This window comes from Tursiops truncatus, chromosome X (assembly GCF_011762595.2).
Source record: "Tursiops truncatus isolate mTurTru1 chromosome X, mTurTru1.mat.Y, whole genome shotgun sequence".
Taxonomy (NCBI): Eukaryota; Metazoa; Chordata; class Mammalia; order Artiodactyla; family Delphinidae; genus Tursiops; species Tursiops truncatus.
The window spans coordinates 91,171,018-91,747,733 of NC_047055.1; the positions used below are offsets into that span (position 1 = coordinate 91,171,018).

Consider the following 576,716-nt stretch of genomic DNA (forward strand, 5'->3'; position numbering starts at 1 on the left):
TGCACCAGTGGGACGCACTTCCATCTGTATTTATTTAACTCAAATGTATTTTTAATTAAATAGATTTGCATATCAGAGATCAGTCTCTCCTAATTTAATTATCTCATTCTTATTTCTTCAAGAGTGGTATACTTAGACTTAATTTAGTTCTGTGACAATAAGTATGTCACATAATTTTCTGGCGTCTAATTCTGTCACCTGTGAAAGGAGAAAGATGTTGTACTCACTGATCCCTGGGTCTGTATGGGAAAGGACTCTAAAATTCCAAATTGGACTGCTCCCAAAGGGACAGAGATTAGCCTAGGTACCATAGAATAACTGCAGGACTGTCACTTAGGCTCTCTGAGCCTCATCTTTCTCAAATGGAAATCTTGATCTGAGTGGGCTCAGACCAAGTGACAGCACTTCCTTGGCTCTTATCTATGAAAATCTGTTCCTCCCCACGATTCACAGCACCTTCGTCACATTTTACCTTCTTCAGGTACCCGTGGTTCCTCCTATTATTTGAAGACTTTTAATAAGAAAACAGTGAGTGGGCAAAAATATCAACTGTACAAAACATCCTATTTTTGAGGTAACTCAGTTTTATATATGCTGAAATGTTAGCTGAAGTACAGCAATTAAATCTTTTAAAAATTATGTTTTACTCTTATTTTATATATATATATATATATTTATTCTTCAATGGACTGATGGAATTTCAGCATTATAAATCTCATAAATAGGGTCTTCCCTGGTGGTCCGTGGTAAAGAATCCGCCTTCCAATGTAGGGGACGCAGGTTCAATCCCTGGTGGAGGAACTAATATCCCACATGCCGCGGGGCAACTAAGCCCGTGCGCCACAACTACTGAGCTTGTTCGCCTCAACGAGAGAGCCCTCGTGCTGCAAACTACAGAGCCTGCGCGCTCTGGAGCCCTTGCGCCACAACTAGAGAAGAGAAAACCCGCACGCCACAACTAGAGAGAAACCCACGTGCCGCAACGAAAAAAGATCCCATGTGCCACAACTAAGACCTGACACAGCCAAAAAAAACCCAAAACTCATAAATATATTTTTATTCCAGGTTATAGATTATTTATACATATTTAAAAGCAAGTGCTCAGATGTTAATGATAAATCTGAAAGAATGACATGCCTTTTTTTGTTTGTTTTTGTTTTTGCGGTACGCGGGCCTCTCACTATTGTGGCCTCTCCCGTTGCGGACCATAGGCTCTGGACGCGCAGGCTCAGAGCCATGGCTCACGGGCCCAGCTGCTCCGCGGCATGTGGGATCTTCCCGGACCGGGGCACGAACCTGTGTCCCCTGCATCGGCAGGCGGACTCTCAACCACTGCGCCACCAGGGAAGCCCATGACATGCCTTTTTAATACTATGGACGTTATTCAAGGATGCCAGAAATGATGTCGATGTGGGTGTTTGGCTATTCAGCCTTTCAAAGGTTGAGATATAAAAGGAATATTACATTTTGGATAAATGTCAAAGCTAAAGCCAACTTTCAGTTGTCCCTCACGTTCTGCCCCTGCTCCAGGCTTTTAGTAAATCTTTTTTGAAAGGACTTTTGAAACACACTTTTGCTGAGAAAGACGCCAAGGACTTTTCCAGAGCTGAAGCACCTCTAGTACACAGTCACAGTGCGGGCATGCCAGGCTTTGTCTCCCCTTGTTGCTGTTAACTCTGTCTTAGCTCACCTTCCCCACTGGGAAAATGCACATTTCCCAGTGGCTCTTCTTTGCTCTCAATTTTTGGTGTGTTTATCACCCGCTCATTTTTTAAAATGGAGCCAAAAATGGAAAGAAACAAAGGAGAGAAACAAGGAAGGCATTAAATAAATTTGACAACTGTTCTAGGTCACATTTTGGAGGAATGGGTAGCTTGAGGTGCAAATAGAAGACATGGAAACACTGGCTGCTATGCATGTCAAATAGTTCTTCAAAGTATCTTGTGGCCATAAAAGAAAACAAACGAGAAAACCAAGATAAAGAGCTACACAAATTCTGTAATCTCTGTGAAGGCAGAGGCCATGTTTTCTGTTTCTCTGTTATGATTTAGTACTGGACACTTAGTACGTAGATAATTACATGTAAAGTTAAACTCAGTTCCAGCAGCCCAGTTCCTCAGGTCCAGCTAAAGAAAAATCCTTGTCTAAAGAAAACCCTAGGGAAAGGAATCCTCATGTTTTCCATGTTTTTTCTCTCCCATATCCTCTTTCTGTTATGTTTTGATGGCTAATCATTAATTCTTTCAACAAATACTGTCTTCTTCATCTTTTTCTTTTTTTTTTTTTTTGTAAGTTTGTATTGAGTGTTTCTCTCTCAATGACTATTGAGTGTCTTCTATATGGTACTTGCCATAAAGATATGAACAAGATAAACTTGGTCCCTGCCTCAGGGTCTAGCTGAAGTTCAAGTCGTGGTGAACTTAACTTTGCTGATTGGCCTAGCTAGAATGGCCCCTGCCATGTGCAGAAGGCAAACCCAGTCTTCTGATGTATTTTCTGGGAAATGGTGTTGTTCACATGCTTACCAATCCTATTACATTCTTTCAAAGAGTTCCTTGAGCTATAGAGCCCCAAATTAACGTCCTGTTCATTTAAAATGCATCTAAATAAGATGGTTAAACAGACTAATTTCAGTATATACAGAACCAAGCAATGCTGGGGGAGTTATTTCTCAGATTCCCCCACCCCCATCTCCAACACCATATACTCATTACAAACACGGGAAGAAAGAAATGTTACAAATGGCTTTATGCAAAGAACAAACTGATAGATTTTTTTTACATCTTTCTCAAGTTTGTAAGTCTGTGATCTTCTTCAGAATAGCATGCTATGGACAGGTTGATCATGCCTGCAAATGGAAATATTTGCAAAAATATAAGTCACTGGTTTGTCTTTGCTGTAGCCATCAGATACATCTGCAGAAGAATTTCTTAGGTAAAGTGTAATCCTCCTCATGAATATTTGCCTCCTTCACTCCTTAGATGATTTCAAATGAAAATCCATTTTCAATGAACTGTAATTTTTAGAGGCCAAGATGCACATTAGAAAGATTATTTTGGAAAAGAGCAAATTTGAACTCTCCTTATATTAGCCAGGGCCCCAACAGGAAACAGATGATGCTCTTGAATTAAGATAATTTAAGGAGGGATTAATAAAGGCACTATTTATAAAGGTGTGGGCAGGATATAGGGAAACCATAAAAGATATTGCAGGAACCACAGACTTTAGTGCTGGTAACTGCAAAATGTTACTACTGCTTGGCCTGAAGGGAGATAAGAAAGCGCTTACTGGGACCCAGAAGGCCAGAGTCTCGTAGAGAAGGTTTCCTTTGGTTGAGGAACTCATCCAGCTCAAGGCAAACTGGCAGGGAGGGAAATATGGAAATAAATACATTGACCTCACTTAATTTTCTCCCCGATCTTCTGCCAAGGGTCTTCATGAGCCAAACCCACCTGGAAACTAAAGGACAAGGAAGACATTGATATAGTTTATACTGACCAGGTTCTCAAGGCAGAGAGCAAGATGGAGAATGATGGATAACAGATCTGGAGGGGCAAATGGAAGATACTCTGGTACACCTTCCCTATTAATTATAAACCTCTTCAATTTAGGCTGTAGCGCAAGGAGATTACAAAATCATCTTTTAGCTTGAATCATACCTCCAACTTTGTAGATTTATGTATGCCTCTTTTAAGCCCCTGTTTTGCACCAAACTATTTGGTGTGAATAATACAGACAAAAATTCCTACCTCCATTAAGCCTATATTCTATTGGTGGCCATTTCTATTAGTCAGGAGTCGTTTAGTTGCAAGAGAAAGTCACTCAGCTTAGAAATTTAAAAAAGATTGCTTGTAAGAAATTCTTCTCAATTGCCGTAAATCTGTCAGACCACTACCCTCTGGGCATTTTATTACACCTCTGTCTTCTTTCTCTCCCCACACCTCCTGTCCAAAAGAGAAAAAATGGTTTACTTCTCTACATATTCCTCTGAATCTGTTCTTCTCTCCTCTGTATTAGGCGGGTTTCATTTTAAGGCTCTTATTTTCAACTTCCCCATGTTTTCAATTTGCATGTACCTTGGTTATCCACTGTTTCAAAAAATTTTATATGAAAGTACTCTCTCAAGTGGTGGTCATCTTCTTCCAGCCTACATTACCCTCACCCTAAAAATGGTTGTTCATGTGACAAGTGCTCTCCTGTGCCATATCTATTCACCTGTCTGTTCATTCCCTAAAACTTCATTAGTATATTTATTGAGTACTTCGGCACACCAGAGGTCAAGAGAAAATTCCCATGGAATGGTGGACACTTCATTCACTCAGGTTGGCACTGGGGCAGGGGTAGGCTGGGCATATAATGAACTGCAGGCTTTGCAAGAAGTTGCTACCAGATGGAACAAACCAAATCCAGAGTTCAGAGTCATTTCCTATCTGAGCTTGAAGCATAATGCCCAAGAGATAGGAGCACAGACAAACCAATCTGCAGAGTGGTTGAAAAATGGTAGAGGGACCATTAAGCTGGAACAAGAATCCAAATCTTCTAAGAGCAGGAACTCTGTGTCTCAGAGACTGTTCAGAGTTTCTGCACTCAGCAAACACTTACTGAGTGTCTACTCTTTTTCTTTCTTTCTTTTTTTTTTTTTGGCTGTGCGGCATGCAGGATCTTAGTTTCCCCACCAGAGATCGAACTTGTGCCCCCTGCAGTGGAAGCATGGAGTCATAACCACTGGATGACCATGGAAGTCCCCCTGAGTGTCTGTTCTTATAGAGGGGGATAGACGTGGTTCCTGCCCTCAAATGGTTTTACTCACTTACAAAGGTAGAATAAGCATTTGTTGATGGTTTCAATGGTCCTCTTTTTAGTGTTTCCCAGTCCATCTCTTCCATTTGCTCTGTGTTTTCTTCAGCATTTACATATACTGAACACTTCCATTGCATTTTGGAATAACAGGTTAATGTGCTATCTTTTCCAAACAGCATTTTCATTTAGTTCCTATTTATTTCTCAATAAGTTATACCTGATCATATATATATATATATATATATATATATATGTACGCACCTATATGTATATGTTTGTAGGTATGCACGCGCGCGCACACACACACACACACACACACACACACACACACTCACATCAATGTTTTGATAGAGACTGAGAAAGTACAGTGGCATGGTGGGCCTTAATCGATCTACTCTGCCCTTTGCAGAGGTTTTGAGTCTGGGGGTGAAATTGTATTCTGGTCCTTCATTATTTTTCCAGTCCTTGTTTCCAGTGGTTGTTATGGTAACAACCATAGCCTAAACTGTGCTACGTGAATTGACATTTGAAAAGGGAATTCCCTACATCTGATATTGCTCTGCACCCAGTGCATGGTCTTAGATTTTCAGATGCCCTTTTGGATTTACTCTCCCTGGGGTGCAGGCACTACATTATTTATTTCACTCTAGACTAAGTTTCTTAAACGAGTGCACACAGAACTGCCTGCAGACCTTGTTAGAAATGCAGAAGCGCAGATGATAATGCCGTGGACAGTGACGCAATAGATCATGGGTGTATTGTTTTTTAGGACTGCTGTTAACAAAGTATCACAAACTGGGTGGCTTAAACGACGGAGGTGTATTTTCTCACAATTCTACAGGCCAGAAGTTGGAGATCAAGGTGTCAGCAGGGCCACGCTCCCTCTGAGGGTGCTAGGAAAGGATCTGTTCCAGAGCTCTCTTTTAACTTCTGGAACTTCCTTGGTTTGTTGCAAAATAACTATAATCTTTACATGGTGTTCTCCCTGTGTGTGTCTGTGTCCAAATTTCTTCTTTTTATAAGGATACCAGTCATATTGGATTGTGGTTGCACTGTACTTTAACTTAAGAATTACTTAACTAAGCATGTCTGCACTGACCCTATTTCCAAATAAGGTCACAATCTGAGATACTGGGAGTTCGGACTTCAACATAGGAATTTTGAAGGGGACACAATTCAACTCGTAACAATGAATAGATCACCAGGAACTGACATTTTAACATGCTGTATTGGAAACCTCTTGAGCTGCGCTTATAATTTTGGCCCCATCTTGGACTCCAGTAGCCTGATGTCAACCAGTTCTAAGCAGATTTTGGTCCATTTCATCCAGATGCACCTGGACAGCACCTCACCCCTAGCTGGCACCTTCTACTTCTGGCTTCTTGTCCCAGGTTTCTTCAACACAATAGCACAGAATGCCTGCTGCTGCCCACTCAGCAATGCCACGTGAATAGCTCAGGATTTTGGCGGAATTAACACGCCATGGGCAATCCTTGACCAATGGGAGATAAAACCCAATAAGTAAAAGCTTCCCTCTCTTGTCCTCAGGTGAACAGGTCTGAGACCAATTCCATCTGGATCTTTAGAGAGCTGTCCAAAATCAAGCACCAGTCACCAGGAGCAGTGGCCAGCTTGATAGTGCATCCTTGTATTGCTTTGTCCTCCTTCCCTTTTATTTCTTCAGTTCTTACTCCTACTCCCTGAGTTCAGTTCCCAAATAAACTACCTATATCAAAACCTTGGGCTCTGCTTCTGGGAGACCCTAACCTAAGCTCCAAGCTTCCCAGGTGATTCTGATGTAAATGATCCTTGAACCAACAATTGTCGAAAATTCTATGCAAAACAGAATGGGTTAAAATCATACTTTAATGTATTTGTTAAGTAGGAGATCCACCACACCATCCTCTTTTGTTAATCCTAGAAATACAGTTGGCCCTCCATATCCATGAATGTGGAACCTGTGGATGTGGAGGGCTGACCGTACTACACCATTTTATTTAACGGACTTGAGCATCTGCAGATTGTGCTATCTATGGGTGGGGGTGGGGATATGTGTCCTGCGACCTATCCCCCGCAGATAACGATGGATATAAGAGAGATCCTGAAGCAGGGGCTAGATGAGCAGAAGTCCAAAACCACAGTACATCTCAGAATGAGGAGCAAGCCATCTGTGACAGAAGACAAGTGCCCAGATACTATGGCTAGTACTTTCCATCTTCAGAAAATATCTGTGTGATGGGTCAATGTGACTCAATTCTCAAAGCTTCAGTAACTCTGCACACTGAGAAAATTTAGTTTGGGGCCCTGTAAAGCTGTGGTCATATGCTCCCAACCCTTCATGACGCAGGGTCCTGTGCGTCTTCAGAGCTGGCCAAAAGGTGGGAAGGCCAGCACGCTGATAGCCGGCAGGAGTTTAGGTCATGATAATTTCCCTGCTACATCCCATAAAAATGGGACTTGTGTCCCTGAGAACTCTATACCAGTCTTAAAGCTTCATTTGAATAAACCACCAATTTACAATAGCCTTTAACTTGGCGGAACAGATGTTCTAACCTAGACTTTCTGTTTCTGCTACTAGACTGACAGGAGGGCCAGTTTTGTCTGAGGTTGACTCAGCAATTTATTTTTTTAATTTAAAAAAAATTTAATATTTTTAAACATCTTTATTAGAGTATAATTGCTTCACAATGGTGTGTTAGTTTCTGCTGTATAACAAAGTGAATCAGCTATATGTATACATACATCCCCATATCCCCTCCCTCTTGCGTCTCCCGCCCACCCTCCCTATCCCACCCCTCTAGGTGGTCCCAAAGCACCGAGCTGATCTCCCTGTGCTATACGGCTGCTTCCCACTAGCTATCTATTTTACATTTGGTAGTGTATATATGTCCATGCTACCCTCTTACTCCGTCCCAGCTTACCCTTCCCCCTCCCTGTGTCCTCAAGTCCATTCTTTATGTCTGCGTCTTTATTCCTGTCCTGCCCCTAGGTTTTTCAGAACTACTTTTATTTTTTTAGATTCCATATATATGTGTTAGCATATGGTATTTGTTTTTCTCTTTCTGAGTGACTTCACTCTGTATAACAGACTCTAGGTCCATCCACCTCACTACAAATAACTTAATTTTGTTATTTTTATGGCTGAGTAATATTCCATTGTATATATGTGCCACATCTTTTTTATCCATTCATCTGTCGATAGACATTTAGGTTGCTTCCATGTCCTGGCTATTGTAAATAGAGCTACAATGAACACTGTGGTACATGACTCTTTTTGAATTATGGTTTTCTCAGGGTATATGCCCAGTAGTGGGGTTGCTGGGTCGTATGGTAGTTCGATTTTTAGTTTTTTAAGGAACTTCCATACTGTTGTCCATAGTGGCTGTATCAATTTACATTCCCACTAACAGTGCAATAGGGTTTCCTTTTCTCCACACCCTCTCCATCATTTATTGTTTGTAGATTTTTTGATGATGGCCATTCTGATTGGTGTGAGGTGATACTTCATTGTTGTTTTGATTTGCATTTCTTTAATGATTAGTGATGTTGAGCATTCTTTCATGTGTTTGTTGGCAATCTGTATATCTTCTTTGGTGAAATGTCTGTTTAGGTCTTCTGCCCATTTTTGGATTGGGTTGTTTGCTTTTTTGTTATTGAGCTGCATGAGCTGCTTGTATATTTTGGAGATTAATCCTTTGTCAGTTGCTTCATTTGCAAATATTTTCTCCCATTGTGAGGGTTGTCTTTTGGTCTTGTTTATGGTTTCCTTTGCTGTGCAAAAGCTTTGAAGTTTCATTAGGTCCCATTTGTTTATTTTTGTTTTTATTTCCATTTCTCTGGGAGGTGGGTCAAAAAGGATCTTGCTGTAATTTATGTCATAGAGTGTTCTGCCTATGTTTTCCTCTAAGAGTTTGGTAGTGTCTGGGCTTACATTTAGGTCTTTAATCCATTTTGAGTTTATTTTTGTGTATGGTGTTAGGGAGTGTCCTAATTTCATTCTTTTACATGTAGCTGTCCAGTTTTCCCAGCACCACTTATTGAAGAGGCTGTCTTTTCTCCATTGTATATTCTTGCCTCCTTTGTCAACAATAAGGTGACCATATGTGTGTGGGTTTATCTCTGGGCTTTCTATCCTGTTCCATTGATCTATATTTCTGTTTTTGTGCCAGTACCATACTGTCTTGATTACTGTAGCTTTGTAGTGTAGTATAGTCTGAAGTCCGGGAGCCTGATTCCTCCAGCTCCGTTTTTTTTCCTCAAGATTGCTTTGGCTATTTGCCTCAGCAATTTAAAAAGCCAAATAATTACTAACCAGAATGGCCAACTCAGCAGAAAGGATGACAACTCTGGGCTCTGAATATCAGGATTTAAAATCACGCCAGGCCTTGTCAGTCCTATGTGCCCCGATACAGTTGGGGAAAAAAATTCCTGAGGGACAAGAGAAATAATAAACTAAGGAAGATAAATGCAAAAATGTGTGTGTGCATGAGTGTGTGTGTGTATCTCTGTGTATAAAATGATAGCATTATCCTAATCATGGATGAAGTGTTTAGTGTTCAGAAGACTGGTTTGTGCATGGATGACTCAACATGGAGGAAGAGAGTGAACAAGAGAACATGACAAGGACAGACCAGCCAGGCTGTGCCTAAGCAAAGACCCTAAATCTACTGGTAATGGAGCCAGCCACTGAATGAATTACATACTTCCCCTGTTACCCTTGAAAGGGTTTAGACTTGGGGAGATTTGGGCTTGTACCATAGCTCCTTCATTTACCAGCCGAGTGCCAGCCAGTTTCTTAACCTCCCTAGTTATACTGCCTTGCAGGGTTGCGAGGAGTAAATGAGAGAATGTATTAAAGACACCCAGCTTAATTCTTAGTACATAGTAGCCATTCAATAAATGGGGTGTATATTATAGTAATTGTTATGAGAACACTATTTTAGTGGACTCACACATGGGTTCCATCTTGGGATTTTGTGTATGCAATCTTCATCCCTGAAGTGTCTAAAAAATCTAGACATACAGCAGTCACTGGGCATGGACCACAAGGACCAATTAGAGGGAAAACTTGTATATATAAGAGATGATTAAATATATGCATTTATATATATATATATATTATAACATATACATGTACTTATATTTTTGACTTTTAAAAATCCTTCCTTTAAATCTCTGTTCCTCTTTGTCTTGTTCTTTTTTCAAGGTTGCAGTATCTTTGCAGCTCTTTGATTATTCAGGGAGATGAAAGTTTAGACAAAGTACCTGTTGCCTCTGATCGCTTTTTTTCTGCTTATCTGGTGATCCTTGGTTGTTTGTTTACATTTACAAGAGGGACACTAGAAAGGTGCTTTAGCACGAGTGGGATTTGTTAACTGTGAATGTCGCTCTAGGGTTATCTGGCTGGGCCATTTCTTTGGGGAAAGTTTGATTAGGTTTTCCTCTTGTGTTGGTCAGATTCTTTAGTGAAGGCTTTTCCAGTAGCTTTCCTTGAGGGTAAAGGCATGGTGACCAGTATTCTGAGAGTAGGAGTAGGTAGGGAAGAAGACTGGACAGAGCTCACCAGAGAATAAATCTCCAATAATGTTCTGTGGTGAATGGAAGAAATTTTAAGGACTGAAGGACTGGACCTGGGGACCTAATTGCTGCCTAAATAGATTTAAAACTCATCTTCCTTATTTTGGATCTTTCCTTTCCCCACTTCCAGAGGTACATGATGCTGACATTGGGGATTTTGTTCTGTAAATTGATGTACTTTGTGTTGTTTCCTCATTGCTTGGCTTAAGATTCAGTGTTCTTGTGCCTCCTAAAATTCCTTCCCCTTGTTTGCCCGTCAGCTTTCCAGTTTCCAAATTTTGTTACTGTTGTGTCCTCTCCTGTCCACCCAATCCTTGTGTGGTTTTGTGCCTTTAAAAATATATTTGAGATGAGTTTGTCTAATCTACTATCTTTACCTATACATATATACTTTTATTATGATCCTGATTAAATGTATTTAGTGTAGAAGTTTTATTTTTTGACCTTTACTTACACAGTATGCAGCAAAGCAAAGTTCCAAAAGGCGAAGACAGAGGAGGAATAACTAGGTAAAAAGGGAAATGAAATGAATTTTGTGTCTTGGACTATGTACTTGAACCTGGGCTTCAGTCCTGCCATGTCTGTAGTCCAATGTGTGGTAGAACATTTATGAGTGTTCCCTCTTGCAAGACCCCCATGTGCTAGTTTAATGAAATATGAAACTGTGTTTCCCCTCAAGAATGTGTCATACAGAACAGTTAAGTCCATGCCCCAGAACTGCTTCTTCAGTTCTGCTACCTCTAATAGTGTTAAATAGATAAAATGACCAGAAAGAAAAAGGCACTGATATGTGTGTATATATACATATACATATACATATAAACTTTTGGGGGATCCTGGTATAGGCTGTGCTCTAAATTCTCATCCTGCTTACTGACATGAACTTCAGTGGTCATAAATAAGGCAAGCTCACACTCACTGGTGATGAACTTGGCTATTATGCAAGCTGATTTTTTAGGCCCATGTGTTCCGGTTTCCCCAGAGGGCTCAGAAAATACAGACTGTAGTCCCTTCCAAAACCTGTGATCCAGACACTTGCTGTTTGGGATGTGCTGCACTTGTTTACCCTTCCCACAGTCCATTGAAAACTCAGAGGGAGGTAGGACAAAAAAACCTCTTTTGATCTATTCCTGCATTGCTGCCATATCTTTCCACTGACACTGCCAGCTTGTCATATATCTTCCTGTTTCTTTACTTACATCCAGGAAAGAAAAGATGAAAAATATTGCAGATGTTTCTGAAGCACTGAACTTCTAGAGCTTGTTTACCAATTATCTTAGTGTCTGATCCAGTAAACTCTACCACGTAATTCCTGAATCAAAGAGGCTGTCATTTAACTCCTCTGGGCCTCAGTTTCTCTATCTATGATGTAAAAAGGAGATGAGAATCTCTAACCTCTTCCAGACTTTGTTGTCTTCTTCTGTACCCGGAATGTGTCTGGGGATATCCATATTCATATGGATTCCATTTTGGGAACTCAATGGAGAAGCAAGATGTCAGAGAAGTCCTCTGATTAGATTTTACCAATAGGGAGGAGGGAGAATCCATGAATTAAGCAGAGAGAGAGTTGTTCTTTCTTCCTCCTGAGGACATTGGCTACTGCCTTTGGGAAAATAATTTTAGTTATTTTCAGTCAAAATGAGGATGATCAATCCTGTGACCAGACACATGGATTATTCTGAGAGTTATGGCAGGGCACAGGTGATAGGAAGAGAGAGAACTAGAGCAGGGAGCTGCTCTGGTTGACTGAATGTCCAGGGGAAATAAGAGAATTGAGGTTAGGATGGGCAGGCCTTGCTCTGCTAGGAATGGACATATGGATCAGGAGTAAAGCTGAAGGAGACTTTATCCCCTCTCCCGGGAGGAACCTTTAGAAAGGTTGAGGGGAAGCAGAGGCTTTGACACCAGAACACAGCCTGGTGGGAGTTCCTAGTCTGGGAGTAAGGCAGACCAGAAGTGAAACTGGAGAGGGATGTAGAAGTAAGAGGTGAAGGTCAGGAAGCCATGCTTCCAATTCTGGTTCTGGAACTAACTAGCTGGGTGATTTGACCAGATGTAGCCTTCAGATTTCTCATCTGTAAGATTAGCAAGTTGGATTACTACTCTCTAATACCAGGTAGTTTTAACATTTTTTATAATTTTATGAAATGGAAAAGGAAAGGCTTACGTTAGTGAAAAGGTAATTATTATTTTTGATAATAGAAATGCCAGTTACTACTGTTAATTGGTTGCTATATGCTAGGCATTGTGCTCAGCATTTTACAAACATTACAACTTGTAAATGAGGTAGTTCTTTATCTGTAAAAAGAAGCACAGATAGTTAAATATTTTAATAAGATTACATATCTAATGAGAGGCAAAGCCACGATTTGAACTCAATTTAATAACCAGTCGACTTAGAATCATAGAATTAGAGATTACCTTAGGTTTAAACAGATGGTATTCAAGCCAATAATCCCTTTTAACACTTGAGGAAACAAGGCTAGAATTCTTGTCCCAGTACTCATTACAGGTATGAAGGTAAAGATGTCATTCCCCTTCCCCAGCTTTCTGGGTCTCTAAATCTAAGTGCAGCTTTTTTCCAGTGCCCTAGGTTGACTTGCTCAAGAAAAATGGGCTCAAGCTGGTCTGTAGCTGTGTCTTTCAAGAAATAACTGCTTAGAGTACAGGGGAAGTAACCTGAGCCCTTGGAGAAAGGCAGCCTTTCAGACATACTGGGCTCAGCATGTCTGAAAGGTCCTTTGCTGTGTGTGTGACTTTCACACCTGATTGGGTGTGCCTTTTTTTTTTTAAACAGAACATGGTTTTCCAGAACTTTATAGTCTGGGCCTAACTCCATTCAAATTAGAATATGTAGCACCCATTTGTAGTGAGCAAAATTTGCTAGGTTATATCTGAGAACAGAACCTGCCTTGTCTTGTCAAAGTTTACACAAAGTGTCAGCATTGCCAGGGGCCAACATTATGCCCTGCTTATATTTTTCCAATGTGCAAGTTCCCTGTCCCCAGAGAGCACTTACTGAAGGAGTCAAAGCTCGCGGGTTTGTTATGTTATTTAATCTTTGCCCTGGACCATTTCTGGAGTGAGTAGCAAAGTAATGAGACAAAAACAGTTACATGGGAAGTAAAGAGGGGAAAAGAAATATAGTAAAGTTATAAGAGCTTTCTTTTCACCTTGGATTATATCTCAACAAGTACCCTCTTTTCAAACTGCCTTATCCTACCCATTTTTATTTTAAAATAGAATGTTAAGTGACTTTTTAATATTTGATATAAAATAAATCAAAATACCATATACAGAATTGTATATTATGGCTGCCATCATGCAACAATGAACTTTCATAATGAAAAATAACATTTGAAAATAAAAATAGTTGTGAATTATGGGTGCTTGTATCTGCTCTCAATATGCTTATTAATTGTTATATGGCCTTTTAATTAAACAAGTACAGAGCTTTTAAATGGGTCCTCCAGTAGGAAAACGGGCAAAGATATGAGTAAGCAATTCACAAAAGAAGCAAAAAAACCCCACCAATAAACATGTCAGAATTGTACAATTTTATTTATGCTAAAATGTGCCCTTTTGATGCATAATTTCATATGTCAACTCAGCTGGCCACCGAGTGCCCAAACATTTGGCCAAACATTATTCTGGGTATGTCTGCTACGGTGTTTCTAGATGAGATTAAAGTTTGAATCTGTAGACTGAGTAGTGCAGATTGCCCTCTTTAATGTGGGTCGGCCTCTTCTAAACAGTCAAAGACCAGAATAGAACAAAAAGGCTGTGTAACAGGGAACTCCTCCTGCCTGACTGCTTGAGCTGGGATGTCAGTTTTTCTTGCCTTTGGACTTGAACTGAAACATTGGCTCTTCCTGGGTCTCTAGCCTGCTGGCTTTCAGGTTGGAATTTATACCACTGGCTTTCCTGGTTCTTAGGCTTTTGGACTCAGAATGGAACTACACCTTTGGCTTTCCTGGGTCTCCAGCTTGCTGACTGCAGACCTGAGGACTTCTCAGTCTCCATAATCATGTGAGCCAATTCCTTGTAATAAATTCCTCTTGTCTTGTCTCTGGAGAACCCTGATTCATATAACATTTTAGCAATAATAAAATATTATTTTATGCCAATTGTACGTTTGTTAGGGCTGCCATAATGAAGTACCACAAACTGAATGGCTTAAACAGCAGAAATTTATTGTCTCACATTTCTGGAGGCTAGATGTCCACCATCAAGGTGTCAGCAAGGTAGGTTCCTTCTGACTGCTATGGGAAATAATCTATTCCATACCTCTGTCCTAGCTTCTGATGGTTTGCTGGCAATCTTTGGCATTTCCTGGCTTGTAGAAGCATCACCTCCATCTTGTCTCTGCATTTATCTTCACATGGTGTTTTACTATGTGTATTTGTGTCCAAATTCCTCCTATCTATAAGGACACCAGTCATATTGGATTAGGGGTCCACCCTACTCCAGGATGACTTCATCTTAGCTAATTATATCGTCAATGACCCTATTTCCAAATAAAGTTACATTCTAAACTACTGGGGGTTAAGATTTCAACATATGGATTTTAAGGTGACACAATTTGACCTATAACATTCCACCCTCTGGCCTTCACAAATTCATGTCATATTCAAAATACATTCATCCCATCCCAACATCCCCCAAAGTCTTAACCCATTCCAATATCAACTGTAAGTACAAAATCGCATCTACAATAGCATTTAAATTGGTATGGATGAGGTATGATTCATCCTGGGACCAAATTCCTCTCCATCTGTGAACCTGTGAAACAGACAGACATAGGATACTCATTCCCATTCTGAAAGGGAGAAATTGGGAGGAAAAAGGTATTACAGGTCCCAAGCAAGTCTGAAACCTAGAAGGGTAAATTTTATTAGATTTTAAGACTTGAGAATAATCCTCTTCGGCTGATGCTCTGTTCTTCAGACACTGGGCAACGCTCCTGCCCTCTTGGCCTGAGAGGTGGTCCTGCCCCCTGGACCTGTGCCCTCTGGGTTGGTGATATCAGTGGCAGCCCCATCAGCCTCTGCATACACGCCTCTGCCCTCAAAGTCATTCTTCCTCCATTTAATTCACATATTGAAGTCCTAACTCCCAATACTTCAGAATTTAACGTTATTTGGAAATAGGGTCATTGCAGATATACGATGAGGTCATGCTGGAGTAGGGTGGACCCCTAATCAGATATGACTGGTATCCTTATAAAAAGGGGAAATTTGGACATAGACACATAGTTGGAGAATGCCCTGTGAAGATGATTGCAGGTTGGGAATGATGCTTCTACAAGCCAAGGAATGCCAAAGATTGCCAGTAAACCATGAGATGATAAGGGAGAGGTATGGAAAAAATTATTCCTCACAGCACTCAGAAAGAGCCAACCCTGCTGACACCTTGATCTCAGATATCTAGCTCCAGAACTGTGAGACAATAAATTTCTGTTGTTTAAGCCACTCAGTTTGTGATAATTTGTTATGGTAGTTCTAGAAAACTAATAATACCTATCAAATTGGAAAAAGTTAAAAAGATGGGTAAGGTTCAGTGTTAGTACAGTTGTGGAGAAATGGAGAAAGTATGAATAGGCACCTCTTTGGAAGTATTTTGGGAATAAACAGCAACATAAATTTCATGTATCCATTGATGCAACAGAATACGTGCTCAAGTACTTAAGAATTTATTTGACAGGATGATAGTTACAGAGCTACTGATAAGTACAAAAATTTCAAACAATCAAAATTTGTATCAATAAAGGAATGATTTAAAATTTAATGTAGATTAATATTATGGAATTAATGCATCTGGTTAAAAGACTGAGATAGGTCTAAGTGAATTGGTAGGAAGGTTGTCCTTGATATGTTGGTTAGTGAAAAAAGCAATTTGCAAAAGAGCATAAACTAATGATCTCATCATTGTAAAAATCAAAAAAGCTTTTTTGAGAGGTGATTGACATACAATTGAACATATTTAAAGTTTGCAAATTGATAAATTTTGACATATGCATACACTCATAAAATCATCACCACAACGAAATAAAAAACATATCATCACCCCCAAAACTGTCCTCATGTCACTTTGTAACCTCTTTCTCCTGCTCTTTCCCAATCCACCAGTGATTTATTTCTGTCACTATAGATTAGTTAAAACTTTCTAGAAATTTAAATAAATACAATCATACAGTATGTACTCTCTTTTATCTGGCTTTTCTCACTTGACATAATGATTTTGAGATTTCAACCATTTTGTGTGTTTCAAAAGTTGGTTCCTTTCTATTATGTACTAGATAGTATTCCATTGTATGCATATATCACAGTTTGTTAATTCATTCATCTTTTGACGGGCATTTGGATTGTTTCATTTTTGTCTATTACAAATACAGCTGCTATGAACGTAGTATACAAGATTTTGTGAGTTCCTGTTTTCATTTCTCTTGGGTAAATACCTAGGAGTGGGATATCTCAGTCATACTTTAGGTATATGTTTAATTTTTTAAGAAACTGTCAAATGTTTTCCAAAGGAGATGTACCATTTTACATTCCCATTAAGAGTTGGAGAGTTTCACTTGCTCCAATCCTTGCTGATACTTAGTACTATCAGTATTTCTAATTTTAGCCATTCTGATAGGTGCATAATATATCTGATTGTGGCTTTAATTTGAATTTCTCTAATGACTGATGACATTGAAAATCTCTGTGTGTGCTTATTTGCCATACATATTTGTTCTTTAGTGAAGTGTCTATTCAAATTTCCCCCCATTTTTTTTTTTTTGCTGAACCGTGCAGCTTGTGGAATCTTAGTGACCAGGGATTGAACCCAGGCCCTTGGCAGTAAGAGCGAGGAGTCCTAACCACTGGACTGCTAGGGAATTCCCATCCCCCAATTTTTAATTGGCTTATTTCCTTATTATTGTGACTTGAGAGTTCTTTATATATTCTGAGCACAAGTCTTTTATCAAATATGCAACTGGCGAATATTTACTTCTAATCTGTGGCTTGCCTTTTCACTCTTTAAATAGTGTCTTTTGAGGACAAGTTCTTAATTTGTGAATCTTTGTCTATCCAGTTTTTCTTTTATAAATTGTGCTTTGGTGTCATACTTAAGAAATCTTTGCCCAACCCAAGTCACAAAGATTTTCTCCTATATTTTCTTCTAGAAGTTTTATAGTTTTGGTTTTTGTACATTTAGGTCTATGTCACATTATGATTCAGTTATTATAATGGTACAAGTTATGAATGGTAGGCAGAATACTAAGTTGACTCCCAAGAGCTCTGGTGTACACACTTTTTCATAGTTATTCTAACATTAATCTAGGTGTTACTGTGATGAGATTTTGCAGATGCAATTAATATCCCAAATCATTTGAATTTAAGATAGAGAGACCATCCTGGGTGGGCCTGACCTAATAGAGCGAGGCCTTAAAAAGGCCTGGGCTTTTCCTGAAGTAAAAGATTGAAAGACTAAGAGAAGTTGAACATAAGAGAGCTTGTCCATTGCTAGCTTTGAAGATGGAAGAGGCCATATGTCAAAGAGAGCTGATACCTTCTAGTTGCTGAAAGTGCCTCCTGGCTGATAGTCAGCAAGGAAACAGGGACCTCAGTCCTACAACCTCAAGGAATTGAATTCTGCCACAACCACATGAGCTTAGATGAGGAGTCTGGGCTCTAGATGATAACACAGCTTGGCTGACACATTGATATTAGCCTTCTAAGACATGGGGCAGAGAATCCAGTCATAATGTACCCAGACTAAGAAGTAGGTAAGAACCTAAAGAACTGTGAGTTAATAAATGGGTATTATTTTAAGCCACTAAGTTTGAGGTAATTTTTTTTTGAGGTAATTTTTTTAATGTAGCAATAGAAAACTAATACATTTTGGGTCAAGGTTAATTTGTTTCCTATATGGATATCTAATTATTTCAGCATCATTTGATAAAAAGGCCATCCTTTTTCCATTGATTTGACTTTGTACCTTTGACAAAAATCACTGCACCATATTTGTGTGGGTCTATTTTTGTTCTGTTTCACTTACCTATTTGTCTATATTTATGTCAATACCATACTCTCTTAACTTTAGTTTTAGACTGAATCTTAAATTCAGATAGTGTATACCCTGTCCAATTTATTTTCATTTTCCAAAGTTGTTATGGCTATTCTAGATCCTTTGCTTTTCCATGTACATTTCAAAATCAGCTTGTTATTTTTCAAACACACACACACAGGCACACACACACACACACCTCCAGTTGAGTGAATTGAGATTGTGTTAAACTTGTAGGTCAGTTTGTGAAGAATTGATATCATAAGAGTATTGATTCTTCCAATCAATGAATATATCTCTCCATTTATTTAGGTTTTTTCAATTTCCCTCAGCAATATTTTATAGTTTTCAGTTTACAGGTCCTGCACACATTTTATCAAATTTATCCCCAAGTATTTCATATATTGATGCTATTGTAAATAGTATTATTTATTTAATTTCCAATTGTATATTTGTATGTATTACACACACATACATACAGAACTGATTTTTGTATATTGACCTTATCTCTCCAAATTCTTATGTTTAACCCCTGACCCCCAATGTGATGGTATTTGGAGACGGGGCTTCGGAGAAGTATTTAGGGTTAGATTAGATTAAGAATGTGGCACCATCATGATGGGATTAGTGGCCTTATAAGAAGTGGAAGAGAGAGAGATTGCTCTCTCTCCTCCATGTGAGGACACAGCAAGAAGGCAGCCATCTGCAAGTCAGGAAAACTCTCACCAGAACCTGACGCTGCTGGCACCCTGATCTTGAACATCCAGACTCCAGAACTGTGAGAAAATAAATTTTTGTTTTTTTAAGCACCCCCCCCACACACACATACCAGTCTATGGTATTTTGTTATGACAGCTCAAGCTGACTAATACAACCTTGTATCCTGCCACTTTGCTAATCTCACTTATACTAGTACCTGTTTCTAAAAGATAATATAGGATTTTCTACATAGACAATTATATCATCTGCTAATAAAGGTGGTTTTAATTGTTCTTTTCCAGTCTTCATGATTTTTCTTTTTTCTTGCCTTGTTGTATTGGCTAGAACTTCCAGTCTAATGTGAAATAGAAGTGGTGAGAGTAGATATCCTTGCCTTTTTTAAGACCTTAGGGGAAAAATTCCGTTTTCAGTTTTTTTTTTTTACCATAAGTATGATATTATTTAGATTTTTTTCAAAGCTGTCCTTTATAAGTTTGAGACAGTTTTCTTCTAAGTTTACTGAGAGTTTTTACTGAGAATAGATGTTGGAATTGTCTTTTGTGTTTTTTTTTGCAATTATTGAGATTATCATTTTGTTTTTCTTTTTTAATTTGTTAAACCAGGAATGTTAAACAAGTTTGCACTCTGAGAATAATACCTACTTGATCATTGCATATTAACTTTTTAATCTACTGTTGAATTAAATTTGTAAAATTTTAAGAAGTTTTACATCTATGTTCATGAGGAATATTGTTCTGTAATTTTTTTTAAAACAGTCTTTGTCTGGTTTTGGTATCAGGCTATTTCTTATTTCATTGAAAGAATCAGGAAGTATTTCCTCCTTTTTAATTTTCTGGAAGAGTCTTGTAGAATTAGTATTATTTTGTTTTTAAATGTTTGGTAGAATTCACCAGTGGAGTCATCTGAGCCTAGAGTTTTGTTTATAAAGTTATTCAGAATATTTCCTTACATGGTGGTTTTAAATTATATTCTGATTAGTCTGGCTAGAGGTTTGTCACCTTCATTTTTTCTTTATCTCAAAGAGCCAGCTGTTGGTTTCATTAATTTCCTCCATTAATTTGGTTTTGTATTCTTATTTCCAGGTTTAATTTCTTTTATAGTTTCTAGTTCCTTAAGGTAGAAGTCGAGGTCATTGACTTCAGACCTTTCTTCTTTCCTGATACAAGCATTTAGTGCAACTCACAAATTTTGACATGTTGTGTTTTCATTTTCATTCAATTGAAAATACTTTAAAATTTCCTTTATTATTTCTTCTTGGACCCATGGGTTAATAAGAACTATGTTATTTAGTTTCTAAATATACAGTGATTTTCTGGATATCGTTCTGTTACTGATTTCTATTTCATTGTGGTCAGAGAAGATACTTTGTATGATTTAAATTTTAAAAAATTTATTGAAACTTGTTTTATGGTTGGAAATATGGTCTATCTTGGTAAATAAAAATTTGGTGAAATTGGTTGTGTTATTTATTCAAGTCTTTTATGTCCTTACTGATTTTTTTGGTCTATTTTTTATATCAGTTATTGAGATAGGAGTGTTGAAAGTTCCCCTCATTATTGTAGATTTGTCTATTTATCACTTTAGTTCTATCAGGTTTTGCTTAATGTATTTTGAAACTCCATTATTAGATAAATAAATGCTTAGAATTGTTATGTCCTCTTGGTAAATTGACAACATTATCCTTGTGAAATGCCCCTCTTCATCCCAGGTAATATCTTTGCTCTGAAATCTACTTTATCTGGTATTAATGTAACAATTCCAACATTCTTTTGCTTAGTGTTAGCATGGTATATCTTTTTCTATCCATTTACTTTAACTTATTTGTCTTTATATTTAAAATGGGTTTCTTGAAGGCATCATATAGCTACTTGGTCCTTGCTTCTCAATCCAGTTTGGAAATGTCTAGCCTTTAATTGAGATGTTTAGACCATTTATACTTAACATGATTATTAATACAGTTGCACTTAAATCTTCTACCCTTCCTTTTTTCCTATTTGTCCCATCTATTATTTGTTCCATTTTTCTTTTTATCTTCTTCCTTTTTGTTTAATTGAGGAGTTTAAAAAATATTTCTTTTTATCTCCTTTGTTGGATTATTTGCTATGATTTTGTTTTGGTTTCTTTAGTGCTTACAAATACATATTTAATTTATTGAATTAATTGTCTTCAAGTAATATTTTACCACTTCACATATAATATAAAAACCTTATAATCACGTATTTCCATCTTCCCACTTCAGCCTTTGTGTCATTTTACTTATACATATGTTATAAAGTCACAATACATTGTTATTCTTTTTGCTTTTAATAGTTATCATTTAATAGGTTAAAAATAACAAAGTATTTTATATTTACACACCTCTTTACCACCTCTGGTGCTTTTCATTCCTTGTATAGATCTTTTTCTTCTACCTAAAGCACTTCCTTTAATATTTCTTGTAGTGAAGGTCTCCTGATAATGAATTCTTTCAGAATTTGTATGTATGAGAAAATCTTTTACCCCTTTTGAAAGATACTTTCACTAGGTGTAGAATTCCATGTGAGAGTTTTTTTTTTCTTTCCATACTTTAAAGATGTTGTTCCACTGTCTTGGGTTGCATTATTTTAAATGAAAAGTCTGTTATCATTCTTATGTTTGTTACTGTACATTATGTATCTTTTTACCCTCTGGCTAGTTTTCATATTTCTTTTTATTACTGGTTTAGTATTTTGAGTATAATATCCCTTAATGTGGTTTTCTTCATATTTCTTGTGGTTAAGAATCACTGAACATTTTGGATGTGTGAGTTTGTAGTTTTCATTAAATTAAAAATTTCAACCATTATTTCTTCATGTTTTTCGATTCTTTTGTGAACTCTGATTACATGTATATTAGGCCACTTAAAGTTATCCTAGAGCTCACTAACACTCTGTATTTTTAGTCTTTTTTATCTGTATGTTTCATTTCTGATAACTCCTATTGCAATGATTTTGAGTTTACTATATTGCTTTCTTCTGTAGTGTCTAATTTGCTGTTAACCCTGTCCAGTATATTTTTCATCTTGGACATTGTAGTTTTCATCTCTAAAATTTTAATTTGGGGCTTTGTATTGTTTCCATGTCTCTATCTAACATGCTCAATCTTTTTTCTGCTTTCCTAAACATACGAAATATAGTTATAATATGTTTTAATATTCTTGTCTACTAATTCTGACATCCATGTCACTGCTGGGTTTGTTTCTACTGATTGACTTTCTCCTCATTATTAGTTGCATTTTCCTGCTTGTTTGAAGACCTGGTAATTCTTAATTGGATGCCAGGCATTGTGAATTTTATTTTGTTGGGTGCTGGATATTTTTGTGTCCTATGAATATTCATGAACTTTGTTCTTGGATGTAGTTTGATTACTTGGAAACAGTTTAATCCTTTCAAAGCTTGCTTATAAGCTTTGTTAGCTGTTACCAGATCAGCCTTTAGTCCAAAACTAATTTTCTCCCCCACTACTAAGGCTATACTTTTCTGAGTACTGTGAGTACTCAGTTCACTGTCCTGTGAATTACAAGGTTTTCCCACTCTGGTTGGTGGAAAGACAAAGTATTCAAGCTCTACCTGTTTTCCAAGTATTTTGGATGCTTCTGTCCTCAGCCTCAGGTAGTTTCCTTCTCATCCTATTGTGTGAAGTGGCTTCATGCAAATTTTTGGAAAGCAGGGGATACCTGTACATCCAAACTCTGTTTTCTGATGTTTAAGGCCTCCTAGTACAATGAAAAGCATTCTATCCTTTTGTTTCCCTTTCCATTGGACAAAGAGAGGATAAAGAGTAGGAAGTCACTTTGATGCCGTTCCTCTTTCCCTTTGAGGGATCTGCCCCAAGATTGGTAGCCCTTTTGTGTATAATCTGTGATTCTAGGTGAGACTGAAGGTCAGACAGTGGAGAAGTATGTAGCTGACAATCAAACCCTGTGATGGCAGGATTGTCTTAATTATTTGAATCCTTAATGTGTAACGTATCTGGTATATATTTGATAAAGATACATTCTGTGTAAACCACAGTACCTGGAACAAGACTGTGTTTACATAATAGTTCTATAGAATTACTTCTTGGCTTAGGAAGAGATAAATACATTTAAGACCTTAAAAATGTAGAAAAGCATGAATCACATCTTTTTTCCTCTTAAGCAATCAATTAGGCCTTATTATCACTGGCATTTTCTGTTGCAGATCAAGCCGTGGCTATCTCAGGTAGGGAAAGCTGTTGTTGACATTGTTTCTCAGTCTCAAAGACTGAGATTTAACATAAAATATTTGAAAGGAGGAATTGGAAGGAAAAACAAAACCCTGTCTGGGGAAATGTTAGTAGCCGTGTCCAATCTCGATGAAGCAAATAAGGAGAGAGTTTTCCTAGCATTTCAGTTGTCACTTTTATTTGTCAGTAAATGTTTTTGAATTTTCCCAGGTTATGAAACAACCAGCGGCAGCAGCAGGGATGGGCTAAGTCATAAGCTGCTTGACTGATTATCTCAGCACTGACCTGTAAGCGGCCCCCTCTGGGGTGAAATGCAATTGAGCCTCCCTATTAACTCTAGTCCTGAGCGGCTCCCCAGCAGTCTCTGTTATCAGGCTCGGGACACATTGAGTTAAGCAGGAAGGCACATGGTAGGTAATAATATTGTGACACAGGTGACTATCAGCAAGAGACTAAGCTGAAAATGACTTCCCTGGGGCAGCTGAGAATGGGAAATCAGGGTGAAAGTTGAGATTGAGCTGCAAGGTTTGGTTTTCTATCCTCTGAAATGGTCTTGCACTGTGGGTTAAAGGCCACTGCTGTACTCATGAATATATACTATTTCTGGCTGCTGTAATTGATTAGCTACACTTTGCAGCTGGCTTGATGAGCCTGCCAGCTACTCAAAGCCCGAGGAGCAGTACAGAATAGCATATCCATAGAGGCTTTGAGTTCTCATTGGCCATGTGAAAACTGAGACAGCAGACTTGACAGCAGTAAAATACTCTACACATTAAAAGGAGTGAATTTTGAACCACTGTCTTCCCGGCACTGTTTCCAAGTTGGTTATATCCCTTTATATTTTACAGGAAAAAAAACCACCCCAAAACCCTCAACTCTTAATCTTTCTTAAGTTTGCCTTTACCTTCACTTATCTGTGTAAGCACATGGTTTTATCTGTGTTATGGGAAGTGGATTCAGCATCTGATATGGCATGGCCCCAGGCTAAGACCTGGACTCTGGAGAAGACCTTATGGTGTTGGATCCCAGCTTTACCTTTTACTAGCTGTGTGACCCTAGGTAAATTACTTCACCTCTCTGTGTCCCAGTATACTCATCTGTAAAATGGGGATGATAAAATGACTGTCCTGGTATGGCTGCTATAGTACTAAATAAGTTAATAAAGGTAAAACACTTCCATAGTGTTTACCACATTCTAGACCTTATTCTAAGCTGTAGTCATTATTGTTATTTGAAATGACAGAAGAATAGCAGTGTACCTGTGTACAATGTAAAGCTTAGGATTGAAGCAGATGTTACCATTTCATCCTTGACCTCAAGCCTATTTCTGAAAGGCTTTCCTTTGTGTTTGGTTATACACACATGTAATTTATTATTATTACATTTTGAATTTTTAAAGTTTTTTTTTCCTTTTTTGGTAACATCTTTATTGGAGTATAATTGCTTTACAATGGTGTGTTAGTTTCTACTTTATAACAAAGTGAATCAGCTATACATATACACATATCCCCGTATCTCCTCCCTCTTGCATCTCGCTCCCACCCTCCCTTTCCCAACCTTTAGGTGGCCACAAAGCACTGAGCTGATCTCCTTGTGCTATGTGGCTGCTTCCCACTAGCTATCTATTTTACATTTGGTAGTGTTTATATGTCCATGCCACTCTCTCACTTCGCCCAAGCTTACCCTCCCCCCCCACCGTGTCCTCAAGTCCATTCTCTATGTCTGCATCTTTATTCCTGTCCTGCCCCTAGGTTCTTCATAACCATTTTTTCCTTAGATTCCATATATATGTGTTACCATACAGTAGTTATTTTTCTCTTTCTGACTTACTTCACTCTGTATGACAGACTCTAGGTCCATCCACCTCAGTACAAATAACTCAATTTCATTTCTTTTTATGGCTGAGTAATATTCCATTGTATATATGTGCCACATCTTCTTTATCCACTTGTCTGTCGATGGACAATTAGGTTGCTTCCATGTCCTGGCTATTGTAAATAGAGCTGCAGTGAACATTGTGGTTCATGACTCTTTTTGAATTATGGTTTTCTCAGGGTATATGCCCAGTAGTGGGATTGCTGGGTCATAAGGTAATTCTATTTTTAGTTTTTTAAGGAAGCTCCATACTGTTCTCCATAGTAGCTGTATCAATTTACATTCCCAACAACAGTATAAGAGGGTTCCCCTTTCTCCACACCCTCTCCAGCATTTATTGTTTGTAGATTTTTTGATGATGGCCATTCTGACTGGTGTGAGGTGATACCTCATTGTAGTTTTGATTTGCATTTCTCTAATGATTAGTGATGTTGAGCATCCTTTCGTGTGTTCGTTGACAATCTGTATATCTTCTTTGGAGAAATGTTTATTTAGGTCTTCTGCCCATTTTTGGATTGGGTTGTTTTTTTGATATTGAGCTGCATGAGCTGCTTGTATATTTTGGAGATTAATCCTTTGTCAGTTGCTTCATTTGCAAGTATTTCCTCCCATGCTCAGGGTTGTCTTTTGGTCTTGTTTATGTTTTCCTTTGCTGTGCAAAAGCTTTGAAGTTTCATTAGGTCCCATTTGTTTATTTTTGTTTTTATTTCCATTACTCTAGGAGGTGGAACAAAAAAGATCTTGCTGTGATTTATGTCATAGAGTGTTCTGCCTATGTTTTCCTCTAAGAGTTTGATAGTGTCTGGCCTTACATTTAGGTCTTTAATCCATTTTGAGTTTATTTTTGTGTATGGTGTTCGGGAGTGTTCTAATTTCATTCTTTTACATGTACCTGTCCAGTTTTCCCAGCACCACTTATCAAAGTGGCTGTCTTTCCTCCATTGTCTATTCTTTTTTTTTTTTTTTTTTTTTTTGCGGTACGCGGGCCTCTCACTGTTGTGGCCTCTCCCGTTGCGGAGTGCAGGCTCAGCGGCCATGGCTCACGGGCCCAGCCGCTCCGCGGCATCTGGGATCTTCCCAGACCGGGGCACGAACCCATGTCCCCTGCATCGGCAGGCGGACTCTCAACCACTGCGCCACCAGGGAAGCCCATCCATTGTCTATTCTTGCCTCCTTTATCAAAAATAAGGTAACCATATGTGTGTGGGTTCATCTCTGGGCTTTCTATCCTGTTCCATTAATCTATATCTCTGTTTTTGTGCCAGTACCATACTGTCTTGATTACTGTGGCTTTGTAGTATAGTTTGAAGTCAGGGAGCCTGATTCCTCCAGCTCTGTTTTTCTTTCTCAAGATTGCTTTGGCTATTAATGGTCTTTTGTGTTTCCATACAAATTGTGAAATTTTTTGTTCTAGTTCTGGGAAAAATGCCATTGGTAGTTTGACAGGGATTGCATTGAATCTGTAGATTGCTTTGGGTAGTAGAGTCATTTTCACAATGTTGATTCTTCCAATCTAAGAACATGGTATATATCTCCATCTGTTTGTATCCTCTTTAATTTCTTTCATCAGTGTCTTACAGTTTTCTGCATACAGGTCTTTTGTCTCCTTAGGTAGGTTTCTTTCAAGATATATTATTCTTTTTGTTGCAATGGTAAATGGGAGTGTTTCCTTAATTTCTCTTTCAGATTTTTCATCAGTAGTGTATAGGAATGCAAGAGATTCTGTGCATTAATTTTGTATCCTGCTACTTTACCAAATTCATTGATTAGCCCTAGTAGTTTTCTGGTGGCATCTTTAGGATACTCTATGTATAGTATCATGTCATCTGCAAACAGTGACAGCTTTACTTCTTCTTTTCCGATTTGGATTCCTTTTATTTCCTTTTCTTCTCTGATTGTTGTGGCTAAAACTTGCAAAACTATGTTGAATAAGAGTGGTGAAAGTGGGCAACCTTGTCTTGTTCCTGATCTTAGTGGAAATGATTTCATTTTTTCACCATTGAGGATGCTGTTGGCTGTGGGTTTGTCATATATGGCCTTCATTATGTTGAGGTAAGTTCCCTCTATGCCTACTTTCTGGAGGGTTTTTGTCATAAATAGGTGTTGAATTTTGTTGAAAGATTTTTTCTGCATCTATTGAGATGATCATATGGTTTCTCTCCTTCAGTTTGTTAATATGGTGTATCACATTGATTGATTTGCGTATATTGAAGAATCCTTGCATTCCTGGGATAAACCCCACATGATCATGGTGTGTGATCCTTTTAATGTGCTGTTGGATTCTGTTTGCTAGTATTTTGTTGAGGATTTTTGTATCTATGTTCATCAGTGATATTGGCCTGTAGTTTTCTTTCTTTGTGACATCTTTGTCTGGTTTTGGTATCAGGGAGATGGTGGTCTCAAAGAATGAGTTTGGGAGTGTTCCTCCCTCTGCTATATTTTGGAAGAGTTTGAGATGGATAGGTGTTAGCTCTTCTCTGAATGTTTGGTGGAATTCACCTGTGAAGCCATCTGGTCCTGGACTTTTGTTTGTTGGAAGAATTTTAATCACAGTCTCAATTTCAGTGCTTGTGATTGGTCTGCTTATATTTTCTGTTTCTTCCTGGTTCAGTCTCGGGAGGTTGTGCTTTTCTAAGAATTTGTCCATTTCTTCCAGGTTGTCCCTTTTATTGACATATAGTTGCTTGTAGTAATCTCTCATGATCCTTTGTATTTCTGTGGTGTCAGGTGTTACTTGTTTTTCATTTCTAATTCTACTGATTTGAGTCTTACCCCTTTTTTTTGAGGAGTCTGGCTAGTGGTTTATCAATGTTGTTTATATTCTCAAAGAAGCAGCCTTTAGTTTTTTTTTTTTTTTTTTTGGCGGTACGTGGGCCTCTCACTGTTGTGGCCTCTCCCATTGTGGAGCACAGGCTCTGGACGCACAGGCTCAGCAGCCATGGCTCACGGGCCCAGCCGCTCCGCGGCATGTGGGATCTTCCCGGACTGGGGCACGAACCTGTGTCCCCTGCATTGGCAGGTGGACTCTCAGCCACTGCGCCACCAGGGAAGCCCCCTTTAGTTTTTTTGATCTTTGCTATTGTTTCCTTCATTTCTTTTTCATTTATCTCTGATCTGAACTTTAGGATTTCTTTCCTTCTGCTAACTTTGGGGGTTTTTTTTTTTTGGTTCTTCTTTCTCTAATTGCTTTAGGTGTAAGGTTAGGTTGTTTATTTGAGATCTTTCTTGTTTCATGAGGTAGGATTGTATTGCTATACACTTCCCTCTTAGAACTGCGTTTGCTGCATCCCATAGGTTTTGGGTTGTCTTGTTTTCATTGTCATTTGTTTCTAGGTATAATTTGATTTCTTCAGTGATCTCTTGGTTACTAAGTAGTGTATTGTTTAGCCTCCATGTGTTTGTATTTTTTACAGGTTTTTTTTCCTGTAATTGATTATCTAGTCTCATAGCATTGTGGTTGGGAAAGATACTTGCTATGATTTCAGTTTTCTTAAATTTACCAAGGCTTGATTTGTGACCAAAGATACTGTCTATCCTGGAGAATGTTCCATGAGCACTTGAGAAGAAAGTGTATTCTGTTGCTTTTGGATGGAATGTCCTATAAATATCAATTAAGTCCATCTTGCTTAATGTATCATTTAAAGCTTGTGTTTCCTTATTTATTTTCATTTTGGATGATCTCTCCATTGGTGAAAGTGGGGTGTTAAAGTCCCTACTATGATTGTGTTCCTGTCGATTTCCCCTTTTATGGCTGTTAATATTTGTCTTATGTATTGAGGTGCTCCTATGTTGGGTGCATAAATATTTACAATTGTTATATCTTCTTCTTGGATTGATCCCTTGATCATTATGTAGTGTCTTTCTTTGTTTCTCATAATAGTCTTTGTTTGAAAGTCTACTTTGTCTGATATGAGAATTGCTACTCCAGCTTTCTTTTGATTTCTATTTGCATGGAATATCTTTTTCTATCCCCTCAATTTCAGTGTGTATGTGTCCCTAGGTCTGATGTGGGTCTCTTGTAGACAGCATATATATGGGTCTTGTTTCTGTATCCATTCAGCCAGTCTGTGTCTTTTGGTTGGATCATTTAATCCATTTACATTTAAGGTGATTATCATACATATGTTCCGATTACCATTTTCTTTTTTTTTTTTTTTTTTTTGCGGTATGTGGGCCTCTCACTGTTGTGGCCTCTCCCATTGAGGAGCACAGGCTCCGGACATGCAGGCTCAATGGCCATGGCTCCTGGGTCCAACCGCTCCGCGGCATGTAGGGTCTTCCCAGACCAGGGCATGAACCCGTGTCCCCTGCTTCGGCAGGCGGACTCTCAACCACTGCACCACCAGGGAAGCCCTGATTACCATTTTCTTAATCGTTTTGGGTTTGTTATTGGAGGTCTTTTCCTTCTCCTGCGTTTCCTGCCTAGAGAAATTCCTTTAGCATTTGTTGTAAAGCTGGTTTGGTGGTGCTGAATTCTTTTAGCTTTTGCTTTTCTCTGAAGGTTTTAATTTCTCTGTCAAATCTGAATGAGATCCTTGCTGGGTAGAGTAATCTTGGTTGTAGGATTTTCCCTTTCATCACTTTAAATATGTCCTGCCACTCCCTTCTGGCTTGCAGAGTTTCTGCTGAAAGATCAGGTGTTAACCTTATGGAGATTCCCTTGTATGTTATTTGTTGTTTTTCCCTTGCTGCTTTTAATATTTTTTCTTTGTATTGAATTTTTGGTAGTTTAAGTAATATGTGTCTTGGCGTGTTTCTCCTTGGATTTATCCTGTATGGGACTCTCTGTCCTTCCTGGACTTAACTATTTCTTTTCCCATATTAGGGAAGTTTTCGGCTATAACGTCTTCAAATATATTCTCAGTCCCTTTGTTTTTCTCTTCTTCTTCTGGGACCCCTATAATTCTATTGTTGGTGCATTTAATGTTGTCCCAGATGTCTCTGAGACTGTCTTCAATTCTTTTCATTCTTTTTTCTTCTACTCTGCCATAGTTATTTCCAGTATTTTATCTTCCAGGTCACTTATCCATTCTTCTGCTTCAGTTATTCTGCTATTGATTCCTTCTAGAAAGTTTTTAATTTCACTTTTTGTGTTGTTCACCAACTTGCTCTTTAGTTCTAGGTTTTTTTGCTTGCTCTTTAGTTCTTCTAGGTCCTTGTTAAATGTTTCTTGTATTTTCTCCATTCTATTTCCAAGATTTTGGATCATCTTTACTATCATTACTCTGCATTCCTTTTCAGGTAGACTGCCAATTTCCTCTTTATTAGTTTGGTCTGGTGGGTTTTTACCTTGCTCCTTCAGGATCTGCTGTGTGTTTCTCTGTCTTCTCATTTTGCTTAACTTACTGTGTTTGGGGTCTCTTTGTTGCAGGCTGCAGGTTCGTAGTTCCCGTTGTTTTTGGTGTCTGCCCCCAGTGGCTAAGGTTGGTTCAATGGGTTTTGTAGGCTTCCTGGTGGAGGGGACTGGTGCCTGTGTTCTGGTGGCTGAGGCTGGATCTTGTCTTTCTTGTGGGCAGGACTGGGTCCGATGGTGTGTTTTTGGGTGTCTGTGACCTTATTATGATTTTATGCAGCTTCTCTGCTAATGGGTGGGTTTGTGTTCCTGTCTTTCTAGTTGTTTGGCATGGGGTGTTCAGCACTGGAGCTTGCTGGTTGTTGGGTGGAGCTGAGTGTTAACGTTGAGATGGAGATCTCTGGGCGATCTTTCGCTGTTTGACATTACATGGAGCTTGGAGGTCTCTAGTGGACCAGCGTCCTGAACTCAGCTCTCCCATCTCAGAGGCACCCGCCTGACACCCGGCCGGAGCACCAAGACTCTGTCAGCCACATGGCTCAGAAGAAAAGGGCGAAAAAAAGAAAGAAAAAGCAAAAAATAAATAAATAAAATAGTTATTAAAATTAAAAATTAAAAAGTAAAAAAGAAGGTAAAAAATAAAGTTATTAAAATAAAAAATTAAAAAAGTTATTAAAAGTAAAATAATTAAAAAATAATTAATAAAAGAAAGAAAAGAGTAACCAAACCAAAAAACAAATCCACCAATGATAACAAGTGCTAAAAACTATACTAAAAGAAAACAAAACCAAAAGCATACAGACAGAACTGTAGGACAGATGGCAAAAGCAAAGCTATACAGATGAAATCACACAAAGAAGCATACACATACACACTCACAAATAGAGAAAAAGGAAAAAAATATACCTTTGCTCCCAACGTCCACTGCTTCAATTTTGGGATGATTCGTTGTCTATTCAGGTATTCCAGAGATGCAGGGTACATCAAGTTGATTGTGGAGCTTTAATCCGCTGCTTCTGAGGCTGCTGGGAGAGATTTCCCTTTCTCTTCTTTGTTCTCACAGCTCCTGCGGTTCAGCTTTGGATCTGGCCCTGCCTCTGCATGTAGGTCGCCTGAGGGCGTCTGTTCTTCGCTGAGACAGGACGGGGTTAAAGGAGCCGCTGATTCGTGGGCTCTGGCTCACTCAGGCGGCGGGGGGGGGGGGGGGGGGAGGGGCGCGGATGCAGAGCGTGCAGAGCGAGCCTGCAGCGGCAGAGGCCGGCATGACGTTGCACCCGCCTGAGGCGCGCAGTGCGTTCTCCCGGGGAAGTTGTCCCTGGATCCCGGGACCCTGGCAGTGGCGGGCTGCACAGGCTCCCAGGAGGGGAGGTGTGGATAGTGATCTTTGCTCGCACACAGGCTTCCTGGTGGCGGCAGCAGCAGCCTTAGCATCTCATGTCGGTCTCTGGGGTCCGTGCTGATAGCCGTGGCTCCCGTCCGTCTCTGGAGCTCGTTTAGGTTGTGCTCTGAATCCCCTCTCCTCGCGCACCTGGAAACAATGGTCTCTTGCCTCTTAGGCAGGTGCAGACTTTTTCCCCTGCAGGCTGTGTTCACGCCGCCAACCCCAGTCCTCTCCCTGGGATCTGACCTCTGAAGCCCGAGCCTCAGCTCCCAGCCCCGCCTGCTCCGGCGGGTGAGCAGACAAGCCTCTCGGACTGGTGAGTGCTGGTCGGCACCGATCCTCTGTGCGGGAATGTCTCTGCTTTGCCCTCCGCACTCCTGTGGCTGCGCTCTCCTCCGTGGCTCTGAAGCTGCCCCTGGCCACCCTCCATCTCTGCCCACGAAGGGGCTTCCTAGTGTGTGGAAACCTTGCTTCCTTCACAGCTCCCTCCCACTGGTGCAGGTCCCGTCCCTATCCTTTTGTCTCTGTTGTTTCTTTTTTCTTTTGCCCTACCCAGGTACGTGGGGAGTTTCTTGCCTTTTGGGAGGTCTGAGGTCTTCTGCCAGCATTCAGTCGGTGTTCTGTAGGAGTTGTTCCACATGTAGGTGTATTTCTGATGTATTTGTGGGGAGGAAGGTGATCTCCACGTCTTACTCCTCTGCCATCTTGAAGGTCCAAAAAAACGTAATTTATTGTTGTGCTGTCTTGGCTGACTAGAAGCTCTTCAGGTGGAGATTTCATTTCGCTTTTCACTTGCTCTGTAAATAAGGAGAGGCTAGCACAAGCAATGTGTTTGTACATATTACTTTTACCAAGTCTATTTTTCACTAAATAAAAGCACTGGCTTTATGTGCAGACTCTACACCTTGTTGCTGTGAGTGTAAATGTGCATGTATTAACTCTTTAATTATCTGATATTATTAGGATCATAAGTCCAAAAAGATACCAGCTACCATTTATTGAGTGGCTACCATCTGTAGGGCTCTGTACAACTACTTTACATAGCCAGTCTTCTGGAACTCTCACAAAATCTCTGTGAAGTGGCATTAGCCCCACTTTAGAGATGGCAAGATAGAAGCTCAGAGAGATGGAGTTACTTACCAGGGTCACATAGCTCTATCGCCTGGGTCTGTTGGACTTTAAAGCTTATTGGTTTGTTTATCACACTGCACTGGGATTCTCCGTGTTTTTGCCTCACAGGTGTCCTCACTTTATATACCCTCTATTGAATTTTTTGCCTCCTCGCCTTGTATTGCTTTGATAGTTTTTATCAACAGGCATAAACATCAGAGTTAAATGGAGCTAGTTCACTTTAGTTCAGAAAACTAAGCCTTGAGACTTTCCCTGTGGTGTAAATGAATAAAAGCATGGTTAACCTTTGATTAAACATCTCTCCACGTCACTTGATGTGGCCACTTGCAAAGCTTTTTTTATCCTAGGCTCAAATACTCTGATTAACCGAGAATTAAGTGACTGAAGTCCCCACTGTGCTCAGAGAGCAGGCACAGTGATGGGGTGGGAGGAGAAATACAGGTTGAGCTTTTCATAACAGACAGAAAAATTCATAGGCTTCATGAGGATTCTGGATTATCATACGGGGAGAAGATCTGGAAATGACTGTTCATCAAAGCTGTGATTGAAGGAGGGACTGCTTCTCAGTTCTTCTCTACTCTTTTCATGTTTCAGTGGCAGCACAGCATAGTGGTTCAGAAACACTGATGGATGCTGGAGCCTCATAGCTGGCTTGATATCACAGCTGGACGTTACTTAACAGGACGTGTGATGTCGGGCAGCTGCTACTTGACTCATCTAATCTTCAAGCAGCCCTACGTGGTAGGTACTGTCATTGTCCCCACTTCACAGATGAGAAGACTGATGCGTAGAGAGTTTCTATAGCCTGCCTAACTTCATCCTAGTGGCATATCCTGAAGCCTTGTGATTCTGGGTGTAAGAACCAATCCTTTAGGTTAGGGCTTTGGTATATAAGAAGCCATGATTAAATGGAAATGTCAAATGGAATTATTTGTTTCTTTTTTAGCCATATCTGCCAGCCCTTTTTCTTATCTATCATCACTATAATCGCTAGTCTCTTGACATATTTTCCTCCTCCCATCCCTCCCCAAGCTCTATCCTAATTCATCTCACACCCTCACAGGTAGAGAGCATCTGTTCCCAAGCCAGTGATATGGATCTAGGGGAGGGAAAAAGGTGAGAGTGGGGTGCATGCTTGATGGAGCATGCTGAGAAATGCCAGGAACCAGCTTCCGTAGCTCTGTGACATCCCCTTGGCCCACCACTTTCAGCTAACTTCCTCCAAAGTGCCTGCCAAACCAGGGCTTCTCAAATTTTGATGTGCATAAGAGTCACCTGGGGATATTGTTAAAATGAAGAGTCAGACTCATTAGGTCTGTGGTGGAGCCTATGGTTTGTATTTCTAACAAGCTCCTAGGTGATGCTAATTCTGCTGGTCCGTGGACCACATTTTGAGTAGTTAAGTGCTAACATCCTTCTCTGGAAAGAAAGAACAAAGATAGTAAATATGTGGTGAGCATTCAGAGCATTTTCGGACTTTAAGAGGGGTCTGACCAGGGTTCTCCTAGAATATCCTGCTAATGAGAATCATGATTTAGCGTGAGTCCTAATGACTGGTGGGCTCTACAGTTTTTCCAGTTTGTAGTAGCTGGTAGGGCTGGGTGAGCTGTCACTGAACATAGCTTTTGCCCACAGAGCCACAGCTTTCCCCACTAGCCCAGTCTGTAAGACTCGGCTGCTGCTATCCCGTTCCTGACTTTGCCTTTAGTTCCTTCTCAGATTAAGTCCCTAGAATGCTAGCGCCTTGACTGGAGCCCTGGCAACCTGCCTAGTCTTGCCAGCCCTCCTTTTAATGGCACATGGCCCTGACCTTATGCCATGAGACCCTGGGGTCCTCCCCTAAAGGAGGGCCTCCACTTGCCTGACTACAGCTATTGCCACTGACCTGTGATAGGTGATGAATCAAATATTTCACTGGATGTTGCAAAATGGTGATTTTCTAATTTTGTCATTTTATTGCTGGCTTTCATTTATTGTTTCCTTTATTAGCTGGGAATGAACTACAGGTCCTCCCACATCAGCAGTCTAAAAGTTATATTATTTTATCACTATGGATTCATGTATTTAAATTTTTTCAGTGTTTTATAACCAGTTGAGAGTCACTATTCTTTTGATGCTCACATTGTGCTCACTTTGACCAGTGTGAGCCCTTTCACGTTGGCTTCTGTATCCTTTTGACATGTCCCCATTATTCTTTGAGCCCTTGCTTGCTTTCTAGCACAGAATCATTCGGGCTCCCCTTTTATTTTGCCTGCCATAGACATGAGTTCAGCTAGTTCTCCACGTAGATTCTTTCTCGTGGGAAATGGTTCGTATATATCAAGATCTGAGTGCTAGTTATCCTCAGTACAACTGTGATGTCATTGCTTCTAATACCTTTCAGGGGTAAAGCTAGCATATATTAATATGAATTAAATTGTTTAAAATATGTTTCCAATACAAATTTAATACTACAGAGGTTTTTTTTAATTTGCTTTTGTAGTTCTTTTCTCTAACACTTAAAATATTGGTCCCTGAAAAGATTAACTATTTACTTCCTTGCTTATTCTACAATATACATACAATTGCAAGACCACAATACTAATATTCTCACTGTTTTAACGACTGAATTAAGTTTAAGCTTTCTTTGCTGTTCTTTTTGTCTTAACTATTTAACACACAAATCTTTCTGTATATGCTCTGTAAACATCTAAGAACATACAGATATCTATGAGAAAAATCCCTTGAAATAACTCTTTTCTTTGTGTGATTATTACCCATTTCATATGAAATTAGTTTATCTGTGCTCAATTTTAAGTTTTGCATACTTTTTATTTTTGGTATAAATTGATTTTTGTGTGTATAAGACATTTACACAATTCAAAGTCAAAACTTTATTTAAAAACTATATTCAGAGAAGGGCTACTTCCATCCCTTTTATCTGTACATACTCCTTTCACCCTACTGCCATAAGTAATCACTTTTATTCGCATTTTTTCCTTTTTTCATTTCACTAGTTTAGATTGTAGTTTGTCTATTTTTTTTTCAAGGAACCAGCTTATTATTTATATATTAGTTCATTCATTAACTCTACTCTTTAGTATTTTGTTCTTTCTGCTTTAGTGGTTTTTTCCTTACCTTTTGAGTTGGATATTTATTTTCATGCTTTTATCTTTATCAATTTTAGTGTTTAAGGGTATGAATATTTCTATTATCAATGTTATATGTGGAGTTTTTTGAAATTCAGCATTTTCATTTTATTTCTCCCATTTAATAGAAAGTTTTAAAATGTGCTCTGTATTTCCTACCACACTTTGCAGTTTTGTTGGCCATGTGACTGGCTTTATCCAATGAACTATGAGAAGTGGTATGTTTTACTTCTGGAAGAAGGCAGTAAAGTAGACAGTCTGCCTGCAGAGACAATTTTCTCTTTTCTTTGTCTGAGCGGCTAGAAGTGAAAGACTCCATCATGATAGAACCATGATTGAAGGAGCTTGGATCCCCAATGTATTGTTTTGAGGAAGGGTTGGTGAACTTTTTCTATAAAGGGCCAGATAGTAAATATTTTTGGTGTGTGTGTGCCATACTGCCTCTGTTGCAAAAACTCAACTCTACTCATAGCCATAGATAATATGTAAATGAATGGGTGTGGCTATGTTCCAATAAAACTTTATTTATAAAAACAGGGGCTGGCTGGATTTAGCCTGTGAACTGTAGTTTGTTAACCCCTGGTTTAGAGAAAAGCTGCCAGGATAGCTGCCCAAACTGCATGAGATCATGTCAGAAATGAGAAATAAACTTTTATTGTATTAAGTCACTGAGTTCTGGGGTGGTTTGCTACAACAGATAACAATATTTCCCCTGAAGGGGGGGCTTCCCTGGTGGCACAGTGGTTAAGAATCGACCTGCCAATGCAGGGGACATGGGTTCGAGCCCTGGTCCAGGAAGATCCCACATGCCGTGGAGCAACTAAGCCTGTGTGCCACAACTACTGAGCCCACGTGCCACAACTACTGAAGCCCACGTGCCTAGAGCCTGTGCTCTGCAATAAGAGAAGCCACCGCAAAGAGAAGCCCATGCACCGCAACAAAGAGTAGTCCCTGCTCTCTGCAACTAGAGAAAGTCCTTGTGCAGCAACGAGGACCCAAAGCAGCCAAAAATAAACAAATAAATAAATAGATTTAAAAAAATTTCCCCTGAAGGGAAATACAAGGAAGAATCTGAGAATCAGATTCAGTAATTTCCTCAAGAGCCATAGCTAGTTCTCCACAAACCTGAGATTTTAACAACGTCTATACAACTCCAAAGCCCATGTTTCCCTGTGATACCATATTGCAGCTCTATCTTCTTCACTTTTTCTCTTGAGGAAATTTTAGACAAGTGAGATTGAAAGATATGGCCCAGATCGCACAGCTAGTTAGAACTGTATCAGATTATCGTTCAAAAATGTTTACTGCTTTCCTCTCACACCTATGGAAAAGGTATATTTCCCTGAAACATTGACTTTGGGCTTGTCCGTGTGATTTGCTTTGGCCTTAGAGTGGAATGAGTATATTTTGTTGCCCCTTATTGTTTAGCTTTGCTTTGCCATGTGACTTGCTTTAGCCAATGCTGTGATAGAAACTTGATGCAAGCAGAAATGTGAAATGCACTTCTGCAATTGGGCTTGTCTTCTGGTGCCTCTGCCATTGTCCTGGCTAGCTGCTGTCCATTCAGCTGGGTTCCACAGTGTGAGCACACATAGATCAGACTTGTGCCCTTGCAGCAAGGGAACAAGCCACGCTGGAGCCTAAGGTTGAAACAGAGCTACCCAGCCAAGCACAGCTTCAGTCAAAGATGTATAGGTGAAAATAAGTGATTGTAGTTTTAATTCCCTGACTTTTAAGGTGATTTTATTACAGGGAATTATTTTGACAATAGAAAATTTATAAAGGCAGAGACGCCCCCCCTCCCGCCACCAGTCAATGAAGTTTTCTGAATCCTTGCCTAGTTATGTTTTCTTTGGAGTAGTTTTTGATTGATACTCTCATATACCCTTGAATTGCAAAATATTTCAGTTATAAGTTCCTCACTCTTACATATACTATTCCTTTCTTCACTGTGGTAATGAGTTATATTGATTTGATTTTCTATACATTTTAATAGCTAGCTGCAATTCACGTTTCTATTACCTAGAAATAAATAAGCAGGGTTGAAAATAAACCACAACCCACATCCTCTCCCATGTAAAACTCAGGTGGCAGTTTAAAGCACTTGTTTAATCCAAGAAAGCAACCAGTTGAAACTAACTATTAAAATGTTAGTCTACCCGCTAACTATATTCTTAAATAAGAATATAGTATTTGCCTCCCATCTCCTTTTCTTTTCCCCCTCTGTTCCATGTACCGCAACACAGGCAAAGCTGTAAATCTAAACTGTGATCCCCAGAACTGATAGCAAAAAAGACCCTAACTTTTCGTCAGTTTCAGTGTGCCAGAGAATCAGTATTTTCCTTAAGTAGCACGTCCTCTCCCCCCACCCCCCGCCACCCCAGGCAAAGGCACAGAGAATGGTCAGAGAATCCTCAGGAAGGCTGGAGATTTTTGTGAGACAAACATTGATAGTTCTGAAGCCCATAGCCAGGCTGATCTGTCTTTTCCGGGAAGATTATTACATAAGCAACAATACTAGGCCCACAGGCCACAGGCTTAAAAATTGCATTTTAATACCGTATTGAGCTCTCTGACCTTCTTGTAAAAGAGACTGAAAAGTAAACAAATGGTAATTTGTACTTGAACTCCATCATGCAATTCAATTTTTGCTTATGCTATCCATTTTTTTCTTATTTCCAATGGTTCATTTAAAATAATATGCTTGGCTTATTTTAAAAAGACTCATTATGTATTTCTTCTCCTCTGAACCTCTCTTAGGTCACCTTGCCACTAATTGAGACCGCAAGACAATTCACCTCTTGTTTCTTTGTTTCTGCTGTGATTCTACATTGCTTCTTTTCTTGTTTTTAATGATCAGGTTGAGAGGTAACAGATATTTTTTGGATTGTATTAAATAGGTCAGGTGTGATAATATGATCTTTTAATACTTTTGTTTGCCAGGTATTGATTTCTTGCTTGCAAGTGTTCTCATTCTTCTGTCTCTCTCCTCTACACACACCCTCATTGTTCCTGAGGTGTCAGAATTCAACCCACCCCCCAAAATGATTTCTCTTGTCTCAGATTTTTACGTTTTTTCATTTTCTTTATGATGAGGGAGTATTTGAAGAGAGAATTAGATGCTTTAAGCTACTGATTCTTTGTTCCCATGGCAACCTTGATGACATCAGGGAGAAGACACATCAATGCCACAAAGATTCCAGTGTAAATGAATGTAGCAAATGCCTCTTAATTGCAGTTTAAATCTTTTCTATGCTAAAAACAACCCCAAGCTTCAGCAGTGGAGGTGGTGAATAAAAGTTCATTCCCTAAAGGCTGCCTGTACTATGCAGTTCTCAGCTTTCACCCCCATCCATAAGTGTTTTTCTGTCAGAAAGCATTCACCTAACACCACACTCACCTGTAACTTGGTAATCCATCCAGCTACAGATGGCTCTGATAATATTTAGCGTGCAGTAGAGATAAACTGAGTAGTACAATTCCTTCTCTTATTTGCCACACAAAAAGGGCATACTTCAAGGAGTTATCCCTGGGAGACGAACAAACAAAAAAACCATGTTTGCTTCTAAGAATCTCTGGAAGCTAAAGACAGCTGGGCCAAAAATCATTTCCAGATTTCCATGGAGCTGAGGTATTGTATCATTTTCATTTTCATTTTTGTCACAGCCCAAGACTTCAATGCTGTGACTCCTTTAAAATAAGTCATTTTCACTTTCAAGGACTTTATCTGTTTACATCTTTTATTGAAAAGCCTTTATTTAAGCTTGGCCTAATTATAACAACTCCTTTGACAGCCATCACTCCCTTCTCCAAGCACTTTCTCCTCTCCAAATGAACGGCATAGTCATCATCTGCAAAGGGCTGTAGTTAACAGCTTGTCCTCACAGTTTTCCACAGTAGGGATGGGATCCTCATAGCATACAAGAGGAACTGCCTAACAGTCTTTGATGTTCTGCCTTGTTTATCTGGGCCATGATTCCCCATCATCAGATTTCCATGCTGCTGGTCTAAATGGGCTTTTGTCTGAACGCAGGCTAATTTAAGACACTCCTAGACCCAGCCTTTCCTGAGTTCCCAGATCTTCTGTTTTGGTCTTGGGCTGTTGTGTGAGGTTCAAGGTGTGTTAACTGGACGGAGGCTCTTCTGCATCATTCCTTGCATACATCCTTCACTCTAATCTGTACTGACAGATAGATGGACAAAATAAATATAAACATGCTCTGCCTTCTGAGTTCCACACATCACAAATCAAGCGATGTGAATTAAGTTTTCAGCATCTTTGCAGTGCTGCTTTCTGAAACACTAACCACTGTGCATGGAAGAATTTCATTTTCAGCCCCGTGTGTTCCTCAGCTGCCTGGAATAAGCAGGGATAGAAAACCCACAAAGCACAAGATAGTGTTTGGTCGAGTCACAGTTGGATACTATAACGTACCAGTGAAAGGATTAAGCCCTAGTTTCAGCAGTGGACATTGAATGTCTCCTAACCCCAAGTCACAGTGTTGTTAGGCAAAGAGTGTGACCCCCAAGCCTCTCTAAAGGTTTAAGGCCCAAGGAGGCAATAAGGCATGGATGCAAAATCCTCCTGAAATTTATCTTTGGAGAATGTAACATCACCCAATTTGAATATAACTCATTTTATCTCTGTAGTTATGAAAAGTGATCAAATATATACTTCATTAACAGTTACGTATGACAAAGATGCACATGTTCACTTTTTTCAGGCATAAGAATGAATACTATGGCAATCACTTCTTTTCACATTAAAGACCACAGATTTACATGATGTTTTGAGTCATAGGCGAGGAAGGCATGATAGCATTTAAAACTTAACGGTTAAAAGAAAACTGAACAAAGAAGGTAATGATGTTATGTTTTTTATTGTATAATGGTCGGCTAAGATAGTTGAAGGGCATTACTGTTCAAAGGCAGGTAAAGAATATGTTGCTATCTCAGAGTATCTTATGACTCACTGCTCTGACGGTTGACTATTTTCTCATCCAGCTAGATTTATCAGGGTCATGTAAGTAATTAATTCTGTGAGCATGATTTAGGCTTGTAGTAAACAATGTTGGTTTCCTAGCCACAATCCCATGACCTACTCCTGATTTCAAGTGCAGCTACATTGGACAGTTTCCATGTGTGTTGTCAACATGTTACCTCAAATCCTTGTTTCATTGCTCTAGCTTTTTTTTTTTTTTTTTTTTGCCTCAGAGTTTTCTCCAAAGCCATAGAAGCTTATTCAGTCTTCCTGGAGGGTAACCTCATTCTAAGTGGAAGTTAACAACCTCAGCTTTAGCTAGCAACAGGAGGACAATTCTAAGGCACTCAGGGGGCCCCCAGTTGCCCACAGCAGTTACCAGCACAATAACATAAACGTTTATTAGATCTCTCCTTCCCTTTCTCATTCTCCCTGCTCCTTCACACATACACTGGCATCAACTCCCAAATAAACTAGTGCACCCAAATGAGTATAGCACATTCTGTATGCATAGACAAACACCTGGGAAGATACACACCAAACTTAAAGTGGATACCTATGGGGACTGGAACTGTTGGGTATGTGGGATAGGAATGGTAGCAAGTGCCATTGTTGTCATGCTCATATCTCCTTGGCATTCGTTGTTGCCATTCATACCTATAGTTTCTCACTGCAAGCACATGAGGACTTCCTGTGGACACAGGAGTGTGCTTGGCCTGCCTACAGAGTCAGCCAGAAGGTCTGAGGAGTTAGCACCCCTAGGGCAGCCCTCAGCTGATGAGGGATGAGTGGAGGTCAACACTTCAGCCTCCTCACCCTTGGTGGGACAACTCTGAGGCAGGTTCTATACCATGGACTTGCAGACTTTGTCTGTAGGGCCAAATAATAAGTAATTTAGGCTTTGAGGGTGATATTGTTTGTCATAATTGTTCAACTTACAGAAAACATGTAAAAAAAAGAGGAAGTGGCTATATTCCATTAAAACTTTACTTATAAAAATAATCATTGGGTGGATTTTACTCATGGGCTGAGAACTTTGCCAGCTTCTGTTTTATACCATCTACTGGAGGTTCACAGGGGAATTGGCCCCAACTGCAGCGAATGAGAACTTGCTCATCAACACATCCTTTATTGACTTTCCTTCCCTCCTCTGTGTCATTTTCTGGCTCCCTCCCTGTGCTCCTTTACCTTACAAATAAACTGCTTGTCTGCAAATTCTAATCTCAGGGTCTGTTTTTAGGGAATCCAACCTAAGGAACTTCACTTTTTACTTCTGTATATTTTAAATTTTAATTTTATAAGAACATATTATTTAAAAATCCTTTTAAAGGAAAGATTAATAAATGGCACATGAGAGATGAGTCCTTGTTCTTGGACCCTGAACCAGCTACTTTCAGAATAGTCTTAATAGAGGGAGGACAGTTTGGGTACTTTGGGGAAGTAAGCCTATGATTCTCTCGGGGACCCTGGCCTTGACAATGGTCTATATAAAAGTATATCTTGAGCTGTGCCAAAGTGTTTCTGAAAACCTGGCAGTGAATCAGAGTTTAGATAATCATTTACTCTCATATTCTCTGTTTATATAACTTATAACTTTACCTGTGTTATTTCTATTTCAAATGAACTCAGGATTGGTTAGGGCTCAACTACTTTACCTTCACTCTCTGTCCTACAGCTTCTTTGTGATCCATTAGTAAGATCTCAAGACTGAAAGGAGCTCTATATTTGAAGGAATCATTAACAATACTAATGACCACCCAAATTCAATTTTCTTGAGTTTGGGCAGAAGCTTGGTTTAATCTATTTCTTTGAACAATCAAAGTGCCACCTAGAGTATCATAATGATAAAATTGGAATACTGGTTACTTTTTTGGGGGATTGGGGGCTAGTATTTGGGGTGAAGGGCACATGGAATCCTTTGGGATGTTGGCAGTATTCTATTTATCTGGATGGTGGTTACATGGGTGTTCATTTTGCGATAAATTCTTGAGTTGTACATGTTCGTTTTGTTCAGTTTTCAGTATGTATGTTATATTTCACAATTTAAAGGGTTAAAAAAAACCATGGTGATCATTTTGCCCATCTTGTACTCAGTACTCAGAAGGAAGGCAGGCAATTTGCTTTAAGTCAATTTTCTGCTTAGGAAAAATTTCTAATTCTGCACCGTCTCTCTGGGGCAATCATGGAGCTGTGCCACTCAGAAATGAACTTGCCATTCAGCTGTAACACCTTAAGGATCCACCTCTGCTTTTGAGCAGAGGCTGCACTCTTCCTGTGTAGCCGCCAGCCAAAGGCTGAGCACAGCTGGGCTTACTAGAGCCTGGCTGTTTTTATCCAGTATGAGACTTCTCTAATGGGCAATCTTTGCTTTGAAGTTCCCTGTTGGGTTGACCAAGACTTTGTCAGGTCTGACTTTTCATCTGAGGTGCTTCTTTTCAATCCTATTTCCTCCCCTTTTATCTTTCAGGGCGTTTTGTCCCCAACTTCTTATACTCCTAACTTAGTCTCAGCATCTGCTTCCTAGAGGAGCCAACTAGTTAGCAGTGATTTGGATTACAGGCCTTCTTGGTATTAAACACTGATCGGCGTGTGAGTGTCAGAAAAAAAGAAAAAGAAAAGAGAAGAAAAGAAAGGGGTATTAGTTAGAAGGAGTGCCTGTGCCTGTGTTAAAAATGTTGCCCTGGCTTCTCTTGATAATCTGTTCTTTTACTTTCCTGGGCATCATCTGTTTCTTAGAGCACCCTGTTTTCTCACCAAAGAAGCACAGAGAAGATTCCATGCATCCTCCTTATGATATGAATTGGCATGAAGGGAAAGCCTCAGAAGTCCAGGCCAGCCCTGCTTCCTCAAGTGTATTGCTAACTTTCAATAACAGGGTGGAGGTCAAAATATTAAACATCCTGAATGAACTTCCCTTGAATTAATGCATAGCCCAGTGAATTGCATGGTCTTGGATGGAAGGGACTTACACCATACACACCCAACACACCACACCCAACACAGTGCCTGAAACTAACAAAGAAAAATTGTACCAGACAAATTAAACAGGCAAGGAAGAATTAATTCAAGACTATTGCATTAGGGGAGAGAGAGCCTGAACTCAACTCTGAATGCACATATGCAGCTGTGGATTTATAGTCATTGGGAAGGGTGAGGGGGGGTCAGTGAATGGAAAATTACTAGGAAAAACTTGCTTAAGTGTGAAGGAGGGAACAGATTCCTGCTAAACTGGCTTGGCAGGATTTTTTTTGCAGGATTGGGTTTGGCAGGATTTTTTTTGCAGAATTGGGTTTGGCAGGCCAAGGACAACAGTCTGTAGAGGAGGAGAAAACATTTCCTCTACCCTCTTAGGTTTAGTAACTAAGGCCCTGCAAATTAAACTGATAAAAGGAAAATGATCAGGAGAAAAGGTTTATTATGTATGCGTATGGAAGCCTTCATAGAAAGAAGTGAAGACCCAAAGAAGCGGTTGGATGGGGTTTTATATACCATTTTAACAGAGAGTAATAAATTGTGGAGAAGTAACAAAGCAAAGGGAAAGGGGCTTGGGCTTCTAGGGGTGGTAAATTATGGGAAGGCAAATATACTGGGCAAACTAATGGGAGAAAAGAGCTATTTTTATAAGGTTTGTTATGCAGGCTCATCTCATGTAGTCCTTGGGGTGATAAAAGTATCTCTGGTGATTAAAAATCATTATATTCTTCCTGGTACAAGAGAGAGGACAAGGGACACCTTCACAAAGGGAAGTTTATACCTTGTCTTTAGGCAGAAAGGGGGATGGTAGTGAGCTTTTCCTGTTCCTGCATTAATTGTCTTTGGCTCAAAATAATCCAAAGTGGTGTATTTTGGGGTGGCATACTATAATCTCCTTCAAGGACAAGGAGGGTAGGCCACAGATGAGGCCTAGTCTAGAAGAGGGCTCAGAGGAACCAAGCTAAAGCTTGATCAAGGAGAGAGTCCTTGTCAGCACTTAGTATGCTTTCCAGAGCTTGAATTATGTGATGCCTGTCAAGATACCATTTCACCCCAGCAACATAATTTTCCTCCAACCCAGAGTGTCAAACACACAAAACACAATTTTGGTATTACTCAGAGAATACCAAACTCATAATCAGAACAATATTTTGAAAAGAATGGTTTATTTAAAATAGTTAGTATTTTACAGGTATCTAGATTTAGACACTACATAAATACTCCTCCCAAAAGATATCCAGGTATTTAGTCAGTTTTCTGCTAAATGGATAAGGGAATCAGTGAAAATACAGTCTTGCTCATGATAGCAATACAATATTGATACAGACCGTCTGCTGGGATATAAAGGTCCCTCTGTAAGGACTGAGGTTTTGTTCTTTTTATTCATTTAAGTGGGATTCTAATGGCAGAGGGTTTCCTTAAATTGGGACCTAACTAGGTTATGGAAAGTGCTAAGGATAAAACATTTCCTTCAACATTTATAGAGACAAAAATGTGCTTTAGGCTCCTCATGCTGTGTTGTAGGCACAGGGACTGTGGTTCTATAATATGTACTGTTCTGTCTAGATAGGTTCAACCTGTTGGACTTAGAATTATCTGATGCTTAGAGAACTGGGATACCAGGGGAAATTGCTCCTTGGGGAGATGATTACCACTTAATGGATCTCATTGTCTGATAAATAAGAACCTGCCTTGGAAGAGGTTTGGAGGTAGGGACTCTTAAAAGATTTCTCTACAGCACCAACTCAACTACTCCTCCAGTTCCTTTTTCCTTGATATATCAGGAAATAATGACCCAGATTCTATTTCTAAAGTGCAAAATCTTCTCTGCTTGGCAGCTCTGATCATTCTCCTTTGGCCCATAGTGTAAACTCCAACCTTTTCAGCATCCTCACGAGGGTAGCTTTCAGACTGGGGAATTTGTACTCCCAGAGATAATATATAAAGTCTTTCTAAGTGGGACACAGGAATGGCTGGTTTTAAGGGGATCACGTTATAAATCCTAAACTTCCATATTTACTCATTTTTGTATTTTCTGTGTGAAAATGCACTTGGGGCCAAGACCTCAAGGTGAATTCCCACACTCCCCCTTTTATTTCACATTCTCCTTTATTCTGTTTTACAAAAGAAAGGCACACTTCTCACTCAGTTAGAATCCTGTTGTGGAACCTTTCCATGAGTATTACCCTCCTGGGTAACAAACAGAAAGACAGTTCCAAATATTGGTGTCAGAAGTCCTCCTTACAGCAAAAATAACCTCTGTCCTTCTTATAGAGATACGTGTCTCCAATAAATCATTGCTTTTTAGGTTTAATAATTTTCAAAGTTTTGTAATGTAGTCATTTTGATCAAATGTGTATTACTGATAAAAATTTATTCTGGATTGAACTGTAATTATAATTAACATTTAAGCCTTAAGGTCATGGGTAATTTTATTTTATTTATTTATTTTTAATTTAATTTAATTTTTAAAAAATTTATTTATTTTATTTATTTATTTTTGGCTGCATTGGGTCTTCGTTGCTGCGTTGTGGGGACCGGGGACTACTCTTGGTTTTAGTGCGCGGGCTTCTCTTGTTGCAGAGCACGGGCTCTAGGCATGCAGGCTTCAGTAGTTGTGGCTCATGGGCTCAGTAGTTGTGGTTCATGGGCTCTAGAGCACAGCACAGGCTCTAGAGCACAAGCTCAGTAGTTGTGGTGCAAGGGCTTAGTTGCTCTGGGTCATGTGGGATCTTTCCAGACCAGGGCTCGAACCTGTGTCCCCTGCATTGGCAGGCAGATTCTTAACCACTGTGCCACCAGGGAAGCCCAGTCATGGGTAATTTTAAAAATTAAAGTTTCAATTTATATATATTCCTATTGCAGAGAGGTATGTTAGTATAATCAGTGGGACTTTAAAGCATAAAAATGTATCTCAATAGAATTATGTAGGGGGATAATTTGGAAATATGAGTTCAAGAAGAATAAGGAATAATTTAATATTTCTGACAGTTAAGAGAAGAGCTTGTTCATGTATTTGTTAAATTGAAGATCGTGATTCAAATTGCTTTGGTATTTACAGTCTTTTGAATATATTTAAAAGAGTTATGTGACAGTTTTAGTTTAAAATAACAATATTTATAACATGTTGGAAATTATATCTTTTGCAAATATTTAAACTTATGATGAAAAAGTTTAGATGTCAACTTAAAAGTACCTGAGAAGATACATATTATTTTTTTAAATAACTTTTTGTTTTGAAATACTTTACAATTTACAGAAAAGTTGCAAAGACAGTGCAGGGAGTTTCTGTTTGCCCTTCACCTACTTTCCTCAAACATTAACATCTTATATAACCATGATACATTTATCAAAACAAAAAACTTAAGAGAAATAATAACTCTATACTTTATTCAGATTTCCTTAGTTTTTTCTTTTTCTTTTTAAAAATTTAATGTCTTTTTTTTTTTTTTGTCCATTTCAGGGTCCTATCCAGGAAACCACTTTACATTTAGTCATCATGTCTTCTTAATCTCCCTTGATCTGTAACAGTTCCTTTGTCTTTTTTTTTTTTTTTTGCTTTTCATGACCTTGATAGTTTTGAAGAGTATTGGTCAGGTACTTTGTATGATGCCCCTCGATTTGGGTTTTTATGATGTTTTCTTATGATTAGATTGGGGTTATGGGTTTTGGAGAAGAAGGTCACAGAAGTGCAGTGCCCTTCTCATCACATCATATCAGGGAGTACATGCTGTCAACATGACTTATTGCTAGTGTTAACCTTAATCATCTGGCCAGAGTAGTGCTTGCCAAGCTTCAACACCATAAAGTTACTATGTTTCCATTTCTGAATTGGTCAGAAGCAAGTCACTATATCCAGTCCACATTCAAGGTAGAGGGGATTAAGCTCCACCTCCTGTAGGGGAGAATATCTACACATGTTCTGTAAGGAAGATTTATCCCTTCTGCCCCATATATTTACTTATTCAACCATTTGTTTACCTAGTATAGACTCATGTATATTGAGAGATTGAATATACAGATGGACAATGGCCAGACCATATATAAAAATAGAACTCTGACCCATAATCTGCAGCAGCCCTCCCAGGAAACCAAATCATTATCTACAGTATCCAGCTCAGAAAGTCAGCCTGCTATCTCTAAGTCAGCTTTGTAAAAAGCCAAATTGCTATCACCAGCAACAATCCAGGAAGCCAGACAATAATTCCTATAACAATCAGCCTCAAATTGTCAGGACTTGATTAATAACTGACAGCTTTGCTAATTTCTGTCCTTACTTCCAATTTAAGGCTAACCAGAGAAAGCCAAGAATGCAGCCCTAACCAATCACATAAGATGACCCACTTCTAGGTGGCCTGCCTCCAACTCCCTCATGCCCACAGCCTCCAGTCAGGGCGTACCTGAAGCCTTCCCTTTGTTCTGCTGTGAAGCTTTCCCACCCATTTGCCTATCTTTGAGTCTCTGCCAAAACACAAGGGCTGACTCTCTTGCTATAGAAAGCTCTGAATAAATTGCCTTTGCTTGCTCTCATTTGGTTGGTCTTCATTTATTTCCACAGTATTTATTTCATACTTGGGTTATAATGCAGTATTATTTTATTTATTTTCTTGCTCAAGTTGTTCCAGCTTTGGCCATTGGGAGCTCTTTCAGTTTGGCTCCTGTTTCCCTTTAACACGTCCCATCATTTTGTTTCTTTGAGTACTTTCTTTCTGGCATACAAAATGCTGCAGACTCATCTTGTGTATTTCCTGTCCCAGTCCCAGAATCAGCTGTTTTTCCAAGGAGTCCTGGTTTCTTTTATTAAAGAATGGTATTTAAAAAACAAAATCTGGGTACTGACTGTGCCTCATTGCTACTGGGCTATCATTACTTCTAGATCCTCCCAGGAAAAAGAGTTAGGAAATATATGTATGTTTACTAAACAATGTATACATATACCTATAATTATTTCTGTATCTATTTGTATATATATCAAGCTAAACATGGATTCATACTGATGTCTCCAACTCTAATCCAGTACCACAGGGTTCATTCTACTCTTCCCCTAGCTTATTTTTAACTTTTTTTCTATGATGGTGAGTAACATAACTGCATTATATATCATTTATTAACTCATGTATTCTATCATAGTATATACATAAAGATTTCAGACTTCTCAACTGATACCCCTTGAGAAACAAATGTACCCACTCGAGTACACTGTTTACGTATAGTCTTTTTGTCTTTAGCCTTACCTTTTCCAGTCAAAACACCATTTTCCAAAGTTATTTAAATCAGCTTCTTTTTCCTCATACCTTTCACTGAGATTATGTCATAAATTTATTGTATAGTTAGAATAATATGTCATAATCTGTATTCCATCTGAAGATCCCTTGACATTCTGGTTGATTTTTTTATTTGCATACTTTAAAATTGACTTTTGGTGACGTACTTAGGGTTTTGACAAATGCAAAGGGTCACGTATCCACCAGCTTAGTGCTGTATAGAATGGTTTCATCACACTAAAAATTCCCCTGTGCATCTCCTTTGTAGTCATGCATTCCTCCTTCCTTAAATGCTGGTGGCCTGTGATCTGCTTTTCATTGCTATAATGTTTCATTTTCCAGAATGTCATATAAATGTAATTATACGGTACATATCCTTTTGGATCTGGCTTCTTTTACTTAGCAAAATGTATTTATAACTCGCCTATGTTGTGTTTATCAATAAATCATTCCTTTTCATCGCTGAATAGTATTCCTTTGTATGGGTGTACTGCTGTTTGCTTATTCATTCACCCGTTGAAGGACATTTGGTTGCTCGCAGTTTTTAGAGATTATGAAAAGCTGCTAAAACACTTGTATGTAGGATTTTGTGTGAACATAAATTTTAAATTCACTTGGGCAATACCAAGGAGTGTGATTACTAGGTCGTATTGAAAATCTATGACTTTATAAGCAACTGCTAAACTGTCTCTGATTCCCACTAGCTATGAATGAGTGCATGCTGCTCTCTATCCTTGCCAGCATTTTTTATTGTTATTTTTTTTAATTTTAGCCATTCTAGTAGATGTGTAGTAATGTCATTATTGTTTTAATAATAATTTCCCTAATGACAGATGATGTAGAACGTCTTTTTATATGCTTACTTGCCCTTTTTAAATCTTTCTTTAATGAAGTATCTGTTCAGATCTTTATTTTCATTTAACTAGATTATTTGTTTTCTTATTGTTAAGTTTTAGGATTTCTTTATGTGTTCTGGATATAAGTCCTTTATCAGATATGTGATTTACAAGTATTTTCTCCCAGTCTGTACTTTATCTTCTAATTCTCTTAACAGTGTCTTTCAAAAAGCAAACATTTTAATTTGTTAAAGTCTAATTTTTTTTCTTTCATGGGTAATGCTTTTGGTGTTGTATCTAAAAATTGATTGCAAAACCCAAGGTCACACAGATTTTCTCCTAGAAATTTTTTATAGTTTTAGATTTTACATTTAGTTCTATGGTCCATTTTGAGTTAAATTTTGTTTGTAGTATGAGGTATGTGCTGAGGTTCATATTTTTGCATATAGACATCCAGTTGTTCCAGCACCATCTGGTGAAAAGTTTATACTTTCTACGGTAAATTGCCTTTGCATCTTTGTCTAATATAAGTTGACTGTATTTGTAGGGGTCTATTTCTGGGCTCATTGTTTTGTTCCATTGATCTCTATGTTTATCCTTTTGCCAATACCACACTTTCATGATTATTATAGCTTTATGATAAGTATTGAAATCAGGTAATGTGTGTCCTCTAACTTTGCTTTATTTCAGATTTTTTCTACTATTCTAGAGCCTTTGGCTTTTCATATAAATGTTAGAATTAGCTTTTTGGTATCGATAAAAGCTTTCTGCATTTTGATGATGATTGTGTTGGATTTATAGATCAAATTGGGGAGAACTGATATCTTGACAATATTGGGTCTTCCAGTTCATGAACTGCATATTTCTCCATTTATTTAGATTTTCTTTGATCGATCTCTTAATTTTTTTCAGTTTTCAACATACAGATCCTATACAATATGTTTTATTTAGATTTATACCTGTACCGGTCAGTGTTTAGCCAGAAAACAGGATCAGTAGGATCTGTCTGTCTATCTATCTATCAAGATTTATTACAAGGAATTGGGTTATATGATTGTGAGGGCTGGTCAGGAAAGGAAGCTTACCAGCAGGATGAAACTCCACAGGTATGAGCTAAAGCTCTTGTTCACAAGTAGAATTTCTTCCTCTTCCTCCCCCTCTTCTTCCTCATCTTCCTCCTCTTCTCTCCTCCCTCCCCTCTTCTCCCTGTTCTCTACTCTCTCCTCTCCCATCTCCTCCTCCTTCTCCCCGTCCTCCTTATTTCATTTTTTAAAAAATTTATTTATTTTTTGGCTGCGTTGCGTCTTCGTTGCTGCATGCGGGCTTTTCTCTAGTTGTGGCGAGTGGGGGCTCCTCTTCGTTGAGGTGCGCGGGCTTCTTATTGCAGTGGCTTCTCTTGTTGTGGAGCACGGGCTCTAGGCACGTGGGCTTCAGTAGCTGTGGCTCATGGGCTCTAGAGCACAGGCTCAGTAGTTGTGGTGCACGGGCTTAGTTGCTCCGCAGCATGTGGGATCTTCCCGGACCAGGGATCAAACCCGTGTCCCCTGCATTGGCAGGCAGGTTCTTAACCACTGTGCTGCCAGGGAAGTCCCTCCTTATTTCATTTTACTTGTTTTTATTAAAATTTGCTGATTATATGATCTTTTGTTAATTTATTTAAAAATTGATGTATAGTTGATTTACAATGTTGTGTTAGTTTCAGGTGTACAGCAAAGTGATACAGATATATATATATATATATATATATATATATATATATATATGCTTTTGCAGATTATTTTCCATTGTAGGTAATCACAAGGTGTTGAATATAGTTCCCTGTGCTATACAGTAGGTCCTTCTTGTTTACCTATTTTATATAGTAGTGTGTATCTGTTAATCCCAAATTACTAATTTATCTTCTCCCTCCCCACTTCTATCCCCTTGGGTAACCATAAGTTTGTTTTCTATGTCTGTGAGTCTATTTCTGTTTTGTAAATAAGTTCATTTGTATCATTTTTTTTAGATTCCACATATAAGTGATATCATATGATATTTGTCTTTCTCTGTTTGACTGACTTAGTACGATAATCTCTAGGTCCATCCATGTTGCTGCAAATGGCATTATCTCATTCTTTTTTGTGGCTGAGTAGTCAATGTCTTTTTTTGATGGATAGGATTTATTATCTGTATTACATAGATAGGGGAAACTGAGGTTCAGGCACATTAAATTAATCACCCAAGTTTTGCAGCTGTGTCACTCCAAATGGGAATGTAGACAGGGACCATTGTATCAAGAGCCAACGATGGCTTCACAGGACCTTCTTTTGTTCCTCCCTTGGTTGTCAAATCTTGGTCAGTGATGCCCAGGCTACCTGGTCAAAATGTACCATGTACCTGCATGGGACAGCATGGCTGAGAAGCAGGCACAAGAGTAGAACTGTGGCAGTCACCCCTGGTTTGTCATCCATAAGTACACACTTTGCTGACCTTTGCTCCAGGAAAAAGACACAAAAATAATTGCTAAAAAAGATCTGAGGATCACAAGAAGTTAATCTGAATTATGGTCCAGGATTATGATTGACATGGTAACTTGGATCCTCAGATGATTTCAAGATAAAAGAGAAAAATACCCAAATACAACAAGATACCTAGGAAAGTGCCCAGTGTGAATGACTGAAAAATTAAGTAGACTCTGTGAATTAACGTGGCAATATTTGAGACAGCTGGTACTTGGAGAGAGTCAGGTTTCTTGATCAAAGTTACTTTGACAGAACATCCATGAGTAGCAGACATCTGACATCCCTTTCCCGATGGCCATTGTCTGCATATGTGCAAGTTGTCCATACAGTGGTGACCCCTAAGAGGGTCAGTGGGGGCTGAATTCTCTGCCTCTAGGATGGATAAAGAGCACCTTTTTCTACTACATTCATCTCGAGGGGCAACTTTTTCTAACTTGCATTAAGTCCCAACTTCCATTTTCTTTTAGTATAGCACCACCTTACTTTTTCTTTGGAAACTGGTCTCCCCACCATCGGACGCAGAGCTGGTGGGGTCTTCCATTGTGCTGGCTCAACTCCCCCCAACCTAGGGGGATATACTCTTGGGCCAAGCCGAGTGAATTGGGCTGTCCTGGGATCTTCAACTTGAGAACACAAGGATGACCCAAGGATGGGAGGTGTCCAGAGCAAAGTTATTATAAAGTTGGAGCTGGACATGCGTTCTTGCTTCTGAGACCCTCAGCGCTCCCTGGCACCTGTGTTTCCTGAGGCCTGAGACTTTACCAGTTCTTTGACCATCTTAAGCAAAAGGAAGATGGCTGTAGAAGGAAGCTGTGGCTCAAAGAAAGACTCCTGTTGTTTAATCAGTACAAAGGAAATCAGAATCAGAGCTCTTTGACGTTTTATCCATCAAGGGCAATATCCATTCAACCATCATTCAACAAGTACTGAGTTTTTTATTTTCAACTCTCAGTAGTCATTTTTTACCCTGTGAAGTTTGTGAATCGGTTTACCTTTTAAAACCAATGTGTACTTTTAGGGGAGTGTTTTTTATTTTCTCAGATATGTCATTAAGTGTGTAATAAATCTTATAATCAACAGTATCTGAGGCACCCAATCAGAGGGTCCCAGTAGCTGGTGCCCTTGATACTGAAATCAAAGGTCTTCCTTGGGCTGTCCCAGCAAGACAACAAGTACCCAAGGATGTCTGGTTTCATTAAGATCAGGCCTCAGCAAGGATCCACCCTTGGTTATTGGTACTCTTACTTTTTAGCAATTTTACTGTCTTCAGCAAGAATCTGTTTGCGTTGTTCTGTCCATTTTTCTGTTAGTCCATATAGTTAAACCTACTCAGGATTTTTTTGTTGTTGTTGAATTACTAGGGGGCTGAATAGCCCTGCTTTCTGCAGTCTCCAGAGTAATACTCTACTGGGTCTACATAGGAGGTGGGTTACAAGCCCTGGATTAGCTATCCTCAGTTCTCAGAGTTTGCAAAGGAGGTCTTGGACTGATTTCTTACTCTGGGTTAGATGCCATATCTGGCAGATAGTAAGCTTTGAGCAAGAAGCCGCAGGTTTGTTTTCCAGAAAGTTCGACCCTCATTTTGAACAATTTCTAAAATCAAGATGCTTTATAGAGAATGTCTAAAAATTGTCAACTACCTTCTAAATAAACTGCATTCTTTTACTTGAAAGTTAATTGATTTTACTTTGCACTTAAAAGTTTGTTCTTTCTATTTGAGAATGAGTTTTTTTTTAATGAGAGATAAATTCATGGCATAGTCACATTATGTGCACTTATGTAGCCACTGTATTAAAAGTTAGGAGAGTCAGAAAGTTAGAAATAGGGGCAGATGTGGGGATAGAACTTATGTTCCTAAGTCTGGGCCTTCTATAAAGACAGGGATCTTGTTTGCCCTCTCTGACTCTCAGGGTTATGGGGAGCATTAGAGAAGATGCCTTGGAAACTTAAGTGCTCTACAAATGCAAGTTATTAGTATAGCTGATTGTGCAGACTGAAAGGAATTCCATCTCAGAATAAAAACAGTTTCAAGCAGGCAGACACCACAAATTAGGCATTCTTGCAGCCATCGCTAAACCTGACAGCAAACAGAATATAGAAGCAGGGCCTGCCATGAAAATATTGAGCCAAATAAATTATTAATTGGCAGGTATATATGAAATGTTTGACTTTGAATTACTGATGGGTAGATCTCAAGGATGTCAAGGCAGAAAGCCCCCTTACCTCGCCAGGATGTGAAGGTGAGTGGTTGGAAAAGAAAGATGTGTGCCCAGGGGCTAAGAACTCAGTAAGACCCAAAGGAAATCAGGCAGAGGTGCTAAACTACATTATAATATATATTTAATCACTCAACAGTCATTGTGCTGTAGGTTGAGATTACAAAAATGAATGAGATAAAATATTTGCCTGAGAAGGACATGTTCACAGGTTAGCGATTTAGCAGCAGAGAAGAAAATACTAAACTCTAGTAATATGAATTTTCTTTAATAAAACCATATGTTTAAAACTGTGCCTTAAAAGTAACAGTTTATGGAAAAAATAGGCTTGAGGCATGCCACTTAAAATTTATGGCAAATGTGAACCAGAGAACTATCAAAAACAAGGATGTGAGACTAATAAAACACTGGCATGGAGAAATCTGCACTGATACTTGCCCCCAGCTTCACATTCAATCTTTGGCATCTTATAAACTGGAGTTTCTGTTTCCTCCTCCAAGGTAAGTCCTAGAGAGCTGTTTCATCGAACATATGTTTCATCAAAATTAAACATTTCATCTAGGGTATAGCCTTCTTCATTTTCTATCAATATGAAGGGAAATGTCTTTGCAGCTTCTGCACCTGCCTTTGCAACTACCCTAGATAGTTGCCACTTCTGAAGTCACTAAACTATTTGCACTAAAGGAATTTACTTCTATAAGATTTTCAGGTTTTTTCCTTAAGGTCTTCATGTGCTGCTAGGTCTTCCACTTTAGTGTGAAAAAAAAATTGTCCCCAATTGCTTCAAACCATTTTATGTTGGAGAAAGCATATGTAAACCATGACTGCCACAAGGGACAGCGTCATATTTTGTGGATTCTGAATTTCATATAATTAGGAGAACTTCCCTTCAAGAAGAATATCAAATTTTATATGAAATTAGGTAAAGAGTTGTTTATGAGGAAAAATGTGCTGACCTAAGTAACTCTGGAAGTGAGTGGAGTCTTTAAACAAAAGGCAGAAGGAACTGTACATAAACACTGTACTTCACTTGATAAAATTGTTTCCATTTCAGAAACAGTTCTGAAATCATGATACATAAATGGATGGCAGATGTTGGAGCCAAATTTTTCACTGTTGGAATGGGAACTTACAGATAATCAAGGGGAGGACCCTCGAATGATCCATATGGTAATGGTTTAGAGTTGGAGACATCAGTATGAACTCATATTTACCTTAATATAGATACAGATGGCTACATACAGCAATATATATGTATAATTTACATATATATCCACATGGGTTTTCTTAGTCTGTCAGTCAGAGGATGTAGATGTAACAACACTCCAATATCAGTAAATACCCTTAGAACAAAGATCTTGGTTTCTAATACCATTTTCCAATAAAAAGAATCAAGACTCCTTGGAGAAATGATTCTAGACCTGGGTCAGGAAATGTACAAGATGAGTCTGGAGCATCTTGTAGTGAGAAAGTAAGAAAGGACTCAAAAATAAACACACACACAATTATTGGGGCATGTAAAAAGGGACACAGGAACAACTAAAAGAACTCCCAATGGCCAAACTGGAACACTTTGAGCAACAAAGTACATAAAATGGTATTGAATTATAGCCCAAAGTATAAAATAAACATCCCCGAGTCCACACTGATATAAGCATATGATTGAATAAATAATTAAATGGGGCAGAAGAGACAAATTTATGTAAAAAAAGTCCAAATAATGTATGCAGGTACTCTGTCTTCAACTATGTGGATATAACTCCCCACTCCTTAGGTGTGGGCTGTGCATAGTGACTGCCTTTCAAAGAGTACAGTGTGAAAAGAGGGAAAATAGAGTAACTTTTTAGTGGCAAAACCTGACAAACACTACCTCAGCCAGGAGATTAAGGTTAGTATCATCAGTGACAAATGATGTTGATAGTATGGACCCTTGCTGTAATGTGGTGAGAATTTCACTTTATTTCTGTGGTGTTCCTCCCCAGAACTCATAACCTCAGTCTAATCATGAGAAAACTATCAGACAAATCCCAATTGAGAGACGTTCTATTTGACCAGTACTCTCCCCAACTGTCAAGGTCATCAAATACAGAGTCTGAGAAATAGTCACAGTCAAGAGGAGCCTAAGGAAACATGTTGACTAAATGTAATGTTGTTAAGTAACATTCTCAATAAAGGGGTAACACCAGGGAGGTCTTTGTGGTGATGGAGCAGTTCTATATCTTGATTGCCGTCATGGTTGTATGAATCTACACATGATAAGGTGGCATGGAACTGTATGTGACTTTGTTTTACTACCCCTTTATTTTATTGCCCAGGGTAAGTTGGTATAGTGGGAAGTAGCAGTATGCCTGGAAGCCATTGCTATGCCACACTGTGCTGTATACTTAGACCATCAGCAGTAACTTGATGAGGTTACAAACTCCATCAGTTGCCCACTCTCCATAATCTAAGTGTATCTCCAACTTAGTTTCTCCTTGGCTAGGTACCAAAATGCCTGCAGCTATTCTAGTGCCTCATGGGCTGATAGGAAATTGGGGTATAAAAACACAGCAGCTTTAAATAGCTGCAATTAAAATATCTCCTCACCAGTTTTACTAACATGCCCATGTGAACGCAAAGCTAGGGCCTTGGAAGGGACCCATGTAATTGAGGGTCCTTAAGGCTTAGCTTCATTAGCTTCACCATAAATCTGCTTCTGATTTCCATGTTATGCTGGTTTCAGTCCCCTATTAATCAATCATGTATAAGCCAATTCACAAACAAAGAAGGGTAGAGATTTTCGCACAGCAGATAGTACTGCTATACAGGATACATGCGACAGTGTTGAAGGAAGAGTCAGGTTTTGACCAGAGTGTTAAGGAGTGTGAAATCCAGGTGGAGGAAGCTATAGTTCAAAACCCTTCCCAATCCCAGGGCTCTGAGTTTGTGAGCGTCTCTAAGGGCTATTTCTTCCGGACAAGCTGTTGACCCCATAATGGAGAGCCAAGACAGAATGGGAATGCTTCAAGTCAGGGGTGTCTTTGTTAACTCCATGGCTTTCAAAGAGAAATCTGTGACTCTACCATAAGAGAAAATGCAGGAATGGAGCCCTTCAAACCATGTGGCTTTCCTGCGAGTGAAGTGGGAACTTGCTCACAGACAGTCCCTTAGAACTCGGAACCTCTGGCTGCCTGCAGCCTGGAGTCCAGCCTGTCTGCATTTTGGAAAAGGCCAATTTCCCAATTTGTCCTGGAGGGAGGCATGGCCGGGACCCCTGCTCCATTTCACTTCCCCAGGAGAAAAGAGGGAGCCTTATCTATCACGAAGCTTTCTCATTCAGTGTTGTTTTCCTCCTGGGAACCGCATGTAAAAAGTTGGTCTGGGTAATACTTCAGTTCAACTAAATCAGAGGTTTTTGTATTTCATGCTCATTAGAATCACCCAGGGTGCTTGTTTGAAAGGAATTGTGTGGGCAACCCCAGGCATTCTAATGTCGGGGGGGGGGTGGTCCATGGATTTCATTTTGAGAAACATTGGGCTAATCCCTCCTATCCTTCAAGTAGGCTTGGCAGTGGGGACAATTTGATTCTTTCTTCTAATAGTTGTCTTCTGCCTAGATAAGGGGGTGGGGGGGAGGAAGACTAATGAAAAAGTGGCCCCAACTTATCTTGCTACAATAAATACTCCACAAATGCACAGATAATGATCCCTTTCACCTACCATTTCTGCAATCACCTCTCATTGAGTGCTCTGTAGTCCCAAGACTAGATAGCAGCCTCACCCCAGAAGAGGCAAATCTATAGTATCCAGGGACTGGCAGACTGTTCTACTCTTTCCTCAACTCTTTATCTTCATGCACCTGAACCACAAATGCCAATTAGGAACAGATGCGAATAGCATATGCCCTGAATGTACAAAACTTCTGTTCTAAAAAGCACAGTAATCTCTGGTTTCCTAGTGCTTGAACTAGCAGAAATGTTAATTTTGGATCATTTCTCCTAAAGTATATTGTGGTGTCTCACAAGCTGTGTATGGTTTACAGACTCAGAGTGGGGATTCATGGAGCATTTCCACATATAGAAAGATTCTACTCCAACTGCACAAGGCAATCAATAGAGAAGCCAACTTCCTGGCTCAGAAAGAAAACTCCCCAGCCCTCTAATACTGCAGGTGACTGTGTGTGCCCTGTCTGGGGGCCCCCGCATAGAGAAGTCTCATTTTCACTCAGTGTTGGCCTTTAGTGTGCCATGCAGTGATGCCATCCACAGTGTTTCAGAACAGACAGGGCAGAGGGCACGTGGAATCACTCCTTGTGCATTCTCTGTGGACTCTGAAACTCCCGTTCTCCTATTCCAGCTCCTATCCTGCCAAGTGAAAGCAGTCAATGAGGATGAAGCTGGGTGTTATCGAGTTGCTTCTTCATGCTGGGCCTATGCTAGGTGCATTGTCTAGTTTAACCTTCTTGGTAACTCTGTAAGGTAAATGGTATTTTTATTATCTGGGTTTCCCTAGGAAACGGAGCCTTGGGCAAGGATTGAGGGTTAATGCTTTCTATGGGAAAGGTCTTCTCAGGACAGTGAGAATGAGGGAAAAGGGACATAGGCAGGAAAGGCTCGTAAACAAAGCAAAGCAATTTATTACTGTATTGGCCACTGTTTCATCACAAGCCCTGAAGAGACACAGCTGATTGCTCAGTAGGTCCACCGAGCCAGGTATGTGGGGTATCTCTGAACAGGCCGTGTGGTGAGCCATGTTTTAGAATATTTTATCAGAGGGAGAAAGGGAGAGGAAATTTATTTGCCTGACTCTTTCCATCTTCTGTGTACATTTGGTTAAAGTTTGCTCAGGGTGGGAGGTGTTAACTGCCTCATACCTCCAGGTTGCTTCATCAAGCCCTGTAGCAGCTGCTCTGGAAGCCATGACTCCTTGTGGGAAATGAGGAATGGCCGTGAGGATGAAGTGAGATAGCCCTGTAGAATGATGAGGCATTTCCAAAGTAAAGCGTTTTGGGGAAGGGTGCCTGGGCAGAGGGAAGTGTGTGGAGCTTTTTCATATACATAATGGCTAGAGCCTGCAGTACAACAAGGACTCATGTGAGTGGAGATGGAAGATTGAAAAAGGGTTAAATCATAAAACTTAGGCTGGGCTCTTTAAACTCTATCCTGTAGGTTATGGTGAGTCATTTATGCATTGTATGGTTGAGTATGATACATAAGAATTTTCAGGGACTTCCCTGGTGGTCCAGTAGTTAAGACCCTGTGCTCCCAATGTAGGGGACATGGGTTTGATCCATGCTGCACGGGGTAGCCAAAAAAAAAAAAAAAAAAGAATTTTCGGGGGCTTCCCTGGTGGTGCAGTGGTTGAGAGTCCACCTGCCGATGCAGGGGACATGGGTTCGTGCCCCGGTCTGGGAAGATCCCACATGCCGCGGAGCGGCTGGGCCTGTGAGCCATGGCCGCTGAGCCTGTGCGTCTGGAGCCTGTGCTCCGCAACGGGAGAGGCCACAACAGTGAGAGGCCCACGTACCGCAAAAAAAAAAAAAAAAAAAAAAGAATTTTCATTTCAGAAAGCTCACTCTGGTGATCTTGGTAAATAGTTTGGAGCGGGAAAGATATAAAGGTAGAGACACTAGTCATGAGGTAGTCCACTATAACAGAGGTTGTGTATAATATATTTCTATAGTAATGATGGTGAGTATGTAGATAGGAAAATGGATTCAGGATGTGTCATAGAGGTACAATCATCTGGTCTTAGTGACTGATTAGATTTGGGGACTTAAATAAAGGGGGGGATCTGGGATGGTGGGGGCTGGGGGTGATGTCACCTTTCAAAGAAACAGGCAATATAGGGGATGGAGAGAGAAAGATGGAAGAGGTAGGGGTGGTGAGAAATGAATGCAGCTCTAGACATACTACACTTGAGTAGCCTATGAGGCAATCAGGTGATACATGGGGAGAGGTCTGGAGTAACAGTTTTAAGAATCATCAGTATGTAACCATGTGGTAAATGAATCCACAGAAATTGATGAATTTGCCTAGAATGGGTATAGAGTGAAAAGCGAAGTGGTTCAAGGACAGAACCTCAGAGGGCAGTGATTTTCAGGGATGGACAAAGGAAGAATGGCTGCAAAGGACACCAGAGACTGTGCAGGAGCAACCTGAGAGGAAGAAAATCAGGAAAGAATAGTTTTAGGAAATTTCCCTTTGGGAAAATTAAGGATTGAGTGTAACCAAGGAAATGATTCACTCCACTTCAGAACAAAAGGTGGATCTCTGAAAAACTCTTTGTAAGGAAGAAGCTACCCTTGAGGAATTAGTAACCAAAGGGTAAACATATGCATTTGTTTAACACTATGATTGTTGCATATACTATATTTTCAGCTGCAGCACATTTTATAAAACTTCCAGATTTGGTACATTATATGGTTCAATTTCCTTTTAATTTTTTTTCTCTTTTAAACCATGCACCATATGTCAGTCACCATAACAATGACAATAGTAACAATAATAAAGGAAATCATATATAACTTCTTATTTTATAAATATACTGTTTTCAAATTTTATTTGCTTTCTGATAACTTGTGTATTATAATTTTAACATATGTGCACTGAAATTTTTGTTTATTTACAAATGTTGTAAGCATATTTCAACATAGATATATAGATGATAGAACTGTGATTTTAAATGTCTATCCAATATTACATTATATGTTAATACTCTAAATTACTATTCATTCTTTTATAGGTATATATTTAGTCTGTTCCTAAATTTGCTAAATTGAATGTTTATATGCATAGTGAGTCTTTCCAGTCACTCCTAGAATTGAAGAAATGCACTGCAAATTTGAATAGTTTTTGAAATTTCAGTTTAACATTATAATACAGTGATTAAAATCTAGCTTAAGATTTAGTTCATTTATGTCTTTGATTTTAATGACTGTCATAGTTGAAATTATTCATTACAAGGTCTTTAACATGAAATAGACACTTTGGGAGAGGTCTGTTGTTAATAGCAGATGTAAATCCATATTTCAGATAGTCTTATTGTTAATTCTGCAAGTTTGTTGTCAACTTCTGGTCAGATATCATTAAATAATTATTTTTTAAAAATACTATTTTCTGTCTAATGAAGAGTTCATACTAGGAGTAGAAGTTTTAGCCTTGCTTTTTTATTTGCTTGAGCTTATGTTATTAGTGTTACGTTCAGTCATGCTTCATTTATCTAACTATCCATCTGTCTATCTGGCAGAAATAATTCCTAGCTTCTCCTTTCTAGCACTTTATGAGAATTTGTTTAGTTAAGGCCAGTGATATGACTATTCGTCTTAACTATGTGGGTCGCATTTTGCAGCCTGTTGCAGGAGGCACTGAATTCATGAGTTGTCCGTGACTCTAGACTTATGGACCAATAAGGCTGCCTTATAGTAAATAGTGGTAGAGCTTTCCTTCGTCCTTTTTTATTCATACATAACGATAACTAGAAATTCTAATGTTTCTTCCTTCCCCTTTTCCACTAAAATCCTATTCCTGTTCCAGGATCCAATTCAGGATCCCATATAGGATCATCCTGCATCCCTCTTGAGTGTGAGCATCCCACTTTGAAGACCACTGCTCCAAAAGAGATTCCTTGTCTTTGCACTCTAACAAGCTTCTGCTGTTGTCTGCTGTCAAGCTTCTGCTATCTAGCAATTCTCGGGTGGGGTAGACATAGTTCTTTCCACGGAGTAAGCAGAATCTTTGACTAATAAGCATTGCTGAATATGGTTTTTCTTTTTTTTTTGTTGAGATTTCAAAAACAATAGTGACCTATCTAATCACTACTATGTACAAATGTATAACATCACTTATAATGAACACATCATATAGTATTGCTAATTAAGAATCACTAATATGTAACCAAACTATAGAATTAAGGACCAGTGTTTTCAAATTTATGTAGCCCTGTGAATTTAGTTGGTATATTTACCAGACCTCACCTGAGAGACCATTTTCTCTTGCCTTTCTGTTTTTCTCTTGCTCTTATTCATTGATGCATCCATTCACTCAACCAGATTTTAAAGAGTATCTTCAGTAATAATAAAGAAAAGCTAATATTTATTGATTGGGTGCTTAGTTCCAGTCCCTGTTCTAAGCACTTTAAAGGTATTAATTCCTTTAACTCTCATAGTAATACTAAGGGAGATTTTCGGAGGCTCCATATATGATCCCTGTTTGCTACAGACATTTTCAAATAACCTTGAGTATGCTGTTCATAAGGCCCCAGTAACAGGAGCTACTGCAACAACCTGGACCTGCTGCAGAGCCTTTTCTTGCTGCAGAAGAGCACACTCAAAACTGACAACCTTATGGGTTAGCGGGCAAATGAGTCTGAACAGCATGCCCACATGTGGTGGGTGTTGCTGAGGCACATAGGTTGAGAAACAATTTGCCCAAGGTCATGTGAGTGTGGCTTCAAAAAGCTAAGAACCATGCTGAGCCGTAACAATAGAGAAAGACACTGTCTGCTCTAAAGGAGCTCCCAGATATGTGGAATATTTTTAGAAAGGAGAGAAACAATGTGCTTTAGTAGATTCTGTGGCTTTATGCATTCATTGTCAAGAACCTATGTACCAGGTCTCTTTGTCCCATCAGATTCAATAATGAAGGTCAGAACAAGAGATTTTCCTTTAGAAAATTGCCAACCTTAGCTTGGTCCATTGTACACAAATATCGATGCAATAATTGTAATTGCAAGTTATGTTTTCCTGAATTCCTATCAAGTATTCTACTTGACATTTTATTATGAAGAGAGTGGAGATTATATGTTACCTGACTGGGTGAGGTAGCATTTCTTGCATTCTACCTCTTTGGAGAGTTAGAATGTTTCAACATATAATTTGACATCAAATTCAGTGTTTTTGCCAAGAAAATCTTTGCAGCTCATTCATGAACTTTCCATCTCCTGCTACCTTCTTTCCCCAACCCAGTCCATTCATGTGCCCTGGTCTAATGTTCTAAGTGTTACCTTAGAGTCAGGCTGTCAGACTATCAGAGCTAGAGATTTGGTTTGCTTTATTTAGTGCCCAATAACCATTCAGTAAAGGAATTGCTTTTCTGAATGATACTTGAGCACTAAGTCGTCGACAGAGCCTGAGGGAATTGGCAGAAACAAAATGAAACTCACTGTCATATCTTACCATAAAAGCATGATCCGGAACTTCATCCACTGTTTCCCACAGTATCCTCTTCTGTCAGGACCTACAGGAGAAACCGCTCTAGGATTTATATATCACAAACAAGTTGCCTAGGAAAACCAGAGCTTTTTCTATCTTATGGACTCTGTGAGTCATGTTTCATTATCATGTTTACTTTTTGTTTGGCCACTAAAAGCAAACAGATAAATTATTGTAACTATATAGGATGCTATGCTCTGCAATTCCAATAGTACCTCTGTCTGATTTTTTTCCCATCATACCAACCAACCTCAAGTGTTCATTTGTATCCTGTTGTACAGCATGTCTTTCTGAAAGCAACCTTAAATCTTTTGTGGGAGAGTCTGGGGTATAAATAAATAATTGTGGTGCAGTTTTTGTGTTGTTGTTGTTCATTTTGTTTGTTTCCCACTGTGCTGCATCATTAATTGTGTATGAATCTGTACTGAAGAAATCAGCATATGTCCTAAGTTGTATTTTTAAAACTGTTTACAGAATAGTTTCAAAAATGTGTAAGCTCAAAGCCATTCCCTGCCATGGATCACTGATGATTGTGTGTCTTCAGAAAATTCCAGAGTTGTTGACATTGTTGTGTCATTGACCACATAATTATAATTATTTTTAAAAGAAATTTATTTATTTATTTATTTATTTTTGACTGAGTTGGGTCCTTGTTGCTGCACGCAGGCTTTCTCTAGTTGCGGCGAGTAGGGGCTACTCTTCGTTGCAGTGTGTGGGCTTCTCATTGCAGTGGCTTCTCTTGTTGCGGAGCATGGGCTCTAGGCATGCGGGCTCAGTAGTTGTGGCTCGCGGGCTTTAGAGCGCAGGCTCAGTAGTTGTGGCACATGGGCTTAGTTGCTCTGAGGCATGTGGGATCTTCCCGGACCAGGACTCGAACCCGTGCCCCCTGATTGGCAGGCGGATTCTTAACCATTGCGCCACCAGGGAAGCTCTATAATTATTTTTAAATGTATGTTTTGTTGTGGTTTTCCACCTACTAAGTTGAGTGTTAATGACAGAAGGTGGTAAAATCCATTAATCTAGGTGAAATATATGTAGGCATTCATTGTATTAATCTTTTGACTCTTTTGTAAGTTTGACTTTTTTTATTTTAAAAAGTAAAGCATAAGTTAATAAAAATGTAATGCTAGCAAAGAATCCTCTGGCCCTACTCCAACTTGAAATATGTTAGACTGAATAGAATTCAAAGAATCACCAATGTTATATGAATCTTGAAGCAATTCTTCTATTATGCTAATGACTGGACATCTGTGCTTCCCTCCTTGGAGATGAACGATGATTTGTGCTAAACAAAATCTAAAGTGTCTTTGAACATTATTCCAAGTTAAGTACTGTTGTCTCATGCCATTGAGTTATGTGAGTGGGTCAGAGCTTTGTTAAATCTGTTGTGCCTGATACTTACTTTGCAGGTATTCTCTGGTAAATATTCTCTGAAAATGGCTTTCTCAGTTTTTAAGAGCTATGGTTCTTTGGGATTCACATATTTGGGAATGAATAGTATGCATATCACTTAAGTCCCTCCTGGATCTTTTCTAACTTCATAAGTTTGCTAGCTTCTTATTACTAGTCCTCATCCAGATGGAAAAACATTACGCCATCTGGCTATGATTCTGAGTTGCTCCATATACTATGAAATATAATGAGTACTTCGTTCTCTCTAATGACACAGGCTTATCCTCCATCACCCGCCTTACCAAAGCTGTCAAATATAACTTGAGCCTTAAAACTCAAGGGAGCTTTCCAGATCTACATATGCTGTAGATGATTTTTCTTTCCAGGAGGGGAGGGGAGGGTCCTGTGGATTCGTGGATTATTAGTGAGATATTCAACTCAGTATTTATTGAGCACTTACTAGGTGCTCTGACCAAGTTCTGGATGGGATAGAGAAATCAGTTTTGTTTTGAAGATTAGCCAATGTTTTTATAGACAGAGATGGGAGAAAGGTGTGTTACATGGGAGAAAAACAGTTTTCAAGACATGAAAAAACAAAGGATATATCCAGGGAATAGCAATAATTTTAATTTGGCTGGAATATTGGTTGGGTAACAAGGAATATTGAGAGATCTCTTGAATACCATGCAATTTTGATATTTGGGTAATATCAAATAGCTGATATTTGCCTATTCACCTTTTTATATTGACATAAATTTTGGGCAGGGGAGAGAAAGATTGATCTGACAACAGTGAGTAGGATAAAGGCCAAGAGGGAAGACTATAGGCAAGGAGATGGTTTTTAAATGATTGTCATAACTTATGCACGAAGTCATGCAGGCATGTACCAGTGTTTTAGGAGTGGAAAAGGGAATGATGAGAAAGGTATGAAAAGGAAATTCAGAGATGGGAGTGACAGCATTTAGCAGATGATTGTTAGGATTGCGGGTAAGGAGGAAAGGGAGGATGGGAAGTAAAAAGTTCTCAAGGTTTTGATCTTAGAAGTACTCAAAGATAAAGGCATTAAAAGAATATGAAATATGAGAATATTTGCACTAGGACATTTTAATATGTTTACTTTAAAAAATATTTTAATAGTATACATATGGTGAAGCGCACCAATTTAAAGTGCTTGATAGACTCATGAATTGAATACACCTGCGTAATCAACAATTAGATCAACATATAAAATAAAATTTTACCAGCACCCCAGAAATCTTTATAATGCTCTCTCAGTTACTACTCCCTCCAAAGTAACAACTGTTCTGAATTATCTCACTGTAGAACAGTTATAGCTGCTTTTGTGTAATACATTAGTATGGTGATAAAATATTTAACAACCAGCTGTTGGGTGAGGGAAGGAGAAGACCTACTTTGTAACATTTGACAATTTCTGTGGTATAAATACTCCCAGCACGGCTGATTTTAAGCTACCAAGAAGATAATCACTGAACATGGAGTTGAAAAGAACTGCACACAATCAGCTCTCACAAGCCAATATAAACTGGCTGTATCACACGCCTGGAGCAATATGATATATATTCTTTTGTGTTGGCATCTTTTGCTCAGTATTGTAAGATTCATCCATGTTGCTCTGTGCAGTAGTGGTTCATTCTGTTTTATTCCTATATCACAATTTATTTACCCAGTCTACATTTTATGGAATAATTGGGTCTTTTTCAGTTTTTAGCTATTACAAATAATGCTGCTCTGAAGGCTTTTGTACATGACTTTTGATATACATATGTACACATTTCCACTGGGTAATGGAGTTCGATTACTGGGTGTGCAAGTGTTAAGTTTTACTAGATACTGCCAAACAGCTTTCCAGAGAGGTTTTTACCAATTTATACTCCAGTAGAGCTATATGAGTTTCAGTTTCTCCATAACCTTGTCAAAACTTGGTGTTGTTAGTCTATTAGTCTAGCTATTCTAGTGATTATGTAGCAGTACGGAATTGTGGTTTTAGTTTGTATTTCTGTCGTGTACCATGAGGTTGGGCATTGGCCATTTGAAAATTATTTTTTGTGAAATGCCTTTGTAGACTTTTGCTGGTTTATTTTTAATTGGGCAATCTGCATTTTCTTATCAATTGGTGAAGTTCTTTATATATTCTCAGTAAGAGTTCTTTAGATAAATCTCCTGTGGCTTGATTTTCCGTCTTTTAGTGGTGTCTTTTGTTGAAAAGAAGTTCTTAATTTTAATAAAATCTAATTTATTAATCTTTTATGGCCAGTGCTTTTTGGTATCTTGTTAAAAAAATACTTTCCTACATCAAAGGTATTGAAGATACTCATTTGTTTTCTTCTATTTTCTTTTAACATTTCAATGTGAGATCTACATGGAATTAAATTTTATCTATACTGTGATGTAGGGGACCAGAGTTGTTTACCATACGAGTGCACAATTGATTCAAACCATTCTTTCCCTAGTGTACTACAATGGCACAATCATGTTTTCTATGAATAATGACAATTTTATTTCTCCCTTTATAACCCTGCTACTTTTCTTTCTTTTTTAAAATTTGCCTTGTTTCACTAATGACAATCTCCAAGTCTCCAGTACATGTGAGAATTGATCTTAGTGGGTAACCTCACCTCATTCCCAATCTCAGCAGGAAAGCATTCAGTCATTCACCATTAATTATGATGTTTGCTGAACAGTGGTGTTTTTTTGGTTTTTTTTGGTTTGTCTTTGTGTGATAACCCTATAACAGATTTTTAAAGTTCCTATCTGCTTCTTTGGATATTAAATTTTATCAAATAATTTTTTTGCATCCATTGAGATAGTTATATATCTATAGTTGTCTTCCCTTTATTTCCTATCAATGTGTTGAATTGCTATGATTTATTTTTGAATGTTAAAACACCTGTGCATTCCTGAAAGAAACTAACTTATTTGTGACATTTTATCTTCTTTATATGTTGATGGATATTACTTGAAAATGTTTTAAAGTTTTTTTTAAATTTTCGTATCAGAGTTTTACCTATAACTAAACTTTTGAATAATATACCTACAGGTTTTGGTATAAAGATTGTCCTGACTTCTCAAAACCACTTGGAGGTGTCTCCTTTTTTCTAGTTTCTGGAAGAGGATTTTTCTCTTCTCTTGAAGTTAATATTATTTTTCCCTTAAATATTAAAGATAATTTACTGGACAAGCCATCTGGATTATTGGAAGTTTTATTATTTTTTTAATTTTAATTTTAATTTTTTAATTTTTTGGCCGTGCCACGCGGCATGCAGGATCTTAGTTCCCTGACCAGGGATGGAACCCATGGCCCCTGCATTGGAAGTGCGGAGTCTCAACCGCTGGACTGCCAGGTAAGTCCCTGGAAGTTTTAAATTACAAGTTCACTTTCTTTACAAGAATAGGGCTATGCTTTTTTTTTTTAAATTGAGATATAATTCGCATACCATAAATCTCCCTTTTTAAATGATAGAATTCAGTAGTTTCTTGTATACTCCTAAAATTGTACAACCATCACCACTATCTAATTCTAAAATATTTTCAGCACGACAAAAAGAAACCCTGATCTCATTAGCAGTCAGTCCTCATTCCTCTTTCCCTTCAGCCTCTGGAAAACTCTAGTCTACTTTCTGTCTCTGTGGATTTACCTATTCTGTACATTTCATAAATATGGGATTATACAACATATAGATTTTGTCTGACTTCTTTCACTTAGAATAATGTTTTCAGAGGTCATCTATGTTTTACCATGTATCAGTATTTCATTCCTTTTTACGGCTGGATACTATTATTGTATGGATATACCACATTTTGTTTATCCATTTATAAATTGATGGACACTTTTTGGCTATTATGAATAATGTTTCTATAAATATTCATGTCCATGTTTTTTGTATGGACATATGTTGTCAGTTTCAAAGCAACTGCACCATTTTACATTCTCAGCAGCAATGTATGAGGGTTTCAGTTTCTCGTTATCCTTGTCAATATATGTTACTGTTATTTTGATTAGAGCATCCTAGTATGTACAAAGTGGTATTTTATTGTTGTTTTGATTTGCATTTCTGTAATGATTAATGATGTTGAGCATCTTTTCATGTACTTATTGGTCATCTGTATATCTCCTTTGGAGAAATATCCAAAGATATTTCCAGGATATCCAAGATTCACATCTTTTGCCAATTTTTAAATTGGATTATTTGTCCTTTTATTTTTTTAGTTGTAAGAGTTCTTTGTATATTCTGGATACAAGCAGTTACCAGATATGTGATTGAAAAAAATTTTCTCCTATTCTCTTAGCTGCCTTTTCACTTTCTTAATAGAATTATTTAAAGCACAAAAATGATTCTAACGAAGTCCAATTTATCTATTTTTTATTATTGTTGTTGGTTGTGCTTGTGGTGTCATATAAGAAACCATTGCCTAATCCAAATAGACTACACCTATATTTTCTTCTAAGAGTTTTCTAGTTTGAGTTCGTAAAATTAAACCTTTATATATTTTGAGTTTATTTTTCTATATGGTGTAAGGTAGGGCTAGAACTTCATTCTTTTGCTTGTAGATATCCATTTGTACCAGCAGCATTTATAGAAAAAAATATTTTGTCCCCATTGAATTGTCTTGACACCAGTGTCAAAGGTTAATTGACCATAATATTTCTGGACTCTTAATTTGATTCCATTGATCTATAAGTCTATCCTTTTGACAGTACCCTGCTCTCTTTGTTTTTTTTTAGTATTTATTTATTTGGCTGTGCCTGGTCTTAGTTGCGCTGCGTGGGATCTTCGTTGCTGCATGCGGGATCTTTTAGTTGCGGCATGCAGGGTCTTTAGTTGTGGCATGTGAACTCTTAGTTGCGGCATGTGGGATCTAGTTCCCTGACCAGGGATCAAACCTGGGCCCCCTGCATTGGGAGTGTGGAGTCTTAGCCACCGGACCACCAGGGAAGTCCCAGTACCATGCTGTCTTGATACTGTAGCTTTGTAATAAGTTTAAAAATCACAAAGGCTGAGTCCTCCAACTTCGTTCTTCTTTTCAAGATTGTTTTGGCTTTTTGGGGCCCTTGCATTTTCACATACCTTTTAGGATCAATTTGTCTATTACTGCCAAAAAAAAAGGCAGTTGGGATTTTGATGGTGTATTGAATAAGCAGGTCAATTTTGGAAGTATTGTCATCTTAATAATATTAAATCTAATAATCCATGAACATGGGGTATTTTCTAATTTTTGTAGGTCTTTTAAATTTCTTGAAATGATGTTATATAGTTTTCAGTGTATAAGACTTGTTCTTTTTTTGTTAAATTTCTTCTTAAATATTTTATTCATTTTAATGATACTGTAAATGGAATTGTTTTCTTTATTTCTTTTCTGGATTGTTCCTTGCTAGTGTATACAAACACAAGTGATTTTTATATTGGATATTCTATCCTGTAACCTTGCTGAACTTGTTTATTAGTTCTAATAGGTTTTATGTGGATTACTTGGGGTTCTCTATATACAAGATCACGTCATCTGTAAATAGAGATTGTTTAACTTCTTCCTTCCCAATCTGGATGCTTTTTATTTATTTATTTATCTTCCTGGGTAATTGCTGGCTTGAATCTCCAGTACAATTTTGAATAGAAATGTTGAAAAGGAATGTCCTTGTCTTGTTTGTGATCTTAAGGGGAAAGCCATCAACCATTCACCATTAAGTGTGATGTCAGTTGTGGATTTTTTTGTAGATTCTCTATATCTATATATGTCACTTAAGTTAAACTTTTAAATCATATTATTTAAAACTCCTATAACCTTACTGATTTTAGTTTGCTGGCTCTATCCACTGAAAGAGGTATGCTGAAATCTCCAACAGTTGTTCTTGGATTATTTATTATTCCTTATTGGTCTGTCAGTGTTTGCTTTATATATTTGGGGGCTATGCTATTAGACATTCAAATTTCGATTTTTATATCCTATTGAATTGACTTTTCTGAATTTGAATTATTCCTCTTTTTCTCTAGGAATACTTCAGTAAAATTTTTGTCATTCTTTTTCTTTAAAACTTTTGACACACTTATATTTTAGGCATGCCTCTTTTATTTTTAAAATTTTTTTATTGGAGTATAGTTGATTTACAATGTTGTGTTAGTATCTGCTGTACAGCAAAGTGGATCAGCCATATGTATACATATATCTACTTTCTTCTAGACGCCCTTCCCATATAGGTCATTGCAGAGTACTGAATGGAGTTCCCTGTGCTATACAGTAGGTTCTCATTAGTTATCTTTTATATATAGTGGTGTGTGTATGTCAATCCCAATCTCCCAATTTATCTGCCCCCCGCCCCGCACTGTTCCCCCTTGGTAACCATTCTTTTCTACATCTGTGACTCAGTTTCTGTTTTGTAAATAGGTTCATTTGTACCATTTTTTTAGATTCCATGTATAAGCGATATATGATATTTGTCTTTCTCTGTCTGACTTACTTCACTCAGTATGACAATCTCTAGGTCCATCCATATTGCTGCAAATAGGCATGCCTTTTTTAAACAGCAAAGAGTTTGTATGTGTATATGTGTGTTTTTAAAATTTAGTCTGAAGGTCTTAGTCTTCAACCTCAAATATTTGGTCTAATGTTATTTAATTTAATAGTGATATATTTATATATAAATATACTATTTCTTATTTTCTTTCTCCTCTCATTTCTCCTTCATCTTGATATTTTTTCCTTTTTGGGGGGGGGATTAATCAGTATTCTTTTTTAATATTCCATTTTCACTGTTAATTTTTCATTATTTTATTATTCTTTTAATTTTTAACCTACACATTACAAATACATCCTTGCCTTACTTGATTCTAATCTAAGTTAGATATTTTACCACTCTCTGAGCAATGCAAGGATCTTACAACATTTTAACTCCATTTACCCCTACTCTGCTTTTGGCCTATTGTTGTTATGTATTTTAATTCTCTATATATTTTAAACCCATAAACTAATAGTTTTGTTGTTTTGAACAGTCAGTTTATATACATATTTATCCTATTTAGTGGCTCTTTATGCCTACTTACATTACCATGATTGCAACTCAGATAATTTTTCTTCTTTCTTCTTCCTTCTTCCTTCTTCCTGTAATATTTCTTCAGTGGATCTAAACAGGTTCTCTTTGCTTGAAAATCATGTATTTCCTCTTTATTTTTGAAGGATATTTCCCCTCAGTTCTAAGTTGGTAGTTCTTTTATTTCAGCATTTAAAACATATTATTTCACAATTTTCTGTATTCCATTGTATCTGGTGAGAACGTGACTCTTAGTCATGTAGTCACATTGCTGTTCCTTTGGAGGTATATGCCATGTTCCCTGCTTCTAAATGTTTTATTTTTCTTTTGCTGTCATAATTTAAACGATTTTATGCCTATATGTAATTACACATTTCAGATTCATGGAGCTTCTTGTTAATGGAGTTTGTGAAACTTAAAGAATTGCATCTCTTCAAATATTATAATATTACTTCTACTCCATATTCCTTCTAGTCTTGCCAAAAATATAAATTACACATATGATAGACCTTTTGCCATGTCTCATACCTTACACTCTTTTCTCATTTCTTGTATTTTCTCCCTGTATTTTATTTTTTTTTTCGTTTTTCTTTTTTTAACATCTTTATTGGAGTATAATTGCTTTACAATGGTGTGTTAGTTTCTGCTTTATAACAAAGTGAATCAGTTATACATATACATATGTCTCCATATCTCTTCCCTCTAGCATCTCCCTCCCTCCCACCATCCCTATCCCACCCTTCTAGGTGGTCACAAAGCACCGAGCTGATCTCCCTGTGCTATGCGGCTGCTTCCCAGTAGCTATCTGTTTTACGTTTGGTAGTGTATATATGTCCATGCCACTCTCTCACTTTGTCCCAGCTTACCCTTCCCCCTCCTTGTATCCTCAAGTCTATTCTCTAGTAGATCTGCGTCTTTATTCTCGTCTTGCCCCTAGGTTCATCGTGACCATTTTTAAAAAATTCTATATATATGTGTTATATGTTATTTGTTTTTCTCTTTCTGATACTTCACTCTGTATGACAGATTCTAGGTCCATCCATCTCACGACAAATAACTCAATTTCGTTTCTTTTTATGGCTGAGTAATACTCCATTGTATATATGTGCCACATCTTCTTTATCCATTCATCTGTTGATGGACACTTAGGTTGCTTCCATGTCCTGGCTATTGTACATAGAGCTGCAATGAACATTTTGGTACATGACTCTTTTTGAATTATGGTTTTCTCAGGGTATATGCCCAGTAGTGATATTGCTGGATCATATGGTAGTTCTATTTTTAGTTTTTTAAGGAACCTCCATACTGTTCTCCATAGTGGCTGTATCCATTTACATTCCCACCAACAGTGCAAGACGGTTCCCTTTTCTCCACACCCTCTCCAGCATTTATTGTTTGTAGATTTTTTGATGATGACCAATCTGACCAGTGTGAGATGATACCTCATTGTAGTTTTGATTTGCATTTCTCTAATGATTAATGATGTTGAGCATTCTTTCATGTGTTTGTTGGCCATCTGTCTATCTTCTTTGGAGAAATGTCTCTTTAGGTCTTCAGCCCATTTTTGGATTGGGTTGTTTGAGTTTTTGATATTGAGCTGCATGGAGCTGCTTCTAAATTTTGGAGATTAATCCTTTGTCAGTTGCTTCATTTGCAAATATTTTCTCCCATTCTGAGGGTTGTCTTTTCGTCTTGTTTATGGTTTCCTTTGCTGTGCAAAAGCTTTTAAGTTCCTTTAGGTCCCATTTGTTTTTTTTTTTTTTTTTATTTTCATTCCTCTAGGCGGTGGGTCAAAAAGGATCTTGCTGTGATTTATGTCATAGAGTGTTCTGCCTATGTTTTCCTCTAAGAGTTTGATAGTGTCTGGCCTTACATTTAGGTCTTTAATCCATTTTGAGTTTATTTTTGTGTATGGTGTTAGGGAGTGTTCTAATTTCATTCTTTGACATGTAGCTGTCCAGTTTTCCCAGCACCACTTATTGAAGAGGCTGTCTTTTTTCTATTGTATATTCTTGCCTCCATTATCAAAGATAAGGTGACCGTATGTGCGTGGGTTTATCGCTGGGCTTTCTATCCTGTTCCATTGATCTATATTTCTGTTTTTGTGCCAGTACCATACTGTCTTGATTACTGTAGCTTTGTAATATAGTCTGAAGCCAGGGAGCCTGATTCCTCCAGCTCCGTTTTTCTTTCCCAAGATTGCTTTGGCTATTCGGGGTCTTTTGTGTTTCCATACAAATTGTGAAATTTTTTGTTCTTGTTCTGTGAAAAATACCACTGGTAGTTTGATAGGGATTGCATTGAATCTGTAGATTGCTTTGGGTAGTAGAGTCATTTTCACAATGTTGATTCTTCCAATCCAAGAACATGGTATATATCTCCATCTGTTTGTATCCTCTTTAATTTGTTTCATCAGTGTCTTATAGCTTTCTGCATACAGATCTTTCGTTTCCTTAGGTAGGTTTATTCCTAGATATTTTATTCTTTTTGTTGCAATGGTAAATCGGAGTGTTTTCTTAATTTTACTTTCAGATTTTTCATCATTAGTGCATAGGAATGCTAGAGATTTCTGTGCATTAATTTTGTATCCTGCTACTTTACCAAAGTCATTGATTAGCTCTAGTAGTTTTCTGGTGGTATCTTTAGGATTCTCTATGTATAGTATCATGTCATCTGAAAACAGTGACAGCTTAACTTCTTCTTTTCTCATTTGGCTTCCTTTTATTTCTTTTTCTTCTCTGATTGCTGTGGCTAAAACTTCCAAAACTATGTTGAGTACTTGTGGTGAGAGTAGGCAACCTTGTCTTGCTCCTGATCTTAATGGAAATGGTTTCAGTTTTTCACCATTGAGAACGATGTTGGCTGTGGGTTTGTCATATATGGCCTTTATATTTTGAGGAAAGTTCCGTCTATGCCTACTTTCTGGAGGGTTCTTTTCATAGATGGGTGTTGAATTTTGTTGAAAGCTTTCTCTGCATCTATTGAGATGATCGTATGGTTTTTCTCCTTCAGTTTGTTAATATGGTGTATCACATTGATTGATTTGCGTATACTGAAGAATCCTTGCATTCCTGGGATAAACGCCACTTGATCATGGTGTATGATGCTTTTAATGTGCTGTTGGATTCTGTTTGCTAGTATTTTGTTGAGGATTTTTGCATCTATGTTAATCAGTGATATTGGCCTGTAGGTTTCTTTCTTTGTGCCATCTTTCTCTGGTTTTGGTATTAGCGTGATGGTGGCATCATAGAATGAGTTTGGGAGTGTTTCTCCCTCTGCTACATTTTGGAAGAGTTTGAGAATGATAGGTGTTAGCTCTTCTCTAAATGTTTGATGCAGTTCGCCTGTGAAGCCATGTGGTACTGGGCTTTTGTTTGTTGGAAGATTTTTAATCACAGTCTCAATTTCAGTGCTTGTGATTGGTCTGTTTATATTTTCTATTTCTTCCTGGTTCAGTCCTGGAAGGTTGTGCATTTCTAAGAATTTGTCCATTTCTTCCAGCTTGTCCATTTTATGGGCATATAGCTGCTTGTAGTAATCCCTCATGATCCTTTGTATTTCTGCAGTGTCACAAGTTACTTCTCCTGTTTCATTTCTTATTCTGTTGATTTGAGTCTTCTCCCTTTTTTTCTTGATGAGTCTGGCTAGTGGGTTATGAATTTTGTTTATCCTCTCAAAGAACCAGCTTGTAGTTCTATTGATCTTTGCTATTGTTTCCTTCATTTCTTTTTCATTTATTTCTGATCTGATCTTTTTGATTTCTGTCCTTCAGCTAACTTTGGGGTTTTTTTGTTCTTCTTTCTCTGATTGCTTTAAGTGTGAGGTTAGGTTGTTTATTTGAGGTGTTTCTTGTGTCTTAAGGTCCGATTGTATTGCTATAAACTTCCCTCTTAGAACTGCTTTTGCTGCATCGCATAGGATTTGAGTCGTTGTGTTTTCATTATCATTTGTTTCTAGGTATTTTTTGATATTTTCTTTGATATCTTCAGTGATCTCTTGGTTATTAAGTAGTGTGTTGTTTAGCCTCCATGTGTCTATATTTTTTACAGATTTTTTCCTGTAATTGATATCTAGTCTCGTAGCATTGTGGTCTGAAAAGATACTTGACACGATTTCAGTTTTCTTAAATTTCCCAAGGCTTGATTTGTGACCCCAGATATGATATATCCTGGAGAATGTTCCATGAGCACTTGAGACAAATGTGTATTCCGTTGTTTGGATGGAATGTCCTATAAATACCAATTAAGTCCATCTTGTTTAATGTATCATTTAAAGCTTGTGTTTCCTTATTTATTTTCATTTTGGATGATCTGTCCATTGGTGAAAGTGGGGTGTTAAAATCCCCTACTATGGTTGTGTTCATTTCGATTTCCCCTTTTATGGCTGGTAATATTTGCCTTATGTATTGAGGTGCTCCTATGTTTGGTGCATAAATATTTACATTTGTTGTATCTTCTTCTTGCATTGCTCCCTAGATCATTATGTAGTGTCCTTCTTTGTCTCTTGTAATAGTCTTTGTTTTAAAGTCTATTTTGTCTGATATGAGAATTGCTACTCCAGCTTTCTTTTGATTTACACTTGCATGGAATATCTTTTTCCATCCCCTCACTTTCAGTCTGTATGTGTCCCTAGGTATGAAGTGTGTCTCTTGTCGTCAGCATATATATGGGTCTTGTTTTTGTATCCATTCAGCCAATCTATGTCTTTTGGTTGGAGCATTTAATCCATTTATATTTAAGGTAATTATAGATATGTATGTTCCTATTACCATTTTCTTAATTGTTTTGCGTTTGTTATTGTAGGTCTTTCCCTTCCCTTGTGTTTCCTGCCTAGAGAAATTCCTTTAGCATTTGTTGTAAAGCTGGTTTGGTGGTGCTGAATTCTCTCAGCTTTTGCTTGTCTGTAAAGGCTTTAATTTCTCCATCAAATCTGAATGAGATCCTTGCTGGGTAGAGTAATCTTGGTTGTAGGTTTTTCTCCTTCATCACTTTAAATATGTCCTGCAAGTCCCTTCTGGCTTCCAGAGTTTCTGCTGAAAGATCAGCTGTTAACCTTATGGGGATTCCCTTGTATGTTATTTGTTGTTTTCCCCTTGCTGCTTTTTTTTTTTAATTAAAAAAGTTTTTTTTTTACTTATTTATTTTTGGCTGCGTTGGGTCTTCATTGCTGCGCACGGGCTTTCTTTAGTTGTGGCGAGCGGGGGCTTCTCATGGCGGTGGCTTCTCTTGTTGCAGAGCTGGGGCTGTAGAGCGCAGGCTCAGTAGTTGTGGTGCAGGAGCTTAGTTGCTCCGCGGCATGTGGGATCTGCTTGGACCAGGGCTGAAAACCGTGTCCTTTGCATTGGCAGGCGGATTCTTAACCACTGCACCACTAGGGAAGCCCCTCCCTTGCTGCTTTTAATATGTTTTCTTTGTATTTAATTTTTGAAAGTTTGATTAATATGTGTCTTGGTGTGTTTCTCCTTGTATTTATCTTGTATGGGACTCTCTGTGCTTCCTGCACTTGATTAACTATTTCCTTTCCCATATTAGGGAAGTTTTCAACTATAATCTCTTCAAATATTTCTCAGTACTTTTCTATTTCTCTTCTTCTTCTGGGACCCCTATAATTCGAATGTTGGTGCATTTAATGTTGTCCCAGAGGTCTCTGAGACTCTCCTCAATTCTTTTCATTCTTTTTTCTTTATTCTGCTCTGCAGTAGTTATTTCCACTGTTTTATCTTCCAGGTCACTTATCCGTTCTTCTGCCTCAGTTATTCTGCTATTGATCCCATCTAGAGTCTTTTTCATTTCATATATTGTGTTGTTCATCATTGTTTGTTTCATCTTTAGTTCTTCTAGGTCCTTGTTAAATGCTTCTTGCGTTTTGTCTATTGTATTTCCAAGATTTTGGATCATCTTTACTATCATTATTCTGACTTCTTTTTCAGGTAGACTGCCTATTTCCTCTTCATTTGTTAGGTCTGGTGGGTTTTTATCTTGCTCCTTCATCTGCTGTGTGTTTCTCTGTCTTCTCATTTTACTTAACTTACTGTGTTTGGGGCCTCCTTTTCACAGGCTGCAGGTTCGTAGTTCCCGTTGTTTTTGGTGTCTGCCCCCAGTGGATAAAGTTGGCTGAGTGGATTGTGTAGGCTTCCTGGTGGAGGGGACTAGTGCCAGTGTTCTGCTGGATGAGGCTGGATCTTGTCTTTCTGATGGGCAGTTCCACGTGTGGTGGTGTGTTTTGGGGTGTCTCTGGCCTTATTATGATTTTAGGCAGCCTCTCTGCTAATGGGTCAGGTTGTGTTCCTGTCTTGCTAGTTGTTTGGCATAGGATGTCCAGCAGTGTAGCTTGCTGGTCATTGAGTGAAGCTGGGTGCTGGTGTTGAGATGGAGATCTCTGGGAGAATTTCGCCGTTTGATATTATGTGGAGCTGGGAGGTCTCCTGTGGACCAGTGTCCTGAAGTTGGCTCTCCCACCTCAGAGGCACAGCCCTGATGCCTGGCTGGAGCACCAAGAGCCTGTCATCCACATGTCTGAGAATAAACGGGAGGAAAAAAATGAAAGAAGGAAAATAAAATAAAATAACATAAAATAAAGTTATTAAAATAAATAATTATTAAAAAATTTTTTTAAAAAGTAATTTAAAAAAATGGACAGGCAGAACCCTAGGACAAATGGTAAAAGCAAAGGTATACAGACGAAATCACATACAAAAACATACACATACATACTCACAAAAAGAGAAAAAGGGAAAAAAAAAATATATATATTGTTGTTCCCAAAGTCCGCCTCCTCAATTTGGGATGATTCGTTGTCTGTTCAGGTATTCCACAGATGCAGGGTACATCAAGTTGATTGTGGAGCTTTAATCCGCTGCTTCGGAGGCTGCTGGGAGAGATTTCCCTTTCTCTTCTTTGTTGTCACAGCTCCCAGGGGCTCAGCTTTGGATTTGGCCCCGCTTCTGCATGTAGGTCGCCTGAGGGCGTCTGTTCTTCGCTGAGACAGGACGGGGTTAAAGGAGCCGCTGATTCGGGGGCTCTGGCTCACTCAGGCCAGGGGGAGGGAGGGGTACGGAATGCGGGGCGAGCCTGTGGCAGCAGAGGTAGGTATGACGTTGCACCAGCCTGAGGCGTGCTGTGTGTTCCCCTGGGGAAGTTGTCCCTGGATCCCGGGACCCTGGCAGTGGCGGGCTGCACAGGCTCCTGGGAGGGCAGGTGTGGATAGTGAGCTGTGCTTGCCCACAGGTTTCTTGGTGGCTGCAGCAGCAGCCTTAGCATCTCATGTTGGTCTCTGGGGTCCGTGCTGATAGCCGTGGCTCCCGTCCGTCTCTGGAGCTCGTTTAGGTTGTGCTATGAATCCCCTCTCCTTGCGCATCCGGAAACAATGGTCTCTTGCCTCTTAGGCAGGTCCAGACTCTTTCTTGGACTCCCTCCCAGCTAGCTGTGGCGCACTAGCCCCTTCAGGCTGTGTTCACGCAGCCAACCCCAGTCCTCTCCCTAGGATTCAACCTCTGAAGCCCAAGCCTCAGCTCCCAGGCCCGCCCGCCCCAGCGGGTGAGCAGACAAGCCTCTCGGGCTGGTGAGTGCCTGTCGGCACCAATCCTCTGTGCAGGAATCTCTCTGGTTTGCCCTCCGCACCGCTGTTGCTGCCCACTCCTCCGTGGCTCCGAACCTTGCCCCCTCCGCCACCCTCCATCTCTGCTCGCGAAGGGGCTTCCTAGTGTGTGGAAACCTTGCCTCCTTCACAGGTCTGTCCCACTGGTGCAGGTCCCGTCCCTATTCTTTTGTCCTTTTTTCTTTTTTCTTTTTCCCTCCCCAGGTACGTGGAGAGTTACTTGCCTTTTGGGAGGTCTGAGGTCTTCTGCCAGCGTTCATTTGGTGTTCTGTAGGAGTTGTTCCACATGTAGATGTATTTCTGATGTATTTATGGGGAGGAAGGTGGTCTCCACATCTTACCCTTCCACCATCTTGTAGGTCCTCTTCTCCCTTTATTTTAAAATGTATATTTTCTACCAACGAACTTACTGTTCACTATGCTATTCTTCTGTTGTGCTAATGTGCTGTTAATTATATTCAGTTAGTGTTTAATTTCATATTATTGTACTTTCTATTTAGAATTTCCATCTGATTTTTCAAATAGACTCCAGTTCTCGGGGGAGAAATTTCTACTTTTTCATCTGTTTTCTTGAATGACTTAATCATATTTAGAAAGTTTTAGAATTCCATGTCTGATAACTCCAATTTCTAGATCATCTGTGGCTGTAATTGTCTCTATTTTTCTTGATTTTTAGTCATTTTGTTCTGTTTCCTGCCATGACTTTTAATTTTTGATTGAATGTGAGGCATTGTGTATAAAAACTTGTAGAGGCCCAGGATAATACTATTTTCCTCTGGAGAAAATTTAATTTTCTTCCAATAAAAGTTGGGGTTAGGGGAATCACATTGTTCTAACTGAAAATGTTCTATTTCCATTTTGCTCTTATTCTTAAGTATAGCCATTCTGAATCATTTACTAAAATTTCATGGTGGGCCTTAAATTCTGGTTTTCATCCTCTTAGCAGTTGCTTTCTTCTTGGTTCCCCAGAATCGTTCTTCATGTGCTTTCAAATTGCTTCAAGGGAGGATGGCATGTATGATATTAATACATTGATGATCTCAGTGTATTTCCCTTCTCTCTGGGATCCTGGTCCTTTGAATTCTGACTCCTAAATGCCATCAAACAACTATTTTTGTACTGTAATAACTTTTGTACTTGTTCTCACTGGGAGATTTAGTCTGAGATCGGCTAATCCTTTATTGTTAGGAACAGAAATATTCCCTTCATAAACTGTATTCTCATTATGTACTTTAGTTACTGGCGGAATATTCAAGAGGTGTTATATGACAATAGTATTCAAATCTGGTTTTAGGGTTCAGGAACAAGTAGTAGCTAGCATTGTAGGTCTCAGTGTCATCAACATGCGTAAGATTTTTGAAAACTTGGAATACCCAGAGAATGAGAACTTTAGAAAGGAAAGGAAAACAGTAAAGGAGAAGAAGAAATTGTCACTAAAATAGGAATATAACTGTAGATGAACAATTTCACAGAGAAAGATTCAAGAAGAAGGTAGCCAAGTTGATCAAATTCTAGAGTTAAGGAAGAGGAAGACTCAGAAAGGATCATCGGATTTTATCTTTATGCAGACAGTTTGGACAACCGAGTGAGTAGTTTTAGCAAAGAGATAGGAGTAATGCTTAGATTGTGAGAGATTAAAGAAAAAGAAGGGCTTAATAAAGTGGAAGAATTAGATTTTTTAAAAAAGAATTTAACAGTGAAATAAAAGAGAAACATCAGAAGCTTAGTGGGATACCAAACCTTGGGTAATATTTTTAGAGAAATTTTAAGGCTATATGAACATGGAGGTAGAAAGACTTTAAGGATCAAGTAAAGGGGAGGTTAAAGATGCATGTAAGGACAAAGATATATATGATAAGGATATCTAAGATGTGAAATTGAGAGTAATTTGAATGAGAAAGCTTGTAAAAGGAGATTATGGAATACTTTGTCTCCTGAGAGGAAAGGAAAGAAAAAATGACCCTGTTTTATTTCAGTTAAGGAGTAGTTGAGGTTGTATGCTGAGGGTGGGGATGAGAGTCAAGATGTGAAAAGAATGGAGTTCAAGATGGAGTGACTATGAGGGCTGTTGGAATTATGGGGTTCAAGGGACAGTGAGGTTAAAGTATAAAATATCTATCTGGATAATCCTCTTAGCTGATTTTAGTGATAAATTCATCAGCAACAGAGGCCTGGAAGTCCACAAACTAAAGATAAAGATAAGAAGAAAATAATATGAAACAAGATGTGTTTCAAAAGAGAAAGGATTATCAAGCAAGAATGGAAAAAAACCCCAACATGGAACAAGTGTTTTTTTTGTTATTTCTTTGCTGTGAGATATGAGGTGGCTTATCAGGGAGATATTTGGTTGGGGGCTGTGATTTTTAATTAAGGGGCATTATAGAAAAATATAAGGATAGATTGGAATTTGATCCAAGGAGGCTCAGGAATAGGGAATGGTAGAGAATCCTGCAAAAGGTGTGTGGACCTGAGATGAAGCGATGAAATGGATAGGAATAAAAGTAGAGGAAGAAGTGGCATTGATGGATTAAAGATGAGGAAATGGGAAGCTGAGTCGTAAGCCAGAGGAACATGTTAGGGACCAGGCAGTGTTGAGGAAGCTAGAATTTTGTAATTGGGAGTTTTCAATGGATCCACATGGTCATATTAACTTTCCAATGAAAGATTTTGATTATTTCTGCACATTCTTTGAATCAAGATGTGTTGGCTTCTTGGAGGTTTATTGTGTCTTGTAAGGTGGTAGGCTATGGCAGTGGTACCTTTAATTTCAGGGAGATAACACTGGAAACCTTTAATTTCAACTTACTTTATTGTATCCTTCTATTATTTTTTACATGATACTGTAGGAGAGGAATAACTTCCCTCTATCATCTTAGGTTCAATGAATAGGGCCCTATAGATTAAACTGACAAAATACAGATTAACAGGAGAAGAAAGGGCATATATATAGAGAGAGCTTCACAGAAAAGAAGTGAAAATCCAGAGGTAGGTGGACCTCGGGCCTTACATACCATTTTAACACAGTGTGAAGAAGGGAGTTCGGGCCTCTGCGGTGTGGGAGGGGATAAGTTGTGGGCAGGTGACTAAGACATGTATGGTAAATAAGAGTTGTTTAGAAAGATTTGTTGTGCAGATTCAAGTCATCTCATGTGACAGGAATTGTCTCCAGGCAAGTCAGGAGAGGACAACTTAAAAAAAATCCTTTATAAATATAAATTGCCTTTACAAAGGGAAATTTATGTGCTGGTTTTAGAGCTTTTCCTGCATGTGCTGTCCCTCAATTGCCTTCAGCTCAAATAATTCTTATGCCAAAGTGGCATATTTTGGGATGGCATATTCTGGTCCCTTTCAGTACAATTCAGCAACACTCTCTAGTTACATCTTTTAATATATTCTCATAGGTGGTTTTGATTGCCATCAACTAACAATTTCTGGATTTAAATTCTTCAGGAATTTCTATCACTCTGGAGTCCAGGGTTGGCTCTTTTCAAGGTTCAAGGAATTATGAATTTTATGGGAGAAATGTTTTCAAAGGCATGCCTGACTAACATTTCTTGTTCTGAATCCAGTCTTCTCTCTTAGGACTTTATAGTTTTGTTCATCTTACACCAAGCTGATTTATAGCTGATGTCGAAAGCTTGGCCTCTGTGCACTGGTGCCAAATCAAATCTCAGAGACAGAGTTTTGGGTGAAGTAGAAAAGAATAGCTTTATTGCTTTGCCAGGCAAAGGGGGACACAGAGGGCTCCTGCCCTCAAAACTGTGTGTCCCAAAATGGGAGGATTTGGTGAGGAGTTTTATAGCAATGGTTCAAGGCCGGGGTTGCTGATAAGGATTAGGGTGTGTGCAGGGCCTGCACTCCTTTAATCTGTTCTCAGCTAATCTCTTGATGAGCTTCTTTGGTTCCTTTAATCTGGCCTCAGGTGGTCTTCTCTGGAATGAAGAATGCTAACTCTGTTTGTTGGGGTTTTTAGTTCTGCAGAAGAGCTCAAAGATATTGCTATGTGTGTCCCTTGAGGTGGCACCAGGACCCTGCCCCAAGGCTGCACTGTTGTTTCTTGACTGCTCCTTGCTTGTCTTTGCATCCTCTCCTTTCCCTGATTAGCAACTATTTGAATCTGCCCTTTGGAACTCGGAAAGTCATGGAGGCTGGAGTCTGTTCTGTACAAACAAGGAACAGGGGACACAGAAAGATTTCCATGCCCAGGAGCCCTTCAGCATCCTGCTCAGTTTCATAGCTCCTGTATGCATTTTTTAGGGAACAATTTCCAAAGTATTTGTTTTATGTCTACACTTTTCATCTGTGTATTCTTCAAATAGATGTAAGAACTCTACCTCTTTTGCTAAACATATGGTTGAGTGCTTGGTATTCACTGGCTCAATCTTGGACACAGTTTATTAGTTTGGTCTCCAGTTCCCTGTTTTGTTTCTCAGCTTTTTTGGTTCTTTGCTGTAGAGTGCAAATACCACTCATGCTGAGACTCTTCTGATTTAGACTAAAACCCGTAACACACGCATTTGGAAACCTATGGCTGCTTGCGGGGGGGCATATGGCAACTTAAGAGAGTCCCTGTTACTGCTGCCAAGTCCCTGGTTGTTATGAAAACACAACTCCATTGTTTCCAAAGCCCTAGGAAGGGCAGAGCTAATTTTTCCTTCTTCTTTTGCAAAACAGCAGGAACTGTAAATAACAGTCCTCTAGGTAACACAAATAGGTAAACATTGCACAGGTTTGTTATCTAAAGTACCAAAAATTCTACCTTCTTATTGGGTGGTTGTTTTACTACTTACAGAGGTTCAGAATGTCTGTTGCTGATAGTGGTAGCCAGCCAGAGGAGAAATTATATGGAGGAGAAAAATAATATCTTTTCTTCTAAGTAATATGGAGTAAATCAGTTGACTTTTATTGTATTTTGAATTTGGAAAAACATTTTATTCCAGACAGTACTATCCTGACAAAAGATTTGAAACACAGCTCTGTTTTATTACCATTCATCATAGGACAACCACTTTAAATTCTTACATAATTTTAAAGTTTTTTAGTGAGTTGGCAGTTTTTGGGTATGTTAAACATCAAGAGCAATTCCTGAGTTTTCCTCTTTATTTTAGGTATGAAGAGTACTGTACCTAATGGGTTTTTTGTTGGAAAATAATTTTCTGATATTGACAAATGTGAAACAAGTATGATTTGTGTCACTTGGCATGATTATTGTGACTTCATCGTGTATTTGGTTACTATACGTGCAAGATAATCTCTATCTATCTATAGCTATATAATATATATAATTTTTTTTCTAACAAACCACATACCTTGGGTATTTATGCCACCCTGCATTCTCTCCCCTTTGGGGAGACTTGTTAGTCGAGAGGCTCTCAGAGTCAGCCTTTTTCGTCCTCTAAGAACCTTCTGCATTCAAGGAGTCTGCTGGATGCTCAGGGTCATGTATGAGAACAAAGTTCACTGCCTTCTTTCCCCAAATAATTGCTCCATTTATTGGGGTCTGATTTATATTTAACTGCACAAGTAGTATAAAAGATGTGTAAGTAAGTGCTGAGAAGCACTGATAATTAGTTTTGATTTTGAGAAAATCATAGAAAAAGTGACATGAAAAAGATTTCAACAGAGAGAAAAAAGATCCTTGATTTGGGACTGGGCATGGCATTTCAAGCAGAGGAGAAAGCAGGAACAAGGGTCTAGGAGCTGTCTAAAGTGTTTAACTTGGTATCTGGTTATAACTTTTGTGGACATTTCAGGTTATGTTACAATGAATTGGATGTTAATAGAAGTACTGTAAAACAGCACAGCAGCTGTATTTTGTATCAGTGGGTTTGGGGGAGAGAAGACCTTAGTTCAAATGTCAGTTCTCAGTCAAGTATCCCATGAGATGTGTTTTAAAAGCTTAGCATGGAAGTAACTCACATATATATGTGCATGCAGACACATGCATACACACATACCAATGATACCTTTGTTCCCAGTGAAAGAAAGGTTCATATCTTGTCACAGAAAGAATTCAGAAACGAGACAGGGAGGTCAAGAAAGTAAAGCGAGGATTTATGTAAGCAAAAGTACACTCTCAAAGGGATAGCAGGCAAACATGTGAGTAGCTGCCCTTGAGTTTTTTTGGCAAGCTGGTTTTGTGGGGCATACAAATAAAGGGGCGGAATATTCATTGGGGAAGGAGGGGTTTGGGGGTCGTATTCCCTGATTTTCATCCCAGCTCCACCTTCCCAAGGGGAGGAGGGATTTTTGTCCTTATTTAGCCTTGATTGGAAGTGTCATGGCATTGGTGCGTCATGGGTACTTCTTATCTGCAAGGCTAATTTTATTGTAATGAGAGCATAATGAGAAAAATGTTACATTCAGGTGCCGAGATTCCCACCTTTTTTTGGTCTGCCCCCAGGACACTTATCACCCCAAAATGTCAGTCTGGAGGTTTCCTGTCAGTCTGGAGGTTCCTTCTTTTCTTTGTCTGCCTGTGGACCCCTGCTGTTTACAAGGTGTGTGGTTTCCTGCCACCTGGCCCATGCCCCTCCTTTCTCTGCTCGTATCTAGCTACCTGTCTGCTGTAACACCTTTATCCCTTTGCATGTCCATCCTGTCCTCTGTCAAGGTATGCCTGCCTTTGTAATCAGGGAAGCTGGTGAAGCAACTTACCATTATATCATTGGGTGTAATACCACAGCTAATCACTTAAACATCTCTCATTTTGTACATCACATGCATTATCACATTACAGTGATGTTAATCAAATTTTCAATGATATAGTAGCCTACTCGAGATTTGCTGGATGCCAGAGCTTCCTCATTAGCTGATTTAACCATCCTTTCCCATCTTGATGGTGTGAATTCAGAGAAACAACTTTACTACCTGCTCAAAATGAGAAGGGACTTATCATATCCAGCTTCCAAAATAGCCACCAATAATCTCTGCCTCCTGCTATTCACACCCTTATGTGGTACCCTCCCAACACTGTATGAAGTTTATTTGGTGTAACCAATAGAACACAGCAGAAATGATGGTATGTCACTTCCAAGATTAGGTTATAAAGATTGGGTTCCATCTTGGATTCTTTCTCTTTCTTGGATTACATACTCTCAAAGAAGCCAACAGCCATGTTGTGAGGACAAGCAGTCCATCTGTGGAGAGGTCCACGTGGCAAGGGACTGAGGTCTCCAGCAAAAGGTCAGCAAGGAACTGAGTCCTGCCAACAACCATGTAAGTGAGCTTGGAAGCAGATTCTCCAGGCTTGAGATGACTGCAGCTCTGGCTGACAGCTTGACTGTAACTTCATGAGAGACTCTGAGCTACAACTACTAAGTTAAACTGCTCTTGGATTCCTGACTCACAGAAATTGTAAGATCGTAAATGTTTATTTTGTAAGCTAGTAAATTTAGAGGTAATTTGTTATGCAACAATAGATAACTAATGTAAGACCCTTCTGCGTGAGAGTTTTCCCTTGTGCAGAAACCACAGAGCAGACTCAAACAAAGTCTGTCTTTGTGAAATTGCTGAGGAAGGGGACAGTTTATCTTCTGTCACCTCAACAATGACGCATGACCTCTCAGCACAATTTTGGGCCTGTGATTCAGATGATACAGTTAACATCATCTGATCCACACAATAGAAGTAGAAGAGAGAAGGTTCAGCTGCCTGACCCATCATGGCTGGAACCACATTTCTGCCTAGAACATGCAGCACCTCTGTTCTTAAATTTGATCTTTTCATTTAAAATCAGTCGATCTTCTATTTATCCAATAGGTGGTTCAGATCCTAACTTTTGCTTTCAGAAAAACTATAAAAAGCAAAAGGCAATCCTCATGGTTGAACATGAGAAAACAAATCACATATTAGAACAAGACTGATCCCTTAGCAGCAGCAGCAGGATAGCAGTTGTGAGAGGAGGACTGGGCTTGTGAATGGAGATCCCCTCTGTGGGCACAAATATGGATCCAGAAATTTATTCAGTCACTCTGAGCCTTGATATCTTCTTTTGTAAAATTAGGTAAACAAGACCTGACAGAGATTCTGTGATGATTAAATGTGATACTAATTATGAAAGCATTTGTACCTATTAAATATCATTTGAAAATACTCTCTAAGGTGCAGTCCATTCTTAGGAGACATATCCATTCAAACAAGAGGATGCCTTAATCCATTGAGCAGATATTATCTGAGCACCTACTATGTGCCAGGCACTGTGCTTGGATGGGGATTACAATAATGAACAAAAGAAACCTAGTCTTTGTACTCAAAGAACTTATAGCCTGGTGGAGAAGTAGTACTTAATCAAATAATCGCACAAATGATAACAAAATTCCACCTGTGACTAGTGAGGAGGTAGAGGTACTATGAGGGCACATATGAAGGGAGATTTGACCTGTTGAGAAAAATTAAAAATGCTTCCCTGGGAAATAACACTTGAGTTGGGATCTGAAGAAGTAGGTGTTAAAGAGGGGTGGGAAATGCCTCTTAGGTTGAGGGAACAGCAGTCACAAAGACCTAGTGGGAGGGCCTGAGTGTTTTGAGTGGGAGGAACCAAAAAACCAGTGAGGCTGGAAGACAGAGAGGTATGAACCTTTTTCCTAGTTCCTATGTCTGCTAAGGTCTGTAATTGACCTAATGGAATCACTGCACCTCAAGTACCTGATAGTGTGGGTAATCTTGTTTTAATTCCTTCTCATTACATAACAAAAGGATAACTAAGAGAAACAATGTGGGGGGGGGATCCCTTGAAGGCTGCAAAAATTATACATTCCCTCTGTGTTTTTTTTTTAATTGAAGTATAGCTGATTTACAATGTTGTGTTAGTTTCAGGTGTACAGCAAAGTGATTCAGTTATATATATACATATTCTTTTTCAGATTCTTTTCCCATATAGGTTATTACCTCTCAGTGGTTTTTGATTCTCTTTTTTATCTTGATGAATGAGCAAGGCCTGAGGACTGGACTGCTGTGAATTAGATCCTCAAAGATCCATTTCTTTTCTTGAGCTTTGGTGTGGAGCCATTAGTCGGTATTGAAGAGCTCTGTAAGAAAGAGGACTAATATCCTTAATATGCAAAGAAAGCCAAGAAATCATTAAGGAAATGTGAATATATATATATCCTAAAGGAAAAATAGGTCAAGGACATGAACAGGTAATTTACAGAATATCAAATACAAATGGCCAATAAACATGGGAACAAAAGTTCAAACTCAATAGCTGAAGAAAATGTAGGATGGAATCATTAATCGCCTTTGAACTCATTAAGATTTTCAACAGTGCTAATAGCCCTTGTTGGTAAGTGTACAGGAAAATGAATAGTCTCATACGTTTTTTACAGGTTTATTGAGGCATTGTGTTGGGGGTCCACAAGACCACCAGGAGTTTTGATGCTTTGCTAGAAGGACTTACAGGACTCAGCATAGAGTCATACTCATGGCTATGATTTCTTATACACCAAAAGAATACACAATAAAATCACTAAAGAAAAAAAAAATGCATGAGATGAAGTACAGCGGAGACCAGAGACAAGTTACCAAGAGTCTTCTCCTGATGGAGCCACACAGGACACACTTAATTACTCCAGCAACAAATTGTGATAACGCATATGAAATGTTGTCTGTCAGAGAGGAAATCAGAAAGTCAGTGGCAAAGGTTTTTATTGGGGACTGGTCATATAGGTACTCTTTGCCTGGCATGTACCCAAATTTCAGTGTCCCACAAAGAAAGCAGGTGTTTAGTGTGAACTACATTGTTTGCACATTTTAGGCACAGTGAACAGTCTTAATAGTTGGGAAATGATGGGAAGCCTCCCCAAATCCAAGCTTTGAGTTATGATACAGTTTGGTTTGTCACTTTTTTCATTTTCTGCCACGTTGTCTAAAAAAGTTTATTGTTTAACTTCTTATTTTTTTTTTTTTTTTTTTTGCGGTACGCGGGCCTCTCACTGTTGTGGCCTCTCCCGTTGGGGAGCACAGGCTCCGGACGCGCAGGCTCAGCGGCCATGGCTCACGGGCCCAGCTGCTCCGCGGCATGTGGGATCTTCCCGGACCGGGGCACGAACCCGCGTCCCCTGCATCGGCAGGCGGACTCTCAACCACTGTGCCACCAGGGAAGCCGTACAGTTGTCTTTTAAATCAGTTAGGAGAGGGAAAGAGTGAAAAATATGCTTATACATTTTAAAAAATTATTCATTTAATTATCCTAGCAGTGTCTTCTCTTTGTGTGGATCCAAAGTATTATGATTATTATGTATTGGTTTCTTTTTTCTTCAGCCTGAAGAACTCCCTTTTGTATTTCTAATAGGGCAGGTGAACTGGTGACACATTTTCTGTCTTTGCTTATCTGGGGATGCTTTTATTTATCTTTCATTTTTGAAGGATAGTTTTACTGGATATATTAAGTCTTGTTTGATAGTCTTTTATTTCAGCACTTTGAGTACTTTATCCCACAGTGTTTTGGCCTCCATGTTTTCTGACAAAAAAACAACTGTTAATCTCATGGAGGGTAACTTGTAATTGAAGAGTTTTTCTCTTGCTGTTTTTAAAATTTTTCTCATTTTCTTTGACTTTTGACAGTTTTACTATAATGTTATCATTATAAAATTTTATTTTAGTTTATCCTACAGGGAGTTTGTTGAGCTTATTAGATATATAGATTAATGTTTTTCATCAAATTTGAGAAGTTTTCAGCCATTACTTCTTTAAATAATTTTTTCTGCTTTCTCTCTTTTTTTCTTACTTTAGAGCCCCCATTATGTGTATATCAGTAAGCTTAGTAATGTCATACAGGTTTCTAAGACTCTCTTCATTTTTCTTAATTCTGTTTTTCTGTTCCTCAAACTGAATAATCTTAATTGACCTGTTTTCAAGTCTGTTTGTCCATTGCCAGCTCAAATCGGTTGTTAAGCCCCTCTAGTGATTTTTATACTTTAAATCTCCAGAATTTTTATTTGTTTCTTTTTGTCTTATTTCTCTTACTTCACTGATATTCTCTATTTGGTGAGACATAGTTGCCATATTTTCATTCTTGAAACCTATTTTCTTTTAGTTCTTTTAATATTTTTAGAGTAGCTTATTTAAAGTCTTTGTCTAAGTCAAAATCTGCTCCCCTACCCCATAGACATTTTCTAGTGTTTGCTATTTTCCTGTGCGTGTGTCATAATTTCCTGGTATTTTGCACATCTCATCATTTTTCTTTAAACTGGACATTTTAGACAATTTATTGTGCTGACTTTGGAATTAGAACCTTCCATCCCCCTTTGGGTCTGTTGTTTTTGTGATTACTTTTTCTGGTTTCTGCTTGTTTACTTAGTGACTTTCCTGGGCTAATTCTATGGATTTCATATTTCCTGCTATAGCTGAGTTCTCTTCCCACTTAAAATTAAAAAAAAAGACAAATATTAAGCCTAGCTTTTTATGGGTCACCTCTGGATCAGTATATTTTAGTGGTCAGTCAAGGATCAGTCATAAGACTTCCTTAACTATCCTGAGACAATAAGTCTTCCACCCTCTGCCAGGTGGATCTCTGTGTGAAGGCATGCCTTCAAACCTCAGGAAGTTTAAAAGTCAGCCTTAGCTTTCACTTTCTGATTGTATAGGGCCTCAAGTTCCACCAGAAGTGAGCGACTTGGGCACTGTCCTTTCTCAGTTATCTCCTGGGCATAAGCACAGCCCTGAACAGGCACACAGCCTTCTAGGCTCCCAGAAATATCTTAAAGCTTTTCAAAGTCTCTTATGGTTGTCTACTTCCCCAGGTCTACCTTTGACATTTTTGGCCAGGTTCTTGTTTTCCCTAACTGAAATCACAGTGTTAGACAGCTGTCATGTTAATAGTTCCAGCTGATTGCTATTGTTTTTAGTTACATAGGGATAGGGCTTGTTTCACATAGCTGAGTTTTGAGTCAGATCAGGTAGTAACAATACCCTTGAATTGGAGCTTTTATAGAGAGCTGTGAATATGGTCAAATATAGAATGTGCTCTGGGGATGGGCTTTTAACAGTGCTCCAAAAGAGGTCACTTCCTTCCATTGGCTCTAAGACTGTCAGCTTTTCATGGCTACCATGCTAATGACCTGGGGAGGGAGCATGGGAGAAGACTCAAATTAACATGCCATAGACCCCACTGTTCTTACCAAGATTCAGTACTTTTTATTGAATAAACTCTTTTCAGTTTGTTCTCTGCCTTTGGTTATTTTTCAGAGTTCATAAATTGTTGCTTTGGATTCCTTTGTCAATATTTTCTTTGCTTTTATTGGGGAGCAGATTCACTAAGGTCCCCCCTCTGTCACTTTGGAAGTTGGCTCAGTTTCTCACACATTTTTAAATAAGTGGAGATTTGTATTACTTTCCCACAGGGAAGATTATGAATGTGAATATAAAAAACGTTTATGCCTTTTTTCCTAGTTTTTAAATTTTATTTTTTAATAGATCTTTATTGTAGTATAATTGCTTCATGATACTGTGTTAGTTTCTGTCGCACAATAAAGCAGATCAGCCATATGCATACACATGTCCCCATATCCCCTCCCTCTTGAGCCTCCTTCCCATCCTCCCTATCCCACCCCTCTATGTCATCACAAAGCACTGAGCCGATCTCCCTGTGCTATGCTGCTGCTTCCCACCAGCCAACTATTTTACATTCGGTAGTGTATGTATGTCGATGCTGCTCTCATTTTGCCCCAGCTTCGCCCTCCCACCCCATGTCCTCAAGTCCATTTTCTGTGTCTGTTTCTTTATTACTGCCCTGCAACTAGGTTCATCAGTACCATTTTTCTTTTTTTTTTTTTAGATTCCATATATATGCATTAGCATACGCTATTTGTTTTTCTCTTTCTGACTGACTTCACTCTGTATGACAGACTCTAGGTCCATCCACCTGACTACAAAGAACTCAGTTTCATTTCTTTTTATGGCTGAGTAATATTCCATTGTATATATGTGCCACATCTTCTTTATCCATTCATCTGTCGATGGACATTTAGGTTGGTTCCATGTCCTGGCTATTATAAATAGAGCTGCAATGAACATTTGGGTACATGTCTCTTTTTGAATTATGGTTTTCTCAGGGTATATGCCCAGTAGTGGGATTTCTGGGTCATATGGTAATTCTATTTTTAGTCTTTTAAAGAACCTCCATACTGTTTTCCATAGTGGTTGTATCAATTTACATTCCCACCAGCAGTGCAAGAGGGTTCCCTTCTCACCACACCCTTTCCAGCATTTATTGTTTCTAGATTTTTTGGTAATGGCCATTCTGACCGGCATGAGGTGATACCTCATTGTAGTTTTGATTTGTATTTCTCTAATAATTAGTGATGTTGAGCATCTTTTCATTTGCCTCTTATCCATCTGTATGTCTTCCTTGGTAAAATGTCTATTTCGGTCTTCCACCCATTTTTTAACTGGATTGTTTGTTTTTTTGATATTGAGCTCCATGAGCTATTTTTATATTTTGGAGATTAATCCTTTGTTATTTCATTTGCAAATATTTTCTCCCATTCTGAGTGTTGTATTTTTGTCTTGTTTATGGTTTCCTTTGCTGTGCAAAAGATTTTAAGTTTAATTGAGTCCCATTTGTTTATTTTTGTTTTTCTTTCCGTTACTCTAGGAGGTGGGTCAAAAAAGATCTTGCTGTGGTTTTTGTCAGAGAGTGTTGTTCCTAAGTTTTCTTCAAGAGTTTTATAGTGCCTGGTCTTACATTTAAATCTTTAATCCATTTGGAGTTTATTTTTGTGTATGGTGTTAGGTAGTGTTCTAATTTCATTCTTTTACATGTAGCTGTCCAGTTTTCCCAGCACCACTTATTTACGACAATGGAGGCAAGAACATACAATGGAGAAAAGACAGCCTAGTTTATTTTGTTTTGAGCAGCTGATCATAAGGAAACAATCAATTCAAAAAAATGAATATGTACAGTTTTATTCATAATAGAGAAAAATATATACATATATATCCAGCCATATATGTTTGGTTAAATAAATTCTAACATAATTTCAATTACTATATAGTATTGCATATATAAATGTGCCATAAAAGAATATACAACATGGGGAAATATTCAGAGCCTACTAATAAATGACCAATGTATGAGCCCAATTTTGTAATATCATGTATTGGAAGTTATAAATTATATATGATTTATAAATATAAAATATATATTTTGTAACATATTTTTTCACTTTCATCTTCAACTTACTGTGTTTTTTAATAGTTTTTATATCCTAAAGCATCTTCAACCCCTCTTAGAGCAACAGAACAACGGGGACATGAATATATCTGTATACACACACAGATACACATACATATATTTTAAAGGTAAGCACAGCATAATTCAGAATTTTTGAGATTTTAAAATATTTATCTATAAGTCCATCTATTCTTTATGCATTGCATCCATTCTTTATACAGTCCATTATTTCTACAATTGGTTGGCAGTTTTAGAACACAAAGCTATTTATCCTATCCTGTTTCTCTGTAGGTGCATTTTTTTCCTTTAGTCCTGTCACAGCCATTATTCTAACCACTGTTTCATGCAGTCCTGTTGTGGTTCGTATCTGGTCCACAAAGGCAACCTAGTCTCCTGGAAAATGCACTAGAATTGATATCGGAATTTTAGGGTTTGTGTCCAGCCTATGACAGTTACTGGCCATGTAGCCTCAGGTAAGTCACTTAAACAATCTGAACCACCTAATCTGTGAAGTAGAATGATAATACCTTCCATCTTAACTAGCTAACACAGTTTTTAGAATCAGTTGAAATCAGGAGTTTGGAAAGTTTGTGTCAGATCCACATATGGTTGTAAATGGTGGCCAAAGATGTCTAGGCTAACAAAGTCTGAATTTGCCAAGCTGATCACCTTAATTCAGGGCTGCATCTGCCCAAAGAGAGTGACATTTTCTAATTTTTACAAGTTCTCCATAGGGACTAGTTGCATTTCCAGAAGATTATCTTCATAAATTGTAAAGATATTACACAGATGCATTTTTCTATATCAACAATTTTGTAGGCTAAGATCCTGAAAATGCTGACGGGTTTAACCACTTGTTTTCTTTCCTAGGAAGTCACCAGTTGATTAACAGATAGCATACGTTTATAAGAACTCAGTTTTTACTGGAACTACACGATTATTCAGAATAACAGTAATCATTAGCATTGAGAGTTTTGCAAAAAGCTATGCTATAGCGTTTGCATCAAAACTAATATACCTGGGAATGTTTTGCCCTCATTTTCTTCCTCCCTTTCCACTGTGTCTAACACATTCTGTGAGATCAGCATGGAGAGTCTGTACTTCAGCATGTGCAGCTCAACTTATTATTAGCTTGGTGTTGTGGATGCTGAGATGCATTTCCTCTTCAGGTATTTCCTGGGAGTGTTGGTTGCTGGCAGTTCAGAGCTGAGTCTGCCTCCAGGAATTTGGTTGAAATGGCTGCCTCTTTCAAGGTTACATCCCCCTTCTCAGGGGCAACCAGCATTCAATAACTAGGTGCTGCAGAGTACAAGGCCAATCGCTTTACCTCAATTTGGAACATTTCTGGGGACCCATCTTTAAAGCTTTCTATGAAGCCAACTGGTCTCTGTTGCAACTACATTATAGTTCACTTTTTCCCATACTCCCTCACATGTGTTGTTCACAAGAGCACTCCCCTACAAACCTCCTGCACACAAATCTTTATCTCTCAGTCAGTTTCCCAGGGAACGCAACCTCAATACCTAACAAAACTTTTGGAAATCCCCGAGATGAATCTTCAGGTATGGGAGCTAGTTGCCTGGTCAATAGCCATTCTTTCCTTTTTTCTTACAAACTGAACTCCAATTTTATTTAGGCTGCCTAATGGGCCCAGCTTATATTGCAAAATATGTTTGCCAGACTTCATTGCAGTCAGGGGTGCCATGTGACACAACTCTGACCAATGAGATGTAAGCAGAAGTCACTGCATTTTTAAGGGGCTAAGTGAGCTGATACATGTATCTCTGCCCTTCAGCCTCTCTCTTCTTCTTTCCTCAAGTGTTTTCAGTGCTGGAAGGGGACATGAGGGAAAAACAAACAGATTTGGAACCTCAGCTTTTACGTCCTTCAGCCCCTGAACCAATTTCAGACATCACTTAATTTAGGACTTTCATAAATAGAAATAAACCATATCTTGTTTAATCATTGATATTTGGATTTTGTTATATTCAGCCAAACTCAATCCCTACCTAAAACAGGTGGGGAAAATACTTTTAGGCTCTGATAGGATTCTGATGAGCCCTGAGTTGAAGTTTATACCCTAAGTTGGAGTTATAAGATGGGGTCTTCTATCTTGGTTCACTCATACATTCACAGCCTCAGATCCCTTACTTGTAGTCTGGGGAGAACATTACCCTATGACACCTGATTCGTAATGCGGATTAAATGAGAGAATAGATGTAACAGTGTAAAAAAATCTAGCACAATGCCTGGCATAACATTAGTGCCCTGTTAATATTAGTTCACTTATTTTACACATATCCCCAGCCTCTTGCAGCTACCAAGTTTATTCTTATAGATTAGAGCATATCAGATGCCCTGTGGGTCTGAGTAACTCTGATAAGGTTTTCTTTCAGTCTATTTCCAACCACCTAGTATTGGGGTCAGTTCTTTGCTGATCTGTCGTTTTGTGAAGCCATGCTACATAGTGTGATACAGCAAAGGAAAAAAGAAAAATGAGAAAGTGTTGCAGTTTGGTTCCCTGGGAAGGAGACCGTGAGACAGAATTTAGCATCCAGGATGTTTATTCAGAAGTGCCTTTAGATTCAACCTCCATGGAATGGAGAGGAAGGAAGCAAGATTGGGCAGAGGGAGAAGTCCAGCTGTGATGTAGGCCCAGTGACAGCGTCTACTGGCCCTACAGAGACTGCTGGAGCAAGCCCAAATTGGGCTGAGATGGCCAGCCATTTATACTATCACACGAATCAGACGTTGTGTGTAGACTACCCAGGGAAGGGGTGTGACCTTGGCAAGGCTGCTCTTTGCTGCTGAGGGAGACCCTGAGGAGGCTGATAGCTGGAGGCTGGCTATCCACAGCAGTCCCAACAGCTGGAGCAACATGTCCTTCACTGACGAGGGATCTGGTTAGAGGCTCATCTCAGTGTCCACTATAGATGAGAAGAAGAAACACAGTTAACAGGAAATCACAGTGCTGAAACTTACGTATAAACTAACAAAATATTTTCTGATGCATCACAGGCAATAGCAGTTTTAGTTCCAGGATACAGGAATTTTCAATACTGTTCTTTGAAAACAAATGACTAGAAATTAAGCTTAATTTACACCACTTCTTTTCTCATCTTCAAAAACTTACAATCTTGGTCTTGCTTCCTTGAAACACAAGAACTGGGTTGTGCCCATGGCATTGGAGATAAAAGATCTGGGATACCATATGTGAACGTTTTCAGTGTTTTGAAATGAACTGTATTGTTATGAAGCCAAATTAATTATTGCTTTTATTGGTCTAAGATTAGTCCACGCATAATTAATACTTATGGCACTTAATCACTGAAAAAGCAATTTACATACATTACCTCACCTAATCCATACAGCTATGTTAGAAGGCTGGAATTGTCACCCTCATTTTCTTTATTTCTTTTGGCTTTGTAGAGTTCTTTACCAAATTCCTCAGTTGCTTAGAGGAAAAATAAAAGTAAACAAGCAAACACAATAATAAAAAAAGGAGGGAGTTTATGTTTCACAATTTATGTAGATGATTTCACAAGTTTTAAAAAATGGTATTTCTAACATTTTCAATTGTCTCCTTCTCTGGGATGTTGCTGAGAATGTAGAAGGAAGGTTAGGGAGAGGTCACTATCCTTCCCTTCCCTTCTACATTATATCTATGTGTGTGTGTGTGTGTGTATGTATATATATATATATAAAATCTCAAAAGAAGGCAAGAGAGGAAATTTTCCAGATGAGAAAATTTAAATTCAGACACATTAAGTACCTTTACCAAGGTCATTATTAGGTGGAATATCGACTAGAACCTAAGTTTTCGGCCATGCCGTGTATCTTGCGGGATCTTAGGTCCCCGATCCGGGACCGAACCCAGGGCCCAGGCAGTGAGAGCACCGAATCCTAACCACTGGACTGCCAGGGAATTCCCAAGAACCTAGGTGTTTCTGCTCTGAGGCTAGTAGTTTCTCTGTTGTGCTGCCTACCTCATGATTGCTCCTCCATATGTCCTTTACTACTTTTTTTTTTGAATTTTATTTTATTTATTTTTATACAGCAGGTTCTTATTCATTATCTATTTTATACATATTAGTGTATATATGTCAAGCCCAATCTCCCAATTCATCCCACCATCACTCCCCCCCCCCCCCCCCCCCCCGCCACTTTCCCCCCTTGGTGTCCATACATTTGTTCTCTACATCTGTGTCTCTAGATCTGCCTTGCAGACCGGTTCATGTGTACGATTTTTCTAGGTTCCACATATATGCGTTAATATACGATATTTATCTTTCTCTTTCTGACTTACTTTACTCTGTATGACAGTCTCTAGATACGTCCACATCTCGGCAAATGACCCAATTTCGTTCCTTTTTATGGCTGAGTAATATTCCATTGTATATATGTACCACATCTTCTTTATCCATTCATCTGTTGATGGACACTTAGATTGCGTCCATGACCTGGCTATTGTAAATAGTGCTGCAATGAACATTGGGATACATGTATCTTTTTGAATTATGGTTTTCTCAGGGTATATGCCCAGTAGTGGGATTGCTGGGTCATGTCGTAATTCTACTTTTAGTCTTTTAAGGAACCTCCATACTGTTCTCCATAGTGGCTGTATCAATTTACATTCCCAACAACAGTGCAAGAGGGTTCCCTTTTCTCCACACCCTCTCCTGCATTTGTCGTTTGTAGATTTTCTGATGATGCCCATTCTAACTGGTGTGAGGTGATACCTCATTGTAGTTTTGATTTGCATTTCTCTAATAATTAGTGGTGTTCAGCAGCTTTTCATATGCTTCTTGGCCATCTGTACGTCTTCTTTGGAGAAATGTCTGTTTAGGTCTTCTGCCCATTTTTGGATTGGGTTGTTTGTTTTTTTAATATTGAGCTGCATGAGCTGTTTATATATTTTGGAGATGAATCCTTTGTCCATTGATTCATTTGCAAATATTTTCTCCCATTCTGAGGGTTGTCTTTTCGTCTTGTTTGTAGTATCCTTTGCTTTGCAAAAGCTTTTAAGTTTCACTAGGTCCCATTTGTTTATTTTTGTTTTTATTTCCATTACTCTAGGAGGTGGATCAAAAAAAGATCTTGCTGTGATTTATGTCAAAGAGTGTTCTGCCTATGTTTTCCTCTAAGAGTTTTATAGTGTCCAGATATACATTTAGGTCTCTAATCCATTTTGAGTTTATTTTTGTGTATGGTGTTAGGGGGTGTTCTAATTTCATTCTTTTACATGTAGCTGTCCAGTTTTTCCAGCACCACTTATCAAAGAGACTGTCTTTTCTCCATTGTATATCCTTGCCTCCTTTGTCATAGATTAGTTGACCATAGGTGTGTGGGTTTATCTCTAGGCTTTCTATCCTGTTCCATTGATCTGTATTTCTTTTTTTGTGCCAGTACCATATTGTCTTGATTACTGTAGCTTTGTAGTATAGTCTGAAGTCAGGGGACCTGATTCCTCCAGCTCTGTTTTTTTCCCTCAAGACTGCTTTGTCTATTCAGGGTCTTTTGTTTCTCCATACAAATTTTAAGATTTTTTGTTCTAGTTCTGTAAAAAATGCCATTGTTAATTTGATAGGGATTGCATTGAATCTGTGATTGCTTTGGGTAGTATAGTCATCTTCACAATATTGATTCTTCCAATCCAGGAATATGGTATATCTCTCCATCTGTTGGTATCATCTTTGATTTCTTTCATCAGTGGCTTATAGTTTTCTGAGTACAGGTAGGTTTATTCCTAGGTGTTTTATTCTTTTCATTGAATGGGATTGTCTTCTTAATTTCTCTTTTTCATCTTTTGTTGTTAGTGTATAAGAATACAGGAAATTTCTGTGCATTAATTGTGTATCCTGCAATTAACCAAATTCACTGATTAGCTCTAGTGGTTTTCTGGTGGCATCTTTGGGATTCTCTATGTATAGTGTTATGTCACCTGCAAACAATGACAGTTTTACTTCTTCTTTTACAATTTGTATTCCTTTTATTTCTTTTTCTGCTCTGATTGCCGTGGCTAGGACTTCCAAAACTGTGTTGAATAATAGTGGTGAGAGTGGACATCCTTGTCTTGTTCCTGATCTTAGAGGAAATGCTTTCAGTTTTCACCATTGAGAATGATGTTTCCTGTGGGTTTGTCATATATGACCTTTATTTTGTTGAGGTAGGTTCCCTCTATGCCCACTTTCTGGAGAGTTTTTATCATAAACGGTTTTGAATTTTGTCAAAAGCTTTTTATGCATCTATTGAGATGATCATATGGTTTTTCTTCTTCAATTTGTTAATATGGTGTATCACATTGATTAATTTGTGTATATTGAAGAATCCTTGCATCCCTGGGATAAATCCCACTCAATCATGGTGTATGATCCCTTTAATGTGTTGTTGGATTCTGTTTGCTAGTATTTTGTTGAGGATTTTTGCATATATATTCCTCAGTGATATTGGTCTGTAATTTTCTCTTTTTGTAGTATCTTTGTCTGGTTTTGGTATCAGGGTGATGGTGGCCCTGTAAAATGAGTTTGGGAGTGTTCCTTACTCTGAAATTTTTTTGAGGAGTTTGAGAATGATGGGTGTTAGCTCTCCTCTAAATGTTTGATAGAATTCACCTGTGAAGCCATCTTGTCCTGGACTTTTGTTTGTTGGAAGATTTTCAATTACAGTTTCAATTTCATTACCTGTGATTGGTCTGTTCATATTTTCTATTTCTTCCTGGTTCAGTCTTGGAAGGTTATACCTTTCTAAGAATTTATCCATTTCTTGCAGCTTGTCCATTTTATTGGCATAGAGTTGCTTGTAGTAGTCTCTTATGATGCTTTGTATTATTGTGGTATCTGTTGTAACTTCTCCGTTTTCATTTCTAATTTTATTGATTTGAGCCCTCTCCATCTTTTTCTAGATGAGTCTGGCTAAAGGTTTATCCATTTTGTTTATCTTCTCAAAGAACCAGCTTTCAGTTTTACTGATTTTTGCTATTGTTTTCTTTGTTTCTATTTCATTTATTTCTGCTCTGATCTTTATGATTTCTTTCCTTCTACTAACTTTGGGTTTTATTTGTTCTTCTTTTTCTAGTTCCTTTAGGTGTAAGGTTAGATTGTTTATTTGAGATTTTTCTTGTTTTCTGAGGTAGGCTTGTATTTCTGTAAACTTCCCTCTTAGAACTGCTTTTGCTGCATCCCATAGGTTTTGGATCATCATGTTTTCATTTTCATTTGTCTCTAGGTATTTTTTGATTTCTCTTTGTTTTCTTCAGTGATCTCTTGGTTATTTAGTAACATATTCTTTAGCCTCCATGTGTTTGTGTTTTTTACATTTTTTCCCTGTAATTGATTTCTAATCTCATAATGTTATGGTTGGAAAAGTTGCTTGATATGATTCCAATTTTCTTAAATTTTCTGAGGCTTGATTTGTGACCCAAGATGTGCTCTATCCTGGAGAATGTTCTGTGTGCACTTGAGAAGAAAGTGTAATCTGCTGTTTTTGGATGGATGTCCTATAAATATCAATTAAATCAATCTGGTCTTTTGTGTCATTTAAAGCTTGTGTTTCCTTATTAATTTTCTGTCTGGATGATCTGTCCATTGGTGTAAGTGGGGTGTTAAAATCCCCCACTATTATTGTGTTATTGTCGATTTCCTCTTTTATAGCTGTTAGCAGTTGCCTTATGTATTGAGGTCCTCCTGTGTGGGATGCATATATATTTATAATTGTTATATCTTCTTCTTGGATTGATCCCTTGATCATTATGTAGTGTCCTTCCTTGTCTCTTTTAACAGTCTTTAGTTTAAAGTCTATTTTATCTGATATGAGTATTGCTACTCCAGCTTTCTTTTGATTTCCATTTGCATGGAATATCTTTTTCCATCCCCTCACTTTCAGTCTGTATGTGTCCCTAGGTCTGAAGTGGGTCTCTTGTAGATAGCATATATATGGGTCTTGTTTTTGTATCCATTCAGGGAGCCTGTGTCTTTTGTTTGGAGCATTTAATCCATTCACATTTAAGGTAATTATCAATATGCATGTTCCTGTTACCATTTTCTTAATTGTTATGGGTTTGTTTTTGTAGGTCCTTTTCTTCTCTTGTGTTTCCCACTTAGAGAAGTTCCTTTAGCATTTGTTGTAGAGCTGGTTTGGTGTTGCTGAATTCTTTTAGTTTTTGCTTGTCTGTAAAGGTTTTAATTTCTCCGTCGAATATGTATGAGATCCTTGCTGGGTAGAGTAATCTTGGTTGTACATTCTTCCCTTTCATCGCTTTAAATATATTGTGCCACTCCCTCTGGCTTGTAGAGTTTCTGCTGAGAAATCAGCTGTTAACCTTATGGGAGTTCCCTTTTATGTTATTTGTCATTTTTCCCTTGCTGCTTTCAGTAGTTTTTCTTTGTCTTTAATTTTTGTCCATTTGATTACTATGTGTCTTGGTGTGTTTCTCTTTGGGTTTATCCTGCCTGGGACTCTCTGCGCTTCCTGGACTTGGGTGGCTATTTCCTTTCCCATGTTAGGGAAGTTTTCGACTATAATCTCTTCAGGTATTTTCTCGGGTTGTTTCTCTCTCTCTTCTCGTTCTGGGACCCCTATAATGCGAATTTTGTTGCGTTTAATGTTGTCACAAAGGTCTCTTAAGCTGTCTTCATTTTTGTTCATCCTTTTTTCTTTATTCTGTTGCATGGCAGTGAATTCCACCATTCTGTCTTCCAGGTCACTTATCCATTCTTTTCCCTCAGTTATTCTGCTATTGATTCCTTCTAGTGTACTTTTCATTTCAGTTTTTGTATTGCTCATTTCTGTTCTTTAATTCTTTTAGTTGTTTGTTCTTTAATTCTTCTAGGTCTTTGTTAAACATTTCTTGCATCTTCTCGATCTTTGCCTCCATTCTTTTGCCAGTGTCCTGGATCATCTTCACTATTATTATTCTGAATTCTTTTTCTGGAAGATTGCCCATCTCCACTTCATTTCGTTGTCTTTCTGGGGTTTTATTTTGTTCCTTCATCTGGTACAAAGTCTTCTGCCTTTTCATTTTGTCTATCTTTCTGTGAATGTGTTTTCCCTTCCACAGGCTTCAGAATTGTAGTGTTTCTTGCTTCTCCTGTCTCTACTCTTTTGTATCTTATTCAGTGTCTGTTCTCAGACATCATTGGGTACATCACACCATCATCAGTGACCTCTTTGGTAGATAATCCAGCAAATACATTCCAGAATCCTAAAATATAAAAGCAAATGGCACATATTTACCTACTTTGGACCATAGATGCTGGGTTGTGAATGTAGAGGTGAGAATGAGACACATATTCAACCATTAGTTAAGCTTCACTTGTTGAGATCAGGCTTTGGGTTGTTGCCAAACATCTTTCTTGTCAAGAGCACTTCTCTCTGATTCTCTATCACTCTCTCTGTGTCTGTTTCTTTATTTCTCTCTCTTTCTTTCTCACTGTTTTTGACTCTCCATTCCTGTCTCTTTCCCTGTCTGTCACTCAGTGTTTATCTGTTTTTCATTTTCCTCCCTTTGACTGTGTTTCTTTTCTCTCCTCTCCTTTCATCTCCTCCTCTCTTCCCCTCCCTTCCCCCCACCTCTCCTTCTCCTCCTCCGTCCTCCCTCTCCCCACCTCTCTCCCTCTTTCTCTTTTATCTCTATGTGTGGCCTCTTCCTCTCTGTCTCTGTTTCAGCTTCTTTCTGTGTGTGTCTGTGGGTGTTTCTTGTATGTCTGTCTCTTGCTCTTTTTTCCTCTGGAATACACAGAGGTTCACTAGGAACTATTTTGCTTCTTGAGAGATCTTCAGGTCTTCTAAATTAAGCCATTTTGTTAAAAGATTTTCTCATAATAACCATAAGCAGAAGGCAACTGATTAAACAGTAGATGAATATTTAATGATAAATCCCTGAATACTTAGTTTTATGTAGCCCATTATGTTTTTGGAGCCTGTAAAACTCATTAGTTAATTCCTGCTGCATTTCTGTCAGATGATTCTGCTTTAACCCTCCCCAGAGAAGACGGATGTATAACTGAGGCCTCTGAATCCTCCACTCTGCACTGGGTGGCCCTGCCAGCTTTCTTCACCTCCAGGATTTAGAGCAGAGGTCAGCGGACTGTAGCCCATGGACCAAATCCTGCCTGCTGCTTGCTTCTGTATGAGTTAGGAGCTAAGAAAGCTGCTTACAGTTTTAAAGGGTTTTAAGGAAAGGAGAAATGTAATATGTGGCAGAGACCTGCAAAGCCTAAGCAGCTGTTTACAGAATAAGCTTGCTGACTTCTTAGAGAATTTTGCATGGTAGTAGCCACACCAGTGATTTCTCCAGGACATTAGAAGCATCAAAAACTGTTCCCACACTCCCTGCGCTCAGCTTCCCAAGAAACAGAGCCTGAGGCCGAGATGCTTGTGCAAATGTTTTAGTGAGGAAGTATTCCCCGATGAAACCTATAATGAAGTAAGGCAATCAAGACAGGGTGCAAGAGGCCGGGCAAAGACATGGGTTCAGTGGAAGTCTAGGCTTAGCCTGATTCACAAGGAAAGGAGCTCTGTAATGTGAAGAATACCACAAAATTGTCCCACCTTGAGTCAAGGGGGCTAAGCTTTAATTCCCCAGTATTAGTAAGTCAGTAGTAATGACCCAACTCCCAGGAAAGGGGTCTGTGTAACCTTCTAGTCCTCTTTGTACAAAGCAGTCCCTGTTAACCTAGCACAGTTCTCTAGAGATGGGTGAGCCATGAGCTATTAGCAGGTAACACTCATAATAGCTGGAGAATGGACACAATGGCCCAATGAAGGGGATCTGGGCAGGGCACCAACAGTAACTGCTACACAAATGACATTGGGGATGAGGAGGCTACTGTAACCTTATACTCCCTGTTGGCGGGTTAACACTTGTGTTGCACACCATAGTGGTCTTTGACTCTATGGGGCTGCCTGGGATGGGCTCCAACATCCTATTCACAAATACATAGTCATGCCCAAGAGGGGAGTATCAGCCTTATGAATGTGTGAGAAGCCTGATCTGCCTTCTAGATTAGGGGGTGAAGAGTGATGGAATGTCTGAGCTGGACAGGCTTCAAAGATCATCAGAACCCAAACCCTCATTTTAAAGAGGAAAGATTTCACAGGGTCCCACAGCTGGCAAGCAACTGAGTTAGCACTACATCCCTGTTTTCTAACTTATAGTACAGGGTGGTTTTCATCATTTTACAATGCATCTCTGGGCTGTATACTTAACATCATATCATGGTTAGTGCTTCTACCTTTAAGGAAAGGTGAGAAAAATTAGCAGTTAATTTTCTCTGCCATTTAATCCATTAACCACTATTCCTATGACATGTAAAGTTATTCTCCAAATTGCTAACTGGTATGTTTTAAATAAACTTTAAAATTTTATTTTAGAGAGGTTTTAGACTTACAGAATTATTGTGAAGATAGTACAGAGAGTTCCTATATGCTCCACATTATTTCCCCTGTTACTAACATCTGGTATTAGTATAGTATTAATACACATATTTCTATATTTAAACATCTAAATCTTTATTAAGCTAAAATTGGTTCATACTCATGTCTCTAACTCTAATCCATTACCTCAGGGATCATTCAAGCTTCCTTTCCTGTAATCTTCCGCTCCAACAGTGAGATCTGGCTTCTACTATCTGCCATCCATTTAATTCATTGTTCAATTCCAGCATGTATGGATATTGTTTTCAGAATTGGTAACTCATACGCTGATGGGAAACAATTTTATCAACTAGAGCACAGTAGTTAAATATAGGTCCTTTTGCTTTTAGTCTTATAAATTTCACTCATTTCCAAAGTAACTTAGGTAAGCACCTTTTCACCCACTACCTTCAGTGAGGCTATCTCAGACTTTTGTAATACATTTAGAGTCTTTGGTCACATTCTACATTCCATCCTGGGACCTCTCAACCTCCTAAATGATTTTTTAAATTTGCACATATTAAGATTTACTCTTTGTTCTATAACATTCCATGGGTTTTGACAAATGCTTAATGTCTTATTTTCACCATCATGGTATCATATTCTGGAATAGGCAAAATTACGGAGACAGTAAAAACATCAAGGGTTTCCAGAGACTTGGGGCAAGGATATGAGGATTGAATAGGTGAAGCACAATGTTTTTCTAGAATGAGTGAGGAAGTGTCCTTTCTGTTTCTATTTTCTGGAAGAGATTATGAAACATTGTTATCATTTCCTCTTTAAATATATGGTGCATTTCACCAGTGAAATAACCTGAGTCTGGTGCTTTTTGGGGAAATTTATTAATTCAGTTTCACTAATAAATATAGAACTATTTCTCCTTTTATAAGTTTTGGTCATTTATAAGGAATTGGTCCATTTCATCTAGTTATCAGACTTGTAGGCTTAGAAATGTTCTTAGTATTTCTTTATTATCCTTTTAATGTCCATGTAATTAAATAGCGATGAACTCTTTCATTTCTGATATTGGTAATTTGTGTCTTCTCTTTTTTTCTTGGTTAACCTGTTTATGGGTTTATCAATTTTATTGATTTTTTGGTTTCACTAATTTTCTCTACTGTGTTCTTGTTTTCAATTTCACAGATTTCCACTCTTTTTTTTGTTGAAGTATAGTTGATTTACAATATTGTATTAGTTTCAGGTGTACAGCAAAGTGATTCAGTTTTATATATATATATATATATATATATATATATGTACTTTTTTCAGATTATCTTCCATCATAGGTTATTATAAGATATTGAATATTGTTCCCTGTGTTTTACAGTAAATCCTTGTTGCTTATCTGTTTTATATATAGTAGTGTGTATCTGTTAATCCCATACTCCTAAATTATGCCCCCAACTCCCTTTCCCCTTTGGTAACCATAAGTTTGTTTTCTATGTCTGTGAATCTGTTTCTGGTTTGTAAATAGATTCATTTGTATTATTTTTTAGATTCCACATATAAGTGATACCATCTAATATTTGTCTTTCTCTGTCTGACTTCACTTAGTATGATAATCTCTAGGTCCATCCATGTTGCTGCAAATGGCAATATTTCATTCTCTTTTATGGCTGATCTACTCTAATTTTTATTATTTTTTTCTACTATTTGCTTTAGGCTTAAATTGCTCTTCTTTCTCTTGTTTCCTAAAGGTTAAGCTTACCTTATTGATATTAGATCTTTCTTCTTTTCCTAATATATGTATTGAATGTTAAATTTTTCCCTCTGCTTTCACTGCATCTCACAAATTTTGATGTTATATTTTCATTTTTATTTAATTCAATATATTTTTACATTATGTTCTTGAGACTTCTTTGACCTGTTATTGCAAATGTGTTGCTTAATCTCCAAATATTTGGGGATTTTTCAGGTGTCTTCTGTTGATTTCTCTTTTAAATTTTGTTGGCTTTGAGAACATACTTTGTAGGGTTTGTACTCTTTTAAATTTGTTAAGGTGTATTTTATGGTCCAGAATGTGATCTATCTTGGGGAATATTCCATGCAAGCTTGAGAAGAATATATGAATATACTGATGTTGGAGTGTTCTATTAATGTCAATTAGATCAAATTGATTGATATTGCTGTTCAGTTCAACTATATCCTAATTGATTTTCTTACTGCTTGACCTATCAATTACTGACAGAGATATTGAAGTCTCCAACTATTATACTGAATTTGTCTATTTCTCCTTTCACTTTAATCAGTTTTGGCCTCATGTATTTTGGTGTTCTGTCATTAAGTTCATACATGTTTAGGATTGTTACGTCTTTTGGAGAATTGTCTCCTTTGTTATTTTGCAGTACCTCTCTTTATCCCTGATAAATTTCCTTGCTCTGAAGTCTATTTTGTCTCAAATTAATATAGCTATTCCAGCTTTCTTTGATTAGTGTTAGCATAGTGTATTTTCTTGCTTCACTTTTAAACTATCAGAGTCTTAATATTTAAAGTAGATTTCTCGTACAGTTTTCCCTTCCAAGAAAAGTCATTGATTTTCAGTGTGCCCAGTTTTTTTCTTGTTGTAAGGACTGGAGTGATGATTTCCAAGTTTTTTATATGTCAGAGATGAAATCACAAGTCCTGCTAATCTTTTAAAAATCAATATCTTCTTGCTTTCTTCCTTCTCTCCAGCCAGTATGAAAATCCTTCCCTACTTTTCTTGCAACCTCTTTCAGAGGACTTCCTCAGCAGAGCTCTTTGACCTCTGAGAACATTGTTTTCTCCTTTATGTCACAGCCATCTGACTCTTAAAATTCACAAAGGGCTGTACAACCTCACTTTCTACCTAGAAATCCTGCTACTTCTCATACCTAGTCCCAACAATGAAGTCCGCTTTGTTCATGCCTTTGTGAAACATTCATATGTACTTTCTTGTAGAGATTCCACTGTTTTCTTCCATTTTGGTTTCCTTTGGAAATCCTCCAGAATATGTCAAGTTGTATGAATCACAACAGAGAACCTAATTTAAATTCTTTCTCATGAGGTCCTGAAGTCCATGAAAAGTGAGGATTAAGGAATGTGGTAGCTGAGTATCTGACTTAAATGTTCCTAACAGTCAGGATATGATGGCTTGCACAGATCACAGTAGATAACAGTATAGATTTTCACATAACCAGAAGTATGGGCGGACCAGTCCAGAGTTGGGAAGGCCAGGGTTGGACAACATCTCACGAACACCGGTTTTAAAAAATTATCTTTCTACTCTGTCAAATCTAGTGTGTTAGATTTTTGCATCCTGATCTCAAGATGGCTTCCCCATCTGCATCTATCTCTTTTATCAGGAAAGAAAAAGAAATGTCTCTATAAGCTCTTTGTATCAATTTACATCACACGGGTACCCCTAGTGGAAGAGAGACTGGGAAAGTGAGCGTTTCACTTTTGAAGCCTCTCTAGGAAATGTGCTAGAAAGGAGTGGAGAGTGAGTGTTAAGTCATGCATGGTGGCGGCTTCTGTTGACTGGTTCACCCAAGTTTCAGAAACAGTATGCTCTCTCATTATAGCCTTACTGCAACTCTGTGACATAGAAAAGGTCGGTGGACAGTTTGATGTGGATTGAAGGGCAGGTGTTCTGACTGATATCATTATTTTTCTTCCTTTTCATCTTTTAAGACCTATTTCACGATTCTAATCCTCCATGAAACTGGGCCACTCTGGTATCTTTTCATAAAGAAACTGTTATTTTCTAGATCACTCATATGTGTGTCAGTTTAGGTTTTCTGATAAGCAGATGGTTAGACAGAGTTAGAAGTGTAAGTGGTTTATTGGGGGATAATGCCAATGAGAGATAAAAGGGCATGAAGCAGAATTGGACATGAAGAGCCTCAAGACAGTGAAGCAGATCTGACAAAGTTTTGGCCAATCCAATAAGGAGCTCTTGAGAAAAGATTGCCCATTGGTGGAATCTTGTGTTAGGCAGAGATGGCCAGTTCCTACTATCCGCACCGTGATCATTTGTTGGCTGAGAGATGCCTGGGAAAACAGTGAATTTGATTCAAATGCTGCAGTGAATCCTGAAGGTCCTATAGATAGAGTCTGTCAGCTCACTGCTCCTTTCACAGCTAAAGGCAAGCTCTTTCTTGAAGGGAGAGCTAGAAGGTGCACCTCCATGACTAACACTGAATGATTTTTCAGTCATGTTTGTTAATTATCAAACTGTGCACAAGCTCTTGTTGAGTCCATACTATGTAGAAACTGCTCTGCTAGGCTCTTTGATGATTCAAGGAAGTGTAAGGCACTTGCTGTGTTGGTTATCTTTTGTTTTCCCGTCTAGATTCATTCTCACCCTTCTCCCCCTTGCTCTGTGCTCCTGGAGACTATATGGAATGTACCACGGGGCTCCATTGCCCTCCGGTTTCCAATTGGATCTGACCAATGGAGAGACTCGGCAACAGATTAAAGGGAGGGAGAAGAATGAGGAGGAAACTTTCCCCGTAGACTCTCCTTTTTGAAGTCATCTTGGGTTGGCTGTGTCCCTTGGCCAAAAGTTACTGTTCTTAAGAGTCTTCTGTGCAATTTTCTCTCCTTCCACGTTCCAATAATCTCTTTCTCTTTACCTCTTCATCCCTTCAGGCATAGGGGTAGAAATAGTAAAACTATCTGTAACAGTGCAAATAGGTTCCTGCACTATTCCTTGTGGTTTTCCTACATCCTGTCCAAAACTTTGTTATCTGACCCTTTGTAAATCACATCTCCTCAAATTATCTTAATTGGAGTGTGCCATCTGTTTTCAGTTGGGACCCTGACTCATGCACTTGCTTTTTCTTTTTATATGCATACGCCACTTCTAGCTAATTAGTTTGATTATAAACAACTTGAGGCAGAAGCTTACGCTGGATTCTTAATAAACATCTTTTAACCAACATAGTTCCTCTTCTGAATTCTTCTTTATTTCTCCACTTATCCATTCAGCTCAACAAAGATGTATCTAGTGCCTCCTGTGTGCCATGTGCTATGTTAGATATTGTACACAGAGATTTGGTCCAGGTCTCAAAGAGCAGCCTAGAACACAGGCACAAACTGCAAAGTACAGCCAAATGATGAGGGAGCTGAGATTAAATATACCCAGTTAACTATGAATGCCTGGAGGAGAGTGATCATTTTTAACATGGGAAGTCAGGAGAGGATGTGCTGAAAAAGTGACAGCTGAAATGAGTTTTGAGAGAGTTATCACCAGGTAGACAAGTGAGACTCACGGTGAGGTCTGTTTAACTGCTATTACCATAGCTCAGGTGAGAAGGGAATAGTAATAATAATAATAATAATAATAATAATAATAATAATAATATTGAGAGAGATGCAGACTGATTTGGCAATGTCACTTGAGTCATCAGGGAAACAGGAAAGTGCTACTTTAGGAAGGAACTGTAATTCCTTAATGGCATTTGAATACCAGGAGCAGTATAAGCTGATTTTCAATTGTCTATAATAGCATGGAAGTAAATACTCTGCCCTAATGGAGACTGAACAACGATGTGTTAGTGTTTATTATTGCTTTAAAATGGGAAGAATGAGTTACCTCTGCTTCAAGACTCCTGTGTAGTTGCCTAGTGAAACCATCTTTTTATTTATTTATTTATTTTAAGAATATCCTACGGGGGAAGAAACTTCATGGAAATGATATGTAAATAGGCTATTACTTTGCCTATTTCCACTTTCCATCACATGTGGTTGCAAATTTGTCTCTACCAAGGAATAGCCTTTTCTTTTTTATTACTGGTAACTTAGATTTTTTTTTCTTTTTATAAAAACAAAGAGTTAATGTAGCCTGGGGAAAAGAAATTTAAAGCAATGGTACTTCCTGTGAAAAAGTACTGCATTTAAAAGCCTAGAATTTTAAACAACACTATGTTGTAAGTTTTGATATCCACTTGAACAGATTTTTTTTTCTGTTGATAACTTACTCATGCAGTTCCTGGTGATGTTAATGATAATCATTGTGTACTCTTCAAGAAGAGAATACAATTTGCCCCAAAAATAACTCTGGAAAATATCTCTGATCAGTCCTTCAGAAATCCTACACTGAAAAAAAAATTCATTGTGCCCCATATTTGATCTTTTTGTCATCAAAAATAAATATTGACAAGGGATAAGTATTTTAACGTAAGAAAAAAGGTGAAACCTCAAATACACAAAAGGGCAAAGGATAGAACATTCAATTTACAAAAAAAGGTATATATATATAAATGGAAAATGAGCAAATGAAAATGTTCAACTTGAGGAATAATAAAAGAAATGCAAATTAGACCAACAATGAAATTATGTTTTATCCATAAATTTGCAAATTATAAAATATAAATACCCAGCTTTAACTAAAGTCGAATGAATCAAGTTGCCTCATATATGGCTGATATAAATCAGCATAAGTTGTCACAAGTTTACTGGAGGGCAATATGGAAATCTGTAATAAGGTACTGAAAATTATCTTTGAACCATCAATTTCACTTCAAAAAATGAATCCTAGGGAAATTAAGACAAATGTCCACTAGGATTTAGCCAAACTGTAATATTTGCAGTGTTATTGAGAGCAAAAATTTTAAACTATGTATGTGTGTGGTCCAGGGGTGGGGGGAACTAAATAACCCACAACAGGAATTTTTAAAAATCTGTTTATCTAAAATCTACTATGGTGTATATATATGGAACCAGACCTGGTCCCCATAGGAAATAGAGATGGTACATTTAAAATAGGAGAATTCAAGAAGGGTTTATTTCCATGTACGAACATAGGGCTCATAGCAGCCAAGATGTTATGATTCTAGGCTTGAAAGCATATGAGAAAGGGGAAAGAATGTCGTATAGAGTTGGTCACCTTAAGAGAAACAGTGAGTGACCTTTAGCTGAGGAAAATAGCCAGCCCAAGGCAGCCTTTCAAGGAGAGAACTAAAGGAGTAAATACCCTGTCTCACACTCCTCAGGTCCCTGTAGACTGTTTGCCGGGGTTCCCCACTGACCAAACCCAGCAGGAACCTATTGGTGTGATCCACATAGGTCAGCTTCTGGGGGAGAAGAGAGTCTTCTGGTGGGGGTTGAGAATGACTGAGAAAAGGTTAAAGGCTAGTAGAAGATGGATGAGGAGAAGGCGGGGCATCAAACAGAACTCATTTCATACAGTCTGCTCCTTTTGTTTTGAATTATCCACTCTTGTCTTTCATTAGGATTAGGATGAAGCCTTCATTTTCCCAACAGAGGAGTACATGAAGTCTCATTAACTGCTGTATCATGGCAGGATGATAAAAGTCCCATCATATTCTTACCTAAAATATAAAACATTAGCTAACACCAGAGTTCATATAATACAGTGTGGGAAATACAGATGATAAAAGTCCCATCATATTCTTACCTAAAATATAAAACATTAGCTAACACCAGAGTTCATATAATACAGTGTGGGAAAGGGATTAGTTACATAGTTGTAGCTGTGTTAGACCTTTCTTCTGTAGCTGGTTATGAGGGTTACATTAATTATCATAACTACCTTCTTCTACCTCACATTACATGTGCCCTTATCCTTTGCCGGCGTGTAAGCTGGATGATAATCTTTATTGGGGAGTAGTCCAAACTTTAATCTCTAAAGGATTCGAGTCTTTGCTGTCTGTTTTTTTCCTTTTCCATTATGATTTTTTATAAGACATTGAATATAGTTCCCTGTGCTATACTGTAGGACCTTGCTGTTTATTTTATATATAGTAGTATGTATCTGCTAATCTCAAACTCCTAATTTATCTTCACCCCTTTCCCCTTTGGTAACCATAAGTTTGTTTTCTATGTCTGTGAGTCTGTTTCTGTTTTGTAAATAAGTTCATTTGTATCATTTTTTAGATTCCACATATAAGGGATATCATATTATTTTTGTCTTTCTCTGACTTAATTCACTTAGTATGATAATCTCTAGGTCCATTCACCTTGCTGCAAATGGCATTTCATTCTTTTTTATGGTTGAGTAGTATTCCACCATACATATATATTTATATATACCACATCTTCTTTATTTATTCATCTGTTGATGGGCATTTAGGTTGGTTCCATGTCTTGGCTATTGTAGATAGTGCTGCTATGAACATAGGGGTGCACGTATCTTTTTTTCTTAATTAATTTTTATTGGAGTGTAATTGCTTTACAATGTTGTGTTAGTTTCTACTGTACAGCAAAGTGAATTAGCTATGTGTATACATATGTCCCCCCCTTTTTTGGATTTCCTTACCATTTAGGTCACCACTGAGCACTGAGTAGAGTTCCCTGTGCTATACAATAGGTTCTCATTAGTTATCTATTTTATACATAGTATCAGTAGTGTATATATGTCAATCCCAATATCCCAATTCATCCCACCCTCCCCTTTCCCCCTTGGTATCCATAGGTTTGATCTCTACGTCTGTTTCTCTATTTCTGCTTTGCAAATAAGAACATCTGTACCATTTTTCGAGATTCCACATATATGTGTTAATATACGATATTTGTTTCTCTCTTTCTGACTTACTTTACTCTGTATGATAGTCTCTAGGTCCATCCACGTCTCTACAAATAACCCAATTTCGTTCCTTTTTATGGCTGAGTAACATTCCATTGTACATATGTACCATATCTTCTTTGTCCATTCACCTGTCAGTGGACGTTTAAGTTCCTTCCATGTCCTGACTATTGTAAATAGTGCTGCAGTGAACATTGAAGTGCAAGTGTCTTTTTGAATTCTGTTTTTCTCTGGGTATATGCCCAGTAGTGGGATTGCTCGGTCATATGGTAGCTCTATTTTTAGATTTCTAAGGAACCTCCATACTGTTCTCCATAGTGGCTGTATTAATTAACATTCCCACCAACAGTGCACGAGGGTTCCCTTTTCGCCACACCCTCTCCAGCATTTATTGTCTGTAGATATCTTGATGATGGCTATTCTGACCAGTGTGAGGTGATACCTCATTGTAGTGTTTTTTTTTTTTTTTTCCCCCTGGTACGCGGGCCTCTCACTGCTGTGGCCTCTCCCGTTGCGGAGCACAGGCTCCGGACGCGCAGGCTCAGTGGCCATGGCTCACGGGCCCAGCCACTCCGTGGCATGTGGAATCTTCCCGGACCGGGGCACGAACCCGTGTCCCCTGCATCGGCAGCGGACTCCCAACCACTGCGCCACCAGGGAAGCCCGTCATTGTAGTTTTGATTTGCATTTCTCTAATAATTAGTGATGTTGAGCATCTTTTCATGTGTTTGTTGGCCATCTGTATGTCTTCTTTGGAGAATTAGGTCTTCTGCCCATTTTTGGATTGGGTTGTTTGTTTGTTTGATATTGAGCTGCATGAGCTGCTTGTATGTTTTGGAGATTAATCCTTTGTTAGTTGCTTCGTTTGCAAATATATTCTCCCATTCTGAGGGTTGTCTTTTCATCCTGTTTATGGTTTCCTTTGCTGTGCAAAAGCTTTTAAGTTTCATTAGGTCCCATTTATTTATTTTTGTTTTTATTTTCATTATTCTAGGAGGTGGGTCAAAAAAGAACTTGCTGTGGTTTATGTCAAAGGGTGTTCTGCCTATGTTTTCCTCTAAGAGTTTGATAGTGTCTGGTCTTACATTTAGGTCTTTAATCCATTTTGAGTTTATTTTTGTGTATGGTGTTAGGGAGTGTTCTAATTTCATTCTTTTACAAAACTACAGAAAAGTAAAGTAAAAATAGAAAAATAAAAAGTATATATTAAAAAAATTAAAAAATAAAAAAACAATAAAACAACAATACCATCAACGGAACAAACAAAACAAGAATAAGAGTAATAAGTATATTTTCCTGGGGCCTCCTCTGTCAGTGTCCTTGCCCCCACAGTCAGCCACAGGCAATCCCCACTTACCCAGGAGGCCCTCCAATATCTCTAGGTAGGTCTCTGGACCTGCTGTGGGCACTGTGGTGTCAGCTCAGACTCTGACATGGCCCAAGTCCTGCGTGTAATTGCCCCCAAAGTCCACTGCAGCTAAGCCTATACTGGTAAAAGTTGTGGGAACACTCATTGTCTATTCAGGTATTCCAGAGATGCGTGATTTACCAAGCCAGTTGCGGGGATTTAATCCACAGCTTGTGCAGCTGCACCGAAAGATTTCCGTTCCTCTTCCTTAGTCGCACCGCCCCTGTGGCTCAGCTTTGGTTTTGGCCCCACCCCTGCGTGTGTACCACCCTCAGGCATCTGTCTCCTGCCCAGGCGAGAGGGAGCAAAAGCAGCAGCTTATTGGGGCACACTTACTTCCTCAGGCCGGAGAGGGGTGCAGCAGCCACAAGTCGGGGGTGTGCGAATTGCCTGCAGCAGCAGCGACTGGCAGGCAGTTGCAACAGACTGGGCCATGCTCGCTCTGGCAGGAGCCCCTCGCAGTGCCTGCGGAAGCTAAAGAAGCCCGCAGGTGGGGAAAGAGGTTGTAATGGCGGCCCTGCTCCTTGCGCGCCACTCGACAATGACACCTTGCTTCTATGGTGTCCTGGGCTTTTCCTACAAATTTTCCCGGGTGTGAGCTCCTTACTCCTGTCCCTTCAAGGCTGTCTTTTCACAGCCAACAGCTGTCCCCTCCCTAGGTCCACTCTCCAAACCCCATTTTCCAGCACCCAGCCCCCCTCCACAACAGGACGCTCACAGCTCAGGCTGGGATGCGCAGAGGTGCAGCGCAGACCGTGCTCGCAGTTCCTACTTCGTACTCCCTTCCACAGGCCGTCTGCTGCATTCTCCTTTGATCTTCCACAGGTCCCTTTCTATCCCAGCTGATTTCCCCACTGTGAGGGAGTTTATCTGAGTGCGGGGACCTCCCCTCACCTTCAGCTTCCCGCTAGGGTTGCTGGTTCCTTTTTTGATTCCTCTTTTCCTTTTTTCTTTCTTTCATCCTACCCGGCTGTGAGGGGATTTTTCTTGTCCTTTTAGGTGTCCAAAGTCTTCCACTAATGTTCAGCAGGTTCTCTGAGAGAATTGTTCCATTTGTAGCTGTGTTCTTGATGTACTTGTGAGGAGCGAAGAAGTCCGCGTCCTCCTATTCCACCATCTTGACTCTTTGGCCCATATATCTTTTTGAATTAGAGTTTTCTCCAGATATATGCCCAGGAGTGGGATGGCTGGATCATATGGTAAATCTATTTTTACTTTTTTAAGGAACCTCCATTCTGTTTTCCATAGTGGCTGCACCAATTTATATTTCCACCAAGCGTGTAGGAGGGTTCCCTTTTTTCCACAACCTCTCCAGCATTTGTTATTTGTAGACTTTTTAGTGATGGCCATTCTGTGATGTCTGGTTTTATTGCAATGATGAAATCTGTCAGGATCAGGATGATTGAGTAAACCAAAATGTGCCCTGGGAATGCCCTAGGTTTGTACATGGTCCTTGTCCATATTGTGTAGCAGCAACCAAATTTCCCCCTGATAATCTGAATAAATTACTTGCTCAGTACAGTAACCCTATGGCTGTTGGTTCAGTGACATGAGGAGCCCAAAATGGCCTGGTAGCAGTCTCAGCTTCTATTGTCAGAACCATACCTCTGTTTTCTGGTACAAGGATTTCTCTCTTGGCCACTAGGACATCTACACACACTAAGCCAAAGTTTGTAGTAACTGGAACAAAAATACTTCCAGTGGGTTATTAGATACAATAGTTAGAGGGGACACTCCTATTGATATCTGTTGGTTTCCGGACTCCTGTGTTATAATTATAAGGAAGAGAGCACCACATATTGAGAGTTGCAAGGTGGCTTTTTCCCAGCTGGCCCTATAACCAAAGCTTCAGCAGTCTGCTACACTGTGTAAGGCCATGGCTTCTTGGTGAAAGAGCACCTGGTAATGCCCGTGAAATCTATGAGCACTGGAAGACATTACTGCACTTCAAGACAGATCATAAAAGGGGATTGAGTGAAATTCTGCATAGTAAAGGTGAAACTCCAGTTCTCTACTCTCACTCAACGCCAGAACAAAGACAGCCAGCCTCAGACTCCCCTGGTAAGTGACTGGAAGATTATTTGCTGATGGGACTAAACTCCCCTAGAGAGAAGATCCATAGATACTGACATCTGGGGAGTTTTCAATGAAAAATATGCTTGGCCGTTTGATTATTTAATTGTGAAGTCCATGGTCAATAAGGCCCTCCCATGGACAAAACTTCTGATCAACTTTTTGTTGTCTCATCTTTAAATATAAATGGGCCACCAAAAAATCACCAAATATTTGGGGAAAGATTTCAACACAAAAAAGAGACCAAAAAATTGACATAATGTAGAGAACAGAAGAACTTAACTTGTATCATCAGAGATTAAGAATGAGTTCTTGGAAATTAAAAATACAATTAAAAATAAGAAAGTTGATTAAAATATTAGAATATTCAGTCATGGAAATATCCTAGAAATTGGAACCAAAAGGTAAAATGATTTAGAATAAAGACAAAAGGTTTTTTCTTTTTAATTAGTACAACAGGCAAATAAAAGTTTCAGAAAGTGATAACTTTCTTCCCAGAATTATTTTCTGTGTTCTATGAAAAATAGTGCAAGAACATTCCCCAGAATTGATGGACTTGAGTCTCCAAACTGCAAGAGCCCTACAAGGATAAATTAATGAAAAAAAGTCTGTCCCAATGTACTTTATTTGGAGCCTCAGAACTCCAGAGATAAAGAGAAGATCCTAAATTATTCCAGAAAAAAACAATTAGATCACTTAAAAGTATATGAAATAAGGGTAACATTTGACTTCTTTGCAACATTAGAAGTTAGAAAACAATGCAACTGTATCTAAAACAGACATATCAAAATCAAACAGTATAAACGTGTGTGTGTGTGTGTGTGTGTGTATATATATATATATATATATATATATATATAAAATATATACATATATTTAAAATATATGTATGGGACTTCCCTGGTGGTGCAGTGGTTAAGAATCCGCCTGCCAATGCAGGGACACAGGTTCGATCTCTGGTTCGGGAAGATCCCACATGCCGCGGAGCAACTATGCCCGTGTGCCACAACTGCTGAGCACATGCACCACAACTACTGAAGCGCGTGCATCCTAGAGCCCCCGTGCTGCAACTACTGAAGCCCCTGCGCTCTAGGGCCCACGTGCTGCAGCTACTGAAGCCCGTGCGCCTAGAGCCTGTGCTCTGCAACAAGAGAAGCCACCGCAATGAGAAGCCTGTGCACTGCAGCGAAGAGTAGCCCCCTCTCTCCGCAACTAGAGAAAGTCCGTGTGCAGCAACGAAGACCCAACACAGCCAAAAAAATATATATATATGTATGTATGTGTGTATGTGTATGTGTATATATATATATATATATATGTATATATATGGATGTTAACATCAGAATAAATAGCTAAAAGGCCTCTGGGGTATAGAGTAGAGAGGCGAGTAGGGGACTTCTGTTTATTCATATGTTTTTCTTATAAGCCTAGTAGATCTGTTTAATTTTTTAAACTATCTGAAGGAACAAATAAAAATCGTTTTAAAAAATCAGATTCGGGCCTCCCTGGTGGCACAGCGGTTGAGAGTCTGTCTGCTGATGCAGGGGACACGGGTTCATGCCCTGGTCCGGGAGGATCCCACATGCCGCGGAGCGGCTGGGCCCGTGAGCCATGGCCGCTGAGCCTGCGCGTCTGGAGCCTGTGCTCCGCAATGGGAGAGGCCACAACAGTGAGAGGCCCGCGTACTGAAGAAAAAAAAAAAAAAAAAAAAAAAAAACTTAAAAAAAATCAGATTTGTGTGTAGAGTCACTTGTATGATGTTTTAGATTCCAAATATAAGTGAAATCGTATAGCACACAATATTTTGTAATAACCTATAATGGAATATAATCTGCAAAAGAAAACCCCACAACAAATCACTATGCTATACACCTGAAAGTAGCACAGTGCTGTAAATCAACTATACTTCAGTTAAAAAAAATTCAGAAGTGGAGGCTGGATCAGCTAATCTTTGAGATTACTGCCAATCTCCTTTTCAAAGAGTTTTAGTTTGTTAGTTGTCTTGCAACTGGCACAGTATAGCATATCCCTTTGCATAGAGGTGTGGGAACTACAGGAACGTTAACATTAGGTATAATTGTGCAAAACAGCAGAATGGAATTAAAATACTCTCTGTTTGCTGATTACTGACTGAGTGCCAGGCATTTTACATAATTGGTAACTGATTATCACAATAATCCTGTGTTAGTTAAGATTTAGAAACTGAGATTTAAATTAGTTAATGGCAGAGAGGGGCTTTGAAATAGATTAATCTGACTACAAAATCCAGAGCACTCTCTAACATAGACTGTTACTTGACCGTAAAATATAAACAGACCCTGAGCGGTTTAGGCTTTACACATCACATACCAGAGAATGAGGAAAATGTACCTCTAGTGGATACAGTTTCAGGCACCACAGTCTTCCATGTGACAGTGAAAATACTCAAGTGAAGAAAGGGAGAATAGAGTACACACACTCACAAAATTAAAACACATATCCACACTCACAAACATATTGGAGAAGTATTTAAATGAAGACAATGTCAAAACAAAGAATAATTACTATTATGAACTACCTACAGCAAATATAGAAAGAAATTTAAAATTGCAAATGATCTCTCTTCCCATTTGCTATAGGATATTAATTTGGGAGAGATTAAGGATAGAATTTGAATTTATTATGATTTTGTAACTTTTAAATTTTGCTGTAATTTCAAATTTAAAGTTACAAAGATAGTACAAAGAACTCCTATATGTCCTTTACCCTGATTTACTAAATATTTACATTCTGACCTATTCTCTTTCTCTCTCTTTCTGACATTTTTCCTGAAACATTTGAGAGTAAGCTGCATATAGCATTCTTCTTTACCCCTGAAAATTTCAGTATGTAATAGTTCAGTTTTTTTGATACTAAGGATAAAGACATTTTCTTATATAACAATAGTACAATTAACAAAATCAGGAAATTTACATTAATAACTTGCTAATATTTAATCCAAAGTTTGCATTAAAATTTGATCAAAATTTTCAGTAATATCCTTTATTGGGATATATATTTTTTATCCTAGTCAAATATACAATCTGGATCACCTATAGAATTTAATGTCTTTAGTCTTTTGTCTGGAATAGTTCCCAGTCTTTTGTTTTTCATGACCATGATGTTTTTGAAGAGAAAAACCAATTATTTAGTAGAATGCTCTTCAATTAGCGTTTCCTGATGTTTCCTCGAGATTAAGTTTAGGTTATGCAATTTTGGCATTAAGTACTACAGAAACCAGGTTATGTCTTCTCAGTGCACCAAGTGAAGAGCCACACGATACCCTTTAAATCATTATTAGTGATGTTAACTTTTATCACTTGGTTAAGGTCGTGTTCACTAGGTTTTTCACTATAAAAATTTCCTTTTGTAATTGATAATTGGTGGGAAGATACCTTGAGACTATGTAAGTATCCTGTTCCATATCAAACTTTCACCCACTTGTTTACCTGCTGGTTTTAGCAACTATTGATGATTCTAGCCTGGATTGATTATTACTATGATGATTGTCAAACGGTGATTTTCCAACTCCATTACTTCTGACATTATTAGTTGACATTATACCGTAATAAGCAACTTTCTCTTCTCCTCCTTTATTATTTACATATTTATATATGTGTGGATTACTATTTTATTCATTGGATTATAATATGTTACTATCATTATTTACTTATTTTTATGTTCAGATTTCCCCAGATTTGGCCAGTAGGAACTCCTTCAAGTTTTGACGTGCTCTGAAATCAGCCAGTTTGCCAAGGGGCTCTGGTTCCTTTAGCAGAGAATAGTAATTAGAAACCAAGATATGAGTGATAAGTGTGCTCATTGCTACTGGAATGTCATTGCTTCTAGGCCTTTTCAGTGAACAGAGGTAGGATACATGTGTTTGTATGTATGTATACATACATATATACACCTACGTGGCATGTACCTTATACATCTCTTGCTATATATGCACACACACACACAACCTCAGGTAGATCACATCCAACTCCCGTTCAGCACCACAAGTTTTATTCAAGACTTCCCATTCCCATGTTTGTATCTCCCTTCTCTACAGTGAGAACCCTGGCTCTTATTCTGCCCAATATATTTATTCATTTTTACAATTTAGAATAGACAGTTTTCTCACCTTCTTCACTGATATTCCTAACATGTCATAGAAGGGGAGTTAGGAAAACAAATGGCCCTCTAATGTCTGAAGCTTTTATTAGGCTTGCATATTGCAGTCTGGCTCTTTGGGCTTCACAAGTCTCTTCTCTGAAGAACATGAGACAAATTCCAGGGGCTGCCAAAACATATTTCGGTGGCTCCACACAAATCTCTGCTGAAAAGTGAAGACTTAATGAAAAACCACTGTCCTGAAGCAAAATCTAGGCATTAAGTTGAAAATTAGCAGCCTGTAACAGTGGAAATATCCTTGTCTCCCTTCTTTCTTTGGGAGTATTAATCATTGGTCAGACCATCTTTAAAGAATAGCTGACAGTATAGCAAGGAGCATCTAAAGCTGTAAAATTAATGTAGCTCATTGTTTTGGAGTCCTAATTATATTGAATGGAGAATAACTAAAGATATTATTTGATATTAATACAAACAGGTTATGAAGTAGTTTGCAACATTTCCTCAAATTTTAAAGAAAAGAAAAGAAAACCAAAAACTTGAGACATCCATGAAACTTGGGACTTGCAGTTGGCACAAACTGAATGCTTTGGGCTTCCCATTTCCTCTCCTATGACATTGAAGGGCTCTTCAGTGGACAATTTAGAGATGCTCTAGTGGGCTAATAAAGCCTGAGTATAAGACCAAGTACACATTGATTCAAGTCTTGTCTCATACTCTTACTATCTGTGTGAATTTGGACAAATGCCTTAACCACTCGGAGCCTTTGATGTAAAATAGGGAAAATAATAACCATCTCACAGGGTTGGTGAGAGATTAAATGATACAATAAATATAATGTTCCCAGCGTGTAGCAAATATTCAATACATGTTAGACTCTCTCCCTTCTCTCCCCACTTTCCCTTCACCATTTCTCCCTCAGTGTGCTCCAGAAATGCAAATTCACCTGGATGTCTGTTCTGGTTTTGCAGAAGTCTCAAGTTGGAACAATTTAATTGTTTCCATCACCCTTTAAACTCATCCTCCAAAAGGACCTTTGTTCAATTTATATGTTTTAAAAAGTAATTCTCAAAAAGTTTTCATACAAATCTCACTTGTTCTTTGTAACAAAAGATACATGTTGCATATGGAAGAAATGATCCTCATTTGAAAAATGAGGAAATTCTGGCTTAAAGAAATCAGTGACTTTCTCAAGGTTTCACAGTAAACAGGGAGCTGGGACTAAGGTTCCTGAAACAGAAGCCTGGGAGCCCTAAGCTCTGCATAACATTTAGCAGGTTTCCTCCTCACTTTCCTCTTTCTGTATTTTCCTCCTTAATATTTCTAATACATTCTACCCCTGGCTGACAATTTAATCGCTGCTTGGCCGAATCACTGAATCCCCTCCACCTAGCCATGAAAATAGCTCTTTCCCAGCACAGCTGAATTATCCTTTTTCCAAAACAGTTGTAGATGGAAGCATCCAATTCTTCCCAGTAAACCTCCAACCCCTATCCACTGGCTTGTTCTCTTGCCTCAAGGCTCTAATAGCACAATCACAGAATAATTCAACTTTAGAACATTTCCAAAAATTTAAGTTATTCTCTCTTATCCTTGGTCACCGTGTTATGCTAAGAATATTTAAAACCCATAGATAATATGGAAAATTATTATTAAAGTTAAAAACATTTTTCTTCTCCTATGTTTCTTAACCTTCTTAATCTAAGTAAGGGTTTATTAGAGTCACACCTTCCTTCTTCTTTCCTTCGCACCCTCTGAAGCTGATAATGAATAAGGAAATGTTCCGAGGTCAGAAAGTGGGAGGGTAAAAGAAAATCAAGTGGTCTGGTCCATCTACTGACTAGTCAGGTGAGTTCTTGCATAAGTAGGAGTTGGCTATACAATTCCCCTTGAAATGTGATTTCTTGGAGCTGAGGTTCAATTCAGAATCCCCTCATTAAATTGTATCTCTGAATCCTGCTGATTTCATGACTCATCAGCATATTTGATATCCAGAAAATTTTAGGTGCATTCTGAATTTAGGAAGGAAAAGAAAAACACCAAATTAATAAAACCCAACACCCAAATCTTCTTGACAGTTAAGTAGAAAAGAGCATAGATTCTAAACTAGCAAATAGGACATCCTCAGATATAAAAATGTCCATTTCTGCTTTGGAGGCATTAAAGATAAATCAGGGAGTGAATCTTATCATTTCATCTTTGTTCTTGCTTATTGTCACAGCCTATGCATAGTGTCTAAATGTTTTACAACTATTAGGTTACTTGGGGGATTCACTTTAAAACATTAGGACGACCATCTATTCTTTAAAAGGAACTGGATGTTGGTTATCACCAGAAAATATGCAGTATGGATCTATCCTCTGAGATTAGACTTTTACAAAATGTCCTAGTTATTGAACTATTTCAAAAGGCATAATTTACCTTAGCTTAATCTAGACCTTAAGAACAATAAGCAGAAAAAACAGTAAAAGCTCTTGGAAAACATTTTAAAATAAAATGCTGTGCCTGCATGTGTAAAAGTTCATAATTTCTCACTGGAGAAATGATTAGAAATCACAATATTCTATTCAGTTTAATTGTTGATGCCCAGGGAACTATTTTGAGAATGGCAGTGCTGGAAGGGTTAAAAGTAAAATATTACTCTAAGCATAGCCCGCAAACAGGTTTTCTTCTCATCATATAACCAGCTCTTTTCTCATCTCCTGTTTGCTCTCTAAACATGCTATTCATTCCCATGACAGTCACTTTCGGTGCTTTAAATAAAGGAACTAATTAGATGCAATAGACTACTGAGAGTTTCCTGCTTGTTTGTTTTGTTTTATTTTTCAGTCATTTATTTCACAAATTATCACATTGTATCTACTACTTATGCTAAACACTGTAAAGGCTAAAAAAATTGAGTATGGCACAGACCTGTCTTACAGAGATTCGTATTCACCCACTGGTCATCTTTTAAAAATTATTTGTAACATTATTATCTTATTGTCTTTAATGATATCAACATCAAATGAGTCATTTTTAGTCTGAATCTTTTTCTCCTCTGACTGTATTAACAAGTTCATTCCAGCATTACAACCTCCTTCCCCACAAATGATTGATTGGCTCTTAAAAAAACACACAAACGTGTATAAATTATTTCTTCCTATGTTCATTTTTATTAGATTTACCTGTATATTTAAATAAATTTTAACAGTTGAGTCATAAAATGAATAGTCCTCCTGATTCTTCTCTTCTGACTTAATTGATTCAACAAATGTTTCTAAGTACCTATTGCATGAGAGGTGCTGTCACACATTGCTTTGTGATCTAAAGAACAGATCACATTCCCTTGAGCAGTGGAAGAGAATTATATAAACAGAGAGAATATTTCCAGCTGATATTTTATAACTGTCATTGGATCCACTGGTTAAAGAACAGGACTGAATGGCGTGCTTTCTTTTTCAAAAAACATTGGCAGGGTGAGGAGGATATTTAAAAGATATATAAATAAGACACTACATTGTTGGTGGGAGAATAAATTGGTACTATCACTTGGAAATAGTTTGGCTGTATCTAGTAAATCTAAGTATACATATACCCTACAAGCCAGCAATTCAACTCCTAGCTGTATACCCAACAGAGATGCACACATATGTTTACCAAAGACCCATTCCAGGATTCGCATAACAACACTAATAAGAATAGCCAAACAATGGAAACTACACATATGCCCATCAATAGTGTAATGAATGAATAAATTGTGGTATAGTTAGTCAATTGAATTGAATTCTGTGCAGTCATAAGAATGAAAAATTTACAACTTCGTGTAACAGCATGGATGAATTTCACAAACATAATGTTACATGAAAGAAATCAGATGTAAAATTTATGCTGTATGATTGCATTTGTATAAAATCCCAAGACAGGTAAAACTAATCTTATTATTAGAAGTCAGCCTAGTGGTTTCCCTTAGGTAGGAGAGTGAACGGAAGAGATCATGAGTGGGGAGCTTCTGGTGTACTGGTTAGTTCTGTTTCTTGATCTTGGTGCTAATTACATGGGCAGATTTAGTTTGGGATATTCATTGAGCAGCATGTTTATGTGTGCTTTTTCTATATGCAAATTGTACTTCAATAAAAAGTTAAAAAAAGACACTAAAATAATCACCAGCAGGCTATGCTGAGATAAATGTTAACTTAATTTGCCCTACGTTTTATTATCGTTATTATTTTTGTTTTTGTTTACTGTTGTTTAATTTCTTTCTAGTATAACGTGGGAGTGATATTTTGTACTACATTTCTTTTGAGGTTATGAGGCCAATTAGATATTGTGGTTTAACTTGCATTGTGTTCTTTCTTTCATCAAGATTTTCCAAGGTTTTTGCATTTTCCAAGGTTCTTTCTTTCATCAAGAATTCCAAGGTTTTTGCATAAGCAATCTTATTATCCATCAGTGGTGTGCAAAACTGTCAAAATGAAGCAGAATTAGCTGTGAGTCTGTAACTTTGACAAGTGCCATTGCAGTCCAACTCCCTGCTAATCACAGTTATGGATACTGCATCGAGAAATAGCCCTTGAAAAGTTAATTAAATCCTGTTATACAGACTAAAATGAATGTAAAGGGCAGGGAGAAAAAGCTAACAAAAAGGGGATGACAAACAGCAGCTTACTGAATTGAAGACATATCTTGCCGTGTAAACAGAGATATTTAAATGCACAGAAGATACTAAATTGGGAGGTGTTGCCTTGACCAGCAGGGACTGAGAAATCATTCTTTTGGACTTAGGAAGGTTAAAGTCAGGGCAGGAAATAAAATTAAATTCAACCAGGGGAAAGTAGAAGCTGCTTTCTACTTTCCCAGGTAAAGTAATCTGAAGCACAGATATTCTCTGGGAGAGAGAAGCTGGAAAGGCCAGTATCCTGAGAGAGCCTGGGGAGAGCAAAGGCATAAATAATTAGGTACCAGGAACTAGTAGGACTGGAGGGAAAGACCAGTGATCATTCTCAACTCAGGATCCATTTCTTCTTGTTTCCCTCTGAGCCACCTTGGAGCTTGTTTCAAGGTCAATAGTAGTTGGTAAGGCCACAAAAATGGAGAAATAGGAAATGTCATGTAGAAATCACGTGAAAATAGAGTCGCGTGGGGGGAAGAAAACTGTATCTCTGAGCCTTGCACTTTTACTTGGGAAGCAGACCAAAGCTCTCCTTTAAAAAGAGTTACATGTATATGCAGACACTTGTGTGCGCATCCATGTGTGCTATGCGTGCATGTGTGTGTTTATTCCTTGAGTTCCCTGTTGTACCGTTATGCTTAGAGCACAATTGATTAATCCACTTCAGAGGTGGCTCAGGAACCCAAAACTGCAGTTTGGTCCTGCCCTGCCTTGACTTCTAGCTCATCAAATATAAAGGCAAGTCTCTGGTACTTTGAATTTGGCCCTTTTAAAAATACTCTGTCTTTTGGTTACTACATTTACTGAAACTGTGGATAATATAAGCTATTCTTGGACGCATGGTGTATATCCGATAAATAATTCATAGGACACATTTCATGCTCTATTTTGTGTTAAAAAACATTTCATTTACTGATGCAAACTCCAGTACTAGCTAGATGTCAATAAAACGAAGGCATGCAGGTTTTAGAAAAAAGCACCCAGAATTACCATGATTCCGACAAATTAGAAAGTTACTAGAGAAGTTGTGGCTTTGAGAGTTTTAAGATATTTGCAAAACAGTGTAATAAGTTATGAAAAATGTAGAGGTAAATATCTTGAGGAGGAAAAATATTAGCTTGAACCAGGCTAATTAGACTAGGGAAGGCAGAATAAAGACAGACAACTTCAGGGACTTCCCTGGCAGTCCAGTGGTTAAGACTCCACGCTGTCAATGCAGGGGGCACAGGTTCGATCCCTGGTTGGGGAACTAAGATCCTGCATGCTGCATGGCGTGGCTAAAACCAAAGCAAACCAAACAAAAACAAAAAAACAACAGACAACTTCAAGAGAAGGGAGACTCAGCCTAAAATGGGAGTATAGAATGAGGATAATTTCAGGAATTAAAAGCAGTGGGAATCATGGAGGTAAAACCCATTTTTTTTGCCCTTGCATAAGCTCAGGGGCACCATTCCCATAGAGTACAATGTTATACTCCAAGGGGTACCATTCACATTATATTCTATGATAACTGTCTCCCTCCGCGCCACATCCTCTCCTGCTCCAGTTGTACAACACCAAGAAGTCCCTAACTCCTTATAGGAGAGAAGAATGAGGGTGTCAAAGTTCTGTGGGACTCCTACGCATGTAGTAGGAATCAGAAGAGAAGGAGACCTTGGACCTAATCCTGAGGGCAATGGGGAGCCCCTGGAAGCATGCTAGTTTCCATTTTACAAAGTTACCCTGACAGAGAAGTTGAGAATATACTAAAAGAGATTGATTACTGAGCAGAATAATTCCTTCCAAAGCTATTACAACTGCTCTACTGAGAAAGGTGGAGAGCTGATCTAAAAGAATTGTGGAGGGGATGATAAAGGGTAGGGGATGCTGGGAAAATACCTAAAAAGTAGAATTTACAAATCTGTCACCAGTAGGATATTTAAGTGGAGAATTGGTAGAAAGGGAGTGTCAGGAAGGCTTCAAGGTCAAATGTCTTGGTCAGAGAATACTGGAAGAATATCTTTTGCTTGTGGCTTGGAGAAGGGAATGACTAACTTGGGGCAAGCTGAGGTTTAGGTGTCTGGTGAATGTAGAGCCTTTGGGTGATGTTCTCTAGCAAGGAAATACAAATATGAGCCAAGGGAAAAAGAGAGGCTTAGGTTGGAGACTGAAATTCAGCAGTGTTGATACTTAGTGTTATTTGAGACCATGGGCTTGAATATGATCACCCATTGGGAAAGAGTAGCTAGAGTGGCTGAAGACAAAGGACACCAAAAACAGTGGAGCAGATAAGTCATAAATATCAACCATGACCTCATGATGACTTGCAAAAGAAAGGATTATAGCACTTACTCATCTTTCTTTCCCTGTTGTATAAATTTAAGTGTTTTAACTAAATTCACTTTTATACTCACCTTCTTCTCTGTTATAGAGTGTTTGTTGGTAGTTAATTTTGGAATTTAGTTTATAGTTGAAGAATACCAAAACATGCATATCATTAAAGATCTGGGTGAGGAGTTGGAAGCAGTAACTGAAGTGGAGGCACTGTCAGCTGGAAAAGAGAGGGATACCTTGTGTTAGGTGAGGAATTTTTTTCCTTGACAGTAAAAAATATGGGGAAGAAAGGAAGGAGGGGAGGAAGGGAAGGAGGGAGGAAGGGAGGAAGAAAGGAAAGAAGGAGGAAGGAAGGAGGGAGGGAAAAGGTGTATACGGATAGAGATATTGGATAGCCAAAAGTGGGGACTAAAGCAGGCTCCTGTAATTTTGATGGCCTCAGTTCTGAACTCTCTTCCTATTTAGGATGAATCCAAAAGAGATAGGTGGATAGGAGACCAGCTCCCACTATTGAAACCTAGGAAGGGAAAGGAGTTCTCTTCCCTATCTACTGTGTGTCCATTATAGAAGCATGGCCAATCAACTGTTCTCACCTAAGACTGTGAATCTTGAAGGGTGATACACTGGTACAGGCCAGTTTTAAATTATATTGGGGGGTTGGCCAAATAAGAGTCCATGTGATATACATAGAGATAAGCTACTTGGATTCCCCGTTTGAGAAAAGACTTGCTGCCCAGCTGTAGGGAGTGTGGTCAGCAGCTAGCCTCCAGCTGTCAGCAACTTTAGGATCTATTGTAGCTGCAGAAAGCCACCTTGGTGAGGGTCACGCCCTTTCCTGGGCAGTCTGCATCTGGTGACTGAGCAAAGTGATTATATAAAGACAGCCATTTCAGCCTAATGCAGGACCATCTTATGGACATAACCTGCTCCTGAGCTCCCTGCCGGGTCGGCAGAGGCTTTGCTGGCTCTGTATCACAATTCTTGCCCTGCCCAGCCCTGCTTTCTTTCCCTTCTCTTCACAGTTTTCAACTCCTAATAAACATCTTTTACCCCAAACTCCACCTTGGTGAATTCCTCTGGTGAACCCAACCTGTGACATTGCATCAGTACGATGATGCCTGTCCAGTACTACCGGCACCAGTGGTGAAAATCTAAGTAGAACATTTCTATGACAGCATCTTTGAGTTCCTGTGTATTGGCTGAGCCCAATTCTCCAAATTTCTTATCAATTATATAATCTCTTGGTACTCTTTCAATAAATTCATTTTTTGTTAAAGATGAAGAAAAGGAGTCCATTTTTCCTATTTGTAATAGAGAATATGGCTGGTGTGAAATGTATTGAAATTTGAGCATTCCAGTCATCCTGAAAGAGGATTTGTTTGTGCTGTGCCAAGAAACTTTGTCATTAGGAAGGTATCTTCAGATATGTTACCTTAACTGAAAGGAAACAAGATAATTTGGGTTTGACATAATTTGAGAGGTGTCTTAGTTTAAACACATTCTGAGACAAGGACTTGGGTACAGACAGTTTATTTGGGAGTTGATCCCTAGAAGCACAAAATAAGAGTGCATTATTGAGGAAATCATATTTGTGAGCAACTAGAGCTTCAGACTTACTGGGGAGCCCTCTGAGAAACTGTATGGAACATGCTTCAGAATTCATGCTCCCAGAGGATGGGCATGCTAACGCATTTATCCATCATTTTTCATTGTGCATCGGTAAATATTTGCTTTGCATTGTTTTCGCCTAAGGAAATTTAAAAATTCTTGCAAGACACAGTGATATCCATTTACGAAGGAAAAATCATGTATGTTGTCATATGTTGGTATTTCCTGGAGGCATTGTGGGTTATTCATCAAAACTGTTACTCTAGGCAGGGGCTGGAATTGACAGCACAGGCTCAGACCTGGTGGCAAGTATGATGTTCAAGGGCAATGGTGATCTCTGTTTCCAGCACGTGGTTGGTCGTGGTGGGTATAAGGTGTTGGAGCCTGAGCAGAAGGCTGGGGTGAGAATGAGTGGTTCAACGACAAGTAGGGAGAACAGCATGTCAAAGAGTCTTGGCAGTTCTTGTACGATCAGGCAGAGAGGCAAGTTGACCATTAGAAACCGGGGCCAGAAGTTTCTGTGTTAAAATTCAATTTTCCCCTGCCTGGAAAAGGGGAACTGCAAGCATAAAGCAGGGTCTCAGGCTCAAGAGATTGCTGGAAAGAAACCAGTGAAGGACGCCATTCGCTAAACTGGAAGACAGGGCCGAGAATTATAGCTCATGGACCAAGGGGACACTGCAGGAATCTGTGGTTATTGAATTTTGCCTGATAGTGAACTCCGTTGGATGTGGGACTAGAGCAACTCAACCAGTTCCGAACTCATGTAAGCAATGATGTAAGCCTGCAGGTGGGTGTCAGTTGGTAGTGCAGGGGGGTGGGGGGGTAGGTTTGCCAAAATATAGAGGTCTGGCAGAGCTTCATATTTGTCAGCTAAACAGACTCTTGACATCTTTGAAGAGCTGGATTTATTCAGTCACCTTATTTTTCCAATTGAGTTGCAGGCACATATATTTCTAGAATGTCAGTATGAATAATTAATGCTTTATAAACAAAATGCTCATACATTTGTCAATTTCTACTTAAATGATGTGTTAAACTTTCAAGATATTTATTATTCTCCTTTTATGAGTAAAGCATCGTGCAGCATACAAAAAAGAATAAGACAGACCCTGCCTTGTAGAAGGCTGCAACATTATTAAATGTACACAATTAGCATAATGTATGTATCTCTAGCACATGGCATACTGTCCATCACATAACAGATACTTGGTACATATTAACTAAATTAAGAGCTTATAGGGAAATCCAGTGTCTCCCTAATATAATTAAAGCCCTGTACTTCTAACTTTAGCAATGGAGAGAGAATCTCACCTGTAAAGGAAAAGACAAACTTTATAGCACCAACATTTCCCTCTAATATTCATCTTCCCATTGAAGTCTCACTAACTCCTATTGCAAATGTGCTGACATAAGGAGGTGTTATTCACCCCAAAGTGAACTCATACATCTTCCCAAAATGGTGCAAATCATACTTGAGATTAAGAGGAAACATTTAATTACACGTACAACAATGCCAGGCACATGGTAGATACTATATAAGCACTTTATGCAGATTAACTTATTGAATCCTCACCAAAACCTGTGGAGTAGGTACTGTAATTATGGAGGAACTGAGGCCCAGAATGGTGAAATGACTTGCATAAGTTTACCCAGGTACAAAGTGCCAAGCCAGGATCCCAGCCCAGTCAGTGTGACTTCAAGGTCTGTCTTTGTAAGTACTACTCTATTCTGATCCAAGACTTCATTCAGATCTATAGAGAGCAAAGTAATCCCTGGGAGAAACATACAATGGGCAAATTGCTTATACGGTGAGGCTTATTTATCTTAATCTTCGCTTCCCCTACTTGGGCAAGTTACTTAACGTGTCAGGTGCCATCTTTTTCCTTCTGCTTTGGAGCATCCTCTAAGGCAGGGGTCCCCAACCCCCGGGGCTGCGGACCAGTACCGCACAGCAGGAGGTAAGTGGTGGGCGAGCGAGTGAAGCTTCATCTGCCGTTTCCCATTGCTCCCCATCACTCCCATTACCGCCTGAACCATCCCCCTGCACCTTGCCCCGTCTGTGGAAAATTGTCTTCCACAAAACTGGTCCCCGGTACCAAGAATGTTGGGGACCGCTGTTCTAAGGCCCAAAAGAGTCTGAAAAAGCAATAGGAGGCAGTTCTGCTCTCTTTATAAGGCTGCTATTGCAGTCTTCTTCACATGACTGACACCGGTGATGTTCATGCTTTATAGGAGACTCTTCTTGCCATGCTTCCCTCTTAATGTGAATGAAAATAATTGGTAAACTGTAAAGAACTGTTAAAAAACCAAAATATTGTTATCTGCATTTAGCGGACCTAATGACACAGTTAAAATACTTTGCTCTAACATCCTGTTTTAGGTGAAAATGGCAAATGTTTTAGCAGGAATGTTTACAGAGTCTGCAATTAGTAGTCCAGTCAGCTTGGTGGTTACACAAAGAAACAAGGAAGCATCCTGAAGAAAGGTGAATATACAGATTAATTTAATGATGACATGGAAAAGATTGGACCTATTTTTGCCATTCAAGAAAGGATGAGTCATTTTTATATTTGGATCAGTTTATGCTGTACTAGTGAGGAAAATTATTTGCAAGTATAAAAAAATGAGCACTTGGGCATTTTCTCTCCTCTTTGCCATGTGTTCATTACCTATAAACTAGTTTGAACATCATTCCTTACCAATATTGAATTTAGATTTTGTTTTTCCTCCAGGTATAGATGACAGTACATTAATTTGTATATTTTGACTAACACATTTTTAGAGGAAACAATTCAGGTATATCACCTTATGTTTCCTTTGGAATACATGTAAGGCTTCCCATATTTTAAGGTTTCTTGCATAATAACTGTGCAGTAAGTACTGAAAGGCTGGTAATGATATTTTAGTGACTTCATAGATTTTATGTAAAGATGGGTATTTACACAAAAAGAATAGCTATTTTCTTTGATCTTTCTGAAGATGAGCAGTCACATCTATTGACTTTCAGTATCTGACTACCAATAAGAACATATGAATAGTAGACTGAGGGATTTTATTTTTGCTGTTGTTTCTTTGTTTTCTCCTGGAGCAGGCATCTAGTCTTATTCTGTGCTGACTTTTGTTTTTAAAGTAAAAGATGCTTTTCTCAATGCAAATATCAGGTATTCCTGTACCAGATTTATGGAACAAGCAACACATTCATTTGTATTTTTCAACTCAGACATGACAAACGTCCAAGCAATTTAGGACTGTTACTCAAAAATCGTGTCCACTCTGGTGGACTAGTTCCTAAATTTCTGAAGCTGCTTCCCACTGGAGAATAAAAATGAATTTTAAAATCTCATTGCATTACACTGAACACAGAGCAAATGTTCATGAATATTCACTACAAAATTAGAGGTTATTGGAGCCTTAAGATTTGAATTAGTATGGAAATGTAAGTTTTTTGCAGTCCCTGGATACTAAAAAAGCTGTTGTTTTAGTGTCTACAAAGGTAATGTTGGGAAAATTTCCCTACCAGATGGAGTAAATTTGGGAGTCCCTGGAAGTGGTAAAAAAAAAAAATCCGAAAGGTCTCAGGACTTCCCTGGTGGTCCAGTGGTTAAGAATCTGCTTGCCAATGCAAGGGACACGGGTTCGAGCCCTGGTCCAGGAGGATCCCACATGCCACGGAGCAGCTAAGCTGAGCCTGCGCTCTAGAGCCCGCGAGCCACAACTACTAAGCCTGCATGCCACAACTACTGAAGCCTGTGCGCCTGGGGCCCATGCTCCACAACAGGAGAAGCCATTGCAATGAGAAGCCCACGTGCCGCAACAAAGGGTAGCCCCCGCTCGCCGCAACTAGAGAAAGCCCGCACGCAGCAACGAAGATCCAGCACAGCCAAAAATAAATAAATAATAAAAATAAATTAATTATAACAAAAATTTGAAAGGTCTGAAAACGCTGTCATATGGGGCATAGATGAAGAAACTGGGGAGGTTTACCTAGGAAACCTGTAGGTATAAATGGGATGGCTGTCTGTTTTAAGGATGAAGTTTTTCAGACAAAATCCCTCTGATAGGTGAGAGGTAGGGTTGGATTATTTCTAGAAAACCTTTCCTACTTTATGTTTTTGTTTTGTTTTGTTCGTCCTAACCTCATCACCATACTCACATTGAAGGACACGAATGCTGGTGGAAATCGTCTTTATGATCCAATGTGGTAATGCTCCTTCACTGTTTTAAACAGAGTGGCTTGTTAATATCTAGTAATTATCTTTATGATCTAGTTTCTACAGACCATTTTCATATGTTGAATCATTAGTTTCTTGTACTTCTTACTTCTGCATAACAGAAGATGGTTGCAAAATTAATTATTAAAAATAGCAATATTCTTGCCTACAAAATAATAAGCAAAATATATAAGGAAAGATTCAACATACAACAAAACAATTATATTACCCAAGAATAAGCCAAACAAAAAGATGCGTAAGATTTGTAAAAAGAAAATTTAGAAACACTACAGAAGGATTTTAAATAAACATTTGTGCAGATGGAAAGGCACGCATCATTCTTGAATGGAAATAAAATTAATCTATAAATTCAATGTGATTCTAACTATAATTTCAGTATTACAAAATGAAACTCTTAATAGTCTGAAGTATAAACACATGATATAAATCAAGAGAATAGGGATAAAGAGAAATAAAAAGAGAGGATAAGATTCACCAAATGTTAAAACATAATATAAATGTTCTATAATTAAAACTCACAAAAATAATAAACAATTCAAAACAACAGAATAAAGAGTTTAGAAATAGACCTAAATAAATATGAGTATTAATAGCTGATGACAATGACACTTCAGGTCTGTGGGGTAATACTGTATTAGTCAAGTGATAGTGGTAGTTTATTTGGCTATCCATTTCCAAAAGCATAAAATTGGATTCCCTATGTCATGTCTTAGAAAAATATTCATTTCTGATCTATCACATTTTGTACACATAAAATTTTAAAGAACACTAGAATGAAATATAAATAATCTTGGGAATACTTTTCTAAGCATCTCTCTCACACACACACACACACAGACACACACACACACACACACACACGACGAAGTAAAAGACTAATAAACTTGACCACATAAAAACTGATACTCTGGAAAATAAAGTCAAATAATTATCATTGAATCTTCAAGAATGTAAATGTCTTACTGGTTTCATAGCATTATCTACGCAGATGTGCCAGAAATATACCACTCAACTGTTGGTTGATTTTGAATCTAATTTATTTCAAGATTGTTATCTTTCTGCATGAATCTTTGCTAGCATTTCTGATTATTTTGTCACAATAAATTCTTAAATGTGAAAAAAATAAAGGCAAATAAAAACTGGGGAGGAGTTGTATGTACACTAGCTAAAGGACCTACTTCATTAACACATAAGTTCTAACAATGGGAAAAATATGAATTGTTCTATTGAAAAATGAGCAAATAATATAAAGAAGCATATGATGGTAAAAGAAATACAAATGACCAATCAACATATGAAAAGATATTTAATCTCAGTCATAAATTGAAAAGAACAACAAAACAACTTTTTCATTTATCAGGTTGCCAATGTTGGATTTTTCTCAACCTTTTGAAGTGTTGGGAATTAGTCATTCTCATCATTTACTGGTGTAGTATACATGTGTGTAACTTATTGCAGGGCAGTTTAACAATGTTTATCAACATTTTAAATGCATTTATCCTTTCATTGAACAATTCCAGCACCCCAGCACCAGATTTACTCTACATAAAATCTCATAAATATCCTAAACACGTCCACTGCAGCATCAATTCTTAAAGAAAAAGTCTGGAAACAATACATGGTGGAATATTTCACAGCATTAAGAGAATGAGGTAGATGTGTATGTGCTGATATGAAATGATCTCTTAGATGAGTTTTCCACTCATTCCTGTTTTCTTTCCAGAAGAGCTTATTGACGATCAACTGTGATCTATCAGTATTCTATTATAAGCACTAATGATACAGTGGTAAATGAGCTGGCCTAACCCCATCCCTCACAGTACTTATATCTGGTGAGAAAGATAGTCAAAACGGGAACACCAATACGATCATTTGAGATAGTATTAAGTTCCTTGAAAAGCTAAGTAATCGGATAGTCAGTGATGGAGTAGGGCTTGAGGGGATACATTTCAATTTTCATTTTAAGAATATTTTGTATTATTTGAATTGCTTTTGCTACCTGTAGAAAATTTTCCTTTTACTTATGAAAAAAAGAATAAAAATAAGTTTTGAATAATGTTAGAAGAGATGGGTTTTTTCCCCCTATAGTTGAGACAAAAATACAAAGTAAAAACGTATCTATGTTATAACATCTAACCCTGGAAATAAATATGATGTTTTAACTTTTCTGTTTCTTTTTGTTTTATAAGAAATTTACCATTAACTTTGGCAGTTTTCATGTACCTTGTGGGAATCTGAGGAAATTTAGCTAAAAGGATCCCTTAAGTGACTTAAATTATGAGAGTCAGTTCTAGCCCTCCTGATAGCGTTCAGGAAAGTTCCTTGAATCTTTATAGCACCTCTGTGACGAAAGAATGCCTTTCATCATTTAAAAAGATTGTACAATATAACAGAAAATTGCATAAAACCTAAATATATGGCTTAACAACTTGCTGTAAAACAAACACTGTGTAAACACTCCACAGGTCAAGAAATAGAAATTTGCCAGAAGCTTCCTGTGTGCTGCTTCCAGATCATAATCTATTCTTCCACCCCAGCCCTACACACAGGTGAACTAATAGCCTGTCTCTTTTAGTGTTTCTTTATTCCTTCCCTTCAGAGTTTTATCACCCATATATATTTTTCACTTAAAAAATAGAGTTATTCTTTAGTTTTGCCTGTTTTCATATTAGTAGAATTACACTACACGTATTTTTTTCTTTCTTGATTTTTACACTCAACGTTAAAATGTGTCAAATTCATCCATATTGTTGCATTTAGCCGGTAGTGTACTTGAGCTGGTGCTTCCCAGCTCATGGGAGCTGATTGTATGCATCTCTCCTCAGTCCTGTGCCCAATGAAATTACATTGGTAATGTGAATTTAGCCAAGGTAAGAGCATTTGCACCATGAAAATTGGAAAATGCAACAAATCAAAGCTTTTTCTTTCAGAGAGTCCATTGTTAAGCATTAACCAGTGCAGCAGTGTACTTTAGCTGTAGTTACACCATTTCAATTGCTGTGCCTTCTTTCATTATATAACTAGACCACAGTTTATTTATCCATTCTTCTGTTGATGGACAGTAGAGCTGTTTCCAGTTTTCTGCAACCATAAACTGTTCACCTGTTAACCTTTCTTGTACATGTGTCTTGATGCACATAATAAGCACACATACATGTATGGTGTACTCCCAGGAGTGGAATTATTGGGTCACAGTTCAGGCTCTCTCTCTGATCTCTAGTCCTTTCCTTGTCTTGGCTCAGTAACTCCTTCATATCTTGTTAGTGTTTTATGCTTCTTAAATGTTTGTTGTCTGCTTGTTTGTTTACTTATATTTTGCCTAGTTTTGCTTTGTTTTTAGTATTTTTCAGTAAGCAGGTTGGTCTAATTTATCAGAACTTCTATTATCAAAAGCTTTCCTTTCACTGCTCCCTCAGTAACACCTTGGAGCTATTCTTGCTTCCAATGCCTCCTCAATTGCACCATTAGACAAATAGTTCAACTGCTGAGACAGGGCTATTTTACAGACAACTTTTAATGGATATAAAGAATCATCTGTTCAGTAAGAAAAATTGATGTCAGAAAAGAATAAATATCCTACAGCTTAGAATAGAGCAGAATCCCTCTACCTGATATATTCATTGGCTTAGAGCACAATATTCTGTTCATAGGGAACATCGATTCTGAAAGTGAGATCTGATTTACTCCACAGTGGCCATAAGAATGTTCTGAGGGCAAGACTTCAATGAATTGTATGTGATTCCTTCTTCCTATATTTATTCAAGTTGCTTTTGTGGTTGAGGGAGTTATGGACGTTAGGGAACAAGGAGAAGGAGAGGAAGGATGAAAAATGCCCCATTCCCTCACTCTACCTTAAAGTACATTCCATTCTTTTCTGGATCATCACTGCACTAAGGGCTACCCAAGGAGTTTCCATTTGACCTCTTCTGACCCTGCCATATACAAACTTTAATATTCCTAAGTCTTATTTGCTCAGAGTTTTGCTTTCTGCATTAAAAAATATCTAATTCCTATCAGTGTATTTTACTTCCCAAGACACGGATATTTTAGTGATATTTCCATTCCATGTTTTAACTTCAATGATTACTCCCCATTCAGAGAGACTTTTGGGGGGATATTTGAGGACAACTAGTGTATATGAAGGAGTAACCTTACTTTATCATTTTGTTTCATCTAAAGATGCCATGACAGTGCTAAGGATCTAGAAAGCCTCTCCCACTGTAATAGAAAAAAAGAAAAGACAACAATAACAAGATAATCTATAGAATCTTATCTTTTCCTGTGCTTATCATACAGTTGAACGTCTCAATGCAATGAGTGAGCAAGTAAAATAAATTCCAAAGGGTAGCAGGTCTCACGAAGGAAAGAGATACATACAAACTGTTTCACCCTGGCAGAGCATAAAAAGAAGAGGTGTCCTACAAAAAAGCAAGTGAGAAGACGGCTAAAATTTTAACGAATTCCTCAAGAGCAACTGTGGGACAGTATAGACTGTCTCAGAGCCCCGTTCCTTCCTGATCTCTTTTCCATGGGCCTCTGCCAAGCACCTATGAGAAAGACTGGGGAGAGAGCAGGAGACCCGAGAGCACAGGCATGAAACGCCACCCAACTCCTAGACCCTTCTCTCATATGGAGCAAACACCTTAAACTTCGGTGGAAGGGCAGGGAATCAGCTTTTACCCAAGGTCCAGGGAAAGATCCATTGCTTTGGGAGGAGAGATAGAAGCAAAAACCATTTGTTCCTGGGAAAGAGGTAGAAAACCCTCCTTTCCCCAGTTACAAGCAAGAGTAAACTGCCGTTGTGAGAGGCGCAGGAAACCTGCCATAACGGTAACCACACCAAGAGCCTTGCACCAAATAACAAGGAACAGCAATCTATCACTTAGGGAAGGGAAGGGAAACCCTCTCACCACTGATTCAAGAAAAATACGCTCTTGTTGAGGGAAAAGTAAAATCAAAAGCCTACCCCTGGGCAAGAAACCCTCTCGCATCCCAGGTCCTCTATAGATACAATAGTTTGGTTGCTATAGGGGTAGGAAAGGCCGGAATGCTGAGAAATTCCCACTCCAATTCTCCAGGTATACGTAGCCCGAGACAGGCTGGCTGAGGAGAATTGAGAATTGCCCCCTCCCCTAGCTCCCATGATGAGCTTCACATCAAGTAACAAGTAATGGCAATCTACTTTTCTGTAGAGGAGGGGCAAGATCATGTAGAGAGAACCCATGTGATACAGGTGCACAGGGCCTTTCAAAAGCCGAGGGTGAAGCAGGAGAACATGGACAAAATACTCTCGTATCCAAGAGCCCACATTAAGTAAAAGTAACAGCAGCCACTCCTGGAGGATTCTGAATTCTGTGGTGCACTGAATATAACTATAATAAAATCTAAACCCAGCTCAGTTACTAACTAGATTTATTCAGACTACTCCACACGAACAGCCTGACAGAGGAGAGGTGAGCTCATTTCTAGTTATAAGTATCATTTACCTCAGTCTCTGCACAGTGTCCAGTATCCAAACAAAAATTAGGAAATGTACACAAAAGAGAGTAAAACTGACCTATGGTCAGGAAATAAAGCAGTAAAAAGAACCAGACCTAGAGATGATACCAGTGTTGGAACTTGTAGGAAATTTTAAATAACCTTGATTAATAAGTTAAAGTATCTAGTGCAAAAAGGTGGACAACATGCATGAATAGATGGAGATTTTAATTAAAAGAATTTAAAACAACGTATCGAAATTTGTGGTTCATGGCTAAAGCCATGTAAGTTTCTGTCTTAAGAAACTAGAAAAGGAAGAGCAAATTAAGCCCAAAACAAGCAGAAGGAAGGAAGTAATTATAAGAGCAGAAATTAATAAAAGAGAAGACAAAAAGACAATAGAGAAATCAATGAAACCAAAAGGTGTTTTTTTGGGGGGGAAAATGTCAATATGATAAACGTTTAGACAGATGTATCAAGAAAAAAGAAAATAATACACAAATTACTAATATCAGGAAACAAGAGGGGCATCACTATAGATCTTATAGACATTACATGAATAGTAAATGAGTATTATTAATAACTTTATGCTAACAAATTGCATGATTTAGATGAAGTAAACACATTCCTTAGAAACCACACACTATCAAAGCTCACTTAGGAAGAAGTTGTTAACTCAAATATCCATATATATATATATTAAGGAAATTGAATTTGCAGTGAAATATCTTCCCCCCCCCCCCAAAAAAAAGCAAAGCAAAAAAAAAAAGCCAGACCTAGATGGCTCTTCTGTTGAATTCTACCAAACATTAAAAGGTGAAATAATACCAACTCTATACCAGGGTGTCTTGAAAATAGAAGTGGAGGAAAACTTCCCAGATAATTTTGTAAGGCTGACATTGACCTGATACCAAACACAAAGATATTACAATCAAAACAAACTATAGATGCGTGTCCTTTATAAACATAGAACCAAAAATCTTTAACAAGGTACTATAGAATAAAATCATCAATATTTTAAAAGGATAATGCATCATGACCAACTGGGTCATACCCTAGGAATGCAAATTTTTGTTAACATTAAAAAAATCTATCAGTGTAATTCGCCATATTAACAGTGGAAAAAGAAAAAAGTTATCTTAGATGCAGAAAGAATATTTGACAAAAATTCAACATTTGTTCAAAGTAAAACATCTCTGCAAACTAAAAATATCTGGGAACTTCTCACAACCTGATGAAGATCATCTGCAAAACACACCTAACACGATAGTTAGTGGTGATTGACTGAACAGTTTCACTTACTGATTAGAAATGAAGCAAGAATGTCTGTTCTCACTCCAAGTATTCAATATTGTGCTGGAGAATCTAGCCAGTATAATCAGGAAAAAGAAATGAAATGCACACAGGTTGGAAAGAAAGAAACAAAATTCCTTTTATTCTTATGTGACATGATCATCTACAAATAAAATACCAAATAATCTACAAAATAACACACTAGAATTAATAAATGAGTTTAACAAGATCAAAGAATACAAGGTCAGTTTCCAAATATCAGTTATATACTAATAATGAACAATCACAAAATGACGTTTTAAAATGAATTTATAATAGCATCAAAAATAAATACTTAGGAATAATTTTAATAAAGTATGTTCAAGATTTGTATTATGATATCTAGAAAACTTTGCTGAGAGAAATTAAAAAAACAAATACACTATGTGGATTAGAGACAATATATGTAATACATGAATTCTTGATTTTTTAAATTGGGGTATAGTTAATTTATAATGTTGTGTTACTTTCTGCTGTACAAAAAAGTGAATCAGATATACATATACATATATCCACTCTTTTTAGATTCTTTTCCATATATGTCATCACAGAGTATTGAGTGGAGTTCCCTGTACTATACAGTAGGTCCTTATTAGTTATCTATTTTATATATAGCAGTGTGTATATGTCTCCCAATTTATTCCTCCCCCCCCTTCCTCCTTGGTGACCGTAAGATTGTTTCTTACATCTGTGATTCTATTTCTGTTTTATAAATAAGTTCATTTGTACCATTTTTTTAGATTCCACTTATGAATGATATCATATGATAGCTGTCTTTGTCTGACTTACTTCACTCAGTATGACAATCTCTAGGTCCATCCATATTGCTGCAGATGGCATTATTTCGTTCTTTTTCATGGCTGATCAATATTCCATTGTATATATGTACTACATCTTCTTTATCCATTCCTCTGTCTATGGACATTTAGGTTGCTTCCATGTCCTGGCCATTGTAAATAGTGCTGCTGTGAACAGTGGGGTGCATGTATCTTTTCTAATTACAGTTTTCCTTGTATACTAGATAGACATCTTGATCATATGTTGGAGAATAACCTGTATTTAAACCCTGGTAGCACTTATATCACATGGGATTGTGTGGGCCTGATGACTCGGTCTCTTATCACATGGGATTGTGTGGGCCTGATGACTCGGTCTCTTTCTCTAGGCTGTTTGATCCTTGAAGGTTGGTGGTTAGTAAATTACTGTTGAACAAAATAAATGGCTGTGATTTTCTATGTCCTAATATTTTCTTCTAACATTTTTCACAATAAAGTAAAAAGAGAATGTTTTTATCACTCTATAAAAGTAAATCTGGCATATTCTACTCTGAAGTGAGATGAAATGCCAGATCAGTGAAAAGTTAGGAAGAGAATATAACCTGTAAAAACATTTTTCATTCAGGGAAGGGAAAACTACCTTTTTCTTTTTTGGTGTACTTCCACACAATATTTTATTTGCATTGATTATTTTTCTTTTATTATTTTTATTTAAATCACCAAGGTAAGAATACTAGTTTTGATTGATTATTTTCTTTCTAACATTAAAATCTTTATCTGCCTACATCATCAGAATATCTTATTCATTTCATTTATGCAATGCTATAGGAGAAAAGGATTTTATTTTCATAATTTTATGTAGAGAATTTGTTTTAAAATATGTATAGTTGCTCAGCCCATGTATTATTTTAATTGTTTTCTCTAACATTCTACCATTTCCATATGTTGCAGAAGATGCTGTATTCTCTAGGTTTAAAGGATGTATAGATACAATTGACCAGAAAGTACTCTAGGGCTCCTGAAATCCTTCCTGGGATCTATCAATAAATTTGCATAGGCGTAGTGTTTAATTCAATTAAGGAAGAAAAAAGAGCAGATTCATTTTTAAAAAATTGATTACCTTTGTTAATACTTCCTCAGACTACACAAGTGTTAAATTTGCTTTATTTGCATTAGAACAATATTGGCTCCTTTCAGGAGGTCCATGAGGGTAAAGCGAGTATTTTTCTAAGATGCATGATGTATTTCTACGTATGGAAATCTCAGCTATGATATTATTACTAGAAAGAAGTCTTGAGGCCTCTAGTGTTCATACTAGGGACACAGAGTCATCCTCCTAGGATAACGGTTATTAATAAGTACCACTGTGAATCAAGTCAGTTTATGAGCAGTGTGTGCAAAATGTACAGTCACCTTTAAACCTTCTGTTAAGGATATGGGACTGCAGAATGTATCTGAACTTCCCAGGAAGCCAATAATGAAAACGTCCCAATGCCCTTCATATATGTAAAGATGATCTTTTCTTTTCATCATAAATGTATTCCAGAAAAATTAGTAGAAGGTTATCATTATTGTTTGAGTTTGGGGACTAAGTAAAATCCTCATTCAAGCATATCGGAGGAACTTGACAAATCTAAGAATAATATGTCCAAATATGAGGTGATAAAAAAGATAAGTCCTTCATTATCTTTTGTGTGACTCCAAACCAAACAGGTTTATATCACTATCCAAATACACATGATTTACATTTCTTCATGTCCCTGTTCATGCAGTTCCCCTTCCTAACCCTACCAGAAATATTAATCTCCATCTCTTTTTGTTCATGTATATGTTACCCATATTCCTTGACTCTTCTACACCATTAAGCTATCGCTGACCACTTATTTATAGTGATTTTTGCCCTTCTTGTGACACTAATCTGGAATATTCATTTACCTTAAACCACGTGTCTCTTGTAATGTGTATCCCAAATTCAATATTTATTTTTTCCAATTAGATTATTTACTTCATCATTTCAGGAATTAAGTATCTTTTCAGGTCCCCTAAGGCAGTGTTTTTCAAATTGTGGATTGTGCCTCATTAGTGGATTACAAAGTCATCTTAGTGGCTCACAACTAGCAATTTTAAAAACAATAATGACTCTAGCATTGTGACTATGGTACAGAATTTGAGAAAAAACTGAAAAAAACTCCCCAAATCCCACACAAAAAATTTCATAATTAATATTAAACCAATGCCAGAAAATCATCAAAAGCTCAGTGTGTAAAGATGAATAGTCAGACAGATAGGTGGGTGAACAGACATAATTTCATAGAAAGGAGATTATCCTACAAATCACTGTTTTTCATGAAACTGTTCCATATAATTTTACTTGAACTGCCGCCTGCTTTATAAGTGGTGCTTAAACAGTAGGGAACTTTGACCTCTGTGACTGCTTTGAACCTCCTCTGATTTAATATTATAATCAAAGTCCTGAAAAATGTTGCTTTTGCTTACTTTCCTATGGGGAATTAAATATTTTAAAAGTCTAAAATAAAAAATTTCAAAAATACATAAAAGTATATAGAATAACGCAATGAATCCCTATATTCCCTTTACCTTGATTGAGCAGTTACCAAGATTTTGCCATATTCACTTCATCTAATTATTTTTTGTTTGTTTTTGCCTTCTCTGAAGTAGTTTGAAACAAATCCCAGATATGATGTCATTTTTATTTCTGCACTATAGTATACATCTTTAAAAATTAGGGACATTTTCTTAAATAACCAGAATACCATTAACACATCTACCGAAATTAACAATAAAAATAATTCTTTGGTGTCAACTAATACACAGTCCATATCCAAATGATCCCAATGTATCCTTCTGCAGTTGACTTATTTGAAACAGGATCTAAGCAATGTTCACACATTACCATAGGCTACTATTTCCCTTAGGTTTCCTTTAATGTAAGTGAGTCCTCCCTTCCATTTTTCCTTTTCCAATTTTTCCTGACCATGTTCCGTTTGCAGAAGTCAGTCCCATGTTCTTGTAGAAGGGTCCATATTATCAATTCGGCAGTTTGGTCCATACAGTGTCGCTTAACTTGTTCCTCTATATTGCTTATACTTTTGGTAAGTTGGGGTTAGTACTAGAGGCTTGATTAGTTCAGCTTCAGTATTGTTAGTAAAACTTTTATAGGTGAGGCTATGTGCTTGACATAGCATATCACCTCAGAAGATGCATAGTGTTGGTTGTTCTACTATCAGTGAGGCTACAGTTGGTCAGTGAGTTTAGCTGTCAACTGCCATCTCCCTCCATTGTCAATTTCCCACTCAAGCTTTCATCTAATGGTTTCATTCAGTGATAACTCATTCAAGAATCAATTGTTTTATTAGGGATTGCCAAGCGGTTATTTTCTAACTGGTTACTCTAAAAAATGGTTCATAGAGGAAAGGCAAGGTAAATGCTTATTTGTCAATTTTGATAAAAAGTTTATGCCCTTGTTTCTTTTGTTTTTGTTCAATCATGGTATTTTTCTCTTTCTGTTTTATTTATTTTAAAATATTAGAGATTTATAATATTTAATAAATTCAGCATGCTTTATCAGTTGTGTTCATTATTCATTAGTCAATTTGATGCTCAAATTACCCCATCTTTGGCCAATGATATTATCTACACGTTGGCTCTGATCTCTTGTTGTCACAGCCTTTTAGTCTCTGATGGCACAACATGATGTTTGTATGTTTTTTGACCCAAACTTGGAAATAGACTGTAAGGAGAGCTCATTTCTTTTGTTGAAATATGATATTTGAAGACCACAATCTGGGTGTAGTTGTGTTCACTGCTATTGACTTGTCACTGCTTCTAGTAGAGAAATGCTAAGGCATATGTATCTTAAAAAAGAAAAGAAATAATGACTTCATGTTAAGAATTTTAATTCAAACTTAATATTATATTTTTAATTTAAATTATTTGATTTTATACCTGAATCTCTTTTCTCTTACATGGGAAGCATTGGTTCCTAACTATATTCCCGTACTTAATAATTTGCATTACTTACACTATTAAAAATAAATTCAGGGAGCTCCTGGTGGTCTAGTGGTTAGGATTCAGCGCTTTCGCTGCCGTGACCCAGGTTCAGTCCCTGGTTGGGGAACTGAGATCTCTCAAGCCACGAGGCCAAAGTTAAAAAAAAAACAAAAAAACCACAACCCATCCCCCCTCCAAATAGATTCAAAATACACTGATACTGTTACTAACAATTTTCCTAATGAATTAATTTTGAGATTTCTTTGTGGCTTTATTTTTTTTGAGCCTATATTCCACTAAGTATGTGCTGTTAAAGTACCAGGTTCTAAAGTCAGTTAAAATAATTGTTTTCTGTATTATTTTGTCACCAACTTGATTTGCAGTTTGGTTAAGTTGTTTTAAATTATTAAAAAATTTTAGATACTGATTTTCCCTTTTTATTTAATTTTATATTTAAACATGTAAAACCAAGTACAAGTCCAAATTCAAAACTATGTAGTAAGACATATTCAGGAAAGTGTTAATTTTTTTGCTTTAAACACCAAATGTTATTTTACTTTATCAATTTAGGGTAAGACTCTTTCTCTACTATTGTATAAAATACGTTGAACATAATTATACATTTTCTTGATGACATAAGAGCTTCATTACATATCAACCATAATTGCATGCTATGGTTTTGCGATAATCAGAGCTCCTTTACTGCATACTAAAGGTCCTTAGAACTTGAGTTAACATTTTTTAACCTTTTTTTTTTTTTTTTTTTTTTTTTGCGGTACATGGGCCTCTCGCTGTTGTGGCCTCTCCCGTTGCGGAGCACAGGCTCCGGACGTGCAGGCTCAGCGGCCATGGCTCACGGGCCCAGCTGCTCCGTGGCATATGGGATCTTCCCGGACCGGGGCACGAACCCGTGTCCCCTGCATCGGCAGGCGGACTCTCAACCACTGCACCACCAGGGAAGCCCTTAACCTATTATTTTTATTAGTTTTCTTGTGGACTTTCAAGCTGTCCGTTCTCATGCCTCTGCCAGTTACCTTCCATAGATGCTTCTCATTACCTCCTGTTTTGTAAACTTGGTGTTCAGATAACCAAGCAAGTTAGCATAGTAAGTAAAGTAAATGTATATTGAAGGAGAACTTAAGAACATTTCCTGAGTAAAGTACATACGTTTTAAGTGGCATGTTGCATCCTTTAATTTTTTTTCTTACTGCTCTCAGCTGCATTCTGGAGAGACTACAGAATGCCAACACATCAATTTCAGACAGGCGAGGTGGTGTCAGTTTGTATTTAATGACAATACATAATGTAGTGGTTAAGAAGATGATCTCTGAAATCAACAGAACTGGATTTGAATCCTACTGTGTCACTTACTAGCTCTGTTTCCTTGTTCATTCTCCTTCAGATTTCTAAGCTTCAGTTGTCTCATCCACAGATGAAATGGGGAGAATAACACTACTCTTGTCAAGCATTAGTTTCTTTACTTTCCCACTTACCATGTGTTTTAACTATAGATAACAATTTTTATTGGTTTTTGGCTTACTGTTACAATCATTTTTGGGGGGCAGGGTTGGAAATATAAACATATATGTATACTTATATTTCTATACATAAAATGTAGCATACTAGATATACTGTTCATAACTAATAATCACTCTGGAAAATCGCTCCATATCAGTGTAAATTGATCTTCCACATTCGTTTTATGGCTGTATAGTATTCTAGTTATTAAATCAGTTCCTTAATGATAGCAATGTGGATTATGTCTGCAGTTTTTCCATCACAAATAACGTTGTAAAGAATAACCAAATGTATAAATAATTACAGGTATTTGATAGTGTATCTTTGGGATAGCAGTGACATTGCTGAGATATAAGGTACATGCCAATGTAATTTTTTTTTTGGATCTTGTCAAACTCACCTACATAGGAATTGTATTATTTTGCATCCCCCACCAGTAATATATGATTATAATTGTTTCTCTATAGCTTTGCCAGCGCAGTGTCTTGTTAGATTTTTGGATGTTTGTCAACTAGTAGGTAAGAAATACCATCTAACTATAGTTTTAATGAACAATTCTTATATAATAAGACAGAGTATATGTTCACATTTAGAATCCATTTTTTATTTCTTTGATGAGCTTAAGGTTCATATTTTTGGTCCATTTCTTTCTTCATATTGATGGCCTCTAATGCTCTATTTTGAGAATCTCTGTATTATTAGAGCTAGTTTTCTTTTTTTTTTTCTGTGATATAAATCACAAACATATTTTCCCAGTTTTTCTTTTGATTTTTATTAATGTGCTTTTTGCCATGCAAAAAAAATTAATGTAATAAAATTTATCAATCCTTTCTTTTATTGCTTCTGAATTTTGAATTATAATTAAGGAAGTTTTTCTACTACCATGTTATAAGAAAATCCACCCATATTTTACTTAGTGTTTATATAATTTAATATTTTATATTTAAATTTCTGATCTCTTTGAAATTTATTCTTGTATAAAAAGACCAAGGCCTTTTTAAGAGAAAAACATCAGATATCCATTAGACTTTTTGACAGGAAGGCCTTACACCAAAAGACAGTGGAGTAACGTATTTAAAATAGACAGCGAAAGATAATACAAGTCAAGGATTTATATATCCAGCCAAGCTAACTTTCAAGTATAAAGGCTACAGACATGCTATGAGCATGAAAGGATTCGAGGAATATTTTTCCATGAACACTTTGTGAGGAATCTATTAGAGAATGAACTTCACAAATCCACAACGACTGAAGAAGCTTGGCATAAGGACTGGTTTTAACCATCAAATAAAATTTCCTGTAGAGTTAAGTCTAAATGATAGATATAGGATGGAGCATTATAGTACAAATCTCTGACTCTGTCTTCCCACTTATAAGGACTTCTGTGATTACATTGGACTCACCTGGATAATCCAGGAAAATCACTTCATCTCAAGGTTCTTAACTTAATCACACACGCAAAATCCCTTTTGCCATGTAAAGTAACATATTTACAAGTGTTGAGGATTAGGACATGAACATCTTTGCAGAAGGCATTATTCTGTCTATCACAGGTATTACTAGGATTGAAAACATAATACTTCTAAGATCATAGCAGGGAAGCAATAGAGTATCAAAAAAAGAAAGTATATATATATATATATATATATATATATATGTACACATATATATAATGATATTAATATACAAGTAACCATTTATAGAAGATTATCTTTCTAGATATCAGTGATATAACAGAGAATAAAACATACTTTCTAGTAAAAGACTATATATATGCATACGTGTATACATACATATACAAAAGAACTACATGTATGTGTGTGTGTATATATATATGCTTGTATATATGTAAATGTGAGGAAAAATGGATGACAGATTGACACTAATAAAAGGAGACATTTACATACTTCTCAATATAAGACAGAATAAGTGGATAAAAATTAGAAGGATATAGAAAGCAATTAACAAGGTATACATTATAGCATACTTTGAACCTATATAATAGAGAACATACTTTCTTCAAGTGTACATAAGTCATTCAAAAAAATTAACTGTATCTTAGGCCACAAAGAGAGATAGTTTCAGTAAAATTCAAGAATAGAAAAACTACAAAAAGTATTCACTGATCACAGTGCAATAAAACTAGAAATTAATAACAGGGCAATTAAAAAATTTTTTTCTACCTGGAAATTAAAAAAAAACTAGTAAACAACATTTGAATCCAAGAAAAAACATGGACCAAAATTGCAGAATTTTTGAAAATAACAATAATGAAAACATGATCTATCAGAATCTATGGATACAGCTAAAGTATTTATCAGAGGAAATTTTATATCTTTAAATACTTATACAAATAAAGCCGATATACATTTTTTTCTGATAACTACCTCCCCCAAGAATATCCTTGCCCCATCCACAACTACAGTAGCTCCCTTGCCAGGGCTGGGACTCGTCCTTATTTAAAATTCTGATATTTTGTTCATCATGGATTTTTGTATTAACTTTCATTTTTAAAAATATTGCATTAAAGTATCATTTATCTCGATTAATGCATTTTTTGGTGCCTCCTTAAATTTTGGACCCAAGGTCAGTGCCTCATTTGCCTTATTTTAGTCTTAGCCCTGAGTTGGGCCTCAGAGGTCATCATCACTTCCCTTGACAACACGGATGGGCATAAACATCACCCAGCCCTCCAAATTGAGTGAATTCCCTTCAACTGCAGCAGAGAAGCTGGCAGAATTTCTGCATTTACTGAGCTGGGAAGGAGATGCCACCAGGGTAAAGGGGTGTCTATAGGAGCAGCCAGAAACAAGATCACCATAGACTTCCATGGTTCTTGCCTGAAGTTCAGCATTTTTTCAAGCACAAATGCCCCTCAGATTATTGTGTCTTTGGTTAATTTCCAGAGCACTAAAATGGTTTTTTGGTCAATTTTGTATAGCTTTATAGTATACAAAATTGTATAGCTTTATAGCTATTTGAGGAGAGGATTTACTCATGTCCTCACTTGAGCATACCAGAAGTCCGGCCTTGGGTCAGAATGTTTATTATTTTTATGTCAACAATTAAAGGATTTTCAAGAAGTAAAGGAAAGTAATAACCAGTAAAAACCAGTCAGACCTGCAGGCTATTTTCAATATTTTTTAAAGGCCTACCCGAAATAGCATGTTCATTTCAATAAATATGTCCGGAGTAATTAAAAAGATGTCTTACTTTGCTTCTGTTGTAATCACATCATTTCAGAGTGGATCCCAGCTACTTAATGATGTTCAGAAGCTGTGTTTGGTAGTTATAGATGTTTCTGATTAATTAAAAACAGAAAAGGAAATTATGACTTAATAGATGCAGTTTGTTCTCTAGGCACTGACTTTCAAAACATGAAGTACGTGGGGGAAGGAAGTAATAAATAAGTGGCGTTTAGTGGTTGAAAGGTTGAATCAGTACTTTAAAGAAAATTTAGAGCAGCCATTTCTCTTAAGCCCAGAGAATCTTGGAAGATGGAAGAGAGGTAAATATACACTTCAAAGACTTCCTAAGAATGGCCTTGGGATTAGGAATGTGGATCTCTTTTGGTAAAAGAAATAAATACACTGAAAAAAATATTCTCCTTGCTTCTTCTCCTTTGCTAATGGCAACAAAATCCACAATTTGTAACATTTTATATACGTTTAAAAATGAGGCACCTCTGCTCAAAAATCTCTTCTCCAATCGGTGGTGTCTGATATCCCAAACTTAGAGAGTTCTAATATTTAAGCTTCCCCTATGGTTGTGGACATTTTTTCAAATGTAAATACTGCTGGCTGGTGTCTCAAACTCAGCCATGAAAAGATGTTAGGGAATGTGAATTAGATACTCAATTCTCTGACTAAAAATGGGGGGGCGAGCAAGAAGGTAGGAGAATAAGGCACAGCAATGCCTGATAGGCCCTCTAAAGAGGATTGTTCTCTGCTACAAAATTTTCCTAGGTACAAGAGCTAAAGCCCATACGAGTCTGTTCTAAGGAGACTAGTTCTTGTTAACTGATGCTCCCTTTGTTTCTCTGAGGATCATGGAGGTCCATATGTCTGAATGGTTAAAAGTTACAAATCAAGCTAACAAACTGGTAAACCTAAAATGTCAGTGCATTCAAACATACTATCCTCCTATCTTGGCAAATATATCTTCATAATGACTAAATTTAAAAGTCTATATATTTAAAAGCTAAACTACTAAAATTAATTATTGTGCATGTCTAGTTGTTCTGTTGATGTGTTAGTGATGTTTAGGTGAGTAATAAAATAAGGCAAGTATAATTTATTAATTATTACATGTTTATTTCATGAAAGTTTTTCTTGCTTTCATCTCAATGAAATCCTTCATTATATTATTATAGTCAATATTTTCACATAATCCGTGAAAATTACGCTATTTATGCTACTGATCGAAACCCAAATTATCAATTAAGATTAAAAGCCAAACACAAAATTATAATTAATAACAAATTTTTGGTAAAACGTTTTAAGGTAAAGCTGAAAATATTTTAATTTTTAAAAATATAATGAAATCTTACCAAATATTTTTATGAATATTAAAACTAATAACAATTTTGGCATTCAATGCTCATTTAGCTGCCAGTGTGAAGAATTGGTATCACAGTTTACTCCTGTTTTGTGTAGACCTATAGGTAATCAAATTTAAGAGTGATATGAATGGTTTAGTATTGCAAAATTTCCTTTAGATGCCATGTTGCAAGCACCATGCTAATTTGTAATTATTTCTAAATTAGAATGAGAGCACGAAGAAAAGCAAGAAAATGCTTTCTCCTCAGCATTACTGGGAAATATTTCAATGTGCAAAAATTTATTGTGTTGCTGATGTCTGAGAAAAAAAGAGTTGAAAATGAACCTTTTCTCTTACTTTAGTACTTCTGCCATTCAAATTCTCTCAGAACTCCAAAGAAGTGTTTATTTCCAATGTTGCCAATGACATAAATCACAGATCTTCACAGCCTTGAGATATGTTTGGCCTTAGTTTTGAGGACTTCATTCCTGTTGGATCCAAATGGCGTCAGGCGTAAAGGTGGACACTTAGCACAGCGGGTTATGGGTTGTGCTGTGTTAGCACTGAGCCCCAGAGCTGAGTGCAAGAGGTGCCCATATGTTCATTCACACATTTTTACGTGTGCATATTTGTGGCATTGTGTTCTCTAAAGCATGAGCCCAGGGCAGATGTCCCTCTTGCCCAGGTCTGAGAATGGTATTAGCAAAGATAAGCATTAAGTGTTGGAAATACAAAGAGAAAAACCTCAAGAGAATTTGTGAAACGTTTCTTTTATGTAGTTAAAGTTGTTTACTGAGGACGTGTGATGTAAACAGCCTAATCTACCTTCCTTTAAAAATATCTAGATAATTCCACATTGCTTATTAATGATTTGAATATATTCTTCACATTGCTTTCTTTTTCTCCAGTCAATGTTGCTTTTTAAATTTATCCAGGTGAATCCACATGGATTAACCCAGGTTCAGTCATTTTACCGATGTGTAATATTCTATGGTGTGAATACACTACCATTTATTTATCCACTCCTCCACTGATGGACATTTATGTTGTTTACAATTTTTCACTAATAAAAATGAATGCTGACATAAATATTTCTGAATGCCTCCTTATGCAAATGTGTGCATTTCTCTGTGATATAGCCCCCCAAATATTTAGATTAAAGGATGTGCATATCATCTACTTTCTAGATATTGCCAAATTGCACCAATTTGCATTCTGCCATGAGTATGAGTCCTCATTTCTCTGCAACCTAGACAAAATTTGACAAACCTAGGTAATGTCAAATCAATAATAGATATAAAACCATATTTTATTATTTCAATTAGTATTTCTCTGATTACTAGTGAGGCTGATTATTTTTTCAAATGTTTATTGACCTTTTGATGAAATGCTTATTTAAATTCTTCATCCATTTTAGAGATATTATGTTTTAATGAATGAAGCTTTGATTAATTGTTCACATCTGCTCCTACCCCTTAGGCTACTTTGTTTCTTTTTAAACATTTTTAATTGTAAAATTTTGACAATATATTCACTTGATTTAAGATTATATAAAAGGTTACACATGAGAAACATCACTCCAAGTCAAGTCCCATTAACCTCACTGCCATGTAAACTCTTCATTGATAATCATTTTTCAATTTACCGTTTTGACGTTTATTTATTCTTTATTTTTATTCTTTTATTCTTATTAAGAAAGAATAATGAAACTATTAGTCTTATTAGAGAATAAAATAGAGAATAAAATAGACTACCCAGATTAAGAAATGATCATTACCACAGCTTTAGAAGCCCCCTCTCCCTATCCCTAGAGATAACCATGTTATGACTTTGCTTTTCTTTATACTTTACTCTTATCTATGGCTTTATTCTATCTCCACATTTCATTGATAGTTTGACTGAATATAGGATTCTAGGTTGGAAATCATTTTCCTTCAGCAGTTTGAAAATATCAGTTCATTTGCTTCTAGATTTCAGTGTAGCTAATGAAACAGGTGTTGTTAATGAAACATCTAGATTTCCATGTTGCTAATGGAACATCTGTTGTTAATCTTAATTATTTTTCATGATTCTCCAATATTATTTGTTCCCCCCCGCCCTCGGAAGCTTGAAGAATCTTCTTTCCATTCCCAACTTTCTGAAATTTCACAATCAAGTATCCATACCAGGGTATATTTTCACCTATTGTGGTGAGTACTTGGTGTGCTCTTTCAATTTGGAAATGTGTTTCCTTCAGTTCTGATCAATTTTGTTGAATTATTTCATAGACAGTTTCCTCCCCTGCACTTTCTCTTTATCATTGTTCCGTAAGTCTTCTTATTTAGCTCTTGAAATTCCAGACAGTATGCCAACATTTTTCTCTTTCACTTCTAATTAACATTTTTTTCCTTCTGATTTCTGAGCGATTACCTCAAAAGACTTGAGCTCTAGACCCAATATTCCAATTATTATCTTGGTCTCTCTCTAAGTTTCAGATTCATCATGTTTAGAAGGAATAAGCTGAACTATAAAATGTTTAACTTGCGTTCCAACTCTAACTTACTGTGATTTTCACATTGAATCATCAGGTAGGCAGGCAAGTTTATCTATTCCCTGTGTGAACAGATGAAGGAATTAAGTCTCAGAGAGTTTAAGGTCAGAAGTAGAACATATCTTTCTGACTCCTGGTCTAGTCAACCTTCTGTTAGACTATGTCACGTGACACAATAATCATAATACTGCAGTCATGAACATAAAGTAGTTTGACTAAAATAATAATTTGCTTTTAAAGTAGTTCTTCTGTACTGTACACATATGCCAGTAATCTCTACCTAGTCTAATTTTATCTTTGTCTCTACCTAAATTTATCTTTCTGGGCTTCCCTGGTGGCGCAGTGGTTGAGAGTCCGCCTGCCGATGCAGGGGACACGGGTTCGTGCCCCAGTCTGGGAAGATCCCACATGCCATGGAGCGGCCGGGCCCGTGAGCCATGGCCGCTGAGCCTGCGCGTCCAGAGCCTGTGCTCCGCAGCGGGAGAGGCCACAACAGTGAGAGGCCCGCATACCGCAAAAAAAAAAAAAAAAAATTATCTTTCTAAGATGTTAACTATTATTCGATAAGATAGTAGCAGCAGTAGGTATAATAAACTGCTAACAAATGATAGAGGGTTTTCACTAACCAATTAAATTGAGACTTCAAACACTCAACTTTCTCCTTGAGTAAAATACATTTTAAGCTTTAGGGGAATTGGAGCCCTTAAGTTTACTTTTAATGATGGTGTCCGGAATGTAAACTATATCTTTCTCTTTGTTCAAATGCCTCTAATTATGATTATTTTCCTGTACTTAAATGACAATCTTCACATCTTTCTCTTCTCTTCCTTTTTCTCCATGTTTAAGTGATGACACATACAAGATAACATATAAAATATATTTAAAGTTAAAATAATGATAATACTAAAACTCCCCCATACCCATCATCCATATTAAAATATGGAACATTATCATTACCTTAGAAGATCATCTATGGCCCTCCCTGATTTCATCCTTCTGCCCCATCCTCAGATACGTCCACAATCCTGACTGCACTAGTCAGTTTCAGCTGCTATAACAAAATACCAAAGACTGGGTTACTCAAGCAAGAGAAATTTATTCTCTCAGTTCTGGAGGCTAGAGTCCAAGGTCAAGGTGACAGCAAGTTTGGTTTCTTTGTAGACCTCTCTCCTTGGTTTGTAGACAGTCATCTTCTCACCGTGTGTTTACATGGTGGTCTCTCCTTGCACACACATATCTGATGTCTCTCTGTTTGTGTCCTAATCTCCTCTTCTCATAAGGACCTTCTTATATCCTCCTATAAGGATTAGGTCCCACCCTAATGACACCATTTTAACTTAATTACCTCTTTAATGACCCTCCAAATAGTCATATTCTGAGGTACTGAGGCTTACGGCTTCAACACATGAATTTTGAGGGGACACAATTCAGCCCATAACACTGACTTTTGCATCAATCGTGTCTGCTGTGGTCTGAATGTTTGTGTCCCCCCAAAATTCATATGTTGAAACTTAATCCCCAAGGTGATGGTATTATGAGGCGGAATCTCTGGGAGGTGATTAAGAGGCAGGGCCCCTGGAAAGTGGATTAGTGTCCTTTGAAAAGTGGCCAAAGAAAGCTTACTTGCCCCCTTCCACCATGTGAGAACACAGTGAAGAGGTTCTGTCTTATAAACCAGGATGCAGGCCTTCACCAGACACCAAATCTTCCAACGCCATGATTTAGACTTCCAGCCTCTAACACTGCAAAAGAAATTTCTGTTGTTTATAAACCACCCAGTCTTTGGTATTGCAGTAGCCGATACAGATGGGCCACTTGGGGTCCTCAGTCCTTCGAGTGAACAGGCACAGATTAATCCTGACTACTTACCCAGGGAAAATTTGACTACTATTCCACAGTGAAGGTAAGAAAGAATATGTCTGGAATACAGGAAATTTCTTAGGACATTTCTTAGTATTACAGTGTCCTATGATTAAGTCAGTGGAAAACTACAACAACACAATCCAGGCAGGACTACTAAGGGCCCAGACCCCTCAGGAATGAAGGTTTGGGTCACCCCACCAGATAAAGAACCACAACCAGCTGAGGTGCTTGATGAAGGCAAAGGGAATATGTGATGGTCGTTTAAGAAGGTGGTTATAAATACCAGCTATGACCGTGTGATCAGTGACAGAAATAGGGACTGTAATTATCATGACTATTTCCTCATTTTGTTATGAATATGTTTGTGTATATATATACATATAGTAAGCAAATACCTTTGTTTTCTTTCCTACTTTATTTCCTTATTGTATAACATAAGATGTATTCACTTTATATCAGTTAATTTTACATCATAGTAATTTTACATCATATAAGTAGTGTTAATTTTACATCATAGTATTCAAGTTACAGGATATAAGAAGAGTAAACATCATTCAAAGGCTTTACTTCCTCTTCTGAGGAAGGGACTAGTACATTTTGGGTTGTACACAGGATAGTTGTATCATGTTAGGCAGAATTATAATCTTGTTATTGGTTTAAGGAGATGCATATAGATATTAAATTGACAAGGGGTGGAATTGTGATAATTTTATCTGTTAACCTGACTGGGCTAAGGGATGTCCAGATAGCTGATAAAACATATTTTCTAGGTGAGTCTACAAGGGTGTTTCTGGAAGAGATTAGTATTTGAATTGATGAACTGAGCAAAGCAGATTACCTTTCCCACTGTGAGTGGGCATTATCCAATCTGTTGAGGGACAGAATAGAACAAAGAGGTAGAGGAAAGATGAATCACTCTCTGGTTGAGCTGACACACCCATCTGCTGTCCTCAGACACAGGCACTCCTGGTTCTCAGGCTTTTGGACTTCAGTTGGGACTTTTATGCCATAAGGCCTTTGGACTTAGACTGAATCGTGCCAGCATCTTTCCTTGTTCTCCAGCTTGCAGATGGCAGACTGTGGGACTTCTCAGCCTCCACAACCTTGTAAGCCAATTCCTATAATAAATCTCCTCTTATACATAGCTACATATCCTATTGGTTCTGTTTCTCTGGAGAGCCCTGACTAATACATTACCCTTGCTTTACTTTATGGATATACTGTATATTTTTTACCACCTGTCTTAGTCAGTTCAGGCTGCTATAATAAAATACATACTGGGTGGCTGATAGACAACAGAAATTTATTTCTCACAGTTCTAGAGGCTGTAAGTCAGAGATCAGGGTTCCAGCATGGTTGGGTTCTGATGAGAGCCCTCTTCTGGCTTGTAGACTGCTGTTTTCTTGTATTTTCACATGGTGGAGAGCAGAGCAGAGGAAGGAAACTCTCTTGTGACTTACAAAGCCCCCATTCATGGGGTCTCCACCTTTATGAGCTCATCTCTCAAAGGCCCCACTTCCTTATACCGTTCATAGGGTTTTAACATATGCATTTGGAGGGACACAAACGCTCAGTTTATAAAACCACCAATGGGTATATACTTAAACATTACTTAGTTTTGCCAGTTTTTGAACTTTATATCAATGGAACCAATACTGTATTCCACTGGGTCTTGCTTCTATCAATTCTTCGAGATACATGATTGATTTCCACTGCAGTATAAGAGTTTATTACACAATTTAATTATCTATTCTATTATTAATGATGTTTGGTTGTTTCTAGTTTCTTGATATTATTAGCATTGCTGTTATGAAAGTTCTTGTACATGCTTTCTGGTATATATTTGCAAGAATTTCTCTAAGCTTTTATATACTGGTAGAACTTCTGGGTCTTGGGATTTGTGTACAGTCAATTTTACTCAAGGTGCCTTTTGTTTCTAGGCCCGTTTTTATTTTTCCTACTCAATGACAGAGGATTCCTGTTGCTTCCCAGTTGACATTCCCCCCTTCTTCCTTTAGTGGAATTCTGATTTTCAGCTGGGCATGTGATCATTCAGAATAGAGACTTTATTCTCAGCTCCCTTGCTAAAATGAAAGCATGAATATTGGTTGGGACTTTTCGGAAGGCTGCGTAAAGAAAGCTGACTGCTGGGAGGTTGCACTTTGTACTTCCTGCTACTTGAAATGCAAGTTAGATAGTGAATATCCAGCAGCCATCTTGACCTTTAAAGATGGAAACCATATCCTAGGATGTTGGAGCAGAAAGAAGGAATTGTGGTTTCCAGAGGACACTGTGGACTTCCATACCAGCTCTGGACTTCCAAATTTCAGACTTCTTTAATGTGAGATATTAAATCTTTGTGTGTTTAAGCCACTATTTTTTAGTCTGTGTACTTGCAGCTAATAGAGTTTCTAACTCAACACATTTTCAAATTTAATTTGATATTCAATTTCTGATATTTGAGCATATAAAAATATTTTGAATTTTTAGTTTGTTACCTCTCAAGTTTGATGATTTCTTGATACCTCTTAGAGAAAAAAAAATCTTTATTTCAGAATGTCAGTTATTCCCCCAAGGAATAAGAGATCTTTGATAGGAACACTTGATAGTCCCTAAGAAACCGTAGCAATGATTCTCCATCTAACAGGAAGCCTATGCCTTTAATAAGTGTTTCCATGCAAAGAAGGATTACAGAAGACAATAGAATTATTAACTGAGAGGTTGTGGTTAATCTTACTACACATTTTTCTCATCTACCTATATATTCCTCCCAGTCCCACCCTCTGACTCCCCTCAGAATTAACCACTATCATTATTTTTAAAAATTTTTTATGGCTTTGAAAATATGATTCTTAAGCAATATATTATTAGAGTTACTTGTTTTGAGTCTGTAAAACTGTAGTTTACTGTATTTTGTCTTCTGGGATCTGCTGTCCTCTCTCAAAATTAGTTTTCCAAGAATTATCTATGATTTAATGAGTCACTAAGAGCATGATTTAGGATATAATTAGCTGTCATAATAGACAAACCCTCAAATTTCAATATTGCAACACAATATAAGTTCATTTCTCTCCTGCATAAAGTCTAAAATACACATGCTTTAATAGTGTATGGCTCTCATCCAATTGGTGAATCAGGAACTTAGAATTTCTCCACATTATCCTCTGCTGCCTTCAACATATGGCTTCCTAAGTTTCCATATTTATCTTCCCTCAAGCTACAGAGAGAGGAAAAATATGGAGGATCCACGTAAGATGTTTCTATAAGTCAGTTCCAGAAGGGGCACACATCACTTCCTCTTGTGTCCCATTTATGAAAGCTCAGTCACATGGTGTGGCAACCATGGAGGTGTGCTTCTCAGATCTCCCTTTAACACAGAAGCTCCTGGAAGGAATTCAGTGAGCTGACAGCCTCCAGCTGCATCACCTTTAGGATCTATCACAACATTCAAGGTGAGGCTAGTTTCCCAGGCAGTTTCCAACCAATGACAGCGTGGCAAGTTTACAAGGGGCTGGACATTTTTACCCAGTGCAGAATTTATCTGTGGGCAATCTTTGTGTTGGGACTTCACATTGGACTGGCCAAAACTTTCTCAGAGCTGCGCTGCAGTCTGAAGTTTCTCTTAGCCACTTATCCTTCCTTCTCCTCTCCTTTCACATGGGTGAGACCTGCATCACGGTTTGAAGGGTCTCCCTGAATACTCTTGCTCCCTCTGCCCTTTGTTATTCATAGGGCTCAAGCTCAATAAAACTCTTAAACTCCTAATTCCATCTTTGTGTTGGCTTCCCAGAGGATTCCAAATGACACACATGATCACACATAAATTCAAGGGAGGCTGGAAGATAGAGTCTAGCTGTATTCCCAGGAATAAGAGAAAATAGGTACAGTGATCAGCTAGTCAGTATCAGCCATAATTTAGCTCATTCATTTTTACTGATGTGATAGCTCTTTTGTGAATATACCACAACCTATTTTATTTACTTTTATGTCAGTGGACAATTGGGTTGTTCTGAATTTGGGGGCGGGGTTGTTTCTTACCATTACAGACATTGCTGCTATGAAGAATTGCACATATCCTATAACATAATTATGAGAGTTTCTCCTAGTTATATGTACTTACAAGTGGTTGCTGAACTATAAGATGTGCGCATGTTCAACTTTGTGAGATTATGTCCAACTATTTTCCACAGAAGTTGTATCAATTCATACACATGCCAGCTATATATGAGTTCCCTTTGATCCACATCTTCTCCTTCACTTGTTTTGTTAAATTCTTAATTTTTGCCATTATTGTGAGATATAAGAAAATAATGGAATTAAATATTAATTTTCCTCTGTCCTCCACAGTTTTTAGGAACTGGTACAGAAGTTTTATAAACATTTGTCCTATTATAGCCAGCCCCTCTTTCTAGTAGCTCATTCATACCATTCATCCTACTCAGGTCTGTCTGTGTTTATTTTTCCTTCATTGCTACCATTCATTACCTTTTACCTCTACATCAAGGGTTCTTTGCTTTGTCTTTATCTTTTAATACTCTCTAATTCTTTCCTTATTAAAAACAAGATTTCATCTGACATTTTCTTTTAATTAAGATTAATCCCAGAACCCCCTTACTTAAAGAAAATTAAAACCACGTTAAATAAATAGAGGAAACTGGAAAAAGGAGAGACATATAATATACACAATCCAGCAGTATTCCATGGTTCTCCTGTTCCCACACCCAACTCACTGAATATAAACATACATGTATACATACGCATGTGTTTATGATGCATGTGTGCACATATGATTGTGTGAATATATACATATATGTGTATGTATACACACACATAATATATATACAATACTATAATATGGAAAAACCTAAAATATATATGCATTATATATGTGTACATTACATATATGTACATTATAGGTATCTGAGAAATATAGATAGCTAGACAGATAGATGGATAGATAAATTGATTGATTCAAGGTACCTAACATAACATTGGATTTATTGAGAGTATATTAGGTTAGTGTTACTGTGCAGTATTGAAATTTGTGACTGAGAAAAAGAGGTGTTTGAGAAAAAGAGGTGTTAAGTATCTTATGTTCCAGCTTTAGAGTCTACTGCTCCACCAGATGTTCAAGGCTGCTGCCTCCCTGTATGGCTTGCTAATATTTGCCATTGGGCAGAATTACACACTCCCTTCCCCCATAAATCCAAATAAGAAGACTTAAAGAAAGGAAAAATCTCCTCCAGGCAGATTGTTCTGTTTGTGATCTGAGATATGTCTTCCTCCTCTCAGTGGCCCCTGATTTTGGAGCCACTGAAGAGATTAAAGACTACAGCATTGTTAGGGACTATCACGGCATGTGGCAGAATTCTGAAGTTCAAGTAGAATGTGGGGAAGCAGCTTACCAATGCCTAGGGCAGTAGCATAAGAAAGGCCTCTCATCATGTGGCCTATGGGAGTTACCTCCTGTCCAAAGAGCCCAAAGCCAAAAAGCCAGAGCAATAATTATAACTAAGTAAGGAAAGGAGAGCAACCCCACCATGAACCATTGTGTAATAGCACATTGGGCACTCCCTACTCTTTTCTTTACACCTTACTGCAAAGAAGATGGAGTAAAAGTGGTTAAAAGAGCAGACCTTGTGCTCTACCACAGCCATCGGGCCCTTAAAGTTCCCTACATGTAAGCTGTTAGACACACGAGTTTAGCTTTTCCTCTGGGGAAAAGAGAAAGGCTTTGGATTGAATATGACATTGACTTTGTAAAAAGAATAGGACTAAGTCATGAAAACTTGAATGAAACTGCTTTAATTACTGAAAGTGACTGGAAAAGCCATTGAAGTGAGATATGAAGCTCCTCACCAAGAAAGGAGTGACTGAGAGCACAGTTGGAAACAGTAATTGAAAACAAAAGACTCTGGGCCAAGATGTCAACATTGGAGGCTCTTGAATTTCCCTCTTCCCATGGATGCACCAAATATACAGCTACACATGGAGAAATCCCGTCTAACAGAATCCCAGAAGCTAGTTGAGGGACTCCTACACATCAGGAAACAGAAAATACTCACATCTAAATGACCTGCATCTAGGTACTGATAGTGATCCTCCCTTTTGGCACACTCCTGGGGCTCAACACACACAAAAACTGAGATCCACTAGGAATGAAGACAATGACTTTGAAAGTCACAAAGTTTTGAGAGGCAACCAGGATCTTGGGCCAGACTGATTGACATGGTTTATCTCCTAAATGAGACCAATCTGTTAAGACTGGAAGAGGTGGTGGTTTTATCTAATTTGTGGAAACCAACACAGAGAGTCGAGAAAAATTAAGAAAAAGGGGACTGGGCTTCCCTGGTGGCGCAGTGGTTGAGAGTCCGCCTGCCGATACAGGGGACGCGGGTTCGTGCCCCGGTCCGGGAAGATCCCACGTGCCGCGGAGCGGCTGGGCCCGTGAGCCATGGCCGCTGGGCCTGCGCGTCCGGAGCCTGTGCTCTGCAATGGAAAAGGCCACAACAGTGAGAGGCCCGCGTACCAGAAAAAAAAAAAAAAAAAAAAAAAAGGGGACTATATTTCAAACAAAAGAACAAGATAAATCTCCATAAATCAATCTTTTTAAAAATTATTTATTTATTTATTTATTTATTTTTGGCTGCATTGGGTCTTTGTTGCTGCGCATAAGCTTTCTCTAGTTGCGGCAAGCAGGGGCTACTCTTCATTGTGGTGCACGGGCTTCTTGTTGCGGTGGCTTCTCTTGTTGCGGAGCATGGGCTCTAGGCATGCAGGCTTCAGTAGTTGTGGAACACAGTCTTAGTAGTTGTGGCTTTCAGAGTCTAGAGCACAGGCTCAATAGTTGTGGCACATGGGCTTAGTTGCTCCGTGGCATGTGGGATCTTCCCGGACCAGGGCTTGAACCTGTGTCCCCTGCATTGACAGGTGGATTCTTAACAACTGCGCCACCAGGGAAGTCCCAGAGATCAATCTTAATAAAACAGAGATAAGTGAATTATCCAGAAGAGAGTTCAAATTAACAGTTGTAAAGATGCTCACTGAGGTCAGGAGAGCAATGCATGAATAAAGTGAGGATTTCAACAAAAAAGATAGGAAATATTTAAAAAGCACCAAACAGAAATCATATAGCTGAACAATAAAATAACTGAACTGAAAAATTCAATAGAGGGGTTCAACAACAGGTCAAGCTGGGGAAAGGATTAGTGAACTTGAATACTGGGCAGTGGAATTCATCCAGTCAGAAAAGCAAAAAGAAAAAAAGAATGAAAAAGAGTGAGTATAGCTTAAGGGATTTATGGGACACTATAAAACAGCCAACATATGCACTACCAGAGTCCCAGAAGGCAAAGAGAGAAAACAAAGAAAGAAACAAAGGGGAAGAAAGCTTATTCAAAGAAATAATGGCTAACCTTGGGAAAGAAACAGACACCCAGACCCTGGAAGCCCAGGGAGTTTCAGAAAAGAATTCAAACACTCACATGAGATACATTATAATTAAATTGTCAAAAGTTAAAGACAGAGAGAGAATAATAAAAGCAGGAAGGGAAAAGCAAATTTTTATGTACAAGGGGACCCCCCAAGGAAATAATCAGTGTTTTTTTCAGCAGAAATCTTGCAGGCCAGAGGGGAGTAGTATGATATATTCTCAGTGCTGAAAGAAAAAAAAACTGCCAATGAAGAATATTCTACCTGTTCAAGTTGTCCTTCAGAACTGAAGGAGATGGAGGCTTTGAGATTGAACCCAATCCCAAACTCACTCAGATTGTTAGCAGAATCTCCTCCTTGTGGTTGTAGGGCTGAGGTCCTTGTTTTCCTTACTAAATGTCAGCTGAGGGACACTTCTAGCTCCTTGAGGCCTCTGTCTGTTTTTTCCATATTGTCCCTTTCATCTAAGGGCCCATTATTGTGTGCTGAGTTCTCACACTTGGAATCACTCTGATTTTGCCTTCTCACTAACTTCTGTTACATCCCTCTGTTTTTAAAGTGACATGTAACTAGATTGGGACCCCCTCGATAATACAATATAATCTTCCTATTATAAAATCTTTCATCTTTGTGACATCTTAAAAACTTCTCTTATTACTTAGAAGATTTTATTCTTTTTAAATTCAAATATAGAAAAGCAAATGGGAGAATTCCTGTTTTTGTTACTGCAAGTCTTTTATAACATAAATTTGAAGTTTTCAATTTTTAAGAGCACACTATGTGAAATACCGCAAACTTTGTTATGCATCAGTGGCAAAATGTTAAATCTGATTGCCTCAGTTAAAAGTTAAATTTCACCCTATCCTTATTTATGTGACCTAAATATTATATACCCAAGTATCTGTTCAAAACAAGCCTAGAAAGTACAAGAGCAATAAAATTGCAAGGAGATTTGGTGTGATGAGAAGAGAGAGTGGAAGAGAAGAAGGAAAAAGTGATTTTCTTCCTTCTTACTATAGAAAGAAAATCATTACAGTATAAAATTGATCAAATCAGGATAATGGCAAAGGATGAAGATTAATACCTATTTTGAGAAACCAATGAACAAGTATAGATTTTTAAAATTATTCTTATTAAATTTTCTATCTTCCACTGTTTATTCATTTAGTCAACCATCATATGCTGTATATTTTGAGGCTACAATGTGCCAGATACAGTGATAGGCTTTGAGGAAAAAGATGAGAAAAAAGACAGTCTTCCCCCCCGTTAATGTGGAGCATGTGTTCTAGGCTGCAACTGTTCATTAGGAGATATTTAGAGATAGCAGTAGAAACTTGGGGGGAAAAAAGGATTTTATATACCTAAAGATATTGACATGGTGCAGAGTGCAGAGTAGTAAAACAATAGCACCATGGATAAAATCTTGAGGTAAACATCCCATTTTAAAGACATCCAGAAGAAAGGGGCACTGTAGAAAACAAGGGGAATATAGATAAGCAGGAAGAGAGTCAGGGACAGTATTGCAGAAGCTAAGTGTGGAAAGCATTTTACAAAGTAGACTAAGTGAGCATCAGATTTAATACATGAAAATATTTTAAAACTCAAATATCAGAGAAGTTATGGTTAACTGGATGATCACATGTACTTTTGGTTGTATAGCTTCTTTGAAAGGCAACCTGCTGATATATATTATTCAAAATTTCAAATATCAATCTTTTATAAATCTGTAATTCTACTTTTGGTATGTATCCTGGTGAAATGCTCATACATGAGTACAAATTCTTGTACAAAGGTGATTCTTCAACTATTATTTTGTCATAGTAATTACTCAGTGTAAATGCTTGCCCAGCAAAAAGAGAATATCAAAATTAGCACTATCTAATAAAACTTCCTATGTTAGTGGATACATTCCATATCTGCTATTGAATACCTAAAGCTGCTAAGCATCAATATTTTTAATGTAAGTAGGTTAAAATATGACTTGAAAAAATACATCGTATATACATACATATACATATATGTATTACTGGTTTAAAGCTTTAAGGACAGAATAATGCACATGTTGCGATATTATATGTAGTACATTTCTGTATGTATGTATGTGCATACATGTGAAGTTTTAAAATATGTATTAATAAATCAATTTGACTTTTGCATTAAAGTAATTAATGGATAAAAATTTTTTAAAAAATTAAAAAAAGAGAACTGAAGGAGAGGGGCTTCTCTGGTGGCCCAGTGGTTAAGAATCTGCCTGCCAATGCAGGGGACATGGATTCGAGCCCTGGCCTGGGAAGATCCCACATGCCGTGGAGCAACTGGGCCCATGTGCCACAGCTGCTGAGCCTGAGTTCTGGAGCCTGCGAGCCACAGCTGCTGAGCCCACGTGCCACAACTACTGAAGCCTGTGCACCTAGAGCCCGTGCTCTGCAACAAGAGAAGCCACAACAATGAGAAGCCCGCGCACTGCAATGAAGAGTGGCCCCCCGCTCACCGCAACTAGAGGAAGCCCGTGCACAGCAATGAAGACCCAACATAGCGAAAACAAACAAACAAAAAAGAACTGAAGGAGAGATGAAGAGTTTCCCAGAAAAACAAAAGCTGAAGGAGTTTATCACCACTAGACCAGCCTTACAAGAAATGTTAAAGAGAGTTCTTAAAGCTGAAACTAAAGGACACTGATTAGTAACATGAAAATATATGAAAGTATAAAATTCACTGGTAAAGGTAAACATATAGTTAAATTCAGAATATTCTAAAATAGTAATGGTGATGGGAAAATCACTTATAACTCCATTATAAAGGTTAAAAGACAAAAGTATTAAAATAACTATAACTAAAAAAAAACCTTTTAAAAAAGAAAAGTCCAGAACCAAATGACTTCACTGGCAAATTCAACCAGATATTTAAGGAAGAGTTAACACCAATCCTTTTCAAACTCTTCGCAAAAACAGAAGACGAGGGAACACTACCAAACTCATTTTACCTGGACAGCATTACTTTGATATCAAAGCCTAACAAGGACACAACAAGAAAGGAAAATTACAGGCTGATATCCTTGATGATCATAGATGCAAATACTTTTGCACAGCAAAGGAAACCATAAACAAGACTAAAAGACAACCCTCAGAATGGAAGAAAATATTTGCAAATGAAACAACAGACAAAAGATTAATCTCCAAAATATACAAGCAGCATATGCAGCTCAATATCAAAAAAACAAACAATCCAGTTAAAAACTGGTTTTTGATGTGGGAAAAACCCCACACATTTAGTTCCAGGAGTGTTGTGAGGAAAAACAGCTCAGGAGGCCTTGGCCAGATATTGGGCAACAATAAAGACTTTTTATCCATTTCTGAGTCTCTATCACCCCCCACCACCACCACTCTGGCCCAGACAGTGAGGACTTTAGGAAAAGGAGTGTTGTGGATGCTGTGACATGCTACCCAGATGCCACCTTCTGGATAGAAGTACTTACTTCCCCAGCTGCTGTGAGAACTGCTGGCCCACAACCCTCAACCATCAGCCTTCTTCCCCAGGATTGCCATTGGCTGAAGAGAGATGCCTCACCCAAGATTATGCCTCCCTTCTGGGGATCGCCTGCATCCAGTGGCTGGTTGATTTCAGGGTATAAAGGCCCAGCCCCCTCACCCCAACTGGGGACGACTCTATAGGGCTCTTCCTGCTTCTGAGCTTCCTATCAATTTGGCTGAGGCCTTTCTTGTCACTACGTCAGAGCCTAACATTGCCCGCTGCCCTGTCTGTCTTCCTTCTTATCTTTCACAGGTGCTAATCCCAAAATTAGTCCCTGATAAAGTTCCTGCATGCTAATCTTCATCTCAAAGCCTCCTTTTTTGGGGACCACATCTTGCAATAGATACAATGTCTTTCATGTCTTCTTACACATAGTGGCTGAGCATACATCCCAAAACCTCAACAAACATTTGTCAAATTAGTAAATGATAGAAAAGGGTGGAAGTGAATACCAGGATGGGCCGGGTAGCTGTGTTGGTGGTGGCCTCAGTGATGCAAAGGAGGAGACATAACAGAATTGTAAAAAGGAAGTGCAAACCAGAAGAGGGAAGAAAAATTCCAGTCTTCTTTTGAGAAGTTCAGCACAGGACTTAGGACAGTGAATACTTATTTGAGGTACCAGAGTGTCAGACCTTTGAGGGATGAAATCAAGCTTGTGTCACCACCAAAAAGTCAACTATCTACTTTGTGGGGGCCTTTCATTACCTTCCCCTAAATGAAGAAGTAGAATGTGGTTATTTCATTGATTTATGTGACCTCTTCCTCCTCAGCTCATCTAGCAAACCCCAAATCCTGAGATATCTAAGTATGGTTGCGACCAGGTTTGGCAGTGAATTTCAATTGGCTTGAAGAGCACACAGTAATGCAAAGTGCTTCCTCGTGTGTGTGTGTGTGTGTGTGTGTGTGTGTGTGTGTGTGTGTGTGTGTGTGTGTGTGTGTGTGTGTGTGTGTGTGTGTAGGTGATGGCGTTAAAGAGAGAAGACATCAAGTGACCACAAAAGGGTTGTAAATTCCCCAAGGTGTTCAGTGAACTTAGATCCTTATCTGGGTATGAAGACTGGCCTGACAGATATAAAAGTGCTCTAGTCCCCATGATTCACCCGAAAGTATAATGTAGGGGGTCCTTTACAAGTGTTGTCTTTCTGGGCAGTGCCGCCAGCGACAGCTGAAAGAGTACCAACAGCCTGTTCTCCATATTCTTGTGACAGCCCTGGGTGACCCACTGTAAGGAAACAACACGTTTCCTACCATTACCCTGACAGTCATAGTGGGCAGAGCCAGGCAACACCTGGGATTATACATATTTCCTGGGGTAGATGCAGCAGAAGTGAAGACTGGTTTGGGCAGGAGTGACTCTAAGCAAAATGAAACATTAGTGCTCCCCTCCCCTCCCTGGCTGCCTTCCCACATCTCCTTTCCCCTCAGGAACTGCTCTCATGTACCTCCCCTCTTCATTGTGAGTTCCTGCCAGGGAAGAATGTGTGTGTGTGTGTGTGTGTGTATTAAAGTATAACTACATACAGTAAAGTACATAAATCTTAAATGCACAATGAAATTTTACATGTAAACACCTATATAATCACCACCCCATATTAAGATATAGAACATTCCCAGCTGCCCAAAAAGCCCTCTCATGCCCTTTTCCAGCTAATATCCCATAAAAGTGACCATTATTCTGACTGCCATCATTGTTGATTATTTTGCTTGTTTTTAAAGTTTTTATGAGTGGAATTATACAGCATGTACTATTTTGTGACTTTTTTTGTTTAATAATCTGACTGTGAGATCTAGGTTGGTGCTTGTGGCAGAAGGTTAATCTTTTTCATTGTTGTGTAGTCATTATATGAATATACAAATAGCTATCAGTTCTACTTGATTGACATTTGGGTTGTTTCCAGTGTTTACCTGTTACGAATAACCCTTCATGGAACTTTCTTGAACGTGTCTTTTCGTGGACAGAAGCACTCATTTCTCTTGGGTATATACTCAGTTGTGAAATTGTTCACTTAACAGGTATAGGATGTTTTTAGCTTTAGTAGAAACTTCCAAACAGCTTTCAAAATAGTTGTATAATTTTACACTCCCATCAGCAAATGTATGAGATTTCTTGTTACTCTTCATTCTCACCAAACTCAGTATTGCAAGTCCTTTAAAGTTTGAACATTCTAGTGGGAGCATCTGGGAAATATATCTTTTTAAAATTAATTAATTAATTAATTCTTGGCTGCATTGGGTCTTCTCATTGTGGTGGCTTCTCTTGTTGTGGAGCACAGGCTCTAGGTGCGTGGGCTTCAGTAGTTGTGGTGCACAGGCTCATTAGTTGTGGCACGCAAGCTCAGTAATTGTGGCACGCAGGCTCTGTAGAGTGCAGACTCACCAGTTGTGGCGCGCGGGCTTAGTTGCTCCGTGGCATGTGGGATATTCCTGGACCAGGGATGGAACCTGTGTCCCCTGCATTGGCAGGTGGATTCTTAACCACTGCGCCAGCAGGGGAGTCCCTGGGAAATATTTTATAATCTAGATTCTTATTGCCCTTTTGCAAGTGCAAATTTACCCACCCCATATTTGGACAAAATAGGAACAACACAACACTAAATGAGTAGAGAAGCAAGAGAGAAATGGTACAGTACGATAAACTTACTGACTATATATATGTAATAAGTGGTAGTCAATGGACATCATTCAAACCAGACAAAATAAATAGTAAAGCCTAAGTAAGGAAAAATGGGACTAACAGCAATATCAAAGGAAATGGTAAAATGAAAACCAATAGAAAAAAAATGCAAATTTGCTAACCATCAAAAGAATTAAAAAATAATAAAAGGAAACAGACCACAGAGAGAAACGTGGTAAATATAGGATAATACCACAGAAAATATAAAGTAATAGAGTTGAGGTCATATATATTAGTCATATCAATAAATGGAAATGAGCTTACGTCAGCTTTCCAAAGAAAAGAATTTTCAAATTGGCTCTCAAAAAATATTTTGCTTATCTTACATACACACACATAATAAAACAGTGATTCATAAAGATTAAAACTAAACTAATGTAAAAGTATGACAAGAAATACAAACAAGTCAGAAAAGCAGGAGTTGCAATCCTGATACCAAAGTGTGCAGGGAGAAATAGACCAAAACAGAATAATAATAGACAAATTTAACATACCAATTTCAGCCCAAGACAAGTGGACAAAAATTCAGTTATGATGTAGAATACCCAGAAAACATCAGTAAGGTAGGTCATGTGGACTTATTTTGAACTTTACACTCAAATGTTAGAGAATATGCCTCTTCTTCAAACACACATGAAAAATCATGAAAATAAACCATAAATTATGTCACAGAACTCTCAATATGATTCACAAAGTAGAAATAATATCACAGAATTTTCACAGTGCAAAACAAAATCAGATAACAAAAAAGCCCTTTCACTTGAGAATTTTAAAACTCCGTAAAGCACTCTTGTAAAAGGAGACATATAAATCAAAACTGTAGAATTTCTCAAATGTAATAATAATGAAAACATTATGTTTTAGAATATATTGGAAACCAAGTGGCGATCAGTTAAAAATTATAGACTTAAATACTGAACAATAAAATAAGAATGCATATAAATGAACTCAGATCTATCAAGCTAACAGCATCATAATCCAAAAGAAAACAGACTGAAGGAATCAGTAAAGACAGAAGGAGGTATGAATGAGATAGAAAACAGAAAAACAGTAGAAATAATAAATTAAAATGCTGTTCTGCAAAGGTCAACAAAATAGACAAACCACTAACGTAGTTAAGTAAAAAAAAAGTTCAGTTCCAGAGCACTGCAATAAAGTGAATATCACAATACTGCAGTAAAGCAAGTCACACAAAGTTTTTGGTTTCGCAGTGACTATAAAAGTTATGTTAATCCTAGGCTATAGTCTATTTTTTTGCTCTTTTTTTTGAACTTTTTTATACAGCAGGTTCTTATTACTTATCCATTTTATACATATTAGTGTATACATGTCAATCCCAATCTCCCAATTCATCACAGCACCCCGCCCCCGCCGCTTTCGCCCCTTGGTGTCCAAACGTTTGTTCTCTACATCTGTGTCTCCATTTCTGCCCTGCAAACCAGTTCATCTGTACCATTTTTGTAGGTTCCACATATATGCGTTAATATACAATATTTGTTTTTCTCTTTTTAACTTACTTCACCCTGTATGACAGTCTCTAGATTCATCCACGTCTCTACAAATGACCCAATTTCGTTCCTTTTTATGGCTGAGTAATATTCCATTGTATATATGTACCACATCTTCTTTATCCATTCGTCTCTTAATGGGCATTTAGATTGCTTCCATGACCTGGCTATTGTAAATAGTGCTACAGTGAACATTGGGGTGCATGTGTCTTTTTGAATTATGGTTTTCTCTGGGTATATGCCCAGTAGTGGGATTACTGGGTCATATGGTAGTTCTTTTTTTAGTTTTTTAAGGAACCTCCATACTGTTCTCCATAGTGGCTGTATCAATTTACATTCCCACCAACAAGTGCAAGAGGGTTCCCTTTTCTCCACACCCTCTCCAGCATTTGTTGTTTGTAGATTTTCTGATGATGCCCATTCTAACTGGTGTGAGGTGATATCTCATTGTAGTTTTGATTTGTATTTTTCTAATAATTAGTGATGTTGAGCAGCTTTTCATGTGCTTCTTGGACATTTGTATGTCTTCTTTGGAGAAATGTCTATTTAGGTCTTCTGCCCATTTTTGGATTAGGTTGTTTGTTTTTTTAATATTGAACTGCATGAGCTGTTTATATATTTTGGAGAGTAATCCTTTGTCTGTTGATTCGTTTGCAAATATTTTCTCCCATTCTGAGGGTTGTCTTTTAGTCTTGTCTGTAGTTGCCTTTGCTTTGCGAAAGCTTTAAGTTTCAGCAGGTCCCATTTGTTTTTGTTTTTATTTCCATTACTCTAGGAGGTGGATCAAAAAAGATCTTGCTGTGATTTATGTCAAAGAGTGTTCTTCTTACGTTTTCCTCTAAGAGTTTTGTAGTCCTGCATTTAGGTCTCTAGTCCATTTTGAGTTTATTTTTGTGTATGGTGTTAGGGAGTGTTCTAATTTCATTCTTGTACATGTGCCTGTCCAGTTTTTCCAGCACCACTTATTGAAGAGACTGTCTTTTCTCCATTGTATATCCTTGCCTCCTTTGTCATAGAGTAGTTGACCATAGGTGTGTGAGTTTGTCTCTGGGCTTTCTGTCCTGTTCCACTGATCTATATTTCTGTTTTTGTGCCAGTACCATATTGTCTTGATTACTGTAGCTTTGTAGTATAGTCAGAAGTCAGGGAGTATGATTCCTCCAGCTCTGTTTTTTTCCCTCAAGACTGCTTTGGCTATTCGGGGTCTTTTGTGTCTCCATACAAATTTTAAGATTTTTTTGTTCTAGTTCTATAAAAAATGCCATTGGTAATTTGATAGGGATTGCATTGAATCTGTAGATTGCTTTGGGTAGTATAGTCATTTTCACAATATTGATTCTTCCAATCCAAGAACATGGTATATCTCTCCATCTGTTGGTATCGTCTTTAATTTCTTTCATCAGTGTCTTATTGTTTTCTGCATACAGGTCTTTTGTCTCCCTAGGTAGGTTTATTCCTAGGTATTTTATTCTTTTTGTTGCAGTGGTAAATGGGAGTGTATTCTCAATTTCTCTTTCAGATTTTTCATCATTAGTGTATAGGAGTGCAAGAGATTTCTGTGCATTAATTTTGTATCCTGTAACTTTACCAAGTTCATTGATTAGCTCAAGTAGTATTCTGGTGGCATCTTTAGGATTCTCTATGTATAGTATCATGTCATCTGCAAACAGTGACAGCTTAACTTCTTTTCTGATTTGGCTTCCTTTTATTTCTTTTTCTTCTCTGATTGCTGTGGCTAAAACTTTCAAAACTATGTTGAGTACTTGTGGTGAGAGTGGACATCCTTGTCTTGTTCCTGATTTTAGAGGAAATGCTTTCAGTTTTTCACCATTGAGATATAGTCTATTAATGTGCAATAGCATCATGACTAAAAAAACAATGTACATACTTTAATTAAAAAATACTTTATTGCTAAAAATGCTAACTAAAAAAAGAAAAAGGAAAAATCCCAAATATACAAAATAAAAAGTGACAAAGAGGAAATAAACATTGAGATAGAGAAACTTTTTTTTTTTGGTCGCACCACGCAGCTTGAGGGATCTTAGTTTCCTGACCAGGGATCGAGCCCGGGCCCCGGGAGTGAAAGCACTGAGTCTTAACCACTGGACTTCCAGGGACTTCCCATGAGATAGGGGAATTTTTTCAACCCTGAGACTGCTGTTTCTGCTGCTACCAAACCCTGGAGGCTGCCGCTTGAACAGCTACTCTCTACTAGACTTGATTGGGGTAGCTACTGCTGTCAGCGCCAAAGTAACTTCTGCACCAAGAACTCAATTTTCCTGCTGCTGTCTCCCTTTACAATTCACATGCTTCTGCTATGACCCTCCCTTGGATTGTGGATTAGACATGGAAGCTGCTCATTCCAATCAAACTTTAACATGGGCATGTCTAAGTTACGTGATTGTACCCTAGCTGAAAGGAACCAGTGGAGGCGAGGTACCTGGGTTCTAATGTACAGAGATGAGACTCAAATTCTCTAGACATTTCAAAGGTGCTCAAAAAGTTCCGGGCAATCATGTCAAATAACCACTTCAGATGTTCAACTTCATGCCTGCTTCATGCAGAATTACAAAATCATTTGTATTAGTAAATAATTAGAAACAACCTAAATACCCATCATTAGAGAGATGGTTAATTAAATAATGAAATATTCTTAGTTTGGTGTACTATGTGAAAATGAAAAGATTGAGAGCATTCTGTATAGAATAGTATCTAATAATTCTTTAGGTGTACAAGTTCAAGATACAGAAATACATGCACCTATATGTACATACGTATTGGTGAGCGTTAATAGCATGATCGTATTCACATTCATAAATATATATGTGAATATCTGCATATCATTGTATATAGACCCATAGAAAAAGGACTAGAGAGACATACATCCAAATGTTAAGTTTGATTACTTTTAGGAGGGAAAGACTATGTTGAATGTTAGGGGCAAAGTAAAGGGAATAGTCACATTTAATTCTCTATAACTCACATTGTATAAATCTATTATCATAAGATTATATTTGTGTTTGGCTAGTGAATTTTCTAAAAATTAAATTTATGGAGAAGATGGAGATTTAAAATACAAATAAGGTGACCATATGATCTACAAATTTGTCTCCAAGGTTCTTAATGGCCAAAGTAAAAATGGCAACATCCTCAGTTTCATAGGTTGCCTTGTCCACAAGCAGGGGAAATTCCAGTGACTCTGGGGCAACAACATTTTTCCTGGTATTAAGGTTTTGTGGTATAATACAAAATCAATATTTGATTCTTGTCCCATTTCCTGGCACGAAGGTCCTAAAACCCTTGGAATCTCCTGAGTGATAAGAGTGTCTTGTGTATGCTAATGAGATGACTGGGGGCCCCTAGATAGCTTCAGGGGGCTGGTCACCGGAAAGACCAAGCCATGATTAGAGGGTTAGAACTTTCAGGCCCCTCGCCTCCCACCTCTGGGTAAGGGAGAGGGCCAAGACATTGAGTTCATCACCAATGGCCAGTGATTTAGTCAATTATGCCTATGTCATGACACCACCATAAAAACCCCTAAATGACAGGGTCTGGGGAGTTTCCAGGTTGGTGAACATACTGATGTGCTGGGAAGGCGGCTTGGCATAGAAGCTTTGCATCCTTCCTCTCCCCATACCTTGCCCTATACACCTGTTCCATTTGTCTGTTCTGAGTTATAGCCTTTATTATAAACTGGTAATAGAAAATAAAGCACTTTCTTGAGTTCTGTGAGTCACTCTGGCAAATTATTGAACCTGAACTCAGCTATCAAATTTATAAACAGAATATAGTCAGAAGTATGGGTGGCAACCTGGGACCTGCAAGTGGCATCTGAAGTGGGGGCCATCTTGTGGGACTGAGCCCTTAACTTGTGGGGTCTGTGCTAACTCTGGGCAATTAGTGTCAGAATTAGATTGAATTGTTGGATAACTAGTTGGTATCAGAGAATCAGAGAACTGGTGTTATAAAATCCCCACATATTTGGTGTCAGGGGGAAAAAAAACCTTTGTAGGTATGAATAACCTTTTCATATGTGTCTCTAAGTAGGAGTACTGAGCAATGGATGTGACAATTTCCCAAGATCACACCTATATTAAATGCAATAGCGGAAAAGTTCCAACCTGAAGAAGCAATCTTACAAGGACCAAAGTTCCTCCAGTTAGTACCTTCCTCTCACGAAATAGGATCATTGGTCATCAGGGAAAGGAAGGCCGTTGGAAGGACAGTCAGAGCTGCACAGTCAACCTGGAATAGTGCTAAGCACAAATCCTGATCAAAAAGGAGCTTCACTGGTAAAGATAGAACACTGGTCAAGTATCCGCCAGCAACCTCTTTAAACATTCATGCTTTGTAATAAGACCAGGGCTCATTTATCAATAGTCAGCTTCTTTATAGGTCAGGTTGAATAATTGAAATACATATTTATGTTACTCCCTCTCTTTGTTAGTAAGTTCTACTAAGCACCTTCCAGATAGAGAACTAAGCAGGGAGCAGACAATATTCATACCCTGTCCCAGATTTCTTTGGCCTACCTCAGTTCACCAGGAGCTGCAAATAAACAATTTTCAGCACCTGTTAGCTTCCCAACGTAAGCATCTGTGTCTCTCTTCTTTCCTGGCTGAGGATTTTCTCCAGCATGGAAGCCTGGTCTGCCATACACAGTCACAACATGGAGGTATGGGGGAGTTCATGCCACCTGAGAAGAACTCAACCAATGAGGGATGGGATCTGGGAATAAATGCCCCAGCCCCTCCCCTCCCCTCCCCCAGTTCTTGGGACGTCTATCCCACATGGTTTATCAGAGGTTCCCTGGCAAGGTTAAGTTCTGGTTGCCCACAGTGTTATTAACCTGCTTGGGAACACATACTTTATTAGCTTTCTTCTTTATTTATTATTTTTAATTAATTTTTATTGGAGTATAGTTGATTTACAATGTTGTGTTAATTTCTGCTGTACAGCAAAGTGAATCAGTTATACACATCTCCACTCTTTTTTAGATTCTATTCCCATATAGGTCATCACAGAGTACTGAGTAGAGTTCTCTGTGCTATACAGTAGGTCCTTATTAGTTATCTATTTTATATATAGTAGTGTGTATATGTCAATCCCAATCTCCCAATTTATCCCTCTTCCCCATGCCGCCCTTCTGGTAACCGTAAGTTTGTTTTCTACATCTCTGACTCTATTTCTGTTTTGTAGATAAGTTTATTTGTACCGTTTTTTTCGATTCCACATATAAGCGATATCTGATATTAGTCTCTCTCTGTTTGACTTACTTCACTCAGTAGGACAATCTCTAGGTCCATCTATAGCTTTCTTCTTTTCTTTTGTCACTTCCTCACTTCTGCTTCTTGTGCTCACCTCCCAAATAAAGTATTTGCACACACATCCTCACCTCAGAGTCTGCTTTGAAAGGAGACCAAAGCAAGACAAATCATATTTAGGGCATGTGTCAATTTCTACCTTCTTACTTGAAATAAATTAGAATAAGATAAAATAACTATGTCAAGCTCTTAGGCAGAAGCTATGAGCGTTCTAAGGGTTGAGAAATTTTTTAAGATTTTTTTTAAAAGCTTATGAATCAATATTTGGCTTTGTAGAAAATACACAAAAATCACATTTCTGGTAATCACTGTTATAACCTGACTGTGAAATATGTGTTTTCCCTCTTAACATTTCTCAAATCCAAGTTAAAGATTAAACCCTTTGGAGACCCTTTCATTGAATGAATGAAGAACCTGTCTCCATCATTTCCTTCAATCAATCTTCCTTCTTGTAGATGTGATAATCTTGCAAAAACAAAAAGCAAAGCAAAGTGATTTGTTTAAACATGCCTACCAGGTGATCACTGCCTTAGTTGTCTTTTCAGAAATGGTAGCGGCCCAGAGGATTTTCTGTGCTCTAAGCCTGCAATTAGTTCTGGAGAATAAAGAGAAATTTGCTTTCCTGGGTTATGAGATTTTGAAGCACAATGAGTAATGTATGGGTACATGGCCCTTCTGCTAAGCTTGAGAGACAGCTAAGAAAGAATACACTGTTATTATAAAATCTGTGTTTACTGAAGTAAGGGAGGTTCAGAGAAAAATCAAATGAAAAGATAACAGCCAACATCTGCAAATGTTTTGTTGTAAATGTGATAAAATTATGAAAACTGTCTGCCCCTTGTTCTGCAAATCTCTAGTATGCAAAGCCTGACACTTGCTTCCAAATGAAGAACTTATCTCCAAGGGTTAGAGATACTTCAGTTCACATGTGGCCACAAGGTTTTAATTATGTCTGATTTGTTTTCATCCCCTCACTTGCTTATTGTTTCAAAAATGTCTTTCATTAAAATGCTTTATGCTCCATTCAATACACGATGTAGGTGTTGGTGTTTATGGACAGAATATCTGTTTTGAAGTAAATGCCAAGTTTGATCAAGATCTATTGCAATTGGTTTCTCATAGCTGTTTATATTTCTTTCTGGGAAGGAAAGATTACATTCAGAAATCATGCAAACCTTATTTCAAAGACCCTTATCTTTTCCTGGTGCCGCCCTTTCCCTAAAACCAACTACTGTCCTGAAACTACTGTGGTGTTGGGATAATTGAAGCATATGAAGATGCTTTATTCTATCAGAATCTTAAATGTCTTAAAGACTGCAAATTTGGATATTATCATTATATTCAGATCTGATAATGGTTCAGTGTATTATTAGAGATGGAATTTCTTATTTTCTCTGTATCTCTTGTCACAGCCATAAAAGGTGGATAAAACCTATTGCCTTTTCAGTTGTACAAAGTCATTTTTATCATCAGCCATTGAAAGCATTTATTAAGTTTTGATTTATGAATGGAGCCAAGCTTGGCAGACAGAGGCAGATCATAACTTCTTCTGGAAAGTGGTTAATTTCCTTCAATGCATCACTATGATAGGTGGGATCTCTTTATGGCACACACTGATAATTGAATAATAAACATTTATCTGAATGAATAAGCATAATGTTCAGGTGTTTCCATTATGTAGAAATAGTTACTGAATTCATATGGGAATTAGTGAATGAAAAGTCATTTTATGTACATTTTATGTTTGGACATGATAATGAGAAAACTTGTTTACTCATGCAATTAATCCATGAAGGCTTTATTGAGTACTTGGGGTTTTAAAAGCAGTGATGACACTTGGCAGTGATGTGATGCGGCAAAATGGCGCTTTTAACTGAAAATGACAGTGACCGCTCAACTTCTTTAGTTCAGTAAAGTGTTCCTTAGGGTCCAGTGAGTGGCAGGTACACACAGAACAGGGCTTCTAAATTATGAGGGGGCAAACTATTCCAAAGACACTCCTATTTCAATTTGGAAGTGGGTAGAAGACCAAAGTGAAAGAGAATCCTTTAATTCTGATGTCATTTTCAACAAATTGAATGAACCTGGTAATACTCCTAAATCCTTGGCAATTCCTGCTGTGCAAATTTATTTCAAAATGAACATATAACATCAAACCTATAACAATCAAACAGTTTAAAAATAGGGAGGAAACAACCACGCTGGTGTTTTAATGAAATTAATCTAAATTGTAGGCCAAAAAAAATATCTCGTTTTGTTTATGGATTCAAACTCTTTAGGAAAAAGAGCTATTTAAAAAAAATATTTTGACTACCTTAAAATATGATTTTAAGTCACTACTTGTAACAATAAGATTTTTCTAAGTCTTTCCTAGTTACAAGCATTCTGTAAAATTCAAGGGGCATAAAATTCCATTCAAAGAAGGCAAACTGTTTATGTGAGAGGTAAACTAAAAAGCCTTCCGTGGAAACATACAATTTTCAGATAAGAAGAAAAAGTCATGAATAATGGAGCTTGCACTATATAAAAGGAGTATCATATAATTTTCTTTCTATGTCATGTGTGAAGAAAGGAACAAGAATCTTGAAAAGGCAACTGAAACCTCATCTCTAGTCCCTGTTCTCAAACAGCCTGGACAGGCAGAATAGAGATTTGAGATCAAGACACAGTGTATAGGTAACTTGTCACTAAGTCTTCAAGTCTCTCAGTCACTACTCTTAGTCATCTAAAGGACTGAGGAGTGCAAATTGCTGGAAAAGGCTATTGATTATCAAATATTCCATGTCCATTTCTTTTTACTGCCCCTTCTTTTGGTAGGCATTTCTCATAGATTCATGTATCCACCACCACAATCAGAACACATCGCCCCCCCCCCCCGAAAATGACCTCATGCTATCCCTTTATAGTCTCACTCTCCTCCCCCTCCCAGCTTCTGGCATCCACTGATCTGCTTTGTCTTTCCAGAATGTCTTATAATTGGAATCAGGCAGTATGTAACTTTTACAGACTTGCTTTATTCACTTAGCATAATGCCTTTGGGATTCATTGATGTCGTTCCATGTTTCAGTAGCTCGTTGCTTTTCATTGCTGAGTAGTATTCCATTGCATAGATATGCCACTATTTGTTTATCCATTCACCCTTTGAAGAACACGTGTGTTGTTTCTGTTTTGCAGCAATTACAAATAGAGCTGCCAAATACATTCATATACTGGTTTTTGTATGAACATAAGTTTTCATTTCTCTTGGGTAAATATCAAGGAGTAAGATAACTGGATCATATAATTAAGTGTATGTTTAACTTTATAAGAAACTGCCAAACCATTTTCCGGAGTGGCTGTGCCATTTTGTATTCCCACTCGCAATGTATGAGCATTCCAGTTGCTCCACACCTTTGCCAGCAGTTGATATTATCAGTATTTTTTTTTAGCCATTGTAATAGGTATATAGTAGTGTCTCCTCATGGTTTTACTTTGCATTTACCTAATGGATAAAGATGTTAAACATCTTTTCATGTGCTTATTTGCCATCCTTATATGATCTTTGGTGAAGTGTATGTTCTGGTACTTCGCAACTTAAAAAAATTCATTGAGATAATTGTATATTCACATGTAGTTGTAAAAAAATTATGTGGAGAGATCCTTTGTACCCTTTACCCAATTTCTACTAGTGGTAACAATTTACAAAAGTGTAATATAATATCACAACCAGGATATTGACATTGATACAATCCACCAATCTTATTTAGATTTGTCCAGTTTTACTTATCCTAATTTGTATGTGTATGTATTAAATTCTACACAGTCTTATCACCTGTATAGGCTTGTGTATCCATCATCACAGTCGAGATACTGAACAGTTCTGTCACCACAAGGATCCCTCATATTGCCCTTTTATAACTCCACCCACCTCCCTCTTGTGACCCCCTTCCTCAGTCCCAACCCCTGTGGCAACCACTAATATGTCCTACACTTCTAAAATTTTAGCATTTCAAAATGTTATAGAAATCGAATCATACAGTATATAACCTTTTGGGATTGCTGTCTTATGCTCAGTGTAATCTCCCAGATGTTCATTTGAGTTGTTTTGTGTATCAATGGTTCATTCTTTTTTATTGCTGAGTATGTATATACCACAGTTTGTTTAACCATTCACTCACTGAAGGATATCTGGGATGATTCCAGTCTCTGATTGTCACAAGTAAAAGTGCTATTCATGTACAGGTTTTTGTGTGGCCGTATTTTCATAATTTGGGGATAAATGCTAAAGAGTACAATTTCTGGGTCATGTGGTAGTTGCATGTTCAGTTGTATAAGAACCTGTCAACTGTTTCCCAGAGTGCCTGTAGCATTTGGCATTTCCACCAGCAATTCAGGTAATCCAGTATCTCCACATCCTCACAAGCATTTTGTACTATATCATTTTGTTGTTTTTGTTGTTATTCTGGTAGGTGTATAGTGATATCTCATTTTGGTATTAATTTACATTTCCCTGGCTAACGATGTTGAACATCTTTTCATGTGCTTTTTTGCCATCTGTATAAACCTCTTTAGTGAAATGTGTCTTCAAGCCTTTTGTCCATTTTCTAATTGGATTGTTTGTGTTCTTACTGTTGAGTTTGGGTAGTTCTTTATATTCTACATAATAGTCCTTTGTCAGATCAGACATGTGGTTTGCAAATATTTTCTCCCAGTCCGTGGATTGTATTTTCATCCTCTTCATATGGCTTTCACAGGGCAAAAGTTTTTAGTTTATTAATTTTTCCTTTTATGGATCATGCTTTGGTATCAGGTCTAAAAAAATTCTTTGTGTAGTACTAGATACCAAAGACTTTCTCCTTTTTTTTCTCTAAAAGTTTTATAGTTTTACATTTAAGTCCATTATCCATTTTAGGTTAATCATTGCATGAGGTGTGAAGTTAGGGCAAGGTTCATTTTTTGCTTATGGAGGGCAAACTGCTCCCACGTGTGTTGAAAAGGTTATCCTTCCTCTATTGAACTGCATTTGCACCTTTGTCAAAAATAGGTTGATTGTGGGACTTCCCTGGCAGTCCAGTAGTTAAGAGTCCGTGTTTCCAATGCAGGGGGCGTGGGCCCGATCCTTGGTTGGGGAACTAGGATCCCACATGCCACACTGCACGGCCAAAAAGAAAAAATACTTGGTTGATTGTACTTGTGTAGAAGCTATATCTGTGTTCTCTACGCTAATCCATTGATCAATGTGTCTCGCTACCAATACCATACTGTCTTGATTACTGGAGCTATATAAGTAAGACTTAATATTGGGTAAAGTGAGTTCCCCCACTTTATTCTTCTTTATCAAGATTATTTTAACTATTCTAGGACCTGTGCCTTTCCCTATGAATTTTAGAATAAGCCTATTTCTATTAAAAAAAAACTTGCTTGGATTCTGATAGAAATTGTCTTAGCCCCGTATATAAATTAAGAAATAATTGACATCTTTACTATGCTGAGCCTTCTAATTCATAAATATGGTATGTCCACATATTTAGGTCTTCTTTGATTAGCTTCATCAACATTTTGTAACTGTCAGCATACAGATCCTGTACATGTTTGTCAAATTTATGGGCATGGAGTTGTTTCAAGTATTTCCTTATCATTTTGATGTCTGCAGGGTGTGTAATGATATGCAGTCTTTCATTCCTGATTTAGTTATTTGTGTCTTTTCTCGTTTTTCCTTTGTCAAGTCTTGGTAGAGTTTTTTTTCAATTTTATTGATCTTTTCAAAGGACTAGCTTTGTATTTTATTAATTTTTCTCTATTGTTATTCTGTTTTCAGTTTCATTGCTTTTTGTTTTTTATCGTCCTTTCCTTCCTTCTGCTCTTTTTTTTTTTGCGGTACACGGGCCTCTCACTGTTGTGGCCTCTCCCGTTGTGGAGCACAGGCTCCGGACGCGCAGGCTCAGCGGCCATGGCTCACGGGCCTAGCCACTCTGCGGCATGTGGGATCTTCCCGGACCGGGGCATGAACCCATGTCCTCTGCATCGGCAGGCAGACTCTCAACCACTGCGCCACCAGTGAAGCCCCCTTCTGCTCATTTTGAATTTATTTTTCTCTTTGTTTTTTAGATTCTTGAAGTGGGAATCTTAGATTATTGACTGGAGATGTTTCCTCTTTTCTGATGTACATGTTCAGTGCTATAAATTTCCCTCTTAGCACTGTTTTTGCTATGTCACAGAAATTTTGATATGTTGTATTTTCATTTCCATTCAGTACAATGTGTTTTTAAAAATTTCCACTCAGGTTTATCATTGACCAGCAAATTATTTAGGAGCATGGTTTTTAGTGTGGAATTTTTCTGTTATCTCTCTGATATTGATTTATAGTTTGATTTCATTGTGGTCAGAGACACACTGTATGATTTCAATTCTTTAAATTTATTCAGATTTGTTTAAGGGGCTATCTTGTTTTGCTATCCATTGCCACTTGAAAAGAATGTGGATTCTGCTGTTGTTGGGTGGAGTGTTCAATGTCAAATAGATTCTCTTAGTTGACACTGCCTTTGAGTTATTTTATACCCATGCTCATTTTCTGTTTAATTGTTCAATTAGTTGTTGAGAGAAGGATGGTGATGTCTTCTCATCTTTTGGCTGTGCTTATTACTCCTTTCAGTTCTCTCAGCCTTTGTCTTCACGTATTTTGCTGCTGTGGTGTTCGGTGCATGCACATTTTACTTTGTCTTCTTGGTGGACTGAATTTTTTATAATTATATAGTGTCCCTTTTTGTCTCTGGTCATTTTCTTTACTCTGAAGTTCTTTTTTTCTGAAATTAATGTAGCCACTCCACTTTCTTTTGATTTATGTTAGCATGATATGACAATCTGTCTGTATCATTATATTTGGAGAGTTTCCTGTAGAGAGCATATAGTCATATTTTTTAATCTACCCCACAAATTTCTGTCTTTAATTGGCATATTTAGATCATCTACATTTAATGTAATTATTGAGATGTTAGGGCTCAAATCTGCTGGGTGTTTTTTTCTGTTTATTCTGTGTCTTGTTCCTATTTTCTTTTTCCTACCTTCTTGTGGATTACTTGAACCTATTTTATAATTCCATTTTGATTTATCTATAGTGATTTTGAGTGTATCTTTTTGCACAGCATCTTTAGTGGCTGCTCTGCATAACTTAGTCTTCTGATGTTGACATTTTACCAGTTTGAGTGAAGTGTAGAAACCTTGTCTCCCTTTTATGATATGATTGCCTTAAATATTTCCTCCACAGACATCTAGAGCCATATCAGACATTGTTATAATTTTTCCTTCAATCACCAAATGTAATCTAGAAGACTCAAGAGGAGAAGTAAAGTTAATGTATTTACCTATGTTTTTTCTTCTTGTGTTCTTTCTTCCTTCTTGGTAATCCAAGATTCTTTCTTTAATGATTTTGTTTCTCTTAATAAAATGTCCTTCAACCATTCCTTTAGGGTAGGTCTGCTGGTGACAAATTCCCTTAGTTTCCCTTCATCTGAGAATGTCTTTATATTTCCTTTGTTCCCGAAGGAATTTTTTACTGGATATAGGATTGTGGGTTTACAGTTCTTTTCAGCACTGGAAAAATGTTGTGTCAATTCCTTCTGGCCTCCATGTTTTCTAATGAGAAATCCTGTCATTTGAATTGTTGTCCCAATATAGGGAAGTTGTTTCTGTATCACTGATTTCAAGATTGTTTTTCTGTTTTCGGTTTTCAGAAGTTTGACTATGATACGCTTTTACATGAATTTCTTTGTGGTTCGTGCAGCTTCTTGAACCTATAGATTTATGAATTTTGCCAAATTTGGGAAGTTTTCAGCTATTATTTTACTGTTATTTCATAGTTTTTTAGCCCCACCCTTTTCTCCTCTTTTTCTCGGACTTCGATGGCATAAATGTTAGATCTTATTTTATCTTCCAGTAGGTCTCTGAAAATCTGTTCTTTTTTTTTTTTTAGTCTGTTTTCTGTCTGCTGTTTAGATTGTGTAATTTCTGTTGTTCTCTCTTCAAGTTCAGTAATTCTTCTCCCCTTGCCTTACATTCTGCTCTTGAACCCATGTACTGAGTTTTTGTATTTCTAAGTTCTAAAATTTCTAATTGATTCTTCCTTATATTTTCTGTTTCTCTACTTAGACTTTCAATTCTTTTGCTGAGGCTTTCTATTTTTTCATTTTAAGTATATTCATAGGTGTGTTTCAGGTATGTTTATAATTGCTTGTTGAAGCAGTTTCATGATGGCTGCTTTAAAATCTTGGTCAGAGAATTTTAATATCTCTGTCATCTTTGCATTGAAATCTATTGGTTGTCTTTTTTATTCAGTTTGAGATCTTACTGGTTCTTGGAATAAGTGATTTTTTTCTATTGTCACCTAGACATTTTGCATATTATGTGAGAATCTGGATCTTATATAAGCCTTTTGTTTTAGCTAGCTTCCTCTGATACTTCAGAGAGGAAGGGAGAACACTGCCTCATTACTGTCAGTTGCAGGTAGAAGTCTGGTTTTCCCAGTTAGCCTTGGCTGATGCTTGAGGAGGAGAGAACTCATCATTACTGCTGGGCAAACTTCTCACTAGGCCTCCACTGATATCTCCCTGGCTAGGATTGGTAGGAGTGCCTTGTTACTACTCCCCACATAATCTCCATTGACACCGTGGGGTGGGTGGGCCGCCGTCTTACCATTGGGCAGTGTTGTAAATCCCAACTATCCAGTAGACCTCCTCTGATACCACCTCAGTGGAGTGGAGGAGGGGTGCCTCATTGCTACCAGGTGATGGAGGAAGCCCATGCTTGCTGCATGGTTTCCACTGACTCCATGGTTTGGGGCTGTGGTCACTTGTACTGCTTAGTGTGGATGAAAGTCCCAATTCTGTTCTTGACCTTTTCTGACACCACACCTGCAGGGGGTTGGGTTGCCTCATTACAGTCTGATGTCTAGGCTCCCTCTTAGTCACTGCTGCTATGGATAGAGGTCAGGCCACAGCTTTTTTTCTAGTGATGTTTGGCTGTAGTAGAACAGCAACTAAAAGTTTTCTCTCTTTCTAGACTGCCTCTTTCCTAGTCCTTAGGCTCGAGAGAGTAGGATTTTTTGTTTCTTGTTTTATCTACAACCATTGGCATTTGCTAGTTCTGTTTCCATTTCTTTGACTTCTGCTCTTATCTTTATTATTTCTTGCCTTCTTCTTGCTTTGGGTTTATTTTGCTCTTTTCCTAGTTTCCTGAGGTAGCAACTTATATTATTGAGACTTTTCTCCATTTCTAATGTAAACACTGTTGCTATAAAATTCCCTCTAAGCTCTGCTCTGGATGCATCCCACAAGTTTTGATATCTTATTACCATTCAGTTAAAAATATGTTTCATTTTTTTTGAGAATTCCTCTTTGACCCATGGATTATTAGGGTTTTTTTTAAACTTTTAGGTGTTTAAAGATTTTCCTGTTATCTTCTTCATATTGATTTCCAGTTTAATTCCATTATGAGCTAAGATCATATCATATCTTTTAAGCTTTAAGGTTTGTTTTAGCACCCGGGATCTCATCAATCTTGGAGAATATTCCATCTGTACTTTCCCCACATGAACTCGTAAAGGAAGAGAAATAGTTAAAGATATGTAAGAAAGTAACCAAATCATACTCTAGACATACACTGATAATTTTATTTTTATTTTTCTTAATTAATTTTTATTTGAGTATTGATTTACAGTGTTGTGTTCATTTCTGCTATACAGAAAAATAAGTCAGTTATACATAAACATTTATCCACTCTTGTAGATTCTATTCCAATATAGGTCATTACAGAGTATTGAGTAGAGTTCCCTGTGCTATACAGTAGGTCCTTATTAGTTATCTATTTTGTATCTATTAGTTAATCCCAGTCTCCTAATTTACCACCCCACTTTGCCTTCGGTAACCATAAGTTTGTTTTCTACATCTGTGGCTCTATTTCTGTTTTGTAGATAAATTCATTTGTACCATTTTTTTAGATTCCACATACGAGCGATATTATATGATATTTGTCTTTCTCTGTCTGACTTACTTCACTCAGTATGACAATCTCTAGGTACGTCCATGTTGCTGCAACTAACAAATTTTATTTAAAACATTTTCCAATGGTAATGCTGTTACATTTGGCTACTTTAAAGAAATTATGCTTATAAACCAAGGAAGAGAACATTTCTAATTAAATGATAGAGCCAAGAGACTGAGCTCTAGGATTTCTTCACAGAAAATGCCTATAGCCTTTGCTTCCAACTAGGCCCCCTGACCATAGCATATCACTACCACCTGGGTACAAATACTGTTTAAAATCATAAAGTGGAAAGTGAATATGATTGTGAATATCACTATTCTACCCTTCTTGAACATCTTTTTGTGAAAGGAATTTAATTTTTTATAATATATTTTTGTTGTACAATTAAAGAGGATAGTTACAACATTTTTATGGACTCCAATATATATGTTATAAAACTGTATATTTGCAAGAGTAACTATTGTTATTATGTTATTATTGGTAATTATACCAATAAATTATAAAACAATTTTTACTAAATTGTTAGTAAGCAATTAGTAAACAATTGTTATTGAACAATTCTCAGTCAATTGCAGTAAAACATTGTTTAATTACCCTCCTCAAAGCACAGATAAGCAGCCTTCCTGTTCATTTTAGGAGATAAAGGGCTTCATGTGCCATTTTGGCATTGAATAGTCACTCATAGCAACCAAGCTGTCTTGGTTACTGTTTTGAAAACAGACATGAGTCTCTAATTATGTCACAGTTGATTCCTGTCCAGAAGACTCTCTGTTATGTCTGCCTCCTTATATTGTTATTTTGTTGTTATTGTTATATAACAATATATATATTATATATATATATATATATATAACTATATATATATATAGTTATATAACAATATATAACAATATATTGTTATATTGTCTTGTTATTTTGGCGAGCAGGAAATAACTTCTTCATGACACAAGGCAGCATCAGTCACAACCTTTCCTAAAAACAACTAATGTCAAGAGGAAGAAGAGGAGTACAAAAAGAAAAGGATGCTGCAGAGGCTTTGAGAAGCAGCCTGCTTTTTGATATGTGCCTCTTGTGTGCTGAAGTGTGTTCCCCCAAAATTCGTATATTGAAAACCTAACCCCCAGTACCTCAGAACTCGACCTTATTTGGAGATAGAGTCTTTACAGAGATAAACTTAAAAAGATATCATTAGGGTAGGCCCCAATCCAATATGACTGGTGTCCTTATAAAAAGAAGAAATTTAGACACAGAGACAGACATACACAGAGGGAAGATAATGTGAAGACACAGAGAGATGACAGCCATCTACAAGCCAAGGAGAGAGGCCTGGAACAGATCCTTCCCTCACAGCCCTCAGAAGGAACTGACCCCACTAGAATTTTGATTTCAGACTTGCTTCTAGAACTGTTAGAGAATGAATTTCTGTTATTTAAGCCTCCCAATTTGTGGTACTTTTTTCCAGCAACCCTCGCAAACTAATACAGTGCCAAAAAACACAAAAGCTACAGCAGTAGGTTTCCAGCCAAATACCATTATGGAAGTGTGGTTCAGCACATTTAGTTTTCTGTGGTCATTTGAGAAAAAGAAGCCACAGAGAAATTGCTGAAAAGATTTCTATGTAGTTTTTCTCTTTCAGAGTTGGATAAGATTGTGAACTGAATGACAACTTACCCATCTGAGATAGTATGCCCTGCAACCCTTTTCCAATGGCAAATGAGAGTCCCTCTGATAATATAACTCCCAGATGTTTTTTCTTATTCTGACCTCTTATGTCTATTCAATAAATTAATCAGTTGAAGTTCAAAGGATTTCCCAAGTTGAATACCTTCAACCTTAAGAAAGGCAATAAGCCCACGCAACTTTTGTGAGACTTGACACGTGTTCCTCACCAAACTTTATGTTACACAGGGGTATTTGTTGCTTTAAACAATGGAGAAAGAAGTGCTGAGGATCTCTATATAGCCCATGTCTCTGGGTGAGGATAGAGTTAACTTGTACCTGTCTCCAGGGTTGCCTGAAAGTCTGGTACTGACCCTTGGTTAAGATAAGGATGAAATGTACTAGCTAAAGATTTATAATGTGCTTCTTGAAGTTCGAAATTCCCTTGGAGACATCCTATACTGGCTTGTCTGCATCAGTTAGGGATCTATAGGTTGATGGTTTGTACCTGGTTTTGCCATTTACACAGTCTGGTTTTAGTTGTGACCAGTGGTATGTTAAAGACCCCTCAGTAAACTAGTATCTTGGCTTCCTTGAAACCAAGATACCTTGCACATATCTTTGTGGTCCATAATTTGAATGCAAAGCACATCTTCTGTAACTGAGAGAACTCTAGGAGGTGCTCCTGGACATATCAAACCCCTCAATGACTGACTATACTTTCTTTCTCCTGCTATACTTATCTTTATTAAAGCCTTAGGTGTGAAATGTTGTACATCCTTTCAGTTGTCTGGCCCTGTGTGATTGTTATACTCTTGAACCCTAGACTCAAGGCTGAGACTTTGCACCCCTCTTAAAATTTACCTTAAAAGGTAAAGCAAACCCTAGTCCTGGAGACCAAATATTGCACAGAAACTGACGAAGCAGTAGAGGCCCCAGTCTTTGTTGAGTTTTAAGGCAAACTCAAGGCCTGGATAAGAGGCCGTAAAGATGTCTGTGGAATCCTGGATCTTGGTTCTAGATATAAGTGGAGAGAAATTGAAGAGGAGCATAGGCGTAGAATAGATATTACTGGGTCATCAGATCCCACCTCTGTCGGGAATAAAACTCTGGTTGGCGGGGGAGGGGGGGTGGTTGAGCCTGCAGGTGAAATTAAAATGGGGTCTGACAGCGGTTTCTTCTGGTTCACATGACTTCTGTTCTAGAGACTGTCTCTGGGGCCAAAAACATTATGGAATATAAGGGAATAAAAGCCAAAAACATTATAGAATATAAGGGAATAAAAGCTACAGCATAATGAAAATTGCACAATTAAATCAAGGTCATATGCCAAAGACACACATTCTAAATAGCCATTAAATCTACTGCCTTCCATAACCTATTTGTTTCGAGTGTTGTAGGGTTAAATTAGGCAGAGACAGCTTTATATTCCTGGCACTATAAAGGCTATAAATAGAATCTCTCTCATAAAGCATATGTGAATAGAGGAGTTAGTTATGAAGTATAAGAGAAGAACAGAAACATTTACACACAGAAAAAAAGCCTTGTAACTAATCAGAATAAAGAAAGGGAATAAGCACCAAGAGAATGTCTAACATTAGAGAAATGGTTTAATAAATTATGGTACATCAAAAGGATGGAATATTATGTAGGCATTAAAATGATAATTAAGATTATGTAGAAACATAAACAAGATGTTAGATATAATGCTAAGTAAAACCAGGAGAATACAAAGTGGCATATAAATATATGAGAGAGCTGAAGGCAATATATTAAAACAGTGGATTATCATAACTGGGAGTGGACCATTTGGTTTTTTTGCTTTTTTAAAAAACTTTTTTAACATCTTTATTGGAGTATAATTGCTTTACAACTGTGTGTTAGTTTCTACTTTATAGCAAAGTGAATCAGCTATACACATACATATATCCCCATATCTCCTCCCTCTTGCATCTCCCTCCCACCCTCCCTATCCCGCCTCTCTAGGTGGTCACAAAGCACCGAGCTGATCTCCCTGTGCTATGTGGCTGCTTCCCACTAGCTATCTATTTTACGTTTGGTAGTGTATATATGTCCATGCCACTCTCTCACTTTGTCCCAGCTTACCCTTCTCCCTCCCTGTGTCCTCAAGTCCATTCTCTATGGCTGCGTCTTTATTCCTGTCCTGCCCCTAGGTTCTTCAGAACCATTTTTTTTTTTTACATCTTTATTGGAGTATGATTGCTTTAAAATGGTGTGTTAGTTTCTGCTTTATAACAAAGTGAATCAGTTATACATATACATATGTTCCCATATCTCTTCCCTCTTGCGTCTCCCTCCCTCCCACCCTCCCTATCCCACCCCTCTAGGTGGTCACAAAGCACCAAGCTGATCTCCCTGTGCTATGTGGCTGCTTCCCACTAGATAGCTATTTTACGTTTGGTAGCGTATATATGTCCATGCCACTCTCTCACTTTTTCACAGCTTACCCTACCCCTCCCCATATCCTCAAGTCCATTCTCTAGTAGGTCTGTGTCTTTATTCCTGTCTTACCCCTAGGTTCTAAATGACATTTTTTTCTTAAATTCCATATGTATGTAGTAGCATACGGTATTTGTCTTTCTCTTTCTGACTTCACTCTGTATGACAGACTCTAGGTCCATCCACCTCATTACAAATAGCTCAATTTCGTTTCTTTTTATGGCTGAGTAATATTCCATTGTATATATGTGCCACATCTTCTTTATCCATTCATCCGATGATGGACACTTAGGTTGTTTCCATCTCCGGGTTATTGTAAATAGAGCTTCAGTGAACATTTTGGTACATGACTCTTTTTGAATTACGGTTTTCTCAGGGTATATGCCCAGTAGTGGGATTGCTGGGTCATATGGTAGTTCTATTTGTAGTTTTTTAAGGAACCTCCATACTGTTCTCCATAGTGGCTGAACCAATTCACATTCCCACCAGCAGTGCAAGAGTGTTCCCTCTTCTCCACACCCTCTCCAGCATTTAGTGTTTCTAGATTTTTTGATGATGGCCATTCTGACTGGTGTGAGATGATATCTCATTGTAGTTTTGATTTGCATTTCTCTAATGATTAATGATGTTGAACATTCTTTCATGTGTTTGTTGGCAGTCTGTATATCTTCTTTGGAGAAATGTCTCTTTAGGTCTTCTGCCCATTTTTGGATTGGGTTGTTTGTTTTTTTGTTATTGAGCTGCATGAGCTGCTTGTAAATTTTGGAGATTAATCCTTTGTCAGTTGCTTCATTTGCAAATATTTTCTCGCAAAACTAGACAGGTACATGTAAAAGTATGAGATGAGATCACTCCCTAACACCATACACAAAAATAAGCTCAAAATGTATTAAAGACCTAAATGTAAGGCCAGAAACTATCAAACTCTTAGAGGAAAACATAGGCAGAACACTCTATGACATAAATCACAGCAAGATCCTTTTTGACCCACCTCCTAGAGAAATGGAAATAAAAACAAAAATAAACAAATGGGACCTAATGAAACTGCAAAGCTTTTGCACAGCAAAGGAAACCATAAACAAGTCCAAAAGACAACCCTCAGAACCATTTTTTTTAAACAATAGCCAGGGCATGGAAGCATCTCATGCCCGTCTCTGGGGTCCGCGCTGATAGACGCGGCTCGCGCCCGTCTCTGGAGCTTATTTAGGCGGTGCTCAGAATCCCCTCTCCTCACACACCCCGAAACAATGTTCTCTTGCCTCTTCGGCAGCTCCAGACTTTTTCCCGGACTCCCTCCCAGCTAGCCGTGGCGCACTAGCCCCCTTCAGGCTGTGTTCACGCCGCCAACCCCAGTTCTCTCCCTGCGATCCGACCTCCGAAGCCCGAGCCTCAGCTCCCAGCCCCGCCCGCCCCGGCGGGTGAGCAGACAAGCGTCTCGGGCTGGTGAGTGCCAGTCGGCACCGATCCTCTGTGCGGGACTCTCTCCGCTTTGCCCTCCGCACCCTGTTGCTGCGCTCTCCTCAGCAGCTCCGAAGCTTCCCCCTTCCGCCACCCGCAGTCTCCGCCCGCGAAGGGGCTTCCTAGTGTGTGGAAATCTTTCCTCCTTCTCAGCTCCCTCCCACTGGTGCAGGTCCTGTCCCTATTCTTTTGTCTCTGTTGTTTCTTTTTTCTTTTGCCCTACCCAGGTACGTGGGGGGTTTCTTGCCTTTTGGGAGGTCTGAGGTCTTCTGCCAGCATTCAGTAGGTGTTCTGTAGGAGTTGTTCCACATGTAGGTGTATTTCTGATGTATTTGTGGGGAGTAAGGTGATCTCCACTTCTTACTCCTCCGCTATCTTGAAGGTGTCTCCAAACTCCGACCATTTGTTTTTAATTAAAATATCCTGTTGTAGAGACTTTGTATGTGTACATATATATATATATATGTATGTATATATACACACCTTCTATATGTATAGGTCTATATATAGACATAAGATATTTAGTGGTGGGCGTGTTAGTCCGGATTTTTTTGAGATGCTTTCTCATCACATATAGCAACACTTTCTAATAGAACTTCCTGCAGTGATATATCCATTCTATAAATCTGTGCTGTCCAATATGGTAGACACTAACCATGTGTGTTTTCCAAGCACTTGAAATGTGGCTAGTGTGGCTGAGAAATCAATTTTTAAAAAATTTTAACTAGTTAAAATTTAAATTCAAGTAGCCACACTTGACTAGTGATTACCATATCATTATCTCATTAGTACAGATTTAGAGCTAGAAGATAGACAAAATTTAGTAGTGGGTTCATTAGTCTGGATTTTTTCCCAGTGTCATTAATGTTTTTTTTCCATAATCAGTTGGAGCCTTTAAAAGTGCTCCGTCATTCACTTCTCCCTTTGGAGCAAGAGATTGTGCAAAAAGTGCACCCTACTGAACTGCAAAGGATAAAATATGTCAACTTACTGTGTACTTCAGTGGAATTTTGGTAAAGTCTTTAATCACAAATCTATCAAAGAGCTGTAAATAGCTCATAAATAGCTACCCCTTTATGGTACAAAAACACGAGACCAGGAAAGCACCAGGTCATAGGTTCCCTGGCTTACCCTGGCCTAGAAGGTACATGAATAAAGTGCTCTTGCATAGTCAATAACCAAGTGAACATGAATGGGGAAGAAATGAACAGTAGTTTTACCACTTGAGAAAATGTGTACGCTCTGCGTAACTTTTTCCTTATTGTTGGAATCATGTTCCCATGTGTCCCTAGTAAGCAATGCCCACCTGACTTAGGCAGATCCCATCCTGACTTCTGCATTGCCATGCCTCCTCTTTCTTCTACATCTTTGTATACCCACCCTTCTCAACCACATCTCTCCACTCTTATCCTCCATCTCCTCCCTGGAATGCCATTTTCATCTCCAAAGGAGGTATTGAATTGTATCTTGATGGATAGGAGAATTTGGATTAGAGATGAGTAAGGAAAAAGAAGACTCAAACTGAGTGTGATGTGATTCCCAAACTCTTTCAGGGAAGTAATGATTATTCCTGATAATATGTTTAGAGACTGTTCTGATAGACCTAAATGAAATTTTAAAAATTGATAATGTTATTTACTAACCTAGCCAGCTATCTATCAGGCAGCAGTCTAAACATCTCTAAGCAAGCATTCTTTTTCATCTTGTATCTGGTCTAACAATGATTTCCTAATCAGTCTTTTTTCCTGTATATCTATGAAAAGTGAAATCTTTTACTTGGCTAATTTAGAGGCCTAATCTCTTGTATCGCACTTAAAATAAAACATTGACGTAATGAATTTGTCATATATGTTTTCCTTAAGAATTTGGAGGCCCTACCAAGATAGCTCAACTCATGACAGCCTACCAGAGTGAAGCAAGAACAGCTCTGAGTCAAGTTATACCACATCAAGTATGACACTGAAAACGTGGAGAGGAAGTTTGGAGCCAGAGTACTGGATTTCCCTGTAGTTTGGGCAATTACGTCGAATGTCCCTACCCCTGCCACTCCTGTAAGCGCCTGGAAAGGTCATTTGATGTTGGAAGGATGTCATAGGACTGGAGAAAAGGTAAGTTGGGTTTAATTCCACAGGCTTTCGGTCAGTGTATTAAATTATATTACTAAGGGATGACCAAAAACCCTAGCAAAGATGGGGTGGGTAGGTATGCATTTATTTCTTTTGGTTTCAGGAATTTATTCTGTGTTTTGTTGGCAAAAACTTTGCGTCTTGTTTTCATTTTTCTTTTAGCTAAAATTGTGTAATTTGCCCAGCAATTTTTCACATGTTAATCTCTGTCTGTAAATGGTCATTTGAAATTCTTTGTGTGTGTGACCAGAGAGATTTTAGATATAGAGCTGTTTGCTTTAAATACCTTTGAAAAATTAAACTTAATTGATTGAAGGAATTGGTCATTTGTATGCAACATGAGAACATTTAGTTCAAACAGAGAGATCCATCTTGAGATGAAGTAAGAACAGAAAATCTGATCAGCTGATATCATGAAAATATACTATCTTATTCTGTGATGTTAAAGAAAATGGCAGGGTTTTTGTGTGCTGAGCATAAAGACTGAGAGGATTGACTGGAATAGACTAAGAAATGGGACTACCTATGGAGATATAAATAATATTATCTAATGCAAACTGTTTACTTACTTACTGTTGCAAGTTGGTTCTCCTGGAAGTAGACCCAGAGATAGAGTTTAGCAGGTAGGATGGCTATGAAGGGATCAACACCTATGGGAGGTAGGGGGGATCAAGGGAGAAGTCCAAACTGTAATGCAGTCCCTACAAATACTGATACTTTGGGCAACCCTATGGGGCACTTAGAAGTTAGAATAGGAGTTGTTCCCTGTTGGGCCAAGATTGATGCACATTTATATCTCCACGTGGATCAGGGTAGTGGGAGTAACTTTGTGGCTCCCTACAGCTGAGATATCTTTGACAGCTGTGGGCTTCATGCTTGTATCACTCCCAGAAGCTGGGGCAAGTCCTTCAATGAGAGGGGATCTGGGTGGAACATCAAGGGATCCACCTCCTTAGTTATGTAATTTTGTGAAACTAAATTGCTTAATCTGGAAGGAAATTAACAAGATTGTTAAATTTATCATATTTAATGGAGGACATATTTAATTAGTCTAGGGACTTAGCTTATGTACATTTAAATATGCATATTTAGAATAGTCTCAAGAACTCATACACAAAAAAAGGAGAAATAAAAAAGAAAAAAGTGTGCTCAAAAGGGAGCAATTAAATTTTAGGTAACTTTAGGCTACTAAGATAAGAAACAATGGAATGAACATTGGTATCAGGCCAATTTCAAGAAAATGTTCTACATGAAGACTTTTAAGCAAAATTAGAATAGTTTTAATATTACATAATAAACAAATATTAGAGAATTACAAATTTACTCTTGTAGTAAGTCATATACAAATTAAACTATTATTACATTTGTTTTAAAAGATATTTACAACATTCTAAACTTGATAAAGAACACCTGTAACAAAGTGAGAGAGTGGCATGGACTTATATATACTACCAAATGTAAAATAGATAGCTAGTGGGAAGCAGCCGCATAGCACAGGGAGATCAGCTCGGTGCTTTGTGACCACCTAGAGGGGTGGGATAGGGAGAGTGGGAGGGAGATGCAAGAGGGTGGAGATATGGGGATATATGTATACGTATAGCTGATTCACTTTGTTATAAAGCAGAAATTAACACACCATTGTAAAGCAATTATACTCCAATAAAGATGTTAAAAAGAAAAGAACACCTACAAAAAAACCCTGCAACTAACATAGTACTTAATGGTGAGAAACTTGAAGTATCTCACTAAGATCAGGTGCAAGGCAAGGATATTTCCTCTCACTGCTCTTTTTCAAAATCATACTGGAAGTTCTAGCTAATGCAATAGACAAGAAAAGGAAATAAAATGTATACAGATTAGAAAGAAACAAATAAAACTGTCTTTGTTTGTAGATGATATGATTGTCTATGTGGAAAACCCCAAAGAATTGACCAAAAAACTCCTGGAACTAATAAGAGATTTTAGCAAGGTTGTAGGAGACAAGGTGAGTACACAAAAGTTAATCACTTTCCTATATGCCAGCAATGAACAGTGGAATTTGAGATTAAAAACACAATACCATTTACATTGACACCCCAAAAATGAAATACTTAGGTATGAATCTAACAAAATATGTACAAGATCTATATGAAGAAAACTACAAAACTCTGGTGAATGAAATCAAAGAAGAACTAAATAAATGGAGAGATAATCCACATTCAAGGATAGGAAGACTCAATATTTTTAAGATGTCACTTCTTCCCAGCATAATGTATAGATTCAATGCAGTCTCAATCAAAATCCCAGCAAGTTATTTTGCGGATACCGATAAACTAATTCTAAAGTTTACATGGAGAGACAAAAGACCTAGAATAGCCAACACAATATTGAAAGAGAACAAATTTGGACACTACCTGACTTCAAGATTTACTATAAAGCTACAGGAATCAAGACAGTGTGGCACTGGCAAAATGATGGACAAATAGATCAATGGAACAGAATAAAGAACTCAGAAATAGACCCACATAAATATAGTCAATTGATCTTTGACAAAGGAGCAAAGGCAATACAATAAAGATAGTGTTCCTGCAAAGAGTGCCAGAACAACTGGGTATCCACATCCAAAAAAATAAAACTAGACACAAACCTTATACCATTCACAAGAATTAACTCAAAATGGGTCACAGACTTAAGTGTAAAACATAAAACTATAAAGCTCCTAGAAGATAACATAGGAGAAACCCTAGATGACCTTGGGTATGGTAATGACTTTTTAGATACAATACCAAAGGCACAATCCATGGAAGAAATAATTGATGTGCTAGACATCATTAAAATTAAAAATTTCTGTTCCATGAAAGACAATGTTAAGAGAATGAGAAGACAAGTCACAGACTGGGAGAAAATACTTGCAAAAGACCCATGTGATGAAGGGCTATTATCCAAAAATACATACAGAATCTTTAAAACTCAACAATAAGAAAACAAACCTGATTAAAAATGGGTCAAAGATCTTAACAGACATCTCACCAAAGAAGATGTACAGATGGAAAATAAGCATATGAAAAGATACTCCACATCATAAGTCATCAGGGAAATGCAAATTAAAACAAACTTACTGGAACGGCCAAAATCCAGAACACTGAGAACACCAAGTGTCAGTGGAACAACAGGAATTTTTATTCATTGCTGGTGGCACTGCAAAATGGTACAGCCACTTTGGGAGACAGCTTGGAGGTTTCTTACAAAACTGAACATATTTTTACCATATGATCCAGCAATCACTCTCCTTGGTATTTACCCAAAGGAGCTGAAAACTTATGCCCACACAAAAACCTGAACATGTATCTTTATAACAGCTTCATTCATATTTGCCAAAACGTGTAAGCCACCAAGATGTCCTTCAGTAAGTGACTGTATAAACTGTAGTGCATCCTGACAATGTAATATTCAGCACTAAAAAGAAATGAGCTATCAAACCATGAAAAGACATGGCAGCCACTTAAATGCATATTACTAGGTAAAAAAAGTCAAATTTAAAATGCAAAGTACTGTATGATTTCAACTATATGACATTCTGAAATAGGCAAAACTATGAAGAGAGTAAAAGGGTCAGTGGTTGCCAGGAGTTGGGGGAATGAAGAGAGGAAGCGTAGTAGATTTTTATGGCAATGAAAATACTCTGTATGTTACCGTAATGATTGATACATATCATTTTACATTTGTCCAAACCTATAGAATATACAGCATCATGAGTGAACTGTAATGTAAATTATGGACTTTGGGTGATTATGATGTGTCAGTGTAAGTTCATCAGCTGTAACAAATGTACCACTTTGTTGGGAGATATTGATAATGGGGGCTGCTACGCATGTGTGGGAACAGAGGATATATGGGAAATCTCTGTATTTTTCCTCTCTCTTAGATTTGCTGTGAACCTTAAACTGCTCTAAAAAATAATGTCTTCATTTTTAAAAATTAATTTAAAAAGGTAAAATCAGATGTTCTTTCTGATTTTATTACAGTGTAGAATATGATATAAAAAGTATATACAATGTTTAATTTTTTTTAAAGACTGTTTTTATAAAAAATTTATTTAGTTTATTTATTTTTGGCTGCGTTGGGTCTTCATTGCTGTGTGCTGGCTTTCTGTAGTTGCGGCGAGCGGGGGCTACTCTTCATTGCGGCGCGCAGGCTTCTCATTGCGGTGGCTTCTCTTATTGAGGGGCACAGGCTCTAGGCGCACGGGCTTCAGTAGTTGTAGCACGTGGTCGCAGTAGCTGTGGCTTGTGGGCTCTAGGCGTGGGCTTCAGTAGTTGTGGCTCATGGGCTCTAGAGCGCAGGCTCAGTAGTTGTGGAGCATGGGCTTAGTTGCTCCGCGGCATGTGGGATCTTCCTGAACCAGGGCTCGAACCCGTGTACCCTGCATTGGCTGGCAGATTCTTAACCACTGCACCACCGGGGAAGCCCTACAGTGTTTAATTTTATTTTCTTACAAAATAGTCTGAGTGGGACTTTCCTATACTTATCTTATGGGTCAGAAAAGTGATCATTACTGACAGAAAAATTTTAGGAACATATAAACATAGATGCTCAACTAAATTGAATTATACTAATATCCTTCTGATTTTTTTTGTTCTTGTGACTTCCAGCCAATGTTTCAAAATACATAAACCCTGGAACTACTCTACTTGCACTGTGTGAATAAAATTTCATTGTGTTATAATTTTTGATAAGTTATTTTTTTAAATATCAACAGTGATTGCATTATTATTTAATTAATTCACAGTTTATTAAGGATCTTGCAATTGCAACTTAAGTCTTTCTATAAATATTATAATGGTGTAGTTAATTAATAATCTTAGGTTACCTGGAAATTTTTTTTTTTTTTTTTTTTTTTTTTTTGCGGTACGCGGGCCTCTCACTGTTGTGGCCTCTCCTGTTGTGGAGCACAGGCTCCGGACGCGCAGACTCAGCGGCCATGGCTCACGGGCCTAGCCGCTCTGCGGCATGTGGGATCTTCCCGGACCAGGGCACGAACCCATGTACCCTGCATCAGCAGGCGGACTTTCAACCAATGTGCCACCAGGGAAGCCCCTTGGAAAATTTTTAAAGAAATCAAAGTGAATAGAGACAAAAAGAGCAAAGTAATTGGTCACCAAATAATAGTTTTAATTTACATATTCTCACCTATATGTAAACATATTTGCCCATATAAAAAAAGTGCTTTCTTATATGTTTACAAATGTTAAAAGCTGAAGTTTAAATTTTCAAAGAATGATAATCTTTCATTTTTTAGTATGATTGTATACATACATGTTTATTTTATTTACTTATTTATTTAAAAATTTATGTTTATGTGAGAGGAAATGCAGGCATACCTTGGAGAATTGCCAGATTCGGTTCCAGACCGCTGCAATTGACGCGCTGGTGGTATAGTGTTTAGCATAGCTGCCTTCCAGACCACTGCAATAAAGTGAATATCACAATAGAGTCACACTAATTGTTCGGTTTCCCAGTGCATATAAAAGTTATGTTTACACTATGTAGTTTATTAAGTGTGCAATAGCATTATGTCTAAAAAATGTACATACTTTACTTTAAAAGTACTTTATTGCTAAAAATTGTTAACCATCATCTGAGCCTTTGAGGAGTCTAAATCTTTGCAATAATAACATCAAAGTTCACTGATCATATCACCATAACAAATATAGTAAGTTTAAAATATTGTGAGACAATGTTCATTGCAGCTCTGTTTACAATGGCCAGGACATGGAAGCAACCTAAGTGTCCATCCGCAGATGAATGGATAAAGAAGATGTGGCACATATATGCAATGGAATATTACTCAACCATAAAAAGAAACGAAATTGAGTTATTTGTAGTGAGGTGGATGGACCTAGAGTCTGTCCTACAGAGTGAAGTAAGTCAGAAAGAGAAAAACAAATACCATGTGCTAACACATATATATGGAATCTAAAAAAAAAATGGTTCTGAAGAACCTAGGGGCAGGACAGGAATAAAGACACAAATGTAGAGAATGGACTTGAGGACACGGGGAGGGGGAAGGGTAAGCTGGGACGAAGTGAGAGAGTGGCATGGACTTATATATACTACCAAATGTAAATAGATAGCTAGTGGGAAGCAGCCGCATAGCACAGGGAGATCAGCTCGGTGCTTTGTGACCACCTAGTGGGGTGGGATAGGGAGGGTGGGAAGGAGATGCAAGAGGGAGGGGATATGGGGATATATGTATATGTATAGCTGATTCACTTTGTTATAAAGCAGAAACTAAAACACCATTGTAAAGCAATTATACTCCAATAAATATGTTAATAAATAAATTAAATAAATAAATAAAATATTGTGAGAATTACCAAAATATGATAGAGACACAAAGTGGGCAAATGCTGTTGGGAAAATGGCACTGATAGACTTGTTCAATGCAAGGTTGCCACAAACCTTCAATTTGTAAAAAACACAATATCTGTGAAGCGCAGTAAAGAGGATTGCAATAAAATGAGGTATGCCTATACTGGTAGCTCAGAAGACAAAATAAAATGTCATTAGAGTACTGTCTGTTCTGAATGTGAAGCAATAAAAGTTACTATTTGCTTTCAGTGTATTCTACCCAGATGGCAGGTGATTTTTGCCTCATTCAACCTGCTTGTGCATTCTCAAAAGAGTCTGTTAATTTTTATGCTATTTATGCTTTGGGGAATTCCATAACTGTAGACAACTGTAAACACCTGACATGAAGAACTAAATTCCTAATGTTTATTATGAACAAAATTCTGTTATGGTTTTTATATGGTATTGCTACTCTCTGGACCTTTCTTGTCCTCGAACAAGTGAACTATCATCTGAAAACTATTAAGATGTTGCTTCCCTCTGAGTTCAGACCTCAAATTCAGAATAATACGATTGAAGAGGTGTTTTTTACACTCTAACCGTATTCATTGCTCCCAAGACAGCTGCTAGATAGCACCAAAGGATTTCTCCTCATCTTGTAAACCAGAAAGTGGCACTCATGAACAAGAAGGGGTGTTAGAAGTAATTGGGTTTGCTTGGTATGCTTATTATCTTCTTAATTGGCTCAACAGAATGGTAAGAGTTGTCCTTTACTAGGGTGCAAAATTCGGAAAAACCATCAAATCAAAGAAGAAGCAACCACCCCCAGGTTAATTTTGTGCAAGACAAGTGCTGTAAAACAAAGATATTTTTAACAGTGGTTAATTCCTTTAATATGTATAGAGTCCCCCTTTTATTCCTGTGCAAGGGGCGACTTAACACATTGACTTCTCAAAAAAATGTATTCCCAGATTTTAGAGAGATTTTAAAATTTTTATCAAATGTTAGTGATTATGACACACATTTTACAGGAGAGATACTAAGGTGTTCTAAATCCAGCAATTACTCTGCTACCATAACATATTTTTACGTTCATAATAATCAACTAAGTTGGTATGAAATGTTACAGGGAGGTCCACATGCATCAGAACTATGCCCCAGTAAGAGATTTCACTCTTCCTCACTCTGATAGAGTTCCAGGAATAAAGTGATAGTTTCGTCAATCAGGGATTTCTGCTCTGACTTCACATTTATCTGAAACCAAAGCCAAAAGTTGCCAATTGGCAAATATTTCTGAACAAAATATCCAAGATAACAAGACTTGATAACAGAGACTCTTGACTATTTTAATGTAGTTAGGTTTGAGGGAATAAACTCATGGATACATGCTGATGTCACCACTATAGTCAGATACCTGGGAGACTCAACCTGTATGGAACTTAAGATGCAGAATTTCCAGGACTATTTTTTTTCTAGGAATAGATGACTTTAGGAAACTAGACAGTTGAACAGTATCAGTGGAATAATGTTTGAATATGTAGAATTGAGTAAAAACTTTGACAAATCTAGTACTGATTATTTTCTTGGAACATGTGGTATTGTTCTTTTTTTTTAACATCTTTATTGGAGTATAATTGCTTTAAAATGGCGTGTTAGTTTCTGCTTTATAACAAAGTGAATCACTTATACATATGTCCCCATATCTCTTCCCTCTTCCGTCTCCCTCCCTCCCACCATCCCTATCCCACCCCTCTAGGTGGTCACAAAGCACCGAGCTGATCTCGCTGTGCTATGTGGCTGCTTCCCACTATCTATCTATTTTACATTTGGTAGTGTATATATGTCCATGCCACTCTCTCACTTCGTCCCAGCTTACCCTTCCCCCTCCCCATATCCTCAAGTCCATTCTCTACTAGGTCTGCGTCTTTATTCCCATCTTGCCCCTAGGTTCTTTATGACCTCTTTTTTTCTTCCATTCTATATATATGTGTTAGCATATGGTATTTGTGTTTCTCTTTCTGACTTACTTCACTCTGTATGACAGACTCTAGGTCCATCCACCTCACCACAAATAACTCAATTTCGTTTCTTTTTATGGCTGAATAATATTCCATTGTATATATGTGCCACATCTTCTTTATCCATTCATCTGTGGATGGACACTTAAGTTGCTTCCATGTCCTGGCTATTGTAAATAGAGCTTCAATGAACATTTTGGTACATGACTCTTTTGAATTAAGGTTTTCTCAGGGTATATGCCCAGTAGTGGGATTGCTGGGTCATATGGTAGTTCTATTTTTAGTTTTTTAAGGAACCTCCATATGTTCTCCATAGTGGCTGTATCCATTCACATTCCCACCAACAGTACCAGAAGAGTTCCCTTTTCTCCACACCCTCTCCAGCATTTATTGTTTCTAGATTTTTTGATGATGGCCATTCTGACTGGTGTGAGATGATATCTCATTGTCGTTTTGATTTGCATTTCTCTAATGATTAATGTTGTTGAGCATTCTTTCATGTGTTTGTTGGCAATCTGTATGTCTTCTTTGGAGAAATGTCTATTTAGGCCTTCTGCCCATTTTTGGATTGGGTTGTTTGTTTTTTGGATATTGAGCTGCATGAGCTGCCTGTAAATTTTGGAGATTAATCCTTTATCAGTTGCTTCATTTGCAAATAATTTCTCACATTCTGAGGGTTGTCTTTTCGTCTTGTTTATGGTTTCCTTTGCTGTGCAAAAGCTTTGAAGTTTCATTAGGTCCCATTTGTTTATTTTTGTTTTCATTTCCATTTCTCTAGGAGGTGGGTCAAAAAGTATCTTGCTGTGATTTATGTCATAGAGTGTTCTGCCTATGTTTTCCTCTAAGAGTGTGATAGTGTCTGGCCTTACATTTAGGGCTTTAATCCATTTTGAGTTTATTTTTCTGTATGTGTTAGGGAGTGTTCTAATTTCATACTTTTACATGTGCCTGTCCAGTTTTCCCAGCACCACTTATTGAAGAGGCTGTCTTTTCTCCACTGTATATTCTTGCCTCCTTTATCAAAGATAAGGTGACCATATGTGCATAGGTTTATCTCTGGGCTTTCTATTCTGTTCCATTGATCAATATTTCTTTTTTTGTGCCAGTACCATACTGTCTTGATTACTGTAGCTTTGTAGTATAGTCTGAAGTCAGGGAGACTGATTCATCCAGCTCGGTTTTTTTTTCTCTAGATTGCTTTGGCTATTCAGCGTCTTTTGTGTTTCCATACAAATTGTGAAAATTTTTTATTCTAGTTCTGTGAAAAATGCCAGTGGTAGTTTGATAAGGATTGCAGTGAATCTGTAGATTGCTTTGGGTAGTAGAGTCATTTTCACAATGTTGATTCTTCCAATCCAAGAACATGGTATATCTTTCCATTTATTTGTATCCTCTTTCATTACTTTCATCAGTGTCTTATTATTTTCTGCATACAGGTCTTTTGTCTCCTTAGGTAGGTTTATTCCTAGATATTTTATTCTTTTTGTTGCAATTGTAAATGGGAGTGTTTTCTTAATTTCACTTTCAGGTTTTTCATGATTAGTATATAGGAATGCAAGAGACTTTTGTGCATTAATTTTGTATCCTGCTACTTTACCAAATTCATTGATTAGCTTTAGTAGTTTTCTGGTAGCATCTTTAGCATTCTCTATGTATAGTATCATGTCATCTGCAAACAGTGACAGCTTTACTTCTTCTTTTCCGATTTGGATTCCTTTTATTTCTTTTTCTTCTCTGATTGCTGTGGCTAAAACTTCCAAAACTATGTTGAATAATAGTGGTGAGAGTGGGCAACCTTGTCTTGTTCCTGACCTTAGTGGAAATGGTTTCAGTATTTCACCATTGAGGACGATGTTGACTGTGGGTTTGTCATATATGGTCTACTTTCTGGAGGGTTTTTATCGTAAATGGGTTTTGAATTTTGTCAGAAGCTTTCTCTGCATCTATTGAGATGATCATATAGTTTTTCTCCTTCAATTTGTTAAAATGGTGTATCACATTGTTTGATTTGTGTATATTGAAGAATCCTTGCATTCTTGGGATAAACCCCACTTGATCATGATGTATGATCCCTTTAATGTGCTGTTGGATTCTGTTTGCTAGTATTTTGTTGAGGATTTTTGCATCTATGTTCATGAGTGATATTTGCTTGTAGTTTTCTTTTTTTCTGACATCTTTGTCTGGTATTGGTATCAGAGTGATGGTGGCCTCGTAGAATGAGTTTGGGAGTGTTCCTCCCTCTGCTATATTTTGGAAGAGTTTGAGAAGGATAGGTGTTAGCTCTTCTCTAAATGTTTGATAGAATTCGTCTGTGAAGCCATCTGGTCCTGGGTTTTTGTTTGTTGGAAGATTTTTAATCACAGTCTCAATTTCAGTGCTTGTGATTGGTCTGTTCATATTTTCTATTTCTTCCTGGTTCAGTCTCGGGAAGTTGTGCTTTTCTAAGAATTTGTCCATTTCTTCCAGGTTGTCCAGTTTATTGGCATAGAGTTGCTTGTAATAATCTCTCATGATCCTTTGTATTTCTGCAGCATCAGTTGTTACTTCTCCTTTTTCATTTCTAATTCTATTGATTTTAGTCTTCTCCCTTTTTTTCTTGATGAGTCTGGCTAATGGTTTATCAATTTTGTTTATCTTCTCAAAGAACCAGCTTTTAGTTTTATTAAACTTTGCTATTGTTTCCTTCATTTCTTTTTCATTTATTTCTGATCTGATCTTTATGATTTCTTTGCTTCTACTAAGTTTGGGTTTTTTTTGTTCTTCTTTCTCTAATTGCTTTAGGTGTAAGTTTAGGTTGTTTATTTGAGTTGTTTCTTGTTTCTTAAGGTAGGATTGTACTGCTATAAATTCCCTCTTAGCACTGCCTTTGCTGCATCCCATAGGTTTTGGGTCATCTTGTTTTCATAGTCCTTTGTTTCTAGGTGTTTTTTTTAATTTCCTCTTTGATTTCTTCAGTGATCTCTTCGTTATTAAGTAATGTGTTGTTAAGCTTCCACGTGTTTGTATTTCTTACAGATTTTTTCCTGTAATTGTTATCTAGTCTCATAGCGTTTTGGTCGGAAGCGATAGTTGATAGAGTTTCAATTTTCTTAAATTTCCCAAGGCTTGATTTGTGACCCAAGATATGATGTATCCTGAAGAATGTTCCATGAGCACTTGAGAAGGAAGTGTATTCTGTTGTTTTTATATGGAATGTCCTGCAAATATCAATTAAGTCCATCTTGTTTAATGTATCATTTAAAGCTTGTGTTTCCTTATTTATTTTCATTTTGGATGATCTGTCCATTGGTGAAAGTGGGGTGTTAAAGTCCCCTAGAATGATTGTGTTACGGTCGATTTCCCTTTTTATGGCTTTTAGCATTTGCCTTACGTATTGAGGTGCTCCTGTGTTGGGTGCATATATATTTATAATTGTTATATCTTCTTCTTGGTTTGATCCCTTGATTATTATGTAGTGTCCTCCTTTGTCTCTTGTAATAGTCTTTATTTTAAAGTCTATTATGTCTGATATTAGAATTGCTACTGCAGCTTTCTTTTGATTTCCATTTGCATGGAATATCTTTTTTTTTGTCCCCTCACTTTCAGTCTGTATGTGTCCCTAGGTCCTTTAGCATTTGCTGTAAAGCTGGTTTGGTGGTGCTGAATTCTCTTAGCTTTTGCTTGTCTTTAAAGGTTTTAATGTTTCAGTGAAATCTGAATGAGATCCTAGCTGCGTAGAGTAATCTTGGTTGTAGCTTTTTCCCCTTCATCACTTTAAATATGTCCTGCCACTCCTTGTCTTGCAGAGTTTTTGCTGAAAGATCAGCTGTTAACCTTATAGTGATTCCCTTGTGTGTTATTTGTTGTTTTTTCCTTGTTGCTTTTAATATGTTTTCTTTGTATTTAATTTTTGATAGTTTGATTAATATGTGTCTTGGTGTGTTTCCTCTTGGATTTATCCTGTATGGGACTCTATGCTTTAAATTCAATTATTAAATTTTCATTAAATACACTTGGCCATTTTGTATAGGTTTCTGTACACTGCAAATTATTCCAAGCTTGTCTTTTATTAAACATCTTCCATTTAGTACTTTAAAATTTGCTTTTGATAATGGAAATATCTGTAATCTAGGGGAAGGGGCCTAAATTTCTGTGGACTGTTTTTTTCCTACTGATTCTTATTCCCTGTGATGTGTTTCTTTGTGTTGCCTATTATCTATTTATTTATTTATTCACTACAAGCTGCTCACTTTTTGGAAAATTATTTACATGAACTCTTTGATGTCTAGCATGAATATGACTCATACACAAAGGATTTGCATCTACTTCCACATAAAGCTTGGGGAAATTATTAGTTCTCAACCACTTTAATCTAAATTCTTGAAGCTTTTCTCACCACCTGGGTGATGTAGGTTGCAAATCATGAAAGGCCTGGCTCTGGTTTTCTGTCTCACTTACATTTGGCTTGACAGTTTCCTAATTGTCAGCTATTTAATACTTTTAAGAAGTTTGAACTTTATTTAGATTTTAAAATTGTTTTTAGTGAGAGAGTGAGTCTGATTTCTTGACTGACCCTGTTTATACTCAGGTGATTTCACCCAAGAAACCTGAGTTTTATTATGATGATTACATCTGCCAATATTTTTACATAAAGTATAATTTTGAAGCTTTTTTCCTCTTCTTACTATTTGGGATGAGAGGGTGGTTATGTGTTTGGCTAATGATCTGTTTGTTTCTTTTGTCTATCAGAAAGCCACTACCTCTCTCTGCTCAAGAGGAAACTTCAAGTAGCCAGTTTCCCTTGTTTGAAATTCCTCTGCCCTAAAAGTGAAAGTAAATGTTATTTAAAAAGAAAAGTTGGATGGATATTGAAATAAGAAAATTACACTTCATCTCATTGCACATATGTTCAGAATGCTGAACATCATATTTCATAACTAGATTAGTAGAGAAGTAGAAGAAAAATGAGACTCGGTGTCTGTCCATTAATAAATACATGTATGCTAGTAACTGCTTGAAAACAATCAACTTTGAATCAGGTTCAAATTGGCTGCTTCTGAGATAGTGGAAATGAAATTCGCCCTCTGAGCCAGTGTGCAAACTGTTCTGCTTTCAGTTTGAGTCGTAACAAAAAAACAAACTTCCCCTAACTCCATTTCTTTTCTTCTCCTTGTTTAGAGTAGGTTTAAAAGAGAATATACTGTTCTGCTAAGTAAAGTCATAGATACATGGGTAAGATTTCTGTTTACTATGCTTCAAACTCTGTGAAACATTTGACATAAATTGACTTTGTGTTTCACTGCACAGCAGGATTTGTTGTTCATTCTGAATTAATGTTATTCTGTAGCATGCATTGTTGCCATTGAGAAGCCAAGTCAGGGAAGCAAAATGGCAATATTAATCAACTCTGAGGCTTTTTCAAATCTCATGTTTTGGAAACCCTATAAGTTTGGAACATCTTCTGAATTTGAAGAAATAACCAAACTCCTTCATCAGTTCTTGTTGGATACGTGCCAATTTGTCATTAGGACTGTATGAAGGACTGGAAAATTCCATTCTGAGAAGTCTCTTTGTAGTGGTCAGTTTGGGGATGTCTCTCCATTCCATGGGACAAAGAATGCTCCCCCTTTTCTATGGGAACTGTTTCCTCTTAGTCACAACACTGATGTTTGTACATTGCTACTCCATCCCCTAGATACAGTTGAAGGATGGGGTGATTCAATTAGAATCCCTACCCTGGGAATTGAGAATAGGAGCTGAGAGAATCTAGTGGCAGTCTATGCTGATCTCTTAAAGAGAAGAGTTGTAAAAATTTGGGAGCAGGGGTGTTGTTGATTAGTGTATTGGTTTCCTAGGGTTGCCATATCAAAGTACCAAAAGCTGGATAGCTTAAAACAACATAAATTTGTTCTCTTACATTCTGGAGGCCAGAAGTCTGAAATCAAGGCCGTGTTCTCTTCGATGGCTCTAGGGGAGACTCCTTCCTTGCCTCTTCTAGCTTCTGGTGTTTGCTGGAAGTCTTTGGCATTCCTTGGCTTGTAGACACATCACTTTAGTCACATGGCCATCCTCTCCCTCTGTGTCTTCCTTCTATGAATGTATGTTCATGTCTAAATTTCCCCTTTTTATAAGGACACCAGTCATATTGGATTAGGGTCCAACATAATGACCTCATCTTAACTAATTACATCTGCAGTGATCTTATTTCTAACATATATTTTGGGGGGGACACAATTAAAACCATAATAGTTGAGTTCCCCTGAAGCAGACTCTGAAATGAGGATACATCTGCAAATAAATCATGAAATAAGGGTGCACAGGAAAAATCAGTAAGGGACAGATGGAAATAGGGTAGGAAAAAGGAGGAGGCGAAAGTCCCACAAAGGGTAGAGCAACTCAATCTAATCCCACAGCAGAACCCCGGAATATGTTATGCTGTGGAGTTTTCCTGATTTGAGGTAAGGAAGCATGACATTCAAATGCCTTCAGCCATTATCATTGGCTAAGGGCTGGGGGTGGGGGAATGTAAATTCCCAGGCACTTCCATTTCTGCTACATCCAGCAAACAGGACTTCAGTGTCCCTTGGCTGTCCTCTAAACAGTCACAGGTGCTAACTGTTGGAAGGGAAAGTATACCAAAACCAAGGGATCCACAAAAAGGACAAAAGGGGATTGGAGAAGGCTGGGTAGAACACTGACACCTGCTATCGGTGGCATGGCCACCTCCCAGTATGTGGCCTGGGTAGCAGAAAAGGCTGATCCTCAGGTAAAGAATAAGGAGCCAACACAAGGAAAAGACCAGGAGGCAGTCCTTCCTGCATATCTGATGGCTTTCCTTTGGAACTATAATCTCTTTCTGAGGCTCTGCTATATTCTTCCCAATTCATTCCACAGTATTTTCCTATATTACAAAAATAAATTCCTGTACACTCCTGCTACTTCTTCCTAAGGTACTTAGAATTGTTTCTGTGACTTGCAACCATACAACCAAACCACTATATGTGGCACCCTTCTTGAAATCCTGATTGATTCAATCCTGATTGGCGGATTCTTTGGGTTTAACACGAGATCTTTTTGAATAAATATCCACTCTTTCAGATTCCTTTTCAGATTAATTACCCAAATGTCCTAAACTCAGTACATCACCTCCCCCTGGAATTTTTTCCCGTTCTATGAATGACACCACTATTCATTCATTCAGTTATCGAAGTTCACAATTCTGAGTTATTGCCACTCCCCATACCCCGTCAGATTCCAAGTCCTGTGGAACTATCTGAGCAACATTTCAGAAACCTGCTTCCTCTCCACTTTCACTACTGTCCCCCTGTTTCAAAAACCTCTTTATCTTTTTCTCTTATTATTACATCAGGTTCCAAACAGTTTTTCTGCCTCCTGTCTGTCCACTACTGATCATCTCTATGCGTGCATACATCTGTTCATTCCTCAACTATTTACTGAGCACCTGTAGAAGAAGCAGAAAATACAAATATGCATGTGATATTGATAACAGTGACATTTTTTATCGTGTCTTGTGCTGTTTTATGGGCTTTAGATGTCTTAGCTCATTCAATCCTCTTTAAAAAATATGAAGAAGGTAAAAATTTTACCCCCACATTAGAAGTTAAAATGAAAAGACAGGCTTAGAAAGGGTAAATGATTTATTCAGCCTGTAACCACTCTCATAAGGGATTTAGTGAGAGAATTACGCCCTAGGAAAAAAAAAAAGATTTGAGTGACTATTTTCTCAGTTCTTCCAAGGAGGGCACATAGCTAGCACTATTCTAGGTACAAAGGAGAGAAGCTAATGCATTGTGTCCATTGATTGCTTTAGGGCTTAATTCTCTGGTGGAATCCCCCATTAAGAAGTCAAGTCACAGGCTGGCCAATAAATACTGGACAATATTTGACTTCAGTCTGTTGACTCTAGTGCCCATGCTCTCAGCTGCTATGGACTGCTGAGACATGCTGTAGTGGACAGTTTTCATTGTTGCAGCTGTTCAGCATTCACCCTCTTCCTATTGTTGGTGTAGGGGAGAAAAAATAATTTTCCCTCTACCTTTCTAGGTTCCGGGCTGAGATTCCCCAAGCTTCCCACAATAACAGACAGATTAACAGGAGGAAAACAAACAGAAGTTTAATAACCCATATACCTCCTGTGTACATGGGAGATACCCAGAAAAATTGAGTAACTCCCTAAAATGGCCCAAGAAACCACCTTAAATGCTTTCTTCAGCTAAAGACAAATGATATTGAGGGTGGGCAGTTATGGTAGGTTATCAGGAAAAGCATGGTAAACAAGGGGAAGGTTGTTATGCAGATTTAGGTCCTTTCCCATTGATGAATTTCTAGAGATTTAGTCATCCTCTTCTTCCTGGTGCGAGAGGAAGACGTGATTACAAAGGAGATTTCCCTTGTAAATGTACATGTCTCTTACAAAAGGGTAACTTCTATTCAGTTTTCAGAGCTTCTCCTGTGTCTGCTGTTTGTTGTTGTTGTTATCAGTTCAAGATAACCCTTATGCCACAGAGGCATATTTGGGGGTGGCATATTCTGCTGTCCTTCAGTGGGAATCCCTCATTTCATGCAGAGCCTGCTTCACATGAGGGAAGACGACATTGTTTTCTCTCTCTGTCTCTCATGGTTTCTTTTCAGGTTTTAAACGTTTCGTTTTGCTATATTTAAACATTTCATGTCTTTGGCTAAAAGAGTGAAGGAGGGCTCCCTGCACCGCCCACCTCCCTGCATTATTTTCCAGTGACCAGCCAACGCCATTGTGAACAATCTGTCTTGGGTTGAACAGTATAAGAGCTATCTTCAAAATATGCTGCAGGACCTGTGTTATAGACCGTATGTTTGCTGAAGAACTGTGTGAGAAGGGCACACAGAGACTTTAGCCTGCTTGGATTTAAATCCAGAATCTCAGAATGGGTTTACATGGATTGTGCAGCTCGGGCTGACAAGATTGGCCTGGGAGTCTTGCAGTAAAACCTCTGTGCTACAGGCTTCTTCTTTTTTTTTAAGAAAAGCATCTTTATTGGAGTATAATTGCTTTACAATGGTGTGTTAGTTTCTGCTGTATAACAAAGTGAATCAGCTATACATATACATATATCCCCATATCCCACCCCTTGCGTCTCCCTCCCACCCTCCCTATCCCACCCCTCTAGGTCATTGCAAATCCCTGTGCTATGTGGCTGCTTCCCACTAGCTATCTATTTTACATTTGGTAGTGTATATATGTCCATGCCACTCTCTCACTTCGTCCCAGCTTACCCTTCCCCCTCCCCGTGTCCTCAAGTCCATTCTCCACGTCTGCCTCTTTATTCCTGTCCTGCCCCTAGGTTCTTCAGAACCTTTTTTTTGTTGTTTTTTTAGATTCCATATATATGTGTTAGCATACGGTATTTGTTTTTCTCTTTCTGACTTACTTCACTCTGTATGACAGACTCGAGGTCCGTCCACCTCACTACAAATAACTCAATTTCGTTTCTTTTTATATTCCACTTGTTTTTGGCGAGCTTTGTGCTCTACTCAAATTCCAAAGTTTTAACTCTAGTTCTTATAATTAGTAGTTGTGTGATCTTGGGCATGTTATATTCTCTGTTTCATTGCTTCTAAATGAGGATAGTAATAGTACCTGCCTCCGTGCTGTTAGGATTAAATTAGTGAGCACTTAGAACATTTTTTGGCATGTGGTACATGCTCGATAATTATTATCAGTTACTCCCTAATGTCTGCAGAATTTTACATCTATCTTGGCATCTACCCCTGTTTAAGTTCAAATTACACTGCATTTGGCTTTGTGGCTGCTTCTCGATTTTGTTTAAAATGGAATTTTCTTCACTTTACATTTCCTTTCCTTGGGGTAAGGGTGGGATTTGATTTCATATGGGAAGAAATATCTCTTTGCCTTAGTTTTTCAGTATAAGATAAAAAGATCATTCTATGCATATGCAATATATCCCTGATCACTTCTGTAGTTATAAAAAGATATATATTCTCTTTCTCTCTCTGCTTGAGTTTTATTCAGTATTTACTTAGATACTTTAAAGAACACTCATTTATCCAGAAACGGTTTAGAGACCTTGAGGTGTTTTTAGTTTGTTTTGTTTTGTCCCTCTTTTGTTTTGTTTTTATTTAAAAAATCCCTAACCATTGGTCTGATAGAAATGCCATTCAATTTGGGGGAGCGGGTAGCATGTGATACAATAGTTTCTCATTTCAATAAATAACTGAAAAGTAATAGGTGCGATTCAGTATGGGTACATTTCAAAATCCCTTTCTCCAGCAATTATATGAAGATATAGAAATCCATAAGCAACAGACATTTGTCTTTATTTTCCTAATCTTATTTTGTGAAAATGCAGCAGTTTTCCTCTCATGTAACTCACCTTTAAGTTACGCTGTGTTTCTCCATTGATTCTCTAAAGCAAGGCTGATTTTCTTACTTGTGCCTCATCAGAGGTGTCGTGAGGATCAAATCAGATAATGTATGTAAAGCACTTAGAACCCTGTCAGTGCCTGGCATGCAGTAAGCACTCTGTAATAGTAATACTATTCTGATCCCCTCTGGCCCTGAAGGAGGAAATTTATCCCTTTAAGATGTCTTCCTAAGCATTGAGCTGTGGTCATTTATATCACACACAGAGCTCCCTTTAGGGTCTCCTTCTTCCCCATTTCCAGCCACACACAAGGAAACCCCAAAGAGATGCAAAAGTCTCCTTTTGTGGCCCTTTTTCTACATTAAATTTTGTGGCTCATCCCAGTTTCCTTGTCTTACTTGATTTAGATTTAAAAATCTTTGCTGAAATCACCTTCCAAGTGTACTTGAAATGCAGGGTTGCAGACTACCCCTGTGCTTCTTCCTCTGGTGATTGATGCTTTTGGAGGTTAAAATGCATCAGTGCAGCTGCATATTTGAACTTGACTGTGGGAAGAGCCTTCGTTTCTGACAATTCTATTCAGATCTCATGTCTAGAGTTAGGGCATACCTGACCTAGTGTTTGGAAGGCATAGCATTGAGCCTAGACAGGCCTCTATTTGAGGTTTTCTGGTGGCTTTGTGACTAGGGTGAGGGACCAGAAACTCAGTGCCTCAACTTCCTTATCTGGGTAGTAGGGACCACAGTAATTCCTACCTCACTGGGTGAAGGTGAGGGTTAACTGAGACAAATATGTGAAGATTTTAGCACACTGTAAGGATATAATACATTATCATTTATATTGTATTATTTTATTATGTACTATTTTTTATAAATTACTATTATTATTTTTTTAAATTATTACCGTTGGGCTTCCCTGGTGGTGCAGTGGTTGCCAGTCCGCCTGCCGATGCAGGGGACACGGGTTCGTGCCCCGGTCCGGGAAGATCCCACATGCCGCGGAGCGGCTGGTCCCATGAGCCATGGCCGCTGGGCCTGCGCGTCCGGAGCCTGTGCTCCGCAACGGGAGAGGCCACAACAGTGAGAGGCCCGCGTACCGCAAAAATATAAATAAATAAAATAAAATAAAATAAAATAAAATAATTACTGTTATCTAACACTGCATTCTGATTGTCCTCTCCCCTACTCCATAAAGAACTACGTAGCTTGTGTTTTTTTTTTTTTTACCTGTTAGGCCCTACCCCTCCCTCTATTATCTACAGAAACAAACAACAGATGCCATTCTTCTTCAATTTTTGTACCTCCCCTTATATTTTCATTTGACAGGGTTCAGGAATGCTACCCCACAATATGTCACCTTGGCATATTGGGTGTTTCAAGCTGAAGGAATTTGAGAAATGGCAGGTGCAGTAAGGACTTTCCGATCTTCCCCTGTAGCATGTTGTAAAACCCTCATGTGGAAGGTGCCCTCCCTTTACCTGGAGGAAAGGAGCATCCTTACCTCCAAAGATGGAGAGGAACAGAGAGGAATCCAAAAGAACAGGCCCTGCAAAATTTTGCCCATTTTACTGTACTTACCCCATAATCTTTATCCTATTTTTCCATGACCGTCCAATTTTCATCAAACCTAGCACAGAAACACTCAGTTTTAACCATTTCTTCATTTCCTTATGAAGGCTTCAGAGTCATGTAAAACATATTAAATAAATGTGTATGCTTTCCCCTTGTTAATCTATCTTTTGTTCCGGGGGGGTCCCAGTGGAGAGAGAAAAGAGATTTTCCTTCCCTACACTTTCCAAATAGCAACAACTCACTAATTTCTGTGAGGGAGACCAGCTTTTTTAACTAGGTTCCTCTCAGAACTTCTCTCATTTCTACTAGATAATTTGCATTTCTAGACCTAGGATTGAGACATTTCACATAATCACAGACTAGTTTCCTTGAAAGAGTGTGTTAAAAGATAAACTGAGGACTTCCCTGGTGGTGCAGTGGGTTAAGAATCCGCCTGCCAATGCAGGGGACATGAGTTCGAGCCCTGGCCTGGGAAGATCCCACATGCTGTGGAGCAACTACGTCTGTGCACCACAACTACTGAGCCTGTGCTCTAGAGCCCACGAGCCACAACTGCTGAGCCTGTTCGTCATAACTACTGAAGCCCGTGCGCCTAGAGACCATGCTCTGCAACAAGAGAAGCCACCACAATGAGAAGCCCGTGCACCGCAACGAAGAGTAGCCCCCGCTCGCCATAATTAGAGAAAGCCTGCGCACAGCAACGAAGACCCAACGCAGCCAAAAATAAATAAATTATAAAAGATAAACTGAGGCACATACAAATTTTAAGACTTTAGTTGAGCAAAAATTCTATTCCAGTCAGGCAGCGCCAAACCGGAAATGGCTAGGAGCATTCCACTGACAGAAGCTGAGGGAGAGACTTTATAGAGAAAAGACAGAAGCAAACTAAGGAAATTATTGGTTGGCTGTAGCTTAAAGCCTAGTTGGCTGCTTGTGATTGGTTGTCCTTAGGTTTCAGTTCTGTAACCTTGAGGCATTTACAGGCTGAGGTTTTGGTCTGCTTATGTAGGCGCCTTGGCATCAGAGCCACATCAGTCTAATGGCCTCCTTGTTTAATTAATTTAACAATTGGAAATGAGCTGCTTTTTGTTTTGTTTTCCAGGAGGTAATGTTTTGCAATGGTTTTGCAATGTGGATTTTGGAGGAAAATAAGACCTGAATTTTAATTCTGGCTCTGTTGCTTTCTGGTTATGTGACTGTGGGCACATGAACTCTGCAAGCTTCAATTTTCTCATCTATAATTTTGGAAAGTAGTACTTATCTCATAGGATTTTTGAGAAAACTAAATTGGATGATGCATGAAAAGTACCTAGCATAGGTGTTCAGAAATTGCAGTCTCTTTCTTGTACTTTGAAACATAATTACACATATCATGATGCAATATGTTTTTAAACATGTGAGACGTGTCTACTTACATCAACAGGACACAGCAGTTGGGATTAAGAACTGAGATCACCTGTGTCAACATGACTTAGTTATTTGCTACAGGAAGACCTTGCCCAGGAAAGAAAAGACTATAAACCAAGGACTAGAAGCCAATAAATAGCTTCACTCTTTGCTTCAGGAAATTCCTGCAAGTCAATTTACCTGAGACAACAGTCTGCTCTCCTGGAAAATAATTCATTTACCAAACAACAGTGTACTTATCAAGGCTTTCTTCAAGACGCTGTGTCCACCAATACTAAGCTATTATGTCGCAGAATTTCCCCAAGCCCAATTTGGCCGCCACTGAAAGTCACATCTTAAATTAGGCCCCAAAACTCTTTAAATATCCCTTGTTTGACCTTCTTATTCTGATCTGACCCTTGGCTACCTGTCTGACCACATCTCCTGTCACACCCCACTCATCTTTACTCAACTTCAGCCACATCAACACCCTTGCTATTTCTCAAATGGTCCAGGTATGATGGGTTTTAAACTTGCTAATATATTTATTTCATTCTCTCATTTCCTTCAAGTCTTTGTTTAAATATCCCACTATCAGAGTGATTTTCCTGATTACTTCATATAAAATTGGCCCTCCTGGTGTTGTCTAGCTCTGATTTTCTTTTCTCCATAGCACTTATAACCCACATACTGTATCTATTTGCTTGTGTGTGTGTGTGTGTGCGTGTGTGTGTGTGTCTTCCTCCCACTAGAATATAAGCATCATGAGAGAAACAACTTTATTTTTGTTTGTTCTTATATCCCTAGTGCCTAAACAGTGGCTGGATCATGATGGGACCTCAATAAATATTTGTAGAATAAAGGGATAAAATGAATGAGAAGTGAAAGTATGAGGACACAGAGTCCCAGTTGCTGACCCTTGTTAGAAGCAGCCATTTCATCTTGTTGCTGACACTTGTTAGAAGCAGCCATTTCATCTAGCCATTTCATCTAAAGCAGCCATTTCATCTGGGATGGCCTGAGAGTGTTTCTGGCATGAACCAGACTGTTAGAACAGCATTATCCAAAACTGATCACATCCATTCCTTCCTTAAAACCCTTTAATGGTTTCCTATATTTCAGGAGTTGGCAAACTATGGCCCATAGGCTAAACCCATTCTGGTGCCTGTTTTTGTAAATAAAGTTTTATAGCAACACAATCAATGCTCATTCATTTCTGTATTGTCTGTGGCTGTTTTCCTGCTACAACAGTAGAGTTGAGTAGTTGCAGGAGACCATATGGCCCACAAAGCTTAAAATATTTATGATCTGGTCCTTCATTTCAGAAAGATTTATGACCCTCGCTATTGGCTAAAATGAAGTACAGTGTTCTTCAGACCTGTCTCCTACCTAGAAGAGCAGTGTGGGATTTGACTAAGGGTTTGGGATCAAATAGGTTCACATGTCAACTCTGCCAATTATTAGCCATGGGAACTTGTGCCAGTTACTCAACATTTCCCAGCCTCAGTTTCCTCATCTGAGAAATGAAGGTGCTAACGGTGCTTATGTCAGGTGTTATTAGAATTAAATTATTTTCTGTTGGTAAGGCTCTTAACCACAGAGCCTGGTATATGGCATATACACATGCAATTTAGGGTTAGGGTTAGGGTTAGCTTAATATTTTAAGCTATGATTTTTATTGTCTACTCTCTGACTACTTCATGCCTCGTGCTTCACTTATTATTCACACTTAACTGCTGAGCATTCCTGTTCACTGCAAGTTGCTTCCTGCTTCCATACCTTGCTTACTGATTTCCTTTGCCTGGAACACATAATTGAAACTTAACTTGCCTTTGCAGACCTCCACTAAGGCTCCGTCTGTCAGAAGACTTCCCTGAAAGCCATGGGTAGCTTCATTGGTCCACTGTGGTCCTAAAGTACCCTTACAGTTAGTGCCTTGTCTTAGGACTCTTCGCATCAAATTGAAATAATGTAAGTCTCTGTCTCCTAAACTAAAAGCTCCTGGTGGTGGTGGTAGTGGTGTGTGTGTGGGGGCGGGGGGGAGAAGGGGGTAGAAAGAACAGGTCTTCCTCATTTTGCTATTCCCAGTACCCAGCACAGTGCTTGGAACATTGCTAATGGTTTTGACTAAATCAGTTCCTTGGAGGAGATACTCCCTTTTGTTCATTCCCTTTTGTACGCGCGTTGCTTGTAGCTGTTTCTAATTGAAAGGAGAGCATTGATGCTGGCTTAAACTTCCTGTGAAGGAATGAGTAGGGGAGCTACCTCAGCTCAGAGTCTGCTTCGAAAGGCTCTGCTGGCTCAGGGAAAAATGCAGGGACAGAGCACTTGATTTCCTGTACTGGTAGCTGTGATGGAATAAAATGAACAGTGCATTGTCTTCCTGATTTGTTTGGTGGTTTGAGTCCCATCTTTGCCACTTACTAGTGATATGATTTTAGTTTGTTCTCTCAACCTCAGGCTCCTCATTGTAAACATGGGGAAATTTCCTCTCTCACTGACTTCGGATGAGGACCAGGAGAGATGGTTAGTAAACTCTCTTGGTAAATTGGTCTGTACACTTTAAGCTATTTATAGTTAAGCTATTTAGATGGTCCCATTGTCCTGGCTTATTGAGTGGGGAGCAGAAATGAGACCAGCATGGGTTTATTTGTAAATTAGTTCATTCAGTAAAGATAAGGCTGGTCCTATGTGGTTGGCCCATTCCATCAGATAAGTATAGGCCACAAGGATTTGTATGACAAACATATTAACACAAAACAGTTATTTGATCCAATGATGCAATACTTTTAAAAATATTTTTTTCAAAGACATGACATAATTATCCAAAATGACTGAAGTATTTTAGAGTGTTAGTTATCTCTATGACCTAAAAGCAAGATCACAGTTCTGTCTGTATTAATGTTCTCTGCCATATAACAAAATACTACAAACTTAGCAACTTAAAGCAACGTGCATTTACTATCTCACAGTTTCTGTGTTTCAGGAGTCCAGGTACAGTTTAGCTAGATCCTCTGCTTAGTGTCTCACAAAGCTGCAATCGAGACGTCAGTCAGGAGTGGGTTCTCATCAGAGGCTCAGCTAGGAAAGGATCTGTTCCAAAGTTCCCTCAGGTTATCGGCAGAATTACTTTCCTTGAGGGTGTAGGATTCATGGCAGTGTAGGAGGCGAAAATGCTTTCCTTGACTCTTAGGATCCCAGGCTGGGTCTCAAAATTAAACTAAGACAGATTAATGGGAGATATGCATATAAATGTATTTAATATAATTTTTATGTGACATGGAAGCCTTCATAAAGGAATGAAGACCTAAAGAAATAGTTAGACCTTAGTATTTTTATGCTAGGTTTGATGAAGAGTGGACAGTTGTGGAGAAATAGGAGAGGTCAGAGAGTATGAGGTAAGTGTAGGAAACTGGGGGAAACTTAGCAAGGCCTGATGTTTAGGTTCTTCTCAGTGTCCCTTTGTATTTGTAGATAAGGATGCTCCTGTTCTCTGGGTATAGGGAGAGCACCTCTCACATGAGGATTTTCTAACCTGCTTTAGGGGAGAAGTGTAGGTGGGAAGGTCAGAGTGACTCTCCTGCTTCTGTTGTGTTTTCAAACTCCTTCACCTTAAACTATTCAATAGCCAAGATGCCATATTTTGGAGTAACTTGTCATGAACCCAATCAGCAGTGTGATTCTTCAAAGTTGGTGGTGGAAAGACACATACACACACACACACACACACACACACACACACACACACTCACTCACTCACTCAGAGAGAGAGAGAGAGGCTAGCAAAACGAGTGCTACAGGCTTATGTAATCATGTATACACATGATCACCTACATCCCACCACCTTTGCCACACTGGACTGGTTAAAAGCAAGTCACAGATCCTGCCCACACCCAACGTGAAAGGATTACACAAAGGTGTTGTAGGGAAAGAAAAAATTATTTTCCTTCTGCCCTTCTAAGTTCTCAGTTGGGGCTCCTATAACAGAACACAGATCAATAAGAGAAAAACAAACAGTTTATTAACATGTACACCTCACGTATACATAAGTGATACTCAGAAAAATGAGTAACTCTGAGAGGTGGCTTAGAATTCAGGCTTAAATAACTATATTCAACTAAATACAAAAGAAGGAGGTATGTGGGGGAAGCCATTTATGAGGAGGTGATCTGGAAAAGTATGGTAAACAAGAGTAAGGTTTGGTATGAAGATTTAAGTCAGTGCCTTCTCCAGTAATAAGAATTTCTTGTGATTTAGTCATCCTCTCTTTCTGGTACAGAGAGGAAGATACCCTTACAAATGGGAAATTTCCTTTTTAAATGTAAAATATCCCTTACAAAAGGGTAATTTCAAATTTGTTTGCAGAGCTTCTCGTATGTCTGCTGTTGCTCAAAATAATCAGATTAAAATAATCCTTATGGCAAAAAAGTATATTTTGGGGGTGGCATATTCTGCTACCCTTCAGTGTAAATACCAGGAGATGGGAATCATGGGAGCTCATTGAAGTCTGTCTAGCACACTGTACAGCCCATAAAGTATGTCACTCCTTCACTTAACACCAGTGTGTGTGTGTGTGTGTGTGTTTCAAGGGATGGTAGGTATGCTCCATGAGAAAAAAGAACTTTGTTTCCCTTGTTCACAGTTGCATGTTCAGCACCTAGAATAGTACCTAAGACATAGGAGCTGCTCAATAGATATTTATGGAAGGAATAAATTAATGAACAAATAAATACCCACTACGTGCATGGCACTGACATTTATTTCAGGCTGTGACAGTGCATAATATATTTAGTTTGCAGTATTTTGTACACCCAAATAGCATAAACCATTATCCTTTTAGTGATGATAAACTCTAAATTGTTGAATGTAAAGCATTTGACAAGAATTATGGGATTATTTTGAACTCAGTGAAGACATGTAGCTATTAAATTTCTGAAGCCCAGTGATTTTTATGATGTAAAATTTATGACCAAGTCACCTTTCTAAAACTAATTATAAGAAAATAGAACTTTCAAGTTGTAGAATTCTAACATGATTAAAAAAGCCCTTGACCCTGCCTCTTCTTCATCAAATCTCTTTTCTTTTTTCCATGGGACAGATTTTCATCTTAGCCTCTGAAGAGTTATGCCCTGAAGTAACTTGTAATGACTGCTCTCTGTTAAGGAGAAATCCTTAACATTACAGAATTATAGAATCGTTGTAGCTTTAGGGTCCCTTGATCCAGAATGCAGAAAAATAGCACCTCATGGCTTCAGCAGATGTTTTTCTTGTTTACACTGAAATTCCAGTGTCAAAAAGCTAGTTCCTTGCTCCATCCTCAGAAGAAGGAAATATTCCATATTCCACAGTGTAGTATGAAGAAAAAAAAGGAAAAAAAAGAATGTTTTAGATGCCAAACAGCACATGGAGAGCTTTGTACACCAGGATGTCTGGGAACATCAATAACAGGATGCCTTCTCACAGCTGTTGGAGCCCCTCTGATGAGAAGGCTTTATGGAAAAAAAATAGGCAATCAACATTCTGCAAAGGATGACATTTTCTATTAAATTGTCCCCACTTTTTATATAACACAGCTGCAACAGCTTTATGTGGCTTTTCCTAATGATACCTCCTCTTACAAGCACAAGCAGTTGCGAAATCGTTTGCCAATGGCTCCCTCTAAATTCACAGTGTTTCAGAGTAGTGACTTCCCACTTTACCTGAAAGTCCCTATCCCCATCCCCGAGAGTCCCAGATGCCTATATTTATTTGTACCTGTAACAATACAAAACTTTAAAATGGGCCACTGAATATGAAGGACAGACTATGTCACAGTGGCTTCCCAGTAATATCTTCCTAATGTAGGTAGGGTTGTTCTTCAAAAAAGGTGGGATGTGGGTTGATCATTGATGATTTAGTACATTACCTTCCATACCTACTCCATAAGTGAATGAATGGTCAATTAACTTCTCTATGTTTCCTTTTAATTAAAAAGAAAGGTAACTTTGTAGTTTTCATGTTTATCAAGTAGCTGTTAAGTGCAATGGTTATAAATTAGTATGTCTTCTAAACACTCAGCTGGTGCTGATGCCTTTCCTCTATAGTAAATTGTTATTGTTTTGCAGATGTGTGTGATACACTGAATTATACATACTACTGATAAATAACATGATCTGTTGAAGAAATTGTCCAGATTAATCTAGATCGAGCACTTTTGGCTGTGGGATTTGCTGTCTCTTATTAAAGTGCTAGTTTTGAACATTAAAGGAATATCTCAAACCTCCTAACGTTTATCAAGCTTTTAATGTTCAGAAGAAATTCTGTAGTTATTTGTATACCTGTTGTATAGATCCTAAAATCAATTTCATAAACTTTAAGGCTCAGTTTTGCAATATTTAAGGTAAAAGATAACAATACATCTCCCCTAGTTTTCTGGTTCATGTATCATTAAGTTATTTGTTTCCACAGAACATTTTAGATAACGTGGTGAAAACAAAAAAGAATGACTAATATAAAGTACTTTGAAATGTGAAAATATAAAAAATTTCAGACTCAAGGAGTTCCCAAGATGGTGGAGTAGGAAGACCCTGAGCTCACCTCCTTTCACAGACACACAAAAATTATAACTATTTACAGAGAAGCCACTAATGAGAAAAACCAGAACCTACCAGAAAAGACCTTCTACAAGTAAAGATATAAAGAAGGAACCACAACAAGATGGGTAAGAGGGGGCAGAGTTGGGATGTAGTCAAGATCTATACCCCCAGGTGGGCAACCCACAAATGGGAGAATAACTACAATTGCAGATGTTCTCCCCAAGGACCGAGGGGTCTGAACCTCACGTACGTCTCCCTGGCCCAGGGGTCCTGTACCAGGAAGATGAGCCCCCAGAACGTTTGGCTTTGAAGACCAGTGGGGCTTACTTTCAGTAGACCCAGAGGACTGTGGGAAATAGAGACTCAACTCTTAGAGGGTGCACACAAAATATCACATGTTCTAGGACCCAGGGCAAGAGCAGTAATTTGAAAGGAGCCTGGCTCATACCCATCTACTGATCTTGGAGAGTCTACTGGACAGGCTGGAGGCAACTGGAGCTCACCCTGGGGACATAGACACTGGTGGCAGCTATTTTGGGGAGCTTGTTCTACCATGTGGACACTGGTGCTGACAAGCGCCATTTTGGAATCCTCCCTCTATGTTATTAGCTTCGGGACCCAGCCCCACCCCCAGCCACCATTCTGTAGGCTCCAGTACTGGGATGCCTCAGGCCCAACAACTAACTGGGCAGTGATGCAGCCCTACCTACCAGCAGACAGGCTGCTTTAAGATTGCTTGAGCCCACCACTGCCCTGGACATGGCCCTGTCTACCAGAGGGCCCAGGATCTGGCCCCACACATCAAGGTGCAGGCAGTAGCCCTGGAATCCCCTGGACCCTGACCACACCCACCCACCAGCAGGCCAACACCATCTCTGAGATACTTTGGACTCCTCAGCCAGCCATCCTGGGATTCAACCCCATTCATCAGTGGGCTAGTACCAGCTTTGGGATACCCAAGAACCTGCAGCTAGCCATGTCAGGAACCGACCCCACCCACCAGCAGGCTGACACTAGATCGAGGAATGCTGACCCTGCAACCACCCACCCCAAAACCTGGCTCTGCCCACCAGTGAGACAGCACAAGCTCCAGGAACTGCTGCAGTCCAGCAGCCAGCTGCATAGTGACCCAGCCCTGCCAACCAGTGGCCAGTAGTCTCCACACAAGACAGGGCTTGACGACCAACCAGACTGAGGGACAGCCACACCTACCAGACTGCCCACAGTAGACAGCCAGCCAAAACAGAAAAACCCACATAACCAATATAAGGGGCACCCATAGAACTTACAGTTCTGGTGACCAGAGGGGAGTATGCTGGGACATACCAGACATCTTCTATAAAAGGCCACTTCCCCAATGTATATGCTGTAAGAGACTCACTTCAGATATAAAGACACACACAGAGTGAGTTGATGGAGTGAGGTATTCCATGCAAATGGAATCAAAAGTAAGCTGAGGTAGCAATATTTATATCAGAAAAAATAGAGTTTTAAACAAAGATTGTAACAGGAAACAAAAAGGACACTACATAATGATGAAGGGGTCACTCCAAGAAGAAGATAAAACAATTGTAAATATACATGCATTCAACATAGGAGCACCTAAATACATAAAGCAAATATTAATGGACATAAAGGGGGAAACTGACAGCAACACAATAACAGTATGGGAATTCAACACCCCACTTGCATCAATGGACCAATCATCCAGACAGAAAATTAATAAGGAGATACTGGACTTAAATGACACATTAAACCTGATGGGCTTAATAGATATATATAGAGAGAGCATTCCATCCAAAAGCAGCAGAATACACATTCTTTTTAAGTAACATGGAATATTCTTCAGGATAGATCACATGTCAGGCCACAAAACAAGCCTCAGTAAATTTAAGAAAACTGAAATCATATCAGGCATCTTTTCTGACCACAACACTATAAGGCTAGAAGTCAACTACAAGGAAAAAAAATGCAGAAAAACAAACACAGGGAGGCTAAACAATTGCTACTAAACAACCAATGGGTCACTGAAGAAATCAAAGAAGAAATTTAAACAGGAGAACAGGAATAAAGATGCAGATGCAGAGAATGGACTTGAGGACACTGGGAGGGAGAAGGGTAAGCTGGGACAAAGTGAGAGAGTGACATGGACATATATACACTACCAAATGTAAAATAGCTAGCTAGTGGGAAGCAGCCACATAGCACAGGGAGATCAGCTCGGTGCTTTGTGACCACCTAGAGGGGTGGGATAGGGAGGGTGGGAGGGAGATGCAAGAGGGAGGAGATAAGGGGATATATGTATACGTATAGCTGATTCACTTTGTTATAAAGCAGAAACTAACACACAGTTGTAAAGCAATTATATTCCAATAAAGATGTTAAAAAAATACCTGGAGAAATACGAGAATAAAAACACAATGATCCAAAATCTGTAAGATGCAGCAAAAGCAGTTCTAAGAGGGAAATTTATAGAAATAAAAGCCTACCTCAGGAAACAAGAAAAATCTCAAATAAACAACGTAAACTTACGCCTAACAGAACTAGAATAATAACAAAAATTTAGTAGAAGGAAAGAAATCATAAAGATCAGAGCAGAAATAAATGAAATGGAGAGTAAAAGAAAATAGAAAATATCAATAAAACTAACAGCTAACTAAGAATGAAATTAGAACATTTCCTCTCACCATATACAAAGAAAAAAAAAACCCTCAAAATGAATTAAAGACCTAAATGTAAGACTGGAAATGATAAAAAATAGAAGAAAACATAGGCAGAACACTCTTTGACATAAATCGTAGCAATATTTTTTTGAATTTGTCTCTTAAGGCAAAGGAAACAAAAGCAAAAATAAACAAATAGGACCTGGTTAAACTTAAGAGCTTTTGCACAGCAAAGGAAACCATCAACAAAATGAAAAGACAGCCTACTGAATCGGAGAAAACTTTTGCAAATGATATGACTGATAAGGGGTTAATATTCAACATATGTAAACAGCTCATACAACTCAATATCAAAAAACCCAAACAACACATTAAAAAACGGGCAGAAGACCTGAATAGACATTTTTTCAAGGAAGACACACAGATGGCCAACAGGCACGTGAAAAGATGCTCAATATCACTAATCATCAGAGAAATGCAAATTAAAACAACAATTAGACATCACCTCACATCTTTCAGAAAGGCTATCATCAAAATGTCTACAAATAACAAATTTCGGTGAGGAAGTGGAGAAAAGGGAACCCTAGGGAACTGTTGGTGAGAATGTAAATTGGTGCAGCTACTGTGGAAAACAGTATGGAGGTTCCTCAGAAAACTGAAAATAGAACTACCATATGACCCAGCAATCCACTCCTGGGTATATATCCAAAGAAAGTGAAACCACTATTTTGAAAAGGCATATGCACCCCAATGTTCATTTCAGCTTTATTTACAATAGCCAAGGTATGGAAGCAACTTAATTGTCCACCAGCAGATGAATGGATAAAGAAGATGTGGTATATATACACAATGGAATATTACTCAGCCATAAAAAAGAAGGAAATTCCGCCATTTGCAACAACATAGATGGACCTAGAGGGTATTATGTTTAGTGAAATAAATCAGACAGAGAAAGACAAATACTGTATCTCATCACTTATATGTGGAATCTAAAAAATAAAACAAACGAATGAAATATAGCAAAACAGAAACAGACCCAAGCAGATATAGAGAACAAACTAGTGGTTACCAGTGGCAAGAGGGAAGGGGGGAGGGGAAAAAGAGGTGTAGGGGATTAAGAGGCACAAGCTACTATGTATAAAATACATAAGATACAAGGATATATTGTACAGCATAGGGAATATAGCCAATATTTTATAATAACTTTAAATGGAATATAATCTATAAAATTTTGAATTGCTATGTTGAACACCTGCAACTAATATAATATTTTACAACTCTACCTCAATTTTTTAAAAAAAGTTCAAAATATTGACAATTTTAAAATACTGTGCATTAACATTATTATAGCCTAAAAGTTACCAGAGGAAACCTTTATCACTTTTGATATCAGGTACCCCTGTTATATTCTCTCAAATCAACCTATCATTTCATTCTGTGGTATTGTTTTATCATAAATTTTTAGTGTATATTTATATGATTTATTGGTCAATTAACAGGAAGCTACATAAGAAGAGGGACCACGTCTGTTTTGCTCAACATTGTTTCCCAGCATCTAGCATAGCTTTGGGCACAAAATGGATCACAGGTTCAGGTAGCTGGTTTGTTTTTAGTATCTGCATAGATCTTAGTTATGTGGGTAGTGTCACAATTTACTGATCTTACCCTGTTAGACATTTATTTTTTGCCAATCTTGTGCCATTTTAAATAATCTAAATGTTATTCATATTTACCTATGAAATGTGTTAGAACATGGAAACTAATATCAAAAGATTTTATAACATATAACAAAATATCCCCCAAACATGCTGGAAAACAGCAGAAAGAATGTCAGTATTAAGTTAACTGATGCACTGGTCCCACCAATATGAGACTAGATATCTGAATCCAATGATTTAGCTTTTTCTTTTTCTTTTTTTTAAATAACTTGATATTGAAGTCTCATAATTGAAATATTCTTGATGTTTGCATGCCCTTTATTGTTTTTCACATTCTGACTTCAAATATTTAAGTCAAGCATATATTGAAGATATTATATCCACCATAAGTATAAAAAATAAAAACTTTGCTTGTTTATTGAAATCTCACCTTTCTCTGATTGCTGGGATCTGCTAATATGGCAAAGCTGCCCTGAGAAGTAGCATCGTTTCTGGTTTCTGGTAGAAATGAAAATGGTGCCACAGGTGGAGCCTGATTCAGAGTCCAAATAGCAGTGGCCTCTACTTTAAAAATATATTTAACTGACAAAATTATTTGTTACTGTGTTGGGGAGTAAACGATATGGAATAAAACTAACCACAAAATATATTAATATGTTCAAAATCAAATAGAATTTTAGAAGTAAGTGGTGTTTGCTTTGGTTTTTGTTGTGGACTAGTGTCTCCCCAAATGGAAAAGAACAATGATAGTGAAAAAAACAGGTCAATGTAACGCCAACTACGAGGTAAAATAGAAAGTAAATGTCTAGTTCCTTTCACAGTATTCATCAGAGAAGCGTAATAGAGCTTGTGCATACATGGACGAAAATAAACCTGTGTCAAGAAGCATCAGGGAGGACAATACTGGTGATAAAGCGGGCCAGTACGGCCAGTACGACCAAGTCTAGTTTGAGTCCCGGAGGAGACAGTGCTGTAGGACTTTTGTGTAAATATGTAAACCTGAGTGTTTGGAAAATTCTGGGATAATATAAACCTTCTTTTCTCCAGACCCAGTCACTGATCACATACAAATCAGTGTTGCTAGCTACACATTGCCTCACTTCTGCTACTTCCCCTCGACCAGGAAATGGTGAGGAAAACATACTCCTTGGGCAGTATTATACATTGAATGGGGATTGTAGTGATTTTAAGGCCCCTCTTTCAGGGCCTCTTATAGCCCTATCTCAAAGGATATAACCCTTTGATTAGTGTCTGTCTAGGGATGACAGAGACTGTCCTTTATGGGAAGGGAGTAGATTGAAGACTTGTGAACAACCTGCACAATAGTTTGCTCAGGTATAAAATGATAGGGTTGGGTTTAATCTGTAAAGCCTCTTCCAACTCACATACTGCAAGACTTGTTTCTCTTATTCCACTACTCCAGTATCCACCCAAGGTACCAATAAAACCAGAGTGCTCACCATAAGCTTAAAACACGCTGGGCTTTCCTGCCTCTTCCCCTATGGTACCTTACACTGGAAAAGCCCTCCCCACATCACCACCTCTCAGACGTACTTTTTTTTTTTTTTTTTGCGGTACGCGGGCCTCTCACTGTTGTGGCCTCTCCCGTTGTGGAGCACAGGCTCCGGACGCGCAGGCCCAGCGGCCATGGCTTACGGGTCCAGCCGCTCTGCGGCATGTAGGATCTTCCCGGACCGGGGCACGAACCCATGTCCCCTGCGTTGGCAGGCGGACTCTCAACCACTGCGCCACCAGGGAAGCCCTCAGACGTACTTACAATTGAAGGCTTATCTCAAATTCTTTATCTGTCATGACATCCATTCATGGGGACATTTTCTCTCTCTCTGCCTCTCTCTCTCTCTCTCTCTCTCTCTCTCTCTCTCTCTCTTTGAACTCTGGGAGCTTTTTTTTCTGGCTTCCATGACTTTTATATCTATATTTGTGATACGTAAGCACATTTTTCTTATCTTTTAACAAGCACTGAACATGGAAGTTACATTAGAAAATAACATGGAAGTTACTTTCAAGTTTCCAAGTTAACATGGAAGTTACATTTGAAAACCCTCTGTTATTCTAACACACACAGACTCAGCTACATGTGTTTGTACAGACTTTGGAGAGAGTAAGTAAAGGTTCAGAATCATTTGAATTCACTTTTTGTGTCATTCATATCTCCATTCCCTGGGGTACTACATATTCCATGTTCCTGTATTTAAATAGTAGATTTGAAATAAACAGTGATGGTAAAGTGATCATAAATGCAAAAACCAAAGAACTTGAGCTACTTCACTTGGTCTTTAAAATTGAAATTTCTTTGTTTTAACTTGTTTCTGTTTTAAATCTAAAGGATGAATTAAGAAAATAATAATCATTGTTGACTATTATATGACTTTTACTGAAAATAATTGTGTCATATGGAGGAGAGGATAGGAAAAAAGGAGACACTGCAGATTTCAAATACACTAGGAATGCCACTGATCTAAGCCTTTCTCCTAATTTGAAAAATGCGAATAGTATTATCTTACAGGGTGAGTGTGGAAATCCAATGAGGTAATACACACAAGGGCCTCATTGCAGTGCCTGGCACAGAGTGAAGTAGCAGTCCTTATTTTGAATTTTGATGAAGATAGCAGTGTGTGTCTTACTGAGAGTAGAAAATAAGGTAAATGAGTAAAATACGGATATATGATGTGTTAGGTAGGGATATATGCTAGGGAGAAAAAGTGTATCAGTAATTGGCAAGGTAGTAAGTGGAAATTTTGGAGTGAGAATGATTGTTAAGTAAACTGCAAGAAGTCAGGGTTTAGTGGAAGAGCTGTATGGGAGAATAACATTCCAGGCAGGGGGAAAGAAAGAACAAAGGCCCCTGAGAAAGGAATGTGCTTGGAATATTTGAGACATAGATAAGTATGGCTGTAGCAGAGTGAGGGAGGGAGGGCGAGTAGTAGGTGATAAGATTAGCAGGTCACAGTATGATGAGACAGATCTTGTAGAGTTCCAAAAACCATAGAAAAATTTTAACTTTTTCTATGAGGAACATGGGAAGCATTTGAAAGGTTTTCAACAGAGGAGTGATAGGAGTTGACTACATTTTATCATTTCTGACCCCTGAGCTGAAAATAGACTGAACAGTTATGCCGGGAGACTAGTTTCCATAGTCCAGATGAGGTACAATGATGGGCTGGACCAGTATGGTGGCAGTGGTGGTAGTGAGAATCGGCTTTATTCTGATATATTTCAAAGGTAGGGATACATAAGTTGAAAATGTTATAGTCATCTTCTCTTCTGTTATTCTTCCCTAACATGTATTCTAATGCTTTAAAATACTAGTCACACCTGAGGATTTGAGTAATCAACTGGTCCAACTGGTGGTCTCAGAGTCTGAGTTAAGCACACAACTGGTCTGTTTATTATGGAACAACAATCAACAATGAATCAACATTTTTTTTTCAAGTGGGAAAATAACATCATGTGTCTTAGTGTCTTGGGGATTCCATCTTCCTCCTACCTATATATTATGAACCCTTTAAATTGGATAATAGTAACCTTCACTTTTCTCTTTACAAAGGTCTTCTTCCTTTCTTATTTTTGTGCCAAGTCTTGTCTAATCCAGGCCATTAATGGGTCTTTGACTTCTATTAATTTTTGGCTTATCTGTATAGAGGGAAGGGATCTGTTTTTCCAAACTTACTATCTCTAAATCTTTTTATTTGCATAGAATACCCACGTGCTAGCTGGTAAAGTCAATGATTCCTCAATCTTCATTTTAATTACATTAAATTAATTTCATCAAAAAATCTATTGAGCATGATGCGAGACACTGTATTTTAGGGATAAGTAAGATATGATTCCTTCTCACTAGTAACTTATGATCTCCAGGGCAGATTTAAACTGATCAAAAACTCTACATTACAATGTGGTAAGTTCTTCAGTTAAGAGGAAGCAAATAATTTTGCCTGGCCAGGTTGGAATCATATAACAAGGAAGAGCATCTGAGAGGTGAGTTTCACCAGTGGAGAATGAGGGAAGGGACTTCCTAGAAAAAGGGAGCAGGAAAAATACTCAGAGCTGTGATGATATATTCTGTCTAAGGGAAAAAAAAGAAGTAGTCCACTGTAATTACTGTGTCATGCCATATGTGTAGATGGTTGGAGGTGAGGTTGGATAGATAGACTGAGAAATGATTATGAAGGGCCTTAATATATTAAATCATTATCTAATTCTGCCAAATTGACTTGCTGATTTTGCACAGAAGCTAGAATTGCTTATTATAATGAAGAATCTTTTGATCATCCAATACTACCTGGGACCTGAGCCTGTTCTTCAATTTTTCTAGGGAGTAAGTAATCCTGGGGCCTCAGAAACATACCAGGTATGCATATTTGTGCAGTAATACTCCATTTCATTACATCTACATTAAAAGTCTTCTTTTGAAATAATTATAGACTCATAAGAAGTTGAAAAAAGAGTTACAAAAGATTCCATGTTCCCTTCACCCAGCTTTCCCTAATGATGGCATTTTATACAGCTTATAGGTAGTATAAAATCAAACCAGGAAATTAACATCAGTACATTACTGTTAACAAGAATACGAACCTTTTGCAGTTTTCACCATCTTTTTAACCTACATTTACATGTGTGTGTGTGCATGTGTATTTCTATATAATTTTATTTTATGTATAGATTGTTATAACTATCACTATAATCAGGATACAGAACTGTTCCATCACGACAAAAGAACTCCTTTATACTACCTCTTAGAATTCATACCCACACACCACCGTATTCCTGTCACTGTCCCCTGGCAACCACTAAATTGTCCTTCATTTCTATAGCTTTGTCATTTCAAGGATGTTATATAAATGGAATCATACATGTGTAACTTTTGAGACATTTTTCACTGAGCACAATGCCTTGCAGTCCAGTCAAGTTGCTGCATGTATCATTAGTTCATTCCTTTTTATTGCTGAGCAGTATTCCATTGTATGGAGGTACCAGAGTTTTTCAGCCATTCACCTACTGAAGGGCATTTGGGTTGCTTCTAGTATTTTGCTATTACGAACAAAGCCGCTATGAATATTCATGTACATGTTTCTTTTGGTGAACATACATTTTCATTTCTCTAAGATCATGCCCAACAGGGCAGTTGCTGGGTCCTGTAAAGGCATATTTAGTTTTGTAAAAATTGCCAAACTATTTTCTAGAGTGCTTGCGCCATTTGACATTCCCACCAGCAATGTATGAGAGATCCAGTTCCTTCACATACTTGCCAGCATTTGGCATTATTGGCAGTTTTTATTTTAGCTTTTTAAAAGGTGTATAGTGATATACCATTGTGGTTTTAATATCCATTTCCTTAATTGGTAGTGATTTTGAACATTTTCCTGTGCTTCTTGTGATCTTTATCTTCTCTTTGTACGAATGTACTTTCATGTTTTTTGCCCATTTTATAATTGAATTATCTGTAAAAAAGAAAACTTGAGTTTTGAGACTGATTTATAAATTCTAGATCTAAGGCCATTTTCAGATACATGGTTTGCAAATATTTTCTTTTGGCCTGTAGTTGTCTTTTCATCCTCATAATAGGGTCTTTTGCAGTGTAAAAGTTTTTAATTTTGATGAAGTCCAATTTATTGAAGTTTTTTTTTTAATGGGACATGCTTTTGGGGTCATGTCTAAACAGTAGGTCATTGCCCAGAACTAGGTCCCAAAGACATTGTCCTATGTTTTCTTCTAAAATCTTTATAGTTTCATATTTTACATTTAACTTTATGATCCATTTTGAATTAATTTTTGTATGCAGTGTGAGGATTAGATTAAAATTACTTTTTTTAACCTATGGATGTCCAATTGTTCTAGCGCAATTTATTGAAAAAAATTCACGCTTCTTCCATTGAATTGCTTTTGCACTTTACCAAAAATCAATTGTGTATATTTGCGTTAGTCTATTTCTGGTTTCTGTATTCTGTTCTATTGATCTATGAGTCTCTTATTTCTCCAGCTGTCTTGATTGCTATAGCTATATAGTAAGTTATAATCTCAGATTCATCTCATTTTATTCTTTTTTGTCAAAATTGTTTTAGCTATTCTAGTTCCTTTGCCTTTACATATAAATTTTAGAATATGCTTATCTATATCTGCAAAAAACCTTGAACAAAACTAACATCTTTACTATGGTGAGTCTTCCAATCCATGAACATATGTCTGTCCTTTCATTTAGATCTTCTTTGCTTTCTTTCCTTAGTGTTTTATGATTTTCTGTATACAGATTCTCTATGTGTTTTGTTAGATTTCCTTTTTTTCACAATTATAAATGGTATTGTATTTTTAATTTTAGCTTCCATGTGTTCATTGCTAATATTTAGAATATAATTTACTTTTGTGTGTTGATCCTGTACCTTATGACTTTGGTAAACTCACTTATTAGTCCTAGCTGCTTTTTGGTAGATTCCTTACAGTTTTCTACATAGAGAATGGTGTCATCTGAAAGTAACGATAGTTCTATTTCTTTATTTCCAATCTGAATGCCTTCATTTACCTTTCTTTCCCTATTGCAATGGCTAGATCTTTCTGTACTATATTGAATACAAGTGATGAGAGTAGACATCCTTGTCTTGTTTCCAATCTTGGGGGAAAACATTGTCTTTCACCTTTAAGTGCAATATTAGCTATAGATTTCTTTTTTGGTAGATTTGCCTTATCAACCCGAGGAAGTTTCCCTGTATTCTTAATTTACTGAGAGTTTTTATCATGAATCAGCTTTGAATTTTATCAAATACTCTTCTCCATTGATTGATATGATCATATGATTTTCTTTTTTACTCTGTTGATATTGTAGATTGTATTTATTAATTTTCATATGGTGAACGAATCTTGCATTCCTGAAATAAACCTCATTTATTTGTGGTGTATAATTAATTTTGTGTATTGGTGGGTTCAGTTTGTTAGTATGTTGTTGAGGATTTCTGCCTGTAGATTTGTGAGAAATTTTGTTTCTAAGTTCACAAGATATTTTTATCTGTAGTTTTCTGTATCTATTTTTAAAGTATCAAGAAACTGTCAGAGATGTGTCTCCACAGCCACATCTCAAAAAATTGCCTTCTGTTTTAAGAAGGTAGATTCTAAGAAGCTTAATGTGGTCGAGCTCTTGGCTTCTATCTCAACCTTCCATACTACCATGAAGGTAGGAGGGAAATTAGAAAACTTAGTTTCCACTTGGAACTCTCAGCCAGGAGTATACATTACCCTTCTCTAGCTTGTTCTTTACTTTTCCTGATAGTTTGAATGTTCTAAGATAGGAATTTCAGACTTGGAAAGCCAATGTTTGCATCTTCTCAACTCATCACCAATATTGCATTGATATTTGTGGTAAGAAGTTAAACTTGCATGGTTACATCTAAAAAATTAAATGTAGTTAAAATATAATCAAGCAATGAAATATGATTATACATGATAAAGTTATTTTCTGTGTTCCTCAATTTATCTTATATCTTCACTGATATTAATAGCATCACATCTATCACATAAGACAACGTAAAATTCATCAATTTCTTCACATAGATATTGACTCAGTCTGGTCCACTTTTATTGCTATTGTAATCATAAAGATAAAGCAAACCCTTTATTTTACATTTATTCATACAAAATTCCAGAAGGCTTTCGATGTGTGCTTGTGCATAGCTAAAAATGGTTCCTTCTAAAAGTTTTCTTCTGTATTTCTAGGGTTTTATGTTTATCTTATTTATTTTTATACATCATCTATAACACTTTTTTCCTGTGTTTTTTAAGGGTCTAGTAATAGCCTGTGAGATTATTATGTGACTGTGCTCAGTAAAATAAAATCATAGACTCTCAAGACTGTAAAACAAGAGATAAGTGTATATAACTCAAATAAAATCTCAGGCTCAGACTGGTTAAGTGACTTGCTAAAGGTTATACACAGAGTCAGCATCAGAATCCTAACTAAATACCAGCTCTCCCATCTGTCAGAACAGTGTTAAGACTTGTAGCCCATAGTTTCACCTTAACCAATGGCAGACTATAAATGTATAGGTCAATCTGAATTTTTGGTACAGATATAGTGGATTTGGCCTAGTTTAATTTTGGGGAGTGTGAAACTCACTTGGAGGGAAGATTCTACAAAACTCAGATTTGGGGAGTCAGTAGTGGAGTCCCAGACTTCATGTCAAAAACCCCCTGGTGATTCCGATGCTGGTTACCCTGAAGAATCACCTATGTGTGGTGACTTGTTCTTCTGGTACTCCCCATCCCTGCCAACTGAGGGCAGTAGAACACTACCCGCTACCTGCTGCTGAACCTACTTCTAAAGCGCATTGATCCCTATACCCGCTGCTACTGTTAATTTATCAACTAGGAGTCCCTCTTAAATTAGGAAGGTGAGGAAATAGGGAATGGGAAATCCTCTTTCAGTTGCCCAAAGCTGCTGAAACCCAGATAGGGCAAGTTTAGTGGCTGGTATTGACAGTAAAAATTTCAACCCTAGTATGAAGAAGCTAATTGAATGGATAAAACGAATCCCTAGGAACTTCTCTGAAAAATGTAGATGTAAGGCAAAAGGTTCACTGGCAGACTGAGATCAGAATAGCAAAGTAGCTTGAAAATATGAAACTGTTGTGAAAATGACTTTATCTTTGTTTCAAAATTGTCAGTTTCAGAACTATTTCTTTTTCATCTTTGTATCCCTTATAGCACTTTGCACACAGCAGACACTCAATAGTAGTTGTTGAAGAGGTATCCCATAATGAATTCATCTATTTAACTCTCCAAAGGTCACTCTATATATAATGTAATAAAGTGAATGTGATTCTATTATTTTCCATCAACTTCACTTGTTATTTTGAAAATCTTTTGGGAGTTTTTATGTAGAATGTGGTAGTTAATAGAATGGGCTTTGGAATATCAGCTCCATACCTTTTCAGTTGTGTGAACTTGGGAAAGTTACTTCATCATTCTGTGTCTCAGTTTCCCAATCTTTAGAATGGAGATAACAATATTAATTCCCTCAAAGGGCTGTTGGAAGGATAAATGACATAAGGCATATAAAGTACTTAGCATGATGGCTGCCACAGAGAGAGTATGTGCTGATTAAATGTTCACAGGTAAGATAACTGATCTAAAATCAATAATTGAGTCATTTACCTAACAGATGTTATGTACCAAGTACTGTGCTTATTGGGAGTTAAGACAGAGTTTCCCTAACTTTCTCAGTTCACAGAACCTTTAGTGTCTCAGTGAATTTTTCACAGAAACCCTATGTCGAAAGAAATACCTATCAGTTCCACTTACTAAGTAGTTAGACCCAAGCAATTTAATAGTTACAGTTTATGCTGTCATTCTGTTTTTGTCAAAAATTTACATTACCCCATGATACTCCTTGTATCATGCTTTACTGAAGCACTCTGAGACACCTGGGCATACAGTTTGGAAATCATGGAGTTAGGGATACAAAAATAAATAAAATACGGCTCCTTCTCTAAAGGAGTTTTCAAATTTAGCATTGTAAACAACTTACTAAAATATTATAAATGCTTTACTGAAGTATTGCCAAGGTCTGTGGGGGAGATAAAGGAAGCTGGGGTATGCAAGACATCATAAAGGAAGGATTATTTGACTGATGATTCAAGATTGAGTAGAAGATAATGAGACGGAGAAGAAAAGGAAAGGCAGAGAGAGGCAACAGTGTCAGTAAAGATCCTGATGTACAAACATTTGTAGAAATTCAGAAGGTGGTAACTTTGTCTGTTGGTAATGATTGTAAAAAGAGAAAATTAGGAATAGACATAGAGATAAAGTAAATATTTGTGGCAGCCATGGAGGTGCACACAGAGATTGTTTGGCAAGAGAGAACACTCTGGAAGGAGTGCTATTAGCTGGCAGCCTCCAGCTGCTGCACCTTTGGAGTCTGCTGCAACATTCCTACCAAGGCCACACCCACCCCAGGCTGTTCCCACCAAGGACTGATCACAGGGGAGCACCAGAGCGGGACAATTCTGCCTGACACGGAACTTCTCTGATGGGCAGTCTGCTCCGGGGCTTCCCATTGGCCTGGCCAAGATTCTGCTGCAGTCTGAGATTACTGGTATTTACACTGAAGGGTGGCAGAATTTATTTCACAGTTGTCAGACCTACATTGCAGTCTGAAGACTCTCCTTGTCTCTCCTCTCTCCTGTTCCCTACCCATTTATCTATCACAGGCATTTCCCCCCAGTAAATGTCTTGTGCTTCTAATTCAATCTTGGTGCTTGTTTTCTGGAGGATCTGAACCCATACAATGCTAAAACTGAATTTTTAAAACATATACTGTCCTAGTTGAAATAAATTGAAGCATAATACCCTAGAACCACGGTGGAGATGTTGACGAGAAGGAGTCAGTTCTAGAAGTTCTTTTAGTTTGGGCTTTGCTCTACAATAAAGAGATTTTGAGAGCCTCAGTGGTATGTGGGAAATGAGTTTGAAATGAGTTTGAAAGTCTTTCCTGGCACACGTGGTGGGATGTTCTTCACTTAGATAATCTAAGGCAAGGATTTTGATGGAAGTTGTCTAAAGCTTTTCCTGTCAAAAGCAGCTGAGTTACTTTGCTTCTCTTGGGAGCCTAAACTACCTCATGAGGTAGGTGTTTAACCAGTAAAGTAGGTCTAGGGTATAAGACGGATGGGCAAAGAGTGTGAGAAGGGGAGGGGTGGAGATGAGTGAGGACATATGAGAAGCGTTGTCCATGTGAGGCTAATGAGTTTAAAACTTACTTAGGAAATGAGGAGCCATCAAAGGTTTAGAGGCAAAGTCGTGATATTTTTCTTACCTAAATGGATCTAATGATATTCAGGGAGCTAAGTGTAAAGTCAGGCCATGAATTAGGAGGAAAACTTGATTGGAGCAGGCGAAATCCAGTGTGGGTTTAGACATACTGGCTTTGAGGCTCAAGCAAAGTGCTTTTCATTTCTAGCAGGCAGAACTGTTTATTTCATTCCTGGAGCATGAATAAGGAGGGTCTCTGACTTTATTGTATTGGCAAGGTGCCTGAAGAATAATGCTATGGTAGTCTCTCCCTGCTTGCTTGTCACAATGGACAGCAGCATGATTGATCCAAACATGCAAACAGTCACTGCTAGAGGATGTCAACTTTCTTTAATGGCAGAGGTCATAGAAATTTATGAAGATGGTTACATGCAGCAGGAAATAGCACAGCATGCCCTCAGATAGAGGTCCAGCATCCTAGGACCTCCATCCTACCTGCCATTCTAGAGATGGCCTCTAACCCAGCCAGCTCTCCAGATGCGGTGCACATGTGTATGGACGGTGGGTGAACCTTTAGAGCTGCTGGGGAATTCCATTATTCTTTCCAAGTCCAGCATTCTCCCATTCTTTTAGATAATTATTATCATGCCTTTTTCTCTTTCCACAACCACCAATACCTCCTTCCTTTTCTCATTGTCAACGGATGGTGGTGTTTCTTATTTCTCTGAGAAAATAGGAACATTCAAAAGGGAAGGTTCATATCTTCCCACCAAAGTCATCTTCAGTTTTCAGATTTCTGCACCTCCCCTTGTGTCACAACAAAAGAGCTCTTTATCTACTTACACAAGACCAAATCCTCCCCCTGCGCATGAGATCCCATTCTTGACTTCTTACTCAAGGACATTGCTCAAGGATTTGTCCGCCTCTTTCTCTTATTATTTTTTCCCTCAGCACTGGATCAGTCTTCTCAGCATGCAAACAGACAATAATGTTTCTCTCCCTTCGCCTCACATTTCCCTCTGACTGCTGTACCATTTCTCTGTTGCCGTTTTAACAAACATTGTTTCTTCTTTTTTTTTTTTTAACATCTTTATTGGAGTATAATTGCTTTACAATGGTACGTTAGTTTCTGCTCTATAACAAAGTGAGTCAGTTATACATATACATATGTTGCCATATCTCTTCCCTCTTGCTCTCCCTCCCCACCACCCTCCGTATCCCACCCCTCCAGGCTGTCACAAAGCACCGAGCTGATCTCCCTGTGCTATGCGGCTGCTTCCCACTAGCTATCTATTTTACGTTTGGTAGTGTATATATGTCCATGCCTCTCTCTCGCTTTGTCACAGCTCACCCTTCCCCCTCCCCATATCCTCAAGTCCATTCTCTAGTAGGTCTGTGTCTTTATTCCTGTCTTACTCCTAGGTTCTTCATGACATTTTTTCCCCTTAAATTCCTTATATATGTGTTAGCATACGGTATTTGTCTTTCTCTTTCTGACTTACTTCACTCTGTATGACAGACTCTAGGTCTATCCACCTCATTACAAATAGCTCAATTTCGTTTCTTTTTATGGCTGAGTAATATTCCATTGTATATATGTGCCGCATCTTCTAAATTAATTTATTTTTTGGCCGCGTTGGGTCTTCATTGCTGCACGCGGGCTTCCTCTAGTTGCGTTGAGCAGGGGCTACTCTTTGTTGCAGTGCGTGGGCTTCTCATCGCAGTGGCTTCTCTTGTTGCGGAGCATGGGCTCTAGGTGCACGGGCTTCAGTAGTTGTGGCTTGCGGGCTCTAGAGCTCAGGCTTAGTAGTTGCGGCGCATGGGCTTAGTTGCTCTGTGGCATGTGGGATCTTCCTGGACCAGGGCTTGAGCCTGTGTCCCCTGCATTGGTAGGCAGATTCTTAACCACTGTGCCACCAGGGAAGGCCTGTTTCTTATTTCTGTTTTCTCTTATTTTCTCTTGAGCCCTGTCTGATCAGGCTTCCATCTCCACCAGTCCACCAAAGTTTGCTGACAAGGTCACCGGTGACCTTCGTGTTGCCAAATCCAGTGATTATTTCTTGGTTTTCACCTATTGGATCTGTTTTGTGCACACAACTCAGCTGATCACTCTCTCCTTTTTAGACTATGTTCTTCACTTTGTTTCTGGGCCATCATTCTCTTGGTTCTCCTTTTTCTCTGATGGTGTTAAATAAAATAACATCCCTTAGTGTAGCCTTCTATGCCTTTAAATTACTTCACATCGTGAAATACACCATGACATATTACATATGTATTTGTTTACTTGTTATTTGTCTCTTCTGATTCTAAAATGTAAACTCCCTGAAAGCAGCAATTTGTTCATTGTTTACTGCTGTATTCCTGGCTCCTAGAGCAGTACCTGCCATGTAGTCTATACCACATAGATATTCGTTGAGCAAATTGATGAAAATAACTCCAATATAAACTTGAAGGTTTTTTTCAAGTCTGGGTACAGTGTGTGCCATTTCTTTAGGGCCATCCCTCTAGCTTTAGGACCACCCACCCCCCTAGGTTTTATTCCTGATTGAGGTCCATCCCTGTACTATATGAAAGGAAAGCAAATGTCATACTGTCATGCTTAGGATTCAGATAGCCAGAAATTTTTGGCTTAAGATGTTCCTAAAATTCTTGTTTTATGTAGAAATGAGTTTTGAAGGTTAACTTTTTAAGATAAAAAAATCCCCTATAGTCAAAAATATCCTTAAAAGATCCTTAAATCCACTAGAAGGTATGACACATCTGCTTTTGAATGTACAGTCCTTTATATTAATTGTTATGAACATAAGGGTTTGCAAGCTACTGAGATATATTAAAGAAAGGACCAAAATGAAAGTGTGCAGACTCTGACATTCAAATTAATCTTTCTTTAAAATAAAGATCAAATTACTCACTGCAAATAAGAGATGAGTGGAGATTTCTGATGTTTCCACATTTGCTGCAGATTTTACTCCACTATATTACAATATCAAACCTCTATCAGCTTAATACAGAACATTAGATTTGCATATTGTTGTGGAGACTACACAAGATACATTTAGACGAGTACCTAGCACAAGGCCTGACACACAGTAGATGCTCAGAAAATGTTGGCTAGATGTGAATCTAAGTCTTCTTTGATCAGATCTGCAGAGAAATGTTGTAGGGAAGAACTAAAATCCTCGCTAATTCCTGCTTTTCCAAGTTACTGTTTTCTCATGTGGCCAGTGAATAGATATTGTTCACGACCTTGGGCAGAGACTTCATGGAATCACCTTTTAGGCGGACTTGAGGGAGGGGTCCTCTACATTGGCATATAGTTAATTGCATGAATGGAATTATGCAACTTGTTATGAGTAAAAAGTAGTATTTGTGATGATGGAAAAAATTTAGCCCGTAGAATATTTTGATTTGTTAAGCTTGTCTTTTGCAGTGAGATAAAGCAGTTGAGCCAGAAATAATTAGACCATGCCCTACCTCCCCTCCATAAGCCCTGCTTTGGTAGGTTTGGGATTCGAAAAGGAGAAGAGTGACTTCAGGTAGGCGTGCTGATGGCACTATACAAGACCGGGGGCCTAGTCAGAGATGCAGTTGGTGTTATGTTTACACCATTGAGAGAGAATGTCCTTCAGCTTGTCGGTTTTCACCATTCTTGTGATATTTTTATAATTGGCCATCTCTGGTTCAGTGTGGTCCACGGACTTTGCCACCATCTGCTCCTTGGATATCATTGTTCCTCTCTGCTTTTCTCAATTCCTAAAACTGTCTTAGGCACAGAAGTTCAGTTCAAAGTCTATGAGTATAAAAGTATAGCTCTTCCCAACAACAACAAAGACAACTCGGGCTTTTGAGCACTAACTTGTTCCAAGCTCAGTGCATCGCACATGTCTTTTTATCTTCACAAAACCCCGTGAGAGTGGATTCTTGGGAGTAGCATCGCCATCACCTGGGAACTTGTTAGCAATGCTAATTTTCAGGCTCTGCACAGACGTACTGACTCAGATACTTTACCAGTGGGAGCCAGCCATCTGTGCTTTAATAAGCCCCCTATGTGATTTTGGTGTAGGTGAAGTTTGAGAAGCCCTGCCCTAGGTTGGCATAGGCAGTGCTCTCACTGCCGTTGGAAATGTGAGGTCCGGAAGATAAAATTACACCGAACAGAACTGGGGCAAGGCCACAGAGCTGGTAGGCCATAAGTCTAAGTTGCAAACCTGCACAGTCTGATCCCTGGTCCTTCAAATATCCTGCCTTGGGAAGAATGAGATTTGTGATGGTGCTACTTTGCTTTTGCCCCCAGTACTCAATTTCAGCTGCATCTGTTTGGGTCAGTTCCTGAAAATAAACTCAAAGATGGAGATCAGCCTGCAGGGAGTTTACAGGGGAGTGCCTTTCGAATCAACACCCATGGGGTGTGAAGGAAGCCACTTGGTGCAGGTGGCCCCAGGCGATGGGACCTGACCCTGGGCCAGGTTGTCTTAGCGGAGAGCCTTCAGCTGCCAACACTCCCAGCAGCTGGGGGAATGAGTGCCTCAGTCCTGAAGGGGGGAAGTTGGGGGATTCAAATTCTCCCCATAATATCTACGAATGCTGGGATTAGGAGTGCCCCGACCATCCACAGACTTGAAAATCTGCCCATAACTTATAGTCAGCTCTCTGTGTCTGCTGTTCGCATCCATGGATTCAACCAACCCGGATGGTATAGTACTGGGTGGGAGGGAGGTCCATAGAGGGAGGGGATATAGATATACATATAGCTGATTCACTTCATTGTAGAGCAGAAACTAACACAATATTATAAAGCAATTATACGCCAATAAAAAAAAGAAAATTAAAAAAAAAGAAAAAAGTCCATGTATAAGTGGACCCATGCAGTTCAAACCTGTGTTCTTCAGGGTCACCTGTATTAATTTCAGGGAAATTTTAAAAAATAGGTTTACAAGAAATCAAATACAAGCATGGACACTGCATGGCTCCATCCACAATTAGGTTAAGCTTGTAATAATAATGCACAACAGAATGTCAATCTCCCCCAAACATAATATTGAAAAGAGAAAAACATTAAGAAGTAGCAATAGGGATGTTATATACCAAAATCAAAAGCGCCAGAGTAGTAATCAGCTTGTGAGGGATAGGAAAGGATCTGCTGTTTTTCAAATAAACCTTATAATAATGTTGGCCTTTTAAAACACTGTATGTGTAATACTGGATACAGATGTTTAAGATAATTTTATGTACACCCAAATAATTTTAAATGCCCACTTATGGTACTTTCTGTGAACAGGCTGCAGAAAATAGATGGCCTCTTTTATCGTTTTTCTTTGTAATTAATGAGGTAATCTTTGCATGTACCAAGAATATGATACATTACTTATGCACTGGAGTGTACTGTGCCTGCTATAAAAGTCTTTATGAAAACGAGGGCAGAAAATTAGGCCTTTAAATTACAAAGACTTCAGGTGATTATGGTGAGAAAATAAGCCCACTTATCCGGATGGTAGCAGGGAGGGCCATTTTTTATTTATAATCGACTGGAGACTGACAGTATTGTCAGTGTGTGGTGGGTTACTGTGTTTGATTAACTTCACAGATATAATGGCAGGATTTCTTTTTGTCCCAAATAAATGACTCAGGTAAAACAGATCGATACATAACAGTGAATTTCTCTTTGACCGTTGTGTACTCGATTATACTCAGCAGAGTTTGACTCACATTTTACCGGAATTTCAATATTCATTTACTGCTTATGCTGAATCGTGAGTATTTTCAATATAGAGTAAATGCTTTCAATAGGACTTCACAGTTTGACTGTGTATGAGTTTACAAAGCCAACGATTTTACAAATCTTAGAAAAACATCTGTCACTTCATGTCATTCTTTAGGGTAAGCTATACTCTGAGTAAATTTTAGTGTGATTTTCATTATTAATAATATTTTATATATGAGAAAAATGCTTTTCCTTGATAAATTCTAAATGTTTGTGAATTTAGTAACTTGACTGAAGATTATTTGAGTCATTGAGGGAATTATGCTTCAAGACACCTAGCTTTTCCCCACTTTGCTATTACCTTGAGCAACACAAATACGAATTCACTTCATTCTTGCCCTGGGTGTGTCTTCTGAATGGAAAGATTAAATGTGTAAGGTATAAATATGCTTAAATACAACAGAAATTGTTGTGTGCCTCAAGAGAAGTAAATATAAAGTACTTTGGGGGTTCAGTCGCTTCCAAAGTGATATTTGAATCAGATCTTGAAGAAAGCCTTTATGTCTTGATTTGTCATTCATGATTGTACGGATCTTAGAGATGAAGGCTGTACCTAGTTCTTCACAATGGGCTCTCAGACCTCAAAGGCTGGGGTGAGGCCAGAGAAGCCAGCTGAGGCTTCAACCTGAAAAACAAGACATCCCTCACTGGAAGTGGGTCAGGTGCTCACAGACAAGTGCAGACGGATGTGAGGGGGGAGACCAGTCAGACAGGGGAGCATAAGGTCAGGTGATAGGAGGTAGCAGAGCCAGTTGCTTGGGGGCAGGGAGGTAGCAGTGGGATACTCAGCAGACAGGCAGCCAGTGGTTTCAGAAGGTCTGCGACAGCAGATCTGGGACAAAAGGTGGGCAGAGATTCCATTGGAATAGAGGCAGCAGGGGTTTGGAAGGAAGCCAGCTCTCAATCACATGGCTGGGGTCCCTGGGCAAGGCCACAATTACTAGGACAACTGGAGAAAGCCAGCCTGAACCTCATCGTTGAGGGGACAGGGGTCTGTTCTGCAGTGGGAAGATCCCAGGCTCTGGTGCAGATTGGCACCATCACTTGGTTAAAATGCATAGCACAAGGCACATAGTAGGGCCTCAATAAATTAGAGACATCATCTTCATCAGATTTTTTTTTTTTTTTGCGGTAGACGGGCCTCTCACTGTTGTGGCCTCTCGCGTTGCGGAGCACAGGCTCCGGACGTGCAGGCTCAGCGGCCATGGCTCACGGGCCCAGCCGCTCCGCAGCATGTGGGATCTTCCCGGACCGGGGCACGAACCTGTGTCCCCTGCATCGGCAGGTGGACTCTCAACCACTGCGCCACCAGGGAAGCCCTTCATCAGATTTTTATCAAGATAGAGACCCAGGTTTAGAATTAAAGCAAAAGGTCAGAGCTGGACTCACAGTAAGTCTTATTTAATCAGAGTGTCTAAGAATGGAACTCAGATTCCTTAAATTTCCCCCAATTCATTACCTGTGTGACCACAGTCTCCTCAGCTGTACAATGGGGCTCACAGAATCTACCACGCAGGCTGATTGTGAAGATTCGACGCTGTCATGTATGGCAGCATCTCAGTGGGGTGTCTGGCAAGTTGTGCTTGACAAGCAGTAGCTGCTGCTGTTGTTATCATTAGCTCTGCTAGAACAATGCACAGTGAAATACCACTCACATTAAGAATGGGCCAGGTTTCCTCTCTCATTAAGGTTTAGGACTTTGCGGTAGGATGGATCTCCATCCTGTCTCCTCTACTCACATTCAGCCAGCACGCAGGAGGCTACATCTCAAAGTGGGGAATAAGGTGAACCTACAGGTAAGGCTGAAGTGGATCTCTCTCCTGGGAAATGGGCAAGAGGATCCCACATATACAGGCCATACCTTGAGAAGTTTCATGTTTCAACTGAAAGTCTACCATTTTGAAAACCATTTTTAGCCATCATTTCTATTTAGAATGGAAAATTCCAATGGATGGTTCAGTGAGTTGGAACCACTCACCATCTTGGCCTTCTTGGCAAGCTGCCTCCAGAAAACTCTGCTGGGTTCTCATAGATGAGTGGCACTCTTACTCATGAAAGCTACTTTGCAAATCTACAGTTAAAAAAACTGGTGAGTTATTCTTAGGAGTGGAGCCAGGTGGGTGATATGGAAGATGGCAACATGGGGAAAAATTTTTTCTGTTTGTAAAAATGTCACCGACAAGGTAAATACACAGAAGAAAATGTTGACCTAAAAGCCCTGTATGGGGGATAATAGTTACTCCATGAACATTATGACACTTAAAATACAAATATATTCTGGGTCCTCCCAGTTCAAAGCAAGCACATAATGATGTGACTCAAGGGGCTGGCTGGGTTCATTCAATTCTTTTCAAACACTTGTTGACCATCTTGTGTCAGGCACTGAATCAGAAGGTAGGCACCAAGAAATGATGGTGCTTGTGCTCAAGCAGCAGACAGGCAATTGTAATAGAGATGCTATCATATAAATATGAGACAAATGGCATAGAGCTCAGGGGGAGAAGCACCTAATCCACTAAGACAGTGAGCTGGTGAAGCAAGGCTTCCCAATGATGTGGCACCTGGCCTCGTAAAGTGCAAATAGCACCAGCTCTTGCTTGAGAGTTCTAGCCTGCACTTCCTAAAGGTCTGCCCCAGGGATTTCAGACTCACCAGGTTCCACAATCACGTAACTGCATAGGACAATTCTTTGCAATAAATTTCATATGCACACATCACATATGTGTATATATGTATATACACACACACACACACACATATACACATATGTGATGTGTGCGAATGAAATTTATTGCAAAGAATTATATACATATATGATTGCGTTTTTTTCTCTGGTGGAACCCTGATTGATACAATTACCAAGCCAGATTCCACTCTGGACAGCTGGAACTTAATTCTCTTGAGTTCTGAGAGCCATAGTAACACATGTGCCTCAGAATTTATTCTGCCTGAGGGGTAATGATGCTGGAGTGTTTCTACACCAGCTCTCATTAATCATTGCTTAGTTCCCTGGTGTTTTCACTCTGCCAAGCTTGTAGGCAGAGAGGACTTAGGAGGCCAGAGTGAGTTCGCAGGCAAAGAGGCACAGGAGCTGGCAGTGAGAAGCTGGACTGCATGTAAGGAAATGGTAAACTCCAAGGAGCTATTAGTGGCCCAGCAACACTACCTGCGACATCTCTGAAGGGAATAAAGTTTCAAGAGAGAAAATTTGTGGTAGAAAAGTGTTAAGGTAAGAAAGGAAATGCTTCCATTTCACAATGTTAATATACCCCCATCCTTGTCCCTGAACATTCCTGACGTGCCTCATACTCTACCCACCCCCCACTCCCACACACACTCAAATAATCACTCCTCTAAATTGTCTCAGGGGATCTGCACTGGCATCTGCAATTACCAGTGTCAAGAGTGACCAAGAGGGAATTCCCTGGCGGTTCAGTGGTTAGGACTCTGTGCTTCCACTGCAGGGGGCACGGGTTGGATCCTCGGTTGGGGAATTAAGATCCCGCATGCCGCGAGGCTCCGCCAAAAAAAAGAAAGGAGTGAGCAAGAGATACTGGTGATGGGGGCTGCCCCCTGCCTTCACACTCCAGGCATGTTACAACCTCTCTAATAAGGAAGAATGTAGAGGAGTCTTCCATGATAGATCATGAAATGCAGTTTACATTCTATGTACACAGAGGGGACTTACCAAAATGACGTATTTTAGCTTTTAAGATATTAAAAAATCCTCCTTGAAAGGCTGTCAGGCATGGTAATTCAGAGCATGGGTTTCAGATCCAGATTGCCTGGATTCAAATTCTAGTTGTGCCACTTACTGGTATTTTACCCTTGGCCAAGCAACTTTTAGGTCTTAGTTTCTTCATCTGTAAAATGTTTGCTGTGAAGATTAAATGAATTAATATATTCAAAGTGCTTAGAAGAGTGAGTGGCTTAGAGTAGTATGATATAAATGTGTTGTTAATAGAATTATTATTATTATTACTAGTATTGACTCATGCTTTCTTATGAAAGGTAGAGCTGGCTCGAGGGGACGTGTTGGAAAGGAAATTGATGAGTAGTAAATGAGATCATATCTTTAGAGCAATTAAGAAGTCATGAATACTGCAATTCTGTAATTAAGCGTTGTTAGATGGAGTACACACCACCCATTCCTGATATTTCGAAGTGAGAAAAGTGACCTTTCATTTGTTACTGACTTTTTTTTTTTAAAAACGGATGATCAGCATATATCAAGCTCTGGGTTGGCATTGATGATGATTAAGGAAGGAAACATTAAGCCCACACGTAATCCAGATCCACAGGCAGGTCTCAGCCCTTAAGCTCTCCACCTAAGGGTAGTCTCTAACTTACTGCCAAGTGCCAGAAATGACTCAGTACTAAAGATTGTGAGCTCTGAAATCAGACTGCTTAGGTTCAAATCCCAGTTCCACTCTTTGGTATCTGGGATCTTGGGTGAGTTGCTTAGCTTCTTTATGCTTCAGTATCCTTGTCTGTTAAATAAAGATGCAAACAGCACCAACCTCATGAACTTCATAAAGCAGGGGTCAGCCAACTATGGCTTGTGGGCCAAATTCAGTTTGCACCCTATTTTTGTAAATAAAGATTTATTGGAACACAGCATAATCTACATGTGTTTACTTTTCAGCTTTCAGAGCTGAATAGTGTGACAGAGATGTTATGGCTTACGAAACTGAAAGTAATTACCTGTCTGGCCATTTACAGAAAAAGTTTATCCACCCCTGACCTAAAGGAATAAAAAAGATAATGCACATAAATGTGTATCCCGGTTCCTGGCACATCATAAGTACTGAGTGAATATTAATGATTAACTTTGTCTATTGCCCAAAATGCAAGAACTATTCGCCGAGGCCTAAAATATACAGCTAATCTCCACAAGCAATATGGATCTGAATGAATTTCTGAGACGTTTGGAAAGTCAGCCTAATATCACTGTATGCCATCATTTTCCTGGTATTTAGTTATCTCACCCACTCATTCATTCACTGACTTGTTCTCTCCCGGTTGTGTTCACATACTTGGTATACCTAATAGGTTAGTGGGCCAGTAATCCATGGACATCTGCCTGATTGATATTTATGTGGGGAAGGGGCCAGAGGACATTCAGTACCTGGGGAGAGATACTGGAGCCAGTGTCAGGGTCTGTCCTATGGTCCTTGGTTTTGTGTTTGAGTCCTTTCGAGAGAAACTCTTCTTTCATATGACTGTGTGAGAGAGTAGAGCTTGTTCACCCCGCTTCCTTTCTCAGGAACAAATTAGGAAATAAAAGGAAGAGAAGGGCAGAGGGGCATTCCTCTATCAGCGTGGTGTGCACCTCATTCTGTAGGACTATAGCCTTGGAGGCATCAGGAGATGGTGCCCTGGCATCACTATTCATGCTGTCTGTCACCCACAGGGACGACAGGTGCAGTGTAGAAGGTCAAGGGGAAAGGCAATCTCCAGCAGACACTAACATGGCATCTTAGAGTGAAGAAACCTAAGAACTATTGAGAAACCCTGGGAATGCCCATAAACAGTTGGATGAAAATTTGAGGGCAAGGGCTTTTACCTTAAGCATATAGGTAGAAACTGGTAAAACTCAGGTTCTCAAATTCATTTGCATATGCACAAATTGGTGAGGCCTACTGCAACTCCATTGCATACTCATGACACACACAGGTATTGAGGACCCACTCTGCTTTACCTGCAGAAACCTTGGTTCAAAAGTATTTAAAGACCCCACTAAACCCTGAAAGGCCAAGAATAGCTATCTAGTCTTTGCCACCCTTACTGGTGGAAGAACTGGAAGGAAGCTTTAGCTCATCTTGTTCAATCTTCTTGTTTTACAGATGGGAAAACCAAGACTCAGAGGAAGTAGCATGCGTCGGTCCCCCAATTAGTTAGTGGGAGAGCCAGAAACACACACTAGGTTGAAAGTCTTGTTCTGAGATGGGAAAGGAGCAGCACTGGAACTGGTCCAGAACTGGTCAAGCAGAGTCTTCTCCTGCCCTAAAGGAGTAGGGACAAGCAGGCCCATTTCTACCATTTGTGGGGACCAGGTCAGGAGTACAAACGAAGGCCCGCAAACTATCTAAAATATAAATGTTATAAAGCAAGCTAGCAAAAAGCAAAATAAAATATATTTCATCCTCCTATCTTGACAAATATACTTTCATAAAAATCTGGAAATCCTGGTTCAAATTAGAGGGCTCAGACGCCTTGACTCCATGGACTTCTCACCTTGTGTAGTAGGGGACAGTTTGGGGAGGACTAGAATGGGACTGTCTAAAACTAGAGTTCCAGGTCAGGGGTTTCTCTTGCCAGGTTCTAAGCAGAGTACTGGTGCCCAGTGTGGTGGCAGAATTTTTTATTAGGACAAGAAGGAATCACACAAAACTATTTCCTAAAGCACATGTCGGTGAAATATAGCCCCGTGTCCCCCCCTAAATCCACCCTAGCTACCCGCCTCCTTTCCCATCTTGAATCCAGCTGAGCTAAAATGGAAGCAACAACTATTACAAAACATTTCAACTAATAGAGGCTCACGCTGGTAGGCAGGAGGTAACCTTCAGGAACATCTACTTTGCAGGGAAGCAGAGAATTTTGGAACCATATTGGGATAAATAATATGGGGTCCTGTAGACAGAAACCAATTAAGTCGAACCTCAGGTTGAGACTTCTCTAGTTGTCATCTCTACATAATAATCTCAATTCCGAGGCTCTCAGGGCCACCTGAGCCTCTGTAGTCTCATTTAAACTTAGAAAAGAAAAAGAAAAAATCCCTCCATTTTATTTGTACGGGAAGAAGGGAGAATAGAGTCTTTCTGTTCAGTTTTATAAACCTTTGACTCTTCCACAGAGCGCTTCTTTAGGTGGTTTGGTAATTTTCCTTACTTAACATTTAGCGATATTCTGTATTCTTTTAGCCATAGTAGTAGGGAGCTAATTAATCTTGAAAACATACCTCTTGTCCCAATTTCATTCTTATTTCTACCACTCCTTTCTGACTTTGTTTAGAGTGTCCTTGTTCCTATTCCTGTATCCAGAGAGAGGCAGTGTTCATCGTTCTTATGCTCTCAAAGTGCTTTTGCTTAAAATGGGAGCCAATTGCATTCACAGCAGAAGAAAATTATGGGCTTAAGTACTTTATACTTTCAACAACGCATCTTCGAGAATGTTTCTATTGATCAACTATGGAACTAGGACACTCAAGACCTTAATGCAGGTCAAGCATTTCCTGAGATAGTTTATCATGAAACTATTCAAAACCACACGTTCTTAGAAGTGATTTGGGAATCAGAAAGGTTTTATTAACTAGGTGATGTCAGTTGATAAGGAAAGAAAGGTGCACAGAGTTAAGAAATCTAAACGATGAAAATTGCGTAGACCTGTCTACCGTGGTCTTATATGTAATTCATCAAAATCCACAAATATTTCTCGAGAACCCTTTAAGTACTTGATGCAGATCAATAGTATCTTGATTTTCAAGGACAACGACTAATCAATGCAAAACTGGCAAACAGCTTGAGAAAAAAAATCAATTTCTGGTGCTAATGTGACCATATTTCTTAGTTGTCATTTCCAAGGTATGTGTTTTTGCTTGGCTCACCCGCTTACCAATTACGAATCATGTTTAGAATGCCATCAGTGCTTTTAAGGAAATCAGCTGGAGTTGGATTAACCTATCCTCATTATACAATTTGTCTTAAAAAAAAAAACTACCTAATGTCCCTGCCTTCAAGGGGGTTTTAGTATACATGAAAGGAAAAAATAAAGATAAAAAAATCCCACTACCCAAGAGGAGGGATTCTGGGAAGATGGCAGCCTGAGCACATGTTTTTTATTCCTATTTCCCTCAACTTCCTGCTGGAGTGAATCAAGCAGTAAGTTAAAGCTTATGTATGTATGTGTCTTTGGGTGGGAGCAGGGAAGGTGGTGTAGAGATGACCATGTTTTATTGTAGGTACCTGGAAGGGATCCTATACATCTGGAACCTTCAGGCTTCCCAGATGCCCTTGTAGAAACCAGGCTAGGAGGTGAAGGCGTTGTTGTTGCAGCCTGATTTCAATCACCAGGAGGGAGGAAACCATTTTCTCTGATGTAGCCTGGAGTAACGAGCTCTGATTCCAAGGCTCTCTGAGAGGGCAGATGGCAGAGTGTAGGGATCCCCTAAACCTGTGGAGGTCAGCCCTTTCTTCCTGCTCACCACCAAATCCCCGAGCCACTCTGCTGATCCCATGGATGTTGCTACCCGTGAGGGGGACTGCTGCTATGAACTGCTCCCGTTCCAGTACGCAAAAAAATGGCAGCCACTCAAAGCTCACACGTGGATAAGAGTCTTCAGGAGCTATCAGCCCAGTTGTTTCACCAGAGGTTAAACATGAAAAACTTCTAACCTCATTCTTCTGCAAAGCTACCATAGCCTGACAGGCCCCAATATCACTACTGGCAATGGTTCCCAGAGAGATTTCTCCACTTGCTGAAATGAGTGGACATGTGATTCACAGGTCAGTTAAGGGGACCTAGTAGTTCAAAGGAGAGGAGTTACAAAATTAGAAGAAAACTTAAAAAAAATCTGTGATGAGATTTCTTATGAAAAATAACGGAAATACAACAAAGAAATCATGAGAAAGCAAAAAGATGTGAGAAATTGAAAGAAAATGATTTGTGAATTTGAAGATTTCAAAGAAGTGAAAAAATGGAATCAACGCTGTAGAAAACTGAATGAGTGATTTGAAGTTCAAATATAGAAACTATCTCAAAAAGTGAAGCAAAACATGAAGAAATAGAAATCATGAGTAAAAAAAGGAAATACGTTATAGAACAAGCCAAGAGATTTTTGCTAAGAATAGGCATTCTAGGAAAGAAAGTAAAAAGTGAAGGAAAGGAAGCAATAATTCCAGAAATTTTAGAAGAAAACACTTATCTGAACTTTAAAAGTAATCAAGTTTTCGGATCCAAAATGATCGTTGGGTACCAGACAGGATTAAAGAAACAAAAGATACACTCCTAGAGATATATCTGGTGAAATTCTAGGGTAAAGTGTCTTGGAAACTTTCACACAGGAAAAAGAAAGTGAAAACAAAAGGGAAGATAATCAAAAGGAAAAATATTTCTTTTCTGCTATATATATAAAATTAGAAGTTAGGGTATCTCATTTATAAAATTTGGAGAGAAAAATATGGCAGCCCATGATCTCATTGTGTTATGAAGGCAATACTGACACATTTTTACACATGCAAGGGCCCAGGAAGTATGTTAACTATGCATCCTTTCTAAAGAAACTGAGGAAATTCTCCAGGCAAATTAAAATTAAATCAGAAATTTTTCCAAGATGAGAGAAATGAAATGTGTAAGAAACAATGGTGAGCAGTAACTTTCGGATCCTCTCTGCAGTTACCTCCATCTTGTCTTCATTTTCATTGCTATCACACTAATCCAGGCTATCATAATCTCTCACTAGATTGCTGCTTTCGTTGCCTCATAACTGTTGTCTGTGTATTCACCATGCTCTCATTCACTTTGGTCAGACTCATCTTTTTCAAAGGGTACTTTGATCATGCCACCTCCCCCACACTCCTAAAACCCTTCAGCATCTTATTGTTCTTAGTTTAAAAAGCTAAATTTTTAATGTTCTCCATGAAGATTTTGCATTGTATGACTCCACCTTACCTCCCCAACTGTATCATGTACCACTTCTGCCTTCCTTCACATGCGCTCTCCCACCATGGGGATTTTGTATGCTCTGAAGTTGTTCCTAGATCATTCTCTTTCCCCTTCTTCACTTGGTTGAACTCTTATTCATCCATTTTGAGAGAAGAGCCTTGAATAAGATTGCTCTCTGGAAGAGCAGTAATCAAGATTCAACTCAGAAGGGACAGAATTAATCAGCTATAGATATAATTCTTTTTTGTTTTATTTTGCATTATGGTTGAGGCAAAGGTATAAATTTCTGGATATGTGAGAAGATGGCTAGCCAAAGGAGGAAGCAAAGATGACAAGAGCAGATATTGTCTACAAATTAATGCCAGGCCTCAGATTGGGATGGGAAAGAAGTATGTCATTGAACTCTCTCTTAGAGTCTTAAATACATGTATGCACTGTCTAGAACTCCTTGGGACCAAGACATAAACTGAAATATGGGCTAGTTGATCATGAGTAGAAGAGGTTTTCTGTAGAAACATTTACTATAAAGTCTAGTGGGAGTGTCATGACATGGGGAAATATACAACATTAAAAAGAAAAAGGTCCATTGGTGTATTGGTTTTATATGGCTGTGAAACAAATTACTATATATTCAGTGGCTTACACAGGGTGTACAGGAGTTCTTTGTACTTTCTGACAACTTTCCTGTCATTGTGAATTAATTCCAAAAAATATTCTTAAAAATAAATTTGATCAGCCAAGCTCTGTTACTATGTTTGTTTTACAGATAAGAAAAAGAAGGCTTAGTAAAACGGAATGAAATGGGGTCATTTGTAGAGACATGGATGGACCTAGAGACTGTCATATGGAGTGAAGTAAGTCAGAAAGAGAAAAACAAATATCGTATATTAAAGCATATATGTGGAATCTAGAAAAATGGTACAGATGAACCTGTCTGCAAGGCAGAACTATAGACACGGATGTAGAGAACAAACGTATGGACACCAAGGGGGGAAGCGTGGGTGGGATGAATTGGGATGTTGGGATTGACATATTTACACTAATATGTATAAAATAGATAACTAATGACAACTTGCTGTATAGCACAGGGAACTCTACTTCGCTGTACAGTAGAAACTAACACAACATTGTAAAACAACTATACCCCAATAAAAAAAAGTTTTTAAAAGAAGAAAAACGAAGGCTTAGAGCAGCAAAGGAACTTGTCCCAAGCTACTCAGTTAGTAAGGGTTGGACTTCTGCCAGATGTCTGAGTAGGTGTGGAGAGTGAGGCAGAAATTGGCCTGTTAAGGATGACAGAATTTTCACAGCAGTCATGTGGCTGTCTTGCTCAGTTCTTTTCCTTCAGACTGCACACTAATGAGCTCCACTCAAAGAAGGTGCGCACATAAATAGAAATATTTCCATATGGCAGTGCTTTGTCATACTTCTGGCCACTCTCAGCTGTCATCCAAATGCAGACAATGCTGGAATACAGAATCAGTTGTATAAAAACTGATGTTGGGCTCCGTACATCTGAAGAAAGCAGGCGCCCAAAAGATGCAAAGGAAATGTTGAAGAAGAGGTTTGCCTTGCTACCTAAATCTCATGTGACAGTTAACAATGTAATCTCTGCTGACAATTAACAAGGGTTGTGTGTCTAAAAGCACTTGAAGACATGGTTGGACTCTGGACCCACCTAACGAAATCTTTGATTATTTCATGGAAAAAAGAGTGTGAGTAGGAGGAAGAAGTGGGGGCAATTTATCATTTAGAAGATGAAAGATTGGCATTTTGGGGGTTAGCATTATCATTCAACAAATATCTTCCACATCCCCTATGTTGCAAATGCAAAATAAGCAGCAAAAGGGAATATATAAAAAATAGTAAATCTTAGGGAAAAAACCTAGTTTTCCTTTTAATGAACACACGGAAATCATCAACTTTAATTTTCTCCCAAATGCCTTTCAGTTAACAGAGAGAGAACATAAAAATTATATGAAAAATCACTGGCTCATTAGGTAAATGATATATGCTGGACTTTCATGTTCTTAGACAGAAACTAATGTACTGGTAGCTTTTAAGGGATCTAAGAGTCATATTAAACATAAAAAAATCACGACATTGGTTCCCGTTTTGTCAAGACCGAATTGCTCTTCTGGTCATTTGTTGGTGTTCTGTCACTGCCACAGTGAACTGGCTTTGGGTTATTAACTGTATTTTCAAAAGTGAATTACCAGACTCGATTATGTGTATGGGGAGTAGCAAGAAAAAGTAAACAAGCTAAATATCAAAGGAGGGAACTCTTTTCCAATGGCTTTGATGGTGGCTTTTGATGGTGGCTTTGATGGTTATCTCACCTGTTTTCCCTCAAATTTTATTTATTATTTAAGCAATGTGAGAGGTGGACATTAGGGTTCTGTGGACCAAATGCTTGGATTTAGGCATATCTTGGTCCTTACACACAATCAAGTTCAGTAGTAGGAGCATTCTTATCCATAATTGTTGTGCAATGTTGTGCTTAGAAATTCGCTGATCTGCTAGTTCCAGAATTGTCTCTGATGCTCCTGACATCACACCGTGTATAAATCTCCTCTAATCGTGCTAAACCTCTCTTTCCTCTACTGTGAAATCCAAAAGGACTCAGTTACAGGCTGCCATGTCAGGACTCAGCATACCTACTTGTTAAAGGATCATCTTTTTATACTACTTGAGTGTTTTATGGTCACCCTCATAGATGTATAGTTTTTTTTTTTTTAAGGGGAAGGGAAGGTTCTCAGTTTTTAAAATTTATTTATTTATTTATTTTCAGCTACGTTGGGTCTTCGTTGCTGTGCGTGAGCTTTCTCTAGTTGTGGTGAGCAGGGGCTACTCTTCCTGTGGTGCGTGGGCTTCCTGTTGTGGTGGCTTCTCTTATTACAGAGCACGGGCTCTAGGCACGCGGGCTTCACTAATTGTGGCTCGTGGGCTCTAGAGCGCAGGCTCCATAGTTGTGGCGCATGGGCTTAGTTGCTTGTGGGATTCTCCTGGACCAGGGATTGAACCCGTGTCCTCTGCATTGGCAGGTGGATTCTTAACCACTGCACCACCACGGAAGTCCCAGTTTCTCATTTTGATTCTTTGTCTTTTGAAGCAATGTTTTCTTTTGCAACAGTGACAAAGCAATAACACACATCCTTACTTTCTCACTCACTAACACAAGATAATACATCTGAGAAATAGAGGAAGTAATTTAAGTTGAGCTGAAGAAGTCTGACCTCAAAAGCTAGAATAATTTTTTTCCTAAATAAATTTTTAAAATTCAATTAGGTGTGATTGATTTTCAAGTTTTGCCAAGAGTGGCATACATATGTTACTATTAATTATCTTTGGAAAGTACATTCAAGATTTCAGTGATATTCTGCTGTTTGACCTACAACAGCTGCTTTTAGCCTGTAACCCGATGTTCATCCAATTGTCATGTATAATAAAGTATTTCTTAGGAGCAAGGGTGTTTTTGTCCAGTTAGAGGAGAAATAAAATAACCTAAATGCTGAAATGCGTCTAACCCCCTGTCCCTCATTTCCTTGATCCTTGCAAACACCACCTCTCAAGCCTGGAGAGAATCAATGACTTCTGCTTCCGTGGAGAAAAAACTCAACCTGAGACTACAGGCAGTTTGGTTGAATGGTGTTTCTCATATCCAGGTGTACCCTGAATATAGCATTTATTTCTTTTTCCTTTTTCCCTTTCTGCTCATGGTTTGTCCTTTCTGTTTTCTTCTTGCTGTGAGAAAGCCAGCATTGAGAATTGTAATTCTCTAAAAGAAGGCAAGCATTTTTCAAGAAGGAGTTAATTAGTTCTTTTTTAAAAAATTATTTTATTTATTTATGGCTGTGTTGGGTCTTCATTGCTGCGCGCGGGCTTTCTCTAGTTGCAGCGAGTGGGGGCTACTCTTCGTTGTGGTGCGCGGGCTTCTCATTGAGGTGGCTTCTCTTGTTGCGGAGCACGGGCTCTAGGCGAGTGGACTTCAGTAGTTGTGGCACATGGGCTCAGTAGTTGTGGCTTGCGGGCTCTAGAGCGCAGACTCAGTAGTTGTGGCGCATGGGCTTAGTTGCTCCGCAGCATGTGGGATCTTCCCGGACCAGGGCTCGAACCCATGTCCCCTGCATTGGCAGGCGGATTCTTAACCACTGCACCACCAGGGAAGCCCAGGAGTTAATTAGTTCTAGTAACAGTTTTCATTAAACAAGAGGGGACGATGTTGCTTATTTAAGGAGAAGAAAAATTTAATAATAGAGATTTTTATAAAGCTCTTATTACTGTATGTAGCCTTTTAAAAAATGCCATCTGATAGGCCAAGATATCCAAGCAGGAGCAGAAACCATAAAGTCTGGGAAAGTACAAAAATGTCATATCCTCTTTGAGAGCCAGTTTTCTCATCTGTACTATGGAGATAGGAACTACCTCCATGGGTTGGTATGAAGCAGTCTGTGTGAGTAAATTAATTAATATAATTACAATACAGTTTCTTTATTTTAAAATGGGGATATATAAATAGAGTAGTCTACAGTATTTCTTCCTGAGCTTGAGTAGATATCCATTGAATTGAGATTGAATTCCATTAAATATACTTATGCCACATTATGCAAGTAAAGAAAATGTTACTATTCTGTTAGTGTTAGTAAATTGACTGTCAAGCTCTCTTCTAATTGGGATGGCATGTATATTGTTATTGGGACTATACATTGCCGGTAAAAAGCATCAAAGCTATGAACCAAAGCTTGGATCTGCAATCTGCCAGGGGAAATTAGGGAGTAGATAGCAGAATATGGGGACTCATAAGGAGATAAAAGAAATACACTTTATATATCATAGATTGGTTGAAGGCATAGGATTCCTTTAAAATTTTTAAGAATGTATCTTCACTCTTAGTGCTGTTTCTTAATGTTATTTAATATCCAATATGCCTCTTCTTCATATTAGATATTGTGTATTGACTAGATTAGATACCATATATAAAAAAGCTCTCTTGCATTCATTGTTCTATTCCTTTGCCTTATTCTCATAAGCCCCATTATACTTAATCTCAAAGATACCAGTGAAATTATATCGACTCTTACCATCTTTTAAAAATCTTTAAAGATTTTCCAGTATTTATTCAACTTAGGTTACAATAATCACTCCTGTTACTGTTAACTATTTGGGCTAAGTGGGAAGCTGGAAAGTCAGTATTAGGCCTTTTTCAGGCCTAAAATTGGACACAGGATACTTCTTTTCTGTAGGTTTTGGGCAAATGAGGTTTTCTTTTTTTGCTAGGTTGGGCCAATCAGATTCACACATCTCAAATTTTTCAAGACAGTCATGATTTAAAACATTTGTTTCCATTATTCTTATGAGTGAAATCATACTAACCAGGCCGTGTGTCCCAGTTGTGATATCAAGAGTTTATTTATTCCACATATATTTTTGAGTACCCATTATGTGCCAAATCATAGGGTACCTATTCTTTGTAAAGAAATAACCCAGAATTATGTTTTTAATGTAATTAATCAATTAAATAATCAACTAATTAAAATAATTAAATAAAAATCAATCAAAATAATCAATAAATTAGTATAATAAATTATTAAACAATAATGTAATTAATAAATAAAATGATTCATTAGTAGATTGTTATAAATAAAATAATTATAAATAAATATAGTATAAATAAAAGATAGTATAAAGTATAGTATACATTATAAATAACATAATACACATATAATGTAAACTATAAATCAAATAATCCATTGTTATAATAAATTATAAAATAATAATGTAATTAACTAATACAATAATCCACCTAACAAACATATGTAGGTAGTTCACAACGTTCCAGTGGTGAGCAAAGCAGACGCATTTCTTGCCCTAGTGAAGCTTTCATTCAAGCAGGGCAGTATGCCCTGTCCATCCCACTGACATTCTGTGTTTCAGAATAATGATTGTCCATGTTTGGCTTCTGTGTTTAAGTGGCTGTTTCTTTTCTGTGCTCTTAGGTTTTACTACTTTTTGCCTGTATCTCCAGGGGTTAGAGCTGAAGTCCTACTCAGTAGATTAATTAAAATATATCATTGGATCTGCTTCTTTTGGCTTCTCTTCAGTATTTTAAGTTTTTTATAAAAACGGTTTTATAAAGCCAATTTACTTCTCTTTTTTTACTCTCCAGATTTATACCATATAAACACTATAAAAAAAGATGCCTCTCCTAAAATGGAGTGAGAACAAAGATAATGGAAAGTCTGGAGTGAATGAAAATGATTTCATTTTTCTTAGCTTCTTTCTCATATTTTTCTCTTGTTGGATTTTTTAAAAGAGCTATTAAAAAGCTCTTTCTGTACACATTCACCTTCTCACTTGCGCTTCTGCCCTTGGCAAACCTGGTGTGTTTTTCCACTGTCCCACACCCACATATATTTATGTGCAGAAAGAATGATATCATATTGAGATAAATCCTTTCTGCTGGACATCATGGCCCAATGATTCATTCCATCTCCCACAATTAGCTATTCAAGGAAATTGTCATTGCTTGCTTTCTGAATGTTTTTAAAGAATTTTTAACTGTCTGTTTCTGGGAAATCAGTGGGGTTTTTTCACATTTTTAAGTTCTTAAATTTGAGGTGGAAGTAATATTTTAGGTTGAGTCCCTCAGAAGCAGATTATGAGATGAGGATTCATGTGCAAGGGATTAATTAAGGACATGCTGCCAGAAGAAACCAGTTAAGAACTGGGGGAAGCAGGGCAGGGAGTGTGAAGAGGGCAAGTAAAGATACAATTTCAGATTTCAAAGCCCCATCAAGAGAAGCTGATCGCCAAGGGGAACTCTGAGGAGTGTGCTGTTCCTTAGAAGTTGTCCAGACAGGAACAAGGGGTCTGGGCTTTCATACTTTTTCAAAAGCTAGTTATTGGCCAAAGACCCTCCTGGGGAGGTGGGTAGGGAAGTAAGCTCCAGGCAATAAAGCAGTTTGCAACAAAGTGATTTCAGTAACCCAAGGGCAGTCCCCCAAGGTGTCTCAGGTGTCCAATATTGGAAGCAAAATGATCTCGAAGCAGAAGTTTGCCCAGAATGATAAAAAGAATCGAGGGAATCTGAGAGGATCATCAGTGTCTACTACAGGAAGCATTTAACATAAATGAACGTTTTTCAACACAAAAAATAAAGCCCGCCCACCATCCTGTCTGGCATCATATCTTACTTTGTGGTTGCTCAAAAATATTTGTTGTTTTTGCTTTAAAGTATTATAAACCAATGATTTATTCACAGAGATGAATATTGTGACTTCACCTTTTATCAGTTTGCCTTATTTTTACACTCAACTTGGATGGACCACTAATAAGGGTAATGCAGATTAGTTCACACGTTATCCTTATTTCCAAGTCTGCCATAGAAACTTGCAGCAAAAGTTAATATTTAGAGCGAACTTTATGTGAGTGGAGTTTTCAGAACCGTTCTTCAGAGGGGGTGGCCTTTGGGCTAATTACAGAGGTCATTCCATTTCCCTTTGTCCTCAGTAGTACTATACATATAAAAGCAAATTTATATTAACATCAAGAACAGCCTTGAAAAGAAATTAGGTCACCAATAAACATCCAAATGGGCTCATGCAGAAATGGAAAAAGTCCTATGAAGCATGCTTTGATTTGTAGTAAGCTCTGTGGTAGGTATGGTAATTAATTGTGTGTACACATCTTACATCTTATTAAAGGCCACCAGGAAAAATCACCTTCTCTGCCACTAACCCCCTTTCCTAAGTTATTGCTCAACAAACAGCAGCAGGAGGGACCTCAAACTGTGGCACATTGTCTCTGATTTGCCATATCATATGTACAGCTCTCAAAAACCAATAGACAAATTTTTATTAGACCTCCCTGAAAGGACAATAAACTCAATGTTATCATCAGTTGGTAAGTTATCTAATTAGGTTGCTGATTATTTAGAATATTGTCAGTTTAATCTATTAATTCCTTTAGATCCTGACTTAGATGATTTCCTTAAATAAGCAGTCCAAGGACTTTATGAATAAAGGTATATGTTTCTTTCTAAGGCTTTCCATTTTAGTCCAATATTTATGATATAAGATAAAACTCATAATCACATAGCAACTCAGTTATTCCCAGTCTTTCTTTGGCACGGATGTCTCTAGAAAACTGCTTTGAAATTAATGGCCTCAATTTTCTGATAGTTATTAAAAGTGATGCCTTTTGAGAAAGATGACTGTTGCCAAATTTTTGAGACTTGCAACTCAGTCAGGAAATAATTTAATTTTAATTGTAGGTCATACTGAGATTTAGAGGAAATTTCAAACATTTGAGTAGGCACCAGTAACTAAAATTTAAGAGAAGAATAACTACAGGCAAATCACCTGAGAGCAAGCTGAGCTCTCTAATTCTCTTACTGATATAGTCCTGAAACACATTGCAGAATGCAGAATAAATCATATAAAAGTACAATGCATTCCTGGCATAAACAACAGTTTGCCATGGTATATAATTTTCAAAAATATAGTTTGGCTTTGGACTCTGTTTGCTAATGTTTTATTTCTGTTTGCTAATGTATTATTTTATGTTTATATTCATAAGTGATATTGGTCCAATAATTTTTTATGGGACCGGTGTTAAACTTGCTTCATAAAAATAACTTGGAAAATTTCCTTCATTTTAAATGCATTTCTCATTAGGATTATCTGGTCTCTAAAAGTTTAGTAAAATTGCTCTGTGAAATCATCTGAGCTAGGTGCTTTTATGAGAAGTAATTTCTTGATAACTTTTTCTATTTCAATTATAGAAATTGGTCTGTTTAAGCTTTCTGTCTCTACTGGGTCATTTTTTTGTAAACTGTATTTTTATAAAAAATGATTTAATCTACCTTTTTCAGATTTATTTGCAAAGAGGTATACAAAGTAGATTCTTACAATATGTTTCCTCTGTATCAGTAATTTCCCTCTTGTTATTTGCTTATCTGTTTGCTTCTTCCCTTTTTGATTAAATTAGCTAGTGATTTATCTAATTTTTGGATTTTCTCAAAGATGTAGGATTTTTTTTTTTAAAGAAGATGTTGGGGGTAGGAGTTATTAATTAATTTATTTATTTTTGCTGTGTTGGGTCTTCGTTTCTGTGCGAGGGCTTTCTCTAGTTGTGGTGAGCGGGGGCCACTCTTCATCGTGGTGCGCGGGCCTCTCATTATCGCGGCCTCTCTTGCTGCGGAGCACAGGCTCCAGACGCGCAGGCTCAGTAGTTGTGGCTCACGGGCCTAGTTGCTCCGCGGCATGTGGGATCCTCCCAGACCAGGGCTCGAACCCGTGTCCCCTGCATTGGCAGGCAGACTCTCAACCACTGCGCCACTGGGGAAGCCCCAAAGATGTAGGATTTTGATTTATTAATTTAACCTACTATTTTCCTGTTCTCTACTAATTTCTAATTTAATCTTTAATATTGCCTTACTTTGCTTTGGTTTACTTTGCTTTTCTTACCTTTTAATTAATGTATTTTCATTATTTTATTTTTATTGATGTAGATGTTTAGTATTATAAAGTTTCTTCTGATCACTGCTTTAAATGTGCCTAATAAGTTCTGTTATGTAGTGTTTTCATTACCATTACTTTCCAAAGTTTCTGTAATTTTTTGTGTGTTTACTTTTCATCAAGATTTAATAAGAAGGTTTTAAATTTCCAGATGAAAGGCTTGTTTTGTTCTGTTTGTGGCTCGTATTTTAATTTCTAGTTTTATTGTAATGTGATCGTACAGTATTGTTTGTTTAATACTTGTACTTTGTGAAACCAACTGATGTTTTGGAATAGTGTCCTAATATACCATCAATTCTTGAAAAAGATCTAGTGTGCTTGAGAATAAGTTACATTTTCTATTGTCAGGGTATGATGTGCAGTATATCTTATTGCTTTTTTTGTTTAGATCTTTTAGATATATATATCTAAAGTACATTTACTTATTTATGGTCCACTTTATGTGTTTTGTACTGAGAGTGTTGTGTTAGTCTCCTATTAATTGTGCATTTCTATTTATTTCTCCTTGCATTTCTTATAGTTCTTGCCCTGTATACGTGATTATTATATTATTTGGTACATAGATATTCATAACTATTATATCTTTAATTTGCATTGTGACTTTCACCTTTATAAAGAATCTCTCGCTGTTTCATTCATGGCTTTTGGGCCTGAATTCTAATTTGGTAAAAAGATTGTAACATTATATTTTCTTATTTTTTCATTTGTGTGGTAAATTTTTGTCCATCCCTTTAAATTGTTAGGTTTGTTTTATGTGCCTATTTGAAAATCTTTTTTTAACAGGTAAATTTAGTTTATTCACATTTATTGACATGACTGATATCTTTCAACATTATTAATTTATACTATAACTTTTATTTTTATTTTGTTATATTTACTTTGTTTTACTCTTTTCTGTTGATTTTTTTCTGCTTTGCGTTACTGTTTTTGTATTTAGGAAATTTGAGCTTTTCTTTTACTGTCTACATTTGTATTTATATCTTTCATAGTGACCCCATTTTATAATAAATTTTTTTCTCTTTTTCCCATATCAGTCTAGCCAGAAGTATATCTATTTCACTAATCTTTTCCAAAAAAAGCTTTTTCTTTGGCAATACTATCTGTTTAGTTTCCATTTCATTAATTTCTATTCTTAAGTTTATTATTTAGTTTCTTCCGTTCTTTGCATTTATTCTATTGTTTCCATTTTCATGAGTCAAAGAAAACTCATATTTCTAAGCTTTATATTACAGTTTTCTAATCAATGATTTTAAGGCTATGTAAGCAAATTTAATATCTGATAGCCACCAGTCATTGCACATATTTGGATATACCTAAAGCCAGACCTAAGACACAAGTCTTAGTTGTCATTATTGACGGTCATTTTTAACTATAATAATAGGCAAACTGTGCCAGCGTGAAAATAGGTGAAGCCAGGTTATCTTTAACTAATTTTAGCATTTAAATTCTGAATTAACCAGGAATATCATTTCAAGATGATGTAAAATATAGCTGACCGATGCTCTCTGAAAAAAAAAAAGACTTCTTCCTAAATGAATTATTTCCTTATTGGAGAATTATATTTAATTCTAATTATATTTCTGTGTGACACAGGAGTCATTGTTGAAATGAATATTCTCTTGCCATGTCTTTACTGGAAAGTCAAAGAGAAAAAATGAAGAAATTATCTAAATAATTCAGGCAAAAGCAAATCCATAGTTCACTGTTTTTAGTGAAATGTTTGGGTTTGGCTGCGTTTCTGTGATGTGTTTTGGTTGCATGCATTTCTCCCTGAATCATTTTGACAATTGCCTCAAATTTCCACTTGGCATGGCCAGTGGACATTTCAAACCTCAAATGCAAAATAAAACAGACTGTGAAAAAGACAGCTGTTTTAAAATCCAGGGGCTGTCATTTCCAGCTCTAGGCCTATGAATCCCTCGTAACCAACTAGATAAAATGTTCCCTTCTAGATACTCTTATTTTTCTCATTTTGATAGGGTAGAACCAAAGTATTTTTGCTCCTATTGTATAAGGACTTCCACCTCAATCACTTGGCCAGAATTCCTGAGGGCAAAGAATTGTGATGTTCTGATTGAACTTGGACACTCAAGTGAGTATAATAGGTTACCTGGCACTTAGTCAACATGGCAATAGGGTCTTCTCTATAAATAGAACATTCTTGTCATTCTTGTGGAGGAATAAACAGAAATGCAATATTACTAATAATTGTGTAAGAATTCCTGGGTCCTGAGTTGAGGTTTTATGTAAAATCTTTTAGAAAATATCAGTAACCCAATTTTAAAACAGTCTTGTTTATCCTTGCTTTATACAAGTGTTTTATAGATTACTCCATACAGCATCTCTGTAAGTTAGTCCAATATTGCTACTATTGCTATTAGTCCAATTAGTCCAATATTGCAATATTGCTATTAATACTGCTGACCAAAAAGTTATAGGTTGAGTATTTAATTCGCCTATCAGAATTCTGGACAGCTCTGAAATTAGAATTCCTTGCATTTATATTATATGTCTTAGTCTGCTTGGGCTGCTAAAACAAAATGTCATAGACAGGGTGGCTTAAACAACAAACATTTATTTCTCACAGTTCTGGAGTCTGGGAAATCTAAGATCAAAGTGCTGGCAGATTCAGTATCTGGTGAAGGCCCATTTCCTGTGTTGCAGCCTTCTTGCTGTATCCTCATATGGCCTTTCCTCAGTGTGTGCTCATGGAGAGAGAGATCTCTCTACCTCTTCCTCTGCTTATAAGGATACTAATCCCATCATGAGGATCCCACTCTCATGACCTAATCTAAACCAAATTGCCTACCAAAGTCCCTACCTCTAAATATCATCACCCTGGGTGGGGGGAGGGTTAGGGCTTCAACATAAGAATTTGAGGGTCATGCATACATTCAGTTCATAACAATGGATATAGCTGTTGGTTTTGAGCAAAACATTTTCTATAGTTCTTGGGTTTCCATGAAGGGAAGAGAGGCTCTAAAACTGATTATGATGTTTCTGAGAAAATTGGGCTGGGAAAGGAGCTCTTTATCCTTTTTTAATGAAGGTATGGAATGTAAATTATACCATGACAGGGAATTATTACCTTCCATAGAGCTGAATAGAGCAGACAGTTGCCAGTATCTCTGCTCAGGAAGACTTATCCTTGATTGCAAGCAGACACTAAATCTCAGCTAAATATAGACATATGATCTCATCCAACTCAGGCAAATGGTCCATCTGAATAAGTAATTTTATTCTGTTAATCTGAATCTGCAGAAGATGACCAAATCTTGGAAAGTGCTCGTAAAGAAATTCTTCTTGATATTATAGAAGAGGTGATTAGCAGCATGTTAAATCAGGTAGTTCTGTTTAGATTTTCTTCTTGATATAGGACATGCATAAAATTCAACTCTTCATTTAAAACCAAAGTTTTATACCAGAGAAGAAGGAACTTCTGCTTTTAGTCAAGCTGGGACTATATTTATTCTACCACCTGAAACAACCCAAAAGTTAATAAAATATATACGAAGCAAAGCTTTTAAAGACACTGGACAAAGAAGGATAGTGATCCCTGAGAGATGGGAAACAAAGTGAGCCCTAAGATTCCCTCAGTTTACAGCCTTCAAAGAGTTTCCAGGCCATGGTAAAGAGAAGGGAAACTGAGATAGAGCTTGGCAGACTCTGAATTTTAGAGGATTTCAGAGAAGAATCCAACTCTCTAGGTACATTGAGACAGATAAAGCTCAGAAGACAAAATACCAAAGAAGAGAGAAATGGGCAGAAAAAGAACTTCAGAGATTTACAGTGGGTCTCTCCCAGTTATTCAGCAGAATACTGATGAGCACATGTGTGTGAGGAAACTCTCCCAGACTGGTCAAGGACCCTCCAAAAGAATTAGAGCAATGCCTGGTGTTCACACAGGGCCAAGAATAGTGCCTGCTACCATCAGCCAGACCGGAAAATTTATAATTCATGGAACTTTAGGTTAAGTACTCAGGAAGATCTTGACTCAGTGGTGGGGAATAATTAGCCTTAGACTGATCACTGCTCTGGAGTTGCACTATAAATCATAAAAACAAGACCCAAAAGATCAAATTGTTTCCAAGTAATATTATTTTTAAGTGCACATGGAACATTTATCAAGATAAATAATTTTCCAGGCCATAAAACAAGTCTCAATAAATTTTAAAAGTTTCAATTTAGATAAAGCATGTTCTCTGACCACAAGGGAATTAAGTTAGAAATCAATATCAGAGTGCTTTCTGGAATAACCCCAAATATTTCAAAACAAAATAACACACTTCAAAAGAACCCATGGTTCAGAAAAGATATAAAAAGAGAAATTCAAAAGTTTATTGAATTGAATGAAAATGAAAACAAAACATATACAAATTTGTTGAATGCCACTAAAGCAGCACTGAGGAGGACACTTACCGTCCTACATGCTTGTATTAGAAGACAGAACATCTGCAAATCTGTGACTTCAGTTTCCACCTTAAAATATTAGAAGAAGAACAAAAAACTCAATGTAAAGAGAAGAAAGGAGATATAAATATTAGAGCAGAAATCAATGAACTAGAAAACAGAAACAATAGAGAAAATGGATGCAGCCAAAAGATTTCATCAATAAAATTGATAAACCTCTAGCCAGCCTGTTCAGGAAGAAAATATGAAGTCACAAATTACCAATATCAGAAATGAGAGCAGTTAGATCACTCTATAATCTAGATTTTTAAAGAATGATAAGGGAATATTGTGAACAACTGTATGCCTATAATTTTGACAATTTAGATGCAATGGAAAAATTCAGTGAAAGACACAAACTACTAAAGCTCATTCAAGAAGAGAAATATAACCCCAAAAGCTCTGCTCTGTATCTATTAAATAAATTGAATTTATGATTCAAAGCCTTACCACAGAGAAAACTTAAGGCCCAGATGGTTTCCCTGCTTAATTCTATCAAATATATAATGAAGAAGTTAAACCAATCATACACAAACTCTTTCAGAACATCTAAGAGGAGGGCATACTTCTCAACTCATTATATGTTTCTAGTATTACTGTGATACCAAAACCAGACAATGACACTGCAGGAAAAACAAAAACAAATCAACAAAAAACCAACAGACCCATACTCTCCATAAACATAGATGTAAACGTTCTAACTAAAATTTTAGCAAACAGAATTCAACAATATGTAAAAATTATAGTACATTATGACCAAATTAGGTATAGCCCAAGAATGCAAGGCTGGTTTAATATTTGAAAATTAATCAATAGAATTCACCATATTAACAAGCTAAAAATGTAAAAGGCATATAGATAGACACATAAGAGCATATAACAAAATCTAATGTCAATTCCTGATAAAACTCTCAGAAAATTAGGAATAGAAAGAAACTTCAACCTGATAAAGAGCATCTATGAATAATCTATTAATACAACTAACATCATATTTAATGGTGAAATACTGAATTCTTTTCCCTTGCCATCAGGAAAAAGACAGAATGTCTGCTTAATCTCGGGTGGCCTCGGCCTGCAGCGGCTCGAAGCAGGATTTCATTTCCCAGCCAGAGATTGAAGTTGGGCAGCAGCAGTGAGAGTGCTGAATCCTAGCCACTAGACCACCATTCACCAGTGGTAAGTGACAAGGCCCTGGCCCATCAGCTGTGTAGAAATGAATTTCCAAGAGACGGAAAGTAGTGAAGCAAGTGAAGTGTTTATTAGGAGGAAAAAGGATAGGTGTGGATAGACACACGGCGGATTCAGAGGGAATCGCGCCCTCATGGTAGTTTGAATCACTTATATGGGACATTCCTTCCTGGTTTCCTTTGGCCAATCGTCTTGCTTTGCCTGGTTCTGAGTCCGTGTTTGGTTTATCTCGCATCTCCCACGTGTGCATGCGCATCTCTTAGCCAAGATGGATTGTAGCGAAGAGGCCTATGGGTAGGTTGATATCACCTACTATGGGGTGGTGCCCCCTGCTTTTTGACCTTCAAGGAGCCTTTCTGTGCATGTGTAGTCGGGAAGGTCTCCTTGACTTCGAGAATCAGGAATATGTGGTCTTTTATCTCTTATGTGGGCAGGGCTCAGCATCTCCTCCTTCCTGCTGTTTTGGAGTATCTGTCCACAGGAGATGACCTCCAGCTGCTCAGCCTGGGGCCCAACTATTTCCTGCCTCATTCTTTCACCATTCTTTTTAAGTCTGCATTGAAGGTTCCAGGCTTTGAAATCAGACCAGAAGAAGAAATAAAAGGCATACATATTGAAAAGGAAGAACTGAAACTGTATTCACACAAAACATGATCATCTATGTAGAAAGTCCAATAGAATCTATTAAAAATCTACTAAAACTAAAAAGCGAATTTAGTAAGTTGTACAGTAGAACACAAGATCAGTATATATGAATCAATTTTATTTCTATATACTATCAGTGAATAACTAGAATTTTTAAAAAGCATAAAATATTAAATATCAATACTTCAAAATCAATCTGTCAAAAATACACTGAATACTATAAAATGTTGCTGAGAGAAATTAGAGACCTAAATAAATGGAGAGATATAGCTTGTTTATATATTGAAAGACCCAATATTAATATTTCAACCCTCCCCAAATTAATCTGTAGATTCAGTATGGTCCTTATCAAAATCTCAGTGAACCATTTTGTAGAAATTTACCAGCTAGTCCTAAAATTCATATGGTAATTCAAAGGATTTAGAATAGGCAAAACCTCTTTGAAAAGGAAGAAAAATGAGAGGGCTAACTCTACCTCATTTCAAGATTTATGCTAAAGCTATAGTAGTCAAGATGATGTGGTATTGGTGTCAAGATAGACAATTAGATCAGTGGAATAAGATAGTGCATTCATATATAGACCCATACATATTCTGACAACTAATTTTTGAAAAAAATACAAAGGTAATTCAGTGGAAAAAACAGTAAGTAGTTACATTACTCTAGTAAGTAAATGGTGCTGAAAGAATAGGATGCGCTATTATATATGCTCACAGACTTAAATGTAAAACCTGAAACTATAAAACTTCTAAAGAAACATTAGAGAAAATCTCTATGACCTTCAGTGAGGCAAAGATTTCTTAAATATGATATCAAAAGCATGACCTATAAAATAAATAATTGATAAGTTAAACTTCATCAAAATTAAAATCTACTTTTAGAAAGATTCTTTTAAGAGAATGGAAAAGCAGATAACAGACTAGGAGGAAATATGTTCAGGGCATATATCTATTAAAGGACTTGAATCCAAAATATATGCTCAAAACCTAATAATATGAAAATGAACAACCCAGTTAAAAATGAGCAAGTGCAAGGGAATTTTTTGGGTGATGTAATGTTCTATATGATATTGTGGAAATCGATATATGACTCTATGCATTTGTCAAACCTCATAGAAATGTACAGCACAAAGAGTGAACATTACTATATGTGAATATAAAAATATCAACCATGCTGTGCTTTGATTGGTCATTGCAAGGCTAAAAACAAAAAGAATTGTATATAAATACTGTACTCTAGTAGGTAAATGTGTTTCACATGAGAGTGCTATTTTGAAGCTGGTTGCTTGTATGCTGTGATTAAACATGTAAGTAAATAAATTGTAGATAATGGGAGCTAGGTTTCTCACTGTCAGAGAAGCTACAAATAGGCAAAGGGAGAAGGCAAAAATGAACCTTGGGGTTCTGGATTAGAGTTGGAGGTATTGATATGAACTCATATTGCTATACTCATATATATATTTAAACACAGGAATAATTATATATGTGTGTATACGTGGGCCAGCGTACATACATATATTTTCTAGCTCTGTTTACTAAAAACGCCTAGTAGCAATGACACCCGAGGAATAAGGTGCATACTCAGTGCCCAGATCTTGGTTTCTAAATAATACTCTCCAGTAAAAGAAACCAAGGCACCTTGGAGAAATTAGTGATAGTAGAGTCGGGGCAGGAAAAATACAAGATCAGTTTGTAGCTTATCTTGTGTCAGAAAGCAAGGGAGTACTCACAAAATGAACAAACAAAAGCATGTCAGAGGGACACAAGAGCCAGCCTGAAAGATCCCCTAATGGCCAAATCTGGAACAGTTTGAGCAACAAAATGAATAAAATAACAAAGCATTGCATTATAACCCAAAGAATAAAATAAATATACATGACTTAAATGATACTTAAAGGTTAATGATAAAGTAAAGAAATGGAGGAGAAGAGACAAATCTCCTTTCCCGGAGAATTCCAAATAACAAGAGTAGAAGGAATGAGGCAAATAGAAAACCACTCTTAGCATAACACAGTAAAAATTGCTGCAGGAAAGAGCCACTAATCAAGGCTGAAGTTAGTAAGTGAACCTTTGAAGAGAAAGACCATATTCAAGTAGCTACATATATCTCCCCCATAATATTTATTATTTATTAATTCTTATATATTAAATTGTATAAAATTAATTATATTTATGAATTACCGTGGTTGTTTTAACATATGGCCACACATTCTTAGCTATGCCTGTCTCCATGCGTCGCTCCGCAAAGGGAGAGGCCGCAGCCGTGAGGGGCCCGCGTACCGCGAAAAAAAAAGAAAAAGAAATGAATAAATTGTGGAATGTCCATTCAATAAAATACTACTCTGCAATAAAAGAAATAAAATATTGATACAAACAAAAAGGTGGGTGAACTTCAAACTAATTATGTTGAAGGAAAGAAGTTAGACAAAAATAATACATGTTGCATGACTTCATTTGTATCATACTCTAGAAAATGCAAGCGAATCTATAGTGACAGGGAGCAGATGAATGGTTACTTGGGGAGAGAGAGATGGGGCCTTGATGGAAGGGAGGGATTACAAAGAAGATGAGGAAACTTTGGGAGTGATGGATAAGTTCACCATCTCGATTGTGGGCACATTCATGGGTATGTACACAAGTCAGAACTTTTCAAATTATACACTTTAAATATGTTCAGTTTATTCTATGCCGATTTTCCTCCAATATATCTGTTAAAAATGTATTATACCTATTATATTATAAACTTAATTTTAAGAATACATTAATTTTAGGTAATTAGCATAATGCAATATATAAAATTAAATAGACTTAAATAGTGGTTTACAGTATTGGTTCTCAAACTTTAGCATGCATTGGAATCTCCTTGTGGGCTTTTTCAAACACAGATTTCTGGGCCTCACCCCCAGAGTTTCTACTTCAGTAGGTTTGAAGTTGTACCCGATGATTTGCATTTCTAACATGTTCTCAGATGATGCTGACTTCAAGAATGCTGGTTTAAAATATTAGTTTTTGGAATCAGAAACACCTAGGTTTCAATCCTAGATATTTTGTTTACTAATTGTATGATGTCATCGCATTTTTATGTCTCTAAGGAACGGATTCCTGTGATGTAAAATGGGGATGGTAATACTTGTCCCACAGGAGCATTGTACAAATTAAATGATTACAGTGATTAGCATAGTAATTCTTTATATAATAAGCAACAATTAAGTGATAAATATTATCATTATTATGACATATTCGAGGCCACTCATCCTTCAATGGTTGCTTTAGTTCACCCAGATTTTGAAGAGTGGAGAAAATTAATGAATAAGCTAAGTATTAAGTGTGTGAGCCTTGAATTTAAGTACAAACCTTTATTATTAACCACCGTAGGTATGTATTTTTCTTCCTTGGCTGTTGATAGCAATGAAGCTATAAACGTGTTCTGCTGGGCTAGCTTCATTTTGTTTGCTCACTTTCTCTGGGCTTCAAACAGCACTGGATGTACTTGGTTGAAAATTGTAAACTCACGTTTATACAATTAATATACAGGCAGTCCTCATTATTCACAGATTCTGTATTTGCAAATGTACCTACTCACTAAAATTTATTTGTAGCCTGCAAATCAATAATTGTGAGACTTGCACAGTCATTCATGGACATGTGCAGAGTGGTGAACTATTTGAGCCTCTTGAAACTCACATTCTCAGCTGAGGTTGAACAAGATGGCTCTCTGCCTTCTTGTTTTGGCTCTCATACTATAAATAAATCTCCTTTTCACAATTTATTTAGTGCCATGTTTTTCATATTTTTGTGTTTCTTTTTGGTGATTTTACTTTGAAAATGGCCCTCGAGCATAGTGCTGAATGCTCTTTAGGGTTCCTGAGTACAAGAAAGCTGTGATGTACCTTACAGAGAAGACATGTGCGTTTGGATAAGCTCTGCTCAGACATGAGTTATGGGTTATACTGCTGCTGACCATAAGCTTAATATAGTGGATCAATAATATATATAATATCAGGTATCTTTAAACACACAAAAAACAAAAGTTATGTATGGATCAATTGATAAAAATGTTTTGACCAGAAGCCCTCAGAAACCTCATCTTGTGTTTCCCCTAGGAGCAGTGGTTCAGTATTCGCTAATTGAGAGTTCCCGGCAACTTTATAGAACTGTGAATAATGAGAATAGACTGTATATAACCATATACAACCTATGCAGTTGAGCCCAAAGTCAAGGAAAAACCACTAGAGAAGCTGGCAAGCACCCAACGTTGGAAAACATTGCAATCAGCATCTTGGAAAGGGGTGGATTTGCTCTCCAGAAGCATTGTGGTGGCACAGATGTCTGTTGTATTAATAAATATTCAGATATAGGTAAAGGTCTGGTTCCCATATTAATTTTCTACCCTCCTCCTCTAGGGAGGTGGTTCAGCATGCATTGAAGAGCCATTTGCTTTACCAGCCATCTCTTCCCCTCCTCATGCCTACTGAGGCAGAGAGACTACTCTATCTGATATAAATTGCTGTGGGTCAGGGTCAGGCCCTATGCACTTATATGTCACAGAAAATAGAGGGAGAGGAACAGAAAAGAGCAAACACTCCCAAAGTGTGTTTGTGTGATCACAGAGAGACCAGTAATGGGACCTCTGTTTAACTGACTAGTTTTTTATGTCTTGCTTACTGGGGTTTTCCTCCAGCATTAATAAGAAGCCTTAATCATGGTGACATGTTACATGTTCCCCATTCAGATTTCTTTGGCTTGTCAGTGGTTTCCTTGTGGACTTTTGGAAGAAGGTTAAATGAAAATCTTTCATTCAAAAAATGAAGGATCAGCCCTTGGTTGGAGGGTGGAAAGAGGAGAGGAATTTGTTTCAGAGAAAATGGCAGAAATACCTTGTAAATCTTTAACATCTAGCACTAAGGTTCTGATTTTTAGCATTGTGATGAACACCGCGTTTATTTTTTAAAAGCATGGAAGAGTTTTGACATTTCAGGTTGCATCTAAATAGCTTAAAAACCTTTAAAAACTATTCTCTGAAGAAAACATAACTGTGCAAATCTGAGCTTGAGTTTTGAAAATATGTACTATGCAGTTCTTTGGTAAAGTGATTCAGGGAAAATGAAAAACTTCTTGCACAGAACATTTTGGAGAGTGTGGGGTTGGGGAGCAGATATGCATGCCCGACTCTAGACAGAGCAACAGGAGTCATTTTGAGTGATCTCCTGATGAGCCATAGGAAAAGAACCTGCAAGGGACTTTGGACTGATGGCCTCATCCTTAGACCTTAGGTTTAAGGCTCAAACATGAGTGGTAGCAAAGGTTATTTTCACCCTCTGGATGAGTGAGTGTCCTGAAAAAGGCCAGTTGACACACTTTGAAGTAGGGAATAATAGAACTAATGGATGTACCCAAGTTCCATGCCCAGGTACTGGCAAGGGATACCAGCTTTGGATATCAGATGACATCCTCAAATCTCCTGACTTGTCCTAAGAGAGCTGATCTATGTGTCTATAGGAGGCTGAGGTGTGCATAAAATTGGGAAAGTAAACTCTTAATTAAAAGAGCTGAAATCCTGGTGGTAAGAGAGTCCTCCCAATTGAGAACACAGTCCGTGTGTGTGTGTCTGCGTGTGTTGAGGTGGGAGGTATAGAGCAGCAAAGGGCCTGGTGACACTGGGTCCATATTGGCAGTGAAAATGATAAACCCTAATGTGACACCTGATAATCAAAGCCCCATAAAGCCAGAAAAATGTGGCACTGACGGATGCAATAGGGAAATTGTAAAGGCTAATAGGAAGTCATGAGCTTATACTGATTCAGCCGGGGGGATGAAGGGGGTTTGGGTAGAGGAAGGCTTGAGGTCCTAGCAACTCTTCTGGTGGGGTGCTCCAATCCAGTGAGTACTGTCATTATAATTACTACTCTTACGCACATGACTAAAAGTCCTCCCCAGATTCATGTATTGTGACCTGAAGAAACAAGGGTTACTCAAGCAGCATACTGCGCAAATGGCTGAGGATTAGCCATAGAGAGAGAATCGAGCACAGTAGTCTGTATGAAGAGCCACAATGCATACTATATCCTTGGTGGGAGTCAAGACAAATTTTAATTTTAAAAATGTCAGAAAACAGTTAAAAGCATAAGGGTCATCAATTCAATGAGCAATAATTGACCACTTACCATATATTGAATACTCTACAAAATGGTAGAAGTATCAAGGCAAGCAAAGACTATCTTTGTCATGTACAAATAACTATTCTACTGTCCGTGATTGACTAGAGCTATAACAGAGGAACAGATGAAGTGTTTTGGATGAAGGAGCAAAAAATTTAAATAGCTATAAAATAGTGGCAAGGTGGCATATTGAAAAGAGGATTGGATTTGGGGTTGACAGCTATTAGTTTGGAGTTTGAGTCCTGATTATAGCATTTCAAAATTAGAAAACTATATCAAGAGAAGTAATTTACCCAAATGATAAGGTTAGAGTATTGCGAAGACAGAGATTAGCTCTCTTACTCCTAGACCGTGCTCCTTCCAACTCCACCTTACTTCTGGGCAGTGTCTTAAGTCTTATGATGGGGGACACTTTTACAGAAATACTTTACAAAGAAAAGGGGAGAGACGAGTAGCCACGTGTTATTTGGTCTCCTGGGTTATAGTGCCTGCGTTTAGACACAATGATAGCATGTGCTTAAAAGCTACAGCCTGGGGCTTCCCTGGTGGCGCAGTTGTTGAGAGTCCACCTGCCGGTGCAGGGGACATGGGTTCGTGCCCCGGTCCGGGAAGATCCCACATGCCGTGGAGCGGCTGGGCCCGTGAGCCACGGCCGCTGAGCCTGCGCGTCCAGAGCCTGTGCTCCGCAACGGGAGGGGCCACAACAGTGAGAGGCCCGCGTACCGCAAAAAAACAATAAATAAATAAAAGCTACAGCCTGCTTATTATTAAATATTAAAGACCTTTTTTCTGTAGCGGGTTTGTGGTTCTTAACACAGTAAGACTTCTCAGCTAAGCTGGTTTCGAGGGGGGATGGAATTGCTCAAATGCCTTATTGTAAAACTCAAACTAAAATCACCTTGGTCATAAAGAACATAAATCATCTTCTTAATGAACACACCCTGGAACCCTCACAGCAGTACGCCATGATCATTTGCAATCAATCAGGCAGTTAGTAACAGAGAACCTCCCTCTTGCCGCCTTCTCCCACCCCACTGCAGTGTAGTAATGGGTCTGCTTCCAAACTGCGAAAATGTGTCTCTAGGGATACTGTATTAAGTGGAAGTAATAAACTAATCTTGGGAATCTGTTCTACCTCTGAAGGGGAAGAAAAAAAGGGCACTGAGTTAGTACCCAGACTTTCATATCAGATTCCTGATTATTTTGGAAATGTCTTGACTGTGTTATGAAATGTGTTTTTTCTAAGATGCATTCCCCTTAGCCTCCCACTCCTCCCACCTGAAAGGGGCTTCAGTAATGGAAAAATTGGGGTGTTGGGGTTCATCTCACTTATGCTTAAATCTCCTACCATGGTGCTCCAGATCAACAGTAGTTTCTGTGATGCTCTGGCATACCTGGAGGCCAGTGGGACCAAAAGCCTGCCTTCACTCATTGAAAGATGACAAGCATCTATTAGCATTTATTTTATGCTATGTATTTTGCTAAGTTGTTATGCATTTTAGTTTATTTTTTAATCCTCACAGAGGTAGGTATTATTGTTCCTACATTTCTGCAGATGAGGAAATGAGTCTAGAGAAACCAAACAACTTGTCCATGGCTATACAACCAGTAAAAGGGTAAAGATGACTCATAAATCCCCTGCTTACATATTTGATAAAGATAAATGAATGTCTTCTCAAGCAAAGATATGTCTCCTAGCACTTTTCCATCCAGTTTGGGACTCTTAGGTCTAACCTGTAAAATTCCTGGTGCTGCCATTGAAACACTAGAATTTAGGAACAGAAATATTCCTTTCTTACCCTGTGGGAGGCTCAGGATTTACCTTAAACTGAAGAAGTATGTTTCATTTTTTTCAAATATTGCACAGGCCAACAGCATATTAATAAAATTAATCAGTCCACCAATCAGTAAAACACCTGCATGCCATTTTCCAGGCATCTTCTTTCCTCCCTCTTCTCTTCAATCCTTATTCATCTTCTCAAATTCTTGTTTGAATATATTAAAATGAAATTAAAACTTTCCTTTAAATCTTCAATAATTTTTCACTTCTTAGCATACAAAGAGTTATTTTCCAACATCACCATGCATCCTAAAACTGTATTTCTTTAATAAATATAAAAACAGGGACTTCCCTGGCCGGCCAGTGATTAAGACTCCACGCTTCCAATGCAGGGCACATGGGTTCAATCCCTGGTCGGGGAACTAAGATCCCACGTGCATGTGATGTGACAAATAAATAAATAAAATAAAATAAAAACAGCTAGGCAATATAAACACTGCTAGTAACATGTCAACTGAAAAGACTCCCTTAAAATTTCCTTCAAAACAAATTTAGAAATTCAGATCTTGATTTCTAATACCATGCTCCAATAAAAGGAACCAGGGCTCCTTGGAGAAATGACTGATTCTAGGACTGGGGCAGGAAATACACAAGATGAACCTGGAGCATCTTGTAGTGCCAGAGAGTAAGGAAGTACTCAAACAAAACTAACCACAATGATGGGGTATGTCAAAGGGACACGGAAATCAGCTGAAAGAGCTCCCAATGGCCAAAGCTGGAACAGTTTGAGCAATAAAATAAAGAAGTGTTACATTATCCTGTTCTTGTCAACATCACCCAGTGTCTCCCATCTCAGAAACATATGCATGATTCAATGAACAAACAAACAAATGAGGGAGAATAGGCAAATCCTCTGGGCATAATTCCAAATGAGTTACGTAGCTACTTTACCTCAAGGAGGTAGAACATAGCTCTTCATTCTTTGAGTATAGGCTACACCTAGTGAATTGCTTCCAAAGAGTACAGTATGGAAAGAGAGGAGGAAAAAAAGAGTAACTTACAGCGGAGAAATGTGGCAAACACTATGTCAGCCAGATGATCAAGGTTAACATCAACGGTGATTAGTTTATATTGATAGTATGCACCCTTGACATAATGTGGTGAGAATGGCATTTCACCTCTGTGATCTTCCTTCCCAAAACCCATAACCCCAGTTCAATCATCAGAAAAAACCCAAGTGACAGATAATCTATAAAATACCTAACTGTACTCCTCAAAACTCTCAAGATTATCAAAAACAGGGAAAGTTTGAGAAATTGTTATAGCCAAGAGGAATCTAAGGATACATGATGACTACATGTCATATGGAGTCCTGGATGGGATCCTGGAACAGAATAGGGACATTGGGTAAAAAACAAGAAAATCTGAATAAATTTAGTAAATACTGAATCAATATTGGTTCATCAATTGTGACAAACGTACCATAGTAATATAAGGTGTTAGTAATAGGGGAAACGGTGTGGGGTATATAGGGATTCTTCGTACTCCCTTTGCAATTTTCTGTAACTCTAAAAGTGTTTCAAAATAAAATGTTTATTTAACAAAATGATCTAAAGCCAATTCAAATCATGCTGTACCAGTTCCCTGGGGGAAGAGGGTAGAAACTAAATATGGACACCAGACCTTTGCTTATATGTAAATAGCCATTGAAGGACCCCATCTGAATCCAATTTGTTGAATTATTAATCAACCTGTATGAGTTTCTGTTACTCAAGTTGGCATATGTGTGGTAATGGAGCTGGCTAATGTAGCTTCTGCAGTAAGTTCCAGGACCCCACTTCTCCTTCCCCCTACTTCCCACCCACCCTCTCTACCACCTCAGAATCAAGCAGCAGCGTTAACGCAAAAAAATACCACTTTAGAGGACCTCTTTAAGAAATTGCTATCATAGCAGGTTAATTCACTAGATTTTCACCACTGACAATATGAATTTAATTATCTTAATTTTTATTATTTTTTCATGTTTCAGCTTTTTTAGGTCTGCTCTATCTAGTGCAAGTAAACTATCAAATACAATAAACCTCAGTTGCTTTTTTCCTAGGTTTTCCACTTCAACACTCTTTTGTCTGTGTCAGCACTGAATATGGGGTGGGTAAACCTTAATATAAGAAAGATTGCCTGGGATAGCTTGAGAAAAGTTTGTACCCTAAATGGAGTTTACCCTCTGTACTTCTTATATCCTTTTTTAGTTTCTCTGATTGGAGTCAGAAACTTGGCTCTATTGTGGTTTCCCAACATGGGCACCCTACCAGTCCAATCCTCCTAAAATAGCGCCTAGTGATGTTGTTCCACCTCTTTTCCTGCCTTTTAAAAAATTCTTCTTTATTCAGTGCTTTGATTTTTGTCAGCTGTCAAAAAGGAAGAACTTCATGTTCGTATTTACATTAAGGAGAGACTGGTAAAAAAAACAAGTGCTGTTCTCCTTAAAGGTATTGAATGTTAAAAGGATTCTCTGTAATGGCACTCCTATAGTAAAGAGTGTGACAAGAAATTGTGGGGACTCTACTCAAGGCTCTGTGGTGACCTAAATGGGAAGGAAATCTAAAAAAGAGGAGTTATATGTATACGCAGAAATGATTCACTTTGCTGCATAGCAGAAACAAATACAACATTGTAGAGCATCTATACTCCAATAAAAATTAATTAAAAAGAAAGAAGTTGCGGGGAAATTTTTTAGTGCAGAGGCCTTTCTTATATCCCCCAATTTAGGGAGGCTGTGCATCCAGGTTTTCCCAGGACAATCCCGTTCTATGCCTGTTGTCATGGAGTAATCATTAGTGGAAACTGCTTTTACTCTCACAATTTCCCTAGTTTGTATGAAAAATTATATGAACACCCTACTAAAATTAGCCATGGCGAAATCCTGTTTTACCAAGTCAGTGCATGAAGTGCAGAAGAGGTGAGGAAGCCAGCTAAGGCTAGTTACAGGGCATTGTTGATCCCCAATATTAAGCACACCTCTGTTGACAACAAATGGAATTTTGTTGCTGATGGGGTGTAACTAATTTGTTCCTAACTCTGAGCCTTTTTGATTTGTCTATAAAGTTAACTCAGGATCCCAGATGCTTTTCACATTCAGTTCTACATTCTGAGAGAAGCTTTTTCAAATGTTTTAAGTTCCCTAGAAACAAACAAGAACAGTCAAAATGCCACCTAACCATGCTCACTGAAGTTTCCTGGTGAACGTCTAAACTTCTTTCAGATCCTTGTGAGTATGAGACACTGATGCTTTTTTTGAGTTAATATGTGTGAGATAATATTTTTTTTATTGAAGTATAGTTGATTTACAATGTTGTGTTAATTTCTGCTGTACAGCAAAGTGACTCAGTTATACATATATATATATCCTTTTTCATATTCTTTTCCATTATGGTATATTACAGGATATTGAATATGGTTCCCTGTGCTATACAGTAGGACCTTGTTATTTATCCATTCTATATATAATAGTTTGCATCTGCTAATCCCAAACTCCCAATCCATCCCTCCCCCACCTCCCCTCCCCTTGGCAACCACAAGTCTGTTCTCTATATCTGTGAATCTGTTTCTGTTTTGTAAATAAGTTCATTTGTGTCATATTTTAGATTCCACATGTAAGTGATATCATATGATATTTGTCTTTATCTGTCTGACTTACTTCACTTAGTATGATAATCTCTAGGTCTATCCCTGTTGCTGCAAATGGTGTTATTTCATTCTTTTTAATGCCTGAGTAGTATTCCACTGGGTATAGATAGATAGATAGATAGATCACATCTTCTACCACTATTGAATATAGTTCCCTCTGCTATACAGTAGGACCTTGTTGTTTACCCGTTCTCTACATAGTAGTTTGCATCTGCTAATTCCAGTCTCCCAATCCTTCCCTCCCCCGTGTATGAGATAATATTCTTTAGACCTGTTGATATCTTACAGAACCATTTTCTCAGAAAATAAAAATATAAAATAAAATAATAAATGTAAGATATAAAGCCATCTCAGGGGTAGGAGGATAGTCATGAACTGACCTCTGCGAAACAACGTCCCTTTGCTTATTCAAGTTGGGTTGCCCCTGACCCATGGCACTGTACGCAGCTCCCTAGGAAAGATTGATTTCCCTCAAAAAATTTGGCTCTGTTCAGTTCTTTGAGAGCTTCGGGGAACTGAACTTTAGGGTTGTAATTTTGGGATGTTTTATTTGTAGAGGAACTCTAACATATGAAATAGAAGAAAGTGAACTCCTGCCTTCCTTTCCCTCTCTGTCCCCCAAATCAACCCATGATGTGACCCCAAGGGAACTTCTGAAGTAATGACAACTACATAGGCAGTGTAAGCACTAGGTCTGCCTGCAGCATTTGGTGTGATCAGGGGTCCATCCTCACAGACCACCACGGATGAAGGGAGAGGGGTAAGGTGGGATACAGAGGAGGAAAGGTTAGAAGGGTTACTTGCTGAAGACTGTTGGTGACCCATGGCCGAGCATCCTCTCCCTACATTCTGAGAGAGGAGAAATCTGAGGAATATCCAACATCTGGTAATTACTCACCTGTGTGCTGGCTAATGACTGTGGTAATGAGATGGAGCAGAGCCAGTCTTCTTCCTGCTGTGCTTTTATTAGTGAGAAATGGCATCTACTTGTCATGTTTTCATTTTTACACAATGTGTAACCTAGGCGTAAAGGAGATAGAGAAGGTTCCATTGAGATAGCGGGGTTGAGAAATAGGGAGTGCTCTGGGGAGAGCAAATAGTAATGGGACAGTCAGCTTCTTGGGGGAAAGCTTGTTGGGATAAGAGAAGGTAGGAATGGGGTAGAACAGATTCTTGCTAGAAAAGAAGCCTAGAAAATATTCTAGTCACGTCTCTCCATTGTTACAGATAATGTTGCTGTGTAACAAACAACCTCAAAATTTAAAGACCAAAAATTATAATGATTTCTGCTCAGAGCTTAGCTGGATCAGGAACATCTAGGATCTCCCTCATCATCCAATAGTCTAGCATCTTTTCAGCATGGTTCTGGCTTCATAAAAACAACATTACAGGAGGAAAATCCTCAGTATAAAAGCTTATTAATAACCTATGAAATAAGAAAACCAGACTGCTGGATTCTAATCCTGGCTTTGCCTCCAACATCGTCAACTTGAGTGATTTGCTTTACTTTCTGGATGTGGACCTTAGATTCTTCTTTGAAATTAATGAGTTGACTAAATGATTTTGAAGCTTCTTTACAGCTTATTTACAAAGAATATGCTATTCTTTCCCATTTCCCTGGAACCTTGTATGGCATCTGGAAGCATAGTAGAAAATAGCATATTGACTGCTATCACTTGATGGTCCAAATCAACCCACTCTCAACTCTTCCTGTCTTCTGCTTCAATTCAGCAGATCTACTTTAGTGTTCCACCAGACTTTCCTTCTACTTCCTCAGCTCAGCTATTTCATTCATGCCTATCATAGATTGTCAGTCTATCACCCAGATTTCTTAACTTCAAGTCTAGTATACTTTTCATTACAGCTACCCCACTCCTAGGCATGCATCACTTACTCCCATCCCCCCAAACTTCAACCTCTGAAAACTTTCCTAATCCTCTAAAGCCTTATTCCAAGCATAGCTCCAGCATATAGTTTACCCCTGTTATGCCAATACGAAATGGCCTCTCCCTCCTTCGAACTACTTTTTTTTCTAATAATTGCAGCTACTCATGTGATACTCATATGTATGGTTTATATTCTCAAACACAGTATGATATAAAGAGCCCACTTCACAAATTTCATCAAAAGCCCAGTGAAAGAATTGGTTTTTATGGAGGATTGTTGAAAGGGCATTCAGGCCATCTATTCTGCTAGACAGCCTAAAACTTACGTCTGGTTCAAGTTAGACCATTAAAGCTACATAACTGTACTGAACTGTCTTGTCCTCCACTGTGAAGCTTTTTACATTGACTTGTGTCTTGGTGTTATGTCTTCAGATTTCAATGAGTGATGTTACAGGGTCCACTCTTCAATATGAGAGACATGTTCTTGTCAACATCACCCAGTGTCTTCCATCTCAGGAATATATTTTAGAGTAAATGTTTCACTTCCCCTGAAGTGCTGTTGGTTTTTTTAACTTAGGAAGAATGGGAATTCTAATTCCATTGTATTATTGGTTTTGTTATTGCTGTTGTGCTGGTTTTGAATGTTTATTTTGGCTACCAAGACTCCCAGAGTCACAGCTGTGATGCAATTACAATAGATGCCCTGTTCTTATTAATTGTAAATGGGCCAATGTGTTTTTTTCCCTTAAATTCACCATTTATTTTGAAGGCTATTTTTTGGTTTCTTTTTCTTAAATTCTTTTTTCTTAGATATACACATAGTTTAAAATTTGTTTGAAAATTTTATTTTTTCATTGTTCCATTTTATTTAACTCTTTAATCCATCAAGAATTTATTTTGATATATTTTGTGATGGAAAGATCTATACATATTTCAAAATATTCAGCCAGTATTATTAACATTAGCTACTGAATAATCAAGCCTTTACTGGTTATGAAAAAATGTTCTTTTTATACATTTTGGAATATATAAGTAATGCATGAATACATCACCATTGTGAAAAATTCCAAGAATGTAGATAAAGCAAATTGCCCCACTCAGTCTCAGAAAGCCTGTCAGTTTCATTTTTCCCCCAGAGGAAATTTTATCAGTTCGGTGATTATCCTTCCAGTTCCTTTCTATGCTTTTAGGCACATATGTGAACATGTCAAATATACAGTTTTTTAAAATGGGGGTTTATATATAAATGTATTTATATAGTATACATTATACTATAACTGTTTTTTTAATAATTCTTTGATATCACGGAGATCAACCTATAGTAGTACCTTTAAATAGAGTTGGTTCTTTTTTAGTAGGTTCATAATATCCCACTGTATAAATAATAACTTAATTCATAGCTTTCCTACTGATAAGTTTTAGGTTATTCCAATTTTCCACTCACAAAAAAAAAATGCTTCTATAAACTTTCCATGCATCTTTATACTCCAGAGTAAGCATTTACATTGAAAGATTGCCATATAACTGCAAGTGATAGATATATCTCCAGAAAGGCTTTATCAATGTGTGCCTCTCCTGACAGTATATGATAATAAATAGGTTTCAACATTTTCAACAAAAGTGGGCATTTTTTTCAACTTTTGTGCTTCTAAGTATGTCAGAATCATATTTAAGTTTATAGTTATCTCATAGTTACCTACTTATTCAATTCAGGCAATATGTAGTATCCTTTGACTCCTTCAACCTCAACTGCTACCTATGTAAAGTAAGAAATGTAGAACTCTTTTCTTTTCCCAGCTCTTCCTTCCATACCTCCCAGTCTTAGAACATGTAATCTGGAATTTCAGAGCCAGACAATCATCACTAAATACATATTTAATTTATATCTCATCTCTTTCAAAAATTATTTTTTATGTTTTCATTCTCTTTTGTAAGCCTGTTTCCAACAATAACTGTATGATTAACCAGTTCAGTGCTTAAATTCAGAGTATTATGCCACTACTTTCTTTCTTAAGCTGTTTATTTTCATTCTTCAACTGGTACTGGAATACGTCTTTCCCTTTTGTTAAATGAATATTGTCTTAGGGCAGGCTCCCCAGGAACAGACTCTGAGACAGAGAGATCTATATACCAGAAGTTGACTGGCGAGTGATCTTGAGAATGAGATTTGTAGGACCGTGAGGGAAGCAGGATGGGCAGGGGCAGATGAACTGTCAGGCAGTTGTGACAAAGACTTCAGCCAACCCCATGGAAAGCTCTGGAGATGGGATGGTCCTTCAGAGTTTCCCCAAATTTGGGAACAAGGGGCCAGACCGTCATACCTCTGCATGGACCAGTTATGTGGGTCGTCTGCCCTCTGGAGGAGCGTAATCTTGGGTTCCCACCTGCTGAAGACAATTCCTAGAGAGAGATGCAGCTATGAGGCCTCAGCAGCCAGCACTGCCAGCAGTTGATAGAATGAGTATTTCTGTCTTGAAGTGAGAGATCTACAGCATCTATTACAATAGCAAATTCACCTGAAAAAGAATTTTTAACTCCTAAACTTTTTCCTCTCAAAATTGTATAGATGTTGTTGCTTGCTTTCTGGAATTTAATGGTATGGGGGAAATATGAGGCTGGTTAGATTCTTATTCTTTTCTAGGTAACCTGTTTTGTCTGCCCAGGCACATTTTTCTTTTTTCTCAAAACTCAAAACTTGCACCAGAATATGTCAGATATGAGTGTCTATTCATTAATCATACTTTGTACTCAGCAATTGAAGACCATTTTCTTCCGTTGTACCACCAATTACTGCATTATTTCCTTTGTTTATTCTTCAGGAACACTGATTTTCTTCAGGAAAGTAAGTCTCCGTGCTCTTGTCTTCATACTGACCTTCTTCTCTTTCTTTGATATCATCTTTTGCCTATTTTTTCCCATCTGCAGTGAATCCTTCTCAAATCTGTGTTCTTCATCACTGATTTGTTTTCCTGTGGTGTTAAACCTTTTCTTTCCTGATTGCGCTGTGAATTAAAATTTTATTATTACATTTTCCTAACTCTTTATGTCTTTTTCTCTCTCAGCTACTTCCCTCTTCAACTGAACATATGTCTCATCCAGTCCTTTGTCCTTTGTCATTTCAGCCAGTGTCCCTATCATCTCACTTTTTATCTTCTTGTTACAATCTGTATGGTTTTTCTAAATTTTCTTTGAGAACAACCAATGCTTTCTTTCCAAAAGTTGTCTTTGTAACATGCAACATAGGTTTAAGGAAGTATGATTATCTCCTGCCCCTTCAAGTTAATATTCCCGTTGTCTGATATCCTCAAAAACTCTTTGTCAGGACCCACTTTTTTCACTTATCACTAAATGATAACATTTAATCCAGGCTCAATGTAGATTCCCCTTATCCTCTCTCACTGTCCAATCGAGTGCTAAGAGCATCTCCCTTTGTGATATTTAGCTGAATGACAATTGATGTCTGTAGCTCCTAACCAAATATCTGGAGTCCAGCAACCGTTAATCCATTGTGCCTCTCCTAACCAAGAAGGGATTTTCTCTTGCTCTTGTGAATTTACATTATGGAGACTAATTAATTCCTGGATACCTAGAAGCAGTCTAGGATTTTGTGGTTCTTTTATTTTATGTATGTATGAATTTATTTAAGTTATTTATTTCACTAAAATATTGCCTAAAATCCCATAGATTCTAGCATACCTTAGCCCTACTGCATCTCTTCCAGCTTAAGATTTCAGACAGCAGTTTACCACTATCTTGGTATTTAATCACTGCTTATGTTTCAGTTCTAGAAACTTGAAGTCTTCAAAAGATTTTTTTTAGAGGCCCTATACGGGGTGGAACAACCCTGGTCAACTTGTATGCATGCTATTTTGGCTGCTCTCTTGTTTCCTGGTTGGGTTGGTTCCATGTCTCTGAGATAGGGTGGTGGATACCTCATGGCAATTGGCAGACATTTTTTCTTTCTCTTTTATAAATTTTTGGGTTTTAAACCCACAAGTTAGCTTGTTCCTGAGACTCCAGTAGTATGCTGGCCATTTGCCTATTTTCTTTGAGCTCTACTGTTCACCTTCCCTTGCTCTGCTCTAGATTGCAGGGAACAGACCCTTACAGGCTGGCTTCCCCACATTTCCATGTCAGGTGGCTTCTGGTTGGGTTCTGTGAAAGAGAGACACTACTGAGAGATTGAAATATGGGAAGAAATGGAGAAGTCAAGGTATTTCTCTCTCTCTCTCTCTCTCTCTCTCTCTCTCTCTCTCTCTCTCTCTGCTTCAGGCATTGCCTCTGGCAGGGACTGTGGCTCCTTCATGACTCCAGCCCCTTCAAAGCACCAGCTTTCAACAGACAGCTCCATCCACTTTCACCTGGCAGATCCTTTCTTGATTCCAGCCTTCACCTGATGATCCCTTCCTAGGAGCTTCTTGCTCTTGCCAGCTTCTGAGTTGTCTCACTCTCCTGTATTTTGCTTCTTTGTTTTTCCATCGACTGTGTAACCAATTCCCTTTATTAGATCTCTCCTTTTGGAAAAGCCTAGAGATGTTTCTGTTTTCTTGACTTAGACTTGACTAACACATTAAGTTTTTTCAAACTACTTTTTTTTTTTTAAATAGAAATTCCTCCTACAGTCTGGGAGTGATTAATTTCCAGTATTGTTACAACTTACTTTCCTCTCCATGGCTTTTCTTTATGAGTATTTCAATGGGGGAAGTACAGGGGAGCAAATGAGATGCCATTAGCTAACAGCTATCACAATACATTTGTCTCTGGCTGCACAATTATGTATAATTTAATTATATCCTGAGGCCATCGTTCTTTGCAGGATCCATCCCCAATTACAAGGTGAAAACCACTGTGAAAAAACTTTGAGTCATTATTTTATCTGAAAACTAGTTTTATGATATGTTTCTGTGAGATTGTGGACATTCTGCTATAAAGAGTTAGTGGCAGAGAGAGCAAGGAATTTTTAGGGATGCAGTATCCTAGGAGGTGACAGTGTAGTCAATCAAGGTTTGCCAGTAATTGTTCCCTTTTATGGCACAATATACTTGATCAGAAATACTCATTCTGGAAACATTTGGCATGGTGTTCGTAGAGTTTGGGATTCCCCAAACCACTGTCACTTCTGGCACCAACTGTAAGTTTGGAAACCTCCCAAGACCACCGTCACATCTGATACCAATTTTGTGTTTGGGGTCCCCAGGAACACCCTCAGGTTCAATAATTTTCTGGAAGAACTCGAAGAACTCACCGAAAGCTACTATACTCCTGGTTACAGTGTATTATAGTTAAAGAATACAGATTAAAATCAGTCAGGTGAAGAGACACATGGGGCAAAGTCTAGGAAAGTTCCAAATATGAAGCTTTCAGTTGTTATCTCCCAGTGGAGTCATAAACAGCATTAATTTTTCCTGGCAAATACGTGTGACACAGAATATTGCCAACCAAGGAAACTCACCTGAGCCTTGTTGTCCAGTTTTTACTGGAGCTGAATCATGGAAGCATGGTTGACTCCTGACACATGGCTGGCCTTTAGTCTCCAGCCCCTCTGGAGGTCAAGCTGATACTACATGCCCAGAGTTTCTACCATAAGTCACATTGTCAGACTATCTAGTGTGGCACAAGGCTCCCTAGGTAAACAAAGACATTCTTATCAGACAAGACATTCCAAGAGCTCGAGATCACCTCCCAGGAGATGAGCGCCAAGACCAGACCTCTTTTTGGGTAAGGTTAATTCTTTACTACACAGTGTCCAAATATCCAGAACTAAGCTAGAGTTCAAAAATTTTATAGGAATGGTGGAATTTAAACTTACTGAGTTCTGGGAGTCAGTTAATGGGAAGGGGGCCAGTAGACTCTACAATATGAGCCCATGGATAGTCTGTGCTTTGTAGTTGACACAAACATCCATCATTGCAAGGTCAAACTTCCAGTGTGATTTTGTGCCTCATCAAATACAAATACTGATAAATGATTTCTGATTGGAGTCTCTTATTAACGTTTGTGTTTTTTCTCCCTCAGAACAGTAAAATAAACATTGGAAAAAAGGAAATAGATTAGATGATTGAGCTACGGACTCTGGTCCATAAATCCCATATAAAATTACTTTAAGAATACATTGTTGGTTAAGTGCTTGATATGTACTAGAATTTTATCCTGATTATCAGAAAGTAGTAGGAAGTACTGTTTCACTTGAAAGACAGTGAAAAACTGCAAAGCAATTTAATTTAGGACTTATTAGTCTTATTAGGTCCTTAATCCTGTGGTAGAAGTGCTGCTACTAGAAACCGGCAGGGACATTCTGCAAGGGATGCACAGCACTTTCCAAGGTTGAACAGAGTAGCCATTCTTGCTTTTGATTAGATGTTCCAGATGTATATCTATATCTATATCTATGCCTACTTCTCTTTACAATATGTTGATAGAGGTGTAAATGTCCAACACATAAGGAAGGTATGTTCTCAGAAGAGCAAGAAGAAGCTTTATGAATAATTTAATCAAAGCTCACAAGTCAAATGGATGAAAATATACTTGGTCTACATTTGGTTTCATGGTATCCCCGACATTCTCTTCCATAGGCCGAATATGGCAAAATGACAGAGTAGGGAACCCCTGACATGGTATAATTTGGGAAGGGACAAAGGAAACTGACTTTTTTCCCCCAATGATTGATCTCTAGTGGAGCTCAGTTCCTCCTCGCCCTCCAAACATATATGCATTTCACTACACTCACAGGAAGTCAAGGACATTGACTTAGGTGGAAGTTACAGGGGACTCTGTTTCTCCTTCCACTTTGGAAATATGCTAACCTGGGAACAGTTCCCACAGAGCATCTTCTGCCTCTACTCCCAGCAACCTTGAAGTCAATCAATTATATAAACTCTGCTCTGTGTCTTAACAAGATACTCACAGACTTTCTCTTCTATCCCTTGCTCTTCTTCTGTGAGGAAGGTTGCTCTTTCTTTACCTCTGGAATGGTAATATACATTCTTAAGCAATTTTATAGTTTTTACTTAAAGATCATCACTAGACGTGTTCATGTATTATTTCTTTCCTCTTTACTTTATCCAGTGGACTATTCCTGGGTTTTGGGAGCACATCTGCCCCTCAACTCCCATGTACCAGACTGTACTGTATTCCTATGCTACCAAAATAACTGGGAGGGATGGTAGTCAGTGAATGTGATGCTCTAACCTATAATTCTTGAAATCTCAGAGGCTTAATTAAATTAAATTGTATTTCTCTCTGACATGGTATCATAGTCTAATACAGTCAGTAAGGGATGAGTTTTCTCGACACGGCCATTCATGAACCTAGGTTTCTTCCATCTTTTAATGCTTCCTTGTAATTATATCATATTCAATATTTGGCCTGCAAGAATTCCACAGAGGGGAAAGAGAGTGAGATAAATAAGGTGTTTTATGGCCAGGCCTAGAAGTAGCCTGCATCACTCTGCCATATTCCACCGGTCTCAGAATTCAGTCACATCACTCAGACCTGTGATGACCTTTCTGTGGTAATTTCGTTGAATATTTGTACAATATGTTTTTGTAGTGCATTGCTCAACATTTAAAAATAAATGTGTAGCAGTTATAAATAACTTCAAGAGGCTATTTAGGCACAAAGGATACAAAATATCATGAACATCAGGTACCCTGAGCCCCATTAGACATGAGCAGCACAAGGCTAAACTTGGAACTCCACAAACCTTTGGTCCTTTTGGATTCTAAGATTTCAGGGAGTAGGCTAAGAGAGTGGGCCTTGTGCCAGCTCCAGTGAATAGCCAGATAGTACAGCTGTGTATGATGTGTCTACCAGCAAAGAGTTTACATAGTAATAAGAGAAAGGCAGGGATTGAATAAAGGGCACTCTCCAGAAAAAATGGTAACATTGGCCAGCTGATGGTTTGGTAGCTGGGGTTAGGGACATAGGGGAAACAGCTGTTCTCATGCAAAGGTTAGGAGAACAGTCTTGGTTAGACAGTAAACTTCCTTTGAGTACTTTAATGAAACAATCACTGCACACAGAGTTGTTTCCTTTGTTGGTCTATACTGCCTTTTATCCTTTAGAACCCTGCTGATCAGATCACAACAGGATTTCCTGTCTTCATCAGTGAGAGAGGAGTAGTGGTTGTAAAATCATATTTGCAAATTCTTTGACACTTCTTTCATTAAGAGGTAGAGTCTAATTTCCCTCTCCCTGAATATGGGCTGGCCTGAATGATTTGCTTCTCATTAATAGAATGCAACAAAAGTGGTGCTGTCTAACTTCCCAGACTAAATCATAAAAGGCCTTCACCTGGCTCTCCACTTCTCTTGGGACCTTTGCTCTTAGAACCCAGGTGCCATGCTATGAGAAAGCTCGGGCCACACAGAGACGTCTTCCAGATAACTCCAGCTCCAGCCACCATCTGACTGTAACTGCAAGAAATACCCCAAGTGAGAGCCACCTAGCCGAGCTGAGTCAACCCCTAGAACTGTGAAAGACAATAATAATAATAATAACAACAACAACAACAGCAATAGTTTTTAATACAACTAAGTTTAGAGTGATTTATTATGCAGCTATAGATAACTAAAACAAGAAATAATGCCATGGAAAAGCCATTCTCATTTTCCTCAAATTCCTCCATGCATTGAAGTCACTTTAAGCTGTAGTATTTGAAAGACTAGAATACTTGGAGCTTGGGGGACAGAGGGCAGAGCCACTCAGACTGATTGGGCCTTGAAGCCCAGCTCTACAACCAGTGGCAGTACCAAGGAGTGAGGAAAAGCTTCTTTTGCTGCCATCTCCAAAAGTGATACCACAAAGAAAAGAAAAGGATATTGCAACAGCAAAATGTATGTTCTCTAGGTCTAATGTGAAATGTGACCTAGAATGAATAGAAGCATCTTTGGAAAACTTTGATATTTTAAAGCTTCTGTAATAAACAATCTAAATAAAACCTTAACAATGCAAATGCAGATTCAAGGCATAGGTTGCAACCACTCCTACTCCTATCCAAAAGCAGATGGCTGCCCTTAAGCTATTGATTCTCTGAAATTTTTCATCATGTCCACGATGTTGATTACTTGCCTACCTTGCAGGATTCTTTTAAGAATAAATTGAGATAGTGTATATAATTCACTGAGCCCAAGGCTTGACAGTACCCAGTGAATACACAGTAAATATCAGCCAATATCTACTTCTTGATAGTTACCACTATCAATAGAATCTTGCTCTGAGGAAATACCACTCTTAGTTAACAATCTATGTCTGTTAGGCCCCGATTTGATATTTTTGTGCTTGTTTCTCTCTCCTTTAGAGACTCAGAGCAGATGTCTGGTTTCAGCTCAGCTAAGTGAGAGCTGGATGATCTTGAGTAAGTCCGTTGACCTCCTGCATTTTCCCATCTGTAAAATGGGGATGATAACAGATAACCGCACAGGATGGCTGTGAGAGTTTAATGAGACTATATGGGGACAAAGGCCACCTCCAGGACAGGAAGAGGAACAGTTGTGTCCTTTCCTGACAGTGTAATTTGCATCTTCTTAATTCATAACTTTAAGAAAACTGTATGGGAAACAAAGTTATTAGGAAAACCAAACAATCTCAGTAATCTTTTTTCTTGAAGTGCAACTAGTGTCTTTATTTTGCTTCCAGTGTTTACAAGTGGTGTTGATGGGACACTACACAGACTCATACCAGTGGGACAGAACCATGTGCCATCAGTGACAGAGCCAGTTCATGGTAGAGTCACCACATGGACACAGCAAGGCTCCAGAGCCGGCACTGCTTTCCCTCTGTTCTAAGCAGCCCAGGATTGAGGCTTTTAAAAGGGACATTAGCTCTGGAATCATGGGTAAATCTGACATTATTTCATTGAGACTAATCCATGGTTCTTTAATTCTTCCCCGATTTTTTTAAAAAAATAGTATTTTTCTCTCCTCTCTTCCTCCGTTGGGCAGAAGTGGGTGATTATATAGCCAATCATTGAATATTTCTGACAAGGGCCTCAGTTGCTGTAGCTACAAGACCTAATTAAATCTATAATTGAATTTGTAGACTCTTGATTTCCAATAGATTCCTCTTCAGATGTAGAATTCTTCCCGTATTTACTCCCATTAAACACCACTCCCATCCCACTCCCCACCCCTTGTAGGAGAATTATCATGTCAAAGAATAACATCCATTTGTTTTTATTTACATTAATTATTCTTTATTTTCCTGAGTATTAGTAAACATATTACATACTGAAAATTGTCAATATTGTTTCAGAATCCAAATAGAATATATATTATACTTCAATATGTACTTTAAGAATGTATTAATATTTAAGAACCCAAACCTTCAAATGATACCTCAGTTTGGCAGAGGTAATACTACTCTGTCTCAATATTTGGAATGAATTTAACACACATATTTTTTCTCTCTCTACAGCCAGTTTTGGCAGTAAAGAATTGAATTTCACATCAAGGCATGGTACAAAAATGGAGAAGGAGATTTGTAAATACTAATTATTCAAACCCAAATCCATATATGCCTATTTTTCTTACTGATTTTGATACTGTCAACATTCAGGCAAATTGGTTTCTTTCTCAACATTTTTCAAAAGCACATTAAGTTGTGTTAGATTACAAGAAAAAATGAGAAATTCAGTACCAATAAGAATGAACTACTGTAATGAGAGAAAAGTAGCTGTTTGAGGAAGAGAATCATGTCAATAGTTAATACATTTTCTTATTTATTTATTTATGGTTACATTGGGTCTTGTTGCTGCGCGGGGGCTACTCTTCATTGTGGTGCGTGGGCTTCTCATTGTTGTGGCTTCTCTTGTTGCGGAGCACCGGCTCTAGGCGTGCGGGCTTCAGTAGTTGTGGCTCGCAGGCTCAGTAGTTGTGGCTCATGGGCTCTAGACTGCAGGCTCAGTAACTGTGGCTCACGGGCTTAGTTGCTCCACAGCATGTGGGATCTTCCTGGACCAAGGCTCGAACCCATGTCCCCTGCATTGGCAGGCAATTCTTAGCCACGGCGCCACCAGGGAAGTCCAATAGTTCATAAATTTTCAATCAGAAAAATGCTGTTTTCTTTTTAGATCTCCAGCACTTTCTCCTCCAAAGTCGCAGAACCTTACTTACCAATTTCTAGTTTCTGTGATGCAGGAAACAAAAATTATAGCTGAATACATGCTGATTTCTTTAAGTCATTTTGACTTTGTGAATAACAGTCCAGAAATTACATACCCTGTGGCCTTTTGCATGTTCTAAAGCTAATATGGAGAGAGTAATGCTTGAGCAAAGATAGTACTCTTAAGTTTTAAATATCAGGCACAGCCCACTGAGAACTTATTGTAATATATACAGATCATACTCCTAGTCTACCTAGGAGGTCAGCTCCAGCAATCTGCCCATGTAAACACAGAAATTCACATTCATGTTCATGTTTCTCTGTGTTGTTAACATTGTTTTAGTAAATATTGAGTGGATATAGAAGAATGCTTATAAAATATATGTAAGAGAAAAGCAATAATACAAGGAACACCCATGTAACTCCCCAACCAGCTTAAGAAAAAGCTTTTGTTTCATTAGGTCCCATTTGTTTATTTTTGTTTTTATTTCCAGTTCTATAGGAAGTGGGTCAAAAAGGATATTGCTGTGATTTATGTCATAGAGTGTTCTGCCTATGTTTTCCTCTAAGAGCTTTATAGTATCTGTCCTTACAAGTAGGTCTTTAATCCATTTTGAGTTTATTTTTGTATATGGTGGTAGGGAGTGTTCTAATTTCATTCTTTTACATGTAGCTGTCCAGTCTTCCCAGCACCACTTATTAAAGAGGCTGTCTTTTCTCCATTGTCTATTCTTGCCTCCTTTATCAACGATAAGGTGACCATATGTACGTGGGTTTATCTCTGGACTTTCTATCCTGTTCCATTGATCTGTATTTCTGTTTTTCTGCCAGTACCATACTGTCTTGATTACTGTAGCTTTGTAGTATAGTCTGAAATCAGGGAGCCTGATTCCTCCAGCTCCGTTTTCCTTTCTCAAGATTGCTTTGGCTATTCGGGGTCTTTTGTGTTTCCATACAAATAGTGAAATTTTTTGTTCCAGTTCTGTGAAAAATGCCAGTGGTAGTTTGATAGGGATTGCATTGAATCTGTAGATTGCTTTGGGTAGTATAGTTATTTTCACAATGTTAATTCTTTCAATCCAAGAACATAGTATATGTCTACATCTGTTTGTATCGTCTTTAATTTCTTTCTTCAGTGTCTTACAGTTTTCTGCATACAGGTCTTTTGTCTCCTTAGGTAGGTTTATTCCTAGGTATTTTATTCTTTTTGTTGCAGTGATAAATGGGAGTGTTTCCTTAATTTCTCTTTCAGATTTTTCATCATACTTTACCAAATTCATTGATTAGCTCTAGTCATTTTCTGGTAGCATCTTTAGGATTCTCTATGTAGAGCATCATGTCATCTGCAAACGGTGACAGCTTTACTTCTTCTTTTCCAATTTGGATTCCTTTTATTTCTTTTTCTTCTCTGATTGCTGTGGCTAAAACTTCCAAGACTGTGTTGAATAATAACAGTGAGAGTGGGCAACCTTGTCTTATTCCTGATCTTAGAGGAAATGGTTTCAGTTTTTTGCCATTGAGAATGATGTTGGCTGTGGGTTTTTCATATATGGCCTTTATTTTGTTGAGGTAAGTTCCCTCTATGCCTACTTTCTGCAGGGTTTTTTTAAATCATAAATAGGTGTTGAATTTTGTCAAAAGCTTTTTCTGCATCTATTGAGGTGATCATATGGTTTTTATTCTTCAGTCTGTTAATATGGTGTATCACATTGATTGATTAGTGTATATCAAAGAATCCTTGCATTCCTGGGATAAACCCCATTTGATCATGGTGTACGATCCTTTCAATGTGCTGTTGGATTCTGTTTGCTAGTATTTGTTGAGGATTTTTGCATCTATGTTCATCAGTGATATTGGCCTGTAGTTTTCCTTTTTTGTGACATCTTTGTCTGGTTTTGGTATCAGGGTGATGGTGGCCTTGTAGAGTGAGTTTGGGAGTGTTCCTCCCTCTGCTGTATTTTGGAAGAGTTTGAGAAGGATAGGTGTTAGCTCTTCTCTAAATGTTTGATAGAATTCGCCTGTGAAGCCATCTGGCCCTGGGCTTTTGTTGGAAGATTTTTAATCACAGTCTCAATTTCAGTGCTTGTGATTGGTCTGTTTATATTTTCTATTTCTTCCTGGTTCAGTCTCGGTAGGTTGTGCTTTTCTAAGAATTTGTCCACTTCTTCCAGATTGTCCATTTTATTGGCATAGAGTTGCTTGTAGTAATCTCTCATGACCCTTTGTATTTCTGCAGTGTCAGTTGTTACTTCTCCTTTTTCATTTCTAATTCTATTGATTTGAGTCTTCTCCCTTTTGTTCTTGATGAGTCTGGCTAATGCTTTATCAATTTTCTTTATCTTCTCAAAGAACCAGATTTTAGTTTTATTGATCTTTGCTACTGTTTCCATCATTTCTTTTTCATTTATTTCTGATCTGATCTTTATGATCTCTTTCCTTTTGCTAACTTTGGGGGTTTTTTTGTTCTTCTTTCTCTAATTGCTTTAGGTGTAAGGTTAGGTTGTGTATTTGTGATGTTTCTTGTTTCTTGAGGTGGGATAGTATTACTATAAACTTCCCTCTTAGAAGTGCTTTAGGTGCATCCCATAGGTTTTGGGTTGTTGTGGGGTGTTTTTTTTTTTTTTTGAACTTTTGGATTAATTTTATTTATTTTTTTATACAGTAGGTTCTTGTTAGTTATCCATTTTATAGATATTAGTGTATATATGTCAATCCCAATCTCCCAATTCATCCCACTACCACCACCCCCCACCACCACTTTCCCCCCGTGGTGTCTATATGTTTGTTCTCTACAACTGTGTCTCTATTTCTGCCCAGGAAACCAGTTCATCTGTACCATTTTTCTAGGTTCCACATATATGCATTAATATATGATATTTGTTTCTCTCTTTCTGACTTACTTCACTCTGTATAACAGTCTCTAGATCCATCCACATCTCTACTGGGTCGTCGTGTTTTCATTGTCATTTGTTTCTAGGTTTTTTTGTTTTTCGGTATGCGGACCTCTCACTGTTGTGACCTCTCCCGTTGCGGAGCACAGGCTCTGGATGCTCAGGCTCAGCGGCCATGGCTCACAGTCCCAGCTGGTCCGCGGCATGTGGGATCTTCCTGGACTGGGGCACGAACCTGTGTCCCCTCCATCGGCAGGTGGACTCTCAACCACTGAGCCACCAGGGAAGCCCTCTAGGTATTTTTGATTCCCTCTTTGATTTCTTCAGTGATCTTTTGGTTATTTAGTAGTGTACTGTCTAGCCTCCATGTGTTTGTATTTTTTACAGATTTTTTCCTGTAATTGATATCTAGTCTCATAGTGTTGTGGTTGGAAAAGATACTTGATAAGATTTTAATTTTCTTAAATTTACCAAGGCTTGATTTGTGACCCAAGATATGATCTATCTTGGATAATGTTCTTTGAGCACATGAGAAGAAAGTGTATTCTGTTGTTTTTGGATGGAATGTCCTATAAATATCAATTAAGTCCATCTTGTTTAATGTATCATTTAAAGCTTGTATTTCCTTATTAATTTTCTGTGTGGATGATCTATCCATTGGTGAAAGTGGGGTGTTAAAGTCCCCTACTATGACTGTGTTACTGTTGATTTCCCCTTTTATGGCTGTTAGTATTTGCCTTATGTATTGAGGTGCTCCTATGTTGGGTGCATAAATATTTACAATTGTTGCATCTTCTTGGATTGATCCCTTGATCATTATGTAGTGTCCTTCCTTGTCTCTTGTAACATTCATTATTTTAAAGTCTTATTTTATGTGATATGAGTATTGCTACTCCAGCTTTCTTTTGATTTCCATTTTCATGGAATATCTTTTTCCATCCCCTCACTTTCAGTCTGTATGTGTCCCTAGGTCTGAAGTGGGTCTGTTATAGACAGCATATATATGGGTGTTGTTTTTATATCCATTCAGCAAGCCTGTGTCTTTTGGTTGGACCATTTAATCCATTCACGTTTAAGGTAATTATCGATATGTATGTTCCTATTACCATTTTCTTAATTGTTTTGGGTTTGTTTTTGTAGGTCTTTTCCTTTTCTTGTGTTTCCTGCCTAGAGAAATTCCTTTAGTATTTGTGGTAAAGCTGGTTTGGTGGTGCTGAATTCTCTCAGCTTTTGCTTCTCTGTAAAGGTTTTAATTTCTCTGTCGAATCTAAATGAGATCCTTGCTGGGTAGAGTAATCTTGGTTGTAGGTTTTTCCCTTTCATCACTTTAAATATGTCCTGCCACTCCCTTCTGGCTTGCAGAGTTTCTGCTGAGAGATCAGCTGTTAACCTTATGGGGATTCCCTTGTATGTTATTTATTGTTCTTCCCTTGCTGCTTTTAATATTTTTTCTTTGTATTTAATTTTTGATAGTGTGATTAATATCTGTCTTGGCATGTTTCTCCTTGGATTTATCCTGTATGGGACTCTCTGCCTTTCCTGGACTTGACTATTTCCTTTCCCATATTAGGGAAGTTTGCAGCTATAAGCACTTCAAATATTTTCTCAGTCCCTTTCTTTTTCTCTTCTTCTGGGAACCCTATAATTTGAATGTCGGTGTGTTTAATGTTGTTCCATAGGTCTCTGAGACTGTCCTCAATTCTTTTCATTCTTTCTTCTTTCTTCCTCTCTGCAGTAGTTATTTCCACTATTTTGTTTTCCAGGTCACTTATCTGTTCTTCTGCCTCAGTTACTCTGCTGTTGATTCCTTGTAGAGAATTTTTAATTTTATTTATTGTGCTGTTCAACATTGTTTGCTTGCTGTTTAGTTCTTCTAGGTCCTTGTTAAACGTTTCTTTGTTTTCTCCATTCTATTTCCAAGGTTTTGGATCACTATTACTATCATTACTCTGAATTGTTTTGCAGGTAGACTGCCTATTTTCTCTTCATTTGTTTGTTCTGGTGGGTTTTTACCTTGCTCCTTCATCTGCTGTGTATTTCTCTGTCTTCTCATTTTGCTTAGCTTACTGTTTTGGGGTTCTCCTTTTACAGGCTGCAGGTTCATAGTTCCCATTCTTTTTGGTGTCTGCCCCCATTGGGTGAGGTTGGTTCAGTGGGTTGTGTAGGCTTCCTGCTGGAGGGGAACAGTCCCTGTGTTCTGGTGGGTGGGGCTGGATCTTCTTTTTCCAGTGGGCAGGGCCACATCCAGTGGTGAACTTGTTATGATTTTAGGCAGCCTCTCTGCTAATGGGTGAGACTGTGTTTCTGTCTTGCTCGTTGATTGGCATGGGGCACCCAGCACTGTTGCTTGCCCATCTTTGAGTGGAGCTGGGTCTTTTGGTTGAGATGGAGATCTCTCGGAGAGCTCTTGCCAATTGATAATATGTGGGGCTTGGAGGTCTCTGGTGGTCCAGTGTCCTGAACTCAGCTCTCCCACCTCAGAGGCTCAGGCCTGACACCAGGCTGGATCACCAAGATCCTGTCAGCACACGGCATTAGTTTCTTTCAAAACCATCTGCAGGTGTGTGCATATTAATTGGCTCTGGCATTCTGTAACCTTTGTGGTTGGGTTTCCCAGCTGCTTTCCAGGAACCCCGCCGAGCCCCCTGCAGCTCCGGGGGTGCAGCGTAGCTCGCTTCCACCCCAAGCTCGCTCTCTGCACATTGCCTGTGCTTCGGAGTGAGTGCTCAGCCAGATCTTATTCTATTTTACATTTTTTCGTATCAGTTATTTATAATATGCTGTTATATCCATTAACTGCGTTTTTAAAAGTTTTTCAGTTATATTTCTGTCACTTTGAAATGCTTTGTTTTTTTTCAAATCTGTCTGTCCATTTGCATAGCTTTTTGTTCCTTATTTATATTTTAACCCCTTCGTTTATATCTTTTAAAGTATTGAACCTATTTTAAAAATCTATGGTGTTTCTAATTCAACATGTGCATCATTCTGGGCCTGGTTCTCTGCTCATTGTTTGTGCTGCTTTGCACTTAACCATGCTTTGCATGTTTGATGTTTTACTCCTTTTGACTGTGAGATCATATTTTGGGGAACTTGATTTAAGAGAATTCTTTGAGGTAATGGTTGAAACAGTTTATTCAAAGGAGATTTGCATTTATTTCTGTTAAGCATCTAGGACATGTGTAGCTGGGGACCACATTAACTAAATCTCCTTAGGTTTTATCGGATCATCCAGATTGTGTGAATTCCAGCTACAGTGTACATGAGGACTAACTTGTTGTTACATGTATTCTCAAGGGAGAGTTTTTCCCCCTCCATTCATTACCAAATTTTAATATAAGTATTTCCTTTTAGTCTCCTTGTGGAAAGGGGTGTCTGATTCACTCTATTTTGAAGGTATAGTCTGTTGGGTTCCAACAGTAAGCATGTATATAGGCATATGGGTGCTCTCCTATCAGAACCTTTGCTCTGGGTGGGCTCAGAGCTTTGTATCCTATCCTTTATGTCTATGAGGCCAGGACATCTTAAGCACAGGTTCACCTGGTTTGGCAAATGCTCTCAAGATCAAAGATAGATTAATGGTTCCTTCACCTCTCTGAGTTTCTGCTTTAATTTAATTTTCAGTTCTGAGCGATGGTTACAAATTTGAAGGCCCATTGATACATTACAAATAATTAAATGTTTTATGTGACAGGTTTTAAAGTTATATTTAGTGGGAAGTTTTTTTTAGGGCATGTAGACTGCTATGCTGCTGTGTAGGAAAGTGATTTGCACATGTTTTTATTCTCAAACTTCCTCAATTATGAGTATTTTGTTTTAGTTTTTTTAAAAGTTGTATTTTTTTCAGGCAACTTTATAAAATGCTTAACAATTTTTGTTGTTTCAAACTGCAAGAAATTTAAAAGAATCCACGTCTCATATTTGATCTGTACAAGTAGAAAAGTACTTCTTTTTTTTTTTTTTTTGTGGTACGCGGGCCTCTCACTGTTGTGGCCTCTCCCGTTGCGGAGCACAGGCTCCGGATGCGCAGGCTCAGCGGCCATGGCTCACAGTCCCAGCCGCTCCGCGGCATGTGGGAATCTTCCCAGACCGGGGCACGAACCCGTGTCCCCTGCATTGGCAGGCGGACTCTCAACCACTGCGCCACCAGGGAAGCCCAGAAAAGTACGTTTTATAAGAATAAAAATATGTTCCCCTGATGGTTGTAATTCAGTGATTATTAGGATTAAGAAAAAGTATAAGTGTGGGAGTATTATAAAGTGTGTTATCTTTTTTTTTAACATCTTTATTGGAGTATAATTGCTTTACAATGGTGCGTTAGTTTCTGCTCTATTACAAAGTGAATCAGTTATACATATACATATGTTGCCATATCTCTTCCCTCTTGCGTCTCCCTCCCCACCACCCTCCCCATCCCACCTCTCCAGGCAGTCACAAAACACCGAGCTGATCTCCCTGTGCCATGCAGCTGCTTCCCACCAGCTATCTACCTTACGTTTGGTAGTGTATATATGTCCATGCCTCTCTCTCGCTTTGTCACAGCTTACCCTTCCCCCTCCCCATATCCTCAAGTCCATTCTCTAGTAGGTCTGTGTCTTTATTCCTGTCTTACCCCTAGGTTCTTCATGACATTTTTTTTCTTAACTTCCATATATATGTGTTAGCATACGGTATTTGTCTTTCTCTTTCTGACTTACTTCACTCTGTATGACAGCCTCTAGGTCCATCCACCTCATTACAAATAGCTCAATTTCATTTCTTTTTATGGCTGAGTAATATTCCATTGTATATATGTGCCACATCTTCTTTATCCATTCATCCGATGGTGGACACTTAGGTTGCTTCCATCTCCGGGCTATTGTAAATAGAGCTGCAATGAACATTTTGGTACATGACTCTTTTTGAATTATGGTTTTCTCAGGGTATATGCCCAGTAGTGGGATTGCTGGGTCATATGGTAGTTCTATTTGTAGTTTTTTGAGGAACCTCCATACTGTTCTCCACAGTGGCTGTATCAATTTACATTCCCACCAACAGGGCAAGAGTGTTCCCTTTTCTCCACACCCTCTCCAGCATTTATTGTTTCTAGATTTTTTGATGATGGCCATCCTGTAAAATTGTTTTTCCCTTCTTTTCATAAGTGTGTTAGCTAACTCTACTCATTGCCATATGACTTGCCATACCTCCTATGGGATCAGTGTACATCCCCAGTTCACTCCAGGTTGGATAAGGGGGAAACTTGAACCTTTTTTTGCATTCAACTCATCAAAATTATTGAGTACCTGTCATATTGAAGAGACTTTGTTAGGTGTTGTGGGAGATATAAGGATGAATGAGACCCCTCTCTGCCCTAGAGTAGCTAACAATGACAGAGGCATTCATTAAAAACTAAAGTGCAAGGTAAACAGTAATGAGTGCTACAGACTGTCAAGAGAGTATAGGGGGAGGAGGAATAAATTCCATCCGGAAGAGTTGACAGTGGTATACTGGTAAATGTTTAACAACTGACCCTCTGAGGATAAAAGCCCTGATTTGTACCATTTGCTAATTTCCATGGTATAAATATTTTCATCATGGCCAATTTCAAGCTACCAATGTGATGTCAATTGTCTCAAAATTTTCTGAAAATGTAACAGTTGGCTTTTGCAAGCTGGTACACGGTGGTTCCAGATCAGCACTGTGTAGAGGACAGTTTCTTGTAGTAAGACTGAGGTATGTCTTTAAGAAAAGAGTGTTCTGGTATACGTGTAGGGAAGAGCATTCCAGACAGAGGGGAAAATCTTAGACAAGGCAGAAATGTGTTAAAACCTAAGATATGTTTGAACACCTGGTATGCCAGTGTGGAGGCCTACATTGTACATGGTGGAAAGAAAGGGAGGAGGAGCTACAGTCAAAGATGTCTGGGAACTGTTTTGGTTGGTTCTTATCCTTCTAAGGATAAGCCAATTCACTGAAATGACAAAAGACACATACAAACTTGAAACTCATGGCTTTTGCCATAATTTTTTTTAATGTATAAATGGTAATAAAGCCAATAACAATGTACCTACCATAAACCTACATAATTAAACATTATTAATACAGTTGATGAATATATATATATACACACACACATATATATATACCTTCCTTTTTATATACATATACATATATAAGAAATTATAAATCTACGTTAACAATTATATAAGCAATATATAGTATTGCTTACATATATTTAAACTTCATGAAAAATATTTCATGGGAAAACTATATGTTGTATTTATACCACTGTAATTTACTTTTCCTTTCTCATTCATATTTTGTTTTATTCTTTCTTGTTCATACTTGTAGTTTGAATTCATTCATTCTCATTGCTGTATAAAAGTCCATTATATAAATAGAACATATTTGGTTTATTCCATGGGCATTTAGGTTGTTTCCCATTTTTGCTTATTATAAAAACTTCTGCTAAGAACATTTTTGTACACTTCTCCTTTTATATATGAGCTATAATCTCCCCAGGGCAAATACCTAAGGGTGCATATGCTTCATTATAATGTGTGTTCCTTTTCAACTTTACTAGATATTACCAAGTTATTTTCCACAAGTGATGGTATAATGACACCTCCATGAGTTTCTGTTATTCTATGTTAGTACCAGTCTTTTAATTTCTTTCCAGTAATATTGGAGTGAAATGGTATCTCAGTATGATGTTAATATACATGTTCTGTGACTTGTGAGGTTGAGCATCTATTCATTTACCTTTAAGTCATTTTTCCACTCTTTTGTGAATTCTATGTTTATGTAATTTGCTGACTCTTTTTTTAGTTGGTGTGTTTACTGATAACACTTAAAACCTACCTAGGGAGACAAAAGACCTTTATGCAGAAAACTGTAAGACACTGATGAAAGAAATTAAAGATGATACCAACAGATGGAGAGATATACCATGTTCTTGGATTGGAAGAATCAGTATTGTGAAAATGACTATACTACCCAAAGCAGTCTACAGATTCAATGCATTCCCTATCGAATTACCAATGGCATTTTTTTACAGAGCTAGAAAAATAATCTTAAAATTTGTTTGGAGACACAAAAGACCCTGAATAACCAAAGTAGTCCTGAGGGAAAAAAATGGAGCTGGAGGAATCTGACTTCCTGACTTCAGACTATACTACAAAGCTACAGTAATCAAGACAATATACTACTGGCACAAAAACAGAAATATAGATCAATGGAACAGGATAGAAAGCCCAGAGATAAACTCACACACCTATGGTCAACTAATCTTTGACAAAGGAGGCAAAGATATACAATGGAGAAAAGGCAGTCTCTTCATAAGTGGTGCTGGGAAAACTGGACAGCTACATGTAAAATAATAAAATTAGAACACTCCCTAACACCATACAAAAAAATAAACTCAAAATGGATTAGAGACCTAAATGTGAGACCGGACACTATAACACTCTTAGAGGAAAATATAGGAAGAACACTCTTTGACATAAATCACAGCAAGATCTTTTTTGATCCACCTCCTAGAGTAATGGAAGTAAAACCGAACATAAACAAATGGGACCTAATGAAACTTAAAAGCTTTTGCACAGCAAAGGAAACTACAGACAAGACGAAAAGACAACCCTCGGAATGGGAGAAAATATTTGCAAACGAAGCAACTGACAAAGAATTAATCTCCAAAATATATAAACAGCTCATGCAGCTCAATATTAAAAAAAAGAACCCAATCCAAAAATGGGCAGAAGACATAGACATTTCTCCAAAGAAGATATACAGATGGCGAAGAATCACATAAAAAGCTGCTAAACATCACTAATTATTAGAGAAATGCAAATCAAAACTACAATGAGGTATCACCTCATACCAGTTAGAACGGGCATTATCAGAAAATCTGCAAGCAGCAAATGCTGGAGAGGGTGTGGAGAAAACGGAACTGTCTTGCACTGTTGGTGGGAATGTAAATTGATACAGCCACTATGGAGAACAGTATGGAGGTTCCTTAAAAAACTAAAAATAGAATTACCATGTGACCCATCAATCCCACTACTGGGCATATACCCAGAGAAAACCATAATTCAAAAAGACACATGCCCCCCCCAATGTTCATTGCAGCACTATTTACAATAGCCAGGTCAGGGAAGCAACCTAAATGCCCATCGACAGATGAATCGATAATGAAGATGTGGTACATATATATAATGGAATATTACTCAGCCATAAAAAGCAACGAAATTGGGTCATTTGTAGAGATGTGGATGGATCTAGAGACTGTCATACAGAGTGAAGTAAATCAGAAAGAGAAAAACAAATATCATATATTAACTCATATATGTGGAACCTAGAAAATTGGTACAGATGAACCGCTTTGCAGGACAGAAATTGAGACACAGAAGTAGAGAACAAATGTATGGACACCAAGGGGAGAAAGTGGTGTATGGTGGGGGTGGTGGTGTGATGAATTGGGAGATTGGAATTGACATGTATACACTGTTGTGTATAAAATGGATAACTAATAATAACCTGCTGTATAAAAAAAGTAAAAGAAAAAATAAATAGATAAAAATAAAAATGCTTGAATGAGCAATCATGGGCACTCTTGAAACAAAAGTTAAAATAGAGAGTATCAACAAAGAAAGAGAATATAAAAATAACAAAGTGGAAATTTTAGAATGGAAAAATGTAACTGAAGTAAGAAAAAAAATCACTGGGTAGACTCAATAATGGAATGGAAATGACAGAATAAAGAGTCAGTGAACTTTAAGTAAATCAATAAAAATTACCTAATCTAGACAGAAAAGAGAAAAAATACGGAAAAACAATGAACAGAACCACAGAGGCTGTGGGACAATACCAAAAGAGCTAACCTTCCTGTCTTTGCAGTCTCAGAGGAGAAGAAAAAGAGTAAGACATTGAAAAAAATTTCTTGAAATACATGATGACTGAAAACTTCCAAAGATTAAATACTCAAGAAGCTGAGTGGCCCTAAAATAGGATAAACCCAAAGAAATTCGTGCCCAGACAAAGCATAATAAAAGTGATGACAACTAAAGACAATGAAAAAAAATCTGCAAAGCTGCCAGAAGAAATGGACACGTTACTTATAGAAGAATAATAATACAAATAACTGGGGATTTCTCATCTGAAACCACTGAAGCAAGAAGTGGCACAACATTTTTCAAGCACTGAAATAAATAGCTGCCAACCCAGAATTTTATATCCAACAAAAGTATTCTATAGAAATGAAAGTGAAATTAAATAAGACATTCCCAGATGAAGGAAATTAGAATCTATACAGATCTATCCTGAAATAATTTCTAAAGAAAATTCTACAGACAGAACGGAGAGAAACTTGAATCATCAGGAATGATGGAAAGTAATATAAATGGTAAATATTTGGATTAATATAGTAGACTATCTCGAGTTCTTTAAAGCATGTTTAATGATTGTAAGCAAAAACTATGGAGTTGTCAATGTATGTAGGTGTAATACACACTACCAGTTGCAAGGAGGAGGTAAATGGACCTACATGGAAGTAAGGTTTCTATATTCCTATTAAAGTTGTAAAACACTGATTCTAAGTAGACTGTGAAAAGTTAAGTATGTATATTTTAGTCCCTAGAGCAACCACTAAATACAAAGAGATGGAGTCAAAATCACAATAGATAAATTGCAACAAAATACTAAAAATTGGTTAAATACGGGAATTCCCTGTCAGTGCAGTGGTTAGGACTCAGTGCTTTCACTGTTGGGGCCCAGGTTCAAAGATCCTGCAAGCTGCATGGTGTAGCCAAAAATAAATAAATAAATAAAAATTGGCTTAATAACTTTTAAAAAGGGCAGGAAAAGAACAACCAGAGGAAACAAACAGTAAAATTATAAAATAGTAGACCTAAATACAAACATGTCAATCATTAGATTAATGTAAATGATTTAAACCGAAAGATCAAATCAGAGTAATTATGTTTGTATTCCAGGTAGTTTCATGGTGCGATCACTATGTTAGATTTTATTTAATTTCAGAATGTCACTCTCCATTATTTTTGTCACTATCTTAGGTCAGATCTCTATCACCTTGTGTCCAAATTTCTGTAACATCATCCTTCCCAAGCTCTTTGCTTTCCCCATTCCACTCCTTTCAGTATAATGATAATGGTTTAGTTTTCTGTCCCTGTCTTTTTATTTCTTACTCTGCTGAATTCAGTCTCCTCTATCTAGTTTTGAATGCTCTCACCTGAAATCACCGATCATGTCACTCTTGGGCTTATCTAACCTCTACGCTCCTTAATCTCTCCAGTGCCCTAAAGCATCTTATACTCATTATCACACCCTTGATTTCATTTCACTACTGGAAATGCTTCTAAAATACGTATAGCCATAAAGCTGAATAGAAACCTTTTCACTTGTAAAACAACAGTGAATTATAAATACAAACAAAACTACAAAATAAAATAAATAAAACTAAAAATATTAACTTAATATGATCAAGGATATTTCCCCAAAACTAAATTGATGATGTTATTTTTGATGAAAACAAGCAGATATATTTGAATATTTTATAATTTTCGTTTATTTGATTATTTTTATATTGAGAATGATGGGCCATCATGTCTCATTGCTAATTTTACTAGTGCAATTTTTCAATTTTAACAATGACCTAATTTTAAATCACCAATTCTTTACCGTGATGGTTTAGACTTTTAAAAAAATGCACAACGTGAGAGTTGCGAGTTACGTTTTATTTGGGGCAAAATGAGGACTGCAGCCCAGGAAACAGCATCCCAGATAGCTCTGAGAAACTGCTCCAAAGAGACAGGGGGGAAGATCAGTATATACGTGATTTTGGTGAAGGGGGAATACATGCAGTCAAGCACATATTTTTTGTAGAAGGTTTCTGCTAGTCTCGTGAAGGTTACTGCTAGGCACGAGGAGCAGTCATCACCATGAAGGATTTTAGTGCTTTTCTAGATATGAGGAGATATAAGAATTGGACTCATAAAATTGTCTCCTGAAAATATCTATCTGAAGACCTGTTCTGCCAGTTTTCCCCAGAGCACAGAGGGCCTCATTTCAGCTCTCCACCCTGAACTTTCAGGGCGTGTTGAAAGTCAGCAGCTGCAGCAGCACATGATTTAATCCTTGTAGGGGTAGATGGCAAGTGCCAATGGAAAATGCCATTTGTAGTTGACAATGGTATAGTCGATTTAATACTGTACTCCAAAATCCAATACTGAAAAGTTAAAAATAAGTAATTGCAGGTTTACTACATATTATTTTTGCCTTTTTCTTACATAAAAAAGAGTGCACAATGTATTTATTGGTATTTTGAAGTAATCCTGACTACAACGGCTCTTATGCCTTTTGTTTGATGAGACTTGTACTCTGAGAGCTTTTTGATGACTCAATTCTCCATTTGAACCTCTGTAAAAAGCCCTTCATGCAGCAGGTAGTAATATACTTGGCCTTTACTTGTGAGTATAATCATAAACAATTTTGGTTCCTGGAATTCTCTGGCAGCACTTGGAGATGAAGTAGTCATCCAGATGATCAAGATGAAATTTCTTTATATATTTTTAGACTGCAACTGAATTGAAATGTTCAATTTGTTAAAAAAAAAATCTTACATTTTGTCCCTAAGAATGCATCTAAGGAATGATAAATAGGAGCCTGGAAACCATAGGATGAAACACGCTTACCAGGTATTGCATTATACAGTATAGTTGAGAGACAGAGGTGCTTTGTCAAAAGCACCTCACTGCTTATTTCATAGAACAAAAAAAAAAATAGAACAAAGAAGATCACAGCAGACAACAGGCAAGGAGGAAAAGGCTTCCTCTACTCCGAGGCCCTTCTATCTAGACCCTCTACCAGGTGGCTATCAAATAAATTTAAATAAATAACATTTATTTCTCCGTTTTGCAAACAGTCATTTGCATTCTTTGTAAGTGCCTGGATTGCAAAGCAAAATGACTATGTGATTTCAAAGATTCTCCTTCCTTTCTTTGCAGATAATAGCATTGGTTGTGCTCAGCAGTCCTCGATAATGTGATTCTGGATTCACAACAACAAATGAGAGGGTGAAAAATCTTTCGTTATTACACTATTTATGTAATTCTAGCAAAAATCACCCATCTGATAAATGAAATGAGGTTATAAGGCAGAGTAGAGTGGCCAAGGGAGAAAACACGACATGAAAAAGAGAAAATAAAACGTATATGGAAAGAAAATGAGAAACACCCCCAGAGAGAGAGAGAAAATGAGAAATAGAGTTAAGATACCAACCCTAGAGCAAGGTGAATATTCTCCTTTGGAGCCAGTGAAATATTCTATTTAGTGCAAGCAATATAAACTATAGTATTTTTTGGTTAATAACTCTGATTTATTAGGTTCTTTAAGAACACTCATAACAGAGTTTCATTGGTAAATATCAGACACTAGAGTTCATAACATTAAATTAAAATTCAATGAGGCTAAATTAATAATGGGGGACTCTAGGAGGGCTCACGCCAAGGAGAACTTCCCAGAACTTCTGTTGCCCATGTCCTTGTATCTGCAGTGAGCCACAGGCACCCCCCACCTCTTCAGGAGACCCCCCAACACTAGCAGCCGTGTGGCTGACAGGGTCTTGGTGCTCCGGCCGGGTGTCAGGCCTGTGCCTCTGAGGTGGCAGAGCCGAGTTCAGGATATTGGTACACCAGAGACCTCCCGGCTCCACATAATATCAAACAGCAAAAGCTCTCGGAGAGATCTCTGTCTCAACGCTAAGACTCAGCTCCACTCAATGACCAGAGAGCTCCAGTGCTGCACACCCATGTCAAACAACTAGCAAGACAGGAACAAAACCCCACCCATTAGCAGAGAGGCAGCTAAAATCATAATAAGTTCACAGACACCCCAAAACACACCTCCGGACACAGTCCTCCCCACCAGAAAGACAAGACACAGCCTTATCCATCAGAACACAGGCACCACTCCCCTCCACCAGGAAGCCTACACAAGCCACAGAACCAACCTTAGCCACTGGAGGCAGACACCAAAAACAACAAGAACTATGAACCTGCAGCCTGTGAAAAGGAGAACACAAATACAGTAAGCTAAGAAAATGAGAAGACAGAGAAGTATGCAGCAGATGAGGAGCGAGGTAAAAACCCACCAGACCAAACACATGAAGAGAAAATAGGCAATCTACTGAAAAAGAATTCAGAGTAATGATAGTCAAGATGATCCAAAATCTTGGACACAGAATGGAGAAAAAGAAGAAACGTTTAACAAGGACCTGGAAGAATTGAAGAGCAAACAAACAGTGATAAACAACACAATAAATGAAATGAAAAACTCTTTAAAGGAATCAGTAGCAGAATAACTGAGGCAGAAGAACGGATAAGTGACATGGAAGATAAAATAGTGGAAATAACTACCACATAGCAGAATAAAGAAAAAAGAATGAAAAGAACTGAGGAGAGTCTCAGAGACCTCTGGGAAAACATTAAATGCAGCAACATTTTAATTATAGGGGTCCCAGAAGAAGAAGAGAAAAAGAAAGGGACTGAGAAACTATTTGAAGAGATTATAGTTGAAGATTTCCCTAATATGGGAAACAAATAGTCAATCAAGTCCAGGAAGTGCAGAGAGTCCCATACAGGATAAATCCAAGGAGAAACATGCCAAGACACATATTAATCAAGTTATCAAAAATTAAATACAAACAAAATATCTTAAAAGCAGCAAGGGAAAAGCAACAAATAACATACAAGGAAATCTCCATAAGGTTAACAGCTGATATTTCAGCAGAAGCTCTGCAAGCCAGAAGGGAGTGACAGGACATATTTAAAGTGATGAAAGGGAAAAACCTACAACCAAGATTACTCTACCCAGCAAGGATCTCATTGAGATTTGACGGATAAATTAAAACCTTTACAGAGAAACAAAAGTTCAGAGAATTCAGCACCACCAAACCACCTTTACAACAAATGCTAGAGGAACTTCTCTAGGCAGGAAACACAAGAGAAGGGAAAGACCTACAATAACAAACTGAAAACGATTAAGAAAATGGTAATAGGAACATACATATCGATAATCACCTTAAATATAAATGGATTAAATGCTCCACCCAAAAGACATAGACTGACTGAATGGATACAAAAACAAGACCCATATGTATGCTGTCTACAAGAGACCCACTTCAGACCTAGGGGCACATACAGACTAAAAGTGAGGGGATGGAAAAAGATATTCCATGCAAATGGAAATCAAAAGAAAGCTGGAGTAGCAATTCTCACATCTGATAAAATAGACTTTAAAATAAAGACTATTACAAGAGACAAAGAGGACACTATATAATGATCAATGGATCAATCCAAGAAGAGGATGAAACAATTGTAAATATTTATGCACCCATGATAGGAGCACCTCAATACATAAGGCAAATGCTAACAGCCATAAAACAGACCAGTCACAAGCACTGAAATTGAAACTGTGATTAAAAATCTTCCAACAAACAAAAGCCCAGAACCAGATGGCTTCACAGGCAAATTCTATCAAATATTTAGAGAAGAGCTAACACCTATCCTTCTCAAGCTCTTCCAAAATATAGCAGAGGGAGGAACACTCCCAAACTCATTCTATGATGCCACCATCACCCTGATACCAAAACCAGACAAGGATGTCACAAAGAAAGAAAACTACAGACCAATATCACTGATGAACATAGATGCAAAAATACTCAACAAAATACTAGCAAAGAGAATCCAACAGCACATTAAAGGGATCATACATCATGATCAAGTGGGGTTTATCCTAGGAATGCAAGGATTCTTCAATGTACACAAATCAATCAATGAGATAAGCCATATTGACAGATTTAAGGATAAAAACCATATGATCATCTCAATAGATGCAGAAAAGGCTTTCAACAAAATTCAACACCCAGTTATGATAAAAAACCCTCCAGAAAGTAGGGATAGAGAGAACTTACCTCAACATAATAAAGGCCCTATATGACAAACCCATAGCCAACATCATTCTCAATGGTGAAAAACTGAAACCATTTCCACTAAGATCAGGAACAAGAGAAGGTTACCCGCTCTCACCACTGTTATTCAACATAGTATTGGAAGTTTTAGCCACAATAATCAGAGAAGAAAAAGAAATAAAAGGAATCCACTTCGGAAAAGAAGAAGTAAAGCTGTCAGTGTTTGCAGATGACATAATACTATACATAGAGAATCCTAAAGATGCCACCAGAAAACTACTAGAGCTAATCAATGAATTTGGTAACGTTGCAGGATACAAAATTAATGCACAGGAATCTCTGGCATTCCTATACACTAATGATGAAAAATCTGAAAGAGAAATTTAGGAAATACTCCCATTTACCACTGCAAGAAAAAGAACGGAAACATAGGCAGAACACTCTATGACATACATCACAGCAAGACCCTTTTGACCCACCTCCTAGTGAAATGGAAATAAAAAATAAATAAATGGGACCTAATGAAGCTTAAAAGCTTTTACAATGCAAAGGAATCCATAAACAAGATGAAAAGACAACCCTCAGAATGGGAGAAAATATTTGCAAATGAAGCAACTGACAAAGAATTAATCCCCACAGTATACAAGCAGCTCATGCAGCTCCATATCAAAGAAACAAACAGCCCAATCCAGAAATGGGCAGAAGACCTAAACAGACATTTCTCCAAAGAAGACATACAGATTGCCAACAAACACATGAAAGAATGCTCAACATCACTAATAATTAGAGAAATGCAAATCAAAACTACAATGAGGTATCATCTCACTCTGGTCAGAATGGCCATTGTCAAAAAATCTACAAACAATAAATGCTGGAGAAGGTGTGGAGAAAAGGGAACCTTCTTGCACTGTTGGTGGGAATGTAAAGTGATACATCCTCTATGGAGAACAATATGGAGCTTCCTTAAAAATCTAAAAATAGAACTACCATATGACCCAGCAATCCCACTACTGGGCGTATACCCTGAGAAAACCATAATTCAAAAAGAGATAGTGCTGTATTCGTGGCAGCACTATTTACAATAGCCAGGACATGGAAGCAACCTAAGTGTCCATCATCAGATGAATGGATAAAGAAGATGTGGCACATATATACAATGGAATATTACTCAGCCATAAAAAGAAATGAAATTGAGTTATTTGTGGTGAGGTGGATGGACCTAGAGTCTGTCCTACAGAGTGAAGTAAGTCAGAAAGAGAAAAACAAATACTGTATGCTAACACATATATATTGGCAGTTTCTTATAAAGCTAAACATGCAATTAATATAAGAGACAGCAATTTCACTATTGGGCATTTATCCCAGAAAAATTTAAATTTATATTTACACAAAATCCTGTACATAAATATTCATAGCAGCTTTAATCACAGTAGGCAAAAACTGGAATCAGCCTAGATGTCTTCCAACAGGTGAATAGTTGAACAACATATGGTAAATGCATGCCATGGAATACTACTCAGTAATAAAAGGAAACCAACTCGATACATTCAACAACAGGGATGAACCTCCAGAGAATTAGAGTGAGTGGAAAAGCCAACCACAGAGACATACGGTATGAATTCGTTTATATGACATTCTCGAAATGACAAAGTTATAGAAATGGTGAACAGGTTAGTGGCTGCCAGAGTTTAGCAATGAGGTGGAGAGTTGTAGCAGGAGATGTGGCTGCAGCTATAGAAGAGTAACTTTTGTGGATTCTTTGGTGATGTAACTATTCTGTATCTTGTCTGCAGTGGTGGATGCACAAACTTATAGATGGAATTAACTTGTAAAGAACTAAATACATACACACACACACAAAAATGAATACAACTAAAACTGGGGAAATCTGAATAAGGTTAATAGATTATATTAATGTCAGTATTCTTGTTGTGATATTTTGCTATAGTTTTGTAAAATGTTTCCATTGAGAAAAACTGGGTAAAGGGTAAAAGGGATCTCTCCGTATTATTTCTTATAACTACAGGTGGATTTATAATTATTTCAATAAAACTTTCAATTGCAAAGTCAGTTGACTATATTTCTGGGCTTTCCCAGAGTCTGCCTCTAGGCTTTCCATTCTATTCCATTGATCTATCTGTCTGTCCTTTTGCCAATATCACATTGTCTTGATTACTGTAGCTTTATGGTAAATTTTGAAATTTTTATAATATTCTTATATTTTTTAATTGTTCTTGCCTAGTTACTCTTCCTGCTAAACTTTAAAATAACTGCACCTATTTACAAATATATTAATTTTGATTGGGATTGAGTTAAACCTTTAAATGATTTTGGTAAGAAATGTACTCTCTAAAGCATTTGATGTTCTCATTCAGCAATATGGTATGTTGCTGTAGTTTTTTTTCAAATATTTTCTCTTGTTCAGTCTTACTCCCAGAGATTCTGCATTTTCATGGTAGAGCTGTGCCTTTTGGGTTTCATGATATTGATACTACTATTGATTTCATCTTTTAACTTCAGTAGTATTTTCTGATATGTATGCAAGTGTATTTTTATGCTGACATTTTATGGAACTCTTTAATTCTAAAGGTTTTCAGTTGATTTTCTTAAGTGAAGCATCAATATATATCTGCAGATAATAGCTTTCCCCTGTCTTCGGGAAAGTTTTGTCTGTTACTTTGTTTGTATATTTTATTATGCTATCACATTGGTCAGGACTTTCACAAAACTGAAGCATAAGCCCACTAGCAAACTCTAGGAGACAGTCTAGAATAGACAGCTCACAAGTACCTCACCTTCAGCATCAGAGGTATGAAGGAACTGGTGTAGTTACACTCCAACTCCTGTCAATCATTGGTTGAGGCCTATCTCTAGCAGGTGGTATGGGTGAGGGAAGACTCCAGGGCACTTCAAGCCTGTCCCAAAGGTGGACAAAGCAGGCTCTGAAGACCAGAGAACTTTCCTGGGCAAAGGAATTCAGGTGCTGACAGTTGGAAATTCAGCACTAAAATGCTTTGACGGAATGTGAGTATTCCATCGCATCAAGGCATCAGCATCTAGTTGAGAAGCCATCTTTTCTCACTCTCCTACACTCCTCTCACAAATTCTCACTGACATCCTCCCATTGGTCCTGAGGTCATTGTGGTTAGACACACACACGCACACACACACACACGCGCGCGCGCACACACACACACACACGCACGGACACGTAAGGGAGAGATGTTATTCTCAGAAATTCAAGAGCATCTGACTCTTAGCTGAGTTTCCAAGGCAAGGTCATCATTGCCATTCCCATTGACGATGAATCCTAGGCTACTTGACTTCCTGTAAACCATTTTATTTGAGCAAAGCATACAAACAAAAGAGAATGTTTCCACAAGAAAGAGGCTGGGAGTCAGCAAGCGTGAGAGTGATCTGGAGTAAAACCTTTGGAAAGTGTGGGTTTTACTCTTGCCTGCCTCAAAGAGGCCAATGACCTGCAGGTTCTCCAGGTGACTGGCTCTGGGAGTAGCAGCTTCAGAGAATTATGAATGTCTCCTCCCAACCTGGACCTCAGAGACTGCTTATCTCTCATGTCCTTGAGAAGCGATAGCGTGAAGATGAAGGTTTCTTTGATTTCTTCTCTTCCAACTCTTTTAGATTCTTACCCTGTAATAATCACTAAAATCAAAATAAAACTTCCTGCTCTTTAAATGGATGATGTTTATTTAGTAGGTTTTGTTAATCTCTTATCTCTCAAATTCTGATGTCCTTATCAATGTACTTCCTAATCGTAACATTCATTTAAATAATCTCTTGTCTTTGTGAAGGATTCCTCTCATCTGCAGTCTTTATCAGGGTGTCCTTTAAATCAGAATCCACTTAATAAAATGTGTAATGCCATGTTAACTTGGAAAGTTTTAGATGGTCCATATTATAGTGTATGGTGTTGAAAAAAGAGACCTGAGAAGGGAATTTTAAAGAAGGAAAATATTTACTATTAGATCAGCAGTCACTTAGAATTGTATTCATCACTATTGCTATTGTAATTTTAAGCTAATATTTGTTTAACATATGGGAATAAAACTATATTGAGCATATGAATGTAGCTAGGATTTAGAGCGGCAGGAATTTGTTAATAAGTATAAATAACAGAAAGATAGACAATAAGGTGTGAATCCTCAAGTAATAAAATACCTCTTCAGATATTTTGTATTAAAGCCAAATGTACTTTGCTTTCCAATTTAAGAATAAGATCCTTTTGAAAGCAAAAAGCACATCTTTTGAATTGGTAACAATGGATGGCCAGGATGTTAGAACCTGGTGATGAAATTTAATTAGCCACTGCAGAAATTACCACTGCTGTTGTCCTTTGAAACTGGATCACTGAGTATAGCCAATTTCATTACCAAAGTCCTCTGAAGAGAGAAAACAAACCTTCTGGTAGACTTCACTTCCTTTTCTCCTTCAAACTCCTTATAGCTAATACAACACAGGGCTCAAAGATGTAACTGTAAATACTGTTTACCACAGGTGAAAGGTGAAGCTTTAATTCAGACTCATTAGAAATTGAGTAAACTTTCTATTATAAAATTGCCATTTAATTTTGACTTTAATTTCTCAGCTTCCATCTTTGCCTTATTTATAGTTATCCATTGATGTATATACCTGTACACAGATGGGATAACTCAGGAAAGGTGAGAATTTTAATTAAAAAGCTACATTTCTACTGGTGGTTTTTATCACTGGTATTAAAATTTAGAAGAGTGTGGCAAAGGAAGATTTCTTTTAAATCGACAGCTGCTTTGAAAAAAATTATTTTTAGAATTCAGCAGGTGGTACAGAAATCATACAAAGGAATGGGAGCTGAATCATAAGTTGATGTGACCAATTTTTGTATTAGTTTCTTTATTTTCATTGCTAGGGTGGTTGTGGAATTTGTTATAAGTTAAGGGTCTACTTAAGGATAAGAATTTCTGTACTTGCCTAGCGCTGGGATGTTAAAAAATCTGGTCCTGAGTAACATCTAGGGGAATGGAGGATTTTAGATAAGAATGGAGACAAGAAAAACATTCACATACTAGTTCCTAAAGAGTGAACCCAATGTTTATGTAAGGTGAAAATAAAAATAAAACAAAATAGCCCATTCAAAAATCCTTAGTCATGGAATGAGGAGGCTTTTATAGGGGAAATAGACAAGTACAGGTACTTACAATGTTGTACAAACATGCTCCTTACAAAGAAGACCTTTTTCTGAAATAGAGCAGAGAAGCCAGAAATGATCCCAAGAAACCTACTTCTTTGAGGAGAGAAAGGCAAGGAAATTTCTGGTAAGGTTTTAATCTAAAACAGACTAATTGTTTTATGAATGGAATAAATTTCAGTTATCTAGAAAATTTAGGTTTTGTTTTTTTTTTTTTGCGGTACGCGGGCCTTTCACTGTTGTGGCCTCTCCCGTTGCGGAACACAGGCTCCGGACGCGCAGGCTCAACAGCCATGGCTCACGGGCCCAGCCGCTCCGCAGCATGTGGGATCTTCCCGGACCGGGGCACGAACCTTGTCCCGTGCATCGGCAGGCGGACTCTCAACCACTGCGCCACCAGGGAAGCCCTAGGGTTGTTTTTTTTTTAACCTGAATCAACAAGATGTCACAGTGAATTCTTCTTTGATATTTCTCTCCAAGTAACAGGAAATGTCTTTAAAGCATCAGGAGAACTATATGGATCACTCCAGCTCAAGAAATATCAGGACATGGGCACAACCAGAAAATAATTCAGGAAGCCCGAACTAGGAAGAATCTTTGTATGCCTCCCCCGACCCCCTCCTCCACAGGAGTTTTCTAAGATTTAGTGATGATTTAGTGACTTTAGATCTAAATCATTGGTGGTCATAGTCAAATCTAGTTATATTACATGCTCTTCAAAAATATCGACGTTTATATACATGTCTTTCATTCCACAGTTAATAAACTGAACTTTTTCCCTTATAAGAATTTCCAACCTAAGCAAAAGAACTATGTAGCTTGTGAATACAACTCTAGCAGCTAATGGGGACCATTAAAATCTACTTCTGTAATAGAACCTAAAAATTTTGCAATCTGGTTCTTACTCTCATTACAAGGACTTTTTCTTGTTGTTGTTTAAAGATCAATAGCATTCTACTTCTTAATCATTTTGAGATCGATATTAAATAACCAAAGCAGCTCTTAAAAAGGAGATCTAGCAATAAATTTTCACCTAAACTAGAATTGGAATAAACTGATTATACTCAAGTTTCAGCAGTCTTCCTCGCTATGTTTTATGACATTAAACCATCGCTATTATATTTAACATTACATAGGGTGACAGGACAACGTAACAAATGTCTCCTACAGCTTTTATGAAAGACAAAAGGGGAGGTTTTTGTAGTAAATACACACTTGTGAAACTTAGTGTTGTAAATTGCAGAAGGCCTAAATTATTTGGGAGAAGATTAACCCCATCAGTAATTCATTCTGCCGCTATAGGCAGCAGTAAAAGCTTCTTGGAACCAGTTAATAGCGATGACAGTCATTGTGCTGTTAAGAGTAACAAAACAGAAACATGCAGCACTATATTCTTCCACTGTTAGACAAAGAGGGAAATAAAGCTATATAGGTAAAGGGTATGGAGACCACTTCATGAAGGCTAAGAATACATCAGTAATTCTGTTTTGTTGGTTTGCATAGTGTTTGGTCTCTAGAAGTTCAGAAGCGCAATCAAATTGATATATTATCTTTCATGGCACTTATCACAATTAAAATTAAAAAGTAGATTATCTAATGGGTAGCTTATTGTCTGTATCTCCTCCTAGAATCTAAGTTCCATGAGAACATGGTCCACATATGCTGTCTTTATCGCTGTATCGTCACTGCCCAGCACTGTGTGACACATAGGAAACTCTCTGTAATGTTCGTTGAATAAACACAAGAACTGAATACATGAGTCATTAATTAGTACAGATATAAAATTGGGACAACTTATGAATAATCTTCCTAAAAAAGTATATTGAAAACATTCATCAAAATGATAAAAGAGTCATAATAAGTCCCATTCCTTGGTTGTGAATTTCTGCAATTGGTCTCTCAAGACTTGCTGCAATCAAAAGATAGATTCTGGAATCACCTCAGGTGCTGAACCAGGGCTTTGAGCCTTCAGACAAGCCAGAGCAGCAGCATACCCTCCACCCGGAAATAGAAGCTGGGAAAGATTTTTCCCTTTGGTTTGGAGAGTTTGGGGGTAGGGGTGTGGAGGAGTGAATTCACCCAGCAATTCAAGAACCACTACCACTCTCTTGATATGTCCCATCCCCACTCCCCACCCAAAGCAAACCTTGAGATGTATTTTATTTGGGAGGTGATCCAAGGCCGCATAAGCGAGGAAACGGAGAAAGTGAGACATGGGAGGAGAAAAGTCAACAGAGGGCATGTTAAAGAACAGGTTGCTATGGTTACTGGGGCTCAATCCTGCTGGGTACCCTCTAGGATACTAAATGAAATATACTCCAGAATCTTGGGCGTTTCTTTACCAACTCTGATCCTCAGTTGTTTGAGGGTTGTCCTGAGCGGCATCAACTTTCGGCATCATCCTGTTATATCCTGTTATATATATATATATATATCCTGTTGTACACCTAGCAAGCTCCCGTAAATCCAGAGAAAGCGCTCAGGCAGACAAGCAGGGAGCCTCAGGTGCTTTAGGTGGGAACCAAACTCAGGAAGGGTTTCAGGTGAACTCGGAGGCTGGTGTCTTCTGCTTTCATATATACAAAAATTTCTCCCTATAGTTATAACTGAATCCTTACAGATACTCGGTGCTTTTGGAATTATTGATAACATTCCTCATTGTACATTTAAAGAAATTAAATAATTAAGCATCTCAGCCAGGTTTCAATCCCGATCCTCTGACTTCAAATCCCACACACTTTGCCCCGCCTTACGCCACCTCAGGAAGATAAGTTGGTTAGCTTCTAAATAAACAATGATACATGATGTGGCAATGCCGTAATTTATTTCGATGGTAGTTTCTGCCTCTTGCATCAGAGGCAGAGAACAGTGGCCCACATTTAAGGTTGAGACTAAAAATAGGGCCCATCAGAGGAGTCAACTACAAAAGGTGCTGTTCCAGGTGAAAAGAATTCTGTTAGATAGCTCCACCAGATAGATAGTGAGGCATATTGAAATCACCCAACTTTTCTAACAGAAAAGAAATGGCTTCTTGGACTGGGGGGCGGTGGGAATCTTTTGAGGAGAAAATACAGTGTCATTAGCCAACCTATTCAATAAGGCCAAAGAAATGCTAGTAGATGGCCATGTTCTCTGGAAACCAATGTACATTTCAATCTCTCTTTCTTCAATCATCTGGACACTTTCACAATATAAGTGTTAGGTGGCTGTACTGTGTTTAGTTTGGGTCAGGCTGATAACTTAGTCTCTTTTTGTCTGTGGACTAGGGCTGCCGATACTTGCTTAAGACAAATACAGTATATATTGTTGATTTTGGAAAGCTTGCAGAAAACTATATGCCACATAGTTAAAATCTGCACAAAGATTTTGACATTAATTTTCATAGGTAACACATTCTCCTGAAAGGAGATTTCAGCATTGAAGGAAACTATTTTGCTTCTCCTACAGTATAATGTGGCCATTGGGACGGTTTTCCCTAAGGTCTTTGCAAGATTAAGAGTTTACAGTTTTTGCGTTAAATAAAGCATGGCAATACTGGGAAACTCTAAGAAAATCCTTTCAACTGCATCAGCCCTATCTTTGACTTCTTTTGGTTACACTTGGGTATTCTAATCTTCCATGCAGAAGTTTTGGCAAAATTATCTTATTCTTCCTAAGACGGTATATATAGTAAGCTAGAGTACGCTGGAATCCTGAGTCTTCTGGGACTGATTAATCCTTTCTACATCAGCTGCTCTCCTCACTTCTCCCTCCTCTTCTTATTAGAACATTAATCAGGCAAAGCAGCAAAGTAAACACAAAGACAGAAAATGTCATTACACTTAGTGTTGGATTTCTTACTCCTTATGAAAGAATGATGTCTTTTATAAAGAGTGATTTAGCATTTCAATCCTTCCCTTCCAGAAAGGGGACAGATAAATGCTTGGGGAGACTTGACAATCACCATTTTTCTTTCGATCAGATCAGTTAATTAGTAATTAACAAATAGGCAGTCTCAGTAGAACTTTGATTTTATCAATTTTTCTTTAGTTTGTGCTTGAATGTGTATATGTGTATATTTGAAAGCCAACTACTAGTATCTTTTGTTCAGAGCAATGTTGATAAAAATCCATTAAGATTTTCATATGGTTGATACAAAATTCACATCCAATATAAACAGAGAAGAGGAAAGGAGGTACCAGGTAAGGAGCGGTAGAAGAAGTATTTTATCATTTATCAAGATAGAAGATTTGGCAAGTCATATTTAAATATAAAAAGTTATGACTCTCACTTTTAACTTTCACCCATTTTAATGTTACTTATTGTTCACCCTATGTGTATTTACTGCCATATTTTCTCCTTCAGAGTAAAAGTTCTTTTTATTTTGGCTTTCTTTAAAAAAAAACCTTTTATTGAAGTACATTATACATATAAAAAAGTGCATAAATCATAATGTACATCTCAATAAATTTTTACAAACTGAACACATCTGTATAATCAGCACCCAGATAAAAAAATAGAGTATCATAAGCATTCTAGAAGCTTCCAAGGGACTGGAAGTGTTCCTTCCAGTCACTACCCTCTCCACAAGGGTACCCACTATCACTACCCACTATCCTAACTTCTAACCATGCAGATTAGTTTTGTCTGTTTTTTAACTTTGTATAACTGGAATAATACAATATAGGTACTCTTTTTGTGTCTGGCTTCTTTCACGCAACAGTTTGTGATAATTATTCACATTTTTGTGTGTAGTTATTCATTCTCATGGCTACATAATATTCTATTTTTTTGTTTTTTAATTTTTATTGTTAAAATATTGGATATATTCTATTTTATTAATGAGGTATAATCTACAATATTATGTAAGTTTCAGGTGTACAACATAGTGATTCTCAATTTTTAAAGGTTATACTACACTTATAGTAATTATAAAATATTGGCTATATTCCCTGTGCTGTACAATATTTCCTTGTAGCTTATTTATTTTATACATAGTAGTTTGTACCTCTTAATCCCCTACCCCTATCTTGCCCCTCCCCACCTTCCCCCTCTCCACTGGCAACAATTAGTTTGTTCTCTATGATATTGTATTGTTTGAACGTACCATGGTTTATTTTTCTTTTTACTGTTGAAGGACTTTTGTGTACTCTCTTGTTTGGAGATATTACAAAAAGTATTATAATATCCTTGAATATATCTTTTGATAATTGTGTGTATACATTTCTTTTATGCATACATATACCTATGAATGGGTCACAGAGTATGCAAATTTTGCTCTTTAATAGATACTACTAAGCAGTTTTCCAAAGCAGTTGTATTAATTTACACTCCTGCCAGCATTTTTCTGCTGTATTTTGCTACTGATCAGTAATCAAAAGCATAAGCAAATTTCCCAAATTATTGTTCTGAGTGGGGCATTTGGGGGTGGGAGAGAATAGAGGAAGGAACAAAGGGAGAGGGCTTCTGCTGTTTTCAGTATAAAGATTTAGCCTTGAGAACTGGAGGAATGAGGTGCCTGAGATCATTTAGATGAGAGAATTTGGAGTCTCATGGGAGAGAACTTTTGCCAAAAAGAAGAGTCAGATTTCTGACACGCTTTGTCAGTGGAGGGATTTTTGAGGACAGCATGGTGTTTTTTAAAATCAAATTTATATCCTGATCTGGCCATACCATGTATCCTGGGAAATGTGGAAAAGTGAATAAGCTTTATTCCTGAATTTTTTATGGCATTGGGTTATATTCAGACAGCTTTGGTAACCATGCAGAAAGTTAATATTCCAAAGAGAGATCATGATGTTCTCTTTCCCTTGGCGTGGAGCGTGGGTCTTTGGCGCACTTCAGAGTTCCAAGAGCTTCTTTGTATTCATGACGCCAGGTGTCACTCATCACTGGCCAGTGAGGTCCTGGCAGGACATATCAGTTCTGGAGAGAAATAACCACCTCTGGGTACAAGAATAGCTACGTCTGGGTACCAGGTTGGATTCCTCCTCAACCCAGCAGGTAGTAAAAAGGGAGTCAGAGCCCAAGGGAAAGAAAACATCAGACATTCCACTATAGCTTAGTTTCTGAATTAGTTTCTATGTTGGCTTGCTAGGTACATTTAAAAGGGAGAAATTCAGCCTTCTCTTTCAGGTTTTGACTTCTTACTCATTAGTTAATCTATTCATTCAACAGTTGTTTAATACTAACAAAGCACCAAGCATGGTGCAAGGCACTGAGGATAAAATAGTAATCCAACAGATTTGATCCCTGTATCCATTGAGCTTATAGTTTATTAGGAGTCTTCGTAGCAATATCGACTAAGAAACATAGTTGTCTGGATAATATCCTGGCATCCAGATTGATCTGACTACCCCGAGCACTCAAACAGAAAACAGAGTTCTAGATTGGAAGTTTGTGTGGTAAATGTGGGATCAGAGCCAGAAAATAAGTGTGTTAAAGAAAAACAAATAGCTGTGAGTTAGCTCCCCTTGTAATAAAGATATTTATTTGTAAGGACATGGTCCAGTCAATGAGTGGCCTGAAATTAGCACATGTCATTTCATTTCCCCTGATTATGTCCTTGTCTGTAAAGTGGCATCATTATCTTCTGTAATTTACTTTACACGGTGACTTTGGTCGTCGGCAAATGTAATTTAACTCAAAGCACTTTAACAGTATAGTTTGGTACAGTGTAAGATATCATTGCCATCATTGTCATCACAGTAAAATGACAAATATTATTCAACGTAAAATGATCAATGTAACACCTTCTACATTCACAACCTATGGCCTTTGTTTTCCACATTGGTGACGATGTGGAAAACAAAGGCTTATTTTTTTCATTGTTTTGCTTTTATACATTCTAGGTTATCTAACCCAAGGAGAATTGCACAAGGGGCATCATTGACAAAAAGGCTGAGTCTCCAGGATCTCCTGCCTCCTCTTCATTTTACAGATGTGTAAATTTAAGTCCAGATGGGTTCATTCATCCACTAGTGGTCCCAGAGTAAAACAAATAGGATGTCTGAAACTCATTAGGAGTGTCAAGCGTAAATTGCAAGTAGAGCTAGTAGCTTTAACATAGTAGCAACACTTAGACGCTATGTTAAGTACAAATAATGAGCAAGCAAATAGCTTGAGAGACAAAGAATTCTGAAGATGTATTAAATATATAGTAATTTGGTAACCTGTAAGATATGTTAAAGATAAAATAAATGCAATGTATGATTGAAAAAAATCAAGAGTCTATTGAGAGTTAGAAAGGGATGGAAAGACCACATCATATTCATTACAAATAGCTGGAAGCTGTGTCATTTTTCTAAATCAACCATCCATTGAGTTCTAAATCCACTGAGTTTCTAAATCAACCATCCATTTTTCTAAATCAACCATCCATCCATGAGTGTAGTCCCATTCCAGCCCCACATGTGCTCTACCCAGAAAATGTAGATAAAATCCATGACTATTCAGCAGGTTTGTTGGTGAGCTACAGCTGTGGTCAGGTGTTCTTTACCCTGTGTCTCTCTAGTAGAGTAATGTGTGCCATTAGCCTGGGGCCCCTTCTGTCTGTGATCCTCCTTGCTTGAACTTCAAGTCTGGTCCTCATAACTACTCTGATAGCAGAGAAGATGGTTGCAGGAGAGAGAGAGAGAGAGAAAACCATTGCCTAACCTAGGATTCAGGTGGTGTGGTCCTTTTGCCACTGGTACCCTGTCCTAAGTATGTGAACCTACCCCATCTCTTTCCCCTTGCTTCTCATTGTGTGTTTTAAATTGTCTTAGTGAACTGTGTGATTTGTACATCTTAATTTGGTTTAAGAGCCTTTCTCTTTCATGGCCTCTGCGGGAGCCTACATGAAGGCCACTCCACTGTTCCGTCAAGGTAACATGCCACATGACAATATCCAGATGACCTCCTTTCTAACACACATGGCCCACATGATACCAATGATGCAAACTAAGCAACTCAGTCAAACTGCCATCAGGAAAGCAAAGCCTCTGACCTGAAAGCTATGACAATAACAGGATAGAAAAGCCTGGAACTCAAGTCTTAGAAGGCTTCTTGGAGAAGACTAAATAAGAATCCATGAATTCAACCAGGATTTCCCATAAAATTGCTCACTCATTTTCAAATTGTAAAACCACCAATGAGGTACTCAGATGTTTCAGTAAACAGAAGAATAACATATCTATGTTTACAGCACATTGACTCTTGCAAAGGATTCTAGGATATCTGCCATGTTTTTACCTTCTACTTTTGGGAAATTGAAGATAATGGAAATGGAAACCAACATAATATTTTCCCATTTGAGTAAAAAGGTATCGTAAGTTGATGAAGAAAGGAAAGAATACTATCCAGAGCTATTTGTAATGTTCCTTTGATTTTACTCAGAATTATGGAAAATTATAGGTTCATTGACAGAGAGAATGAAAATGAAACTCATAGTTTCTGCATTTATCTGATCGCAATTTTTTCTTGTTTATCTGATCCTGATTTTCTCATTAGGGTTTAATAGCTTATAAAATTTTGGATTCTCATAAAAAAATTCTTTATTATGAAAACATTCAAACTTAAAGAAAATAGTGTAATGAACCCATTTATCCAAAACCTAGAATTAACAATGTTCAGTATTTTGCCATATTTCTTCATCTATTTTTGACTGAAGTATTTCAAAATAAATTACAGATTTCATGATAGTTCATTCCAAAGTGCTTCCATTTACTTCTCTAAAGAGGACATGCTCTCACATAACCACAGCATCATTATCACATTTAACAAAATTAACTAGTATTTCTAATATCATCTACTACCAGGTTTATATTCACATATTTTCTAGTTGTCCCCAAAATGTCGTCTGCAGCTGGTTTGTTTAACTGAGGATTACACATTCTATTTATTTGTGAGAGCTCTGAAGTAATATAATCTACAACAGCTGTCACACTTTCTTTTTCCATGACATTGACTTGTTAAAAAATACCAGGCCAATTATCCTTAGAATGTCCCATCTTCTAGAAGTATCTGTTTCCTCATGGTGGTTTGATTAATTGGTTCTCTTATCCTCTGTATTTCCTGAAAACTAGCAATAAGATATATAGGTCTGATTATTTTCAAATTCAATTCAGTTCAGATGGCAAGAATTCACCATATATGTACTAGGGACTTTTTACTGTATCACATCAAGAGGCACATAGGTCTGATTCTAACCATTTTACATTTTCTGTTTTCCCAAAGTTAATTGTTGATTACAAAATAATATTTTGTTAATGATCAAATAGTTTTTGTCATTAACTGAACTAGCCAGTTAGTAGATATTAACCATTTCATATAATCATAGGTGCTACACACTGGCCTCCATTTTGGAACAAATACATCTTTCATATGGTATTATAAAAGGAAGCAGTTCTCACTTCAAATAAAATGTAATTGGGGGAATAATTAGATACCAAGCTTTCATAGCAAGAAATTCCTTCTATAACGTGGTGAGCATATTCCCTAACTGCCTGGATCAGTCTTTCGATGCTGACTTTATATAAGGGTTTTATTTTATTATTTTTTTTGGCAGTTTAAGGCTCATGAAAAATATCCCTTAAATTGCCTGCCCTTGACTGCTAAAGTTACTTAATAGAGACATTGGGAAGAGTTTTCCATTTATTACTTTTGGCATTTTTTTGAAAAATGTCTTTTATCAACAAATGTGTTTGCTATGCAGCAAACCAAGACTCAGAAGAAATATTGTTCTTCCCTCTGCTCATATTCCCCAGTTTATTCTGGCCCTCTAAATTAGTTTCTAGTTTCCCTGGATTACACACAAACTCTGAGCAGGATTTCAGTTGGAGATCAGAATTTTAAACACACACTATAATTTTGGAATGGTGATGCATTGTGGAAAACTTCGGGACTGTTTGCCAGCCCATTGTCACCTCTTTTTCTAGAAACCATTCTGCTACACACACTCCTCTCCCCTCCCACGACTATTTGATTCACCTAGAATGAACCAATTAGAAGTTACTGAGCTGAAGTCGAAGCCATGTAAAGCGAAGCCATGAGGGAATTAGAAAACTAAAGCAGAAAAAGCTGGTCTTCAGAAAGGAGAGGGCTGCAGATTCACCAAAAGCCCACGAGAGAACCCTGAGAAACAGACCCAATTCAGGTTTTCAAGGACAAAAGAAACAATCTCATTTTTTTCAGTGACAGAGAAAAGTCATTCTCTCACATATTCTCAGTTTCTTGTACCACTTTCCATGGGATCTGACAATTTTTTTCCTCCTCAGTATTTCTATATATTTACAGTGTCACCCTGAGTTTGATTTGACCAATGGAAAGTCACTTTCTTTTGCTTCCCACCAAAGAGGCTTGCAATGTAATATAGGTAGACATCACCTCTTGGTTTTCTAATCCAGAAAATGACAATAAATGAAAAGACCACTTTCTTCCTCTTTGCAAACCTCCTTTGTTAAGCCTGAAATTTTTTGGCTTGGGTAAGAAGACTTGTATCTTCAGAATCTTTCTTTTTTAATACCAGGAATATCAGTACTTCTCCACAGAATCTGGTTTAGCTTTATTTTGTGGTCACCATTCGTTATGAAGTTGATTAAGCTGGACTTTTTCATTCTGAGGACTAGAAAGCTTAAAAATAAGTTCAAAACCCACAAAGAGCAACAGTTTAGACGTTTGTAAGATGTAATTTTCCATTAAGCTCATTCTTGGATCCTAATTTCCAAAAAGTATCTTTGTTCCATCTTTTCTTCCTCTCCTTCTCACCTATGTTTATCTTACATAATCTTTTTTTTCTTTTGTTTTGTTTGCTTTTTCTTTTTAAAATCATCTTTATGGAGTATAACTGATTTACAATGGTGTCTTAGTTTCTGCTTTATAACAAAGTGAATCAGCTATACATATACATACATCTCCATATCCCCTCCCTCTTGTGTCTCCCTCCCTCCCACCCTCCCTATCCCACCCCTCTAGGTGGTCACAAAGCACCAAGCTGATCTCCTTGCGCTATGCGGCTGCTTCCCACTAGCTATCTCTTTTACATTTGGTAGTGTATATATGTCCATGCCACTCTCTCATTTCATCCCAGCTTACCCTTTCCCTCCCCATGTCCTCAAGTCCATTCTCTACGTTTGCGTCTTTATTCCTTTCCTGCCCCTAGGTTCTTCACAACATTTTTTTTTTTTAGATTCCATATATATGTGTTAGCATACGGTATTTGTCTTTCTCTTTCTGACTCGCTTCACTCTGTATGACACACTCTAGGTCCATCCACCTCACTACAAATAACTCCATTTCATTTCATTTTATGGCTGAGTAATATTCCATGGTATATATGTGCCACATCTTCTTTATCCATTCATATGTCGATGGTCACTTAGGTTGATCCATGTCGTGGCTATTGTAAATAGTGCTGAAGTGAACATTGTGGTACATGATTCTTTTTGAATTATGGTTTTCTCAGGGTATGTGCCCAGTAGTGGGATTGCTGGGTCATATGGTAGTTTTATTTTTAGATTTTTAAGGAACATCCATACTGTTCTCCATAGTGGCTGTATCCATTTACATTCCCACCAACAGTGCAAGAGGGTTCTCTTTTCTCCACACCCTCTCCAGCATTTATCGTTTCTAGATTTTTTGACAATGGCCATTCTGACTGGTGTTAGGTGATACCTCATTGTAGTTTTGATTTGCATTTCTCTAATTATTAGTGATGTTGAGCATCCTTTCATGTGTTTGTGAGCAATCTGTATGTCTTCTTTGGAGATGTATCTATTTAGGTCTTCTGCCCATTTTTGGATTGGGTTGTTTGTTTTTTTGATATGGAGCTGCATGAGCTGCTTGTATATTGTGGAGATTAATCCTTTGTCAGTTGCTTCATTTGCAAATGTTTTCTCCCATTCTGAGGGTTGTCTTTTTGTCTTGTTTATGGTTTCCTTTGCTGTGCAAAAGCTTTTAAGTTTCGTTAGGTCCCATCTGTTTATGTTTGGTTTTATTTCCATTACTCTAGGAGGTGGGTCAAAAAGGATCTTGCTGTGATTTATGTCATAGAGCGTTCTGCCTATGTTTTCCTCTAAGAGTTTTATAGAGTCTGGCCTTACATTTAGGTCTTTAATCCATTTTGAGTTTACTTTTGTGCATGGTGTTAGGAACTGTTCTAATTTCACTTTTTTACATGTAGCTGTCCAGTTTTCCCAGCACCACTTATTGAAGAGGCTGTATTTTCTCCATTGTATATTCTTGCCTCCTTTACCAGAAATAAGGTGACCATATGTGCATGCGTTTATCTCTGGGCTTTCTATCCTGTTCCATTGATCTATATTTCTGTTTTTGTAGCAGTACCATACTGTCTTGATTACTGTAGCTTTGTAGTATAGCCTGAAGTCCGGGAGCCTGATTCCTCCAGCTCCATTTTTCTTTCTCAGGATGGCTTTGGCTATTAAGGGTCTTTTGTGCTTCCATACAAATTGTGAAATTTTTTTCTCTGTGAAACATGCCATTGGTAGTTTGATAGGGATTGCATTGAATCTGTAGATTGCTTTGGGTAGTAGAGTCATTTTCACAATGTTGATTTTTCCAATCCAAGAACATGGTATATCTCTGCATCTCTTTCTATCATCTTTAATTTCTTTCATAAGTGTCTTATAGTTTTCTGTACATAGGTTCTTTGTCTTCTTAGGTAGGTTTATCCCTAGGTATTTTACTCTTTTTGTTTCAATGGTAAATGGGAGTGTTTCCTTAATTTCCCTTTTGGATTTTTCATCATTAGTGTATAGGACTGCAAGAGATTTCTGTGCATTAATTTTGTATCCTGCTACTTTACCAAATTCATTGATTAGCTCTAGTAGTTTTCTGCTACCATCTTTAGGATTCTCTATGTGTAGTATCATGTCATCTGCAAACAGTGACAACTTTACTTCTTCTTTTCTGATTTGGATTCCTTTTTTTTCTTTTTCTTCTCTGATTGCTGTGGCTAAAACTTCCAAAGCTATGTTGAATAAAAGTGGTGAGAGTGGGCAACCTTGTTTTATTCCTGATCTTAGTGGAAATAGTTTCAGTTTTTCACCATTGAGGACGATGTTGGCTGTGGGCTTGTCATATATGGCCTTTATTATCTTGAGGTAAGTTCCATTTATGCCTACATTCTGGAGGCTTTTTATCGTAAATGGGTGTTGAATTTTTTCGAAAGCTTTTTCTGCATCTATTGAGATGATCATATGGTTTTTCTCCTTCAATTTGTTAATATGGTTTATCACATTGATTGATTTGTGTACATTGAAGAATCCTTGCATTCCTGGGATAAACCCCACTTGATCATGGTGTATGATCCTTTTAATGTGCTGTTGGATTCTGTTTGCTAGTATTTTGGTGAGTATTTTTGCGTCTCTGTTCATCAGTGATATTGACCTGTAGGTTTCTTTCTTTGTGACACCTTTGTCTGGTTTTGGTATCGGGGTGATGGTGGCCCCGTAGAATGAGTTTGGGAGTGTTCCTCCCTCTGCTATATTTTGGAAGAGTTTGAGAAGGATAGGTGTTAGCTCTTCTCTAAATGTTTGATAGAATTCGCCTGTGAAGCCATCTTGTCCTGGGCTTTTGTTTGTTGGAAGGTTTTTAATCACAGTCTCAATTTCAGTGCTTGTGATTGTTCTGTTTATATTTTCTATTTCTTCCTGGTTCAGTCTCGGGAGGTTGTGCTTTTCTAAGAATGTGTCCATTTCTTCCAGGTTGTCCATTTTATTGGCGTAGAGTTGCTTGCAGTAATCTCCCATGATCCTTTGTATTTCTGCAGTGTCAGTTGTTACTTCTCCTTTTTCATTTCTAATTCTGTTGATCTGAGCCTTCTCCCTTTTTTTCTTGATGAGTCTGGCTAATGGTTTATCAAGTTGTTTATCCTCTCAAAGAACCAGCTTTGAGTTTTATGGATCTTTGCTATTGTTTCCTTCATTTCTTTTCCATTTATTTCTGATCTGGTCGTTATGATTTCTTTCCTTCTGCTAACTTTGGGGTTATTCTGTTCTTCTTTCTCTAATTGCTTTAGGTGCAAGGTTAGGTTGTTCATTTGAGATGTTTCTTGTTTCTTGAGGTAAGATTGTATTACTGTAAACTTCCCTGTTTGAACTGCTTTTTCTGCATCCCATAGGTTTTGGGCTGTCGTGATTTCATCGTCATTTGTTTCTAGGTATTTTTTGATTTCCTCTTTGATTTCTTCAGTGATGTCTTGGTTATTTATTAGCATGTTGTTTAGCCTCCATGTGTTTGTGTTTTTTACAGTCTTTTTTCCTGCAATTGATATCTAGTCTCCTAGCGATGTGGTCAGAGCACATATTTGATACGATTTCAATATTCTTAAAATTGCCAAGGCTTGATTTGTGACCCAAGATGTGATCTATCCTGGAGAATGTTCCATGAGCACTTGAAAAGAAAGTGTATTCTGTTGTTTTTGCATGGAATATCCTATAAGTATCAATTAAGTCCATCTTGTTTAATGTATCATTTAAAGCTTGTGTTTCCTTTTTATTTTCATTTTGGATGATCTGTCCATTGGTGAAAGTGGGGTGTTAAAGTCCCCTACAATGATTGTGTTACGGTCGATTTCCCCTTTTATGGCTGTTAGCATTTGCCTTATGTATTGAGGTGCTCCTATGTTGGGTGCATAAATATTTACAATTTTTATTTCTTCTTCTTGGATTGATTCCTTGATCATTACGTAGTGTCCTCCTTTGTCTCTTGTAATAGTCTTTATTTTAAAGTCTATTTTTTCTGATATGATAATTGCTACTCCAGCTTTCTTTGGGTTTCCATTTGCATGGAATATCTTTTTCCATCCCCGCTCTTTCATTCTGTATGTGTCCCTAGGTCTGAAGTGGGTCTCTTGTAGACAGCATATATACAGGTCTTGTTTTTGTGTCCATTCAGCCAGTCTATGTCTTTTTTTGGGCGCATTTAATCCATTTACATTTAAGATAATTATCGATATGTATGTTCCGATTACCATTTTCTTAATCGTTTGGGGTCTGTTATTGTAGGGCTTTTCCTTCTCTTGTGTTTCCTGCCTAGAGAAGTTCCTTTAGCATTTGTTGTTAAGCTGGTTTGGTGGTGCTGAACTCTCTCAGCTTTTGCTTGTCTGTAAAGATTTTAATTTCTCTGTCAAATCTGAATGAGATCCTTGCTGGGTAGAGTAATCTTGGTTGTAGGCTTTTCCCTTTCATCACTTTAAATATGTCCTGCCACTCCCTTCTGGCTTGCAGAGGTTCTGCTGAAAGATCAGCTGTTAACCTTATGGGGATTCCCTTGTATGTTATTTGTTGCTTTTCGTATTTTTTCTTTGCATTTAATTTTAGGTAGTTTGATTATATGTGTCTTGGCATGTTTCTCCTTGGATTTATCCTATGTGGGACTCTGTGCTTCCTGGACAGGATTGACTATTTCCTTTCCCATATTAAGGAAGTTTTCAAATATTTTCTTAGTCCCTCTCTTTTTCTCCTCTTCTGGGACCCCTATATTTCGAATGTTGGTGCATTTAATGTTGTCCCAGATGTCTCTGAGACTGTCCTCAATTATTTTCATTCTTTTTTCCTTATTCTCCTCTGCGGTAGTTATTTCCACTGTTTTATCTTCCACATCACTTATCCATTCTTCTGCCTCAGTTATTCTGCTACTGATTCCTTCTAGAGAATTTTTAATTTCATTTGCTGTGCTGTTCATAATTGCTTGTCTGCTCTTTAGTTTTTCTAGGTTCTTGTTAAACGTTTCTTGTATATTCTCCATTCTATTTCCAAGAGTTTGGATCATCTTTACTATCATTACTCTGAATTCTTTTTCAGGTAGACTGCCTATTTCCTCTTCATTTGTTTGGTCAGGTGGGTTTTTACCTTGCTCCTTCATCTGCTGTGTGTTTCTCTGTCTTCTCATTTTGCTTAACTTAGTGTGTTTGGGGTCTCCTTTTCCCAGGCTGCACGTTCATAGTCCCCATCGTTTTTGGTGTGTACCCCCAGTGACTAAGTTTGTTTCAGTGTTTGTGTAGGCTTCGTGGTGGAGGGGACTGGTGCCTGTGTTCTGGTGGATGAGGCTGGATCTTGTCTTTCTGGTGGGCAGGACCGTGTCTGGTGGTGTGTTTTGGGTCGTCTGTGACCTTATTATGATTTTAGGCAGCCTCTCAGGTAATGGGTGGGGTTGCGTTCCTATCTTGCTAGTTGTTTGGCATAGGGTGTCCAGCACTGTAGCTTGCTGGTCGTTTAGTGGAGCTGGGTCTTTGCATTGATATGGAGATCTCTGGGAGAGCTCTCTCCGATTGATATTATGTGGGGCCGATTGATATTATGTGGGGCCGGGAGGTCTCTGGTGGTCCAATATCCTGAACTCAGCTCTCCCACCTCAGAGGCTCAGGCCTGACACCTGGCCGGAGCACCAAGACCCTGTTCGCCACATGGCCAGGTATGTGGGGAGTGTCTTGCCTTTTGGGAAGTCTGAGATCTTCTGCCAGTCTTCAGTAGGTGTTCTGTAGGAGTTGTTCCCTGTGTAGATGTATTTTTGATGTATTTGTGGGGTGGGAGGTCATCTCAACGTCTTACTCCTCCGCCATCCTGAAGACCCTCCCTTCCTTGTTCCTCTCTTGGTGCTTTCTTGTAAGCTCCAACATTTACAGCCTCCACTTACGCTGGGGTTTTCCTATGCCCTTTTTTGTTGGCTCACCAGTCAAACTGAAGCACCTTTCCGCTCCTGACGCCAAAAACACCTGATGTCTATCTTATGTAATCTTGTCTTATTTTATGAACATTTCAAATGAATGTAAGTAAATGAATTAATATCATACCCAGTGAGTTTAGTGCACAGCTCAAAGATGCCCCGTAAATACCTGTTGAGTCTTGTTTCACTTCAGGTCACAAATAATCTTCTGAGTGCAATAAGCAGTGATTACCTAATTGAAGACCTTGGAGCCTCAAATAAAAGGTTCTGCCCGAAAGATCTGTGATCATTATCTATACCTATTTTTCTCTATATATGTATATGCATGTATGCACTGGGTTGGCCAAAAAGTTAATTTGGGTTTTTCTGTAACATCTTACAGAAAAACCTGAACATACTTTTTGGTCAACTAAGTATCTATCTATCTATTATGTAGATGTAAATTTCAAAGTTCTAAAATATTTAATATGTTAATTTAAATACATATACACACATTTTAAATAACATTATATACACATTTAGTGCTTTATAATTTCTCCTGCTCTCATTTCATGAAACACTTTTATTCAAACCCTTTATAGGCAACTTCAACATCACTCGCTAGCATTACTGTTCCTATAGAGACTTTTTAAAAACTTTATATTATGAAAGATTTCCAACATTGTCAAAGGAGAAGCTTATAATCTTTCATGTACTTATTGCCTGACTTCAACAACTATCAGCAACTATATGGGCAGTTCTGTTTCATCTGTATCTCTACCCGTTTCCCTTCCCTGAAAAAAGCGTATAAAATAACAGTTTGAATTAGATGAACTTACTTACTGTCCAAAAAGGCCAGAAGCAATGTGCAATCTAATAGTTATGAGTATTTCTGGTACCTGAATTGTGGTCTCTAAATATCATTTCTCATTAAAAGGAACAAAGGTTCTTTGGAACAATGGCTAATTCTAGCTCTGGGGCAGGAAATGTGCAAGCTAAGGTTGGAATATCTTGCCATACCCTAAAGCAAGGATGTTGACAAAGGCTATTGGGATTAGGTTAAAAGGACTCAGGAGCCAATTTAATGTTTTTGATGATTCTTACATACAAATTAAGACAAGAGCATTTCCTTTTCACGTTTTCAGAACTATGGAAGGTTGGGGGATTTGACTTGAGCTAGTTAATCAATAATAGCCTTTGTTGGTGATTTTGTCTTTCTCATTCTTCAGGAAAGCTACCTTACCTTAGAGGATTGATGAGTGATGTTTCATGGGTAAGCTTTCTTTCAGAACATTTAACACTTAACTCCAGAGAAGGTCAGTGGGTTAGAGAAGGTTGTAATTTACATATCTTGCCAAAGGAACATGTCTATTTGAGTATGGATATGTTTAACTTCTTAGGAGTTATCTATATAAAGAGATAAAAGTCCTTTAGTTTGGGAAAAACTAAAACAAAACTGGACGAGGGTCATTACCACAAATGACTACCAAATGCCTTAGGACACAGGGAAGCTCTCTGTGATTCTAGTGATTACTGTAAGGGGAATTTAACAGATTCTTCTAAGAGACTATCAAGTCCCTCTAAGGGAACTGAATAATTGTTTGCCTCTGGTAAGTCTTACTTCAATAGAAAATATAGATGAAAATATTAGAAATATGTGTAGGTGCTCCTATGACACCGAATTCTTAGCCTTTGTATATTTGAGAAACAAATGAAACAAAAATAAGTTAGGGATTAATCCTGAATTTCTCCTAGGCCACTTCTGTCAGCAGACAGATGCAGAGAAATGAGCAAGGTTATCTGAAATCCTTGTCCATTCTTGCCAGCTGGTGTTTTCTACATTGGACATGAGAATGAATATGCAATGGAGGCTTTTGCAATACAGAATGCTTTCCACTAGGGAGTGTAGAAAATGCCCTGCTGAGAGATGTGGGTAAAACTAGACTAAACTGGGAGTAAACCTCTTTCTTTGGCAAAACTACAAACTGGCAGTGGGTTTTTTTCCCCTAAATACATCTTTGTTTTAGACTTTTCCTTGTATTTTACTCACCGTATAATCAACTCTCTGTTAATTCTACCTTCTCAGTATTCCTACTATATCACTTCTTTTCTATTGCTGACCTTATATCCAGAATGTCCTTATCACTCAGCTGGCCTATCCCTATAGCCTCCTGATCCCATACTCTTCCATTCCTATTGAAACTGAGTCCCCCTAAAACCGAGTGCCTCTGCTCAGAAACTCTCTATCCAAAATGTTATTCCTTTCTTTGTCCAACACTTGTTCTCTTCAAGATTGAGTAGTATCAAAGAAAAGGCGGTATTGAAACTGAGCAGAACCCTGTGGGGCCCTCTGGGTACAAATCCTTTCCATGTCCCCATTTCTAGTTTGTAGAAAATAGGCTTCATTCAGCCTCCTAGACCTTCCCTGAGTTCAAAAAGGCAGATTCAAACTGTTGCTAATCAGGGAAGGGAAAGAATGCAGAAACAAAGGAGGAGCAGTCAAGAAGCAATAGTGCAGTGATGAAAGCAGGGTCCTGGTTCCTGCTCAAGGAATATACATAACAATATATTTGAATTCTTCTGCAGGAACTAAGGCCCCCACCCAGGTAGAGGATGGTAACTTCAGGCTGAGCACGAGATTCCTGGAGCACCTCCCTGTTACCTCACCACCCACCAATCAGAAGAAAGTCACACACCCTGCAGCCCTCCCCCCAAATTTTGCCTATAAAAACTTCTCCCCCGAAACCATCAGGAAGTTTGGGGTTTTTGAGCACAAGCCACCCATTCTCCTTGCTTGGCCCTGCCATCAACCTTTCTCTGCTCCAGAGTCCGACGTTTTGGTTTGTTGGGAGTCAGGCACACAGACTTTGTTAGGTGACACTTCTATTCCAACTCATCTCCACACTTTACCTTTTTCTTGTTGAGAAACAAGTATGAGCGTGTCATGCCCTTTCTCCAGTGCTGTGGCTCAACACCCAGATATGCATTTATAGGCTTCCCCACAATTTCAGTTCTTAACTTTCGCAGCTTTATTTCCAACCAAACCCTTTCCCCCAGTTTTTCATCTCCAACCAAGATTCCTCTGGAAATATTTCCTAACTCCAATGAGGATTAGTGCCTAAATAAGTATGAGAAAAAATAAAAAATTTGAATACTCGAGCAGAGTTAAGGTCAAAAGAATACCTAAAACCTAGCTCTTTCTGGATCCTTCTAGGAGACTAAGATTTTTAAAGAACTTTAATAAAATAAGGATATCAGGTTATTACAGGTAAATAGCATAGACATTCAAGATACGCCAGAACAAGCTCTTTTCCTTTCACACTCTCTGATATTTCTTGCCTCAAAATAATAGTTCCAGCTGTTCCCTTCCCCAAGTCTGCCTTCCTACATTCCATTGCTGCCTGTCAAAATCTCACTCTTCAAGGCCAAATTCCAGTTCCACCTATTCCAGAATCATCAGTAAAATTAGTATCATAAGTTCTTATAGTTCCTTAGCACCTCATTTGCATCAGTGTACCATCCTGCTTTGTTTTAGTTTTCTGCCTTTTACCTGCTTATTCACCTGCCTATTATATGGTGAATTTTAGGAAACACTTCTTATCTTGTATTCCCCACAGTATCTATCACAGTGTTTTACACACTGTAGGCAATAATAAATGTATTAAATTGAATTGATTGCATTGAATGGAAAAGAGGAGAAAACCAAGACAAGTTTTGCTTACATCACCAATTTTTCCAGGTCCACTTTCCATGTTGATCCCATGGTGAATAACTCCTGGTAAGAAATCTTCTTCTGTCTTTTTATGAATATCTCATGTTACCTCCTCAATTTTAATAACTGTAAAATATGAGGCACAGACTAATCTCTCGGAGTTATCCACCCTGAATGCTTTTTAAAATTGCCACGTAGAATCAAAAGTAGTTGAGAAATAGAAAGTTATTGCTATCCAAGAATTATCATTGACATCTAGAGGCACACTGCATGGTTGTTAAGCACATGGGCTTTGGGGCTAGGTAGATGATTGAATTCTGGCTCTGACCCTTACTATCTGAGTGACCTTCATCAAGTTATTTAACCTCCTTGGAAGGTTAGTTTCCCCAGGAAGTGATGGAGTTTAGGGTATAGGATGTTTATTTAGGAGGAGCTTGGAAGCAACGTCTGTGGAAGGGATGCGAAGGAAGCAGGAATGGGTAAAAGGAGAAATCTAGTTGCAATGCAAACCCCAAAATAGCCTCCACCAATCTCTTGAGGGGCTCTGTAGCTAGAAAGGTCTTAAAGAGTTGGCTCAAGTTGGATCCAGATGTCAGGTCTTTATGTTCCCACATAGCCATTAGATGTGGGTAAATATTTAACAACTGGCTCTCTGGGGGTGGTGGCGGGAGGGTGGGGGGAATGACCAATCTGTGTAGTGTTTACTGATTTCCATGATGTAAATACTCCCATCCGTGACTATTTCAAGCTATCAACCTGATGTCACTGTACATGATATTAGGAAGCGATATATACACAATGGGCTTGAGCAGTACATGCAGGTTCCAGCACACACTAAAAGGGGTGTGACCGTGGGTGAGAGAGCTCTCTGCAGCCAAGGTGATCCAAGAGGCTGAAAGCTGAAATCTGTCTGCAGAAGGCACTTTCTGCAACTGGGGCAACCAGTTCTTCATTGAATGGGGATCTGGGTGATACAACATGATGTCTACCACAACCTCTGAGCCTTAATTTTCTCATCAGTAAAATCGAATAAGACTAGTATCTAATGCATATAGTGTCTGTGAAGTAAAATTAAAAGGTATACACACACACACACACACACACACACACACACACACATATGTATATATGGAGAAAGAAAGAGAGCTTTGCAAGCTGCCTGGCACATTGCCAGTGTTAGATAAATGTAAGCTATCATCATTATAATCATTACTTACTTGGGACTGACAAAGACTATTTCCTTGACCAAATTCTAGTCCGCCTCCTCTGAGTCCTCTTTTTGACCAGGCCTAGTCCTTGGACCCTATCTTCAGCCTGCCTAGTCCAGTTTTAGCAAGATCTTACTAAGTCAGTCTAGGGAGACCCCCCGCCCCACCATTGATATCTGGTCACCTGTGATATCTCATCAGGTTACTCATTTCCCACCTTTTATAGATAAATCCTTGACCTGCCTTCAGCAAGATCCTGTTGAGTCAGTTTATCAAGAATCCCCCTATCCTTGATATCTCTTCTTTATTAATTTTCCATCCACTGATCCCCCTCATTCTGCTCATTGGCTATAAATCCTCCGCTGTCTTTGCTGAATTCAGAGTTGAGCCTGATTTCTCCCCTATTGCAATAGTCTTGACAACTATCATAACAGTCCTGAGTAAAGTCTTCCTTACTATTTTAACAAGTGTCAGAATAATTTTTTTTTCTTTAACGGGACAAACTGTGCAGTTTGTAATTATTACCTTGTATGGGCACCATGAACATGAACCCAAACAGTACCCACTGTTTGGATCAGAAATTAGAGTGACCATGGCCTGCTGGGATTCTGACAAGGAGAATGCATGACAAGAACTGAAGCATCCCCTATAGAGAATAGATCCCAACCCTAGAAACTTCAGTATTATCTGTGTAGCCTATAAAAATTGGTGCTATGACACAATATGACTCGTTTTGTAAACTCAAAGCATCTGGTTAAGGCTGACAGGCAGTCCAATCTCAGTTATATTGTCTGGGATTTATGAAGTCCAGTAAATGTGGGTAAAGAGCCACTTGCCACTTCCTGTCTGAGCTTCAGCCTCTCTACATCTCTTCCCCTATAAGGAAGCTCAAGTTTAATTCCTCCATAGGTCTAACATTCCCTACAAGGGCCTGGCCAATAGGTTCCTTTAAGGCCATCTAAAACACAAACTAGCTGTTTCTTGTCCCAGACATGGAGCTTAGGAGGTCCTAGGTCTTAAAACAGTTTTGGTTGTTCCTCCCATAAGCAGACCTAGAACTAAAAAAAGTACTTTAGTATCTTTCCTGTCTCCTACTACAGCAAGAACAAGGCAGACACTGAAATCGCCATAGACAATCCTGCCACACTGGCTTATAGTAAGTTTCAGCTCTTCTCACCATCCTTTGAAACCTCCTTTTTTTTCTGCCTTTGACTAAACAGTGAATCCTAACATCTTTAGCTGAGTTACTACAGGTAGTAAAAAAGAAGTGGACTTCAGGTCCCATACCTCTCTCTCCAGGGCTCTGATTACATCCTTTCTCTCTGGTTAGGCACAAGCATTTCCCTTGAGGGCCATTGTTAAGCACAGAAAGTGATCCAGGAATATTAGGGGAGTCATACTTCATGCTCTTACTGAAGTGGAGGCAGAAGCTCGTGCTATTGGGAACTTTTAGTGACTGAAATCCTTAGTGACTGAAGGTCAAGCTTTATAGCCCCAAGGGCATCTAGTGTGTGGACCCAGTGGAGGCAAAAACATTTCACTTTTTCACTACAACTGTTCTCTCCCGGGGCAAAATATAAGATTAAATTAAAATATCTGACAATAGTTAGGTTTAACAGTTTTCAGAGTTCTTTTAACGAAGAGTACTCTGTGGACTTATTTAAGAAAGTAAAATTGTATAAAGAACCCTCATTTTGAATCTGTAAAACCAAAATAAAAATAACAATTATTGGTGGTAAAGTTCAATGGCAACATCACACCCACGTGTGATCTATGACATCCAAAGCCAGTACCAGTATAACAATTCCCTGCACCAAAGCATCTGTTAATTTTTAAACTAAGATTAATGGAATAGAATGTTAAAACTCAAAAGGACCTTAAAGATATTTTCTAGATGAGAAACTGAGGTTTACAGAAGTTAAATTACTTTCCCAAATATATTTCACTTCAAGGGACACTCAAGGCAATCCTTGTGTATCTAGGAACTTTTCCCTACCTCAAAAATTAGTGTTTCAGGAAAACTTGGAAAGAATGGAAAATATTTGACTTTACTGCTGCCCTCATGCTATTGTCAACTTTGGGGTCCTAAGTATACAGATATCTACAACTGTCAAAACCCATTGAACACCAAAGATCTGTGTGTGTGTGTGTGTGTGTGTGTGTGTGTGTGTGTGTGTGTGTGTGTGTGTATTTTAAATATATATATATAAAACAAATGATTGAATAGAGCCATACAAATATTCAGAAGAATCTTTTGGTCATTTCACAAAATTAGTTTCACTTTAATGAAGAAAGCAGGGAAATCAATTTATAGTTGAGTAATTTTCCACTTCTAATCCCTGTGATTAACTTCTTGGCTCTCTCCATTTTATTGCCATACGTGCTTTTGGATTTCAGCGGTTTTTCAATAAAGACGTTGTTTATATCATGTGGATCAACAGATTTTTATATATTTGCTTATTCTTTTCAATAAGTAAAATGTATTTTAGAATGCTTATTTTTGCCCCCCTCTGCCTCCATCACTTGTATCAATTAGAAATGTTTTTAGCCTCAGGTAATAGATAACTTGACTAAAATGGCTTAAAATATAAACATAGTTTTATTTAATAAAAAGCCCTGAAGTGGGTGGTCTTATAGGTGACCCAGCATTTTAATGATGTACTGAGGACCCAGGTTCTTTCCATTTCTATTCTGTTGTTTACAGGGTGGTGGCTTTCTACCTCAAGCTTGCTGCTCCTCCTGGAGTCGGTTATGTTTGCTTCCCAAAGAAGGAGAAATAGCTTTCGAGTGAGCAGCCAATAGCATATGTCTCAATTTTAATGCCATATTTTTTAAGAAAATAGAAGCTATCCCTGTCTACCAATGCAAAAGGACAGTGTTGTAAACAATAACCTAATTGTATCTACTCCAGTGAACACTGGTATAATTATAGTTAGAGTGAGCATGATTGCTGACATGCTTCTAACTCATGAAGACTCCCTTATAAAATTTCAGTCCAAATCACAACCCATATACTATTTCCTGTTTGTTTTTTCTCCTCACCATTGTTTCCAAAAATTATTTGGCTGGTCTTAAGCATTTGTCTTCTAGATAACTTGAAAATTAGCTTTCCTCATTCTATTTTTTAACTTCCTGTTGGCATTTTGATTGGAATGGCACTGCATTCACAAATTAATTTTGGTAGAATTGAAAATTACATATAATTTTGGAAATATGTGAAAACAATTCTTCTGTACATTGATGAATCTTCCAGTAAGCAAGATCCTTGAAGGGGCTGACATTATACGGGGTGGCTGACAAGGATCAACTGGTTGTAATCAGAATCAGTGGAAATAAAAAGAAGAGTGGAATTATAATACGTATTCATCAGCAAAGGTATAGAGAACCAACATATGACCTGGCATTAAATTTCCCACTATTCATAGTGACTCCTTAATTGGGAGTTTCCAAAATAAAATAAGAGTAAAGATTTAGCCTTGAAGGAATATGATTTGGCACTAAAAGAACATTATTATGCTACTAGCACTGATCTACTGTGATATACTCTGTATTCAGATATCACCATGATAACAAAAGTGAGGTCTTACATCATACACAAGAGACATGTTCTCCTTTGCACAACAGATCAGCATTCTCCTACAATGAGTCACAGAGTAACTCAGCTTTCCTCTGCAGCTATGATTTATTGTGAGAATTAAATTAGATATTGTGTAAAGCGCTTGATACATTGCCAGACATGTAGTGTGGGCTTAGTAAATGGTGGCTATCAATATTAATAGAGAAATATAATGGTAGGTAGTATAAGCTCCACTTCATAGATGTGGGCAATGAGGTTCAGTCCCCTTAAATAGCTTTTACAAGGTGTTCCAGAGAATATATACCTCCTTGGCTCCTAAATTATGCTATTCCCACTATACTTTGCTATCTGCGATATCTACCAGTATCTTACTCTGAGGAAGCCATTTCTCAAACTCTTTTTGTTAAAGACGATTGAATCAAGGTGACAAATACAGATATATAGTGTGACCAGTACGTTCTTGAAAAAATGGGGAAAATTACTTGAATTTGAAAGGTTCCTAAAAAATGGAATCTATGGACATGAAAGTCATAATAAACATCTTCAGCTACACTTATTTGATTTTGAGATTGTCATAGAATCAGAGGTTGTTAGACCTTGGAGGTCACCTAGCCTATCCCCTTTAAATGATACAATGATGACATTTGAACAGGTGAGGAACTTGCCAGAGTTAGCACATTGGTGAATGTGAGTTCGAATTCAGGCCTCCTGATTCCCAGTCTAGTCCAGGTCTTTGAACTAATATCATGGACAGAAAATGTGAATTGTACCAATCTATGTATGAAAACCATAATTTTTAAGTAAAATTAAGAATAATTATGCACTTTATTGCATTTAAAGTTATTTTAAACATTGTTTTAGGTTTTAATTTTTTTCTGTTTTAGTTTGTTTCAATATGTCTTTGATATAGACAAGTTATTTTTTCTTCCACTTTTATTGAGATATAATTGGCATACAGCACTGTTTAAGTTTAAGGTGTACAGTATAACAGTTTGACTTACAGCCATCATGGAACAATTATCACAATACGATTAGTGAACATCCACCATCTCACATGGATACAAAATTAAAGAAATAGAAAAAAAATTTTCCTTGTGATGAGAACACTTAAGATTTACTCTCTTAAAAACTTTCATATATAACACAGAGCAGAGTTTCTTAAAAACTTTCATATATAACACAGCAGAGTTAATTATAGTTATCATGTTGTACATTATATCCCTAGTACTTACTTATCTTAATAACTGGAAGTTTATATCTCTTGACTGCCTTCATCCAGTTTTCCTTTCTCCCACCCACCACCTCTGGTAACCACAAATCTGATCTCTTTTTCTATGAGTTTGTTTGTTTGTTTTTGAAATATAATTGATCTAAACACTGTTAGTTCCTGTTGTACAACATAGTGATTTGATATTTCCATACATTTCAAAATGATCACCAAGATAAATCAAGGTATGGTATATAACATACAAAGATATTACAAAGGGCTTCCCTGGTGACGCAGTGGTTAAGAATCCGCCTGCCAATGCAGGGGACATGGGTTCGAGCCCTGGTCTGGGAAGATCCCACATGCCGTGGAGCAGCTAAGCCCGCGCGCCGTAACTACTGAGCCTGCGCTCTAGAGCCCGCGAGCCACAACTACTGAGCCCGAGTGCTTCAACTACTAAAGCCTGCATGCTGCAACTACTGCGCGTGCCTAGAGCCTGTGCACGGCATATAAGAGTACCCCCCGCTCACCACAACTAGAGAAAGCCCGCGCACAGCAACGAAGACCCAATGCAGCCAAAAATAAATTTTAAAAAACAAAGATATTACATAGTTATTGACCATATTCCTCACACTGTACCTTTCATACCTGCGACTCATTTCTTTTGCAGCTAGAAGTTTGTACCTCTTAATCTCCCTCACCTATTTCTAAATAGACAATTGAAATTGATAAATCACTAATGATGAAAACAAATGAGATGATAAAGTAATATTGATAATAGTTTTTCAAGGCTATTTAGATTGTAGTTTGTATTTTAACATACACAAGTATTATAATCAATATCATTGCAAAAAATTAAACCAATGCAGAAGTAAACAGAGCAAACCCTTCCTGCATTCCCACTCTATTTCTCAGCAGTAATCACCTTAAATAGTTTGGTGAATTTCTTCCATTTTTTTCAGTCATTTCATTTATATATATGAAATTTAGATATTTAACTTGGTAGGTTAGCTATCTGAATTATTTTCTACTTGTTTCTTTAAAAGCAATATGTCTTGGTGAACTTTCTGTGTCAGTACAAACAGATGTACTTCATTCTTTTTAACTGCTACATATATCCAATGGCATGAATATTCCAAAATTTATTTGATTATACCCTTATTGATGGGCATTTAGGTTTCTAATTTTTCACAATTATTATTCCAAAAAACGTTGCAGTTAATCTCCATCTACAAGCTTCTTTGTGCACATGCATGCCAAGTCTTTCTCAAGGATGGCTACCAGTAAGCACCTAAATGTGTTTCCATACTGCTAGGTTATCCTCCAAGATTATTTTGCCAATTTACACAACTGCCAACAGTATATGAGAAAGCCTGACTCCCCAAATTTGTGCTAATTCTTGCCATTATTAATCCTCAGCTTTCACCTGATGGCCGAATAATTATATTTCTTGCTTTTAATTCATTTGAAGGTATGTAATTAACATGATATTAGTATAATATTTATATTTCTTCTTTTTTGTCTATTTTTTACTGTTGTGTTGATTGTGGTTTTCATATTATTTTGTAGGATTTCTTTATACATTCTTGATATTAATATATGTTATATGTAACAAATATCTTCTTCCAAGTATTGGTATTTAGGGGGATATGGAAATTTCCTTTAATTTTCAGATGATAAAATCAGTCATTCTTTTCCTTTTTTACATCTATATTTTTCCTACTTAAAAATTTTAAAAGTACGCTTTAATTTTTATATCAATACCTTGGATTTTTAGGTTTAGATTTTTATCCATCTTGAATTTATTCTTGGTATATGTAAATGTAGAGGATTATATGCTTTAGTTAATAAAGTTGTAGAATTACGTTACAAAGTAATAAGTGTTCAGAAAACAAGAACTCAATTCCCAAAAGAATAAAAAATATGAAGGAAAGAAAAACTTTCTCATTTCCCTTGGTCAGGGGGTCTCCATTTATTAGGGACATAAGTCTGTCCACGTTTAGTATGAGGATTTATATGTTTGCACACATTTCTCCAATCTTATTTATATTCTCTATTTCCCAAGCTCTGTGTTAATTTGTATTTAGCATATTTTGGCTTTTAATTGATTGTCTTTCCTGCATTTTGTTGAATTGTCAAGTTCTCTTTGTTCATTGTTTATTGGTGAGTTACGGGTTTTATCTTGTGGTGATGTAAATGTTTTGGAATTATATACCAGTGATAGTTGCACAACATTGAGAATATGCTAAAAAAATCACTAAATTGTACATTTTTAAATTGTTAAAATGATGAATTCTATGCTATGTAAATTTTATCTCAAAAGCCTCTTCAGAAATTGTAAAATTAGTGTAACTTACCACTATCAGTGAAATATTACAAATATTAAAGTAAAAAATTAATAATCTCTTCACTTCATTCCATTCTCCAACTCCTCTAACCTGAAAACTAATGTTAACAGCCTGGTGTGAATCCATTCACACTTTATGCTGCCCACACAAATATAAAAATAGGCACATGCACACATATTTTAAAAATTATTTTATTTATATTAACACTGATGGAATCATACCATATGCATTATATTATAGCTCATGGACATCCTTCAAGTCAATAAATATGACTCCATCTTATTCTTTTTGACAGCCGCATAATATTCCATAGTGTGTGCATTACTCAGGGTCCTCCATAGAAATAGAACCAATAGGGTGTGTGTGTGTGTATAAAGAGATTTTATTCTAGGGAATTGGCTTACACAATCATGGAAGCTGACAAGTCCCAAGATCTGCATTTGGCTAGCTGGAGACCCAAGAGAGCCAAGAGTGTAGTTTCAGTCTGCATCCTAAGGCCTTACATCCAGGAGAGCTGATTGTGTAAGTTCTTGTCTGAATGGTAGCAGGCTTGAGACACTGGGATAGCCAATGTTTCAGTATGGTCCAAAAGCAGGAAAGAATCAATGTCCCAGCTCAAAGGCAGTCAGGCAGGAGGAGTTCCATCTTAGTCTTTTTAGACCTTCAGCTGATTGGATTAAGTCCACCCACATTAGGAAAGGTGGTCTACTTTTAGCCAAAGTTTATTGATTTTAATATTAATCTCATCCAGAAATATCCTCAGACACACCCAGAATATTTGTCAAAATATCTGTGCACCCTGTGGCCCAGTCAAGTTGACACATAAAATTAACCATCACAGCACAGATATACTACTACGGTTCATTCAAGTGTTCATATATTGTGGACATTCTGATTCTTTCTAGGTTTTTCCCTAGCACAGGTTTACTGCAGGAAACCATACACACATGTACACACATGCACACATGTGTATATGTTTTTATGTGTGTGTAAAGCAAACTTTTGTTTTTACTTCCAGGGAATAAATTCTAAAACTTGGGATTGCTAAGTCAAGGACATGTATATTTTTAAAAAATTAAATAGACATTGACAAATTTGTTTCCAAAACTGTTATAGCAATTCACAGATCCATAGTCACCTTCCTAGATTTAAAGTCCTAAATCATTGTTGTTTTGGCATTCTGATGAGTAAAATTATATTTAACTTTTGATTTAATTTGCATTTTCTAGGTTGCATTTATAGTGCCTTTTGCCATACTTTTTCGTTTTTGTTTTGTAATGGTTTTAAATAGTCCTGGTTTTTTTCCAATATAACTTTTAAATTCCTATTTTCTTTAGGATGATAATTCTCTCCCACTATGAAATTGTGCAGATATCTTCCATTTTTTAAAATATTTGTATTTTTAACTTAAATTCTGAATTCATCTGGAATTAATTTTTATATGTGTTGTGAGGTAAAGATCTAGCCTTTTCACTCCAGATGGAAAATCAGTTATGCAAGTACCTCTGGTAAAATAAATCTTCCATATTCCACTAAGTTGAAATAAAACCTTTACCATATATAAATCTTCACATTTATTTGGATCTATTTCTAGACTTTTTATTCTATTTATTTCACTGATCTATTTCTGTGTCATTTCAATATGACTTGAAGTAGAGTAGCTCTATATTTATCTGGTGAGGTGAGTTCCTTAGCCACTATTTTTATTTTGCATAATTTGCTTGACCAATATTTGGTTATTATTCTTCCATATAAGTTATAAAATATTTTTTTATCCAGTTCACATAAAAGGAATGCTAATTAAAATTTCAATAATGCTCATCATTTATGAAGGAATTATTTACATTTTTATATAATATGAATGCAGTGCGTCTTCCCTCTCTAAGTGTTGTTTAACATTCTTCGACATAACTTTATAGATATCTTCATATAGTTTTTAGACCTTTCTAATTAAAGTATTACTAGACCGTTTCCATATTAAAATGGTTATTGCAAAAACGTAGATAAAAGGTATTGATTATTGTATTTTTTTTAACTTTTTATTTTGAAATAATTATTTACTCACAGGAACTTACAAAAATAGTGCACAGAGTCCCATGAACCCTTCACCCAGCTTCCTCCAGTGATGGTATCTTATATGACTATAGTACAATATCAAAAGGAAGAAACTGACATGGGTACAATACTGATAACTACACTGTGCACCTTACTCAGCTCTCATCAGTTTTTTTTTTTTAACATCTTTATTGGGGTATAATTGCTTTACAATGGTGTGTTAGTTTCTCCTTTATAACAAAGTGAATCAGTTATATATATACATATGTTCCCATATCTCTTCCCTCTTACGTCTGCCTCCCTCCCACCCTCCCTATCCCACCCCTCCAGGTGGTCACAAAGCACGGAGCTGATATCCCTGTGCCATGAGACTGCTTCCCACTAGCTATCTACCTTACGTTTGGTAGTGTATATACATCCATGCCTCTCTCTCGCTTTGTTACAGCTCACCCTTCCCCCTCCCCATATCCTCAAGTCCGTTCGCCAGTAGGTCTGTGTCTTTATTCCTGTCTTACCCCTAGGTTCTTCATGACATTTTTTTCTTAAATTCCATATATATGTGTTAGCATACGGTATTTGTCTTTCTCTTTCTGACTTACTTCACTCTGTATGACAAACTCTAGGTCTATCCACCTCATTACAAATAGCTTAATTTCGTTTCTTTTTATGGCTGAGTAATATTCCATTGTGTATATGTGCCACATCTTCTTTATCCATTCATCCGATGATGGGCACTTAGGTTGTTTCCATCTCTGGGCTATTGTAAATAGAGCTGCAATGAACATTTTGGTACATGACTCTTTTTGAATTATGGTTTTCTCAGGGTATATGCCCAGTAGTGGGATTACTGGGTCATATGGTAGTTCTATTTGTAGTTTTTTAAGGAACCTCCATACTGTTCTCCATAGTGGCTGTACCAATTCACATTCCCACCAGCAGTGCAAGAGTGTGCCCTTTTCTCCACACCCTCTCCAGCATTTATTGTTTCTAGATTTTTTGATGATGCCCATTCTGACTGGTGTGAGATGATATCTCATTGTAGTTTTGAGTTGCATTTCTCTAATGATTAATGATGTTGAGCATTCTTTCATGTGTTCGTTGGCAGTCTGTATGTCTTCTTTGGAGAAATGTCTGTTTAGGTCTTCTGCCCATTTTTGGATTGGGTTGTTTGTTTTTTTGTTATTGAGCTGCATGAGCTGCTTGTAAATTTTGGAAATTAATCCTTTGTCAGTTGCTTCATTTACAAATATTTTCTCCCATTCTGAGGGTTGTCTTTTTGTCTTGTTTATGGTTTCCTTTGCTGTGCAAAAGCTTTGAAGTTTCATTAGGTCCCATTTGTTTATTTTTGTTTTTATTTCCATTTCTCTAGGAGGTGGGTCAAAAAGGATCTTGCTGTGATTTATGTCATAGAGTGTTCTGCCTATGTTTTCCTCTAAGAGTTTGATAGTTTCTGGCCTTACATTTAGGTCTTTAATCCATTTTGAGCTTATTTTTGTGTATGGTGTTAGGGAGTGATCTAATCTCATACTTTTACATGTAGCTGTCCAGTTTTTCCAGCACAACTTATTGAAGAGGCTGTCCTTTCTCCACTGTACATTCCCGCCTCCTTTATCAAAGATAAGGTGACCATATGTGCGTGGGTTTATCTCTGGGCTTTCTGTCCTGTTCCATTGATCTATCTTTCTGTTTTTGTGCCAGTACCATACTGTCTTGATTACTGTAGCTTTGTAGCATAGTCTGGAGTCAGGGAACCTCATTCCTCCAGCTCTGTTGTTCGTTCTCAAGATTGCTTTGGCTATTCGGGGTCTTTTGTGTTTCCATACAAATTGTGAAATTTTTTGTTCTAGTTCTGTGAAAAATGCCAGTGGTAGTTTGATAGGGGTTGCATTGAATCTGTAGATTGCTTTGGGTAGTAGAGTCATTTTCACAATGTTGATTCTTCCAATCCAAGAACATGGTATATCTCTCCATCTATTTGTATCATCTTTAATTTCTTCCATCAGTGTCTTATAATTTTCTGCATAAGAAAACACAAGCTTTAAATGTATATTTGTTTTTTAATCCAATTATTTAAATTAATTTTAGAAGTTTTAAAGTCTCTTCAGGTTTCTGGATATAGGGATTAACCAGCTTGCTCTCGCTATTTCTCTCCAACTATATCTAGATCTAGATCTAGACCGATAGATAACACTTATATCTCTATACAACTATATCTCCATACAGTTGCAGTACAAGTAATTTCACTTTCTTAATCATAGATATTTTTAAATGTTTTAATGTTTTATCACAGGAATATATTACTTTTTGAATAAGAAATAAAAACTATTTCACAAAAAAGCTAGTTTTCAAGTTGATTTTTGCTAAAAAATAAAAATCATTTGCTTTTTCAGACAAAAATAAATCCAAGGATTAATACAAGAGTTGAACTTCAAAATAAATAGGATCTCTAGCGCTAGCAGGAACCATCACTATTGATTGGACTTACTGATTATGCTTATATTATTTAGAGTCAGTTTTCCAGATTTTCAGTAATGTTGTCTTTGGTCACATAAAAAGGAAATAGATAAAAGGGAAAAGAACAAAGAGAAACAGAAGTAATGCAGACAGCTATTTAAAGCAATCTAAGCCATATGAAGTAGATGTAATTGTCACACCTACAGGAGACCATTCTAAGTTTGTATTGTCATTCATTACCTGCTTCCTCATGATTAATGGCATGCATTTGTATGACAGTAGACATGGGGTTAGAAGTCCAATTTGTTCCTATCCAATAGAACAAAGTCAGGGACTTCTCTGGTGGCACAGGGGTTAAGAATCCACCTGCCAATTCAGGAGACACGTGTTTGGGCCGTGGCCCGGGAAGATCCCACATGCCGTGGAGCAACTAAGTCTGTTCGCCACAACCGTTGAGCCTGCGCTCTAGAGTCTGCGAGCTACAACGACTGAGCCTGTGTGCCACAACTACTGAAGCCCACACGCCTAGAGCCCGTGTTCCGCAAGGAGAAGCCACTGCAATGAGAAGCCCGTGCACCGCAACGAAGAGCAGCCCCTGCCCACTGCAACTAGAGAAAGCCTGTGCACAGCAACGAGGACCCACCACAGCCAAAAAAAAAAGAGAAAAAAACAAAGTCAGCGGGTTCACTTGAGGAGTGAAAAGGAAATTTAGACTTACTTCATCTCTGCGTAAATGGCTGACCAGTTGAAATAAACAAGCCATTTCCCATCCTCCCATTTATTTAAAATCATTGGTCATGTTCCAGCAGTTAAGAGGAATCATCACACTGTAATTAAAGAAAGAAAGATTCAGTTTACATATGAAGATACTATAGGGAAAAATTCCTTTGTATTTAATGGACTTACTTTAAATATTTAGAGTCTAAATAATTCTGGGTAAACCAGACATACAAGACCAAAAAGTGCCAAGAATGAAAAGAATAGTGAAAAGAATAACCCTCTCTCGCATATAAGCAAATATCGGTTACTATTTTTATGAATTAGAAAACATCTAAGACAATAATTCCTAATACACCTTCACTGTCTCCCTACCCTATACCTAAAGAATAGACAGTCGCAAACAGAACTTTTAAAATGTCTTTTACAACAGTTGCTAGTTTAAATATTACATAACTCAAGTGGTAGGTTTATAGCAGTCTTATTTTATTCTGTATTATGACTGATTGTGACAAGCCCCTGAAGAAACCATCTACACACTAATAACCAGAAATATTAATTTATCATTGATATCTATCCACAAGGCAAAGAATATCATAACCATTGGTAGTGGTAAACATCAGATATACCACAGGCTGGTCAGGGCACAGCTCCTGCTTAGGTCTTAGTCCTGTTTACCCTTGGGAATTGCTGGATACATGAGTCCTTATGAATTCTACGAGGGTAGTTTTCTAAATATCATCATGACAACATTGTATAGCGTAGGCAACCAAAATATTCAATGATGGGACAACTATTTTGGGGGGAATTAATATCTTTCTCAACCGTTCGGTAGTTTTTACCAGCTGTACATTCTGTTCTCATTTCTGTGATCGACTACATGACATTTCTCTGAGTTAAAATTCTCATGGTGTTCGTTTCCCAAGCATCCTACACTAACTCAGTCTTCTGTTCCTAGTGATTCCGAACATTCTTGAGACCCTTCAAAAAAGTTGCAATTAATTTTAAGAAATTCTTTACATCTTAAAATCTCTTAGGACAATTTAAAAGCTGATAATTGCCTAGAAAGTTAAGTGTAACCTAGCCGAAAAGTCTAAAAGCAAGTCCACCATAATTTCACATACAGGAAAGTAAGAAATGAATTAGAGATGTCCAAGAAGAAATCATTCAGGATTTCACAGGGTGGCATCTTGGTGGAATCCCAAAGTTTGCAGTCTGTTCCTCATATTTGCAGATCTAGCAAATTAGTCAGTCTATTCTGTGCTGATCAGGATCTCAGAGACAGACTACACAGAAGAGGCTGGTGTATAAATTGCATCCAAGTAAAGTCATTGCTAAAGAATTACCCGTAAACTAGAATGATCATGTTATTTATTGTCGAAACTGCAACACTTAAGATTAAAAAAAAAGTAACAATTAAGCCGGGACAAGAGGTACAAATTGTCATTGTTTAGGACAAAGCAGGGCATATGGTCACTTTATCCATAACTCAAACACTCATCACCATGGTTCAGTGCATCTCCTACCTTGTGTCAAGTTCTCTGGGAAACCAAAACAGTAATTTGTAAGTTGTGTGGTCAGCATGAACTTAGAGCCAAAGGAGGTGGATAGTTCTGGCTATGGATAAATCTATTGTAGTGGGGCAGGCAAGCACAGTGCACCAAACTCTATTTGTTGATTATAAAATGTGTGTCCCTCAGGTCCAGTGTATCTCCCCTTTTGGACATATTTTTTTTTACTCCTCTTTTCTAGGTCCACTTTTCCCCATCTATTCAGATTGAATACAATGCAACTGGTTAGAATTCGACTTTCTAGGTTACAAAGAACATTCTAGTCTTGTCTCTCGGAAGAGATATCCTAGTCACCTGGACTTCAACATACTCCAAATCTCAGCAACATCCACATCACCATATCTTAGTTTACAGCTATAGGTGTTTCATCTCACGTCTAAGTATTAGAAATGAATTACCTTGTGACAGTGAAACCAGAAAGAAGCAAATTCTTAAGCCTCTTGACTTTATATACTGATAACAATATTTCTCTGCATTGATTTGGACAAGATTATATTAAAGCCATGCGCAGTTTATAGTTAAAACATTATGAAATGAGATCAAAAGGTTGTGGTAATTCAGGATAGAGTAATTATCACCAACTGACTGCAAGCTTGGTTGGTGGCAAGTAAAGAAGATGTATGACAACTGGTTAAAAAACTGAACCTATAATTGGAGGAAGCAAAGCTTTGGCTTTTGTAAAATGTAGATGAGATTAACAGGCTTAATCAGAACTTGGTTTAGATACCAACAGTGAGCAACCTGCAAGCATGTGCTTATAAGCACATCAGCAAAGAAGTGAAGGGTAAATGAAATGCTATCTAGAAAAATAGCACTTGTAAGACATCCTAGGAGAGCACCATAATAATAGAGGAGCGAATCTTCACCCAAGAAACATTGGGAATATTAAGAATGCAGTGGAATGTGCTGGTTAGTAGAAAATTTGGCAAACGTATTCAGAGGAAAGCAAAATGGAAATTATTAACTTGGTCAGAGATACTAAAGCGTGCAGAGAAACTAGAGTGACTGATTTCAGTAATCGGGGAGTTTGGACGTATACTGACTGTACTTTATCCAACTAAATCATCCTTTGAAACCAGTTTTGGAAGGCAGTGCTTCTATTCCACTGGATCATGAGTCTAACATGAGTACCAATGAGTGTTTGTAACCTCAGGACTAAAAGGAGAATTAAATAGGATTGTGTAAGGGCAACAATAAAAACTCCAGGGCCAGGGAAGAGAAAACTTAATTACTGAATGATAAAAGTAAACATACACGATGAGAAATGGGAAATGAAATTGACAAAGAAGGCGGCTTTGGAAGAATCCAGATATCTATACTCCTACTCTACCGCACCAACACTGAGAAATGATAAAACAAAAGCCCTCCTCCATGCTTGCCTTTCTTGATCTCCCTTTGTCTCCCTTCTTTGTCTTATAATCCCTCCATTCTGAAGAGGGGGGCTCAGTGCCTTTCCTTTCTCCTATTCTGAAACAGTAAAACTCATATCCTGGCCATCATACAGCAGAAGAGGTATTTTATGTGCCTCATGAAAGAAAATACAATGATCTGAGCCTGTTCTAAGCAAAATAGAATTGAGTTATGTTGTAGTAATAAGCAAGCCCCAAGTTTTGGTAGATTAACACATGAAGTTTATTTCTTGAACACATAAAATCTGTTGCGGGTCAGGTGACCCTCCAGTGCAACTGTCTTCCATGAGACTACCCATCAATGCATGCTGCTTCAATCTTGCAGCTCGGCCATGTTAATGCACCACTCAAGGCTCACCATTAAACGGGAAAGTTGAACAGGTATTTCACTTAGTCCAGAAGAGACACTCATTACGTCTGCATGTGGTCCTGTGGTCCATTAGCCAGTAGTAGATGCATGGCCTCACCAACTTCAAGGAGCTCAGTAGAGTATTGGTGAACACTAGAAATACCCACCAAGAGCTTTCCATGCGTGAGCTTTGATATGCTAAAGGAATTTATGAAATTTTCTCTCTCTCCAAAGCATGATTTTCAAGCTTGTTGTTTTCCTAAGAATGCAAATAAAATTTAAATTTGGCCCTTGATGCTGAGAAATGGTAAAGTTCTCCTGGTGGGTGTATCTACCCTTCCCCTGAAACACTGAAACTCCGCTGCTCCAATAGGCAAGAGCCTAGTTGAAGAATGTGCAGACACGTGGCAATGTTTCAAAAATATGATCCCATTTCATGATGATATTAAAATATAATATTTGGCCTTTGTAATACCTAGGAAATAATGCTCATTTTACGAGCAGAAAGAAAGGGCAAAGTTGGCTGGGTTTAATAAAAAAAAAAATCTCGTCATCATTAAAAGGAATTTAACTTCCTCAATGAAAAGTAAGGGAAACCCTTACATACGGGTAATATGTAAGCAAACAAAATCCTCTTTCATCTTCTGTTGCAAAAACCCATTCAGTGAGTAACTATGAATTAGAAATCAAAACAAACAGCTGGGATCTAAGTATAGACTTCTGAATATGGAGCTTTTGGGTTGACTGTATCTAAATATGTGATACTCTTAGAGGAAGTCAACATGGTTACCTCCTTCTGTTAAATGCATTATTTAGAAACAATGAGGCAGTAAACTTCTGAAATACATGCTGGAAAGCTTAATACAAGGAATGTCACTTAACCCACTTGGTGAAGTTTCAGGGAAGCACTTTGAGTGCTGTTAACATGAAAAGCAGTTTGTATACAATGAACCTCAGTAAGAAGCAACGTTCACAGATTTACCTATAAAACCGTACACCTCTCCCTCTTAAATATTTATCCTGCCAGATTTAATTGGGCCAAAGCAGATAAAACTGTTCAAGCATGAAAGCCTCTAATTGTAATTCATAAAGAGGATTATGCACATGCAATACTTCTAGAGAAACTACCTGTCTGTAAAGGAACACAGTTACAACTAAGTGTCCTACAAATATGACTTTCTAATAGTCTACTTACCTACAGGAATAATGCAAGCGTCAGTGCCCTGGGGAAAGTGGTGAGGACAATTCTTGCCCATGCTCATCAGTACAGTGCACAATTTCACAGGTCAAATCTCAGCTCTAAGCTCATACAGCTAGTGTCAGGTTTAGTTTCTAAAACTTCATCTGCATGCCAGGCAACTAAATCAGCCAGAGCCATCTATGCCCTGGTAAAGCTAGAACAAGACCTATTTCTAGGTCTTCCATGCTGATGAGTTTCCCGAAGGTATCCACTGGAACAACTGTTGAACTCTTGTCCTTCCACTGTGTGTAATTGACACAAGCCTAAGAGCCAAGCAATGAGACAAGCTGTGTATGTGTGGTGTGTGTGTGTATATATAGATGTAAAACTGAGAAAATTTTAATTGGGCATCTACTGTGTATCAGGTACTGTTCTTGGGCACATGATGGAGTCAAGAGTAAAGGCCAGACCAGACCAGTGCCGGCCACAAAAACCAACAATACAATAAGCAAATACAGCAAGCAAATGAGACTAAATAAGTTATTGTCCAATCCTCGTTAATTGTTTAGCCGGCAGACTTCTCTCGTATGGTAAGACTAGAAATGCTGTAAAAAAAAATCAGTTTTACCACTCAGAGAAATGGACAGTAGAGATATTTGTATGTGGCTGCATTTATTCATATAGAGAAACTAATGCTATCACTGAAACGCTATGCCAAGAAATGTGTTCACAAATGTACAATGAGGCTGTAAGTAAATGAGCCATGAAAACACCACATTTAAGGATAATAGAAAATACCACAAACTTGAAATGCTTCAGGAGATTTTGTGGATTTAGGAGGAGGCTTTAGGAGGCTTTACAATAGCGGAACACTGATGCATTCACTGCACATCTGCAGGGACTTCATTCTTCAGGACAGAAAAATATGCTTCCCACAAACTGTGACTCTATTATTTCACCATTAGCTCTACAATTTATATGAGTGCAGGATCATTGCTCAGATCCAACACACAGCTGGCACCATTCCAAACCGGCAAGTCATTCTCAGGCCACTGAAGGGACCTTAACTCTGAAAGCCTGGAAATTATGTTTAATTAGTTTCCTTTTGTCATCAGTGGACAATAGATGGAAAAGGGTAACATTTATACTTGTCAGGGACAACCCACCAGGGAGCAGGCTTCCTTGGAGTCAGCACTCAGAGAGGCAATCCTTCTGAGAGGAGCTATGAACTATAATTTGGTTGGAAGAAGGATATGCATTTATGTCATGGTCAGCCTGTATGCTTTGCAGATTCATTTATTAATTTAGTTTGCAGATACACAGCTTCATTTCCCCCCATCATCATCCTGAAGTGACCTTCACTGAACTCTGGGTGTGGATTGAGTTTCTCATCATTTCTATTCTACATCTATCCCACAGTTAGTGCTTCTTTTCTAACAGGGGAATTGAAGTTTTCTTCTCAGAGATATTGCTCAGAAATCGGTCTTGTGTCTGTACTGCAGTCTGCTCTTTGGGGTTTGATTATAAACAAATATTCCCTAAAAGTCAGGACAAAAGGACAGAAGTAATAACTCAGATATGCAGCTGTCCCAGGACTCCTAAAAAAGAGTCCTCCCAAACGTGACCACCATATGGAAACTGTGAAATGACTATTTTCCAATTTCATTCTTATTCATTTTCTGGGTTTTTTTTTTTTTTTTCTTGCGGTATGCGGGCCTCTCACTGTTGTGGCCTCTCCCGTTGCGGAGCACAGGCTCCGGACGCGCAGGCTCAGCGGCCATGGCTCACGGGCCCAGCCGCTCCGCGGCATGTGGGATCTTCCCGGACCGGGGCACGAACCTGTGTCCCCCGCATCGGCAGGCGGACTCTCAACCACTGCGCCACCAGGGAAGCCCCCATTTTCTGGGTATTTTAACCCCCGAAATCCAAATAATCTTGTTTACCAGATTAAAGATATATCTTATGAGCTCTTCAAAACCTTTTCTTCCTACTTGTCTTTTCTAGATTCAGGGCACCCGGAGGGCAAGCTGGGTTAGCAGGACCTTCATAAATCTGTTGACCACTGGAGACCACTGGAGCTTTACCAAATTATCATGTCTTGATGACAGGGTAGGAGAAGGAGGGCTTTAACTGGCTTCTGGTCACCATCATGAAGATCTGTTATTTACAGGCAGTTCTAAGTATGCTTAGGAAGTGGGGAGATGTGACTGGTCTGTAGCTAATGAAACATTTTGATTCTAAAATCTCAGAATTCAATTAATGTTATGGGATGGGAATAAGAAAAGGAAAAAGAAAACAACGTATTTCCTATCACCACTCTAAGACATATTAAAAGATGGACATTTCTGCCTATTTGCCTCATCTGGAATAATTTCTACAAACTCCTTCCCTTCCTGACCACTTCTGAAATGTGTTTGGCATACCTAGGAAAAGACATCTGTTTTTCAAGTTCTTGTTCCAATGCATAAAAATACTTGTTTGATATAGTCTGTCCATTTTTATAAGATTGTGATGTTATTCAGATTAACTTTCTAACATGTCTTTATGATTTTTCAAGGGCTGAGATGATTCTAGTATAGCCAACAAATTTCACAGTAAGGACAGCAACTTTAGCTGAGGTCAAAGGATAAATTTTACGTGTCTTGACTAATATTTAGCTGACAAAGGCAGTACAGATCCTACTCTTTTTCCAGGGAATAGAATAGTTTATGTCTCTTGTGTGTATTTTTAAGTAATCTAATTGGCTTGAGGTTTATTTTTTCTTAGTAACCATGATCCCAGCTCAGTTTGGGATTTTGGACGTAAATAATGATTTTTGAGAAAATCATAAGGTGAACTTCTTGGCTAAAAACAGAGGAAAGCCACGGATTTAATTGCTAATTGTACCCAGTAACACACAGGTATGCCTATGGTTCTAATGGATGTCCAGACCGTCTCACATTTTTTTTCCAAATCTAATAATAAGGAAGGAGCACTGATTTCTTAATATGGATATTGTAGTTGCTGCTATCCATGCTGTGATCACATCTGGCCTCTAAAGAGGGAAGTGTGGGATGGAGGTTGCAATTTAAATGGTTATGTACCTTCCCTATGCCAGTCCCTTCATTTCCTGTGACTGGAGCCAGCAACTCTGTGCCATCTTTAGGATCTCACTCAGGCTTAGCATCTTCTGTTTCCTCCCTTCCCCCCATCACTATGTCCCAGAGCAACTGATTTTCCTACCGGGGCATTTTTCACTGATACAATGTATATAATTTGGGAGCCTTTGATCGAAGGACTTGAAAGAGTCATTAACTTCATTTTGGTTCATTTGTTTTCCAAGTCAAAGAATCCCAAAGAGAACTGCTGTGAAAAATAAGAGCATCTTAATTGACTGCCTTGAAGCTATGCATTTCAGACATCACAGACAGGCTGAGCTCTCCCTGGAGGATGGACAGATATAAAAATTCAACTATCATCTACTGTTGGAGTCCCCTCAGCCTGTGCCCAGGTCTACCCTTCACTCTCTTCCAGTCTTCTGCCTTTGAACATTGACTCCCCCTTTGCAATTTGAATTTATTTTGTTTTTTTTATTTTTGGCTGTGCTGGGTCTTCGTTTCTCTGCGAGGGCTTTCTCTAGTTGCAGCAAGCAGGGGCCACTCTTCATCGCGGTGCGTGGGCCTCTCACTATCGCGGCCTCTCCTGTTGCAGAGCACAGGCTCCAGACGCGCAGGCTCAGTAGTTGTGGTGCACAGACCTAGTTGCTCCGCGGCATGTGGGATCCTCCCAGACCAGGGCTCAAACCCCTGTCCCCTGCATTGGCAGGCAGATTCTCAACCACTGCGCCACCAGATAAGCCCCCTGGCAGGAGTTCTTTAGACCCAACCAAGTTGTCAATTACTTGCCACGCAGTCTTAATTTGGATGTCAGGTGGTCGTCTGGGTGGATCTTTTCAAGTCCAAAGAGATAGAGCAATAGTAGAATGAGAAAGACTGAGAGGGAAAAGCCTTGGCCTCAGTGCGCTTCTTCACGGCCAGAGAACTGGTCTGTGCCAGATCCTGCAGGCGACGTCAGCTGCCACTTAACGGGCTACTTGAATCTACATGGTTCAGAATAAGTCCTTCAGAGGGGAGCCATAGACCAGTAGGTGGATAGAGGTTATGGCCTTTGAGGCCCCGCATTGGGTGCCAGGAAAGATGTTGCAGGAAAGAGAGTGGGGTGCGAGAGGATGGTCACATCCCAAGTCATGTCTGAGTCCCTGGGATGGCCGCCAAGTGTGGGTTCTTGGCTTTGTGCAGGCAAGGATTCAAGAGCAAGACATAATAAAGTGAAAGAAGGTTTATTCAGGGAGATACACACTCCATAGACAGAGTGTGGGCCATCTTGGAAGGCAAGAGGCCCCCTTTGCAATTTGGAACCCTACTTTGCCCTGGGAATTGAAGATTTCAAGCCTCTCTTGTGAGTATTGCAAAGTGATCTTATCTACAGGAGATTTACTTTTTTAAAAAAATTAATTTATTTATTTTTGGCTGCATTGGGTATTTGTTGCTGTGTGCGGGCTTTCTCTAGTTGCGGCAAGCAGGTACTACTCTTCGTTGTGGTGTGCGGGCTCCTCATTGCGGTGGCTTCTCTTGTTGCGGAGCACGGGCTCTAGGCACACGGGCTTCAGTAGTTGTGGCTCGTGGGCTCTAGAGCGCAGGCTCAGTAGTTGTGGCGCACGGGCTTAGTTGCTCCGCGGCGTGTGGAATCTTCCCGGACCGGGGCTCGAACCCATGTCCCCTGCATTGGCAGGTGGATTCTTAACCACTGTGCCACCAGGGAAGTCCTGGAGACTTACTTTTTCTTAGAAATGTTTAGCTTGAATAGGTTTAAAGAGTCCACCTGAATAAGTAGTATTTTACCATTTGCCTAATTAACTCATGACATCTTTTTCATTGTGTTCAAATAGTGGCTACACCATTTACTAGCTGTGTGACCTCCAGCAAGTTACTTACCGTACTTTGCTTATTTATGTCATGAGGATAATAATAGTACCTATCTCATAGTGTTATTGTGAAGATTAAATGAGTTGATAACTTTCAAGGTTTTAAAATTGTGGCAGACATATAGTAAGCTCTCAGTATGTGTTAGCTATTATTATATTACTATTACTAATAGGACTATTATGATTTCTAAATTTCAAGATAAAAGTTGGATTTTAGTATACTAGCTTTTTTGATGTTAACATAAACTATGAACATAGGCTGCCTGCCTATATAAAAAATAAAATATGCACTAAACTTTTAATTTGTGTTCTATATTTTTTATAAAGGTAAGAAGATGCAAGAGGAGGTTTTTAAAGCTAGATCTTAATAGGATATGAGAAACTTCTCTTTATAAAAAAGAATGATGATAGACTAGTTAGAAAAATTTATACATAAAAAGGCTTAGCGTAATTACCAAATGCTTAGGATTGCATGAAATAAGAAAAAAAAGTTGTATAGGTTATTAATGCAGAGAGTGTGTGTGTGTGTGTGTGTGTGTGTGTGTGTTAGGTGTTAGCTAAGCATGGACCAGACAATAACTATTGTCAGGCACTTTCATACTTGATCCTTTTCCACAACTACCCTGTGAGATCCTTGGTTATAGATAAAGAATCTAAGGCCTAAATAGGCTAAGTATCTAAACCCAAATCTTCTGAATATAGTATTCATTACTTTAAGGTCCGGTGCTCTTTTGAGTCTATAGTAATTGTACATGTACTAGGCAGAGGGGATAGAATAGAACAAGATAGACATGGTCCCTGCCCTCTTGAAGCTTCCAATTTAACAAAGAATAAAAATTTTGAAAAAGTAATTAGAAGCATTAAAAAAAATTAAGAGAACTTCTGGGTAGCTGAAGGCAATGGTGGCCAACAAGCTGCCAGTCTCCCACTATATCTTCCCAAAACAATACCAAATAACAAGATGGGAAATGTAAACTTACACAAAAACCAAGCCCTCGGCATTGCCTGAAGACATAAAATGCCAAAGCCTCAAAGTGAGTATAAGTAAAGAAATAACAAATCACCAAATTTCATTCCAGTCTCCCATGCTGCCATCGTAACTCCCCACCCTCCAGCCAGTAAGGCAAAAGGAGAAAAACTAGGGAAGACAGAAGAGGAAGCTAGGGAAGGGGCATAAAACTGATCCAAAATCAGCCTCAGAAAGATTAACTCCATTTTAAGTCTGAATATTCTAAAAAAGCATCTGAAAGATCAGAAAGTGGATTACAGTGATGGGATGTAAAAGTACTTATATTTTAAGGGGGCAGTCTTTAAAACACATAGCTTCTGGTAGAGAAAAAAAATAAAGAAGAGAGAAACTTCACTTGGCAATTATGTGGGAAAAAGGAAAAGAAGCTGGGGGAGGGGGGAGGGAACGTAGGGTACTATAGGACAGAATAGAATCATAAAACTAGAGGACACACAGCCTTTCCAGCCCCCACCAAAACAAATTAACAAGCAAATCTGCTTAAAGTGCCTAGACTGTTATGTTGAGAGAAAGGATATCACTAAACTAGGAATCTTGTGAAACGTTCCAATGCCACAGAGAAATGAACAAAAAGAAAATCAGCAAATCCACATAGAGGTATTCTAAAAACTCAGAAAACAAAATTTCACACATATGAGGAAATTTCACACATATGAGGAGAATTTCACACATATGAGGAAAAGTTCCCATAGGAAGAACAACCGCAAAGCAGAAGAAAACTGTAAGAATTAAATATAATCAAACACATATTTGAGGATATGAAAAACCACCTTGTAAGAAATTTAAGAACTAAGAAAGGAAATAATCAAAAACCAGAGAGATATGAAAAGAGAGTTGACTTAATTCAGGAAAGCATTAAAGACAAACTTAGACATAAAGAGTCAATTATAAGATACCTAAGGGAGAACAGAGATTCAAGTGAAATTTAATAAGGGGTATTGAGAAAGAAAAGAAAACAACAGACAATGGAAAGGAGATAAAGAAAGGAGTAAAATGGTTAAGAGAGAAAGTAGTAAAAATGAATGACAGAAAAAGTAAGAATAATATTCTTACCATCAGAAGCTACCTACCACAGTGACTTAAACTCATCCACAACTTGATTAGAGCCTTCTGGGAGATGTTGAGCTAGAGGCACCCAGCTAGACCATGCCAGGATTTCTGTCCCACAGAGAAAGTGCGATTAAAAAAACATGTTTCTGGTTTTTTTTTAACATCTTTATTGGGGTATAATTGCTTTACAATGGTGTGTTAGTTTCTGCTTTATAACAAAGTGAATCAGTTATACATATACATATGTTCCCATAACTCTTCCCTCTTGCATCTCCCTCCCTCCCACCCTCCCTATCCCACCCCTCCAGGTGGTCACAAAGCACCAAGCTGATCTCCCTGTGCTATGCGGGTGCTTCCCACTAGCTATCTACCTTACGTTTGGTAGTGTATATATGTCCATACCTCTCTCTCGCTTTGTCACAGCTCACCCTTCCCTCTCCCCATATCCTCAAGTCCGTTCTCTAGTAGGTCTGTGTCTTTATTCCTGTCTTACTCCTAGATTCTTCATGATATTTTTTTTCTTAAATTCCATAGATATGTGTTAGCATACGGTATTTGTCTTTCTCTTTCTGAATTACTTCACTCTGTATGACAGACTCTAAGTCTATCCACCTCAATACAAATAGCTCAATTTCGTTTCTTTTTCTGGCTGAGTAATATTCCATTGTATATATGTGCCACATCTTCTTTATCCATTCATCTGATGATGGACACTTAGGTTGTTTCCATCTCCGGGCTATTGTGAATAGAGCTGCAATGAACATTTTGGTACATGACTCTTTTTGAATTATGGTTTTCTCAGGGTATATGCCCAGTAGTGGGATTGCTGGGTCATATGGTAGTTCTACTTGTAGTTTTTTAAGGAACCTCCAAACTGTTCTCCATAGTGGCTGTACCAATTCACATTCCCACCAGCAGTGCAAGAGTGTGCCCTTTTCTCCACACCCTCTCCAGCATTTATTGTTTCTGGGTTTTTTGATGATGGCCATTCTGACTGGTTTGAGATGATATCTCATTGTAGTTTTGATTTGCATTTCTCTAATGATTAATGATGTTGAGCATTCTTTCATGTGTTTGTTGGCAGTCAGTATATCTTCTTTGGAGAAATGTCTATTTAGGTCTTCTGCCAATTTTTGGATTGGGTTGTTTGTTTTTTTGTTATTGAGCTGCATGAGCTGCTTGTAAATTTTGGAAATTAATCCTTTGTCAGTTGCTTCATTTGCAAATATTTTCTCCCATTCTGAGGGTTGTCTTTTCGTCTTGTTTATGGTTTCCGTTGCTGTGCAAAAGCTTTGAAGTTTCATTAGGTCCCATTTGTTTATTTTTGTTTTTATTTCCATTTCACTAAGAGGTGGGTCAAAAAGGATCTTGCTGTGATTTATGTCATAGAGTGTTCTGCCTATGTTTTCCTCTAACACTTTGATAGTTTTTGGCCTTACATTTAAGTCTCTGTAATCCATTTTGAGCTTATTTTTGTGTATGGTGTTAGGGAGTGATCTAATCTCATACTTTTACATGTAGCTGTCCAGTTTTCCCAGCACTACTTATTGAAGAGGCTGTCCTTTCTCCACTGTACATTCCTGCCACCTTTATCAAAGATAAGTTGACCATATGTGCGTGGGTTTATCTCTGGGCTTTATTTCTATCCTGTTCCCTTGATCTATCTTTCTTTTTTTGTGCCAGTAACATACTGTCTTGATTACTGTAGCTTTGTAGTATAGTCTGAAGTCAGGGAGCCTGATTCCTCCAGCTCCATTTTACGTTCTCAAGATTACTTTGCCTATTCGGGGTCTTTTGTGTTTCCACACAAATTGTGAAATTTTTTGTTCTAGTTCTGTGAAAAATGCCACTGGTAGTTTGATAGGCATTGCATTGAATCTGTAGATTGCTTTGGGTAGTAGAGTCATTTTCACAATGTTGATTCTTCCCATCCAAGAACATGGTCTATCTCTCCATCTATTTGTATCATCTTTCATTTCTTTCATCAGTGTCTCATAATTTTCTGCATACAGGTCTTTTGTCTCCTTAGGTAGGTTTATTCCTAGATATTTTATTCTTTTTGTTGCAATGGTAAATGGGAGTGTTTTCTTGATTTCACTTTCAGATTTTTCATCCTTAGTGTATAGGAATGCCAGAGATTTCTGTGCATTATATTTGTATCCTGCAACTTTACCAAATTCATTGATTAGGTCTAGTAGTTTTCTGGTAGCATCTTTAGGATTCTTTATGTATTGTATCATGTCATTTGCAAACAGAGACAGCTTTACTTCTTCTTTTCCGATTTGGATTCCTTTTTTTCCTTTTCTTCTCTGATTTCTGTGGGTAAAACTACCAAAACTATGTTGAATAAGAGTGGTGAGAGTAGGCAACCTTGTCTTGTTCCTGATCTTAGTGGAAATGCTTTCAGTTTCTCACCATTGAGGATGATGTTGGCTGTGGGTTTGTCATATATGGCCTTTATTATGTTGAGGAAAGTTCCCTCTATGCCTGCTTTCTGGAGGGTTTTTATCATAAATGGGTGTTGAATTTTGTCAAAAGCTTTCTCTGCATCTATAGAGATGATCATATGGTGTTTCTCCTTCAATTTGTTAATATGGTTTATCACATCGATTGATTTGCATATATTGAAGAATCCTTGCATTCCTGGAAGAAAGATCATGGTGTATGATCCTTTTAATGTGCTGTTGGATTCTGTTTGCTAGTATTTTGTTGAGGATTTTTGCATCTGTGTTCATCAGTGATATTGGCCTGTAGTTTTCTTTCTTTGTGACATCGTTGTCTGTTTTTGGTATCAAGGTGATGGTGGCCTCGTAGAATGAGTTTGGGAGTGTTCCTCCCTCTGCTGTATTTTGGAAGAGTTTGAGAAGGATAGGTGTTAGCTCTTCTGTAAATGCTTGATAGAATTCGCCTGCGAAGCCATCTGGTCCTGGGCTTTTGTTTGTTGGAAGATTTTTCATCACAGTTTCATTTTCAGTGCTTGTGATTGGTCTGTTCATATTTTCTATTTCTTCCTGATTCAGTCTTGGCAGGTTGTGCATTTCTACGAATTTGTCCATTTCTTCCAGGCTGTCCATTTTATTGGCATAGAGTTGCTTGTAGTAATCTCTCATGATCTTTTGTAGTTCTGCAGTGTCAGTTGTTACTTCTCCTTTTTCATTTCTAATTCTATTGATTTGAGTCTTCTCCCTTTTGTTCTTGATGAGTCTGGCTAATGGCTTATCTACTTTGTTTATCTTCTCAAAGAACCAGCTTTTAGTTTTATTGATCTTTGTTATCATTTCCTTCATTTCCTTTTCATTTATTTCTGATCTGATTTTTAAGAGTTCTTTCCTTCTGCTAACTTTGGGGTTTTTTTGTTCTACTTTCTCTAATTGCTTTAGGTGCAAGGTTAGGTTGTTTATTCGAATGTTTCCTGTTTCTAAAGGTGGGCTTGTATTGCTATAAACTTCTCTCTTAGAACTGCTTTTGCTGCATCCCATAGGTTTTGGGTCGTCGTGTCTCCATTGTCATTTGTTTCTAGGTATTTTTTGATTTCCTCTTTGATTTCTTCAGTGATCACTTCGTTATTAAGTAGTGTATTGTTTAGCCTCCATGTGTTAGTATTTTTTACAGATCTTTTCCTGTAATTGATATGTAGTCTCATAGCATTGTGGTCAGAAAACATACTTGATACAATTTCAATTTTCTTAAATTTACCAAGGCTTGATTTGTGACCCAAGATATGATCTATCCTGGAGAATGTTCTGGGAGCACTTGAGAAAACTGTGTATTCTGTTGTTTTTGGACAGAGTGTCCTTTAAATATCAATTAAGTCCATCTTGTTTAATGTATCATTTAAAGCTTGTGTTTCCTTATTTATTTTAATTTTGGATGATCTGTCCATTGGTGACAGTGGGGTGTTAAAGTCCCCTAGTATGAATGTGTTACTGTGGATTTCCCCTTTTATGGCTGTTAGTATTTGCCTTATGTATTGAGGTGCTCCTATGTTGGGTGCATAAATATTTACAATTGTTATATCTTCTTCTTGGATCGATCCCTTGATCATTATGTAGTGTCCTTCTTTGTCTCTTCTAATAGTCTTTATTTTAAAGTCTATTTTGTCTGATATGAGAATTGCTACTCCAGCTTTCTTTTGGTTTCCATTTGCATGGAATATCTTTTTCCATCCCCTTACTTTCAGTCTGTATGTGTCTCTAGGTCTGACGTGGGTCTCTTGTAGACAGCATATATATATGGGTCTTGTTTTTGTATCCATTCAGCATATCTGTCTTTTGGTGTGAGCATTTAGTCCATTTACATTTAAGGTAATTATTGATATGTATGTTCCTATTCCCATTTTCTAAATTGTTTTGGGTTCGTTATTGTAGGTCTTTTCCTTCTCCTGTGTTTCTTGCCTAGAGAAGTTCCTTTAGCATTTGTTGTAGAGCTGGTTTGGTGGTGCTGGACTCTCTCAGCTTTTGCTTGTCTGTAAAGGTTTTAATTTCTCCATCAAATCTGAATGAGATCCTTGCTGGGTAGAGTAATCTTGGTTGCAGGTTTTTCTCCTTCATCACTTTCAGTATGTCCTGCCACTCCCTTCTGGCTTGCAGAGTTTCTGCTGAAAGATCAGCTGTTAACCTTATGGGGATTCCCTTGTGTGTTATTTGTTGTTTTTCCCTTGCTGCTTTTAATATGCTTTCTTTGTATTTAATTTTTCACAGTTTGATTAATATGTGTCTTGGCGAATTTCTCCTTGCATTTACCCTGTATGGGCCTCTCTGTGCTTCCTGGGCTTGATTAACTATTTCCTTTCCCATATAAGGGAAGTTTTCAACTATAATCTCTTCAAATATTTTCTCAGTCCTTTTCTTTTTCTCTTCTGCCTCTGGAACCCCTATAATTCGAATGTTGGTGCATTTAATGTTGTCCCAGAGGTCTCTGAGTCTGTCCTCAATTCTTTCCATTCTTTTTTTTTTATTCTGCTCTGCAGTAGTTATTTCCACTATTTTATCTTCCAGGTCACTTATCCTTTCTTCTGCCTCAGTTATTCTGCTATTGATCCCATATGGAGTATTTTTCATTTCATTTATTGTGTTGTTCATCATTGTTTGTTTCATCTTTAGTTCTTCTAGGTCCTTGTTAAATGTTTCTTGCATTTTGTCTAGTCTATTTCCAAGATTTTGGATCATCGTTACTATCATTCTGATTTCTTTTTCCGGTAGACTGCTTATTTCCTCTTCATTTGTTAGGTCTGGTGGGTTTTTATCTTGCTCCTTCATCTGCGGTGTGTTTTTCTGTCTTCTCATTTTGCTTATCTTACTGTGTTTGGGGTCTTCTTTTTGCAGGCTGCTGGTTCGTAGTTCCCGTTGTTTTTGGTGTCTGTCCCCAGTGGCTAAGGTTGGTTCAGTGGGTTGTGTTGGCTTCCTGGTGGAGGGGACTAGTGCCTGTGTTCTGGTGGATGAGGCTGGATCTTGTCTTTCTGGTGGGCAGGTCCACGTCTGGTGGTGTGTTTTGGGGTGTCTGTGGACTTATGATTTAGGCAGCCTCTCTGCTAATGGGTCGGGTTCTGTTCCTGTTTTGCTAGTTGTTTGGCATAGGGTGTCCAGCACTGTAGCTTGCTGGTTGTTGAGTGAAGCTGGGTGCTGGCATTGAGATGGAGATCTCTGGGAGATTTTCACCGTTTGATATTATGTGGAGCTGGGAGGTCTCTTGTGGTCCAGTGTCCTGAAGTTGGCTCTCCCATCTCTGAGGTACAGCACTGACTCCTGCCTGGAGCACCAAGAGCCTTTCATCCACACGGCTCAGAATAAAAGGGAGAAAAAGTAGAGAGAAAGAATTAGTAGAAGTAGGAAGAAAGAAAGAAAGAAAGGAAGGAAGGAAGGAAGGAAGAAGAAAAGAAAAAAAGAAGGAAAGGAACGAAAGAAAGAAAGGAGGGAGGGAGGGAGGAATGGTGGGAGGAAGGAAGGAAGGAAGGAAGGAGGGAAGGAAGGAAAAAAGAAAAGATAAATTAAAATATAAAAGTTATTAAAAAATATTAATTAAGAAAAAATTTTTTTAAAAAAACGGACGGACAGAACCTTAGGACAAATGGTGGAAGCAAAGCTATACAGACAAAATCTCATACAGAAGCATACACATACACAGAAAAAGAGGAAAAGGGGAAAAAATCATAAATCTTGCTCTCAGAGTACACCTCCTCAATTTTGGATGATTCGTTGTGTATTCATGTATTCCACAGATGCAGGGTACATCAAGTTGATTGTGGAGCTTTAATCCGCTGCTTCTGAGGCTGCTGGGAGAGATTTCCCTTTCTCTTCTTTGTTCTCACAGCTCCCAGGGGCTCAGCTTTGGATTTGGCCCCGCCTCTGCATGTAGGTCGCCGGAGAGCGTCTGTTTTTCGCTCAGACAGGACGGGGTTAAAGGAGCCGCTGATCCGGGGGCTCTGGCTCACTCAGGCCGGGGGGGAGGGAGGGGCACGGAGTGTGGGGTGGGCCTGCGGCGGCAGAGGCCGGCGTGACGTTGCACCAGCGTGAGGCGCGCCGTGCGTTCTCCGGGGGGAGTTGTCCCTGGATCCCGGGACCCTGGCAGTGGCGGGCTGCACAGGCTCCCCAGAAGCGGGGTGTGGATAGTGACCTGTGCTGGCACACAGGCTTCTTGTTGGCGGCAGCAGCAGCCTTACCGTGTTATGCCTGTCTTTGGGGTCCGCACTTTTAGCTGCGGCTCGCGCCTGTCTCTGGAGCTCCTTTAAGCAGCGCTCTTAATCCCCTCTCCTCGCGGGCCAGGAAACAAAGAGGGAAGAAAAAGTCTCTTGCCTCTTTGACAGGTCCAGACTTTTCCCCGGACTCCCTCCTGGCTAGCTGTGGCGCACTAACCCCCTGCAGGCTGTGTTCAGGCCGCCAACCCCAGTTCTCTCCCGGCGCTCCAACCGAAGCCTGAGCCTCAGCTCCCAGCCCCGCCCGCCCCGGCGGGTGAGCAGACAAGCCTCTCGGACTGGTGAGTGCCGGTCGGCCCTGATCCTCTGTGCGGGAATGTCTTTGCTTTGCCCTCCGCACCCCTGTGGCTGCGCTCTCCTTTGCGGCTCGGAAGCTTTACCCTCCGCCACCTGCAGTCTCCGCCCGTGTAGGGGCTTCCTAGTGTGTGGAATCCTTTCCTCTTTCACAGCTCCCTCCCACTGGTGCGGGTCCCGTCCCTATTCTTTTGTCTCTGTTGTTTCTTTTTTCTTTTGCCCTACCCAGGTACGTGGGGGGTTTCTTGCCTTTTGGGAGTTCTGAGGTCTTCTGCCAGCATTCAGTAGGTGTTCTATCGGAGTTGTTCCACGTGTAGATGTATTTCTGTTGTATCTGTGGGGAGGAAGGTGATCTCCGTGTCCTACTCTTCCGCCATCTTCCCAGAAGCCTCCAACAAATTTTTTTTTTTTCTTGCGTTTCGCGGGCCTCTCACTGCTGTGGCCTCTCCCGCTGCGGAGCACAGGCTCCGGACGCGCAGGCTCAGCGGCCATGGCTCACAGGCCCAGCCGCTCCGCGGCATGTGGGATCTTCCCGGACCGGGGCACGAACCCGCGTCCCCTGCATCGGCAGGCAGACTCTCAACCACTGCGCCACCAGGGAAGCCCAACAAATATTTTTAACATCTATTTTTTTCCAGTTATTGTTCTAGACATTGGTGATTCTTTTTGTTCTATTGTTTTTTAATTTAATTTAATTTTTTTTATACAGCAGGTTCTTATTAGTTATCTGTTTTATACATATTAGTGTATATATGTCAATTCCAATCTCCCAGTTCATCCCACCACCACCACCCCTCCCCCCACTTTCCCACCTTGGTGTTCATATGTTTGTTCTCTATGTCTGTGTCTCTATTTCTGCCTTGCAAACCACTTCATCTGTAACATTTTTCTAGATTCCACATATATGTATTAATATACTATATTTGTTTTTCTCTTTCTGACTTCACTCTGTATGACAATCTCTAGGTCCATCCACATCTCTACAAATGACCCCGTTTCATTCCTTTTTATGGCTGAGTACAAATTAAGTTTTTCTGAATATTTGTGTACAAGTCTTTGTGTGAATATATGCCCTCAGGTAATTATTAATATCATTATTATTAATTATTAGGTAATTAATATAGCCACTCCAGCTTTCTTTTGGGTAGTGTTAGCATGGTTTATCTTTTCTCATCATTTTACTTTTATCTTGTTTGTGCTTTTATAATTGTGTGTTTTTTGTAGGCAGCATACAGTGGGATCTTGCTTTTTATCCAATCTGACAATTCCTGCCTTTTAATGGGGTGTTTAGACTGTTTACACTTAATGTGGTTATTGTGTTCAGATTACATTTACCATTATGCTATTTGTTTTCTCTTTGTCTCATATGTTCTTTGTTCCTCTTTTTCTGCTTTCTTTTAGGTTTATTAATTTTATAATTCCATTTCAATCCTTCTGTTGGCTTATTGGCTATAACTCTTTGCCTTGCTCTTTTTGTGATTACTTTAGGGTGTATAGTATACATTTTAAATTGGTCACAGTCTACCATCACTTGATAGTACATCACTTCACGTGAAGTATAAGAACCCTAAACAGTATATTTTTCAACTCTCTCCTTCCTGGCTTTGTTCTTTTGTTATCATACATTTTACTTTTACATGTGTTATAAACCCCATGCTACATTATTTTTACCTTTGTTTAAGCAATCATTTATCTTTTAAAGATATTTAAATAACAAAAGTATCATATATTTCTACACAAGTAGCTACCATTCTGGTGTGCTTCATTCATTTAGTAGCTCTAGATTTTCATTTGTATGATTTTCTTTTCGCCTGATCAACTTTCTAACATTTCTTGTAATATGAGTCTTCTGGTGATTAATTCTTTCAGCATTTTTATGTCTGAAATGTCTTTATTTTACCTTCATTTTTGAATGCTATTTTTGCTGACTAGAGAATTCTAAGTTGACAGTTTACTTCTTTTACTACCTTAAAGATGTTGATCTGCTGTCCTTTTGCATTATTTCTGGTAAGAAATATGCTGTCATCCAACATATCTTTTTTCTCCGACTGCTTTTAAGATTTTCTCTTTAGGACTGGTTTTGAGAATTTGTTTTTGTTTTTGCAGTATGCGGGCCTCTCACTGTTGTGGCCTCTCCCATTGCGGAGCACAGGCTCTGGACGCGCAGGCTCAGCGGCCATGGCTCACGGGCCCAGCCGCTCCGCGGTATGTGGGATCTTCCCAGACCGGGGCACGAACCTGTGTCCCTTGCATCGGCAGGCGGACTCTCAACCACTGCGCCACCAGGGAAGCCCTGGTTTTGAGAATTTGATTGTGGCATGCCTTTGTTTGGTTTTCTTTATGTTTTTTGTGCTTCAGGTTCATTGATTTTCTTCGATCTCTAGGATTTTAGTTTGTGCCAGATTTGAAATCTGGGGGCTGTTATTCTTCAAACATTTTTTTAATTCCCATCTGTCTTTCCTCTCTTTTAGGTATATCAATTACATGTGCATTAGGTGTATGAAGTTGTTCTACAGCTATCTGGTGATCTGTTCATTTTTTAAAACTTTTTTCTTTTCTGTGTTTTGGTATCTGTTACAGATAGTTCTTAATACTATTGCTTCAAGGTCACTAATCGTTTATTCTGTAACATTGAATCTGCCTTTCATCCCATCTAGTATATTTTTCATATCACACACTATTGTTTTTATCTTTATAATTTTGATTTAGGTCTTTTAAAAATATTTCTTCAATTTTCTACTTAACATGTACAATCTTTCCTCTAACTCTTTGAACATATGAAATTGAGTTATATTAGCGGCTATTAATGTCATTTTCTGCCAGTTCAAATATCTGTGCCAGTTCTGGGTCTGTTTTCATTGATTCATTATTCTCCTCATTATGATTTCTGCTTTCCTGCTTCCTTACTTGCCTGGTAATCTTTAATAGACTGTCACACATTGTGAATTTTACCTTGTTGGATGCTGGATATTTTTGTATTCTGATAAATATTCTTGATCTTGTTGTGGGATGAAGTTAAGTTACTTTGATCCTTTTGGGTCTTCTTTTAAGATCTGTTTCTGAGGAATGGAGCAGCATTTAGTCTAGGACTAATCATTCTCCACTACTTAGGTAAAATTCTTCTGATGACTCTACCCAATATTCCATGAATTATGAAGATTACTAGCCTAGCTGGTAAGAACAGACACTGTTAACAGCCCTGTGTTATTACCAAGTACTGTTCCTACTAATCCTTTGGGATGGTTTTTTCCTTGGCCTTGGGTAGTTTCCTTACATGCACAGGTAGTTTCCTTATATGCACGTGCTGATGGGTACTCTGCTGAATACTTGAGAGGGACTTCTATAAATCTGCAGAATTTTCTCCCTCTGCAGCTCTCTTCTCTCCAGGGCTACGTTTTGTTAACTCTAGATATTTTGTCCTCCCAGTCTTCTTAGCAATATCTCTCACCTTCGGGAGTTTGATTCATTCCACCTGGATTTGCCCTCAACACACCACAGCCTTCAAACTGTCTCAAAGCAGTAAGCTGGGGCAACAGTAGGTTCCCACCTCTCAGGGATCATATCCTTCATAGCCTGATGTCCAATGACTTAAAAATCACTGTTTTACACATTTTGTATAGTATTTTATTTGTTTCAGATAAGAAGATAAATTTAAACCCTGTCACTGCATCTTGGTTAGAAGAAGTTCCTAGTCATCTTTTGTTCGGCTTTAGGTTTTAGGTCTCTTTTGAATTGACTCTCTGAGGATGTTTCTTTCTCAAGTGCATGGGTGGTCAGCATATGATAGCTCTGATGTTGTCTCTGGAGGGAATAGCTATTCCTCTTTATATCCTTTGCCTTGGATTAATGCTTCATTAGATTTACTTGCCATCAACTGGAAAAACGCTGAGGCTCAAGATTAGCAAGTGAACTGGGAGCAAGGGGCCCTGGAGGCTGCCCAGTCTCTTCTAAAGTGCGGCCCTCATACAGAAGCACAAAGGGCAACTTGTATTCAGTCTAGCTCAGGACAGATCAAGGTCCTCACGTTGATCTGCCTCTCATGACACCGACAGTTGGCTGAGAATTTAGATAGATTAAGTCCCCTACATATGAACATGTTCTGTTCTGAGAGCGTGTTCATAAGTCCAATTTGTTCGTTAAGTCCAAGAAAGTTAGCCTAGGTACCCAACTAACACAATCAGCTATATAGGACTGTACTGTAATAGGTTTATAATACTTTTCACACAAATAATACATAAAAAACAAACACAAAAAAATAAAGAAAACCTTTTTAATCTTACAGTACAGCACCTTGAAAAGTACAGTAGTACAGTACAACAGCTGGCATCCAGGGGCTGGCATCGAGTGAACAGGGAAGAAGAGTTACTGACTGGAGGAGGGAGAGGAGGTGGGAGATGGTAGAGCTGAAGGATCGTCAGCAATAGGAGACGGAAAGCAAGCTGCAATTTCACTCACGCCTGACGCTGATGGCACAGGCTCTGGTTCCTTGCTGGATTCAGTTCTGTCTAGCCTCTTTTCTCGTCAGAGATGACACGGTAGCACTGGATTGCATTCTGAATGGCTGCTGCAACTTTCGTGTACCATTCTACACTCGGGTCCTGTGCCTCAGAAACTAACAGTGCCTCCTCAAATAAAGAAAATCCCCTTGCCATTTCCTGCGTCGTGAATCTCTTCGGTTCTTCAGTTACTTCTTCCTCTTGTCTCTCTTCGTCCTTTCTCTGGGCCTCCAATTCCATCAGATCTTCATTAGTAAGCTCCTCGTGTTACACAGCAAGGAGTTCAATGAAGTCGTCCTAAAGTACACAAAATCACAACCACTTGTAGAGGATGCACGTGACAATGTACGCCAGACATGTGAACTAACTTACGTGACTGGACGTGTGAACGCATGTTTACATCTTTGAAAGTTCGAAACTTGAAGGTTCATGTGTAGTTGGCTTACTGTATTCAGAATTCTGTACCTATATCTTTTCATCTCCTATGACTAATATGGTAACTCCACTTTGGAAAAAAGTGGAAAGAAAGAAAGAATCTATATTTAAATTCCAGAACTAGAATTCTAATTATTTATATTTTGTTGTATATTTTTATATTATTTTTTAAATTTTTTATTTATTTTTTTAACATCTTTTTTGGAGTATAATTGCTTTACAATGGTGTGTTAGTTTCTGCTTTACAACAAAATGAATCAGTTTTATATATATACATATGTTCCCATATCTCTTCCCTCTTGCGTCTCCCTCCCTCCCACCCTCCCTATCCCACCCCTCCAGGCGATCACAAAGCACCAGGCTGATCTCCCTGTGCTATGCAGCTGCTTCCCACCAGCTACCTACCTTACGTTTGGTAGTGTATATATGTCCATGCCTCTCTCTCGCTTTGTCACAGCTCACCCTTCCCCCTCCCCATATCCTCAAGTCCATTCTCTAGTAGGTCGGTGTCTTTATTCCTGCCTTACCCCTAGGTTCTTCATGACATTTTTTTTCTTAAGTTCCATATATATGTGTTAGCATATGGTATTTGTTTTTCTCTTTCTGACTTACTTCACTCTGTATGACAGACTCTAGGTCCATCCACCTCACTACAAATAGCTCAATTTCGTTTCTTTTTATGGCTGAGTAATATTCCATTGTATATATGTGCCACATCTTCTTTATCCATTCATCCGATGATGGACACTTAGGTTGCTTCCATGTCCTGGCTATTGTAAATAGAGCTGCAATGAACATTTTGGCACATGACTCTTTTTGAATTATGGTTTTCTCAGAGTATATGCCCAGTAGTGGGATTGCTGGGTCATATGGTAGTTCTATTTGTAGTTTTTTAAGGAACCTCCATACTGTTCTCCATAGTGGCTGAACCAATTCACATTCCCACCAGCAGTGCAAGAGTGTTCCCTTTTCTCCACACCCTCTCCAGCATTTATTGTTTCTAGATTTTTTGATGATGGCCATTCTGACTGGTGTGAGATGATATCTCATTGTAGTTTTGAGTTGCATTTCTCTAATGATTAATGATGTTGAGCAGTCTTTCATGTGTTTGTTGGCAATCTGTATATCTTCTTTGGAGAAATGTCTATTTAGGTCTTCTGCCCATTTTTAGATTGGGTTGTTTGTTTTTTTGTTATTAAGCTGCATGAGCTGCTTGTAAATTTTGGAGATTAATCCTTTGTCAGTTGCTTCATTTGCAAATATTTTCTCCCATTGTGAGGGTTGTCTTTTGGTCTTGTTTGTGGTTTCCTTTGCTGTGCAATATATTTTTATATTAAAGTTAATTGAATATAGTTTTCTCCCCCTGGTGTATATTCAGTTTTTCTCAATTAATCTTTATTTTTTTTAGAGCTTTAACTAAAGATCCCCTCAATATCTGCTTTTATGTAACTACTTAAACTTGGTGGATCCAGATGATAATAATTACAGTTCAGCTGAGCAGTATGTGCAGACAAGGTAAACAGTCTCTTTACAAGTGACTAGAGCCAGAAACTTTCCTTTCTGTACATGTTGTAATTCACACTAGTACGCCTGAGTGTGCAGATACTTACTAGTCATGGAAATCGAGCCCTGAAAAATTTAACAAATATCAGAATTTTATTCTTAAAATTCTAGTCTTGCTCATGGGAGTACCTAGCCTTTACCCAGACAGAGATTATCAAGCAATTTTCCTTCATATACTTGCTCATCATTTATGGCAAGAATATTTTACTGTATTGGAAAATATCCTAATGGGAAAAAGGTTAACATTTTTTTGAGACTATGACTTTAGGGTCAAATGACTGATAATATTCAGTCTTGCTTTCAAAAACAGGTAATAACTAAAAATCAGTAATAAGTATTCCTTCAAAAACAGGCTGATAATGAATTTTCAAATACTTGGGATGAATCATTGGAAGGCAGTGATTGAAAGTGCTTCTTTCCCCATCCTCCTTCCTTGGCAACAGAGAAAATCAAGTCATTGGTCTGTGAACACTCTATTAAGAGGAATTGTGATCCAGTTGGGAAGTCTTAGTTAGTATGGTGCAGCTGAAAGACCACTACCAGAAATTTTTGTGTTTGAGCCCAGATCAGCCGTGAAAAGATACGAGTTTTAAGAGATCATCGGCCAAATTTACAACTCCTTATTTGGTAACATTCATGGCAAAGAATGAATTTTTCATTTATTAAGCAAATATTTTGTGAGCACCTCCCAATTGTCATATACCATGAACCCAAAGGAGAAATGGCAAAGGTGAATGAGGCGAGCTTTGTCCCAGGCGCACTCAAAGTGAGGATCATCACAGTCATACACTTGACACATTCCTTACAACCTCATGTTCCTCCTTTGCTACTTGTTTGGTAAAGGGCATTGACGGGAAGGAGAAAAGTACAGCTTTTATGATTATAACTCTGATTAAGATGGATTTGTCTACCTTTTGTACTTTATTGCATTTGTCCTTCTTTACTAATTAACAATCTCTCCAGAGATAGGATTTGTGTCTAAGATAACTTTTCTAATTCTCCCCTTTTTTTCCCTCTCCACTGGAATCATAGATGGGAGACTCCACAAAACATACCAAGCAACTATTTCATAGGTTTCAATAACTCGAGCTTCTAGAATTCTCCATTATATCAAGTAACATCAGGTATCTCCACTATATTTGAGAGACTTTATATGATCCTTACCTAGTTTAGAACTACATATTCTTGGAGCAGAAAAAAAGACCTGCTGCTTTAAGACTGAGTTCTAAAACTGTGGACATTTATACAATGGAATACTATTCAATAGTAAAAACAATGAATTACTGACACATACAGTATGAATAAATCTCGAATGTATTATTCCAAGTGAAAGAAGCCAGACTTAAAAGGTTACATACTGTATGATTCAATTTATATAGCGTTCTGAAAAAGGCAAAACCATAGGGGCAGGAAAAGAGCGGGAGAAGGGGTATTGACTCCAAAGGGGTAGGAGAGAATTTGGGGGAGTTATGAAAATGTTCTATAAGATAATGGTGGTTACTATGTGCACTTGCCCAAACATACAGAACTGTACTCTAAAAGGGTGGATTTTATTCTATGTAAATTAGACCTCAATAAACCTGGGGTGGGGAGAGACTGGGTTCTAGGGCCTGGTCAGTGTCCTTTAGGACCTATCACCATGAGTCTGTGAGTGTTGGGGAAATGCTTAGAGCGGAGAACTCATACAGGGATGCAATATTTGGGGTAATATGTATTTCAACTGAAGGCAGGGGCTAGGGGATAAATTGCAGCTATGACTTGAATTCTAGATGGGAACAATTCTTTCCTAATGTTCTGACTAAAATTCTCTATGAGAAAGTCAGTGAAGTGGAGTGGATAAGGGCCTGACTTCAGGAACCAGACTACCTGGGTATGAATCCCACCCTTGTCAGTCACTTAACTGTGTGACCTTTGGCAATTTACCTATTAGAAAACTACATATTAGCTTATACCCAGCTGTATTAGCCAACCAGTAAAAGGATAAGTAACTGTGTGTGTGTGCGGGTGATTGTGTGTATGTTTTGTAATTAAGACAGTAAAGGAAAGCTGTACTGCTTGAGGTTAAGGGATAAAAATGATGATACTTCTGATAAAGCTGACTATGGACTGGGTACTCTTTTAAGCATATTACATGTATAAATTATTTAATTCTCACAACAACTCTATGATAGGTACTATTGTCATCATCCCTGTCCTACAAATGAGGAGACTGTGTGGCACAGATAGGTAAATTGCCAAAGGGCACAGTTAGTGACTGATGAGGCTGGGATTCAAATCCAGGCAGTCTGGTTCTGGAAGCCAAACCCTTATCCACTGCACTCCATCGCCTTTCTAATAATTAGAGAATATTAGTTACAGCATTAGGAACTAATTGTTCCCATCTAGAAATCAAGTCAAATTTAATTTCCAGGATCACTTGTAATAAATGAAGGTCAGGGTCCTCCCTACCCAAATCCAAAGGGGAAAACAGTCAGTGTTCATAAAGTTGATCATTCCCAGCCATGCTGTATCAAACTACACAGAACTTCGTTTTCAACAGGGAAGTGAAAAATAAGACAATATTTTGGAAAAAGAGGAAGCGATTTGTTTGTGTGAAGGTCAAAAATTAGGCTCTGTCACAATTTATCATGAGTGTCAGCTATCTACAGAACTGCTCCCCCCAACTTAATTTCTTACTGCATGACATTTTCATAGCTGTAATTCATCCCCTTTGCCCCACATGTCCTAGCATTACAGCAGTATCTTTAAAACTGCAATCCAACAGCAAAAGCCTTGACCCTACCACGGCACAAAAAATCCTCAGCAATACGTTCCTCTCCTTGGATTCTATGTAAGTAAAAATTTGTAAAAAATAAATCCATTTGGATATTGTTATTTATTTATACCCGACCTTGTTCCAAAAAAAGATATGGGGTATGGTATTTTTTTCTACAAAGTCCATAAACATACAATTTTTTTAAAATCTATATTTCTGCAACCTCATAATAGATGATATACTGACCGAATATGCTACATATTAGAATTCATATTGGACATCACATTCATCTTCAAGCTGCAGTCTTTTCCCATTTCTCTTTGTCAAAGACTTCTGGAAATGTTATGCTAAAAATAACAGACTTTTAATGTGAGCAACAGGTTAACAAAATGAAAGTTGCTATAGTAACAGAATGCACATTTCAGAAAATGGCACTGCAAGGAGAAATGATATTTATCGGCTGTAGTAAATTGTTGAAAGCTTGTCAATATGTATCCCGTAGTCTGTTTCAGATAGCTGGGTAGCTACTAATAGCAATATTTCCCAATATTTTCCTGAGTCTTAAGAATGTATGGAATCAAGGATGTTCAGTCACGGGGCATGGATTCCTGTACTTCTCAGCATAAGCAAAATTAGCTCTATTAAGGCAGGACCCTCATGTCTCCTTTAATGCTGTGTTTTTTGTTTTGCGGTATGCGGGCCTCTCACTGTTGTGGCCTCTCCCGTTGCGGAGCACAGGCTCCAGACGCGCAGGCTCAGTGGCCATGGCTCACGGGCCTAGCCGCTCCGCAGCATGTGGGATCTTCCCGGACCGGGGCACGAACCCGTGTCCCCCGCATCGGCAAGTGGACTCTCAACCACTGCGCCACCAGGGAAGCCCTAATGCTGTGTTTTATTTTGATGTCTTAACCATTAGTACTTGCAGGGTTGTCAGAATTATTCATGTCAACTGTGGGGCACTCCCGAATCTCTGAGAATTATCATTGACATAGCATTTGGTGCATTTGGTTTGCTCTGAGTCATAAGCTGGCAGTGTACTTAAGCAAAGCTTTAATGATTGGATGTCTTCTGTTTGCATTGTTAAGGGATATTTTATTTATTATTGCTTTCCAATTGCAACTTTTGACTGACTGTTGCCATGTTTTCACTGTATTCTATTAAAGAGGCACAGACAGCAATTTTTTTACAGCATGCACCACTCTGCTTTTACAGCCTGCATTTTTCATGCAGTAAATCCAGACACTTTACAATCATTAAGAATATGTAGGAAGACTTGGCTCCATAACGTCCTCTCTCCAGAGTTCAACCTGTGCTATAAAACAAGCAACCACAGAAAACATACATCCAGGCTCAGCTCTCTAAAGGCCAAAACCCCCGATCTGAAATAAGTTATTTCTGGTAGGAGAGTTATAGAAGGTTTGTGTTGAATGTTTTGCTACCTTCGATCCAAATGGCTATTGCTTCTTTCTTGCTCATCTTCTTCAAGTTACAATTTGCCCCCTTCTCAGCTCATTAATAATGTAGCCTCTGGTAGATGCACTGGCCTCAAATGAGATGCCTGTATTGCATTTACTAGGACCCAGCTGGTTTCTGCACTGAGGTTATGTAAGGCTTTAACTAGGCAGGTTTTTCCCTCCCCTCGTATATCTGGAAAGCTTTTCTCCAAGGAATTTCAAGAGGATTGTGATGAGCACTGCTGTGGCGTTCACTGAAGTCACCCTGGGACTACCTTATCCTCATCCTGTCTCCCCAGCACCTGGCTTCTCCTCTGTGAAAGAGCAGCGATGGTAACAAATGGGGCTGTTTGGGCTAGACAGAGAGAGGATAAGCAAATAGGCCAAGACTTAATTGCTTTCTTACCTGAGACTGCAGTTTCCTCCAAGATATGGGAATGGCTCTCGGGAGAAAATGGAACCAAGATAGATCACAGTGATTTTCCAATATTATGGAATTCTGGACTGGGAACAGTACAAATGGCCTTTCTTTCTTCCCTTGACCCTCAAAGAGTGGCCCTGACAATAAGGAAAGGTCAAGTTTAGAAGCCACAACACCTGATGAAGATTGGGCCACATTGGCACATAGGCACTGTTCATTGAGCTCCGACTATATGCTGAGCTTTATCTCATGCTTTAGCTTATTCCACTTTTACAACAGCCCTGTGAAGTAAGATTTATTCTTATAATGGTTAATCAATTCTTTTTCAGCACAATTCTTTTGAATGCTGGTTCTCTTTCTTGCTGAACACAGAAAGAAGTCAGAACTACTGAATTTCCTTGTTCCTTCTGCCGTTTTTAAATGCTACATCTTCCTCAAGCAGGGATCCTAATTTTTTTCTTCTTCATAGTGTTACTCTAAAAATAATCATTTTAAACCTCTCTTTTCATGGCATTTATCTCTCAGTTGAATTCAGGAGTCAGTATGGCAGAGCACAGAGAGAGGTCAGCACATTTTATCTGTAAAGAACCAGAGAGTAAATACTTTAGGTTTTGCAGGCTATATGGTCTGTCTCATTGACTCAACTCTTCCGTTGTAGTAGGCAAATGCAACATAGACAACACATAAAGGAATGCGTATGGCTGTGTTCCAATAAAACTTAATTTTCAGAAACAAGAGGCCTGCCTATGAGCCTTAGTTTGCTGATCTCTGGATTAAAAAAAAAAAAAGTGGCAGGAGATGGGGGAGGGCAAAGCAAAAGGATAGTGTCAAATAACTAATTTCTAGGATCATGTTATTAGCTGTGTGGCCTTGGGCAAGTTACTTTATTTCTTTGAAACTCAGTTTCTTTATCTGTAAAACAAGGGTAATAGCTTCCTCATGAGATTATTGTGAGGATTTAAAGAGAGAAACACGTACTCCTGAACTTTCCACCTCTTTCAGTTTGCTTAACACTGCTTGATGGTTTATAATATTCCGGGCACTTGTTTAAATGCTGATGATGCAACCATAAGACAAGGCCCTTGCTTCCCGCACCACCTCTTAGGAATTCAAGGAGCATTAATCCTGCCTCCGAGGATAAAGGAAGGCTTCTGATAGGAGGCATTCAAGGTCCATCTTGGAGGATGAGTGGAATATTTTAGGTTGAAAAGCAAGAAAGAGAAGGACATTCCAAGTAGAGATAACAATTGAAGCAAAGAGATAAAAGCTTTGTAGGATTGCATCGTATTTCAGGGAACTGGGAAGAATATTCCAGTGTAGCTAGAGAATAGGATGATGCATGGTAAGGTACAGACTAATACAGCCTACCTGATACCCATTCCCCCTTCTCCCTTACTCATAGGGCCATGATTTTGTCCAGGGAAGAAAATGTACCCAGCTAAAAATACTCAATCCCCCAGTCTACCCTGTAGCCAGAGGTGGCCATGTGACACAGTTCTAGCCAATTAGATGTGGGTTGAATGTCTGGAAAAGGCTTCTTTTTCTGAATAAATAGAATACAACTGTATAAGAGAAGGCTTTCTTCTGATCTGGAAAGTGGATGTAACACTTGGAGATTCAGCAACCCTTTTGCAATCATGAACAAAAGCCACATATTGACAGTGATAGGGCAGAAAGACAAAAGAAGTCTGTGTTCCCTGTGGCATTGTTGAGCCACCACACCAGCCCAGTGCCCTATTTCCAGACTTCGGGTACACCAGAAACAAGTAGTCCCATATTGAAGCCACTGGGAATTGTGTTTTCCATTGTTTGCAAATGAACAAAATACTAAAAGATACTGGAGAAATGTGAATACTTGAGGTGCATCAGCATGACTTGATGTATAGATTGGATGCGGGAGGTTAGAGACAAGGAGGAATTAAGGATGACTATCTCTGAACTGAGCTTCTGGGTAGAGTGTGATACTAATTATTGAGATGGGGAAGATTGTGGGAAGGGATACATTTTGGGTGGGAAACGAATTGTTCTGTTTTAGACATGTTAAGTTTGAGATACCTATAAGACATCCAAGTGGAAACGTCGAATCGGCTGTGTGGGATGTGTGAGTCTGAGATCCAGAGAATTCCTCTGGCTGGAGATGAAATTATGACTCATCAGCAAAATTATGATTTTTGAATCCAAGAGAAAAGATGAGCTCACCTTGGAATATTGTGTAGAGAAAGAGAAGATATGAGGTGCGTTTGGTAAAGGTAGGTGGAGAATGGATTGGAGAGAAGAGAGATTAGGCACATGGAAATCAGCTCAGAAGTTGCTGGATTCGTTTTGAGTGAGAAGTAAGGGAGGTCTGACCTAGAGTAGGAACAGTGGGAATGGAGAAAAAGGAAAGGACTTAACAGATAATTTACAGGAAGAATCCACAGAACTTGGATTCTGATTGGATTGCAAGGGTGAGAAAGAAGCCAAAGATAGCTCTGAGATTCCTCTATGCTTGATTGACTGTATCCTGATGTTCTCAACTGGTGTGGGATACGTAGAAGGAAAAGAGAGTTAGTTCCAGGGTGAGATAACAAGTTTGACTTGGGTACTACCAGGGCAAACATCAGACAGGCATAAAGCCTGGGACTGCCAGGTAATGCTTTTGAAAAAGTACCCTCTCTTCATCTAAACCTGAAGCAAATGCTCAGGAATGATCTATAATTGTTTTGAAGCCAGTACGATGGTAGACAGTGTCCAGAATAATTATGAGGGTCGTGGAGGACTTTTAGAAGTCCTCCATGAGACTAGCAAGGGGAATGTCTTGTGCTCAGTGTAATCCTTGGTCCATGTTGGTTGTGTCATCCATAACTGAATGTCCCAGTAGGGAACTTTGGGGAGCTAGAAAACCTTACCTTCACCCAGGGGGTGTATTGTGGATCTTCTGCTTCATTTAACCGTCTCCATAGAAGCTTCACACTTCTCGATGTGTCCATTGTTGTCTTCCTGTGGTTCATATTACTGAATAACTGTTAAATGGAATTGCTGCAAAGTCCTTGTGTTCTGATAGCTGAGTTGGTAAGAGGAACTAGAGAAACCACAAAGGTGTTAATACCAGAATTCTAAGATATCAAGTGAACCATCTTTGTTGCAAAAAAATGTGGCTAGGAATAAAGGAAGAACTGTTTGTCAAGTATGTCAATTGTCTCCCTGACTCCACGCAGTTTGGCATCCTGGATTGAATATTGGAAGTGGTCACAATTATAATTTCTCGGCTGTTTCTGTTGCTTCGAGCCAAAGGGTAAGAGATATCTGAGGTATTATAGCAGAAAATGAAATTACAAAATCCAGTCTGGGTAGTAATGAAAATTGAGACCAAAGCTGTTTCTCGGCAGAAATTGGATACTTCCGGCATTTCAGATGAGAATGGGGCGGGGGGTGGAGGTGGGGGTAGTAAATTAAGCAGAGAATATTCTTTGCCTTTTATTTTAGACTTTTTCAGAGGCAGCAGATTTTTAGACCAAGAAGAGTTTAAGAAATAAGAGGTTTTAAATGTGGGAAGAAGTGGCAGCAACGATGATAGAATTAAGTAAAGCTCAATCTTCACTGACCTTACCTGAAAAAGTGGATAAAGAATACCTGGGTCTGCATTACGGTTTTAATTATGAATAATTATGCTTTAAATTTTGTGAATTAATCTTTCCTTTACTGTCATCTCTGACCTTGCAGCTCTGCGATTTTTGCAGACTAATTGGGGTTTTTTAAATGTGTCCTGAGATAACCACTCAAAAATAATTTTCTCATTGGACCAGACACTTCAAGTGGAAATCACAAGGGTCTCAATGAGGTATAAAGCATCCATTGATTAAAGTGTACAAGAAGCAATTCCTTCTTGAAACTTCTGTTTGAAGATGAATGTTTTGTTGCATAGAGGCTGGCTAAGAGGCGCTTTTTAAAATATGATTGAAAAATAGCCATATGTCCTCATTTCCAAGATAACCCACAGTCACCAAGTTGACTAATTGAAATGGTACTGTGATGATGCAACTAAGGTGGTAAATAACTGACTTTATAGGTATAATTTTGCTTAGGAAAAAACAAGCTTCCTAAACTAAGGAGGGAGAGATTGGCATCTTCAAAGTTACAAGTCTTGGGGCTGGCAGAAGGGGACATGTGTATATATTTTCAACAATCTCAGAGCTAGGAAATAAGGAATGATTTGACAAATCTAAAACTTTAGTAAAAAAGTTAATGAATGATAGAGAAATACTATAAACACTTTATTTTTAAGTTGCACAAGGTGGGGGTGGGGGTGGGTCTTAAACAATAAGTGGACACTAGTGAGAAAAACAGATGTCAAAGTGAGTTAATAGAGGGTCAGATGCTCTTGCACAGGGGCCTGTATTAGTCTGCTTAGGCTGCCATAACAAAATGCCACAGACAGGGTGGCTTAAACAACAGAAATTTATTTTCTCACAGTTCTGGAGGCTAGAAGTCCAAGATCATGGTTCTGGCTGATTTAGTTTCTGATGAGAGCTCTCTTCCTGGCTTGCAGACAGCCACCTTCCTGTCCTCACGTAGACTTTCCATAGTGTGTTCCTTCAGGGGAGGTGGGTGGGAGATAGTACAAGCTCCCTGCTGTCTTCTTATTAAAGACACTAATCCTAGCTGATTAGGGCCCCACCCTTATTACCAGATTTAAGCTTAATTCCTTCCTTAAAGGTCCCATCTGCAGGCACACAAGGGATTAGGGCTTCAGTATATGAATTTGGGTTGGGGGCACAGACATTCGGCCCAAGAGAGCAGGTGGAGGAGCAGCCCCACTGGGAGACTGCAGGGGGAGGGGAGGGGGAGGGGGCCGAATCCCTGTGGAGACCCAGCCCAGACCTCTTCAGGCTGCACTGGTGTGCTATTAAAAACTAGAAGCCCTTCTTCCTACCCACCACCCACCTGGAGTAAGAAGTCTGAGAGTTGGGGGTGGGGTGGACAGCAAGCTTAGATCAGAAGATGCTGTGAGGCCAAATTGTGGCCTGGCTGGGCCCCTCTCCCACGCCAGGGCTGACTGAGACTCAGGCCAGGGTGTAATAGTCCAACCACCTGAAAATCAGTGTTACTTTGAAAAAGACAGGGAAAAGATCTTGGCAGGACCACACAGAACCTTGAGGTAGGAGTGTTTCCACTCCCTTAGTGAAGATCTAAGAAGACAAGCAAAATGCAAACCTCTAAAAGTGCCAGTTCCTAGGAATCACTTGGGTGGGAGCTCTCTGGGGCATACTAGGCTATTTAACAGTGTCTGTAGGTGCTGTTAACAAGGATGCAGAGGGTAGCCTAAAAGGCAGCATTTCTCAACTGCAGGCATCCTGGGCTATATAGTTCTTTGTTGGGGTGGTCTTATGCATTGTAGGATGTTTCGCAGCATCCTTGATGTCTACTAACTAGATGCCAGTAGCACCTCCCCCGCCACCAAGTTGTGACCACCAAAAACGTCTCCAGACACTGCCAATGTTGAGAACCACTGGCCCAAAGAGATGGCTGGCGGTGGCCTAATAAAGACAATTTGTGCTTCAGATTAAAAGGACAGTAATTTGTACAGTTAATGGAAATACTGAATAAAGGCATAAATCTATGATAATGCTGAAAAGGAAGATGCAAGATAATATACCACAGTAAAAAGTCAAGCCAATGTGAGTCAGTTGATTGGTACTGAGTTTCTCAGAAAACTGGGAGGTCTTAACAAATTGTTCGATTAAAGAAAACGTTACATTTAATTAATTACTTAATCTTGCAATGCCATCATCTCACTGGCTAGTTAAAGAAGTTATTGTAGTCTGCCTGAAATGTCAAACATCTACACCCTCACACTCATCAGTGTGATCTGATACTGCAAATATATTATATCTTAGGTCACACACTCATAAATGTAGTAATGCGATACTGTAAAAATATTAAAACTTAGGTCAGGGTATGGATTTAAGGGTATAACTCAGAGGATTTTCTTGGGAAATTGATCTTCACTTTTTCAGGTGTTGCTGGAAACATTCATGTGTGCTCTGGTATTTTTATATAATGTATTTATACCTGGTGACAGCCAGACTTTCAAAAGTCAAGCAGTAGGTAGCCAGGAAGGTGTAAACCCAGTCAAGGAGAGCTTCTCGTGCCACCCCTCCTCAGTTCCATGTTTCTGTGGGGAACTTTGGGAGACCTGGGATGTTCTACATCCGGCGGGGAGCATAACATATTAGTTCCCACTTTCTGTGGGCATCTCCATAAGTTTTCATGTCTTTTGCCATTGAAGAAACTTTCTATCTTCTAGAACAGTGTCTCTTGGTGTCTTTTTGTCAATCACGTCACTGCCCTGTTGTGATGACTGAGTAAATACCTTTTGAATTTTCTGTGCCTTTTTTGCATCCCACAGTGTTGTGTATTAGGCATTAGGAAATGTAGAAATGAAACTGGCACCAGTCTCCCGGATTTCCCTTTGAGTTTTTTCCTCCTCCTTTTATCTTTTGGGTGCATGAGAAGACCTCTGGGTAGTCACGCTGCTTCCTTTAGATTCCTCCTCGTTTTTATTTCTGTTTAATCTGATTTCTTATTACATTATAATAATTTATAGAATCTCTCATCTCCCTTGAATACATTTTAGAAACCCTGATCATGAGATTATAACCACATTCTATCTGACTTTTAAGAATATGATGTTCTATGAAATAATGCCATTTGCAGCAACGTGGGTGCAACTAGAGATTATCATACCAAGTGAAGTCAGTCAGAAAGAGAAAGACAAATACCATATGATATCACTTATATGTGGAATCTAAAATATTGCACAAGTGAACCTATCTACAAAACCGAAACAGACTCACAGACATAGAAAGCAGACTTGTGGTTGCCAAGGGGGAAGGGGAGTGGGGGAGCGATGGATTGGGAGTTTGGGGTTAGCAGAAGCAAACTATTACACAAAATGGATAAACAACAAGGTCCCACTGTAGAGCACAGGGAACTATATTCAATATCCTGTGATAAACCATAATGGAAAAGAATATGAAAAAGAATATATATATATATATATATATATATACACATATATATATATATCTGAATCACTTTGCTGTACAGCAGAAATTAACCCAACATTGGAAATCAACTATAGTTAAATAAAGCTAATTAATTAATTTTAAAAAGAATATGATGTTCTAAAGTCCGTGGTACCTTTATTTCTCTTGCCAACGTTTCACTTTTAGAAACCCCAAGAGGATCACTTTCTTCCGGAGTTCCTGTCATCCTCATTTTAAGAACTCTCTTGGGGCTTCCCTGGTGGCGCAGTGGTTGAGGGTCTGCCTGCCGATGCAGAGGACACGGGTTCGTGCCCCAGTCCAGGAAGATCCCACATGCCACGGACCGGCTGGGCCCGTGAGCCATGGCCGCTGAGCCTGCGCTCCGCAACGGGAGAGGCCACAAGAGTGAGAGGCCCGCGCAAAAAAAAAAAAAAAGAACTCTCTTGTTCTTGTTGGTGGGAATTAAGCCCAGATTAAGAGTCCAGCTTGATATCTTCCTCTACATGCAGATATGACACTGTCAGTAAGAAAAGTCAAAAATGTGTCAAATACTTAGTAGACTGAGACTTCCTGGAGATGTAAATTCCTTGCTCACAAACCAGGTATAGAAACAGGATTAGGAAAGCACAGTCTATTTATGAAGTTGTAATTGCTGAAATGCTTTTTATTCTCTTTTTAACTTTTATACTGACATAATTTTGACCTACAGAAAACTTGTGAGAATAGTACAAAGAATCCACATAAACTCCTTCATCCAGACACCCCGGATGTTAACCTTTTACCACATGTGCTCTCTCCATGCAAATACTTTTAAATGAAAGACACAGGCAGAAACACGTCGTTCCTAAGATGTGCAAATTATGACCCCAAATATTGCCTCTCCCTCCCTTCATACAATCCCCTCATCAGCTGCACAGCCAGACCTTGGCAGCTTCCTAGAGCTCCCTTCCTCTTACATCACACTTCATGTGTCTGCAGTCCTTAACTAGACTCAGGCTTATCACTCTGGAGTGTAGCAACTCTATTATTTTTCAATCCGTAGCCTGCTATTCAGTGCCCAGCGCACTGTAAAAGTATTCACTGCATGGTGGAATACATTTTTCCTTTTATAGGGTTGGGTTTGCTGTTGGTTTTGTTGTTTTAGCATTGGTCTGCTTCTGAAATAGATGTTCCCTTTCATACACAGCTCTTCCACTAAATATAGACTTTTAGGCACATAAAAGCATAGCTGAGACTCCTAGGTCCAGAATCTGTGAGTTTGGTGCCAGAGAATATGTGAGCATGGGAAACAATTCTGATCCAAGAAAGAGCAGGGGTATTGATGGTGTTAAAGAAAGCCTTTTTAAAAAGTGGTTTGGCACAGTATAGCAAAGTTATAAAAATGTTACAGATGATTATGTGTTCGAATAGAGTAGTATTGCTGGTTAACTAAAATGGAAGGTTTGGAGCATTCAACAGTGAACTTTTTTTTTTTTTCCTGTTAACATTTCAAAGTCTTATTGACTCAAGTTTTTAAATATTCTTTTTCATATTTTTTTCATTATGGTTTATCCCAGGATATTGAATATAGTTCCCTGTGCTATACAGTAGGACCTTGTTGTTTATCCATCCTATATACAATAGTTTGCATCTGCTAATCCCAAACTCCCAGTCCATCCCTCCCCCACCCCCCTCCCCCTTGGCAACCACAAGTCTGTTCTCTACGTCTGTGAGTCTGTTTCTGTTTCATAGGTAAGTTCATTTGTGTCATATTTTAGATTCCACATATAAGCGATATCATATGATCTTTGTGTGTCTGACTTACTTCACTTAGTATGATAATCTCTAGGTCCATCCATGTTGCTGCAAATGGCATTATTTCATCCTTTTTATGGCTGAATAGTATTCCATTGTATCTACGCATATATATATATATATATATATATATATACACACACATACACCACATTTTCTTTATCCATTCATCTCAATAGAGAAATTTTAACCTAGTCAACAAAGCTCAGATTGTGGAATGAAAGCCAGTTAGGTTATACATGCAAATATTCAAGTATAAAAATGTTGAGAAGTATAGTATGGAATCTGGCTGATGAAATCATGGGCTAAAGAAGTGACTAGAACACAGTTTCTTTCATCAGAGTCTTATAATTTTCTGCATACAGGTCTTTTGTCTCCTTAGGTAGGTTTATTCCTAGATATTTTATTCTTTTTGTTGCAATGGTAAATGGGAGTGTTTTCTTCATTTCACTTTCAGATTTTTCATCATTAGTGTATAGGAATGCTAGAGGTTTCTGTGCATTAATTTTGTATCCTGCAACTTTACCAAATTCATTGATTAGCTCTAGTAGTTTTCTGGTAGCATCTTTAGGATTCTCTATGTATAGTATCATGTCATCTGCAAACAGTGACAGCTTTACTTCTTCTTTTCCGAAGTGGATTCCTTTTATTTCCTTTTCTTCTCTGATTGCTGTGGTTAAAACTTCCAAAACTATATTGAATAAGAGTGGTGAGAGTGGGCAGCCTTGTCTTTTTCCTGATCTTAGTGGAAATGCTTTCAGTTTTTCACCATTGAGGATGATGTTGGCTGGAAAAAAGAGAGATATATCCAGCCACTGTTTTAGTAAACATCTGTTATAATCGTATCTTCCCACCATCTTTTAAAAAGCTTTTCTACATTTGGGGAAACCCCTACCTCATGAGTCCTGCAAAGTTGAAGTCTGAACTCAAATCCCCAGCATCCTTTGCAGCAAGCATGCTGTCATATGACGTAGGCTGCCTGAATTTGGAGATAAGCAAAAAAGGAAAGAATCCTGTTATGGAGCTTCTGCTTGTGCCAACACAAATAATGACCAAGACATTTGGCTTTCAAATGGCAGTGTGTTCTAGTGCTGCTAACTTGAGTTCCTGATGCAGAAGTAGCAATGTGGCTGGCAGCAGTAATGTTTCAGTGGAGTCAAGTTCTCAGCATTTAATGCTTGGCTGGGACAGCAGAGGTGGTCTTATCTCAGGCCAGTTCTGGGATATGGGTTTGACCATTTCTCTAGGAAATAATTATTTGAGATAACACCTTGACCTTTACCTGTAATCTGTTTTTACAGTGGAAACCACCAAATTAGATTCTGCTGTTTGCAACTGCCTAATACAATATTACAAATATCCCTCAGTTTTTCTTCTAAGAGGCAAAGTAATCAACAATTTTGAAGCTATCACGAGATAAGAAGAGTAAATACAGCCTTGAAGAAAAGTAAATACAGAAACTCAAATGGAATAAAAGCCTTCTTGGGTAGCTCATAATTCATTTGACTCCTTGGCTGTTACCTCACATCCACTTTGAATTCAGAGTTGGCCTTTCATAGGAGTTCCCCCAAACAGAATCAGCTCTACAACACATGGCTGGAAGTGGATATTTTCTCTGAGGATTTCAGGGACAGATAAAGGAGACGTCTCATTGTACCATCTTAAAATGGTATGCGATGTTCCCATTAGGCATCTCTATTCCTTTCCTAAAGTCCTTATCTGGGTGACAGAAAGGATAGAAGAGGCAGATTCTGATATCAAGAACACAGGAATTTTTCATCATAATTTAAAAGTGGACAGTACTTTGAAAATACACTTTCCATGGAATGGGTACCATATACTTACACATTCTTTTCTTTGGACTATGTGGACGAAACTCTTAAAACTCTCTATCAATTTTCAGGGGTATTGACTCCCTGGAGAATATTTTCTCTTATTTTCATTTTTAACTGGGAATATACATAACAATAACTGTGGAGAAACGGTGAAGGAGAAAGCAGAAATCGTTCTTTGTTGTCTTTTTTTCAGTACATCTCGTGTGTGTGTGTGTGTGTGTGTGTGTGTGTGTGTGTGTGTGTGTGTTATGCAGGGATAAAGAGGTTACATAGATGCATTTAAGTGGCCATGGGCTAGTGTGAATTCTCCTGGCATTTCTCCCAGTTATTTAAATATTCCATGCTAATCGGCTTGCCCATCACAGACCTCAGGACAAGTGGACCCTGGTCCTTTATAAGAGCCAGAGAGTGTATCTTTCCCCATAGCTGACTGGCTCTATTTGTTTTCATTAGTGTAAATGAAAACAAATGGAATTCCTAGGTGCCCCAGGCAAAGGGATGCTGTGCCCCGCCCCACCCCCGACTGCTGCTGCCTACAGCCGCCTGAGCTCATTCAGAAAGCTTGCCAGGAGAGGGGTGCTTCTGCAAGGGCTCTCCCCTTCAGAAGCTCGGGACACATTATTTTGAATTATTTCAGAAGAGGAAACTCTCAGCCAATCAAAATGCAGCACTTGTATTAGCTTACTTTCAAACGAATGATAGCTTTGTAGAATCAAAGTCTGCTCAGATCTCACCATTTCTAGGCTGCTTGCTTCCTCGGCCTGAAGTTAGCTGCCATCTTCAGAACAGGGCATCTCTGTTGCTGTCTTTGGAATCTGGCATGAACAAAGGATCTCATAAAAGAGCTGCAGTGAATTGTTGGAATTTGTGTTGACAAAAGTTCCCTTCCTGTGTTGCAAACTCAGGCTCGGCCTCTGCAGTGTTGAAAAGCTGCTTCCCCTCAGCAGATGTTCTGACACTCGCTGGTTGTGTTCTTGTCTGCACTCATTTGTCTTCCCTTGCTCTCCACTTCCACGACACAAGATAGCTTGGAAACGCGATTTCTCCTCTCCTCTGTACAGCCCTCTCCACCAGTGACTTGCCCACTGCTTCATTCCCACAAACCACAGCTACCGGGGTCTGCATCACCCTCTGTGTTGCAGTAATTTTTGCCTCCCTGGCTTTTCACAGTTGGACACAAAAAGCAGTGATGACTAAAGCCTTCATTTTTTTTCTCCTGACACCATCTCCCCAGACTTATGCTTTTTTCTCACAATGGGAGACAGGACCACTATAAAAATTCAGTTGGCCATCAAGATGGTCTTAGGATAATATTTGACCTTTTCCTTTCTTTTGTTTCTTTAAAGTAATCACTACAGGCTGCAGAAGCAGGTTCCCTCTAATCTTTATCACCTTATCCATTATGATAGTCAAATGTCTGGTCCTATCTCTAATCCAAGCTCTTAGAGTAGTAGCCTCACTGAACATCACCTTTGGGGCCTTAACAAATGTTTCTTGGGAGGTGAGGAAACATTTACTGAGAAGTTGCTTCTGGATGTAGACACCCTTTTTGTCCATGTTCTCAGGCCCCTGGAGAAGTGTGAAGACCACAGGTTTTCGTTTTACAGAGAGGAGTAACTCTTTTCCGATTTCCTCCAAGTGGTTGCGTGATTGGACCCCTTGGGTCAACGTGGGGGTCAAAGGTTTTTAATGAGAAGAGGATGTGCATATGATTTAAAGAGGGGGGTGTCCCATCCAAGTACTAACCAGGCCCTAGGGGCAAGACGGGAATAAAGACGCAGACCTACTAGAGAATGGACTTGAGGACACGGGGAGGGGGAAGGGTAAGCTGGGACGAAGTGAGAGAGTGGCATGGACATATATACACTACCAAGTGTAAAATAGATAGCTAGTGGGAAGCAGCCGCATAGCACAGGGAGATCAGCTCGGTGCTTTGTGACCACCTAGAAGGGTGGGATAGGGAGGGTGGGAGGGAGGGAGATGCAAGAGGGAAGAGATATGGGGACATATGTATATGTGTAACTGATTCACTTTGTTATAAAGCAGAAACTAACACACCACTGTAAAGCAATTATACTCCAATAAAGGTGTTAAAAAATAATAAATAAATAAATAAATAAAGAGGGGGGTGATCTGAGACAGGTCATAGCTCTGGGACAGGTCAACGATACCTGGGCATCAGGGAAGTAAGCTTACCTAGGTCAGGTTGTGAAATTTGACAATGTGTTCTAAATCAAGTATTTTCTTCGGTTAATAACCTGTCTCATATATTCTGTGCCAACCACTGTGTGTGAGGCTGTGGGAGAAATAAAGATGTAAAGATGAGGTTTCTTCCTCTACTCACGTATTGCATGTTCCCACTCTGACCAAGACTTCCTCTGTCTCCAGCACAGATAAGCTACAGCAGCTGCAAGAAGGGGCAGAGAGTTAGGAGGGCGAATGTGGCTCCCCGAACTATCCACTATAGATGTCAACACCTCAGTGTATCTCCATGGGCCTCTTCCTCCATGCATCTGAGCGATTCTCAAACCTGGGTGCACATTAGAATTACCAGGAAACTGAAAAAATAAATACAACATCTAAAAATGGTCAAATTGGTAAATTTCATATTGTGTAGATTTCACTTTAATTGAAAAAAGGGTAGTAGGTCCTCTAACCTCAAGGAGGTAGAATGTAACTCTCCACTCCTGAAGCGTGGGCTGTGCGTAGCAACTTTCTTTCAAAGAGGACAGAGTGGAAAGGCGGAAGAAAGTGTAACTTTACAGTGGAGAAACCTGACAAACCTCAGCTAGGGGACCAAGATCAACATCAACAACGCTAAGTCATGTTGATAGCATGCACTGTCGATATGGTGTGATGAAAATGACACTTTACCTCTGTGGTCTTTCTTGCCGAAATCTATAACCCCAGTCTCATCTTGAGAAAAACATCAAAGCAATCCCCACTGACGGACAGGCTACAAAATACCTCACCAGTAATCCTCAAAATTGTCAAGGTCATCAAACACAAGGGAAGTGTGAGAAACTGTCGCAACTCAGAGGAGCCTAAGACATGACAACTAAATATCATGCGTTATCTTGGATGGGATCCTGATACAGACAAAGGACATTAGGGAAAAACTAAAGACATCTCAATATATTATGGAAGTTAGTTAATAATAACGTTTCGGTATCGGTTCATTAATTTTCACAAGGGTTCCGTACTCGTGTAAGGTGTTAATAGGGGAAACTGAGTGTGGGGTATACGAGAACTCTCTGTACTATTTTTTGTAATGATTCTGTAAATCTAAAAGTCTTCTAAAGGAGAAAGTTTCTTAAGTAGATAAATATGCTTAGGTCTCACCCCAGATAAATCCATATCTTGGGGTGTGAAGTCTGAGCAACTGTAGTTTTACAAGCTTCCCGGGGGGATTCTGATGCACGGTGAAATTTCAGAATCATTGGTTCACCTAGCCCTGCCCTCTGCAGGTCAAAATTCTGATGTTAGCTTGCTGTCTCATTTCACCCACCTTTGCCTTCCCTCAGCTCTTACGGCCAGATTTATCGACGAGCTACATCTCTTGCGCCAGACTCAGCCTGTTTCCTGGGTCAGATCTGAGCAGGCAGAGATCCAGCTTACAATGGGAGTGAGTTTAAGCTGGGGCTGCATATTTTTTTCCTGTACTCCACCCAGACTTGGGATGATGTTCAATAATCTCTGGCTCCTCCCAGCCAGCCATGACCCAGTGTGTAGCAGCATGTTTCCATGTCAATTCCTTTTCTGTGGTCTCTTTGGGCAACTGCTCATATCAAGACTTCCTCTTGGGTACGGGCCTCAGCCCTCCTATATGCAGATCTAACCTTTCTTAGTTTCCGTCATTGAAGACCTTGGCTCCCCTTTTCAGTCACTGATTAGACACTGATGAGGGTAGACAGAGCCTCTAAAATGATGCTGCCTGATCGCTGTGTCATTGACTTTCAGCTGTCTGAAAGTTTCCCCTACCAGGTACCATCTGCCAGGTGAGACTGCCTGAGTTCTATGTAATGAACTTCCCAACTTCCTACCCTAGGCTCTGCAGGCTCTAGGTAAGGGTCCCCAGGCCACACTTGGAATGTTAGAAATGATCCTAGCTCAGCCTCATCTTGGAGGCCCTCTTTTGCTCACCATAACACGCTAAGACTTGAGCCCATTAACAACAGCCCTGTGAAGCCAAACCTCCCTTTCTCCTGCTGTTCAATTTATACCTCAGATCAATCTGCCACCTTGTTATCCAAATACTTCAGTCTGGTAACAACATTTTCACCTCTGCTCTCCACTGAAACTTCATCTTCATCCCACACTCACTCACTCCATTCTGCTGCATTCCATGTATATATTCTTATTGCTCTTTTTTTCTGCCATTGCTAATGGAATTCCTTAAATTCTCTGCCCCACCAATATCACCAGACATTTGAAGAAAACCTGTAATTTGAAAGATAGACAGAAAACAAGAAACAGGAAAAATAAAGAAATTTAGAAACAAACAGAGACAATGCAGGAAGTAGAAGAAAACTTAAAAGGAAAAGACCTATAATTATTTTCCTAAAGAGAGGAGTAAAAATAGTTCATCTATGAAACAGAAACAGGATCCTATACTAAAATCTATAAAACTAAGAAAGAATTCTTGGAATTTAAAATTTGATATAGAAAATTTAAAACATTAGTGGAAAAGTTGTTTGGCTTGGTTTTTGCTTGTGCTTTTATTTCTGGGCAGGAAATTGATACGTATCCTTGAACTTCTTATGTCCTTGAAATGAACAAATTAGGCAGAGGGCTTCTTAACTTCTGCTATTGGGTATATGAGGTTGCTCTCGGATCCTAAACCATGTAGCTGCTTGGATAAATGGACATAAAGTCTGCCTTGCTGGGCCATTTATGTCTCTGCAGGGCCACCTGAGCAGGCAGGTCCCAAGATCAAGATTTAGGTCAAGGACCAGAAAGTTCTCTTTCAGAACTTTCAGGCTTAGATCAGATTGTTAATCCGGATCTTATCTGAGAACCCTGTACTTGGTGGATATTTTGGGATCAACTGTCCAGCTATTAATAAAGTCCTATTTGGGCCCCATGCCATTCCTGATGTTTGTGTGTTTGCTTAAACAAACAGAATCCCAGATGCCATCGGGGTAACCAGAGCCCTTGACATATACTTTTCCTTCAGTAACAGAAAGAAGTGTCAAAAAACTAAGACATGTATCAAACATGGATATTTAATGAACTTTTACTGACCAAAAAGTAAAACAAAATAAAAATATACATAATAAGTTTCAAGCATTATATCACAATATTCATGTGCCTCTATAGTCTACCTCCTCAGAGGGCTTACATTCTCTACCCTCCCATCCATTGCTCTTTTCAACCAAAACAGTAACAACAAAAATAGTAGTTTTATGGAGTACTTGCCTTGTGCCAGGCATTGTGCTAAGTACTTTACAAATGCTATTTCATCCAACCCTCATAAAAATATTCCAAGAGGCAAGCACAATTATTATCTCCATTTTACGGATTAGGAAAACTGAGGCACAGAGAGACCAAGTAAATTGTCCACGATATACTAAAAGAAGGGGCTCGTATTAGAATATAGGATGACTGACTTTCAGGCTATATTCTCATTTCTAAACTTACTGTTCATGGTGCCTTAGTGAAATACTGGTTCTTTGCCTAGAGCTCTCCCTTCCATCTCTCTACTGAAAGCTTGTTTGTTTACTCAAAGACCAACTCAAATGTCATTTCTGCCATGAAACATTCCCCTCTCCAAATTCCTCTGCCTCTCCTCAGTATTCTCATCCATTAAAAAAAATACCTTTAAGACTTAGGTCAGGTTCCCCAGAAGCAGACCCGAAAATGAAGTTTTGTGTGTGAGAGATTTATGAAGTAAGTGCTCCCAGGAGAAACTGGTAAGGGAGTGGGGAAGCAGGACAGGGAAGGAGAGGAAGCCAAGCAAAGGGGAGATTTCAGGCAAAGCCCCAACTTCGGTCTGATCGAGCAAGGGAGCTCTAGAGTATAAGGTACACCTCAGAGTTTATCTGGACCCAAGGCAAGGGAGCTAGGTTTTTCCCTTCATCTGCCAGTCATTGGATAAGCCCCTCACCCCAGGAAGATATATATAAACTCCCAGGCATTTCACGCTTTCAGTATGTCAAGGCAAAGGGGCTTTAATAGCCAAGGGGAGTTTTCTACTAAGAACCTGGACCCTTAGAAACAAAACCATCCAAAGACTGGGAAGGGGCTTGCAGAAATGGTAAAAGTGGTCTGAGGGTATCTGAGCAGAGCCCTAACAGTGTTTAATAATCTCTATAATCAAATTTATGATACGACTACATCTGCCCTATTTCTTTTCAGTATGCATTTTCTTTACTACACTACTTGATGACATGTCCTGCTGCATCTTTTTATTTGCACCTAACATATTTTATTTGGATTTAATTTGCCTTAACTGTGAAGAGAGGCCATGACCCGACTTGTGAATTCTCAATTTATTTCTTGGCTTCTCTGAAAACTCCTCCCTCCCTTCCACCTATGCTGGGTCCCATTCTTGTTAAAAATTCCCAAAGACATCAACCTCTACCGAAAGTTCCTTTTTAAATATAAGGGGAGTGTGCAGAGAACTTAGCTAAGGACCACGTCCAAGAGCTATTTTTATTAAAAAAATTTTTATTGAAGTATTGTTGATGTATAATATCTTGTTAGTTTCAGGTATACAGCACAGTAATTCAGTTATTTTATATATATATATATATATATATATATATATATATATATATATATATAGGCTAACTCCATTTTAACAGAGAACTCCTATTTTTAGTTTTAATACAGAATTACTGAACAGCCAACTTAGCCAGTCGATCCTTCCAGAACCAAAGAAGCTTCTTCCCTCTCCACACTACCCCTTCCTTTCTTCCTAATCCCAATACTGACTGAAGAAAATTTGAGGGCGACTTTGTAGGAGACATAAGGTAAAAACGGCTAGTACAATCATCGTGTGCATAAATGAACACCTCATTTCACAGCATCAGGATAGAGAGACAGCTCTGCCTGTCGAGTTGCTGCCATGGCCATTGTGAATTGTGAATCGCTGTCTGTGAGACAATCAGCTGAGAGGCTCAGAGGCTCAGAGAAGCGTTCCGTATCAGTGCCCTCTCAGGGCTGGAAGATGACACTAACGCAGAGCCACTTGGTGTTCACAGAATACAGAGAGCAAGAACCAAAAGGAAGAGGGATCCCTGAAATTACCCGTGTCACCAAGTAGAAACAGGAGATCACTCTTTATCAAATTTCTACATAATAATGTTCAACATTATGGAGTACTAACTGTCAGCGGCCGATACGGGAGTGGTAGAGAGGTGTTATCTAGTTTATTCTCGTAACTACCCTTTCATATAAGCTCATCATCCCTATTTTCTAGATGAGGAAAATGAGACCTGGGAATCTAAAGCACGTGCTAAGGTCAGACAACCTAGAAGCTGCAGGGAGCTGGGATCTGAGTCCTGGAAAAAGGGACTGATGCAGCATCTGTTCTCAGAAACTTCTGACCCCAGGATCAGAACAGGGGGCTCTTCCTTCAGGCTCTCTCATGATCATCCAATCATTTTGCAAGTTCCACATTGACGATAATGTTCCTCCAAATCCGGTCTTAAGGTACCTAAACAGCACTGAGCACAAACCTCTTAGATCCTTCCTCAGACTCCCCTGATCATGAACAGCCCTGCTGAAGTTTATGTTAATTATAAATAGAATATTGATGTGTAAAATCAATACACATTGATTTATCCTATTAAACAAAAGTATTTATCCTATTAAACAAAGTGACTTGGTGCACATGTGTTTGAAAGCATTGGAATCAAGTCGTGTTATTCACTAAAATTGAAAATAAGCAGACGGACCTCTGTTCTAGAATATGTGGTTAGCCATTAATCCATATTTGTCTACATGTAGGGAACAACACGCATATAATTCTATGGTTTAGACCTTTCATTATTTCAAGCTGGTTTTACCTATATCAATCCTATTTAATTAAACTTTTAATTAAGTAACTTTCAATTAAACTATTAATTAAACCGGGTGCTATTTTTTTTCTTAAAGCCATGATGATTTCTGGTAGGTACAGCTGTTGCGGGTAGAGAGACTTTTACATTTCATTTGATATTTTCAATTCTGTCTCATTCTTTCTTCAGTTAAATATAACGACCAATATTCTAGGGCAGAAAATGTCGCATGCCTATCTTTCTTATGGTATCAGGGTCACACTGGGAAACAGATGGCATGTTTCAGTTACAATATTTGAGGAGGGTTTAATAAAGGGACCATTTACGAAAATGTAAAAAACGTAGGTGGGGTCTAGGGAAGCCAGAAAAGATGGCACAATACCTAGGGCTAGTGACAAGGGTCTGGGCCCATTACCCATTACCTACTCTAGGCTCAGGAGGTCATGGAGAGGAAGGTTGTTGTTAGCAGTACCTGGAGACCTAGTGGGTTATGGGGTAGGGCTGCTGAAGCGCTAAAACATAGATGGCTCAATGTGGCTCTCCTCCCTCATTCCCATCTCCCCACACTAGTGGAACCCAAAGGGAAACCAGAGGGCAAGGGAGTCTGTCAATGGTCCACCCTGACCCACCTCCCAAGGCACCTCCCAAGGATATTGACACACTCAGGAAACAGAGTGTCCCTGCAGTGTGGGCCCTGTGTTCCCTTCCTCTTTGTATCCCCTACACATAGCAGGGGCTTAGTAAAGAGGGACAAGAATGAATCTTCTCATTGTTGGAAAAGAGCTCATCAGGGTAATCTGTGGAAGATCAAAAGAATAAAACCGGAGCTTTTTGTGTTCTTCCTAAGTACCTCAATCAGATTTCCTTCAAAACCTACTAATTTGATGCTTTCTTCAAATAAGAAAATGGTGGGCCTATTCACGAGTATTTCTGTCTTCTGAGCGAAGTTTAGAATCAGAAATGGAGTTTATTAATTGAGGCATTTTTTTCCTTCACTTGTTCTGACTTAAGTGCCCACTTTTTGGAGCTGTGCACCAAACTAAAGTCTCACTTTGGAACTTTGGTTTTGCCTCTTTCTTCTTTTCAGTTTTCTTTCTTTCTTTCTTTTTTAATTTTATTGGGATATAGTTGATTTGAAATGTTGTGTTAGTTTCAGGTGTACAGCAAAGTGATTCAGTTATACATATACATGTATCCATTCTTTTTCAGATTCTTTTACCATATAGGTTATTACAGAGTATTGAGTATAGTTCCCTGTGCTATACAGTAGGTCCTTGTTGATTATCTATTTTATATATAGTCGTGTGTGTATGCTAATCCCAAGCTCCTAATTTATCCCTCCCTCCAATGTTTCCCCTCACAGGTTTCTTTCTGTTTCTCCATCTTCTCCCCTCTTTGCCTCCTTTTCCTTTCCCATTCAGTGGTTGAGGTCCTAGAGCTAGAGGATAACTCACTTGGGACAAAATCCAAGAAATCAAAATCCATTTCCTTATTTCATTCTGGCCCAGTTAAGTGATAAGCACAGGTCACTCTTTTGTTCCCAGGTCTATACAGTCTCCACATCCTCAGCCCACTGTGATGTTCTCTCACAGAAGCAAGGCAGCAGCCCATCAGAATGCTTGCGTGATACATCCCACAGCCCAGATACAAACTCCCTGATGCTGGAGAAGAGTGGGTCCAGTGACCTGTGGTTCAAGTTGCCTTCAAGTCTTTCATCTTCTTTGGGGCTGGATCCAAAAGGAACATTTGCTGTCCCTTCATAACGTAGTTTGTCTTCTGTCTTTTTCTCCCCAATCCCCTCTTAACTACTTCCTGCAAATAATCCTTGCTCTGCCCACCTTCTTCCTGTCTGTCTGTATCAAAACTTATTGAATAAGTATCCACTGAACACATAGTTGGGTCAACCACAAATAAAGCCTCCTTCTGGCCTAGCCCCCTCCTTTCACACAGCACAGCATTTCCTGTTGCCTAGTCTCCCATTCCACCCCACCTCCCACTGTACTTGCCAGAAATCTCTCATCTTCCTGCCCACAGAATTATTTTCTCACTCCCTTTGAATCCAGTTCATATTATTTTCTTAACCCTTCTTAATTTGTATCCTCCCTCATCCTTTTCCACTCAGTCCTTACAGATTCACTCTGAGGTAATATATTTTACGCTAAATGATTGTACTACAGATAATTATTTTATTTGTATAATTCTCCTTACGGTCATGATTATCATCGTTGTAAACCCAGTGTGTGTGTTTCATCCCTAAAACTAGAAAATGAGTTTCTGGTGTGTTTTATACTGAAGGGACTATCTTGCCTGCTTCCTGAACCCTGCATCCCAACCTGGTTTGTAGGATTTTCTTCAGCACACATTGTGTATTGAGGACAGAATTAAGCATTAAGTGCTCTGTAACATGTGAACAAACCACCTGAGTGAGACGTTGCTGACTTACGAAAGAGCTATATAGACAAACTACTGGGAAAAACAACAAATATTTAACTTTGTAAATTAAGTGTTTATATTCTTATGAATGTAAGCAGTAAGATGATAAGGCAAGTGAGGGGATAATTATGACTTGTTGGTCCAGGACAAGGAAAGAAATCACAGCCTCTCACTCCAGGTATGAACTAATAGTTTCATGGGGGAAGTAGGGTCAACTTTTGTTTGGTAAAGACATCAGGCCAATGTACTCACTCTCTAGACAGACTGGTTCAGTTCAGCCAATCGTGACATTAATAGACCTACTTGGTGAGAAATGGAAATGTCAATTTACTTCCTGTTTGGCCTTCTTTGTCTGCCTTCCAAGGCCCTCTTGATGATGGTTCTTCATGTGACCTGTGTAGAAATGAGGTAGCTTCACCGAGATCCATTCATTTTGTTTAGAGGAAGTACATGATTTTATATCACTTTATAAACAGGAGAAAGTCATGGTAAAAATGGATCGAGTACCGGGTTCTATATATTGGAAGATTCCTTCCCATGACAAATGCCATTTTTCAGGCTGTGGAGTGCTTTGTTTGAAAATGAGCACAAACAGTTCTTTGACCAATTTGGTGCAAATGCCAAAAGAGAAGAATACAGTCTACAAAAGGAATATGGAAAATATCAACCATGCACCTTTTTGTTGGTAACAGGTAGGGTGTCTATAAATTTTAAAAATATCATTGAAATTAAATTGTTTACTAAAGAGATTCAAGACAATTACTTTTTCATATAGATGTTCACATACTACCTAAGACCTGGGCATTTGAATTTTAAAATCAACATCATTATCATCATCATTACTCATCATTAATGGTGCTCATATCATGAATTTGGCTCTTCTGCTTGCTAGCTGTGTATTTACTTCTCTATGCCTCAGAGCCCTTATCTGTAAAATGAGGATTAAAATAATACACACTTCATAAAGCTGTTGTCAGAATAAATGAGCTAATACGTATGAAGTGCTTCTAACAGTGCCTGATGTTTATTGCTCTCAGCGGCAGCTGTTACTTGAGTAACTGTTATTATTATTATTATCCCTTTGCTTTTTCCATGTTGGTGCAGTCATGAAGATTAAATGAACTACTATTATTATCTTAGTTTCACAGATGAGGCAAATGAAGCTCTGAGAAGTTAAGTGACTCTCTCAAGATGATACAGCTGGTCAGATAAAAGCCTGTCTGAACGGCTGGCTTAGCAAGTATAATCTGAATTTCATTAATATCAGGTTAAGTGAAAACTTATTGCTTTAAATATGTGGAAAAGAGATTGTGAGAATATGAAAAAGAATGTATATATATATATATATATATATGCATAATTGAATCACTTTCTTGGACAGTAGAAATGAACACATTTTAGTTTTTTTGGTTTTTTTAATTGTTTTTGGCCACACCACGCAGCTTGCGGGATCTTTGTTCCTGGACCAGGGATCAACCCGTGCCCCCTGCAGTGGAAGCTCGGAGTCCTAACCACTGGACCACCAGGGAATTCCCATAACACACATTTTAAATCAACTATACTTTAATAAAATAAATTTTAAAAGAGAAAAGAAAAGAGATTGTGTTTGGTGCACTTACTCATTGGCATTTTCATCACAGAAAGATCTCTGCCTCCAGGCTTCCTTGGCCCCATTCCTTTTTGCATCCTACCATCCTAGGCCCTCCCTCAGCAATCAGAGGGTGTAGAATGGGAGAGAAGAGAGGGTAGGGTTGCGAGTAAGCAGCAGAATCAGGATGGAGGAGAGGGCTGATGCCCTTTGTCCATTTATACTCAGAACTCAAAGGCTCCAGTCAGCTTCAGCAGCAGTTCATCTTATAAATCAATGTGGCAAGGCATCAGCTTTAAAATCCATTACATTGAATCAGGAGTGGAGTTTACAGCTAATAGGCCAACAGGACACCCGTCCATGGCCGTGACCTTGTAAGCTGGCGTCAACCAGTGTTCTTGCTCATTTCTCCCTCGCTCCATGACACTGAGTCAGTTATGTTCCTGCCTGTTACTTCTTACAGAAAGAAGGGCTGAAGTGTTGACTCTCAGTTTTTTTAGAAAATTAGATATTCGTAGAATGGTGACATTGTTTTTTATTCCAGAAATTCTGCTAACTATCACAGCTGTCACCGAGTCATTTTTCGTAATGGGAAGAAGTTTAATGTCTATTTTTCTCTTCACTTCTCACTCATTTATCAGTGAAATCTGGCTTCCCACACCAAAACTTGACAGAAATTGTTTTCTAGAAAGCCACCCATGATGCTCTGATTACCAAATACTGGAACTTCTTTTTCTTCTTACCTTTTTTTTTTAACTTTTTATTTTATATTGGAGTATAGTTGATTTACAACGTTGAGTTAGTTTCAGGTGTACAGCAAAGTGATTTTGTTATACCTATATATAAATCTACTCTTTTTCAAATTCTTTTCCCATTTAGGTTATTACAGAATATTGAATAGAGTTCCCTGTGCTATACACAGGTCCTTATTATTTATTTTATATATAGTAGCGTGTATATGTTAATCCCCAAATCCTAATCTATCCTCCCCTCACCTTTCCCCTTTGGTAACCATAAGTTTGTTTTCTAAGTCTGTGAGTCTGTTTCTGTTTTGTAGATAGGTTTGTCTGTGTCATATTTTAGATTCCACATATAAGTGATATCATATGATATTTGGCTTTCTCTGTCTGACTTACTTCACTGAGTATGATAATCTCTAGGTTCATCCACTTTGCTGCAAATGGCATTATTTCATTCTTTTTTATGGCTGAGTAATATTCCATTGTGTGTGTGTGTGTGTGTGTGTGTGTGTATATATATATATATATATATATATATATATATATATATATATATATATATATACTGTATCTTCTTTATCCATTCATATGTCAATGGACATTTAGGTTGTTTCCATGCCTTGACTATTGTAAACAGTTGTGCAGTGAACATTGGGGTGCATGTATCTTTTTGAATTAGAGCTTTCTCTGGATATATGCCCAGGAGTGGGATTGCTGGGTCGTATGGTAGTTCTATTTTTAGTTTTTTAAGGAACCTCCATACTGTTCTCCATAGTGGCTGTATCAATTTACATTCCCACCAACAGTGCAAGAGGGTTCCCTTTTCTCCACAATCTCTCCAGCTTTTATTATTTGTAGACTTTTTGATGAGTGGTGTGAGGTCAGCTACTCACTGTAGTTTTGATTTGCATTTCTCTAGTAATTAGCAGTGTTGGGCATCTTTTCATGTGCTTTTTGACTATCTGTATGTCTCTTCTTATCTTTCGTAATGCTTCTCCAGCATTTGATCATATGGACCAATCTTTCCTTCCTGAAAATCTCTATTCCCTTTGCTTCCATAGCATTCCAGTATTTTGCAGTTTTGCTCACCTATCTGGAGACGAGTCCATATCAAGCTCTTCAGTCTCATAAATAAGTCATGAGCTTGTTTTACTAACTTCTGTGGTAGACAGAATATTGCCCCCCCCCAAAAATATCCACATCCTAATCCTCAGAACCTGCAAATACGTTACATTACACGAAAGGGGGAATGTGCAGATGTGATTACATTAAGGATCTTTAAATGGAGAGATTATTCCTGAATTACCCAGATAGGGTCCAACATAATCATAAATGTACTTATAAAAAGGAAGCAGGAGAGTCAGAGTCAGCAGGAGATGTGACGATAGAAGCAGAAATCAGAGAGAGTGAGAGAGAGAGAGAGAGAGGGAGATAGGAGCCACAGCCGAGGAAAGTGAGTGCCCTCTGCTTATAGAAAAGGCGTGGAAATGGAAATGGATTCTCCCCTGGAGCCTCCAGAGGGAATAGAGCCCGGCCTACACGTAGATTTTAGGATTTTGACGTCCCAAACTCAAAAATGATAAATCTGTGTTGTTTCGAACCACTAAGTTTGTGGTGACTTGTTACAGCAGCAATAGGAAACTAATAAAAATGCCTTTTCAGTTCTTTATTTCTCCCTCTGAAAATTCTCCCAAATTTCAGAACTGACTTTTCAATTGTCTTCTAAACACCTTTACTTGGATACTTTGCCAGCATCTCAAATTCAACTAGTCCAAAATGGAAATTATTATCTTTCTCCAAACAATGTATTCCTCCTGTGGACTTTTCTGACTGCATTCATTTACTCATTTATTGATTATTTTATTAATTTATATATTCATAAACGAAATGTTTCATGAGTGCTTACTATGCCAGATACTGTTGAGACTCTTAGAATGCAGAAGTGAACAAAAGATAAAATCTCTGCTCTGATGGGGATCACATTCTAGGGAAGAAACAGACAAAAACAAGAAACAAAATAATTCCAGCTAATGAAAGTTTTATGAAGACTTTCAAGCAAGGTAAGGAGAGAGAGAATAATATGAACGAGGGTAGGAAGGGTGGTGATGGCTATTTTAAATAGGATGATGGGAGAAGGTCTATCTGCAGATGTGGCATTTGAGCACAGACCTGATTTTAGAGGAGCAAGAAGAAGAATAGATGGAGGAATATCATTCCAGGCAGAAGTCACAGCAAATAGAAAGACCCTGAGGCAGGAATGAATTTGGACTGTTCATGTTCAAGTGATTACAGGAAGACTGGAGTAGAGTGAGCGAAGAGGAGAATGTAAAGAGATGAGGACAGAAAGATGGGCAGAGACTTCTTCAGTCATAGGTAGGGATTCTGATTGTTTTCTAAGTGTGATGGGAAACCTTTAGAGAATTTTGAACAAGGGGGTGATGTGATCTGATTTATAGTTTAAAAAAATCACTATGGCTGCTCTGTAGAGGACAACATGAAGGGAGAAAGAGGAAGTCCAGTTAGGAAGCTAAGTAATGAAGGATAGTGGCTTGGCCCAAGGTGGTCGGGGGGTTAGTCAGAATCAGGACATATTTTGAAGGTAGAGCTGATAATAACTGCTTAGGATTGATGGTGCATAATGAGGACGGGAAAGAGACAAGGATTAACCCATAAGTTTTGAGTAAATGGAAAAATGTCATTAACTGAAATGAGGAAGACTGCAAGAGTAGCAGGTTTGGGAGCAAATGCCAAAAATTTGGTTTCTGCTATATTAAGACTGATAGGCCTTTAGACCTCAAAGTGGAGATGTTACACAGGTAGTTGAATACTCATTGGTAAGTTTGTTGCTCAAACAGGCAGTCTGGACTGAAGACAAATTTGGAAATTATCAGCATATAAAGGATGTTCAAAGCCACAACACTGGATGAATTCACTTAAGGAAATGCTGAAGATAAAGGAGAGAAAAGGTCTGAGGGATGAGCCCTGGGGGACTGTAATATAGAGAGATAAGAAGTGGAGGATAAGCCAGCAAAGGACATTAAGAAGGGGCCAGTGATGCAGGAGGAAAGCCAGGGGAATGTAGCTCAAACACCAAATGAAGAAGGTATTTTCAGAAAAGGGAAATGGTCATCTCTGTTAAATGTTGTCCAATACTTTTGTAAAATGAAGACAGATAACTCAGCACTTGATTTGGTGATATGGAGTTCCATTCACCATGACAAAAGTTGTTTCCATGCAATGGAGAGGGAAAATTTTGGTTAGCGTGGGTTAAAGAAAGAAAAGGAGATGAAGAATCTGAGACAGTAAGTATAGACAACAGTCTGCAGAACTTTGCTCTCAAATGGAAGGGAAAAATGAGATCATAGCTGGAAGGAGACATGAGATAATATTGGATAATATTTAATATTGGAAATATTATATCTAAGGTTAAATATTTTATAGCAAGTTTATATGATGATGAGAATGATCCTGTAGAGAGAGGATAATTTCCAGAGCAAAGACCTCAGGTGGTACAGAGAAAGGGGATTCAGTGTATAAGTGTAGGGGTTATCATTACTCATTCAGTTTTACTGGTAGCAGAGAGAGAATATCAGTTATGATAGAATAGGCAATAGATTTGATGAGAATAAAGAAGAATGTAGATATGTTAGAGGGTTGGAGAAGACAAAAAAAAGGTAGGAAATAGGCATTTTTAAAAAATATTTTTCCTTTTATTCATTTTTTGGGGGGGGTTAATTTATTTTATTTATTTTTGGCCATGTTGGGTCTTTGTTGCTGCACATGGGCTTTCTCTAGTTGCAGCGAGCGGGGGCTTCTTTTCCTTGCAGCACGTGGGCTTCTCACTGCGGTGGCTTCTCTTGTTGCGGAGCACGGGCTCTAGGCGCGTGGGCTTCAGTAGTTGTGGCTCGTGGGCTCTCGAGCGCAGGCTCAGTAGTTGTAGCGCACGGGCTTAGTTGCTCCGCGGCATGTGGGATCTTCCCGGACCAGGGCTCCAACCCGTGTCCCCTACATTGGCAGGCAGATTCTCAACCACTGCGCCACCAGGGAAGCCCAGGAAATAGGCATCTTAAATAGTAGCACAGCAACTTTACAAGCAAGATGAAGCATGTTTGCTAAGCATCAATGAGGGCCCACTTGCCCAATGGGTAGGAATCCTGATAAAATTTAAGAATAGATGGAACAAGGGTACTAGATTAGTGATTTGGAAACATAGAAGGCTGTGATGAGACCTTGTGATGTTTGAAGTTAGGATTAAGGATATCCTTCATCGTGAATTAGGCTGAGTGACCAGGAGTGCAATATATGACAACTTCTAATAGAATAAGCCAAGTATTGTTAGGCCTGTGGGTTTTGATAAAGAATGGAGGTAAAATAATTGGGAAGCAACTGGGACACTACCCTGCCTCAAGGTCCTATAAGTAGCATTTAAAAGGGCTGCAAAGGAGGCATTGTCCTGAGGAAAGAGTCCGATTATGATTAGAACAAGAAGAAGGTGAAGGGAACATTAAGAGATGAAGTAAAGGATATGGAGGATTTTGCTGATAACAAACCATGAGTCTCAGAGGATGTGCAACTGCAGATCAGGAAAGTGTAGGTGATGAGATCAGACTTACTGCATACAGATCTGGATGGGGAGAAAGTCTGGACAATGATAGATGACCTGAGAGATTCGGATTTCTGGCAGTAGCTGATGAAAACAGGGATGGGAGGGAGGTTGATGGGATATGAGAAGAAAGGGATTATTTAGTCCTAAAGTGGTCCCTTAGAAGAAGGTAGGGCATCAGTTCTATTGAGACCAATAGTTGATATCAATGGCCTTGACAATGTCAAGTTATGTTGTAGATATTGTCTTACCTGGAGCACCCTGAGCCCTGTGGACCTATTTTATAGACTACAGAGAATTGTGTCAGGCCCAGAGAAGGAATTTACCAGAAACAAATGCTCTTTAGGCCTGTCTTGAATCCTGCTGTGGATAATGGTGTTGGGGCCAAGGGATAAGGGTGATCTTACTAGGTCCTCTTGCCCAGACTTGTCCTATGAGTCCCAGGTCCACATGTCCAATTTTCTACTCAACTTCTCCATTTTGATGGCTCAAAGATATCTCAAATTCAACAAGTTCAACAGAATATTTATTATCTCCAAACTCTACAGCCCCAAATTTGATCCACTTTTAGTGTCTCCTCTCTTATTGAATGGTATAAACCAAAAATCCAAAAGTCATCCTCGTCACCCACATCAAATCTGTCCGCTAGTCCTGCTGACTCTACTCCCACAATATAGCCGCAGTCCATCCACTTTTATTTCCAGGACACACAGCCTTTACAAATACCACCCTAGAACAAGCCACTAACATCCCTCCTCTATTCTATTGCAACAACCTCTCAACTGGACTCACTCCTTTCATTCCTGCTTCTACAATAACAACTATCAGATCGATCTTTTTAAAATGTAAGTCATACTGTGTTTCTCCCCAGCTGAATACCTTTTCATGACTTTCCAATGTACTTAAAATAAAATCCCAATTCCTTATCATGATATTCATGGCCCAACATGAACCAGTCCCAGCTCACCAAACCCCAGTTACACTGGCCATTCTGATCTTTGGCCATAATAAGTTTATTCCAAACATTGGGCATTGGCATTTGTTATTCCTTCTGCCTAGAACTCTAAGCTCCAGATTTTTTTTTAATTTTTATTTTATATTGGAGTATAGTTGATTAACAATGTTGTGTTAGTTTCAGATGTACAACAAAGTGATTCACTTATACATGTATCTATTCTTTTTCAAATTCTTTTCCCATTTAGGTTATTACAGAATATTGAGCAGAGTTCCCTGTGCTATATAGTAGGTCCTTGTTGGTTATCTATTTTCAACATAGCACTGTTTACATGTCAATCCCAAACTCCCAATCTGTCCCTCCCCCACCACACCCTTCCCCCCTGGTAACCATAAGTTTGTTCTCTAAGTCTGTGAGTCTGTTTCTTTTGTGTAAATAAGTTCATTTGTATCATTTTTTTAAGATTCCACATATAAGTGATATCATATGATATTTGTCTTTCTCTGACTTACTTCACTTAGTATGATAACCTCCAGGTCCACCCATGTTGCTACAAATGGCATTATTTCATTCTTTATAATGGCTGAGTAATATTCCATAGCGGTATATGTACCACATCTTCTTTATCCATTCATCTGTCAATGGACATTTAGGTGCTTCCATGTCTTGGCTGTTGTAAACAGCACTGCAATGAACATTGGGGTGCATGTATACTTTTGAACCAAGTTTTTCTCTGGATATCTGCCCAAGAGTGGGATTGCTGGATCATATGGTAGCTCTACTTTTAGATTTTAAGGAACCTTCATACTGTTCTCCACAGGGAAAACTAGACAGCCACATGTAAAAAAAATGAAATTAGAACACTCTTTAACACCACACACAAAAATAAACTCAAAATGGGTTAAAGACCTAAATGTAAGACCAGATACTATAAAACTCTTAGAGGAAAACATAGGCAGAACATTCTCTGATATAAATTGCAGCAATAACTTTTTCGCTCCATTTCCCAGAGTAATGGAAATAAAAACAAAAATAAACAAATGGGTCCTAATTAAACTCCAGATGTTTTAAATGGCTGCTCATTTCTCATCATTCAGGCCTCGAAACAAATGTTACCTTCTCAACACAGCTTCGTCTTAACGTGTGATATAAAGTAGCCAACCCTCATCCCTAGCCTGCTTTAGTCACTGTCGCATTACCCTGCTTTATTTTCTTCATCAATATTGGAATTTATTTTATTTACTTGTTTATTGCCTGTTTCTGTATTCTAGAATATAATCTCTATGAGGGCAGGAGCTTAATTATATCCCTACAATATGCTCAATGCCTAGAAAAGTGCTTGGTAAATAGCAGTCATTCACTAACATTTATTGAATGAATGTCAAGGGTTTTCTACTGTTAAATAATTACACTCCCCGTAAACTGAGTATCTTCAGCTTAACAGGATTACCAGTGAAAATTTTTATCATTATTTAATGTGCAACTATTTAAATCTCCTTTAACTCTTCTTTGGGTTGACATTTCTGCTTTTGCTCTTTTGCAAGAATGAGGCTACTCATGATTTTGAGGGAGCTAGCAAAAGATTACACTATCATAATAACTTCCTATGTCTATTCTGAAAAGCAACATGCTTTTTAGTATGCAAAATTAATTGAATGAAATCGTATTTAAGGTTTAATTGCCTCTATTTGCCACTGACATTTTCCAGAATATTTACTTAGCTCTCTTTAGGAAAAAAAAAAACTCTTTCTTTCATTCTCTATCTATGTCTATCCACAAGTATACAAACACACACACACACACACACACACACACACACACACACATTCTGCTAAAGTAGCTGATTTTGAAAGTCAGTGTACATTGCAGAAAACATCTGTTTCATAGTAATAGCTATTTATTAGAAAACGATCTGTTTGCTTCTAAAGGATTACCCTTTTGTCTTCCAGAAAAAAAAATATCAATAACCACTGGAGTACAGAGAAATCTTTACCTTCTTGATTTTTTTCACTGCACTACTGGATGTGATTTGCTGGGGAGGTTGGAATAATGGCTGGCAAGAACTTGCATTTCTAAAAGAATCCTGCTGAGGCTACATGGAAAGATTAGTGATGGCTAAGAATTGCGGGCTGCTCAGTTAATTGACTTTTTTCTATCTAGAGGATAGCCATTCCTTTAGTTTCACTGTAGTTGGTGTATAATAGACTGATCTCAAGGTGCACAACTGAACTCTGCTGTTGTGGGAGCATGTGCTTTTAAATGGAAAGCTTGGTACCAATTTAATAAAGGAAATTATATGGGCTGACATTAACCCTTCCCGTTATTTTCCTGGGTGTAGGTTGTCAGCATTCTCGTGGCATAAAGCTGACCCACAAGACAAATAACAGAAGGACAATAAATAAGTGTATTTATAGCAAGTACCACATGCTTCTTTTCTTATTATATGTAGATCTTTCTGTTCTTCATACAACTAGAAATAAAAGCTCCTTTTGATCCCATTTCTAAAGAGCATAGATAACATTTTTCTTTCAAACTAATCATAATCATCATATCTGTAGAATACTTTTCATTTCTGAATCTATATGTATTTATAAAGATTAATTTTGAGAGCTCCACTCGGAAGCAAGAAAGGTTGATCCCCCAAATCAGGTATTCTCCTTCCTTGTTGACAGGACACCATGCAGAATTTCCACAGTTGGAGTTTAAAAGAGTTGTCCTGTCTTATTTCATTTCCCTAAAAGGTAGTTACCTGGCAGTTTATGGAGAAAACATCCTATTTTTTTCTGAAATAGTTCAACCCTATTGGCAGATCTGCACTGACTAAGATTTCATTGTCAACAGGGTAATGAATTAGTTATAATTAATACCTCAGTTGTAACTAAAGCAAGTTTGAACTAGCTATTTCATCTTTGAGATTCTTAGTTCAGTTGGACTTCCCAGATCAGGTACAACTTGAATGAGAATGTAGACTTTCCAAGTCTCCTGGCTCTGAGTATGGTCAGAAGATCAGGATTAATGGCATTTGATTCATGTAATATGTCAATAATTCTTTTTTGTATTCCCCCGAAAACACTTATGTAGGTGTTGAAGTAGGAGAAAGGGACCATATGTTTTGCAGAAAACACAATTCCTTGGTATTCTCAAAAAACACGAATACTTTAATGTATACTAAACAACTCTTCTCTGATATAAAGTAAAAGGATAATTTGTGAAGAAAAAGTTTCATCTGCAGTCATGGAACATATTAAAATGCCAGTTGAAATTCCTGGTAGCTGGTCTTCCCTTCAAAAATACTTCAATTTATTTTGTATTTATTTGGGGGAACCAACATTTTAATTAACATCGTAAATCTGAAAGGTGGCTATCAATTGAAAAAGGGAAAAATAACCTATGTTTCAGATACCAAATATATCAGTTAGCTTTTGCTGTGTAACAAACTACCCTAAAGCTTGGCAGTTTAAAGCAGCAACTATTTACTGAACAAATAATTCTGGGGGTTGACAGTTTAGCTTATGCTCATCAGAGCAGTTCTTCTGGTCTCTGCCAGGGTCATTCATGCATTTGTGGTCAGCTACTATGTTGGCTATGGGCTGGCTTTTCTCAGATGACCTCCTATTAGACAGTATACCTCTCCTCCATGTGGTCTCTCATACTGCAGCAGGCTTCTGGGCAATGTTCCAAAAGGTCAAGGCAATGCATGCAAGTTCTCTTGAGATCTAGCCTCATAACTGGCATAACATCATTTAACCTATTTGAGCTCGTCTCAAGTGGTGGGGACTGGTAAGTCAGAGAAAGGAAAGTCAGAGATGCTAAAGCGGATGTTTCCATGGATAGAGATATTACCTGATCAATGTACTAGAGTGTCATTTACATTTCTTATTATAAATGGGTAAATTGGCACTCAGCTCCATTTAGCTCTTCCTTCCCCATCTTTTTCTCTTTTTTTCCTCCCATTTTAAAAGTAGCTTCTTTCTTCCTCTGAGCCCTGGATTCTATGGTACCCAGATATTGGAGGTATGGGTTCTTTTCTAGCACAGGCTCCTTGTCTCATGACACCATATATCATCTCCCCTGCCTTTGAGGGCAAAGACTGAGCCACCATCATGTTTACCCTAGAAAGAGCCACAGTGGTTTTAAGACTCAGGTCTGATCACCCGGACACACAGAGACGCTGCCTTCTCCAGTGACTGTCTAGTGGGGTCAGGTGGGGGTGTTAATGCCCCGTGGGGTGAACTTTGACTAATGAGACAGGAGATAGAAAGGAAGTGGCAGATAAATTGCTTGCCCTTCCTCTCTTTCCAACAAAACCAAATGGTTCAGGAAAGCAGGGGTTCCACACATCCTTTCTGAAGATATCCTACACGACCAATCATCAGCCAGTTTTCCTGTACAGCTATGAACATCTTGGTAATACATCATCTTGTATTACTTTTTGCTCCTTCCTTGACTGGAATTCCCTTTTCCCTCATTCTTCATTCACTAAGAGTGCACCCTACCTCAAAAACAAGCATGTCAACTTCATGCCCTCATGCTCTGTTTTTTAGAGAATGCAGGGTAAAACAAAACATGGAAGATTGTAACTTTTCATGCATTTGTTAATTTTCTACTCAGTAAGTATGGAATTAGGGGATTCGTTTGTTTTGAGTTTTGACCAACAAATCAATAATGGTACTATTCGGGAATGACCCTGATTGGCTGGAGCATGTTGTAGTTCATTTTGCTGAAGCATAACTCTCCATCTCACATGGTTTGAGACAGATGAGTGGAGTCACCATAATTAGAGAATGAAGGCAGCTTGCCTACAGCAAAGCCATACTGAGATGGAGACAGTGAGCAGTGTGGGTGAATTATGCTCTGCATGGGCAATTTTTTACACTTATAAAATGAAAAGAAATTTTTTGCTGACCCACAGTAATGACAGAAACTCTTTTTTATTTTATTATAATGGCCTATAAATATGTATCATGTAAACCTAAGAATGAACTCCTTATACTATTATCCCTTATACAATTATAAAACCTAAATTAAAAATTGAATTCATCACATTATACAACCAATAAAATTTAAATAAACATTAATTTTATATAACAGATAATTTTTTGTTGAAGCCAGACTAGTGCTCACAACTGATATATGCAAATATAGTATGCCATAAGATGGCTGTTTTCTTTGTTTAAACAATTTTGAAGCCTTTTATTTTACAGTTTCTTAGAATACCATTTAGTCCTTTCATCATGTGAATGGGCCATTCACATATTAATTCTGCCTCTGTCTTTTTCCATGAGCCCAAAACAATTAAAATAGAACATTGCTCCAAAGCACAGAGTTGTTTTCAGGACGTCAGATGTAAATATGTAAATATGCAGCTTAAGTCAAAACTGAATACTTTCATAGACTAATGCTTTTTTAAAGCAAGAGTCTAGGATTTTTCCCCCTCATAATTGTTTAAGGAAATCAATATTTACACAAAGGTAGGTGTTAGAAAGTTGTCATTTGTGGCATTATGAAAGGTGAACAAGAGTAAAGAATGTGCTTCCTAGCATATTAGAACTTAAATGCTGTCACTTCATGATCCTTTTGGGCAAAAGTGGTCACCCAAGCAAAATGCAAATATGTGCATTGAAATAAATTAATGTTCAATTATAGGATGATCAACTGCATTATACAGAATATGCTATTTATTTTAATTTCAGATATAGTTTGAATGGAAACTCACACATGAAAAAACCTTGCGATAAACTCATGGACACACAATACTCTTTCCATGGACTACTAGAAAAATGAAGTCCTCCACTGGGGAGACATGCCCTACAGCTGTGAGTTTTAATTTATTTGCCATCTCTTTGTGAATCAGGTAAAAAGCCATTTGTTCTCATCCTAGAAAAATTTACCTATGTGTACACAAACAATATTTTGAATACAGTTTCAGTAAGTATATGAATGCCGTGATGCCAATCCAAGGACTGGTATAATTACATTATTTCATTGAATTCTTCTAATTACCTTGGTAAGTAATATCCTGTAGAGAAATCTCAGAGTAGCATAATTATTCTCCCTTTTGCATGTTGACTGTTTTTTCTAAGATTCCCTTAGGATACTTTTTTCTTAATCTTTGAATATCAAAGCTTCACGAGGAAATTTTCTGAGGAAACAGTCAACCTAATTTGATCATCAGAGTCAAGACTTTTATTTCAAAACCACTTCTACTAAATTTTTGAATACTATTTTTATCTTATCTGTTCCCCTCTTCTTTCATCTCTACATATCTATCATATTTTATAAAAATTTTATATATTATTTCTTTGAGATTTCATTTTGTGTGATCTTTTTGAAGCTTGATTTCCATGTCCCTGACTGTGGGTTCAAATAATGTTTACTCTAGTTTTGGTGGCATCAAATGTAACATTTTCCTCTGAAACATTTTCATTTATTTCTAATTTTTTTTATGTGTCATATTTCTTTTTACTGACTGCTTATTTTCCATCTCCTGCTTTAAGTCTTTTTTTTTACATCTTTATTAAGTCTTTTTTTAAAACAAGATTGCACTGCCTGTACATTTTTTGAAATTATAGACAATTTTGTTTTTTAACTTTTAGCCTTTAAGTCATGCTTGATGTAATACATGTTATTAATTTTTTTTTAATTTTTATTGGAGTGTAGTTGATTTATAATTTTCTTTTTCACAATATTTTTTCTCTCTTTGTTTTGTGATTTCTGCACACAGGTCAAGTAGTTTTCTTTTAATTGGACCAGCCATTAATGAATTTAAAGAGCCCTTCTTACTAGTCCTGACACCCCCTACCTCCAGAAATTTTTATGTGAGAGAATAAAACTTTCAGCAGTCTTAGACTAACATTAGGAAAGATGTCTCTGTTACTCAAAATCAAACATAATTTCTGAGTAATACTTGTTTAATGCAGATGTAACACTTATGAATATTTGTATACCAGATTTTTTATCATAAATAAAACAGAAACTACAATAAATATAAGGAAAAATAGAAAAAATTAGATTAGTATTAGTGGGCTTTGATTTACTTTTCCTAGTTCATATTAGATCAGCTATACAAAATTATAAAAGAAAAAAAATGCCATACTTAAATATTTTGAACTCAAATTAAGGATGGAAAAAGTAGAAAACAGACTGGCAAGTCTATAGAAAACTTGATTAATATAATTCGTAACTTGGCTTTTCAGTAACTGAGAAAGGCGGATTAAAATTTACTACAATGCTTTTGAATTTGGCAATGGCTTCATTTTATGCTGTCATTGTATATTTGGGGAGTATGTTATGAGACACATACAAATCTAGAATTGCCATAGTTTTCTGGTAGATTAATTCTTATATAATAATAAAATGTCTCTAAGGAATGCATTTGCCTAAAGGTTTACTTTGTCTGATACTAGTACAGCTACATCAGATTTCTTGTAGTAAGTTGTTGTATATATATTTTTCTGACCTTTACTTTCAAATTTTTTTCACTCATATATATATTTCTAACATCTTTATTGGGGTATAATTGCTTTACAATGCTGTGTTAGTTTCTGCTTTATAACAAAGTGAATCAGTTACACATATACATATGTTCCCATATCTCTTCCCTCTTGCGTCTCCCTCCCTCCCACCCTCCCTAACCCACCCCTCCAGGCAGTCACAAAGCACCGAGCCGATATCCCTGTGCCATGCGGCTGCTTCCCACTAGCTATCTACCTTACTATGTTTGTTAGTGTGTATATGTCCATGACTCTCTCTCGCCCTGTCACAGCTCAACCTTCCCCCTCCCCATAACCTCAAGTCCGTTCTCTAGGAGGTCTGCATCTTTATTCCTGCCTTACCCCTAGGTTCTTCATGACATTTTTTTTTCTTAAATTCCATATATATGTGTTAGCATACGGTATTTGTCTTTTTCTTTCTGACTTACTTCACTCTGTATGACAGACTCTAGGTCTATCCACCTCATTACAAATAGCTCAATTTCGTTTCTTTTTCTGGCTGAGTAATATTCCATTGTATATATGTGCCACATCTTCTTTATCCATTCATCCGATGATGGGCACTTAGGTTGTTTCCAACTCCGGGCTATTGTAAATAGAGCTGCAATGAACATTTTGGTACATGACTCTTTTTGAATTTTGGTTTTCTCAGGGTATATGCCCAGTAGTGGGATTGCTGGGTCATATGGTAGTTCTATTTGTAGTTTTTTAAGGAACCTCCATACTGTTCTCCATAGTGGCTGAACCAATTCACATTCCCACCAGCAGTGCAAGAGTGTGCCCTTTTCTCCACACCCTCTCCAGCATTTATTGTTTCTAGATTTTTTGATGATGGCCATTCTGACTGGTGTGAGATGATATCTCATTGTAGTTTTGATTTGCATTTCTCTAATGATTAATGATGTTGAGCATTCTTTCATGTGTTTGTTGGCAGTCTGTATATCTTCTTTGGAGAAATGTCTATTTAGGTCTTCTGCCCATTTTTGGATTGGGTTGTTTGTTTTTTGTTATTGAGCTGCATGAGCTGCTTGTAAATTTTGGAGATTAATCCTTTGTCGGTTGCTTCATTTGCAAATATTTTCTCCCATTGTGAGGGTTGTCTTTTGGTCTTTTTTATGGTTTCCTTTGCTGTGCAAAAGCTTTGAAGTTTCATTAGGTCCCATTTGTTTATTTTTGTTTTTATTTCCATTACTCTAGGAGGTGGGTCAGAAAGGATCTTGCTGTGATTTATGTCATAGAGTGTTCTGCCTATGTTTTCCTCTAAGAGTTTGATAGTTTCTGGCCTTACATTTAGGTCTTTAATCCATTTTGAACTTACTTTTGTGTATGGTGTTAGGGAGTGATCTAATCTCATACTTTTACATGTAGCTGTCCAGTTTTCCCAGCACCAGTTATTGAAGAGGCTGTCCTTTCTCCACTGTACATTCCTGCCACCTTTATCAAAGATAAGGTGTCCATATGTGCATGGGTTTATCTCTGGGCTTTCTATCCTGTACCATTGATCTATCTTTCTGTTTTTGTGCCAGTACCATACCGTCTTGATAACTGTAGCTTTGTAGTATAGTCTGAAGTCAGGGAGCCTGATTCCTCCAGTTCCTTTTTTCGTTCTCAAGATTGCTTTGGCTATTCGGGGTCTTTTGTGTTTCCATACAAATTGTGAAATTTTTTGTTCTAGTTCTGTGAAAAATGCCAGTGGTAGTTTGATAGGGATTGCATTGAATCTATAGATTGCTTTGGGTAGTAGAGTCATTTTCACAATGTTGATTCTTCCAATCCAAGAACATGGTATATCTCTCCATCTATTTGTATCATCTTTAATTTCTTTCATCAGTGTCTTAAAATTTTCTGCATACAGGTCTTTTGTCTCCTTAGGTAGGTTTATTCCTAGATATTTTATTCTTTTTGTTGCAATGGTAAATGGGAGTGTTTTCTTGATTTCACTTTCAGATTTTTCATCATTAGTATATAGGAGTGCCAGAGATTTCTGTGCATTAATTTTGTATCCTGCCACTTTACCAAATTCATTGATTAGGTCTAGTAGTTTTCTGGTAGCATCTTTAGGATTCTCTATGTATAGGATCATGTCATCTGCAAACAGTGACAGCTTTACTACTTCTTTTCCGATTTGGATTCCTTTTATTTCCTTTTCTTCTCTGATTGCTGTGGCTAAAACTTCCAAAACTATGTTGAATAAGAGTGGTGAGAGTGGACAACCTTGTCTTTTTCCTGATCTTAGTGGAAATGTCCTGATCTTAGTGGAAATGCTTTCAGTTTTTCACCATTGAGGATGATGTTGGCTGTGGGTTTGTCATATATGGCCTTTATTATGTTGAGGAAAGTTCCCTCTATGCCTACTTTCTGCAGGGTTTTTATCATAAATGGGTGTTGAATTTTGTCAAAAGCTTTCTCTGCATCTATTGAGATGATCATATGGTTTTTCTCCTTCAGTTTGTTAATATGGTGTTTCACATTGATTGATTTGCGTATATTGAAGAAACCTTGCATTCCTGGAATAAACCCCACTTGATCATGGTGTATGATCCTTTTAATGTGCTGTTGGATTCTGTTTGCTAGTATTTTGTTGAGGATTTTTGCATCTATGTTCATCAGTGATATTGGCCTGTAGTTTTCTTTCTTTACGACATCCTTGTCCGTTTTTGGTATCAAGGTGATGGTGGCCTTGTAGAATGATTTTGGGAGTGTTCCTCCCTCTGCTGTATTTTGGAAGAGTTTGAGAAGGATAGGTGTTAGCTCTTCTCTAAATGTTTGCTAGAATTCGCCCGTGAAGCCATCTGGTCCTGGGCTTTTGATTGTTGGAAGATTTTTAATCACAGTTTCAATTTCAGTGCTTGTGATTGGTCTGTTTATATTTTCTATTTCTTCCTGATTCATTCTTCGCAGTTTGTGCATTTCTAAGAATTTGTCCATTTCTTCCAGGTTGTCCATTTTATTGGCATAGAGTTGCTTGTAGTAATCTCTCATGATCTTTTGTATTTCTGCAGTGTCAGTTGTCACTTCTCCTTTTTCAGTTCTAATTCTATTGATTTGCGTCTTCTCCCTTTTTTTCTTGATGAGTCTGGCTAATGGTCTGTTTTGTTTATCTTCTCAAAGAACCAGCTTTTAGTTTTACTGATCTTTGCTATTGTTTCCTTTATTTCTTTTTCATTTATTTCTGATCTGCTCTTTATGATTTCTTTCCTTCTGCTAACTTTGGGGTTTCTTTGTTGTTCTTTCTCTAATTGCTTTAGGTGCAAGGTTAGGTTGTTTATTCGAGATGAAGTTTCCTGTTTCTTAAGGTGGGCTTGTACTTGCTATAAACTTCCCTCTTAGAACTGCTTTTGCTGCATTACATAGGTTTTGGGTCGTTGTGTCTCCATTGTCATTTGTTTCTAGGTATTTTTTTATTTCCTCTTTGACTTCTTCAGTGATCACTTCGTTATTAAGTAGTGTATTGTTTAGCTTCCATTTGTTTGTATTTTTCATAGTTTTTTTCCTGTAATTGATAACTAGTTTCATGGCATTGTGGTCAGAAAAGATACTTGACACCATTGCAATTTTTTTAAATTTACCAAGGCTTGATTTGTGACCCACGATATGATTTATCCTGGAGAATGTTCCATGAGCACTTGAGAAAACTGTATTCTGTTGTTTGTGTCCTATAAATATCAATTAAGTCCATCTTGTTTAATGTATCATTTAAAGCTTGTGTTTCCTTATTTATTTTCATTTTGGATGATCTGTCCATGGGTGAAAGTGGGTGTTAAAGTCCCCTAGTATGACTGTGTTACTGTCGATTTCCTCTTTAATGGCTGTTAGTATTTGCCTTATGTATTGAGGTGCTCCTATGTTGGGTGCATAAATATTTACAATTGTTATATCTTCTTCTTGGATCGATCCCTTGATCATTATGTAGTGTCCTTCTTTGTCTCTTCTAATAGTCTTTATTTTAAAGTCTATTTTGTCTGATATGAGAATTGCTACTCCAGCTTTCTTTTGGTTTCCATTTGCATGGAATATCTTTTTCCATCCCCTTACTTTCAGTCTGTATGTGACTCTAGGTCTGAAGTGGGTCTCTTGTAGACAGCATATATAAGGGTCTTGTTTTTGTATCCATTCAGCTAATCTGTGTATTTTGGTGGGAGCATTTAGTCCATTTACATTTAAGGTAATTATCGATATGTATGTTCCTATTCCCATTTTCTTAATTGTTTTGGGTTCGTTATTATAGGTCTTTTCCTTCTCTTGTGTTTCTTGCCTAGAGAAGTTCCTTTAGCAGTTGTTGTAAAGCTGGTTTGGTGGTGCTGAACTCTCTCAGCTTTTGATTGTTTGTAAAGGTTTCAATTTCTCCATCAAATCTGAATGAGATCCTTGCTGGGTAGAGTGATCTTGGTTGCAGGTTTTTCTCCTTCATCACTTTCAGTATGTCCTGCCACTCCCTTCTGGCTTGCAGAGTTTCTGCTGAAAGATCAGCTGTTAACCTTATGGGGATTCCCTTGTGTTATTTGTTGTTTTTCCCTTGCTGCTTTTAATATGCTTTCTTTGTATTTAATTTTTGACAGTTTGATTAATATGTGTCTTGGCGTATTTCTCCTTGGATTTATCCTGTATGGGACTCTCTGTGCTTCCTGGACTTGATTAACTATTTCCTTTCCCATATTAGGGAAGTTTTCAACTATAATCTCTCCAAATATTTTCTCAGTCCCTTTCTTTTTCTCTTCTTCTTCTGGAACCCCTATAATTCGAATGTTCGTGCGTTTAATGTTGTCCCAGAGGTCTCTGAGACTGTCCTCCGTTCTTTTCATTCTTTTTTCTTTATTCTGCTCTGCAGTAGTTATTTCCACTATTTTATCTTCCAGGTCACTTATCCGTTCTTCTGCCTCAGTTATTCTGCTATTGATCCCATCTAGAGTCTTTTTCATTTCATTTATTGTGTTGTTCGTCATTGTTTGTTTCATCTTTATTTCTTCTAGGTCCTTGTTAAATGTTTCTTGCATTGTGTCCATTCTATTTCCAAGATTTTGGATCATCTTTTACTATCATTATTCTGAATTCTTTTTCAGGTAGACTGCCTATTTCCTCTTCATTTGTCAGGTCTGGTGGGTTTTTACCTTGCTCCTTCATGTGCTGTGTGTTTTTCTGTCTTCTCATTTTGCTTATCTTACTGTGTTTGGGGTCTTCTTTTTGCAGGCTGCTGGTTCGTAGTTCCCGTTGTTTTTGGTGTCTGTCCCCAGTGGCTAAGGTTGGTTCAGTGGGTTGTGTTGGCTTCCTGGTGGAGGGGACTAGTGCCTGTGTTCTGGTGGATGAGGCTGGATCTTGTCTTTCTGGTGGGCAGGTCCACGTCTGGTGGTGTGTTTTGGGGTGTCTGTGGACTTATGATTTTAGGGAGCCTCTCTGCTAATCAGTGGGGTTGTGTTCCTGTTTTGCTAGTTGTTTGGCATAGGTTGTCCAGCACTGTAGCTTGCTGGTCATTGAGTGAAACTGGGTGCTGGCTTTGAGATGGAGATCTCTGGGAGATTTTCGCTGTTTGATATTATGTGGAGCTGGGAGGTCTCTTGTTGACCAGTGTCCTGAAGTTGGCTCTCCAACCTCAGAGGAACAGCACTGACTCCTGGCTGCAGCACCAAGAGCCTTTCATCCACACGGCTCAGAATAAAAGGGAGAAAAAGTAGAGAAAAAGAATTAGTAGAAGTAGGAAGAAAGAAAGAAAGAAGAAAAGAAGCAAGGAAACAAAGGAGGGAGGGAGGAAGGAGGGAAGGAAAGAAAAAAGAAAGAAAAGTTACAGTAAAATAAAATAAAGTATAATAACGTTATTAAATTTTAAAAAATTATTTAGAAAAAAAGGATGGCTAGAACCTTAGGACAAATGGTGGAAGCAAAGCTATACAGACAAACTCTTACACAGAAGCATACATATAAAGCCTCACAAAAAGAGGTAATGGGGGAAAAAATCATAAATCTCAAAGTCTCTCCTCCTCAATTTGGGATGATTCGTTGTCTAAAGGAGGGAAGGGAGGAAAGAAAAGAAAAGAAAGAAAGAGAGAGAAGCAAAGAAAGAAAGAAAGAAAAGAAAGAAAAAAAGAAATAAAGGAAGGAAAGAAGAAAGAAAAAGTATAATAAAGTTATTAATTATTAAGAAAAAAAATTTAAAAAAAACGGACAGAACCCTAGGACAAATGGTGGAAGCAAAGCTATACACACAAAATCTCACACAGAAGCATACATATAAAGCCTCACAAAAAGAGGTAATGGGGGAAAAAATCATAAATCTCAAAGTCTCTCCTCCTCAATTTGGGATGATTCGTTGTCTAAAGGAGGGAAGGGAGGAAAGAAAAGAAAAGAAAGAAAGAGAGAGAAGCAAAGAAAGAAAGAAAGAAAAGAAAGAAAAAAAGAAATAAAGGAAGGAAAGAAGAAAGAAAAAGTATAATAAAGTTATTAATTATTAAGAAAAAAAATTTAAAAAAAACGGACAGAACCCTAGGACAAATGGTGGAAGCAAAGCTATACACACAAAATCTCACACAGAAGCATACACAATCACAAAAAGAGGAAAAGGGGAAAAAATCATAGATCTTGCTCTCGAAGCCCACCTCCTCTATTTGGGATGATTCCTTGTGTATTCATGTATTCCACAGATGAAGGGCACATCAAGTTGATTGTGGAGCTTTAATCCTTTGCTTCGGAGGCTGCTGGGAGAGATTTCCCTTTCTCTTCTTTGTTCTCACAGCTCCCAGGGGTTCAGCTTTGGATTTGGCCCCGCCTCTGCATGTAGGTCGCTGGAGGGCGTCTGTTTTTTGCTCAGACAGGACGGGGTTAAAGGAGCCGCTGATTCGGGGGCTCTGGCGCACTCAGGCCAGGGGGAAGGGAGGGGCGCAGCATGCGGGCGAGCCTGCAGCAGCAGAGGCCGGCGTGACGTTACACCAGACTGAGGCCCGCCGTGCGTTCTCCCGGGGAAGTTGTCCCTGGATCCCGGGACCCTGGCAGTGGCAGGCTGCACAGTCTCCCCGGAAGGGAGGTGTGGATAGTAACCTGTGCTCGCACACAGGCTTCTTGATGGCGGCAGCAGCAGCCTTAGCGTCTCCCGCCCATCTCCGGGGTCCGCGTTTTTAGCCGCGGCTCGTGCCCGTCTCTGGAGCTCCTTTAAGCAGCGCTCTTAATCCCCTCTTCCTCATGCACCAGAAAACAAAGAGGGAAGAAAAAGTCTCTTGCCTCTTCGGCAGCTCCAGACCTTTTCCCGGACTCCCTCGCGGCTAGCCGTGGTGCACGAACCCCTTCAGGCTGTGTTCACGCAGCCAACCCCAGTCCTCTCCCTGCGCCCCGACCGAAGCCCAAGCCTCAGCTCCCAGCCCCGCCCACCCCGGCGGGTAAGCAGACAAGCCTCTTGGGCTGGTGAGTGCCGGTCGGCACCGATCCTCTGTGCGGAAATCTCCCCGCTTTGCCCTCCGCACCCCTGTGGCTGCGCTCTCCTCCGCGGCCCCGAAGCTTTCCCCCTCCGCCACCCGCAGTCTCCGCCCGCGAAGGAGCTTCCTAGTGTGTGGAATCCTTTCCTCCTTCACAGCTCCCTCCCACTGGTGCAGGTCCCGTCCCTATTCTTTTGTCTCTGTTTTTTCTTTTTTTCTTTTGCCCTACCCAGGTACGTGGGGAGTTTCTTGCCTTTTGGGAGGTCTGAGATCTTCTGCCAGCGTTCAGTAGGTGTTCTGTAGGAGTTGCTCCACGTGTAGATGTATTTCTGGTGTATCTCTGGGGAGGAAGGTGATCTCGGCGTCTTACTCCTCCGCCATCTTCCTGTCCACCACCACTCTTATATTTTAAATAGAATATAGTAGGGCTTTGTTTTTTATCCAGTCTGATATCTTTAGCATATTTATATTATTATACATTTAATGCATTCAATAATTACTGATATAATTGTATTTAAATGTACCATCATGCTTGCTTTTCTACATAGTCCATATATTTTATGTTTTTTTTTGCTTTCTTTGTGTTGATAAAATATTCTTTTTACTCTATTTCTCCTCTAAGTACCTTACTAGTTATATGTTCTTTTACTATCCTTTTTCAGATTACACTAGAGATTAAAACATGGATCCTTATTTACTAGGTTCTAATACAAATTAGATGTTTTCCCACATCCCAGAAAATATAAGGACCTTAGAACACATTAATTTCATTTATACTCTGCGGTAGATGGTATTTTTTTCAGATTCAAAAATATGTTTTGATTTCTATATTCTTTATAAAAGATCATATAATCCTGCCTGATGTCACATGATTTGAAGTACCTCCCTGTGGTGATTTTTCTTGAGCATTGACCCAAAGCTTGGCTATATGACTTACATTGGCCAAGTGAATGTAAGTGGAAGTGACTGTATGTGATGTCCAAGCAGAAACTTTAGAGCCACTGGATAATTCTGCCATTGCTCTTTTTGTTCTACCATTAGAATAGTATGTTCCAAATAGTGGTTACTTCTATTGTGGATATTGAAATTAAGACAATATATGGAGAGAAACCAAAGCCAACCCACAGCTACCACAGCCAATATATAATGTGAGGTAAATTGTTTTGTTAATCCATTGAGACTTTGGAGATTGATTGTTACTGCTGCATAAGCAGTGGATGCTAACCAAAGCATCCCTTATTTTCTTTTGTGATATCATTGAAATGTATTTTAATTTGAAATATATATAAAGTCTTGGACATTAACATTAGAGTTTTATGCATTCTATATTCTTTAGAATTACTTACATGTTCACTTTTTTTAACTCTATTCTATATTCTAGTTTTATAATTTTTTCATTAGCTACATCTAATCTCCTCTTAAATGTATCTATTGCATGCTTAATTTTAGATATTATATTATTTATGTTATAATTTTTCCATTGGATTATTCTTAATTTATAGTTTCTAGATCTCTACTGGAATCCCTGACAATATTAATAACATTTATTTTAAAGCAGCGTTTGATCAGTCCAATATCTGAATCTCCTGAAGGCAATTTCGGATTTTCAAATGCCTATAACTATGTATTAATTTGCTATACTGGCTTAAAATAACACACATTTATTATCTCAGAGTTTCTGTGGGTCAGGGGTCTAGACCCAGCTTACCTCAGTTCTCTGTTCAGGGTCTCACAAGGATTCAATCAAGATGTTGGGTAGGCTATATTCTCATGCGGAGTTTTGACTGGAAAAATCTGCTTCCAAGTTCTTTTGGCTTGTTGGTACAATTCATTTCTTTCAGGTTATATGATTGAGGGATCTGTCTTTTTGCTGGCTGGAGGTTGTCTTCAGGTCCTAAGGTCACCTGCAGTTTCCTGCCATGTGATCCTTTCCATGGAAAGTTTACAACATGTCAGATTGTTTCTTCAAGCCCAGAATGAGAGTACTGTATATCTAAACAGCTAAGACAGAGTCTTATGTAACATAATATAAATAATAATGGGAATGACATCCCATCACCTTTGCTATATAACATAACCAAATCAAGTGAATGTCATCTCACCTCCTTTTATATATTCTATTTCCTAGACGCCAGTCACAGGTCCCACCCACATTCAAAGACTTGATGGTGGCATGAATCTCTGCAATGCCTCCAGGGATGAAGAATTGATATTGATTTACTAACTTTATAGTTAGTTAGAGGCAGTTTTAGTGGCTTCCTCTTGGCCTTTCCTACCACAATAGTCCTCTCTCTCTGTGTCAGAGAACCAATGTGGTGATTCAGAAAGTTGCTGAGTACATCTATTCATATTATACATTCTGAAAAGGGAGATATAACTCCATGATGGGTATGAGTACTCACTGGGACCAAAACTCCATTGATCATCTGATCTTTGACCTCTGTAAGTCTCTACTCTATGAAGGCAACAGTAACATTTTTGGTCTCTGGGAATTGGTGTCAGTTTAGCACCAGTGTCCACTAATTCCCCCAAAGTCTGATTATTTCCCTTTCCCAAATGCACAGTCACCCTAATAAATGGTAAATGGCTGCAGGTTCCTTTGGGGAAGGCTAGGAAGAAGGTTAACAATATAGGTATTTGCCAGCATAGCAGGAAATTTTCTCAAGGGGACATAGTCTCCCCTTCATTCAAAGAACTGTAGGTTTGTGAACTGGCTCAAATTTGGGAATTGATTGAGGGGCTATGGTATTTTGGGGATTCAAATTAGACTTCTGTTCACTAGGTCTAGAACTACTAGGCTCATACAGAGCAATTAAGAATTTAGTAAACTGTCCATCTATTTCTTTTCTAGAGACACCATGATCCACTAGTCAACAACTAATGATCTCTGTGAGTCAGACTATTCTGATTACTGCTTTGACACTGCTGTCCATTACAGTAACTACGCCATCTTGTCTTTGGCAATCATATTAGTTTCCTAGGGCTGCTGCAGCAAAGTACCACAAATTGGGTACCTTAAGACAACAGAAACGTATCCTCTCACTGTCTGGAGTCTTAAAGTATAAAATCAAAGTGTTAGAAAGGATTTCTCACACCGGTCAGAATGGCCATCATCAAAAAATCTACAAACAATAAATGCTGGAGAGGGTGTGGAGAAAAGGGAACCCTCTTGCACTGTTAGTGGAAATGTAAATTCATACAGCCACTATGGAGAACAGTGTGGAAGTTCCTTAAAAAACTACAAATAGAACTACCATACGACCCAGCAATCCCACTACTGGGCATATACCCTGAGAAAACCATAATTCAAAAAGAATCATGTACCACAATGTTCATTGCAGCTCTATTTACAATAGCCAGGATATGGAAGCAACCTAAGTGTCCATCAACAGATGAATGGATAAAGAAGATGTGGCACATATATACAATGGAATATTACTCAGCCATAAAAAGGAACGAAACTGAGTTATTTGTACTGAGGTGGATGGACCTAGAGACTGTCATACAGAGTGAAGTAAGTCAGAAAGAGAAAGACAAATACTGTATGCTAACACATATATATGGTATCTTAAAAAAAAATGGTCAGGAAGAACCTAGGGGCAAGATGGGAATAAAGATGCAGACCTACTAGAGAATGGACTTGAGGACACGGGGAGGGGAAAGGGTAAGCTGGAACAAAGTGAGAGAGTGGCATGGACTTATATACACTACCAAACATAAAATAGATAGCTAGTGGGAAGCAGCTGCATAGCACAGGGAGATCAGCTCGGTGCTTTGTGACCACCTAGAGGGGTGAGATAGGGAGGGTGGGAGGGAGGGAGACACAAGACGGAAGAGATATGGGGACATATCTATATGTATAACTGATTCACTTTGTTATAAAGCAGAAACTAACACACCATTGTAAAGCAATTATACTCCAATAAAGATGTTTAAAAAAAAGTAGATCAATTTAAAAAAAAAGAAAGGATTGTTCCTTCTGGAGGCTCTGAAGGAGAATCTATTCCATATCTCTCCCCTAGCTTCTGATGGTTGCCAGCAGTCCTTGGCATTCATTGCCTTGTAGCTGCATCACTCCAATCTCTGCCTTCATCATGACTTCCTATTCTCCCTGTGTCTAAATTTCCCTCTTTTTATAAGGACACCAGTCATGTATTAGGACCCATTCTAATCCAGTATGACCTCATCTTAACTTGATTACTTCTGAAAGACCCTATTTCAAATAAAGTCACATTCACAGGTATCAGGGATTAGGACTTTAACATATGTTCCAGGGAACACAATTCAACCTGTAACAGCAATTAAGTTCTGCCACTTGGCCCTTGTCATCCCAGGATTCCATCATTCTAATTACATTTAGTGATTCCAGTTCTATGGTAGCAGTTCCCACTGTAATTTCTGACCTCTAATGAATACCCAGCATAAAACTCATCTAGGATTCTGGGGCTCTCCTTTCAGATTTATTTCTCACAGCCAGGATATGTTCTCAGAACCCTCTCAGGGTGAGTGAGCAAGTCATATGATAAAGCCATTTTGACATTCCCAAGCTTTTGGATACCTTCTTCTGCAGTGTACCAAGGCAGTCCTGGCATTTCAATTTCATTTACTTTAGGTCACCTTTGGGTTCATGTTTCAGCCAACCAACTAAGCAAAGTTTTAGAACCATTATGTCAAGCCCCTCAAGCTAAGACATGAAGACAAAATCTTTGCCTAGTGGGCCCTGTTATGGACTGAATTTTGTCCCTCCCAAATTCATATGTTGAAGCTATGTAACCCCCAATGTGAGTGTATTTGGAGAGAGGGCCTTAAGGAGATAACTAATGTTACATGAAATCATAAGGATGGAGCCTTAATCTGATAGGACTGGTGTCCTTGCAAGAAGAGGAAGAAACACCAGCGAGACCTCCCTCTCTTTCAGTGAGAAGGTGGCCATGTGCAAATCAGGAAGAGATGTCTCATCAGAAATCAAACCTGATGACACCTTGATCTTGGACTTCAAGCCCCCAGAAATGTGAGAAAATAAATTTCTGTTGCTTCAGCCACCAGTCTATGGTATTTTGTTATGACAACCCAAACTGACTAATACAGGCCCATATCAATAAAATTCAGCCTGATAGAGTCCTTTCACCTTAATCATATAGCTTTAAGATTGATTCCCGAGGGGGACGAGGGGAAGATGGCAGAAGAGTAAGATGCGGAGATCACCTTCCTCCCCACAGATACACCAGAAATACATCTACACGTTGAACAACTCCTACAGAACACCTACGCTGAATGCTGGCAGAAGACCTCAGACCTCCCAAAAGGCAAGAAACTCCCCACGTACCTGGGTAGGGCAAAAGAAAAAAAGAACAGAGACAAAAGGATAGGGACAGGCCCTGCACCAGTGGGAGGGAGCTGTGAAGGAGGAAAAGTTTCCACACACTAGGAAGCCCTTTCGCGGGCAGAGACTGCGGGTGGCGGGGGGGGGGGGGGGGGGGGGGAGCTTTGGAGCCGCGGAGGAGAGCACAGCAACAGGGTGCGGAGGGCAAAGCGGGGACATTCCAACACAGAGGATCGGTGCCGACCGGCACTCACCAGCCCGAGAGCCTTGTCTGCTCACCCGCTGGGGCGGGCGGGGCTGCAAGCTGAGGCTCGGGCTTTGGTCTAAGCACAGAGAGAGGGCTGGGGTTGGCGGCGTGAACACAGCCTGAAGGGGTTAGTGCACCACGGCTAGCTGGGAGGGAGTCCGGGAAAAGGTCTGGACCTGCCAAAGAGGCAAGAGACTTTTTCTTCCCTCTTTGTTTCCTGGTGCGTGAGGAAGAGAGGATTAAGAGCGCTGCTAAAAGGAGCTACAGAGTCAGGCGCGAGACACAGCTAAAAGTGCGGACCCCAGAGACGGGCATGAGACGCTAAGGCTGCTGCTGCCACCACCAAGAAGCCTGTGTGCGAGCACAGGTCACTCTCCACACCCCCCTTCCGGGGAGCCTGTGCAGCCTGCCACTGCCAGGGTCCCGGGATCCAGGGACAACTTCCCCGGGAGAACGCACAGCACGCCTCAGGCTGCTGCAACGTCATGCCGACCTCTGCCGCCGCAGGCTCGCCCCACACTGCGTGCCCCTCCCTCCCCCCTGGCCTGAGTGCGCCAGAGCCCACGAATCAGCGGCTCCTTTAACCCCGTCCTGTCTGAGGGAAGAACAGACGCCCTCTGGTGACCTATATGCAGAGGCGGGGCCAAATCCAAAGCTGAGCCCCTGGGAGCTGTGAGAACAAAGAAGAGAAAGGGAAATCTCTCCCAGCAGCCTCAGGAGCAGCGGATTAGGGCTCCACAATCAACTTGATGTACCCTGCATCTGTGGAATACCTGAATAGACAACCAATCATCCCAAATTGAGGAGGTGGACTTTGAGAGCAAGATTTATGATGTTTTCCCCTTTTCCTCTTTTTGTGTGTATGTGTATGCTTCTGTGTGAGATTTTGTCTGTATAGCTTTGCTTCCAGCATTTCTTCTAAGGTTCTATCCGTCCATTTTTTTTCTTAATATTTTTAATTTAATAACAACTTTATTATATTTTACTTTATTTTATCTTCTTTCTTTCTTCCTTCTTTCCCTCCTTCCTGCCTTTCTTTCTTTCTTTCTTTATTCCTACTTCTATGAATTCTTTCTCTCTATTTTTTCTGCCTTCTATTCTGAGCCGGGTGGATGAAAGGCTCTTGGTGCTCCAGCCAGGAGTCAGTACTGTGCCTCTGAGGTGGGAGAGCCAACTTCAGGACACTGGTCCACAAGAGACCTCCCAGCTCCACATAATATCAAACGGAGAAAATCTCCCAGAGGTCTCCATCTCAACACCAGCACCCAGCTTCACTCAACGACCAGCAAGCTACAGTGCTGCACACCCTATGCCAAACAACTAGCAAAACAGGAACACAACCCTACCCATTAGCAGAGAGGCTCCCTAAAATCATAACAAGTCCACAGACACCCCAAAACACACCACCAGAAGTGGACCTGCCCACCAGAAAGACAAGATCCAGCCTCATCATCCACCAGAACACAGGCACTAGTGCCCTCCACCAGGAAGCCTACAAAACCCACTGAACCAACCTTAGCCACTGGGGACACACACCAAAAACAACGGGAACTAAGAACCTGCAGCCTGCAAAAAGGAAACACCAAACACAGTAAGATAAGCAAAATGAGAAGACAGAAAAACACACAGCAGATGAAGGAGCAAGGTAAAAATGCACCAGACCTAACAAATGAGGAGGAAATAGGCAGTCTACCTGAAAAAGAATTCAGAATAATGATAGTAAAGATGATCCAAAATCTTGGAAATAGGATGGAGAAAATACAAGAAACATTTAACAAGGACCTAGAAGAACTAAAGAGGAAACAAACAACGATGAACAACACAATAAATGAAATGAAAAAGACTCTAGATGGATCAATAGCAGAATAACTGAGGCAGAAGAACGGATACGTGACCTGGAAGATAAAATAGTGGAAATAACTACTGCAGAGCAGAATAAAGAAAAAAGAATGAAAAGAACGGAGGACAGTCTCAGAGACCTCTGGGACAACATTAAACGCACCAACATTTGAATTATAGGGGTTCCAGAAGAAGAAGAGAAAAAGAAAGGGACTGAGAAAACATTTGAAGAGACTACAGTTGAAACTTCCCTAATATGGGAAAGGAAATAGTTAATCAAGTCCAGGAAGCACAGAGAGTCCCATACAGGATAAATCCAAGGAGAAATACGCCAAGACACATATTAATCAAACTGTCAAAAATTAAATACAAAGAAAGCATATTAAAAGCAGCAAGGGAAAAACAACAAATAACACACAAGGGAATCCCCATAAGGTTAACAGCTGATCTTTCAGCAGAAACTCTGCAAGCCAGAAGCGAGTGGCAGGACATACTGAAAGTGATGAAGGAGAAAAACCTGCAACGAAGATTACTCCACCCAGCAAGGATCTCATTCACATTTGATGGAGAAGCTTTTGCTTTACAGACAAGCAAAAGCTGAGAGAGTTCAGCACCACCAAACCAGCTTTACAACAAATGCTAAAGGAACTTCTCTAGGCAAGAAACACAAGAGAAGGAAAAGACCTACAATAACGAACCCAAAACAATTTAGAAAATGGGAATAGGAACATACATATCAATAATTACCTTAAATGTAAATGGACTAAATGCTCCCACCAAAAGACACAGATTGGCTGAATGGATATAAAAACAAGACCCATATATATTCTGTCTACAAGAGACCCACTTCAGACCTAGAGACACATACAGACTGAAAGTAAGGGGGATGAAAAAAGATATTCCATGCAAATGGAAACCAAAAAGAAAGCTGGAGTAGCAATTCTCATATCAGACAAAATAGACTTTAAAATAAACACGATTAGAAGAGACAAAGAAGAACACTACATAATGATCAAGGGATCGATCCAAGAAGAAGATATAACAATTGTAAATATTTATGCACCCAACATAGGAGCACCTCAATACATAAGGCAAATACTAACAGCCATAAAAGGGGAAATCCACAGTAACACATTCATACTAGGGGACTTTAACACCCCACTTTCACCAATGGACAGATCATCCAACATAAAAGTAAATAGGAAACACAAGCTTTAAATGATACATTAAACAAGGTGGACTTAATTGATATTTATAGGACACTCCATCCAAAAACAACAGAATACAGTTTTCTCAAGTGCTCATGGAACATTCTCCAGGATAGATCATATCTTGGGTCACAAATCAAGCCTTGGTAAATTTAAGAAAATTGAAATTGTATCAAGTATCTTTTCCAACTACTATGCTATGAGACTAGATATCAATTACAGGAAAAAATCTGTAAAAAATACAAACACATGGAGGCTAAACAATACACTACTTAATAACGAAGTGATCACTGAAGAAATCAAAGAGGAAATAAAAAAATACCTAGAAACAAATGACAGTGGAGACACGACAACTCAAAAGCTATGGGATGCAGCAAAAGCGGGTTCTAAGAGGGAAGTTTATAGCAATACAAGCCCACCTTAAGAAACAGGAAACATCTCGAATAAACAACCTAACCTTGCACCTAAAGCAATTAGAGAAAGTAGAACGAAAAACCCCCAAAGTTAGCAGAAGGAAAGAAATCATAAAAATCAGATCAGAAATAAATGAAAAAGAAATGAAGGAAACAATAGCAAAGATCAATAAAACTAAAAGCTGGTTCTTTGAGAAGATAAACAAAATAGATAAACCATTAGCCAGACTCATCAAGAAAAAAAGGGAGAAAACTCAAATTAATAGAATTAGAAATGAAAAAGGAGAAGTAATAACTGACACTGCAGAAATACAAAAGATCATGAGAGATTACTACAAGCAACTCTATGCCAATAAAATGGACAACCTGGAAGAAATGGACAAATTCTTAGAAATGCACAAACTGCCAAGACTGAATCAGGAAGAAATAGAAAATATGAACAGACCAATCACAAGCACTGAAATTGAAACTGTGATTAAAACATTCCAACAAACAAAAGCCCAGGACCAGATGGCTTCACAGGCGAATTCTACCAAACATTTAGTGAAGAGCTAACACCTATCCTTCTCAAACTCTTCCAAAATATAGCAGAGGGAGGAACACTCCGAAACTCATTCTACGAGGCCACCATCACCTTGACACCAAAACCTGACAAGGATGTCACAAAGAAAACTACAGGCCAATATCACTGATGAACATAGATGCAGAGTCCTCAACAAAATAGTAGCAAACAGAATCCAACAGCACATTAAAAGGATCATACACCATGATCAAGTGGGGTTTATTCCAGGAATGCAAGGATTCTTCAATATACGCAAAGCAATCAATGTGATAAACCATATTAACAAATTGAAGGAGTAAAACCATATGATCATCTCAAAAGATGCAGAGAAAGCTTTCGACAAAATTCAACACCCATTTATGATAAAAATCCTGCAGAAAGGAGGCATAGAGGGAACTTTCCTCAACATAATAAAGGCCATATATGACAAGCCCACAGCCAACATCCTCAATGGTGAAAAACTGAAAGCATTTCCACTAAGATCAGGAACAAGACAAGGTTGTCCACTCTCACCACTCTTACTCAACATAGTTTTGGAAGTTTTAGCCACAGCAATCAGAGAAGAAAAGGAAATAAAAGGAATCCAAATTGGAAAAGAAGTAAAGCTGTCACTGTTTGCAGATGACATGATACTATACATAGAGAATCCTAAAGCTGCTACCAGAAAATTACTAGAGGTAATCAATGAATTTGGTAAAGTTGCAGGATACAGAATTAATGCACAGAAATCTCTGGCATTCCTATACACTAATGATGAAAAATCTGAAAGTGAAATCAAGAAAACACTCCCATTTACCATTGCAACAAAAAGAATAAAATATCTAGGAATAAACCTACGTAAGGAGACAAAAGACCTGTATGCAGAAAATTATAAGGCACTGATGAAAAAAATGAAAGATGATACAAATAGATGGAGAGATATACCATGTTCTTGGATTGGAAGAATCAACATTGTGAAAATGACTCTACTACCCAAAGCAATCTACAGATTCAATGCAATCTCTATCAAACTACCACTGGCATTTTTCACAGAACTAGAACAAAAAATTTCACAATTTGTATGGAAACACAAAAGACCCTGAATAGCCAAAGCAATCTTGAGAATGAAAAACGGAGCTGGAGGAATCAGGCTCCCTGACTTCAGACTATACTACAAAGCTACAGTATCAAGACAGTATGGTACTGGCACAAAAACAGAAAGATCAATGGAACAGGATAGAAAGCCCAGAGATAACCCACGCACGTATGGACACCTTATCTTTGATAAAGGTGGCAGGAATGTACAGTGGAGAAAGGGCAGCCTCTTCAATAAGTGGTGCTGCGAAAACTGGACAGATACATGTAAAAGTATGAGATTAGAACACTCGCTAACACCATACACAAAAATAGGCTCAAAATGGATTAAAGACCTAAATGTAAGGCCAGAAACTATCAAACTCTTAGAGGAAAACATAGGCAGAACACTCTATGACATAAATCACAGCAAGATCCTTTCTGACCAAAATACAAAAATAAACAAATGGGACCGAATGAAACTTCAAAGCTTTTGCACAGCAAAGGAAACCATAACCAATACCAAAAGACAACCCTCAGAATGGGAAAAAATATTTGCAAATGAAGCAACAACTGACAAAGGGTTAATCTCCAAAATTTACAAGCAGTTCATGCAGCTCAATAACAAAAAACAACCCAATCCAAAAATGGGCAGAAGACCTAAATAGACATTTCTCCAAAGAAGATATACAGACTGCCAACAAACACATGAAAGAATGCTCAACATCATTAATCATTAGAGAAATGCAAATCAAAACTACAATGAGATATCATCTCACACCAGTCAGAATGGCCATCATCAAAAAATCTAGAAACAATAAATGCTGGAGGGTGTGGAGAAAAGGGAACACTCTTGCACTGCTGGTGGGAATGTGAATTGGTTCAGCCACTATGGAGAACAGTATGGAGGTTCCTTAAAAAACTACAAATAGAACTACCATATGACCCAGCAATCCCACTACTGGGCATATACCCTGAGAAAACCAAAATTCAAAAAGAGTCATGTACCAAAATGTTCATTGCAGCTCTACTTACAATAGCCCGGAGATGGAAACAACCTAAGTGCCCATCATAGGATGAATGGATAAAGAAGATGTGGCACATATATACAATGGAATATTACTCAGCTATGAAAAGAAACGAAATTGAGCTATTTGTGATGAGGTGGATAGACCTAGAGTCTGTCATACAGAGTGAAGTAAGTCAGAAAGAGAAAGACAAATACCGTATGCTAACACATACATATGGAATTTAAGAAAAAAAATGTCATGAAGAACCTAGGGGTAAGATAGGAATAAAGACACAAACCTACTGGAGAACGGACTTGAGGATATGGGGAGGGGGAAGGGTGAGCTGTGACAGGGCGAGAGAGAGTCATGGACATATACACACTAACAAACGTCAGTTAGATAGCTAGTGGGAAGCAGCCGCATGGCACAGGGATATCGGCTCGGTGCATTGTGACAGCCTCGAGGGGTAGGATAGGGAGGGTGGGAGGGAGGGAGACGCAAGAGGGAAGAGATATGGGAACATATGTATATGTATAACTGATTCACTTTGTTATAAAGCAGAAACTAACACACCATTGTAATGCAATTATACGCCAATAAAGATGTTAAAAAAAAAAGATGTGGCATATATATACAATGGAATATTACTCAGCCATAAAAGGAAACGAAATTGAGCTATTTGTAATGAGGTGGATAGACCTAGAGTCTGTCATACAGAGTGAAGTAAGTCAGAAGGAGAAAGACAAATACTGTAAGCTAACACATATATATGGAATTTAAGGGAAAAAATGTCATGAAGAACCTAGGAGTAAGACAGGAATAAAGACACCGACCTACTAGAGAACGGACTTGAGGATATGGGGAGGGGGAAGGGTGAGCTGTGACAAAGTGAGAGAGAGGCATGGACATACATACACTACCAAACGTAAGGTAGATAGCTAGTGGGAAGCAGCTGCATAGCCCAGGGATATCAGCTCAGTGCTTTGTGACCGCCTGGATGGGTTGGATGGGGGGGTGTGATAGGGAGGGTGGGAGGGAGGGAGATTCAAGAGGTAAGAGATATGGGAACATATGTATATGTATAACTGATTCACTTTGTTATAAAGCAGAAACTAACACACCGTTGTAAAGCAATTATGCCCCAATAAAGATGTAAGAAAAAAAAAAAAGATTGATTCCCACATATATTCCCCAGGTTTCTGACCATATATATTAACATAAATCATGCAATTCTTTTGGTATGCACAGCAGATCTTCATGGGTTGAACTTTGTACCTCACTCTTTGGGGCCTGCTGGGACTTGAGTCTAGTTACAGGTCTAGAAGCAAAGCAGAGTGGTGGAGGTAGGTTCTGAAGAGGATCAACAGTGCCTTGCAGGCAGAGGAGGCCATTACAGCTTTTTTGTACAAAGAAAGGCTAACTGTTCAGGAAGGGGTGGAAGGGCTGCTTCTATGGGCAAAGAAGGTGCAGCAGAACTTCAAGGTTAAATGTCACCAGCTTTACCAGGATCTTCCCATAGGTCCCCATTCCAAATTTTTTTAATTAAATTTTTTTTATACAGCAGGTTCTTATTAGTTGTCTATTTTATACATATTAGTATATATATGTCAACCCCAATTTCCCAATTCATCCCACCCCCCACCCCACCATTCCGATTTTTCAGGATCTCATTCTTTCCCAGTCAATGCCCTAGAGATGCCTCAAGGTTGAGAATTTGGTTTGCGTAATTCAGCCACAGGAAGGGAGAGACTCTGGGTCTGGTTTTCAGAAATCTTGGCCCTTTGGCTACAGAAGATACTAATTTCTCTCAGTCCACACATAGAAGCTTGCAGGTCCTTTCTGTGGACATTAAGCTGGGAATTCAAATCCCTGAGGTCATACTTTCCCTACTTTCTGCAGCACAGTTAGGAGCAACCAGCCAATTCCATTACACTCCTTAGTTTGACTAAGATGTTCTAAGACATCTAATACATGGTCACCTAGAACCTTGCCTTCCATTAAGTATTTGACTAGGATTATCCAATGGTGATATTTTATGTATCTCTAGTGCCACATCATGCCACTGACTACTAGTACCCTCCTTACCACTTAAAATAGACTCACTAGTGACTTTTTCTTTTATTTTTAAAAATAAATTTATTTATTTATTTTTGGCTGCATTGGGTCTTCGTTGTTGCGTGCGGGCTTTTCTCTAGTTGTGGCGCATGGACTTAGTTGCTCCACAGCATGTGGGATCTTCCCAGACCAGGGCTCAAACCCGTGTCCCCTGCATTGGCAGGTGGATTCTTAACCACTGCACCACCAGGGAAGTCCCTCACTAGTGACTTTAAACCTAACAAGATTAGAAAACCTTTTCTAGAAAATAAAACTCATTCTCAAGATTCTATTTCTCTGGAATTACTCTTTGTAGCAAAATCTGCATTGATTAGAGTTTAATTAGAGAAGCAGAACAACTAGGATCTATATCTCTATCATCTACCTATCGAACTATCTGTCTATCTATTTATCACCTATCTCTATTTATCTGAGAGAGATTTGTTAAATGGAGTTGGCCTTATGTGATTGTGGGAGCTGGTTAAGCAGTCTCTGTAAGGCTGTTTTCTCCACATATGATGCTAGGGCTTCAAATCCGTAAGGAAGGCAGTTAGGAAGGGAAGATTATAAGCAGACTGGAACCTACACTCTTCAGCTGGAGCCCCATGGGGAAGGGCTAAAACCTGTGTCAATTATTGTGGCCTCTGACCTTGGCAATGAGGGTATCCAGCAGAAGTGGGGCTCTTTGTCATAGAGCTAAATACATACACCTGGCCTGGGAGTTGAAGAAGCCAAAGGAGGATCAGAGGAAGGTAGAGCATTTGCAGGCCCAGCTGCTGCTTCACACCAATGATGTGAGTCAGCAAATTAGCACCAACATGAGTGAACCTAAGTGGCCATTGCTTCCCTTCCAGCCTCCAAATCTCCCACGAATCTCGTTTGCAGCTGACCTTAACTACAAACAAACAAGAGGATGAATTCTGGGAAATGGAGTTCAGTCTAGGCAAGTTGACACATTACAAAGCCATCACAAGATAGTCTGTGCAAAGTAGGATTCAAACTAAACCCACACTCAAATGAAAATATTAACCAAGCTGGGAGAATTTATAGTTACAAAGACTACAAAATAAATTACAGTTAAGTCCCCTACATACGATCATTCAAGTTGCGAACTTTCAAAGATGCAAGTGTGCCCAGAGAAAGGACAAAGACAAGAGGAAGAAGTAACTGAAGAACCGAAGAGATTCACGACGCAGGAAATGGCAAGGGGATTTTCTTTATTTGAGGAGGCACTGTTAGTTTCTGAGGCATAGGACTCGAATGTAGAATGGTACACGAAGGCTGCAGCAGCCATTCAGAATGCAATCCACTGCTACCGTGTCATCTATGACGAGAAAAGAGGCTAGATAGAACTGAATCCAGCAAGGAACCAGAGCCTGTGCCATCAGCGTCAGGCGTGAGTGAAATTGCAGCTTGCCCTCCGGCCCCTATTGCTGACGATCCTTCAGCTCTACCATCTCCCACCTCCTCTCCCTCCTCCAGTCAGTAACTCTTCTTCCCTGTTCACTCGATGCCAGCCCCTGGATGCCAGCTGTTGTACCGTACTTTTCAAGGTACTGTACTGTAAGTTTAAAAATGTTTTCTTTACTTTTTGTGTTTGTTTGTTTGTATGTATTATCTGTGTGAAAAGTATTATAAATCTATTACAGTACAGTCCTATATAGCCGATTGTGTTAGCTGGGTACCTAGGCTAACTTTCTTGGACTTACAAACAAATTGGACTTAAGGACGCACTCTTGGAACAGAACTTGTTCGTATGTAGGGAACTTACTGTATAACCTTAAATGGGTCAGAACCATATTAAGTATCTAGGAAACTTCAGAACTCCACAAATTAAAAGTGTGTTATAGGGCTTCCCTGGTGGCGCAGTGGTTGAGAGTCCGCCTGCTGATGCAGGGGACACGGGTTCATGCCCCGGTCTGGGAAGATCCCACATGCTGCAGAGCGGCTGGGCCCGTGAGCCATGGCCACTGAGCCTGCGCGTCCGGAGCCTGTGCTCCGCAACGGGAGAGGCCACAAGAGTTAGAGGCCCGCGTACCGCAAAAAAAAAAGTGTGTCATATATGAACACAAATTGTTTTTATTAATGAGGTTGAAAAGGGATTTGTCTGGAACAAATTTATGACCTCGTATAGTCAAAATGATCACAGCCAAAGCAAAATGTTTAACAGAAATATAACTTTTATGTTAATAAGCACATTTGGTAATTGTCCCAGGAAAGACTATAGGTAATTGCATGGAAGTATTTTTCAAGAAATCTATGATAGTCAGCATTTTAAATGTGCATGGAGACGTTTATCTCAGAGATTCAGCAAAGCAGCATCAACTCTTGTGTCAGAACAAAAGCATTCAGCTTCTGACTGCAGAAGATGCTGAGCATGTACTCCATTTGTAGTAAGACTATCTCAACTTTTTCTCTAAGATTTCCTAGAACCTTCTGGAGGCCTCATGCAATTTATACAGTCAGCCAACAAAAATTTATTGAGCCACTGTTATGTGCCAGGCACTTTTCTAGGTGCTCTCTGTGTAGCAGAGAACGAATCAGGCGTAGAATCTGCTCTCAGGCAACAAGCTGTCCAGTGAGAAAATGTAGGCAATGAATCAATAAGCAAATATACATGTCTAGTTCTGATAAGTTCTACGAGGAAACATATGGCAGGGTAAAAAGATGGCCTGTTATAATGTGGGGTGCTAGTGCCTTTTTGGATCAGGTGTTCAGGGAAAGTCCAATAAAAAGTTGATCTATAAGCAGAGATATGAATCAAGTGAGGAAGTGAGTGAATGAAGATTTCTGAAGGAGGATCATTCTAGGGAGAGGGAAGCATAAATGCAAAGGCCCAGAAAACAGGAGCTGTTGGCTTATTAGAGGTCCAGCAAGGAGGCCAGAGTGCCTGGAGTAGAATGACCCAGGGCAAGAGTTGGGAGATGAAGTCAAGAGCGATGCAGGGGCCAGTCTCAGAGACCATGGTTAGGATTTGCTTCTGAAAGACAAACGAAGCCATCAGAAAGTTCTAAGCAGAGTGTGATGATCTGATTTTTTTTTTTTTTTTTTGCCACGCCAGGGCAGTGACAGCACCAAGTCCTAACCACTGAACCACCAGGGAACTCCCTGAATCTTTTAAAAAATATTTATCTATCTATCTATCTATCTATCTATTTGGCTGTGCCGGGTCTTAGTTGCAGCATGCGGGATCTTTAGCAGAGGCATGCAGGATCTTTTAGTTGTGGCATGTGGGCTCTTAGTTATGGCATGCAGGATCTAGCTACCTTAACAGGGATTGAACCTGGGCCTCCTGCATTGGGAGCGGAGAGTCTTAACCACTGGGCCACCAGGGAAGTCCCTCCCTGGATTTTCTTTTAAAAGAAATGTTCTGTTTGCTTTGTGGGGGACAATGAAGGAAACAGGAGACCGATGAGCAGGCTTTTGCAATAATCCAGGAGAAAAAGGTGGTAATGATGGAAATACAGAGAAATGGTCAGATTTTGAGTCTATTTTAATCAGAGATTATAATGGAGAAAACTCTAATTCAAAAAGATACACGCATCCCAGTGTTCATAGCAGCACTATTTACAATAGCCAAAACATGGAAGCAACCTAAATGTCCACCAACAGATGAATGGATAAAGATGTGGTACATATATACAATGGAATATTATAAAAAAGAATGAAATAATGCCATTTGCAGCAACATGGATGGACCTAGAGATTATCATACTTAGTGAAGTCAGACAAATGTAAATATAATATGATGTCACATATGTGGAAGCTAAAAAATAATACAAATGAATCTATTTACAAAATAGAAACAGGCTCACAGACATAGAAAACAAACTTATGGTTACCAAAGGGGAAAGTGTGGGGGGGTGGATAAATTAGAAGTTTGGGATTGGCAGATGCAAGCTACTGCATATTCCTCGGAGACGGGTAGCATGGGGATCAGATAGAACAATGCAGATTCATCCATAATCCCTTTCTGCTGTTCACCACAACCCATGATCCATCTGTGTAATTTTGGAACAGTCAGTGATTCCAGGTTTTAAATAGTTTGTAAATTTTCAGTTTCTACACACTTTATCATCCACTCGTGATTTTTTAATTAAAGTGTTTTAATTCCTTTCTCTGTTCAGCTGTTAGTGATGAGATCCATATATAGTTTTTTTTTAACATCTTTATTGGAGTATGATTGCTTTACAATGGTGTGTTAGTTTCTGCTTTATAACAAAGTGAATCAGTTATACATATACATATGTTCCCATATCTCTTCCCTCTTGTGTCTCCCTCCCTCCCACCCTCCCTATCCCACCCCTCTAGGTGGTCACAAAGCACAGAGCTGATCTCCCTGTGCTATGCAGCTGCTTCCCACTATCTATCTATTTTACATTTGGTAGTGTATATATGTCCATGCCACTCTCTCACTTCGTCCCAGCTTACCCTTCCCCCTCCCCGTGTCCTCAAGTCCATTCTCTAGTAGGTCTGCATCTTTATTCCCGTCTTGCCCCTAGGTTCTTCATGACCATTTTTTTAAAGATACCATATATATGTGTTAGCATATGGTATTTGTTATTCTCTTTCTGACTTTTCACTCTGTATAACAGTCTCTAGGTCCATCCACCCCACTACAAATAAACCAGTTTCGTTCCTTTTTATGGCTGAATAATATTCCATTGTATATATGTGCCACATCTTCTTTATCCATTTATCTGTTGATGCACACTTAGGTTGCTTCCATCTCCAGGCTATTGTAAATAGAGCTGCAATGAACATTTTGGTACATGACTCTTTTTGAATTATGGTTTTTCTCAGGGTATATGCCCAGTAGTGGGATTGCTGGGTCATATGGTAGTTTTATTTTTAGTTTTTTAAGGAACCTCCATACTGTTCTCCACAGTGGCTGTATCAATTTACATTCCCACAAACAGTGCAAGAGTGTTTCCTTTTCTCCACACCCTCTCCAGCATTTATTGTTTGTAGATTTTTTGATGATGGCCATTCTGACCGGTGTGAGATGATATCTCATTGTAGTTTTGATTTGCATTTCTCTAATGATTAACGATGTTGAGCATTCCTTCATGTGTCTGTTGGCAATCTGTATATCTTCTTTGGAGAAATGTCTATTTAGGTCTTCTGCCCATTTTTGGATTGGGCTGTTTGTTTTTTTGTTATTGAGCTGCATGAGCTGCTTGTAAATTTTGGAGATTAATCCTTTGTCAGTTGCTTCATTTGCAAATATTTTCTCCCATTCTGAGGGTTGTCTTTTCGTTCTTGCTTATGGTTTCCTTTGCTGTGCAAAAGCTTTTAAGTTTCATTAGGTCCCATTTGTTTATTTCTGTTTTTATTTCCATTTCTCTAGGAGGTGGGTCAAAAAGGATCTTGCTGTGATTTATGTCATACAGTGTTCTGCCTATGTTTTCCTCTAAGAGTTTTACTGTGTCTGGCCTTACATTTAGGTCTTTAATCCATTTTAAGTTTATTTTTGTGTATGGTGTTAGGGACTGTTCTAATTTCATTCTTTTACATGTAGCTGTCCAGTTTTCCCAGCACCACTTATTGAAGAGGCTGTCCTTTCTCCACTGTACATTCCCGCCTCCTTTATCAAAGATAAGGTGACCATATGTGCGTGGGTTTATCTCTGGGCTTTCTATCCTGTTCCATTGATCTGTATTTGTTTCTGTGCCAGTACCATACTGTCTTGATTACTGTAGCTTTGTAGTATAGTCTGAAGTCAGGGAGCCTGATTCCTCCAGCTTCGTTTTTCTTTCTCAAGATTGCTTTTGCTATTCGGGGGTCTTTTGTGTTTCTATACAAATTGTGAAATTTTTTGTTGTAGTTCTGTGAAAAATGCCAGTGGTAGTTTGATAGGGATTGCATTGAATCTGTAGATTGCTTTGGGCAGTACAGCCATTTTCACAATGTTGATTCTTCCAAACTAAGAACGTGGTATATCTCTCCATCTATTTGTATCATCTTTAATTTCTTTCATCAGTGTCTTATAATTTTCTGCATACAGGTCTTTTGTCTCCTTAGGTTTATTCCTAGGTATTTTATTCTTTTTGTTGCCATATATAGTTTTATAAGCTTCTCCCTGTTTGTTTTTGGCTCATGAAATTTTTTGTTTGTTTGTCATGGAATGTAAGAGTGGAATATTAATACATTTCAGTTTCGTTCTGTAATGTAAGGAATTTTTCAAAAATATTAAAAGATGGACTGGAGCTTTTTCTTTGTGAATAGAAAGTTGATGCCACAGTGAAAAACAATTTAAAAAAACAATGAATAAATAAACAAAATAGAAATTATGAGATTTGCTCATAAAAACTATCTGGGGTGAAAAGGAAAGGAGTCGGGTCAATGCAATTGCTAAGAATTTCATGTTTAACTCTCTCTCTCTCTCACTCTCAGTTTCTTTTTCTTCAATAGAGTCATCTTTTATGTCCCTCCAAGCACTCAGCACCCTAACACTAGTTTTTAGTTGCCTAAAGTACTTACCATGCCCCCTAGTCCTACAAATGCAGCCTCCAATCCAACTCTACCATTTTTACTGTTGACTTTTTCCTATAAAACTCCTCTGCAGCCCCCACTTACTGCCTGTTCCCTGTTCAGAGCTCACGCTGCCATCTCATTCAAAACCCCTAAGCCCTGAGACTTTTTCATTTATGTGTTAAGCAGGAAATATCTGATGTAATTAATTTATATTGAGATAGAAATGACTAATAGCCTGAATCAAAATAATTTTCTTCTCAGGCAAGTTATTTTAAAGAGCTTAGAAATCACTCAAATGATTCCTTTTTTTTCTGCGGTGAATAGTCTTAAGTGGTGACGGTTCTATGATTACCTTCAAATTACACTTAGTTGATGGTTGCCCACCACCCACGCAGGTCTTATGCTGACTTTCTCAGGGCTCAGCCTTTATAAAAAAGGAAGGTACAAAGAACTGAATCATTATCTTTAAAGAGCAACTCCATCACAGCTTGCTTATCATTGTTAATAAATGAAGAAAAGAGGTGAAAATGTGAAAAAGCTCATAAGAAATGCTGAGATTTTGTCCCTGTTTGAAGCTAGCAATTTTGAAGTCCTCTGACAGCAGCCTGTCTTGGTATAGGTGCCCAGGGAAAGGCTCAGCATTTAACCTGCTATATCATCTGAGTTGGGGTGATACTAGGGTCTCCCTTCATTTTGTCACCTTGAATTATCCATTGACATGGCTGCTGTTTACTTTCTATTATTCTCTTTTTGTAGAGTAAGTGTCTTGATGGGGGTGGAGTGGGGAAGAATCTGGATATCTTCATTTCAAATTTGGCTTAGCCATATATATATAGAGAGAGAGAGAGAGAAAGAGAGAGAGAGAGAGAAAGAAAGAGAGAGAGAGAGAGTTATAGTTATTTAAGGCAAAAAAGATCATAATAAAACTAAAAACAATCCTATTACTTGCTGTCTCTTTTCATTAGGGAAAATATGAACAAATAAAATCTTATAGGTTTTGTAACTGGATTCAGGTATCCACTGAGTAACTAGACATAAAAGAGCTAGAGGCAGTTTCATCCACTTCAATTCTGTCATAGCAATAAAAGCATATCTTCTTAGAACCACACATCATCTCAACTGGAGGGTAGTTATTAGAAGAAAAGTGCTATGTCAGATTGCTGGTTGCCAATTTAATATCCACTCTGACTCTCTCTCTTAGGTACAAATCCCCAAGTTTATTTGGGGAAATAATAGAGCTAGCCAGAAAATTATATTTCCTCGCCTATTATGCTTCTAGGTTTGGCCAAGTGACTAAAACCTGTGACTAAAACAAGTGACTAAAACCAAGTGACTAAAACCAATGAAAAATAGATGGAGTTGTTGGGAGGAAATTTTAGAAAAGCTCCTACAAAGGGAAACAGACAGCTTGTAAATACTCCTTTTGTGTTTTCCACTTTGTGCTTTTCAACCTTGAATTTGATGAAATTACTAGAGCCCTAGCAGCCATCGTTGATCACAAGGCAACCTTGAGGATAGAAACCACTTGCTAAGGATATCATAGCAAAAGAGAGGCGGACACTATATCCCTGATGATTATGGGTCCTCTATGCCAGTGCTGCATTAACTATTTTTAGACTTCTTTTATGAAGCAGAAAGATAAACTTGTAGATCTTTTAAGTCACTATTATTAAAAGTCAGTTATGAGCAGCCGCATGTAATTCCTAAATGATACAATGATTTACAGCATACTAACTTGTCTTTGGAAGCCAAGAAGATTTTGGCAAACCGTAATAAACTAACTAAAATGTATATTTTTTCCGCTTCCTTCCTCAGCTACTCCTGCCATTGCCTAATGAACTCATGAACAAAGTGGCCATGGTGGCAGAGATGGAGGTTATGCGTGGGCTCAGCAACATGGACTTACACTCACCCAGGCTGACCTCAGCCCCTGCTGAGTGCCCCATCTGTCAGCACCAGAAACTACTGAGTCTCTGATAGGCACCATCCCCAGGGGCATCAGCCAGCTGTCTGGTGTCAGGTTGATTATATTGGACCGCTTTCATCATGGAAGGGGCAGTGTTTTATTCTTAATGGAATAGACACTTACTTTGGGTATGGATTTTTCTTCTCTGCACAAAATGCTTCTAGCAAAACTATCATCCACAGGCTTACAGGATCCCTTATCCACCATCACGGTTTTGTACGCAGCCTTGCTTCTGATCAAGGAACTCACTTCATTGCAAATAAAGCGTGGCAATGGGCCCATGCCCGGAATTCACTGGTCTAACCATGTTCTTCATCATCCTGAAGCAACTGGTTTGCCAGAACGGTGGAATGGCCTTTTGAAGATGCAATTATAGCACCAGCTAAGTGGCAATTCAGCCGGCCTTCCATATCCATTGGTTCAACATTTGTGGATTCAATGAGCTGTGGATAAAAGATATTCCAAAAAAATTCCAAAAAGTTCCAAAAAGCAAAACTTGAATTTTCCATGCCAGAAACTATTTACATAACATTTGGATTGTATTTACAACTATTTTCGTAGTATTTACATTGTAGTAGGTATTATAAGTAATTTAGAGATGATTTAAAATATACAAGAGGATTTGTGTAGGTTACATTCAAATACTATGCCATTTTACATAAGGAACTTGAGCAACTGTGGATTTTGATATCTGCAGGGGTCATGGAACCAATCCTCTGCAGATACCAAGGGACAAGTGTAACTTGCAGGACTAAGCAAAGCCCTCCAGGAGGCTGTATGTGCTCTAAGTCAGCATTCAATATATGGTGCTGGTTCTCCCTTAGCCAATATTCATAAACCCAGGAATGGAAATGGGAATGGCTCCTCTCACTATTACCTCTGGTGATACACTAGCAAAGTGTTTGCTTTGCATCCCTGTGACTTAAGGCTCTGTTGGTCTAGAGGCCCTAGTTCCAAAGAGAGGAATGCTTTCACCAGGGAACCCAACAACGATTCCTCAGAATTGGAAGTTGAGACTGTTGCCTGGCCACTCTGGGTGCCTCCTGCCACTGAATAAGCAGGCAGGCAACGGGGGTGGTTTACTCTGGCTGGCGTGATTAGTCCTGATCACCAAGGGGAAATTGGGTTGCTACTACCACACAATGTGGGTAAGGAGGAGAGTGTCTGGAATACAGCAGATCCTCTAAAGTACCTCTTGGTGCTCCCACATCCTATGATTAAAGTTAGTGGAAAACTACAACAGCTTAATTCAGACAGGGCTCTAATAGCCCAGACCCTTTAGGAATGAAGTTTTGGGTCACTCCACCAGGTAAAGAACCAAAGGAAATGAGGTGCTTGTTGAGGACAAAGGAAATAGTTTTAACTATCCACTATGACCACATGACCATTGCAGAAATGAGGACTATATGACTTATGAGTATTTCTTCCTTATTTTAATATTTTTATTTAATAGTTTAATTATATATATAATGTAATAATACTTTCATTTCTTTTCTTCTGACACCCCCTTATCATCTAACATAAGACCTGTTAATAATTGTTAACTTTATATCATATTTGAGTTACATGACACAAAACAGGAAGTATGTATCAACAGGGGGAAGAATGAAAATCAACCAAAGACACTAAAGAAACTCCGTCCTCTCCTGGGAAAAGGAGTAGCATGTTTTCAGTTTTATGTAGCATAGTCTTTATTCGGCAATTAAGTATGGTTCAAGGAGATGTACTTGAGTTCAAAGTCAACAAGAATGGACTGTGGTAGCTTTGTAGTGTGTCAGTTAGGCTAAGTTCAACTACATTTCCCAGAATCCATTCTCTTGTTTCTGGTCAGGTTGGGCCACAAGTATATTCCACATCAATTGTATCAATTGTCTACCATTGTAACTCAATCCTTAATGTACCTATGGTTGGCAGAAAAATGGAGACCCAAGAATGTCCATATTCTAATTCTTGGAATCTGTAATATGTTATATTACATAGCAAAGGAGAATTAAGGCTGCAGATAGAATTAAGTTGCTAATCAGGTGACCTGAAAATAGGGAGATTATCCTAGATTATCAGGGTGGGTTTGATGTTATCACAAGCGTTCTTAAAAGTGAAAGTCGCAGGCAGAAGATGAATCACTGTCAGGGTGATTTGATATGAGAAAAACTTGACCAGACATTGCTGGCTTTGAAGGTAGAGGGGACCATGAGCCAAGGAATGTGGGTGACCTCTAGAAACTGGAAAAGGCTAGAATATGGATTATCCTCTAGAGCCTCCAGGAGGGAACTCAGCCCTGCTGACACCCTGATTTTAGCCCAGTGAGACCCATGTTGGATTTCTGAACTGCAGACCCATGAGAAAATAATAGTGCTGTTTCAAGCCACTAAATTTGTGGAACTTTGTTACAGCAGCAATAGGAACCTAATACAGTATACTTTATTGATAGTCCTCCATTCCGTGCCTCACTATTCAGATAAACTAACTGTACCCACATCCTTGTCTCAGGTCTGCTTTCAGGAAATCTAAACTAAGACACTCCCCCTCCTCAACGAATTCTACTAAAATGACCAAGGATATGTAAAAATAGGATGTAATCTGTATAATGATTGGGAAATAGGATAGATATTATTAGTAACAGGCCAAAAATGCATTGTGCAAATTGGCTCAGATTGAGGGAAGTATAAATACCACAAATACCACACATTTCAACAAAATTGACTAGCAAGTAAAAGAAGCAAGCAATTACTATTACTATTACTCCACAGAACCAGGAAAATCTCCTCCTCTGAGAAGGAGAGGATATAAAAAAGGGGCTTCCAGGATAAAGTAGGTGTGATGAAAGTCAAAGTACACAAGGATTCGTTCGAAAATTCTTCAGAAAGATCAGCGAAATATAGCATTCGTTCTCAGCTTTCTCTTGGTGCAAACAAAAGAAAGTAAAAATGCTATTATATGTATTTTTTATGTATTCTTATATGGATGAATCTCTCAGAAGGAGAAGGTTGGGCTCCTACAACCTACCCACAAAAATTAAAACAAAATAAAAAAAAATTAAAACAAAATAATTCAGAGAAGAAACAGTTCTTTTTGTTTTAAGTTGACTTCTTACTAATGGTATTAGTCAGGGTTCTCCAGAGAAACAGAAGCAACAGGATATGTATGTATGTAAGTATATGTGTGTATATATTCATACACACACACACACACACACACACACATATATAGAGAGAGAGAGAGAGAGAGAGAGAGAGATTTTATGGAATTGAGTCACATGATTGTGGAGACCTGGTAAGTCCAAAATCTTCTGGGTAGGCCAGCAGGCTGGAGACCCAGGAAAGAGTTGCAGTTTGAGTCCAAAGGCCATCAGCTGGCAGAAATCCCTCTTGCTTAGGGGAAGTCAGTCTTCCGTTCCATTAAGGCTTTAACTGATTGGATAAGGCCCACCCATATTATGGAAGGCAGCCTGCTTTACTCAAAATCCATCAATTTAAATGTTAATCTCATCCCAAAACACCTTTACAGAAACATCCAGAATAATGTTTGACCAAATATCTGGACACCATGGCCCAGCCAAGCTGACACATAAAATTAACCATCACAGCAGTTCCCAAGCTGCTTCCTGCGAAGGAAGTTCTTCCAGGGAAAATGGAGTCTGTCCCGACAAAAGACAACCACGTTCCCAGCGTGAATGAGCTAAACTGTGGAGGAGGCTACTTGAAACCAATCTAAATCCTACAAAGGCTGTTTGAGCTGAATCCATCAGGACTCACACATGCAGCCACTGAAAGGTAACTATTTGGGAAATCAATTAACTTTCCTGTCATGAGGCTTTTCTCTCCAAAGCTCACTCACCACTCCATGTAGACGATTTAATTCAACCTGTAACAAAATACAGCTACAGCAAATAGAAGTACTTTCATGTTCCCACTTTCTGGGACTAGAAGATTTGGATTCTGACACAGAATCCATCTGAAATCTCAGTACTCAAAGAACTTGCAGTTCCTTGGTAAAGCTCAGGCTATAAAGAAAAACCACTAGACTTTTTTTTTTTTTTTTGCGGTACGCGGGCCTCTCACTGTTGTGGCCTCTCCTGTTGTGGAGCACAGGCTCCGGACGTGCAGGTTCAGCGGCCATGGCTCACGGGCCTAGCCCGCGGCATGTGGGATCTTCCCGGACCGGGGCACGAACCCGTGTCCCCTGCATCGGCAGGCGGACTCTCAACCACTGCGCCACCAGGGAGCCCCCAAACCACTAGACTTTTGAAAATACTCTGAGCAAAATAAAAGAGCCACTTGGGGATTCAGAATAAATGTATCCATGTGAAACTGTCTTATACCAAGAAAAGTTAGGTTTAAAAAAAAGTTTAATTTGCATCCTAAGACTTGTTGGAATTCTGTACTCATGGAAAGAACATAATATAACATTAAGAAAGATTGCATTCAGATAAAAACTAGGATTACTACATTTAAACATGTAATAGAGGCAGTAAAGAGAAGACTGAAAAATGCAAAAGGAAAAGAATAAATGGTTTTCAGAACAATTAAGAAAAGGATGAAGAGATGAAGAAATAAAGCTTATGACTAAAATGAATAAAAATATAACGATATGTTTTCTCTTATATTTACCCCAAAATCGGATGATGCAAATTAAATGCAGTAGAAATTTCAAGCAAATATTGTTTGCTGTTCCACATCCGCTCAACACCTTTTTCCACCCTGTGCTTTTTCCTAGGAGGCTGACCTTTACAGATGGCTTCCAGGGACCTCTCATTGGGTTGTCTAGGAGAGGCACTGGCAGGAGATGGCAACGTGGGAGGAGAGGAAGGCCCAGATATCCATCCCTCCAGCTGGCCATTAGTTAGCAGTGGCCTCTCCTAGAGACACTGACCCAGCTGTGCTCCACAGCTCTTTCTAAGTCCTGGAAACCACTCCTTCCCTCTACCTTTTCAGCCCCAGGGGTGATAATGAATCCCCAGCTGTTTTACTCTAAGTGCTTCACCATCCTTTTAGTTTTCTTTAACCCTTTCTATACCTTTGTAACTCATTAAACTCTGCTCAGTTACTTTATTTGAGAATCCCATCAGTTTTACGCTACTGGGATCCTGACTGATATAAGCACTAATTAAAAAAAAAAAATAGCAAGAATAGAGGAAAAACTTGAGGCTTTAGACCAGAGTGGCCCATCTAGTTGGAGAAGATAATGAGATTCTTGTTCTGAAATGAAAAAAAAAAATTCCCTAGGATAGAGGAAAGGGCAGAAAAATAAGTTGATAAAGTAATTTTAAAAAGTCAGGCTGGGGCTTCCCTGGTGGCGCAGTGGTTGAGAGTCCGCCTGCCGATGCAGGGGACGTGGGTTCATGCCCCGGTCCGGGAAGATCCCACATGCCACGGAGCGGCTGGGCTCTTGAGCCATAGCCGCTGAGCCTGCGCGTCCGGAGCCTGTGCTCTGCAACGGGAGAGGCCACAACAGTGATGGGCCCACGTACCAAAAAAAAAAAAAAAAAAAAGTCAGGCTGGTATCAGATCTTTCTTCTGTAATACTAATTTTCAGAAGACACTGAAGCAGCATCAAAAAAATTTTGAGAGCCTACCTAAGCTACAGTTCATGGAACAGAAAGTCATTTACGAACATGCAAGAACTTAGAAAGTGTACCATCCACAAATAGCTCTGAGCAATGTTTTCAGAAAAAAGATAAAGTCCAACAAACCAAAAAGCAAATCACAATATATAATTCCAATTGAGGGAAATGTGATTTAAAAGCAATTGTAGTTACTACTGAGATCAGTAATATTTATGTTCAATGTTGAAATAATCGTTAACATGGTTGTGAAATGTAACAAATGTCAACCAATTTTGGAAAGGCAAGATATACAATTATAAAATAAATTAACCTAGTTCTAATATCACAGATTATTCCAACAAAAATGGCAAAGGAAGGGATAAAACTAAAATGTACTAGTATTTCTTTATTTTTTCTGTTTAAATGAAAAAAAATTGAGTCCATTATTTTTTAGTTGTTTCAAAGGAAAAGTATATTTTAACATGTAATTACAAAAAAAGTTAACTAAAACTTCTAAATCACTAATGATAAGAACGACCAAGTTATAGTAAAAAATCTGAAAGAACATGCGGTAAAATATTGACAATGCTTACTCCTGAATTGTGAGATCTTGGAGATTTTTATTTTTTGCTCATCTATATTTCTATTTTTCTATAACGCACATATATCTACTAGTGTAGAAACAAACCCTTATACAAATTTCCATATCTTACAAAATGTAATTAAACTCTAATGCTTTTAATTTCTTGAAATTTGTTTATCTCCTGTTTTTTTCTCAGAAGTATTTGACATATAGACACTACTATATAAAAAACAGATCACCAACAAGGACCTACTGTATAGCACAGGGAACTATACTCAATACTCAATATTTTGCAGTAACCTATAAGGGAAGAGAATCTGAAGAATTATATATATATATGTGTGTGTGTGTGTGTGTGTCTGAATCACTGTGTTGTACACCTGAAACTAACATGATATTGTAAGTCAACTATACTTCAATGAAAAAAATGCAAACAAACAAACAAAAAAGAAGTATTTCAGGCAGTTAACAAATGGACTTAACAGATAATGGGTCTGGATCAAATTGGGCAATTTTTTTTTTTGGACATTCCTGGGAACTTAACAGCAAGAAGGAATCCCAAGCATAAGTAAACATACTAACTAAGTAATAGAATCATTTCAAAATGTATGAAAATGTCCTAGAAATAACTAAAGTCAACAAAATGTTTTTTAATAATCAATAACCCCAAATGCTATTTAACTTCTGAGAGACCTTAGTAGTGTACATCTTTTGAGTTTTCTACTCAACTCTCCCTTTTCTAAGAGATTCTGTCCCCTCATACACATGGTGGCAGTGGGCGTGGCCACATGCCATGTTGTTGCAGGGGTTACCTGAACCTAGCTGGGATTCTAGACATGGGTCTGAGAGATCCAGACCACCCTCTCTAGTGGCTTTACCTATTAAAAACACACTATTGGGACTGTTGGTGGCCATGTTCCTCTTGTGGATTGTGCAGCTGAGGGAGCTGGTTTGCAGAGATAGAAAAGAACGAAGAGAGGCAGAGCAGAGGTGAAGATAATTGATGATACACTAGCTTCTTGCTCCAGTTTTCGCCTGCACTCCAGCCATGTTCTTGTCCTTGGGATCTCAGAGCCACCTCAGTATCCTGAGGTAGTATCCTGCAGTAGTTCAGATCATGAGCTGTGACATTAGATTGCCTGGATTTGAATCTTCGTTACTAGCTACTGGGACCATTTGCAAGTTCCACTATCACTTAAGCCTTGGTTTCTTCATCTCTAAAAGGGAGATATTAGGCCCCATTTTATAGGATCATGGTGTTATATGAATTAATACATTTTAAATGTTTGATATAAAATAAGTGCTGAATATTAACTGTTTATTATATTAAGGGCTATATTAATAAATTATATTAAATTATACAATATTATATAATATTAATTATGATAACTATTAATTAACTATTTATATCCTTATAATAAATTTATTTTTCTGCTTAAATATTTACTATCAAAGGCCCATCCAGATCCGCAATTCCTTTTGGGAAGAATGATTTCAAAACTTTGGGCTGGTGATGGTGGGGAGGTGGAAGAAGCAGCAGCATAGTAAATAGTTAAGAGTATGAGCTTCTTGGTCAGTGAGCACAGTATTTAGGTCCTATTTTTGCCTTTTACTAGTCATGGGACCTTAGGAAAATTACTGAGCATTAAATTCCTTATTTGTAAAATTTGTGTAATACATCTGGCTCATAGAGAAGTTGTAAAAATTTTTCAATGAGACTATATGCCAGGTATCTGGCACATAGGAATACCAAATAAATATTTTATTATTTTAGTTATTATTACTAACTCCACATGCAGGTGACCAGCACATCAAGTGGCTAAGTTAAAATCAGAGAGATAAGGGGTATACAAAGACTCATACTGTCAACTAAAAAATAATGCAGGAGGCTGCAAATAAGAAAACAGTTTATTTGGGGTTTTAAGAATTGCAATTCAGGGCTTCCCTGGTGGTGCAGTGGTTGAGAGTCCACGTACCGATGCAGGGGACACGGGTTCATGCCCCAGTCCGGGAAGATCCCACATGCTGCAGAGCGGCTGGGCCCGTGAGCCATGGCCGCTGAGCCTGCACGTCCGGAGCCTGCGCTCCGCAACGGGAGAGGCCACAACAGTGAGAGGCTGGCGTACCGCAAAAAAAAAAAAGAATTGAAATTCAGAAGACACAGATTCGGGTAACCTGGAAAGAGCGTTCCAAGGATGTGTTCTAAATGGCTCCATTTTAGAGAGCTCTCTTAGCCATACCATACCAACTCCATTTTGATTTTCCTTTCATAACACCTTGTCAAGAGACATGTGATTAATCAACATGCACCTTTTCCCTAATTCAGAATGTCCCAGCCACAGTTTGCTCTTCTTACAAATGTATTACTTTAATTTCTTGAGATCTTAGATTGTTACTGGGTATAGTAATAAGATTTCTGCTTCAGTGATATCTTAAATCCAGTAGGGACTACTGAAGTTAATTTTAGCCAATTGACAAGTGTTATGTATTTAAAGTGAGGACCTAAGATCCACAAAGCAAATTAAAAACCTAGAAACCTTACTAGCTTCTTGTTTAAAGTCCTTATATTTTATAAGAAAGGAGTTGAAGAGTTGCGTAAATATTTAAAAATAAACGTTATGAAGCTTTACTTTGTTTTTCTGCTAGCAGACTTTTCCAGGCCCCTACTGAAACTTTACCTTAATAGGTGCCCCAATAAATATTTGCAGAATGAATGAATGAACATATTATTATCAGAGCAAACCAAATCAATAAACATGAGGTCAGTGAAGAAATATCTTCAATCACTGATTCATACCTTGCTTGCATCACAGAATCACTTGGGAAGGCTTTTCAAAACATACATTTCCAGGCTCCACAGACACCTTAGTTGAACCAGTGCTTTTGGGTGGTGCAACCCAACAGGGAACCTGTATTTTCAAAAACCTCTTCAAGTGATTCTAAGCAGCACCTAAGTTTAGGAATGTAAGCAATTCCTTGGCTGAAAGTCCTCAGAAATGAAGTTACTCACTTGAGTTTAAGCGCACTCTGGAACCTGCACATTTTGTTCTACCCTGATTCTATCTTTGAGGCTTTGTGTTCTGACTGGGGCCCTCTTGGAGGAAGGAGTCAGAATGGCCCAAAGCAGCACAGAGGTCTACAGGAAGAGCATCTTGTTGAGCACTCATGCAGCATATAATTGGAAAGCTGGCATTATTACAAGGTTTCATATGGCCCCAATTCTATACCCTTCCCTGTGTTCCCAGCGAATTTAAGGTTCTTTCTTCATCGCGAAAGAATTTGGAGACAAGCAGAGAGTTTAAGAAAGTAAAGTGAGAGTTTATTTAAGCAAGGATACGCTCTCAGAGGGAGAGCGGGCAGACAGGTGAGGGGCTGCTGCCCTGAGTTTTTTTTGGCAAGCCGGTTATGAGGGGCATACAAATGAAGGGGTGGAATATTCACTGGGGAAAAGGAGGATTTTGGGGGTCGTATTCCCTGATTTTCAACCCAGCTCCATTTTCCCAAGAGGAGGAGGGATTTTTGTCCTTATTAAGCTTAGATCAGAAGTGTCATGGTGTCGGTGCATGATGGGTACTTCTTATCTGCAAGACTAATTTTATTGTAATGAGAGCATAATGAGCAACAGGTTACATTGGGACACAGGAGATTCCCGCCTTTCCCCACCTTTCTTTGTCTGCTACCCGGACACTTATCACCTAAAATGTGTGGTTTCCTGTCAGTTTGGAGGTTCCTGCTTTCCTCTGTCTGCCTATGGACCTCCGCTGTTTACAAGGTGTGTGGTTTCCTGCCACCTGGCCCCTGCCCCCATTTCTCTGCTCATACCTAGCTACCTGCCTGCTGTAACAGCTGTATCTATGCTCTTTGTCCTTATCTTTGAAACACCCTCCCACTCTATGTAGGGTGTCTGCCCTACTCCTTGGCCCTGGGATCAGCCACGTGACTTGCTCTGGTCATTCAGATTTTAGAAATATGAAACAGGCCAGGGCACGGAAAAGTGCTCCATGTGTCTGCGAGTTCTCTCACGCTTAGGCCTTTGCCATAAGAACACAGCCTTTGGAGAATGAGATATGCGGATCATATCCTAGGGTTATGTTAGATAAACTGATGATCAGCCGACCTCCAGAGCCTGGCCAGAAGATGAGAGCTACAAGCCAACATACAGTTGACTACAGATGTAAGAGTGAACCCAGCTGAGATCAGAAAAACTGTCCCGCCCACTTAAGGTTTCATGAGTTAATAAATCTTTATTGTTTTAGGCCACTGAATTGTGGAATGCTTTGTTACACAGCATTATTATAGCAAAAGACAGTGATACACAAGGAAATCAAGGTATTCATGATCCCCAGAGTCATGATCATAAGAATTATGTAAATTTGAAAATCTCCTCAATGGATGGATTTTTCTGAATCCATCTTCTTCTCTGTATCTTAGGAGGTATTATCACTAAAATGCCTAAAATTGGTAGGGGCCTGGGAGGGGCAGAGTTAGGGAGAAATTAATATGAGTGATGTTGGGGAGGAACACAATTCTTTTTCCCTCTGTCCATCTTAGGTTCATTGATTGGGGCCAGCAAGTCAAACTGATAAAAGACAGATTAACAAGAGAAAAAGACAGTTTTATTTAATACATATGCAGAACAGGAGTTTCACAGACACACAAAAAATAAGAAGGAGGCAGCAGGATGATAGAGGTTTATATACCTCTTAAGCTAAACAAAGGAAAAGGGCTTTTGAGCTTCTGGGTGGAGTGGTCAAGTTATGAGAAGGTGACCAAGAAAAGTATGGTAAAATAAGGGTTGTTTAGTAAGGTTTGTTAAGCAGATTTAAGTCGTTGCCTTCTTCATTGGTAAGAGTAGTTAAGAATCCTTCTCTTTCTGGTAAGGAGAGGGAGACACCCCTACAAATGGAAATTTTGTTTATAAATGGAAATTTCCTTTTCAAAAGGAAAACTTGTGTCTCCTTTTCCTGGTGTGCTGGTTCTCAATGGTCTCGGGCTCAAAATAATCCATGTGTCAAAGAGACATTGGGGTGGGCATATTCTTCTACCCTTCATTAAAAACTTCTCTAAAGAAAAGAGGAAATTTGTGGTTAGAGAAAGATGTAGAAACTAGGGCAAGAAAGAAAGGAGAATGTAGGCAGCAGAATGAAGCATGAAAAGTGGTTCTGAAAAATAATAGTTAAAGAATCTGTAATGAAACACGATACTTCAATTTGCTCTTTAACCATGCACTGATTCCTGCTAGAAGTGATTCACTCAGCTACTGCTACAATTTCACAGATTCTAGTGTGATCCCAGATTGAGATCCTCAACTGAGCCTTCAGTCTGAGTTTCCCCAAGTCAGTTCTTTGGGGAAGACCCTTTAACGTGTTCCCTTGCTATACTCCAGCTGTAAGGAAGACTGTGTACTCCTGTTGGAAACAACAGCCGTGCACATATCTAGATGGTTTCAGCCTGTTTGACCTAAGTCCCAACCCTTGCTTTTAGGGAATAAGAGCAAGTTGAAATGAAAAAAATAAAAGGCATTTGTTTTCAAATGCCATCAAAAGTGCTCTGGGCTATAGCCTTTCCAGAAAGCTGGATTCTGATTCCTTACCTCCTTATGATTCCTTATGATTTTAGGAAAAATCACAAAGTAATTAGAAGACAGTATAAGTGTGTGTGTAATATTGGTACATTCTTTTTTTTTTTTTTTTTTTTTTTGCGGTACGTGGGCCTCTCACTGTTGTGGCCTCTCCCGTTGCGGAGCACAGGCTCCGGACGCGCAGGCTCAGCGGCCATGGCTCACGGGCCTAGCCGCTCCGCAGCATGTGGGATCTTCCCGGACCGGGACACAAACCCATGTACCCTGCATCGGCAGGCGGACTCTCAACCACTGCGCCACCAGGGAAGCCCCTTGGTACATTCTTAATGGCAGAATTGATAAGGAAAAATATCAAGAGAGTAAGAGATCTGATTAAGTAAAAACTAAAAGTGGCTGCATTACAGAAAAAAAGAAATAAATCAAAATGAAAAGCAAATAACAAATGGATAAAATATTTATAACATATATGACAAAGGTTTGATATCTTTCATATAGAAGAAACTCTTCTAAAGTAATGAGAAATGACAAATTGCTATAGTAGAAAAATGGGCAAAACATATAAACTGTCAATTCACATAATAAGAAATATTATGGCCAACAGGCATATAAGATATTCAAACTCACTAGTAATAAAGAATGCAAATTAAGACTTTTTGCTTCTAGATGCAGTAACAGGGACTGAATTTACCCTTACACCTGAAACAATGAAATAAAAGAGAAATAAATATGCAAAATGACAGTTTTCAAGACATTGGATATCAAGTGATGAAGGACAATGATCCCTATGAGATGGGAAACAAATGAGGCGAATCTTGTGATTACCCAGGTTACTGACTGAAGAGAGTTTACAGGCTGAGGCACATGGATGGGCAACCTACACAGAACACAGCAAACTCCTTGAGTCTAGAAGACAGAACTGAATGTTCAGGGAGACCAGGATGTCTGGAGTTCACAGGGCAGAACACTGGAGAGGAGAGAAATTCTCAGAGAGAGAAGTCTAGAGACCCAGAAATCTGTAGAGGGCCCTCCTTGAGTATTCAGCAGAGTAATCAGACCACGTGTGACAGGAAACTACACAAAGCCAGGGAAAGAACCATTTGGAAGGATTAAGGTACTATACAGTATCATGCAAGGCTGGGAATAGTCCCCTGAAGAAAGTCATAAGACCCTCATGTGAAAGGTACCTTCCTTTCACCTGGAGGAAAGGAGCATCCTTATCCCCAAAGATGGAGGGACGTCCAGAGGAATTTGAATGAACAGGTCTCACTGTTTCCCCCAGTTTACTACACTCACCTCATCCTCTTTTTGTCCTATCACATTTTCCCATAACTTTCCACTCTTCATCAAACCCAGCATTAAAAAATGCTCAGGTTTAACTACTTCTTTGGATCTTCATTTCCTTATGAGAGCTCCCATATCATGTAACATTTATATTAAGTCAATTTGTATGCTTTTCTTTTATTAATCTGTCTTTTGTTACAGGGGCTCCAGGGAAAATTATTTTTTCTTCCTCTATAGCCCTATACCGAGCCCTGCTCCAGACCTAATAAATTATAAAAACAAAGCATGAGGGATCAAGTGTTTCCAAGGAACATAATTACATACCAGTAGAAAAGCTTAAAAATATTTATAAGAATACAAAAATATCCAGGACCCAAGGTAAAATTCACAATGTATGCATCCAAACAAAGATTTCCAAGCATGCAGAGAAGCAGGAGAACCATATGAGAATTGACCTACATGAGAAAAATCAATCAATGGAAGATAACACAAAATTAACACAGATGCTGACATTAGCAGATAAGAACATTAAAATAGTTATTTTAAGTATATTCTACATGCTCAAAAAGTTAAGTAGAGACATGAATGATATTAAAAAACTCAAAATGAACATATAGAAAGGAAAACTATAATGTGTGACATAAAATATACACTGGATGGGATTAAAAGAGTATTAGTTATTACAGAAGAGATTAGGGAACATGAAGACACAGCAATAGAAACAACCCTAAGTGAAACACAGAGAGAAAAGAAAATTTAAAAAGCAAATGGTCTATATGCATGCAAAAAAAGAACACAGACACATACCTCACATCTTACATAAAAATTAACTCAAAATGGATCATAGACCTAAATGTAAAGCATAAACCTCTAAAACTTCTAGAAGCAAATAAGGCAAAGACCTGTGTGACCATGGTTAGTAATGAGTTGTTTTTGTTTTTGGTTTTTTGTGTGGTATGCGGGCCTCTCACTGCCATGGCCTCTCCTGTTGCGGAGCACAGGCTCCGGACGCGCAGGCTCAGCGGCCATGGCTCACGGGCCTAGCCGCTCTGCGGCATGTGGGATCTTCCCGGACCGGGGCACGGACCCGTGTCCCCTGCATCGGCAGGCAGACTCTGGACCACTGCGCCACCAGGGAAGTCCAGTAATGGGTTTTTAGATATAAGACTAAAAGGATGATCCAGGAAAAAAGTTTGGTAAGTTGGACTTTATCAAAATTAAAAACTTTACTCTGCAAAAGTATATGAGAAAAGATAAGCCACAAGCTGGGAGAAAATATTTGCAAATCACTTATCTGATAAAAGATATATATTCAGAATACCTAAAGTACTCAACAATAAGCAAACAACCCAATATACAGACTGCCAACAAACACATGAAAGAATGCTCAACATCATTAATCATTAGAGAAATGCAAATAAAAACTACAATGAGATATCATCTCACACCAGTCAGAATGGCCATCATCAAAAAATCTAGAAACAATAAATGCTGGAGAGGGTGTGGAGAAAAGGGAACACTCTTGCACTACTGGTGGGAATGTGAATTGGTACAGCCACTATGGAGAACAGTAAGGAGGTTCCTTAAAAAACTACAAATAGAACTACCATATGACCCAGCAATCCCACTACTGGGCATATACCCTGAGAAAACCATAATTCAAAAGGAGTCATGTACCAAAATGTTCACTGCAGCTCTATTTACAATAGCCCGGAGATGGAAACAACCTAAGTGCCCGTCATCGGATGAATGGATAAAGAAGATGTGGCACATATATACAATGGAATACTACTCAGCCATAAAAAGAAACGAAATTGAGCTATTTGTAATGAGGTGGATAGACCTAGAGTCTGTCATACAGAGTGAAGTAAGTCAGAAAGAGAAAGACAAATACCGTATGCTAACACATATATATGGAATTTAAGAAAAAAAATGTCATGAAGAACCTAGGGGTAAGGCAGGAATAAAGACACCGACCTACTAGAGAATGGACTTGAGGATATGGGGAGGGGGAAGGGTAAGCTGTGACAAAGCGAGAGAGAGGCATGGACATATATACACTACCAAACGTAAGGTAGATAGCTAGTAGGAAGCAGCCGCATAGCACAGGGAGATCAGCTCGGTGCTTTGTGACCGCCTGGAGGGGTGGGATAGGGAGGGTGGGAGGGAGGGAGACATAAGAGGGAAGAGATATGGGAACATATGTATATGTGTAACTGATTCACTTTGTTGTAAAGCAGAAACTAACACACCATTGTAAAGCAATTATACTCCAGTAAAGATGTAAAAAAAAAAAATCGGCAAAAGATCTGAACAGACACTTCACCAAAAAGGATATACAGATGGCACATAAGCATATAAAGTGATGCTCAACTTCACTTGCTATCAGGGAAATGCAAATTGAAACCACAGTGAGATACCATCACACAACTACTAGAAAGGTTAAATGAAAGTTGTACCTGACAATACCAAGTGATGACAAGTATACAGAACAACTGGAGTTCTCATATATTGCTGATGGGTATGGAACATGGTATGGCCACTCTGCAAATGGTTTGGTATTTTCTTATAAAGTTAAACATATACTTATCATATGACCCAGCAATTCCACTACCTCAGAGAAATAAAAACTCAGAGTCATGTAAAAACCTATCCATGAAAAAAAAAAACCTATTCATGAATGTTCATAGCAGTTCTACTAATAATTTTTAAAACCTGAAAATATCCCAAATGTCTATCAGCAGTTTAACAGAGAAACTGGTATATTCATATAATAGAATACTACTCAGCTATAAAAAGGAACAAATTATTGATACATGCCATTACATGGATGGATCTCAAAGGCATTATACTGTGTGGAAAAAAAGCCCATCTCAAAAGAGTATATATAGTGTATGATTCCATTTATATGGAATTTGGAAAAGGCAAAATTATAGAGATAGAAAACAGATCAATGGATACCAGCAATTGGATTAGGAGTAGAAGGAGGTTGCAACTACTTGAGGGAGTTTTTTGGGTGATGAAACAGTTCTGTATCCTGATTGTGCTGGTTGTTATACAAATCTGTATATGTGTTAAAACTCACAGAACTGTACAAACACACAACACAATAATATACAACTATACATCCATGAAGATGGCTAAAAGGCAAAAGACTGAGAATACCAAGCACTGGCAAGAATATGCAGCAATTGGATTTCTCATATACTACCAGTGGGATATACAATTGTGAAGTCACTTTGTAAAAATCTTTAACACCATTTACTAAATTTGAACATACGCATATCCTATTACCTAGCATGTCCACTCCTTCATATATATGTAACATAAATGCATACATATATTCATACACATAAAAGTATAACAATATTCATAGCTCAAAAATGGAAACCCCTTAAATACCCATCAACAAAAAGTGGATAATAATCTGTGGTATATTAATATAATGAAATATGATAAAGCAAAGAAAATGAATAAACTACTGATACATCTAACAACATAGATGGATCACAGAGACATAATATTGAGCAAAAAAACAGCCCACATATAAATGCCAACCATATGATTTCATTTTTAGAATATTCAAAAAGACACAAATCCAATGTATTATAGATATATTATAATATATTATATATATAAAATATATTATAAATATATATAGATACAGTGATTATCTTTAGAGAGCATAGCAGATTGTCAGATCTAAAGGTGCTAATGTTTATTTCTCTATGTTTTGGCCATTTGCTTTTATATTAAAGTGAATAAAGTGCAACTGTTTTGCTTTACTGATACTAATAAAATTAAAGCATAAATACTGCCTATAAATACCAATAATAAATATGGAACATGCAAATTGCCTTCCCCCAAGCAGTGGCACTTCTGGGTTTAGCAAACCTTCACCCCATGCTGGGCTTCAAACATAGTGGGCATGAAGCCCTCATGGAAAGAATTGAGCCAATTGGCATGAATAATTTGAAAACAGAGAATAAAGAACTGGGTTGGAGTTTCTTTCCATTATTAATCCATTTTTGGATCAGTGTCGAGGAAAAAATGTAAGTAGGAGCTAAGGGAGATATTTTCTTAAGCATCCCCCACTTTCTCTTCACCCAAGTGTCCAAAAGCATTTGGTTTAATCATTTCAAGATCTCTATAACTTTGAGACAGTATTTCAAGCCTCTCAGTGTACATATTTGTTTCTTTATTCTCAAGGCCTCTCACTGTGCATAGCATATAGCAAAAATCCAATGCAAACGTATTTCATGGAAGAAGGAAAGTAAGATGGATAGAAGAAAAGGAGGGAGTAGTATGTTTCACAGTAGTTTTGGAAGAATTGATGGAATGGTGGTGACTCAATATTTGAAATGATAATAATAAAGTTTCCAACATTGAAGAAAGACATGGGTCTTCACATAAAAAGGCATTTAAAGTACCAAACAAAATGAATAAAAATAAATTTCCTATAAACATCTTAGTGAAACTAGAGAAAGCAAGGATAAATTTGAAAACCTTAAAAGCTACAAGAGACAAAAAGAGAAAGAGGGAGAAAAAAAGAATGCTTTCTCTGTAAAAAAAAAAAAAAAAAGGAATACATTTTGGTCAAGAAGGTATTGTAAGAACAGGCTTTAAGCTTCGAGCCCATTGAAGTGACGGGTAAAAAATTAAGAAGAGGAAGTAAAAAGATATAACTGAGTGTATGGATAAGATAAATATCTCAAAAACTAAAAAATTAAATAAGAACCAGAATGGTGAGTAGGGCGGAAGCCACAAGCTAGCTGGATCTTAGGGCTGAAACCAGAGATGACCAGGTACTTAGCAAATAAAAGCAACAAAGAATTAAAATCTTTAAGTAGGCAGCCACAATCAAAGCCCCTCGGTGAAACCATCCCTCCTGAAAGGAGGTTGAAAAATTGCTTCTGCCAGTTTCTAACTAAGGCTTCAGCTCAGGAAACACAGCAGGCCTGGGGCATTGGAAGACAAAGATAGAGCTGCCAGCTATCTCTGTAACTGAATTAGCCCTATACCCAATATCACCACAAGATAATTACTGCCAATTGTCACATTTGACCTAGTTCCAGATGGGGTGACTAGGCAGCTTGAGACTAGGAGGGATAAAGGGAGAGAGACAGCAAGAGAGAAAAAACAAATGAAAAACCTAAATAGACCTACCGTTGTTTGGGTGGGCTGGGGCCATCGTCCCCATTGCTGTCAACGAGCCAAACTATGTGATCACTTCTAACATGAGTCCTGGCCTGCAGAGAATAGCTACCACAGAACTCCTTAGTAGCACTGGTGCTCTTCCCAGCAGTGCACACCTGATGGCTTAGGTATATCCTATGCCCATCTGAACCTTCCCATGGAATATAAACCTCTGGTGGATCTTCTGGCTTCACCTAATATACCCATTCCAGCAGATCCACTTCCCTGACTCTTTTCATTCCTTCCTCCACTCTTTGCCATGGCCACTCAGGCATTTCCACTTTGTTTCCCTGTCACTTAGGACTATCACTTGGGCTCCAAAGAGCCATACTAGTACCAACTTTGCCTCATCCCTTGGGGTTCTTGCCCAGGTATTATTTCTTTTGTCCTGAGAGAGTAGCCCCAAGTCAGTGAACTCTTTTTTCTCCTGTATTATATTCTGGTTCACTTGATCAAACACCCTCAAAACCCAATCCCCTGTGTACTCCCCTGGCTCATGCCAGTAAGTGTTAGCCAACTCTTGAAGATCCTTTTGGGTGCAATCTTTTTCCTCCCTTATTGGGCTCAGCATAACCCCAGTTCATATATGTTAGAACTTAACCCTAGTTTTCAGTCTGGCACCCAGAGAGAAGGTGAGGGAAGCTTCTGATGGGAGCACCTTTTGCCCTACAGGGGAGAGGTCTCTTAAATATCTTCCCACACAGTGGAATTGCTACCTTTTTAGCAATGCCCCACATACCACTTGGGATGGGATTTTTTTTTTAGCCAAGTAGTAAATTAATAAGTCTCCAAAACCCATCTTAATACATGCTTTCTTGGACCTTTTTAGTAATGCAGACTGGACCACTTCTGTATGGCTCCTGAGGGTTCAGGGGAGTTTGCTTAGCCCTAATCCTCGGAAACATCCACCCAGAAGCCTACATCCCATGTGTTAGGGTTCTATGTTTTTCCAGCTAGGGTCTTGACCTTAGTGTAACAGACCTACCTTGACTGAGCATGGACTTGTCTTTGAAGCTCCTCAAACTTCACTAACAGATTCTGTTATTTTTCCTCAGCTGGTATATCTGTAAGCGAACAAGGAGGACTTCTGGTTCTCATATTTACTGTTTATCTATTGTTTCAATGCCTTCATTTGCTCATGATCACTCTTTAGGGCTTCAGTGCAACTTAGTGATAATTGTCCAAGCTCACAGCCCTTGTATATATTCACCCCAGACCTTTCCAATGCTTGTAATGTCACAATGGTCATGGTGTTCCCCTTCATCAGGATGCTTTTCCAAGTCATTGCCACTGAAGGTTTTAGCAGTTGTGCCACCATACCCCACATACCAGTTGGGATGGGATTCTTTTTTTAGCCAAGTTATAAATGAATAGATTTCCAAGACCCATCTTAACGCATGCTTTCTTATACCATTTATGATAATGAATTGTATCATTTGAAGTCCTTTGTTTAAGCAGATGCTAAGACAGAATTAGAAGTGCAAAAGATTTATTGTGGTTAATACTTCTGAACAACAAGAAGAGAGGGGATAGGAATAGACAGGGAAAGCCTTACATGCTGCAGTAAATATCTGACCCCTGATGAAGGAGGGGCAAGGGATTATGCAGGAAGAGGCTCAGACTAAAGTGCATCTCTGAGGAAATCATGGCAAGTGCAACAAGGTACTCCAGAGCAAAGATTGCTTCTAGAGGAGTTCTACCTTGGGTAGAGTTGCCCAGGATCTGGCACCCCTATTGTGCTCTGCCTGTGGTTGGAGCTGCCTGAAGAAAATATGCCCTTGATTCATATACTGCAGTGGATCTCAAAGGTGCTGCCGCTGAAGGCCATCAGCTGACTGTGTACCTCCCAGCTAGTTTTCTCTGAATGGAGATCTGAGGATCTGAGTGACCCACTTTCATGGCTGCCACCTGATTTGAAAAAGTAATTTTAAAGTGCTAATGTTCAAAATAAGAAGAAAACCTACAGGGGAAAAATGGTTAACAAAATATGGGTAAGCTATTCATAGAAAAATTATGAAACCTTATAGAAGGACATAAAAGAAGTTCTGATAAAATGAAAAGACGGACCATGTTCATGGATAAGACAAATCTATAAAAAAAGTCAGTTCTGCCTGTTCTGATCTTTGAATTAAATGACATTATAATCACAACATTCAATAGAATTTTTCATTGAATTTACCAAGATAATCCTAAAATTCACATGATTTTTTTTTGGGGGGGGGTGTTGTTTTTAGGTTCCAAAAATAAAGTCAGTAAAAGAAATAAAACAAAGTGTGGATACTCACCCTAGCAGATATTAAGATTTATTATAAAGGTATAGTACTTAGTCACAGTGAGCTCTTGTTGCAGGGACAGACGTATAAACCCAGGGAACAGAATAGAGAACCCACAAACAAATGCATGCTTATATCAAAATCTGATGTATGACAGAACTGTCATTACAAATCAATAGTAAGAGGTAGACTAGTCTATAAATTGTGCTGGGACAACTGGATATTTTAGCAATCTAGTGAATAACAGACTTATGGGAAGAGACTCCCCTCCCCCAAACCAGAGTTTGTGCCAATTAATTTAGGCACAGCTACAGAACTTAATGGAAGTGAGATGGCCAAACAGCCAGAGCAGATGCTGCATAAATTGGAATGGCTTTTTCATTTTCCTTTTCCCCTTAAGTCATAAAGTGTGCATACCTGCCAGAGACAATCTCGGAGCAGAAAATGAACTAATTCTGACTCTGCCATTGCTCTGTTATACTTGAGCTTATATCACTAGTCCAGGGAACTTTCATAAACCACCTGGTGCTTCTGTTTAAGGAATATTCACACAAAAAATGGGTCTGCTTTTATCGAATTGTATTCAGCAGGAACAAAGTCAATCCTTTGTCTAGTGAAAGAAGGGAGAATCATGGCCCATATCAATAACTTTGCCTCCGTCTTTCCAGTGTACTGACAGCCTGTTTCTCCACAGACCACCACTTAGCTTTCTTTTAATGTCCTTTTACCTCAGTGGATCTGACACTACATTTTCTCTGTGGGCCATGATCTCAAATTCTTTCCCCACAGGTATCTATATAAAAGTAACAACCAAATATAATAAAAACTTTACAATATTATTTAAAAATAAGTTCCAAATAAAATTAAAACCTAAATGTGAAGAACAAACTACTAGTTTCAAAATGACTAGTAGGAGAATATAAATGTGACTTTAGATTTGAGAAGATTTTAAAAGATAGAAACAAAAAACTTCCTAAGGGAAAACTGATACATTTTGACTAAATATTTAAAAATTTGTATACCATAGACCATTAGAAGAGTGAAAAGGTTAGAGACAAGGTACAGACTGGGAGAAGGTTTTGCAATGCATGCAAAGTATTAGCTTCCAGACTATGTAATGATGCCTACAAATCAATAAATAACACAAATACTCAATAGCTATATGGGCATAGAATATGAACAAGCAATCAACAGAAGAGGAAATTCAAAGGCCAAAACATTTTAAAAAAAATCCTCCCACCTTGCTATATCAGGAAAATTAAAATTTAGAAAACAGTGAGACATCGTGTAACAGCTATCTGGTAGGCAAAAACATGATGTCTGCCAATATTATTTCTTGATGAGGATGTGGAGAAACAGTAACTTGAGTACACTGCCAGTGAGTGTTTAAACTGATAACACTACTTTGGGAGATAATTTATCAGTGGTTAGAAAAGTTGAAGATGCAACCCAAGCATTTCATTTCTAATTGTTTTCTAGTAAACCCTGGTGTCAGGAAGTAAATATTTTCCTGTTTCTGCACTGTCTGACTTCCTGAGTAAAGAAAATTGACATGCTAGGGAATGTTTCCTTTACCCCAGACCCACTGGCTCCTGACATTCCCAGGGTATTAGACTTGGAGCCATACGCACCCGTTCAAAATGTAATGAAACTTATCTCCCTTGGAGCCATGGAGACATTCCGGGCTGAGGATGAAAAGCCCTTGTGAAATCTTCCAGATTCTCTTCCCTACTGACAGTAAGCTTGGAGGGCATGTGTTGATAGGGCAGAACCTCACGTCAAAGCAGCCCAAATGGCTGAGACTGCAGGGAAAACAGTTGCCTTGGAGAGTCTTCTAACCTACAGTGGACTTTGTGTGCATGAGAAATAAAATTTATGTGACAAACCACTAGGACTTAGAGGTTGTTTATAACAACAGTCTAAGCTTAGCTTAATCCTAATACAATAAAGTTATCCATTTTACTGACTTTTTTCAAAGAATAAGCTCTTTGATTTATTTGTTAAATACAGAGGTCTTATTTCCTATATCAACAATTTCTGCTTTTGCTTCATTTCCTTTCTGCTTCCCTAAGGCTTAATTTTGTGTTCTTTTTCTAACCTACTGAGTTTGATTAATTTATTTTTTCTTACTTATTAATATAAATATTTAGGGTTAAGATTTGTTTCTCTGAGTAATGCTTTAATTTTTATCTCATATATAGCATTTATATAATTGTACTTATTTATTTTTGAAATGATTTTTTTCCCTCATATCAATTGTTTATGAAAGAAGTTGTATTTTACTTGTATTTTTCTTTCTGTTTTTGTTATTAATTTCAACTTTTGTGTTATTGTGATCAGGGCATATTTTCTGCTTCTATACAGGCCAAAGTAAGGCAACCTTATGTATCATATTGTACAAATCTTTTGAGCCTTATTGTTATTTTCTTCCCTGTTCTAACTTGACATATATGGAAGATTGACCCCAACAGTGACAGACTGTGCATTACTTACAAAGGGACACAAAACAGTTACCAAAACTTACTGTATGTTGGGCCTAAAATAAATATCAAAGGAATGTAATCTCTCAGAGTGTGTGGAAGCCAGACATCATTAACAAAAAGATAACCAGAAAATCCCCTCGTGTTGGAAAGTTAGCAACATACAGTTAAACAGACAGTAAGTCAAAGAATCAGTTAAAATAGAAGTTAGAGAACATTCCAAACTAAATAATAATTAAAATACAAACTAACATGTGAAATACACCTAAAGCTATGCAAGGAAATTTATAACCTTAAATGCATATATTATATTTATTCATGAGGATATGTGAAAAGGTTCTCAACCTTATTAGTTATCAAAAAATGCAAATTCAAACCACAATGAGATACCGCTATACACCTACCCAATGGCTAATATTAAGGAAAATGAAAATGCCAAGTATTGCGAGTCTTTACAACAACTAGAACCTTCACATATTGCTGGTACTACTGTAAATTTACTTACACAACCACTATTGAAAACTGGTTTTTTTTACTATGTACCACACATCCCATAATCCAATAATTTTATTCCTAGATATATGCCCAAAGAAATATATATATATATGTGCATCGAAAGTCATGTACGAGAATGCCCATAGCAGCATTATTTCTAATAGCCAAATCCAGTAAACAGCTCAGATATCCCTCAGTAGCGTGGATAAATGAATTCAGTATATTCTTACAAAGTATAGCAATAAAAATTAATGAACTACTGCTATGTGCAATGATACTGATGAATTGCTCACATAAACAAAATGTCAGGCAAAATATCCAGACACAGGAGGAGCTTCAAGATGGCGGAAGAAAAAGACGTGATCACTTTCCTCTCAACAAATACATCAGAAATACACCTACATGTGGAACGACTCCTACAGAACACCTACTGAACGCTGGCAGAAGACCTCAGACCTCCCAAAAGGCAAGAAACTCCCCACGTACCTGGGTAGGGCAAAAGAAAAAAGGAAAAAACAGAGACAAAAGAATAGGGACGGGACCTGCACCAGTGGGAAGGAGTTGTGAAGGAGGAAAGGTTTCCACACACTAGGAAGCCCCTTCACGGGCGGAGACTGTGGGTGACGGAGGGGGGAAGCTTCAGAGCCACGGAGGAGAGCGCAGCCACAGGGGTGCAGAGGGCAAAGCGGAGAGATTCCCGCACAGAGGATCAGTGCCGACCAGCACTCATCAGCCTAAGAGGCTTGTCTGCTCAGCCGCCGGGACAGGCAGGGGCTGGGAGCTGAGGCTCGGGCTTCGGTCGGATTGAAGGGAGAGGACTGGGATTGGCTGCGTGAACACAGCCTGCAGGGGGTTAGTGCACCACGGCTAGCTGGGAGGGAGTCTGGGAAAAAGTCTGGAGCTGCCGAAGAGGCAAGAGACTTTTTCTTCCCTCTTTGTTTCCTGGCCCGCGAGGAGAGGGGATTAAGAGCACCGCTTAAAGGAGCTTCAGAGACGGGCGCGAGCCGCGGCCAGAAGCACGGACCCCAGAGACGGGTATGAGACGCCAAGGCTGCTGCTGCAGCCACCAAGAAGCCTGTGTGCGAGCACAGGTCACTATCCACACCTCCCCTCCCGGGAGCCTGAGCAGCCCACCACTGCCAGGGTCCCGTGATCCAGGGAACTCCCCCGGGAGAACGCACGGCGCGCCTCAGGCTGGTGCAACGTCATACCGGCTTCTGCCGCCGCAGGCTCGCCCCACACTCCATGCCCCTCCCTCCCCCCCGGCCTGAGTGAGCCAGAGCCCCCGAATCAGCGGCTCCTTTAACCCCGTCCTGTCTGAGCGAAGAACGGACGCCCTCGGGCGACCTACACGCAGAGGCAGGGCCAAATCCAAAGCTGAGCCCCTGGGAGCTGTGCGAACAAAGAAGAGAAAGGGAAATCTCTCCCAGCAGCCTCAGGAGCAGCGGATGAAATCTCCACAATCAACTTGCATCTGTGGAATACATGAATAGACAACGTATCATCCCAAATTGAGGAGGTGGACTTTGGGAGTAACGATATATATATTTTTTCCCCTTTTTCTCTTTTAGTGAGTGCGTATATGCATGCTTCTGTGTGTCATTTTGTCTGTATAGCTTTGCTTCTACCATTTGTCCCAGGTTTCTGCCGGTCTGTTTTTTTTTTTTTTTTAGTATAGTTTTTAGCACTTCTTATAATTTGGTGGATTTGTGTTTTGGTTTGGTTGCTCTCTTCTTTCTTTTTTTATTACTTAAAAAACATTTTTAATAATAATTTTGTATTTAAATTATTTTATTTTACTTTATTTTAATTTATTTTATCTTCTTCTTTCTTTTATTTCTCCCTTTTATTCTGAGCCGTGTGGATGACAGGCTATTGGTGCTCCAGCCAGGTGTCAGGGCAGTGCCTCTGAGGTGGGAAAGCCAAGTTCAGGACACTGGTCCACAAGAGACCTTCCAGCTCCACATAATATCAAATGGTGAAAATCTCCCAGAGATCTCCATCTCAACACCAGCACCCAGCTCCACTCAACGACCAGCATGCTACAGTGCTGACACCCTATGCCAAACAACTAGCAAGATAGGAACACAACCCCATCCATTAGCAGACAGGCTGCCTAAAATAATAATAAGGCTACAGACACCCCAAAACACACCACCAGACATGGACCTGCCCACCAGAAAGACAAGCTCCAGCCTCATCCACCAGAACACAGGCACTAGTCCCCTTCACCAGGAAGCCTACAAAACCCACTGAACCAACCTTAGCCACTGGGGACACACACCAAAAACAACAGGAGCTAGGAACATGCAGCCTGTGAAAAGGAGACCCCAAACACAGTAAGTTAAGCAATGAGAAGACAGAAAAACACACAGGACATGAAGGAGCAAGGCAGAAACCCACCAGACCTAACAAATGAAGAGGAAATAGGCAGTCTACCTGAAAAAGAATTCGGAAAAATGATAGTAAAAATGAACCAAAATCTTGATAATAGAATGGAGAAAATACAAGAAACGTTTAACAAGGACCTAGAAGAACTAAACAGCAAATAAAAAGTGATGAACAACACAAAAAATGAAATTAAAAATTCTCTACAAGGCATCAATAGCAGAATAACTGAGGCAGAAGAACGGATAAGTGACCTGAAAGATAAAATAGTGGAAATAACTACTGCAGAGCAGAATAAAGAAAAAAGAATGAAAAGAATTGAGAAGAGTCTCAGAGACCACTGGGACAACATTAAACACACCAATATTCGAATTACAGGGGTCCCAGAAGAAGAAGAGAGAAAGAGAGGGGCTGAGAAAATATTTGAAGAGATTATAGCTTAAAACTTCCCTAATATGGGAAAGAAAATAGTCAATCAAGTCCAGGAAGCACAGAGAGTCCCATACAGGATAAATCCAAGGAGAAACACACTAAGACACATATTAATCGAGCTATCAAAAATTAAATACAAAGAAAACATATTAAAAGCAGCAAGGGAAAAACAACAGTTAACACACAAGGGAATCCCCATAAGGTTAACAGCTGATCTTTCAGCAGAAACTCTGCAAGCCAGAAGGGAGTGGCAGGACATATTTAAAGAGATGAAGGAGAAAAACCTACAACCAAGATTACTCTAACTGCAAGGACCTCATTCACATTTGATGGAGAAATTAAAACCTTAACAGACAAGCAAAAGCTAAGATAATTCAGCACCACCAGACCAGCTTTACAGCAAATGTTAAAGGAACTTCTCCAAGCTGGAAACACGAGAGAAGGAAAAGACCTACAATAACAAACCCAAAACGATTAAGAAAATGGTAATAGGGACATACATATTGATAACTACCTTAAATGTAAATGGATTAAATGCTCCAACCAAAAGACACAGACTGGCTGAATGGATACAAAAACAAGACCCATATATATGCTGTCTACAAGAGACCCACTTCAGACCTAGGGACACATACTGACTGAAAGTGAGGAGATGGAAAAAGATATTCCATGCAAATGGAAACCAAAAGAAAGCTGGAGTAGCAATTCTCATATCAGACAAAATAGACTTTAAAACAAAGACTATTACAAGAGACAAAGAAGGACACTACATAATGATCAAGGGATCAATCCAAAAAGAAGATATAAAAATTGTAAATATTTATGCCCCCAACACAGGAGCACCTCAAAACATAAGGCAAACACTAACAGCCATAAAAGGGGAAATCGACAGTAACACAATTAGAGTAGGGGACATTAACACCCCACATTCACCAATGGACAGATCATCCAAAATGAAAATAAATAAGGAAACACAAGCTTTTAATGATACATTAAATAAGATGGACTTAATTGATATTTATAGGACATTCCAGCCAAAAACAACAGAATACACATTCTTCTCAAGTGCTCATGGAAATTTCTCCAGGATAGATCATATCTTGGGTCACAAATCAAGCCTTGGCAAATTTAAGAATACTGAAATCGTATCAAGTATGTTTTCTGACCACAATGCTATGAGACTAGACATCAATTACAAGAAAACAACTGTAAAAAATAGAAACACATGGAGGCTAAACAAAACACTAATAAATAAGCATGAGACCACTGAAGAAATCAAAGAGGAAATAAAAAAATACCTAGAAACAAATGACAATGAAAACACAATGACCCAAAACTTATGGGATGCAGCAAAAGCTATTCTAAGAGGGAAGTTTATAGCAATACAATCCTACCTCGAGAAAGAAGAAACATCTCAAATGAACAACCTAACCTTACACCTAAAGCAATTAGAGAAAGAAGAACAAAAAACATCCAAAGTTATCAGAAGGAAAGAAATCATAAAGATCAGATCAGAAATAAATGAAAAAGAAATGAAGGAAACAATAGCTAAGATCAATAAAACGAAAAGCTGGTTCTTTGGGAAGATAAACAAAATTGATAAAACAGTAGCCAGACTTATCAAGAAAAAAAGGGCGGAGACTCAAATCAATAGAATTAGAAATGAAAAGGGAGGAGTCACAAGTGACACTGCAGAAATACAAAGGATCATGAGAGATTACAAGCAATTACATAACAATAACATGGACAACCTGGAAGAAATGGACAAATTCTTAGAAAAGCACAACCTTCCGAAACTGAACCAGGAAGAAATAGAAAATATGAACAGACCAATCACAAGCACTGAAATTGCAACTGTGATTAAAAATCTTCCAAGAAACAAAATCCCAGGACCAGATGGCTTCAAAGGCAAATTCTGTCAAACATTTAGAGAAGAGCTAACATCTATCCTTCTCAAACTCTTCCAAAATATAGCAGAGGGAGGAACACTCCCAAACTCATTCTACGAGACCACCATCACCCTGATACCAAAACCAGACATAGATGTCACAAAGAAAGAAAATTACAGACCAATATCACTGATGAACATAGATGCAAAAATCCTCAACAAAATACTAGCAAACAGAATCCAACAGCACATTAAAAGGATCATACACTATGATCAAGTGGGGTTTATTCCAGGAATGCAAGGATTCTTCAATGTACACAAATCAATCAATGAGATAAGCCATATTGACAAATGTAAGGATAAGAACCATATGATCATCTCAATAGATGCCGAGAAAGCTTTCAACAAAATTCAACACCCATTTATGATAAAAACCCTGCAGAAAGTAGGCATAGAGGGAACTTTCCTCAACATAATAAAGGCCATATATGACAAACCCACAGCCAACATCGTCCTCAATGGTGAAAAACTGAAAGCATTTCCACTAAGATCAGGAACAAGACAAGGTTGCCCACTCTCACCACTATTATTCTACATAGTTTTGGAAGTTTTAGCCACAGCAATCAGAGAAGAAAAGGAAATAAAAGGAATCCAAATCGGAAAAGAAGAAGTAAAGCTGTCACTGTTTGCAGATGACATGATACTATACATAGAGAATCCTAAAGATGCTACCAGAAAACTACTAGAGCTAATCAATGAATTTGGTAAAGTAGCAGGATACAAAATTAATGCACAGAAATCTCTTGCATTCCTATACACTAATGATGAAAAATCTGATAGTGTAATTAAGAAAACACTCCCTTTTACCACTGCAAGAAAAAGAATAAAATATCTAGGAATAAACCTACCTAAGGAGGCAAAAGAGTTGTATGCAGAAAATTATAAGGCACTGATGACAGAAATGAAAGATGATACAAATAGATGGAGAGATAGACCATGTCCTTCTTGGATTGGAAGAATCAACATTGTGAAAATGACTCTACTACCCAAAACAATCTACAGATTCAATGCAATCCCTATCAAACTACCACGGCATTTTTCACAAACTAGAACAAAAAATTTCACAATTTGTATGGAAACACAAAAGACCCCAAATAGCCAAAGCAATCTTGAGAGAAAGGGAGCTGGAGGAATCAGGCTCCCTGACTTCAGACTACACTACAAAGCTACAGTAATCAAGACAGTATGGTACTGGCACAAAAACAGAAATACAGATCAATGGAACAGGACAGAAAGCCCAGAGATAAACCCATGCACATATGGTCACTTTATCTTTGATAAAGGAGGCAAGAATATACAATAGAGACAACACAGCCTTTTCAATAAGTGGTGCTGGGAAAACTGGACAGCTACATGTAAAAGTATGAAATTAGAACACTTCCTAACACCATACACAAAAATAAACTCAAAATGGATTAAATACCTAAATGTAAGGCCAGACACAGTAAAACGCTTAGAGGAAAACATAGGCAGAACACTCTATGACATAAATCACAGCAAGATCTTTTTTGATCCAGCTCCTAGAGTAATGGAAAGAAAAACAACAATAAACAAACAGGACCTAATGAAACTTCAAAGCTTTTGCACAGCCAAGGAAACCATAAGACGAAAAGACAACCCTCAGATTGGGAGGAAATACTTGCAAATGAAGCAGCTGACAAAGGATTAATCTCCAAATATTCAAGCAGCTCACGAAGCTCAATATCAAAAAACAAACAACCCAATCCAAAAATCGGTAGAAGACTTAAATAGACATTTCTCCAAAGAAGATATACAGATTGCCAACAGACACATGAAAGGATGCTCAACATCACTCATCATTAGAGAAATGCAAATCAAAACTACAATGATGTATCACCTCACACCGGTCACAGTGGCCATCATCAAAAAATCTACAAACAATAAATGATGGAGAAGGTGTGGAGAAAAGGGAACCCTCTTGCACTGTTGGTGAGAATGTAAATTGATACAGCCACTGTGGAGAACAGTATGTTGGTTCCTTAAAAAACTAAAAATAGAGCTACCATACGAAACAGCAATCCCACTACTGGGCATATACCCTGAGAAAACAGTAATTCAAAAAGAGTCATGTACCACAATGTTCATTGCAGCTCTGTTTACAATAGTCAGGATATGGAAGCAACCAAAGTGTCCATCAACAGATGAATGTATAAAGAAGATGTGGCACGTGTATACAATGGAATATGACTCAACCATAAAAAGAAACGAAATTGAGTTATTTGTGGTGAGGTGGATGGACCTAGAGTCTGTCATACACAGTGAAGTAAGTCAGAAAGCGAAAAATAAATACCGTATGCTAACACATATATGGAGTCTAAAAAAAAAAATGGTCATGAAGAACCTAGCGGCAAAATGGAATAAAGACACCGACCTACTAGAGAATGGACTTGAGGACACGGGAAGGGGGAAGGGTAAGCTGGGACGAAGTGAGAGAGTGGCATGGACATATATACACTACCAAATGTGAAATAGCTAGCTAGTGGGAAGCAGCCACATAGCACACGGAGATCAGCTTGGTGCTTTGTGACCACCTAGAGGGGTGGGATAGGGAGGGTGGGAGGGAGGGAGATGCAAGAGGGAAGAGATATGGGAACATATGTATATGTATAACTGATTCACTTTGTTATAAAGCAGAAACTAACACACCATTGTAAAGCAATTATACTGCAATAAAGATGTTAAAAAAAATTGTCACTTGCCATTCTCTGTGGGGTTTTGATATGAGTCTGCAAGCAATTGATTTATTATGGTCTCTATGCAGTCAAACCTCTCTGCTAATGATAATCTGTATTTGCAGCCGCTCCCCAGCACTAGCATCACTGCCTCAGCTCCACCTCAGTTCATCAGGCATCAGATTCTCATAGGGAGCCTGCAACCTAGATATGTCTCATGCGCAGTTCACACTAGGGTTCGGGCTCCTATGAGAATCTAATGCCGCCGCTGATCTGACGGGAGGCAGAGCTCAGGCGGTACTGTGAGCGACAGGGAGAAGCTGTAAATACAGATGAAGCTTTGCTCGCCCACCTACCGCTCACCTCATGCTGTGCAGCCTGGTTCCTAACACGCCATGGACTGGTCTGTGGCCTGGGGGTTGGGACCGCTGTTCTTTAGGACAGCTAGCCTAGAATCCCGGTTAGAGGAGGTCATTGAGAGAATGTGACCACTGGTTGACACGGGAGTTGGACTTGGGCAATAGAAGGCTCCTAACCTCTTCCCCTATCCTTGGAATGTACATAACGCCCACTGTTCCCACACTATGAGCTCTTTAAAGGACACAGCCTTGAGAGAGTAAGGTGTTAAGACTATCTGAACAGTAAACATGAATGAACCCCACTAAAGCCCCTACATCAACTTTTAAGATTCTGGTGGGCAAGTGTGGAGGTCTGTTTTGTGGCTGCCCAATGCAAGCCTCACATGTAAATTCCCTTGCTTATTAAAACTGCCACCTACCAATCAGGAGTGGTCTGCATCTTTCTTTGGTCTCTCCTTGCCCTCTGTTTATGGGGGCCAGTGTGTGAACCAACAATGCTCAAAGCTAATGTCATTAAAATGAGGGTGGGAAGAAGCATAACAGTGTAACGCAATGCATGAATTGCGATTGGACCCTGGTTTGAAAAAATATCACCATAGAAGACATTCTTGGGACAGTGAGAACAATCTTAACATGGACTTGATATCAGATCATATTACGGAATTATTGTTAATATCTGTGGGAAATTGTTTATCAGAACTAGTAATCAAAACTTCAAATTTTTAAATTTAGACACAATTTGTTCCCTATTTGGTTGGCACTGATTTTTTTAAATTCTAAGAATTTTAATTCTAAATGATTAAAAAGAATTTTGGTAGTGTGGCAAAATGGATTCTGCAGTGCAATGTCCCATAGTGCATGTGCATAATATCTGTCCTCTTAAGCCATTTCCAGAAATTGATTTTTGGAAATTAGCCATGGATATACATATGGAAATAATGTTATCATAACCATTCTGCATTTACAGAATCAAACAATGTTCAACAATAAGGTACTGGTTAAATAAGAGACTAGTGCATAGTCATTAAAAATGATAATACAGTAAAGACATATTTATTGACAAGGATGGAATTTCATGTTACAGTATATCAATGAAGAAAATGAATTACAGAATAACACATAGACTTTGAGTCTACTTTATCATATATTTATTTATAAGAATATGCTCAAGAATGGAATGATATAAAATGCAGGCTGTATGTATCTTTCAGTAGCAGAATTGCATTTGGCTTATTTGTGCTTATCTGTATTTTTGAAATTTTCAAAGTAGCATATATTTCCGTATAATGAAGTTATCTGAGGTAATCTCTTTTTGAAAGCCTTTCTTTAGGTTTTGAGGCACATTCAAACATTAATTAAACGTTAGAAGGGAAAAGCCCTTAAAATGACCTAAATGTGTGTCTAGCAGTGAACAAGAAGTCATGTTTGGAGTTCTACTGGATTATTAATTACAGCATATAAATATTATTTCTTGGAAAGACAATGTAACACTCTAGGCCTTTTTCCAGGATATGCAGCAACAGCCCTTGAATCGCAGATACCCCAGAATAATTTGATATTTGAAATCCCAGTTGCATGTGATGTTGACTAGTTCGACCTGCTTCCAAACTCGCAGGCTCAGAGCAAGAGATGTGGGCAAGAGTCTCAGAGACGAGCTTGGTCATAGGGATGGTGATTAGAGTTAAAAATTAGATTAGAACCAGATCCTGGGCTAACAAATACTTAAACTGATGTCCTCTAAGTATTTAACATTTGTTTATTGGAAATGAGACAGAAGCTGCTTTTCAATCAGTCAAAATTGTATCCTTCTTTTTATGAAAATAAGGGATTTATTAAAGTTTACCTTATCTTTAATTCTGTCATTCCATACTGTTCTTACCATAAATGGATGTCATAAACCAATCATGCTAAGGATATGACAAGTACATTCACGCTCTGGGGCCTCTGCACTGGCTAACCCCTCCATCTGGTAGGCTCTTCCCCCAGATAAATGCATCTAAACTTTTTACTGCCTTCAAGTCTACGTCAAATGTCACCTTATCATGGTTTAATTTCAAATGTCTTGTTCAATACCTGTGTTCTATTTTTCTTGCTTTCATACTGAGAAAAATTACTCCTTTTTTTTTTTAGGGCTTGCTCTCTGTTAGATTTTCTTTTGTGATTTTTTTTCTCCCTTAACCAGATATCTTCTTGGGAGGCATATTATAAGTTTTAAAATTTAGATAATGAAGTAGATAATTTGCCCCCAGTGAACAAAAACTGTATCACTGTTATTATGTTTGCAGAATTTCAGCTAATTCTGCTTATCAACACCATGTGACTCAGCTGACCAGGTACAACTTATTCCTGTTGGTCTCAAAAATACTGAAGAAGAAAAAGATACACTGGCTCTGACTCTGGTAACTGGTATTTCTACTTATATCACTTGTCTATTGCTGTGTTATATGTAGGGGTAAATAAACTTTTTCTCTATCCTCTCAGGTTCAGTACCTGGGACCTGTGAATTAAACTAACAAAAGATAGATTAGCAAGAGAAAAAAAGTTTATTTACATATGCAATATTGCATACACACAGGAGTATTCAGTGATGAGTAAGTCAAAGAGTAGTTAGAATTGGGGTTTATATACCATCTTAATAGGTGAAAGGGAGGGGAAGGAAAGGGACTCAGGGGAAAACAAATGAATTTTTCGAAAGATAAATGGGGCCTTAGGAGAACAGATGGGCAATATGATAGTCTTGTGATAAGGTTTGTTTGGGTGTGGTGCTGACTTCTTGTCTCCTGCTTCTGGGGAGGGAATTATAACAATTGAGTTCTTTTGGGAGGCTCTGCTTTTAGATAGATAAGGGAAGCTCTGAGAAAGCTTTTCTGCATCTGCTGAGTCTCAATTACCTTCAGGTCAAAATAATCTTTATGTCAAAGTAGCATATTTTGAGGTGGCATATCCTCATCCCCTTCAGTAACAAACCACCCCCAAATTTAGTGATTTTAAATTACAGTAAATAAGTCACCATTCTGTGGATTTGCAGGGCAATCCTTCTGTTGGTTTCACATAAGCTCGCTCATGCAACTGCTGTCAGCTGGACCACTGGCTGGGGTGCAAGCAACTTCACTTACATGTCCAGCAGCTGGTTCTGGTTATCAACTGGGGCATCTTGATTCTCATCCTCAAATGGAATAGATCAGTTTCCTTATGTAATAGTCTCATTGTAGCATTCTGAGAGAGTATTACTGGAAGTTGCAAGATCTCTTAAGGCCTAAACCTACAGCTGGCACAGTGTCACTTCCATTGCATCTTAGTCAAAGCAAGTTACAAGGTAGGTCCAGACTCAGGGGGTGGGGAGAAGACTCCATCTCTTGATAGGAGGAGTGGAAATTTTACATTGCAAAAGAGCATAAGAGGACGTGTTGCGACCATCTTTGACAATCTACCACACCACTCCAAGACACTGTCCATTTTGGAGGAAATTGGACCATTTTCATTTACAGTTTAATGAATAGAGGTTTTGAGGAAACATGAGTTAAATGACATTTTTTTTCTGATTTATTTCAGATGTATATTTGTACCCCCTCATAAGTCGTATAAGCTATACCAACAAAGTCTGGTTAAATTAAGGAATTTATGAAAAAGAATATAGTATAGCTTGCAAACTCCAGATGGAGCTTGGAAGCCCCATAGTCAAGGATGAAAATCAGGCTCTATGTGGCACAGCACTGGCCATGCTGATGGAAGCTGACACTAGGAGAGAGGAAATAGGGGCCACTGCTACTGCCAGCCCTCACTGGGAAAGAGTCACAGGATTCATCATTCAGCACATGATGACAAAGAGCTTATCTGGGCTAGACACAGAGCGATCTAGGCCCCGGGTTATAGCTGGGTCAAAACCCTCTAGCATCCAGGGAGCTCACATTCTAGTAGTAGGAAATAGAAAATAAACTATACACATAATACATAAGTAAATTATATATTATGTTAGGAAATGATTAATAATATGGAGACATAGAAAAAAACGTAGGTCAGGCCAAGGGAGATCAGAAATGGTGGGGATGGACAGTGCTCTGAAAGAATGACTTTTGAGCAAACACTTGAAAGGGATAAAGAGGTTCTCTATGCAGATACATACAGGAAGAGCATTCCAGGAGTAGAGAACAACCTAAGTTGTGTATGCACCTGACACCTCTGTGGATCACAGAGGGGGCCAGTGTGGCTGGAGCAGAATGAGTGCAGGAGAGAAGCAGGAGACACGCTCAGGTTGGTAAGAGGGGAGCAACAGTCACAGAGAGCCTTTTAAACCATTGACTGGGCTTCGGCTCTTACTCTAAAGTGGGGAGCCATTGCCAGGATTTTTGTTGTTGTTTTGGTTTTTTCTTGGGTTTTTGTTTGTTTGTTTCTGACCAGGCCACGCAGCTTGTGGGATCTGAGTTTGCTGACCAGGGATCGAACCCGGGCCCTCAGCAGTGTAAGTGTGGAGTCCTAACCACTGGACCACCAGGGAATTCCCCATCGCCAGGTTTTAAAGAAAGAAATGACATGATCTGACTTACTTTTCGACAGAATATGCTTTCTTCAGAGTATTAGGTTATGATCAGTATGTGAAACAGTAATAGGGTAAGAGTGAAAGTAAAACTATTAATTAAATACAAGAGAATATCTTTGTCACCTGTGGGTGGCTAGATAGAATAAACAAAACGTCAAAGACATACCATGAAGCAAAAAACCTGATGAATGTGAGTACCTCAAAAATAAGTACTTCTGTTCAGTGAGGCACATCACAGCTAGCATTACCAGATAGGTACATATAGGAGGAGACAGTGGTAATGCCCAAAAGTGAGGAGTGCTTCCCATTATAAAAGGAGCTCCTGTAAAACAACCAGAACAATAACATAAATCTCAATTTTTAAAATGGGCGAACAATATGAGCAGACAAGATACAGAATAGGAAAGCTTAAAGTCTTATAAGTAAATGAAGAGAAGTTCGAAATCATAGGTAATCAGAGAAATGAAAATTGAAACCACCGTGAGATGTTGCCTGTTGACTGGCATCATTTAGAAAGCTGGATGATATCAAATATTGGCAGGGAGGTGGGAGTATAGCAACCCTCACGCACTGCTGATGGGAGTGTGTACAGTAGCACCATTCTGGAGAGAGATCTGGCAATACTTAGTCAAATGACATGTATACTCCACCCTATACTCCAGCAATTCTGCTCCAAGGTATATATTACAAAAAAAAATTCTCACTTGGTAGACAAGTGGGCATAGAGGAGGATGGAACTGATTCTTTAAGTGAAGGTTAGCCTGAAATCCAAGATGTACAAATAAACCCATAAAACTCTGGCTGAAGAGAAGAGGAGAGTGCTGGAGGCCAAGCTCTCCCTGAGTGTTCTCTTGCCCCCCCATCCAGCCCGTGATGGAGAATCATGAATGGGCTCCTTAGAAGCACAACCAGAAAACTATTACCCAACACTAGCACATGGGTTTTGAGGCACCAAAACATGAATAAGTAGACGTAAGGAATTACATGTAGTAAGACTGTCACATAACATAAGGAGGAGGTAAGTGAATGGTAAGGTAGCCAGTGAGTGCTGGTAGTTGCACGTTCAGGTAGCTGGGAGACCTTATGCAAGCCACCCAACCTCTTGCTGAGAGGGAAATGCTCAGGGTTTGTCCTGCTTCAGTGACTTGCTCAGCCCTATTCACACCTCTTCCACATCATAGCCTAGCCTGTGCCTGTAAAACAGCGCAATTTTCTCTTCCATGGTAAAATATGGGGGCACATAATTTAATCGTCTTCCTACTTCAAACACTGTAATTCTACCATTGCAGACAGGAAGAAGGAGACAGGGAAGGGAGATACTATCAAGTCCAGCAACTCTTTCAAATTCGCAGGGATTTGCTTTAGGCAACACTGCCTGGCCAAGACCAGAACAGCTCATTTTTGCAGACAGCTTGTTTATTCCTGTGAGAAGCTTTCATAAGGAAAGTGGACCTTGCTAGACTATGTGAAAAGCCAGTTAGCTGAGCCAACAGTGGATTCCTTCGCGGGGAGTGAAGTGACTTGACATTATTGCTTATCACTGGCTCGTATCCTGGTCAGATCTTTCTGCCCCTGAGAGCCAGATGTTCTCACTGCTAGCTCTCTTTCACCCTTTCTCCTTCTCTTGCCCTCCCTCCTTCCTTCCCTTTTCCCTTGGTCTCACAATGACTGTCAAAATGGGCTTCTCTCAGCACTTTAACAAGCAAAGACATTGAGTCACTCAGTTATTAGTATCCACTGCAGAGCCTGTGGACTTTGTCCCCAACTGCTGTTTACCTGGGCCCCAAGCAGGAGAGGCATTAGTGAGAGAACTTTTACTCCAGTTTGCAATGTTGAATTACAAAAATGGTCAAGAGACAGTGGGAATCTGTCCGTCTCTCAGGATTTCTATTTTTCATTTGTTTGTTTGCCTTGCTTTAATACGAGTAGAAATGCCTCTCCTGTTTTCCCATTTTGAAACCATAAGATAATGGTTTCAAAACTAACATATATACACCTTAGTCATGAGAGTAACCTTCAATTCTTATTTTATTGAGAGATCTTTTTTAACATGAATGGTTGTTTAAAGTTTATCAATGGCTTTTTCAGCATCTATGGAGATAATTATATGTGTTTTTGGTCAATATATTAATCCAGTGTATAATACTAATGGATTTCTTAATATTGACCCATTTTCCTGGAATAAATCCCACTCGATCACGGTGTGTTATTTTTCTCACTGTAATGTTGGGGTTTGTTTGCTAGTATTTTATCTGGATTTTTTTTTTGTATTTGCATTCTTGAGTGATATTGGCCCGTACTTTTCATTCTTGTACTCTACTGGGTTTTGCATCATGAATGGAATTAGGAAGTTTTCCTTTATTCTCAGTGATCTGGAATAATATATAGAGCATTGGAATTATCTTATCTTTAAGGATTTGACAGAAAATCTCTAGGAAAACATCTTGGCTTTGCTCTTTTTTGTGGGGTATTTCCTTAATTATTTTCCCTATTTCTTTTATGGAAATTGATCTAAGTCTAATGGAGTAAATTTTGGTAATGTGTATTTCCCTAGGAAATTATCCATTTGATCAAGATTTTCAAATTCTTTTCTATAGGGGTCTCCAAAGTAGTCTCTTATGATTTTTTAAAAATAGTTTCTTCTGTTTCAGTGGTTATTTGCTTGTCATTTTTTATTTTATATATTTGTGCCGTATCTCTTTGATTTTGAACAAGTTAGCTAGTAATGTGTCTCTTTTGTTATTTTTCTTTAAAAAATGTGAGTTTGCTTTATTAGTGAGGTATATTGCTTTCTATACTCAGTCTCTGCTCTTAGATTTATTGTTTCGTGTTCTCAACCTCTGCTTTTATCTTTATAGTTCCTTTCCTTGTGCTTTCTTTTGGTTTAGTTTATTCTTTTCCTAGTACGTTTTTTAAACCTATGAATTTTCCTGTGATCACTGCTTAAAATGTATCCCATAGATTCTGATATGCACTGTTTTCATTATATAGTTTTTATATTATCTTTTGAAGTATAGTTGATTTACAATGTTATGTTAGTTTCAGGTTATGGCATAGTGATTTGATATTTTTATAGATTATACTCCATTTAAAGTTATTTTAAAATAATGACCATACTTCCCTGTGCGCTACAATAGATCCTTGTTACTTATTTATTTTATACATAGTAGTTTGTGTTTCTTAATCCCCTACCCCTATTTCACCTCTCCCTCCCTCCCTCTCCCCACTGGTAATCACTACTTTGTTCTCTATATTCGTGAGTCTGTTTCTGTTTTATTATATACATTCCTTTGTTTTGTATTTTATTAAAATATTTATTTATTTTTGTCTGCCTTGGGTCTTCGTTGCTGTGCACAGGCTTTCTCTAGTTCAGAGAGCGGGGGCTACTCTTCGTTGCGGTGCGCAGGCTTCTCATTGCGGTGGCTTCTCTTGTTGCGGAGCACAGGCTCTAGGCGCACGGGCTTCAGTAGTTGTAGTTCACGGGCTCAGTAGCTGTGGCACACAGGCTTGGTTGCTCCATGGCATGTGTGGTGCAGGGCTTGAAGCTGTGTCCCCTGCGTTGGCTGGCAGATTCGTAACCCCTGCACCACCAGGGAAGCCCGTTTTGTATTTTAGATTCCACATTTTTGTTATATTTTTTCCTAAAGATTCTGTAATTTCAGTCTGTGTTTCCCCAGGAGTTGTTTAATAGAAAGATTTTTCTTTTCCAGGTGGAAGAACTAATTTATCTTATTTGTTTGTTTTTGTCAGTAATTTCCAGTTTTATTCTATTGTGATTAGATATGTTATTTGTAATATTTCTACATAATGGAAATTACTGATATTTTCCTTGTGACTGAATATATGATCAAATTTTGTCAATGTGTCATGAATGCTTGAGCAGAAGGTACATCAGGATGTGTAGTTCTTTATATTCATGACATCGACCTTATTAATTATTTTGTTCAAGTATTCTATCTCCTTACATATTATTTGTCCACTTGATCTCTCTTGTACTGAGAGTGTTATAGCTACATCTTTTATTGTTAGTGTGTGTCTACATGTTTCCTTGCATAGCCTGTAATTTTTGTTTCCTAAATGTGGTTGCTGTGTAATTTAGTGCATAAATGTTCATATTCATTGTGTTTTCATGTTGTGTGATGGCTTTTAGTACCAAAAATGTTCTTTGTCACATTTCATGCTTTGGGGCTTGAATTAAACTTTGCCTGATATCAGCACCTCTATGCCTGCTCTCCTTTTGTTTCCATCTGCTTAGTATACCTTTCTTATTCCTTCATCTTTGGCTTTCTGAATCACTTACTTGTAGGCGTGCCTCATGTCCAAGGCATATAGTTAGGTTGTGTTTTGTGAGAAAATTAAAAATATTTTTCTTTTAATTAATGAGTGTATTTCTTATCTATTGCTAAACAAACAAATAACTCCACAACTTAGCACTTAAAACAACAAACGCATATTATGGCCCAATTTCTGTGGGTCAGGAATCAGGGAGTCACTTAGCTGGGACCCTCTGTCTCACGGTCTCTCACAGGACTACAATCAAGTTGCTGGCCTGGGGCTACAGTCATCTCAGGGTTCAACTGCGGGAGGATTCACTTCCATGTTCTAGTTGTTGCCAGGCCTCAGGCCCTTGCTAGCTCTTGGCTAGACATTTCAGTTCCTTGCCACGCAAGACTCTCTATAGGGCAGCTCACGACATGGCAGCTGTCTTCTTTCAAAAACAATGATAAAGGGTGAGTGAGACAGAGGCCACAATCTTTTTGTCACCCAATCTTGGAAGTGACATCTCTTTACTTTTGCAATTCATTACAGTTCAGTAGAAGCTAGTCATAAGTTTAGCCTACACTCAAGGGGAGAGAATTACACAGGGGCTTGAGTATCAGGAGGAAGCAGGGCTCTTTGGGAACATCTTAGAGGCTGCCTACCACAATCTGCCCTCTGGCCCTTAATGATCCACTTCCCTTCCATGTGCAAAATACACTCAACTCCCCTCTCAAGATCCTCAAAATTCATAAACTGTTGAAGTACCAGCTCAAAGTTCAGAATCTCCTCATGTAAATCAGGTCCAGGTGCAACTTGGGTGTAGTTTCTTTTGTTCTAAAACTAAAGGGACAAGTTATCTTCTCCCCAACACACCCAACATATAATTGTGGGACACGTGTAGGATAAATGCTGTACAGATTTCTATTTAAAATGGGAAGAGGGGAAAGGGAAGCACAAAGGAGTCACTGGGCCAACAGAAATTTTGAAATGCAGCCAGGCAAGTGTTGGATGTTCCTTGATCAGGCTTGTATGCTTGGCTTCCTTTGTCTGGTGTTTGGGTTCATCCTCTGAGTCAGCATTTGTGACTTAGTGGTTTTCTCAGCCTGCTACCTACCAAGAGAATTTGGGGAATCTAAAGGCCTCTTTACATTTTGTTTTCTCACTGCGCCTTATGGTTCAAACTGGCAGTGTTTGTGCTGATGTAGTTTTCTCATTAACGCTCTGGGTCTTCTGTAAATTTCATTGGGATTCACTCCATTTAAGAAAAGCCACACCTACAAATCTCTTTGAGATAAATCTTTCTCTACCTTGTGCTGAGTGGCTATGGGACAACACCCTCAAGGTTTTGTTTTAATGATCTGTGAGGTACACTTTTAACCTCTTGAAACTGGCCTCTGTGACTGAATACAACTCTAAGGATCTAAATAGTACCTTTGATATTTCTTAAGTCTAAACAAGGGATTTTACAGTCACACCCTTAACTCCATTTTTTGATAATGCTTTCCTGGAAGTTTCTTGGATTTGATTTTGGCTCAGAAGCCATTTCTTCATTTAAGCATTGTTTGCCACTTGGAGAACCTGAGGATTTTCAAAACCATGAGTCTTGGCTCCTTTTCTTAAATAGTCTTTCCCTCAATTTATCTCTCTCCTCTCACATTTTATTATAAACGACATGAAGCAAATAGGTGGCACCTTCGACATTTTGCTCAGAAACAGCCTTAGGTAGATCGCCCAGTTCATAGTCCACACAACTGCAGACAACAGCTAAATTCCGCCACTATATGATAAGAATCGCCTTTCTTTAAATATCCAATAACATTTTTCTCACTTCATCTAAAACCCGCACTAGCATCTTCCTCAAAGTCCAAAATTTAACAGCGTGTTCAAGGCATTTTAAATACTACTAACACGCTCTTTAAAGTTCACTGCCCAGTTTCAATGCCATGCTCATATTTTAGTTATTTGTCATGGCAGTACCAGACTTCTAAGTACAAGCAGCCGCATAGCACAGGGAGTTCAGCTCGGTGCTTTGTGACCACCTAGAGGGGTAGGATAGGGAGGGTGGGAGGGAGACGCAAGAGGGAGGAGATATGGGGATATATGTATATGTATAGCTGATTCACTTTGTTATAAAGCAGAAACTAACACACCATTGTAAAGCAATTATACTCCAATAAAGATGTAAAAAAACAATCTATATATCACTATCTGTTGCTATAGAGCAAATTACCCCAAAAGTTAGCAGCTTAAAACCACAAACATGGACGAGGGGAAGATGGCGGAAGAGTAAGACACGGAGATCACCTTCCTCCCCACAGATACACCAGAAATACATCTACACGTGGAACAACTCCTACAGAACACCCACTGAACGCTAGCAGAAGACCTCAGACCTCCCAAAAGGCAAGAAACCCCCCACGTACCTGGGTAGGGCAAAAGAAAAAAGAAACAACAGAGACAAAAGAATAGGGACGGTACCTGCACCAGTGGGAGGGAGCTGTGAAGGAGGAAGGGTTTCCACACACTAGGAAGCCCCTTCGCGGGCAGAGACTGCGGGTGGCGGAGGGGGAAAGCTTCGGGGCGGCGGAGGAGAGCACAGCAACAGGGGTGCGAGGAGCAAAGCAGAGAGATTCCCGCACAGAGGATCAGGGCCGACCGGCACTCACCAGTCCGAGAGGCTTGTCTGCTCACCCGCCGGGGCGGGCGGGGCCTGGAGTTGAGGCTCGGGCTTCGGTCGGAGCGCAGGGAGAGGACTGGCGTTGGCGGCGTGAACACAGCCTGCAGGGGGTTAGTGCACCACGGCTAACCAGGAGGGAGTCCCGGGAAAAGCCTGGAGCTGCCGAAGAGGCCAGAGGCTTTTTCTTCCCTTTTTGTTTCCTGGTGCGCGAGGAGAGGGGATTAAGAGCGCCGCTTAAAGGAGCTGCAGAGACGGGCACGAGCCGCGGCTAAAAGCGCAGACCCCAGAGACGGGCATGAGACGCTAGGGCTGCTGCTGCCGCCACCAAGAAGCTTGTGTGCGAGCACAGGTCACTATCCACACCCCGCTTCAGGGGAGCCTGTGCAGCCCGCCACTGCCAGGGTCCCGGGATTCAGGGGCAACTTCCCCGGGAGAACGCACGGCGCGCCTCACGCTGGTGCAACGTCACGCCGGCTTCTGCCGCCGCAGGCCCGCCCCGCACGCAGTGCCCCTCCCTACCCCCCGGCCTGAGTGCGCCAGAGCCTCCGAATAAGCGGCTCCTTTAACCCCGTCCTGAGCGAAGAACAGACGCCCTCGGGCGACCTACACGCAGAGGCGGGGCCAGATCCAAAGCTGAGCCCCTGTGAGCTGTGAGAACAAAGAAGAGAAGGGGAAATCTCTCCCAGCAGCCTCAGAAGCAGCGGATTAAAGCTCCACAATCAACTTGATGTACCCTGCATCTGTGGAATACATGAATAGACAACCAATCATCCCAAATTGAGGAGGTGGACTTTGAGAGCAAGATTTATGATGTTTCCCCCTTTTCCTCTTTTTGTGAGTGTGTGCTTCTGTGTGAGATTTTGTCTGTATAGCTTTGCTTCCACCATTTGTCCCAGGGTTCTATCTGTCTGTTTTGTTTTGTTTCTTAATAATTATTTTTATTTTAATAATTTTATTTTATTTTACTTTATCTTCTTTCTTTCTTTTTTTCCATCCTTCCTTCCTCCCTCCCACCCTCCCTCCCTCCCTCGCTCCCTCCCTCCCTCGCTCCCTCCCTCCCTCGCTCCTTTCTTTCTTTCTACTTCTACTAATTCTTTCTTTCTACTTTTTCTCCCTTTTATTCTGAGCCATGTGGATGAAAGGCTCTTGGTGCTGCAGCCAGGAGTCAGTGCTGCGCCTCTGAGGTGGGAGAGCCAACTTCAGGACACTGGTCCACAAGAGACCTCCCAGCTCCACGTAATATCAAATGGTGAAAATCTCACAAAGATCTCCATCTCAACACCAGCACCCAGCTTCACTCAACGACCAGCAAGCTACAGTGCTGGACATCCTATGCCAAACAATTAGCAAGACAGGAACACAACCCCATCCATTAGCAGAGAGGCTGCCTAAAATCGTAACAAGTCCATAGACACCTCAAAACACACAAACAGATGTGGACCTGCCCACCAGAAAGACAAGATCCAGCCTCATCCACCAGAACACAGGCACTAGTCCCCTCCACCAGGAAGCCTACACATCCCAATGAACCAACCTTAGCCACTGGGGACAGACACCAAAAACAATGGGAACTACGAACCTGCAGCCTGCAAAAGGAGACCCCAAACACAGTAAGATAAGCAAAATGAGAAGACAGAAAAACACACAGCAGATGAAGGGGCACGATAAAAACCCACCAGATCTAACAAATGAAGAGGAAATAGGCAGTCTACCTGAAAAAGAATTCAGAATAATGATAGTAAAGATGATCCAAAATCTTGGAAATAGGATGGAGAAAATACAAGAAACATTTAACAAGGACCTAGAAGAAGTAAAGATGAAACAAACAACGATGAACAACACAATATATGAAATTAAAAATACTCTAGATGGCATCAATAGCAGAATAACTGAGGCAGAAGAACGGATAAGTGACCTGGAAGATAAAATAGTGGAAATAACTACTGCAGAGCAGAATAAAAAAAAAAAGAATGAAAAGAACTGAGGACAGTCTCAGAGACCTCTGGGACAACATTAAATGCACCAACATTTGAATTATAGAGGTTCCAGAAGAAGAAGAGAAAAAGAAAGGGACTGAGAAAATATTTGAAGAGATTATAGTTGAAAACTTCCCTAATATGGGAAAGGAAATAGTTAATCAAGTCCAGGAAGCACAGAGAGTCCCATACAGGATAAATCCAAGGAGAAACACGACAAGACACATATTAATCAAACTGTCAAAAATTAAATACAAAGAAAACATATTAAAAGCAGCAAGGGAAAAACAACAAATAACACACAAGGGAATCCCCATAAGGTTAACAGCTGATCTTTCAGCAGAAACTCTGCAAGCCAGAAGGGAGTGGCAGGACATACTTAAAGTGTTTAAGGAGAAAAACCTGCAACCAAGATTACTCTACCCAGCAAGGATCTCATTCAGATTTGATGGAGAAATTAAAACCTTTACAGACAAGCAAAAGCTGAGAGAGTCCAGCACCACCAAAGTAGCTTTACAACAACTGCTAAAGGAACTTCTCTAGGCAAGAAACACAAGAGAAGGAAAAGACCTACAATAACAAACCCAAAACAATTAAGTAAATGGGAATAGGAACATACATATTGATAATTACCTTAAATATAAATGGACTAAATGCTTCAAAGCTTTTGCACAGCACCAGAAACCATAAACAAGACCAAAAGACAACCCTCAGAATGGGAGAAAATATTTGCAAATGAAGCAACTGACAAAGGATTAATCTCCAAAATTTATAAGTAGCTCATGCAGCTCAATAACAAAAAAACAAACAACCCAATCCAATTATGGGCAGAAGACCTAAATAGACAATTTTCCAAAGAAGATATACAGACTGCCAACAAACACATGAAAGAATGCTCAACATCATCAATCATTAGAGAAATGCAAATCAAAACTACAATGAGATATCATCTCACACCAGTCAGAATGGCCATCATCAAAAAATCTAGAAACAATAAATGCTGGAGAGGGTGTGGAGAAAAGGGAACATTCTTGCACTACTGGTGGGAATGTGAATTGGTACAGCCACTATGGAGAACAGTATGGAGGTTCCTTAAAAAACTACAAATAGAACTACCATATGACCCAGCAATCCCACTACTGGGCATATACCCTGAGAAAACCATAATTCAAAAGGAGTCATGTACCAAAATGTTCACTGCAGCTCTATTTACAATAGCCCAGAGATGGAAACAACCTAAGTGTCCATCATCGGATGAATGGATAAAGAAGATGTGGCACATATATACAATGGAATATTACTCAGCCATAAAAAGAAACGAAATTGAGCTATTTGTAATGAGGTGGATAGACCTAGAGTCTGTCATACAGAGTGAAACAAGTCAGAAAGAGAAAGACAAATACCGTATGCTAACACATATATATGGAATTTAAGGGGAAAAAATGTCATGAAGAACCTAGGAGTAAGACAGGAATAAAGACACAGACCTACTAGAGAATGGACTTGAGGATATGGGGAGGGGGAAGGGTAAGCTGTGACAGGGCGAGAGAGAGGCATGGACATATATACACTACCAAACGTAAGGTAGATAGCTAGTAGGAAGCAGCTGCATAGCACAGGGAGATCAGCTCCGTGTTTTGTGATCGCCTGGAGGGGTGGGATAGGGAGGGTGGGAGGGAGGGAGACGCAAGAGGGAAGACATATGGGAACATATGTATATGTATAACTGATTCACTTTGTTATAAAGCAGAAACCAACACACCATTGTAAAGCAATTATACCCCAATAAAGATGTAAAAAAAAAAGAAACGCTCAGCAGCATCTAAAAATAATTAATTTATTATGTAACTGATAGCCTCAAACTAAAATAATTAAATATATGCATTGCTTAGAAAAAAAATTTGTTAACATTTGACTATAATTATTTCTCTCTTAAGATAGTTACTGAAATGAACTGTCTGTGGTAGCAAAACAAAACAAAACAAAAATTTGTTTGTAACAGCCAAAAAATGGAAACAACCCAAATGTCCATTATCAGGTGAATGGATAAACAAATTGAGGTATTTTCAATGAAGGGAATATCATTCAGTAATAAAAAGAAATGAATTATTGTTGCATACAATATCATGGATGAATCTCAGCATAATTATGCTAAGTAAAAGAAGCTAGACCAAAAAAATTACCTACAGTATAATTCCAAGATCATGGTGGTGTTGCCTGCCCTGATCCATTCCAGCACTCTTCATTCTTGAGGATGAATTTAGTGGGAGGGAGGAATGGAGGGAGGCAGAAAGCAACCTTGAACTCACACTTAGAAGCAATTGGGAAGATTTAAAATATATATATATATCAGTAAAAAATGAAAATAAAGTAAATATAATAAATATAAATAAAGCAAGTGAGAAAAAGAGGAAGTTGGGGAACATGTACAAAATAAAAGCAAGTTGAAGCCAGATGTGAGGTTAGGAAGCAAAATGCTTAGTGTAAAGACCTATGCACTCATAAGACAGGAGTCATGAATTTGGCTCTAAGCTTTCTACATCAACTCAAAGAGAAAAAGATAGTTATTCAATATGACCAAAAAATAAAAGCAAAAAGGGCTTTGGAGGTAGTACAGCAGAGGTCAGACAGGAATTTCTTCCATGGGGTCATCTAAACAAGAGATATTTAATGCAACAAAAAATAAACTTCTTCAGCAACACTGTACAGTAAATACAACAGGACCACTTTTATTGAACTTTTCCTTGTAACGTCCCTCAGTATAGATCAATGACATAAAGTCAAAGTGTGATTCAATAAAAACAGGATTTGGGGGGCGGAGGGGGGAGAGTGGAAACAAGCAAAAACAACATGGTCCAAAAAATAAAATAAAACAAAAACAAAAAACCCAACATGATCCAGGTGTGTGGCCCTGTGAAGGTCTAGGTTAATCAAAGGATACATTTTAGCGTCTTTAGAGAAATGGGTGTTTGCATGTCTCTTGACTGTCCTCTATTCATAGAATGAGGTTTTTTGTCATGTTAGTCAAGAGTGAATTCAAGGTTATACTTCTTGAATATATCTGAGGTCCATATATTCTAAGTTGCTGGTGAAATGAACATCGAAAAATTAAAAAAAAATTAAAATGTGAAAATTGTGCAGCCAAATGAAAACAAGTGCCCAGCTGCTCACAGAGGTAGTCAAAAACTATACGCAGAGAAGTCTCTGGATTTTCTGCAAAATAATTTTGGGTCTTCCCTTCCATATGAATTAATAATAGGTGACTGAGAATCAAGATGCATAGCATAGAATATGCATGCAGGAATTTTTGCCTAAAACTCTTCAAAGTGGCTATTACCAAATGCCAACTTTGATCAGAAAAGACATAGATGGATGGTAAGGAGGTAAGTAGATGTAGTAGGTTGGTAGTTACACTTGTTGATAGATATGATGTCTAAATTCAAGTCAGTGAACATCTTAGGAAACCCTCCCAGAATAATTGACTATCAAATGTGACTGCATTTTTTAGCCAGAAGATATTAGCATTGTTTTGGAGTGAGGGTGAGGGCATTCCCTCCATCTAGAGAGCAGTGAAATCCCTGGCAGAATCTTTCCATCTGAGTTATCTTTTCCTATCATTGTGCCAGTTCTACTTATTCTTTTCTGCAAGACTCTTTCTGGTTTGGACCCACATTGGTCCCTTATCTGTAATGGAGGTTTCCTTGTATCAGACCTTTATCACTCATTACAACAAATTTTCAGAAACTGTAGGCAATCAGTTCTAGAGACTATTCTGAAAACTCTTCACACTTTCTGTGATTCACTCACTATCCTGAGAATGGTTTAGCTACTTATTTTCATGGCTTTTCCCCCTTCGGCCCCTTTCTTAAGTACTTCTTGCTGCTTCAGTAGAGTAATGGGTTGGGGGCAGTAGTGTAAATACCTCTGTTTTTAATCAGCAACAGTAATTTCCAGATGGGCCCCAATCTAGGGACAGATTCTTCAGTTGTATAGAATGCAAAAAAAAAAAAAAAGCTTTAGATGCTTCCTGTGTGACGCTCCAGCTCCTCCAGCAATATAGGGGGTTTCCCCATTCACACCTGCTACTTTTAGAGTTGTGACATTACTAGTTCAAGGTTCTTAATTGAACTGTCGATAAATTTTAAGCTCTTCTTTTTCAGTGACTTTCTCAGGACTATAAAAATGACCTCTCTGTGGTTCTGCACTGAAACCTTGCCCTTGCGTCCCAGGACTAAGGATAAAAGAAGCCTCCATACTTGCTCCTTGGTCACCTCCTCTCTGCTTCACATTTGAAAGGGTCTCTTCATTTGCATCCAGATAATTTGCATCTACGAAATTAGGTCCCTAGGGCCCCTCCTTAGCTACTTTTGACCTGATTCTCTCCTCCATCTCCTGCTACATCCATAGTCAGAGAGATCCCTACTTGCCCTCTCTCATATATAGATATTACGTTCTTACCACTGCATCTTTTTTTTGTGTGTGGTACGTGGGCCTCTCACTGTTGTGGCCTCTCCCGTTGCGGAGCACAGGCTCCGGACGCGCAGGCTCAGCGGCCATGGCTCACGGGCCTAGCCGCTCCGCGGCATGTGGGATCTTCCCGGACCGGGGCACGAACCCGTGTCCCCTGCATCGGCAGGCAGACTCTCAACCACTGCGCCACCAGGGAAGCCCTTACCACTGCATCTTTGTCCATGGCAGCCCAAGGCATTCACACTGTGCTTTCTATCATTTACGACTTACTATCCTTTAAATTTCACTGGAAACCTGATCTCCTCCAGGACTCCCCTTCTATTATTCCCAGCATTCTCATCACAACATTCCTCTGCACAGATATGTGTGAAAACTGGACTAATACCGAGTGCATTAGGTTGGAGCAGTAGTTCTGCACTGTGCCAACTTGGATAAGTCACTTAGCGTGTCTTAGCCTCTCTTTGCTCATCAATAAAATGAGGATGATGCTACTTAAACTCCTTTAACTCACCCAAGTTCAAGATGTTCACAGGAAAGAGCGTGGCAAAAGTTCTATTCATTTTTTCCTGCTTGACTCATGTTCGTTTTGCCACTCATTGATCCCCTGTAAAGGAGGGTTTCTCTGTATCAGGTCTTCATCACTCATTATAGTAAATTCTCAGAATCTGTTTGCAATCATTGTGGTTGCCAGACCAGCAGAATCAATGTTAACTCGGAATTTGTTAGAAATGCAAATTCTCAGACTCCACCCCAGGACTATTAAGTCAGAAACAGTGGGGTAGACCTAGTCATCTATGTTTTAACAAGCCTTCCAAGTGATTCCGATTCACACTAAAGTTTGACTGGCTAATTATCTGCACTGCATTTCTATTCATCTGCACTTGTTTTGTTCACTGTAAATGTATTTAGCTACTCCCTTGAAATTGGAAACTTCCTGTGAGAAGGATATGCCCTGAATATCTGCCACTAGCACTCACTAAAATCCTGTGGAAGGGTTATTTCAAGATAAATTATCTTAATATGAGTCTGTATTGCAGCCTGAAAATATCAGTTAGCATTTTCATTTTTACAAAGAAGATCACTTGGATTCATAATACTCACAGAAATGCAGTTAATTGACCCATTTATTTTTCACAACATGTTGAAAAACTGCCAGGCAAAGACAGTGCCAAATACAAAGCTCAGTTGGCAACTCCTACACGCCTCCATCTTCAGACAATTTTCCCGGGACTTCAAACATCAGAAGCTGAAGTGAGGCAGGAGGGAGGAAAGGAAGGACTTAATAAAAGAAGCCCTGAACTTCTCTCAGGGCCTTAACATTACAGGAAGAACAGCACCCAGTGGAATGGCAATGGTGCACCAGGCTTGACAAATTGACTGCAATAAATCAATAAAGCCAGCTCCTGTACCTATATTCTGATTTTAATTTACACATGTTTTTCAAAGCTGGACTATGAATAAAATGCAGCTAAAAAGCTATCGTAAACACTCTGGAAATTTTGTAGAGAATAATCGACAGTTTTGGGGTCAAGATCATTTTAAATTCTAAATGGAGAGTCATATTTTCCACCTGATATCACTCTCTGCAGAGGTTTCTGATATTCAGTGAAGTCACTGAAAAATACACATTAGTAGAGTGAAAAATGATGACAATCTGGTCTTTTTCAGATACATCTGAATATAGCACAATGCTCATCAATATTGGAATTTTCACTGCTACAATCTGGTTACATAAGATTAGATATCATTTTTGCTCTCTTTTTAAATAAAAAGGCTAGTGAATATTCGAATATAGTTTCATCTGGCTTTCATAGGCAGGAATACATTCTGTATATTGTGTGTATCTCACCCTGAAGTTCTACCAAACAGGAACAGAACTATGTTCTCAGATGATCTTTCTGTCCCAGCAGAGTCAATGTCCTAGGAATTTCTTGTCGTTTCATCTTCTGAAAGGTTAGCATTTAGAAAAATACAGTTCCATGAAGGATTCTCAATATTAGTTTGTATTGGCATCTCTGTATTTCTGGTTTAATTTTAAAAGAGGACAATGGAAAACTAAGAAGTAATATCTTTCTGACTTGTGTGATTATAAAAAGGTCTTGCATTGCACTCATGAGGCAAGTAAATGCAATCTTTTCCATTATCCTGTCAATATTGACTTTTAGGAAATTGTTCATTTCAGTTTAGGCTGGTGTCCTATGAAGCAGCCTTAGCTCCAGAACTCTGATGACTAGACACTTTCATTTTACCTTTTATTTAATATTAATTTCCTTTTCTTAATTCCATGTTGTTCTTTTTTCCACATGCACTGGTCCTTCAAATGAATTTTCTTGTTTTTCAGGTTTTCCATTATTGTGAGATGATTTTCTAGCATTGAAAAGTCAGGGGGCTCTGTTTTTTCTGAGTTATAAAACTTTTTTTTACTCTGACCCCTTTGAAAGATTTCCCTGAACCTTTATCCACCAGGTATTCCTGACACATCTCAGAAACTGCAAAATTGAATTAGATAAACTTTCTAAGTAGTAAATTTTCCAGGTAATTTTAATGGAACAGGATAGAAAGCCCAAAGATAAACCCACACACATATGGACACCTTATCTTTGATAAAGGTGGCAGGAATGTACAGTGGAGAAAGGACAGCCTCTTCAATAAGTGGTGCTGGGAAAACTGGACAGCTACATGTAAAAGTATGAGATTAGATCACTCCCTAACACCATACACAAAAATAAGCTCAAAATGGATTAAAGACCTAAATGTAAGGCCAGAAACTATCAAACTCTTAGAGGAAAACATAGGCAGAACACTCTATGACATAAATCACAGCAAGATCCTTTCTGACCCACCTCCTAGAGTAATGGAAATAAAAACAAAAATAAACAAATGGGACCTAATGAAACTTCAAAGCTTTTGCACAGCAAAGGAAACCATAAACAAGACCAAAAGACAACCCTCAGAATGGGAGAAAATATTTGCAAATGAAGCAACTGACAAAGGATTAATCTCCAAAATTTACAAGCAGCTCATGCAGCTCAATAACAAAAAAACAAACAACCCAATCCCAAAATGGGCAGAAGACCTAAAGAGACATTTCTCCAAAGAAGATATACAGACTGCCAACAAACACATGAAAGAATGCTCAACATCATTAATCATTAGAGAAATGCAAGTCAAAAGTACAATGAGATATCATCTCACACCAGTCAGAATGGCCATCATCAAAAAATCTAGAAACAATAAATGCTGGAGAGGGTGTGGAGAAAAGGGAACACTCTTGCACTGCTGGTGGGAATGTGAATTGATTCAGCCACTATGGAGAACAGTATGGAGGATCCTTAAAAAACTACAAATAGAACTACCATATGACCCAGCAATCCCACTACTGGGCATATACCCTGAGAAAACCAAAATTCAAAAAGAGTCATGTACCAAAATGTTCATTGCAGCTCTATTTACAATAGCCCGGAGATGGAAACAACCTAAGTGCCCGTCATTGGATGAATGGATAAAGAAGATGTGGCACATATATACAATGGAATACTACTCAGCCATATAAAGAAACGAAATTGAGCTATTTGTAATGAAGTGGATAGACCTAGAGTCTGTCATACAGAGTGAAGTAAGTCAGAAAGAGAAAGACAAATACCGTATGCTAACACATATATATGGAATTTAAGGGAAAAAATGTCATGAAGAACCTAGGGGTAAGATAGGAATAAAGACGCAGACCTACTGGAGAACGGACTTGAGGATATGGGGAGGGGGAAGGGTGAGCTGTGACAGGGCGAGAGAGAGTCATGGACATATACACACTAACAAACATAAGGTAGATAGCTAGTGGGAAGCAGCCGCATGGCACAGGGATATTGGCTCGGTGCTTTGTGACAGCCTGGAGGGGTGGGATAGGGAGGGTGGGAGGGAGGGAGATGCAAGAGGGAAGACATATGGGAACATATGTATATGTATAACTGATTCACTTTGTTATAAAGCAGAAACTAACACACCATTGTAAAGCAATTATACCCCAATAAAGATGTTAAAAAAAATTAAAGAAATGAAGGAAAATGGTAAGAGAAGACCAAACTGGAATTAGCATTCCAATTACAAATATCAAAATATAAATAACTTTACAGTAATATAGTCAAATTCTCCTGATTTCCATACCTATAATGCCTGTTTAGTGGGTCAGAAAAGATCAAATGGGAGAGCTAAAAGTTATAGTCATGAATGTTTAAATATATGATGGTTTCAACCTCACCTCCTAAAAATTCCCATGGATCTCTGATCTGTGTCATTCCAATATTGCCCTTCTGATAATTCAAATTCTTGTGGAGCTTTGCTACTTTGATAATTAAGTCCTGAGCCAGATTCTCCACTTTTTCTGCCCTATGGCTTAGAAGGATAGCTTTTTCCTCTGTTGCCAAGGATACCATCTGACTTACACATTTAGCTTTTAATTACTGATTAATCTATTTCGGCATTGAATTTCCTTTACCAAATGCAATGGCCCTAAACAACAGCTGTCCAATCCCAAATTCTTTTTTTTTTTTTTTTTTTTTGGCCGCGTCTCACAGCATGCGGGATCTTAATTCCCCAACCAGGGACTGAACCCACGCCCCCTGCACTGGAAGCATGGAGTCTTAACCACTGGACCCCCCAGAGAAGTCCCCCAAATTCTTAAAATTACTACCTCTCCAAACATCTCAAATGCCTGAGATATTGTACTCACCAGTGCATTCCACTCTGCCAATATCCCACACTAGTTTACCACTGGTAGGTGGAGTAAGGAAAGCCACCAGTGTTGGAGTCTGTTTTGCCAGCCAGCCTGCAGATGATCCATCTATACCATCTTAGAATCTGCTGTCTAAGACCACTTCTTATATGAACTGTCACAGGTCACATTTCCAGGGAAACAGATTTGCATGTGGGAAGGAGTGTTATTGGGGAATATTCTTGAACCAAAATACCTGTGGGGGAGCAAGGGAAGCAAGAATGGGTAGAGGGGGCTTCCCTGGTGGCACAGTGGTTGGGAGTCCGCCACCCGATGCAGGGGACGTGGGTTCGTGCCCCGGTCCAGGAGGATGCCACGTGCCGTGGAGCGGCTGGGCCCGTGGGCCATGGCCACTGAGCCTGTGCGTCCGGAGCCTGTGCTCCGCAGCGGGAGAGGCTCCAACAGTGAGAGGCCCGCGTACCGCAAAAAAAAAAAAAAAAAAGAAACAAAGAATGGGTAGAGGGAGAGGTTGAACTATGGTACAGTCGCACCGGCACCTTTGGCTAATCCAGTGGGGGAACTCTGAAGCTGGGATGGCCTTTCAGAGATGCACCATCTTAAGACAAAGAAACTGTGCCTCTGAACAACAGCATCAACCAATCATGAAATACAACCTTGAATGGTGCAGCATTCTCTGGCCAAGGGTAAGACCCAGAGGGGGCACAGCTGTGACCTGTCAGTAGCCAACAGTTGAGGTAGATGGTTGAGGTAAGTGATTCTTTCCTGAAAGGACATCTGGGCGGCAAAGCATAGTATTCACTACAGCCATGATATACAAAGAGACCTACAATTGAATTAGCACCAGTACATTTAAGTAAAAAAATCAATTCACAGAAAAGGAAATTCAAATGGAAAAAAATATGAAAACATGTTCAGCCTCATGAGAAATTAGGAAAATTCACATTAAAACAAGATATTTTCATTCATCAGATAATATGTATTTCTAAAGATTGGCAATATTTAGTGGTGATGAGAACACAGGGAAGTAAACACTTCACATATTGCTAACGGGAATGTGTCTAAGAACATAATCGGACGAACTGGACAGTATTTAATAGCATTAAAATTCAAAGTAAAGGGCTTATTTCCCCCAAATTAAATTATAGATTTAATGCAATCCCAACGAAAACCCAAGAAAATGACGTGTGCAAATTGACAAGCTGACTCTAAAGCGCATGTAGAAATGCAAAAGATCAAAAATTGCCAAGGCAATCTTGAAGAAGAAAAACAATTGGAAAGTGTTCATTACCAGTGTCAATACTTATAAAGAGACAGGGATTAAGATAGCGTGGCATTGTTATAAGAATCAACTAATAGACAAATGGAACACAATAAAAACCAAGAAACAGACCATCCAGATCACCCAATTTATAACCAAGATGCCAGCCACTGAAATGTAGTAAGAATGGGTGGATTTTTTAATAAATAAAGCTGGGTCAAGATTTTCATATGGGAAAAAATAAATCTTGACCCCTACCTCATCCTGTATTAAAAAAGGAACTCCAACAAATAATAGAAACTTAAAAAAAAAAAAGAACTCCAAATGGGAGAGGCCTAAATGTTAAAGACAAAACAATCAAGTTTCTGAAATAGCACCATCCAATACAACTTTCTGAGATGATGGGTATATTCTCTCCCTGTGCTAACACAGTATCCACATGTGGTTACTGAGCGCTTGAAACTTGGCTGCTGTGACTGAGAAACTGGATTCTTAATTTTATTTAATTTCACCTGAAATAGCCACATGCGGCTCCCATATTGAACATTGCAGTTATAAAAGATAACATAGAAGAGTATCTGTGATAACTATTGGATGTCTTGACTTGACCAGGCTGAACTACAGTTCCAAGGGAGATTCTCTGGCAAGCATGAGGGAATGGAATGGAGGCGACAGCCATTTTGTAGCATACACAGGCCTAATCTGGGTGCTGCTATAAAGGGATTTTTTTTTGATTTAAAAAAGTTTTTATTTTGTATTGGAGTATAGTTGATTAACAATGATGTGTTAGTTGCAGGTGTACAGCAAAGTGACTCAGTTATACATATATATATATATATATATATTCTTTTTCTAATTCTTTTCCCATTTAGGTTATTACAGAATGTTGAGCCAAGTTCTTTGTGCTATACAGTAGGTCCTTGTTGGTTATCTATTTTAAATATAGCAGTGTGTACATGTCAATCCCAAACTCCCTAACTATCCCTTTCCCCCACCCTTCCCCCCTGGTAACCATAAGTTCATTCTCTAAGTCTGTGAGTGTTTCTGTTTTGTAAATAAGTTCATTTGTATAATTTTTTTTAGATTCCAGATATAAGCGATATCATATGATATTTGTCTTTCTCTGACTTACTTCACTTAGTATGATAATCTCCAGGTCCATCCATGTTGCTGCAAATGGCATTATTTCATTCTTTTTAATGGCTGAGCAATATTCCATTGAATATATGTACCACATCTTCTTTATCCATTCATCTGTCGATGGACATTTAGGTTGCTTCCATGTCTTCGCTATTGTAAATAGGACCGCTGTGAACATAGGGGTGCACGTATCCTTTCAAACCACGGTTTTCTCCCAATATATATCCAGGATCTGGATTATTGGATCACATGGTAGCTCTATTCTTAGTTTTTTAAGAAACCTACATACTGTACTCCATAGTGGTGGTACCAATTTATATCCCCACCAACAGTGTAGGAGGGTTCCTGTAAAGGGATTTTACAAATGTGATTCAAGTTCATAATTAGTTGACTTTTTAAAAATTGAAATATAGTTGATTTACAATGTCATGTTAGTTTCAGGTGTACAACACAGTGATTCAGTTATACATACATAGGTATGTGTGTATATATATATATATATATATATATACACACACACACACACATATATATATGTAATCTTTTTTGGATTCCTTTCCCTTGTAGGTTATTACAACATATTGAAATATTGAATATAGTTCCCTGTGCTATACAGTAGATCCTTGTTGGATCAGTTGACTTTAAGTTAATCAAAAGTCTTTGTGGACCTGCTTTAATCAGTTAGAAGAGCTTTAGTAAAGGGCTTAGGCCTTTCTTGAGTTCAGAGACTCCAAATAGCACCCAGGTCTACAATGGCTCTCCCATTCCTCCTGGATCTTCCTTCCTAACTGCTGCCTTTGGACAATAAACTTGACTCACGCTGTGCTGTTCCAGCCTGCTGGCGATCTGCCCATTCTACCTGCTTGCCTGTGAACGAGCTTCAGCCCGTGCCTGTAGGGAGCCAGCCTGCTCATGATCCTGCCTTCCCAGCTGCCCGCCCTACAGATTTGGGCTTTGCATAGCTAGGCCCCACAAAATGCACTAACAATAAAGAAAATGATTGGACAATTGTAATCCATTAAAATTAGGAACTTCTCTTTATCAAGAGATAGTGAAGAAGCAAAGCCCAGATTGGAAGAAGATATTTGAAAGATATATATGTCATGTCTAGAATATATTTTTTTAAATGCCTCTAGAGATAGGGACTTTAAAGAACTGATAAAGTTAAAAGGAAGTCACTAGGATGGGCTCTCATCCCATCTGATTGTATCCTTATAAGAAGAGGAAATTTGGACACAGACACACACAGGGGGAAGACCATATGAGGACACAGGGAGAAGAGGGTCATTTGCAAGCCAAGGAGAGAGTCTCAGAAGAGACTAACCCTGCTGACATGTTGATCTTGAACTTCCAGCCTCCAGAACTGTGAGCAAATAAACTTCTGTTGTCTAAACTAAAAAAAAAAAAAAAAGCCTCCTAATCAGTAAGAAGCAGACACCCCATTTCTTTCTTTCTTTTTTTTAATGAATGAAAGACTTTAACAGACCTTTCACAAAAGAAAATATCCAAGTAGCCAATGATAAGGTGCTCAATCAGAACCACAGTGAGATACACACCAACAAGAGTGGCTAAAATTAGAACAACAACAATAATAGTAAGGTTTAAAAACCTCGTAATATCATGTGTTGACCAAGATGTGGAGCAACTGGAACCCTCTTATGCTACTGACGAAAGTATAAATTAGTAAATTTACTTTAGAAATTGGAACAGAGGTGTGTGTATGTGTGTGTTCAATTTATCATAAATTTTCATCTATGATTAGTGTTTTTTCTGTTCTGTTGAGAGAGTTTGCCGACTCCAGGGTCATATATTCATATACTCGCTATATCTGCCTATGCATTCTCCCAGAGGCTTTATATTTTAAGCTTTAATTTTAGGTCTATGATCCATATCAAATTAATGTTTATATATGTAGGAGGTAGAGCTTACGAATCTTTTTTTTCATATAATATTCAGTTGCTCCAGGCCCACTCAGTTATTGCTCATTGAAAAGACTCTCATCTCCTCCATTGAGTTGCATTGGCATCTCTAGTTCCTTATACATTAAGCTAAAAAAAAAAAGGTTGCATGATACGTAGGATTATTGCCTTTTTTGGTCAAAGAATTTTAAAAGTTTGGATATTTTAATATAAGAATCTACAAAGGTACAGAAGTTACACATTGAACATTCTCACATTAGTTACCTTGAAGGGATGGAGGGGCAGATTATAAACTATTCCTTTATATGCCTCTGTATTATTTGATTCGTCATTATGCAATATCTCTTTACGCTTGTAACTTACACAAGTTTTGAAAGCAAAACAAATCAGAAGCAAAACAAGGAATGTGATCTTTCCCTCTTTTCAAATGTCTCTTCTGGGGCCTAACATCTACCTTGCATCAAAGATGATTTGTGTCTCTGTCCTGGTTGCTGCTCTTAAGTTGTCATCAAGTAGTGGGATCACATGATACTCTTCTTTGCAACCCCAGTGCAGCCCTTTCCAGTGCCATGGAAGGTTGCAATCAGATGAAGGACAATAAACAAAGCAGGGGTTTCTCCTCAGTTTGGCTCCTCAGGTGACTTTTGTGAATTAATTCTTTTATGGTAAATAATTATTTCCTTTGCATGAATGCTAGATCATTATATGGCTCTCTTTCATTTTTAAATCTCATTATTAATAGGAATACAAGTCTTTTAAACTAGATACAGAATAGGATGAGTTCAAAAGGCTAGCTTTGAAAACTAGCTCAGCCATTAACATGGACTGTACTTACAATGGGAACGCCATGCTGAGGATTCATCTATTTCTCTCTTTTAACTTTTGCATCTAATTAATCTTTGTCTGAAGGGCATGTTCCTGGTATTCAGAAGCATTCCTCAGTGGGGCTAATGTGCTGCAGCAGAGTGACCTCTACTGAGAAAACAATTTTCACCCAATCTTTTTCCAGCCAATTATCTCCAAAGGTACAGAGAAGGAGTACTTATTATGCTCTCCTCTCTCACAAGGGAAGAACATCGAAAAATTAATTTTGTTTCCCTAGGAGAGGTTATAAACCTTTGCATAATATATCATGAAAGGGCAAGGTATTGTTGACATGATTTCAATACATCTCTGAATTTTCAGGCATCCCTAAGAGGATCTCCAAATACTGTTTAGTTGACTATAATGTATGCTTAGTAAATAGGAAAATCCTAGAACAGAGACCTAAGTATTGAGATGGAAGCCTTTTTTAATACATGTAGAATTTTTACATATGCAGTATAGAAGTTGTACTAATGAGCACTTAGCCAAGTGGCATCTGGGGCCCCAAAGAAGGAACACAAGATTGGCAAGAACTTGCTCCAATAAATTAACAGGTTTTCAAGCAATAAACTCCAACACCTACAATGCTATGGTTTTGTCTTATAATTGGCACCCACACTAGAGACATGAGAAAGTAGTTGAAAATTCACAGCCTGGTGAAAATTGTTTTAAATTAAGAGAAAATTTAAAAACCTATTTACAGGACTGTAGTCAAGTCTCTAAAAGTAGGGTTAGATCATGGAAGGTCCAGAATGTCTTGCTTTGCAGTCTGTGGTGAGGCTATATGCTGATGTCGTAGATCAGATATCACCAAAGATTCCCCAAAGGAATTTGATAACATTCAACATCTTGTACTGGTAAAACTCTTAGTGAAAAAATAATAGAATAATCATAGGAACACTTATATTGCATTTATTCTGTGCCAGGTACCGTTATGTACACTTCACATGTTTTTTGAATGCATAAGTTATTTAATCCTCAAAACAAAGCCACATGTTAAAAATATTGTAGAGTTTGGTACTTTTATGTAGCAAATACTTTAATATATCCAGAGCAGAGGGTACAGAGAGGAAGTAGGTGAGGTTGGAAATGAAAGGAGGGGTTATATCATAGAAGTTCTTGAGTGTCTTACTAAGGAATTACACATCATCTTATGCAAGTAGGATGAGTTCAAACAGGGATGTGACATAATCAGATGGGTACTGAAAAAAAATGAATCCTGAAAGTAGAAATGCCATATAAACATCACTATAGTTGCCACAAAGGCATTTGATAAAATCCAGCCTCTAATGTTGATAAAATTCTTAATTAAATTGTAATAGAGTAATAAGAAATAGCACTTATATAATACATGAAATATCATTGTTTTTATTATATTGTATTATATGTTGTACAACTATCATATTGTATTATATTATGCTATATTATACTGGTATTATATAATTAAGCATTTATTTAGCAATTATTATGAACCAAGCACTGTTCTAAGCATTTTTTCATATTTTTAACATATTTTAATGAATTTAATTTTGAAAAAGCCCTTTGAGGTAGTGTTATCATTGTCATAATATTCAGATGAAGAAATGAGTGCTGAAAGTTTAAGTAGCTTGCCCAAACAAGAACACATTACACAGCATGTAAGTGGCAGAGCCAGAATTTGAGCCAGGATAGTTCTTTACACGATATACATCTCAAACCAAAGGCCAGCATCGTGTTTATCAGTGAGAAAGTCAACAAATTCCCATTAAAGTAAGAACAAGGCAAAGATACCCATTATCACCAGAAATTATTATGTTCTGCCAGTACTAGTCAGTGCAAATAGATAAGAAAAAGAAATCAGAGGAATAAATGTTGGAAAAGAGAAGGTAAATATTTTCACATTTTTTTTTATTGGCAGTGTCACACAGCTCTTGGGATCTTAGTTCCCCGACCAGGGATTGAACCTGGGCCCTGGCAGTGAAAGCACCGAGTCCTAACCACTGGACCACCAGGGAATTCCCTTCACAATTTTATAAATGTAAATTTTGAAACCATAAGCAATAAGAAAAATCACTAAGAAGACTATTCACAAAATTACTATAATTAATATACAAAAAATGTTAGCTATCTTTATACAAATAAGAATCACTTGAAAAATCCAAAATGTCAGACCACCAGGAACACACCTAGAGTTGAACAAGTTGGGTTTATCGCTTATCACTATGAGAGAGAGTGCATGCCACAAGGGATCATCTCGGTTAAAAAGTGTTAGAAAGGACTTATTACAGAAGAACCTAGAGGCGTAGGGGAAAATTTCTTCCTCCCTGAAAAGGCTTTCTAACTTTAGAGGATCAGTCTTAAAATAGGTAAAGTCTTTGGAAATAAGGTGGTGGTGTTAGCTGGATGAAAATTGATGACATCATGTTTCCGAATGCTGTCCCCTCAAAGGCAGACCTCAGGTAGTGGTGGAGGATATAGGGAGTGAGGTCTAGTAACTCCAGAGAAGAATTTGACAAGAATTTAGCAGGACCTTAACCCAGGTAAGTGGTAGGTAGATTTAGGGGGAAACTGTGGGGCTACTTTGGCCAGGCTATTGTGTTGGGATTAGGGGAGAACACACATCCCTAGCATACCTTACCCTTAGTGTATTGCATTAAAACTTAATTCTAAGTTCTTTTTTTTTTTCTAAGTTCTTCTTGATGTCCAGCTGGAGCTTCAGATATTTATGGCATGTGGGATTGCCTCAGCGCCTGAGACCAAACTTTGCCTAGAAGAAAAACCTGCCAATGGTTACAGGAAGCTAGACAGGTGAAGGAAAATTTAGGAGAGAGGAGTTGGGGGCAAATAATGACTCCTTCAAAGGGTTTACATTCAGACTGAGGAAGGAACTCTAACATTCCTATGAGAAAATAACAAATGATATATGACTGCACAGGTGGTCACCGATTTCTACCACAATGCATTGCATTTCTAGGAACAGAGCATATAGTCCTGAAATAGGTCATCTTTCTCCTTAAGGAACAACGTAATAATTGGGATTGTGTTTCTAACCAAGAATATGATACAAAATAAATTATAAACATGAACAACAGTATGTTATAGAAGCCAAGATGTAATGACTACAAACAACTACAAACCTCCACAGCAATTTAACAGAGTAAAATTTTGTGTCAAGTCCTATGTAATGGGCAGAAATATATTGTGCACATTGACTATACAAAAGGAACTCCAGGGTGCCATAAAGAGTATATACAGCACATAAAACTACAGCTCTCATGAATCATGAATTTGACCTAAACTATCATGCTATGTATAACTCACATTAAACATTTACTTAATAATTTCATGTGCCTTCTTAAAAAAATCAAAGGGCTTTTTAAGAGATGGTTTTGCTGACATCCCTTTGAAGAGATATCTAGGAAGGCTTAAATAGATACCTTTCTTTTTCTTTTAGTAAACTTTGCAATAGTAATGTATTGAAGATTATTTCACTGTCCTTAAGGATGCCATAATAAGAGCAAGGTGATATGATTTAATTCAATATACATTTATCACATGTCTATTAAAAGTTGGGCCCTGTATTAGGTACTAGAAACATACTGATGACAGAACATGCCTTTGTTCACAGTCCTCAGAGTCGCCTCTTCTGGTTACCTGTCTCCTCAGAACAAGGATCTTGCAGCATTCCCATTTACATATCTCTCTACCCAACTAGGCTGGGAGTTACTTGAGAACAAGAACCTCCTTTCTTTATCCATCTATCCTCAGCTCTTAGCAGTATGCCCCCAAAAGAGTAAAAGTCCATGATTTTTTTTTGTAAGTAAACTACTGGATATATATTGCCTGTGATGATTTTCTTTTCTTTTGAAATTCAGTACGTATCCAACATGATTGATTTTACCTACTTCTAACTCCTCTTAGGCTATTCGAGGGTATGATGCCAACTGTTCAGTCTCTAAGCAGACATCAGACCAAAGTAGTGATGATAAGAGAGAGAGACAAAAACCCCAGAAATGGTTGTTAAAGGCCTCTTTCTTAGAGTTCACAGCTACAGAGAAGAGAAAGCTATTGACAGCTATTAGAAGGACTTCACACTTCATTGGAGAACCATGAACAACAATTACCAGGTCTTTGGCACAGATTTTTCAAGAGGAACTTCAAAACATCTCTCATAGAATTGCTAAGACAGGCATAGAACTGGAAACACATTGTCTGCTTTTTTTGCCTTTATACTTAGATTTTGACAGTAAGACTCCAAAACAGTAGGTAAAGTGAGAGAAAATTGGGGCATGGATTTTAATTCGGGAGCAGGTTTTCCTGGGACTCATCAAAAGACAGAGATTGCCATAGACTAAGTGCCCCCCCCCAAAAAAATAACAAACAGTGGACAGTCAATAAATAGAGCTACAATGTTAAGTAAGGCTTGATGAAGGGGTGAATATTGAGCTTGAACACGGAAAGGATTAGTAAGGGCCTCAGTATAGACATGGATTTATAGGTGACCCCATGTTCCCTAGGCAGTGAGGAAGCCAACCTGCTTGCAACAGATTAAATATGCTGTTCGCTAATAAGTTAGATCCATAAGATGGGGCAAAATCAATAGAAACTTGGATGAGCTTCCTGAGACGACTCAATACTTTCCTCGATTAACAATTATATTCCAGGGCTTCCCTGGTGGCGCAGTGGTTGAGAGTCCGCCTGCCGATGCAGGGGACACGGGTTCGTGCCTCGGTCCGGGAAGATCCCACATGCCGCAGAGCGGCTAGACCCGTGAGCCATGGCCGCTGAGCCTGCGCGTCCGGAGCCTGCGCGTCCAGAGCCTGTGCTCCGCAACGGGAGAGGCCACAACAGTGAGAGGCCCGCGTACCGCAAAACAAAAATCCTAAATCTTGTGAATGTTCTTCCTTAACATACACACACACACACACACACACACACACACACAAATAAAATAATAAAATGGCAGGTATGATCTTTAAAAAAAAATTATATTCCAAGTGTGGACTCATAGTTAATATAAAAAAGTACATGTTTTGGCCATCAATTTTTGTAATGAAAATTCCAATTCAAATAGCTTCTAACTATTCCTCCGGCTTATATCAACTGGAATTTAGTTCTTAATCATAGCCAATGAGAGCCCATATGAGTATACACATGCTGAAATATCTGTGCTGGTCTTCCCCATCTGTGGGTTAATGAGAAGGTTAATTTCAGGTTAATTAGCTGCGGTGTGGGAGATGAGCAAGCCTTCTCAGCAGCAGACTCAGCAAAATCCCAGGAACCTGGAAAAAAAGCAGTGAAACATGGACAGGGAATTTCCCTGATTTTCCTTCCAATTTGTGTAAGCCTGAGCATTGAACTTCTGGGACCCTAGGCTAGTTTTAAAATGAAGACAGTTCCAGCTTAAGCTCTAGAGATAACACGTGGCATCTATACCTGGGGGCAAGACAATTAATCTCATTATAAAACAGTGGAAGTGTTTTCTTCAAAGGAAATTTCCACCAGCTCCCAGCCATTCGTGGCCTTTGAAATTCAAGATAGTTGGATAAATACTCATTTAGGATAGAAGGAAGCTACATCTAATACAGGTTGTGGCCTTTCTTCCCCAAGGCTAGAATATGCTGGACTGCTACACAGAATACTCATCATGTTTTGGTCTCTGGAACTACACAAGTTTGCTTAGCCAACCAAGTCAGCTAGTAAAAAAAAAAAAAAAGAAAGAAAAGCTATGAGATAACATGGAAATAAAGACCATCATAAAGTAAGCTACAATCAGACAACACTATACTAGAAAGCAGTCTATTATGTCTCAAGGCTCCAAACACTTGTTTGGTCACTTTGAATCTTTTCAACAAGGCTGCTTATTTATTTATACTCATTTCATTCTGAAAATAGATGCTTAGAATGAGAATGTAACAGTGACACACAGGCCACTGTGAGGGAGGAAGAAATTTTCCTCTACCCTTCTAGGTTCTTCTGGCTGGTCTAAGAATTAAATTGACATGAGACAGATTAACAGGAGAAAATCAAACGAAAGTTTAATAACATGCGTACATCAGAGAGACCCAGGAGAACTGAGTAACTCCCCAAATGGCCCAAACCCTCACCTTAAATACCATCGTCAGCTAAAGACAAAAGAGGATGTTGGGGGTAGTGGTTTGGGATTTATAAGAGGGGGAGGCAATTCACACAGAGATAGAAAAGCAAATGTTCGCTAGGCCATGCAGGGACAGTGGGACCCAGAGAGGGATCTTAACAGACTTTGCTAGGTTCCTCTCTGTCTACCATACCTAGTTCATACTATAGTTACCTATGGTGATTGCTCCCTTCCTGGAACAAGTCCTCTATCTACTTCTACTAGAAGATCAAAGGTCTTCTCGAGTCTTTTGAGCCTAAAAATAATCATCCTAAATTAATCCTCATGCCAAAGAGACACAATTTGGAGGTGGCAAATTTTGCTCCACTACACCACTGACCTTGACACCTAGTAAGTCACCAAAGAAGAAATTTAGTAAAGTATGATGTATAAAATCACTCTTCCACAGGAGCCAAAATTGAGCATCATGGGTATCAATATCACTTGGTGTTGTTTTCTTCTATTCTATGAGGTATGGCTCAGAAGATGGGCTGACCTCCATTTTCCTTTACTTGTTGGGCATCTACTAATACCTGACTGTAATACAAATGTAAATGTCAGTTGAATGCTAAGTAAATTAGCATTTGTGGTTTTCCAATTCGATTTTAACTTGCATACAAAATAAAATCGAAAATCATCCTCATCTCCTAGCTTCTTTCCAAAGAATAGAATGAACCCAGAAAATTGTACTCTACTCTCCCATTTTCATGTTATTGTATTTTAGCTCCCTCTTATTTTAAACACACCAAAGTTAGTCTTTTTTTTCTTTCTCTCAATTATTCTATTATTGTTTAGAATTCCTATCATGCTTACCCATTTCTTTGCTCACCATGGTTTTTTATATTCTACATGTTCTTTTTGGATAATTGCTGAAGCACTTTCTTTCATTCTTTCAGCAAGGTTCTATGAATAGTAAACTTTCCCGTTCTCATGTAACTCTAATGCCTTTATCTGACATGGAATTCTAGTGTAACAAATATTTTCCCTCAACAATTTGGAAATGTTATTCTTCTGTCATAACTGACCAAAAGCTTGCTGTCTATCTTTCTAGGTAAGCTCTCTTTTCTCCTTGACTGCTTTTAAAATTTTCTCTTTGTCTTTGGTATTCTACACATGTATTACATTGTGTCTAGGTATTGAGCTTTTAAAAAATTCTGCCTGGGACTCAGCATGCAACTTTAATTTGTATTTCCTCCTTGACTCAACTAACAAGACTTATTTTTCTTAATTCCCAGTAGATAGCTTTTTTTCTGATTATATTTTTAATTTGTAGTATTTTTGCAACAGAACAAGAGAATGTTTCTTGGTTTTGTTTTGTTTTGGAATTAACTGAGATTTTTGTTTTGTTTTGTTTTTTGTTCTTTTTTTTTCATGACTGCTTATTGTGTACCAGAAAAAGGTTAATTCTGTATTTTCAGGATAGAGTTTGATATGTGTGTATTAGATCTATCTTCTTAATTGCATTTGGCTTTTATATCATCAGAAAACAAGTGGGGCATACATAAATTGGATAACTTGAAAGTAGTTTAATAAAGGGATACACAATGGTATAGGCAGAGTATAGAGGGAAAGCACAAGAGATAGAACAGTAACTCAGATGTTTGAGGGGGGTGCCATTACCACATATAGGCTGGAAGGTGAAGGAGAAGGAGTGGTTACAGAACTTGAAATAGAGATAATATGTGAACAGGGCTTATACCCTGAGAAAACCATAATTCAAAAAGAGACATGTACCATAATGTTCATTGCAGCACTATTTACAATAGCCAGGACATGGAAGCAACCTAAGTGTCCATCAACAGATGAATGGATAAAGAGGATGTGGCACATATATACAACGGAATATTACTCAGCCATAAAAAGAAACGAAATTGAGTTATTTGTAGTGAGGTGGATGGACCTAGAGTGTGTCATACAGAGTGGAGTAAGTCAGAAAGAGAAAAACAAATACCGTATGCTAACACATATATATGGAATCTAAAAAAAAAAAGGTTCTGATGAACCTAGGGGCAGGACAGGAATAAAAATGCAGATGTAGAGAATGGACTTGAGGACCTGGTGGGGGGGAAGGGTAAGCTGGGACGAAGTGAGAGTAGCATTGACATATATACACTACCAAATGTAAAGTAGATAGCTAGTGGGAAGCAGCCACATAGCACAGGAAGATCAGCTCGGTGCTTTGTGACCACCTAGAGGGGTGGGAGACACAAGAGGGAGGGGATATGGGGTTATATGTCTATATATAGCTGATTCACTTTGTTATACAGCAGAAACTAGCAACATTGTAAAGCAGTTATACTCCAATAAAGATGTAAAGAATAAAATAAAATAAAATAATTAAAAAAAACCGGTCCACCTGACAGGAGTTTTAGTAGAAGGCTATAGCTAACTTGTAACAACTCAACAGGGAGGGAGACATTAAAATACTCTGATCTCTGTTCATCTTATTGAGAATTTCTTGTATGTGATGATGAGTCACGTCTCTCTTGCTGCTTTCTATTGATAGAGTCTCTCTCTGTGGCTTTAGTTGGTTTGGTTATGATATGTCTTACTGTGAATCTCTCTGAGTTAATCCTGCTTGAGTTTATCCTACTTGGAGCGTGTTGAGCTTCTTCAATATGTAGATTCGTATTTTTTCATCATTTTTGGAAAGCTTGGGCTGTTATTTCTTCAAACAAATATTCCTTCTGCCCCTTTCTATTCTCTCCTTCGGGGACTCTGATTATCTGTATGTTGGTATGCTTGATAGTATCCCATAGGTCTCTGGGGCTCTGTTTATTTTCCTTCATCATTTTTTTCTTTCTATACCTCAGATTGGATAATCTCAATTGACCTACTTTCAAGTTGGCTGATTCTTTCCTCTGATTGTTCAAATCTGCTGTTAAACCCTTCTAATGAATTTTTAATTTCAGTAATTGTACTTTTCAATTCCAGAATTTGTACTTGGTTCCTTCCTACGATTTCTGTCTCTTTATTGATAGTCTCTATTTGGTGAGACATCGTTTTTGAACTTTCATTTAATTCTTTAGATATGGTTTCCTTTAGCTCTTTGGACATATTTAAAATAGCTAATTTAGAGTCTTTTGTTTGTTTACCGAACTCAGGTTTGGCTGCTCACTATTCAAAAACCATACTCAAGAGGCAAATGTTGGTAGAAAGGAAAGTTGCTTTAATCAGAAAGCCAGCGATCTGGGGAGAAGGTGGACTCATGTGCCCCAAAACCAACTCCTATGATTCCTTTAACCGTGACAGTTTTTAAATGGAAAAAGGGGAAGTAATCTCAGTTAATCATTGAGATAGAAGGTTAGGTTCACATCATTTTCCATTGTGTGCAGGCTGGCTGACTCCTCATGATATTTCTTCAGATGTTATATTGCCCAAGTGGTCTGCCTGCAGGATTGCTAAGGGGACCGTTGGGGATAGAGAGCTACTCATTCTTTAACTACTTAATTCTTCATTCCTGCTTCTTTTAATCTAGGGAAAGAATCAACAGGTTAGGCTAGGTATTGTGTGCACTTAGTAGAGCATAAGTCAGGAGTTGGGTTAAATGTTCCTTAATGATCTCATTTTTATAATGAAGGTTTAAGGGGAACAGAAACAGGCAAACAGGAAAGAGGCAAAAGAGCTCCTTACAAATCCCCACTTGTCAGGCATCATTCCATTTCTAAGGGATTGGGGCAAAAGTCTGTCTTTTGTAACTTCTTCATGCTGACATAGGGTGCTGTATTCTTAGAGTGGAAGATGTTGACATGGGTCTGTAGCATCTCTTTGCTGACAGTTTTAGTTGCCTGCTTACTTATATCGGCAGAATAAGCTACAATTATTTTCAGGCCCACAAATATATAGATTATTATGAGCAATATTGTTAATCCCATTCTCTTGAGGCCAGTTCTCGGAACTGTGCTAGTCATAGATTCAGCACTGCTCAAGATGGAGTAGCTTATGTCATGGCTACAGTCTAGTCACCATGCAGTTAGCCTTTTCCCTCTGGTGGCAGTTATAGTACCTGTAAAACAACTCAGGAGTGTGCATCAGACACTGAGTTTGTGACTCTATCATCCTCATCATTAACTGCTTGAGCCTGCTCTTTTGTAACTCTGGGAGGCCTGTAGATTTCAGCTTTTCTACAAACAAGAGGCAGGGGACAAAGAGGGGCCTTTTTACTTGCGGGGACCCTGCAGGGTTCTGTTTGGTTCCTTATTTAGTAAGTCCAATGTCTGGTCTTCCTCAGGGACACGTTCTATGGATTGATTTTTTTTTCCTGTGTATGGATCATGTTTTCTTGTTTCTTTGCATGTCTTATAATTTATTTTTTGTTGTTGAAAACTGGACATTTGAAGTAATATAATGTGCTCACTCTGAAAATCAAATTATTGCCTCTCCCTAGAGTATGTTGTTGTTTACTTGTAGTTTTTGCTGTTTGTTTTTTAGTAAGTTTTCAGTAAGTTTTCTGTAAAGCCTGTATCTTTGTCATATGTGGCCACTGAAGATTGTACTTGGTTAGATGAGTACTCAGCTAATGATTGGACAGAGATTTTCTTAAATGTCCGGGACAAGTAAATCTCTCCCAGTCTTTGCTGAGGGGCTCTGTGCATGTGTTGGGGTATGCCTTCAATACTCAGGCAGAGCAGTTTAAAACTTTGCCTTAGCCTTCACTTCCTATCTGTACAGAATCTCAAAGTCAGCCAGAGGTGAGAGCTTAAGGCCTCCTTAGATCCTTCATGTGAATGTGCATAGCCTTCGGTGTGCAAACAGCCTTAGGCATGTGCCAGGATTTATAGATTTCTGGGAATATATCAGAGATTTTGAAAGCCCCTATGGAATTTCATTCCCCAGCTTTTGCTTTGAAGTTTTTTGGTTAGCGTATTGTTTCTCTCAACTGTTATCCTGTGCCTCAGGCAGCCATGAAATTCAGCAATGGTCTTTAATTGCTTTTTGATAAATGTTCCTGGATGATAAGGCTTTTCACACTGGGCAAGTCGGGTAAGATACAGACAGCTTGCAAATATGGTCTTCTAGGGGACCACCAGGCAGGTCACAAATTGACAACTTTGGGGAATGATGCTTTGAAAGAGCTCCAGCCCCATTCTGCTCTCCCATAGTTGCCAACCTTCACCATCACTGTGGATTGTTCTATTTTAAGGCCACTGTGTTTCTGGAAAGCAGAGAATGGAACCAGGAAAAGTTAAAATGCTCCAAAGCTTGCTGTTTTCACCAAGATTTTCCAACTGTTTCTCTTTAATAAAGATTCTGTGAGCTGTTACAAGCATTTAGTTAATTTCCAGAGTTTTAAAAAAGCTGATTCTGATCAATTTTGCCAGTTTTCTCATTGCTTTTATGAAGGAGAGAATTTTTGGAGGCCTTAATTTGCCATTTTTACTTTATAACTATAAATTTACATAATACCCTTAATCTTCCACTTCTTAAGCAGTATCTATTATCTGAGCTATGATAAACTTAGGATATTCTTTTTTCCTCTTATTTCCTTGCTTCACTTCTACCACTCAATTTTAGTTAATTATACTGTATTTCTGTTTATCATTCATAGTTAACTATGCTTATGCTTCTATGACTTTATTTGCAACTTTCAATTATCTCCTTGGACTGCCAGCAATTACAGATGAAGCAGATACGTGCAATAGTATAGTTTCTTTCTCCCCCCTCAATCTATTTTGACTAGTTATATTGTCTTAATTTGGGTTCCTTCAGAGGCAGACCATGAGACAATGATTCAAGTGTAACTTCTTTGTTTGTGAAGAACAAGAAATGCCAGTAGGGAAGTAAGGAAGTACACAGGAAAGGGAAAGCAACCAATAAAAGAATTATTATGCCAGTTATTTCTGTGGGTGACTAAAGCCTAATATTGTGAAGAATTTCTGGGAAAGATTGTAATACACATGCCTCAGAGCTGTCTCTCCAAGATCTGGAGTATGTATTCACCAAATCCTATCAATCCTTTGTTGAGGGCTTCTCCTGGGGGGATTTTAATTCCTTAGTACTTCTTTTATGCGGCCCTTAGGAAAAAGACACATATATTGTTCAATGGAATCAGCTAGGACAAACTGAAGTGGTAAAGCTGCAGTGATATAAATGGGACACTAATGGAGTCCCCTACATATTACATCATTTCTCCATTATTATTATATATAACTTTTACATTCTGTTTTGTGCTTTCTTCCTCACATGTGTTTTAGGCTTGTTTCTACTATTAAATATATTAAAAAATCATTGCGAATTCTTTCTCCATAATTTCTTTGTTAATCTCTTTATGTCTTAAATTTGTCCTCCATTAATTTTCTCAGGAAGTGTTCATGGCAGTGATATTCCCTGAGCTCTTGCATGTTCAAAACTATTCGTCTTTATCCTTTTGTACTTTAAACACAATTTGATTGGATAGAATATTCTTGGCTCACATTTTTGCCAAGCTGTTATAGGAAGCTGTGAGCATCAGTGATGGTTTCTTACATTTCGTGACTTAACTGCTGTACCAGGCTGAATAGTATCTCCCCAAAATTCACGTCTACCTGGAACCTCAGAATGTGACCTGATTTGGAAATAAGGTCTTTTCAGATGTAATCAAGTTAAAATAAGATCATACTGGATTAGAATGGGCCCTAATCCAAGAAAAGACTGGAATGATGAGTATAAAAGAAGACTTAATAAATTTTAAAGGATTGAAGTAATACAAAATATGTCCTCCAACAACAATGAATTAAATTAGAAATCAGTAATAGGAAGAATTTTGAAAAATAAAGATATGTGGAAATTAACCAATACACCCCTAAATAACCAATAACCAAGAAATTGCAAAGAAAATGATCTAATAATTTGAGATGACCAAAAATAAAAAGCCAACGTACTAAAACATCAGAAACAATGCTTAGAGGAAAATATATGTGTATATCTATACACTTATCTATAATATATATATATATACACACACTTATATTAAAAAAGAATATCTCAAATCAATAACCTAACTTTTCACATTAAGAAACTATAACAAGAAGAGAAAATTAAGCCCAAAGCAAGTAGAAGGAAGGAAGAAATAAAGATTAGAACAGATTTGATTGGAATAAAAAAATAGAGAAAATCAATAAAACCATAGTTGATTCTTTGAAAAGATCAATAAAATTTACAAACTAGCTATACTGAGCAAGATAAGAAGAGAGAAAACTCAAATTATTAAAATCAGGCATGAAAGAGGAGACATTACTACTGACCTTATAGAAATAAAAATATTATAAGAGAATACTATGAACTACTGCATGCCAACAAATTAAATAACTCAGCAGAAATGAACAAATTCCTACAAAGACACAAACTGCTGAAACTGACTCAAGAAGAATTAGAAAATGTGAATAGATGTATAACAACTGAAGAGACTGAATTAGTAATTAAGAAACTTCTCACAGAAAAAGCCCAGCAACAGATGACTTCACTGGTGAATTCTACCAAACATTTAATAAAAAATTAACACCAATCCTTCACAAACTCTTCCAAAAAATTCAAGGGGAGAGAACACTTTCCAAATCATTTTGTAAGGCCAGAATTACCCTGATATTGAGTCCAGACATAGTAAGCAAATGAAATCAGATTAAGAAATCACAAGAAAACAGATTAAGAAATTACGAGAAACTACAGATGAATATTTCATGAATATGGACACAAAAATCCTCGACAAAATATTAGCAAACAAAATCCAATAACATAGAAAAAGATTTTACAACATGACCAATGGAATCTATTCCAGAAATGCATGATTGGTTTAATATCCACAAATTAACCAGTGTACTACACAATACTTATTGAATTAAGGTCATTAAAGAAATGACCATCTCAATATGCAAAAAATAAAATGTATTTGGAAAAAATCCAACACCCTTTCATGATGAAAACTCTGAACAAACTAGAAATAAAAAGGAATTTCCTCACCCTGTAAAAGAGAATCTGTGAAAAACCCACAGATAATATCATAATTAATGGTAAAAGACTGAAAGCTTTCTCCTTAATAACATTAGAATCAATACCAGGATGTCTATTCTTGCCATGCTATTCAACATCATACTGGAAGTTCTAGCCAGAGCAATTAGGCAAAGAAGAAAAAGAAAGAAAGAGGGGAGGGAAGGAGGAAGGCGAATAGAAAAGAAGTAAATAAAAGGCATCTAATTTGGAAAAGAAGAAGCAAATTTATCTTTATTCAGAGATGATATGATCTTACCTATAGAACATCTTAAAGAAACCACAAAAAATCCTATTAGAGTTAAAAAACAAATTCATCAAAGTTTCTGTGTACAAGATCAACACACAAAAATCAACTGTATTTCTATACACTAGAAATGAACAGTCTGAAAAAGAAATTTTTTAAAAATTCCATTTACAAGACCATCATAAAGAATAAAATACTTAGGCATAAATTTAACCAAGCAGGTGGGTGAAAGACTTCTACACTTAAAACTATAAAACATTGCTGAAAGAAATGAAAGAGGACCTAAACAAATGGAAAGACGTTCTGTGTTCATGGATTTGAAGACTTAATAATGTTAACTTAATAATTTAAGATAGCAATACTACCCAAAGCTATCTATGGATTCAATGCAGTTTCTTTGAATACCCCAGGATGAAATTCACTTGTTCATTTATTTTTATTCATTCTTTCATTTACCCATTTGCTTCTACTCAATAGAAATAATTGTTTAGTGTCTTTTTTTGTGAATGCGAATTATCTGTGATCCGGAGTATTAGTTAAATGTCTATTGTCTCTTTACACATGTTAGACTCAGTTTCCCTTTAAATGATCATTTCTCTGCACTTTTCCTGCTTGAAGAGGAATCTCTGAGAGATGTTGGCAACACAATGGTAACTGAATAGTTTTTCTTTCTCCTTCATCTGTTAATATCACACCCTCTCCCTCAATTTGGCACCAATCTACAGATCTGGCAGTCTCTTTTATTACCACCCAATTCCCCTTGTGGTAGAATCCTCTGTATACAACACAATGCTCTCCCAGACTTCTCCCCAGTCCTTCCCCAAATTGAAGCTAGCTAGACCACTGGTGCTCTGGACCTGATTACATGCAGCTTTTCTCATTACTAACATGAGGAAAGGAGCCATGACCAGGACAATAAAGCATGGGTTTTGGACAGGGTAGCATTCACATAAAATTTTCTGCTACTCAACTGGGCTCCCACTATGTTCTGTTATCTTATCTTTTGATTGTAAGAATGTATACGTTATTTGATCTTTGTCATATTTCTATAAGTATTAAAGTTCTCCTATTATATTTTCCTAAGTTTATAAATAGCATCAATGTTAAAATATCCTCATTTATCATCCCACTATTGTCCTTCTCCTTTGGTAAGTTCTCTCACTAAAGGAAACTGTTATTTTATAACCTTTATGAACGATATCTGACCAAATTATTCTTACTCTAAAATAATGAATTATCTTCTGATTCTTACCAGATCTCATCACTACATACTAATCTCAGATAGCAATATAGAAGCTTCACAAATCGCACTATATTTATCTAATTCATTCAAATGTATTTTTTAAACATATGCATCAAGCCCTATGCTAAGTGCTGGGACATGGTTCCTGAATCCCAATAGCTCATAATCCTTATGAATAATGCAATCAGTCCTGTAGCAGTGACATGTACAAAGTAGTAGAAAAGCACGGAGGAAATTGTGCCTGGAGGGATCCAGGATTACTTCATGAGGAGGTTCATAATTCGTCATTTTAGTCATCTGGTAAATTACTAAAATTTTAATGAAAAATAAAAACATTAACTTTTGAATCTAAGATGTGTTTCAATCTACTTTTTCCTTCTGTCTTCACTCCTAACTCTATACTATCAATGTTACTGTTCTGCTAAGTATCGTTGAGACCGTGCAAAACATGTATGATTTTTCTTTTCCTTATTGGCTTTTGAGCCTCTCTTACCTGGGCAGACAACAGAATATGTGGACTGCATTAGTTACATTACTGATTTATCTTCTTTCAAGCAAGAAGCCATGAACAGTGGGCCTCAAGATCCATTTGACAGATCCGAGCCACCTCTGTGTCTAGGGATTCATCTCAGGTGGATTGATAGGCAATACAAATGAAGTGAAATTTATATATGATATTTTCTTCCAGAAAAGGTCTTCTCCCACTCCCAACATTCATGAACCTTCCATCGAGAGAAGGTAAGTTGTAGAACTACTACAAATGGTTACCAAGCATCTTTTAAATAGGGGCCTATGGAATATCCTGAACTTGGGTACATATTTCAGACACGGATATCAACAAGAAATGTAGCAGAAATAGCCTGATGACCAGACTCTGACCTCTCCCTCTTTTCTATATGGGTATTTATTTTGTTAACCCTGACTTTAGGATATGACAGCCCTGTGGCAGCACTGTATTCTACACAACTTCCTTCCGTCCTCACAGCTCTAACTGACTTTAAGCCAGAAATACTCCATTACATCCTGGGATGAAATCCACACTGACCCACCCTCTGATGGCTGTGATCATTTCAGAGTCACTTAGATGCCACGAGAATCATTTATAATAGGGAAGACTCGATAAATAACTATATTTCTTACATTTCCCTTGGCATGATGCCTTTTTCTGTAATGTAAGGGGACCTCAATAATGAATGTTTATTTCTCTTTTTCCTTAAGTTTCTGCTACCCCAGCCAATCACACAAGAGAAAGACTGGTTTGGCTTGAAACAGGCCTAAGTGTTAGATTACTACAAAATAGCCCCCTATAAATCATACCACCATGAATTCGTGGACTTGTACAGCCTCCTCTAACATTGAATGAAGGTTGGCCTTATAACTTACTTGGGCCAATAGAAGGTGAAAGAAGTGATTCTGCACAGCTCTGGACTAAGGACCTATGAGGTCTTACGGCTTCTTCTTTTGTTCTCTTGGACACCTAAGACAATCATGCAGCAAAAAGTCTGGAGTGAAAAACCACCTGGGAAGAGAAGTCCAGTCCTCTCAGCTATTCTAACAGAACTCAGCCCCCATCAGCCCTTTCTGCTCAATAAGTGATTCCAGGCAAAACCAACCGAAGGCAAAAACCCAACCGACCTATGGAATCATGAGAAGTAATAACTTGTTGTTTAAAGCCTTTAAGTACTGGTGCGCTACGCAGCAACAGATAAATAATTCAGTTATTGTTGGTAAAGTTTTCTGGGGCTGGGAGCTGGCTACCCTTACAAGACTGAACTGCTTGGACTTACAGTCTCAGGCTCATGCATGGACCTATATTTACAAGGAGAGTCGGAGCCAAGTTTTTCATCTGAACCTGCGAGGCAGAGTTTTACAATGATGAATGTTTCTCAGTTCCAGTTTATGTTAGTATGTACAGAGTCTGAAAGTGCAGCAGAAGACATGACCTGCTTTTTAAAGAGCAACTGACAAGAAGCCTAGTGAGAAAAGGAGAATACAAAAAGCTCTGCAACTCTAGGTAACTCTGTCCGTGTTTGATTATTTCATTTTCCAATGGCAATGTCCCAGCTGTGCTCCAGTGTCTCTTCAGCTTATATCTGTGTTCAAATGGGAAGTCTTCCTAATTTCTCTCCTCTGTCATTTTCTTTCCTTTTTTTTTTTTTTTTTTTACAGTATGAGGGCCTCTCACTGCTGTGGCCTCTCCTGTTGCTGAGCACAGGCTCCGGACGCGCAGGCTCGGCGGCCATGGCTCACAGGCCCAGCCGCTCCGCGGCATGTGGGATCTTCCCGGACTGGGGCACGAACCCGTGTCCCCTGCATCGGCAGGCGGACTCTCAACCACTGCGCCACCAGGGAAGCCCCTCCTCTGTCATTTTCTTATCCAAGTTTCTTGGTTTTGCTGTCCAATTTATCATTGACAAAGCCTCGGGTGAAGTACTTCTGTGCTTAGAGTCTTATTTATACTATTTATCACACTGGAAATTAGTGAGAAGAGCCTCATTTTAGAAACACAGACACCACCAAAAAAGAGAGTCTCACCATGTAGAGAGGCAGAATAGTGTAATGGCAAAGCATATAGGCTCTGGAAAAAGATTGCCTGGCTTAGAATTCTAGGTCTGCAAGTTACTAGCTGTAAGACCATGGATAGGTTATTTAACTCTTTCCTTCACCTTACTTATCTGTCAAGTGGGGATGATAATAGTCGTACATACCTTGGAGACATAAGTGCAAATGTAAACTTGGCACTTGGTAACTATAGTAGTTTAGTGTTAGCATTATTTTGATTATTACGAAAGAAGAACTGAGTGTAATAGTTGTAGATCCAGATCTTTGACAAACTAAACACTTGACCTTGAGTAAATTACTATGTCTCTGGGTCTCAGTGTTTTCATCTGTGAAATGAGTACTGTAAGGGCCCTTTCAGCTCTAAAATTCAATAAATCTATGAAATGTGAAAAGCATGGCTAACTTTGACCTCTCAGATCATGACCACTGAGGGTAAGGCATTTATTTTCCTTGCCCAGAAGGGACCAGAGAAGTCTTGAAGCATGGCATTGTTTCATACATAAATCAAGCCCTCATTTTGTTTGGAAATCTGGTTTCAATTGTAAGCAGGGCAGTTTTTCACCTGGCATCTGATGAATAAGAAATGGTAGAAATTGAGGATTAAATATATTTATGATATCCTATTGTTATATATAGTAACCAATCGTTAATAATATCATATATATATATATATATATCCCTTATATATAAAGAGAGATTTATTATAAGGAACTGGTTCATGTATCAATAGTTATGGAGGCCGAGAAATCCCAATATCCAGTCTGCAAGCTGGAGACCCAGGAGGGCTAATATGTAGTTCTAGTCTGAGTTCAAAGGCCTGAGAACCAGGAGACCTGATGGTTTAAGTTCCAGATCAAAAGCTGGTGAGCTCAAGGCCCCAAAGCTGATGTTTCAGTCTAAGCTTGAGGGCTGCGAAAAAGACAATGTCCCAACTCAAACAGTCAAGCAGGAGGAGTTCCCTCTTACTTAGCCTTTTTGTTCTACTCAGGTCTTCAATTGATTGGATGAGGTCCACCCACATTCAGGACGTCAATCTGCTTTACTCAGTCTAAGGATTCAAATGTTAATCTCATCCAGAAACATCTTCACGGACACACCAGAATAATGTTTGCCTAGTTGCCCAGGCAAATTAACGCATAAAATTAACCATTACAGTTACCTTCTTATAAATGCCAATTCTTATATTTGCATTAAAAGCCAAGGCTCTTAGACATTTGGGGGGACACCTACGCATGAATGAAAAAAAATTAAAATAAACAGAGAACTAGCTTTCTAGAGAAAGAGAGATAATTTTAGGAGCATATGAAAACTTGAGAGAAAAGCACTGTGCACAAACAGATTTGTGGCATTAATACATACGTAAAACAAGAAGAGGATGCAATTGTGAAGGAATGATCCAAGATTAATAAAGATCTCTTTGCAATTAAAAATATGAATACTGGGCTTCCCTGGTGGCGCAGTGGTTGAGAATCTGCCTGCTAACGCGGGGGACATGGGTTCGAGCCCTGGTCTGGGAAGATCCCACATGCCGCGGAGCAACTAGGCCCGTGAGCCACAACTACTGAGCCTGCGTGTCTGGAGCCTGTGCTCCGCGACAAGAGAGGCCACGATAGTGAGAGGCCCGCACACAGTGATGAAGAGTGGCCCCCGCTCGCCGCAACTAGAGACAGCCCTCGCCCAGAAACGAAGACCCAACACAGCCAAAAATAAACAAATAACTAAATAAATAATAAAAATAAAGGAATTCCCTTAAAAAAAAAATATGAATACTGGGGCTTCCCTGGTGGCGCAGTGTTTGAGAGTCCGTCTGCCGCTGCAGGGGACACGGGTTCGTGCCCCGGTCTGGGAAGATCCCACATGCCGCGAAGCAGCTGGGCCCGTGAGCCATGGCCGCTGAGCCTGCGCGTCCGGAGCCTGTGCTCCGCAACGGGAGAGGCCACAACAGTGAGAGGCCCGTGTACCACACACACACACACAAAAATGAATACTGGAGTATGAAGTTCAAAAAAAGGTTGTTAGGTAAAGTTCAGATTATTGACCCCTAAAAGACAAAGTGAAAAAAATTATGAAAAAAAAATCAGAGGTGTAGAAATCACCTATAAATTTCAGAAATATATACCAAAGAAAGTACAGTGAATAAATAAGAAACTTTCCAAAACCTGAGGAGAGAGGTGATTCTTTAATTGGGAGGTCTAATTTAAAGGCCCACCATGTGAAAATAGTGAGACTAAAGAAAAATTTTTTTTTAATTTTCCGGAGAAAAATAGGTGATTTCCATAAAAGTGAGAATTACCTTAGCCCTAACACCATCATCCACATTGGATTTCAGAAGAGAATGGAGCACTCTTTTTTTTATAAATTTATTTGTTTATTTTTGGCTGCATTGGGCCTTCATTGCTGCGCGCGGGATTTCTCTAGTTGTGGCGAGCAGGGACCACTCTTCGTTGCCATGAGTGGGCTTCTCGTTGCAGTGGCTTCTCTTGTGGCGGAGCACAGGCTCTAGGCACACAGGCTTCAGTAGTTGTGGCATGTGGGCTCAGTAGTTGTGGCTTGCAGGCTCTAGAGTGCAGGCTCAGTAGTTGTGGCACACGGGCTTAGCTGCTCCGTGGCATGTGGGATCTTCCCAGACCAGGGCTCGAACCCGTGTCCCCTGCATTGGCAGGCGGATTCTTAACCACTGCACCACCAGGGAAGCCTAGCACTCTTTTCAAAGTACCATTAAGTAATGACTTTCAAGTAGAATTCCATTCCAACCAAATTATCATAATAATTAATAATTAACATGAACATGCTTTATATTTTTTAAAAAGCACACAATATGGATAAAGTTAAAATCCTTCTTGTCCACTGCATCCAATCACAAAAACAAAAAAGAGGTTATCAATCACTTCTGTCATTATTGTGTGCAGGCTTTTAGGTGTTTTTCTATATAAATAAAGCTGAAATAAATAATTTTCTGTTTTGTCTTGTTTGAACATAAATAGCAGTTTGCTTTTCAACTTAAGGACATATCTGTATTCTCTATATGTATCCACATAGGAACCCCACATCATTGTTTTTAACTACCGTGTCATATTTCAGAGCATAATTTCAGAGCACTACAATTTATTCAATCATTCACCTATCAGTAGATAGACTCTTCTCTAATTTTTGTTTTCTTTTATAAACAGTGCAACAGTGAACATCCTTGTACAAGCCTCCTGGTGTCTGAGACTAATTTTCTGCAAAAAAAATACTTTTCTATTTATTCATTCATTCATTCATTCATTGCCTATGATGAATGTCCCCAGGGCCTCCTTATTTCTCTGTCTTAGCTTCCTGTAAGTATGACAAGTTTTGTTATGTCACTCAGGGTTCATGATCTTTTCTTTCCTTCTGTGTTGTGTTGAGTAAGATTAAGGGGCCTTCTGACAGAAATCTCTAAACTATCATTTTTATGATTCATTTCTGCACTACGACATTTACTCAGTATTATAGAATTATAATTTCCTATCTTGAGGGACAAAGATAGGACTAAATTCCCTAAGATGCTTTTCTTGACAATACTTAAGGGTAAAAATCAAGCTGCTAAATCTTTACCTTTATGTCTGTTAGCTTTGAGTTATTCTGCAACTTGGGCTCTAAGGGTAAATTAGCTCTTCTAGTCAATTCAACTAAGAATCGGTCAGCAGTTAGGTCCTAAAAATCTATTCTTAAAAACCATATGATCATCTCAATAGATGCAGAGAAAGCTTTTGACAAAATTCAACACCCATTTATGATAAAAACCCTGCAGAAAGTAGGCATAGAGGGAACTTTCCTCAACATAATAAAGGCCATATATGACAAGCCCACAGCAAACATCATCCTCAATGGTGAAAAACTGAAAGCATTTCCACTAAGATCAGGAACAAGGCAAGGTTGCCCACTCTCACCACTCTTATTCAACATAGTTTTGGAAGTTTTAGCCACAGGAATCAGAGAAGAAAAGGAAATAAAAGGAATCCAAATCGGAAAAGAAGAAGTAAAGCTGTCACTGTTTGCAGATGACATGATCCTATACATAGAGAACCCTAAAGATGCTACCAGAAAACTACTAGAGCTAATCAATGAATTTGGTAAAGTGGCAGGATACAAAATTAATGCACAGAAATCTCTGGCATTCCTATATACTAATGACGAAAAAGCTGAAAGTGAAATCAAGAAAACACTCCCATTTACCATTGCAACAAAAAGAATAAAATATCTAGGAATAAACCTACCTAAGGAGACAAAAGATCTGTATGCAGAAAATTATAAGACACTGATGAAAGAAATTAAAGATGATACAAATAGATGGAGACATATACCATGTTCTTGGATTGGAAGAATCAACATTGTGAAAATGACTCTACTACCGAAAGCAATCTATAGATTCAATGCAATCCCTATCAAACTACCACTGGCATTTTTCACAGAACTAGAACAAAAAATTTTGCAATTTGTATGGAAACACAAAAGACCCCGAATAGCCAAAGCAATCTTGAGAACGAAAGAAGGAACTGGAGGAATCAGGCTCCCAGACTTCAGACTATACTACAAAGCTACAGTTATCAAAACGGTATGGTACTGGCACAAAAACAGAAAGATAGATCAATGGAACAGGATACAAAGCCCAGAGATAAACCCACGCACATATGGTCAACTTATCTTTGACAAAGGAGGCAGAAATGTACCGTGGAGAAAGGACAGCCTATTCAATAAGTGGTGCTGGGAAAACTGGACAGCTACATGTAAAAGTATGAAGTTAGATCACTCCCTAACACCATACACAAAAATAAGCTCAAAATGGATTAAAGACCTAAATGTAAGGCCAGAAACTATCAAACTCTTAGAGGAAAACATAGGCAGAACACTCTATGACATAAATCACAGCAAGATTCTTTCTGACCCACCTCCTAGAGTAATGGAAATAAAAACAAGAGTAAACAAATGGGACCTAATGAAACTTAAAAGCTTTTGCGCAGCAAAGGAAACCATGAAGAAGACCAAAAGACAACCCTCAGAATGGGAGAAAATATTTGCAAATGAAGCAACTGACAAAGGATTGATCTCCAAAATTTATAAGCAGCTCATGCAGCTTAATAACAAAAAAACAAACAACCCAATCCAAAAATGGGCAGAAGACCTAAATAGACATTTCTCCAAAGAAGATATACAGAGTGCCAACAAACACATGAAAGAATGCTCAACATCACTAATCATGAGAGAAATGCAAATCAAAACTACAATGAGATATCATCTCACACCAGTCAGAATGGCCATCATCAAAAAATCTAGAAACAATAAATGCTGGAGAGGGTGTGGAGAAAAGGGAACCCTCTTACACTGTTGGTGGGAATGTAAATTGATACAGCCACTGTGGAGAACAGTATGGAGGTTCCTTAAAAAGCTACAAATAGAACTACCATATGACCCAGCAATCCCACTACTGGGCATATACCCTGAGAAAACCATAATTCAAAAAGAGTCATGTACCAAAATGTTCATTGCAGCTCTATTTACAATAGCCCAGAGATGGAAACAACCTAAGTGTCCACCATCGGATGAATGGATAAAGAAGATGTGGCACATATATACAATGGAATATTACTCAGCCATAAAAAGAGACGAAATTGAGCTATTTGTAATGAGGTGGATAGACCTAGAGTCTGTCATACAGAGTGAAGTAAGTCAGAAAGAGAGAGACAAATACCGTATGCTAACACATATATATGGAATTTAAAAAAAAAAAAAATGTCATGAAAAACCTAGGGGTGAAACAGGAATAAAGACACAGACTTACTAGAGAATGGACTTGAGGCTATGGGGAGGGGGAAGTGTAAACGGTGACAAAGCGATAAAGAGGCATGGACATATATACACTACCAAACGTAAGGTAGATAGCTAGTGGGAAGCAGCCGCATAGCACAGGGAGATCAGCTCGGTGCTTTGTGACCGCCTGGAGGGGTGGGATAGGGAGGGTGGGAGGGAGGGAGACGCAAGCGGGAAGAGATATGGGAATATATGTATATATATAACTGATTCATTTTGTTGTGAAGCTGAAACTAACATACCATTGTAAAGCAATTATACTCCAATAAAGATGTTAAAAAAATAAAAAAAAATAAAAAAAAAAAAAAAAAAAGAATTCTAAAGTATCCATAATCCTCCTTACATTACATTCTTCTTGGGAATCTCTTTTTATAGAAATTTTCTTTCTGTGTTTAGTGATTGCTCTTGAAAGAAAGTCACAAGTAAGAAATGCATTCAAATGCCTAAATATGCCATCAAAGATTTAAGGGAAGATCAAGAGCCAGTGACATTTATTGGTGTCTTAGATATATGCATTGTATAACTTAATCCTTATCACAAATATTAAAGGCAGATATTGCCTTCATTTTATAGACTGTCTAACTAAAGCGTGGAAAGAAAAAGTAACTTTCTCCTAGTCTCACAACTTATAAATGATACAAGGAACCTCAATATATCACACAATCTCATTTGGGCAGTGAACACAATTTCAGTTTGAATCCCAACTAGACCTCTCTTTAATAGTCTACTCTTAAGCAAATCATTTTCTGTTTCCTAGATCTCCGTTTCCTTCTCTGTGAAATAAAGTTCAGTGAAAATTGCCTTATAGCCCTAAATGTATATAAATCATTTATTGAATACCCGTTACATATTAGTGCTGATATTAAGTAATGTTAGTGCTAAGTGTGCACTTATTCTATGGAGGATTAGTTAATGAAAGTTTAAAGTGCTCTACTGTAATTCCATCTCTGGGGAGTTGGAGAAAGTCTCCCTGAGGAAGAGAGACTTGAGCTGAGATATGAAGGAGAAATAGGAGTTATCTAGCCTGGGAATGAGACTGGAAGTGAGGAGGATTGCCAAGGTCTTAAGATAGGAGAGAATATGGTTAGTGGATGGACCCAAAAGATAGCCAGTGTGATTAAAACAGGGAAATCTAGGAGCATCATGGCACAAGATGAGACAGTAAAGTTAGGAGCCAGGCCATCTGGGTATGCAGACTCTGTGAAGATTGTGATCTTCATCTTAAGAATTACAGAAAGTCTTTCTACTATTTGAGGTAATTAGGGAAGAAGAAGCTTGGCTAACATGATCAGAATTGCATTTTGAAAAGCTCACTCAGGATTCTTGGTGGAGAACTAATTAGAGGGAAAGAAATGGATGCAAGGAGATCACTTAGGAGATTGTCCAAGCAAGAGGTAATGGTAGCTTGGACTGGAGAGGCCATAGTAGAAATGGAGATGAATGGACATACTAATTTTATTTTGGAGGTGACAATATAAAGGAGTTGGCAACAGTTAGGAATGATAGATAAGATACAGGGGATGAAAAATACAAAGATGTCAAGGGGAACTCCAGCCTTTGTTGCTTGTTTGGTTCCTTGCTTTTGCTTGATTTTGCACTACCAGGAGGACTATGGTACTATTCGCTGAAATGGGGCACAATAGAAGAAAGCCAGAGAGGAGTGAACATGAATTTGGCTTTGAAATTGTTGAGTTTGAAAATATTTAAGACATAGAAATAGAAATGACAGCTAAGAAGCTGGAAATCCAAGATCTGGGTCAGAGATGTAAATATATGCAGAGAGTCACTGCATATACATGGGGATTAGAGCCTTGAACATGGATGAGATGACTTAGGGACAGAGTAAAGAGGAAAAGAGAGAAGAGCCTAGCATTGAGCTTTGAAGAAGGTTCCAATAATTGCCAATTGGTGAAAGAAAATGCACAAGTAGAGAAAAAAATTGTAAACATTTATGGAGGGTTTTTATTTGTTTCTGTGATGAAATGTTTTCTGGGTCAAAAATGATCTGACCCATGTAAAATCTTTCAAATTTCATTTCTTTAAAAAATACTAGCCAGGCAAACAACTAATCTGTGGTCAAATGTGGCCTCTTGACAACCGTATTGTGACTTCTGTTTTAGGGAAATTAAAGTAGACCGGGGCATGGACAATGTTTGGAAGAATTGTGTGAGTGACAGTAAAGCACCACTTCTACTCAGATTGGAAAAATGTTTCTGGGGATGAGGGGAAGGAGAGACAGAGGGGAAGCAAGGAGACTGAGACCAGAGGCTGGAATAATTCTGGGCCCTTCTTTTTGGGTTAGTGTTCTGGGGAGTTGGAAAGACCCAATGGGAAGCTGGAGGACCAAAGGGCAAAGAGATTTATACTCTAAAAGTCTGTTTGGATTCTCAGAGTGACCACAAAGTCGAAGTTAGCAAGTGGTTGTGTAGGGGCCACGCAGAGAGGAATGAAGTGTAAACAGACTGATGGCCAACAATCTAGCAATGCCTTGGCACTTGACAAGGATATGAGGAAAAGGGCTTCCTCTCCTCGTCGTTATTGGTCATATGACTTGTGGAGATATATTTGTGGGTATAAATTTGGTATTGCTTATCAAAATAAATAATGTATATGCTTTAACCAAGAAATTCTGTGTAAAACTTTAATCTGACAGTGATAGAGTAGTACTATCTTGCAATCCCAAGCTGTGTTTAGTCAATGCTACTTGCTGCCTTGGAGAGTCTATGAGGTACCTGCCATTCTTTATTAAATTGCCTTCTGTGGTAACTGGCTAGAATGGACTCTGTTGCTTACAACAAGAGATTCTGAATTATATAAGAAGAATCACAGAATTTTGAAGTTGGCAAGACACTTACAGCTCATTTTCTCCAAAGCCTTTTCAGCCCTAATAACCCATTCTTTTATTTTCCCATTTGAAAATTTTTTACTAGAAAATGAAATTATCCTTGACTTGTTCACCCTTTTTATAAACAAAAGACACAAACTGCTAATTATTGTGAACTAATAGAATTCTAGACAAAGCCAAAAAATGATATTATGTTTGCTCTCTACAAATATAATATGGATAAAATATCAGATTTTCATCAGCTTTCTTGAAATATTAAAAATAGTGTATCCATTATTAATTTTTTGGTTCTAGTTTGAAAGATCCTGCTATATCCTTCTCATCTTCATGCTGAATCAACAACAGCTCAAGGGCCTCCCTGGTGGCGCAGTGGTTGAGAGTCCGCCTGCCGATGCAGGGGACACGGGTTCGTGCCCCGGTCCGGGAAGGTCCCACATGCTGCGGAGTGGCTGGGCCCGTGAGCCATGGCCGCTGGGCCTGCGCGTCCGGAGCCTGTGCTCCGCAACGGGAGAGGCCACAACAGTGAGAGGCCCGCGTACCACAAAAAAAAAAAAAAAAAAAAAACAACAGCTCAAGAATGCGGATACTTTGTCTAAGATGACACGGCTAAACAAATGCAGAACTTGAAGGAGAACCTGCCGTTGGATAATAGCACACTTTATCAGGCACCAAAGAAAGACATACCACCTCTCTGAGGCATCACCACATGATTCATCCAAATATTTATTGAGTGCCTACTCTGTGTCTGGTACTGGTTCAGGCACTGAGGATATACCAAGGAATAAGATGCATAAGATCCTGCCTTCATACTAGTGGGAAAAGACGGACAGCAAATAAGGAAATAGAGATAAACCTAACTTTGGGTGGTGCTGAATGCTGTGCTAAATAATAACAGTAATAATAATAATAATAAACAGAAGGGTAGAGAGTGGAGGGTGAGGGTGGTCAAGGAAGGCCTCACTGAGGAAGTGGTCTTTGGGCTGAGACATAAAAGCTTTTCAACACAAAAGATTAGAGACAGAGCACTTTAAACAGAGAAAAGGGCAAATGCAAAGTCCCCAAGGCTGAAGCAAACTGTGCGTTTAGAAGAACAGCAAGATGGTGATCAAGGGGAAACAGTGGAACATGAGGCCAGAGAGGGACAAGGTTGGATCAAAATAATACTCCTGTTGAAGGAGGAATTTGGATTCTTTTTATAGATTCAATGGAAAGACAATAAAACCTTTTGAGCAAGGGAATAACGTGATCCATTTTCCTTTTTTAAAAAATCACTCTGGCTCCTGCCTAGTGAATGAGTGTTCAAAGGGACAGAAGTGGTCTGATTTCTGTTGTACATAGTTGTATCTGCTTCTTTGTTTCTTTGTTTATTTCAGGTTAGTGTATAGACCTAACAAACAGGAAAGACTAGAGAAAATGAACTGAAGGCAAAGTTCATTCGTTTCCTCCGGTACCAATAGTAATAAGGGATTAATGTATGTTTGGGGGACAATAACAAGACTAACAGTTTATGTTATTTTAGGAAGATGCAAGCTTATGACTACTAAGTCATCCATCAAAAATGTCATTCCTTAAAACCACACAGTCTCACTATGATAGATTTGAAATATTTGCTTTTCTATGATAAGCCTTAGTGCAGTAATTTTTCTTCATATCAGTTTGTACTATGCATATACATATTAATTTAATGACAGTTGAATATTTTTAATTGAAGTATAGTTAATTGACCATGTTGTGTTAGTTTCAAGAGTACAGCAAAGTGATCCAGTTATGCATACATATATATTATATATGTATATACATATACATACATATATATCATATATGTGTATATATATATATACGTACATGTATATATATTCTTTTTCAGATCATTTTCCACTGTAGGTTATTAAGGTTATTACAAGATATTGAGTATAGTTCCCTGTGCTACAAAGTAGGTCTTTGTTGTTTACCTATTTTATATGCAGTAGGGTGTACATGTTAATCCCAAACTCCTAATTTATCTCTCCCGTCTCCACCACCCTCTAGCCCAATTGGTAACCATAAGCTTGTTTTCTATGTCTGTGAGTCTGTTTCTATTTGGAAATAAATTCACTTGTATTATGTTTTGAGGCAGGAGATAGATGGGCCCTAGGCTGAGCAGCTGGAATCTGTCCCCTGTGAACAGATACTTCAAGATAAGGATAATGGCAGGAGCAATGAGGGGCTGAGTCCTGCTTGGATAAGAGATAAAGAGACCACATATTTCTCATTCTTGAGGTCAAGGAGACCCCCAAGCTACGCATGTGCAGAAAGGATCCTCAGGGGAGGAGGTGCCAGACCATAATATGTTCTGTCAACTTCCCAGAGACCCTTGCACTTGAATCCATCTTGGCTAAAAGATGTGCATGCACACAGAGGAGGGCCTGAGTCAGACCAAATTCAGACTCAAAGCCAGACAAAGCAAGATGATTGGCCAGAGGGAACCTGGAAAAACTGCCCCCATATAAGTGATTTAATCCACCCCAAAAGCTCATGTCTCCCTCTCCCCCTCCCCCTCCCCTCCCCCTCCCCCTCCCCCTCTCCCCCTCCCTCCCTCCCTCCCCGTCCCCTCAGAGCCTGCCCATGCTTTCTCCGCACACATCTTCTCTCCTAATAAACACTTTACTAGTCTCACTGCTTTTTGTCTCTTTGCTGAATTTTTTCGTCAAAGCAGACAAGAGCCAGGGCCCTGCTCCTAGCCACTAGTCAGTCTCTGGTAGTCTAGCGGTTAGGATTCGGCGCTCTCACCACCTCGGCCCAGATTCGGTCCCTGGTCGGGGAACTGAGATCCTGCTTCAAGCAGCCACATGCCGCAGCTGCCCTACAGCCACATGAGACCAATATCATATGATATTTGTCTTTCTCTGACAGTTGAATATTAAGGTTGCTTAGCATACAGATGCTCTGAATATAAAGGCTCTGAAGGAGCTGAAATAACCTGTCAATTAAAGAATATGTATTTCAGAAGCACTTAACCAAGAAACCATAATGACTCAGAGTGGGCTTGCTAAAGTGGAATGGGGAAACCAACTCATGACAGCTCTTCTCAGGCCAGTGAGAGGACAAAAGATGTCTTCAGCACCACTGGACTGATCTGACCAAATAGGTTCAAGGGTAGATTGCAAGGAAGTGTAATTTTAAAATAATATTCTTTTTCCTGTGTTCTTCTCCTTCAAGTTTTCTGGCCCTCAAGTTCCAGGCAAAATAAAAGTTTAAAAGTAAACTATAGTGCTGGCTGAATAGTAGGAAGTTGAGCCCATGTGTTGGCTAGACCTTTTCCAATAGGGAAGCATAAGGAATTTACAGTAAAACGAACTAGTACAAATACTCTTATCCTTACAATGTATGTTTTATTCTTTTTAAATTGAAGTATAGTTAATTTACAATGTCATGTTAGTTTCTGGTGTACAGCAAAGTGATTCAGTTATATATATATAATAAATATATATTCTTTCTCATTATGGTTTATTACAAGATATTGAATATACTTCCCTGTGCTATACAGTAGGACCTTGTTGTTTATCTATCTTGTATATAGTATCTGCTAATCCCAAATTCCTAATTTAGCCCTCCCCCCTGTTTTATTCTTATCAGTAGTAATACTAGTTAACCCTGTTGACCACTTACTGCACGCCAGGTGTTGCGCTAACGTTCCACACAATATCTCAGTTGATCCTTTCTACAACCCTGTCAAGAAGATATTACCAGGTATTCTTTGTGTACATGGGGAAATAGAGGCTCAGTATGGTTAAATAATTTCTTTAGGTTCACAAAGATTCTAAGCTACAGAAATTAAGGATAGAACCTGGCTTCCTGCATCCTTCCTGCATTCACTAAATTGCAACACCAACTGTCAGAAATTATTGCCCCTTCATTAACTCTAAGTAGCATCAAAATGAGATCACCTGACATGACCCACACTACACAAGGCAATGTTTTGAAAATGGGCCTTTTACTAAACTGCCAAAGTCCACAATAGTTTTTCAACAGATCTCCTCTGGTTTATCTGACAGAATGATTTGCATCTTTTTTTTTTTTAAAGATTCCCTACCTTTTTTAAAATCTAAATTTATTTATTTATTTATGGCTGCATTGGGTCTTTTTTGTTGCACACAGGCTTTCTCTAGTTGCAATGAGCGGGGGCTGCTCTTCATTGTGGTGTGCGGGCTTATTGTGGTGGCTTCTCTTGTTGTGGAGCATGGGCTCTAGGCATGCAGGCTTCAGTAGTTGTGGCACACTGGCTCAGTAGTTGTGGCTCACGGGCCCTAGAGCGCAGGCTCAGTAGTTGTGGCGCATGGGCTTAGTTGCTCCGTGGCATGCGGGATCTTCCCAGACCAGGGATTGAACCCGAGTCCCCTGCATTGGCAGGCAGATTCTTAACTGCTGCACCACCCGGGTAGTCCCAATGATTTGCATCTTAAAAGATGTAGAATTGCATACAAACAAGTTCAAAGCTTGAGTAAATCTTTATAACTAATTCCCCTGAAGCAAGGAGTCTTTGTTTTCCTCTTTGCATAGCAACTTCAAAATTCTAGAATGTCCTAGATCATCTGAAAACCACATCACTTGATGATTTTTTGTCCCCAGATGGACCCAGCATCCATGGAAGAGTGCATTTAAGGTTATCAGCACAGTACAAAATATGGCCAAGCCTCTTTTTCTCCCAATTCACAAAATGAATACTCAGATTTCTCTTACTTGGAGGTTGAGCATGATAATTATTGAGCAGTTGTGAAAATTTCCAGCATTCTGTGCTAAGGATGAGGGTTCTTGGTATTTCTTCCATCCTGCCCTCACTCTCTAATTCTACTGCCAAGATCTATATACATGCCCCCTAGGTCCTGGTGCTAAGGATAGAAATATTTGTCCAATGAATGAATGAATGTTTTCTGAAAATTGGAAAGAACTGGGGGCAAAAACATATATATATATATATATATATATATATATATATAAAGGTTTAGTACATTAAAAAGGCAAGTAAAATGCCTATCTACTTTATCACATTTCTAGGATCAAGAAGAACCATTTTGTTATGTGACCAATCCTTAAACAAAATTGAGACACAGACAAAATTTACCCAACTGTGTTGATCCTTACTGGATGTTGTCAAGGGCAAACATTTACTAGATACGTTACGCCTCAGCCCCTTCCCTTGACAGTCTATTCCCCCACCCACTTCCCAATTGTCCTGATACTGTCTGGCTGACGTTGATTTATTAAATACATATTTATCAGGCACTTACTATGTATCAGGCTCCTTTGTTGGATCTTGGGATACATCTGATCCAGACAAAGATCTTGGCATTCATGGAACTTACATTCTACTGTCCTAGGAAAATGCTTTGATTGGTATTCAACTTCCTCTTAATAAAACTAGTTATGGATCACAAAAGTGGAATTAAAGCTCAAGAAAATTACTTGAGAAAATTAGAAGAATGCTTGGTTGCACTTTTCTAATAGACCTGCAATAGCTGTTTCCAAAATATTAAAGAACAGCAACTTGCAGAGAACTTGATATACTTTATTAAAAATATGTTTGTATAAGTATAGAAAAACTCCATCAGGAAGTACACACAACAGTTAAGGGAGGGTTGGAGGGAATACATAGAATTGATTACTTCTTCCTTTGCACAGATATTCACTGCTTAAATTTGTTGAATTGAAGTATATTATTTTTGTAAATTAAAGATATCCAATACAGATTTATTCATTTATTTAATGTGACCTGATTTTCAAATCATCGATTGAGAGATTAAACTAGACTGGCAATTCTCAATCGTTTCTCCACTCATGGCAGGTGACATTCACATGTATAACACATTCCCAAAGGTATAACCAGACCTATGTGTAATTCCCTGGCAGGAATCTACCTTTTTCTCTCCTACTAAGGATAGTGTGTCAGAAGCTAGATGTCAAGGAGAATAACATTATTATGGGGATAACCTTAAATGACTTTCATTCATAGATACAGATGTAAATAGAGACAGAGACAGAAATATGCAATAGATACACCTACTCGTATAGTTACAATGGGAAAAAAAAAACCTTCGTGGCTTCACTAGTGTTGGTAACAAATTACCTGTGACGTAATTACAAAACACTAGAATGTCAGAGAAGTGAAAGTAAAACAAACAAACAAAATTGGTCTTAGACCTTGCTGCTCAATACGTGCTCCACAGACCAGCAGTACTGGCCTTACCCGGGACCTTATTAGACCTACAGAATCTCAGGCCCCTCCTCCATGCCTGCTGAATCAAAATTTGCATTTTAGGGCTTCCCTGGTGGCGCAGTGGTTGAGAGTCCGCCTGCCGATGCAGGGGACACGGGTTCGTGCCCCGGTCCGGGAAGATCCCACATGCCGCGGAGCGGCTGGGCCCGTGAGCCATGGCCGCTGAGCCTGTGCGTCCGGAGCCTGGTGCTCCGCAACAGGAGAGGCCACAACAGTGAGAGGCCCGCGTACCGCAAAAAAAAAAAAAAAAAAAAAAAAAATTGCATTTTAACAAGATCTCTATATGATTCACAAGCACATTAAAGTTTGAGAAGCACTGGCCTAGATAAATGTTGAGTTCCTTCCAACTCAGAGATTTGGGAAATCTAGGTAAAAGTGACAGGACCAGATATGACCTCAGCCCCCGCAATAAAATCGAACCTTCTATGTGCCTGCTTCCATGCTTCCAAAATTTCAAATGACCTTTCATCCTTCAAGCATTAACCATGCTACCAAAGGAGACAAACTGTTTTCTGGAGAACAGTTGCTATTCAGTGTTCGGTTGCTGCCAGATTGTTTCCACACACAACTGCAATTCATAACTCAAGCATCTGCTCTGACTTTCAAGATTCGAAGCATTAGGTGCAACAGTTTTGAGTTTGTGATTTCATCTTCATACCCACCCTCACCCCCACGACTATTGGCACGTATCTAAAGATCGATCAGAAAATAAAACCATAAAACAAAACGGTACTATAATTTGAAAGACAGGAGTGCTTTGAAACTTTTCATTATGTTGTCAAAAAAGAAAATCGGTGTTTGTAAGTATTCAGTACTTGATGGTGGTTTTCTCATACATGACTTCGTGTCTGCAGTGTGCTACCCAGTATCAGTTTTGCAGCAATGCATTACATATATACACATGTCATACGAATGATTTTTATCTTGTAGTTTGGAACTGATCTGGAAAAGACTTTCTCTACTACAGGTTCCTTGATGAACAGACAAAGGGAGGGATTTCTCTTTTTCTTTGTAAGAAGATTGGGTCACTAACGCAAGCAGCTTACTGAAAAATAATAAACCTCACGATATACTGAATCTCACTTTCCTCATGTCTCTTTGCCTTATTCTGTTTTTCTCCATAGGAAAAATTTTCCAAATGCCTTGGAAAATGTTACCAGACCAAGCCTAAATTCATAAACCTGATTCATCTATTTTTCTTTGGCTATTGTCTTCTCTTTGGTCCTTCATGGCTTTCTTTTAGAGTCCATGCATCTCAGTTTCTTGTTGATACTCAGAGGGGCAAATGTCATCTTAATAATAGTTATAAGTTGCCCAAGAGCCATTTCTCATTAGATGATGGCAGGCCCTGTCATATTCAATACTTCCCCATGAAAAAGTAAAATGAAAAAGAAAAGGGACTTTATTTCTGAAATATTTGGAAGTATAATGGCACAGAGAAATAGGAAATGGAATAATTCAGGGCACAACTGACCCTAATAAGACTTCAACAAACAATAGAGACAGAGATATATTGCCTGAGCCGTGAAGCAATTTTCTGCTTTGTCTTTTTTTTTAAGTGTATACTTCTCAAAAAAACTGATGATAAAATATGTCATTTTGAGCACAATTATCGAAAGTGACCATTTTGCATTGGGATGGGGGCCAATCTCTTTGAAGAACTGAGTCCATCCACTGCAGGAGGATTTTCTATTAAGGCTAAGGCAGCCCTCAGCTGGGACAACCCCAAACAATGACTGTCTGATGGGTCCACCTGCATTGATCCCTGCTATTTACTAATGAGAGCATTTCTCAAGCCCCTCCCGTGTGCATCAGCAGCTACAGGGGACACATAGGACATCAGAAACGTGATATCTACATGTTACATACTTTCCGTCTAGTGTTATTTGGAGTCCTTGTAAAAAGTGAGCCATGAGAGCCACTGAGAGATTGGCTGTTTGATGCTTGGACAAATATGGCCAGTCTCACCTGTGGGGGACCATCTGGGAGATGAGGTTTCAGGGGCGTCAAGAAAGTTGCATTGTCCAAAAGAACATATCCTGCAACCGCTACTTAGATGCCTAAAATAGCACCAACCCGCCATCCTATTAAGTATGTATAGGTCTATGCAACCTGTTACAATGACAATTCCCTGGGGGAAAGTTATCCGCTAAGAGAAATTTACTCTGCCTTTGCAGAATAATTATTCATGCGATTCTGGTTTGTACTGAGAAAGTGCAGACAACAGTGGAGCATCAGTTGGAGGGAATGCCAGAGAACCCACCCTGCCAATTCCTTCTTTTACTTTTCTTTCTACATGTGCAATCACCACAAGTCGTCAATGTGAATGTTTGATTAAACGAAGAGTGATGGGCCCCTTCTTGTATATTGTTATAAAGGGTATAGCAATCCTAGTGCTGCCACATATTACAGATCAGTCCCCCAAACCATTTGTACTCATCTGCGATGGGCCACCTTCACCATCCTCTGCCTGATGTCACCTTCCCTGGCTTCTCTTCACCTCAGTGCCTAGTATAAAAAAAGACCTATATACGAAGCTTTCTTGGTCCCCCTCAGGCAGAATGAACTTCTCTCCCTTTGTACTCCATTTTGTGCTTGCTTGGCTTTCCAGAGAATAGGGAGTATTGCCTCCAGCTGTGGATCTGGACTTGTCTGAGTCACCTGCCAGATGGGGCAGGATATCTTCTACTCCAGTAGTTCTCATGGCAGCTCCTGGACCAACACCATTAGCATCACCTGGGAACTTGCTAGAAAATACAACTTCCGGAACTCGGCCTGCCCCAAGCTCTACTGAATCAGGGGGTTCTGATGCTCAGTGAAGTTTGACAGGCAACACGTTGGCATGACTAAGATAGCACCAAACTCCACTGCTAGGTTTACTTCTGTTGATTAGAGCTGAAATGTGTTAACCTTAGTTACTGGACCGGTTGTCAGAAAGGAAGAAGATTCTGTCGGGTTACATCAGCCAGAATAAATTGTCAGCTGACACTCTTTGCATGTGGTAGAGTCACAAATACTATAAATCATTGACTGGAATCTGATGACAGCTTTCCTGCCCCACCTCCCTGCACGTAACATCTTGTTAGTGAGTCGTGCGGATGCTAATAATATACTTACTGCATCTTCTAAGAAATCTGATGATTCTGGGAGTTATTTTTCTTTTTGTGTGTGAAACATCATAAAAAAGAATTGCAGCATTTCATTTCCTTTTCTATTACACTCTCTTGCTGTTTTTATAATACTCTTTCTAAAATACAGATGTATAATAACAAGAAAATTTGTTTCCAGAAGAGAATGGCTCACACGTTGGGTTATATCTGTGTGTGTGTGTTTTTCTCCCCAGCCATATTTGTACACATGGGAAATAATCCTGCTATAATGTCATCTTTAAAGGTCTCCCTCAAGGAACCTCAGTGTTGTCAGCAAAATTGAATTCCGCTGCCCTAGATCACATTATTGCTTTTCTAATTTGACTATGGCTCATCCAGAGCTACAAAACTTGGTCAGCTGGCCTATAGATACCTTGCCCCAAAAACTTTCTCACTTGTGCCTCCAGCTGAACTTGCTAGCCCCTCATGTTTTTGTTTTGTTTTGTTTTGTTTTGCGGTACGCGGGCCTCTCACTGCTGTGGCCTCTCCCGTTGTGGAGCACAGGCTCCGGACGCGCAGGCTCAGCGGCCATGGCTCACGGGCCCAGCCGGTCCACGGCATGTGGGATCTTCCCGGACCGGGGCACGAACCCGTGTCCCCCGCATCGGCAGGCGGACTCTCAACCACTGCGCCACCAGGGAAGCCCGCCCCTCATGTTTGAACTTGAGCTTCAGAGGGCCCGAGTTTCAGGTTTTTAATACTTCTGAAAATGGCCGTTTGGCTCCTTCTTTTCTTCTTTTAAAGTGCTGGTGCTACTGGGGAATGGCACAGGCCAAGGAGACAGGGATGTCAATATCTGATTGGAATATGAGACCCACATTGGGACCCCTGGCTCCTACCACTTCTAGAGGTGGCAGGTAGCAAATAGGAAAGTGTGCTGCCAGAGCAGTCCCAGAGGATCTGGATTTTTAGTGCTGGCTGTGCCACTAACCACCTGTGTGACCCTGGGCAAGTCACCATAACTTTCTGGTCCTCAGTCTTCGCAGCCAGGCAGGTAAGAGCTTGGATGATCTGACTTTCAGTATTTCCATCTAAGCCTTAATAATACTTTCTGGACTCTAATTTTATAATGTTTATAAATAAAAATAGTTGATAAGCTTTTAAGGATCACATGGTAGCTCTATTTTTAGTTTTTTAACGAATATACCTGGAGAAAACCATAATTCAAGAAGATACATGTACCCCAATGTTCACAGCAGCACTATTTACAATAGCCAAGACATGGAAGCAACCTAAATGTCCATCGACAGATGAATAAAGAAGACGTGATATATATACACAATGGAATATTACTCAGCCGTAAAAAGAATGAAATAATGCCATTTGCAGCAACATGGATGGACCTAGAGAGTTTCCTTTTTTTTAATTTGATTTTTTTGGGGCTGTGTTGGGTCTTTGGTGCTGCGCACGGGCTTTCTCTAGTTGCGGCGAGTGGAGGCTACTCTGCGTTGCGGTGCGCGGGCTTCTCATTGCGGTGGCTTCTCTTGTTGCGGAGCATGGGCTCTAGGCTCACGGGCTTCAGTAGTTGTGGCACGCGGGCTCAGTAGTTGTGGCACACGGGCTTAGTTGTTCCACAGCATGTAGGATTTTCCCAGACCAGGGATTGAACCTGTGTCCACTGCATTGGCAAGCGGATTTTTAACCACTGTGCCACCAGGGAAGTCCCTAGAGATTTTTATACTAAGTGAAGTAAGCCAGACAGAGAAAGACAAATATATGATATCGCTTATATGTGGGATCTAAAAAAATGATACAAATGAACTTATTTACAAAACAGAAACAGACTCACAGACATAGAAAACAAACTTATGGTTACCAAAGGGGAAAGTAGGTGGGGGGGAGGGATAAATTAGGACTTTGGGATTAACATATATACACTACTATATATAAAATAAACAACAAGGACCTACTGTATAGCACAGGGAACTATACTCAATATTTTGTAATAACCTATAAGGGAAAAAAATCTGAAAAAGAATATGTGTGTGTGTGTGTGTGTGTGTATGTGTGTATAACGAAATCACTTTTGTTGTACACCTGAAACTAACACAACATTGTAAATCAACTATACTTCAATTAAAAAATAAAATTAAAAAATGATAAGTGTGAGTTCTATTTTATCAATAGCTCCTTCCCTGACCAAGCAGGGTCAAGAGCAAGAGGTTGAGCACCTTTTCATTTCCCTAACCATGAAATATCTTAGCATCCTTTAGGGAGCAGGGAGAACATTTCTCTACTACACACCCTTCAGCCCGTTTCTTTTCTTTTTTCTTTTCAGCCCGTTTCTGCAAGGCCTGCCTTCTGATATCTTTGCCATTATTTTCTATATAACTCCTGGCAGACATTCCCACTGATGACATTTTTCTTCACTGAACATTCCCAAACTAGATTATCCTCTTGGAAGGGTGCAAAGTTGATGTTTACTATGTAACGTCAGAAATTCTCATTGATGTCCTGTCTCCTTAGTGACCTGCACTCAATGAATATGCTGGTCTGAATCACTACAGTAGAAAATCTCCTTACCCCCATTCTCAAAACAAGTGATCACTCAGAAAATCAACCCTTGGGATAAATTGCTTTGGGCAATGACTCTTGCAGCGATTTTCCAATTGGCGCCCCCTGCCCGAGTCCCTGTGATGTCTCAGGAGCCACCTCTGAGATCCCAAGCAGTGAGAATTCTGGTGTCCCTACCTCCACGCAGACAGACAAACTCCATTGCTTTCTAGCTCCAATTTTACCAATTTTTATTCTGTAATTCTATGTAATATTTAATTTGTAAAACAAGGTTTACTGGGCTTCCCTGGTGGTGCAGTGGTTAAGAATCCACCTGCCCATGCAGGGGACACGGGTTCGAGCCCTGGTCCGGGAAGATCCCACATGCTGCGGAGCAACGAAGCCCGTGCGCCACAACTACTGAGCCCACGTGCCGCAACTACTGAAGCCTGCTAGCCTAGAGCCCGTGCTCCACAACAAGAGAAGCCACCACAATGAGAAGCCTGTGCACCACAACAAAAGAGTAGCCCCTGCTCGCCACAACTAGAGAAAGTCTGTGCACAGCAATGAAGACCCAACACAGCCAAAAATAAATGAATAAATAAATAAATTTTTTTTTAAATTACTGCTTTAAAACTTACAATGAAAAAGATGGAAAACCACTGTCTCACTGAACCTCTCTAGATCTGCCCATATTTCCAGGCTCTTCCTTTCAAAAGATTTTTGTTCACTTCCCTCAGTTCATTCACCCACTTTGCAGAAATATGGACATCTGCCGCAGAATATGGACATGTGCCAACGATTGTTTAGGAATTAACGATGAAGTACACAATCCTTCTCTTAGTTTGGGTTCCTCCTGCAAAAGCAGAGCCGGAGAAAAAGGCTTTCATTTGGGACTGTGATCCCAGGGGGCAGGATAGCAGGAGAGGGCTTGTGAAACAGGGAAGGAAAGAAGCCAACACGAGTCTGCACGCATCAGTAAGTTGGCCATCCACTCCCCAGGCTCCACCAGGAATCCAGAGTGCAAGGGATTCATGCCCCTCCCCTCTCCCAGCAGGCCTGAAGTCCAGATGGCAGCAACTGATGTATAAATATACTCTAGCTCCTTCGCCAGTGGGGTGGAGGTAGGCCATGGGGGTAACTCTTCTACATTGACTTCTAGAGTTTCTCAGGAGCATTAAGCTCTAGTTGCCTACAGTAGGAACTGCTTTTCCAATGCATCCTTTGCCTCCTGCCCTTCTCTGTCTCACTTCCCCCATCCCCTACCAGTATTTTCGGCAAATCTCCTCCTGAGTAAACTACTTGCACTCGAGTCCTTGTCTCAGGGTCAGCTTCCAAGGGAACCCAACCTAAGGCAGGGATATTTAATAGAATATCAGAAATTTGGGTTTGGAATATGAGAGAGAGAAATATAGATTCAAAACCAAATAGCACTTTTATTTTTATATTACACAATATCCAACATAATTCTCCAAGTACTGTGGACAATTCTTGGGTGGACTGATGTACACCTTCAGATGCTACATGGCTGAACTAGTATTAATCTCCACTTCTGGCAGCATGATTGGTCCCAAAAAAGCTGACTGCTTCTCATTGTTTTACTAATTTCTCACCAATGGCACCCAGTAGGACATCTGGGATACCTTCCTTGTTTATGGTAGCTTTTGGTTTCTTAGGTGTTCCAACCTTTGGTTGAGAATTTCTGGTTCCTGGCTTAGTTCTCCTTTTGGACCAATTCCTGTATTTACCGCATTTGGAGAATGGCTGCATGGAAGGGAAATGATTCTTAGTGGAAGAAATGAAACCGTGGAGTGATCTACCGTCAGGCTTAACAATCAGTTAGTTTAAATATCAGTGACTTTTTAAATGTATTTTAAAACTGTGATGATAGAACAGCATGCATATTTAGATGTATTTATCAAATATTAACCCATTGAAGACCACTGAAGCACAACCTCACTTTTGTGCATTCAGAATGAAGGTTCTCCTACTGGACATACAGTCAATGGTCACACTAAATATTTGTTGAAAGAAGGGCTTTCTAGGTCTGTATCTAAATTTCATATAACGTGTCATTGACTAGGAAAGTTTTTGTCAGTCTCGGGTGTGTGTGTGTATGTGCGTGTGTGTGTGTGTGCGTGTGTGTGTGTGGTAGAACCACAGACCTATCTGCTCAGCCCTTGTCCTAGGGCAATAACAAGTGAATCGTGTAAAGAGGAATGTTGGAAAGAGCGCCGATCTTTTCTAAATTTTCGGCTTGTGGTAATGTTGACTAGATTGAGAGTTTTTAGCTTGATGGCAAACACTCAAAATTTGGATTTTTCTTAGGGCAACTTTCATGAAGCAGATTACTTTTAAATAATGTGCAACTGAGATCTGTAATACCTGGTGATTTCTTTAAAATATTTTGTCTGTGGCCCAGGTCACAAGGTCACAATCACGGTACTCTTGCCCTAGCATGAACCGCCAACGTGTTACTGCATTTCAGAAAACTCAAGAACTTCGGGAGGGCTGACTCATTCTATCTTGAACAGCTTGTATGTTCAGATCACAGTATGTGGGGTGGGTGCTGTGTACACTGAAAAGCAAAATCCCAATGCACTGGATTTTGCTTTTGGATTTTCAGCGTCTCCCTCAACATCCTGTTTACAGCTAAACACGCACAGACCCACTGTACCTGCCAGCCAGGACCAATTGCGTTTGTGCGGGTCTGTGCTGCCTTTCAGGCAGGTTTTTGAAAAGAGTGGCCTGGAGTATTTCTGAATAACGAAAGTTGGTTTTTTTGCCCCCTCACATACCGGAGGGTTTTCCTGTAGACCTGAAGATCAGCTTTTGAATCCCTGAAAGCCCTTACCACACAATACAGCTTTTTTCAAAGAGTACTGGTATCAGGAGATTCTTTTTCTGAGATGAATAACACAGTTTTAAAGTGATTGCAGAGCTCCTGAAGTTAGTAGGACTTTGGAGAATACAGGACAACTTGAACTTAAGGTACTTAAGACCCCTGTAAAAGTTTTATGGTTCTTTCATGCTTTTGCTTTTGTGTTCTAAAATGTAGAAAGACGTTGAGGGAGAGAAGAGGAAGCAAAATGTTATCAGAAGGGGGAAAAAAAAAACCTCTTGTGAATGCTACCTGGAGGGTAAAATGTGAAACTGGATCTTAATTTCCTTTTTGTTTTTGAGAAGACTGTCACTGCCTATGAAATATGAGGCCTGTGAAAGACAGAATGTTCCGAAGTCACTCTTTGGGACAGTCCCCAACTTCCACATGTGGGGTGTTTTTCTCATGTGACTGATTGAACAAATTGTAACTGACAGTGAAAACTCTGGAGTCCCCTTTTCTCCACTCACAAATCTCAGTCTTCCAATTACCTGTCACCTACCATTTATTCTTCATTCCATAAATATTGTGGTAATACCTACTATATGCCAGCTACAGCATCATGTTGTGAAGCTGAAGACAATCCTGAGAAAAACAGACACCTTCCCCTGTGTCTTGGACTTGACCATCTAGTGTACACAGATAATAAACATAATTGCCACAACTCCGAGTGCTGTCAAGGACGATAAGAGAGGCCATGAAAGCACCCTATCTGCTTTGGAGGTCAGGAAACAGGCTCTTGTAAGGCAGTCATGACTGAGCTGAAATCTGAAGGGACACTGCAGGCTGTGGGAAGAACCCAGGGAAACTCTGGGACAGGAAGGGAGGAGAGCGCTCCTGGAACCAAAAGGCCAGCATACAAAGCTAGAGGCAGGGTGCGGAGAACTGGGGTGCGGGGGGAGCCCATCATAGAGCTGCTTTCTGCCTCTTCTGGATTTGGGTCTTTATGTGAAAGAAAATGGGCAGCCGTTAAAGGGTTTGAAAGAGAGATGCGACAAGATCTGATGGCGTTTTTAAAAGACCACACTGAATAGAGGGTGAATGAGAGGTCGGAAGGCAGCAGGAGGGGTGATGGGGATGAGGGCTAGTTCAGAGGCTGTGACGGTGACCCCGACCACAGATGGTGGTGACTTGAATCAGGGTGGCGGCAGAATTGGAGTTTCTTGAAATATTTAAGCCAGTAGCGAAGGGCTGGATAGGAGAAGAAACAATATGTGATCATGGAGGATTGGGGGGGGGGGGCAGAGGGAGGAGTTCCCAGCCAGTGTAAGTGTCTGGGCATTGGGACCTTTAACCGAGGGTCAGGATAGGAAGGGTCCTCTAGCCCCTAGGTCTCCAATCTTTCCAACCCAAGGAGTGGCTTTGAAACTTTGGCCTGTGACCCCCAGGGAGAAATACGTTTTACACTGTCCGCCCGCACACAGACAGGGGATAGAGAAATTCACAAGACAGTGCTTCCCCGTTTCATGTGCAACGAAGGCAGATTTCCTATCTTACATTATTAAACAAACAAACAAACAAAAACATAGGTCCTCTTGGCCTCCCCCCCCCCCCCCCCCAAGCGTTGACGGCGGCGCTGATGGCGGCGGGGACCACTGTGGCATCACCCGCGTTGGACTTTGTGACACCAGGGCCGGGAAGTCCCAGAAGTGGGATGAGTCGAACTTCCTGGCGACCTACCGCCCAGCGTACAGAAACTGCGATTTCATGAAGATGAATGAGCCCGGCGCTCGCCAGCTCGGTCTGGAGGAGGACAGGAAGGAGGTGCAAAGAGTGATTTCGAAACTAAAGAAGCCATGACCCTCGACAGCTTAGCTAATAAATTAGCCACCACTGATACCTCGGAGCTCAACTATCCAGGGCGGGAGCCGAAGAAGGATGGGGCGCACACCAGCAAAATCTTCCTGGACAAACAAGAGAAACAGTGGCAGTTCGAAATGAAAAGGAAGCTTCACTGCAACCAAGGACTGAACATCAAACTGGCCAGACAGCTGATTTCCAAAGATCCACAACGTGAGGAGGTTGAGGACGAAAACAAAGAAAGTTGGCGTGCCACCAGCCAAGACAAGACTACCACCATGAAAGAATCAGAGGACGGCCCCACCAGCGACGAGGAATTGCAGACCCAGTCATTCAACGACGAGAAGACAACGTTTGATCAACGCTGCAATTGTTTGTCAGATCCAAACCCTGTTACTATAACCTGCGGCTTCTTGTTCTGTAGAGCTCATGCTTCAAGTACTGAAATACTTATCAGTTAAATTGTACTGCGATAATTAAACAGTAAACTTAGAAGATAATAGGTTAACTGGAAAAATCCCTGCTTGCTATTCTGTCTGGTTCTTTGCCACAAATACCAATTCTGATATTCGTCTAAAGCCCCATTACTTTGAGAAAACTGTTGGTTGATGTACGTAGCATATAGCTTTCGATGTGTTAAAATGTGTAAAGGGGGACTGATTTATATTCACTTCTAGCTGTACTAACTTTTATAGAAAAGGTTTTGTTACAAAATCTAAATGCAATTGGTACAGTGGGTTATGTAGTCTGATAAATATTCAGGCTGAAAAATACTTGTCTTTAGGGTGATTGGCCTGTTTAATTGAGAGGAGATATATTATAAGAGTTATTGTTACATTTTACCTTTAAATTTTCCCTTTATTTGCTTTCAGTGTTTATAAGGAAATGACTGAATGTTTTCTCAATAAAAAAATAGTCCTTTTCCCATGGATTATCAGGTTAAAATGGTGCCAACGTCTATTTTGTTTTTGTGCACTAGATGGGCAGATTTGATATCAATTATTTGTAAAAGTCTAATATCATCTAAGTGGTTCCTTAGACCTGTCTTACCCTCTCCACGCTTTGCTTCCTCAGTCCTCCTGGGGCATACACAGCACAAGGCTTTATGGAGTATCATAGATTGTCAAAATATTAGAAACTCTTCTTTCTCTTAAATATTCTTTTATTTGTTGCAGTAATGTCACTTCTATTTCAACCATCATGGCCTCTTCAGGCTTTTAATATGTGAAGAAAATAGATTGAATAGCAGAAGTGCTATAGTCAGGAAAAAGAATCCAACTGCTACATTTCTACACCTTTTTGGTTTACAGCCTGCTAAATAATTTGCTATTATGAGTTCATCATTTGTCCTAATTAGCTTTTAGAGAACAACTGAGGTTTTTTTTTTTTCACAACTGACTCCTGTGCAACCAGTGACATGATCATAGTTCCTGAATGTACACAGACAGACGTCAGCCCAAAGGTTTTATGTGTATTTCCATTTTTTTTCATTGAAATTTTTACTGAGATAACTGTGGGTTCACATGCTGTTGTGAGAAATAATACACAGAGATCCTGTGTACTCTTCATCCAGTTTCCCCCAGTGGTAACATATTGCAAAATGGTAGTACAATGTCACAACAGGATATTGACGTCAGTACAATTAAGATACAGAACATTGGGCTTCCCTGGTGGCGCAGTGGTTGAGAGTCCGCCTGCCGATGCAGGAGATGCGGATTCGTGCCCCGGACCTGGAGGATCCTGCATGCCGCGGAGCGGCTGGGCCCGTGGGCCGTGGCTGCTGGGCCTGCGCATCTGGAGCCTGTGCTCCGCAACGGGAGAGGCCACAGTGGTGAGAGGCCCGCGTACCGCAAAAAAATAAATAAATAAAATAAATAAATAAAAGATACAGAACATTCCATCACCACAAGAATCCCTCATGTTGCCCTTTTATAGCCACATGTGTTCTCCATTTCTATAATTTTGTCATTTCAAGAATGTTCTATAAATGAAATCATATAGCATGTAACCTTCTGGGATGTACCAGGTTTTTTCACCCTTTCACCCACTGAAGGACACATGGACTAGTTCCAGGTTTTGGTATTACAAATGAAGCTCCTATGAACACTCATGTACAGGTTTTTGTGTGAACATAAGTTTTCACTTTTCTGGGATAAATACCCAGTAGTGCAATTGCTGGCTCACATGGTAGTTACAGTTTCTTAAGAAACTTCCAAAATGTTTTTCAGAGTGACTGTGCCATTTTACATTCCCAGCGGCAATGTGTGAGCATTCCAGTTTCTCTGCATCCTCACCAGCATTTGGTGTTGTCACTATTTTTTATTTAGGTCATTTTTATAAATGTGTCCTGATGTCTTACTTTGCCTTTCGCTAATAGCTAATGATGTGGAACATCTTTCCACGTGCTTATTTGCAATCTGTATATCCTCTTCTGTGAAATGCCTTTTGCCCATTTTTTGATTATTTTACTGTTCAGTTTTGAGAGTTCTTTGATTTGCAAATTTTTCACAATCTGTACCTTATCCTTTTACAGATACTTTTGCAGAGCAAAAGGTTTTAGTTTTGATGTGGTTCAGTTTATCAGTTTTTCCTTTTATTCATAGTGCTTTTGGTACCCTAGTCAAATGTAATCCAGAAAGACATTTTTTTCCACATCATGATTTCCTAATTAAGTGACACGGCATTAGGATGCATAGAAAATGGACCTTTATTATTTGTTTGATTTTCCTTTGGAAAAAGGAATCTGAAAATGTTCAGTTCCAGTTTCAACTTTCTATCAGCATCACCTCCTCTGCTTAACTCCTTTGATGTTACCATTTGTTCACTCATTTTTAAGAATTAAATTCAGCCAGGCTGGCTATTTAAAACCTGGGACAGAAAATGGTATAAATGGATTGCTAAAAAAAAGTAACTTCCACTTGAAGGTCAAAGCAAATGCATTTTCCCCCTAGACTTTGAAATTATTTCCATTTTTTCCCTCTACATTAGTACACTAAATAACATGTTGTAATAAGGCACGATATTATTTTAAAAAATGATAGTAAGAGCCACTAAATTTGTTCCTTTAAATTAAAACTTCAATTTGACAAACACTGAACTCAAAGCGTCTTAATATTTTCACTTAAAGGATTTTGTTCTTTGTGTGCAAATACCACCTGGGACTAACACTGTAGTACTTATCAGTCCTTCACACCTTAGAGTAAATGAAGAACATGGTATACATATTGACTGGGGGGGGATTATAAAAATGAAAGGAGAGAAAGAGGTACCCAGAAGTGAAGAGTTGGGAAGGGAGGAGAGGAAAAAAAAATGAGGGGGAAAAAAAAGAAGAATGGAGGTTTAAGTTCACTAGCTTTAAAAGTCAGGACTAGCTCTCAATGAGTCATTAACTCTGAACTGTCATCAAGAGGACACGAAATCTTAGTGAAGAAATGATGAGGAAAAGAAGAGTTCTCTTCTCCACCCAACCAAATAATTAAAGCAATACTACTACCACAGCCTGTACTACTAATTGTCATTTATTGAGTATATGCAATGTGTCAGACTCGGTACCAGGGCTTTGAAAGCCTTATCAAATTGAATGATGCCAACGATCCTTTAAAACAGTATTTTGCCCGTTTTAGAAATGAGAAAATTTCAAATAATTAAAATTACGTAATTGGCCCAAGTCTATAGCTGCTAGGTGGTAGAATCAGGATTCACACCCAGGCCTGTCTGGCTGACTCAGGCATGGTCTTTTCCCCACCATACAACACTGGCTCAATGCAGGTCCTTGATGGTGATAGAAGGCCCCCCTCTCACCCTCCCCTAAGCACACACGTCTGTCCTGATAGTGTAGGAGGGGCTATTTTTCTGTACAGCTGAGAAGTACAACCGGTCTAAGGAGAATGTTCTCCGACCTAGGAACTGCCCGTGCCCTCTGACACACTGCCCCGAGCCCTAAGTCCTCCTGCTACTTCCTCCCATCCCCTATTCTGAGCCTGTGCTCAGCCAGGAACCTGAGACATTCACTCACACAAAGATACCACTGGGTGAAAGCATATTTGTCAATTGCACTTTCAAGTGAACAAACATTTACCAAGTACAGCCACGTGTCAGAGGCAATAGCGGGGGCTAGGGAGAGAAAGATGAATGAAATACAACCTCTGCCCCTAAGGAGGTCTGAGTCTAGTGGGGGAGACCTGTATGGTTCTGAAATGATCATTTATGAAGCCTTAAGAGGAAGAGGCTGCCTGTATTAAAAGAGGGATGAGTCCTGGTTTAGGTCATGTAACTGCTTGAAAGCAAAGAAGTGATTTCCAAATGCCTGCAGAGAGAGCAGCAGCCTTCAGAGGAGCTCTGGTCTCTTGTGAGGTCCTCCTGTCTGAAGGCGAGGACAGAGGGAGCCTAGCCCTTGAGACCTGATCTGGTTCAGGAGTACAGGAGGTCCAGCTCACACTTGGCTGGGCTTGGGGAGGAGTGCAGTACAAAAGGGACTGGGGGCAAACCATAGCAGGATTCACATGTGGGGAGGTAAACAGAGAGAGATGAGCACATAGAGGGGAGTAACAAAGGGTTCTGCGTTGCATTCTTGAAGAATCCTTTTCCACTAGACAATGCTGAGAGTTTTGTTTTTATCTTATTGGAATGAGGAATTGTAGATACTCTGTCTCAGAAGCGAAGCAGTTATGTAAAATGTGAACTGTAAACCATGCTTCCTTCTGTTGGCTCATGCTTTATGCAGCTGTATTGTCCTTTTCTGGAACATTGGGGCCATTGTTGAAACCCTGGGTCAGGGAGGGTGCTGGTATGTGCTGTGGGGAGAGAGGTGCATAACCTCATCCCTTCATTCCTCCAGATGGCTGGGGAGGGGGTGTGGAGGAAGGCCAGGAGAGTGGCAGCAGGAGAGGCACGTCAGGCTGGAGCATGACAGAAGGAAAGGAGAACGGAAAGAAAAAAGGGGACGAAAGACTCCAGGTGTGTAGGAAATATTGAGAAAGTAATGACAGCATTCAATACCATAAACCTCTTGGATTTTTCTACTGTGTTAAAATTTTATGTCGCTGGGCTTCCCTGGTGCTGCAGTGGTCGAGAGTCTGCCTGCCGATGCAGGGGACACGGGTTCGTGCCCCGGTCCGGGAAGATCCCACATGCCGCGGAGCAGCTGGGCCCGTGAGCCATGGCCGCTGAGCCTGCGCGTCCGGAGCCTGTGCTCCGCAACGGGAGAGGCCACAACAGTGAGAGGCCCACGTACCGCAAAAAAAAAAAAAAAAAAAAAAAAAATTATGTCGCTTTCTTGGGCCATTGAGCCAGTTCCTGTCTGTTTTACAAATGGTCTAAGAGTCCTGCCACTCCTCTGCTACCCTGGTGACAAATCAGGTCTTTGGGGAGGGCCCCCCTTGGCGAGAGGCTGGCAAGTGGAGACAGAAGTGAGGAGTGGGGAAGAGAAAATGCACACAAAATGAGGTGGCTGGAAAGATGATTTAGGATTCACAGGGGAGTGAGGTGATGTCCCGTGTAGGACCACACCACTCAAGAGACGCTGCTTTTTTTTCCAACTGAAGTATAGTTGATTTACAATGCTGTGTTAGTTTCTGGTGTACAGCAAAGTGATTCAGTTATATAACTATATACTATACTTCAATTAAATATATATATATATATTCTTTTCCATTATGGTTTATTACAGGATATTGAATATAGTTCCCCATGCTATATAGTAGGTCGTTGTTATCTATTTTATATATAGTAGAGAGTATCTGCTAATCCCCAGGAACCACTTCTGTGTGCCTCCCTGTCCCCCAGTCTCAGGTAGCAGCCTACACTTTCCCCCAGGGGCTCTGATGACTGCTCACACTATTGTTTGCCCAACACAATACCGTACTTCGATGATTAGGATTATTAGGGAGAAACGTGGGCAAGGAGAGAGATGAGGGATGGAACCTCCAAAATCCAAATGTAGGGAAGAATACACGCAGAAATCTTTGATAAGAAACTTGATCAAATTAGTGCTACCATTTTAAGACAGAAAAGTCAGTCCATAAGCTACAGGATGCAGCATTTATACACATTCGTTGGCGATGGGGTGTGGGTAGAAGAGGCTGAGCTCTGTGCCAGTGTCCACACCGCTTGGGCTTTAGCAGCTGAAGCTGCACGTGCAGGGGCTTTTGGAAGATTTAAGGATACAGGCTGCAAAAAGCCTGGGGAAAACTGAAAATTGCTGGTGTGTGTCTGTGTTTGTGGCAGGGGTGTGGGGTGGTGGGCTGAGGGGGGGAAAGCTGCCTTAGGCATTTTTTCTCACCAGTATAAACACAGTTCTCTAATATAAAGTTATATATTATTAGCTCTTAAAAATATAAAAAATTGTTTTTATCATTGTGTAGGCAGAGCATATTTGCATCACTGAACCTGCCTATGCATGCTGGGTAATAATATCTTATTCTTGCAAGGAGCCTTCTTTTTCCTTTTTTTTTTCTTTCCTGTTTTAAAGCAGACTCTTTGAAAGGTGCATATGAACCCCGTTTCCATAGCAATTGCAAGCATCAGTGATAACCCAGAGCTTCTAACTTATAATATACAGGCTACTCTATTAATGAACTTCAAACCGCATTTCCATGAGACAACGCCTCAGCCACTGATAGATAAGGTCAGACCCCATCTCCAAACTTTAAATTAAATCAGGTTAGATCAAAATGCAGCAGAAGGAGTGTCCTTTTGGAAAGTGTGCTGTTAAAAAAAAATACATTCTTTGTGGAGGCAAAACAGTTGCTTTTCTGGTTTGTAGTGCCCAGATGGAAAAATCCTAAAACAGATACAGCTTCTTCTGGGTTATTAATGGCATGTTGTCATTTCCTTATGCTATTTGTGAGTGAGTTTTTCCCGTGGTAGCTCAGACTCTAAGAAAGCACATAATCCTTTACCCCATGAAGAACAGGTATGATGGTTAATTCTAGCTGGGTCTGAAATGACACTACTTCAATTGTAATTTATCAACTTGTTTATTCATGCACTAAGTGCCAAGACTCAGTGTCTGCCTTCAAGGAGTCCCCAGATTAGTGGAGAGCTCAGCCTTGTCACCAGACCATTTCTATAAGGTGCAAGAGCACTTTACAGAGGCCCTCGAGGGGCACTGCCCAAGGTCTTAAAAGGCCTTTCCATGGTTGATTTCGAGGATAACACTTGGAGGCGAAGTGGAATTTAACCAAATGAAGAGAGGTGAGCCCAGGGAGACTGGCATTTCAGATGTAGGTCAAAGGCAATGTGGTTTGTTTCAGGGACCTATATGGTGTCCTATAAAGGAGAACGGGAGGGACTAAAGAGGTAAGAAGGGCTCTGGAAGGTTTCACCTACGACGCTAAGGCCTAGGGAACCAGTGACATTTTTAAGAAGGAGAGTGACGTAATCAGACTCCTGTTTTTGAAAGACCATATGCTACAGGGTGGGGCCTGGAAAGGAACAGGGTGGGGAGGGCAAAGCTGGAGACAGGAGCACAGATGTGACATTGGTCTCAGGAAGCTAATGATTTTAACGTTCAGATGTGGACCCTCTTCACCTCTCACTCACAGCAAAGGCACACACCGCTCTATGCCAGGCAAAGCTTGGTCCCCAGAATGGCAGCATTAGCGTCACCCAGAAGCTGCTTAGAAATGCAAATTCTCAGGCCCCATCCCAGACTTACAAAATCAGCATCTCTGGGGCTAGTGCCCAGCAATCTGGGCTTTAACAAGCTTCCCAGGGGATGCTTATGGACGTTCAAGTTTGAGAACCTCTGCTGTACCATACAGCTTCTGAATTAGCTGAGCTCAACTCTCTGTAGGCCAGACCTCACTGTTACCGTGTGTGTGTGTGTGTGTGTGTGTGTGTGTGTGTATAAAGTGGATACAATTTTGCAAAAATTCATCACATTGGATATCTGGACAATGCACAGGTTTGCCGAGAAACTTCCACAGGTACGCTGTCTGATTCAGATTACAGCTATATTCAATCTCTCCCCACCTCTCCATATGTAACTCTTTCCCTAGGCTTTCCTCACATTTCTGTACACTGAGTCCCCCCCATTCACATCCACACACTCACTGGTGCAGTGGGCATCCCTGCTGCCACCCGCAGAGCCCCAGGATTTGTCCACATTTCCATCTTTGCTTGGGCTATTCGTTTTGCCCGGAATATATGTCTTCCTGTTTTACCGCATATTTTATTCACTCCTCCACATTCAGTGCCAACCACACCTCAAACTCCTAAGTTAGAATAGTGGGTGCTTGCCTTAGGGGATGCAGAAGAGTAGAGTAATTGACAGGGAAAGATTTAGAGTCAAAAAAAATCTGGGTTTGCCCTATGTTCATAGCAGTACTATTCACAATAGTCAAGACATGGAAACAACCTAAATGTCCATTGACAGATGAATGGATAAAGAAGATGTGGTTCATATATACAATGGAATAATACTCAGCCATAGAAAAGAATGAAATAATGCCATTTGCAGCAACATGGATGCAACTAGAGATTATCATACTAAGTGAAGTAAGTCAGGAAGAGAAAGACAAATACCATATGATATCACTTATATGTGGAATCTAAAATATGACACAGACGAACCTATCTACAAAACAGAAACAGACTCACAGACATAGAGAAAAGACTTGTGGCTGCCCAGGAGGAGGGGCGTGGGGGAGGGATGGACTGGGAGTTTGGGGTTAGTAAATGCAAACTATTACATATAGAATGGATAAACAACAAGGTCCTACTGTATAGCAGAGGGAACTATATTCAATATCCTGTGATAAACCATAACGGAAAAGAATGTGAAAAAGAATGTATATATGTGTATAACTGAGGACTTTGCTGTACAGCAGAAGTTAACACAACATTGTAAATCAACTATATTCAATAAAAAAAATCTAGGTTTGAATCCAGGCTTTACCATAAATTAGCTGAATGACCCAAGGGAAAGCATGTCACCTCTCTGAACCAAGTTTCTGCACCATCCAATGAGGATAATAATAACAATGCCTTCCATGTATGGTTGTTGGAATGATTAAGTGAAAAGATGTTAATAAAACACATGGCCTTTAATAAGTATTCAATAAATGGTAGCCATTATTATTATTTTCTCATTTGCGCACATTTTCTCTACATCTGTTAAACTGCTGATCATTTCTGTAATAGTGCTAGACATTTCTGAGTCTGCCTCTTTTCTCCCACTGGACTGAGGACCTCTTGGAGATAGGAGCTGTGGCCACATGTCTGACATCTCCCAACACAGTGCCTTCTACCCAAGAGATGTTGAAGAATGGAGCTAGAAGTTGCCCTTGGAAATTTCTTCTTCCTGTCCAACTGGATTCTCTCATGTGCCTGTGATTTACCTAGTCAAATACAGTTTGTTCTCCAAGGCTCCTCAAGCTTCAGCACCGTGAGCTGTGAGGGGTACAGGTGAAGACAAAGTGAAAACACCAAGGCCATCTTCAAAGAGAAGGTTACTTGAAGCAGCTGCTTGGTGTTTTCATCACCACTAAGTCTGCACAGTAGGAGATGAAATGGGAGGGCAGCAAGCAGGATTTAGATATAAAGCCTGTCTAGGTTTTAATTTTACAATGTGTTGAAACGTCTAGGACACAGCCAAGTTTATGGGGCTATATGTATACATATAGCTGATTCACTTTGTTATACAGCAGAAACTAACACAACAATGTAACGCAATTATACTCCAATAAAGACGTTTTAAAAAATAAAAGCAAAAACCATTTGAAATCTCAAAAAAAAAGTTTATGAAATAAAGGAATTAATTCTGTCTCATGAATCCAAACCACAGGTAAGAACCGCATTCCCTTATTTATAGGAACACCTGACACTTTATACTCTCAGAGTGTTTCTAATTCTTTTTTCTTCTGAATTCTCTTTATTAATTATTATTGACTTTGATAGCAACAGCAAAATTTTTAGAGCTGGGACGAGTCTTAAAGACCCTTTAGCCTAACTAAAGGGTTACCTCTACCTCACCTTAGCAGTAAGGTCCTCTGTTTCATAATCTACAGAGACCAAAAAGTCACCCAGGGCATATGAAGCCAAGGGGAAGTGATATTTGTATACAGTCTCACGATCGCTCCCTTTTATATCTGGGGAACATAAATTGAAGACAGATTGAAGCGTGTTTTCAAATTGGTTTGGGCACCGCTCTTGTATTTAGAACTCAGAAAATCCTTCGGGGAGGATTTGTCCTTTCTCAGAAAGCCTGACTGCAGACCAGCCCCCGACACCCTCTCTGGCTGACATTTTGCCTCTTCCAGCTGTGTGGGGAGGCACCTTGGTCCTCTGGGAGCATCTGAGCCTAAAGACAATGCAGGAAAATAAGAAAGATCAGTGGTGCACGTGGGACCACCCACGACTCCTGAATTCCTCATCTTCTCTGAGTGAGGGAAGAGGAGGGACTCATGGTCCCCTCCCTGCCTGTGTCCCTGCAGCTTCCTCAACAAATGTGAGATGCAAAACTACCTGCGTCCTGGGGTTGTTGTGAGCACTTCGTGAAAGAACACCTGGAGAGGGCTTAGGATGGTGCCAGGCACTGTTGGCTTTATTTAATATTCTTCTTGCTGTGTTAGCACTGTCTTGAAGCTCTCCGTGGAGCTCTGGGATCAATCACAGCCAGCTGGGGCCCTACCTTAAGAACTGGCCCTGAACAAAGGCAAACTCTGATGCTCACAGCTGGGCAGAGCGCATCCCAGGAGCCAGCATGCTCTTCAAATCACAGGCTAGGTTTGGTGCTTGAGCTGAGACTTGGCTGCACTTCAATCAGACCCCATGGTGATTGCTGTGATCTGCCATCCAGATCCTCCCTTTAGGATTACAGCTAATGAGAGTGCCCTCAGCTGTCAGCCCTCTCCTGCCCAAGAATGCCTCAGGTGAAGACAAACACTTGGCTCAAGATCACCCCTCCTTCCTGGAGCGGCCCACATCCAATGGCTGATATGTGGAGGACCAAGGGGTCTTTCGATCTGGACCCAACTCAGGACAACTCTGAAAGGCCACTCCAGCTTCAGAGTTCCATGTGGATCTGATCGAGATGCACCACTGAGACTTCAGCCCAGCTGGACTTCTCCCTCTGCCCAGTCCCTCTTCCTTCCCCTCCTTACTATGGGTGTTGCTCCCAAGAGCCCCTCTAAGAACATCCTGTATGCCAATATCCAAGTCAGAGTCTGCTTCCCGGGGAAACCAACTTGGGACCAACCTCTAGCACATGCTGAGATGAGTAAGATCTAATGTCAAACCCAAATCTCTCTATCCAGTCCTCAGAAATGGACCATCTGCAGTCCACTCTAGCTGCTGAAGTTTCAGAGATATGTCTGGCTTCTGGGTTTTTCATGTCAGAATAGCATATAAAGTTAGGGATAGAGGTTAGTTAGCAGTGAGAAATAAACAAGAGACAGAACACCCACCTTAAACATTGCCATACTTAAGTATTGCTTGGACAGGACTCTCCTGACCCCAACTCTTGGCTTGGGACCTGGGAAAAGCCAACATTGCCCTTGCCCAGTTAGCTCTGTTGAAGCTTTAATCAGCCTTTTCTCAGGCTCCTCAGGAACCCCCCCACTCTCTTTTTGTCCATAATTTATTAGGGATTTCTGATCCATTAGTTCATCAAACTCTGATGAGTAGTGGTTGCCAGTATGGACACTGGTTGACGACAGTCTTAAGTCCAGCTGAGAACAAATATGTACCAGCTACATTCTTAAAAATCCCTCCAACATACCTAAAAAGGTGGATGGCCATGCCACCTGTTAGAAAGTACTTGCAAGTTGGGTTTCCCTGGTGGTGCAGTGGTTAAGAATCCACCTGCCCATGCAGGGGACACGGGTTCGAGTCCTGGTCTGGGAAGATCCCGCGTGCCGTGGAGCAACTAAGCCTGTGCACCACAACTACTGAGCCTGTGCTCTAGAGCCCGCAAGCCACAACTACTGAAGCCCGTGTGCCTAGAGTTCGTGCTCCACAACAAGAGAAGCCACTGCAATGAGAAGTCTGCGCACCACAACAAAGAGTAACCCCCACTCTCCACACCTAGAGAAAGCCCACGGGCATCAACAAAGACCCAATGCAGCCAAAAATAAATAAATTAAATAAATAAATTTTTTTAAAAAAAGAAAGTACTTACAAGTTATCATGAGATGGAAGCTCTTCCATGTCTGGTTTGAAATTCACTAAAGGTTTCTCATCATCATTTGAATGCTATATATAGCTTTGGTGTATCAACTCTGCCCCGAGTTGCCAAGACTCTAATCTGTGCCCTTCTGGTGCCCTGTGATAAGAAAGAAAAATTATATTCTAATTTCCTGTCTACTTCTTCTAATTTCATATCTACTTCTTCTATTGCTAAAAATGATCTATTGTCTGTGACACTGGATTTGGGGGAAAATAAGATGGAGAAGAATAAAAGTAACGTGCATGCTACTTGGACGTACGTATTTATTTTCATGCAAGACCATTAATATACCTGGGGTATCCAAACCTATTTATATCCCATCTGTTTTCTTCCTGCCACAAACAAAACTTCCATGCCCTGGAAGGCACAGAAACAAAACTTCCGTGCCCTGGAAGGCTTTGATTCCACTGCTCTGAAGCTTCAGAAACAATGTGTGCAAACATTCCGTAGTCTATAAGCATCATGTGAGCTAAAGAAAAAAAAATTTGGAAAAGAAAAACAACAAAAGCAAAGGAATTTTAGAATCTATAACCTCCAATCTCATCTTAGGATCAGAAACGAGAGTAATCACTAATGGAAAATCATATGTGCATGGGTAGGTTCTTGATGATTTGAGCCTACAGTCATTTTGTTTGTTTGTTTAAACATTGACCCTGTATGTATTGGTGTGCTGGAAGTTCAGCTCATCTGAGATTGGGAGGACAGTAGTGGCATGAACTTTCCTAAAAAGTCCACACAGCGAGTCTCACTTTTTTAAGTTCATTGTCTCCAGAGGACCCAAGAATATAAAGTGAGTACACAGATTTGGTATCTTCACTAATGCCCCTTTGGCTAAGTAACTTTAATCAAATATCCTTGAGCTTGAAATTTTACATAAATTTTGTTTCTACTACTCTGGGAATGCAAAAAATGAATGATCTGATCCATGTTCTCAATGAGCTCCTTTAACTGGGGCAAATGTTTGCTTAATAATTACAGCACATTTTGGCAAAGATGTCATAGGTTAGTGTTGAGGAAGCACAGATAAAGGATGTTGAATGTCTATTTCAAATGGAGTACCTCCCCTCCCCCCTACCAAGCTTCTATCTGTAGAATTTACATAGCACTGAATCTTTGGTAAGTGATTAAGGAGAGCAGAGAGAATTTTCTGATCACTCCCAACTTCCATCTTTAATTTTCTTAGCATGTTGAAGCAATATGGTGTATTGGAAATAACTTGAATTTAGAGTCAGAACACATGAATTTTATCCAGGATCTGTCTTATTAACTGAGACTAAAACTTGACTGATGCCACAAAGCTTTGTCATCTGTAAAAGGGAATAAGAGATAATTATGAAGAAAAATAATAAATAATAACAATAGCTAGTATTTCTCGAGCACTTACTATGTGCCAGGACCTGTTCTAAGTGTTTACAAGTATTATCATTTATTATCGTGATCCTTTGAGGGAGTTAACATTATTAATCTAAGTTTACAGACAAGAAATTGGATATAAGAAAAGACAAGTAGTTTATAGAAGATTAAGATAGTTTTCAGCAAGTTAACTGGCAACTCCAAGACTAAGATACAAGACAGTCTAATTGTCTTCACCACTATGAAACAGCTAATATAACCTGATATACGTATCTCAAAGGCTTTTAATGATGCTCCACTGAGATATATGTAAATACTTTTTAAGCCATAAACTTTGTAAACAAGTGAATACAGATTTTAATAGTGCAGTATGGGTAGTTTAATAACAGTTAGCATTTGCATACAATTGTTAAATTTGCATCATGTATAATATAGTAAAAGAGTATTTCAACCAGCATTTTAATATTTAGAATGCCAAGGAATCTTCTGGGAACAGAATTTGAAAGATGGAACTACTACATAAAAATTAGCATAAATAGCCTGACTTCTTTCTGTAATTCTCTTTCCTTGGAGCAGACTTCAATAGAATGAGGTTTATCTAAAATTCATTCAGCCCACTTCAGGATGGCAGGTTTTACTTTTTTTTCCCTAAACCTCACTGAAATGACAGTAAAGAAGTATAAAAGGGAATACATTTATAATAGAACTAAAAAGGGGATAAAGGACCAAGGATTGACCAGAGATTTTGACAAATGTCTGAAAGACTGAAACCATATGGGGTTATTTTAACAAATGAAATGTTGTGGAGGCAACAGCTCAGAACACAGAAGACAGAAGAAGAAGAGGCAGCTGAACAGTCTCTGAAGGTGGAGGGATTCTGAGTGAGGAACGCACAGGTACAAAGAGTTAGATTGAGAAATGAGGTGGAACTCAGAATAATTAATTGAAATACTATGTAAAAAGTAGCTATAACAAGTACTCCACTCCCACACCCATATGTGAAGAGACTGTCTCTACTTTCAAACAAGAGAATGGTTCTATGAAGGAATTGAAAGGTCTGGAGTCCTATTGTGGTTCTTGGGTACCCTACAGTAAAGGTCTCTTTGTTTCGACTATAGGGAAGATATTCAACATGCCTCCCTTATTTCTGTCCCTTTGTGCTCCAAAATAAAACTCCCCTATGAGTGATATGCCTTACCTTTCAGATGGAGAAAGATCTACGCAACACCAGAGAAAACCAATGCCAACTATTTTTTAAAAATCAACTTATTCCCACATTTCTAAGTCCAAATGTACAACGTAGGATTACATGACATTTGAGAAAAAAACAACTCACAGTAGAAGGTAACAATTTCATTTTAAACACAGAGGAGAGAATTCAAGGAATAGAAGATAAGTTAAAACCAAGTCTATGGTAGTAGTGGCCTGGCATGTGCTGGGGGAGACCCGGAAGATGGCGCTCCAAGTGATGTAGCAGCTGAGGAGGAGAAGAGGATGAGGCAGCACCGCTGTGCTGACAGCCAGTGACCAGAGCATTACAAAGCTTTGAGCTAACTGAAAGAAAAAGTGTTTATAACTCACTGAACCAACGTTAGCCAATGGGGGCAGATGCAAAACACAATGGGAACTATGAACCTGCAGCCTGCGAAAAGGAAACCCCAAACACAGTAAGTTAAGAAAAATGAGAGGACAGAGAAATATGCAGCAGATGAAGAAGCAAGGTAAAAACCCACCAGACCAAACAAATGAAGAGGAAATAGGCAGTCTACCTGAAAAAGAATTCAGAGTAATGATAGTAAAGATGATCCAAAATCTTGGAAATAGGATGGAGAAAATACAAGAAACGTTTAACAAGGACCTAGAAGAACTAAAGATCAAACAAACAATGATGAACAACACAACAAATGAAATTAAAAACTCTCTAGAAGTAATCAAGAGCAGAATAACTGAGGCAGAAGAACAGATGAGTGACATGGAAGATAAAATAGTGAAAATAACTACCACAGAGCAGAATAAAGAAAAAAGAATGAAAAGAATTGAGGGCAGTCTCAGAAACCTCTGGGACAACATTAAACTCACCAACATTTCAAGAATAGGGGTCCCAGAAGAAGAGAAAAAGAAAGGGACTGAGAAAATATCTGAAGAGATTATAGTTTAAAACTTCCCTAATACGGGAAAGGAAATAGTCAATCAAGTCCAGGAAGTGCAGAGAGTCCCATACAGGATAAATCCAAGGAGAAACACACCAAGACACATATTAATCAAACTGTCAAAAATTAAATACAAAGAAAAAATAATAAAAACAGCAAGGGAAAAGCAACAAATAACATACAAGGGGATCCGCATAAAGTTAACAGATGATCCTTCAGCAGAAACTCTGCAAGCCAGAAGGGAGTGGCAGGACATATTTAAAGTGATGAAAGGGAAGAACCTACAACCAAGATTACTCTACCCAGCAAGGATCTCATTCAGATTGATGGAGAAAGCAAAATCTTTACAAACAAGCAAAAGCTAAGAGAATTCAGCACCACCAGACCAGCTTTACAGCAAATGCTAAAGGAACTCTCTAGGCAGGAAACAAAAGAGAAGGAAAAGACCTACAATAACAAACCCAAAACAATTAAGAAAATGGTAATAGGAACATACATATTGATAAGTACCTTAAATATAAATGGATTAAATGCTCCAACCCAAAGACATAGGCTGGCTGAATGGATACAAAAACAAGACGCATATATATGCTGTCTACAAGAGACCCACTTCAGACCTAGGGACACATACAGACTGAAAGTGAAGGGATGGAAAAAGATATTTCATGCAAATGGAAATCAAAAGAAAGCTGGCGTAGCAATACCCATATCAGACAAAATAGGCTTAAAAAAAAAGACTATTATAAGAGACAAAGAAGGACACTACATAATGATCAAGGGATCGATCCAAGAAGAAGATATAACAATTGTAAATATTTATGCACCCAACATAGGAGCACCTCAATACATAAGGCAAATACTAACAGCCATAAAAGGGGAAATCCACAGTAACACATTCATAGCAGGGGACTTTAACACCCCACTTTCACCAATGGACAGATCATACAAAATGAAAATAAACAGGGAAACATAAGCATTAAATGATACATTAAACAAGATAGATATAATTGATATTTATATGACATTCCATCCAAAAATGACAGAATACACTTTCTTCTCACGTGCTCATGGAACATTCTCCAGGATAGATCATATATTGGGTCACAAATCAAGCCTTAGTAAATTAAAGAAAATTGAAATTGTATCAAGTATCTTATCTGACCACAACGCTATGAGACTAGATATCAATTACAGGAAAAAATCTGTAAAAAATACAAACACATGGAGGCTAAACTATACACTACTAAATAACCAAGAGATCACTGAAGAAATCAAAGAGGAAATCAAAAAATACCTAGAAAAAATGACAATGAAAACACGATGACCCAAAACCTATGGGATGCAGCAAAAGCAGTGCTAAGAGGGAATTTTATAGCAATAAAATCCTACCTCAAAAAACAAGAAACATCTCAAATAAACAACCTAACATTACACCTAAAGCAATTAGAGAAAGAAGAACAAAAAACACCCAAAGTTAGCACAAAGAAAGAAATCATACAGATCAGATCAGAAATAAATGAAGGAAACAATAGCAAAGATCAATAAAACTAAAAGGAAGAGATATGGGGACATATGTATATGTATAACTGATTCACTTTGTTACAAAGCAGAAATTAACAGACCATTGTAACGCAATTATACTGCAATAAACATGTTAAAAAATAAAAATAAGGGCTTCCCTGTTGGTGCAGTGCTTGATAGTCCGCCTGCCGATGCAGGGGACACGGGTTTGTGCCCCGGTCCGGGAAGATCCCACGTGCCACGGAGCGGCTGGGCCCGTGAGCCATGGCCGCTGAGCTTGCGCGTGCGGAGCCTGTGCTCCGCAACAGGAGAGGCCACAACAGTGAGAGGCCCGCGTACCGCAAAAAACAAATAAATAAAATATAAAAAATAAAAATAAAAGCTGATTCTTTGAAAAGATAAATAAAATTGATAAAGCATTAGGCAGACTCATCAAGAAAAAAAGGGAGAAGACACAAATCAATAGAATTACAAAGAAAAATGGAGAAATAACAACTGACACTGCGGAAATACAAAGGATTATGAGAGATTACTACAAGCAACTCTACGCCAATAAAATGGACAACCTGGAAGAAATGGACAAATTCTTAGAAAAGCACAACCTTCCAAGACTGAACCAGAAGGAAACAGAAAATATAAACAGACCAGTCACAAGTACTGAAATTGAAACTGTTATTAATAATCTTCCAGCAAACAAAAGCCCAGGACCAGATGGCTTCACAGGCGAATTCTATCAAACATTTAGAGAAAAGATAACACCTATCCTTCTCAAACTCTTCCAAAATACAGCAGAGGGAGGAACACTCCCAAACTCATTCTATGAGGTCACCATCACCCTGATACCAAAACTAGACAAAGATGTCACAAAGAAAGAAAACTACAGGCCAATATCACTGATGAACATAGATGCAAAAATCCTCAACAAAATACTAGCAAACAGAATCCAACAGCACTTTAAAAGGATCATACACCATGATCAGGTGGGGTTTATCCCCGAAATGCAAGGATTCTTCAATATACACAAATCAATCAATGTGATACACCATATTAACAGATTGAAGAATAAAAACCATATGATCATCTCAATAGACGCAGAAAAAGCTTTTGAGAAAATTCAACACCTATTTATGATAAAAAAAACTCTCAGGAAAGTAGGCATAGAAGGAACTTACCTCAACAAAATAAAGGCCATATATGACAAACCCACAGCCAACATCATCCTCAATGGTGAAAAACTGAAACCATTTCCTCTACGAGAAGGAACGAGACAAGGTTATCCACTCTCACCACTATTATTCAACATAGTTTTGGAAATTTCAGCCACAGCAATCAGAGAAGAAAAGAAAAGAAAAGGAATCCAAATTGGAACAGAAATAAAGCTATCACTGATTGCAGATGACATGATACTTTACATAGAGAATCCTAAAGATGCTACCAGAAAACTATTAGAGCTAATCAATGAATTTGGTAAAGTAGCAGGATACAAAATTAATGCACAGAAATCTCTGGCATTCCTATACACTAATGATGAAAAATCTGAAAGAGAAATTAAGGAAACACTCCCATTTACCATTGTAACAAAGAGAATAAAATACCTAGGAACAAACCCAACTAAGGAGACAAAAGACCTGTATGCAGAAAACTATAAGACACTGATGAAAGAAATTAAAGATGATACAAACAGGTGGAGAGACATAGCATGTTCTTGGATTGGAAGAATCAACATTGTGAAAATCACTATACTACCCAAAGCAATCTACAGATTCAATGCAATCGCTATCAAACTACCACTGGCATTTTTCACAGAACTACAACAAAAAAATTCACAATTTGTATGGAAACACAAAAGTCCCCGAACAGCCAAAGCAATCTTGAGAAAGAAAAACGGAGCTGGAGGAATCAGGCTCCCTGACTTCAAACTATACTGCAAAGCTACAGCAATCAAGACAGTATGGTACTGGCACAAAAACAGAAAGATAGATCAATGGAACAGGGTAGAAACCCCAGAGATAAACTCACGCACATATGGTCACCTTATCTTTGACAAAGGAGGCAAGGATATACAATGGAGAAAAGACAGCCTCTTCAATAAGTGGTGCTGGGAAAACTGGACAGTTACATGTAAAAGAATGAAATTAGAACACTTCCTAACACCATACACAAAAATAAACTCAAAATGGATTAAAGACCTAAATGTAAGGCCAGACACTATAAAACTCTTTGAGGAAAACATAGGCACAGCACTCTATGACATAAATCACAGCAAGATCCTTTTTGACCCACCACCTAGAGAAATGGAAATAAAAACAAAAATGAACAAATGGTACTGAATGAAACTTAAAAGCTTTTGCACAGCAAAGGAAACCATAAACAAGACGAAAAGACAACCCTCAGAATGGGAGAAAATATTTGCAAATGAAGCAACTGACAAAGGATTAATCTCCAAAATTTACAAGCAGCTCATGCAGCTCAATATCAAGAAGACAAACAACCCAATCCAAAAATGGGCAGAAGACCTAAAGAGACATTTCTCCAAAGAAGATATACAGACTGCCAACAAACACATGACAGGATGCTCAACATCACTAATCATTAGAGAAATGCAAATCAAAACTACAATGAGGTATCACCTCACACCAGTCAAAATGGTCATTATCAAAAATCTACAAACAATAAATGCTGGAGACGGTGTGGAGCAAAGGGGACCCTCTTATACTGTTGTTGGGAATGTAAATTGATACAGCCACTTTGGAAAACAGTATGGAGGTTCCTTAAAAAACCTGAAAATAGAACTACCATACAACCCAGCAATCCCATTACTGGGCATATACCCTGAGAAAACCATAATTCAAAAGGAGTCATGTACCACAGTGTTCATTGCAGCTCTGTTTACAATAGCCAGGACATGGAAGCAACCTAGGTGTACATCGACAGGTGAATGGATAAAGAAGATGTGGCACATATATACAATGGAATATTACTCAGCTGTAAAAAGAAACGAAACTGAGTTATTTGTAGTGAGGTGGATGGACCCAGAGTCTGTCATACAGAGTGAAGTAAGTCAGAAAGAGAAAAACAAATACTGTATGCCAACACATATATATGGAATCTAAGGAAAAAAAAGTTGTTCTGAAGAACCTAGCGGCAGGACAGGAGTAAAGACGCAGACATAGAGAATGGACTTGAGGACACGGGGAGGGGGAAAGGTAAGCTGGGATGAAGTGAGAGAGTGGCATGGACATATATACACTAGTAAATGTAAGATAGATAGCTAGTGGGAAGCAGCCACATAGCACAGGGAGATTAGCTCAGCGCTTTGTGACCACCTAGGAGTTGGGATAGGGAGGGTGGGAGGGAGACGCAAGAGAGACGACATATGGGGATATATGTATATATATAGCTGACTCACATTGTTATAAAGCAGAAACTAACACACCATTGTAAAGCAATTATACTCCAATAAAGATGTTAAAAGAAAAAAACCACGAAATCTATTTAAAATCCTTTAAGAGATTTGAGAAAATATTGCATACATAAAATAACAATAAGATGTTATAAGAAAGAACATGCAGAGAAAACTAAGCATTCTTGAAAATTTTATATATAATTTGTTAAATACACATGAGAAAAGAGATAAAAAGAAAATTAGGAGATATAGAAAATCACATATTGGAGGTTGAATATCTAATGAGAGTTCCAGAAAGATGGAACAAGAAAATGCAGGGAAGGAAATAACCAGAGAAATAATAGAAGAAAACTTCCCACATTTTAATTAAATGATATCTTCAACTTTAAGGAGCCCAATAAATGTTCAGCTGAATAAGTACAGAAAAGCTCCCTCTGAGATAAGTAAAATTTTATAATAACAGTGATAAAAGCACAATCCTAAAAGCTTCTGGGGGTGAATAGTCTGTGGAGAATGGAAAAAGAAACCATAATGATAAATGGCATTACATACACTGCATGCTACAAGACAATGGGGCAATGTCTCAAAGTTCTGAGGGAACAATTTTTCAAACATAGTATTCTTTATTCTAAATAAAGACTTTGTCAGACAGACAAGGACAGAGGAAGTTTAATAACTACACACACTTCTGAAAAAAATTAAAGTTACTTGAGAGTGTGGTTCAGCAAAACCTGAAATAGAAGGAATCCAAGAATAAGAAAAATGAGGAAGACTTGAGAACCAAGATACAGCACAATGAAAACAAATTCCAGGATGAGAATTCTACAGTAAGCCTGTAAGGCAACAGGTCATTATTAAACACAGACATATAAGGGCTCTATGAACAATTTCTTTAAGCATATGGATTTATTTTAAGAAAGTGTATGATTTTGAAGTGGGTAGTTTTGGTGTTTAGGTGAAAACATGTGCTGCATTTGTTAACTAGGAAAAAATGGGCAATTAAAAAGCCCAAAGGAGAAAAAACTGATCAAAAAAACATGGTCAATGGGAATTCCTTGGCGGTCCAGTGGTTAGGACTCTGCACTCTCACTGCCGAGGGCCCAGGTTTAATCCCTGGTCGGGGGGGGGAAAAAAGATAAGAAAGCAAAATAAAATGCGATGTAAATTTTACCCAGTGATGTAGAGAAAGCAACAAAGGCAGAAGGTTTGAGGGTGTGTTTTGGTGGGGAGGGAGAAGCTGTGAAATAATAGTGTTCTAACAAGTGTCAATGCATTCCCTTTTATCTAAAATATTAGGAACTAAATGTCCACCAGCCAGAAATAAAGTGTTACTAACTACACCTCATAGACATTGACAGTTTTGCAAAGAAGTGTCATTTAAAGAAATGCATTTAACACTAAAACCACTTTGAATATAATTTAGTCTTGGATAATTCAGAAGAAATTCTAAGATCAGGCATTGATCAAAGGTCATGATTGTGAATGTCTTGTCCTCATGTGGTGTGGAAGTATTGGGTAATTTATCTGGAGGATAAAAAGCAAGAACAAGGTCTTTATTTTACAGTACACACACACACACACACACACACACACACACACACACGCACAGATGGATACTGAGGAACAGCATTCAAGGCTATCAGTGTTTTCTAAACAATGACTGGTCCTGTGAACACACACATGTTCTCCATGGCCATTGTGGAGGTAGAAATTGCACTCTAGAATGTTCTACTCATAAATTCACCAGTGGTAGGAAGAATGGGAACTGTCTGCTTCAACTCTCCACCCCACCCCCACCTCTACCAATGCTTTACCCCAATCTCTTTACTCATCTGCTCTGGGGCAGCATAGAATGTTTTTTTCAAAGAATAATCCATGGAACACTAGAAATAGCATAGAAGGGACTCAGGGGCTCAGATTTTGGAGAGGGTGGAGAAACACCTAACCCATCCATCTCTACTACCTCGTTCTTGAAGAAGAGCTTCTCTCTTACCTGCTTTACCTATTATGCTTCCTTGGCAGCTTTCATCTGAAGAAAAGGTTTGCTTCTAGGGGGTAACAATTGCCGTAAGATAACTACAAAATCATGAATTATTGGATTTTGAGTCTATCTCCCACATTGAAATCTGTGACATATTGATTGACTTTAGGGCAGTATCTCTGCTGCCTTTGAATCATGTGGAACTACCCCATTCCATAAATACCCAGCCACGGAGAGCAGCCTTCTGAACCTGGTACCATAGAGGGTCACTTTTCCTTTGCCCCTTAGGATCATCTCTTTCTTGAGTTCCTTCTCTAGCACATCCTACCCTTGGCCCCATACACTGATCTCAGGACCCACCTTTGGATTCCCTGGCTACAGCATCCCGTTGGGCAGCTTTCAAACCACATCACCGAAATTTCTACTTTGTCTGCCCCCACAGCTTGGCATAGCTCCAGGCTGGGAGATCCCTTAAGAACCACAGACCCAACTCTGCCTCCCCTAATGTCTTCACTGAGAGGGCAGATCAAACACAATGATCTGAAAACTGCCTCTGAAAACTCAGTTTGTGGCAGGCATGGGAAGAGAGTCAGAAAGAGTCCACATGGATGTGAGAATTCTGCATGCTGCCTTCTGCCTGACATAGTCTGGGATTCAGGAAGTCATGCGGGCTGAGCATCCTTGAGGGGCCATGGGTCCGCCTACACGATCGCGTTCCCTGAAAGGCAAACTCTGCCCTACTTATTCTATGACTCACTCGGCGACCGTTCCCTCTTGGAATTCACCCAAGGAAAAGAGTCCTCTCAGCAAAACAAAGTTTTCCTGCCTCCTTGTGTGTGGCCTGCCTATTTTATTTTTTTGGAGCTTTACTTTAGAAGTGTTGAGCAGCCTGAGGGCCTTTTCTCTCCATTTTGTTTTGTGTGTCTTCTTCAAATTATATCTTGGCTAGAACTACTCTTTCTCCCTTGGTGGTTTTAGAACTCACAAGGTGAACTGTGACCCCGAAAGATCAATAGGAATCCCCTCAGGGTCAGTAAAAAGAGTATCGTATATAATAAACATGCTTCCCAGTGCCGGAACTGGGGCCTCAGGAAGAAGGACATGAATTCTTTCTTGGTTATTGGAAAATGGGACCAAGAGGGCTAGAAGTATTAATACTTCAGGGTAACCTCAGGGCAGACTTTAAAGCCAGTAGATACCTGGAGCTGGGGAGAAGTATATTTGAAAACTGCTCTGTGTTTGGGAATGAGATGACAAGATTATTTCCTCATTCCTCTGAATGCCAAATTCTAACTATCTGGTTTTACAGGTCTTAGCTTGGGCTACCTAGGAAACAGAGTTTTAGGCAAAAAGCTTATATGCCAACTTCATCAGAGACAGAAAATCCGAGAAACCAGGACTGAGGAGAAAGGGGGTACTGAAGTAGGGAAGGCAGGAAACAAATGTTAGAGATTATGTTTCCAAGGTAGCCACAGCTTCATAACAAGCGTGGGCAATTACCTGGTCTTATGAGGCATCTTCAGAAAGGCTGTATGAACTATTGCATTTCACAACAGTCCATCATGGTGGAAAAAAGAAAAATGTATCCTCTGGACAAAGCAGACTCCTGTCATGAGAGAAGTTCTCAAACAAAGAGATACAGATGCCGGCATTTGGAAGTCAGGCCAGGGTACACTAAAACTGGTTGAGCCTAGGGGAATATGAAAGAGATATCAACAGCCTCTGCTGGGCTGATATGGTAAATGTGCTCGTTTTCAATTTCTGTTAGTAAAGTTTTAGAGACCATTTTTGGCTACGGAGCATTTGTGATGGAGAGATTCCAGGACGGCCCCCAATTTTCCCTGCCTCCTGCTTTTCATATCTTTGTGTGATCCCCTCCACTTTAGTGTAGGAGGGGCTTGTGACTTTCTTCCAACCAATAGAGTAATTGATGGGATGGCACGTCTATGATTAGGCCATATACAGTTGTGACTTCTATTAGCCTAGCACATTTTCTCCCTTCCTGATTTTGATAAAGTAAGCCACTACACTGGAGAGGTCCACATGGCAAGGAAACAAAGGTGGCCTCTTGGCTAACAGCCACCAAGGAACTGAATCCTGCCACAATGCATGCACCGAGCGTTACCAAATCGAACTTGGGCCCGCTTGCCTGCTTGCAGTAAAGCCAATCTACTGACACCAAGTTGTGGTGAAGAAAAGTGCAGCATTTATTGTAAGTCACCATACATGGAGTCTGGGATAGCTAGTGCTCAAAGCACCTGAACTCCCTGATGGCTTTCAGCAAAGCACTTTTAAAGGCCAGGTGAGGGAGGGGAGTCCCAGGGTATGTGATCAGCTCATGCACAATTCTCTGATTGGTTGATGGTGAGGTAACAGGGCGGTGTCACAGGGGTTAACATCATCAATCCTTAGGCACCAGTAGATCTGGGGACTATGTGCTCATGGTCATCAAGTAGTTAACATCTTCCATTTGGTGGGAGTTTTAGCATCTGTAAAACAACTCAGGAAATGTGCCTCAAATACTGTCATCTGGGTACTTCAGAGAGGAGCTAAAGTATAAGATACAGGGGAGGAGTCTGTCCCAGGAAGGCCCCATAGGACCCTGCTCAGTTACACTAGAAGCAGATCCTTTCCACTTGAGCTTCAGATGAGACTCTAGGCCTGGCCAACACCCAGGCTTCATGATGCATAGGACCCGGCTATGCCATGTTGGATTCCTGACCTATAGACAGTGAGATAATAACTGTATATTGGGTTTTAAAATTAATTAATTAATTAATTTTATTTTCGGCTGCGTTGGGTCTTCATTGCTGCCCACAGGCTTTCTCTAGTTGCGGTGAGTGGGGGCTACTCTTCGTTGCAGCGCGTGGGCTCTCATTGTGGTGGCTTCTCTTGTTGTGGAGCACAGGCTCCAGGCGTGCGGGCTTCAGTAGTTGTGGCACACAGGCTCAGTAGTTGTGACTTGCAGGCTCTAGAGCGCAGGCTCAGTAGTTGTGGTGCAAGGGCTTAGTTGCTCTGTGGCATGTGGGATCTTCCTGGACAAGGGCTCGAACCCATGTCCCCTGCATTGGCAGGCAGATTCTTAACCACTGTGCCATCAGGGAAGTCCCAATAAGTGTATATTGTTTTAAGCTGATAAGTTGGTGGCAATATGGTTATTCAGCAACAGATAACTAATATAGCATCCTTGAAGGAGTCATGGCTAAGAGGGTTGGTTAATGGACAAGATGAGCCTCTAGTGAGTGTTAGGAAGTGTTCATATAAAATAAAAAAGACCTGGAGAATGGAACAGGCTGGAGATCAAGTGCAGACACAAGGATCCTTTGGGCAACACGAAGGATCTTGAAATGCTACTGCCAAGTGGAAAGACATTTTTAGGACACTGTAATTAGAAATGCTCAATGAACAGAAACAGACTCATAGGCATACAAAACAAACCTATGGTTACCAAAGGGGAAAGGGGGTGGAGGAAGGATAAATTAGGAGTTTGGGATTAACAGATACACACTAGATAGAGAAACAACAAGGTCCTACTGTTTAGCACAGGGAACTATATTCGATATTCTGTAATAACCTATAAGCGGAAAGAATATGAAAAATATATAACCGAATCACTTTGCTGTACACTAGAAACTAACACAACATTGTAAATCAACTATACGTCAATTAAAAAAAAAGAAATGCTCAATGTCAAGAATGTTCAATGAGAATGTGTGATTCATGCGTTAGAGCCCATTAGACACTGAAGAAGAAACATGTTTGCACCAAGCTTGGCACATAGTAAGACTTCCACAGATGGTTTTAAGTTGCCCGTGTCCCTTTGCTATAAGGAATTGTAAGGTTACAATAATGATGCAGCTGGGCTGGGAGTTCAGTGAAGCAGACAAAGATTTTGCAAAGCCCATACCCTCTAGGAGAGACACTGAGAAAAGAGAAGTGCAGTAGTAAAAGGCAACTCTGCTTGCTGCCAGTCCCAGGGGGACTCAGAAAGGAAGAGATGATGGAAGAGTCTCACTGGATGCATGGGACACAATATGTCCTAAAAGATGATGTCATGATTAAAATTTTTTTTCTGCATTTGATGAAGTAGTAAGATAATGCATACATGCAAGGGTGAATCTCTGGTCTCAGAAAGATATGGTATGATGGTCAGGGTCATGAGGAATATTGTTTTATTCAGGCTTTCTTTAGAATCCAGTAGGAATAGGGATTTTGTGTGCTCAGAAGGAGAGAAAGGGGAACTTTTCCACCTGTAATGCATACTTCCCACATATAGGCCGAAGCATCCTCTTCTCTTTTCTCTGCCATTTTGTGATGGTTCGATTTCTTACAAACAGTTCTGAGGCTTAAGCTACACAATAGTTGCTTTGTAGCTAAATGTGGGGTTTAAGGATTACGTATGTGGTATCCATGGTTGATTCGGGGCTAGGGAGTGGCCCGAGGGGGAGCATTCTAAACCCCAGAATATAGTGTTTTATTCCTGCCTCCAAGACTATGGCTGGAAGAGTCTGTTTATAAAAAATGCTGTCAAAATTGTAGAGTTCCTTCTATATTTGAAAGCATTGTCTTGGGCCTTCTAGAATAAACAAAGAAATAGCTCAAAAAAAAAAAAAGAGCTTAGCAAGCATCTGAAGCACTGAGTTAACACCATCAAAACACTTTGGGCTGGAACAGTTGGTGGGGAACTCATCCCCAGAACAATTGATTTTTCAGTGCATTCAACAACTGCCTAATAGTTACACCCATCAACTTAAGGGGGAAAATATACACTGCCATATAAACCTCTGAGTGTGCTTTACAATAGCTACAATTTCTGAGAAAGGAGACCTTATTTAAAAGATGGATTCTTAAAGCTGCTGCAATTTTTGAGTAATACTAATGGGCAGGGGAGGAGCTGGCTTCAGTAATAGTGCTTTATTTAAAAAAATGCAACTCAACAGC

At 38.6% G+C, this 576,716-nt stretch overlaps 1 protein-coding gene and 1 long non-coding RNA gene across 3 annotated transcripts; both read left to right on the forward strand.

Moving 5' to 3' along the window:
* Positions 1–31,806: 31,806 nt before the first annotated feature.
* LOC109551290 (uncharacterized) lies at positions 31,807–454,207 on the forward strand. 2 transcript variants are annotated; one of them, XR_002178019.3, is made up of 11 exons: positions 31,807–32,238; positions 33,648–33,794; positions 68,819–68,896; positions 194,660–194,905; positions 196,816–196,907; positions 254,431–254,518; positions 268,663–268,807; positions 369,362–369,531; positions 415,341–415,463; positions 446,579–450,502; positions 451,446–454,207. It is a non-coding gene; the product is annotated as an uncharacterized lncRNA (long non-coding RNA). The 2 variants fall into 2 exon arrangements; XR_012329402.1 differs by lacking the exons at positions 196,816–196,907; positions 369,362–369,531 and having other exon boundaries at positions 31,809–32,238; positions 451,446–454,206.
* A 94,408-nt stretch (positions 454,208–548,615) lies between these two features.
* On the forward strand, positions 548,616–549,740 carry PPP1R2C (PPP1R2 family member C). Its single transcript, XM_033849318.2, is given in 3 exon segments — positions 548,616–548,695; positions 548,958–549,145; positions 549,148–549,740. Coding segments are annotated over 3 exon segments (777 nt in total). The 3' UTR covers positions 549,657–549,740.
* Positions 549,741–576,716: the final 26,976 nt, after the last annotated feature.